Source organism: Pongo pygmaeus, chromosome 6 (genome assembly GCF_028885625.2).
Source record: "Pongo pygmaeus isolate AG05252 chromosome 6, NHGRI_mPonPyg2-v2.0_pri, whole genome shotgun sequence".
Taxonomy (NCBI): Eukaryota; Metazoa; Chordata; class Mammalia; order Primates; family Hominidae; genus Pongo; species Pongo pygmaeus.
Genome location: NC_072379.2, coordinates 59644679 through 60067500, shown reverse-complemented (window position 1 = coordinate 60067500; position 422822 = coordinate 59644679). Strand labels below are relative to the sequence as shown.

Below are 422822 nucleotides of genomic sequence, written 5' to 3'. Positions count from 1 at the left end.
AGTGCTAAGAATTAACTCTATACTATCATGACATCATCCGATGGTACCAGAATTATGTACTACATCACACTATAGATTACAATTGCTAGACTAGAAAATGGAATCTTCAGCGACTCTGCATAACAAATATACTTAATAATCTTAAATAAACTCAAACTTACTTTGATATCTTCTAAGTAATTCACATGAAAAATGAATTTTTAAAAAATCAGATCATGAAAGCCATTATTATTTGAAGGAATATGCTCAATTTTTTAGATAATTTAAATTATTTAAGAGTCCTTTGCATCTTTTATTAGCTTTGCCTAAAGTTATAACATTAAAGCATTAAGGTTACATGTAATGAGGTTCTGGTTTGCCCTCATTTCTAGCCCCATATTTTCACAAACTACAAACCAAGATTAGTGCTATATTACAAGGCTAATTAGAGAAAATAAAATTGTGTCACTCCTAGATATGCATCTGATGTTTTTTAACTAGAAAGTGTGTATTCACACACAAACATTCATAGATACCCATCTGGAAGAAACAGTTCATAAAAGGATTAGATAATGGACAAAGGAAGTCAGTACAAAAATTTTCCTTAGAATGTCAGTTTAAAAAAATTGATTCTCTGCTAAGTCCAACCAACTACAAACAACATATACCTAAAGACTATTGTTAGCAGATTGGTGGTTTTAAATATCATGAGAAAAGTTTATTTAGAAACTTTATAGACAAAAGTAACATCTCTGTGATTAAAATCACCATTAACAGAAATTGACCATAGCTTGGAAGCCAATGACTTGATCAAAAAATGCATTGAAAATTAAAGGAGAATCAAATCTCAAACTCCTCTAGGATTATTTGCATCAATTTTTGTTATAAATAATAATACCAAGGGCTCACTAAAATTATTTCAAGTAGTATTACAGCCAATGCTGAGTATCAACATTTTTTTCCCTTGCTAGATTTCGGTGTGAAGGAGAAATTATTTGATCATTGTTTCATTTCAGTTCTCATATCTTTAAATGCAGGAAAGCTATGTTCAACACTATTGTTGATTTTTCAAGTCACTTCTAAACATAATCTCACTTGAGCCTAACCACAATCCTGACAGGGCAGACAGAACAGGCACCACTGGTATTTCGCATGGAAGGAAACTTATTCTAGGGTGCAAGGCAGTAAAGAGTGAAACTAGAATTTTGGTTGACTCCAATTCCAGTGTTCTTACTACTACTCACTTTCAGCTGAATACTGCTGGTACAACTCTGTCTCCAACTGAAGGAAAAGAGTCCTTACTCCTAAAGGGGTAGGGGTCACTCTCAGCTTCCAGAGTTATGTTACCATAACTGGTAGCAACTCTGTAAAAGACGTTCACATTATTCATATACACAGCTCTTTGCTTCCCCTCACACTTAATTCAATAGCTACAAGCATTTTGGAATTTTTTTTTAAAATATTCTCATCTTAAACAATACTGAAACCCTTGCGTTTCCCTCCCTGTTTATTTTTAAAAATATATACATAAGAAAAGATTCTCAGTTCGTTTCCCAGATAATCCCTAAGGTTCAGATACCACAAAATCAGAGAACCTTTTATGTCTTAGGACACTGCTAGTGGCTTAACCTGCTAAGAACTGTACCAAGGTAAGGTTATGTGGGGCTGTCCTTATCCTTCCCTGTGTGTATGCCCTATCTTATTTAGACTATGAATCTACTTGGGAAAGAGTATGTCAAATTGTATGTTTGAAATACCCCTTGCACAGGATGGCACTTAAATGTAATTTATTCAAAATGGAATCATTTAATTAGGAAGAAAAATAGCAAGCCCTGAGACGATAATAAAGAATAAAGCAAACATGCTGACCAACTGAAGCAAAGCAACAGAGAGATAACAACACACATTCACAAGATTGCTACATTTCAGTTTTTCAATTCAGGATGCTTATAACAGGATAAACACACAGTTACACAACTTGTTTTTCTGCTGGGTTCCCAGAAAGCAGAGGGCACACTTGACATTGTGAACTACGTAGAGCGATAAGAATTGTAACATCTCATGGCTCATATGACTCCAGCTCCTTGGAATAGCCTGAGGAGGAGGAGGAAATTGGCGCAAGGAGATGAAAGCAGGGAGCAACAGAGACTCTACGGACCACAAGCGCTTGACCTGGGAATTAGGAATTAGTAGGGTATCCTAGATGGGACAGGTTATTTTACACCATTGAGATCTATTTGGTGAGCAGCTGGAGATCAGGATAATGCAGTCATTCGCTCCTTGTCCTTCAGAAGCATGATGTTCTGAATAGTAGGCATGGAAACATTTCAAAGAACTCTACAGAATGAAATAGCCCTTGAAAATAGAACTTTGGTACACCCCTTTCTCTTGGGCTATAAGACAGTCAGTACTATAGAGGGTATTTTAGACTATGAGAGGGCTCAATTTTACCACCTCTCTGGTTAAATTCCAGAGCCATAATAGTGAATGTGAGTCCTTATTTATCTCTTAATCTTTTCACTCTCCCCACTCCTCAGCTTCCAATCACTGAAGTACAAAAATATTTAAAAAGGATTTGTTCAAAAAACACAACAGAAGTCTTTATGAGGTCCAGTACAAGGCACTACTTGGGTGTCCATGGAATAAGACCTTGTACGAACTTATGTATCAGATATTCCAATAAAAATTCTTCTTAAATTCATATCTCAACAAGCAAAAGTCAGGTCAGACATTGCCATCACTCAGTTACAAAATTATACATGTTTTACAATGAAGTTTATTGATTGTACAGTTTGTTAACAATTCTTTATTTTTTTAAACCTATCAATTAAAACCCATCCCCTAAAAAACAACTATTTGAGACAGAAGCAGCTGGAGTTGCAGTCCTCTTCAAGGCTCCCCCGGCTGGTCCCTTTACTGGGCTTCACATTGGAGGAGGTGGAGAGGATGGGAAAAGGTCCTTAGAAAAGGGTCACTTTGGCTTGGTGTCCTCTCTCGACTCTGCTGCTTTGATTGACTTCCTATTTTCATCTGGACTGGAAGGTTAAGTGTTCCTGCATAAAAGTTTCTTCTCCATTGCAGATCAGCTGCTTTGGATTTGATATGATAACCATGGTATGCTTTACTGACTAGTGAGCCAAATTCAGCTATCCAATTGTCAATTATTGGATGATTCTTTTCACACGCTTCAGATTATTTTATAGAGATGGTGACATCATCAGTGGTCAACAAGCATTTGTTGTATGCCTATTATATGCAAAGAATCCAAGTAAGCATTTGGTTTTAATTCATCACAGTACTACGCAGCAGAATAGTGTTGAATTCAGGGGAAGGAGGCTGGTGTGAGGCTTGGTTAGGTAACTCACTACCCTAAGGCTTTGGGGACAAATTATTTAGCCTGTTTCCTAATCGGGAAAACGGTAATGAATAGCAGAACTTACTTCATAGGGTTGTTATAAGAACTGAATGAAAAGTGCACAGCATGACAAATAGTAAACACTCAGTAAATGTTAGCTATTACTATTACTAGTCTTACTTAAATTGTTATCACATTTGATGTGATAAAGAACACAAGGTTTTCTAAATAGACTCCCATGGGAGCTGGGAGGGGAGGGTAGTGTATGAGAATCTGCTTATTTGTTGGAATTTTCTCTTCCACGAAAGCAGCTGTCTTTAACCAGCATACGCTAGTGTCATTAATTTTCTCCTTTGAGAGTACCTGTGTGACACTTTCCTCAAACAAGAAGTAAATTGCAGTTCAAGCTACAAAATGGCACCTGCTTTTACTCTAGCAGGAGTGATATTTTTATATTAGAAAGTTGAGGCCAATAAACAGAAAACAGACAAGGGCTGTGCTATACTGCCTCTCCGAGTAATGGATAACAAAAAAGAAAACTGAAAAAAAAAAAAAAAAGAGGAGAGAAACCTAGGGAAACATCTTCCAAAGCTCCAGCATTAAGAAAGGTACTTAAGAGATGAGCTTTGGGAGCAGTTTCTATATTCACACCTTTGCACATATTCAAGTGTTTTGGCTTGCTCAACTTCCAGCCCCTCTCTCAACACTGAAGACCTAAACTGAGTAGTGGTATGACTAAGGCGACTTTCTGCATTTACAGTTCCTTTCATCTTGGGGACTCAAAGCACTCAAGTTCACATAATCATACAACTTTAAATAAACAGGGAGTAAAAGTTAACAAAAAGGACAAAAGCTAAATTATGATTAGATTTGGCAGCAACTGTGAAACTTCCCACTTACTTGCACAAATTTTGATCTGCCCAAGGCGACAGCTAGAATGCTTTCAAGATCAGATGCAGAAAAGGCTTCTCTGATATTACCCGAGTGGAATGCAGGGCAGCAGTGATTTGGGATGTTTCACTGGAAAGTGAAAGTAGATCACTTGCCCCAAGCTGCCCGAGGAGGCACCTGTGCCCCTTATTTGAGGTCACAACACTGAACACAAGGAAAGAAAGGAAGGAAACATCTAAGGACAATGTACTACAACTCAACTTTCTTATTATTCACAATCTCACTCAATTCTGTTATAACAATAAAATCCAATCTACTTGTTCATAGTATTATGGGATATACTAACTGTATAAAGGTATTTTCTCTACCAGGTTTACTAGTTAAGCTCTTTTCTTCTTAAATCTCATGTCTTGAGATATTGTGGGGTGCCAAATCAGTTAATTAACAAATATTTACTGGATCCACACCATATAATGTGTACCATGCTGGCAATAAATAATATGTTTGTGTATAAGTAATGGTAGAACAGATTCTACTAGCAGACACAAGAAAAAGCCCCCACCATAGCATTAATGAAATGCCATTCCATGCTACTGTGATCATATAATTTTTAAAGTATTTATCTCATCATAAAATAGTATGCTATCAGGGGTTCTAACAGATATTCTGGAAGAACTCAACTATAAAGCAGTAGGTGTATAATAAACTGGCTAAAGCTGAGATATCTAGAAATCTCTTGTTCCCAATCCAGAGGATAAATTGTTGTGCATTTGAGTATATATTAAACTTGTATAATAATATTTTAACAATGTAGTACTTATTTGTTTCTCTGTATTTTTGAATACTAAGTATATTACTGATAAGATCATATTCATCAAATGTTTTTATTATATATATATATATACAGTGTACACACACACACACAAAGTATTCTTTCAACCTTTGAGTGAAGCTGTGTTTTCCATGCCTTGATCATGTTTTGATCTCCACTCTTCACCACCTCTTTCTTTACCATATGGATTGCTTTTCAATAGTCATGAACCTGCTGAACTCAAGAGAAGCAAAAGTGATCTCTATATGGTGTGTGTCTATAACTCCAACAAATGAAATACAAATGACTGATTTATCTGAAATTTAGAACTTTAAAAATTCTCACAATGCTTCACTCAGTCTCACTGATGAAGTTCAAGCTCTTAAACAACATGTATATTAGGGTTAATTTTCTTCTAACAGCTGAACTGCATATCTGAATTCATAATATCTAGCTCAGTCTATTTTAAATTATGACCCTGGATAGTACCAGTCTATGAATGAGTAGCAAGTAGTAGAGTGCAGAAATTACATGAAATTGTATAAAAAGTAGAAATCATAAGAACTAAGAGTGAGCCTTTGTACACATTTAAGAAACATTTGAATGGATGCCCTACTCTTTGTGCAAGGCTATATTCAAAGTGGTTGTGCACTGATAGCAAAAACTGAAACAAAACAAAACATGAAACAAAAACAAAACCCCATATATATAGATTTCACCTACACATGGTTGAAAAGTGATTTTTTTTCCCATGGTCCTATAATACTTTATGTAATTATCTGCAATTAAATTAGCACACAGTAAAAATACTCAGCTTACAATAAAATAAAGTATTCAAAACAATTGCTAAACTAAACGACTTTCTTTTTCTATGAAAGAAAGTGTCATATGCAGCAAAGTGGCAAAAATAGAATGGAGTGAGCTGTGTGAAGCGTAAATCCTAAAGCAATGAAAGTCATTTGTATTATCCTTACTTCTTTGAATAAATTCAGATGACAGCCCTATTTCATTTCTTCATTCAGTTTGGCGGCCAGATGGCATTAGAATCATTTACTTCACCTTGTTGTGCTTAATTACTACAATCAACACACTATTTTCCAAATTAATCATAACAAAGTAATTTCATTAGTAACACAGCAGGCTGTTGAATTATTAGCATTATAACAGTTTGCAAACAATTAAACTTTATTTGAACCTTAAAAATTTGCAGAGTGGAACATTATCGTAAGATCTAATGGCAATAGAGTACAAATTCAGTACAGAGCAAATAATCAAGCAAAATGCTATATAAAATATGACTTACAATCACCTTTGAAAAAAATTAGCTCTCTAACTGTTCACAGAAAAACAAATAAAAGCTAAGCAAACATAATGAGACCATAGCAATTAGCATATTTTCTAACAAGCCATGTTGTTTAAATTCATATTAATGATATTATTATGATCTTGAAGAGTATGTGATACATTGTCAAGGGTGTAAAGAAAACTTTCTCCCTGGTTTGTACACAAATGCTTTCATCAAATGAATATAAAGCAGTCATGAATTGAAAGTAATGATTATTTGTCCTGTCACTCCAGTTTTAAGTCTTTTCATTCCTTTCTTATGTCTCCCACCTATATTCGAGTTTTAAAAGAACAAAGGCTGGTGGAGTTCTGAACAGAAATAACACCTTATTTCTGTATTGTCACTGTTCACGAGACTATCTGGCTTGGAACTGTTGGTCATCAGTTGGCAAAGGACTCCCTCTCCTGGATTAACTGTAAAAGGAGGCAGAAATCTAAATGCTTTCTATCGTGGGCGAGTTTGTGCCGTGGGGGAGGGGTTTCAAGTGGTTTTGTCTGCAATGAAAAGCTGCTGCCATCTACTGGCCTAGGACTAAAAACTTCTTTTCAACCCAAAGCACAAACCCAAATCCACAAAGGCTACATTGTCATTGGAAACAACGGCTTTTGCTTTTCAGCTGCTCAAGTTTTGAAAACCAGTCCATTAAAGTCGTCTTTGGTTGTCTAACTTTTGCCAAGATGATTTCAGTCTATTTCAATGACACTATATGAGGAAAAGGTAACAACTGCACAAATGTAATTTCTGAAAACTTTAACTTCACAATGTCTCTCTATATAAACTTGTTTACTCGCAATCCCTAAAATCAAATTTCTTTTTTTTTTTACATTTGAGATTGGATGATCATGATATTGAGGGGATGATGGTAAAACAGACCCTCTCAAACACTGCTTATAAACAGTTTTACACAAATAATGGAGATTTTAAAATATTACCAGCTCAGATGCATGTTTAGAATCTTTATAAAGCAAAGATATTGAAAAGTTCCATAAAGATAATACCTGATAAGTAATGATTCAATATTAGGAGTTTATGTGTAGTCCAAATAATTATCTAACCAGCAATGCATTTTGACGTATGTTAAGGCTACATTGGTATCTCATAGGCATTTTAAACACCTCTGATTTCAAGTATACATGAAAAGGTAATTATACGATTGTACAAATCTTGCTCAGGCAGCACAGAGTGTAACTCAAATGTCAGGCTAACATTACCTTTCTACCCACCTGTTGGTACATGCTACCACTGGGATTTCTACATTCTCCTCTGCAAACCCTTCTTTTCTTTTCAGTGCTCTGAGAAGTATATAGAAAAGCCTTAAATCTGCTGTTCTGCAGTGGGATATAAATAGCATAGCAATAAGGCAAGATAAGAGAGTGCATGGTTATGCCTTTTTACTTTGAGAATACAAGGAGATTCTGTTTTTTTTTTCTGAGATGGAGTCTCACTCTGTTGCCCAGGGTGGAGTGCAGTGGCGCGATCTTGGCTCACTGCAACCTCTGCCTCCCTTGTTCGAGCAATTCTCGTGCCTTGGCCTCCCAAGTAGCTGGGACTGCAGGTGCACACTACCACGCTTGGCTAATTTTTAGTAGAGATGGGGTTTCACCATGTTGGCCAGGCTGGGAGATTCTTTATACCATTTTGTTAGTGGTAGGATGGTATTTCTTATGAATTTTTTGTTTCATTAAATTTAAACAAAAGAACAGTAGAAAATGTTGCCAGGCCCATCATCGCACCAGGATATTTGTATGGTAAAATGCTTTGCACGAGTCATACTTCTGGTATGCACTTGTATTGCAGGTGACAGCACACTGCCATTTGCAACTTTATCATTTTTTCTTTCTTGTGGTTGTATTTAATAGGAATTAAATGTGTGAAAATAAATAATAACAATAAAGTAATCTACAAAGTTTGAACATTCTTTAGCATTCTTTGTTTAGCAACCACATTCTTTAGCATCTACCAAAAAAACTTGCATGATACATTAAATTTAAAATGCTATGAAATTATACATTACTCTCTAAAAATAATTGATGTCCAATGATTAAGAAACATTACAACTCACACCAGAAGTAGCAATAGTAGCCTACTATACTACAGTAGACTATATGGTACGTATAAAATAGTGATGAATTCTTCACACAAATCAAATGGGTAAATAAAAACTATAATTATTTCTTTGCAAAATAGCAACAGGTATAACTTTACTGGTTGCATCTAATTTACATTAATATCCTCTATTTAATTTCACATCAGAGGAATATTTTAATGAGCGACTGCATAAAATAAGTCAAAGACAAGTAATGTTTAACAAAACAAGGAGAGGTTAGGAGCCGTCACCCGTGCTTTCATGATGCTTCTAAATCCAAAGCATTTGCAGACAAGCAGAAGAATTTTCCTTTTCTGCAGGAGAAAGGGAAAGCTGCATTTTAATTTTTGATTCAGTTGAAATTTGATTTTTCCTGCTTAAAAAAATTACACTTTTAGCCAAGGAAAAATGTATTTTTACTCAACATTTTGTCAATTCAACTCTTCAGAAAGGCCATAAAAGTGGTATTTTACTGAAAAGGAGGAAGTTCGGGAAAACAGCTGGTTACTATCAAAGGAACTTTCTCTAAATAATCTATTCATTTCCAAAGTAAATTCCATAAAGTTTTTATTTAAAAAATTCTTATTTTAAAAATTAAACCAGATCAAACAAAACAAAAAAGATTTGGGGGCACAATCTTTGTGTTATCAGAAAACTCTAAAGACTTTTAAAAAGGCAAAGACTCATAACGAAGAGACCAAGAGAACATATGAGCTACCACAGAATATTGGATTAAAATGTACTTACCCAGGACTCTCAAATATCATACATCTCCATTATGTAGGCTTTAGGCACCAAGCCAATGGCTCCCTTCATTTCTCCTACCCACCAGCCATATCTATTGTATTCCTAATTGAAAACAATATGCAATATTAACCTTTAGACTGGTGTAAGTACAATGTCGTTTGTATGCAACTTCTTAGAAATGTTATTTCTATTTATAAAGTTAAAAGAGCTTGAGCTGCAAATGTAAACATTTTCATCTTTTTGTTTCTGGACACTTTAAAATGCTGTTAGGCAACGATTTAAATTAAGGTATAACACAAAGCCTGTTTATCATTGGGCACGGAAGACAGAAACAATCACTCATGATGAAAACCTAGAAAATGAAACTACCTCAGGAAGCCTTCTCTCGGGGACACACTATCTCTCTCCACAGAGCCTGGGGACACCTTTCATGTGTAAGAGGCTATAGAAGGTTAAAGCCAGGATCCTTAAGCTATTATATTTGCCTTCAAGAAGCTTATCATCTAACAAGGATAAAATAATTTTTTTACAATAAACTACTTATTTCTTAAACTTACGTGACCTAAAATGATTTAGAATGTTGATAGATGTGTGCCCCTTCTTAAGAAAATCTAATATACACACTTTAACAGATAAATTAGAGAATACGGAAACACTAATAATACCAAAAAACTGCTTAAAAAATAATTCACAAATAGGTTCCTTTAAAATAGTTTCCCTAAGGCATTTATTATTCCTTTATTATTGACCATAAACTACCTTAGATAAAGGATAGGTAGAAGGAATTTAAAGGTGGTGTTAGAGTCACCCTTATAGTGGAAGATCAATAGAAAATATCTCAAGTTATAAAGGCAAAATATTAATCTAGCTCTAAAACAGAGTGGTTGATGAGTCACTTCTGCATTTACTTTGCAACCTGAGATAAACAAACCTATGCCTCCTTTTCTCCCACTTTTTCCTCCTTTGACAGATACACCACTGCTTTAGGCATTGTGAATACTCCATAACCGGTCTCATATGTCTGCCAGATTGACTAATGTATTTTTATCTCAAATTTATTTATGTGTAGTGAGATACAAACAAAGTAAAATGAATTTCAAGTTTCAAGAATAATATCTTCCAAAAGCAATACTCTTCACAAGCATTGTAGTGCTCAAATTTAATTTTTCATATAAGATAAATTTTTAAAATCAATCCCAAAAGTAATTTAATAGGTTATGATTTTCCAGCATCTGAGTCATAGATAAATGTGCATATGTATATTGAGTTATACGTGGGGAGGGAATGTTAATACTAGTACAGACTTAACATTTGTATTGATTAGTATGCTATTGACCATCAGAAAGGAAAATTATGCAATTCTTTAATACAAATGTAGCATTACATTAGAGTGTATGTATTGATATGTAGTCTATCAATAGAGAGATTATAGGATAAAATCCATAGGCACTTTTTCAAACAGTGGCAGTATCAGGATTAGGTTTATTGGAAGAACAAAGTGGAGGGGGAGCGGGGAGAAAAGACCACTCCTGCTATTGTTATTCTTTTGAGGGCACAGCTCTGGCTTGTGAGGCAGTAAACTCAAGATTTTAAGTTTTAAACTTTTAAAGTTCACTGATAGTGTGAACTTAGTGGACCAAACTGTCTAAGCAACGAGGATACTCTGATGCCCAGAACCCAATGATGGCTATAATCTATGTAGGACATATTTATCAGAAGAAAATACTAACTTACTGAAAGTCATGATTAGCAACGATTATATCTTAACAGGTACCTAATAAAACTGCCCTTTTCTATTTTTAAGGCAATGAATACAGCTAAAGCCTAATGCTTAACAAAACACACGTACTTAACGTTCCACAGACTACTGTAAGATTTCAAAATGGATAATTAACAGGGTAGGTCTGAGTGTTAAAGCTCTTATTCAATGCCAATATAAGATTTTTTAAACTGATTATTTGGAATAAGAAAAGGAACTAGCTCCCTGCTCCCCAATGACAGACATAGAAAACATTCAGTGAGAGGACGTATTATTGGCTTAAACTTGCTTCCAGAGACTGGCCCTCACTCTGAGGGTCAATGCTTAGATTCAAATTACAAGCCAGAAAGTTATTACTTTATAATATTCTACTTTGGTGATAGTCTATGCTATCAACTAAAGGCATGTTATCATTTTCAAAAAGCTACTCACACCCAAATTTAAGAAATTAGTTCCCAAGAAAGCACATCAACAAGGGCAGACTTCACAGTTGAGAGAATTCTGTGCTATGGTAGAACAGGAAGATTTATTAACTAGAAAGCATAGTGGTAAACAGCAGGGAGGAGCTTCATCAACTACAAACAAATCCCTTAAAAGTAACACTCTAGGGAGAAAAAAGGTTTAGACTAAAATAATCTTAAATGCTTCACTTAATTTAAAATAATTGAAAAACACAGGAAACATACACTTCATAAAAATACTCTAAAATATCAGATTTAAATCAGAAAAGTTAAAACTAAAAACCAGAATATTACCTTATATTTGTAAAGAATTGCAAATTATATTCCTGTTTGAAATTAATGCATTATGATCAAATATACTGAGGTAAAAATACAGGAGGCAAATTTATGGATTTACACTGCAGCCATTAGAGTATGTTGACAAGACTGCAAATACAGGAGCTTTTTACTTTTATCATTACCATTCTCTGTATGAGCCTCCTGAGCAACATGATTCCCAATTAAACCATTTGCAGCCTATAAATTGGAATAAAAATGCTTCTTGGAGTACAGTATTCTAAACTTTGGCCTGAACATTCAATATCGTACAAGGTTTCCTTCTGAAAAAGAAAATCTGCCTGTCTATGCCTTTCCTCTTTTCCACCCCCAAACAAATGTGATTATGAATGATATATTACTTACAGTGGAAAATAATGCAACCGATACAATGTTGTTTTGCAGTCCACAAACTAATTATAGTATTGTTCTATAAAGTCACAGGTGGATCATTTAAAAAACAAAAAGGAAAACTCTCAAACTTTATCTTCTTAGCAAACAAAAAATAGACAATCCATACCAGGCTGTTGTCTAAATCTTTGAAATGTTAGGAAGCATCATGTAATCTTTATGGAACACAAGGTCTCAGGTACAAGGAGGTCTGCCATCTGGTATCCTTCACTTATTCAGCTCTTAACATCAACTGAAATGCTAACATAGGCAAGTGACTGTACTTCAGGAGGACTGATAGAATAATGAAGAGTCCTTTAATCTACAGGAAACCATTCTAGTCAATTTATAAGAAATATTGCATCCCTTTGTAGGACGTGTAATTATTTTCTATTAATCATGTGCTATAAAGCTACATTATGCGGTTATTCTGTTATCACTAGAAAGAGGCCTGCAGTCAGCTTCTGACAATGTTAGGTAATTACTAACACAAAGCTGCTTTCTCTTTCCGCAGTAATGCTATCAAGATCCAGAGGTGTAGTGATGCTTATTGTATAAAAATAGTACTCAAAAGAAATTCAATATCTGCAAAATGGATGGCTTCAAGGCAAAATGTAGTGTGGCAATCAAAGAAGCAAAAAAAAGCCAAACTTGCCCAGTAATCCGAGAAAATAGTAGTAAGGCAGTAGTGAATGCTTGTGATCTAACTCCCATGTTTTCAATTTTCATACCATTATAATCATTTTATTTGTTTTATTTTGTAGTTGAAATTTTAGTCCCCAATTAATATTTATTGAGCAGTAAGAGTGACTAGGTAAGAAGGCAGGAAAAAGGACTAGTTATGATAAAGTGAAACAGAGACTTTATCCAACATAATAGTAATATTTACTCATTAACTAAATCTTCTTTCTCTGCTGGAATATTATTTTACACTTAAATAAGGCCCCAACATTTACTTAAATCTTTTTCAGCACCAAGACTGTCATTTATTGAGTATGTTAATCCGCTTTCTGCCAATGATATGGTAAAAGAATGCTGACTTAACAGAAACCTGAAACATTAAAAGATTTAATAATGTACTAACCCTTTCAGAAATTAGTTACCGATGTGTTTGAAAGCAACAGGTGTTTGCAATGTTAAAAAAAATTTTGTGTCCTTTTCCAAACATATATCTGTGCTTCAAAACACACCAGCCTTTTGTGAAATTGAAAGTAATTTTATTCACAAAACATAAAATACAGCAAGTTTAAGAACCAATGGACTTGACTGTTGTTTTCCAAGTATTCTGCATTGTGATATCTTTATTCATAAACACTGTAATACTATGAAAACTAGATACCTATTTAAAGTGTATAAATACTTTCATCAAGGCTACCTCTTTAGTCTCTTTTTTATTAACTCTGATTAGAAACTTTGTAAGAATCCTCTCATTTCTCATACATCCATCGTTTCAAAAGGTTATCTTTAAAATGCACAACAGGAACTGTACAACCTCGGTGTTTTACTATTACTATCTACACATTAACTACTTGAATCTTAGATTCCTAACCTGTTAAATGAGGAAACTGACACAATCTCTAAGGAACTCCATGATGTTTGAGCACCACCATTCAGGAACCTGATTGAAGACACTAAGTTCCCCAGTGGTGCACGGAGATCAATCTCATTACTTTGTAATTTACTTTGCAGGTGTGACTTTGAGTTCTTTTAATTCAAAGAATTACTGTTTTTCCTCCTGGCACTGTATACTCCATTTTTAAAGCAAGAGAGACAAAGACAAGGAAGCTGACAGTAAGAATTTAATTCTCATAACAAATTTTAGTTTATATACCTGAGTCATGCTATAGTTAATTCCAATTTCTACAAAGTCGACAGTTACAATACCATAGAGTAAAACCTGACATTCAGACTGATGATTCGCAGATAATGTTAGGCAAAGAAGATCATGTCATGCTCAGTAGAGAGTGACTTTCGTATTCAGTGTATGGTATTTTACCTACATGACGCTATTAACTGTTCTCAGGTCCACCCATTCCACTTTATGCTCACTGGCACCACTAATGCAGGCCTTCATCACCTTGCCCTGGATTACTGCATTATCAGTGGTGCCTCTCTATTCTTCCCAGGAACTCTTTTCATCAGTTTACCCTGCTGCTCAAGAACTTATACTAACTCTCCACTGCATTAACTATAGACTTAACTTGTTCCCACCCTGCTGGCAACCTTTTCCTGTCACTGTTGTTGCTGGCACAGTACAACCTTCTGCACTACACTCATTCTACCTCTGTATGTAGTGCTCCCTTCCCAGAGACATCTCCTCTACCTCAGCCAAATCCTATCCAATGACTAAGACCTGACTCAGTTGTCACGAATTTTTCTCTGAATTAGCTATTTTATACCTCTCATTTCAAGCTAAGCATTTATTCCTCAGTAGATTTTATGTACATTAGTTTTATTCCTTCAACTAAAATAAAGTACAAACTCATTAAGATCAGAGGAAGGACTTACACTTAATCTGTATGCCTCCCACTGCAGGAGATATAAAAGATGTTCCATAAATAGGTACTAGATGATTAAATAGACTAAGTCTTCATTTTGGATGATACACCAGTTGACTATCCTAAATATTTTCTTAAGAAATGTAATTTCCAATAGTAATATATTTTCTTTTGTGTATATTAGGCATAGTTAAAGAATTGTAGTAGTGACGAACCAAGCATTTGTTCTGAAGCATTCACATGTAGCTGAGTGGGCGATCTGAAGGAGCATGCTGTTCCCACCTGTGGCAGGCTGTTGCCACTGTGTTTTCAAATGCACTACATGGGATGTGCCTTGTCTAAAAAGCTTAAATCCCATGTGCAGAAAGGAACAGGGACCAACTAATTCCAGTTCTTGGAAAAAATGAATTCAGTTTAACTTACTTGTAAGCACTGAAAGAAGTTAAGACAGAATTTTGCAAAGGCAAAAAAGAGTATGACAGGTAGAATGGAAAATCTCCTGGTTTTTTCAGCTCCTTCTTATCTTCTCAGAAGATACAGAGTCTCATCCTAGCTCTGTTGCTAACTAGATTTGTGACTTTGGGAGATCCCAAAGTTTCTTTAGGGATGTTTTTTTGTTTATATTTATATTCTTCATTGAGACTCTACAATAGTGCACTTAGGTACTTAATATATATCAATAAGTCTAATTATTATACATTTGGACCCTCACAGAATTCCCTTTATAAAATCTTTTATTATATTTACTATGAAAAGTTTTTGTTGAGGCCAATACCTGCCACTTATGCACTTATTTATATAAAGTTGTTGAGGCCAGATATTCAGGGCAGATTCTAGAAATTCATGTAAGAATATTTAAGTAGCCAGTGCTGGGAAAAGCCAAGATCCTTCCTGTATGATGAAAAGAAATTACTAGCTCCCATCTCTCCCTTTTTTGGTTTGGCTGCCAAGGTGGAGGTATAACCGCAGAAACACCACTGTCTTTTGAGGTCTCTATAGGAGTGGTCCATTTTTCCTTTGGGCTTTTCTTTCTTTTTCCCCTATTATGTTGAGCCTCGATTTCTTTACCTATAAAGTGAAGGGCTAGCACTAAGGTCCCCCTCACTCTATGATCCTATCATTCTAAGTTCTTTTAAGAAGTCAGGATTATTTCCTGTTGTTAACTGTATTTTGGTAAAAGCATAGTAAACATCTATCTGCCATACTGTTAACATACTGGGATACAAAAATACTTAAGACACAGTGTCTACCTCAAGAAGTTCAAAGTTTAGACAGAAAGCCAGAGAAACAGGTAATCATTATATTGAATGTTAGGTAAGAGAGGGAAAAAGTTTGTAAAAAGAGAAGCAACTAATCCTACAGCAGGATCTGAGAGGCTTTACATAGAAAGTGACAGCTGGGCTGAGACTCCAGAAGGAATAATGAAAGGAGCAATACATGGCAGGCGTGAAGGCCTGCAGAGATAAAAGAATGTGCTGTGTTCAGGGAAGAGTAAGTAGTTGAGAGTGTGGTTAACACACAAGGTACAGGCGAAGATAAGGGAAAAGTGGTGTAAGCTGCTATAGAAAAACTAGCTTGGAAACATCAGGTTGATTTGGTTTCTCATAGGGTTTCTCTGGCTGCCTACCATTCTCCAAGGTAAGGAAAGAGAAGTGATTCTGGCCAGGCGTGATGGGTCATGCCTGTAATCCCAGCACTTTGGGAGGCTGAGGCGGGAGGATCACCTGAAGTCAGGAGTTCAAGACCAGCCTGGCCAACATGATGAAACCCCATGTCTACTAAAAATACAAAAAGTAGCCGGGCATGGTGGCAGGAGCCTGTAATCCCAGCTACTTGGGAGGCTGAGGCAGGAGAAATGCTTGAACCCGGGAGGCAGAGGTTGCAGTGAGCTGAGATTGCATCACTGCACCCCAGCCTGGGTGACAGAGCAAGACTCTGTCTCAAAAGAAAAAAAAGAAGTGATCCTGAATGACTGATGTCTATTGGCTCTATGCTCCCCTTTCATCAATACGGCCATCCACCCCTTTCCATAGCACAGCCGTTCTTCTAGGTTTTATATGTAATAGACACAGAAAATAAGCATTCATATTTGTTAAATGAATAAACTCCATTTATACATAAAGTTCCAGTTCAAGTTCCATTTCCTATGAATCTTTCCTTCCTTACTTACTCCAGTATTTACTGACTTCCCTTTCTTCTGGGATTCTCCAGGACTACAACACTCATACCCTACATTGTGTTTTATTGCTATTATCTATTTTATGCATTGGTCTTCTCTTCGACTTAATTGCAGTCTCCTTGAATAACAGTTTGTGGCTCTTCTGGATCCTGCTCAAAATAGTACTTTGCATGAATGTTCACCAAATATTTGTTGATTAGAAAATGAAATAATTTTGACCATCTATACAAGATTTAATTATGTAAAAGATACTGTCAATAACATGGTTTGCTGTTGTTTAGAAATGGGATGTGATAATTACGATTAACCTCTGATACAGAAGAAAAGTTAAAGTCCTAATCAAGTCCCACTTAAGCGTAGCAAAGTAGAAAGGGAAAAGGCTTTAAGGTCAGACCTGTATTGATACCCGGAGAAGGCACTTAACAGCTGCGTATCCTCAGATAATTTCCGTAATAACCTTACTGCGCATCAGTTTCCTAGTCTGTAAAATTATAATATCATCTACTTCACAGGGTTATTATATTAATTATATGTGTGAAAGCATATTAAGTACCTAGAATAGGACATTGTAAATGCTCAATAAACACTTTTTCATTCCCTCCCCCACTCCCTGCCCACTATAGCAGTATTATGGCATAGCAAAGTATTATGGCAACAACAAAAAAACAGAGTACTTTGGGATGCACTATAAGGCAATCTGATTACTATGAGCAGGTCTCCACCCTGCTCTTCCAAAGAGAATCTTATCTTCTCCCAAAGAGAACAAGTATTTGAGGAATATAACATTTTATTACAATTTTAACTGGTTGTTCTTTTTTTTTTTTTTTTTTTTTTTGAGATGGAGTCATGCTCTGTCACCCAGGCTGGAGTGCAGTGGTATGATCTCAGCTCACTGCAACCTCTACTTCCTGGGTTCAAGTGAATCTCCTGCCTCAGCTTCCCAAGTAGCTGGGACTACAGGTGCACACCACCACGCCCAGCTAATTTTTCTATTTTTAGTAGAGACGGGGTTTCACCATGTTGGCCAGGTTGGTCTCGAACTCCTGACTTCAAGTGATCCTCCTGCCTCGGCCTCCCAAAGTGCTGGGATTACAGGAATGAGCCGCAACACCTGGCATGCTGGTTGTTCCTTGATAGCTGAATACTCAATGATGAACACCTGTCACTTATCTATAATTTACTAAACATCGACTCTAAAACTTTCCTTAATCAGTAGTCTATCTCCAGTCTCTATGCCTAATGATTTCCCTGGAATATCTAGCTCCATGTTCTAAAGGGATGAGGAAGAAGACATCTCAAAGGAGTGAAAGTATGCTATACACACTGAGGGAGTTCCTGATTTTCAAGGCTGAAATCATGAATTGTTCAACTGAGAATTAAAAAAAAATACATCAACGTAGTGCTTTTCTTTAAGGTTTTGTTTTGCTGCTGCCAAACTCTTAGTTATTCATGCTGAAGTAAATCACATAGGCCTTACAGGTGGGCTCCTTTCCAAAGCAGCCCCCTTCACTGCCACCTCTGCTCACCTTGCCTCTCTGACACTGCCTTCTGGCTTTTCCTCTACCTGTCAGGCCATTGCAAGGGCTGAAGCTGCCAGCCTGCCTCCTATAAGCACCTTTTGCTTTCATCTGCCAACATTTTTCTGGAATGTTTCCTCTAATTTATGTAAGAGAAAGTAGGGAAGTACTTAAGCATGTTGTTCACAAACAGATAACAAGAGGAGTCCTATGAGTAGAACTAGAACATTTTCTGACATGGTGTTGTGTCCATAAACTGCTTTTCACTCCTAGGAGGAGATGGGTACTAAATAGGAGGCTGGCCTGGTTAATGCTTCCACTGTACCCTAGACCATACATCCATACTGACAGCATACAAACTAAATGTCATCGGACCAAACAAATGCAAGCACAAATACAAACACTTCTTCTTATCAAAAGGCTATAAAATATAACATTTTGGAGCTAGCTTAGTGTCAACAATGCATGTCCCACATTCAGATATCCTGGTTACTCTGCAGCAGTTGGCCATGCTATTTGTGGCATGCTGGATCATATGGTTACAAATGAAAAACTAAGACAGCTAAAAAGTAACTTATTTCCCTCTGCCAATAAAGCTCAACAAGACTTTCATTTCATTTATTAACATAGGTTTGAAGCCAAAAAAAGCCATAGTAACTTAATCTTTACATGTATTCTTACAATGAGAAGCAAATGGTCAATGACAGTCACAATTCACCAATCACTGGAAAAAGTCAACCAAACAGATATAAAGGGAGGTACTGCTTGAAACTCCAACCAATATACACCAAAAAGTACCCTTTTATTTTATATTGGTGACCAGTCTTCACCTACATTTCCTGTGTTTGACTTAATAAAAAGTTTCTCAAAGGCTGCAAAGTTAGTCGCATATGCCCTAGACTAAATATTCCAGAATTCTTAACTCTCATTTTTCTTTTAATATCAAAGTACTGTGCCTCTTTTCTGAAGTATAGCTTGTCTGTTATTAAATCTCTAAAATAATTTATTACTTTAAAAGTAAGTATAACAATGTGGTTAGCAATTTATTGATGAGTACAGATTGAAAGATAAACTAATAGAGGATAGAAATCCAGAAAAGCAAGATAGAATAACATAACCAAAAAGGCATTTGGGACCTCGGAATATACCTATTGCTATATAATCTGGATCCTGCTATTAAAATGATAAAATTTCACAAACATGGTTCTAGGAAAATACTATTAGCTATAATATTATGTTCCTGTTTTATTTAGTGGTAATAAAAGTGAAATGAAAACTAACAAAAATATTTAGCATTATTTTAAACAACCCAATTTCTTAAGGAAATACAGGTTTTCTATCTCAAATATGATTTTCCCCCTATCAAATGAATCTGAAACCAATTGTTAATTCACTAACAATGCAACTGTCATTAAAATCACAAATTCTGCTTTCATCAGTCTTTATAAATTTGATCCATTTTTTAAGAGAAAAAAGAGATTTCCAAATCTCCATTGAACTACCGAAGCTTTTAATTTTAACACATAAAAAAACAGCAGCAACCCTATGTGAATAGAAGTATAAAGCAAAAAGTACCGGCTTGCCTTTTAAGGCAGGCGGTGTTCAGATTTATTATTAGTGAGGTTCAAAGGTGAAACCTAAGAAAATGCTGGACACTTTGAAGGAGGGGCTATCTCAGCCAGGGGTCACATGATAGCTGCTAATTGGAAAATGTTAAAAAGGGAAGCGGGAAGGGCACAGTATCTGCCTACTCTTCTTTCTTTATTGCAACATTTGATTTGCACCAGAAGAAAAATAAAAAATAAAGGCTAAGATTTGTATAACTTTCAAAAGAGGCCTAAAATAAATAAATCACCCCCAGGTTGACTGAGCACAGCTAACATTCCTTCAAGGCTTTCTTGCAAAACGGAAAATAATATATTGAATTTTTAAATAAAACTATATTTCTGTAGTGATTTTTAAATGAAAACAACCTAATCCCCAAGCTAGTTAAATGTTTTTCTGCTATTACATTTACAAAATTAAAACACTTGCCGGGCGCAGTGGCTCATGCCTGTAATCCCAGCACTTTGGGAGGCCGAGGCGGGCAGATCACCTGAGGTCAGGAGTTCGAGACCAGCCTGACCAGAACAGTGAAACCCCGTCTCTACTAAAAATGCAAAAATTAGCTGGGTATGGTGGCACACTCTCAGCTACTTGGGAGGCCGAGGCAGGAGAATCGCTTAAACCTGGGAGGCAGGGGTTGCAGTGAGCCGAGATCATGCCATTGCACTCCAGCCTGGGCGACAGAGTGAGACTCCATCTCAAAACAAACAAACAAACAAAAAACAAAATTAAAACACTCTTCATTATAATGCATTGGATTTTATTTCTTGTTTTGTCTAAATGTTTATTTATATTGAAAGTATGCAACTTTTCTTAAACTATTTTATGTTGCCTTTTTAAAGAATATTTTCAGAACTGACACACTTCTAGAAGGTAAATCAAACAGTGATAATTTGGTATTTCAAATTATAAATGAGTCCATTACTAAAAGAAAGCTGCATATCTTTAAAATCTTTTAAATGGGCATATTTATTATTAATAGACAAGTCATGGCATTAATTTCTTTACAAAGTACACATTTCCTGTATCTCTACAAATACTATTTTAGAATCCTTAAAACGTATTCTTCCTTATATATACAATTTCTATATTTAATTCAGAATGATGAACAAAGTTTTTCACGATTAATGCTAATATTTTATTGACATGAAATAGGAAAGTAATAACCCACAGCTGGATTTAAAGTTGAATTTATGACACCATTTTGATTGTGTACAATAGCTGCAATTACCTGCACCACTCATTCTGAGCCACTAGATGGTGTAAAAAAATAAATGGAAAGGTAAAATTTCATCCCATCACCACAAAATCTTAATATAACTCTGAGAAACTCAATTAAACACATTGCGAGGCATCTAAAAATGCTAGTGGTTTCTATACTAATTGTACTTAATTTGTAATAATGTCAAGCATTCAAAACTGCAGTTATTCACATATTAAATGAATTTATGGTATTAACTTACAGTCTGAGTTTGCCAAAGTTTCAATAAAACTGGAAGGCCAAGTCAATAAAGACTACTAGAAAGTCTCAAGAGATTCCCAGCTGAACTTGTCCGAAGGAAGGTAAGGAAGTAAGTCTTCACAAACATATACTCAACCCAAAGCAACCTGTCTACTCGCAGCCAAGACACCCATCAATAGCCCAGAATGTGTCCAAATCTCATCAAGGAAAGCTAAATGTCTTCTCCTTTTTATCCTCACCAAGATTTACCAGGTGCATTCCACTAGGTCCACAGCTGAGTAACGATGAACACCGAACCTTATTCAGCCAAAGGTAATAACATGCTGGCTAACAGGGTCTTCTTTCTTGGCTCTTCTTTCAAACTCCAAAATGAATCCTAGGTAAATTACACATCTCTAGAAGGCCCTTAATAAATATGATCATGATGGTGAAACTTCAAGCCTTGCAAAACACTGGCAGAGGAAGTACTTTCGATCAGCTCTCTCCCAAATAATAGCATTTAAAAATGTTAGATGGAAGTATGTGCTTCCCATGGGCTGGAACACCTTTAACCTTTGTTCTCTAATCAGGCTTCACAAATAAAATTAGTCTCCACAAAACAGGAACTGCCTCCTTCGGAATCCTAAAAGTATGACACACAGCTATGATTATACTTTTAATTTCATGTTGACTGAAAATTATTTCCTGAGGTAACAGCAGAAATAACAGATGCCTATGGTGGCCTGTTTCACAGCCAGTTCTGGAAGCCGGTGCTCTACCTAGGCTTTCAGCAACAAAGACAACCTGATTCATAAAGAGGGTTTTACAAATAGATCCACATGGGCTTTATAAATTTCATATTTACAAAAGGAGTATAATGGCTATATGCCACTCACTCCTATAATCTGAACTTGCAAGTGAAATCTAATCAACGTTTTAGTTTTATACACAATTATAGCTAAATTGGTTTTAAAAAGACTGTGAGCTATATAAATTTAGGAATGATTCCAAGAAAGTTTCTTGACAGGAGCTGAAACTAATCAGTTTGATTTCTTTATTAAGTAATTAACCAAAAAGCTGCTATCTTAACTCAGGACAATTTAATGCTCAATAACAGGCTTAATCAAGAGTTGTGACGTGACTATCTATAGCGTCCAAGAACTTAAAACATCTTTCTGGGAACAACAGTAACAAAAACCCATGCTAGTGAGCAGAAGACTGAGAGAAATAAGTGACCAGCCTTAGCTTTGGGCACCCTAACTTGCAATTATCACAGTTGGCTTTATTTATTTTATCACAGTTGTCAGAGTGGGTCCTGGCACATTGCAGGTGCTTTATGATGGATGGATGGAAGGAAGGAAGGAAGGAAGGAAGGAAAGGAAGGAAGGAAGGAAAGAAGGAGCACAGGAAAGAAAACAATGGGAAAAGCACTGGTCTGGGAGTCAAGACACAGCTCAAATCATGACTCTGGCATTTTCTTGACCCAAGTTCCTTTAACTATAAAACCAAGAATTAGATTATCGTCATTGAGACTCATCACTCTAACATTCGATGATTCTCTGTGTTATGATTTTATGCACCAGCCATCTAGTGTTAAAATTCAGTATGTGGCCTTCTTTCCAAATTGTCTTCTGCCTCTAACAAGTCATACTATCTCTCTGAAAAGTCTAAAATATTTCTCTAATCAAGAAAGAAACCACATCAACCTCCTAGACTTATGATTTAACATTTTTCTACTTATATTTCAACTGTTTTCATACATCATTTGTTTCTAAAGTAGTCTTGTAAGTAGACAGAGGGAAATTTTTAAATCCCCATATTAGGATAGGGGAAATTAAGGAAGCTCACATACATTACCAAAAGTATAATCACAATAAGAAACTTGACTTTTAGATCTAAGGACAAAAAGATTCTGAATAATCCAGTATTTTAAGAAGCAGACACAAGAATTTATATATACACACACACATATACATATATATATGAAGATGGGTTTATAGAATTATACTTTGCCATTTTGTTTACAAATATAGTATGCTAAACAACTTTAAAAATTACCTAAGCCTGTCTGAATAGAAAAGCATTGCTTTTAAATTGCCGGAACACCCAACGTATTTACATAAAGATGAAAAACTTGTTCTATAAACATAGTGTTTCCAGTAGTGAATGGCAGACAAAATCAGAATAAGCACACAGAAGAATAAAAAGGAAGAGGAAAGAAAAACATAATAAATAATCTAATACCTTACAATGTTAACTTTCACATAAGTATATTGTTTCTGGAGAAGGCAGTAGGTGGATGTCAGCCAAGCGCTGAAGTGATAGGTAAACACACTGTTAAGTTGAATCCTGTTATCTGATTGTGTTTAAAATTTGATTACATTTCACTTGACAAAATAATTAATTATTGTGAACTCCCAATTGTTAACAAGGACCTAGAAGAATTCCAATTGGCATTCTTCCCTAGCGCTGTAAATCCAAACGCATTAAAAATTGAGCTTTGTATTCCCTCTTCACAAACGTCATTTTGGGGAATCTTCTTACCTTGCTAAGAATGTAAATCACATCACCACGCTTAAATGACAACTCATCAGAAAAAGCTCCAGTACAATCCCACAATCCCTGGTAAAAATTAGCATAATCAGTGCTCTTATCCCCTAGGAAGAAGAAAGAGAAAGCATGAATTAGGGCCTTCATGTAATAACCCCTCATTTCAAAATAAACCAATAGAAATTAAACGATGCCCTAGATCACCAAAATAGTCTAAAAAAATTCTGTCCTGAGTAAACGAATATTTTATTACATTCACATGAATCCTACGTCTCACTATCCTCTTAAGACTGCTTTCAAAAAGATCTGATTTTGAATTTCTGCTTTTCTTTTTCTGCCTTTCATCTAAAATCTGTAATTGCTATATGCTGTCATCAAACCAGCACCTAAAAGTTGCTTCCCACTTATTTTAAATAACAAACCTAAGCCCACTTGCAACATGTTCTGAAGATGTGTCTGCCACACTTTACAATGAGCAATATCCATGAGATGTGACACACACTGTGAAATAACCATCTCACAGAATTTGGGACACTTCATGAAAATAATAATAGTAAAGGAGTGAATGTACAAATATAAAACCAAAACTAAGGAACCAAAATTTAAAAAAAAATACTAAACCCTAGAGCTGGTTAATGAAAGACAACAACGTGGAAACGGTATAAAGAGTAATTGCAGCAATTTTCTTTGGGGACATTTGTACCCAAAGCCAAAGTTATCTTTGAAAATTTTTAGCAACTTTGAAATTGCCAGTGTTGAAGCTGCATTTTTCAACAGATTTTTGTCAGCCCCGGTTTAGGACATTAGGCTCTGAATAAACATGAAACATACACTGGAGTATCAGCTCATCCTTCTAACAGCATAAGCACAATGGATGTGATGTGCTCAAACTGCCATACAGACCATTAACTGATTGATTATTTAGCACTTTCCACTCTGTAATACCACAATAAATGGGTAATAAATGCTTTGTCACTTATACAGTGTGGATCTCCTGAAACACAGAACACAGTTAAACACACTAGATGCTTTTGTTACACTAAGAACTGTTTCCTGTTTTTAATTTCATGATAATTGAGTTTTGATGAGTCAACACAAAAAGAATGCACGTAATATCAATAAGATGTCCGTGTGTTCCCTAGCCAGGCAGAATATATATGTGCTAACAACTTCCATCACTGGAATGTCATCTTTGAATTCTGAGGGGATAACTGTGGAGACACAGGCTGGACCAGGGTTGTCATCTCAGTATTGTTACATGGCTCTCAAACAGCAGGCTTTTTGGTGATTCCAACACAACTAGTCACATTAGCATGTCATTAGGGTGTTCATCTTATTACACATTTTTTGTGATTTATACAAAGTGTTAAGTTTACTAGAAAATTTTAAAATTCTCTTTAATATAAGAAATATTTTAAAGCCAAAAAAAAGAATCTGAATAATATGGAGTCTGAATATTTAGGAAGTAGAATGCTACTTTTCGCTTATAAGAAAATAAGATGGACTAGAAAATATACAACCTAGTAAAATCCCTCTATTAAATTTTGTCTCTTGTTTTCTAAGAATTAAAAAAGAGAACGAGGGACAATGGGAGTGGGGAGAGAAGGAGGAAGAGAAAACAGGAGGCAGTGGGAGAGATAGGTAGCTAACTGACTTCTCCACACTAGCATTTGAGCACTCATCACATACCTGCAGGGATGTACACAAGCTTGGGAATCCAACCAAGAACTAACAATGCTTGTGGCCACTCCATTACATTCTTTTCCCCAAAGCATATATTAAGTAAATTCTAAAAAATGGACACTAGAGGGCACTGCAGCTGGCCAGATCACTTCAAACATTGTCAATTTTTTTAAAAGAAAAAAAAATCACTTAATAATAAAGTGACTGATTTCCTTTAAAAACCACTTATTTAGACAAATAGAGATTTAGAAGTTGAAACATTCTAGTCAGATTAAATCAACTGGTAAATGGGTCAAATGTTGTGCCCCTTGCAGTCCGTCAGTGTCAGTTTAAAAGTCAGGGAATTAGAGCAAAGAGAGGATGACATCATTTCACATGCAAGGCCTTCCCCCACAGTAACATGCGAGGCCCTCCCCCACAGTAACTGGCCAGGAGGTAAAAGGATCTAAATGGCTGGTTTCTTTAGTCTGTGTTCCCCATGCTGCTCAGCCTTAGGCTTGCTCCAAAAAAGTGGAAGAAACAAAACTTGGACTAAAAACTAGAGTAGAGGTTTTGGCTTAGCTATGTTGTCCCATTGTGCTCCCCAGCTGTCCAGGCTGCTCTTCCTTTTTTTCAGATTCTCTTACAATAGTTTTTATTCAATAGATTCTCAAAGGGGAGGGGAGAGAAAGAAGGAAAAGAAAAGTATATGGTGATTTCTAACACATAATCCTTATCACTTTGGGGTCTCTCTTCCCCTCGATACGCTTGCTGAAACTCCCATTAACACTAATGGGAGTTACAGGAGCACATGAGGGGAAGAGAGACCCCCACCGTGTGCAAGATGTATCTCTCCCTAGATGTGCATCATGAGTATTTCATTAAATCTTACTGCTGTAAAGAGGCAACAGAGCTAGTGATTTGGCAATACCGGGAAAAAGATGCATTTTCAACTGTGCTTTCTATAATCTGATGATGATGTTACCCAAAGACCAACCTGATTTTTGTGTCCCATATGAGAGCTCTGTTAAAGAATAATTTGTTTATGTCACACAGCTACATACATGTATGATTTACTAGTCTATCTATTTCAGCATGCAATACTAGTTATAAAGCAGAAAAAATCATAAGTAGGGGGAAAAAAAACCCTGGCAGTATATGTTTATTAGCCTTAGTCTCAGGGAAGTAATGTTTGAATTCTTGATATGAAATCTGGACACAAAAATCAGGAACAGTCTTGTTCCTTAAAGAGCAGCAATCTCCTCTAGCTTACTTTTTAAAATTTAAAGTGTAGCTAAACATACACAAAAAATTAAGCACAGACAGTCTCAAAAGCGCAGGTTTGCAAAAGTTAACACTGTTCACCCCTAAACACTGAAAAATAATCCAGTTGAGATATGTATTTTTAAAGATGGGATGAGGCAAATGTCATAAACATATATTTTAAAGCACAAATTAAGTATGTTTAGTTGTCTTTACTATATGGATTAATTTTCCTATTCTATCCACATCATGATCTATATTTTAAAAATTACAAAAAAAACTACATATGTTTCTTGTCCTGAGAAGCATGAATGATTTAAAAAAGCTAAGAAAGAAAAAAATTAATTAGCCAGCCTGTGAAAGATTAAAACAATGTTCTTACTCCTGCTTTTCAAAACATACAAGAACTCATTGGGCAAAGCTAATAGAATTGTTATGAAACATGTAGACAGAGGAGATACTTTGCAAAGATGAAAAACATGGTGACCACGGGTGAAACATGAGAATAAGATAGTGGAGAATCTCTCCTTTGGTGTTAAAAGGTTTAAAAACTATTTTAGAAAGGTAAACGTATTATATAATGTTCAAAAAAAATCAAATGGAATCTTTATTTTATATATATACTCAGTCACGTATCTGCAAGATATATAAGTTTGAACATGAAGGAACTTGTAAGAAACACAAGATTAATTTTGTTTTTGCTTACATACTTTACATTAGAAAAGTCTGTGGTGGGGGGGTTTAGTAAAATCAGTCAATGTGAAAAATATATAACATTCTTGAGTAAGGTTAGAAGTTCATGTCATGTGATGCTCAGCAAGATAGTAATACCCTTGTCAACTCACTGCCCTGCGTGGCAAACAAACTTCTAGTGTTACATCTTTGACAGCCTAGGGAAGAGCAAAGGTCACTTCTATGCAAAAGCATTAAAACTGTTGCTTGAAAAGAATTTCATGTCACTAAAGATAAGAATTATTGTAGTGTTTTGTAGCTATTGCATGAAAGGCTAGATCTATTTACTGCATTCCTTTGAGGAAAACTGATTTTTTTTTCCTACCCTCAAAGGCAAAAATTTGGGAGATGTTTACTTTAAAAGGTCTTTTGAAAAATACAATTGCTTTAAGCCAAAATATTCTTATCTGTGGAAGGACCATCTGTATGTATCTACTTTCTATACCTGCACTGAAATTTTCTTAAAAAGAAAACTACATGTTTTTGGCAGAAGTTTCATGATACATAACCCAAAACATATATACTTAAATTACTATTGATCATAGTCCTCAAGGTTTCACTAAGCCTCAGTGTTTTATAGCTGCATTTTATAGGACTAGAGTGTTAACATGTAATGATTTTGTTCTCGCTTCCTTTCTGAAAAAACACTAACCAAAACCTCTTGTAGCAACCTACTTCTGCTTTCCTGTCCAGGTCTAGAATCAGGCCTCTGTTTCCTTTCCACATGTCACAGTAGGAAGGACTCTGGAAAGCTACTTCCTGAACACACACTTCTTGTCCACCCGGCCTTGACAGCTTGAAAGAGTGATGTATGGACATATCAGAGAGGGGAAGGTGACCCTAACTCTAGCTTTTTGCAAGACACAGAGATGATATGGCAGACCTTGCCCCAGCTGACATGTGGCTATGAAGAGGTGTAAAGTCCTGATAAGAAGGCAGTCTTTCTCTTCTTTCCGTGTAAAATAATTGCTGGTTTATCAAAACTAACCTCATGCTTGCACTACAGATATGGTTTATCTCCTGCTATTTGGAAATAACAACAAGCAAGAAAAGTTGTCCGTATCATGTGATTTTGTACAGAGTGTGTGCAATTATTTTTCCAGTCTCATTCATAATTAGTACTTGGGGATATGTGCCAAGTGGAAATGGATAAGGAGAACATCCTTCCTACCCTTTTAGGCCACCAGTGTCCTTTTCCAATTTTTAAGCTGCTGTCACTGGACTCTGGCATTTCTTACCCAATTCATTTGCTTTCTGTGTTAATCATATGCAATGAAGATATGCATGGCCAACATTTAAACAGGCTGCAGATCAATTAGCGGTCTTAAGTTTATCTGATTTTTATCAAAGAAGACAGAGCTGTGGGTCGATTGTCAGAGCCTGTGTCAAGTTGACCTTTTCAGAGATGTCTACATTGCCAGTCCCCTGGGCAACTTGTTGTCCCCTGTTAGTCTCTGAATGGCAGAAGTCTGTTCTGCTCAAGCACAAAGTATACACAGATGTCTATATTACATTCTTATAGGTTTGACAGCAACTGCATGTTGTATCTATAAACTGTCCTTTAGCAGTGACACTTCCTCAATGATGATAAGCTAATTTATGCAACTAAATCTCCTTTGTGCAGAAATGAAAGCTAATTGAGTCATTACAAAGTAATTCAGGAAGGAATACCTTGTATAAATTGGCTTACTTTATAAATCCTTCTCAAGTGGTTTTCATGCATCCTAAATGGGACTAAGCAGCTTATCAGCCATAAGATATCCAAGCCAAACAAGCCAACTTTGGGGAGCTGTGTAAACATCTTTAGAACAGTAAGAACATGGATAAAATGAAAGTGAACAAAAGCAAAATAAGATTTGCCAAGAAGCTACACAATTCATTACCTGAGGTGTGATGAACACTATCCTGACCCATCTTCCTTTGTTCTTCCACTTTCACTGGAGCACTGTCCTCTTCTTCTTCTGTAAATAAACATCAATGGCACACTGAAGGGTTTCCTCAGGGATAACAATACAGTACTCACTCAATTTTAAAAGCAAAACTAAAAGTTTATAACACATAAACATTATTTTTCAAAGAATAAAACAACTCAAGATTCACATTCCTTTTTCAACAATCTAACACTGAATAAATAAAATACTAGCTGCTGCCAAATAGCAAACTTTCCAACTTTCCAAATAGCAAACTTTCCAACTTTCCAATAAAATACTAGCTACTTCCAAATAGCAACCTTTCCAACTGGCTTGGCAAAATTTAAGATATGTACTAATGCACTGCATGTTTTGTTTTAAATACTTTTAGAAACTCATCTGGAACAACCTTAATTTCAGGAAAACCCTTAAATCCAGTAAAGTAACACCCAGCATTATACTGATACACCACATTATACTGTGTGGCAGGAGTATCATATATAAAATCATGGTCCCTAAAACATCATATAGCAAGGAGAAATGTGTGATTAAAAATGCAGTTAACCTATAAATCATTTATTATCATATAATTTCATATGTTTTCTCACTTAATCTTCACAGGAAGATACTATAATGATCCTCATCCTTTGAGGTAATTCCCCCAAAATTATACCAAGGACCTATTATGTGTCATATACAATGCTGGATGTTAAAATCTCATAGACAAATAATTTTTAATCCTCATTCTACAGACAAGTTTATTTTTAGAGACTCAAAAAGGTGAAGTAACTTCCAAAGTGTGTCATTCGAACTTAAGTTTGTGATTATAAAGTCAATGTTCTTTATCCTACATATAATCAGTGCTCCATTTACATTTGTTCCACATCCACCTATACCATTCCTTCCCCAAATTATGCAAAGAAATAAGATAAAATTAAATGAGAAGAGTTTTAAATAGACTTAATAAACTAATTCATTTACACCAAGAAAAATATTTATTACATTATTTTTCCTCACCTAAGGATTTACATACAAACCTAGAAATACTTAAGGCAGGACATATAAACAAATGGCATGCCAAAGAAAAACTGGATTCAAAGAGAATAATAATTTCAAGAAAACTCCTAAAACTTTAAAGAAAAATATGCAAAATATATAAATGCAGTCATTGTAACTATTCAATCAATCAATCAATCTTCATTGGATATTAACTAACTGTGAGACAGAGGAGATCTACCAAGGAGGTAAAAGTAACAGGAAGTCTCTGCTCACAGGAAGCTGACAGCACAGATGGGACAGAAGACAAGCTCTAAAGGAAAATAGGCTGAAGGGGCCTAAACCTGACAAGTGAGGCACAAAGCACTGAAGAAGTACAGCAGAGAAACCCCCCAACTAGGGAGTACCCACGGAGGCTCCAAGGGATGGAGAGAGTTTAAATAAGGCGAGAGGGTAAGAAGGATATTTCCAGAGGGATAGGTATGATCTTTAAAAGAAAAAGGCACGTTCATATTCATTTTGACTAAAGAATCTGGTACACATAGGGGACGAGCTGGGTAAGAGTTACGCTCATAGTTTGGACCAGCTGTTGAGGGGCCATGAACATCTTGTTATGGACTGCAGGCTTTTAACTGGTGGGCAATAAGAGCCTTAGAAGGTTTTTTGAGCAGAGAAAGGGCAGGACTGAAGCTATGCTTCAGGAACGGACATCTGATCCCATTGTCTCAGACAGCCTAAAGAAGGGGCGGGGAGAGAGACTACTGTGGATAAAGGGGAAGGAAGTCCTGAACTGAAGGGGCAAAGGAAATGGAAAGGAGATGGTTATAAGACGTAAAGGAACCAGAATGGATAAGCTTTGTGCCTGAATGTGGAGGAATGAGGGGGGAAAAAGAGCAACAAAGGATGGTTAAGGTTTTAAGCTTAGTTAACTGAGAAATGGACATATTATTACTAAAAGGAGGATAGCCAAAATAATCTATCTTACTGGGGAACACAAGGAGTTGTGTTTTCAACAGGAGGAATTTAATGTATTGGTGAGGCAACCCAGAGAACATGTCTGGGCAACTGCAAAGTATGGTAGAGCAGTCAGGACTACAGGTGGAAATTTAGGAGTCTCCTGAAAATGTTAAATGGGGATGAATCAAAATCAGCATTTCAACCAAGCTTGAGGGTAGCTGTACTTACATGACAAATAGAACTGTTTTGAATTTCTGTAACTCGATTCAAACAAAATAATGACAACTCCTATATAAGGGACACCTGAAAATATCTGGCATTTTATTCATATTGTTAAACCTAACACTGACAATTTAATATGGTTCAGTCAAATATATAGAAGACCTAATAAAAGTATAGCACTCTTTTAAAAAGTATCCTGTCTCTTTTCTTTTTAACAATAGTTATCTCACTTATGCCAAACCTTAAAGGCTAGCTTTAATAAATGGGTTAATAGGGTGTTTCCATACAAATTTTTAAAGGTAGAAGGAACATTTACAGTCATTATTCCAACCTACTCATTTTATTGACAGATAATCTTGTAAAAGGTGAAGGAGAAAGCTTTCCTTACTTTTCACACTTTCTTTCCATAGCACCCACTCCCCTTTTAATTTAGTCACAAATTCAATAGTAAGAAATAAATTAAAAAATGGATAAAGGCACTCATCCTCCGTCAAAAGCTATAACCACATCAATACAGTAAGTACTATTCGTGGCTTTTAAGAAGAGACTGTGTGGGCCGGGCACGGTCAGTCACGCCTGTAATCCCAGCACTTTGAGAGGCCCAGGCGGGTGGATCACCTGAGGTCAGGAGTTCGAGACAAGCCTGGCCAACATGGCGAAACCATGTCTCTACTAAAAATACAAAAATTAGCATGGCATGGTGGCAGGCACTTCTAATCCCAGCTACTCAGGAGACTGAGGCAGGAGAATTGCTTGAACCCAGGAGGCGGAGGTTGCAATGAGCTGAGATCGCGCCACTGCACTCCAGCCTGGGCGACAAGAGTGAAGCTCCATCTCAAAAAAAAAAAAAAAAAAAAGAGACTGTGGGATTTAGATTTCACTACCCAAATCAGCATGAACATATAAAAATTCATTACAATACTTAATGAAAAAACTCTGCTCTTTGACAAAGTTAACAACGAATTTAGAAGTATTTGTTACTATGAATTTTTTACTTTATTAAAACTTAAGTGCCAGTAACATGTGTTCTGGATTGTACATTGGTGTCAGAGAGCTTTGTCCTTAGAAATATGCACTCTTAAATTATCAGAATAATGATATTAAAAGTATTTACTTAAGAATTAATGTTTACTATAAAATATCCAAATTGAAATCCATGTAAGATGCCATTTAATAAGCAGATTTTAGAGGATGAGATGCTCATTAAGGACACTTCCTTTTTCCATTTTAAACCTGGTAGTGATATTTTTAAACCAAAGCCTTATGCATTTCATATATCAATTTTTCTTAACAATATTTAAACAACTCATTTTATCTTGGCTAACAATACAAATAGCTTCCATATAAAAGATAACAAAATCAAATATGGTGTATGTTTTTGAATCTTAGGCAGGGAAAAAAACCTCAGACTGAACCTTGAATAGAACTTGGCACAAAGGAGATGTTCGATAAATATAGAATGAACAAATGGATTAAAAAATCATAAAAATAAATCTTAACATATTCATTTATTAATAGAATAAAGCTCTTAAAAATATGTAAGAACAAGTGACCAAAATTCTAGGCAATAATCACCTTCACAATATATTAGAAATATATATATTCACATATTTTTTTATTTAGGTTTATTATTAAATATGTATTATTTTGGTGTTGAGGCACAATGTCATTGTACAATACTAATTAATACCTCAAATAGTCAATGTTTGTGAGTTAATATATTCCATTCAACATTTTAATAACAGTAAACAAAAACAGCTCAGCTATGCAGTAAAATCCATCAAACCACACAGATGGTTATAAGGTTTTCATTATGTGGTTTCCATAGCAATCATATTGCAAATCTGGAAGCTTCTTGCAAATAAGCAGCTTGTATTTACATGCCTCTCAGCTGCAGCACAAAACTCTTCAACATGTGAAGTTATTATTCCAATCACACATTGTTAGAAGAATCATCAGGAGATTTTTTTTTTTTTTGAACAAACAGGATGAAAATAACAGTAAAGTGAGCTAAGTGCAGAAGAAAATTCAAACACAGTCACACGTTTACTAAACTGATCAGTGAGAACAGTAGAAATGTTCTGGTAGTCATCAAAAGGTTTTAACAATAAACTCTGCCAAAAATATGAAACTTCCAGGAGCAATCAGACCCTGAAGAAGTAAAAAAAAAAAAAAAACTGCACCCACCCCTCTTTTTAATAGATATTTGGCCTTCTCTCTGAGTTGAGCAAAGAGAGGAAGAATGGCAAATAGTTTGAGTCTTCCCAAATCTTTTTAGCATTTGAGAAAAGGCTTACTGTGGGAAAAGTCATGGCCCTTTTTCCCCCCTTTTAATCTACTTAATTTACAAAATTGATCCAGTTCCATAACAGATGGATTATTACCCTAATATGGATTGCAAATCTGTCTAGCTATGCAGTTTTTACAAAATGGGCATTTATGACTTACTAATGTTCTTATCTTTAGGATAAATAACCACAAAGAAGAGCGATAAGCAAATAGCACCATTTAGTTGACACTGCTTGAAAAAAGGTTGAAGAAAATTTGTTAGCACCAACTCAAGGTATGCGATGTTCACATCAAGGCTGAGGACTGATTTTATCATCTCTTTCAGGGACAAGAGGAAGACGATATAAAAAATCTTTCAATTACATAATGATCACCTTTCTCACTAAATATCCTCAGAAAACAGCTTTACTAAATTATAATGTACTTTAAAACATAAAACACAGAATCAAAAGTTAAGCTCTGAAATAAAGTTTGGATTTAGATCTCCACCTGTCCAGGTATTATTTAATATTATATATTTTTCTCAGGAAATGTGAATATTTATTGCTTAAATGTTCACATTATATGCATTTATATCCATTATGTAACTAAATCCTCCAACAATTCTATGAGGTAATTATAAGTACTTTTATCATCACCATTTTATGAATATGAAAAATGAATTTATGGAGCTTTAACTTGGCAAGGTTCATACATCCAGTTAGTACATAAGCTGGGATTTTAACTTTAGGCATATGCCTTAACTCTAAGCCACAGTGTCTCCTCCTTTATTTTCATTAAAATCTTCAATTTACAGGTGGATTGCTTTCTAAAATTTTACTTAAAATACTGTCTGTTTGTGGACTTTGAAAACATTTTCACATGGAATAGTAGGTTCTACACTGTCATAGCATCATATCTGAAGTACATCTTAAGCAAACTTTTTAGTGCTGATTTAGAAACAATTGCAACCAGGGGTGCCCAAAATATATGGTCCTCTTTCTCTTCCCCAATTCCCCTTCCTCACCTCTAGCTTTTAACACACTCCCCTGTTCCTAAAGTTACACACTATTTGGGCATTGCACACAAGATGCCCCTGAATGGGAGATGGAAGAGGTGACATGGGGGAACAGAGGACACCACCGGCTAGTCCTAGTGGTAAAATGTAAAAGATAGAAGTACTGGGAGGATATACACAAATGGAACCCCACCCGCTCTTCTCTCCCATGACCTGTGGCAAGCCACAAAGGCTGGAAGAAGGGTGGGAAAAGTTAGAGTCAAATCTAAGGGGTATGGGCAAAAGATTCAAAATTATGACAGCAAGGGAAAGTGAGCTCCCCAGGGGCCTATAAATCCAGAACTACTAGTAATATGAAGGATTTTTATATTATTATATTTTATTATACTTCTAAAGGACTGTTCTGTCTATTCAATAAACTATTATTTTACAGCAATAAAATACATATTTTTAAAAAGATATAAGCATGTACCTTTTAGCATTATACAAACTTCAGAATGAATAGAAGGATAAAGATGAGTGAAATAGCATAGTTAGAGTCATGTTTACTCTTATGGAAATTTGGCAAAGTGAGGCCTATTGTTACAGCTCTGTTACTCACATAAACTGGACACTGCTTCTAATTCTTAGTGTCATCTCTGTACTTCAAAGTAGGAAGAGTAAGTCTACCCCATAGCACTCTGAAGAAGGATTTGGGGAAGACAATGAGATAACCAGACTTCTCAGGGGAAAAAATGAAAAATTAGTATGCTCTATCAAGTTTATTACCTTAGGAACTAGGAGTTTTGCAACAATTTATTAATTAAGTAACCAGGAAGGTTAATGTGATATAAAAGGCAACAAAATAAGCAACAGTTGTTCAACCACAAAATCTAATTTTCACCTTTGACATTCTATTATTCTAAGGTTTAATATGAAAAGGTTATCACTACACTTCAAAAGCAAAAGGAAATACCATTGGATTGTAGTAAATTTCTGTACTATGACACTAAAATTAATAATTTAAACACAAATCTGCTTTGGGAGGCCAAGGCAGGAGGACCGCTTAACAGTTTGAGTTTATAGTGAGCAAAGATCATGCCACTGCATTCTTGCCTGGGTGACAGAGCAAGACCCTGTCTCTAACAAAAACAAAAACAAAAAAATACCCATACACACACAAATCGGAAAATGTGAAAATAATAATTTTTCACATAGACATATTTGTTAATATCATGATTGGGATGTTGGAAAAAACTTGAACTCAAGCAAAGATCTCATTTGACAGAGTCTGGAAAAAAAAAATCTTAGAAGGGAAAGAAACCTTAGATAGAATCTTGTTCAGTTTCCTCATTTCATAGAAGATGAAGTAAACTGTGAGTGCTGAATGACTGGACCGAGGGCACACAGCTTGCACACTGCACCCTTCTCCCTGAAACTGCCTTCTGTGCACTGCAGACATTTCTGAAAAGTTATCTGCTGCTCGAGAAGGACTCCTTTGTTTCAGGAGCAGTCTTGTATACACTTGATCACCTACAGGTAATAGGCAATTATGGCAAAAAGGAACGTATACAGGTTAAAAACAAAGTTTTCATAGGTCAAATTCGGTTGGTCAGAAGCAACTGTGAGTTAGAAAATGATCCTACTCCTAAAGAGTACTAGGTATTAGGAAGTTATGAAATGGAGCTCCTTCTTGTCCCATTGAATTATTCACTGTATGATAAAAATTCTCCTTCACAACCCAAATTCTTAGCTTTTTATTAAAGTTTATAACAAATTCTGTAATTCTAAAATTCTTTTAGTCCAGGAAAGTCTGAATTCATTTATTTTTCACTTATAGTATCTATAGCCTCTATCTGGCTCTGGATTTCTGATACAATTACAGCTCATTTTTTTTTCATTTAAAGTAACCCTTTTTCTTATTATTCTTGTTACAAAAGCAATATCTACTCATTGCTGAAAGTCAGAAAATAGAGATAAGCAAAATAAATAAATAAATCATCTATGATCCAAGCATAACCACTATTAACACCTTCTTCTAGGCTACCTTTATTCAGCTACTGGTTTTTCTTAATTCTTATTTTAAATAAAATACCCCAAATGCATATGTATTCACTGTCCCCATACATTTCTTATCCCAAATGTATATATGCATTTCATTGTAAACTGTTTTGAATCCTTTTTTAGAAAGTAAAATACTTCATCTCAATTTAGATTTTTTTGGCTTGCTTTAAATTTTATTAGATTAAAAAATACTATCTAGTGATAAATAGGTTGATGTTATGATTATTTGATTGTAATGTGGCTGTCTTATCAGGGTCTACAACTGCCCACTATAACCTCTGGAAAAACAGCTGATATATGGATGCAGAACTCATTTGTTATAGGCTTTTGCTCTGTTTCCTCTGCTTGCCTATGCAAATATACCCTTTCTCATCATATGCAGTGCATCTTAACCTCATTTTCAAGAGCCCAAGAAACAAAAAGCACAGTTTCATAGAAAGAACCATCACCATTAGACTTACTGGCTCCACATCCCGTATACCAGCAGTGCTTTCCAAGATCTGTTTGCAGGGTGGAGGGTCTGTGGGGTCAAAGCTGTTTTCATAATAATACTAAGACATTATGTGTCTTTTTCACTATGTTAACATTTGCACTGATGTTGCAGAGCAATGATGGGTAAAACTGCTGACACCTTAGCATAAATCAACTTAGACTGCCCTGCACTGGCATAAAAGGAAAAAAATGAAAGAAGTCAGTTGCACTAAAGAATGTCCTTGATGAAGCAGTAATAATTATGTTCACCTAATATCAACCTTGAGTATGTAACTTTAATATTCTGTGTGACAAAATCAGAAGAATGTATAAAGCATTTCTGCTACACCACCAGATGTGTAAGAATCTGAGTATTGAGCTGAATTAGCCACTTTTTTATTCATGGAACACCATTTTTACTTGAATGACTGACAAACTATGGTTATTTAGACTTGGGAATCTGGCAGACATTTTCTCAAAAGTAAATGAAATAATCTTGTCATTTCAAGGGAAACAACTGACGGTATTTATTGCCAATGATAAAATTTGAGCTTTCAAGCAAAAATTAGAATTTTAGAAACTTGTATCTGCCACTGTAAGCTTGACAGCTCCCCACTATTTAAAGACTTTTCCAAAGAGATGGATGGTGATATAAACGAAATGTGCGTTTTTCTTGGGTTGTGTCATAGTTGTGTCAATATTTGTAGGTTCTGCGTAATGTAATGAACTAGTATTTTCCAACTGACCAAAGCATAATGTTACAAAATCAAGCATGGGTAAAAGATCCATTCAACAAAGTGCAAGACAGGCCTATGAATTTTAACGTAAAAGAGTATGAAAAGTTCATTGGTATGGTTTCAGATTCCACATTGTACCAGCTTTTAACTACTACTTGTTGCGTCTGGTTACAATATCAAAAAAGAATACCTACAATTACCTGCAAGTAAAGTACCTCCCTTTTCCTTCCTACATATCTGTATGAGGTGGATTTTCTTTATAAGTTAACTGTACTTAAACAATATATCACAATAAACAATGTAGAAGCAGATATGAAACTCTATTGTCTTCTACCAAGACAGACATTCAAGACAGTTGTAAAAATGTAAACAATGCCATATTCTTCTAATTTTAGGGGGAAATATAGATATTTTTCCTAAAAATAAGTTATGTACAGATGTAATAGGTTTATCATCATGACTTTTAAATTCATTAATAAATCAACATTCTTTAAAGATCTGTTTTAATTTCTAATAGGGTAAATATTGAGATTTAACTATTTACCAACCTATTTATCATTAGATAGTATTTTTTAATCTAATAAAATTTAAAACAAACCAAAAAAATCTACATTGAGATGAAATACTTTGCTTTCTAGAAAAAAATTCAAAACATAAACAAAAGCTTTTAAGGGTCCTTGATAATTTTTAAGATTGTAAAGGGATCCTGAGATCAATAAGTTTAAGAATGGCTACCCTATACTTTCTAGGGTAGTTTTAGTTAAATATCTAAACATTGTTCATCCACCACATGAAAAAAATGATATCCTGCTAACCTAGAACATTATTTGATAATTATTTTATGTTCCCAAAGCACACAATCTCAGGATTGAATCACATTAAACTGTGGACTCATATTGAGCTACTGACCAAAGTTCCTATGCGTTTTTCCCATTTTCTGTGAAGCCAAGTCTTTCCTTTCTTGTACTTGTGCAACTAGATTTTTGGAGCAAGTGGAATATTCTATCATATTTCATCTTGTTGGATTTGACCCATGATTTTGTTCTATTGAGAGCAAGCCTGTATCCAAAACAATGATGAATAGGTTGGATATGATAATATTGAAAATAAAGCCCTAAGGTATTCATAAAATCAATTAATTAGCACTCTCTGGATACAGCTGTAGAGTCAGTTATCCGGTGGTCTCTATATCTATAAAGATTTCATGAGAATCCTGACCACATGTCTTACTGAAGTCCAGTTATATGTCCGCCAATTCCTTGAACTCATACTGGGTTCCAGTAATTAGTGTTTCATCTTCTAGATAACATAAAAGACTCTCTTTGATACTCTATGTTAGCAGTTTCTGGAGTCCTCTTTACAGCCCACTAACTATCTAGAATTTTCAGAATTCATCTGAAAAGGGATACCAGATACCCTTTTCAGAACCAACAGAGCCATCCCCAACTGCTGGGACTCATGCTGCAGTTGGTTCATAGCTGTGTCTCTCACTAGAAATTGCCTTCAACTGCAGGAAATTGCTTCACTCAAGGTTATAGGGCCTCCCAGAGAATGGCTTGGAGCCAATGAATAGCTAATGCAGGAATACAAAGACAAGCCCCTATGCCTCAATTTGGCACAACCCTGAAGAGTCAGCCTAGCCTAGTCCGGCCTTCTTCACTTCATCCAGCGTTATGTCCTAAGATCACTAACCCATAAACCTTCTACATAAAACTGTCTTAGAGTCTGTTTCAGGGAACCCAACCTGAGCCACTTTGTACTGTTTTTGAAGTTTATAATACAATTGCTAGACTCCAGACCTCTCAAGTCTTTCTCATCCTTCATGTTTCCCTCAAAATCAGTGACAGCAGCTCAATGACTTCATTTACAATTTCTCTTGTAATGTACGACAGTTTTACCTGGGCCAGAAGACAAACCCAAGTCCTACTTATCTTTAAAGCAAAGCTCAATCCCCACTCTGGGAAGCAGCTGGCCTCTCTCCCCTTTGTGTTCTCACAGACTTGGTCCAGGCCTCTATTATTCCACTCATAAGGTACTGCAAACATTCCTCTACTGTCCACTTTTACTCCAGGTGTGGACTCGCCAATGGCTTATTTATATTACCTAAACAAGCCTGGAACAAAGAAAGGGTTTGTTTTTGGCTAGCTAGGTATTTTATTTGAATCTTTGTCAATCCTGGGCTTCTGTTTGCTCTTACCAATCTTATTAGTTGGAGGATGATTCTTAACAGAAAAGGAGCAAATAGAAACTGAGCTGTTTGAACCACTGTCTCTAATAAGTTTTGAAAACAAAAACACACAACTGTCGTACATTTTTGGTTGTGCTTATCATAATTTATAAATGTAAGCTATTTTCATATTTTCTTTGGTTATTCAGCCATTTCAATTGTTGATGGACACCCTCTTTAAAATTTGCATTCAGGCTGGGCGCAGTGGCTCACGCCTGTAATCCCAGCACTTTGGGAGGCCAAGGCAGGTGGATCACCTGCAGTCAGGAGTTTGAAACCAGCCTGACCAATATGGTGAAACCCCATCTCTACTAAAAATACAAAAATTAGCCAGGTGTGGTAGTGGGCGCCTGTAAACCTGGGAGGCTGAGGCAGGAGGATTGCTTGAACCCAGGAGGTGGAGGTTGTAGTGAGCTGAGATTGCGCCACTGCACTCTGGCCTGGGCGACAGAACAAGACTTCATCTCAAAAATAAATAAATAAATAAAACTTGCATTCATTGAATAGATTCTAGAACAAGGATATTATTTTAACTTCTCTTTTTTTCCTCATTAAGATCATTTACAATTAAAATTCAAATGGCATTTAAAAATACTTGTTTGTCATTAATACCACACATTTTTGCTTATTCTTTCCCTGAATTTTCTGAAATCTGCCTTCCTACAGTCTTAGCAAATGTGTGTGGCTAATGGGCAGCTTTTTCTTCGGTGGCTATCATGGATTCTAAGATGATATCTGCTTTTGTCCAATTTTTTCCACAATTAAAAGTGGACACGGTATCAGTTTCCTTATTTATTTCCTATATCCTTCTGTCTCACTCATTTTAAAATATGCCACTTCCATGTTTGAACTATATTTTTTGTTTTTTGTTTTTTTGAGGCAGGGTTTCACGCTGTCACCCAAGTTGGAGTGCAGTGGCATGATCTCAGCTCACTACAACCTCTACCTCCCAGGCTCATGTGATCCTCCCACCTTAGCCTCCCAAGTAGCTGAGACTGCAGGCGCACACTACTACATCTGGCTAATTTTTGTATTTTTTGTAGAGACAGGGTTTTGCCATGTTGCCCAGGCTGCTTGAACTCTTGGGCTCAAGCAATCCACCTGCCTCAGCTTCCCAAAGTCCTGGGATTACAGGCACGAGCCACTGCGCCCAGCCATGTTTGAACTGTATCTCAAGAAAGAAAAAGATATGATGATAATGATTGTTTATTGCTCTCTCTCCCCTTCTCTACATTCTTAGTGTCAGTTTGTCAGTTCTTCTTGTTTGAAGACTCCTAGTTGCTGCATACTAGAAAAACTAACCATCCTGATCTCTGGTTCTCTGTGTCCCAGTCAGTAAGAAACTGAGGATGGGGAGAGAGTCACACTCAGTCTTACTCCTTTGTGCTTAGTTCGCTGTGCCCTACAGTAATAGCTTCTACCTGCTTAGAAGGCCTCAGTCCAAGGAATGAAAGGGATCAAGCACATGGTGTTGAATATTTAATATTTATAGGGCAATTATCAAATAATAGCCTCACTTGTATTTTTCTACTATCACCACATTTCCCCTCTGCAATATGATGTAACTTCTAATTTGCGAATAGAGATTATGAGATACATCAACATCTCTGCATACCACCACGATGTGGTATTTATCTTGAGCAGTGGTTATCAAACTTCAGCAGCATCAGAATCACCTGGTGGGCTTTCAAAATCCAGATTGCTGTGCCCCATGCACAGAGTTTCTGATTCAGTATATTTTGGCTGAGCTCGAGAAGGTGCATTTCTAACAAGTCTCCAGCCCATGCTGCTGGTCCCAGGACAATACTTTGAGAACCATGGCTCAGAGCCGTATCTTCGAAGGCACAGGTGTCCAACCTTTTGGCTTCCCCGGGCCACCCGAGAAGAAGAAGAATTGTCTTGGGCCACACATAAGATAAACTAACACTAACAACACCTGATGAGCTTTAAAAAAAAAAAAAGTCCATGCATAATTTTCATGATATCCACCACCACAAATAAGCAAAAAAGTCCCTGCATTCAAAGGATTAGACATGGTTGTCCTAAGGCTTTCTTTTGCATAAGGTCTCTAAGGTTTCAGTGTTCTATCATTATTTGAAGGTAAGTACGTTTTAAGCTTCAAAATAGAGATATATGTCACTAAATAATACCAAAGTAAAATTAATTATATAATGGAATTAGCAAAATAGGAGTTAATCCCATATATGCATTTGAAAGATACAACAGAACTATATAAATGCAATATAATTTGTAGTCCAAAAGTTTATATTACCCTCTTTCACTAGCTATACAAACTTAGACAAGTTAATTAAACTCTCTGAACCTCAATTTTTTCATCTGGACAACAGAACTATAAAATCTGCTTTAGATAATTATTATGAGGATGAAATGAGGTAAACTGGTCAACACAAATCTGCATAGCAGATTTGTAACAGTGATTATAATAATCTGTTTACTGTGTACTAAACACCACTAGGTACTATATACATAAATCTCATTCAAAACCCATCATTACCATTTTACAGATAATGAAACGAAGGCATAGAAACATTTAAGTAACTTGTTCAGCATAACACAGTTATAATAATAATTAGTGTCAGGATTTACACCCAGGCAGTCTGCCTCCAGAGCCCAGGTTCTGAAGCACTACTGTTTTTCTTCCCTTTGGGTGTAAAACCTTGCATGTATTACTTGCTCCTGTTTGTTAATTAATTAAACAGCATTTTAACCTATTGTCACAACATGCAACTTATGAGAAAGTTAATATCATGATGTCAGATTGACATATATTCTTATTTTTAACACTCTTCAATGACAAAATAATTTGGCTGACAATCGTTTAAAAAAAAATGCTCCCTTGAAAAATAGTGTACACTGCTGAAAAAACAGGAGACAAGTCATGTTTGTAATGGCCACAGAAAGTGAAAAACTTGGCATTTGCCCCTTCCATTTTTCTTCCAGTTGAAAGGCAGCTTGCAAATGGAAAAATCATCTCCCATCACCTCCCTCCCAGAGACTAAATGTGATGAAAAAACAGAGTAAGGCCAAGCCCTGAAGCAAGCAGGGCTGAGAGCAGCTTCAATCCTAGCCAGGGGCCTAAGAAGACTGATTAATCCTGAATAAGATAGCTATAGTTTCTTAACAGATATGACTGCAGTTAAGACATGGAAAATACAGCAAATTAAAGCACTTTTTGTAATACAAAAGAATGGCACTCTCAAAATATGAATTTCCACGTACCTATGAGTGGCTGTGCACAGACTTTCAGAATTGTTTTTAAGAAGTTTTCAATTCTAATGTAAGAGATATCTTCTTGACATACAGACTAATTTATGATAAAATATGTTATAATGGCTGAAGAGAAAAGATGTGCTAGAACTAGGATATTTCTGTAGAAAGGGGCTGCCAAAAGAAGCAAGGTAGAACCTGCAGGGGGAAGAAGGTGAGGTTAGGCATATAAAACTCATCTGATGGAGGTCTTGATGCTCATTCTTGCAAAATAGCATTTGTTGTCCTTCAAAGTACATAAGGATAAAAATTTGAGCTCAAAAACCAACACACTTGCTCAGTTTTGGCCCCCTAAAGGGATAGGTTGAACTCTCATTTACAAAGTTTCTCTTACTTGGATTCCAGAAAAAAAGCCAACATCAACAAAATGTCTGCTCTTATGTAAAAGAGCCAGAATATTTTTAATGTACATGGCAGGCAAACCAGATCTTACTTTTTTTAAGGTCTCACCCACAGTGTCCCAGGGTAGCAGATGAAGTAAATTTATCCACTCTGGGAAGACAAATCCCTGCCACCTTAGGGGCCTAGGGTCTAGGCAGTGCCAGTGCTCCAAAACTAACCTCTAGCCTATTTTCCAGTATGACGAAACTTTCTTGTTTTCTCATCCCCAAATAACAATTGATATTTTTTTAAAGTTAAATATGAGATTTTATAAACTTTTCCTAGCACTTTTAGTTAAAACAAATGTTATGCTATAATTATGTACATTAAAATGCAATTTGGGATTTTATTTCCATCTAATTAAATAATGCAATCAAACATGTAAATTTAATGGCAAGCCCAACCACAGTACTTAATTAAGGGATCATTCAATGTTTATTGTCCTTGCTTAGAGTAAATCATTGATTTAAAGAGAATACACAAAATGACATATGAACTTTCCTGAACAGTCTACTTAAGAGCATAATGTTAACTATCAGAATGTAGTTTAACTGCATGACTTATTTACACCTGTTCTAGCTAAATAAAAGTAGTTATCAACCAGTGATTAAAGAATTCAGATGGTTTTATTATAAACAACTTTATCATATGACCCTTTACTTAGCTTTGGAAAATAATTTCTGGATTAAAAAAACTCAAGTAGAAAAATTATCTCAGTATAGTTCAATTTAGTGAGGAAATACAATACACTACTTGGCATGTGTCCACAGGAAAAGTCTGGCTCCCAGATGCTGCTTGCCAGCCCACAGTGGATTCAACAATGTTTAAATAACTGACAACGTACACTCATAGCTCTGATGACAAAGTGGCCAAAAATTTAGCAGGAGCCTGTCTCATGGGTATTTTCATACATTGAAAAGTTAAAATCAAAACAAAACAAATCATAGGGACGTACATACACACTTCACAAAACAAAAGATTCAACACAATTCAGTTACGCTTTTTTTAAAGTAGATGTTGCCAAAATTATTTTAAAATTAACAAATAAGACATACTGCTGCTAGAAACTCAAAATATATCAATGTTTTTTATTGTATAAGTATTATTAAAAGTGAGAAATATAACCCTATTTGGTTACCTATGCCCAAAGTCCAACAATAACTCTTTCTAACAAATAGATTAACTGTCTCCATAACTCATTCATTATAATCATACTATTTATATTAATATCCATGACTTTCTAACACACGTACCCATAGCTAACAAGTGTTCTTATTAGTTTGAATAAAATGAAATTGCCAATATTTTCCTAATTTTGACCTCCCAAAACAATAATTTTATAAGAGTCAAGGGTAAAGTAAAACTTCAAACTTTTGGCACCAAATTTTGACATCAAAGTGGTAGCTTTATTTTCTTAGTTATATAATATCTGTTTTTTTAATAACTAGCCCTGATGTGTCTCATTTAACTGAACAGTCTTCTTTCCAACCAGGAATATTCTAAGTAAAATCTATATCCCACTGCAGCAGATTCAAGTATAAACAGAATATTGTTAATATTTAATATAAAATCAGCTGTCACAAATGTAGCAAACAGTGAAAAAGCCATGATACAAATAAAATTACTTCGTGTGATTTTTCCTATTTCCAGATGCCAAGTTTCTTTGAGATGATATTCTCTCTCTTAATAACAAACAACTTCTGTCACATAATGTTTATGTCATATAAGTTTTACAAATGAATAGTGCAAAAACTGGTTTGACTTTCTAGGAAAGAAAATGATTGATCAGCATACAGAATAAAATAGGTTATTTAAATTAGAAGGACTTCAGCTGATTGAAATGCCAGCCCCATTTTAAAGATATATTCCAAAGTAACCACATTAACCTAATTTAACATGATTTCAAATGCAAATATGTATTAGTCTTAGCTTATAAAACCAAAGTGTACATTTGGGTCTGGATGGATCTCTATTTGATTTAATTTTTGAGTAATTCTTTGTATATACAAATGTAATTTTTATCCTAAATAGCATTAAGCAGCTAATTGGGATAATTTGCTTCATAAATTCAGCGGCCATTTAAAATCTCTTCCTTCATAAATTTAACACAAATTTCTTCTTGTCAAGAAGTAATTAAAGCCAGGCACAGTGGGTCATACCTGTAATCTTAGCACTTTGAGAGGCCAAGGCAGGTGGATTGCTTGAGCCCAGGAGTTTGAGACCAGCCTGGGCAACATAGTGAAATCTTGTCTCTACTAAAAATACAAAACTTAGCTGGGCATGGTGGCGCACACCTGTAGTCCCAGCTATTCCGTAGGCTTAGGTGGGAGGACTGCTTGAGCCCAGGAAGTCGAGGCTGCAGTGAGCCAAGATCACACCACTGCACTCCAGCCTGGGTGACAGAGTGAGATACCATTTCAGAAAAAAAAAAAGAAGTAATATTATAATTATAAAGCCCCTTAGTACATAGGAGACAGGATATTAGACACCTAGCACAGAACCTTGCCTATAGCACATACACAAAATTTTGTTTGACTTGAAATAAAGTTTCTAAATCAAGCACTTATAATTAAGTCTTCACTGTAGTGCTAATTCATTACTTATGGCTTAGGAATTCAAACTCTAGCAATATGGTCAACCAAGCTGAAACAGACCTGTCCTTCCCCACTTGCTCAAAGCAACATACTGATCATTTGCATGGTGGGGTTGAGGCTGGAGTTTTAACATCTTCATGGACACAGGAGACAAGGCTTTGGGCCTGTGAGAAGCAGAGAGATACAAATGAGACCCCCAACAGTCCAGGGAAGAAACAAGGAAGCTTTCTGTTTTTCCAGGGCTGGGGGTCATGGGTCTTCCTGTGAGAAATCAAACCCCCAAGCCTGTCCAATGTGAGATCCAAGTTTATACCATCCTCAAGCATGGTATTCCCAAGCCAAGAAATTTAACATAAAAATTTCAAAACCCCTGGGGTTCTAGCAGAAGCAAACATAAAACCATCCTTAGGAGAAGCACTTAAGGAAAAACACTTCCAGAACTCAGGGCATAAGGCACTCTCACAGAGGTAGGGAGAAAACCTGATAAGCTCACAATACATGGACCTAGCAGAAGAGACTTCCAAGTAAACAGGCAAATTCCTGTGTGGCCAGCTCTAATAGAAGTCAACACTGAAAGCTGAAGGAGCACAGAGAAGAGCTAAGAAATTAAGGAAAAATCCAAGGCAATGTGAATTGTTATTTTCATAGCATTTCTAAGCTAGAGATTCAAAACACATTATTACACTGGTCCCATCTCTTTGCTTTCACTGGGTGAAGGATTGATCTCACGTGAATGTTTGCTGGGGCTTTGGACCATCTGGTTTTTAATGTCTTGAGCAATGGGGTTTCTTCCACCACTTCCTTTGGAAAGTCTTTTTTTATTATTGTAGGGGCAAAAAAAATGGGTTTAAATGTTGAAGGGATTTGGGGGGTGTTTTTCAAAGTCTTTTTCTTATTAACTCTTTCTTAAATCTCTTCATGAATATGAACTTCCCTGTTTCCCTATAACATTGAATATGCTATAATCTGGTCTCTTCCGTATATACCAATAGTTACCCCACCTAAACATTTTTCAAAAGGATCTCCATTTAGTAAACTCCCCAACCTTAATCCTTTTACTTTCATCTTCAGAATGTTCTATAGGTGGTGTTCAGAACCACATATTTCTCACTGGGTATGAGTAGCACTGAACAGACAAGCCCTTTTAGGTATCTCATTTACTGCCATAGACTTGGCTTGGATCTTTGTTCTTTATCAGTCTCTCTCTGGCCCCTTTTCATAACCATTTCTTATCATTTGTTATATTTATTTCTAATTAATAAATTCTGAGTCATATTGGTCAACACTGTATCTCCAGTGTCTAGCACAGTGCCTGACATGTAATAGCTGCCTAATAAATATTTGTTGTGTGAATAATTGAATTGCTTACATAAAAATTGGGTGTTTTCTTTTTGCTTTTCTCATTTCATGTTTCATTTTCTTTAGTATTCCTTTTCAGTTGATTTATTAGAATATTAGATGATCTCTGCAGAATACTTTTAAATTAATGCTGAGCTCTTAGAAAGTATAAAATAAAAACCTAAGCTCAAATTCACATAAAGTGTCTAGACATGTATATCCACATGTGTTGGGGTTACTGTCTTTTATACTTATATCATAAGTATAAAATATAGGGAGCTGGGATATTTTCTTATGGGTACAGATGACCTTCATCTTATCAGGCTAGGTTTCCAGGAAGAACTGAGATGTAGGGTAGTTTCTGAAAGAAAACACAGGCTGCTAACAGAAGTGAAATGAGGCTATCTGGTGTATGAGAGAGTGTAATAGGCAATGTGAAATTGGGAGCAGGACTCATAAGCAGTGGGCTGAGAAAAGGAACTAGCTTAACAGAAGCAAAGGGTGTGGAGTGGAAAAGGGAAACAAAAGGCTTAAAGTATGTCAGAGCTAGTACTAGGAGTGAGCAGCCTGAATCTTAACCTCAGCCTTCCTCTTTTTGAGGCCCTCCAATGATTCCTCTCTTCCCACTGAATCAAAGTAATTGCCTAAAAGACAATGTTTAAACATTTTCCCCAAGGACTTATCTAATCATTGATTCTTAAACCTTGTTTCACCATCCTTTAAGTTGCTTGTGCAGATTTCCATATCTGAGTTTACTTTTAAATATAAAATGTACCATTTGCTTACTAGTCACATTAAGTCCTTATAGAAGGCAGGTTTTAAAAATCCTAACTATGATCCTGTGCTCTTTAGATCTATTTTACCTGTGTTAATATGATCCTGTGCTCTTTAGATCTGTTTTACCTGTGTTAATGAATGAGTAGAAGCAAAGGAGAATGTCATTTCCTGGGAAATGTCTTGCTCGAGATGACTAGCCTGCCATAGGGAACTGGTAACTCAAGTTGGTTCTGTTGCTCATAGTAGATGATTTATCTTTAATGGCCCAAAGGATTGATGATATAAGAGCTTTTCATCACTCAATGTATTACATTTCCTAAGTTTATTTGAGACTCTACCCATTGGAATAGTAATGTTAGATTTTAATGAAGTTATGGGGGATCAGCCATGCTTCAATATACTACTGATAGTATACGGTTTGGTAATCATTCTTTTAGGATTCTGCAGTAATTCATGTTAGGAAAATAATCATCATAAAGAGAGAAAGTTTCTCTTAATTTACTTAATGGACCCCTTTAACTAAAGACTTTGCACTATTCAGGTATTATTTATTGAATTCTTATGAGGAAGGCAGTTGGTTAAGCACTCTGGGGGTGCCAGGAAATATAAGGTTTGATCCTTGCACTAGAGGAGTTTGCAAATATAATAAAGCTATAACGAACCATTCATTTGCTTGTTTGCCAAATAATCACATGAAAAGTGGTAAGATTTACAAAATAGCAGATGTCAACATTTAAAATGTCACAAAGTTGTAATTAATATTCAAATGAATGGTGTTAGAAAAGTTTAGAGACGCTCAGAGAAGCAGAGGTCACTTCATGCTGGGATGGCTCTTTTGGGGAGACGGGATTTGATCTGGGCCTAGAGAATAGGGAGGATATGGTTAGAAACTGAACAAAGGGGACAGCATTCTATAAAGACAGAAGTGTAAGAACAAAAATGTAAGGTTGGAAATGTATGGGATATGTGTAGGGAAAATAAAGAGCAAGTCAGCTTGTTAAAATTGGAGAAGTGTTGCATTATAACAGTGATTAGGCTAGAATGTGAGATTTCAGTAAGACTGTGGAAGACCTTTGAATGCCAAGGTAAGAAATACGCATTTTATCCTATGGTCTGTGGTGAGCCATTCAACATTTTGGAGCAGCAGAAAGATAGCACTTAAGAAACTTCTGAAGTCTTTTTTTCTTGAAAACATTTTCCCCGCTAAATGAAAAATTATTAACCGGTTTATAAAGGAGGTTTTGAATTCTTTTATATACGTTGTCTCAGCATCAGATGAGATGTTCTGAATATGTGTTAACTTCCAGAATGCTGGAGGATAATGATATTATAATACTGTATTTACTATTATACCATGATACTATACTGTGTTTATTAACTCACCCTATACTTATAAAAATACTGTATTATGCCCAATAAATATAGAGAATTTCAAGGGTATTTTGTTTCTAGTGGAATGACCGCGAAGGTTCCACCTGAGTGGACTTAACGAAAATACATTTATACCAATGCTATATAATGGTGTAATAAATATATAGAATCAACAAGGGTATTTTCATTGTTTCTGATGCAGTGACTATAAAGGTTCTACAAAGGTGTGGACAGAGGAAATAATGGCCAAGATATATAGTAATACATACTAGGCTTTGGAATTGGTGAGAGCATATGTTTTTTAATTTTTTTCTATAGTTAGATTTCATATATCTGTTCCTCTTATTAAATTATGGTATATTTGAGAACAGGGGCTATTTATTGATCATCTGAGTACCCACCCTATATCTTGCAGATAGTGAGATATGTTAGAAAATATGGTAGAGCTCATCAGAGACTTTGTGGACAAAAAAATGAAAAGCCACATCAACTAAAGTTTGATCTGTGTGCTATTTGACTGGATTTTTGTCACTGAATTAATTAACTCAATATATTGATTTTGTTTAAGGTATCTAGAGCTACACAGTTGATGAAGGCAGTCCAGGGAAGGGCTAAGGGTTAGTGAAGAGTTCAGTCTGTCTGGAGCATAAGTCTGAGCAGCAGAAATGGGATTGGAAAGGTGGATTTGTGTGGGACCATGGCTCAGGGCCTGGCCAGTGAGTTTGAACTTGGTTTACTAGAGGTTGGGAACTCATAAAGGTTAATGAGCAAGGGATTAATTTGACCATGTTATATTTTAGGAAATCAATCTGTTGGCATCACGTAGAATAGGCTATCAGGCTGGTTAGAAAAAGAGATACACACACAGGAAGTGGGGAGACTACTTTGGAGCTTTTGTAATGATCCAGGTGAGAAATTATTAAAGCCTGAGTGAATACAGAGCCAGGGATGGATGATGTTTTAGTGGCAGAATCAGGAGTAACTGGCAACTGACCAAATTAGGAGAGGTGGGGAGACCAAGAAAGAAGTCAATGATGGGTTTGAGGGTTCTTTTTTAAACTTGAGTAACAATTGATACCGTTAGTAGAAATAGAAAAGAAAGGAGGTAGAGCAGTATAGGTTGAATATTCCTCATCTGAAATGCTTGGGACTAGAAGCGTTTCAAATTTCAGATTTTTTTGAATTTTGGAACACTTGCATTATACTGGTTGAGCATACCTAATCTGAAAATCTGAACTCTGAAATACTCCAATGAGCATTTCCTTTGAGTGTCAAAAAGTTTCAGATTTTGGAACATTTCAGATTTCAAATTAGGAATATTCAACCTGTAATTTGATCTTAAATACAAGTTTGATATGATGGCCAAAAATTATTTGAAATAAAGCCAGAGCTCAGAGGAGAGAACATTTGTGAAGATGAGATTTGGTTTGTACGTTATCTCTTCTGGTGTCTTTTTTATATGTGTGCAGTAAATGCTTACCTGATAACTAAGGACAAGGCAATTCTTCACATATTTTTGTTGAGAGACAGTACAGTTATTGGCTAAGAGCTTAACCTCCAGAGTCAGAATGCCTAGGTTCAAATCCCAACTCTGCTATCTCCTAGCTTGTGACTCTAAACAAGTTACTGAATCTTTCTGTGCCTTAGTTTCCTTGTCTGTAAAACAGAGATAGTAATAATACCTATACCATCAACCACTTATGCTTATTAAATAATATTTAGGAAAGTACCTGGCATATGCTAAGTGTTAACCATTATTATTATAATTATCATCATATCTTCTACATTCTTTTGATGAGCTAGCTACCCAGTGAAGATGTTTTACTTTGCTCTGACCATATGTACCTCTGTGTAGTGATGTGGAAGGTATAAAGTTGTCCAGGGAGAAGGAGTAAAGAGAAAAAGGTCTTTTCCAATCCAAATTGTTCATCTCATAAACAGTATCTGATTTGTGTGGGCAATCTTATATAATTATACATGTCAGCCTCACTAAAGTAATTCAGGACACATTTTTCAAGTGTCATTTATGCACATGGGGCTTTGATTCTGTCCTAGGAAGGCCCTGCTTAACCTGGCTGTTGCCTTTCTCTCCAATCTCATTTTAACCTCTCTGACTGGCTACATATGGCCCTCCTTTCTGGTTCTTGAACACCCCAGGATTGTCCATGCTCAAAGCCTTTGAATTTGGTGTTCACTGTGTCTGGAAAGTGCTTCGTTTGGCTTTTTGCATTTACCGGTTTTAACCAAAAGGCTTCAGTTTAAATGTCATCTCTTATTTAACCATAGAATACACCTCATTTACTCCCTCTCACATTATCCTTTTATCTTGTATCACCTACTACAATCTGTAACTATCTTAATAGGACTAGTTCTGCCTTTTTCATGCCTAAACCCCCAGCACCTAGAACAGAATCTGACATGTAATGGGCTTTCAATAAATATTTGCTGGATGAGTTAATTAAGTGAATAATAATAAGATGATATGAGGAGAAGGTAAGACAAGATAAAAACAAAAAGCTTCAGTATTAGGACATGATAGACTGGAAAACAAATAATTTGAAACAATCAGTAAAAAGCAACAGGAAATGTGGAAATGTAATACAGTGCTAAGATGCTTATGTGTTTTTTTTGTTTTTTTTTGTTTTTAGACAGAGTCTCGCTCTGTCACCCAGGCTGGAGTGCAGTGGCGCGATCTCGTATCACTACAAGCCCCGCCTCCTGGGTTCACGCCATTCTCCTGCCTCAGCCTCCGGAGTAGCTGGGACTACAGGCACCCGCCACCACGCCCAGCTCATTTTTTGTATTTTTAGTAGAGACAGGGTTTCACCGTGTTAGCCAGGATGGTCTCGATCTCCTGACCTCATGATCCACCCGCCTCGGCCTCCCAAAGTGCTGGGATTACAGGCGTGAGCCATGGCGCCCGACCTAACATGCTTATTTGTAAATATAATATGTAAACAAGAAAACAAACTGGAGAAGGGCAAAGGTGGAGACAGTTTCAAGACAAAAGCAGTGGTAAGTAAAATCAAATTTCTAGAGATGAATTTGAGGACCAAGACTGATGATTAGGAGAGTACTGGTGACTCTGAAGAAGCTGGTTTAGTAAAGGAATGACGACAGAAAACCAAACTGCCTGAGGATAAAGAGTGAGCAGGTGAAGAGACAACAGGAACAAAGAGAGCTCTTCCAAGAATTTGTGTGCTTAAGAGAAGCACGGTTAGGTTGTAGCTCCTTGAACCAGGATGTGAAAAGAGGCCCATGCAGGAGGCAGATTTGGGATCTAGTCCAAAAATCTCAGACCTTGCAACTGAATGTCCTTATTATATATATTTAAAAAATTGCCCCATCTTAACTTCTTTAATAAGGAACAAAGGGGCTAATGGATAAGTGGCTATAAGCAGTTGTTATTTCTTTGTAAAAATTCTAACGAAGTTCTAATAAAGAGGAAAATATCTATAAAAGAATGTTTTATTTGAAACAAAATTAAGGTAAAATTTCACTTAAGCTTAATTAAGTTAAATTGGATTTTTTTTCCCATTTTGTTGAAAGTTTTACATTACTCAACTGTAGCACTTGCTGAGGCCAGATATGAAGAGTGCTTATATTTATCACTGACATTTTGTTGAACTTGTTCATTCTTATTAATCACTGCTTTAAAGTAAGCAGCTGAGTACTCTAAGGAAGTTGATATTCCCAGCTGACCTATCTGCAAAAATAGTGAAGCTTGATACTCTCCTGCTGCAGTCTGTCTCTACAGATGTATGTGTTCATGTGGCTATGTGTACATACGTGTGTATTTTTTTTTTCTGGGATTAAAGAAGCAAATACATTTTCATGAAGCGACTACAAACTTTATCATATTCTATCTTCTGAAAGAATGGATGAACTAAAAACAAAAGCAGGCTGTGATCTGTTTATATTCTATATGGGAGACAAATCATATCTGAAGAATGAAGACTCCAGTTTAAAAGTCTGATATGAAGGCTGTTAGAAGCTATGTCTTTACTTGTTGAGATTTCTTGGTGGCAAAGGATAAAACACTTGATTATGTTCAGATACAAACCCTATCGGGTGAATATCTGACCTTCTGGTACAGTGTTAGGATTTTCCATCCAGGATTCACAGAAAAAACGTAAAAGCCTAGCCCCATTAACGTAATTTTTCTTTTTGCTTTACAAATATTAGCATTTTAATTTCATTAAAGTGGTTGACATTTGCTTATCTTCTGGTTCAGAATTTTAATATGTATTCTATTGGTTACCTCAGCAATGTAAACATATATATGTGACTCTAAAAGTTTCGAATTCAATGGCTAAGTGATCCAAACCATCAATAATTTCTAGTGATTCTATTTGGTTCTTAAAAAAAATCTGATCTTTTTTTCACAGGATCTTTTTCTCAGGTTAAAGTTTCTTTTCCTTATTTTGTCCTTGAATCATTTTAAATATGTTGATTTTATAGCCTTTATAGTTCTGTCATCTCCAGTTCTTTGGGGATTAATTCTCCCCAAAGAATTAATAACATGGCCAAGTACAGTGGCTCAAGCCCATAATCGCAGCACTTTGGGAGGCCGAGGCGGGTGGATCACCTGACGTCAGGAGTTCAAGACCAGCCTGGCTAACATGGTGAAACCCCGTCTCTACTAAAAATATGAAAAAAATTGGCCAGGGGTGGTGGTGCACACCTATAATCCCAGCTATTCGGGAGGCTAAGGCAGGAAAATCACTTGAACCCGGGAGGTGGAGGGTGCAGTGAGCCGAGATCATGCCATTGCACTCCAGCCTGGGTGACAAGAGCAAAACTCTGTTCCCTCCCCCAAAAAAGAGTTAATAACAATGCTACAATGCTACAAGTTGTTATTTGTACTAATTTCAGTGTATTTCATATGGAAAACTACATATTTTGTCATTTCCATTGTAATTTCCTCTTTTAACTCATGAACTATTATTTTTTCAGCTTCCAAACACATGGGTTTGGGTATTTTAAGCTACCTTTTTAGAGTTGGCTCCTAATTAAATTTAATTGTAGTTAAAGACCATAGCCTGTATAACACAGATTCAGTGTAATTTGTTGAGAGTTTAACTGTGAACACATATGTAGTCAATTTCTATGATTATTCTATGTGTATTGAATGAACAAATACTCTCTACTATGCAATGTTAGTTTATATCTTTTTGATAGATTATTAATTTTGTGGTTAAATCTTTATATCCTTACTTATTTTTTGCCACCTTAGTCTATCAGTTTCTGAAAGGGGTATCTTAAAATTTCCCACTATGATTAAGAACTTGTCAAATTAGTCTTATATGTTTTTGTGTTATAGATATTAAGGTTATATAGTTAGATGCATTTGAGCTTTATCTTCTTTCATTTTTGTTATGTAGTGTCATTCTGTAGTCATATTACTGCTTTATGCCTTAAATTCCATATTATCTGATGTTAACATAGCTATAGTAGCTTTCTTTGGATAGAAATGCATGGTGTATTTATTTCCATTTCCTTACTTTGAAACTTTCTACGTGGTTTTGTTTCAGGTGTATCTCCTCTAAGAAGAATAGTGCTAGAGTTTTAAAAATATCTAATGCAAACATTTATTTTAATAGATTAAGTTATATTTATCATTCTTACTTTTATATTATGGCTTAATTTTACCATATTTTCTCTTTGATTTCTTGTTTGTTGCCTTCTTTTGTGTTTAAATTGTTTTACATGGTCACCTTTTATTTACCCTCTGCTTCTTTGAGCAACGCAAGATTGCATTCTACCTCTTTAGTACTTAACTCTAAAATTTTAACATACATTTCCTAACAAAAATTAAAATTAGTATTCCTCTCCTCCCTCCTTTTGAACAGGACAACATCTGGCATGCTTTCACTACCCCCCATCTCCATCTTGCCCCAGCTAACTTTTAAATTATTGCCTAAATTTAGTTTTGCCTCTTTTTTAGATTAAAACAAAGCTTATTTTAAAATAGTCAGTAAAGTTACTGACACATTTTGCCCATTTCCATGCTCCATCTTTCCTGTGTATTCTCCATCTTTCCTGTGTTCACTCCTTTTCTGGCTGAAGCACATATAACGGGCAGAGCTGGGGTTCAAAGTGATGTGTGTTTCCTTCCAGAGCCCCTTCTCGCAGCCACAACAATCTACTAGTCACAAATACAGAGGAAGGTACTCTGGGTGCCTGCAGCAAGGCGTAGAGCCAGACAAGAGACAGATGGAGAGAAACAGAGGAAGTGGAGGAGGCTTATAAGAAGGCATTGGCCTGGCGCAGTGGCTCATGTCTGTAATCCCAACAGTTTGGGAGGCTGAAGTGGGCAGATCACTTGAACTCAGAAGTTGGAGACCAGCCTGGATGATATGGCAAAACATCGTCTCTACAAAAAAATTAAAAATTAGCCAGGTGTGGTGGCCTGCACCTGTAGTTCCAGCTACTTAGGAGGCTGAGGTGAGAGGACAGCTTGAACCCAGGAGGTGGAGGTTGCAGTGAGCCAAGATCACATCATTGCATTCTAGCCTAGGTGACAGAGCAAGACTCCATCTCAAAAAAAAAAAAAAAAAAAAAAAAAAGGGCCAGGTGCCGTGGCTCATGCCTACAATCCCAGCACTTTGAGAGGCCAAGGTGGGCGAATCACCTGAGGTCAAAAGTTCAAGACTAGCCTGGCCAACATGGCAAAACCCTGTCTCTACTAAAAAAAAATACAAAAAATTAGCTGGGCGTGGTGGCACATGCCTGTAATCCAGGTACTTGGGAGGCTGAGGCAGGAAAATCACTTGAACCTCGGGGGTAGAGGTTGCAGGGAGTTGAGATCATGCCACTGCACTCCAGAATGGGTGACAGAGCAAGAATCTGTCTCAAAAAAAAAAATAAATAAATAAAATAAAAATAATTAAATTTTTAAAAAATTAAAAAATACTTTTTTAAAAGTGTCAAGATATAAAGACACAAAGCTACTTTTGACACTATCTGCTGGAAGACTCTGCCTATTGGAGACAGAATTTCTATATCAGAAAAGCAAAAACAGAAAACTCATGTGATGTGGATATTTTATATATACACACATAAGACATAAATAAACATGGAGGTATGGTAGTAAGTCTAGGCTTAGGCCAGAAAGTGCACTCCTTTGAGGCCTGTGTAAGAATGCTGGGGGATTCCCAACACTTAGGCACAGTGCCTGGCACATAACAGATACTCAAGAATACTTATGAAATGAAAGCAAGGAAGAAGAGAAAGGATGGAAATGAAAATAGGGGAGAGGAATAGGAAAATAAAAGAATGAGAAAGGAGGAAGGTAAAAATGAAATAGGAAGAAAATGAAAGGAAGAAAATTTTACAAAAGGCCAGAAGAAAGTAAATAAAAAGAAGGATCTCTTTTTTGTTTTAAAACTTTTATATGTACATGTATATTTAAAAATAGGCAAAAAAAGGAACAAAAAGATTCATATCAAACTGTTAACAATGTTTACGTAGGGTAGGGAGTGACTTCCTATTTTTATTTTATTTCATTTCATTTCATTTTATTTTTGAGATGAAGTCTCGCTCTGTCGCCAGGCTGGAGTGCAGTGGCATTATCTCGGCTCACTGAAGCCTCCACCTCCCAGATTCAAGCAATTCTCCTGCCTCAGCACCCCAAGTAGCTGGGACTACAGGCGCGTGCCACCACGCCCAGCTGATTTTTGTATTTTTAGTAGAGACGGGGTTTCACCATGTTGGCCAGGATGGTGTCAATCTCTTGACCTCGTGATCCGCCCACCTCGGCCTCCCAAAGTGCTGGGATTACAGGCATGCGCCACTGCACCCAGCCCCACTTTTTTATTTTATGCACATCAGGAATATTTAAGCTTATTCCAGTAAGCATGTATTGTTTGTAAATAAGGATTTAAAAATTAAGACTTAGTAGCTAGTGAAATGGCTCATGCCTGTAATCCCAGCACTTTGGGAGGATGAAGCAGAAGGATCACTTGAAGCTGGGAGTTCAAAACCAGCCTGGTCAACATAGTAAGACTCCATTTCTACAAAATTAAAAATTAAAAAATTAGTCAAGCATGGTGACGCATGCCTGTAGTCCCAGCTACTTAAGAGGCTAAGGCAGGAGAAACACTTGAGGAGTTTGAAGCTGCAGTGAGCCATGACTGCACCACTGCACTCCAGCCTGGGCAACAGAGCGAGACCCTATCTTTAAAAAGAAAAAAAAAAGAAATCTAAGACTTAGCAATAACGAAAGGGAAGTGAACAAATAATATAAAATAATCACACAGTGTGGCTTGTTGTGAAGTACATTAAAGTGAGCTCCTCTTCACGGATCCACTTGGAGGGCTGCCTCCAAGACTTCCCGTCTAACTCCAGGGGCAGCGATCATCTCAATCCTATTAGCCTCTTCAAAGTCCAGGTCCAAAAAGATAGAGAAGTCACATAAAAGGGTTTCCACTTCTCCTAAAGCCACTCGTCAAATTCCAGACAGCCCTGGAATTGCTCAGCCTTGCATTCCCCCAGCATGCCTGACTCCCTTTACAGACAGTCCAATCCCACACCCACAGGTCTTTTCCTTAAGCCTCAAAAGAACGACCCTATCAGAATAGGATAAATCAAGTATTCACACATTTACAAGGTATTTTTAGAAACCTCTTCCTTCCAAGATAGTAGCTCATGAAAATAGAGAAAATGCTTCCTTCATTTTTTATCTTCCTGGCTTGCTCATTTTTACAAGATGGATAGAACTTCAATACTACCCCTTGAAGGAAACGTGATAGGCAAGTCCAGCTGATCTCTTAAAACCTAGAAACATTCTATGTAATCCTAGTTTCATGTATGTAAGAAAACCTATGTTGTGTCCATAAAAATGAATTAACTCATATGGAGCTTAGGTTATGAATCTTTATAATTCAAGTGATATGAATAAAAAAGTGATAAACCAAAAGCTGTCTATTACATCCCTGTGGCTAGAGTTTTTCAACCTCAGCACTATTGACATTTAGGCCAGATAATTCTTTGCTGTGGGGGCTGCCCTGTGCATTGCAGGTCGTTTAGCAGCATCCTTGGCCCTTACCCACCACATATCTGTAACATACACACACACACACACACACGCACACACACACACACACATATCCTAGTTATGATAACCAAAAATGTCTCCAGGCATTGCCAAATGTACTCTGGGGTCAATATCTTCCCTGGCTGGGAACCACTGATGTAGCTCCAATTTGCAAAAATGAGTCATTTTATCTCACCACCAATGGAAATATATGTTTTGTGTGCACACAGGTATTTTGGGTTTAGTATGTGTTAAGCCATCTCTTGTAATGAAAAGAATTTGCAATGCCAATGGCAACATAGAGAAAAGCTACAAGACAGGCAGAACTGTATTCCAAAGCTTCATATTATATTATGAAACAACATAAAGAATACTATAAACAAATATTCAGCAAAGACACATTTATATCCAGCAAAGATACAAATAATATTATGTGTGTAGTGACCCTATTTTATGAATGATTTCATTTTTTTTTAATAACTTCAGATAACCCTCTCAGCAGATTTTAGAGCTGAAACCATCTGTATTAGTCTGTTCTCACTCTGCTAATAAAGACATACCCAAGACTGGCTAATTTATAAAGGAAACAGGTTTAATTGACTCACAGTTTAACATGGTTAGCGAGGCCTGAGGAAACTTACAATCATGGCGGAAGGGGAAGCAAACATGTCCTTCTTCACATGGCAGCATCAAGAAGAATGAGTGCCCAGCAAAGCGGGGAGCCCCTTATAAAACCATCAGATCTCATGAGAGCTAACTCTCTATCAGGAGAACTGGATAGGGGACACCGCCCCCATCATTCAATTATCTCCACCTGGTCCCTCCCAGGACACATGGGGATTTTATGGGTACTACAATTCAAGATGAAATTTGGGTGGGGACACAGCCAAACCATATCACCATCCAAAAATTCAACTCTAATCTAGTTATCTACTTGGGAAAAAATATTCCCACAATATCACCACATTGATAACTTCACCATTCAGTACCTAGTTTAAGAAAAAATAATGTTAGCAGGCTGCTTAGACTAACAATATTAAAATACTGAATATATGTGGTTCTGTGAAAATTAATTGACATCCTTCCATTGCATTCCAAAGAAGAAAGGAGAAAAATTGTTTGGTGAAGTCAGGATCTACTATCACTTAAAACAATGTTAATACCACAGACTGCAGGGTCCCCTGTAACCCTGATATTAACTTAGTAATATGAGTGATAATTATTCAGGAGGAAAATAAAGCCAAAATGTATTTTGGGGGCCTATAACCACTTATTGATTAAATTAGCATTTGTGTCCATTTGCTGTAAACTACTTCAAATTAAAGTACCCAAACACTGTTCTTTTTTATGTATATATAATAGTCTCATGGAAAAAAATTATAGGTACATTTTACTTTATGTTCCATTTTAGATGCAGATAGTTGGACTGAATAAATTTAAAATGTAATTGAATGGCCAAAGGATAAAAATATCCTTTTCTGAATCAGAATAGTTCAATCTGTCATTGTAATTTAAAAAAAAAAATGAATTCACACTTAAAAAAAAATAGGTTAATGGAATAGAAATTTGTCTTCCTGTTTTATGTTGCCCTCTCTCCTCCAGCCCACTTGCCAGAAGACATTTCAAGTGCAATTCCTCTGAAAGCTACAGACTTAATAAGTTAATGGATGGTTACCATTCTTGTTACTAGGCTGATTCTATTCAGTTTAGATCTAGAAAAATCTTTTTGTTGTTGTTTCTGCACAATTTCTTGCCATTAAAGAAAAAAAATCAAGTGACATAGTAGAAGAGAAGAGCAAACAGGGTTGGTTTCTGCAGCAATTTCACGAGTATTATTTTCCCCTTTTGAGATTCAAAATGAGACAAAGACACTCCTCTGTATTTCTAATGAAAAAGTGAGCAATAAATTTACAAACCTGTGCTAAGCCAAATGAACTCATTACCATGTTATGAAACAGTTTAACACATTTTGATCAATATATTAGCTGCACAAACACAAATATGCTATAGTATTATTACAATGTAAGCAAATCTGACTGGCCTATGCTAATAAGCAATAAGACATAAAAGATGTAAAAGGATTAGGATATTTGAAGAAAAGCCAAATACCTTTAATACTCCCCAGAAATGGCATTCTCGCAACTCTTTCGTACATATGTATAAATCCCTTAAACACAAAGAAGTCTTACAAATTTATTCCTATTCTTTTACGAAGTTAGTTAAAAATAAATGAACAAGAAATTAAAGAGAAGGTACTGTAAGAACAAGAAATTAAAGAGAAGGTACGATTTAGATTCCTGTAGAATTATAAACATTTTTCAAGGGATATTTTGCAACGCAATTTTTTTTTTTTTTTTTTTTTTTTTTTTTTTTTTTTGAGACACAGTCTCACTCTGTTGCTCAGGCTGGAGTGTAGTGGCTCAATCTTGGTTCACTGCAGCCTCCGCCTCCTGGGTTCAAGTGATTCTCCTGCCTCAGCCTCCTGAACAGCTGGGATTACAGGCACCTGCCACCATGCCTGGCTAATTTTTTTTTTTTTTTTTTTTGTATTTTTAGTAGAGACGGGGTTTCACCATGTTGGCCAGGCTCGTTTCGAACTCCTGACCTCAAGTGATCCACCCAACTCGGCCTCCTAAAGTGCTAGGATTACAGGCGTGAGCCACTGCCCCTGGCCCAATGCAATTTTTAAAACAACGTTTTCTTCTTACCCTTGAAACTTAAAACACTGCAGGTTTATTTCATAGTTTTTAAAAAATACACTTATTAGAGTAAGAGCTTTCGTTTCTCAGAAAAAGAGCTTTGTGATTTAAAGTGGCATGCTAAATGCTTAGATTTCTCTTCAAATACATTTGTATACCTCATCTTTCAACTAAGAGGATTAGTTTTCAACAATGCATAATTGACAGAAAATTGTGTTGAAATTGTAGTATTATTTAATTCTGGGAATTCAGCCAGTCAGATATCAGAGATACATAGTTCTTTGTACAGAACTGGAAAAATATCAACAGTATGTAAATGTGCTTACTGCTCTTCCATTGTTCTAACTCCTCTACCAAAATTATATTCAAATTTCACAGAAGTGAAAACAATAAGCTTAATTCTTGTCCTGAAAGAGAGACAATTTTTTTAATTGTCTTTTTAAAAAAGTTACCTTCCTAGTTTCAGATATTTAATCAAACAAAACCTCTAACTCTGAGACACCTTTAGGGCCTTTACTAGAAAAATCCCCTCTGTAGCCGTTGGCACAAACTTGACAAACCTGCTGAACCTTGCAGATGTTAAAGCAGCTCTCAGTTCCATTGGGGAAGAAAGGGAAACTAGACATTCCACAGCTGCCTACAACAGCTTCCTTCCCAGGGGCACAGTTGCAGGCTCCATCAAGCTCAATAACTTTGCAGAGCAACTGGGATCCCAAGCAGGGGAAAAGAAATTCCAGGGCAGCTTAAATTTCTCCCAGTACCACAGCAAGAAGTAACACTACTTAAAAAGTAACCAGCTACTTCCAACAATTATGTGGGGGGGGGCGGGGGGGGGAGGCGGGCAAGGAAGAAGGAAGAATAATATCTCTAGTAAGAAAAAATAAAAGATGTTTCATATTTTTAAAATTTCAAGCTACTTAGATCTTCCTTAGGTCTTTGTTATGAAAATAACTATGAGTATTTGGTCTTTATTCCTGAACAATTTTTTTTTCTTTAGGGGTGGGGAGAGAACAGCCAAGTTGAAAAAATACAGAACTTAACAGTTATTTCAACAATTGTAATGTAACACATTCATTGCAGGGTTTTAAAAGGATGTAATAGCAGTAATATCGTGTTTAAATGTATTCCACTCTTTCACTTTATGAGTATACATTCTCACAAGTTCTTTTAAACATTTTTAAATACTAAAATAATTGTATTAATGATATGGTGTGACTAAAAACAAGCAGCCAGGGAATATTCTTCCCTACTTGAGGATAATTGATGCTACAGCAGATGCCACTTCCTTAGGGTAAACCAGAAAGGAAGGGGTTAATAAACATGTAGCTCCACTAAATAACTGAAATACACAGATCACTATTCCTCATAAAATTATACTTTTATACTAATCTTCTGGGGTAGTAAAATACAATATGTAGATGCATACATAGTTTTTATACCTTAAATTTATAATATTGTTAAAATTATTACTTTTTACTTGGTTAGAAAACCATTACTGTACCACCACGTAAGCACTTGCAAGAATTCACAAGATACAATAATAAAACAAAAATGATGGTGATGTTACAATTAATTGTGGGATGAAGCACTATGCTGAGAGCCTTCCATAAATAACTTCACCTACCCCTCCCAATGACATTATTTCCATTTTATAAATGAAGAAATTAACTTATAAAGTCACTAAGCTAGCAAATGGTACAGCCAGAATTCAAATTTTTTTATTCTAAAGTCCATACTCTTGTTATTATGCTGTATTGTCTTGAAAATGACATTTGCATATTAATCTGGAACATTTTAAGTATTTTTGAAATCAGTTTTAAAGGTTTAACATTACATCATTAAATTGTTATATTCAGAGCAAAATGGCCTCTCTACATGAGATGTACTAGTTAAATTTTGCTTATATTGCTTATAATACCTTTTTCTTCTCTAACTACTGATTTTTTAATAGCCAAGAAAGCTCATTTCAACCTAGAGTATTAGTAATACAATTTCCTAAGTGTTTTCATATGTTTCCTAAATTTCAGATGTCTATCTTTTTATTTTAGATTGATCCTCATGGCCACAAGTCAAGTAGCTAATAGACAATTAATTTTATGTTATATAACAGACAGGCATGTAAACACTAAACTAGGTCTGAGCATTTGGAATAAGAAAACTTTTTAATTCCATATTGATGCTAAAATATCAACAGGAAGACTTGAAGCCTCAAAAGGCCTTTGTTTACAGTTCAACAACATTCCTCTAAGACAATGCAATATACTACAAGCAAGGAGAAATACAAGGCAGAAGTTGATAACATATGGGGTGTGCATAGAACTTCTGGTTAATGGAAAGTTCCAAGATGTTTAAATAAAAAACGATGTGTTGAGTTGGTGGAAAAAACTGTAAGGCAAGTCAATTTTTTAATTAAAAAATTATGTAGCATAAACAATGCTGATGAGCCAAAAGTCCCAAGAGATTAATATTGTATCTGCTTCATTTTAATGTTTCATTCACTTTTCATAAGTTACATCTACTCACTTGAAATATCTCAAGCAGAACCCTTTTTGTAAAATAGAGTTTTGAAGATATTCTTTGTCCTTGTTCTCAATAGGTCACCATTTTCTACTCAATTTGAGGACAAATCGCACACACATAGCCCTAAAATCTTTAAATGAATCACCAGAAAGTAAATACCTGGAAGTTCTTCATAAATTTCATCATCTATTGGTTGACTGCTTGTTGGCAGATTGCTTATTGGTAGAGGATGATCAACATCATCATATAATTCTCCTCTCTCATCATAATCCTCAGGAATAATATCAGATTCCATATCTATAAAACACATTTCATGAAGTAAATTTTAAAAGAATGCAGAAGATACTTTTAAAACTATACTTTATAAATAAATGCAGCCCTACAAAGTAACAACAATATTGTTATATGTTATATCCTTAACTAAAAACATGTTTAAAAATTGTTTTGTAAATATGTGAATTTTAAAGTAAGCCAATTGGTATATAGAAAAGATACTGTTTAAAATCTGAAGTGAGTGGTCTGTATTAATAACAGTCACATTCGAGTTGGTCATTCTCACAGAGTCAATAAGCTTTTGTATACGAAAACCCAAACTACTCTGTTATTTAGTATTTAAAGACTGTGATAACTTGTTCAATTGATTTATCTTACCTTGCAATACAAATTTCAGCTGCTGTACCCATTCTTCAGCATCTTTGGGAGAAGCTGCTGTAAACTAATATAAAACAAACAATAAGAATGAAAATCACCACAGTAGAAATGAAAGGTATGTTGTATTCTTACCATTTCTTTAAGACTATTAGTAATTCTTTTCATGTCTAGTGGAACTTTTCTTGCAAGGATGCTTCTTAAAATGTACAGTTAATTTTGACAAATTTATGCAATTGAAGCAGAGGATGATGAATTTCAAACTCTGATCAGCAGCTGGCAGCTGTGCAGGAAAAAAAGCTGCTTCTCTTCATCAATGTCAAAGACAGAACTGATGAACAAAATTTGCCCTTGACAATTAGAAGACACCCATGAATTTCTTTAGACTGCTGGATACAGTTTTCTTAAAAATGTTCTTGTCAGATTCCAACACACTACCTGACAACTTAATTAACTGGCTTTCAACTGCAATCTCAGATATTTAAAACTTATTAAACATACATTCCATATTGATGCCTAGCTGATAGCTATTGAATTGCAGAGCTGATGTGTACCTTTACCTTCATTTTCTCCCACACTCCTAAGCAATACAATATGTATTATCACTGTGATATTTTTCTTTTGATAATTTTACTCTTTCTGCTATGTAATTCTTTTGGAAGATCACCTAGTTCTATTAGTTATAAATGCAACATGTGAAGTAATTGATAAATTATATATTCTCTTTATCTTTTTCAAGAAGATAGTGTTTGAACCAATCTGAAATTTTTAAAAAATTCCTCTTACATGAATGTTCAATGCATAATGTATTTAAACACCAGTATTTTTACTATTGTTAACATGTCAAGGAAAGTATTAATCAAATGTTAATGTCTATAAATGAAATCAAAACATTTTATCAACTTAATTTCAAGGCAACATAAAAACTACAACCTGATATATACGTTTATCAGGAGCAGAAATTTCAAAACAGCAATCTTTCTTTCCATCCTTTCTTAGAGCGTTATTCATTCTGACACTGTAGCCATCTATTGCAAATTCACCTTTCTGTTGTTTGTCTGTTGAAGATAAAACCAGTTAGAATTTCATTTACTAAGTATTAATGCTCAATTATCTTTTATTTAAAATTTCTTCGTCAATTCTTGGAAATAACATTTTTTGGTCATATTGCTTTAGTAATATAATGCTTAGGTAATGTTTTTAGAAATCATTTTTAATTCTGAAACATGGAAGTATTAGGGATGATTGGACTTACAAGGAGGTCTGCAGATCATGGTCTTATTCAGAAGGAAGTATGGAAACACGACACTCTAGCGTAGGGAAAATTCAGGAACTAGAACATAGAACTTGCTAGACAAACCCACCACAAACCTGTGGCTCTTTCAGATTTAGTAGGCCAGCGGGAAGATCTGTCCAGCTGAAAACTTGTTGGGCTTTATTTATTGTTATCTCCTTTCACCTACCCCTCCCCAGCACCACCACCAAAAAGAAGCTTCTAAAACAAAAGTTTTCTTTAAAAAAGGTCTCCTAACTTAGTACAAATTTATCTCTAACCTTACAAAGCAAACCAAAATTAAACTAAACTACTCATTATGAAAAAGATATGAAGGAAAAAAAACTATGTGGATAAAGAAGAGTGGTAAAGCAAGTACAGAAGCATTAGTTACCGAAAAAAGAGGGAAAGTTTCTTATCCAGTCAGTGAACAGTTGAACTAGTAAAGCACATTTGAATCTCACATGATAAAGAGGCAAAAGATGATTAGAGCTTTGGTCAGATATTATTTTAAAGACAAGTAAAGTGCGAATATAACAAAGGACTTAATATTCTGAAACTGAAAATAAAATTAGTCAACCTTCCTACTTCACCCAGTTATACCATTTTGATAGAAAAACTATACAGCTATAGGTTTATTTCCTAGATTAACAAACAATATTAAAACCATGAGTAGGGACAAACTCTTTTACTGAGCTCAGGGCAAATACAGAAATGCTTTCATGTTGTGGGGTGTGCTTTCTCAGTTCAGTGTACCAATAAAAGATATATCTCCTTTTCTTAAATACACAAGTTAAATGCCTAAAGTAACTAACATACATTAGGTCATAGAGATTATATCTTGTTCAAAATATCAAACGAGAAAAAAAATCTCAGTTCCTGGGAAACTCTAATCACATTTAGTCATAATTTACATCTCTCTGAATGTCTAAAGAAACAACCAAAGTTTATTTCATGAAAAAATTCTACAATAAACTCTATGTTTTTCACAAAAACTATACAGTACTTTAAAGATTAGAGCAGCATTTCCCAAAGATATTAATAGGTTTCTGTGATCAAATCAATTTGGGAAATGTTTTGCTGAATTAAACAGAGTTAAGCGGTTTTGTTAGTTCAGGCCTTCTTGGGGCCCTTAGTACATTTACATACTAATTAAACTTCTAAAAGAAAAATTTAGTATGTAGCATTTCCAAAAATTATTTGTCCGTGGAATCATTTTTCACAGAATATTTTATGGTACTCCCAGGATATATTTTGTAAGACACCTAACTAGGAAACTATTGGGAAAAAAGTATTAAAATGATAAATGGTTAACCATGGTTGGTTCTTGTAAATTCTCAAAAAAAGACTAAATAATTCACTCACTCATTTGACAAACTGATACCGAGCACTTGAAACCAGCAGGCAGCATTATAGGTTTGCTGAGATAAAAGCTAGAACACCTTATCAGACCTTTCGCACCACCTTCCCAATGATCTACTAAATTGCAAAAGGAACTTAATGTTCACTACGAAAAGTGGAAGTAATGTGAGGCAAAATATGAAAGCTATATCGGACAATTTTGAGAGATTTCCTTAAACTCTCCAGAAGAAAGAGAATTTTCAGGGACCAGATTTAGAGGAAAGCTGCTCCCTTGCTGCACAAGGGTTCAATCGCTCTACTCACTAGGTCCATCTGACCTAAAACCTATGCCTTCTACCTCCAATTTCGGTCTAAAATTCTCATCAATGTAACTTGAATGGAGGTGGAAATGCATGAGGAGTGGGAGTCTATACCTGGAGATGTAAAATCAGCACTACAAAGATTTAGTTTGGAAGAGCTGAGGGGAACAGATCTTTCTGGGCCAGATTATCTAATAATCTAGAAATAAGACAATTAGGCAGCAAAATTAAGCAACCCCAACTTAGACTAGCAGATTCATTTTAGCCAAACCCCCTAGAAATATGCTATGGGGCTATGTATCAGAACTTCTGATACAGTCCAAGAGGAGGACAGTGTCAGCCTCTACTGAGATGAACCAGAGAGAAGCCACAAATCCAATTTATAGGTAAGCATCTCAGATTTTATAGACATGTACTTGTTCGAGGATAAGAAAAGAGGAACAGCAAATACAGATGCCATAAAATATTATGTAAAACAGAAACATAACATAGCACTTGAGAAGTAGAAAGCACAAGCAAAGTAGGAGAAATGGAAGTAAACTTTAGCCAACTGCTTTGCATATTTTATAAAAGTAAACACAGATTCTGAAAGAGATGAAAGATGAAACAATGTAACATAAAATAAAAAGAGGAAAGATTGAGACAAGTAGAAATTAAAATGAAACTGGCAAAATAAGGAACAAATATGCTGTATAGGGAAGTGGAAAATGCAGCAGCAAAACAAATGATGTATTAGAAGTGATAAAAAGTAGAACTAACATTGTGGAAAATCAGATCAGATATACCTTGAAAAGCTCACTCAGCAGATAGAAAATAAGAATAAAGGGATGGGGAAGGGACAAAAGGGAGTATGATAAATATGGAGGGAGGGCTGACAAAAATACAACATAAGAAAAATGGGTTTTCTGGAAGAAGAGTAATAAATAAATGCCAATAACCAAAGACATAATATAGCAAAAGAAAACTTCATTCCATCAAAGAAAGACCTAAATTTGCAGAACAAAAGGTGCTGTTGTTTAACCAAGTAAAAATAATAAAAAGAAACTAATATCTAGACCTATCCAACTGATTGTTTGTATTTGAGGATAAACAATTATATAAACATCCAAGTAGGGTAGGGATATGGGCCCAGAAAGGTTGAAGAGAACAGAGGAAACTCACAACTCTTTCTAATAGCTTTTGCAGAACCATAACCATGAAGTAACCATAGCTCCAATTAGCCAATACAGGACAGGAAGTTCAAGATGTGAAAGGGGCAGACATGGCTGTAAGACAACACTGTTTTTCTTTCACATTAGTTTCTCTTCTGGAGAGAGAAACTTCATCATTATATGGTAAGTCGTAAGAATTTACACATAGATTAGTTCCACAATGCTTTTTGGGATAGTTTCAAGGATATCTGTTAACAAAATTATCAAAAATAGTAAAATGCCAATCAAATTGGAAATAAAGCTATAAAGTCCATTTACCCACCATTGTGAAAGACTAATATTTTATCTAGGTAAACTTCACAAATAGCAAAAGCTTATTCCTTTAAGTGCCAAAACTTTTAAAAATGTTAATCATTGTGATGGAAAGCTTTCTAAAATATATACTTCCCTAACTTTTCAAACAAGTCTTTTAAACATAACATTGTTTTCTTAACATAGTATCATTTTGAGTATTAGTTTTTATAACACGTTGATGCCTTCAGAATTTTTGTGGTGTTTGTTCCTCTATTACATTTCTCTCAGCTTCTGTTTCACACTTTAACCTAACCTCTATCATGCTGTTTGAATGTAATGTCTACAGAACTGAAGGCTGCCAGGAAAAACTAGATAATGAAATCTATTATATCAGTAACTTAATTTTACACAATCCTAATTCAGCAGGTTCAAGGTAAAAAGCAGATGGCTCTGATTTCCTACAAAACAAAATGCATAAGGCTAATAAGAGCAATTTCCTTCTACTTTTTCACTGGCTTTTAGGTTTACAGCTGTGTTCTGGGGTTTTATTAAGCTGTCAAAAAGACAACTCACATTTACTGAGCTTCTATATGTCAAGAACTTAATAGAACATATCTCATATACACCTGGTAATAATTCTAAGCAATAGAAGAGACATATATTCCCAGCACTGATGGGAAAACAAACTTTAACCAATTTGCTCACGGTCACACAAATAGTAAACAGTAAAAGCCAGGACCCTAGGAAAGTCTGGTTCTAAAGTCTTGCTTTTTCAGCCATTTCACACTGTTTTCTAAAAAGGTGTTTCTCAAAGTATATTTTAAGAATCACCTATGTTAGAATCATCTTGGACGCCTGTTAACAGAATTGGCTACCACTCTGCACTTGCTATATAGGAATCTCTGTGGGTGAGTCTAGGAAACCAAATTTTTAGCAAGCACCCCAGGTGATTTTGATACATATTACAACCACTGTCCTCAATACAACGTGAAATATACAAAATCACAGTAGAGAAGATAAATGTTATTTTGCATTTCGTCCTACAACTTAGGTCAAACTTTCTCAGCATTCTTTATGGGTTCCTCTACCTCTGCCTATCTCTTAAAAAGCTATGATGCGTTGTTCTAAGTCTTGCTCTCTTCTTATATTACACTTTCCCTGGGCAATCTCATCTAATTCCAAGAATTAAATTCCTATCAATATACTTGTGACTCATTATTCTCTACTTTTAGTTCATTTTAAAAACTGTATATCCAAATCTTCATCTGCTCCCTATGTATGTTTCATTTCTCAAATGTCCTATAGGCTCATTGAATAGAAAGTGCCCACAATGGAGATCATCTTATCCCCACTCCCAACACTTGTGATGCCAACAACTGTGCTATTTCTTGTTGTATCCCCCATCTCAATAAAATGGCACCTCCATTAATTCAAGCTCCCAAACCAGAAAACTGGGCACCATTTTTTATTTTGCCCTTACCTTCACCAACTGCCCCAACGTTACCCCCTACACTCCAATGCCACCTACCAAAATCTAAACAGACCTTCTATTTTTCTGGCAAATATACTTGTTTTTTCTCTTCTTCATTGGCTCTCAGAAAAATATGCTTAAAACACCAACCACTCTCATACCATTTTAAATATAGCATAAATATTGCAACCAAATAATTCCAAATCTTTTAGCATCCCTACAAGTTATGGACATTTATTATTTGGGGCTCCCCAGCATCCATGCATCTTTCCTATTTTAATTCCAAGATTGTCAGGGATAGGGCTTAGTTTTCCACCACAGAAGCTGGAGGGAGGTGGATTTTCCCTGTTCCAACTTAATCAAAGTGGATGCTCCAGACTGGAACCTAAATCTCAAGTAAGTAACAAAAGGATCAAAAGAGGGTTCAGAATCCATTCTGGTGGCAATGGCATTCACTGATTAATGGCAGTGCACAGTGGCAACATCACATGTCCTGGCTTGGCAAGGCCCAAGCCAGCAGTGTGTCCCAATAAGATTTTTCATGGATTATGCTCAAGATCCAGCCCCCTTACCTACCTTAGTTCTTGCCTGCTTGCTGAGCCTGTGTGTAGCATTCTTAGCAATTCTGAGAGCTGATATTTTCCTAATAATTTCCCTTTCTGCATAAACAAAGTTGGTTTCCGATGCTTATACCAAAACACTAACTTGGCACAAATGGCTAGCAAACAAAAATATGAAATGTGTTCAGCAATATCTACTACTTATATTTAAGAAGGCCTTTTCCCCTCAGTGAATAACTTATGTTATTTCCACAAGTATTAATACTCATTAGTAGGGAAAAGAAAAATATGCCCATCAATACTAGACCTTGCCACTAAATTTTATCAAACTGATTAGCAAGATGTTCCAGCTCCTCAGTTAAAGATATATGAACATTCTCCTTTGGTTTATACAGCTTGCAGATGCCAATGGTAAATCAGTCACTTGAAATACATCTCTGGGTCACTTCTATATTTGTGTAGAAGTGAGACTAGATATCAAACCAACAACATTCATGGTCATCAGACCCTTAGTAAAACTTAGTTTGTACCTGACTATTTCTGCATGTTGATGAAATCCTACTAAACATCAGATGTACATTTTAACTTCTATATACTGTTAGAGGGTCTCTTAGCCATAAAGGCAGAAAATAAAGGCATAGCTTTAATTTAATGTTTGTAATCCCAGCTACTCAGAAGGCTGAGGCAGAAGAATTGCTTGAACCCAGGAGGTGGAGGTTGCAGTGTGCTGAGATCATGCCACTGCACTCCAGCCTGGGCAACAGAGTAAGAACCCGTCTCAAAAAAAAAAAAGTTTATTGTGATAAGTTTTAAAGTTAATACTTTCATATCAAAGACCCAAAAGTCTATAAAATTGCAATAATTTCTGATAAAAGTAGAATTAATGGTTCCTATTTCTTAAGGAATAAAGATAACCTTCACATACCAGATGGAAACAGAATTGCAATTTAAATTTTTTAAATATCAGAATTCACTTATACATTTTACATATATCATCTTGATATAATTATAAAATTATGTAATTATAATTATAAAATGACAGAATTTGTTTCTGTCAAATGAATCAGAAGAAAAAAGGTAAGCTTTTATGGCTTTCTATTAAGTTGTTGTTACAAAACAACAGAACTTTTAATTATACAAATATAACTACTGTCACTTTAACATATTCAAAACAATATTAAAAGAAATATGATGCTTTTTCAACATCAAAATATATTTTATAATTTTCAAACTTCAAAGAGAACATATATGTCCTCTTTTTTTCCTATCAATGGTGAAGTTGTGGAGAAGGGGAGAACAGGGAGGTCAATTTCAATGAAAAATTTTATTTCTCTGCCAAGTTCTGAAAGTTTTGTTATCTTAAATTCTCCATATTAAGCCCAATTTTCTACTGACTTTTATTATATATTGAAAAGATATTACAATGAAAAAATTAAAACCATATGATGTAAGAAATAACCTTTGAATGACTTAGTACATCAGGGCTACTTGTAGCTCCCATTTACTAGACGGTGCTAGTGTATTCTTTAATCAGGTTTCAGCAAAAGCCCTGAGAGGAGGTACTAAGAACTGACAATCCCCTCCTTAAAAATGGGGAGAGACTAGGTTCATATCATAATGTTGATTCAAGATCATATAGAAGATAAACAGAAAAAAGGGAAAAAAAACACAATAGTTTAGAACAGGTTCCTAAATGGGCCATCACTTATGGGCACCTTGGAGGGGTTGGTAATAATCATCAAGTTGTAGAAAAAGCATAACTTTGGAGGCAGAGATATCTGCATTAAATCCTTGCTCTGCCTCTCAACAGCCCTGTGTTGACCTCTCTTGTTTAGACTACTTCGAAGTCCTGCTAAATGGTCCTGTTGACCCAGACTCTATCCATCCCAATCCATTCACCATAATCCTATTACAATTACTTCCTAAAAACCAAATCTGGTCATACAATCCTCTGCTTAAAGGTCATATTCAAAATAAAATCTTTAGCCAGGCCCTTATTCTCAGAAGGTTCTTATCAACCCGGTCTAATCCACTTATTTAGCCTTAAGTGCTCCCTCCCCTCACTCACTCTAAGCTCCAGCCTTCATTCCATCTTTGATCCCATCCACAGTCTTTCACAACTCAGAATCTCTGCTATTCCCTTACCTGGAAAGCCCATTTTACCCTTCTTCCCTGTCTTAGTCTGTTTATGCTGCTATAACACCCAAAACTGAGAAATTTATAAAAAATAGAAATTTATTTCTCACAGTGCTGGGAGCTGGGAAGTCCAAGATCAAGGCACCAGCAGGGTCAGTGCCTCGTGAGGGCTGCTCTCTGCTTCAAGATGCTATCTTGTTGCTGTATGCCATAGAAGAGTTGAATGCTGTACCGTCACATGGCGAAAAGGCAAAAGAGGGGTTCCACAGCTCTCTCCAGCCTTTTTTATAGAGACATATCCCATTCTTGAGGGTAAAGCCCTCATGCCTTAATCACCTCCCAAAAGCCCCAGCTCTTAATACAATATCCTTGGGAGTTAATTTCCAACATATGAATTTTGGAGTACACATACATTCACACCATAGCATTCAACCAACAAACTCCTACTCATTCTTTCAGGCCCAATGAAGTGTTCTCTCCACCAGGACATCTCCCCTAACTTCCCTAGGCCATTAGTTTTCCCTCCTTTGTGATCCAAAGATATCTTATTTAAATTACTTACTGTACTGCATTGAAATGGTCAGTTTACCTGCCCAGCTCCCTCCTCCAACCCCACAGTATCCTTCCCTCTCTCACTGATATCCACAAAACCCAAACTGTGAGCACCTCTAAGGATCTTTGGATCCTTAGTGCCTACTAGCTAACAAGTGCCTGAAAAAATATTTATCAAATTTAGAAAAAGAATGAGTAAGTGAATGAATGAATGAATGAATGAATGAATGACTTGAAGGACATCTGAACATCTAGGATCTAAGAATTTTGATGAATAAGACTCATGACAATCAAAGGAAAAGGAAGGAGATGAAAGGATGAATAAGATTTCATAAGGTGTTAAAATACATACTATATGTATTTGTTACTTAAGGGTCCCAAATGGCTATAAATAATAAATACAGACAATATTTATTGGTACAATGCTAAGTGCATTATTTACTCAACAGGTTGGAACTACTCTTTCTAAGCCACTACTATCTTGATAGGTCAATATGTTTTTTGGCACACACAATATGGTAGAAAATGTGAACTATGTATCTGTCAAACAGTAACAAAGCACACTTTAACCTAGTAAGTGGTGTCAACTCCTTCTGTGCCTCTATAATCCATTTATCTAAATCCTACTTAGTTGGAGGATTATAGTTCTCATATATCTAGATATGAGTTCTTCCCATTAGGTAAATGGTTCACACATACAGTAAACAAGGCTATAAAAAAATCTTATCTAATTTCACAAAAGAAAAAAATTATTTGACATATTTTCCTGGTAAGAAAAAGATATAAAGGAAGGAAATCGGGATCATGCCAAACAAGTAATTAAAAACTGTCTAAAGACAGATCTTTTTTTGGAGTTCCTTAAAAGAGAGGAACTGGCTAAGAATTTCTAAGGAAACCGCCAATAGAAAAAAGAACCACTAGAAACAAATCTAAAATTTCACTGGAAACAGGAGGCTGTAAAGTAAAAGGGAAAAATTTAAGGAAACACAAGCCACATCTTCAGACATCAACATGAAAAAGGAATGCTAAAATGGTAATTTTTTTAAAGTGGAAGTGTCAGAGGCATTTAAACCAGAGCAACTCTGTCTTGAATAGGGGCTGAGTAAAATAAGGCTTTGACCTATGGGGGCTGCATTCCCAGGAGGTTAGGCATTCTTAGTCACACGATGAGATAGGAGGTTGGCACAAGGTACAGATCACAAAGACCTTGCTGATAAAAGGATGCAGGAAAGCAACCGGCCAAAACCCACCAAAATCAAGATGGTGATGAAAATGACCTTTGGTTTTCCTCACTGCTCATTATATGCTAATTATAATGCATTAGCATGCTAAAAGACACTCCCACCAGTGCCATGATAGTTTACAAATGCCATGGCAACATCAGGAAGTTACCCTATATGGTTTAAAAAGGGGAGAAACCCTCAGTTCTGAGAATTGCCAACCCCAGTTCAGGAAAACTCATGAATAATCCACCGCCTGTTTAGCATATAATCAAGAAGTAACAATAAGTGTAAGCAGCTGAGCAGCCTATGCTCTGCTTTGCCTATGGAGTAGTGATTCTTTTGTTTCTTTACTTTCTTAATAAACTTGCTTTCACTTCCCTCTATGGATTGGCCTCAAATTCTTTCTTGCATGAGATCCAAGAACCCTTTCCTGGGGTCTGGATCAAGACCCCTTTCCAGTAACAGAAATGACAGAAAGGGCTAAATGGATCACAAAGTAGTTAAAATGCAAATTACAAACAATGTTACTACCATTAGGTCTCATCAAATAAGAATAAAAATGAACTCAGGAATTCAAGATTGCAGTAAGCTATGATGGCACCACTGCACTCCAGCTTGGGTGACAGAGTGAGGCCCCCGCATCTCTAAAAAGAAAAAAAAAAGGAATGTAACTAATATCTAAATAACTCTAACTAAAACGTTTTCATTTATATTAGTGTTTGAAGTAAATATTAACACGCTTTGGGTTTTGGGGAAACTCTTGCTAATCTTTGACCTAACCATTGTTATATGCCAGTCAGGACTAGAAATGGAGGAAACACTGACATTAGTATTCACTGATTCTTAAAGAAATTAGAAATGAGAAGCCTAATTGGATCAAAGTCACAAGGAACTGAAACCTCCCTCCCCTGGTCTGGTGAAAAAGAGGATATTTTGTGGAAGGTAGTATCTTGATCTAAATTCACAATATCATACAAAACTATATTTCTATGATCTATGATAATCGTAACTGAACTTGGACTCTAAATTTTCTGACCTACTTCACTACTGACCCTTAGCAGAAGAAAGATGCTTGTTTATAGCTGTTTACAGTTTACACTTCACTGATGCCATTACTACATTTGAACATACTGTCAATTAGTGATGGAATGCAAACTAGCTACTTAATTAATTAATTTGTTAATCTCATTAGCCAAAAGGTAAGAACAACTTCCAGCATTATGTAAGTATTTCAGACTTATCTGAATTACGACAATCTTACCTGTATGTTTTTAGAACAGGGGAAAAAAACTCTAAATACTATAAATAATGTCAAATAAAACATAAATTTCCAAACAACATTGATAACAACTCCATAGGAAAGCGTACATTCAGTGATACTTTTGCCTTTTTCTTCTTAAAGTGTCCTTTCTGGAAATGAACATTATCTATTTTGATACAACCTTTACTTTATAATATTCAACTCCTAGCCTGTTTTCCCTAGAATAAAACAAAACTCAGAAAGCTTACAATCTTTAAATTTCATTATTTGGTGGCTTTATTTGTTCAAATAACAAACTTAAAATTACGTGAACTACAACTGAGAGATTAATTAACAACGAAGTTATAAAATGAACCCTATTATTTCTAAATTAACGTAGTGGCGATAGTGGTTAAGAACATGGACTCTAACCACATTCTCTAGGTTAAAATCCCAAATTTGAGCTGGGTGCACCTGTGCACCTGTAATCCCAGCTACCTGGGAGACTGAGACAGGAAGATCACTTGAGCCCAGGAGTTTGAAGCTGTAGGGTGTGATGACTGCACCTGTCAACAGTCACGGCTCTCCAGCCCAGGCACCAAGACAAGACCCTGTTTCTAAAAACAAAGGAAAAAAAAAAATTCCTAGATCTGCCATTTTCCAACTCTGTGACCTTGAACAAGTCGCTTAACCTCTCTGTTCTGTTTTCCTAAAAGTCAAATTAATGGTGCTAATAATAGTACTTACAGAGTTGTTGTGAGCTAAACAAGTTAACATAGCTAACGTACTTAGACAAAGTGCTTAGAATGGTGCCCAGTATATAGTAAATTCTATGTACATGTTTGCTGTTATTCCTTAAATCTGTAAAGGGAGCTCAGAAAGGTGCTGTTCATATTTAATTTTATCTAATTTTATTTTAAAATATTTAAGAAAAATAATCTATTTTCTGCCATTGAAACTCTCACAACCCTATGTTCTTAACTTTTCCAGAAATTCTACAACAGTAGGCTGGATAATAAATATTCCCTAAGGTGAAAGGCCACACAGATTAAAGTTATTTAACTCTCTTTTCTAATTCAATACAACACAATTGTTTTAGCTCTGAGGGCATTCTGGTATTTGGAGCATTTGTCAAATAATGAAATGAATCATAAATTAGTCAGATTATAATTGTTATAATTCTCAGCTATTATTTGTTTGTCTTCAGTTTACTTTGTACCCAAAAGAGGGGGAAGGGATGGCCAAAAAATTCTTATGCAATAGTAGTTGATATAATTGAACACCAACATTACCTTTATCACTTCCATAATAATAGAATACTGTTTTACTGAGAGCACACCACCGTTTCTGCCATTCAAATCCCAGAAAGCTGTGATCTGCAATAAAGAGGGGAAAATGTAAGGCCATTTCCTTACTGTAAAAGAAAAAGTTAATTAATATGATTTCTAAGATTCCTCTGAGCTCTAACATTGTGTGACTAATTTGTATCTTCTTTTCCAAGAGACAAAAAACCAAACAACAACAAACCAACAAAGCTAAAGGGAATAAAGTAAAGTAGCTATGGGGCTGCCATACTTATGGGATCAACAGCATGGCTAACAAAGTTTTCTGACAGGGACAGTCAAAAAGGCATCTGACTATACAATCTTGAGATAATTGATCCATCTGGGTCTCATTTTCTCATCTGTTATAAAAAGAAGGGGAGGAGCTAACCTAGATTATTTCTGTTATCTCTTTCAGTTTTAAAATTCAGCTAAGAAAGCTAAGAAAAGCAAAATGAAATATAAATAGAAAGGCCCAAAGGGACTACAAGAGAGATAAGCAGAATGGTAATGAAAAGACTGTCTGCTTTTCATTTCTCATATTGTAAAACCACCTCCATATTTCATTTCCATTAAATATAGGTGTTGAAAGAGTGAGACCATATGGTCAACTCCCAATTATCATAGCCAATGGAGAGGAACACTGAAATGAATAATAGAAAATGGCAGACAAAATGCCAGGCTTGATCTGAACCATGGTGCATGCCAGTTTGGGCACAGGAGAACCTGCTGCTCAGCCCAGTGAGATACTGGTGAGAAATCCCACCTTTGAGAATACAGTCATGGCCTGCAGCTTTCCTTTGAGAGGCAGGAAACAGCTCCTGAGTCATTTACAAATAACCAAGGTTGACAACTAAAAACCTAACCTAATGTTTTCGTATTAAAAATTATTTAAAGCTAAGAGCTATATTTTGTGGTTTGGATAATGTCATCCAGATTTTCTTACAATCTTTAAACTCTTTAATCACCTAAAAGGAATACTGCCTCCACATGTATACTACAAACATGTTCTATCTAAGGATGAAACTATTTTTACATTTTTCATTAGAACCTTAAGTTTACCTTTTCTGCGTTTTTCAAGGTAGCCAGCCTTTAGAACAAAAGGAAGGTCTTGTGCTGCAATTGGAGGAAACTGGGCTCCTATAAGAAGTTGGGGAGAGAAAAAAAAACAGCAGTGGGTAATCCATTTCAGAAAAAACAAGTGCCAGATCTCATTAGATTCAGTGTGCTTTTAATTACTGAAATTGTTTAAATCTAAGTCTATTAGCCTTGTTTCAGATCCATTCCCAAGATTAATCCCCTCTATTCCTCCTAAAAGTCTCAAAAGTTGAAAAAAAAAAAAAAAAGTTCTCTACTCCTATGTTAATATAGCCTCCCAAAATACAGGACTGAGAAACTATTATAAAAAAATGCAATAAATCCCTGAAAGACAGGTTAAGAATTTCAAATAAATCATAGCTTCTTTATATTTATATTGAGTTAATTCTTTAAAAATTTCAGTACATATTGACTCTTACCTGCATAATCCCTATTCCTACCAACTAAAACATAAAATGCTTTTCCCCTAGAATCAAATGCTGAAACTTGTTTCTCTGAGCCCACAGCAAATATTCTCTGTGTTTGTATTCAGAGAAATCTTACGGACATTCCACTGAGTGAGTATGCTTTAGGTTTTTATAGGGCATTTAAGAGTCTAAAACTAGATAGATCTGCTAAAACTATTATAAACAAATACCGGATCCCTAAAAAAAGTTTTTAAATCAAGCAAAAGTTAAGTTGATTAGAAATTGTATATTCACGGTCATGGATTATAGGTTATTCAATTTTACAGGTGTTCAATATTTTTATAAACTTCATTAGAAATATAATAGTTATCTGCCGGGCGCAGTGGCTCATGCTTGTAATCCCAGCACTTTTGGAGGCCGAGGCGGGAGGATCACTTGAGGACAGGAGTTCGAGACCAGCCTGGCCAACATAGTGAAACCCGGTCTCTACTAAAACTACAAAATAAATTAGCCGGGCATGGTGGCGGGTGCCTGTAATCCCAGCTCCTTGGGAGCTGACGCAGGAGAATTGCTCGAACCCAGGAGGCAGAGGTTGCAGTGAGCCAAGATCACGCCATTGCAATCAAGCCTGGGAAAAAAAAAAGAAAAAAAAGAAAACAGAAAAGAAAAGAAATATAATAGTTATCCTCAGCATTTTACTAGAACTCTAGCAAGTGAAAACAACCAATCAAAAGAAAGTTTGTATGGAATACATCCAGTGGAAATAGTTTCAGTACAGCTTAGGATAGAAAATGTGTTTGAGTACAAACATGTAATTAGAATGAATAAGATCTAGTATTTGATAGCACAACAGAGTGACCATAGTCAACAATAATTTATTGTACATTTTAAAATAACTAAGTGGCCGGGTGCAATGGCTCATGCCTACAATCCCAGCACTTTGGGAGGCTAAGGAAGGAGGGTCGCTTGAGCCCAGGAGTTTGACACCAGCTTGGGAAACACAATGAGACCCCCATCTCTACGAAAAATTTAGAAATAAAAATAACTGGGTGTAGTGGTATATGCGCCTGCAGTCTCAGCCAGTGGAGATGGAGGGTAGAGGTTGGGGGAAGGGGATCTGAGGTGGGAGGATCTCCCAAGAGGTCAAGGCTGCAGTGAGCCATGATCGTGCCACTGTGCTCCAGCCTGGGTAATAGAGTGAGACCCTGTCTCTAAATAAATAAATGAATAAAATGAAATAACTAAACAAATATAATTGGATTCTTTGCAACACAAAGAAAGAATAAGTGGTTGAGGTGATGGATACCTCATTTATCCTGATGTGATTATCATGCATTGTATGCCTGTATCAAAACATATAATATGCCCCATAAATTTGCCTATTATGTACCCACAAAAATTAAAAATTAAAAAAAAGAATGGGTTTGATAGGAAGTTTATTATATACAAACTCATCACCTAATTTTACCAGTTTTTTTTTTTAATACCATGGGGATCACAGTAGTGATAAAGTCATGGATATTTTTTCTTAAGAAATAAAGCTTAAAATTAAAGCACTAATTTCAGCTCCTTGGTGGATCAATTTCACCCAGTAAACAACACAGAATCATTAAAACATATTTAAAATAGAGCCCTGATTTTGAAATGTATATGAAATTTTAGGGAAAGTCAGTGTACATATTTTAATAGCTGCTCAATAAATGTATTCAGTTTATTTTTTTCAAAATAAACTTGGTACATATAAAGGTATAAATTATTTATTATAGTATTTTGTACATAAAACAAAAATTACAAACAGAAATCTTATCTATGTAAACAAGTCCTGGTCAACCACTAAACTAAAGTGGATAACTGTGGTATGATTTGGTCTCATTAAGGGGTAGTCCCACAACCCTCTCACTTCCATTGGGCATAATAAATGCTCTTTACATAAGGAATGGATGTTCACAAAATCTTAAGAAGAAAAGTTAAATTATTCTGAAAAGAAATGGGTACCTTTAGCATAGCTTTCAACTCTAAAATGTTACTGGTCAAAAAGGAGACAGAGAGAGATGGGAAGAAGGGAGAGGGGAGAGGAAGTGGGGGGAAAAGGAAAAGGAGAAGGGAAATTAGAATTTACTAGCGTTCAATATACACATAGCCTGAGTCTTTTGCTTTAAGAAAAATGTTGACTAAATTTCCACCTGATACATCACAATAAAATGTGATGTTATAAGCAATACTTGTTCTGAATTCTAAATTCATGTTTCTAATATAAAATCTTTAATTTCTTCCCTGGGGAGTGGGGGAGTACATTTTTTTTAACTGAAATTTCATTTTTCTAAACCTTTATTGCTGTTTGTCCAATACCCAGGATTTGCTTAATAGCCATGTGAATTCTTTAAAACACAAAAGTACACTAATAGCAATCCCTGTAAATACTTTAGATTTTTAAATTTTCAGAAGAACCATTTGGTTTGTATATCACCATGAGCATATGGACAATATTTTCCGATGGCAGGGATGGAAAATCTGTTATAATATATAAAAAAGTAGTAATTTCCTTTTAAAAAAATATGAATTCTCACATCATTTAGACCTCATATCACTATACCTACAATGATTAACGCTACTGACATTTAGGAAGATTCAGATTGGTACAAAGAAACAAGACTATAAAAATACAGGCATAATGATACATGAAGAAAAGGAAATTAAGGCTAATGTAAGCCTATCTGCCAGGCAACAACAAAGAGCTGCCACATGTTTACCATACACCGCAATTACGTTATCTCACTATGCAACACAGCCAATTATACAACATTCCGGTGAATTCACAATCATATTCTCAGCTTCACTATTAAAATTCAAACCTTGTCCTAAAAAAAAGTTTTGCACTGGGTTTTAGTCCTTTGCACATAGTAGGCATTCAGTAAATGTTAGCTTTCATTACCTATTACAGTTAAATATTGTTATATGTTACTATAACTGTAACTACTAGTTCAAGTGAATGGATGCTAATGTAAATATAAGACTATGTTGCTCAGAGAAAGTTAATCGGAAATGAAAGACAGGAAAAAGCATGATTCAGCAACTATACAAGTTAAGCATTGTAGCTACTTCTAAAGCAGTTAAAAGATTTCCCTTTACTTAAGTGAAAGTGGTTAATGAAAAAAGTATATCCTAAGGGGAGAACAAAAATTAACCCATATGTTAGGGACTAGACTATGCTACAGGAATTTATTACATGGGCTTGCTTAAGTGGCCACAAACTTTCAGTGCCTGAAAAAGTAAGGTATATACTGAGAAAGACTCGTTTTCCTTTTATAAAATGAGTACGTATTTCTTATATGATAATCCTACTTTTCTAAAGCAGCTCAAAATATTAGACATTAAAATCAACACCCTACAAGGACAACTGAGCAAGGAATGGGTCTTCTTCCAACGTGCAATTTGAGAATCTGAAGCATTCAAAATGGTAACAAGGTCACAATGAATTCAAATAAACAAGTATCAAGTGCCTATATTCCCAGCAATTCGGGGAAAAAGGCAATAGTGAAATCCAAATTTCCCTATAGTTAGGTTGATATATTATTCATAAGGTAACTGATTCTAAAAGATAACTCAAGAATTCTAGAATGTGCCTTAAAGCTTTTGCCTTAAAAACAAACAGTGTATATTGTAGACATAGTACAGCAAGCTTCAGGTATGGATACTAGAATTTTAAAAGCAGAGAAGAGATACAAAGTATAAAAATTGATAACAAATTACCTTAAAACTAAGGTATTACTCACTCTTGGTGATTTTATTAAACTATTACTTTATCTTTTTTTTTCTTGAATCTAGGATGAAAAACACTGGAATGTTCAAATGCCTGTAATATACTTAAGAAATAAGTTTTATGTTAACAATTAAAAATAATTATTTCAAAAAGAAAAATAGTAGTTACTTCAATTTCAGAGAAAAATATGAAGTCTGTGGTAGGAAGTATCATTTAGTGACATTTCAGGTGTTAGTTTGGTCAGGTCTAAATCCAGTCTTGGCATTAACAGGGTAGACAATTGCATTACTGTATTTAGGACAAAGAAAAGTAGAAAAATGTGTCTAGATCACAGAAGCTTCACTCAGAAGACAAGGCCTAGAACAGCATGCAAGTCCCTTGAGTAGGCAAGCGAATGGGGGTGAGAGAGAGAGTTGGGGGAGAGAGAGAAAGAGCTAGAGTTGAGGAGAATGGGAGGTCTAATGGTCCTTTCTTTTTTATTTAGATTTCTCAAATCTAAATGAACAAATGTTGATTCACAATTTTGTCCAGCATTGGGTGTCTCAACACACTATATTCCAGGGTCTTCCCTAACATTGATGTGTCTCCTAATAGACTCCTGCCTGATACATGTTACACATACACACACACACACACACAAACACACACACACTATATCCCAGTCTGATACCTCTTTAAATGAATTAATTTTTCTAAGACAGTATGAGACATCATTACCAAAGTGCAATGATTCAGAGACATTTTCAAAATAGACATGTTTTTATTATCATTTTTATTTTTTGATATGCAACTTTGGTGATCAATTTAAATGCTAGACTTCTAAGGAATCCAAAGTCTTATTTTTACTATTTTATCATCACTAAATCATCATATTATTGGCTTCATTACACTAATATGTGCACACTTTTTTGGTTGTTTAATCTAGACTTTGTGCAAAATTACGACTAGGTTTCTGAGCTTCACCTTTTGCTCCCTTCAATTTTCCCTTTTCTAGTTGGCATTTATACAGTTTTCAACATGAACACCAAGCTTTCACACAGGGTAATTTTTCCTACCACCTATACCCGACTAAAGTTTCCTCTTCCCTCATATTGGAAAAGAAAGGAAAGATACTTTTTAAAAGATTGTTTTTATTTGTAAGAATTTTCACTCTGAGTCAAGATGTTGGTCCATTTAGTTAAATATTCTGTGTCACCACATGATGTGACTGTTTTCCCTGAACTCCAAAAAGTAAAGAATAAACTTTTCAACCATACAACCATATATTTTTTCCTGACAATTCATATAAATAAAGCATCTACAAGTTTATCTAAACCTTTTAGAATTATTCATTTTCACCTAATAGTTGGGATACTGAGTTCCATAAATTGGCCACCTCCTGGGGGGAGATAGTGCTTCATTTTATCTCTTCTAAACTCATGTAGTAAACTACCAAAAATGCAGCCCAGGCTGGAGTGCAGTGGCATGATTTTGTTACTGCAGCCTCTGCCTTCTGGGCTCAAGCGATCCTCCCACCTCAGCCTCCTGAGTAGCTGGGATTATAGGCGCACAACACCATGCCTGGCTAACTTTTGTATGTTTTGTAGAGACAAGGTTTCGCCATGTTGCCCAGGCTGATCTCAAATTACTGGGATCAAGTGATCTGCCCACCTTGGCCTCCCAAAGTCCTGGTATTATAGGCATGAGCCACCATGCCTCGACAATAGACCTATTTTTTAAAAAAAGTATTTACCCACTTAATGATTGCTTCATATTTGAAACATATATTAGGCTTTGATTCTCCAAAAATATTATTTCATTTCATGAAGGTGATACTCTCACCTATCCACTAGTGGTTATTTTATTATCTAGATTAGCTTCTCCAGTTCTAGTTCATTTTTCTTAAGAAGTGGCAAACAGAATGAACGTACATTTTCAGGTGCCAGTATGTCGTAATACCAATATAATCCCAATGCATTGTAATTTTGTATAAAGGTGGAGAAATGCTTTCTGTTTTGCTTCCACTATCCTTCCAGTTGATGTCCACTATCTTAGTGACATTTTTGGTTGAAGGGTACATTTAGTACTTAGCTTTAGGAAATAGTCCATAAAAAAGCCTCAGTTCCCAGAGCTGTGACTGGCTCAGAACTCATCATTCCACAAGTGCAGTTTAATTACACTTTACTTTATAATTGCACACATAAACTTAGAAGCTATTTTCCCTGTTTCTAGAAATTATGTAATAGATACAAAGATGCAGGGATGCAGACACTTTGTTTCTTATTCTAATAGGTTTTAAGTACAAAAATTCACTAGCATATCTGCAAAGTAAACAAAGAACCAAAACAAAATAAGACGACGCACCCACAAAGGAAAGAAACCTACACTTAACTTGGATATAAATATTAAATAAAATGTTTTAGTGGTGCAGCACATATCCAGAAGCTTAGATTTACATGGATACTGACTTCAAAATCCATGGCACAGGTTAAAGAAGTCTGTAATGTGATCTGAGTTCTATACTTTTTTTTTTTTTTTTTTTTTTTAACCTTAAACATGTCACTGAGCCTCTCTGGACTCAATTTCTTCTTTTAAAACCTGAAAAAAATAGGTTCAATCATTTCCAAAGCCCTCCCAATTCCAGGACTTCATGAAATATATCCACACTAATATTTTTCTTGTACTTTCAGTAGCAAATGGTCAAAGTCCAAGATTAGATTGAAGTTTCAATTATATCAAATGTGGAAATTGCTCACAACATATTTTTTGTAGAACAACTAGTAACTTCTTTTACATCTAGCATAGAACTATTTTATGTCATTTAAAAAGTTTAATATTCAGCTAGAACCTTGGCCTCGAATATGTGTGAGAGAAATAAATACATAAATTAAATATTTTTCATATTTGAATAATTCTCCCCTCCATGTGGGAAATTTGGAATTTCAAATCTGTTCATCAGTATTTTTAGTAGCAAAAGGAAAATATTATATATTCAACAGGTATCTCAAACAATAATCACTGCCGTAACTCTAAAAGAGGACTAATTTTGTTACTTTAGCATAGTCTTTTCAAAAAGCTTGTTTTCTCATCGTAGCACTATTACTTTCTTCAGAAGAGATTCACCAATGAATATACTAGTACTGGCGATCTCTAAGCCTATCATGATATTTCTTTTAAGAAAAACAAAAACAAAAAAGCTCACACCATGCTTTGACATAAAGATGGTCAACTTTCAATTAGTAGAACCATAGAATTCTCAGGAGGGTTATGCCTTGGGGAAAAGGCTTTAAAAACTGATATAGCAGCCTATGTGACTACACTGGGGTAAAAGCAGAGGTTACAACTCAAGGGTTTAACATCTGCTAATCTCCTCCCTTCTCTGTAAAGTGGCCATTTTGAAGGCTACCAAGCAAAAACGGAATAACCATGAGGATAATTCAAATTTGCCTTTATTAACTCTAAAGGAGTTAGAATGGAAATTTTCACTATGCCTTCAATAGGTCTTTCTGGAACCAAAGAAGACAATAACTATTAATATCATAGCTACATGCATGTAAGATATGCTCATGAATATAATCCAAAAGATTAAGCATTTGTTCAGAGTCCAATCAAAAGCTTCTATTTTACATCTCTTCTTTCCTCCTCTCCTCTCCTCCTCCTCCCTTCTCTTCTTCTCTCCTTCCTTTTCCTCCTCTTCCCTCCCCTCTGCTCCTCTTTCCCCTCCCTGTCCTCTCTTCTCCTCTCCTTTCCCTTTTTTTCTTCCTTCCTTTCTTTCTTGCTGCTACTAATTTTCACAGAAATCTACCAAACTATGAAAAATTCTAATGGCAAGATTCCAGAATAATGAAAAGAAATCTGAAATCAATTGTGTTCATCGACATCCATTAAAATAATGCTCAAAAAGTCACAGATGAATAGTATATGTGAATTATATGATGCAGAGTCCAATTATCCTTCTCCATTCATTTAAAATTGCTTCTTTTACTTTAACATACATTTAGGTATACAACCAGAAACTGAACTGCCTTATTACATATGTGAAGATTGCTTCTTTAGATAAATCTTTAATATAGAACTGCTGTCCCTTTCTCATAAAAGTAGACGTGAAAAAAAAATCTCTTTAAGATTTCTGATTCGTTGGTCTAACGATAAACCACTAGTTATCACACTGTTAAAATATATTAAACTTGTTCCTTATAGAATTTTAAAATAAGGTTTTTATCTAAAAATTCTAGAGTTATTAATTTGTGGAAAACCTTATAAGAATCTCTCAATTATTTCCAGGGAAGATAGCATATGAATATACTGAATCAATCATTTAAAAGTAAAGTTTTACTTTAGAGACAAGACTACTAGTTTATATATTTATAATATAGGGCACCCTCTGTGTTTCTCTATTTTAGTAAAGGGATCTTTAGATTCCACATAAAAAATTTAGATCAAATTTTGCCTTCCACATAAAGTAACTCCTCAGCAACTCTTTATCGGCCTATATCTTAGTCATCTGCTCTGTAGCAAGTAAAACATTAAATTCTGAAAAATAATAGCCTTTTTAAAAAGTCTATAATACATACTTTGAGAAAATGAGATGCAAGCTTAAAATGGAATACATTTCTCCTTAAGTTAAAAATATAATTCTAAATATATCAAAATGTTCAGACTCTAAATATTATAAAATTAAATATATACAATCATGAACTGGGTTTTAATTTAATGCATCTCTTTCCACAACAAAAGCGCCCCCAAACTGATACTGCATTTTAGAATCATGTTCAAAACCCTGGATTTACATTCAAATTGCAGGATAGCTACCAGCTCTGTGACTTAGCAAGTCACTTGATTTCATTAAGCTTTAGTTTTCAAATCTTTCAATGTAGATAATAGGAGGGCATACTATGGAGAGTTACGGTGGGGATGTAGTAGGATAGCGCTTAAGATAACTCTTTAAGAAATGTTGTCTCTTATTACTACTAGTATTTTTAAAAGGCAACTCAAATTTGCCACAAGTCCATTGTTCCATACACACACAAAAAAAGGAAGCTGAAAATATAAACCACTAGAATAAAAACATGAATGTTAAACACCTTTTAACCATACGACTTTCTTTCTGGTTATAGATATTTGGCCAAAAACAAATCTGATGCATAAACATATAATTGACAAGATTATACATAATAAAGATTAGCATAAATGAAAAAGAACGTTCTTAACTCATATATTAAACAATATTTTACTACTCTATATTATGTGCCAGGCTCTTTTCTAAATATTACCCAAAATAGAAAACTAGGAAACATAAACTCAACTTCACTGAAAATTCGTTGAAGGCATCTTAAAAGTCAAACAATTATGTATAAAATTTAAACAATAACAATAATAGGTCCTCGGCTGGGGGCAGTGATTCACACCTGTAATTCTAGCACTTTGGGAGGCTGAGGCAGAAGGATCACTTGAGGCCAGGTGTTCGAGACAGCCTAGGTAACACAGCAACACCCCATCTCTATAAAAAATGTATTAATTACCCAGGCATGGTAACTCACACCTATAGTCCTAGCTACTCAGAAGGCAGGAGGATAGTTTGAGTCCAGGAGTTCAAGGCCGCATATGACAGTGCCACTGCACTCCAGCCTGGGTGACAGAGTGAGACCCTGTCTCAAATAATAACAATAATAATAATAGGTCCTACTTCTTTCTTCCTTACCTATGCTATCTCTGTATGAAACACAACTGTTTCTATTATCTCCACAATATAAGCTTAAATATGTTTTTTTAAAGCACTATAAGTGGCATGATTACAAATATCAGCACTGCAACAGTTAACATTTATTGAGCCTTTACCATGAGTTAGGTAAAAATGATGACACCAGTCATCATCTCACTTCATCATCACATAACCCTAAGAGGTAAGTATTACTAACTCTATATTACCAATCAGGAATCAAGATCACACACAATAAGTGGAGCAAGGACCTTAAGTCTACTTGTCCAAAAGCGGATTTTCTGAAATGCTATGTTCCACTGCTGATGGAATAAATGAATGCCATCTATAGAAACTGTGTCAGACAACATCACTGAATTACTTTTCTATGGCATTAAAGCAATCACCATTATTTAAGATTAGCTCCCTAAGTGTAACATAATATATTTTAATATACCATATATACCATATACCTAATATACCTAATAGGTATACCTAATATACCATACTTTTTTTTTTTTTTTTTTCTTGAGATGGAGTCTTGCTCTTTCACCCAGGATGGAGTGCGGTGGCATGATCTTGGCTCGCTGCAACCTCCAACCACCAGGTTCAACGATTTCACTGCCTCAGCCTCCCAAGTAACTGGGATTACAGGCACGTGCTACCACGCCCGACTAATTTTTGTATTTGTAGTAGAGATGTGGTTTCACCATGTTGGCCAGGCTGGTCTCAAACTCCTGACCTCAGCTGATCCACCCACCTTGGCCTCCCAAAGTGCTAGGATTAAAGGTGTGAGCCACTGCACACAGCCAACATACCATACATTTAAAATGTGGGGTGTTGTTTCATCTGTAAGATTTTGGGTGAATTTTGCTTCTTAAGAATGTATTTGAAATACTTCCATTTTGGTTTAAAAACACATATACACAAACATGGAACAAATTAGTAATGGGAAAAATGATGTTTATGGAAGGAAAAGGAGGTTCCTTTTGTATGCAGATTCCTCTAGCAAACTGCATAGAAATAAGAAATGAATATAATTTAGACTGAATTCTTTAGCTTCTTTCCACTCAACTATGCTTTATTTTTACATAGGCCATAGGACAATTCTTTCATTGATTTACTTACTTTTGCAACAGCTTTATGTTGTGTATTTTGAGGTATAAATTTTAAAAATTATTTTCAGATTATAAGTAACATTTTTATAATTTGTGATATTCTTTAAACTCATTTTTATTAATTTATTTTTCCTATTCTGTATACAAAAGTTTAGAGCCATTAATAACATAAGATTATATCTTAAGTATCTGAAATAGGAATATGCAGAGTTATAATGTCTTCTACATTGTACAGTATAATAAAACATGCTTTTGTTTTTGTCTTAAGAAAAATAACGGGTACATAAACAATTGTCATTCTATTCCCATCTCCCAAAACAACCTTATTATTGAGGGGTGGTTAATATGAATAAACAAATAAGAAAAATAAGTGACAAATGTGTAGTTTGAAAACCATCAAACATGAAATTATTTTATGACTAACTTATTAATAGAAGGTGAATTGCTGAATTAAGGCTCTCACTCTATTTCACAGTCCTACTCTGATTATTTGATTACTAAATTGAGCTTGATTACTAAAGCAAATACGCTCTCAAACATTCTTAATGTTTTAGTCTTCATAAGTAAATAGTATATCTGTTTCTATTTAAGAAGGAAACTATCTAATTTTTTATTTAAACCAAGAAGTCTTGGCATTTTCCCTCTTCTGTCATTCAAAGTACCTACTCTGGTTTAAAGTATTATAAGCATCTTCCTAAAAACACATGTGTATGCAATCTTTCTCTCCTCTCTCTTACAGACACACACACAATTTGTTTTCCTTCCACCTAAGAGGTTTTTCCATAACTCTTTTTTCAATATAGATATGAAATTCATACATTCTTATTATTATTGTTAATTTAGTAATATACTGCCTCCTTCTCCCCCAAAAAAGCATTTCACAGGCATTTGTACAGATACATTTGGTGAGGCAAATTACAAGCAAACAGGAGCTATCAGTGTGTATACACACAGGGTGGCAGGGAGGGGGAGGATGGAAGACGGAGAAGAAAGGAAGAGTAAGGAAGGGGACGAGGCAGAGTGCAAAGCAAATACCTGTATAGAAAAATGTTAATGTTAGGGGAATTGGGGTGAAAGGTATATGGGAACTCTTTGTGTTATTCTCGCAACTTTTCTGTGTTAGTATTTCAATATTTTTTAAAATCAAGGCAAAATTAGAAGTCAGGGTGGAACAGAAAACAACTTGGAACTACAAAGTCATTTACACTTGTGAGGAGTGGGCCAAAAATTCACTTATAAGCTTTCTAACAACCAACATGAAGCAAGAAATACAATAAATTATATGAGCCATTGCCCATAAGATAAATACAGATCATTCTTCAGGGAAGAAAACACAACTATTTCTGGCTCCTGGTACTGAAATGAGAAAGAAATTTCTCCCATGGTTCTCAATGTCCTCAATAACATTTTTACAGTATATAAAATAAAAGTTTCATAGGGCTGTTTTGTATAACATCATTCATATTGAGCCAAAAGCCTAATGCCAAAGTGAAATTCAGTAAAAGCAATTCTACAGAGTACAAAACGAGGAGGCCCAAGTATACAGCTAACTCCCAAAAGCTTTGTTAAACTCAAGGATAAGATCATAGAATATCTATAGGAACAGACACCCTGCACAATTTTCAGACAATCATTCCAAAATCCTGTTTGCCTTGATCAGACTTCTGGTAAATATTAAATCTCAAGAAAAACTCCATTCTCTGCAAGAAGGTAACACAACTCTTTTTATGTTGCTGCTTAAGTCAAGAGCCATATCCTTTAACAAGCAGCCAGGCTGGGGGTAAAATTAATACACTTATTTATCAATTTACAAAGTTTAATGACTTTGCAGGGACATAAACCTGGATGAAGATCATCTTAACACAAAAACAAATCAGCAACTGGCCTATAAAGTTCTAACTCAGTGCCAGGACAATTCTAGCCTGTAAAATTTTAAGCATATACCTACTTTGTATCCACAAACTGTCCACAGAACAACATGTTACTGAGAATGATAAAATGCCTGAATCTACTCTTCAGTATGAACTAGTAATCATATGTACACCTGGGTAACTGAAAGGATTATAAAGCACTGTTATCCATATAACTGAGTAAATTACTAGAGAATTCATACTACAATCTCAATATTAGAACGGTTAATGTGTAGCAGTTTTTCTTCTTACTATGGAAATAAAAGCATACCACATGCTTAATCCTTTTTCTGATCCCTGGTTTCAAAGAGGAATAACTGTAAACAGCCATTTGTGAGACTGGCCAGGGAGACAGACATAAACATTCATGTGGTATTTACAATATCAGGCTAAAATAGTGTGTCACAAGAGTGTCTTTTTCACTGGAATTTGAGCAAGGGAATCATAAGGCAGTGTTCTGAAACTTGAGTGTGCATGGAAATCACCAAGGGTACTTCTTTCAAATGTAGAAGTATAATTTTAAACAAAATCATCTATATGGCTCAGAATGGTATATTTAAAAACCTTGTTTTGTGTACAGGATTTGTAAAATATGGTCTAAGCTAATGTTCACTGCAAAATAAAAAAATCAATATATAGATAAAACACAGTTCTGCAATCAGTACACACTGAAAACAGAAGGAAAATCCCCGAAATATAAATGATAGTGCAACTAATGATTTTTATTTATAACTACCTAACTTTGGGGTCATTAAAATAATTTTGTAAACATTCAATACACCTTTCACAGTAGTCTCGAGAGAGAAAGAGAGTCTGTCATAATAAAAAGCAGTATTAAGCAGCCAGTTGCCTGCATGTGTTGGTTCATTCATCAGGCAGTTACTGAGCATCCACTATGTGCCAGGCACTGTGATGGAGCAAGAGGTATAGCTACAGTCCTTGCCTTTGAGAAGCTCATGATTAGGTGCAATTTCCCACTAATAAAGAGATTCAATAAACCAATGAGGAGAGAGAAGAATGAGAAGCAAGATAACCGTAAGACGTGAAGAACAAAGAGGTCATCTTTATATTTATATTCCACCTTAATATCTACTTTCACAATTACTAACACTCCCATTCAGTTCTAAACTTTATAACCACCAATATGAAGAAACATAATAAAAAGGAAGAAAATTGGGACAGAACGTATAATATAAAAAGTGCCTATTTAGCTATGTGATTTTAGCATATTTTAAAAATAGTAAGCCGGGCACAATGGCTCATGCCTGTCATCCCAGCACTTTGGGAGGCTGAGGCGAGTGGATCACTTGAGGTCAAGAGTTTGAGACCAACCCGGCCAAGATAGTGAAACCCCTTCTCCACTGAAAATACAAAAATTAGCAGGGCATGGTGGCGTACACCTGCAATCCCAGCTACTCTGGAGGCTGAGGTGGGAGAATTGCTTGAATACAGGAGGCAGATGTTGCAGCAAGCCAAGATCACACCACAGAACTCCAGTCTGGGCAACACAGTGAGACTCCGTTGCAGAAAAAAAAAAGTATTCAAGATGTGAAAAAAAAAAATCCAACTGACAAATATAGAAACTGATATTTACCATAAGTGAGACATCAAAAGGCAATTCATTAATATGTTCACTGTGTGGGCTATCTCACTGCAGGATCTGCCAGAGCTGACATAGCCCAATCGTCCATGGTCTCTTTTTCTCCCAACTAAGAGTTGTCATTACCAGAACAATTTCACCAAGAAATTTTAACTATTTAGTTCAAATTAGAAACGTCAAAATTAAGCTTTGAAAAAGAAACTGATGGAATATTGAGCAGAACAAAACGATTGCTAACAACACACAACAACTGATGTAACTTCATGGAAACAACCAGTGCTGTTCAGCCACACTTGAACATCACATCAAGAGCAGTTCAGTGCTCCCTCATTTGCCCTATAAGGCACTGGAAGTTACCTCAGAGGAGGCTAAGGCAATAAAATGGTCTGAACTCTGAATCTGTAGTTTGCTCATAAATATTTGAAATATACAATGACCTCTTGAAAATATGAAAAAGACTTAAAATCCAAAAGATATACATCCCGCTAAAATTCCATATGAATAAATGGCATAACACAAGTTATTCCAAGTCAATTTACATATGGTAAGATCTTATGATAAGATATCCTATTACATGTTTCTCTAACAATTCAGCTGTAATTAAATCATGTCTGAATAGACCATGATGTACATTCTCACTGAAAAACAAAATTTACATATATAATGTTTTATCTACCTTAATACTGATAACAAGTTATCAATTAAATTAATTCAATTAAGTCCCCTTCACCTGGATAGCTTCAAGTCTCACACAAGACTCACAGTTCTAATGTACTTTTACAAATACAAAAATAATTTTTATGAATTCCTCAGAGGATGCTGAAATATGGAAATTTAAGACTTAGTCCAATTCTTTCTCACCAACCAAAGAAGTCAGGTATACTGTTATAATTCCATACATGGATAAGAACTGGTACAGTCATTAACTTGTCAAATGATGACTTATTCAAGGTGTATTTATATGAGAAAACATTTGCATGGATGTCACAATAGATAATGAACTACAAATTAATAAGAAAAAAGTAAACAGGTCAACAGAAAAACAGGTAAAGGATATGAACCCAGCAATTCATGGAGTAAGTACAAAGCTTAATAAACATGAAAAGAGATGAGTGTTTATTGATTTGTAGTCTTTCCCGAGCTCTCCCCACCTCCATTAGACTAGAAGAAAACCTAGGCATTACCATTCAGGACATAGGCATGGGCAAGGACTTCATGTCTAAAACACCAAACGCAATGGCAACAAAAGCCAAAATTGACAAATGGGATCTAATTAAACTAAAGAGCTTCTGCACAGCAAAAGAAACTACCATCAGAATGAACAGGCAACCTACACATTGGGAGAAAATTTTCGCAACCTACTAAACCGACAAAAGGCTAATATCCAGAATCTACAATGAACTCCAACAAATTTACAAGAAAAAAACAAACAACCCCATCAAAAAGTGGGCAAAGGATATGAACAGACACTTCTCAAAAGAAGACATTTATGCAGCCAAAAAACACATGAAAAAATGCTCATCATCACTGGCCATCAGAGAAATGCAAATCAAAACCACAATGAGATACCATCTCACACCAGTTAGAATGACGATCATTAAAAAGTCAGGAAACAACAGGTGCTGGAGAGGATGTGGAGAAATAGGAACACTTTTACACTGTTGGTGGGACTGTAAACTAGTTCAACCATTGTGGAAGTCAGTGTGGCGATTCCTCAGGGATCTAGAACTAGAAATACCATTTGACCAGCCATCCCATTACTGGGTATATACCCAAAGGATTATAAATCATGCTGCTATAAAGATACATGCACACATATGTTTATTGCAGCACTATTCACAATAGCAAAGACTTGGAACCAACCCAAATGTCCAACAACGATAGAGTGGATTAAGAAAATGTGGCACATATACACCATGGAATACTATGCAGCCATAAAAAATGATGAGTTCATGTCCTTTGTAGGGACATGGATGAAACTGGAAACCATCATTCTCAGCAAACTATCGCAAGGACAAAAAACCAAACATCGCATGTTCTCACTCATAGGTGGGAATTGAACAATGAGAACACATGGACACAGGAAGGGGAACATCACACAATGGGGCCTGTTGTGGGGTGGGGGGAGAAGGGAGGGATAGCATTAGGAGATATACATAATGCTAAATGACGAGTTAATGGGTGTAGCAGACCAACATGGCACATGTATACATATGTAACTAATCTGCACATTGTGCACATGTACCCTAAAACTTAAAGTATAATAATAATAAAATAAAATAAAATAAAATGACCATACTGTCCAAAGTAAAAAAAAAAAAAAAAAAAGTAAGTTCCAACAGCCCAGAGACCACAACTGTCTTCTTCACTGCTGTATGCCTAGAGCCTAGATTAGTGCCTGGGACACAGGAAGTGTTTGTTAAATTTGCTGAATGAACAAACAAATGAATAAACCTCACTAAAAACTACTTTTTAACTTATAGGACTGGCAAAAACTGCAAAGATTAAGAATATCAAACAGGGAGGAGGGCAAGAAGAGATGGTACTCGCATCTCCACTCACCCTGTTTTGGGGAGTATAGCTTAATTACAGCTTTGTGGATGAAAATTTGACAATACCCTGATAATTCAACTCCTAAGAATCTATCCTACAAATTAAAATGCTGTGACATGATGGTGTATAAGCCAGAATATTCACTGATATACCATTTGTGACAACTGAAAGATGGAAAATGCCCAGCAAGAGGAACATTATGAAGCCATTCTAAATAATGCTATAGATCTGTGTGTATTAATATGGAAAGATATATACTAATGTAGAAAGATGTCCATGATACTTGGTTGAAAAACACAAATGGTATACTAATATATAGTGATATACTTTTTTTTAAATACTTTTTGTTAATTTTTTTTATTATACTTTAAGTTCTAGGGTACATGTGCACAACGCGCAAGTTTGTTACATATGTATTCATCTGCCATGCTGGTGTGATGCACCCATTAACTCATCATTTACATTAGGTATATCTCCTAATGCTATCCCTCCCCTCTCCCCCCACCCCACAACAGGTCCCAGTGTGTGATGTTCCCCTTCCTGTGTCCAAGTGTTCTCATTGTTCAATTCCTACCTGTGAGTGAGAACATGTGGTGTTTGGTTTTTTGTCCTTGCGATAGTTTGCTGAGAATGATGGTTTCCAGTTTCATCCATGTCCCTACAAAGAACATGAACTCATCATTTTTTATGGCTGCATAGTATTCCTGGTGTATATGTGCCATATTTTCTTAATCCACTCTATTGTTGTTGGACATTTGGGTTGGTTCCAAGTCTTTGCTATTGTGAGTAGTGCTGCAATAAACATACGTGTGCATGTGTCTTTATAGCAACATGATTTATAATCCTTTGGGTATATACCCAGTAATGGGATGGCTGGTCAAATGGTATTTCTAGTTCTAGATTCCTGAGGAACCGCCACACTGTCTTCCACAATGGTTGAACTAGTTTACAGTCCCACCAACAGTGTAAAAGTGTTCCTATTTCTCCACATCCTCTCCAGCACCTGTTGTTTCCTGACTTTTTAATGATCGTCATTCTAACTGGTGTGAGATGGTATCTTATTGTGGTTTTGATTTGCATTTCTCTGATGGCCAGGGATGATGAGCATTTTTTCATGTGTCTGTTGGCTGCATAAATGTCTTCTTTTGAGAAGTGTCTGTTCATATCCTTCACCCACTTTTTGATGGGGCTGTTTTATTCTTGTAAATTTGTTTGAGTTCTTTGTAAATTCTGGATATTAGCCCTTTGTCAGATGAGTAGATTGCAAAAATTTTCTCCCATTCTGTAGGTTGCCTGTTCACTGTGATGGTAGTTTCTTTTGCTGTGCAGAAGCTCTTTAGTTTAATTAGATCCCATTTGTCAATTTTGGCTTTTGTTGCCATTGCTTTTGGTGTTTTAGACATGAAGTCCTTGCCCATGCCTCTGTCCTGAATGGTATTGCCTATGTTTTCTTCTAGGGTTTTTATGCTTTTAGGTCTAACATTTAAGTCTTTAATCCATTTTGAATTAAGTTTTGTATAAGGTGTAAGGAAGGGATCCAGTTTCAGTTTTCTGCATATGACAAGGCAGTTTTCCCAGCACCGTTTATTAAATAGGGAATCCTTTCCCCATTGCTTGTTTTTCTCAGGTTTGTCAAAGATCAGATGGTTGTAGATGTGTGGTATTATCTCTGAGGGCTCTGTTCTGTTACACTGGTCTATATCTCTGTTTTGGTACCAGTACCATGCTGTTTTGGTTACTGTAGCCTTGTAGTATAGTTTGATGTCAGGTAGCGTGATGCTTCCAGCTTTGTTCTTTTGGCTTAGGATTGACTTGGCAATGCAGGCTCTTTTTTGGTTCCGTATGAACTTTAAAGTAGTTTTTTCCAATTCTGTGAAGAAAGTCATTGGTAGCTTGATGGGGATGGTACTGAATCTATAAAAAAAAATGTCAGTATGGCTATTTTTTGAGATGGAGTCTTGCTCTGTCACCCAGGCTGGAGTGCAGTGGTGCAATCTCGGCTCACTGCAACCTCTGCCTCCCAGGTTCAAGTGATTCTCCTGCCTCAGCCTCCCGAGTAGCTGGGACTACAGGCACATGCCACCATGCCTGGCTAATTTTTTGTATTTTTAATAGAGACAGGGTTTCACTGTGTTAGCCAGGATGGTCTCGATCTCCTGACCTCATGATCAGCCCACCTCGGCCTCCCAAAGTGCTGGGATTACAGGCGTAAGCCACTGCATCCAGCATGATATACTATTTTTTAAAATTTAAGAAATATCTGGTTCCATGTTTTTTCTAGCACATATATGTATTCTTACAACTCAGAAAAAAAGTCTGGAAGGGCACATAGAACTGTTAGCACTTCTTACTTCTAGGGAGTGTAGGGAATTTTTTTTCCTTTTGCAGAGAGGGAACAACTTTGTTATAAGCATGTATTATACATTTAAAATTTTATATAATACAATTTTTAAAACTGTAAAGCAAAAAGTAGGCTTCTAAGTAATTTAAATCAATTTATATTATTAAAATCATAGCCAGAAAAATGCCACCCATTAATCTATAAAATTTAATTTAATCAATACAAGTGTAGTTTTATAGTACAATGATACAATTTGAAAACAATATTCCCAACGTATATGAAGGTACTACTTTGAGAATGTTCACATACCTGGATATTCTTCAAATAGGCCAAGTCTCATGTACCCACACAAGTTTTCACTCTGCTTGAAGTGTGCTATTCCCTCACCTTTCTCCACTTACCCACTCCTCACCACTATCATTGCCTAGAAAGCTTTCAGCTTACCCTTTAAGATACAACTCAACTCACTGAAAAGCTTTCCTGTTGTGACATAAAGAAAACATTTGCAAGACAAACGATTTCTTAAAAAAATTAAAGGAACATACTTTCTCTGATATAGATAATTCTAATTCTTGCTACTAAATTTTTAGAGTAATAAAAAGTTACCTAAGTGAAAACAAAATAGCCATTAACTTTTAATTACCGAGATATTTCTACCTTTTCTAAAAATCTCCATGTGCTTATAGAAATATAGCCAAAGGCTTCAAAACAATTCCTGATCTGGGAAAAATACAAACGGATTTTTGGATGTCCACATGAACTAGATACGTTCTTGTTTAGAAAGCTAGCATTTATGACAAATTTTCCAAAATGAAATGAATCTAAATTTGTTGATATTACAAAAATAACACAATAAAGTATTTTTGCTTTATGTCAACTCAAATGTCTTCAAACTGATGTAAAAATATGCATAAAAATAACTGTGACAGGTAATAACTAGTATTCCAAATTCCACCTGGGGAAATGAATTTTATGGCTATACTATAAACTTCTAAAATCCTTTAGTTTTAATAGATATACTGACACAACCTTAACCATAACAGCTCTAGCAACTGCTGCTATAATCAATCTGTCAGTTTCTATAATAGCTATGACAAATCCATTAATATGAATGATGTACACTTCACATAGTGCACTATACAGCAACCGCACAAGTTATGTCATCTCCATTCTGAGTAGCAAATCAGTAATCAATATTTGTAAAAGCAGCAGCTAATCCTTTGTAAAATCACTGGTTCAGTGATTGAGGAGTTTGCTCAATCCACACAGTTAATCCCTCTTCATCTGCTTGAGCCCTCTCTTTATCCCAGCCTCTTACAATGCTAGCTATGGCAGATTAATACATCTCCACATGCTAAACATGACCTGACAATTGACACAGGATATTGCTGACAGGATAAGCTCTACAAACACTGGCCTCTTAAAAGGGAAGCTTAAAATTAACATTCAGAAACCCAAAGTTTACAAACAGGCTCACCACTATCCCTTCCCAAGTCCAGTTATCTGATTTATTGAGCTCACCCTCCTTGGGAAATAGATCACTATTTTTGGTTTGAACAAGTTTTGTTGATGATTGTAGAATGCTTATTCATAAAGCATTTCCTGTTATCCATCTTTAAAATAAAGGTAAATACAAGTTTTCTGGCCAAGAAAAGAAGCCCATTTGTAGAGAACCATTTAAAGAATTCCTGTGTGTGAAGTACAACTGACAGTACTCACCTACTTCAAAGTTCTACATTTGAAGAAAATCTCAAAAAAGCATCTTAATGCTTAAAACAAAGCTTTGAGTGAAAAAAAGATGCATTTCCATACTGAAAAGTGATGAACAATACTTTAAGTGCTCTGTGCTAAAAGAAACATATTTTAAAGATATAAAATAAAAAGTTTAATCATCCCTAACAATTAGATAAAATGACATCTTTTTTTAGGAATTACACTAAATTTTACTTAAAGATCCAACATAAATTTCCTTAACAAGAGTTATTTCAGTTCACATATTCCATGAATCCTTGGAATTCAAACTACTTCAAATTCTAAACTAACTGAAACTACTCAAAGGGAAAGAAAACGCAAATTCATGTCAAAGTAACAGTAAAAAATAGGCCTCGAAAGAAAAATTATTTCCTAACCCAAGACAGTAAATGAAATCTTTTTAAAGGAATTGATTTTTTTATAAAGACAACAAAACTACTTCATATATACAACTTCTGGTTACAGTCATGCTCCCTTATCTATCGATGGGAAATATGTTCCAAGGCCCCCAGTGGATGCCTGAAACTACAGATAGTACCGAATCCTACATATACTATGTTTTTTCCTATACAAATACACCTATGATAAGGTCTGATTTATAATTTAGGCACTGCAAAAGAATAACAACAATTAAGAATACAATAAAACAATTATATTAATAATAATATATTGTAATAAAAGTGAAGTGAATGTGGCCTCTCTCAAAATATCTTATTGTACTGTAACTAACCTATTTTTGGACCCTGGTTGACTGTGGGCAACTGAAACCACAGAAGCAAAACCTCAGATAAGGGGTGACTACTGCAATTGTGTCAGATTTAGGTGGAATATCAACCAAGCGATCACATCTTATAGTTTTCATTCCTCCTTGAGAGAAAGAGGAGGCCGCAGGAAGGCCAAAAAGGAACAACATGAAAGAACTGTCTGACCAGAAGCCGAAAGCATATAGAATTTTAGAAAAGAAATGAATCAATAGTCGGTAGTATAAGTTGCTTCAGAAAGGCCAAGAAAGAGAACTACTGGAAACTGTTCACTGAATATGGAAATTAAGAGGATATAGTGATCTTGTTGGGATATCAGGGAAGAGGTAGCATGGGCAGAAGGTAGTCTGTAGTAATGAAAGAATGAAATGGGCGAAAGTGGAACAGGGAAAACATAACTGGTCTTTAAAAATAAATCTGTAGTGAAGAGAAGAGAGGAAAGAAAAACCAGAGAGGAAAGCATTTCCAGTTTTCTTTCTAATTCAATTATTTGTAGCAATATTCCCTCTTCCATATCAAGTTACACTTTAATGCATCACAGTCTTCAAAATAACTAAAAGCCAATACTGCAATTAAAAAAAATTAATAATTTTAACCTTATTTAGGAATAATAAATTTGTAATGTTAAAAATGAATAACAGCTTAAAAATGATAACTAGTATTTGAAAATTTAGGCTGACATCTCCAATGTAATGCATAGATATATAGTATGTTGCATATTTTTAAAATGTAATCTTATAATTCAATGTCTTTTTCAGATACTAAGCAAAATAATTTGCTAGACAGTGGAATTTGCTATAAAAAGAATTATATATATCATCAAATCCTACAAGACAACTGGCTCTAATTCGCTTTACTGAAGGAAGCTGAGGCACAGAATGAGTAAAAAGACAGCAATACTAGTGCAATATTATAGGCGAGGCCAGGCATGGTGGCTCACACCTGTAATTCTAGCATTTTGGGAGGCCGAGGCAGGTGGACTGCCTGAGCTCAGGAGTTTGAGACCGGCCTGGGCAACATGGGGAAACCCTGTCTCTACTAAAAATAGAAAAAATTAGCCAGGCATGGTGGCACGCATCTGTAATCCCGGCAACTCGGGAGTCTGAGGCACAAGAATTGCTTGAACCCAGGAGGCGGAGGTTGCAGTGAGCTGAGATTGTGCCACTGCGCTCTAGCCAGGGCGACAGAGTGAGACTTTGTCTCCTATATATATATATATATATATATAAAATAGGGTGATCTTTCCATGTCAAGAATATGTAGAAGATTAGATAAGTAGAGAAGTTTGCCAGCAGCTAAGAAAAGTAAATTTCAAAACTCTTTTGAACCATAAAAATAACTTATAGGCCACAGTCACCAATGCTATTTCATACTATCTTGAAACACTGACATTTCCCCGGTACATTTAAATTATGATATTGCAAAGTTCAATGTATTCATAGCTTTTTAAAAAAACACATCTATTGCAGCTACTCAGGAGGCTGAGGTAGGAGGACTGCTTGAGCCTAGGAGGTCAAGGCTGTAGTGAGTTGTGAACGTACCACTGCACTCCAGCCTGGGTGACAGAGTGAGACCCTGTCTCTAAAAAAAATAAAATTAAAATTAAAAATTAAAAAAATCCACCCATCTGTTATACAAACTATATACTTACTCATATGGAAATCTTCTTGTTCTATTGCTAGCTGTCTTTGAACTGCCTTTGAATCTTAAGACTCTAGACATACAATTAATGTTCTCTCCCATATAAACACATACACGTGTATGTAAAACGTATGCATATGTACGTGTATCATCCACACACACATGCAATGCTGCCCAATATATCCTAAAGAAGCTAATGCTTGCCTTTAAAAAAAAAATAGTGATGCCCAGCTAGGCGCGGTGGCTCATGCCTGTAATCCCAGCACTTTGGGAGGCTGAGGCGGGCAGATCACGAGGTCAGGAGATCGAGACCATCCTGGCTAAGATGGTGAAACCCCATCTCTACTAAAAATACAAAAAAAAAAAAAAATTGATGCCCATAAACAGCTTATGTTTTTCAATACAACTAAAATAATTTTCTAAGAAATAGTAAAAAAGTTTTTAAGGTGAAGGTAACTGAATGATTCAAAGGAAAGAAATTTATAACCTCTTTCAAAAACCTTTCAGACTCTTACTTAGACACCCAAGTAACCAAAATCATAAATTTGCAACCCAATTTGCCAATGTTACATGTATAGCCAGAGAACAAAATAATGCCCTTACAAGTTCCAGTACGTAACAACATTGGCCTCATTAACAATATATTTTAACTGAACAAACTTGCTAGTCAGGCATTAGTTTCTTCTTTAGGATGTAATGAGAAAACAGCATTGTGCATCTCACTGACCAACTGAAGTTTACTTGTTCTGAAGAAAATGTTGTCTTCAAGTCTGAGATCTCAGGTTTCTACAAATATTTTCAATTATATTTTAATAATACCAAATATTTACTTGCTTGAATATAAATAAAAGCATTTTTCTTGTGTTTTTAGTTACATGGATAAAACTAAAATTACCAAGATTTTCCATATAAGAAAATATTTAAAAAGGAAAATAAGTGCTCACATTGAAAATGATCTAGTAGCACCATAAATTTCTTTGTAGACTCAGACATAAAAGATATAAAGTCTGAATTTTTTATTCCAAGGGATACCAAAAATTTACAAAGGCAAAAAAAACTTATGAAACTCATCCCATTATTATGGCTCAGTGTACCATATCAGGAGTTAATATGATGCCAATTTATCCATCCCTGATGATGTTAATTTTCATCACTTATTTAAGGTGTTATCTGCCATATTTCTCCACTGTCACATGACTGTTTTTCACTTTACAGATAATAAGTATCTCACAGAGAGATACTTTGAGATGACGTAAAATATCCCATTCTTCAAACTTTCATTCACTAGTTTTAACATCTATAGATTTAGAATTCAAAGATTCTTGCTGGAGTTAATTACAGTCGTGTATCACTTAACAACAGGGATACATTCTAAGAAATACATCATTAGGTGATTTTGTCATTGTATAAACATCGTGACATGTACTTACACAAACCTAGATGGTACAGCCTACTACACACCTAGGCAATATTATAGCCTATTGCTCCTAGGCTACAAACTCCCTATAGCATGTTACTCTACTGAATACTGTAGGCAGCTGTTAACACAATGGTAACTACTTGTGTATCTAAACATGGAAAAGGCAGAGTAAAAATACAGTATTATAAACTTATAAGACCATCATCAGCTATACAATTTGTTGTTGACTGAAAGGTTGTTACGCAGCAATGACTGTTCTTTTATCATCATCTCAAATGGTGATGTTTCCAGCCTTTTTTAAAAAAATAAATGAAGATGTCAAACACTCTTTATATGAGAAAGATGAAAGCTAGACAAAAGATAGCAGTTTGGAAATTCAATAATTTAAAGAGAAATAGCTGATTCTTTCCCAGGTAGTCTGCAAACGTGACTTGATATGTATGTGTATAGGAAGGTGTGGGTATGTATGTGTGTACATTAGTATTTTTGTAACCATCCAGCAACTAGGTATAGTACCTAGTATTGCATATATTGAGAAAAACTATGCAATAAAAAATAGTAATAGCATAGTCATTCTCTATAGAAGAAGAAGAGAAAACAGATCAGGAATCAGAAGACTACTCCTGTTGAACCGTAAACTTCGTGTGGGTTCCTAGATGATTCAATCTTTCTAGACTTCACTTATAAAATGAGAGGCATAGACTAGATAATTTATAACCTTTTCAATTCTATTATTCATTTTAATAATTTTTAAAATATATTGATTTATACAAAGATGTTTTAAAAAATTTTACCTTTACTATATAACTTTTTTTCATAATCTCTTTTTATCTTTTTTTATTTTTATTTTTATCATACTTTAAATTCTGGGATACATGTGGAGGATGTGCAGGTTTGTTACATAGGTATCCATGTGCCATGGTGATTTGCTGCACCCATCAACCCATCATCTACATTAGGTATTTCTCCTAATGTTATCTAACACGGAGTTTCACCGTGTTAGCCAGGAGGGTCTCGATCTCCTGACCTCATGATCCACCCGCCTCGGTCTCCCAAAGTGCTGGGATTACAGGCGTGAGCCATGGTGCCTGGCTGTGCCACATTTTCTTTATCCAGTCTAACACTGATGGGCATTTGGGTCGGTTCCAACTCTTCCTATTGTGAATAGTGCTGCAATAAACATACATGTGCATGTGTCTTTAGAGTAGAATGATTACAATCCTTTGAGTATACACTCAGTAATGGGATTAATGGGTCAAATGGTATTTCTGGTTCTAGATCCTTGAGGAATCACCACACTGTCTTCCACAATGGTTGAACTAATTTACACTCCCACCAACGGTATAAAAGCGTTCCTATTTCTCCACATCCTCTCCAGCATCTGTTGTTTCCTGACTTTTTAATGATCGCCATTCTAACTGACGTGAAATGGTATCTCATTGTGGTTTTGATTTGCATTTCTCTGATGGCCAGTGATGATGAGCTTTCCTTCATATGTTTGTCAGCCACATATATGTCTTCTTTTGAGAAGTGTCTGTTCATATCCTTCACCCACTTTTTGATGTTTTTTTTTCCTTGTAAATTTGTTTAAGTTCCTTGCAGATTCTGGATATTAGCCCCCCTGTCAGATGGATTGCAAAAATTTTCTCCCATTCTGTAGGTTGCCTGTTCATTCTGATGATAGTTTCTTTTGCTGTGCAGATGCTGTGCAGAAGGTCTTCAGTTTAATTAGATTCCATTTGTCAACTTTGGCTTTTGTTGCCATTGCTTTTGGTGTTTTAGTCATGAAGTCTTTGCCCATGCCTATGTCCTGAATGGTGTTGCCTAGGTTTTCTTCTAGGGTTTTTATGGTGTTAGGTTTTACGTTTAAGTCTTTAATCCACCTTGGGTTAATTTTTGTATAAGGTGTAAGGAAGGGGTCCAGTTTCAGTTTTCTGCATATGACTAGGCAGTTTTCCCAACACCATTTATTAAATAGGGAATCCCTTCCCCATTGCTTGTTTTTGTCAGGTTTGTCAAAGAGCAAATGGTTGTAGATGTGTGGTGTTATTTCTGAGGCCCCTGTTCTGTTCCATTGCTCTATGTATCTGTTTTGGTACCAATACCATGCTGTTTGGATTACTATAGCCTTGTAGTATAGTTTGAAGTCAGGTAGCATGATGCCTCCAGCTTTGTTCTTTTTTGCTTAGGATTATCTTAGCTATACGGGCCCTTTTCTGGTTCCATATGAAATTTACCACAGTTTTTTTCTAATTCTGTGAAGAAAGTCAATGGTAGCTTGATGGGGATAGCATTGAATCTATAAATTACTTTGGGCAGTATGACAATTTTCACTATATTGATTCTTCCTATCCATGAGCATGGAATGTTTTTCCATTTGTTTGTATCCTGTCTTATTTCCTTGAGCAGTGGTTTATAGTTCTCCTTGAAGAGGTCCTTCACATCCCTTGTAAGTTGTATTCCTAGGTATTTCACTATCTTTGTAACACTTGTGAATGGGAGTTCACTCATGATTTGGCTCTCTGTCTATTATTGGTGTATAGGAATGCTTGTGATTTTTGCACATTGAGGATATTTTGTATCCTCAGACTTTGTTGAAGTTGCTTATCAGCTTAAGGAGATTTTAGGCTCAGACAACGGGGTTTTCTAGATATACAATCATGTCATCTACAAACAGAGACAATTTGACTTCCTCTCTTCCTATCTGAATACCCTTTATTTCCTTCTCTTGCCTGATTGCCCTGGCCAGAACTTTGAATACTATGTTGAATGAAAGTGGTGAAAGAGGGCATCCTTGTCTTGAGTCGGGTTTCAAAGGGAATGCTTCCAGCTTTTGCCCATTCAGTATGATATTGGCTGTGGGTTTGTCATAAATAGCTCTTATTATTTTGAGATACGTTCCATTGATACCTACTTTATTGAGCGTTTTTAGCATGAAGGGCTGTTTTTATTGAAGGCCTTTTCTGCATCTATTGAGATAATCATGTGGTTTTTGTCATTGGTTCTGTTTATGTGATGGATTGTGTTTATCGATTTGCATATTTTGAACCAGCCTTGCATCCCAGGGATGAAGCAGACTTGATCGTGGTGGATAAGCTTTTTGATGTGCTGCTGGATTCAGTTTGCCAGTATTTTATTGAGGATTTTCACATCAATGTTCATCAGGGATATTGGTCTGAAATTTTCTTTTTTTGTTGTGTCTCTGCCAGGTTTTGGTATCAAGATGATGCTGGCCTCATAAAATGAGTTAGGGAGGAGTCCTTCTTTTTCTATTGTTTGGAATCGTTTCAGAAGGAATGGTACCAGCTCCTTTTTGTATCTCTGGTACAATTCGCCTGTGACTCCATTTGGTCCTGGGATTTTTTTGGCTGGCAGGCTATTAATTACTGCCTCAATTTCAGAATCTGTTATTGGTCTATTCATGAATTCGACTTCTTCCTGTTTTAGACTTGGGAGGGTGTATGTGTCCAGGAATTTGTCAATTTCTTCTAGATTTTCTAGTTTATTTGCATAGAGGTGTTTATAGCATTCTCTGACGGTAGTCTGTATTTCTGTGGGATCAGTGGTGATCTCCCTATTATCATTTTTTATTGTGTCTATTTGATTCTCTTCTCTTTTCTTCTTTATTTGTCTGGCAAGTGGTCTGTTTTGTTAATCTTTTCAAAAAACCAGTTCCTGAATTCATTGATTTTTTGAAGGGCCTTTTTCGTGTCTCTATCTCCTTCAGTTCTGCTCTGGTCTTTGTTATTTCTTGTCTTCATCTAGCTTTTGAATTTGCTCTTGCTTCTCTAGTTCTTTTAAATGTGATGTTAGATTGTCGATTTTAGATCTTTTCTACTTTCTCTTATGGGCATTTAGTGCTATAAATTTCCTTCTAAACACTGCTTTAGCTGTGTCCCAGAGATTCCAGTATGTTGTCTCTTTGTTCTCATTGGTTTCAAAGAACTTATTTATTTCTGCCTTAATTTTGTTGTTTACCCAGTAGTCATTCAGGAGCAGGTTGTTCAGTTTCCACATAGTTGTGCAGTGTTGAGTGAGTTTCTTAATCCTGAGTTCGAATTTGCTTGCACTGTGGTCTGAGAGATGGTTTATTATGATTTCTGTTCTTCTGCATTTACTGAGGAGTGTTTTACTTCCAATTATGTGGTCAATTTTAGAATAAGTGCAATGTGGCGCTGAGAAGAATGTATATTCTATTGATTTGGGGTGGAGAGTTCTATAGATGTCTTATTAGGTCCACTTGGTTCAGAGCTGAGTTCAAGTCCTGAATATCCTTGTTAATTTTGTCTTGTTGATCTAATATTGACAGTGGAGTGTTAAAGTCTCCCAGTGTCATTGTGTGGGAGTCTAAGTCTCTTTGTAGGTCTCTAAGAACTTATGAATCTGGGTGCTCCTGTATTGGATGCATATATATTTAGGATAGTTAGCTCTTCCTGTTGCATGGATCCCTTTACCATTATGTAATGCCCTTGTCTTTTTTGATCTTTGTTGGTTTAATGTCTGTATTATCAGAGACTAAGATTGCAACCCCTGCTTTTTTTTTTTTTTTTTGCTTTCCATTTGCTTAATAAATATTCCTCCATCCCTTTATTTTGACTCTATGTGTGTCTTTACATATGAGATGAGTCTCCTGAATACAGCACACCAATGGGTCTTGACTCTTTATCCAATTTGCAGGTCTGTGTCTTTTATTTGGGGTATTTGGCCCACTTACATTTAAGGTTAGTATTGTTATGTGTGAATTTGATACTGTCATTACGATGCTAGCTGGTCATTTTGCCCATTAGTTGATGCAGTTTCTTCATAGTGTCGATGGTCTTTACAATTTGCTATGTTTTTTGCAGTGGCTGGTATTGGTTTTTCCTTTCCATGTTTAATGCTTCCTTCAGGAGCTCTTGTAAGGCAGGCCTGGTGGTGACAAAATCTCTCAGCATTTGCTTGTCTGTAAAGGATTTTATTTCTCCTTGGCTTGTGAAGATCTTTGGCTAGATATGAAATTCTGGGTTGAAAATTCTTTTCTTTAAGAATGTTGAATATTGGCCCCCACTCTCTTCTGGCTTATAGGGTTTCTGCAGATAGATCTGCTGTTAGTCTGATGGGCTTCCCTTCATGGGTAACCCGACCTTTCTCTCTGGCTGCCCTTAACATTTTTTCCTTCATTTCAACCTTGGTGAATCTGATGATTATGGGTCTTGGGGTTGCTCTTCTCGAGGAGTATCTTTGTGGTGTTCTATGTATTTCCTGAATTTGAATGTAGGCCTGTCTTTCTAGGCTGGGGAAGTTCTCCTGGATAATATCCTGAAGAGTGTTTTCCAACTTGGTTCCATTCTGCCTGTCACTTTCAGGTACACTAATCAAACGTAGGTTTGGTGTATTCACACAGTCCCATATTTCTTGGAGGCTTTGTTTGTTCCTTTTCATTCTTTTTTCTCTAATCTTGTCTTCATGCTTTATTTTGTTAAGTTCATCTTCAATCTGTGATATCCTTTCTTCTGCTTAATCGATTTGGCTACTGATACTTGTGTATGCTTCATGAAGTTCTCATACTGTGTTTTTCAGTTCCATCAGGTCATTTATGTTCTTCTCCAAACTGGTTATTCTAGTTAGCAGTTCCTCTAACCTTTTATCAAGGTTCTCAGCTTCCTTGAACTGGGTTAGAACATGCTCCTTTAGGTTGGAGGAGTTTCTTATTACCCACCTTCTGAAGCCTATTTCTGTCAATTCATCGAACTCACTCTCCATCCAATCTTGTTCCCTTGCTGGCAAGGAGTTGTGATCCTTTGGAGGAGAAGAGGCATTCTGGTTTTTGGAATTTTCAGTCTTTTTGTGCTGGTTTTTCCTCATCTTCATGGATTTATCTACCTTTGGTTTTGCTGTTGGTGACCTTCGGATGGAGTTTTTGAGTGGTCATCCTTTTTGTTGATGTTGAAGCCATTGCTTTCTGTTTGTTAGTTTTCCTTCCAATAGGCCTCTCTTCTGCAGGTCTGCTGGAGTTTGCTGGTGGTCTACTCCAGACCCTGTTTGCCTGGGTATCACCAGCGGAGGCTGCAGAACAGCAAAGATTGCTGCCTGCTCCTTCCTCTGGAAGCTTTGTCCCAGAGGGGCACCCACCAGATGCCAGCCAGAGCTGTCCCATATGAGGTGCCTGTCGACCCCTGCTGGGAGGTGTCTCCCAGTCAGGAGGCACAGGGTCAGGGACCCACTTGAGGAGGCAGTCTGACCCTTAGCAGAGCTTGAGAGCTGTGCTGGGAGATCTGCTGCACTCTTCAGAGCCAGCAGGCAGGAACATTTACGTCTGCTGAAGCTGTGCCCACAGCCACCCATTCCCCCATGTGCTCTATCCCAGGGAGATGGGAGAGTTTTATCTATAAGCCCCTGACTGAGGCTGCTGCCTTTCTTCCAGAGATGCCCTGCCCAGAGAGGAGGAATCTAGAGAGGCAGTCTGGCTACAGTGGCTTTGCCAAGCCATGGTGGGCTCCACCCAGTTTGAACTTCCGGGTGGCTTTGTTTACACTATGAGGGGAAAACCGCCTACTCAAGCCTCAGTAATGGTGGACGCCCCTTCCCCCACCAAGCTCAAGTGTCCCAGGTCAACTTCAGACTGCTGCGCTGGCAGTGAGAATTTCAAGCCAATGGATCTTAGCTTGCTGGGCTCTGTGGGGGTGGGATCTGCTGAGCAAGACTACTTGGCTCCCTGGCTTCAGTCCCTTTTCCAGGGGAATGAACAGTTCTGTCTTGCTGGTGTTCCAGGTGCCACTGGAGTATGAAAAAAAACTCCCGCAGCTAGCTCAGTGTCTGCCCAAATGGCCGCCCAGTTTTGTGCTTGAAACCCAGGGCCCTGGTGGCATAGGCACCCAAGGGAATCTCCTGGTCTGCAGGTTGCAAAGACTGTGGGAAAAGTGTAGTATCTGGGCCAGAGTGCACCATTCCTCATGGCACAGTCTCTCACGGCTTCCCTTGGCTAGGGTAGGGAGTTCCCTGCCCCCTTGCACTTCCTGGGTGAGGTGACGCTCCACCCTGCTTCTGCTCACCCTCCTTGGGCTGCACCCACTGTCTAACCAGTCCCAATGAGATAAGCTGGGTACCTCAGTTGGAAATGCAGAAATCAGCTGCCTTCTGCATTGGTCACTGGGAGCTGCAGACCAGAGCTGTTCCTATTTGGCCATCTTTCCTGGGAATCCTACCACATAACTTTCATACATGTCTGAGAAAAAAATACTAAAAGTGGAGACAAGTATAACACTGTTTAGATAAGTCTTACTTAATAATATTTCAAAGGAAATAAAATTATAACTCCTCTCAGGAACCTTCTAGTTATGATCTATAACACAGCAGTCATTTTATCTTATTGTTTATATTAGACGGTAAGGTATAAATTTCATCCAACAAAAGCAAAGAAAGTATTGTTCCTGTGAGATAAGTGTTACAACTTGTTAATATGCCACCTTTCCCTAGGTGTAGCTAGTGATAATAAGGGTTTTAGAGGATAATCAGTCTAGGACTCAAACCTAAAGGTACACTCGCCTATTGTAATCAAAGAGCCTGGTTTCTAAAACTTTTCTTCCAGACTTGACAACAAAAACAAATTTGAACTGTTGTCCAAATTTAGCCTTGGTTTAAAGGGAAGAGAAGTCAACAAGTTGAATCCAATAAGACCTATCTACTGTACATCTAATGATACGTAGGGGATGTAACTGATATTCACAAAGTTATAGTGAACTTGTGATACCAGTGGATAGGCACAAAATCTAGGCTGGAGTCAGCTGCATATGTATATTTTATATAGTATGTTATAGGAATATGCATGCTTGTGTAATGAGTAGAAGAGTATATACTTGTATAATTTAATAAAATATTCATATTTATATAGCTGTCTTTATGTCTGCAATTTAATATTTACTTTCTTTACCTATAAAACAGGAATTTACAAGCTGTTGGTTAATAAGTGTATGAACCTGACAAAAGTACCACTGATTTAGTAGATTTTGAAAACAATAAGTACTGTGTATAAAGCAAAAATCAATATTTTTATAGAAAATAAAATGATCAAAGTAAAAGCTGATGCACTTTTATGCAGGTTATTCTTTGAATATGTAGCTAAAAGATGATACCAGAAAACCAGCCAAGAGAAAGTTATACTGAATAACAAACTGGTTTGGACATAGGCAGGTATGGGCACAACTATCTGAGGGCAGGACCACTAAAGTTTTATTCATCTTCCTATTCCTATTGCCTGGAAGATCATTATTTAATAAATGCATGTTAAATAAATAACGGTTATTAAATACAGACATGTACTATGGGGATTATACTTTATACCAAAAGATTAATTTTAATTTTTATGTCAAATTGTAATAACTATGGTGAGCTATAAAGGCAAATCTTTCCCTCAGAAGGAAACAAAACTTTCATTTAAGTCAATAAACACTATATAAATATTAGAAAAACCAAAGCATATTGAATTTTTTGGTGTGTAGCGCTTTGTTTTTTCACCTTTTATTTTAGGTTCGGGGGTACATGTGTAGGTTTGTTACAAGGGTAAGTTGTGTGTCACTGGGGTTTGGCGTACAAATGATTTCCTCACCCACGTAGTGAGCATAGTACCCAATAGGTAGTTTTTTGACCCTCACTCTCCTCCTACTATCCCCAGTCAAGTAGGCCCCACTGTCTCCTGTTCTCATCTCTGTGTTCATGTGTACTCAATGTTTAGCTCCCACTTACAAGTGAGAACATAGGGTATCTGGTTTTCTGTTCCTGTGTTAATTTGCTTAGGATAATGGCCTCCAGCTGCATCCAAGTTGCTGCAAAGGACATGATATCATTTTTTATGGCTGCATAGTATTCTGATATATACGTACCACCTTTTCTTTATCCAGTCCACTGTTGAGGGGCATCTAGGTTAATTCAATGTAGTTGCTATTGTGAATAGTGCTTGTACGCAGCACTTTACAAAGCATTTGGCAAACATTCAAATGGTCACAAAAAATTCCAAGTGAAACTCAATCCATGTGTGTGTTTGTTTTGTGGGAACCAAGTATTTTTAAGGCCTGTAACTTTAATTGGTGGCAGTTATAAAATATCACTTTAGAGTTATACATGTTCATTCTGTTGTTCATAGAATCTAGAATATTTCATTAATAAACTTTTAGCACTAATGGGAAATTTTACATTCTTACAATAAGGCTGAGTCCAGTGAGATTGCTAACTCTGTTATACCTGCCTTTATGTAGTTTTATTAGATAAATCCACTGATGGTCTTGAAGATCCAGTCTGTTATCTATAAAATACATCCCCACATAGGATGAAGATGATATTTTCCAGAAATACACTCTGCATGGTTTGGCACTGAGACTCATTTTAAACTCCCTGAAACAAATGAGCTAATTCAGGCATGTAATTACGTAGGTCTACAACTAGCAGCCACACAACATTACTGCATGCACCCTTACTGTGGCTGTTACTTACAGATTGGCTAAGGACATCAGAAGACTAGAATGAGATGCCATTTTACATTTTTCTCTTCCTATCTCTCCATTGAGGATATAAAGGTGAAAACCTTCTTTTTTTCCATTGCAGGTTATTGGAATTGAGATTTATTGTCCTTCTGAGGATGAAGGCAAGATAATTTGTATTAAGTTAGCATTTGCCTTAGGTATTTCTTGGCATGTTACAGGCTTTTCTCAGTTACATTCATTCTGCATCTTCCAGCTAATACATTTCCAAAGAACATCAACAAATGCCAGTTTAATAAAGCAATTCTACAACTGGATAGCAGGATAAAGTGCTAGGCACCTTCCAACAATTTCTCCCTTTTTCTTCTCCAACTAAACCTCCTAACTTCAATTTCTGATAACTTTATTTCAGAATAATATGTATTTTCACACGGTCTCCATCTCACATCCACAAGGCATGAGTCATTATTCAATGAACAATAAACATTTATAATGAACCACATATATGTCAAGAATCCCTAGGGAGGCACAAAAACAAAGACAATACAGGTTTTGCAGTTATCTCACAGCTCAGTTCATACCTTGCACTGAAAAGCAACAAGATGTGACAAAACAATAACCATAAATATTATAGAAGCTTAGCACATAAACAGAATCAAATGCAACTAAAACATCAATACCTGGGGTAAGGCTACTGTAAGATATGACAATAAGGTATGAAAGCCCAGTGCTATGGGGAGAGGCAGGGTTGAAGAATTATCACTTGGTACATGTCTCCTCTTTCTCCTACACTCCAACTTTTTACAGGTAAAATCAGATTTTAAAAGCCTATTGGCAGGACGTGGTGGCTCATGCCCATAATACCAGCACTTCTGGAGGCCGAGGTGGGTGGATCACTTGAAGTTAGGAGTTCGAGATCAGCCTGGCCAACATGGTGAAACCCTGTCTCTACTAAAAATACAAAAATTAGCTGGTAGTGGTGGTGCATGCCTGTAGTCCCAGCTACTCAGGAGGCTGAGGCAGGAGAATCTCTTGAACCTGAGAGGCAGAAGTTGCAGTGAGCCAAGACTGTGCCATTGCACTCCAGCCTGGGTGACAGAGTGAGACTCTGTCTCAAAAAAATAATAAATAAATAAAAATAAAAGCATATCAAAGGCCGTTTTGAAGACAGAAAGTCTACACACACACACACACACACACACACATATACACACACACACCACACAATATGCAAAAGGCTGAAAGGAGGGAAAAAATGATCCCAGCTTCTTTACCTTACTGAAATGCGAAGTGGTCAGCGGAAGAAAGAACAAGATCAAGTTGTGTGTGTGTATATATATATATATACACACCTATGTGTATATGCTACCAGTCAAAATCATCTCTCTTGTGAATAGCCAACCCCTCAGTTCCAGGTGACTATCCTCATTCACTCTTTCCCAGAATGAATATGAATCATGCCACCACTTCTTTTGCCAAAGCCTAAGAAGCCAGCAATATCATTCTAAAACTTCGGGTTTCAAGATATGCTATAAATAGTAAACTGTTTTATGGTGCTGATTCAAATTCTAGCTCAGAGAGATGTGGATAACACCAAGAATCTAGATAGATTTTTTTTAACCCTGTTGAAAATATTTTGAGTTATCAGCCTACAACTGCAATAAAAGGAACAGCCCGATAACTGGTGTAAGCTAACAAACACCTGATTTGTTATTGTCTGTGGTAGGTAAATGGTATCACATCACACATGTTGATTTGGACTAAAGAGTTGCTAATTCTTATTCTAAAGGGATCTTTTAAATTCACAATACCAAAGTCTGTCACAGCCATTGATTACAAAATTAATCTGCAATTATTAGGGTCATTTTTTGTGAATCTTAAGAGATACACATGCACACAAACACTATCAAGAGGCAACTCTCTTAGCTTTTCTCATAAACATATACACACACACATTTATATTCACACCCAATCTTATACTTTTCCTCCTGATTCAGAGAAAGTTCTTTCTCCCGGCATCTCAATCTCTCCTTCTCCAGTGCTGCCTCCTCCACAACATAAAAACATGATCAAGTTCCCTTTTTAACTTTGCAACTCCCTGGCTATTGTCCCTTCTTTTCTGCCCTTCACTACTTGACTTTTTAATTTTTTTGAAATTTTTATTGAGATACTTATAGATTCACATGCATTTCTCAGAAATAATACAGAATCCCTTATACACTTTGCCCAGTTTTCCTCAGTGATAACATTTTACAAAACTATAGTATAATTATACAACCAGGATACTGACATTGACACAATTCACCAATATTATTTAGATTTCCCAGTTTTACTTGTACTCGTGTGTGTGTGTGTGTGTTTTCTCTGGAATCTCATCACCTGTGTAGGTTAATGTACGCACCCAGTCAAGATCCTGAAAAGTTCCAACACCACAAGGATCCCTCCTGTTGCCCTTTTATAACTTCAATCACGTCCCTCCCACACCCCCTTCCCTAAATTCTGGCAACCACTTTGTGTCCTCCATTTCCATAATTTTGTCATTTCAAGAATGTCATATAAATGGAATTATACAGTATGTAACCTTCAGGGATTGACTTTTCTTCACTCAGCGTAACTGCCCAAAGTTTCATTCAAGTTGTCATGTGTATCAACAGTTTGTTCTTTTTTACTGTTGACTGGTATTCCAAGGTATGCATATAGCATAGTTTGTTTCTACCTGGCTTTTTAGAAGAGTAGTTTGCTTCTCTACTTTTCATGTTTCATTCCTCAATCCATTACAATTTGACTTCTGCCCATACTGCTCCACGGATATCTCATATGCTGATTACATATTCAATGGACAATTTTTAGTACTTATCTTTCTCAAGCAGCTGATACTACTGACTCATCCCTCCCCTAAAACGCTCTTCTCCTTTGGCTTCTAGTCAAACCATTCTCTCCTGGTCGTTTTATACAGTTTTTCAGTCTACTTTTGTAGACTCTTATGCCCCTTATCCCCATCCTTAATGGTGAAATCCTCCCAGCATTCTATCTTCAGTGTTTTCATTTCTAAAATTCTACACACCCTCCCAGTGTAATTTTACCCACACTTATAACTTCTACTGCCCCCTATATGCTGAAGACTCTGGCCAAGATCTTTCTCTTAAATTCCGTATGGATATTTTCAAATGCCTAAATGTTTTATCTTCTAAATTTAATGTCTAAGACTGAACTCATTACTTCCTTCCTCTGTATGACTGACCTAATTCCAACCACCTCCTTTCCTTCCTATAATCTCTAACTCTATGAATGGCATCACATCTATTTAGTCATCTCAAAACTTCAGACTCATCTCTACTTCTTTTCCTTCACCCTCCATAGCTAATCAGTCCCTAAGTCCCATCAACTCTATCTCTGAAATATCTGAGTTTATGCCCTCCTCTTACTCCTCACTACCATTTCTTTAAGCTCTTATAATTTATCATTTCTTTTGGATCAACAACAACAGTTTGCCCCTACTTCTGGTATTTCAAGGTCATTCTCCATACTTCTGCCAAGGTCCTCTTACTTAGACACCTATCACAAATCTGATATGTCATTCCTGCATTAAGATCTTACAATGGCTCCTCACTGTCTATGTGATAGAGCCTGACTTTTTAGCACAACATACAAAGCCCTTCAAAATCTATCTCTTGTCTACCTCTGCACCTTCTCTCACCTCTGGCACGTTTACATCCTGTGCTGTCATCATTCCAAACTACATGCCATTCCCAAATGTTCTGTCTCACAAACCAGTGATTCAGGTCTCCAAATGAGGAATCTGGAGCGCTTTCTCAGGGAACCAAAATGTAGCTGGGACTTCCAGGAGGTCAAAAGAGTCGAAATCATTAATTGGTTTAATATTCAGAGGAAAAAATGTTAAATGTTTGAAAATATTCTAAACTTAAAGAAAAAAATTTAAAAAATATTTTAACATGAAATACATTTGCCTGTACAGCAGCCATCTGGTTTCTTCAACTCCAGAGGATGACACTCAAATACCCTCCTGAATAGGACAGAAAAAGACATGAGGTAGTTGATATAAGCTTTCTAGATGCTTGAATAAAACACAAAATAAAGTCTGTTATGCATTTTTTTCAGATGTAAGATCTTTTTCTCCCCTAAGAGAATAAATGGGGACGAAAAAGAGGAAATAAAATTTGCTTTTGATAAAATTTGCTATTAAAAAAGTACACATTAATAGTTCTTTGAATATTTGATATTATTTTCTCAGATGTGTAAGATCCTCAATTATTTAGTTTTAATCTTCTGTCCATTTTCTTGCTATGCCTTTAACCAGTGATAACAGACTGATCAATCTACACCCCTAGGCAGTGTATTCTTCTGGTTATCCACATGGTAGCAGTGTGTTTCAAATTAAGGTCACCAGTGTGGGAATATAAATGAGTACCCAAAATGCTGGCAGAAAGTAGCTGCTCCTTGTTTTACATACATAAACAGAAGAATACCAAATAATGATGGTAACAATATATCACAAAAGTCCAGAGTGTCCTGTCAAGACAAACAAGATACTTCCAGAGAGGAGTAATAAGAAACAAGTCAAAGATAGGCATGAATGGTATTTCAAGGTAAAAACAGGAAAACAGACCAAGTTCTGGTAAATACTACATACCTGGTAAAATCCTGGTAAAATACTACATACTCATTTTTTTTTTTAACAACTCAACACCTATAAATGAACTGATTGTAGGTATTTAAATCCTGGGAATATATAATTTTAGAAGCTATAAATTTTGAAATGCCAATCCTATTAATTATATTTTGTTAGTTCTATAGCAAAAGGTAGCACAGAACCCTTTTGATGACCCTAAATTGATTCCTAACCACTGAGACCTAAGTCAGAACACTGCCAGGCTATAAGAATTGTAATGACAAATCTAAAAGTTGTTTCTTCTAGGAAAATCATTATTGGTATATACGAAAGCACTTATTTTTAAGGGATGGGGGAAAGGCATTTCAGGGAGCCAAAATTCACAGTACTTAAAAGAACACGGCTGAGTTTAGCCTAGGCTCCCTTGGGGAAATACGATATTTAATCTCAGTTTCCTCAGCTGCAGAAGGGAACAATAAAAGCACCAATCTCAATTTGATGACTAAATGAAATAATTTATGTAAAGTACTTAGAGCAATATTTGACAGTGTTCTAGGCCCTTCTAGTTCCATACTATGATTCCGCTAACAATCAGTGCTGCACACATTCTCATATTTTTAAATTCATATAAAGGACATAAAGAACAGCAAAGAACTTTGAATTGATGGACATATTTCTATCACTGCATTCATTATTCTTCACTATATTAATCTGTTTATGTCTGTGAAGAGTACAGCACATTGGTCAAAGTCATTAGCTCAGGAGTCAGATCCAGGTTTCCCAGTTCAAATTCAGCCACTAAAAACTGCATGACCTCAGAAAAGTTACTTATCTGGGAAAGCAGGTAACACCTTACATCAAACATATATGTTTCTTCTGTGTCTAAAAGAAATACATTTTGGGATCAAGTAATGTAAACATGTAATACAAATTACATACATATTGTATACATGTATATAATATATAAAATAAATTTAAAGCAAAATAAATTTATTTCCTCTCCTTCCAATATTTGATATAATTTTTGAAGTAAATAAATGAATTACAATGATCTTCACTGTCAACATCAAAAGCATCTATAAAGACTATTTTTCAGACTATGTAATGTCTGCTTTAATAGCCAAGACATTCTAAACTTAAGTCTAGAATTTCAAAGGACTCAGTAAGTTAAGCCCACTAGTTGAAATGAACTAGGAGGCAGTAAGTTTGAATGAGTGACAAGATTTAATTTTTAAAGATATCTTTCATAAAACAGTAATAACTGTTCTTAATTTGTGAATAGAAATGTGAATTCAAATATGTTATCAATAATTCCATATAAATGTCTGATGGGGGACATCCTGCTTTTAAAAACTTATTAAGGATTACTTGTAATTGCTACCATTAAATATCTGTTTATAAAATAAAAGAATGATTGTAATAAGATATTTCCTCTACAATCTTTTTTACACAGCAAATTCTACTTTTACTTACAGACAGAATACAATTACCTGCCCTTATTACCACAAATTCTGAGCTAATAGAAATAATTCCATTCATTTTATAAGTAGGTCTCTATGTTATAGATGGGAAGAATCTGAAGCCTAACGATACTCAATGAAATTTAATAAAGATAAAATGCAACTTTGTTCATTGACATCAAATATCCCAATTAATATCTAAGACAGAAATGGAATACATTTTAATCTTTCCCTAATCTCAAAATTGACAACCACATGACAAAGCATTTCAATTCATCTCATTCTATAAAATATACTGTTTAAATTAAGATTAGCTTCTTATTGGGATTCTGAGGGAAAACGTTCATGCATGACTTGATTTCAAGGCAATGAGAAATTATTGGAGGATTTTGGTCAGGGAAGTAACATAACATGTTTAAAAAAATGTAGAGGGAAAAATTATTGAATTGGCCATGAATTAGATCTAAACAACAGAAAATATGCCTAGAGTCTGCTTTTAAAAAAACAAGTAATTTGTGTTTTAAGACAGGAGAGCCTTTTATACAATAATCCAATCCGCTAAAGTCATCATTAAAAACAGGTTGAAATAATTTCTATTTGAAATTAGATGACCTGCACTGACTAAGCTCTTATGTACAAACATTACAAACCAGGAGTGCCTGAAGTGAGAACAAGCAATTAGGGTCAACCAAAGGAAAACACCGTTATCTCTGACTCAAGAAATATAATATATTCAATAGAAAGTATTTGTAAGGTATGTACATGTGAGAAAATCACTGAGGTAAGTGTGAAAGACAGCCAAACTGGCCTGTTTTATCCCTGACTGACTTTGGAGAAGTTGCTTAACCTTCTCCAACCTTCTCCACACTTAACCTTGGAGAAGTGTGCTGATTCCTGTAAAATGAGATATGTTAGTGGCTCATAGAGTCGTGTGGATTAAACGAGTTAATGTGTGAAAAGTGCCCTGAAGAGTATCTGGCACATTAGCAAATGCTCAATAAATGGTAGCTGTTGCAATTATTATTGTGGTAAAGATGTTTTATTCTGCTTAGTTCAACTCATGCTTCTGTCATCTGTCTCTCAGAAGCATTCATTTGGTTTTGAATGACCTAAATAATTTCCATTGTTGCATAGGGGCTATCTACACTGGGGATGGGTAATACATTTTTCAGCTTTAGTGGCCAGACAGATTCTTTTACAACTACTTACTTCTTTGAAGTAGCCTGAAAGCAGTCACAGATAATACGTAATGAATGGGCATGATTATGTCCCAATAAAACTTAACTTATGGGCACTGAAATTTGAATTTCATATTATTTTCATGTCATGAAATATTGCTTTTATTTTTTTCAATCATTAAAAAATATAAAAACCACTCTTAGCTTACAGGCTGTACAAAAACAGGTGGTAAGCTAGTTTGCCCATATACACATAGATAAATACACAACCCTCTTGGTCATAATTCCTCCATATATAAAACCAAAGTAATTGTGATCAGCTTTCCCAACTTTTAGATGTTCAAATAGCAAAATTTATTTTCACATGAGGAGTAATGTCTAATTCATGGGCCCAATCTTTTCCCTAACTTGCTCCAGTCCAACATACTACATAAAAAATCATGGCTAAACCAGTGCAAAAAGGCTATTGTACTAAGTATCATCTGAGTCTAAGGCCATAGTGAATTAAGGATATGTTTACAAAATTCAAAGTTTCACTTTCAGAGGTCACTATAATATACAAATTTCTACTATAATGTTAACTTTATTTACCAATGTTTATTTTATAAGATAACTAGAGCTGTTGCCTTTTTGTCATTAACACAAAAGAAGACATTTATCCAATCTTACTAAATCCCTGCCAACAGACATACTTGTTATAAAAGATGACAAAGATGGAAGCTTATCCATCATCAACACAGAATCAATATAAATGTGACCCTCTCACACTATGTAAAACAGTGCATATTGCATGACAGTAGCTTTGAACAGAGCAGGGTGCATCTAAAACACAACAGAAAAATAATCTTTTGTGGGGTTTTTCCCTATTTCCTTCATTTAAAAAAATGAAGTCTTTCTGGAAAAAAAAAAAAAGGCATATTAGCCCACCTTTCATATACTTCAATTTATAACAGTTAAAAAATCCATATATCTGTTAAAAGAAGATGGAAGTGCAAATACAAACCGGGGTGCTACTGCGCCTTTTCAGAGATATTTGCACATTTATCTGAGACTAAAACAGCTGACGAGTCAACTTTGCAACAAATCCTTAGGTCCAAGGAGACTTATTAATGGACACCTTTTAAAAAGAAGCTAGGCATTCTCCCTAGGCTTTGTGAAACTGCCATTTTAAATTTCATTTAAACAGTGAATCAGTGCTAACTCCTAAATAAAACACAAGACTTTAAATCAACAGCTAAGACAATTTTTGATACCTCCCTTTGCTAATCCATCACCAAGACCTATGATCTGACCTCCTAAGGATTGCCATCACTTCTGTCTTGGTTAGCACCTCCACCGCTTTTCTAGACCAGCCATTGTCATCTCTCCCCAACTGAAATAGCCTCCTAGCAGCATCCACTCTGATCACTCTCCTCCACACTGCTCTTCACACTATAGCCACTCTTCAAACCTCATCCTGTTTCTTCTTCAAGGAAGCCTTCCCTCACCTCCCTGACTAGGTCAAGTTTCCCTGTTAGCATCATGTACCTCTCCTTTATGGGATGAGCTTATTAGAACTTATAGATAATACTGATTTTACTTGCTTCTATGCTTCTGTGATTAGTATCTATTTTCTCCACTAGACTTTAACTTTCACAGGGGCAGGATTGATGGATTCCCAATACTTGGCACAATCCTGGCATATAGCAGGTGTCCGATGATTTTGCTGACTACTAAATATGCTATAAGCCATTATAACATCATTTGTGTATATGTTGAGAAAATTCTTATTGCCACTGAAAAGTCACCTGGTAATTATTTAACTGATAATTAATATAAGGTAGTGATAAACCTCAATTGGCCAAAAAGCCTGATTTACCAGAATAAAATCAGATGTAAAGCTACATCAATTTATAATACATAAATATTATCTTAGGCATCTTGTGAACAGATTGGTTAAAAGTTTTTAAAGTTAACCTTTAAAAAGTTAACTGAAAAAAGAGTTGTATTAAATAACACATCTTAGAAACATGCTGCTATGGTCTAAATATGTGTCCCCCCCAAATTCATATATTAAAACCTAACCCCCAAGGTTGACAGTATTAAGAGGTGGAGCCTTTGGGAACTGGACACTATGGCTCATGCCTATCGTCACAGCTACTCAGGAGGCTGAGGTGGGTAGATCACTTGAGTCCAGGAATTTGAGGCTTCAGTGAGCTATGATCATGCCATTGCACTCTAGCCTGGGCAACAGACTGAGACTCTGTCTCTAAAACAGGAAAAGAGGTGGAGCCTTTGGGAGGTGATTAGTCATAAAAGCAGAATCACTGTGAATGGGATTAAAGCCCTCATAAAAGAGGCCCTAGTGATCTGCCTGCTCATCCACCATGTGAGGGCACACAGAAGGCACCATTTATGAGAAATAAGCCCTCACCAGACACCTTGATTTGAACTTCCCAACCTCCAGAACTGTGAGCGATAAATATCTGTTGTTTATAAGATACCCAGGCTAAGGTATTTTGTTACAGCAGCCTGAATGGACTAAGACACATGTATAAAAAAGAACACCAGAATGTACCAGATTCTTTCTGCCTCTCCTGAAATACATATGATTAACTCAGATCACTCTCCTGAGCTCCAGACCAGTATCTAACTGCCCACACTGTTACTCGCATGTCCCCAAAACAGTTACAACTTGATATTTTTAAATTCCCCCAAGTCATTCTTCCTTTTTGCATTACCCTGGTGGAATGTATCATTCCCCATGAATTTGCCTAAAGCAGGTATCCAGACGTTGTTGTTGACTGTCTCCTCTCCAAGTCAATCACCAAGTTCTGTTGACTCATGTTCCTAAGAATATCTTGTTTGTTCTCTCCTTCTTCCCTCCTGCCTTTATTCTGGTCTTCCTCCAATCCATACCGTTACTAGGTTGATGTTTTGGGGAGAAAAATGTGACTCCCCTACTTGTTTCCCCCACCAATATTTCTTTGATTATCCCAGAACTCTTTAGCAATATATACAAGACCCACCAAGACCAGAACAAACCAACTACAAATCCAACATTAATTGACCCACTCTCCCACCCTTTCTTTATTTAACTCATACTCATCCTTCAAGAGTGAGCTTAAGTACCATATCTTCCAGGATGCCTCCCTCTGGATTGGAAATCCTACCTATAGGCTCTCCTCTATCATAACGCTTCCAGTAATGTGCTGAAACCACCTGGAGCTGGATCATAAGCCAACTGTTAGCATCTCTTTCCACCTCCACAGTGACATCATGTTGGTTGCTAAAGGGACCAGAAACCTAACAGCAGATGCAAAAAGAAATCTTATCTGAACTGCCCTTATCTGACTAAAGTAGAGCATTAAAAGAGTCAGCTGCCACAATTCCACCCTCACTTGTTCACCCCACTACCCCCATCTCCAGTTAGGGAGGCACTAACCTTGGGCATGGGGACATTCCAAAAAAAAAAATTATGTAAACAAGCTTCATCAGAACTTTCCATCCTTTAAAGCCCTAAACATCTTCCTTTTGTTAAGCTGGTATACAAACCTTTACCTCTGGCTGTTCAGGGAGTTACCTATTGTTGAGTGTTACCACATATGTGTGAATAAACCTTGTCTTTTCTCCTGTTAATCTATCTATTATCAGTTAATTTGAAGATCTCCAATCATTCAGACCCAAGTTGATGGAGCAAAAGTTTTTCCTCCACGGTGAGAGTATTTACACAATGGAAAGCTGTAAAGGCCACAAGCTACAAATCAGGCTTTCTTCTTCTGTGAAAGCCAGCGATAAAATATTTACCAGAATATCACTGCTTCTCATCCTGCACTCTAATTCTCCATGTTGCTGTCTGTGGCTCCTCAACCAGAATTTGTCTCTAAAGATAATGAATCATTCATATTTATCTCTGTATTCTCAAAGCCTGATTTACCTAAACAAAACTGGATATAAATCAACATGTGCTGCATCAAGTCCTAACAAATAATGATCAACACAGGCATCTTCTGTAGAAGGCTGACACACAGTGGGAGTTCAAAGTCATTATTGAAGAGTGAACATAAGAAAGTTTAACAAATTATACAGAAAAAATATTTTTAAAACATTAAGCATCTACAGTAAAGTTTTTCCCTCTCCTGTTAAAAATTAATTCCCATGCCTAAGTGTTTAGGGGGAAGTATACTGATGTCTGCAATTTACCTTGAAATGCATCAAAAAACTATAACTAAGAAGGAGCTAATGAATATACAGAGGGGTGGGAAGCTCATATGTGAAAAGGCAAGGACAGGAAAATAAGATCTAAGTGGTAGATAAATAGGTATTTTCTGTAAAATTCTTCCAATTCTTTGAGGCACATCTGGAAATTTTCATAATAAAATGTTGGGGCAAAACTGAACAGTCATTTTTTTGCTCATGAGGTGTGCAAATAGTTTTTACCTTCATTAAAAACCTACCAAACTCTTTCAATATACCCAAGTTCTGGAAAAAAGATCATGCCTTTAGGATCCTGTGAGGAAACAAAGTTTTTTTTTTTTTTTTTGAGACGGAGTCTCACTCTGTTGCTCAGGCTGCAGTGCAGTGGCGTGATCTCCGGCTCACTGCAAGCTCCGCCTCCTGGGTTCACACCATTCTCCTGCCTCAGCCTCCTGAGTAGCTGGGACTACAGGTGCCCACCACCACGCCCGGCTAATTTTTTGTATTTTTAGTAGAGATGGGGTTTCACCGTGTTAGCCAGGATGGTCTCGATCTCCTGACCTTGTGATCCACCCGCCTTGGACTCCCAAAGTGCTGGGATTACAGGCATGAGCCATCGCACCCGGCCGAGGAAACAAAGTTTTAAATACAACACTCAAACCTTCCCTTGACATCAAAGGGCATATAACAAGAATATAAATGGAGGCCCACAGAGCATATGTCTAAATGTTAAGAAGTTTTATATCAAGCTAATGAATCTGTTAACCAAAACATAGTCTATCCTCCAAACTTGACAAATATACACCATTATAATAATATGGAAGACTGGGCTCAAATTTAGAATGTTGGACTCCTAAGAAATCCCCATCTCTTTTTTCCCTACCCTGGCTCCATCTTATACCCACAGGAGGCTTGTGGAGATGCCCACCCTTCCATGCCCTGTCCACAGTCCCCTGCACACAATCCATAGTTACCCCCATGCCTATAGACATACACAACAGTAATACGCTCCATCTACCATAAGACAGAGCCACTGAAGAGGCCCATACAGGCCCTGGGAGCAAGTTTGGGGCCGTCTCAGCAGGGATTTCAGGGACCCTGGGAACTGGAACATAGTCTAGAAGATGAGGTGAGGGGAAATGAGATGCAGACATGAGTTGGGCACCTCCCCTTCACCCCAACAACTGAACCTGTGGGACAGGGCACAACTGGAAAAGGGCCCAATTAGGGCCCTCCAAAGTACAGAGGCTCCTCTTGTCTGGGTCTAAGGGCTGTACCGGCAATTCTATACAAACTATTTGGTAATCAAGATGGGGGAAATTAGGACCCAGGGGAATTTTTTCTTTTTAACTAAGATTAACATTTAATGTAAAAAAGTTAAATTAATTCATTAAACCAATATTCATTAAAGATCCGCCATTCTACAATGAGGGATACAGTGTTAAACAAGACAGACAAGGTCTCTAACCTCACAGAAATTACATTCTAGTGAGGAGAAACAAGTAAAAAACATATAAGTAAGATTATTTCAGATAATGGCAAATGTAAAACAGGCTAATGGGATGGAGAATGATGACAGAGGTTGGAGAACTATTTTAGGAAGGGTTGAGTGGGATGACCTCTCTGAAGAGGTGACCAATGAGCTGAACTGAGGAATATAAAAGTATCAGTCAGGTCAAGACGGGGGAAGGTGGGAGGGAGTGAGAAAGAGCACTACAGGCAGAGTAATAGGGGACCTAAGGCAGTGGCGAGCCTGGCACTTTCAAAGGGTACATGTGTGCATGTGCTCCATAAAGGAAAACATTCTTAATTATAATAAACATGTGCCCTAGCAAGAGCAGGGTCATGAGCTCTTTTAGTATGCAAATTATCTCAGTCTGTATCTAAACACATACATTCTGTACAAAGTGACAGTTCTAGAATATCTTGTTTCTCTGAACATATAATTATTTGACTTTATTCTACCTATAAAATTGCCCAGTTTTTTTTTAAGGTTAACTTATCTCTCCTCCTTCTACAGATCATTCTTTTTTAGACAGCAATTATCGAATCTGTAATTAACTCAACATTTTGCATCTCTGTTTCCCATAACTAATTAATTTTTAATCATTTGAACACATTATATATCCACATGAGACAAAAAAATGAAGTTAAAGTAGAAATCTAAAGCCTTGAAGTTCTCAAGTAAACTCATTTTTAGTTTTCATGCACTCAAGATCCAGCTATCTCATATTAGAATGTAGGTAAGAATGAAGCTAAGTTCTTCGTTTGACTTCAGAATTTTGCTCTTATTCACAGCCATAAACGACTTTTAACCACCAGTATTAGGCTGTTTTTGCACTGCTATAAAGAAATATCTTAGACTAGGTAATTCATAAAGAAAAGAGGTTTCGTTGGCTTATGGTTCCGCAGGCTGTACAAGTATGGTGCCAGCATCTGATTGGCTTCTGGGAGGCCTCAAGAAGCTTTTTTTTTTTTTTTCCTTTTTGAGATGGAGTCTTCCTCTGCCACCTAGGCTGGAGTGCGGTAGCACAATCTTGGCTCACTGCAACCTCTGCCTCCTGGGCTCAAGCAATTCTCCTACCTTAACCTCCTGAGTAGCTGAGACTACAGGCGCGCACCACCACACCTGGCTAATTTTTGTATTTTTAGTGGAGATGGGGTTTCACCATGTTGGTGGCCAGGCTGGTACTGAGCTCCCGACCTCAAGTGATCCACCTGCCTCTGCCTCCCAAAGCATTGAGATTACAGGCGTGAGCCACCACACCTGGCCAGGAAGCTTTTACTCATGGTGAAAGGCAAAGGGGGACCTGGTGTTTTATATGGCAGAGCAGGAGCAAGAGCGAGGGGGAGGTGCCACACACTTATAAACAACTAGATCTCACAAGTACTCACTCATTGTCGCATACTATTGCGGGGACAGCACCAAGCCATGAGGGATCTGCCCCCATGACCCAAACACCTCCCATCAGGCCCCACCTCTAACATTGGGGATTGCATTTCTTTTTCTTTTTCTTTTTAACTGAGTATCACTCTGTCGCCCAGACTGGAGTGCAGTGGCTCAATCTTGGCTCACTGCCACCTCCACCTCCCAGGTGTAAGTGATTTTCATGCCTCAGCCCCCTGAATAGCTGGGATTATCAACATGAGATTTAGGCAAGGGCAAATATTCAAATCATATCACAACCTCTTTTCAAACTCCCACAACCCACAAATTTGTTATTGGTCAGAAGAAGGTATTAAGGAATGTGTGGACAAATAAGAACAAAATCACTATAGCTTCTAAGAACAAAAAAGAAAATGGGTTTGAATAGTTATAAAATACATTAAAGATGTTTTACTAGACTTAATGAAAGCTGACTACAATCATTTTATATTGTTATGAAGTTACAGTACCAGAACAATCAGTAGATAATTAGAAGCAAGTCCTGGTTTCTTACAACAGCTGTGCCACTGGCTGTGATCTTAAGCCAAAGAACCTTTCTATCCCTTCATCTTCCCAGTGGTTAAGAGAAAAAAGAAAAAGAAAAAAATGTTAAAAGAGAAATCAGAAAGCACTTAGCATTCTGAAGGAAAAAAAAAACAACTAGTATATAAATCCAAGTAATAATTAGCTTATCTTTCTTACATTACAAATTAAGAAATGTAAATATGTCATAAATAACCCAAAACTGTCAGAATTTAAATTGGCTCTGTTCTAACTGAAAATAAAGGAGCATATAAATACCAAACAATGTATTAATCTTATACCCCTTTACAATAGCTCAAAAGAAAAATCAGGTAAGAAAGCTGACTTTTTGTTACTATGAGCACAAAATGCAACTCTAGCACTAATCAAGTGTGTAAGTTGAAAAACTGAAATTCTATTCATGTAAATTTCTTGTAATTTTTTCCAAATCCTAAATCCCACTCCCCTCTAATTATATGCTTAATACCATATATATGTATACACAGATACACACGTGCGCACACATACACACAAATTAATTGCAAAGTTCTATGGTATACAAAACAGACTGACAATTTTCTGAACATAGTCTCTTTGGAATAATTATGAACAGAATGTAAAATGACTCCACACTAAGAAGCACATCTACCATTGATGTAGAAACAGTAAAATACTCTGTGAGCTAATGCCACAAAATGGCAGCAGACACTTCAAATACAGTATGAATCATTAGTTAAGTATTATTAGCAAAACCCAAGACAACAATGTATTTGTTCTACTCTGTTAGAGTATATAGACTTTTCATTTATTAAAGTTTAATTTGGAAAGTAGGAAAACATTATTTTTCCATTATAGTAATATATTCTGACATAAGAAAGCTTAATTTACATATCTAAAGATTTCAAGGTTAAGATTTTTAGGTTAAAAAATTTTTTAGCTCAAATATTTTTATTACATAGTTAAGGTCACAGTAACATCTGATGTCCAAAAACCTTCTATTCTAGTAGGATTTATAAGTGCCACTTAAAGTAAGTTGAGGCCCAACATATATCATTAACTAAGACCATATCATATTCAGGTGGCCTTCATGTAACCAATTTTGTTTTAAACAGGATCTGCTTTAAGTTGACATACAATGCATTAAGCATCACTCACACAGAGATATTCAATTGTTTGTGTTACAGTTATAGAGTTATTACACTGAATATTCTACTATTCCAGTGTTTTTTAAATGTGTATTTTGCATCATATTACCTAATTTTTTTAAGTAGCCACTGTTCACTTTCAAGCTTTTTCATTTTCTCAGCAAAATAATAACTCTTGGTCATCACAGGCCGCCAAATATCAAGTCTTAACCATCTGTCAACTGGCTTGAATTCAGCAGGCATGCTCCTGTAGTTTTAGTTCTAATTGTGTTTAATGCCGCACTAATTATTTCAATGGGGAATAATTTTGTACAGTCAAAGTTGACTCATTTTATAAACTGGAATCTCCTCAGCTATAAATTGGCAGGTCTCATCCTTCATTCCTCCTAAGCGTTGTGCCAAAGGGGAATAAGTATATGGTTGCTCTGTGACCAAACGTCATGTGCTGGGCAGAAACATTGATCCTGGCTATTAATCACTCTGCAAGCCCTCCCAGTAATCAAAGGGCACAGCTGCAATGATATATGACCAGTGTCAGAGCAGAAAGCCCTTTACAAGACTGCATGCCTACCAGCTGATGGCCAGTATGTACTACCACTTGCACACTGGCCAGCCCAAAGTGCCCAGGCTAATTAATCATCACCTCTAACTGTTCATTCTATCGTTAAACACCTTTATTGGCTGAATTATAGGAGGATTCTTAGCCCCCTAATTACTTAGGTCTGGAAGCAAGGAATCTTCTCACCTAGATACAAAACCTGCCTATTACCTGTTTCAGACCCAGTCTACCCTTTCATTCTCTTCTCCATAAAAGTTTGCTGACCTAGCAGTGAACTAGAGACCAAGAGAAAATTGGATGTTGTGGCTGATTTTGGTGTAGTTTACATCAAATGACTGATAGAAGAGCTACGCAACATGAAATCATCTAAATTAGTAAGGTGAACTTTTAGAAATCTTACATGTGAATTTTACAATATGAGTCATAAAACATTGGTACAGGAAACTGTGAGGTACAGTTATTTAAGAACAAACCAGTTTTCAGAAGAAATACTAAGAAAAGGTTTTACCAGTTATAATTCAATTACTGTTGGGATTTAATATACTGTCCTATTTGGTACAACCTTCTACCTCAGTAAGAACATTCATATGTTGGTCATTTTAATAAAACATTTTATATTTCATACTTGCTTTTGAAACTAATATCCTAACATGTCTAAGTTTTTTAAAGTATCCAGGACAAAAGAGTGAAGACTTTGGAGACTCTAAAGAAATATTTGAATTAGCTTTAAATTTATATGTAAAATAAATTTCTCACTTTCAAAACAATGCTAATCCAAGCAGAAAAGCAGGAACCACGTATCAAGAGGACCTTAAAATTATTACTAAATACTCATACTATATAAAAAGTCTTGAATATAGCAACATTTTCTATTATGCCTAAGACACCAGAGGACTTCATAGCAAAAAACTGTCGACATTTTTAATAGTCAAATATGGTGAAATGTCTTCCTTAAAGAAATATATTTAGAACCAGTACAATGGTATAACTCTTGAACATCACACTGAGATTTTAAAACTTGTTTTAATTTTAAAAAAATCCAGGATGTACAGTTGCCAAGTAAATTCAATATATTTCTTAACAGGGCACACTCCAAGAGGTGAGGAGACATGTGTTGCTTCAGCCAGCATTATCATATCACAAATTTAGGAACATGACCAAAAGAAATAATAATGGTTTTATTTCTATAATACCAAAAGTGATTATTAGCCTGTACCTAGTTCAATATAAAATTTTTCTTTTCTCTTTTTTTTTTTCCTTTTTTGATATAGGGTCTCACTCTGTCACCCAGGCTGGAGTGCAGTGGTGTGATCACGGCTCACTGCTGGCTAATTTTTTCTATTTCTTTTTCAGACAGGGTTCTCACTTTTTTGCCCAGGCTGGTCTTGTACTCCTGGGCTCAAGCGATCCTCCTGCCTTCGCCTCCCAAAGTGCAAGGATTATAGGTGTGAACCACCACAACCAGCCTCAATACACAATTTTTTAAAAGCTGGTTGTGCTTATATTTGGTCTTAGAACCATAAACCAAATCAATCTAGTATCTTTAAAGCAGACTTGACTAACAATTAGGTAATTATCTGTTTTGGTTATTTGCATTTTTAAATTATTAGAATTCTAGGATTAAAATAAAGATAAATATGTAGTAGAATTAAAAGGCAATATAGCTATTAAAACACCTAACTAGAAGGACTAAAATGAAGAAAGGGACAATACAAATGAAGAAAGGTGAAAATGCAAAGCAACTGTTATTTTCATTACTGGTGGGCATGCAAAATGGTATAGCCATCGCAGAAAACAGTTTGGGAGTTTCTGATAAAAACATGTATCATAGGATACAGCAATTCCACTCCATAAAGATTTGAAAACATAGCCTTCAAAAAGTATTGTACACCAACACTTACAGTAGTTTTATTCCTATTAGTCAAAACTGAAAAGAATTAAAACATCCATCATTAGTGAGTAGAAAAATATGTTGTGATACATCCATACAACAGAACACTACTCAACAATAAAGGAAGGAACTACAGAGGTATGAAACAACATGGATGAATGGTAAAAGCATCATGCTAAGTATAAGAAGCCAGATTTCTCTGGCTACATATTGTTTAATACTATTGATATGACCTGCTGGAAAAGGCAAAACTACAGAAGCAGAAATCAGATAAGTGGTTGCCAGGGGCTGGGTGTGGAGGCAGGGTACTGATGGCAAAGGAGCACAAGGGAACTTTTTGGGGTGATGGAAATGTTCTATATCTTACCATGATTGTACAAGTGGTTACCCAGCTGCATATAGCTACCAAAACTCATCACATTGTTCACTTAAAGGATGAATTTTATTGTATGTAAATTATACCTGATAAACCTGATCTAAAAACAAAAAGGACAGTGAGAAAAGATCTCGAGTAAAAGCAGTTCACTCATTTCTATATATGTCACATACATTTATTTTGGAGCCACTGACCTATGTATCCCAAACACATTAATAATTTAGTCTAATGAACAAAAAAACTTTTATTTGAAAAATAAGATTTTGCATGTTAAGAACCATAAATTCTAACTCAGATATAAATGGAAAACTATGAAACATCAAAATACCTTATAAAAAGATTACTTTTCTTAACATTTTATCATTTATAGAGCTGAAAAAATTATCTGATATAAATTATCTAATCTGAAAATAAGACTAAGTGAGCTGTTCCAAGATCTACAGAAATAAAGGCACTTTAGTTCAATTAAATGATTTCCCTGCAGGCAATGTCTTTTCAATCTGAGCTAATGACATCATTTAAGGAGGATGGTCCATTTAACTAAAAGGATCTTTTACAAGGCAGACAGACAGAAGGCAATCTAAGAATGTTTGCAAGGACTTTTCATATTTCAAAATTATAATGGTGAAATGCCTACATAAAATTCTTAAAGTTAGATATTAATCAATACATTGCAGAAATAATTTCATAAAAAGAATGTAATAAAGCTCTCAGGAAGTTTTCTTCATGATTTTTCCCTTTTAAGAAACCAATTCTTTTCTAATGGCAATTAGGCTACTCCAGACTAGCAGTGACACAGTGTTTGCTAGAAATCAGGGCCTTATTTCTGAAGTGCTAAACTTCCTTACCTACCTGCTATTTCTAGGTTAATGCTTCTTTAGTCTGACAGACTTACTTTTACCTGACTTGACCCTTCTGCAAGTGAAACAGGCAAAAGCACAATTGCCAACTATCCTTTACCAAACTATGTTGACCAGAAATTATACTGCTAATTCTCCAAAATGAGAAAAGGTTCAGGAATCCTCCAAATGAGAAAAGGTTCAGGAATCCTCCAGGGGGCCCCTTCCTTAACCCTGTGCTCTAGAATCAGAAATTGAAAATCTTAACTGAAGTATCCTTACATAAGAATTCCTCACAGCTCAATATCCATACAAGAGAAGCCACTTCACCACCACAGTTTGTGGGAGGACTGATAACTCAAATTGTACAGTAGATTAAACCACACCAAATTCTCTAGGAAAGGTTGCCTTTTCATAAGTCTAAGTTTTAAAATTTTTTTCTATTAAACAGTATAAATAGTAATTAGTATTTTGTGTGACCTGGCAAGGAAGTTAGACCAGTAAGGGCAAGAGATGGAAAGTCTTAACCCCAAATAAGAGGTACATAATCTAAGTTATAAAAGCACCACCAACAGGCTGTATGACTTTGGACAAGTCAATTAACATATCAGTACTACAGTTTCCTCATCTGTAAAATAATCTCTGAAACCACTTTAAACTCTCACAGTTGATGATCCTCTCATATATCAGAAAAACTGCATTTATAAAAGCAGATGAATGAAATATACAGTGATTACAAATGACTCAAGTTTTACACTTGCTAATATTGACAGCCTCTGTAAAGCTGCAAGATTCAGGTTTAAAATACAATTAATTAGCCTGGCTGTCAGAAATGTGCCTACCTAGGAAATTAAAGCTCAAAAGAAATCAAAGCCAGAGTAAGGAATTAGTTAAGTATCTACAGAAATTCTGATATATTAGCTGAAGCTGCTTCATCCAATCCTTCTATTTGGAAATAGTCAAAACAAATTAAAAGCAAACAAGAAAATTGAGCTGCTATCCCCAGCAGGAGCCCAATTTTTTTTAAGTTGATACTTTTTCTCAGGAAATAGTGTATCTTCTTTTATATTTTTAAATATGAGATGTTAGTAACATTCAAATTTTCATTTATAAAAATTACAAATCCAATATATTTCACCTATAATAATTTGTCTCAGTAATCCTAGGGGGAGGAAAAAGTGGCTAAAGGAATAGACTAAGGTAGACACCCTGATAGCAATAACTTAAGCATGCCCTGAGCATACGCTGAGAATGACCCTGTATGGCAGATATACCTGAATGTGTGTTCCAAGCTAGGGAATCCAGGAGTGACCAATCCAAAGATTTCTTCCTTGTCTATAAGGAACATCTGAGCCCCTGGCCCATCCCATGGAACATGGATTGAGGCCCTGAGTTTTGGGTTGGATAAAAGTTGCCAGGTGGAGGTCATTAAGGGGAGGGTGCTAAATAAAAATGCTATATAAACTGCATGCTGTTTGCAAGTGGTTGCAGTTTTCCTGCCCAGCCCACCATCACTGGGCCATGCAATTATCTTGTCCAGCCTGCTGCCACTGGACTGTAGGAAGGTGGATATCTTGTCTAGCCCACCACCATTAGATTGTAAAAAGGTGGATATCTTGTCCAACCCCCTGCCACTGGACTGTAAGAAGGCAGATATCTTGTCCAGCCCACCACCACTGGACTATGGGAAGTTGGATATCTTGTACAGCCCGCCACCACTGAACTGTAGGAAGGTGAATATCTTGTCCAGCCCGCCACCACTGGACTGCAGGAACGTGGATATCTTGTACAGCCCACCACCACTGAACTGCAGGAAGGTGAATATCTTGTCCAGCCAGCCACCACTGGATTCTCTCCCCTGTACGTATGTAAGTTCCTAATAAAACCCCATGTCTTGTTTGCTGGCTCTGGGTCTCTTCTTCAGCCTCTTGAACCTGGTGCCTTCCCTATTGAGGTTAATAGAGGTTTGGCACAACACAGACAAAACAATGTTGATCATAAGTGGACACATGTTTGAGAACCAATTAAAGAGATTTTACTAATAAACAGAAAATGTCCTAAAAGTTCAAAAGAGAAGAGCCACAGAAATTCACTATTACTCTTGCTACACAGTATTTGCTTCAGTTTATACCATTAAATTCCTCAATCTTTGAAACTCTAGCCAAGTTCCTTATCACTTGCAATAGGTAACTTCAGTAATTATAAACAACCAAAAAGGAAGAATGTGAAAGATCCAGATGTTGGCCCTTTCCAGTAAATAATTTATTCATCTGGATGAACATACTAATATTAAGTGTTATCACTTTTTCCTACCAGAAAGCTCTAAGCTTTTGAATAAGATCAAATTATCTAAATACTACATATTTTATTCTTATCGTAGATCATAGGATGAATAAACTTCTAAGAGGATTTTTGAATTTTTCTTCTTATTAGTAAGAACCTCATTTTGATAACTTTAGAAGCAGTTAATTAAATGTAATCAACATTTAATAGCAAGATACAATTCTCAGCACTGTAAGTGAAACAAAATTTTAGCCACCTCAAATCCATTTTGGAAAAATATGAGGTATAATATAAACAATAGCATCATTTAAGCCCCTATGTTATATTTAGATTTACTGGGCAACAACTTCATGATCCAGATATGGTCTTATAAAATGATAAGGGAAGCAGGCACCTATGAAGAGTACTGTTTGAGAAACTTAGTAAGTCACTTAACTCTTGAAAAAATAAAATCTCTCCCACTACCTGGTGATTCATACTTAATACATCATTAGTGGTTGTTAGGGGTTATTTAGGAATGGCTCCTTGATAAGTGCAAATAGCAGTGCATCAATTACAGTGGACCCTTGAACAACACAGGTTTGAACTGCACGAGTCCACTTATCCATGGATTTTTTCAATAAATATACTGGAAAATTTTTTAGAGATCTGTGACAATTTGAAAAAACTCAGAGATGACCTGCATGGCCTAGAAATATGGAAACAAGAAAAAGGTATGTCATTAATGCATAAAATATATGTAAATACTTGTCTATTTTATCATTTACCACCATAAAACATACACAAATCTATTATAAAAAGTTAGTATTTATCCAAACTTAGGCACCACAGATCATACATGATGCTATGAAAAGTCAACAGAAATGTAAACAAATGATAATGTAGTATTAAATCATAACTGCATAAAATTAACTGTAGTATATCCTGTCCTTTGGTAATAACATCATAGCCATCTCCTGTTGCTGTTGGGGTGAGCTTGAGTGTTACAAAAATCTGCTTAAAATGCTATGTGACACTAATAATCTCCATGTAAGTAGTTCATCTCTCCAGTAAATTGCATATCGCAGTAAAAAGTGATCTCTTGTGGGTCTCACATATTTTTTATCATGTTTAGTGCAATACTGAAAACCTTGAATAACACCATGGGACCCATACAAAGTGCCACTGGTGATGCTAACAGTGCCTCTGAAAAGCAGAGAAAAATCATGACATTACAAGGAAAAGTTGGGTTGCTTGATATGTGCCATAGATTGAGGTCTGCAGCTGTGGCTGCCTGCCATTTCAGACAGATAATTGATTGTGTAAACAGATAATATAAACTTGTGGCATCAATAAATACAGTACTGTAAATGCATTTTCTCATTAATTTTCTTAATAACATTTCTCTAGCTTACTCTATTATAAGAATGCAGTATATAATACATATACAAAATATGTGTTAATCAACTGTTTATGTTGTTGGTAAGACATGGTCAACAACAGGCTATATTAGTAGTTAGTTTTGGGGGAGTCAAAAGTTATATGTGGATTTTCAAAAGCACAGGGGGTTGATGTCCCTAAATCCTCACATCATTCAAGAGTCAACTGTATATCCCTTACTCCTTTACCATGAGCAGAGCACAAAACATTTGGGCAAATGGTCATAATAGGTTAAGATTTGGTGGGAAAAAAGTAGAGGAGAAATCTGGAGGAGATAGAGAAAATAGGGCATCTTCATCCATGAATCAGAAGTGTTGGACTTGACTCTAGTCCCTAACTCCTGGATGGCACTTCTGGACCCACCAGGGATTAGGGGACCTCGCTGCCTTGAAGGAAAGGACACAGTCCTGGCTGCTTTGCCACTGGCTAATTGTAGAGCCCCAGGGCCTTTAGCTAAAATAGGCAGTAGCCACGGGGTGGTTACAGCAGACCTTGGGCAAGACCCAGTGCTGTGCTGGCTTCAGGTCTTACCCAGTGCAGTCATAGTGGTGGCAGCCACGAGGTGCCTGTGTCACTCCACCCCCCAGCTTTAGGGGGCTCAGAAAAGAAAGAGAGACTCTAAGTTTGAGAGAAATTAAGGGAAGGAAACAGGAGTCTCTGCCTGGTAATCCAGAGAATTCTCCCGGATCTTGTCCAAGACTGTCAAGGTGGCACCTCTATAGCATTACTTGGCTAGGGGTGCTCCCTAAAGCAGATACAGCTTAGATCACAACACTCAAGTCCTTTAAAATATCTGAAAGCCTTCCCAAGAAGGATGGGTATAAATAAGCCCAAACAGTGAAGACTACAACAAATGGCCAGATACTGAAGAACATTTACTAGCACCAACACCATCCAGGAAAACATGACTTCACCAAATGAACTAAATAAGGCACCAGGGACCAATCCTGGAGAAACACAGTTATGTGACCTTTCAGACAGAAAATTCAAAATAGCTGTGTTGAAAACACTCAAAGAAATTCAAGATAACACAGAGAAGGGATTCTGAATTCTATTACATAAATTTAACAAAAAGATTGAAATAATGAAAAAGAACCAAGCAGAAGTTCTGGAGCTGAAAAATGCAACTGGCATACTGAAGAATGCAATTGGCATACTGAAGAATGCATCAGAGTCCTTTAACAGCAGAATTGATCAAGCAGAAGAATTAGTGAGCTTGAAGACAGGCTATTTGAAAATACACAGTCAGAGGAGACAAAAGAAAAAAGAATAATAATAATAACAGAGAACTTCCAACTCCTAAAGAAAGATATCAATATCCAACTACAAGAAGGTTATAGAACACTAAGCAGATTTAACCCAAAGGTTAAGGCATTTAATAGTCAAACTCCCAAAGACCAAGGATAAAGAAAGGACTTTAAAAACAGCAAGAAAAATGAAACAAATAGCATACAATGAAGCTCCAATACATCTGGCAGCAGACTTTTCAGTGAAACCTTATAGGCCAGGAGAGAATGGCATGACATGTTTAAAGTACCAAGGGAAAAAAACTACCCTAGAATAGTAGATTTGGTGGAAATACACTTCAAACATGAAGGAGAAACCAAAAAAGAACCAAGCAGAAGTTCTGGAGCTGAAAAATGCAATTGGCATACTGAAGAAGGCATCAGAGTCCTTTAAATAGGAGAATTGGTCAAGCAGAAGAAAGCTGAGGAATTTCATCAATACCAGACCTGTCCTACAAGAAATGCAACCAGAAATACTTCAATCAGAAAGGACATTAATGAGCAATAAGTAATCACCTGAAGGTACAAAACTCACTAGTCACAGTAAGTACACAGAAAAACACAGAATAGTATCACACTGTAACTGTGGTGTATAAACCACTCTTATCCTAAGTAAAAAGACTAAATGATGAACCAATCAAAAATAACTACTTTTCAAGACACTGTCAATACAATAAGATATAAATAAAAACAACAAAAACTTAAAATATGGGGGGATGAAGTTAAGGTGTAGAGTGTTTAACAGTTTGCTTTTTGCTTGGTTGTTTGCTTATTCAAATAGTGTTAAGTTTTTATTAGGTTAAAATAATGGGTTATAAGATAGTATTTGCAAACCTCACAGTAACTTCAAACCAAAAAACATACAACGGACACACAAGATATAAAAAGCAAGAGACACCAGAGAAAATTACCTTCACTAGATGAAGACAAGAAAGGAAAGAAAGGAAGAAAGGAAGGGAAGGGAAAAGGGGAGGAAAAAGGGGAGGGCAAAAGAGGAGGGCAAAAGAGGAGGGCAAAAGAGGAGGGAGGGGCGGGGCGGGGCGGGGCGGGGCGGGGCGGGGCGGGGCGAGGCGAGGCGGGGCGGGGCGAGGCGAGGCGAGGCGAGGCAAGGCAAGGCAAGGCAACACCAGAGCACAAAACAACCAGAAAATAAGTAACAAAATGGCAGGTATTAGTCCTTACTTATCAATAATACCATTGAATGTAAATGGATTAAACTCTTCAATCAAAAGACACAGACTGGCTGAATGGAAGAAAAAAAAAACCCATTGATCTGTTGCCTTACAAGAAACACATTTCACCTACAAGCACACATAGACTAAAATCAAAGTGATAAAAAAAGATATTTCATGCCAATGGAAACCAAAAAAGAGCAGGAATTGCTATACTTAGACAAAATAGATTTCAAGACAAAAACAATAAGAAGAGATAAAGAAGGTCACTATATAATGATAAAGGAGTCAATGCAGCAAGAGGATTTAGCAATTTTAAATATATATGCACCCAACACTGGAGCACCCAGATATATACGGAAAATATTATTAGAGCTAAAGAAAGAGATAGGCCCTGATACAATAATAGCTGGAGACTTCAATACCCCACTTTCAGCATCACTCATATCTTCCAGACAGAAAATCAACAAAGAAACATCAGGCTTAATCTGCACTATAGACCAAATGGATCTAATAGATATCTACAAAACATTTCATCCAAGAGCTGCAGAATACGCATTCTTTTCTTCAGCACATGGATCATTCTCAAGAATAGACCATATGTCAGGTCACAAAACAAGTCTTAAAACATTCAAAAAACAGGCGGTGGCTCATGCCTGTAATCCCAGCACTTTGGGAGGCTGAGGTGGGTGGATCACGAGGTCAGGAGATGAGACCATCCTGGCTAATACGGTGAAACCCTGTCTCTACTAAAAATACAAAAAAAAAAAAAATTAGCCGTTTGTGGCAGGGGGTGTCTGTAGTCCCAGCTACTCAGGAGGCTGAGGCAGGAGAATGGCATGAACCCAGGAGGTGGAGCTTGCAGTGAGCCAAGATTGCGCCACTGCACTCCAGCCTAGGCGACAGAGCGAAACTCCGTCTCAAAAAAACAAATAAAATAAAATAAAAACTGAAAAACTACCAAGCATCTTCTCTGACCGCAATGGAATAAAACTCAAAATTAATAACAAGAAGAATTTTGGAAACTACACAAATGCTGGAAATTAAACAGTATACTCTTGAATAACCAGTGGGTCAGTGAAGACATGAAGAAGGAAATTGAAAAATTTCTTCAAACAAATGATAATGAAAACAGAACACACCAAAACCTATGTGATACAGCAAAAGCAGTACTCAGAAGGACATTTATAGCTATAAGTGCCTATATTGAAAAAGAGGAAAATTTTCAATGCATCTTCAAGAACTTGAAAAGCAAGAGCAAACCAAACCCAAAATTAGTAGAAGAAAAAATAAATAAATAAAGACCAGAGCAGAAATAAATGAAATTGAAATTTTTTAAAAATACAAAGGATCAACCAAAAAGTTGGTTTTTTGAAAGGTTAAACAAAATTGACAAACCTTTAGCCACGCTAAGAAAAAGAGAAGATCCAAATAAATAAAATCAGAAATGAAAAGAGAGACATTACAAGTGATACTGCAGAAATTCAAAGGATTGTCAGTGTCTACAGTATGAGCAAGTACATGCCAATAAATTGGAAAATATGGAAGAAATGGACAAATTCCTAGATACATACAACTGACCAAGATGAACCAGGAAGAAATCCAAAACTGGAACAGACCAATAAGAAGCAACAAGATTGAAGCTGTAATAAAACATCTCCCAGTAAAGAAAAGCCCAGGACCTGATGGCTTCACTGCTGAATTCTACCAAACATTTAAAGAACTAATACCAATCCTACTCAAACTATTCCAAAAAAATAGAGCAGAACAGAATACTTCCAAATTCATTCTACAAGGCCAGTATTACTGATACCAAAACCAGAAAAAGAGGCATCAAAGAAAGAAAGAAAGAAAACTATAGGCCAATATATTTGATGAATATTGATGCAAAAATCATCAACAAAATACAAGCAATCTGAATTCAACAATACATTAGACAGATCATGCAACATGACCAACTGGGATTTATCTCTGGGATGCAAGGATGGCTCAACATATACAAATCAATCAACATGATACATCATATCAACAGAATGAAGGATGAAAACCATATGATCATTTCAATTGATGCTGAAAAGGCATTTGATAAAATTCAACATCCTTTCATGACAAAAACCCTTTAAAAAACTGGGTATAGAAGGAACATATCTCAACATAATAAAAGCCATACATGACAAACCTACAGCTAGTATCAGTGAGGAAAAACTGAAAACCTTTCCTCTAAAATCTGAAACACGACAAAGATGCCCACTGTCACTGCCGTTATTCAACACAGCACTGGAAGTCCTAGCTACAGCAATCAGACAACAGAAAGAAATAAAGGCATCCAAATTGGAAAGGAGGAAGTCAAACTATCCTTGTTTGCCAATAATATGATCTTATATTTGGAAAAACCTAAAGACTCCACAAAGAAACTACTAGAACTGAGAAACAAATTCAGTAAAGTTGCAGGATACGAAATCAACATACAAAAATCAGCAGCATTTCTATATGTCAACAGTGAACAATGTGAAAAAGAAATTTAAAAAGTAATCCCATTTACAATAGCCACACATAAAATTAAATACCTAGAAATTAACTTAAAGAGGTGAAAGATCTCTATAATGAAAACTATAAAATACTTATAAAGAAAATTGAAGATGACACCTAAAAATCAAAAAATATTTCATGTTCATGGATTGGAAGAATCAATATTGTTACAATGTCCATATTACCCAAAGCAATCTACAGATTCAATGCAATCCCTATCAAAATACCAATGACATTCTTCCCCAAAATAGAAAAAAAAATCCTCAAATTTACATGGAACCACAAAAGACTCAGAATAGCCAATGTTACCCTAAGCAAAAAGAACAAAGCTGGAGGAATCACATATCTAACTTCAAATCATACTACAGAGTTATAGTTATCAAAACAGCATGGTACTGGCACAAAAACAGACACATAGACCAATGGAACAGAATAAAGAACACAGAAACAAATCCATACACTTAGAGTGAAATCATTTTTGACAAAGGTACTAAGAACATAGACTGGAGAAAAGACAGTCTTTTTTTTTTTTTTTTTTTTTTTTTGAGACAGAGTTTCACTCTTGCCCAGGCTGGAGTGTAATGGCATGATCTCAGCTCACCGCAACCTCCGCCTCCCTAGTTCAAGCGATTCTCCTGCCTCAGCCTCCCAAGTAGCTGGGGCTACAGGCATGCACCACCATGCCCAGTTAATTTTACATTTTTAGTAGAGACAGGGTTTCTCCATGTTGGTCAGGCTGGTCTTGAGCTCCCGACCTCAGGTGATCCGCCCACCTCGGCCTCCCAAAGTGTTGGGATTATAGGCATGAAGCACCACACCCAGCCAAGACAGTCTCTTTAATAAATGCTGCTTGGGGCTGGGTGCAGTAGCACACGCCTGTAATCCTGGCACTTTAGGAGGCAGAGGCAGGTGGATCACGAGGTCAAGAGATCGAGACCATCCTGGCCAACATGGTGAAACCCAGTCTCTACTAAAAATACAAAAATTAGCCAGGCGTGGTAGCATGTGCCTGTAGTCCCAGCTACTCAGGAGGCTGAGGCAGGAGAACCGCTTGAACCCAGAAGACAGAGGTTGCAGTGAGTCGAGATTGCACTCCAGCCTGGTGACAGAGCAAGACTCTGTCTCAATAAATAAATAAATAAATGCTGCTTGGAAAACTGGAAATCCATATGCAAAAGAATGAAACTAGACCCCTATCTCTCACCATATACAAAACTCAAATCAAAATGGATTAAAGACTTAAATCTAAAGCCTCAAACTATGAAACTACTACAAGAAAACACTGGAGAAAATTTCCAGGACATTGGTCTGGGTAAAGACTTCTTGAGCAATACCCCACAAGCACAGGCAACCAAAGCAAACATGGACACATGGGATCACATCAAGTTAAAAAGCTTCTTCACAGCAAAGAATACAATCAACAAAATGAAGAGAGAACACACAGAATGGGAGAAAATATTTGCAAAATACCCCTCTGACAAGGGATTAGTAACCAGACTACATAAGGAGCTCAAACAAGTCTACAGGAAAAAAGTCTAACAATCCAATCAAAAAATAGGCAAAACCTTTGAACAGACATTTCTCAAAAGAAGACATGCAAATGGCAGACATATGAAAAGGTGCTCAACATCACTGATCATCAGAGAAATGCAAATCAAAACTACAATGAGATATCATCTCACCCCAGTTAAAATGGCTTATATCCAAAAGACAGGCAATAGCAAATGCTGACGAGCATGTGAATGACAGAGAGCCCTTGTATGCTATTGGTGGGAATGTAAATTAGTACAACTACCATGGAAAACAGTTTGGAGGTTCCTCAAAAAAACAAAAAATTGAGCTACCATAGGATTCAGCAATCCCACTGCTGGATATATACCCAAAAGAAAGGAAATCAGTATACTGAAGAGATATCTGCACTCCTATGTTTGTTGCAGCATTGTTTATGATAGCTAAGATTTGGAAGCAACTAAGTGTCCATTAACAGATGACTGGATAAAGAAAATGTGGTACATATACACAATGGAGTACTATTCAGCCATAAAAAAGAATGAGATCCAGTCATTTGCAACAACATGGATGGAACTGGAGATCATTATGTTAAGTGAAATAAGCCAGGTACTGAAAGACAAACACTGCATGTTCTCACTTACTTGTGGGATCTAAAAATCAAATCAATTGAACTCATAGACACAGAGTGTAGAGGATGGTTACCAGAGACGAGGAAGAGTAGTGGAGGATTGGAGGGGGAGGTTAATGGGTACGGAAAAAAATAGAAACAATGAATAAGACCTACTATTGAATAGCACAATAGGGTGATTATAGTCAACAGTAACTTAATTGTATATTTTAAAATAACTTAAAGAATGTAATTGGATTATTTGGAACTCAAAGGATAAATGCTTGAGGGGATGGATGGTCCATTCTCCATGATGTGCCTATGTCACACTGCATGCCTGTATCAGAATGTCTTATGTACCCCATAAATATATACATCTACTATATATCCACAAAATTTTTTAAAAAATAATTTAAAAAAAATTTTAAAAAGAAGTGTTGGACTAAATTTCCTCTGTTATCCTTTCTAACTCTATACTTCTACAATTTGTTTTAATCAATAACACAAATTATAAGCAAAGAAGAAATATTTATAGCTTACATGATAATGTTTTAGAATCCTTAACACATAATGTTTAATAAAAAGAATGTGCCAGGCCGGGCCTGGTGGTTCAGGCCCGTAATCCCAGCACTTTGGGAGGCCAAGGTGGGTAGATCACAAGGTCAGGAGATTGAGACCATCCTGGCTAATGTGGTGAAACCCTGTCTCTATTAAAATTACAAAAATTAGCCAGGCATGGTGGCACACACCTGTAGTCCCAGCTACTCAGGAGGCTGAGGCAGGAGAATCACTTGAACCCAGGAGGCGGAGGTTGCAGTGAGCCGAGATAGCGCCACTGCACTCCAGCCTGGATGACAGAGTGAGGCTACGTCTCAAAAATAAAAATAAAAAAAGTGCCAATTTTTAATGCACAAATAAATAAAAAGGCAATTTATTAAAAATGCAAATAATGAATAAAATATTTTTTAAATTCACCATCAACTAGTAAAAAGAAAAGTCAGTTAACAGTGAAATACCATTATTGGGAAATCCTTAAAAGATTAACAGCCAATGTATAAAAAATGCTTACTATCATGGAAAGATGTTTCCTATAGTATGAAAAAATTAAAGTATAAAACACAGTATCCAGAATATGATGTCTAATATGCACAGAAAATGTCTCTAGACAGATAATATACTACAATTTTAACAGGGGTTAGTTTTGAAATCAGATTATAAAGCTGGGCATGGTGGTGAGCAATTATATTCCCACCTACTTTAGAGGCTGATGTGGGAGGTTCCCTTGAGCTTGAGACCAGCCTGGGCAACATAGTGACACCCTGTCTCTTTAAAATAAAAAATTTTTAATCAGATTATGAAACAATCAACAGACCATGAGGTCATATATGTACAGAAAATGTCTCTAGACAGTTGTATACCATAATTTTTGTAGAAATTATTTCTGTTACCAGTGATTATTTTCTTCATTATTCTAATCAGGCGTGCTGATTTTAAAATGAGTTCACAAATTCCTTAACACTCCTCCTTCGAAAGGTAGAGCCTAATCCCTTTCCCCTTGAATGGGGGTCAACTCCACCCATTTGCTTCTAAAGGACAGAATGTGGCTAAAGTGATGCTATGTGACATCTGAGACTAGGTCATAAAAAAATATATAGCCTCTACTCGGCTCTTTCTTCGGGGGAAGCCAGCTACAAAGTCATGAGGGCACTCAAGTAGACAGTGGAAAAACTCATGTGAAAAGGAACCAAGGCCTCCTGACAACAGTCAGCACCAACTTGCAGCCACGTGAGTGAGCCTCCCTGAAAGTGGATTCAAACTTTCGGATCACTGCAGCCTCAGCTAAAATTCTGACTGCAATCTCATGAACAGTTCTAAGCCAGAGACTGCTAAGCCATTCCCAAATGCTAGACTCACAGAAATGTGAGAATAAAAGGTTTATTACTTAATAATAAACATATGTACACTTCATTTTATTGCGTTTCACTTTATTGCACATTGCAGACGTCGCACCTTCTACAAATTGAAGGTCTGTGGTAACTCTGTGTGGAGAAAGTCCATCAGCACCATTTTTCCAACAGCATGTGTTGGCTTTGTGTCTCTGTGTCACATTTTGGTAATTTTCACATCTCAAACTTTTTCATTATTATTATATCTGTTACAGTGATCTATAGTTACCATTGTAATTGTTTTGGGAACCATGAGCCACACCCATATAGGATAGCATATTTCATTGATAAATATTGTGTATGTTCTGATTGTTCCACTGACTGACTCTTCCCCTTGTCTCATTCCCTCTCCTTGGGCTTCCCTATTCCCTGAGACATAACGATATTGAAATTAGGCCAATTAATAACCCTACAATGACTTCTAAGTGTTCAAATAAAAGAAAGAATTACACACCTCTCACTTTAAATCAAAAGCTAGACTCACTTTTGTAATCCCAGTACTTTGGGAGGCCAAAGTGGGAGGATCACTTGAGCCCAGGAGTTTGAGACTAGCCTGGGCAATATAGTGAGACCTCATCTCAATCAATCAATAAATAAACAAATCAATATAAAAAATATAAATAAGCCAGGGATGGCGTTATATGCCTGTGGTCCCAGCTACTCAGGAAACTGAGGTAGGAGAAGCCCTTGAGCCTGGGAATTTGAGGCTGCAAAGCAAACAAACAAAGCTAGAAATGATTAAGCTTGGTAAGAAATTCATGTTGAAAGCCAAAACAGACTGAAAGCTGGCCTCTTGCACCAAACAGCCAAGTTGTGAATGCAAAGGAAAAGTCATTGAAGGTAAATACAAGTGCTGCTCTAGTGAACACACAAATGGTAAGAAAGCAAAAAAGCCTTTTTGCTGATATAAAGTGTCAGTGGTCTGGATAGAAGATTAAATGAGTTACAACACTCCCTTAAGTTGAAATCTAATGCAGGTCAAGGCCCTAACTCTGCTCAATTCTATGAAGACTGAGAGGTAAGGAAGCCACAGAAGAAAAGTCGAAATCTAGCAGAGGTTGGTTCATGAGGTTTAAGGAAAGAAGCCATCTTCATAACATAAAAGTGCAAGGAGTTTGGAAGAAGCTGATTCCAACTCTTATGGATGACTTAGAGAGGTTCAGGACTTCAGTGGAGAAAGTCGCTGCAGATATGATGGAAACAGCAAGAGAACTACAATTAGAATTAGGCCCTAAAGATGTGACTGAATTGTTGAAATCTCATGATAAAACTTGAAGGGATGCGAATTTGCTTCTTAGGATGAGCAAAAAAAGTGGTTTCTTGCGATGGAATCTACTACCAGTAAAGACACTGTGAACACTGATGAAATGACAATAACGGAAGGATCAGTATATTACATAAATTTAGGCGATACAGCAGTGGCAGGATTTGAGAGGATTGCCTCTGATATGGTTTGGCTCTGTGTCTCCACCCAAATCTCATCTCGAATTATAATCCTCATGTGTCCAGGGAAGGACCTGGTGGGAAGTGATTGGATCATCGGGGAAGTGGGGGTTCCCCATGTTGTTCTTGTGATAGTGAGTTAGTTCCCACAAGATCTGATAGTTTAAAAGTGTTTGGCAGTTCCCTCCTTGCTCTCTGTCTCTCTCCTTCCACCTTGTGAAGAAGCTGCTTGCGTCTCTTTAACTTTCTGCCATGATTTTAAGTTTCCTGAGGCGCCCCCAGCCATGTGGAAATGCAAGTCAATTAAACCTCCTTTATAAGTTACCCTGTCTCAGGCAGTTCTTTATAGCAGTGTGAAAACGGACTAATACAGTCTCCAATTTTGAAAGGAAGTTCTACTTTGGGTAAAATGCTAGCAAATGTCATCACATGCCACAGAGACATCTTTCATGGAAGGAAGAGTCAATCAATGTGGCAAAACTCACTGTTATCTTACGTTTAAAAATTGCCACAGCCATCCCAACCTTCAGCAACCACTGTCCTGATCAGTCAGCAGTCATCCACACTGACGCAAGATGCTCCATCAGCAAAAAGATTACAACTTGCTGAAGGGTAAGATGATTGTTAGCACTTTTTTCAGCAATAAAGTATTTTTAAATTAAGGTATACACATTGTTTTTTAGACATAATACTAATTGCACACTTAATAGACTACAGTATAGTGTAAACATAACTTTTATGCATATAAATCAAAAAACTCATGACTTGCTTTATTGCAATATTCATTTTATTGCAGTGGTCTGAAACCAAACCCACAATATCTCTGAGGTATGCCTGTGATAATAAAATAATACATAGGTTTAGGGTAATCTGCTATACAGCAAATAAATAATTAATACATCTGTATAGGGCTGTGGTCAAAAGTGTAGGCTCTGCAGTATTCATAATAACCAAAAGATGGAAATAACCCAAATAAATGTCCATGAACAGATGAATGGATAAATTTTGGTATACATACATAATAGAATATTATTAGCTTTAAAAAAAGAATGAAATTCTGATACATGCTACAACATGATGACTCTTAAAGACATTATGCTAAGTGAAATAAGCCAGACACAAATGTACAAATACAGTATGACTTTACTCACATGAAGTACCTAGAACAGGCCAATTCAGAGACTAAAAATAGAATAGAGGTTGTGGGGGCAGAGGGTAGGGAGGTGGGTGAATGGGGAGTTACTGTTTAATGGATACAGAGTTTCTGTTTATGATGATGAAAACATTATGAAAATAGTGATGGTGGTTACTCAACATTGTGAATGTACTGAATGCCACTGAAATGTATACTCAAAAGTGGTTAAAATTGTAAATTTGATAATATGTGTCTTTTACCATAACAAAAAAAAAAAAAGGAGGGGACAAGCCTTGGAATAAGATGGCTTGGGTCTCAATCTTGGTTCTGATACTTACTAGGCATGTAACCTAGTCTCTCTATACCTTAATTTCTTCATGTACAAAATGGGTATAACAACAATGCCTACTGCAAAAATCAACTCAAAATGAATTAAAGACTTAAGTGGAATACCTGAAACTAAAAATATTAGAAGAAAACAGAAGAGAAGCTCCATGATGTTGGTCTTGGCAAAGATTTTTTAGATATGACCCCCAAAGCACAGGCAACAAAAGCAAAAGTTGGTAAACGGGGTTACATCAAACTAAAAAGTTTCTGTACAGCAAAGGAAACAATCAACAGAGTGAAGAGACAGCCTACGGAACAGGAGAAGGTTAATCTGGTAAGGGGTTAAGATCCAAAATATATAAGGAACTCAACCAACTCAATAGTAGGAAAACAAAACTCAATTAAAAAGTGGGCTGGCCGGGCGCGGTGGCTCATGCCTGTAATCCCAGCACTTTGGGAGGCCAAGGTGGGCAGATTACTTGAGGTCAGGAGTTCAAGACCAGCCTGACCAATATGATGAAACCTCATCTCTACTAAACATACAAAAATTAGCCCGGTGTGGTGGCATGTGCCTGTAATCCCAGCAACTCGGGAGGCTGAGACAGGAGAATCACTTGAACCCGGGAGGCAGAGGTTGCAGTGAGCCAAGATCGCACCATTGCACTCCAGCCTGGGCAACAAGAGCAAAACTTCGTCTCAAAAAAAAAAAAAAAAAAAAAAAAAAGTGGGCAAAGGACCTGAATAAACTTTTCTCAAAAGAAGACCTACAAATGTCCAACAGGTATATGAAAAAAATGCTCAATACCACTAGTCATCAGGGAAACGCAAAGTAAAACCACAATGAGATAACACCTCACACCTGTCAGAATGGCTATTATCAAAAAGACAAAAGATAACCAGTGTTTGTGAGGATATGAAGAAATGGAAAGCCTTGTATACTGCTGGTGGGAATGTAAATTAGAACAACCATTATGGAAAACAGTATGGAGCTTCCCCCAAAAAATTAAAAATAGAGCTACCATATGATCCAGTAATCCCACTTCTGGGAATATATCCAAAAGATACAAAATCAGTATGTCAAGGAGATACCTGCACTCCCATCTTCACTGTAGCATTATTCACAATAGCCAAGATACGGAATCAGCCTAAGTGTCCATGAAGATGAATAGATGAAGAAAATGTAGTATATATACAAAATGGAATACCATTTAGCCTTTAAAAAGAAGGAAATCTTGTCATTTGTGACAATATGGATGAACCTGGAGGGCATTAAGTTAAGTAAAAAAGCCAGGCACAGTAAGACAAATGCTGCATGATCTTAATTTATATGTAGTGTTAAAAAGTTGGGCTGGGCACAGTGGTTCGCACTCGTAATCTCAGTGTTTTGGAAGGCTGAAGCAGGAGGATCACTTGAGGCCAGGAGTTCAAGACCAGCCTAGCCAACCTAGCAAGACTCCATTTCCACAAAAATAAAAAAATTAGCCAGTCATTGTGGTACACCCTTGTAGTCCTAACCACTCAGGAGGCTAAGGCGGGAAGATGGCTTGAGGTTACAGTAAACTAAGATTGCACCACTGCACTCCAGCCTGGACCATGTCTCTAAAAGAAAAAAAAGGAAAGAAAAAGAAAGAAAAAAAAAGAAAACAAGAAAAACAAAAAAGTCAAACTCACAGAAACAGAGAGCAAAATGGTGGTTACCAGAGGCTGAGGAATAGGAGGAATGGGGAGATGCTAGTCCAAGGATACAAAATTTCAGTTAGATAGGAGGAGTAAGTTCAGAAATCTATTGTACATCATGGTGACTGCTTAACATACTTATACTTGAAAATTGCTAACAGTGGATTTCAAAGGTTCTCACCACAAAAATATAAGTACGTGAGGTAACACTTGAGCTAAATAACTTGATTTAGCCATTCTAAAATGTATACACATATCAAAACATCATGCTGTGTACTGTACATATATATATATATTTTTGTTTTTTTTTTCTTTGAGACACAGTCTCACTCTGTCACCAGGCTGGAGTCCAGTGGTGCAATCTCAGCTCACTGCAACCTCCACTTCCCAGGTTCAAGCGATTCTCCTGCCTCAGCCTCCCGAGTAGCTGGGACTACAGGCACACGCCACCATGCCTGGCTAATTTTTGTATTTTTAGTAGACACGGGGTTTCGCCATGTTAGACAGGATGGTCTCGATCTCTTGACCTCATGATCCACCTGCCTTGGCCTCCCAAAGTGCTGGGAATACAGGCATGAGCCACCGCCCCCAGCCCTATATATAATTTTAATTGTCAATTTAAATTTTTTTAAATTAAAAAATAAAAATAAAACGAAGTCAAGTAGTTTGGCCAGTCACAAAGCAAGTCTCAGAGATTTCATCTCTTGTTTGTTAGCATCCAAAGCTCATGTCCCTAAAAACAACAAGCCTGAAGAGCAGGTAATCGTGTTCTACCGGAAAAAGATTATAGGCTTTGGAGAAAAAAAAGACCTAAATTTCTACCTCAGCTCCACCATTATTTGCTGTGTAGCTTTGGGCAAATCACCTAATCTCTCTGGGCCATAGTTTCTTCAGTAATAAAACAATAATTCATCATGCATGCCACTGAAAATTATTCTGATATATTTCTCTATTGATTTTACCTTAAAGGCTTCAGGAAGCCACCGGAGCACTGAAATTTTCTGATGAACAAATTTAAAAATCCCATCCATATCCCCAAACCACACCATCTTTCTCTTTCCCTGTTCCTACACCCTCTTTATCTAGTAGAAAAGCACCAGAAACCTCCATTTGTCTCTGTTCCTCTTCTCTCTCAACAAATGGACCTATATGTAAAAACAAAGTCCAAAAGAACACCATTTTGTACATTACCTTGTACTTTTTATATTTGCAATGGGAGATGGAGGGAAGAAACTAGTCAGTAATAAAACAGATCCCCCCTCCACCTGCAGGTGATAATTGTTATAAAGCCCCACTAAGAAAACTGTCTTTTGTTATGTATCCCAAAATAAGAAACTGTTAAGCTATTAAAAGAGGAGAAAAGGGCACTTAGTAGTAAATGCCACCTAATGATATAGACTAATAAATACAAGTAATTTTAATGTAGTAGATTAGAGTTTTAAAATGCCATTTTGCAACTATTTGCAAGAGAGTTTAGTAATTTAAAGAACATTTTCCTTATTACATCAAATTCCCATAATTTACCTTATAAGCAAAATGCTAGCAAAAGCTATAACCTTAATTTATATAACATTAAAGTCACATCCTAACTTTGGGAATTTATTTGCAGGCATGTTAATTTTTAAACAATTTAAAACCACTCTTAAAAGTATTTTCCATTTCCTCCTAGGGCCCCGATTTGTTTTTAAGGGAACTGTTTCAAAGATGTTAACCGAAATTGCAAAGGGACAGCTGCTTGATACAAAGGGGCATATTACTGCCTTGCAATATCAAATCACTCAACCTCACTTCTTTTCCCTTTTTTGGGCTCTAGGTTGCCACTAAAATGGCTATTTCTTAGTAAGTAAATAGAGTGATGGTCATATTATGCATACTGATATATCCTAAGGTCCTTTTATTGGGAAATGAGAGTATTTGCCCATATACACTTTATGTCTATGTTAATGTCTGCACTTGCTTTAACTTCCCTAAATCCCAAAACATGTTTAAAGATTTGTGAAGTGGATAATTCACACCAGTGCACTTTCTTGTTGTTCATCTTAAATTATGGAAACTCTCATATCTGTTCTAAACCCTAGGAGACAAAAATACAAAAAAAAAATCCCTTAAAAAAGTACCATATGTTCTAAACATAACATCATAGATTATATATAAAAAAATCAACCAATGGCAATTAATCTTACAGATGCCATTTCATTTTACCATGAATTATGTCGACAAAATATGTTAAAACAATGGATTTAAATGATGTATATCAAAATGTATTGACTCAAATAGTTTTGCATTATTTCTTTAAGGTATAATAGGTATGTTAAAAAACTATTACCAAAAATAATGCAAGAATAAAATTATCATCATCTATGGTCGTATCACTTTTTATACCATCTTCCTTAAAATCTTGAGATTCAAGTCCTAACCATACAGTTTCAGTGAGAAAAGCCATAAAACCATGCTTTTTTAAAAAAGAAAAAAAAAGCCTGTTTTTTTCCGGTCCTGGTTTCCCAGGATCATAAAACTCAAACTGTCCTCCCCAAATTTATCTTTTCTCACTTGTTTCTTAACTGTTGGGTTATAAATACCTCTGTCTTCTATTAAAGGCAAGTTCATTCCTGTGAGAACTATATTCCAAATTCTATACTCACGGTGTATTCAGAATTCAAAATTTGACTTCTAATCTTATATAAAAAATAGTTCTTAAATGTGACAAAGCTATATAGATGTTCTACTAACATCAATTTTTTTTCAACATTATTAGTTAAATTTTCTCTAGCATTAATTCTAGTTGGAGACTGCAAACACCCAGAATATTGATATAGGTACATACACTGGAGTCAGAATTGATTTTCTGTCATTGAACCTGCTAGGCACAAAAGTAACAGTATGCAATTGTATTCATGCTGTGCAAACCTCCTTGATAATATATTAAAAATCTAGCACATCGGGGTTTCCATACTGATTTACACTATACATACCTTTTGTCTATACTTTTTCAAAAAATGGCGTATGTAGCTGAAATTTTTTAAAGCTAACAACAACAAAAATGGTTATAAGCTTGCCTTGTATTAGAACTTCTTTTGTCAGTCAATCAACAATAAGGTATTATTCTACCACCACAAAAGGAAAACCTTTGGAGGCAGTAAAGGACTATGGGTTGTGCAAATGTGCAGTTGCTAAGAAGCAAATATGCCTCTCTTCTAATCAAATAGCCCAGCTCAGCAATGCCGCTGGCTTGGGGCAAAAAGCAAATTCCACCAGCCACAAACTTAGAAACAGTCTTGAATTATTTGTTGCTGACCGCTGGCTGAACCCTTCCTGATGAGCACCATCACCATTAGCCACTACTCAGTGTATTCCATCAACCAATGGCAATAGCAGCATGCTACAGCTCAGGCTACAAGAAATTGATCAAACAGGGTAATGAGACTATTTCTTCACGGAGGTTATTTTAAATGAATATAAATATTTTCTTTCTACATAATTTGCCACAGAAAGGTCACTGAACTCTCTGTGATTCCAAAGAAAAATGTTCTACTGTCCCCTTTACATATTTGAGTTAAGATAAAGCCAACAAACAATTCAGGGCGTTTCTTGATATTAGGAGCAAATTCTCATGAGCTGGCATTTGAGACAACAGATTTAGCTGTGATATTTTAGCTTCATATGAAGCTACAGCTAAAAACTGATCAAACGATGCTACTCTATAAATATAAAACTAATCATGATTTACTAATTAAAAATATTTATAAGAGTACATTTTTGTTTAACAAAAGCACAATTAATCTCTAATGTAGGAAACTGTGAGAACATGAATCATATGTATGCCTTCTTAGCTCAAGTTATTAAAATTTGATATAATTGTTGTAAATTATCTAGTGGAGAATTCATTTTCTATAGCCCACCTCCTCCTGCTAGACAGTAGAATAAAATGCATGTTAACTATTCCAGTTGGCACATGAATCATTTCACTGACACCTGATTTAGCTCCTCTTACAGAGAGATATTTACTGCTCCTTTTCTTTACATACTTTAAATGAAATCACATCACAACCGAATTACAGCAATTTAGCTGTATATTTTATCTAATATTCTGCAAAGTCCAGTTTGTAGTTAGTAGGCTTCTAATATGGTGGTATTAAAATAATCCCAGTGAAATCACTCTTTAGGAAATTCAAACACCCTTACACCAGCAAAAAAAAAAAAAAAAAAAAAAGATTCAGTGTAAATATTTCTAACACATCAGTATCCTGCCATTATTATAATGCAACATAGATTAATAGATTCTAATATTTAAACTCAAGAGAAACACTTTTATATGAATGAAAACCTCTAAAGAGCCTTGTAAAAGATGTTTATTGTGTTCTAAAATAATTACTTTAAAACTTTCTAAAAGATGTTTATCATGTTCCATTAAAAATAAATGCAATCAAATATGATAAATACTTGTCAAAATGAACTGCTTTATATGCAGATTCTTTAAGAGTTTAAAAAAATTATTTATTTTTGTTTATGATCCTTACTTTAGAAACAAATAGGTCAAATAATTTTTGCCTTCATCGAAAATGTCTAGTTAACTGTAATATGAAAAATAGAAATGTGCTTAGGCTATTCTTTTTAATTACTGAAACTCAGAACTACCTTTCAAAATTACTCTTTTAAATTGTTATGAATGTCATTAGACATAACAGTAAAACAACCTCATCTATAAAATAAAACACAAGATAATATACAAATGGTCTTTTTTTTTTGAGGGGATAAAGTATTGCTGGGTATTAGAAGTTTATCTGTGCCACTAATAGGGACTTCTAAACATTCGTGACTAGGAAATGACTGCAGTAATAACAGGATTTTAAATGCAAATTCAAATAATTTAAAAACACATACAGGTTTGAATGAAACAGAAAACCTGTACAATTAATTTTCATCTCTCTTGAAAGGGAGAGCTACTAAAGAACTACACAGAATACAATACAGAGAATAGAATCTCAAGGTTGACACATAATATAGGATTTGTTTAGGTGCATTCTACTTTTTTCACAATAAAATCCTGCTATGCTATCATAAATGGCCAAAGAAGATTCTCTAAATAAAAATCAATAATTAGTTTTAAAAGGGTCGAATAGCAAAAATCATCCCATCAGCTGTCTAACAATATGACAAACTCAGTAACAGCCACAAAGAACCAATATAACTTATGGTGCCAAGGAGCCAGATGGTACTGCTGGAAAAAATTAAGTCTACAGATTGGCAGTTCGACCCTGTGATTATTGCCCAAGGGAGGACAAAGTGGAAGAAGAGTGGGAGGTTCAGTATGATGGAGGATAAATCAATTACCACCAACTCACTACATCCTTCCTATGATACCCAAATAACAGATTCTAAATACAACATCAGTAAATTTTTCAAGGTTTAAGTAGCCCCAAACTTAGTTGGGAATGATAAAATAGTATATAGTAAAAAGTAGAATATAATCTCAGTATTTCATCTTAAGCCCTAGTCAATTATATTGATAACCTGACCCAACTGCATAAGATCCACATACAATAAACACTAAAGCATTTTAGTATAGCTCCATTACTTAAAAATCAGGCTTTTAAAAACTTTTTGAAATTTTGCTTGACATTGAATGACAGCATTTGTTAAAATTCTATTTATTTTCCAAAAGGAGAATTATAAATAGATAATGGTTGCATATGATGATCTCATGGCTAAATAACTGACTTAACACGTTTTCTAACAAATATTTTGTTCACGTTTTTGCTTATAAAAAGAAGCATTTCCCACTTTGTGCTATATAAAGAATGCTAAAGAAGTAGCAACATCGCAAGACACGTTCAAAATCCAACCACACGGTAGATAAAAGGTAAGTGCATTGTTAATTTATGCAATTATGAGAAAATATCAATTTTACTCATACTTTTGAAATGAAAAATAGTTACATATTTAGCACTAACTGGCAGAGCTTATGCTGAGAAAAATTTTTTGTTTCTTTGGCCTCCCATCACTTATGAATACATACAGCTGTTTTGTATTACTCTAGTTTTAGTAGGCCAGATATTAAGATAAGAATATTAGGAATACTAAGATATTAAAGATAAGAAAATTCAGGCTGTCAATTTTTAAAATACAGTCAATTTTTACAGCTGTTTTATATTACTCTAGTTGTAGTAAGTCAGATATTAAGAAAATTAAGAATACTAAGATATTAAAAATAAGAAAATTCAGACTGTCAATTTTTACAATATAAGTATGTGTTGATGCACTTAATATATTAGTAATTACACTAAGAGATGGCCTTTGGATTTTGTCTCAAACAACAATCAGTAACAGATCAATTAGATTTCTCTAGCAAATAAATTTGATAAGGCAAAAAATGTTCTGATTAATTAGTTGCTAAGTATGAAAGCAAGACTAAAATTCACAAGGATTCTAGAAAAGTATTAGTCAAATCACAGGTATAAACTAATTTGACCAAAGTTCACTGAAACCTTTCTGACACATTTTCTAACATGTTACAAAAGGATAGGAAATTAATTGCTAACATGGTTTGCTCAGTGCACTGTCTGAATCCCTGTTGTGGGCACAGTCACAGTAATGGAAAAATTAATCCGAGAGGATATGCTTTACCTAAACCATACCTAACTCACTTTTCCTCATCAAACAAAAATTGTGTATGTACACTTCAAACAGCTTGTTTAAAACATTTATAACATTTTAAATGGACATCAGCATTTCAACACCTTATTACACATTCCCCCACCATGATTTTGGGATGGAAAGCTATTCAATCTTTATATATCTGGACTAAATAACAGACCAGCAATGTGTTTATAGTCTCAGAGGAGTACAGCTGGTTCACAGTAGTGTATACATTCACACAGGTCTATAGGTGTATATATCCATCAAGATTTATAAAAATACATTGAAATACATCTTTAGATGAAAATCAGAACAGACAGACAGGGGATTTAAAAGAATGTCAGCAGAGAAGAAATATTTCATGATAACAGACACTATTAAAACTCAGTGGATAATAAAACAGAGCAAGAAAAAAATTGGGGAACAATTGTCAACTAAAGGAGTTATTATTATAAAATCCAAATATCATGTATATAAAGAACAACACTTATGTCTCATGCATTTTTACCATCCAAAGGAAGAGTATTAGAATTCCAGTTGATACAATTCCAGACAACAACATTAAGACTTTAAATTTATTTAATTATAAAACATATAGACACATGACACAGGTTTATTTCTTTTTAAAAAATCAAATTGTCTCTGTTTGCAGATGACATTATTGTATATTTAGAAAACCCCATCATCTCAGCCCAAAATCTCAAGCTGATAAGCAACTTCAGCAAAGTCTCAGGATACAAAATCAATGTGCAAAAATCACAAGCATTCCTATACACCAATAATAGACAAACAGAGCCAAATCATGAGTGAACTCCCATTCACAATTGCAATAAGAAGAATAAAATACCTAGGAATACAACTTACAGAATATATGAAGGACTTCTTCAAGGAGAACTACAAACCACTGCTCAAGGAAATAAGAGAGAACACAAACAAATGGAAAAACATTCCATGCTTATGGATAGGAAGAATCAATATCATGAAAATGGTCATACTACCCAAAGTAATTTATAGATTCAATGCTATCCCCATCAAGCTACCACTGACTTTCTTCACAGAATTAGAAAAAACTACTTTAAATTTCATATGGAACCAAAAAAGAACCCATATAGCCAAGACGATCCTAAGCAAAAAGAACAAAGCTGGAGGCATCATGCTACCTGACTTCAAACTATACTACAAGGCTACAGTAACCAAAACAGTATGGCACTGGTACCAAAACAGATACATAGACCAACGGAACAGAAAAGAGGCCTCAGAAAGAACGCCACACATCTACAACCATCTGATCTTTGACAAATCTGACAAAAACAAGCAATGGGGAAAGGATTCCCTACTTAATAAATGGTGTTGGGAAAACTGGCTAGCCATATGCAGAAAACTGAAACTGGACCCCTTCCTTACACCTTATACAAAAATTAACTCAAGATGGATTAAAGACTTAAAACCTAAAACCATAAAAACCCTAGAAGAAAACCTAGGCAATACCATTTAGGACACAGGCATGGGCAAAGTTCATGACTAAAACACCAAAAGCAATGGCAACAAAAGCCAAAATTGACAAATGAGATCTAATTAAAGAGCTTCTGGACAGCAAAAGAAACTTCATCAGAGTGAACAGGCAACCTACAGAATGGGGGAAAATTTTTGCAATCTATCCATCTGACAAAGGGCTAATATCCAGAATCTACAAGGAACTTAAACAAATTTACAAGAAAAAAACAACCCCATCAAAAAGGGGGTAAAGGATATGAACAGACACTTCTCAAAAGAAGACATTTATGTGGCCAACAAACATATGAAGGAAAGCTCATCATCACTGGTCATTAGAGAAATGAAAATCAAAACCACAGTGAGATACCATTTCATGTCAGTTAGAATGGTGATCATTAAAAAGTCAGGAAACAACAGATGCTGGAGAGGATATGGAGAAATACGAATACTTTTACACTGTTGGTGGGAGTGTAAATTAGTTCAACCATTGTGGAAGACAGTATGGCGATTCCTCAAGGATCTAGAACCAGAAATACCATTTGACCCAGTATTACTGGGTATATACCCAACGGCTTATAAATCATTCTACTATAAAGACACATGCACACATATGTTTATCACAGCACTGTTCACAACAGCAAAGACTTGGAACCAACCCAAATGCTCGTCAATGATAGACTGGATAAAGAAAATGTGGCGCATATACACCATGCAATACTATGCAGCCAAAAAAAGGATAAGTTCATGTCCTCTGCAAGGACATGGATGAAGCTGGAAACCATCATTCTCAGCAAACAGAGGAACAGAAAACCAAACACCGCATGTTCTCACTCATAAGTAGGAGTTGAACAATGAGAACACATGGACACAAGGAAGGGAACATCACACACTGGCACCTGTCAGGGGGTGGGGGCTAGGGGAGGGATAGATAACATTAGGAAAAATACCTAATGTAGATGACGGGTTGATGGGTGCAGGAAACCACCATGGCACATGTATACCTATGTAACAAACCTGCACATTCTGCACATGTGTCCCACAACTTAAAGTATAATTAAAAAAAAAAAAAAGAACTTTCCCATGCTTTCTTCCCTTCTCAATGTTCACAAGACAAAAACCACTTTAACACTAATCACGTTCTGAAATGTTAATTTTCCAATGCCTTCAATTGCTAAAAGACAGCATCTTTACACGCCTTATATCTGTATGTTTGATAATATTAGGTAATTGCTGCTACTTTTTAAGGTGTGATAAGAGTATTAAGGTTGTTTTTAAAATAATCACTATCTATATTATATATCTGGGAATATTTAGGAATGGCATGTGGAATTTGATTCAAAATAATCTGGAAGGAGCAAGTAGAACAAGTACAAACAAAACACTACTGTCTACGAGGTGATAACTGTTCAAGCTGAGATATGGATACGCGTAAGTTTTATTATAATATTCTATTTCTGTATGTTTGAAATTATTCATAAAAGTTAAAATAAAAGTGCTCAGAAAATTTTAAAAAATCAAATATAAGCCTGGTGCACTGGCACATGCCTATAGTCCCAGCTACTTGGGTGGCTGAGGCAGGAATATTGCTTGAGCCCAAGAACTCAAGGCTGTAGTACACTATGATTGTACCTGTGCATAGCCACTATTCCAGCCTGGGCAATATTGCGAGATCTTATCTCTTAAAAAAATCAAATATTTAAGAACTTGATTTTTAAAACTGTTAATAATTGTCACAAAACGTAATCTTTCCACTTGTAAAACAGGATCTACTAATGTTTTCTCAAAAGTTACCTCCTAGTGCATTTAAAATGAAGCTTTATTTATAAGATATTTTAATTTAATGTGACAGTAACTACATATCTTGGCTTTTTTGGTCATCAAGTATGTAAACAACCAACCAAAGAATGAAATCATTTGAAACTTCAAGATTATCTACATTTTAAATCCATTGGCATATTTCTAACAAAATAATCCAGTTAATGCTTCTCAGGGTTAAGGCTCATTTTAATCAAATTTTCATATGCTATTGTTTCATTACTTTCCTACTATCTAACAGACAGGAAGCTAAATACGATTCACCCAAATAAAAAAGATCACAGAAATTTAACATAGGTCAACACACAGGTCATGACATTTATGAACCACCACATAAAAATGCCTGCCATATTTATTAGCAAAAAGTTGAATATTAAATCATAAAAATAATCAGTTATTGACTCATCTTTTAGCTACTCACAATATGATATGATTAAATAAAATATTATCCAACACAAATTAAACTACTTATGTTCAAACATGGATAAAAATTCCAAAGAAAATATGTACGAAAATCAAGTCAATGATTCCATTCCTTGGTCATCTTGTGACATTACAGTAACCAAGAGCTAACATTGGCATGTCCTATGTACCTATCCCTACTACAGTCTTTTGAAATACTATTAATTATCCCTAATTTTACAAATTAAGAAACTAAGGCTTAGACAGAAAATAATTTGTTCAAAGTCATAGTGTCAAACCAGGATTAAACCCAGGTATATAGGATACAATAATCTGTGCACTTAACGACAACAGTACTATTTACTCATGACATGATGAAACAGAGTTTATCTTCTTTAAAGTCCTTGAAAATTTAGTATGCAGATACTAAAAGTACATCTGATCTGCCTTGAATATTGCTTAATATTATTTAAGTTGCCAGGACAAGACATAGTAACGTAACATGATGCCTGAATTACATGGAGAAAAATAATTAGATAATAAAAACAAAGAGGGAGGAAAAAAAAGCCTAAGATCACATCAACATTCAAATGAACGCCAAAGAAAACTACCAAGATAAAATGTATCACCAGGACTATAATCATACTAAGGAATGAAAGTAATTAATGGCTTCTAAAATTCTATAAAATAGAATCACAGGTTTAGAAACAAAAGCAGCAATTCTCCTGGTTTACCTGTGAGGAAAATTGGAGAAAATGTCTCTATTCTAAATCTTCTCATCTATCTCATTCTACCGTCTCTGGAAAGTCTTCTCTTTCTCCTGACATTAAACATGTTTAGGTGAATAAATCAATGATTCTCCATATCTCTATTCCATATCTCAGACTCCCTCTTAAATATCTTTGACTGGATTCTCAATACTCCTTCAAGCTCAACAAACTTGATCTTTCTTATCCACCGTTCCACTTTCTTTATAGATAATATCACTTCCCCGAGAAAAGAATCTAAGTGTCAAGATTCACGTTAAGCATAATCATGAAGTCTACCATTGGTTCTACCCCTGGCCATTTACTCTCCTTTGTCCCACCCATCAAGTTGATCCTCCAGTCCGGTTCTTCCCAGGCCTCAGTTCCCCAGAAGTATACCAAGCCCTGCCTTTCTTCTACACTTCCAGCTCCCTCCCATAACAAACTAAAATTTATTTGTCATTTGATCCATTCCTTACAACTCTTATTTCTGCCTGCTTAATCTGATACATTAGCATTTATCAGATAATAATAATTATTAATGTAAGTATTTTCTTTGCCAAATCCAATCTTTATTCTTTATTTCTATGGTGACAGCTTCATCCATTATCACCTCTGTTAAGTATGACAACTGATGAGCCAAAGTAGTAAACGTAACAGATATGTCATTTGGTCCTCAATTACCCATCTGTATTTATACAAACATGCCTCATATTACTGTGCTTTGCTTTAATGCACTTTACAGATACTGCATTTTTTACAAATTGCAGGTTTGTGACAACCCTTGTTGAACAAGTCTATCAGCACCATTTTTTCAACTGCACATGCTCACTTTGTATCTCTGTGTCACATTTTGGTAATTCTTGCAATATTTCAAATTTTTCATTATTATTATTATATCTGTTATGGTGATCTATAATCAGTGATCTTTGATGTTGCCATCTAATTGTTTTGGGGCACTATAATCTGCACTCATATAAGACAGCAAACTTTAATAACCAATGTATGTCCTCTGACTGCTCCACAACTCAACCTTCCCCTATCTCTCTGCCTCTCCTTGGGCTTCCTTATTCCCCGAAACATAACAACACTGAAATTAAACCAATTAATAACCCTACAATGGGCTGGGCGTGGTGGCTCAAGCCTGTAATCCCAGCATTTTGGGAGGCCCAGGCAGGTGGATCACGAGGTCAGGAGATCGAGACCATCCTGGCTAACACGGTGAAACCCCGTCTCTAATAAAAACACACACACACAAAAAATAGCCGGGCGTGGTGGCGGGTGCCTATAGTCCCAGCTACTCGGGAGGCTGAGGCAGGAGAACGGTGTGAACCCAGGAGGCGGGGCTTACAGCGAGCCGAGATTGCACAACTGCACTCCAGCCTGGGCAACACAGAGAGACTCCGTCTCAAAAACAAAAACAAAAAAAATTACCCAACAAAGGCCTCTAAGTGTTCAAGTGAAAGAAAGAGTTCCACATCTCTCACTTTAAATCAAAAGGTACAAAAGGTAGAAATGATTAAGCTTAGGGAGGAAGGCATGTAGAAAGTCGATAGGCCAAAAGGAAGGCCTCTTGTGCCAAACAGCCAAGTTGTGAATGCAAAGGAAAAGTCCTTGAAGGAAAACAAAAGTGCTACTCCAGTGAACACACAAATGATAAGAAAGCAAAATAGCCTGGCTAGGCGTGGTGGCTCACGCCTGTAATCCCAGCACTTTGGGAGGCCAAGGCAGGAGGATTACCTGTGGTCAGGAGTTTGAGACCAGCCTGTCCAACATGGTGAAACCTCGTCTCTACTAAAAATATAAAAATTAGCTGGGTGTGGTGGTGGGCGCCTGTAATCCTAGCTACTCAGGAGGCTGAGGCACGAGAATTGCTTGAACCTGGGAGGTAGGGGTCGCAGTGAGCCGAGATCGTGCCACTGCACTCCAGCCTGAGCAACAGAGTGAGACTTTGTCTCAAAAAAAAAAAAGCAAAAAGCAAAACAGCCTAATTACTGATATGGAGAAACTTTGAGTGGTCTGGCTAGAAGATTAAACCAGCTACAACACTCCCTTAAGCCAAAGCCTAATCCAGATCAAGGCCCTAACTCTCTTCAATTCTATGAAGGCTGACAGAGATGAGAGCTGCAGAAGAAAAATTAGAATCTAGCAGAGGCTGGTTCGTGAGGTTTAAGGAAAGAAGCCATCTTCATAACAGAAAAGTGCAAGGAGTTTGGAAGAAGTTAATTCCAACCCTCATGGATGACTTTGAGGGGTTCAGGACATCAATGGAAGAAGTCACTGCAGATGTGGTGGAAATGGCAAGAGACCTACAATTAGAAGTGGACCCTGAAGATATGACTGAATTGTTGCAATCTCATGATAAACTTGAAGGAATGAGGAGTTGCTTCTCAGGGTGAGCAAAGAAAGTGGTTTCTTGCGATGGGATCTACTCCTGATGAAGATGCTATCAACACTGTTGAAATAACAATTAATTTGGGATATAACATAAACGTAGTTGATAAAGCAGTGGCAGGGTTTGAGAGGATTGACTCCAATTCTTAAAGAAATTCTACCTGGGTAAAATGGTAGCAAACAACATTACATGCCAGAGAGAAATCTTTCATGGAAAGAAGAATCAATCAATGAATCAATCAATTCATTGTTGTCTTTATTTAAGAAATTGCCACAGCCCCCCGACCTTCAGCAGCCATCCACATTGAGACAAGACCCTCGACCAGCAAAAAGGTTATAATTCTCTGAGGGTTAAGATGATTGTTGACATTTATTAACAATAAAGCATTTTAAAATTACAGTATATGTGGGGTTTTGTAGACATAATGCACACTTAATAGTGTGCTAGGAGGTAATACAGTAGTAAGGAATACAAATCGGAAAAAGATGGTGCATCTTTTTAAAGGATGACAAACACAACGTAAGCTCAGTATTACCAGACTATCCAATTTTCCCAGAGAAGGCATCAATCTGAATTTTTCTAGGTTGGCACAAATTTTCAAAAGTCAAATACTGGTTTGGCTAAACAAAATATACCTATAGGCCAAATTTGTAACTTGGTCTATCAGTTTGAGACCTTTATTCTAGACACTTTATATACTGTCTCAATTTTAAACCAATCCATCAGTGAGTTGTGTATCTAGACCAAGGGTGGGCAAATTTTTTAGTAAAGTGTCAGACTAGAAATATTCCAGGCTTTGTGGGACTATGATCTATGTAACAACTACATACTGCTGCTGTTGTAGCATGAACACAGCCATAGACAACATGTAAACAAATACGTATGGCTATGCCATATAATTATCTATAAAATATAGCAACAAGCCAAATTTGCTCCATGGGCTGTAGATTGCCAACCCCTGATCTAGACTGTTATTTTGGCCCTACACAAAAATGACTTGTCCTAAGCTGTATTTTGGCATTATGCTACATACCTATGTTGGTGGATATTTTCAGAAAGAACTCCAGAACATTATTAAATATACTCTTGTGGTTTTAATTTACCACATTATATGACACTCTTTTTAAAGCCCCCTTGAAAGAAAGAAATTTCACCAGATCCTAGTGCTACAGGTACTAAGAACTGTATTTCTCTTGAGTACTTGATTTATTTTTATAGCAAGAACACTATGAATCTTGCACCTAATCAGTTTTCCTTCTTTGCATTGGCAAAGAAAGCAAGCAAGCCGAGGGTCAAAGAAGTAAGTAATCTCCAGCAAAAGCTACAGTACTTATGGTATGCATTTGAGATACAGATATTAATACCAGCCTTACTTTAATTTTCCTATGTATCCTCCTTTTCCCCACCTTTGATTTCCTCTTTTTTTTAACCTTGGTATCATACATGTATCTTTGCTAACTGCCTCAACTGTTTTTTACAAAAGAATAGAAATTAGGAAAAAATAAATAAAAAGCGTGTCTATCCAAGACAAATTAAATTCAAACAATCTAAAAATCTAATTTTTGTTTAGTTCTAATCTATACAATTGTACCTTTTCATATAGGTGCTAACAAGTAAAAGTGATTGGTTCATTTTATCTAGTTAATCCCTTCTTCTCATACACTGCTAAAAAGAGAAAGAATATAATGGCCAAACAGCAAACAGTTAAAAAAAAAAAAAAAAAAAAAAAAAAAGGAGAACTTTCACTAACTGGAACATCAGCTCTTATGAAAGGTTTGAAGAATTAATGAAAATAAACAAATGAAAAATAATAAAATTTTTAAAATTAACCAGTCTAGACAGTTTAAACATTTATTTTTGTCTCCAGCTCTTCTCTCTATAAATCAATTCAAAATTTAGCATGCTAAATAATTATTTTAACCTACTGCATAAACATTATACTCTCCTATAATGAACTTGAAATATCCATTACTGAATGTATATCTGTAACTATTATCTATCTCAGCCTTTTATTCTCTCTATACACATTTTTACAACACCTAAGTTTAGTCATACTTTCACATATCCTACCTTTAGTGGCTGTTTTTGCCTGCTCTGAATTGCTTATTTCTTTAAGAGTACCTCAGTTTTCCTTTGGAGAATGGTACCTCCCCAAATCTCCATGGGGATCAGGTGAAGCTGGCCTTACCCCTCTCCACAAACTCTTTTTTGGGCACATGATCCAGACCTAGCCAATTAGTGCAATACATACACACACACACACACACACACACGCCACAGTGATTGATTTAGAGTAAGCATATAACCCAAGCCAAGGATTCCTGCTGCAATTATTGAGAGATCTCTATTTCAATTGGGTTGCTAATCTGGTGGAAATATCTAAGAAGCTGCTGGTGGGTGGTCATCTTTGCCACAGCCATCCTATGGGTACAGTGTCTCTAAAAAGAAGCTACACATAGGAAAGCAGTATGTGAGTGGGAATACTCATTACAGTTTGAGCACCTACCTGGATCTAGGTGGGCAAGAGGCAAGATTCCAATTCTATTCATTTTTCACAAGTGAACCAATAAACTCCCCTTTCTGCTTTGTGCTTAAGCGAGTTTGAGTTGGGTTTCTTTTTCTGTCCTGTCCATTCAAAGAGTTCTGACCAGTATATCCCTTTACCAGGCTGTTTCACAAATGTGAAAAACTATTACCTCCATGTTCTACATATCAAAAATCTTATTCTCCCAGACCTGGTTCAAATGCCATTAATGTTATCAAGTCTGTCTTTATTCCCACCATAATTACTATCTTCTTTCTCCTTCTATATTTCTTGTAATAGTGATTAAACCAATCTGCCTTGAATTAGTTGATATTTATATCTCTCCTCTCTCTACTAATCTATAAATAAGGTCCTTAAAGACAGTGACATACCTTATTAATCATTTTATTCTCCCAAGTCTAAAATAGCTAAAAGTAAAATCTATTGAAATAAACTTTTATTCCATCTAGCACTCTGCCTAAAACGTACAACACTATTACCCTTTCTTACTACTTTTATTTTAAAAACCAATTACGTCTTATAAGACATATTTTCTTTTAGAAAAGAAATCCTATTTTAAGCGTATTAGGGGATTATAACATACATAGATCCCAGGACACCAACACCAAAATAAGTCCTATTCAGTGAAAGAAATATATGTGTATTTCTTTTCCCCGTGGTAAGAAATTTTACTATTTTTGATATTAAAATATAATTCTTATTAAACTCCTTTCGTGTTAAAGAAAGACATGGGCATGTTCAAAATAGAAAAGCTCACAGGTGGTATTAAAAAGCAAGGAGGAGCTTCTAGAGGCATTTATACAAAACAACACAAAAGCATTTCTGGCATGAAATTACTTTTCTGACATAGTCTTTAAATATGGCATTATATGTTTCCACTTTTTAGGTATGAAAAAGAATTAGTTGATATTCAAATTCAATTACCCTTTTCTCTAGATATTCGAAATGAAAAACTTTCAGCACGCTCCATTGCTTGACTCTCATATAAAAATATAATTAATATCTGATTATGACATTGGAATCTGAAAGTATATTTGATGAGAAATGTGGGATTAGAAGGCCTAAAGTTTCTCCATAGTGAAAATAAACCTAAACATTTAAATTAAAATATGACTATGACTACGGAGAAAGATACAGAGAAAGATATAGGAATTCAAAATAAAAAGTCCAGCAATCAAAATAGTTCTGGCACTACTGTAAATAATTCTCTCTGAACCTAGATCAATGGTTTAATCTGTGGTAAAGAACCAGTTTTTCCCAAGACATCAAAAACCCCACTATTTTTGTAAAAATAACAACAACAACAAAAACATAAATTACCAGAAAAAAAGACCACGTACTTAGATAAGGCAGAAATATCAAATTGCTATAAACATTTCTAAATGCTTATTCTTAATTTTTGTACTTATGTTGTCATTGACCAGTAACAAATAGATCACAAATCAGGACCAGTCTTTAGGCCACACACTGATAGCGAGTGCTGCTTAGAAAATTCACATGGCCTCTTTTTGTCTCAGTCCCCTATGTGACTGACACAGGGAAAAAATAAATAAATAAATACATTCATACGTACACACATATCTTAACAAGAGAGAAGAGATCAATTCAAATAAACAAACTAACTTTCTTTTGTTAAGCTAACAACAATAACCATTTTTCCAAGACCATGATCACAGCACCCCTTAGATCACACCACTGTAACTATGTATTGACAAAGCCTGGCCCCAGAAAACCCAGAAAGTCAACAAAATGATCTATTAGACTATGTGTTCTCTGAAATAAGGAAAACTGATATGAAAGAAGAGTCATGTGATTATAGGTTTGTATTTGCAATGCAACAAACATTTCATTTACATTTCAAATGTGTGTATTATGTTGCTAGAAATGATAGTGATGTATAAACAAAATAAGAATTCTTTTTAACGAACGATGTTAAAGGCTACAGAATTCAAGAGTTCACTGAGCTTAAAAGGTATAGCAAGGCCGGGTGTGGTGGCTCACACCTGTAATCCCAGCACTTTGGGAGGCCGAGGCAGGCAGATCACGAGGTCAGGAGATCAAGACCATCCTGGCTAACACGGTGAAACCCCGTCTCTACTAAAAACACAAAAAATTAGCCGGGCGTGGTGGTGGGCGCCTGTAGTCCCAGCTACTCGGGAGGCTGAGGCAGGAGAATGGCATGAACCTGGCAGGCAGAGCTTGCAGTGGGCCAAGATTGAGCCACTGCACTCTAGCCTGGGCGACAGAGTGAGACTCTGTCTCAAAAAAAAATAGAATCTTCAGTTAGGCAGACATCTTAGACATGTCACAAAAAAACAAGTGATGGCTGGGAGCGGTGGCTCACACCTGTAATCCCAGCACTTTAGGAGGCCAAGGTGGATAGAGATCAGGAGTTCAAGACCAGCCTGGCCAACATGATGAAACCCTGTCTCTACTAAAAATACAAAAATTAGCCAGGTGTGGTGGTGTTCGCTTGTAGTCCCAGCTACTTGGGAGGCTGAGGCACGAGAATCACTGGAACCCAGTGGGGGCAGAGGTTGCGGTGAGCTGAGATCGCGCCATTGCACTCCAGCCTGGGTGACAGAGCGAGACTCTGTCTCAAAAAAAAAAATAAATAAAGTACAAGTGATAAAAGAAAACACAGATAAATTAAACTTCATCAAAATGTAAAACTTTTGTGCTTCAAGGATACCATCAAAAAAGTGAAATGAAAACCTGTAGATACTGAGAAAATATTTACCAATCATATATCTGATAAGCAACTAGTATCCAGAATATATAAATAACTCAGAACTTAACAATAAATAGGCCAGGTGCAGTGGCTCATGCCTGTGCTCAACACTTTGGGAGGCTCAACACTTTGGGAAGCCAAGGCGAAAAGATTGCTTGAGCCCAGGAGTTCAAGACTAGCCTGGGCAACAAAGTGAAACCCTGTCTTTACAAAAAAATTAAATTAATTTATAATTAGTTGGGTGTAGTCGTATGCGCCTGTAATCTCAGCTACTTGAGAGGCTGAGTTGAGAGGATTCGTTGAGCCCAGGAGGTAGAGGCTGCAGTGAGCCCTGATCATACCACACTGCACTACAGCTTGGGTGACAAAGCAAGACTCTGGCTCAAAACAAACAAACAAAAAACAATAAAAAGCCAACCCAAACAAAAAATAAGAAAAGAATTTGAAGTGGGCATTCTCCAAAAACATACAAATGGCCAATAAGCACATAAAAAGGTGATTAACATTATTAGTCATTACAGAAGTGCAAATCAAAACTACAGTAAGATACCACTTCACATTCACTAGGATGGCCGAAATAAAAAAGACAGTAAGTGTTGAAGAGAATTGTGGACAAATCAGAACCCCCACATATCACTGGCTGGAACATAAAATGGTGCAGTCATTTGGAAAAAGTTTGGCAATTCCTCAAAAAATGAAACCGAAATATACCATATGATCCAGTAATTTCACTCCTAGGTATATACTCAAGAAAAATGAAAAACTATATTAACACAAAAAGTTTTACACAAATGTGCATTATTCATAATAGTCAAAAAGAGTAAACAACACAAATGTCCATCAATTGAGGATGGACGAACAAAAGGTGGCACATCCACACAGGAAGCATTATCGGGCCATAAAAGGGAATAAAGAACTAGTAATATGCTGGATGAACCTTGAAAACATTATGCTAAGTAAAAAAAGCCAGACATACAAAGTTCTGATATATGATTCCATTTATATGAAATATCCACATTATGTAAATCTGTAGAAACGGAAATTAGATTCATAGTTGCCTAGGCCTCTGAGGGAGATGGAGAAGGGTTAGGAGAAAATTGAGAGTGGCTATTCATGGCATGGAGTTTCTTTTTTGTGGAGATGAAAATGTTCTAAAATTGACTGGGATTATACTTACATAATTCTGTGACCATATTAAAAACCACCTGAATTGTATACTTTAAATTAGTATATTCTAAGGTTAAATATATCTCAATAAAGTGAGTAAAAAAAAATACTTTAAGAATCCTAGTACCTACCCCTAAACTGTTGGTAAACTATGTAAAATCAAAATAATCTCTTTTAACTCAATAAATGCATGTCTTCTCAAGCCATAATTTTAGAAGGTTTAATTTTAAAATTGCTTAAGTCTTACCCTCAATTCTGTAAATCGATGTGGTATTCATATATAATGAGCTCAAGAAAATAATTTACCTGAGCTAATTCTTATAACTTCCTTGCAGAGATATTTTCTTCAATAGTATTTATGTTATTTTTAAATCTATAGCATACTCAATTTTTCCTCAAGTGTGAAGCAAGGACCCTGATATCAACTCTGAGTTTTGAAAAAGAAATACTTTGATAAGCACATATGAAAGCTGGAGAATGGTACCTTCTCTGTGTTTAATTTTTGTAAAAATAATAAACAGTTTTGCCCTAATCCTCTCTGGGCTTATTTATTAACAGGGCATTTATTTGCTACTACTGACTTTGCAGCCCTGCATTTTAGTTATGTGTACTACTTTTTCTGTTTGGATTTGTTATTGTCTTTAGCATTATACCATTCAGTTCTTGAATGAGAATTATGAGGTTTTGATTGGCAGCCTTGTTTCCTAATAATTTGGGACCATTTTTTCCCCGCTTATTTTCATATATAGCTTCATAAGTGATCTTCTAATGCAGTCCAAACTCATTCAGATGCTCTTAAAAGTTTGTAAATTTTTAGTCACTAGCTATCGAGCTCATGTATCAAATACAGTGACTCCTTCCCAAGGCTCATGATGCCTATGTATGAAATTTTTCCAGGTATAAAATTTCTTTATTCTTATATGCTCATTACTCAACAGAAAGAAGCCAAGGCACAAAGAAGTACAAGAGTTCAAGAAAAAGGCATGATATATTTGCTATAGAAAATTTAACCACTAACAGTTTTCAACACAGAATACCCTGTTGAAAAAATGATTGTGTATATGGAATCCCTAAAACTTCCAACTGCAAATCCTACAAAATTCATCTTAGCCAGTAAAACATACGAGCTATATAGTATGGGAGTTAGACAACACTCACAAACAGTTGTGTCAAACACAAAAAGGAAAATTTATTTAAGATAATCCCTAAAATTGACTGGATAACAATAATAACTCGCATTTAATATGTCTTTACTATGTGTCAGGAAGTAGTCTAAACTTTTTATATGCTTTATCCTACTTAATCCTAGGAATAACCATAGGTTATAGATACTATTATTATCCTTAATTTGACAGATGAGAAAACTCTGAAAAGTTAAGAAATTTGCTGGAGGTCACAGAGACAGGTAATGAAGTATTTGAACCCAGGCAGTATGACCTGTTCTTAACTACTATGTTTCATTTTTAGAGTGACAAAGGTATGTCCTATCCTATACCTTAGTCACTCTAAAATAAATACCTGAAGCCAGAGCCAAAACTTTTCACATGCCACCCTTGTCAATCCTCATCTCCCATTTTCCAACCTTTCTCAGTCATGTTAGTCTTTCCACGGTTCATCAAACTATGGTCGTTTCCAGCTCCATTTCCCCTTGTCCCTCATTCCCTTAACTTATGTAGAAAGTAGTCTTCCTTCCATTCTCTACTAATTAAATTTCTATCCACCCTTACTAAATTCTAGTTCAAACTCCAACTTCTTCCATAAAACATCTATCCACTGACACCAGTTGGCAACAGCTTCTTCCTTCTTTAACCTCTTAGAGTATTTATGGTCAATGCCACACATTTCTGTAACTGAACAAAGTTGGTAAGGTTTCCAACTATTAGATATGCATACCTTTTACCCAAAACAAGACTGTAGTCCTTTTACAGGAAGGAACAGTTCCTTTCTATTGCTTATAGCATCTTGGTTCTTCTAGAAATCTAGTACTCACTCTAAGTGACTATATCTAAGGCTTGACTGACATACTTATTTGGACTACCTTTGACTGGTGGCCAGGGAGCTACTTCTTCCAATTATTCTAATAGACTTGTTATGAAAAAGTTTTAGGATACATCAGCCTCTTGGTGTCATTAAAAAGGAAGCACAGACTAAGCATCAACCTTTCCTCCTAAAGTTTCCTTGAAATTCCTTTTGTTTGTTTTTAAAGATTAAAGCCTTGAGCCAGGCATGCTGGTGCATGCCTGTAGTCTCAGCTGAGGCAGGAGGATCACTTGAGCCTAGGAGTTCAAGGACAGCCTGAGCAACACAGCAAGACCCCATCTCTAAAAAAGAAAGAAAGAAGAAAGCTTTAATAACACTGGTAATCAAGAAAGGGTAAAGAAAGTGGACCAAAATTTTTGAGTAATTCCTTGCAACTGGAAAGCAGATGAGACTGGAGTAATGAAGATACAGCAGAGGACACCTAAGCCCAGGAGGATACCAAGGAGAATAAGTGCTAGTTTTCACAAAGAGAAGACTCAGAGATGCTACAAGCAAAGATACACAATGATGAAGAACTCATTAAAGAACTGTAATCAAAGCAGCTAGAACCCTTGGGTCCATCCTCAAAAGCAGCTGGCAGTAAAAGCTTGTGTATTTGGGCTAAATCCCAAACTCCACTCTCTCATTCTCTAAGCAAGTGAACTAGCTCCCAAAGAAGCCTTCTCCGTGAGCATTGCAACGAAGAGAGAAGCTGAGCAGTGTGTCAGATAACTCTAGACTCCCTACCACCCAGCACCAGAAAAGTATGCAGAGGGTCAAAAATCCGTAACTGGGAATTAAAAGACACAGACTGTGAGGCAGGCGGATCACGAGGTCAGGAGATTGAGACCATCCTGGCTAACACGGTGAAACCCATCTCTACTAAAAACACACAAAAAATTAGCCAGGAGTGGTGGCGGGCACCTGTAGTCCCAGCTACTCAGGAGGCTGAGGCAGGAGAATGGAGTGAACCCAGGAGGTGGAGCTTGCAGTAAGCTGAGATTGCGCCACTGCACTCCAGCCTGGGTGACAGAGCGAGACTCCGTCTCAAAAAAAAAAAAAAAAGACACACACTGGCAGATTGGATAAAGAGTCAAGACCCATAGGTGTGCTGTATTCAGGAGACCCATCTCACATGCAAAGACATACAAAGGGTCAAAATAAAGGGATGGAGGAATATTTACCAAGCAAATGGAAAGCAATAAAAAGCAGGGGTTGCAATCCTAGTCTCTGATGAAACAGACATTAAACCAACAAAGATCAAGAGACAAAGAAGAGCATTACATAATGGTAAAGACATCAATGCAACAAGAAGAGCTAACTGTCCTAAATATATATGCACCCAATACAGGAGCACCCAGATTCATAAAGCAAGTTCTTAGAGACCCACAAAGAGACTTAGACTCCCACACAATGATATCGGTCAATATTAGATCAACGAGATAGAAAATTAACAAGGATATTCAGGACTTGAGCTCAGCACTGGACCAAGCAGACCTAATAGACATCTACAGAACTCTCCACCCCAAATCAACAGAATATACATTCTTCTCAGCACCACATTGCACTTATTCTAAAATTGACCACATAATTGGAAGTAAAACACTCCTCAGCAAATGCAAAAGAACAGAAATCATAACAAACAGTCTCTCAGACCACAGTGCAAGCAAATTCGAACTCAGGATTAAGAAACTCACTCAACACCACACAACTACATGGAAATTGAACAACCTGCTCCTGAATGACTACTGGATAAATAACAAAATTAAGGCAGAAATAAATAAGTTCTTTGAAACCAATGAGAACAAAGACACAATGTACCAGAATCTCTGGGACACAGCTAAAGCCGTGTTTAGAGGGAAATTTATAGCACTAAATCACCATAAGAGAAAGCAGAAAAGATCTAAAATTGACAACCTCACATCACATTTAAAAGAACTAGAGAAGCAAGAGCAAACAAATTCAAAAGCTAGCATAAGATAAGAAATAACTAAGATCAGAGCAGAACTGAAGGAGATAGAGACACAAAAAAACCTTCAAAAAAATCAATGAATTCAGGAGCTGGTTTTTTGAAAAGATCAAGAAAATAGACAGACCACTAACCAGACTAATAAAGAAGAAAAGAGAGAAGAATCAAATAGACGCAATAAAAAATGATGAAGGGGATATCGCAACTAATCCCACAGAAATACAAACTACCATCAGAAAATACTATAAACACCTCTATGCGAATAAACTAGAAAATCTAAAAGAAATGGATGAATTCCTGGACGCATACACCCTCCCAAGTCTAAACCAGGAAGAGGTCAAATCTCTGAATAGATCCATAACAAGTTCTGAAATTGAGGCAGTAATTAACAGCCTTCCAACCAAAAAAGGCCCAGGACCAGACGGATTCACAGCCGAATTCTACCAGAGGTACAAAGAGGATCTGGTACCATTCCTTCTGAAATTATTCCAAACAATAGAAAAGAGGGACTCCTCCCTAACACATTTTATGAGGCCAGCATCATCCTGATACCAAAACCTGGCAGAGACACAACAAAAAAAGAAAATTTCAGGCCAATATCCCTGATGAACATCAATGTAAAAATCCTCATTGAAATACTGGCAAACAAAATCCAGCAGCACATCAAAAAGCTTATCCACCACAATCAAGTTGGCTTCGTCCCTGGGATGCAAGGCTGGTTTGACATATGCAAATCAATAAACATAATCCATCACATAAACAGAACTAATGACAAAAACCACATGATTATCTCAAAAGATGCAGAAAAGGCCTTCGATAAAATTCAGCAGCCCTTCATGCTAAAAACTCTCAATAAAGTAGGTATTGATGGAATGCATCTCAAAATAATAAGAGCTATTTTTGACAAACCCACAGCCAATATCATACTGAATGGGCAAAAGCTGGAAGCATTCCCTTTGAAAACTGGCACAAGACAAGGATGCCCTCTCTCACCACTCCTACTCAACATAGTATTGGAAGTTCTGGTCAGGGCAATCAGGCAAGAGAAAGAAATAAGGGTATTCAAACAGGAAGAGAGGAAGACAAATTGTTTGCAGGTGACATGATTGTATATTTAGAAAACCCCATCATCTCTGCCCAAAATCTCCTTAAGCTGATAAGCAACTTCAGCAAAGTCTCAGGATACAAAATCAATGTGCAAAAATCACAAGCATTCCTATACACCAATAATAGACAAACAGCCAAATCATGAGTGAACTCCCATTCACAATTGCAATAAGAAGAATAAAATACCTAGGAATACAACTTACAGAAGATGTGAAGGACCCCTTCAAGGAGAACTACAAACCACTGCTCAAGGAAATAAGAGAGAACACAAACAAATGAAAAAATATTCCATGCTTATGGATAGGAAGAATCAATATCATGAAAAATGGCCATACTACCCAAAGTAATTTATAGATTCAATGCTATCCCATCAAGCTACCACTGACTTTCTTCACAGAATTAGAAAAAACTACTTTAAATTTCATATGGAACCAAAAAAGAGCCCATACAGCCAAGACAATCCTAAGCAAAAAAGAACAAAGCTGGAGGCATCACGCTATCTGACTTCAAACTATATTACAAGGTTACAGTAACCAAAACAGCATGGTACTGGTACCAAAACAGATACATAGGCCAATGGAACAGAAAAGAGGCCTCAGAAATAATGCCACACATCTACAGCCATCTGATCTTTGACAAACCTGACGAAAACAAGCAATGGGGAAAGGATTCCCTATTTAATAAATGGTGTTGGGAAAACTGGCTAGCCATATGCAGAAAACTGAAACTGGACCCCTTCCTTACACCTTATACAAAAATTAACTCAAGATGGATTAAAGCCTTAAATGCAAGACATAAAACCATAAAAACCCTAGAAGAAAACCTAGGCAATACCATTCAGTACATAGGCATGGGCAAAGACTTCATGACTAAAACACCAAAAGAAATGGCAACAAAAGCCTGAATTGACAAATGCAACCTAATTAAACTAAAGAGCTTCTGCACAGCAAAAGAAACTATCATCAGAGTGAACAGGCAACCTACAGAATGGGAGAAAAACTTTGCAATCTATCCATCTGACAAAGGGCTAATATGCAGAATCTACAAAGAACTTAAATTACAAGAAAAAAACAAACAACCCCATCAAAAAGTGGGCGAAGGATATGAACAGACACTTCTCAAAAGAAGACATTTATGCGGCCAAAAACCATAAGAAGAAAAGTTCATCATCACTGGTCATGAGAAAAATGAAAATCAAAACCACAATGAGATACCATCTCACACCAGTTAGAACAGTGATCATTAAAAAGTCAGGAAACAACAGGTGCTGGAGAGGATGTGGAGAAATAGGAATGCTTTTACACTGTTAGTGGGAGTGTAAATTAGTTCAACCATTGTGAAAGACAGTGTGACGATTCCTCAAGGATCTAGAACCAGAAATACCATTTGACCCAGCAATCCCAATACTGGGTATATACCCAAAGGATTATAAATCATTCTACTATAAAGATACATGAACACGTATGTTTATCACAGCACTGTTCACAATAGCAAAGACTTGGAGCCAACCCAAATGCTCACCAATGATAGACTGGATAAAGAAAATGTGGCACATATACACCATGGAATACTATCCAGCCATAAAAAAGGATGAGTTCATGTCCTGTGCAGGGTCATGGATGAAGCTGGAAACCATCATTCTCAGCAAACTAACACAAGAACAGAAAACCAAACATTGCATGTTCTCACTCATAAGTGGGAGTTGAACAATGAGAACACATGGACACAGGGAGGGGAACATCACACACCGGTGCCTGTCAGGGGGTGGGGGGCTAGGGGAGGGATAGCATTAGGAGAAATACCTAATGTAGATGACGGGTTGATGGGTGCAGCAAACCACCATGGCACATGTATACGTATGTAACAAACCTGCACGTTCTGCACATGTACCCCAGAACTTAAAGTATAATAATAAGAAAAAAAAAGAGGTTTAATTGGCTTATGGTTCTGAAGGCTGCACAGGAAGCATGGCACTGGACATCTGCTTGGCTTCTGAGAAAGCCTCAGGAAGCTTACAATCATGGTGGAAGGCAAAGCGGGAGCAGGCACAACACATGGTAAAAGCAAGAACAAAAGACAGAGAGTGGGGTTGGGAGGTGCCACATACTTTTAAATGACCGGATTTCACAAGAACTCACTATCACGAAGACAGCACCAGGCCATGAGGGATCTGCCCCCATGATCCAAACACCCCCCAACAGACCCCACCTCCAGCACTGGGAATTACAATTCAACATGTGATTTGGGCAGAGATAAACATCCAAACTATATCACGTGGAGACAGAGATTTAGCGTTTCTAACAAGCTCCCAGATGATGCTGATACTGTTGGTCAACTGACCATACTTTGAGTAGGAAAGGGCTAGAAAATCACTTCCTTTTCAGTACAATATCCACCTCTCTAAACCAGTCTTATCAACACTCCCTTAATCAAAAGCAGCACAGCAGTATGCTAGCTGGGGAAGAGGGAAGAAGTAACTCTTTTAAGAGCAGAGCATGATCCTTACAGTTGACAGACATGAATTCAAATTCCAGTTCCGCCACTATGTAGCTATATGTCATTGGGCATATCACTTAACCTCTCTATTCTTAGGTTTCCTCATTTGTCAAACAGTGATAGTATTCTACTTCATAGAGATACTGTCATGATTAAAAATTAGTAATGTAGCAAAGCATTTAGCTTGCTACCTCCACTAGATGGTCTCTATGCCTTAATTTAACCTACATTTAACTGCCAGGACAATATCCCTCAAATCTGCATCCCTCACTTCAGTATACTCCTTCAGGGATCTCTTAATGACTACCAAATCAAAGGTAAATTCCTTAATTTGGCATTCAGCTCCTACTATAAATCATGTACCTACCTCCAAGACCCCCTCCACTCCTTCCTATTCAACACCACCTCTGGTCGTCACCCATATCTTCTCCACGCAGATCACCTCACCTCACTGCCACCATTCAATTTACTAATTCTGAAATGTGGGGACACAAGCATTTAGTGCTCTAGGGAATGTCTAAGCAATTACCTGGTTCAAACTCTTCATTTCACATACCAGACAATAAAAATCCAAAAAGGCCTAAGCAACTTGTCCTTGACAATAAAGTTATCATCAATTATAATGAAAACCTGGTTTCTGAGCTTGAACTCCAAAAGTTCTTTTCAGTTTTCCCATTCTCTGCAACAAACCTCAAGACCCACATAAAACTCACTTAAATAAAAGGCCCTCCCTCCACAATCTCTTAGAATTTAGGCATAAAGTTTATGCTGTGGTTTTTTTGACAGGATGCTAAAACATATGGCTGATTCAGTCAATACATCAGGAAGTAAAATCAATGAAACCAACTACTTGCCTGGTATAGACTAAATCAGTTGAATATTGTAGCACGTAGTATTTATTATTTTTGGAATCTGGTTTAATATAACCTAGATTGCCAGTTACCTTATTCTAGGTGATTATCTTCTCCTGCCATCTAGATTACATTTTTCTTAAAAATAGGAACTTTATCTTATTCACCCCCAATTGCCCTGTCCAAGTATCTTGTTCTCCTCTTCATGTACTGTGTAAATAACTGCTAATTTGCTGAATTAAAGATGCATTATTTTTCATAATGTTGAGTTTTATTTAACCTTTGCAATCTTTCATATCTAGTCCACTTTGTTATAGTATCATCTGTCCACTCTGTTCTATTCTGATGAATTTTCCCGATCAATAGCATAAAAACTTAGAAAGATAATTCTCAATGGCTATGTGTTTTATTTACTAATATATACCTTTGTATCACAAAAATATTTTACATCTGTGTACTTTATATCCCCAATTGCACAATACATACCTTGAGGATTAAAAATATGTCCTCTACTTTCTGTCATTTCCTCAACTATAATCCCTTCCCTTCCACCAAAATATTTGAAACTGTGCTATACACATAGCACAATGACTAAAATAATCATTGTTATTAAACTGCTAAAACATATATAAGCTAGCAATTTGGCATATTAAGATAACCCAAAAATTTTAAAAACAAGAGTGAAATGTTAATACATGTTATATATGCAAAAATATGTGCAAGTTGCAAACTAATTAAATTTTTTAGAACAAAATACAAAAGATAATTTTATGTGTCAAAAATATGATAGTGGGTTAAAAACACCCTAAATGCTAAGTTACTGAAAAATTTTTTTTCTAGTTTTCAACATTGTTTCATACTTATCCTAAATGCTAAGTTATTGAAAAAAACCTTTTTTTCTAGTTTTAAACATTGTTTCACACTCTACTGATACGAGAGAAAAGTAAAACATCTATTTCGTGGCTTTTGTAAGAACTGATTAGTGCTACACCTAATTTTACACAAAAAAGGTCTTCCTCAAAAATTTGGTACATTAAATTTATGTTGTGCACATGGACAGGTTTATATCTAAGCCTGTTTTAGACACTTTCTAAGAGCTAATTATTTATAGGCAACCTGGAGACAATCTTTCTAAAGAAATCTGTTGGAAAAAAATGATTTACATGCTTTATTAATCCAAATTTTTGTACACTGGATTTTTGTAAAGTATACCAAAAAAACATTTTTAATATTATAAATTATGATAAAAATAGTTCAGCCTTTTTCTTAATCCCTGAGATTTAAAAAATAGTTCCATTCCTAAAAAAAAAATTTCTTCATACAAACCTATGTCTTGCAATGCCCACAGCCTTTCAGTAACCTAGGTTATTCAGAAATTTTTCGTTAGAAAGACACCAGGACAATAAATGACTGTTTTATATTTTCAGCTTCATTTTAGCCTTCCTGTATTCACACCCTAGAGGTTTCAGATTTTTATCCACAAAGTGATTATGGTCTAGGACTGAATCAGATTTGTAACAAACATCTACTGGGATCCTTTGACCTATCATCGACAGGCAGAGCCAATACATATCTTCTAGCTCACTGAATCCTTTCACCTTACCTTAGGGATTTTCCACAGTGCTATATAGTTAGAAGCTTTCTTTCACAAATGACAAAAATGAATGAAAAATGATTTCAGAATAGAAAAATGGAAACCCAAGTAATTATATGGTGTCTAAAGTCTACTCTCTATCTACCCACCTTAGTGCCTAAACATTTTAAAGTGTACAGAAAGGGATATTCTTTCAGGTTGTAAATCTCATTATCTTTAACTTTATCTGATTACTGACATGCACCATTTATATTGAAACTCCAATATATCCAGCCACATGATAGCATAAAACTTCCAACAGTGATCTACAATAGTCTAGAAACTATTATCATTTTTTTGTTTTCCAGAAAAAAATAAAGCATAAAGCTAATAAAATGAAACTTCTAATAAGTATACTTTCTTCTAAATAGGATATCAAAATGAAACTCTAACAGCAGTCACGCAATCATTTATAAATAAAATACAGACTCTTATTCTTTTTCCTAAAAAGGTAATTTGGCATGTCATTCTCTCTTTTTTTGCTATTGGTCTCAAAATGTAGTTCTTCTCAAGAAATATAAAACATAAGAAGCATTTTCAAAGAGGGAAAAGAAAAATTTACAAAGTACAATATTTTTAAGCTATGAGCTATACAAAAATCTGTCACCATCTATGTTACAATTCTAGTAATCAATAAGGTACTTTTTTCCAACGTACAACTCAAAAATCAATTATATCAACTCTTTTGTATAGAGAAGCAGCACACCTTTCAGGCAACTAGTATTAATGAGTAGACATGACTATAGAATCTCCATCTGTTTCTCTGACAAAGCTGTGGCTACTCTAGTCTCTCATTGAAATTCCATTAATCTGGTGTACCAAGGTCCAATGCGAAAATCAAAACTGCATCTAACCCTTTATCAGCTCACAATAACCTACAAGTGAACTCTGCCTGTTAGCATGCAGCAAGTTATGATTTTGCTATCAATCAGGCAGTTGGCCAATAAAAAAAAAAAAAGAGGCAGGCTGAAAACAACGTACCTGGCAGGGTTTGGAAACTTTCTTTTTGTTGTTTTCATCCCCATTCAATTTCTATACGGTGCTTGGACTTTGTAAGATTATGCATTATTCTCTTTGGCTGTGATTTAATTGCTACCAGCAATCAAGTCGAAGCATCACTGAAGTGTGCTTGAATTTCATTAGAAGATATAACTTATGCTACTTTCCTACAGTACCTAATAAACCATAAAGAAACCAAAACACATATGGCTTGAGGGAATAACTGGAAAATTAGGTGGCCATTTGGGAACTGAGTGAACTTTTGAACCAGAGGAACAGAGAAAAAGAAATATTAAAGCAAAAGACAGGCTTGGAATGCACATAGAGATGTGCAGGTTTGACCTTTTCAGTACCTTGAAAACTACATTAGCATTATGAAAAATACATATCATGTTTAGAGTTTATAACCCATTGAGGTTCAGATACTTTGTTAGTGCCTTCCATAAGGTAAAAGTCAAAAGGACAAAACAACAATCTGATTTGACAAAAGGCCTTTTGGTGACCTGTGCTAATTCGGTTATGCTTATTGTTAAATGCATTATCTTTTTTATAATTAATATATTATTGGACTGAGGTCACATAATGAAGCAAATTTATTCATCAAAGGAAAGAGAACACACACAAAATCTAAGCTGAAGAGAGAAAAACTGATACATTGAGATGATATTTTAGAGTGAATATTAAATGTCCAAGTGGTAGTTTAAAAATTTTAATAATGATATTCTTAGAAGAAAATGTGAAAGTATCAAAAATAGTATTATTTATATATCAAAAATGAGTAATACTACAGGTAAAAGTTTTAATCTGCTCAAGAATTGCTTAAACACTAATGAATAGGCACCATTAACAAAAAAACTTGATGTTACATATAAATGTTATTAAATAATATTTAAAATCAATAAAATAACCTTTTAACAACAATCTTTTAGTGTATTTCCTGAATATCTGGTTATAAAAATATATGATAAATTATTTACTATTAAAAAGAAAACACAATAATGTAAATGCACTATAATTTAATAATAATTTACTTTTTCTAACAAGCTACTAGAGGATTTCTGGCTCTCATAGATATTTAATTGTTGAATTTCTTTTTAGGTTGCAAATTTTTCAAGAATACACATAGCACTCCCCTGTATATCAAAATATTTATGCTATTTTAAGAAACTATGTATATATAGTCTATGAATATATTCTCTGCATGTCTCTTAGTATAAATATTCTGTCTGTGTGTGTGTATACACACATACATTCATATATACCAACATTTTACAGAGAAATAAAGCAATTGTAATGTGTCTGAAAAATAGTAACACTTAAATAATAATTCATTGTTTTGCCTGAAAATATTATTTCTTTGATTATAAAACATTTTCTAGTAGAAATGCTTTTGAAGATGAGGTTGGAAAGGGTAATGCTCTGTTTTGGTGAAGAGAAAAGAAATGTTTATCTCTTTAAAAGACAGAAAGTGAATATAACAGCAAAAAAAACCCTCCCTTTAAAAATAGAAATTAAATGTTTGCCGAAGCATAAAATACAACATAAAATAGATATGACTATTATTGCTACACTTTGTACAAAGTTCTGGATATGAAAAAAGATTGTTTTGTACTGAATCAGTGGTTAGAATGTTTATCACTTATGCATGTACTTGACTTATCCCTGTTCTGCAATAGACATAATTTTATACCTCATAAAAGCAATTTATGTTTCCAAAGGGAATAATCTGGATAACATAAAATGTGGAGTGCTCTGTTGCAGGAAGCATATTTTCATTCAGCAATTGTATTTAGAGATGGAACTGCACAGTTTGATCATCACATAGTGGCAGAAGGTATTATTCATTTCTATGTCTATGTGAAACTTTGAGTGCTACAAATTAATATGCATGACTAATTTATCGATACACATTCTTAATTTATAACTATATATTACCCTTATAAGGTTTCTATAATGCAGATGTACCCAATGGCTATAACAGAGAAAGTACATACTCCACTAAAAACAAGTTTCATAACTTTGGCAACATTCAATAGCTTTTAGAAATTACTAAGAGATAAATTTATTACTAATTCAGTTAATACAAACACTGCAATATTACTGCATAATATGGTGCACTTTTAAGTGACAATATAAAAATGAAAATGTGTATTAAAAGAAGCATTTGATAAAAACCTGTCTCAATGTGAAGAGGCAATGTCGGAAAATTAACTTAATATTTTATTAACTCATTTTGTATAAAGTTTTCAGAAAAAAATAGATCAAAAATCTTTTTTATTATTTATAAAATAAATAATACAGTAAGCCTTTAAGTAGCACAATAAAATCAAGCAAGAATCTGATAATATTAAATTAACTAACAAGCTGTTACTAATAATATTCATATGATGATACAGGCACTCTCTCAAAAATTTTAGTAAAGAAAATTTCCAAGAAAAAGAACCAACTACATACTTAGGAAAACCTCACTAGAACCACTAGAGAGAGCTCTTCTGTTCCTTAAAAGGTTTTGGTAAAGGTAAGTTAACCGAAGCCTCTATGTTCATCTGCTTTCTCATAAAACTAACACCTATATATATATAGCATTGTTTTGTGTGAGTGTCAGAGTTATGTGGGAAAATGTCACATACCATCAGAGGTGGCTTCATCGTCTTTATCATATCGTTCTGAGGCCAATGAAATAGTGTCTGGAGGCCCAGCAAAAGGGTCATCATATTCTTCCCCATCTTCTGCATCACCTGTTAAAAAAAAAAAAATCAGAGAACTGCCTTTTATACTTTAGCCATTTAAAGTAATGTTACTTAATGTTAATGTTACTTTGTTAGAAGAGGTAAATTCTACTAGTAAATTGAGTCATTGTCATGGAAAAACAAAGAAAACTTTTAAAACTAGGTAAAAACAGGTCTTATTTTAGTTTATAGCCATTGTAACTTAGACATAGTAAGAGTTTTTGAAGGTCATTATACAATTGCTTATTTATGACACAAAAGGATACAGTCCAAAATTATGAATGATCTCTACAAAGAAGAATCCAAAAAGTAGAAGCAGGGTAAAACAGAGTGTATATCCAAACAAACAAAACCAAAATAACAGTAACAACAACAACAAAACCCAGGAAGCACAACAGAAAACATAATACAAGTAACTCCATTTACCTATTCAATAATTTGAAAAATTATGATGAGAAACTAATAATTTGAAGCTGTATGAATATTTTGTATAAAATCACAGGATTAGAGAGGATTAAAAATAATCTGCTGCATTTTCCAGAGCACAAATCTTTTATAGAAAAAAACTGCTTTAAAATTTTCATAATCTTTTTAAATTCAAGTAAGGGTAATTTACAAACTAGACACTTTCAGTTTCATTCAATGGTATGTTATTATTTTTTAATGTTCTGGCCAGTTTCCTACTTGATTTTCAAATCCTAGGTTCGTTGATTGATTTTTTGATTGATTTTTCTATTTTAGGCTAATTAATCTCCACAAGATCTTGTGGTTTCAATTTTTTCCATATAATCATTTAAAATAATTTTTTTAAAAAAACACAAATATCTGCTAGCCCAGTTACACATAAGCATTCATTTCTCACCCAGACTTCACAACAAAGAAAAATGTATGCTTAATTCTATATTAAGTATTTGACTGTTGAATTCAAGTTACCTGACAGAAAAACTGCCACCTCAGGGATTACCCTTAAAGCACAAGGAAAATTCCGATAGGAACCACAGAGTGCCTACAGTATTACTTTTGAACCACAGTTCCTGGCAGATCCAGATTAATGCTACTTGTCTCTCCAAAAGGGTATCTGTGTCCTCTGACACATTTGATGGGTGTCACCCTATCTGTTACCACATTTTTGGTAGAGAAAATAGCCTCTCTCAAGACAACACTGTCCAAATAATTTTTTAAAAATACATATTCCTATTTCCTTATAATTTTGCCACTTCATGAGCAATTGTCATCAGAGACATCTCTCATTAAGACGATAAGGGCAGAACATAGAGATGGCTATATTGTCATCCTTAGGGATTCTACTACTAGGTACAGTAAATATGGTGATGTTACTCCCACAGTTAAAATTCTAAGGAACACATAAGTACTACTCATTCTTTGGAACTTAATTTCTCTTTCTTTTGAGATGTTCAAAGTCCTTTTCAGAACACTCAATGATCTCTCACAATATTTCTCTTATGAAAAGAAGAGTGCTAGGCTGGTGGCAGTGCTCACGCCTGTAATCTCAGCTACTCAGCATGCTTGAGGCCAGAAGATCGCTTGTGGCCAGGAATTAGACACCAGGCTAGGCAACATAGCGAGACCACATCTCTAAATAAAAATAAAAACAATTAGCCAGGCGTGGTGGCCTGCACCTATAGTCACATCTGTGGGAGGACCGCTTGAGCCCAGGAGTTGAGGCTGCAGTGAGCTATAACTGCACCACTGTATTCCAGCCTGGGCAACAGACCAAGACCCCATCTCTAAAAAAATTTTTTTTTAACAAAAGAAGAGTGCTCTGATTTCAAATATAAGGTAGGAAGGAACTTCATAAAGTGCTAGTAAACATGTTTTGATCATGTTACGACAGTTCATGGAATATGTACCAGTAGGGATCAAGAAATTCTCAGTTACTTTTAGTTGTTAAGAGTATCTTTACATTCTTAATGAAATTAAGAATTTTTGTGGTATGAATTTTCTAAGAATATTGCATATCTCACACAAAAAAAATCTTGCTGCAAAAAAAAGTATTAGGATACTTCAAAAACATTACTAGAACTTAGCATGTGGCATATTTTGCTATTATGACTATTTAAAAAGAACAGTAAAACCAAATAATATATAGCAAAGATTTTGAAAAAAATTCAGATATTCAGGCTTAAATTATATTAAATTCTATGTGGAAGTAAACAGAAAAAATTAAAACTTAGTTTTTAAAATTAGAAGTAGTTTCTTATCCTTTGATAACATCCATCATTATGTGTGCATATATATATGTGTGTATATATGCATTTATATACACATACATACACACAAATGCAAACACCATCCTATATTCAATGAATATGTATAAATATATACATACATATCAACAGTTCATTATTAAAGCTATAAACTCAATAATATCTGAGTAAAGAGTATTTATTCTACACAAACTGATCACTAACAGGTGAAAGACCTGAGAGTCTTTCATGGTTTGGTTTTTATGAAAGTCATGGTTTTGACTTTTATAGAAAGTCATGGTTTCGGTTTTTATTTAAAAAAATAGGCTGGGTGCAATGGCTCACGCCTGTAATCCCAGCACTGTGGGAGACCAAGGCAGGTGGATCACCTGAGCTCAGGAGTTTGAGACCAGCCTGGCCAACATGGCAAAACCTCGTCTCCACTAAATATACAAAAGTTAGCCGGGCATGATGGCAGGCACCTGTAATCCCAGCTACTCAGGAGGCTAAGGCAAGGAGAACTGCTTGAACCCGGGAGGCGGTGAGCCAAGATCATGCCACTGCAGTGGGCCAAGATTATGCCACTGCACTCCAGCCTGGGCAACAGAGTGAGACTCCGTCTCAAAAAATCAAAATAAAAATAAAAATAAAACACTTTTGGGTTATATATTAAAATGAAATTGTCTTCAACTTACCCATTCTAAGAATTGCAGCTCATTGCAAGTATTTTTTTTTTTAATCAGTGTGATGTTTATATTTACCTAAGACAAAATGAATTAAGTACTGCTACTGGCTTCATTTCTTCCTTATTTTTTTCTCCCCATAATCCTTTGAATTAACTCAGAGAGCACAGAATCTATATGCTATATATACAGGGATAGCCCCTTTTAACCTGCATTAAGTTGAAAGGACACATCATTTTTCAAGATGGTCTTCTTCATCTTACCATTGTTCCAGTGATGGTCCATCCCTTTTCCTCCCCCCTAATTTTTTTTCCACCCAATAAAGAGTAAAAGCTGCTGTCTTATAAGGAGTTTTAACTGAACGCAGGGGTTACTGTTGAGTAGTGCAAAGCATTTTTCCTCCCCAGGGGCTGAGTATTTGTAGTTATACCTGCAAAGACTTCTATAAATTAAAAAAAAAAAAAAAAGGTTCAACTTGCATTTATGTAATACAAAACTGAACTCCAAATCAACAATAGGCATCGGGTAAACATATCCAATATAATTTACAGACATAAATGAAAGCATTACAGCTAATCACACATCTAAAGAAAAGCACGCTCAAATGAAATGTCTATAGAATCATTAGTTGGCAGCCATTCTATTACAATCACACATAATGTCAGTGGTGCTGTGAGCCTGTGCCACTGACAATAGCATAAATTTTGCATCTCATTTCTGTGGTCATAAAATTAATGATCAATTTAAAAATACTTCTTTGTAAAAGTTATTGCACAAAGAAAAGACATGAATGTGTCCCTGTTATGTACTCACAAGGATAATTACGGGGTTGTTGCTCATTAATACTGTTTCTTGTTTCCCTAGAAAAGCATTTGATTTATCCCACAACTTTCAAAAGTTTAATTAACGATACAAAGTTAACAGAATAAAAGACAATGATCCAAGACTTACCTTCCTATAATTTCAGTAGTAACAAACATTACAACAAACTCAAGGTTTAATCATACTACAGCAGAATATTTTTCTGAAAAACATTTTTAAATTTATACTAGCTGGGATCAAATTACTATTAGCCATTCTTTTTGATATGGTTCATTATCAATTAACATTTTCCCAAATGCCTAGAGATGTAGCCCAACAACAACTGAACAGTCATAATCTCTACAACCATTGAAGCTGATTTACCCAATTTTTTGCTTGTTTTTTCAAAACAGTCCATTTTAAACACAATCAGGTAAACAGGAAATGAAGTAACATACAGCTTGAACATCCCTAAATCAACAGAACTCCAAAATGCTCCAAAATCCAAAACTTTTTGAGTGTCAACATGACAACACAAGTGGAAAATTCCATGCCTAACATCATTGCTTTCTGATGGTTCAATGTACGCAAACTTTAGTTCATGCACAAAATTACAAGGTGTATATGAAACATAAATGAATTTAGTGTCTACACTTAGGTTCCGTCCCCAAGATAGCTCATTATATATACGCAAATGTCCCAAAATCCAAAATCCGAAACACTTCTGGTCCCAAGAACTTTAGATAAGGGATACTATTAAACCTGTACCTAAAATCTGAGTGATAACCATTCCTTCTTACTGAAAGACAAACGGGGAAAAATTACTCTAGTGAAAATAAATTAATTTCTAATTCTCTACATAGTTCACTTGTCTAATTTTTCAAGTAATAATATATAGCTAAATATACATAATTAAGCATTTAACTTGTCATTTCTTCAGGAAAAGTTTCATTCTTAAGGCTTTGAAGGATCTAGGTTACTGAAAAGAAGATTCTCCTCATAATTCTTCTACAATAGGAGGGCATGCAAATACTAAAGACAACTTCTGGCACAAAACTGGGGCAGAGCTTTAAAATAAGAAAAAACCATTTTTCAAGCACTGCCTGTGAAATATACTTCTACTACTACAGGTCCCATCATTTCAAACATGCTTAAGACATTTGTACAATGGTGGGGGTAGGTGGTGGAAGGAAAAAGCTGTGAATTATTTCCTCAGATTTCACTGTGGAGTTATCGTTCAACAGAAAACACACTATGTTAGGAAGGGTAAAAAAAGGAAATTAAACATCATCCAAACTTCAGACTTTTCTGCTATTCTTATTCTGCTATTCTTAGTCCATTAATAAACTTAAGAAATAGCATGAGTGAGAAGGTCAAAGGAAACTGCTTTCTAAGTAAATCTATGCATATTTAACAATATCAATAAAATCTTAAGGCAAAATCTATTTTTTTTTTTTACAATTAGAGCAAACAAATTTTAAAGGAGAAAATGAGACTTTTATCTGTAGCACCTGAAGCAGTATATTCCCCTTTTTCAAAACTGTAGACACTAGGCCGGGCACAGTGGCCCACACCTGCCCGGCACTTTGGGAGGCCAAGGTGGGCAGATTACCTGAGGTCAGGAGTTCGAGACCAGCCTGACCAACATGGTGAAACCCCATCTCTCCTAAAAATACAAAAAATTAGCCGGGCATGGTGGTGGATGCCTGTAATCCTACTCGGGAGGCTGAGGTAGGAGAATCGCTTGAACCTAGGAGGTAGAGGTTGTAGTGAGCAGAGACCGCGCCACTACACTCCAGCCTGGGTGCAAGAGAGTAAGACTCCATCTCAAAAAAAAAAAAAAAAAAATGTAGACACTAACATTTTACAAATTTGAAAAAAAAACTCATGAAACATTTGACTAATGCTAATAAATATGCCCTTCTTTTAATAATTGATAATTTTCCCGCAAACTGTTTGAAAACTGAATGTATGAATCAAGATTAACTTAAATCTTGACAAATGAAGTTGAATCTTGAGAATATGCATTAATATTTATTGAACACCTACTAGGTACTTTCACATTATCTTATTTCAGTACATCATTCTATAAAGAAAGTAATCACACCTAAATCATCTCTGGAGAAAACCGAGACTAATACATGATCAAGACACAACTATAGCCAAAATTTTTTTATCATGTACTTAATATATACAGTATTAGAAAATTCTACTTATTAGTCAATAACAGTATTTACTAAATAGTAATATATTCTCATTGCAAAAATAATTATTTCAAGTCAATTAAGAGAACTATGACCTTGTTATGTGATAGAGAACAATGCTGAAATAATCACATAGCATAATTCCAGTGCATGAAGCCTAAATTCGGGAGGATACTTTATAGTATGAGGCAATATTGCAAGTAAAAAACTAAGGTTAGAAACTAGGTTATTCTGTCGGCCGAGCATGGTGACTCACGCCTGTAAGTCCCAGCACTTTGGGAGGCCGAAGCGGGTGGATCTCTTGAGCCCAGGAGTTCAAGATCAGCCTGGGCAACATGGCAAAAACCCATTTCTACAAAAAAATACAATACACAGGCAGCGTACCTATAGTCCCAGCTACTCAGGAGGCTAAATGGAAAAAGGATCACCTTAGCCTCCCAAAGGAGCTGGGGGAGGCTGAGGCTGCAGTGAGTCATGATCACACCACTCCACTCCAGCCTGGATGACAGAGTGAGATCCTATCTCAGAAAAAGAAAAGAAAAAAAGAAACTAGGTTATTCTGTCCCGTACAATACTTTGAAGGATATAAGAAGGCACTATCTGTTCCAGATAAAACACGCAATATTTCAAATGAATAACAAGGACTAGACTAAGCAAGAAGTGTTCTAGCTGATTAGATTCAAATCTTTCCTAAGTACAAGTAAAATTAAGGAATTTAGAAAATCAGCTGATAATTATTCTAAAGCTGCAATTTGTCAGATCTCCTCAATAGGGGAATCAAGACTTGCACATATAAGGATAAAAGAAGAATTTTAATAAATGAAAAAGAAAGTTTTAAAACAATAGCTTTCTATGGAAATGAATATAAACAACTGAAAAATTAGCTTAATACACAAGCTTCAATATCTAGAAGCCACTGTAATAAAACGAGTTTCAACCAGTGTAAACTATTCTCACCCAAAAAAATGGAAATACCAAAAAAATCTCCTAAGATCTATGCAGCGTAGTGTTTCAACTACCATATCAACTCAATTAATTTTAAATTTTACGAATTGACAGCCAGGCATGGTGGCTCATGCCTGTAATCCATCACTTTGGGAGGCTGAGGCAGCTGATCTCTTGAGCCCAGGAACTCGAGACCAGCCTGTGACACGTGGCAAAACCCCGTTTTTACCAAAAAAAAAAAAAAAAAAAAAATTCGCTGGGCATGGAGGCAAGCACCTACAGTTCCATCTACTCCAGAGGCTGAGGTGGAAGGATCATTTGAGCATGGAAGGCGGAGGTTGCACTGAACCAAGATGGTGCCACTGCACTCCAGCCTGAGACGCAGAGTGAGACCCTGTCTTCTCAGCAAACTATCACGAGGACAAAAAACCAAACATCGCATGTTCTCACTCATAGGTGGGAATTGAAAAATGAGAACACTTGGATACAGGAAGGGGGACATCATCCACCGGGGCCTGTTGTGGGGTGGTGGGGGCGGGGAGGGATAGCATTAGGAGATATACCTAATGTAAATGATGAGTTAATGGGTGCAGCACACCAACATGGCACATGTATACATATGTAACAAACCTGTATGTTGTGCACGTGTACCCTAGAACTTAAAGTATAATAATTAAAAAAAAGAAATACCTCAAACTGTAAAATCTGTATTGTTAAATCTCAGGATGGGAGATTATCTAGAGTAGAAGGGAAGGATTTGTGAAGGAAGTAAGGAAGGATGATACACATCTGTGTGCATTAGAGAAATTAATAACCGACTTATTAAATATGAATAAATCTGAATTAACTCTTTTTATTTAAGAATTCTCTACCTGGTCCTTTTTTTCCCCCCAATAGTGACATCAAAATGATACTTAACTGTCATTTAAAATACATATATGCATGTATGTAAATAAAATAAGGGTGTAAAGGTAAAAAGGAAGAAAAAGGTTATGTTCACAATGTGACCCTACATTGACTAGAGAAAGAGAGAGAGACAAGAAGGAAGAGAAAGGACGGGAAAACAGCCAAAAGGAATTCTGCCCAGACCTCCTTGGATAAAGATAATCCAAAACCTCAAAGGGAAAATGTAAGGTGGAGAAAAGGCAACACCACCAAAACATACTTAGAATTGAATTTACTTAATGTGGAGACCTGAAAATAAATTCCTATTTTTAAAAAGAGATGTACTATATATTGAATAATTACTTTGCAACTATTAGGTCTGTACCCTTTACTATGTCTAACAAAGTACAGGAATAGTCTTTTTAGAACAAAGCTGAATACACTTTGAGTATACAATGGCATAAAAGTACTCAGCTCATATTTCTCCAAGGTATACATCTAATTCATCCACAGGCTTACTTCTGAACAGGCACTCTTCGTGATTAGTTAACTCAATACAGCAGTATTGAACTACAAATGACTTATTCAGAGGAAAATGATTATGAGCAATCTCTAAATTCTATGCTATTTGAACTCCATTTTATGCTCATTTTTCAATTTCTATCAAATACCATATAAATTTCCATTCTCTTTAGAGACAAAAAAATGTATCTCAGTAATGTAATTTTAATATCCACACACCTGAACGAATTCTAAAACAAAATACCAAAGGGAAAGTTTCTACACTATTACTGATCCACATGCAATTACACAATTACTTCATATCATGCTTTTTTAGCTTAAAAATTTTAAATGTACAAATAATTAAGCCACAAAGCACAATGCAAGTTCAATAATCACTGGAAATAATATGCCTTTTAAGAGAGGCAGAATCTGATATCTAATATTCTTCCATAAAGTATACTATATAATAAAAGTTATCGTAATTAAAACGCATAAATTCATTTCTACATTCGTCTAAACAAAATGTAGCATAATTAAACCCATAGTTTAGGATTTCTTGTAGAGCACAAAAAAAAGTGGGCACTTACAGGGAATAGTTTCCTGCTCATTTCTTTAAGTGTTAAAAATCTTAATATGAAAAAAAAAAATCTCTTCTCATTCCCTTCAATCATACCAATCTTGATGATCTAATGTGAAAATAAACTGTGACTTCCTTTTAATTGATTTTAGGTTTGTCTGGTTAAGTCCTTTGTTTATTGAAACTGTTACCACCTTCTCACTTACCAGTTGGCACAAATATGATTTACTCTGGGATCTGCTATCTTCAGTTAGAAGATGCCATACTGTGTGTCTTCCTCAAACCCAGAACCTAGCTCCATGGAGGTTAACTAACCTCATATTGTAACCCTCACACCAGCATCCACAAGCTGTATGTCATAACCTATGAATAAGTATCATGGAAGTAAGGGCCACACCCATTTTCCCTTAAAGAACTGAATATATAAAGTAGTAGGAAGTTCCTATACCTTTCCTGATCTGGTTTTCAGTCTGCTAAGCAGCTGTCTCTCAAATCTAGAGGGAGACAATCAGGTTATCAGCATTCTCACATATTTCAAAAAAAATGAAACTGAATTCCCTTCTTTAAAAAATGTCTATGGCCCCTATGTATTCATATCAAAATAACCACAAGGAAAATAAAAACTTTCACTTGAAAAAGATTTTATTGTTTGTTCTCAAACAAAAATTTATACTGTTTTCAAAACATCCTTCAAAAACATTACCTTTGAGCACTCAGTCACAGGCCCTTCTCCCACCACCACTATAAAATAATCTCTGCAGTGTTAAATGGCAGTGGGTTAGTATCTCACCTCTGCTTCACCAAGTTATTCCATGTGTAATTGCACGTTTTTACCTTTCCTAACAAATTTCTGCCACAATGTACTCCAAGAAACACAAAACCTAAGAATGTTAAATGCCTAAGATTTCTGCATCAAAAGACTGTGCAGAGTAAATTCTGGATATACTTTATAATTTTCTTCTCAGCAGGGGGAGCTAGCACTCTCATCTTGAAGGTCTAAGTATACATTACGGAAATCTAAATTTTAATTCCAACTATCAAATTTCAGTATGTGTTAGATTATCCTATTGAAAATCTCCACAGAGGAAAAAAATTTTTAAGTTTGCCAAACATGAAAACTTACCTTTGTCTCGAAATTCCTGAAGATAGCTACAAAATAAAGAACATTATATTTTTAAATGAGGTTGAAAAATCAAAACAAGGTCTAATCAGTAACAATAATTAAAATCCAAAATCTAAATTAAAAATACACACCTAGACATACATTAGAAAAAACTAATTCCTGTCCTGAAATGACAATTCCAAAATGCTTAAAAATTTCAAATAAAATAATTTTTAAAGATCTAAGTACAGTAGTAAAATGAAGATATATCTTTAATACCTATGACATGTAAATATATTACATTTATTCATTTAAAGTAGTAACAATTAAAAGAATTCTCTTTCTTCAGTGTCAGGTATTTTCTGTATATTAAAATCCTCAATCCACCTTTGTCTTGTCATTTAAACGAAATATACCCTCAGATAATCAAAATAAACAGTTGAACTCTGCTAGAATGCTCAGAAAAATACATAATCAAGAAGGGTATTATGATAAGCGTATCTGTGTTTAAAAACTATATAGTGGAAATCTATTTTTTGCCCTTCAAAAATACTTAACATCAATTAAACTAGAACATGAAAAATTTAACTCCATAATAATCGATTTCTTATTAAAATGTTAGTTACAAAACTGCTTCTATGTAAGAAATCAGTAAACAAAAGGTAAGTGACTTACATAGACTTTACATCTTTTATCTTCTTAATAAGGGATTCTCTCTTTTCCTTTGCTTTCTTGGATAAATTTTCTCCTTTCAGTATGTCTGCTACAAATGTTTCAACATCTAAACCATGCAATATAAGAAACAGGATACAAATTATAAGAAATAAAGGTTTTGTGAAGATAAATAGGACAATGATTGTTTCTACATATAAGTGTTAATGCCTGTACAATTTGTTATAGTTAATTATCATTCCAAAGCATAACAGTTGAAGTGTGTTTCAAATACTAAGTTGAACAAATCTGTTCACCATTTAGCTAATAAAATTTGTATGTTCTACTTATGCTTACCACAGCAAATACTATTTGGATGTTTGGCATCATTAAACAAGGAAGAAGCACACAAGTTTAATAAACTATGGTGCCCCATAAAAAAAATTCTTTATGTGGAAGCAAGCACCAAGCTTTTATGCATCTGTTAATATCATTTTCTAGTATTTTGTAAGTTCCTGTGTGAAAATGTCATTCATATTATTGTGTCAATATAAGCTAATGTCTCTGGCAAGGGTCTGTTTTCCCTAGTATAATCAGTTTTCAGGTATATCCAACATGTAATGCTTTAAAGGAAAAAGTAAATCCACTTTTCTAGCCAAGATTCCCAAATCAAGCCCTCCTCCTTCCTACCTATGCACTCATTCTGACTACCCTCAAATAAAAAAGATAACCAGCTGTGTAGTTTTGTGAGCTCTTGCTTCTTGCCTTGGTATTACCAACTGAAATATTTCTTAAGGAAGAAGTACAAACATAAGTTCTTCCACTATATAAAAATATAGTCACCAAGAAACAAGATTTCTGTGGCTTCATGTAACATTCCCTCATAGCCTCTTTTTTTAATTTTAGTAAACTTCTAAATTACAGTGCTGTCTGGTTCTCTCTAGTGTAAAATTCCAACAAGTCCTTACAGGTTTAATTTTTATACTAGTTCCATTCTTATTATTCATGAAATACTGTGCAATTTTAATTTTATTTTCAGAATTTCACACCTCATTTTGAAATATCTAATATGGAGGATATCATTAAAAGATGTTTAAGTAGGCACGGCTATAAATCACTGATTATTTCATATGGAAGGGATATATGTTTAGCTTTCTTTTTCCTTTACTTTGTATAGCATCAAAACAATATTACGTATAAATAGTTTAAAGTAGTATAGTAATCTAATAATCTCTCAACTGTACTTACAATTAACCATTTAAAACCTAGTATATGTGATAGAATGTTTGTAATTCTTGATTACAAAAGTATCTTGATCCAATGAGGAAAGCTGATTAAACTTTTATATATTCATAATAAATGTGTAAAGGTAATTTTTCACTAAGTCAATATGACAAGTAAAAGAATTAAGAATACTGTAATAATTTTAAAAAATAGCTTATGGTTTGAAGTCTATTAACAACTAATGTGTTAAAAATTTCAGTATCAAAATGAAATGAAAGCAAATGTCACAGCTTCTCTTTCCTTGAGTTATATTAACAACTAATGTATTAAAAAATAAGTATCAAAATGAAATGAAAGCAAATGTCAGAGCTTCTCTTTCTTTGAGTTATATTTTGATGTGGGGGACATAGAAACATAATCTAGTACCAGTGCAAATTAGACACAGACTTCTAAAGTGAATTCAAAATAACAAAACTTATGAAGAAGCTTGTTGCTCTAAAAGCTTTAAATTTTGTGCCCAGAAGAGCAAGCAACCTTTGGATATTTCGATATTAGTTGAAATGGAAAAGATCACTGGCTCCCCTGAGATCACTACAGTAACTTTTGCAAGAAAGTGGAATAAGGGAAGAAGCAACATTCCTACTGCTGATTCTTCTTCCAACCAGACTCAATAGGAAGAATCACTGGCCCAATGACTGGGGAATAGCCTGCTTAATGTTATTTTCACTCAATGTTTGCCTTCAATTCCCTCTTCCATGAGTATTTAATTGCCTATTTTATATTTTCATTATACAATCCAAGTTTAAACAAACAACCTATTTTCTATCTCTGGAAGTAATAACAATGAATTGCCCCCAAGAGTTTTTTTATTTAAAAGGTCACTTCAGTTTTATAAAAACTCAGAAAAAAAAAAAAAAAGGCTGCAATAAATACTCTACATAGTGCTCTCTAACGCCCCCAAACATGTTTTTAAAATACTGATCCATGTTACTATTTTATGACAAAGTATTTTTTGAAAGAGTGTGGGACTGTAGGAAGAATCGGTATTTTTCAAGGATGGCAGAAATTCAGAGATTGGATATGGTCTTTTTTTTTTTCAGAGTAGCCTTTTTTAATATACTCATTCCTAAGCTTTTCCCAGAAAAGGTTTAAAGCAACTATAATTACTTAATAAACAGTGACTTTTTCGTGATTATTTCTCAAAGGTGATGTGGAGAGAGTAGAAACTGCTTTGCTAAAAAAAAGAAAAAAAAAAAAAAGAAAAAACTTTAAACTGGAAGCGGTTCCCGAAATAATTTTAGTTTGTTGATTGTCCACAGATTGGTTGGTTTTTAAGCTTTTGAAATCTAGGCTATCTCTTAAAATCTACACTTTACCCGTTTCTTTTAGAATCGAATGAAACCAGCCTCTTCCAGGCACAGGAGACTCCTAGACGTGCTGGTGGCCTTCGGCCGGTGTCTGAGCAACACACCGATCCTGATCTCGCAACGCAAAGTCAGACCGAGCGCCGCAAAGAAGTTGTAGGGCTGCGAGATGCTCCAGCTCTGCCCTCCGAGAAACGCACTTCAGCGTTAAACCCCAGGGTTCCTCTCAGGCGGAGCAGTGAGCATGGAGAGTCGGGTCTGGGGCAGAGCCCTCGCCAGACAAATGGGGCTGGATCTGTGGCTTTGTAGCTCAGAGCCAGGGTAATATTTCAAAAGCAAGCAATAAAAGTCTTGGGCGAATCAAGTGTTCCTCTGGCTGGTTGGAGAAGACATTTGAAGCTTCTTATTGTGCTCTAAATAGCCCTGCAAACGGTAAACTAGCAAGCACAGTAAACTAGCAAGAGCGTTAGCCCTCTTCTACCTTCCTTTGAGGGTCGTGTTCCTCGGTTAATATGTAGATTTCACCATTCCTGACTGCCCGTAATTCAGGGAAACGCAGTAATTTGATTACAAGAAAAGGTCAGCCTCCCTCGCTCAACTCTTAGACCGGTTTTTAGAATTCTTCCTCGGAGGCAGGGGCTCAACTCACACTCTCATGCATACTGGCCGCGGGAGAGAAGCGTGGGAGGCCCACTGCGCGCCCGCGGGGAAAGGGTTTAACTACCAGGTCTAATAACTACCCCCACCCACCCCCATCTCCTGCCTCCGGGCCGGCAGCCAAACAGACTGCAGAGTCTGCACTGCTTGCATTTAACCCCAGAATTACCCCTATCTCCATCAGCCTCCACCCCAGCCCAAGTCATCAGCAGGAAAAAGTTATCCTGGTGAAAGTAAATGTGATGGGATTTTAGCTCCTATTACACGTTAACACTGTCAAGAGTAAACCTTATCTCACGGCACAGCTGTAAGGATCTGGGGGAGAAGGCCTCTGAAAAGATCAGATTTACAACTGCTCTCTCGATAAATGTTAAGGTCTGAAAACAAAATTAAAAGTTGACGTATACTGGCTCAGCAATCTTGAACAGTTTAAGTTAGAAATCTCTCAATTGCCATGGAGACCCCTAAGAGGCAAGCACACCAAATCACTGAATAGTACTCCAATTTTCCTTTTTTCCCCCTTTTAACATATAGACCTCCTAAAAAACAGCCACCCCACCTTTCCCTAGAGTCGCAAGTGGTTGGGACAAGTATCTAACACACACACTAACTGCTTTCTGACAACTTCTACACAGATCACATAGTGAAAAGGTGGAACTACACCGGGTCAGAACAGTTTAAATTTTTTTGCAAATGATAAAATAACTCTCAGCTTCTGGATGTACTATCTAGCACAGGTTCCCACTCTTGAAAAGCAGTTTGGCCACTTGTCCTCACCACCCCCGACTATCAAACAGCCTAGAATAGGGCTTGCATACTGGAGGTTAAAAACAAGTCACAAAGGTAACACCTCCTCTTCCTGCCTAGTCCTCCAACCACCCTATACCTCCTGGCCCATGCATATACACACACTCAGCCTCCGTGACGGCCTGAATTGTATGGGGGAGGGGGAGGGCGCAAGAATTGGGCTGAATCTACCACCATATGCTCAGCCGCAGATCAATAGAACAAAGGTAAAACTAATCACACAGCACCCCCATGGCCTTTCTAACTTAATTCCACATCTCTCTCTACATTGTGAATTGGGCCAGATTTCTGTCTGCTTTCATTGAGATGTGCTGTCACCAAACTTAATATGATAGGGATCCTAGCCTAGAATGTAAGCTGCCGTCAGGAAAAAAAAAAAAAAAGACATTCTCTTCTCTGTTAAAGCAGGGTATGGCTCTGACCAAACAGGTACTGATAAACGTAAAAATCAATTAAACCGGGCACATGCAAATCAACAGAGCCAAATGCCCAAAGTTGGAAAATGACTAATCGAAAAGTTATTGATTGTTCTAACTGATGTCCTTCCCTGATTACTTAGCACTTTTACAGGTTACAGATGAACTGTGGCTTTCAAACATGGAAAAGGTGACATGAACTGGCACAAGAGCTCTCATGGTACAATGGGTAAAACATACCAGAGTCTTACAATCCAATCATTGGACAAAATTTCCAAAATTGACTTTGGGAAGCTAAATGATGTATTTTGATAGAAAGCTGGGCTGTTTAAAGGTAGGGCTGAACATCTTTCAACCCTAAAAGATGACTCTTGATAAATAGCACCTTACAATAATCAAAATCTTTTTACTACATATTTTCAAAGAAGCCACAGTGAATAACACATTAGTCTGAGATTTATACTATATTCACTTTTAGGCAGCATCTATTGTAATGTGTTCAGAATGTGATTGAAAAAGAAATGTAAACTCAGTGGAATGAAAAAGAGACTTAGCTTTAATTGAAAAAGACAAACTAAGTGAATCATGAGTATATGAAATCTAGCCTATGCCACTTTTATCACCCATATATGACACTTAATCTGAAATTTATGAGAGACAACTAAACTGTGTTTCAAATCACCAGGAGCTTTTCCTACTCTGTTGTGTCTACCTTCTTTCTAGTAATACTTTAATGCTGGTAACAGGAGCAATAAGCCCATTTGCAAATTTTTCATATAATGCTAATTTTTTAATATGTTTAGATTCTTGTTTTTGAAGAAAACCAATGATAATTTGGATTGGGTAGCTATAAAAACTGTACATAGTATCAAGAGCCTTATATAGTAATGAGACGAAAATACTTTCAATGGACAGCCATGCCAAAAGATCTCCTCCCAAGAAAAAGCAGGACATTATATACTTAAAATAGGCAAATAATTTTCCTAACATCACATCTTAATTCATCTATATTATTTAGCCCATACAAAAAACTCTGTAAACCTCTAGTCCCTTAATTTACATATATTCCTATTTCTAGAAAAGAATATCTTGGAGGTACAATAGATTTCATTTTGAGATTAAATGTTCTCATATCAACTTTATGCTCTTTAGTGATTGCTGCCCAAACGGAGCAGGCTTGTTCTTGCTCCATAGGAAAATCCAGGTGCTAAAGAGGTAGGTGACTATTGGTGACTCAGTAGGTGGCACTCTTCCCTTTACATACTCAGCCAATGTCCCAGAAGGAAGTTATGGGACACTAGATACACCATAAATAATTCTCATAGGAAAAATAAAACCAAAATGTTGACCAAATTATAAATGGAACTTTGGAAAGGTGGAAATTAAACCGTAATATACTCGGCATTGAAAAAATTCTGCCTCTATTTCAAATAAATTGCACTCTTCACCTAGTGCCCCTACAAGAATCCCTTTAGGGGACTGATTATATACCCTAAATAATATTGTGTGAAAAAAATATTCACACATTATAATCGATGTGTGAAGATAATCAAAGTCCCCTAAACATACTGATTATCTTCACACATAATGTGTGGGAAAAAATTTTTTAATGTTCTAAAAATTCCCAGTAGGGAAAATGTGGTATTTCTAATCAAGAGTGCCATGTGAACAAAACCTCAAGGTCACTTATTTATTGTTTGTTTGGTTTGGTTTGATTTTTCAGAGCACTAACAATCACTATTTTCTTCTTTTAACAATGGTTTCATTTGCTAATTTAGTAAACAGAAAATAACATCTTCTTAGAGCTTTCCTTTTAAAATCTGTTGTCCTAAAACAAATGAATGAGGATGAATGAGAAGATCTGATTGCAAGCCACTAACAAACCATTATTTAAAGGGCGATTAAACAAATGAAGGAGGTTGGAGGGAAGTGGTTCTAGTTCCTCTTACTTTCTTGCCTGCCTAGAGAAAAAAAAAAAATCACATAAATCAAGATTATTCTTGCTGCTAGTCCTAGTCAAAATATTTGGATGTGAGAGAAGATTAAATGGACAAGATTTGGGATTGTCCTTTGATTTCAATTATCCAGGCTAAACCTGTTCTTCCATTGTTGTAGAAAAGAAAAAAATCAAAGGTTGCCTGTAATGCATATGGCAGCTCAAAATTTGCTTTCAACAACGAAATTCTGTAAATCCTTTTCTGTTCATATAACCAAAAGAATAATCAACATTTTATAAAAAGCATAGGTCTTCAAGACTGACTCCACAGAAAATATAACTAAAAATCAAACTAGATAGCCACTTTTTCAATGGTATCTTTACACAACACATGTGAGTTAACAATAACAACCTCTTTTTTTTTTTTTTTTTTTTTACATTTCTATGGAATGGTTTTTATAGGGGAAGGAAAAAGGGAGAGGGAACAAATGTTGAAAGTATAGCATAGAACTGCCATAATCAGACAGAAAAATAAAGAGAAAGAAAAATAATAAATAAGAATGCACTTGAGTACCTATCCCTTTTAAGCAGGTGAAATTTCAAACAGTACATATGACATATAATGATTTAGATAATAGGCATATGGAACACTAACAGATACATCTAAGCAACATTATTTTAACAGTCATTATCTTTTGATTATATATGCTTCTTTCTAAAAACACAGGACTTTAAACCACTGAAAAGTTTAGTTCCTTATCTTCTCTACCTTAGAATTCTAGCATAGTACCATGCATTCTAAGAGCACTCAACTGTTAACTACAACACCATTACCAATATCTCCTCAGTTTCAAAGAAATATACTAAATAAGCCAGCAATATCTCTAATATTCAAACCAATATAAATACTTCTATGTTAGTTACTCTAAATCTAGTCATATACTATTACCCAATACACTTGAATTATGAAAAGAATCATGTACAATGCTAACAATATTTTTAGATGAAATACATGAAATAATTGCTGACAGCATCTATTTTTGAAGCCTTCTCTACCTCAAAAAAGATTTTAATTACAGTCAAACATAAAATGTTAGCAACTTTCCAAATAAGTGTTTTTAAAACCTGAAAAACACTGATTTGTTAAATTTCTTTAAATATAAATACGCCCCAACTCACTTCCATACTTCTTGAAAATATCCTCTGAAAATAAAATGTAATCCAAATTTCCAATTCCAAAAGTTTTAATTGTAACATTTTTTAATACTTCATGTGTGTTTTAATATGTGATTTGCTTTAATAATATAAAATAGTGCAAATGTCAATAAAATGACTTTAAAATAATTTCAGATGTTATGCTAGTATATTACCTGACTAAAGAGAGAAAGCAGAAATATATTGGATGTCAGCACTGGCAGACAATTTAAATATGTAATTTTGAGTTTTTAGTTAAATTACACAAATAAGGGCCACATGAAATACTTGTGATCTATGGGGATAAGAGAATAAAGGTTCTCATGACCTACATATCATATTATCTGTGATTTATGATTATGGATCCAAATAACAAACTGTACTATGGGAGGTCCCAAGCTTTAAAACATGCACCCAGAGGTCTATATGTTATTTCTTAAATTCAAAAATACAGACATAGAATATCCTGAAAATGGTTTCATCTATTTTTGGAATAATGATAAACATTTTTCTTCACTGGTTACTACAATAATATTCTGAACAAACAATTCCAGCATTGTAAAAACAAAAAATGTTAAGTGTAGTAAAACAAAATCAGTAGTCATGTGATGTAATAAAGCTGCCTGAAATCAGTCTTTAGACTTCTTTAACTATTTCCCTTAGTGGTACCCTTTAATGACAACAAGCATTTCTTAGAGTGAAAGACTATCCCACCACAAATGCATTCAACATACTGTACCATAATCATACAAACATAAGTCTACATTCATACACTTAGTTTTAATTTCCCTACCATATTAATAATGCCAAACACCAAAATTGAATGACAGAATATTAGGAGATTTGGACTCACATTGCTATAGGAGTAACTTATTATTTCAAATGTCACATTTTAGATGACATTGCTTTTTAAGAGTTAGAATAAGCAATCTGTAATCTAGTTATTCATGAACAATACTGAGAGATAAATATTTTATAGACATCTAAAACTAAAAATCAAAATTCAGTTTCCAGAATTCTTACGTACATAAGACAAAATAAATGATGGTTGAAATTCCAGAACATTAAGGTAGGTAAGATTTGTGCTACCTTAAAAACATATATTTTCTACCTTGTACAGAAATATAAATTTTTATTGGTTCTTAGTGAACATACACACCTCCATATCCAGTAAATTAATGAACTAGTAGTGGATTCATAATGCTACTGAAGAACCACGTTTTTAGCTCCTAAAACAAGTTCCTATAAATGGTAATGTAAAACTGAAAAAGGGAAGATAAGGGTACAAAGATGAAGTACTTTCATCGTGTCACACAGGAAGTAGAACTTTAACATATCCTTCCTTTTCTGCTTTAATATATTACTGAGGCTGGGGACAAGTGGCCATTCGAGAACCAGACCTTCTTCAAAAGTCTTAAACGTGAGTGAGCTGAATGTTTAAGAAAAACGAGAGTTTTAGAAATGACAAACTCTTTCACCCCATAACCCCTAACACCTGTGGCTCTGACAGCTCTTTGCATCTCTACATCCTCTACCTCCATTGGCCAGACCACCCAAGAACTACTTATTTGACTTCTGCTCCCTTCTGCCTGCTCACGCAGCATTCATTATCATTATCATTCTCTCTCCCTCTTCCACTCTTCCTCCCCCGCCCTTCTGTCACTCACACACACACACACACACACACACACCGTCTTCACAATGCACACAGAAACGTCCTGATCCCATTTGTGTAGATCACCAAAAAGGGCTTCGCCACCATCCCCGCACCAAATTTCAAGATACACGTCCACTCCCTTTCTGAGACAAAACAATCCCTCTTCTCTCCTCCCTGTGCCGACCCCACTGCCTAGAAGACGTGGGAAGCGCGGGGAGGGAGGATAAGGGCTCTGAATGCTACTGTCCCCACCGGCTCACCGTTCCCTCGCCCCCGCCCCAACAGCATTACCGCCGCCTTCCCGCTCTTTACCTGCCAACAGGTTCCTAATTTCCTCAGGGAGGGGGTAGGGAGAGGAGGTGCTGCTGGGGTTGGGCATGTTAGGGAGCGCAGGGCGTGCGGGGAAAGGACCTGCGCTGAAAAGGTGACCGACGGGGTGGAGCTGCGGCTGCGACCTAGACTCAGGCTAGCGGCCCGGATAAGAAAAGCGGGGCTACGAGTCGGGACACTGCCGGGCCGGGGCTCACAACAAGGAAGTCACTGAATCTCCAGCGAGCTGCAGCTGGACTGTCGGCCCAGCCCCGCCCAGACGGCCGGGGCGGGGAGATGGGTGGGAAGGGACACGAAGGGCCTGAGGGGTCCAACTGCGCATGTGTATTCCTCGGTTTTCCCGGCCCCAGAAGAAAGAACCTGTGGGCAAGCCACGCCCACCGCTACGCCGGGAAGCAGGAGGAGGAGCCACTGGTGGGAAGGGGGCGGACTGAGGCTGCGTCACCTGATGCTGCGTCACCTGATCCAGCGGCCGAAGCGCCTTACAGCCATTTTTGGTACTGGTGCCATCACAACTGCTGATCGTTTCTCCAGGATTCCAGAAAATAATGTGTCCGTGACACAGAGTGTATAGAAGTTTTGCGATTACGCCTTCTGCGTAACAGTCAGTCCCACCGCAGTTTAACCCACAAGGATTTTTCTCTTGTCCTGGACTATTATGGCCTTCTTTGTCCGATTGAACGGAGGTACCGAAGTCTCATCTTCCGCCAGTCGTCCGGGACAAGCCAGTCTGGAGCCGCTCCGGAGCGCGCGTTGTGATTGGCTCTTACATTACTTTTCTACCTAATTCATATCCTTGGGGTGACAAATTTTCCCCACTACAAGGAAGAATGGGAATTTCTAAGCACCGTCCTTTGGCAGGAAAAAACAAACGAAACAAAAAAACAAGGCAGAATAGACATTGGCACCACTGTCCATCTACAAGCATCAAAAATAAAATTGCTGGTGGTGGTTAGTAGAATAAAATTATAAAATCTGCTCACTCCAACTTGACCATTTAGTCAACAAATACTTATTGTCTTCTATCTGTAAAGCGTCTTAAAAGTTTTCTCTTTAAAAAAAGTGGCTTCTTTAAAACCTTTAACAGGCATACATCTTTGTGCTTCCCAGATATTGCATTTTTTAACAAATTGAAGATTTGTGGCAACCAGGCCTGCATCAAGCAAATCTATGGGCGCCATTTTTCCAAAAGCATGTGCTCACTTCATGTCTCTGTCACATTTTGGTGATTCTCACAATATTTCAAACTTTTTCATTATTATTATATATGTTATGGTGATCTTTGAAGTTACTATTATAATTACTTTGGGACATCACAAACAGCACCCATATAAGACAGCGACTGTAATCCATAAATGTGTGTGTTCTGACTGCTCTACCAACCCTATACCTTCCTCCATATCTCTCCCTCTCTTGGGCCTCCGCATTCCTTGAGACACAACAATATTGACATTAAGCCAATTAATAACCCTACAATGGCCTCTTGAGTGTTCCAGTAAAAGAATCACTTTACTTTAAATCAAAAGCTTACTTTAAATCAAAAGCTAGAAATGATTAAGCTTAGTGAGGAAGGCATATTGAAAGCCGAGACAGACCAAAAGCTAGGGCTCTTGCACCAAACAGCCAGGTAGTGAACGCAAAGGAAAAGTCCTTGAAGGAAAGTAAAAATGCTACTCCAGTGAACACACGAATGATAAGAAAGCGAAGGAGCCTTATTGCTGGTAAAGAACGTTTTTATGTTCTGGATAGAAGATCAAAGCAGACATAACATTCCCTTAAGCCAACGCCTAATCGAGTGCAAGGCCCTAACTCTCTTCAAGTCTACGAAGGCTGAGAGGTAAGGAAGCTGCAGAAGAAAAGTTGGAAGTTAGCAGAGGTTGGTTCATGATGTTTATGGAAATAAGCCATCTTCAGAGCATAAAAATGTAAGCTGAAGCAGCAAATGCTGGTGAAGAAGCTGCAGCAAGTTGTCAAAAAGATCTAGCTAAGGCCAGGCGCAGTGGCTCATGCCTGTAATCCCAGCACTTTGGGAGGATGAGGCGGGCGGATCACGAGGTCAGGAGACTGAGACCATCCTGGCTAACACGGTGAAACCCCTTCTCTTCTATTAAAAAAAACCAAACAAACAAAAAAAATTAGCCGGGTGTGGTGGCAGGCGCCTGTAGTCCCAGCTACTCGGGAGGCTGAGGCAGGAGAATGGCATGAACCCGGGAGGCAGAGCTTGCAGTGAGCCAAGATTGTGCCACTATACTCCAGCCTGGGCAACAGAGCGAGACTCCATCTCAAAAAAAAAAAAAAAAATCTAGCGAAGATATCTGATGAAGGTGGCTATACTAAACAAAGAGTTTCAGTGTAGATGAAATAACACTTATTGGAAAACAATGCCATCTAGGACTTTCGTAGCTAGAGAGTAGAAGTCAATGCCTGGCTTCAAAGCTTCAAAGGACAGGCTGATTCTCTTCTTAGGAACTATTTCAGCTGCTGACTTTAAGTTGAAGCCAATGCTCATTTACCGTTCTGAAAATCCTAGGGCCCTTAAAGATTATGATAAATCTACTCTGCCTGTGCTCTGTAAGTAGAACAACAAAGCCTGGATGACAGCACATCTCTTTACAGAATGATTTACTGAGTATTTTAAGCCCACTGTTGAGATCTACTGCTCAGAAAAAAAGATGCCTTTCAAAATATTGCTGCTTGTTGACAATGCACCTGGTCACCCAAGAGCTCTGATGGAGATATACAAGAAGATTAATGTTTTCATGCCTGCTAGTACCACATCCATTCTGCTGCCCATGGATCAAAGAGTAGTTTCAACTTTCAAGTCTTATTTAAAAAATACATTTCATGGCTGGCCATGGTGGGTTACACCTGTAATCCCAGCACTTTGGGAGGCTGAGGCAGGAGGATCACTTGAGGCCAAGAGTTCAAGACCAGCCTGGGCAAAATAGCGGCACCCCATCTCTACAAAAAAAAAAAAAAAAATAGAATAATTAGCCAGGTGTGGTGGTATGTGCCTGTAGTCCTAGCTACTCATGAAGGTGAGATGTAAGGATCCCTTGGGCCCAGGAGTTCAAGATTACAGGGAGGTATGACTGTGCCAGTGAACTCTAGCTTGGGCCACAAATGAGACCCTATCTTAAAAAAAATATATATATATATATATATGTCTATAGCTGCCATAGATAGTCATTTATCTAATATATCTGGGAAAAGTAAATTGAAAACCTTCTGAAAAAGGTTCACCATTCTAGATGCAATTAAGAATATTCATGATTCATGGGAAGAGGTCAAAATGTCCAACATTAACAGGAGTTTGGAAGAAGTTGATTCCAACCCTCAGGGATGATTTTGAGGGGTTCAAGACCAGTGGAGGATGTGGTGGAAATAGCAAGAGAACTACAGTTAGAAGTGCAGCCTGCAGATGTGACTGAACTGCTGCAATCTCATGATAAAACGTGGAGGTATGAGGAGTTGCTTCTTATGAATGAGCAAAGAAAGTGGTTTATTGAGATGAAATCTACTCCAGTGAAGATGCTGTGAATACTGATGAAATAATAAGAAAGGATTTAGAATACTACATCAACTTAGTTGATAAAGCAGTGGTTGGAGAGGATCGACTCCAGTATTGAAAGAAGTTCTACTGTGGGTAAAATGCTAGCAAACAACATCACATGCCACAGAGAAATCGTTCATGAAAGGAAGAGTCTCTCAAGGCAGCAAATTTCATTTTTGTTTTATTTTAAGAAATTGCCACAGCCATCCCAGGCTTCAGCAATCACCACCCTGATCAGTCAGCAGCCATTCACATTGAGGCAAGACCCTCCACCAGAAAAAAAGATAACATGCTGAAGACTCAGATGATCATTATCATTTTTTAGCAATAAAGTTTTGGGGGTTTTTTTAGCGATGGAGGTCTCTCTATGTTTGCCCAGACTGTCCTGGAACTCCTGGGCTCAAAGGATCCTCCCACCTCAGCCTCCTGAGTGGCTTGGGACTACAAGAATGTACCGACATGCCCAGCTGCAATAAAGTATTTTTAAGTAGGTATGTTAGTTATTTTTCCAGACATAATGCTACTGCATACTTAATAAACTACAGTAAACATAATGCTTATATGCACTGGGAAACCAAAGTATTTGTGTGACTCACTTTACTGCAATAGTTGCTTTATTGGTTTGGTCTAGAACCTAACCTGCAAAATCTGTGAGGTATGCCTGTTTGTGTGTGTGTGTGTATACACTCATGTATTTATTACATATATGTACATATATACATAGTTATTACATTCAAGTGCCTCTTAACCATTAAAATCCCTCAAAACCTGGTGCGGAACCATCAAGGAAAATGAAGTCACTGAAATCCCTGAAGAACACAGAATAGAGGCTGAGGAGGAAGGCTTCAGACAGAAACTACCTAGGCAAAGCATTTAGTGAGTATACACTGTGTATTTCTCTTAGTGGAAATATCATTGACAACATGAGTCATTGAGATGCCCCCTGACACACCTTCCATCTCTGCTTGGCAAGGTACATTTTCAAAACCACGCAAATGTCAGCTTCTATATTAAGCCTTCACTTAGATTTCCCTTGGAAGAGATAGTGGCTCTTTCCTAGAAGTTACTATTATATCTTACATTGTGCCTGGGCTCCAGTCACAATATAAATTGTTTATTCCTTTCCCCTCCAACTTTCACTAGATTAAAACTATAGTTTTCATTAGAATCACAGAGAGAACATATTACATTGTGAATTCTCAAATCCCATCCCCAGAGATTCTGAGTCAGTCTTTTTAGGGTGGTGCCTGAGAATCTGCATGTTAAACACTCCTCAGCCGTAGCTCATGCCTGTAATCCTAGCACTTTGGGAGGCCGAGTGCGCCTGTAGTCCCAGCTATTCGGGAGGCTGAAGCAAGAGAATTGCTAGAACCTGGGAGGTGGAGAGATTGCAGTGAGCCAAGATCGCGCCACTGCACTCCAGCCTGGGCAACAGAGCGAGACCCTGTCACTGAAAAAAAAAAAAAATCCTCATAGGTGAATGCAAGACATCATGAAATTTCATTTTAAGAATCACTTTGCTACTTCCCAGCTCCTACAGGGCACAAAATTTGTTGCAACTTATCTTTCATCCTCAGCTGGAATCCTAAACCTAACACAGAATAACAACTGTATTAATAGTTCATCAAAAACACTTCAGACAGTCTAATAAAAAATTAGAAAGTCAAATGCAGTATGACATTTTTGTGTAATTCTCTGAGATAAAAGTAAACTAGTTATAAAAGGAAAAAATAGAGCATTTTCGAGTCTGTATCTTGCCTCTCAAAACAAACAAACAAAAAAAGACAAAACTTTACAGCTGAAGTAAAACATGCAAAAATAACGACAAAAAAAGACACCCCCGCAAACAAACCCATTCCCCAAAATGGAATCTGAAATTCCTACCCAGATTTTAAAATGTGATGAATTATAGAAAGAGCACTGAAAATTTGAATTGTTTTTGGTGGAGGTAAAAGTAAATAAATAGTCATTTTACAATATACGTCTTCCAACTTCAAAGAATTGAGAACTATTTATCTTAAGCTACAAAATTATCTTCCTTCCTAAAGAAGAAAACAACTATTTCATGGACATTTTATATTAGGGAGGATTCTTCCTCCCTCTACAGTTATCACACATATTTCTTTGTCTTGTCACATTTTTTATTAAATCAGGCTTCCAAATGTCCCAATCCTTTGTTTCCTTCTGATAGAACTGAACCTGTTTTTAAATTCCTGTGTCTCATTTATTTACTTATACTCCACTCATTCCACTAAGGAATTGAGGTGATTTGCTCTTGTATCAAATAGACAGCTTTCTGGAGTGGATCAAATGGACAGTGTCTACACTGCTCATTATGACAAGTCATTCTTGTTAGTGAGAGACAGGAAACTATTAAGATTACCTTAAAATATATAGCATCTCATAGTCCAAATAAAAAAAGGCAATAATAGAAAATGGACTTTGTGTGTGAAACATATTTCCCCTATTTAGGAAGACATCCTCAGACACAGGTCCATGATAGATTCACTTGGGCAATGCTTTGTATAGTCTATCATTTTTACTGTTTATTGTTAAAGTTATTGAAATTGATTATAAGATGGAAAGTGTAATAAAGAGAAGTTAGGAGAAATACATTCTTATTTCTCTTGTTTCCATAACAAAAACCAAGAAGTAAATCAAATCATACTTTACATTCTTTAAACTAGTCATATTAGGTTGAAAAAAAAGAATAAATGTAACTTTAAATCTCAACCTAAGAGAGGTAATGGCCTCCCTACCACTCTACAAAGGAGAGACTAGACTCTGATAAAATCTTATGATTTGTCTTCCCAAAAGTAGATCCTCCAGTTCAAAGATATATGTATATATCCCTATAACTGAAGCTAACTGCCTTTCTTATGTTCTTCAAAATTAGCTTAGGGGCACTGAATAAGTATTTTCCCACAGGCCTAGGTTTAAGAGAAGCTAAATGAGCACCGAAGAAAAATAGAAAGTAAGCCAAAACACAATTTACTTTTCTCAGCCTCTCTTATCTTCATTTTTATTTGGCTTTCATAGGCATGTGGAAGAAAGAGTATATTTATACTTAGGCATTATATTAGCTATCTATTGCTACATAACAAAATTAAGTAGCTTAAAACAAACAGTATCTCACAGTTTCTGGTGGTTAGGAATACATGAGCAGCTTAGCTAGATGACTCTGGCTCAGAGTCTCTCACAAGAACTGCAGTCACCTGAAGACTTGACCATGGCTAGAAAATCTGATTTGATGATGGCTCATCTACAGGACTGCTGACTAGAGTCCTCCATTCCTCTTTGTCTGTTAGAAAAAAGCCTCACTTGTTCACAACATGGACTTCTCCATAAGGCTGCATGAGTATCCTCATGATATGACAACTGGTTTCCCAAAGCAATTAATTCACAAGACAGAGCAACCAAGACAGAAGCTGCAATATCTTTATGACTTAATTTCAAAAGTGACATGACTTTACTCCTGCCATATTTAATTGGTAACACAGACCAAGCCTGCTGGAAAGAGGGAAGGGACTACAGAAGGTTGTGAATACTAGAGGTAGAGATCATTGGGGGCCACACTGGAAGCTGGTTATCATAGTCATCCCTCTGATGCCCAATGGTTCACATCCCTCCCACATGCAAAAATACACTGATCCCCTCCCAAAGCCACTTGCAAAGTCTCATCCCATTGTCGCATAGGCTCAAAGTCCAGAATCTCATCATTTAAATGAAGCTCATGTGTGGATGGTGCTCCTCTGGTTTAATTCCTTAAATACGGCTCTTTGAGGCCGGCGCAGTGGCTCACGCCTGTAATCCCAGCACTTTGGGAAGCCGAGGCAGGCGGATTACCTGAGGTCGGGAGTTCGAGACCAGCGTGACCAACATGGAGAAAGCTCGTCTCTATTAAAAATACAAAAAATTAGCCGGGTGTGGTGGCGTGCACTTATAATCCCAGCTAATCAGGAGGCTGAGGCAGGAGAATTGCCTGAACCTGGGAGCCGGAGGTTGTGGTGAGCCTAGATCGCGCCATTGCACTCCAACCTGGGCAACAAGAGCAAAACTCTGTCTCAAAAAAAAAAAAAAAAAAAAAAAAAAAAAAATATATATATATATATATATATATAGACAGCTTGTTGAGTACAGATATCTCAAACTAAAGATCTATGTAGTACGAAGACAAGTTATCTTGTCCCCACATATTCAACATATGATAGGAGACACTCATAGGATAACCACTACAGACATTCCTGTTCAAAGTGGTGGGGAGACTAGGAAGTATATACAAAGATCACTGGTCCGAAGCAATTCTGAAGCCCAACCAGGAAAATGTGGCAAGTTATTTGATTAGGAGACAGTTCTCTTCCCACCTGGAAATAACTTATCCTCGGCTCTTCGTTCTTCCCTCTGAGCCACCTGTCTTTTTCCATGAACGGTTGTGTAATTTTCTCAACCTGCTTCCTGACAATACAATTGAGGTGGGGGGGTGGGGTGGTCAAAAGATCTGTTTTCATTTTGTATTGTCACTGTCCCAATTCTCTATCAGTCAGAGTTCAAGAAGAAAATCAAAACTACTAGAATGAAGCTAGAGATGGAAAGAGATATAATATATGGCAATTTGTTACAAAGATTAAACCCTATCCAATTGTGAAAGCTGGTTAAACTGTCTCTTTATATAAGGCAGTTATCTTTACATCTGATGCTTGAGCTCAAAGTCCACAGAGCAGGGAATCAGAAAGGGAAGATGGAGGAACTTCATGACAAGCTGGTAACCAGAAGTATAAGCCATAGTTTATGAGCACAACCTGAAACCCAAGTTATCTCTCACTTGATGGTACGGATGTCCTTCAGAAGCCAGAGTCCCTCATTAAGGAGCTAAATGCACACACTTGACCAAGAGTCAGAGAAGTAGAAGGAAGATCCAATAGAAAATGAAGCAGTTGCAGGCTCAGCTGCTGATTTACACCAATGAAGTGAGCCAACCAGTAAGCAACCATACATGTGAACTACAAAATGACTGCTGCTTCATTTCTGCTCTCCAAATCTTACAAAAGAATATATTTTGTGGCCTAGCCTAACCAGAAACATGCAGAAAAGGGGATTCTAGTAAATTTAGGTCGACAGCCACCAACCATACACTTGTACTATCATAAATAAAATGTGGACTAAATAAATGAAACAACTAGGCTGGGTGCAGTGACTCAAGCCTGTAATCCCAGCACTTTGGGAAGCTAAGGTGGGTGGATCACCTGAGGCCGAGTTTGAGACCAGCCTGACCAATATGCTGAAACCCCGTTTCTATTAAAAATACAAAAATTAGCCAGGCATGGTGGCATGCGCCTGTAGTCCCAGCTACTTGGGAGGCTGAGACAGAATTGCTTGAACCTGGGAGGCGGAGGTTGCAGTGAGCTGAGATCGTGCCACTGCCCTCCAGCCTGGGTGACAGAGTAAAACTCCATCTCAAAAATAAATAAATAAACTAATAAAATAAATTAAGCAATTGAAATTGCATTTATTTTGCAGCCTAATCCATCTAAACAAAATGCAAAACCTATTGGCTCTCAAGTTATCTCGTAAGGGCTCTTTTAAGAATTTTTAGAAATAAAGATTTGTTTTCATTTTCTAAGTTATTATCCTTGTTTTCATTTGAAACTTCCATGATTAGTTGGTATAAGTTTATTATTGTGTGGCAGTCAACAAGGAAAAATATTCTCACTGGAATTCATATGAAGTCATTTACTCTGAAAAGATGTGACATAGAACCCAACCAGAACCAAAGGTACTGATAGATGCAATTCACAATTTGAGTTTTTAGTTCATAATTGTTATTAATCTTATTAGGATAATTTACTAAGTAAGCAAGATTTGCTGTCCATCTCATTCACATACACACAAACATACACAGTCATGCATCACTTAACAACAGGGACATATTCTGAGAAATGCATCATTAGGTGATTTTGTCATTGTGTATGTCTGTGTCATCATAGAGTGTATTTACACAAACCTAGATCTATAGCCTGCTACACATCTAGCTAGTTGGTATAGCTTATTGCTCCTAGGCTATAAATCTGCACAGCATGTTAATGTACTGAATACTATGGGCATTGTAACACAATGGTATTTGTGTATCTAAACATAGAAAAGGTACAGTCAAAATACAGTATTATAATCTCATGGGACCATTGTCATATACATGGTCCATCGTTGACCAGCGTCGTTATGTGGCACACGACTGTACTCAGGCACTTTGCTGCCCTGGTCAATCATTTTAAGAATAAACAATTTAATATGAACTAGAGTTGAGTAATTAACATAATGCTGTACGTCTTTAGGGTTCTACAAATTAGGAATAAGGTGAGAGAACTAACCATCCCATTCCAGACTTGTCAGAGGCTACCTGGTTCCCTGCCCAGGTAGCAGCCCTCTTCTCCCTTTAACTGAATTGATTTCCTTTATCTAAGATTCTCAGTGCTCAGGGACCTAACCATCAGAAGGGTCAGCTTTCATGATAATCTGGCTCTGATCTTATATCCTAGCTCTAGTAACTGAGTTTCTCCTGCCTGGTTCGTAGACCAAGTCCTTACTGTACTTACTTTTAATAAAGAGACATATTTGTCTTGATTACATCTAGGTCTCTTGGACTCTGGCTCTGCCTTACTCTTAGTCTTAATTTATAGGCTGCTGTTACCACCTGGATCTCCAGAGAAGAGATGGGCCCAAATCCCATTCTTGCCTTCTATTACTTATCGGGCTTAGTCCCCAAAGTGTATGTGCACTAGGAACACGCCAAGAAAATTCTCATTCTTCATTACTACCTAAAATTTAATGCAGAATCCCTTCTCTTTATGTGAATTGTTTTACTACTCCTCGATGGTTTGATGAAGTTACCTTGAACTGTGAGCAGGTACATTAAAAGATAAAAACTTTTGATTCTCTCCCTTTAATTCTTATCACCAAAATCTCTACTTTCTACCTCAGAGGCCCAATTGAGTGATCCTAAATATATCATTTTTATTCTTGGTTCATAACAGAGTCAGGGAAAGTTGTCCTTGAGCTTTCTTAAGGGGGAAAATGCAGGGTCACTGATACAACTTAATTTTCCCCAATCCACCCTATTGCTAAAGATGACCCTTCCTGCACTCCTTGAAATTTTACCAATTAGAGAGAGAGTGGATGGGTAACTATCTTCCTTTGTACTTTGATCTAGGTTGGTTTGAGAAATCATGTTTAATGATTTAGTACCTGGATTTAATGGTTTAATACCTGGATTAAGCATATTATGGCTTTGGATGAAAGATAATTGAGACAGTATTTTGGAATTTAAAACATTATAAGGGAAAGCAGGCTGCATCAGCCTTCCAAATAATGGTTTCAAGACTAGCAGTGTAAAGCAAGCAAGATGTTCATGGTCATATGTTATGCTGTGTGCCCTGCTCTCTCTTTAGGATAGCACTGATCCCCACAAAATCCTTATCAACATTTAATGAAAAGACAGTCTCCTAGAAGAATGAAACTGAAGAACATAGCTGCCTTATTAATTAAACTTTGGCAGATTCGCACTTGGCCTCTGAATCATGATTTATTCTATATGAACTATTTACTGAATTGTTGTACCATTGCCCATATGAATTATTTTGTTACAGGAATTTTGTTTTTGTTATTGTAGCTATTTAAACAACATTAATTTAGATGAAACATGATTTTCTAAATATACTCCTAGAAATCATTTTATAGCTAAAGAATAAAAAATACCCCCACTTGCAGTGAGCCAAGCTTGTGCCATTGCACTCCAGCCTGGGCAACAGAGCAAGAATCCGTCTTGGAAAAAAAAAAACTAGGTTGGCAAAGATTCTAGAACATTAAATAATTAAAAACAGGTCTGGATTTCTTTCTATATGTAAAGACAAAATAGTAAATTGTAACCAGAGTCCTTCCTATTATTATAGTACATCTATTCTCACTAGGCAATTTTAAAATACCAAGCTGTCTTCAGCAATAGTAATTCGGTGGGTTTGTGCTTAATATATTCATGAAGGGCTTTGATGGATTTGATAACCATAAGCAGCTGTTAACATTAAATTGCCATTTAATTTTTTTCAGTGACTTTCAAAGTTGTCAATATTAAACAGTAGTGTCTTACAAATGACTAAGACCAATATGAGTATGATTAAATAAGATTTAGGCTGGTCAAGGTGGCTTATGCCTGTAATCCCAGCATTTTGGGAGGCTGAGGTGGGCAGATCACTTGAGGTCAGGAGTTCAAGACCAGACTAGCCAACATGGCAAAACCCCGTCTCTACTAAAAATACAAACATTTGCTGGGCATGGTGGCACATGCCTGTAATCCCAGCTACTCAGGAGGCTGAGACATGAGAATTGCTTGAACCTGGGAGGTGGAGGTTGCAATGAACCAAGATTGCACCACTGCACACCAGCCTGGGCAACAGAGCAAGACTCTGTCTCAAAAAAAAAAAAAAAAAAAAGATTTAAAAGGCACTCAAAATTCTCCCTTTTTCTATAGTGTCCCACTACTAGGCAAAAGAAAAACACACACATGCCTACATACATTTTTACAGGACTTTAAGTACTGTCTTGTATATCTGCTCACAATTTGCATGGCATATTACAATACTTAGAAATTATTGTATCCCTACCCCCATTTCAACCCCATTTAATTTTTATACTTTTTCCCTATATTCATCCATCAAATCCATGTTTAATTTAATTTCATAATACTAAACAATTTTTTACCCTCATCCCTAATAGCATAATTTTAAGATATTTTATTTAAATAATTCAGATATCAACTCTTCCCCTTTCAGTTCTTCTTTGTTTAATGACTACTTTAGTGTGGTTTTATGTACTGAAATTTGGTAAACAAAGAAAGTCAGCACTGTTGACATCTACCCAGTCTTTACAATTTGTGGGCTGCCACAGACATGTCTACGGGACAAGAAAAGACATCAAGAATTATGTAATTTACCATTGATGTGCTTTGCTTCCTTCAGTCCATTTGTTCAACATTCTAAAGGCACATTGCAGTGTAATGAGAAACTAGCTTCCTCCTTGTTTTAGTTCTTTGCTTTGACCCTAAAACCATGTTATCACTTCAAATATGATGCCTCCCCCAGTAACCTATATATATGAGAAAAAAATCACTGACAATTCCAATTCCTCTCCAGCCAGCTTGCTTTATATTTCTATAAGCATTTGCTTTTATTTTTTAAATAGCTACCTTATTTTTTTCAGAGGTAAAAAATTATTTTTATATTTTATGCAATGCTATGAAAACATAATTTTTAAAATCTAGAAAAATTACCTAACTTGCTAGAGCACAAAGGACTTCCTGAAGTATCCCCAAATTATCTGCTTTGTTTTTATTGTAATTGACTGCTACACATTAGAAGAGGATTTTCTTTCTTTTCTTTCTTCTTTTCCATTTCTCTCACTTTCTTTCTTTCTTTCTTTTTCTTTCTTTCTTTCTTTCTTTCTTTTCTTTTCTTTCTTTCTCTCTCTCTCTCTCTTTTGGATCTTGCTCTGTTGCTCAGGCTGGAATACAGTCGTAAAATCATGGTTCACTGCAGCCTTGGCCTCCAGGCTCAAGGGAGCCTCCGACCTCAGCCTCCTGAGTAGCTGGGACTGCAGGGATGCATCACTATGCCAGGCTTTTTTTTTTTTCTTTTTTTAATAGAGACAGGTTTTCACCATGTTGCCCAGGCTTGTCTTGAACTCCTAAGCTCAAGTAATCCACCTACCTTAGCCTCCCAAAGTGTTGGGATTACTGGTGTTAACCACTGGTAATCACTTGAGTCCAGGAGTTCAAGACAAGCCTGGGCAACACAATGAGACCAACATAATGAGACCTCTACAAAAAATTTAAAAATTATTCGAGCATGGTGGCACATGCTTGTTGTCCCTGCTACTCAGGAGGCTCAGGTGGGAGGACTGCTTGAGCCCAGAAGGTTGAGCCTGCAGTGAGCTGTGATTGCGCCACTGCACTTCAGCCTGGGAGACACAGTGAGACTGTTGCCAAAAAAAAAAAAAAAAGAGAGAGAAAGAGAAGATGGACCTGAATTAATAGAAAACATTTCCCATTTTCATTTTCATATATAATTTCTTAACTGAAAAAATTAAAAGCTAATATTAAAAAACAATAAATTTGACATATGAAGTACTGATAAGTCTTCAAATTTCATGCATTCAAATATATTCACATTCTTGATTTGTAATAATTAGAATCAGTAGCAGTGTTACCCAAAGTGTAGTCTACTGACAGGTGCCAATCCACAAACTATTTGTTACCAGTACATGAAAAGATGAGTGTAGAAAGCCAGAATATTCAGAAATGATTTATAACAATTTGACACAGTTTCAGCATTTCTTATTGTATTTTATAAATGTGTCAGCATAGATTAGAAACTTAACAAAAAATAAATGGTCCTTCATCAAAGATAGCTTGAGAAGCCCTGGTATAAATTACCAAGATCAACTAAACAAAACTTAGTTAAGCTAATAGTTTTAAACTCTTTTCCTACTAAATTATGTTTTTAAAGTCAGAAACACAATGACTCTTATGACTATAAAATCAAATTGAATATAATAAATTGTCACTTTTTTTTACAACGCTATGATTAGTAATATAATTCCTAGATATGAAAACAAAGTCTGCATCTTCTTCTCATATGTATCCCTAACACCAAGCACATTCATAAATTAAGTTCTCAGTAAAAATGTATTCAATTAATGTCACAGTAATGTAGACTGGTCATGATGATTAAGTAAATCAAATCTTTGCCATTCAATTCTATCATAGAATGACTTCAAGTTCCATCTCTTCCTTGTGCCCTTTCCTCCATTTTTTTGGGAATGTCTATGAGTGCTACATGAACAGAGCATGAAAGTTAAGCTGCCAACTTTCTGCCTAGATCTTTGCATATACCTGGCATATAATAGTTGTTAAGTAATTGTTAAATGTATGATGAAGTAATGTTATCTAGCAGTACAAAAACTATAAGTGAAAGATAAGATTATGAAAAAGGAAAATCTAAGATCTCTACTGCATCAGTGATTGCCACAAAAATTAAGCATAACAAACTATCTCAAAATTCACTGATTTAAAAGAACAATAATTAATTTGTAGAGATCCATGGATTGGCCAAGGTTAACTGATTCAGGCCAGGCTCAGCTAAGGCAACTCAGCTCTATTCCACATGACTCTTGTCTTGGGCATGTTCTTCTCATGGCAATAACAGAAGTACAAGAGAGCAGGCCCAATCATACGAGCACTTTCTAAGCCTTCAATTATGTCACAACTACCAACATCTCACAGGCCAAAGCAAGACATAGGGTCAATTCCAGAGCCAAGGGGTGGGGATAGAACTTAACCATTCTGGGAACGCACTGCAAAATTGCTGGAAAGGGTATGAATCTATAATCCTATTTCTTGGTAGGGAGTGAAGAGTTGGAACAATAATCCAGTCTGTCACACTGCAGTAGGCATGAAAATATGACAAAGATGTCCACATCCAAATTCCCAGAACCTGTGAATATGTGTTCTTACATAGCAAAAGGGACTTTGTAGAGATGATTAAATTAAGGCTTTTGAGAGAGGAAAACTATCCTGGATTATCCAGGTGGGCCCAATGTAATCTCAAGGGTCTTTATAAGATGGAGGAAGGAGGGTCAGCGTCAAAGAAAGAGATGTGATGACAGAGACATAGAGAGCGTTTATGATGCTATGCTGCTGGCTCTGAAGATGGAGGAAGAGGCCACAAGCCAAGGAAGCCAGGTGGGCTTAAGAGCTAGAAAAGGCAAGAAAACAAATTATCACCTGGAGCCTCCAGAAGGAATGAAGTCCTAATAACAACTTGATTTTAGCCCAGTGAAAAACATTTCAAACTTCTGATTTCCAGAACCATAAGATAATACATTTGTGCTGTTTCAGTCCACTAGGTTTGTGGTAATTTGTTACAGCAGCAATAGGAAACCAAAATACATACCTACAAAATCTATAAACTGTATAAGATTTCTAAGTAATCAATAGAACCATCATATGTAATTATACTACCAAATAAACACCATTTTAGTTGATAGGACTATTTGTAGAAAATATATTAAGGTTTATGACTTTAGTTTGCTTATTAATGTATGTAACTGTTAAGCAGTTTCTTCATTCATCAAACATATATTCCATCAACAAAATTACTGAGCCCATCAACCCTAAACTCTGGGCTTGACTAACGAATATAGCTTGACAACCTCATATTTACAAAGGCAGTAACTATGATACTCCAGCCTTGATGAACTTCCCTGAGTTTCTTCATATCTTCAAATTCATGCTGATCTGCCTTCCAATCTGCTTTTCAGAGATTACCATCCACTCACTGAACTTTTTAAAACCTAGTAGTCATATTTATCCCCTCACTGAAACTTTGAGGTCAGAGGGCATTATTTCTTTTGTGGTTAGTCTAGAAATCTCTAAATTTCTTCTTGATTGCCAAAAGGGTTTCATTTTTTCCTTATCTATGCTTAGAGTAAAATTTCTTAAAATTTCTCTAGATGGAATTCAGAAACATTCCAAGCAAAAAAATACACTTTTTAAAACTGAACTGTACAGGGCTTGCTTGGGAAACTTTAAAAAATTATGTCGTAGTTTTATAAAATGCGTAACAGCAAGCCAAGCTTCAGCCTTTGGGAAGGCTTAGCTTTTTAAAGAATACCCACGTTCATTCTGCCAAGTAGTTTTGAACTTTCGTTGCAAATTATTTTCAATTGTTTATTTTTAATAACAAGTGCCTTTGAATGCAGTGCCTATATTGTGCTGATTCTCTGGAAAAATTCTACTTAAGAGTTACCATCTGTCCAGTAAATGAAAGTTGTCCGGTTTAATCATAGTAATTCCTATTATTGCATCACACACTCGTGGAACCATCTTTTATTATTTCTACTACTCATGAAGTCTCATCTATAGGAACCTAATACTGGAGTTTTTCAATACTACATTTTCTGATGTTGTGGGGATTTGCTGCCCTTATGTGATTGCTTTAAGTAGCAACGAGTCATAAAGCCATCATAAAACTCAGATTAAGCAGCTGTTCTTACTGACAAGTTCAATAATTATTTGAAGACATGTAAATGAAGGTCTGCTCCTAAAATACGTCTTCTGATCAGCTTGAATCAGCTTGAGTACATCTTTTTTTCTTATTGCTTTAACATCTTTTCCATTTGTGGAAACATATTCAATTGCTTCTTTTTACTGATACACATGGTCATAAGACATGCAAAATATGAAGCATTTAATGTTTCTCTACAAATATTCAATCCTGTTTATTAAAACGGTATTGCCAACTTACATGGCAATGGGCTCCATTTAAGTAGCTAAGTACAGTACTAATTTTCAAGACAGGAAATTTTGGTCAACTCTTGATGTAAATGCAAGTTATTTCAATAAAGTCAGTAAGCCGTAACCTCTTTTTTTCCGGTGGAACTACTCAATTGACATTGTACTTCTCATTGAGTTTTATATATGAAAAATGAAAACTACAGACTAGAGACAAAATTCTGCCAAAGCTGCTATTATCTGGGTGGTGCACACATGTACACTAATTGTAAGAAGTTTTTTGTTTGTTTGTTTGTTTGTTTTGAGACGGAGTCTCGCTCTGTCGCCCAGGCTCAAGTGCAGTGGCACAATCTCGGCTCACTGCAAGCTCTGCCTCCCCAGTTCACGCCATTCTCCCACCTCAGCCTCCCACGTAGCTGGGACTACGGGTGCCCGCCACCACGCCTGGCTAATTTAGTTTTTGCATTTTTAGTAGAGACGAGGTTTCACCATGTTAGCCAGGATGGTCTTGATCTCCTGACCTCATGATCCACCCACCTCGGCCTCCCAAAGTGCTGGGATTACAGGCATGAGCCACCGCGCCCGGCCGTTTTTTTTTTTTTTTTTTTTAGACAGAGACTCACTCTGTCACCTGTGCAGTGTACAGTGGTGCCATCATGACTTACTGCAGCCTTGACCTCTTGGGCTCAAGCAATCTTCCCACCTCAGCCTCCCCAGTAGTTGGGACCACAGGTGCCCACCACCATACTTGGTTTTTTTAATTTTTTATTTTTTATATTTTTGTAGAGATGAGATCTCACTATGTTGCCCAGGCTGGTCTCAAACTCCTGGATTCAAGTGATTCTCCCATGTGAGCCTCCCAAAGTGTTGGAATTTCAGGCATGAGCCACCACACCTGGCTAAGAAATACTTTTATTTAGAAAAATACTGCAAAAACTAGTGTTGTGTATTTTGAAGCCACACTGAGATCCTCTCTAGAAATAAGTAAATTGGGGAAAAAAAGATTCCTCTCTGGGAATTATAACAAGACATCAACACATTAAAGGGTGACAGTAGATATATGCAGCCACGTAAAAGAAAGAGAATAGGCTGGGCACAGTGACTCGTGCCCGTAATCCCAGCACTTTGGGAGGCCAAATTGGGTGTATCACCTGAGGTCAGGAGTTCGAGACCAGCCTGGCCAAGATGGTGAAACCCCATCTCTACTAAAAATACAAAAATTAGCCAGGCATGGTGGCACATGCCTGTAATCCCAGCTACTCAGGAGGCTGAGGCAGGAGAATCACTTGAACCTGGGAGGCAGAGGTGGCAGTGAGCTGAGATTGCGCCACTGCACTCCAGCCTGGGCAGCAGAGTGAGACTTTGTCTCAAATAAATAAATAAATAAATGAGGCAGAATATCTGTCTCTTTTGTTTAGAAGACTTAGCTATAACCTTATGAAATATGGATACCTATAATCTCAGCCATGGGGTCAGCTCTAAAAGTACAGAAAAGAGAATTACACAGGCAAGTGTTGACATTGTTCATCCAAGCACTATTTAAGGAGTGACTGTTAGCCAGGAGCCTTTCCTTTAATGAAGAAAACAAGCTTGTTTATAAGCAGATGGGAATAATCCCATTGAGAAGAAGACATTTAAAATATTTAAGATATAGGAGAGAGAAGGGATAACTTATAGCATAGATTTCCTGAGAAGACAAGAAGTACTGGGATCCAAAGCATAGGTGAAGCTATTGACCTTGGGTAGGAAGAGAGATATTCCTTCTATTGTAACTTGAGGGAAGGATACCAAGATAAGTATGGACATAGGTGGTTTGGAGATTTGGTATTAAAAGTTGAGAGACCTCCCAACAGAAGGTTTCTATATACTCTGAGAAGTAGGCCATGAGATCATCTACTAAGTGTTAAGGTCAAGGGGAAAAAGAAGGTAGGAAAGAGGGGAAAGTGGAGGTTTGATTTTTTTAAATGTTTAATAAAGATTAGCCTAGCAGTAGTAATGTCTTCCTCTTCAACTAGCTTGTGGTTAACAGTCAATTAATTTGACTCAAGAAATCAGAAATGGGATATTTTTATACCAATATAAATAAAGGCAAAAGTGCTTATTATGTCACACAATAAAATGACTATTTATACACTATTTAAATGTCAATTTAGGCCCATTTGATCCAGAGTATAGTTTAACTCTGATGTTCCTTTGTTGATTTCCCAACTGGATAATCTGTTCATTACTGAGAGTGGGTTATTGAAGTCACCAATATAATTGTATTGCAGTCTATTCCTCCCTTTAGGTCTATTAATGTCTGCTTTATATACTTTGGTGTTTCTGTGTTGGGTGCACAGATGTTTATAATTGTTATATCCTCTTGCTGGATTGACCCCTTTATCATTATAGTGAACTTCTTTAACTCTTTTTAAAGTCTAAGTTGTAGTCTATTTTATCTAACTGTAGCTACTCCTGCTTTTTTTGGTTCCCATTTGCACGGACTATCTTTTTCCATCCTTTCATTTTTTAGTCTATGTGTGTCTTTATAGATGACGTGGGTCTCTTATAGGCAGCATATAGTTGAGTCTTATTTCTTTAGCCATTCAGCCACTCTGTCTTTTAATTGGATAATTTAGTCCCTTTACATAAATGTAATTATTGATAGATAATAGCTTACTACTACATTTTGTTACTTGTTTTCTGGTTGTTTTGTTAATGTCTCTCTTTCTTCCTTTCTTACTGTCTTTCTTAGTGGTTAAGTAATTTTCTGTGGTAGCATGTTTTATTTTTATTTACTATTTATTTATTTTTTGGAGACAGGTCTTGATCTGTCACCCAGGCTGGAGTGCAGTGGCACAATCTCAGCTTATTGCAGCCTTCACCTCCCAGGCTCAGGCGAGCCTCCTGCCTCAGCCTCCTAAGTAGCTAGGACCACAGGTGTGTGCCACCATGCCTGGCTGATTTTTGTATTTTTAGTAGAGACAGGGTTTCATCATATTGCCCAGGCTGGTCTCAAACTCCTGGGCTCAAGCAATCCACCTGCCTCGGCCTCCCAAAGTGCTGAAATTATAGGTGTGAGCCACCACATCCAGCCTCTGGTAGTATGTTTTAATTCATTGCTTTTTATTTTTAGTATATTTATTATAGGTTTTTTCTTTGTGGTTACCATGAAGCTGACAAAAACATCTTATACGTATAAGAAGTTATTTTAAACAAATGACAACTTATCTTTGATCACAGAGAAACCAACAAGTAAAGGAAAAACTAATTAACTCCACACTTTAACTTCATTCCCCTACGGACACATTTTTACTTTTTGTTGTCTCTATTTATGTATTTTCTATTGTCTATCTCTTAACAGGTTACTGTAGCTAGTATTGTTTTTGATAGATTTGTTATTTAGTCTTCATACTAGATTTATGAGTGGACTGCGTACCACAATTATAGTGTTAGAGTATTCTGAGTTTGTGTATTTTTTTACCAGTGGGTTTTATATCTTCAAATGTTTTCTTTTTGGATGTTAATTTTTTTCTTTCATATTAAAGAACTCCCTTTATTAGCATTTCTTGTAAGATGGGTCTGGGATGATAAGTTCCCTCAGCTTTTGTTTGTCTGGGAAAGGCTTTATTTCTCTTTTACGTTTGAAGGATAGCTTTGCTGGGTACAAAATTCTTACTTGGCATGTTTTTTTCTTTCAGCACTTTGAATATGTTGTCTCACTCCCTCCTGGCCTGTACAGTTTCTGTTAAGAAGTCTGTTACCAGATGAATTGGAGCTATTGTATTAGTCCATTTTCACACTGCTGATAAAGACATACAAGAGACTAAGAAGAAAAAGAGGTTTAGTTGGACTTACAGTTCCACATGGCTGGGGAGGCCTCAGAATCATGGCAAGAGGCGAAAGGCCCTTCTTACACGGTGGTGGCAAGAGAAAAAATGAGGAAGATGCAAAAGCGGAAACCCCTGATAAAACCATCAGATCTCATGAGACGTATTCACTACCATGAGAACAGTATGGGGGAAACCACCCCCATGATTCAAATTATCTCCCACCGGGTCCCTCCCATAACATGTGGGAATTATGGGAGTATAATTCAAGATGAGATTTGGGTAGGGCCACAGAGCCAAACCTTATCAGCTACTTTATATGTTATTTGCTTCTTTTCTCTTGCTGCTTTTAGGATCCTCTCTTTGTCCATGATTTTTGAGAATTTGATTATTAATTGCCTTTGGGTAATTTTGAGTTTTATCTGGTTGGTGATCACCGACCTTCCTATACCTGTATATTTATCTTTCCCAAGTTTGGGGAAGTTTCCTGTTATTTCTTTGAATAAGCTTTCTACCCCTTGCTTTTGCACAACTCTCTCTTGAATACCAGTAATTCTTAGATTGGCTCTATTGGGGTAATTTTATATATCTTATAGGCATTCTTCATTCCATTTCATAATTTTTTCTCCTCTGGCTGTGTATTTTCAAATAGCCTGTCTTTGAGCTCATTAATTCTTTCTTCTGGTTGATCCATTCTGCTGGATGAAGAGATCCAAGAGAGCCTCTAATCAATTTTTCAGTTCAGCAAACATATTTTTTCAGTTCTAGGATTTGTTTCCTTTTTTTTATCATTTCAATCTCTTTGTTAAATTTCTCTGATAAATTTCTTAGTTGCTTTTCTGTGTTATTTTGGAGATCACTGAGTTTCCTTAAAACTGCTATTTTGAATTCTTGATCAGAGAGCTCACCTATCTCTGTCTTGTTAGGGGTGATCACTGGCTCCTTGTTTTGTCCATTAGGAGAGGTCCTAGTTCTCTGTTTGCTATTGTTTCTTGTGGATGTACATCCATGTCTTCACACTGAAGAATTAGTTATCTATTCTAGTCTTCTCTGTCTGGCTTGTTTTGATTTTTATTGGGTATGTTTGCTTAGAGAATTCTTTGTAATATACCTGTTGAATACCTTTTTTGCTGCAACACTTCCTCCTTTTTGGCAGTATATGGCTCTTAAGCCCAGGTTTGCCTTGGTTCAAGCAAACTTTGAAGCAGTGCCTTTCACAGATGGAGGAGTCTCAAAGGGGATATCCTTGCAGTATGGAAAAACTGCCCAGTGGTTAATGCCTAGGTGATCCATGAAACATACCTCCTAGTGCTGCTGAACAGCCACTCTGATTTGATATCTCTTTTGGCCAAGATACAGAGTAGAGTTCCCCAGTCTGTGGACGCCAGTCCTGCCTCCTGCCTTTGTCTCCGACTGTCCTCATGAATTTCATCTGCCCCGTCCCGCCCCACCACCCCCCGCCCCCAGGCACTTGCAATGCTTTCCATGAATTGAAGCAGGTACAGGGAACCCAAGATGGTGGGAAAGCTGGTTGTCCACCTTGATCTAACTTTTTCCAGTGTAGTAACCATGAGTTGAGGGACATTTTCCATATGCTTCGTGCCTGGCAAATCGAGGGAAGGGCATCATGGATATAAAAGTCAAATTCTCTTAGTGTCTACATGGAGTTCTTCACTTCTGTGTGGCCCCAGGAACTGTCTTATCCTTATATTTCAGTTCTGGAATACAGATGGTAATAATCTCAGTGCTATATGTTTATTTTTAATTTATTTTATTTTATTTTTTGGAGACAGAGTCTCACTCAGTCACCCAGGTTGGAGTGCAGTGGCATGATCTCAGCTCACTGCAACCTCTGCCTCTCGGATTCAAGCGATTCTCATGCCTCAGCATCCCAAGTAGCTGGGATTACAGGTATGTGTCACCACTCCCAGCTAATTTTTTTGTATTTTTAGTACAGGGTTTCACCATGTTGGCCAGGCTGGTCTTGAACTCCTGGCCTCAAGTGACCTACCCCCTTGGCCTCCCAAAGTGCTGAGATTACAGGCATAAGCCACTGTGCTCAGCCTCAGTGTTATATATTTTAGCTTTCAGTAGAAGGAAGCGAAGTCACCTTGCTTCTGCTCACCGTTTTAGTGAAGTGACATCACCTACTCACATTCTCTTGAGGACAACTTGCACTAATTTGTATCTATTGTAATACATATATTTATTTTATTTCATTATAGAATGGTAAAAACAAGTAGTACAATTGGGATAAGAACTCAGGCCTCACTTTGCATTTTAACTGTATTGTAAAATATGTTTTTTTACTTACTATGATGTTTATTTTTGTTTTGCTTTTTATCTATGTTGTCCACAAAAAAGACACCAGGCATTTTAAATCAGATTTTAAATAAGTAGTGGTTCGTTCCCAAAGTGGACTCAATGAGCCTTAAATTTTGTGTATTTAGGCTGGATGCAGTGGCTCACACCTGTAATCCCAGCACTTTAGGAGGCCGAGGCGGGCAGATCAGTTGAGGCCAGGAATTCAAGACCAGCCTGGCCAACATGGTGAAACCCTGTCTCTACTAAAAACACAAAAAAAGTAGCCGGGGTGGTGGTGGGTGCCTGTAATCCCAGCTACTCAGGAGGCTGAGGCAGGAGAATCGCTTGAACCCGGGAGGTAGAAGTTGCAATGAGCCAAGATCACGCCATTGCACTCCAGCCTGGGTGACAAAATCTAAACTCGATCTCAAAAAAAAGAGGGCTCTCAAGCTGCCAGGGCTCTCACCTCCACTTGCATCTCTGGCCAGAAGCTAGCTACATGGCAACACTAGCTCGAAGGGGTCTGGGAAGTGTTTATTTGGATGGTCCCATGCCCAGCTAAAAATTCTATTTGCCTGGAAGAAGATCTTAGGGAATGATAAGAAGCCTGCCATAGAAGTCGAATATGTTTCTTCTTCCTGGATAACAGCAGAACATAAACAGAGCTATGCCAACACTAAGCTCTAAAATCCTACAAAAGTTATTTAAGATAAAAAGAAAACTTTCAGGGAATAGCTCTACCTTCTGTTTGCCACATGCTACTTGCACCTTGTTAATAGCTTGTATGTTACAAAGTCTATTCCTTTGTTTCTCTGTTTAGTTTGATAAAAACTTTCTTCACAGATTTAATTGTGGCATTTTCTGAATTGAGATTAGCAATCTGTTTCAAGCTCCATATAACGGGAAAATTAATTTACATCTGTTTTTTCATCTATGCTAAGCGTCTCAGAAGTGAGTTCGCAATATTAGAAAAACCAAAAAGTAATTGTCGTAAGAGAAAAATGTAATAGTTTTTCCTCACTGACTGCAAGGCTCCTGGCTGAGACCCCTACAACAAAAGACAGATTAAAAAGAGAAAAGCATATAAACGTATTCAACTTTTACATCAATTACATAAGAGCCTTCAGAAATGAACACCCAGGCTGGGCGATGTGGCTCAGGCCTGTAATCTCAGCATTTTGGGAAGCTGAGGCGGGTGGATCACTTGAGGCCAGAAGTTCAAGACCAGCCTGGCCAACATGGTGAAACCCCATCTCTACAAAAAATACAAAAAAAAAAAAAAAATTTAGCCGGGTGTGGTGACATGCATCTGTAGTCCCAGCTACTTGGGAGGTTGAGGCAGAGAACTGCTTAAACCCAGGAGGAAGAGGTTGCAGTAAACTGAGATTGTGCCACTGCACTCCAGCCTAGGCAACAGAGTGAGGCTCTGCCTCAAAAAAAAAAAAAAAAACACCCAAAGAAATCAGGAAATCTGTGTAATTTTATGGACTGTTGGGCAGAAGTATGATTGGAGGACGAAAGGGACAAAAGGGTATGGTAATAAACTGGGGGGAACTTAGCAAAGCCTGTGTATTTAGATTCTTTTCTTCTCTGTGTAGCTTTATTCCTTTCCTCTGGATATATGGAAGACCCTTTTGGAATGAGGGTCTTATGGTCTGCTTTAGAGAAAGTTCAGATAATTTATTTTATGGCCTGCTTCAAGGAAGAAAGATGAGAGACAGTCAAAGAGGCCTTCCTGCTTCAGCTGTTTTCTCAAATGCCAAGGTGCCATATATTGGGGTAGTGTGTTCTGAGCCCTGTCATTGTTATTGCATTATCTTAGAAGGCCTTAGGTTTGGGATCCACTCTCTGTTAGCTAAGAGCAGGCCATTATAGGATTAACTGAATTACCAAAGAAAGTATATGAATCTAAATTTAAATGAGATTGAATTGATCCTTTACATATTCTTAATCTAACTTTATATTTGAATTTATTGTGCAAAATAATTGGCTGAAATAACATTTGTTTGTGAAAATACCTTATTTTAAAACAGAAAAAGTTATAAAGCTTTTGTATGAAAAATTAAACCAGTCGTCACTAATGAAGAGTGATTTAGTCTTACAGTAAACTCAAAGTTAAAGCAGAATCTTCTAGTGTAAGGTATTTTCAGAGGACAAAATCAAAGCAGAGATGTAAAATATTTTATTATTGCAATATTTCAAAGTCTGGTCCTTTCTTAGGCTGCTTTTAATTTTTTTTTCCTCTTCCCTCAAGTTTTTTCCAGCACTTCCTGTTATAGTAGGAGCTTTAGGAAGGTTTCTTACACCTCATTAATGAAGATTTTGAAGTAGTTTTTGCTCTGGATCTTCTTGTTCATCTCTCTGGCATCAGGAGTTAGAGTACAACTTGATAAAAAAAAATCTGAGATGGAAAGACACAGGCTTTTGAGGGTTTTTTGGAAGTGCTTCTAGGATGGCTAGAAGCATTTTAATTAGAGCTATTATGTCTTATGCTCAGAATACAAAATATACGTATTTATGTTGAAACTGTTATCATGGCACACTGAGCCGTTAATACATTACTATTCTAAAATAAAAAATTAAATGTGAACTATATAACTGATCAGTCTTCAGTTGCTGTGAGGAATAAAGACAAACATTAATAATTCACTTACTGTTACAGCATTCCTACTTTTAAAAGATGCAGTACTCTTTATTTTTAATTATTTAATTTAAAATGCTATATAACATGAGCATTTTAAATGCTCAAAAAATCAGACTGGTATCAAGTGAAAAGTAAAATTGCCTTTCCCCTTCTCTAACATTATTACTCTGAATTTTAATAGGTATTTCCAAACTGTCTTCTAAACGGTTTGTACTAATTTACCTTTCAATGTTCTTAAACATAGTTATAAACAAATGTACTTAATAAGTTGTTATTCATTTGCTTAAAGCATTTCCATATTTATTGGTTATTAATCTAATCTAGTTTCACAGCCTTCCTATGAGATCAAGATATTAATCTCCCAGTTTTATAAACTTAAAAACAAAAATAAAGAGACTTTAAGGTGCTCAACAGTAATTTCATGGTGTGCTAGGAATTGAAATTAAACTTCCTATCTTGTGTAACATTATCTAGTTAATGGCCTATACTTCTGGGCTAATTGGTAAAAAAGAAAAAAAAGAAAAGATTTGAATATTGAGAACCTAGTGGGCATCAAATATCAGCTACTATTCAGGTCATCTAATTTGTTCTCTGACTTAGAATAAAAGTCACATTTATGATCAATTTGGTATCCTTTCTATATATGTGTCAATTGGGACTCATTAGGCAACAGTTAGGAAGACAAATAAAAGGCATAGCACACTGGAAACAATGCAGTTCCTGTATTTTAGAGATTCTGGGAAACACTTTATCTTGAGTTTCATATCTCATCACAGAATCTCCATGGTACCTGGGTAGCCATTGTGTCTAGTTGTGCATTATTGCTTGAGAACCAAAAAGCACCTCTGGTGTAGACAGTTCTGACTCTGGAAAGTTTAGTCCTGACCTCAACAATGACAGTTACTCTACAGAGTATCCAGAAACTAGATGAAACTTATATGAGGAATTAAAGTTATAGCTGTGCTATGCCACAAAAGTCTGATGGCCAAAATGTCTCTCCTAATGTCCCTATGGTATCTAATCATGCCCACAGTTCTCACTCAAATGTTTTAAAAGAATCTCCATCCCTGCTACTATTACCTCTTATGTTCGCACTTGGCCTTCATGAGACTGACTTGGCATAGGGATTTATAGTAGAGGGACACCTTCAAGTAAGAAAAATGGATGTCCTCCTCTCTGTTGAACTAAATAATAACTCTATTCTAGTAACAGCTATAGACCCAACTTATCAAATTCCCATTAAAGTTAATTCTCAACGTCTAAACCTACAGGAACAAAACTGTATTTATTCAACTGAAGTTCATAGTTTCCAGAAGGTTGTCTCTGGGTGAGAAGTGAAAATGTTAGGTAAACATCCACAAGGCTAAAAACAAACATGGTTATTTAGGGAATATCCATATAACAGTCATAAAAATTCACTTTGAAACTGAAGGTTGAGATCATGTAGGCAAAGTCTCTACATCCTATGAATATGTAAAAAGCAAGAAAGAGACTGAATATAGAGGCTGAGCTTTCATACCAATTTTGTTTACCCCATAAAATTTCATCTCTTGTACAAAGCTCTGTATTATCTCATTTTCATGCCTCTCAGTCACTACTATTAAATCCTAATGGTTTCTGCAGGATTGGATTGGGCTGGACTCAAGGTATCTCATGCAGATTTGGCTTTTCTTTGTTTGACTGTAAATTTGGACAGGAAGTGGTTTTGCTGGTAGATCTGGGAACACAGTCAGAATAGACTGATGTGTGAATCAGCAGATGGAAACTTGACCTTGTGTAGATGAGCTGGGAAAAAATTAAAACATCACTAGCCTAATATCTAGACTTCATCTCTATTTTCAGTTTAATTGCAATTTAACCCTGTCTTGTATAGCTCTGGAGTGACACAGAGCAGGTCTGGAATTCCAGCTCTGTCAATTCATGAAGGAACTTGGGCAAGTTATTTACCCTCTCTGAATTCCAGTTCACTCATCTGAAAAATGAGGATGAGATGACTGTTGTGGGGATTATAGATTGAGTTTGTATGTCTGACACATGACAGTAGCTAAAGAAGTAGTCAGATAATGGTAAACATTAACAAGCTTCCAGGTGAAATGTGAGTGAGACTTTTATTTTATTTTTGAGACGGAGTTTCACACATGTTGTCCAGGCTGGAGTGCAATGGTGCAATCTCAGCTCACTGCAACCTCTGCCTCCTGGGTTCAAGGGATTCTCCTGCCTCAGCCTCCTGAGTAGCTGGGATTACAGGCACCTGCCACCACACCTGGCTAATTTTTTGTATTTTAATAGTGATGGGGTTTCACCATGCTGGCCAGGCTAGTCTCAAACTTCTGACCTCATGTGATCCAACCACCTCAGCCTCCAAAAGTGCTGGGATTACAGGCATAAGCCACCGTGCTCGGCTAAAATGTGAGATATTTTAATCAACGGTCCCTCTTATTAAACTCCTCCAACTGTTCTGGAACCATAGGAACATGTAAAACTAGTCTAAAGTTTATAAAGAGAAGAAACTGGAAAGTTCACTAATTCGTTCAACAAATGTAAGCATAGAGAAGGATGCAAAGCTGCCAGACTATGAGGTAAGTCATGTATATACATCACTATATTAGAGGGTAGAACAAGATTTGTGCCACAAGAGAAATTCAGTTAACATCCTATGGAGCTTTGAGAAAGAAAATATTTTTTCAGCTGAATTATAGAAAATACTTTATGGAAAAGGTAAGTTTAAGCAGAGTGTTAATAAGTAAACAGGCAGACTGCATGTATGATATACTAACTCAGTTTAACCAAAGCATGGAGTGAATGAAGAAGTGAAATATGAGATAGACAAAAGGTAGATTTGGCCCAGACTATAGAAGCATTGAAAGGCCAAGCTGCAGAATTTGAGACTTTTGAGCAGAGGAATGATATGATCGATGTAATAGTTTTCCTGAGAGAAAATTCATCTGGAAGCTTTGTGAAAGAAAGACTGAAGGGAAGAGATACCAAATCCAATTAGGAGCTTGCATAGTGATACATGTGGAAGATTATGAGGTGCTGATCTGAGGTAAGAGCAATAGAATTAGAGGAGAAGGAGTGGATTCAAGAGTTGGGGGAATCAGAGTATGTGAGGATTAGCAAATATGCTGTTAATTACTAACAAAAGGAGAGTAAAGTATAGATATTTCTAGCTTCTTATTTTTGTTTTAACCACAAAAATATATGTTCTGATTCTGCCTTTATTTTCATTAGAATAATGGACTATTTTTAAGCTTTATGTCAATTTAAGTGTTTAATAAACATGGGATGTTTGATAACCAATTTTATAATCTGACAATATTACTTCATTAGGAATTAAAAGCTAATTATATGTTTGACTTCTGTTTTATTCTTCCTAAAAGTTCTGAACTGTTATCATTCCTAGAAGATGGTTCTCAATCCTGTCTACTCACTGGAATCCCATGGAAAGCACTTTAAAAATTCCAATGTCTGAACAAATGAATCAGAATCTCTGGGAATTGGACTTAGGCATCAGTATTTTCATTTTAATCTTCCCAGTGATTTCAAGGTACAGCTTCAGTTGAGAATGACTGACCTTGAATAAGATATATTTTAGTCTCTAAACAAGAACTCCTGTTCATGTTGCTCTCTATCCATTCATTCTAAAACCCACCAAACACACTCCTGGTGGTCATTCTTATGTCTTAACTGAGGGTCAGGTCCCCAGGATTCCTTTATGTTCAGCATTCCTTAATGGTCTTTCCCCACTGCATGCCACTCTATCTTGGAAAAGTGAATAATCAAATTCCTATAAAAATGAGAAAAATCAATCTGAACGTAAAGTAGACATCACTGACAGCAGAGAGCAAAGACAGAAAAAACATGGGTCCCTTGGTGAAATAAACCGTTACATCAATCAATCCAGAAGACTTGTCTACCACTGCATTTTAGGTTAGGAGAGCCAAAAAAAATTCTTTATCATTCAAGCCACTTTGAGTTGGAGTTTCTGTTACAGCCAAAAGCATATCATATTATATCATCAGTCTTTTATGCACTTGAAATAAATGGTTTTAGATCTTGTCTGTTGATACTAGACTTCAGAAATGACAAAGTGAAAATGTGAAATGTGACATCTTTTATAGGGTATCCAGCCACAATATTCTTGTCTTAGTATAGATATGTGGGCTGTAAGTGCTGCACAGCTGTGAAAACTTCGACTTTGGAATCCGACACATATTCAGGCTATACTCTGACCATTTGGCTCTGTTCTTTCATTTCATTGTTAGCAGCACAAACTATATTACGTGGAATTTTCTTATGGTGTTAGTTCAATGAATGTTCAAAGAAGAAAATAATTCCAAGGTCTAGACTCTGAATATGCTCTTGAAATTTAATCATACCTGTAATATTACCAGAAACTACTATCAATTAATTTTTATGTGTGTTGAAAATATACAGAAAAATCCATTTCTTCAAAAGATGCTTCTTGAAGTACAGAAGAGTGTGAAAAAATAGGCAATGTAAGAATCTACATTTCTATTTTATTATATATGTATCAGGAACCTCTATAAAGAAGAAGTTATTAACAATGGTTAGAAGAAGTGGGGGGACTAGGTAGATGAGGATGTTGTGGGGAGACATGTCACTGTGTACCTTTTAACACCTTTCTGGTCTTTGAAATAATGTGAAAATATTACCTATACACAATTTTAATTAAAATTGATCCTAAATTAAAAAGGATACCTGATCCCTAAATGAGTAAAAACCATTCATGCCTTTTTGTTGTGGTTCACACTATTCCAAGTCTAAAACGCTAAAATACTATCCCCTTCCTTCTTCAACAAGATAAAAATCCTGTTCTTGTGCTCAGTTCAATTGCCACTTCCTTAGTTAATCTTATTCCAATACCATCAGGAGGAACTCTTTCCACCTTGCTCCCATGACATCACTTCAATAAAAAGTAAACTCAATCTTAAAATTCTAAAATATACATTTTACCAGAAGTACTCCCAAATTAACTGATTATTCTGACATTAAGAACCCACCCACATAAGAAACCCTATCATCTCCAGTCAATGCCATATTAGACTTTTAGCTAAAACAATACTAAATGAGAAATTTAAAATTTAAAACATAAAACTTCTTTTGTGGACTGCTCTTCTTAGTGATCCCATTCTATTAGGACATCCAAAACATTAAGCAAGCTCACAAATGACTGGCAAGCCCCACAGAGAAAGCATCAAATATCCAATATAGAGTAAAAATAATCAAAGTAAATAAAGGGAGGGAGACATGGCTAAATGTGAGAAATAGAAGAAGGCTGAGTTGGTATTCCAGCCCAGAACATCTGAAGAATAAGCACAACTCACAAACCCTACAACTAACAAGTGGCCTATCAATACTGGTTCGTTATAGCTCAGTAAAGGTTGTTTGCATAATTGTCTATCAACTTGACTCATCTGTCATTTCAAACAAGATCTTATTCTCAACTTTCCCATCTCTAGGAATAGACAGAGGAATCCAATCCTAAGAATAATAATAATTCCAGCTAGCATTTGTTAATTGTTTATTATACGCATCTCCTACCAAGTATATATTCCAGGCTCAAGCTGAGCATTTAAGAGACACTTGCAGACCCAACCAGATTTATCAAAAAGTAAATGAGCAGATCATGTAATAAACCTAATTTTTAAAAATTTATCCTTTGAATAGATTTATAAATCATAGTGCAGCAACACATTATAATGGTATAAAGCTGCTAAAAATAACTATGACAACTATGCTAAAACATGAAAGAACAGGCAGTATATAAAGTTAAATCTATAAAAGCAGAATGTCAAATGGTATGTAAACTCATTAAAATTATGTAAAAACATGTATATATGGATGAGGTTCAGAAGATAATATACAAATTTTAACATGGTTGTGTTAGAAGAGCGGGATTACAGATGATCATTTTTTCCTTTTCTCAAAATTCCTTTCAATGTTTTTGCTAGCCCATGTATCATGTTAACCTATATTGGTCAGCAAATAAGTTTGGCTGCATAATAAGATCTAACATATTGGCAAATTAAAAGATTATAGTATATTTCTCTCTCATATATATCTCCAAATATATAAGCCATGCAGAGCTGATACAGTGGTTCTACTATGTCGAACCTCAAGTTCCTGTCTTTTTATTCTGCCATCCCTTCTTCTGAGTGGTCTCAGATGGCTCATCATCCTGTTTGTATTCCAGCCAGTGAGAAGAGGGAAAGGGCAAGAGGCAAGCACACTCTATTCCTCTAGAAGCACAGTGCCTGATACACAAGAAGACAAAAATATTAAGTGAATGAATGAATGATCAACTCTACAGTGACTCTAGTTTTGAAAGACCCAAGCAGGGAAATCCTTTAATAAAAGATATTTCACATTACTAGATATGGGCCTCTCATGTTTTCTCATTGACCTTAGAAATATCAGGAGTGTGGAGAGTAAGATGCTTGCAAGCTAGTGGGAAAATATTCTATTGTTATTTATACCCATTTAATCTTGGAGGACTGACTCAAGCTATAGGCAGATGCCTCACCATAGGCATATGCATTTCACTTAGCTCCACTAAACCACTTCATCCAATCTCCTGGCCAGCTAATCTTCCTATAACCTTCTGAGTTCAAGATCATAGCTGGTGGTGTTAACAGAAATCATCCCAACTGGGTCTGTAATAATAAATGTCAAAAAGACTTGTGGGTAAATTGTTATTTCCCTTGCTTCTAGCTTGAGGCACGTACAATATCTACTGAATTCAGAGATACATCTCAGGGAGTATCTGTGTGTGAGGAGAATAGAAGTGCTGCTACCCAAAAGGGAGATCTTGTTTTCAATTCAATTTGCTGATTTCTCAACCAAATTTAGCATTATGTGAATACTCAATTATGGCTTTTTATGCATGCCTTATAGATAAGTTGGTAAAAATCCTTCAACTGGAGGTAATTTAAGCAGGTGCAAAGATAAATCAACACAAATGTGAAGAGATGTTCTTCCTGCTAAATTATTACTAATCTTTACCTTAGATACTACAATTCCTGCTAAGGTGTGACAGGATGTTGACGGTTTATAGAAAGTATTTGGCATGTTAATATTCCTAATGTTTCCTTATGCTGAAAGTATATAACATTCATTATACATTATATGACTTCCTGGTATGGCACATAGGAGGCCACTTGTAAGTCAAATTATTCATATGATATTGCCTCTGAAGTGATACAAAACTTTAGTCCTCATATAACCATTGATTTTTAAAAACGTTTTCTTGAGAGAAAAAAATTTTAAGAAACTCGAGGGCTAAAACAGTCACCAAATTCCAAAATAAAAATCATTATTTTCCTTGTAAATCAGACTTTCCTCTTGGGTTCCACATTAGTTGATGCCAAGACAATCCACCTTAGTCACTTGATGGTATCTACTGTGTTTCCTATATTTCCAATATCCAAGGAGGGGCCCACAGTACCCTCCTCCTCTCCTCTCAACTAGGTAACAACTAATAACTTCCTAACTCTTCTCTCTACCAAAAGTATAAAACTTGAATTCCTTTCCTATAACATTTAAGGTGTATCCTAATTTGGATTCATCTAACTTTCCAGCATTATTTCTTTCTACAAACCCCCAGCATACCTGATCCCTAAATGAGTAAAAACCATTCATGCCTTTTTGTTGTTGTTCATACTATTCCAAGTCTAAAACGCTGAACTACTATCCCCTTCCTTCTTCAACAAGATAAAAATCCTGTTCTTGTGCTCAGTTCAATTGCCACTTCCTTAGTTAATCTTATTCCAATACCGTCAGGAGGAACTCTTTCCACCTTGCTCACATGACATTTTATTTGTTCTGTGTGGCATTAATAATAGCATAACAAATATGACAAAATAAATATAATATGTTATTATTTTTAAGGCTTTACTATGTGCCAGATAGTTTGCTGAGTAAGCATTAACTCACTGAATCATTATCATTATTATTCCATATCATGGGGGCTTCTATAAGATTAAGCAACTTATTTAAAGCCATGCCCCGAGAAAGTAGGGAATTTGAATCCAGATCCTCTGACTCCAGAGATAATGCTCTTTTTAGAGCATTCTACCTGATACTGATAATATTTAGAACTCTATCTCTCTGTCTAAACTATAAGTTCTTTGAGATGTGGGAGTATGTCTTTGTAACTCTGCATATTCACAGTGTCTAACACTGCGTTTCATGCATAATAGCTGCTCATTTTTTTTTTTTTTTTTTTTTTTTTTGAGACGGAGTCTCGCTTTGTCGCCCAGGCTGGAGTGCAGTGGCGCGAACTCGGCTCACTGCAAGCTCCGCCTCCCGGGTTCACGCCATTCTGCTGTCTCAGCCTCCCGAGTAGCTGGGACTACAGGCGCCCACTATCACGCCCGGCTAATTTTTATTTATTTATTTTTTGTATTTTTTTAGTAGAGAAGGGGTTTCACCGTGTTAGCCAGGATGGTCTTAATCTCCTGACCTCATGATCCGCCCGCCTCGGCCTCCCAAAGTGCTGGGATTACAGGTGTGAGCCACCGCGCCCGGCCCATATTCTTTAATGAATAAATGGAAAACAGGATGTGGAAGTTTGAGAACTCTAGTATAGTTTTCTTAAGTCTAATAGTTTTCTTATACTACTCCTTTGTTTCCTAGCATTCAGATCCTTAGCTCATTACTGCAGATTACAAAAACTGCATATAAACCATAAAGAAGAAGCTGCAGCTGAAACAGGGCTCTGAGACCCATGTTAGCTGAACTGTCCTGAGAAGTGAAGCTATGAAAGTATCACATGATGAGCAGCCCAACCCAGGCTCAACACTTGCGAGTCAGCTAGAAATATAATGGCAGTGTGAGCTAATTTCCACACACAGGCAACAGTTTTGTCTAAGCCACAGCATCCCAGCCCTCCAAGCATTACAACTACAATACTTATTGAGCAATAACAATTGCTAGATGCAATTCAGAATGTTGAATTGGGCATCATCTTTACCCAAGAGACTTGTAATTTAAATTCTACAGGCATACAGAAACTTAAGGAGGAAAGAAGGCAACAGCTTTCTCTCCTCTGTCTCCCACCCCCTACATGTAAACAATGCAATATTCCTCCAGCAATTCAAGATACCCCCTGGATACTGTATTAGGCACTCAGTGAAGAAGAGTTAACTCACTGAGGCTGAGGTGATAGCATTTAGCGTGCTGGAGTAGTGACTTGCCATATAGACTCCAGTGTCCCAAACAACTTAGTACAGCTTCTAAATGTGGTTAATACTCTAACATAGTTTATGATGTGAGATCAAAGATGTAGCTAAGGTTGGACCTAGAAAAAAATTGTAAATGAGCTGGAAATATAAATTGCACCTCTCCTAATAGCATTACCTTCTGTTCTTTGGTATATGCCTCTTTCATTCCACTAGGCATCATCCCATTTATAATTTCAACTAATCTCTACTGAACATTTAACTGGCAATGAGCCAATTAATGCATTACATTTTAAAGTCAATTTTTATTTTTATCAAAGTAATACATGTACATAATTTTAAAAATAAAACATGAGAAAAATGCAGTCCCCAAGCCAAACTCCCCTTCAGCTCCTATTCCTGATTCCTTATGGTAACCACTTTTAATTTATTTTTAGCTATTTCTTTTGATGTTTACATCCATTTTCTAATAATGTGCTTACACTGTTATTTCTTGATTTTTGAATAAACATTATTTAATTTACTTCATTCTATGGAATATGGGTCACCTCTTTTAATATAACCATCCCTGGACACACATACCCAAAACACATATATATTTCCCCTTCTCCATCTTTCCAACATAATTGTGGCATACATTTGGGCTAAATCCACAATTAAAGTTTATATAACTATGAATCTATTAACATTATTTACATCTCAGTTTTGGAGTATATTGTAATTACATTTCTTATACAACTTTATTTCCCAAGAATTTATATTTGTGTCTATTCTTTTGGGTTGCTTGATTTTCTACATAGCTGTCATAAACTCATTCTCAAATGCTCCATTGGACTGAAAACTCTTCTCAATATAGTCAAACACTTCCTGTAATCTATCAGCTTAATCTGTTTCTTGGAGACATCCATATGGACTTTCCTGTCCTTCTATTAAATTCTGGACTGCTTTCTAGGATGCTGGATATCTGCCATTATGGGGTTTCCTTTGCCAGCATCCTGGCAAAGATCCAGATCCTTTGCCTCTCTCCTGTATTAGATCCCTTGTCTTTTCTATTCCATGACTTCCTCTTTCTGATTTTACTTCTTCATCTTAATGGAACATATCTTCCCATACTTTCTTGAAAAAATGGTACAAGGGCAGTAACTTTGTTGAGACTTTACATATCTGAAAACACATTTACCCTCGTATTTAGATAGGTATAGAATTTTATTTTGGTAAGTATTTTTTCTCAGAAATTAAATAGCATTTCTCCATGTTTTCTAGTTTTTGTTAATTTGTTTTCTTTTCTTTTATTGTTTGTTTGTTTGTTTGTTTTTAGAGATGGGGTCTTGTTCTGTCACCCAGGCTGGAGTGCAGGGGGTGCAATCAGCTCCCGACAGTCTCAAACTCCTGGGATCAAGCAATCCTCCTGCTTCAGCCTCCCAAGTAGCTGGAGCTTAGTTTTTTATTATTTGATAATCCAAAAGAGTGAACATCAGTGTAGTCAGTGGCAGAACTAGGCTTACAGCCTATATCTAATTCCAAGCCCAGGAATATTCTTCTCCTATGACATCCAGCCTTTGTATACTAAAGTATGAAGTTATAAATTTGAAATATTTCCAGCAGTAGCTGCAATTTGATAAGGGACTCATTTGCAGAACTAAAGCTTGGGTCGAAGAAGTAAAGTTATGATGGTAAAACAAGATATGTAGTTAAATTGAGGGTCAGGACCCCTGAAACCACAGGATATAACTGGTCTTCTATTTCTATTAAATGTGTCAAGTTGGTAGCATTCCCCAAAGTTTCTTGGGACTCCAGAAATTGCATGTTGGGAGATAATTCTCCACGGGTCTCTCACATTTCTGCACGTCTTTCAAGCAGAAACATTGACTGCCTCTGTTCCAGACTATTGTTTCAAGCAATCATCCATGGGTGATACAGATAGTGTTTTGCTCTGAAGCAAAGGGCAATTTTGCCTTCAGCTCTGGAATATAGAGACAGTGTCTCCTAGGGCAAAAGACAGACATGCTTACGGCCCATTATAAATGATTTGGGTTCTCTGAACTCAGGGTTCTTCATTTACAATACTCCCCATTGCATGTGCAAATATCACCTGCTCCTCTTCACATTGCCAGGCGGTATTCGAGGTTTAAGGGGCTGGCATAAATGCTGATATTCTGTCTACTGTTAATGCTGTAAGTAATAAACTGTCCTTGGTCTCTGACCCAGGAGTATTATATCTTCTGCCAGCATCCACGAAACTGACAGGCTAACTTAGCTTGCAAATAGGATACAATTTCAGGCCCTTTTCAGCTTTTGAGACATATAACCAAAATATACAGAAAAATAATTCAGGGAGTATATAGATTAAAAAGAGTTTCCTATTTAAAAAAAATTTTTTTGGGGCTTGGAAATACAGAATTAAAACCCAACCACAGTCTAGAAGTCCAATATACTTGAAATTTGGCTTCAACAAGTTAAATATTTTTCCAATGCACCTAAAGTGCTTAGGTGTTTCTTCTTAGTATTTGATATTTCTATGACCAAACATTCTCTATTTACTTTTAAAGAGCTTCCACAAAATTCTTATCCTGTAAGATATAACTATCTGGCGCAGTGGCTCACGCCTGTAATCCTAGCACTTTGGGAGGCCGAGGCAGGCGGACTGCCAGATCTCAGGAGTTCGAGACCAGCATGGGCAACACAGTGAAACCCCGTCTCTACTAAAAATACTAAAAATTAACCGAGCGTGGCGACGTACGACTGTGGTCCCAGCTACTGGGAAGGCTGAGACAGGAGAATTGCTTGAACCCAGGAGGCAGAGGTTGCCATGAGCCGAGATGGCGCCACTGCACTCTAGCCTGGGCTACAGTGTGAGACTCCATCTCCAAAAAAAGAAAAGAAAAGAAAAGAAAAAAGATATAATTATTTGGGAGGTAGCTGGGAAAAGGATCCTTTACAATTAACTAAAGTCTTCAAGGTCTATTTCAATTATTCTTATAGACCCAAAACCCAGTAGAATATCTTAAATGTCTTAGAAATGCTTAACTTGAAGGATAATATAAGGAATGTCTTTTGAATGCATGGCCTGTATTCATTTCTACTTGCAGCATCATTAGCAACATCAGTGAATACACTGAAGACTGTGAACTCTGACCTCGTAAAGTAGTACATGTGCAGCATTACTGCAGGTTAATCTTCATCATCACTGTCACTCTTTAAATACCCAGACAAGACATAGTGTCAAGAAGAACGCATCTGTTTGTCATCATGCAACATGTAGTCCTGACCCAATGAGAAAGAACAATCCAGAGCCTCCCATATATAAGAGGAAGTCTCTGGAACACTGTAATTCTAAAAAATTCATTCATTGCCTGTTACCTCCCAAGGTCATCCTGGTGCAAAGGTCACCTAATAAAACTACAGGAAGGTTCTGGGATGCACCAAAACAGCACAATGTTGAATTTATGCCACAGCTGTGGTAAAGGGAAAAGAACATAGATTGTGGATTCAGGAAAATGCTATTCAAATTCTAGTTCCACTCTGAGCAGTAATGAAACTTTGGGTATATTTTTTTACCTTCTCTGAGCTCAAATTCCTTATCTAAAAATTGTGATACTATTATATGAACTGTGATAAAACCTGACAAGACTGTTTTGAGGATTACAATATAATGTTATGTGCAAAATGTCTGACACATAATGAACTCCTAATAGGTATCTGTTGAATCTAAACTGCAGAGAAGGCCCTGAGCAGTGCTAGGCCTTCCAGATTGACATGATACGGAATCCTCAGACCCATTAAAAACTTGATGAGCCGGGCGCGGTGGCTCACACCTGTAATCCCAACACTTTGGGAAGCCGAGATGGGTGGATTACCTGAGGTTGGGAGTTCGAGACCAGCCTGACCAACATGGAGAAATCCCATCTCTACTAAAAATACAAAATTAGCCAGGTGTGATGGCACATGCCTGTAATCCCAGCTACTTGGGAGGCTGAGGCAGGAGAATCGCTTGAACCTGAGAGGTGGAGGTTGTGGTGAGCCAAGATGGCACCACTGCACTCCAACCTGGGCAACAAGAGTGGAACTCCATCTCAAAAAAACAAAACAAAACACCTGATGAAGCCGGGCTCAGTGGCTCACGCCTGTAATCCTAGCACTTTGGGAGGGCGAGGTGGGCAGTCAGGAGTTTGAGACCAGCCTGGCCAACATGATAAAACCCCGTCTCTACTAAAAATACAGAAACTAGCCAGGCATGGTGGCAGGCGCCTGTAGTCTCAACTACTCAGGAGGCCGAGGCTGGAGAATCACTTGAACCCAGGAGGCGGAGGTTGCAGTGAGCCTAGATTATGCCACTACACTCCAGCGTGGGCAACAAGAGCAAAACTCCATCTCAAAAACAAAACAAAACAAAACAAAACAAAAAACCTGATTGCATCACTTTGCCTACTTAAAATGAGTCTATTTTTTCCTTATGTTAGGTAAAGTACTCAGCACCTTCAGTAAATAAGCATCAGTCAGCTCTAGATAAAACAAAAAAACTTTATAGCCGAGCTAGAGTTAACCTTATTTCTGAAATTATTACATTAAAATAAAAGTGAAAATAGATGGATTTATACCTGCTAATAGAGAGTCTGAACGCCAAATAGGAAATTTGGGCTTTATTCCATAAGCAATAATGACAGCTTAAGAAAAATTATTCTGATAGCAATACATGAAATGGTTTGGTGGTGGTCAAAAAATAAAGTAAGAAAGATCAAGGCCAGACACTGTGGCTTGTGCCTGTAATCCCAGAACTTTGGGAGGCGGAGGAGGAAGGATCACTTGAAGCCAAGAGTTCAAGACCAGCCTGGGCAACAGACCATCCAAAATTAGCTGGGCATGGTGGTACATGCCTATAGTCCTAGCTACTCTGAGAGGCTGAGGTGGGAGAAATGCTTAAGCCCAGGAGTTCAAGGTTACCGTGAGCTATGATCACACTACTACATTCCAGCCTGGGTGACAGAACAAAACCCTGTCTCTGCCAAAAAAAAAAAAAAAAAAAAAAGGGAAACAAAGAAAGAAGGAAGGGAAGGAAAGAAAGAAAGAAAGAAAAAAAGAAACATCAGTAAGGAGGAAATTTAAGTATTCCGGATCAGAGGCATCAGTCATTCAAGTAATGTTGGTAATATTCATGTATCTGATATGAAATCAAAAAAACCTCTTACTGTCTGTAAACTGCTCATGGAAAATGAGTAAATAGTTTACCCTTCGGATGACAGTGAGTTTATCATACATCAGTCCTAGTAACCACTTAACAAAATAATTTCTTCAGGTAGTTAGGTTGATTTTTTTACATATCATTCTTAATAATAACATGGATATATAAAAATACATCTTGGTTTCAACAGACACTTTTGTATAACATTTATTTATTCTAACATAAACTCTTCATTTTTGAGGGAGGAACATAGAAAAGTTATCTTGAAATGATAAGATGAATTTGAGAGTTCAGTGAAACAACGTCAAACTTTTGGTTTAAGCTTTCAGTTTATAAACATGTTAAGTTTTTTTATATGATCAGTATAGGAAATGGGCATTGACGCTGAGTACTCTATTACAGGGCTGTATGAATGCAGAAGGCTCACAAGTTGAAGGAAATTGTAGCTAACATTTCAGGTTATTCAGGGCAGAAGAAAACATCTCATTATTTGTGTTTCATTTATGACTGGAAACTCATCCTCTCAAATATTGCCATGATTTTCAGCAAGCAAGATCATTTAGGTTTACCATCTCGGGGACTATTATGAAATATTGGGTGGACATTACTGGGTTCATGTGCTTGTTTACTTCTTTCATTTTTCTCTTTGCTGACCAAAGGAAATTATAAACCATTATGTGCAACTGTGTATCATTACAGATTTATGAGAGAATAAATTACTCCTTTGACAGATTTAAGAATGCAAAAGCCTTAAGGAGATGCTTTCCTCAAAATATAATTCCATTTCCCACTCCCAAAATTGGTCTCTCTCAAACTCCCTTCTCATCTGGAACTACTACTCCCAGTGCAGAGAAAACAGAACATATATATGTATATGTGTGTGTGTGTGTGTACATATATATATGTACACACACACACATTATATATATATATAATTTGAAATTTCATTCACTCTACTATAGTCAATTCTTCAAATTCATAATTGTATTCAGTATTCATCTTAATGGCAAGATCAATCTTATGGAAAATATCAGTTCTGTAATAATAAAGAAAGGAGTATAAAAGCTCATGAGTGGTAAACCATGCCTCTCAAAGTATAACAGTTTTAACGCAACTAGAACTCAAATAATGAAGGCTAAGAACTAAGACTAAGACTTAATTCCAAGACTAATAATTCTATACTCAATGATTTTGAGTATGGAATTCTCAAATAAAAGGAAGAGTTAAACTCACCAAAAAGATCCAAAGAAACATAGTTTGATGAAGTAATGAACAACTATTATGCCAAATGCATAGTATTAGTAAATCTTCACACAGTCTTGATTAGGTAACATAGTAAGAAAGTCAATAATTGGTAAGGTGACCAATCAAGCTGTTAATAAAGTGAATTCCCCTCAGTACTAGAATAAAGAAGATAAGCAAAACTGAAGTGAAAAGAAAAGAATTGTGGTAGACTGTGAAAGGTGGCCCACAAATTTGCATATGTGACTTTGTACCACTATGACTTTGTGCACTATGAGTTTGTACCATATGGATGAGCCTGAACTAGCCTACTAATGATGATAGATACATGGCTATCACTTCACCAAACATAGAACAATCACCAGAGATGTGTGGAACCATCCTAGACAATCTAGCTATCTTTTTTGATGGAAGAAATACACAGTCAGCCCACAAAACTGGGAGAAACAATAGATATTATTATAATTCACAAAGCTTTGGATAGTTTATTATGGTGCAAAAGCTAACTGATAAAGAAAATGGTACTAGAACTGAAGTGCTGCTGTTACAGCAACCTGAAATATGTAGCATTAGCTTTGGGACAAGGTGATGGATAGAGGCTGGACAAGTGATAGGAAAACTGTTAGCCAAAATTGAGAAAATAGAGAATAAATTGTTAGGAGCAAGAAAAGTGTTAAGAAACTGCTATAGCACTCAGGAAAAATGGCAATCTGTATTATATAGTAGTGCAACAATAGCAAAACGGTTGCCTATGATAATATGGAAGATAGAAAATTTACCCGATGGGCCAGGCGTGGTGGTTCACACCTGTCATCCCAGCACTTTGGGAGGCCGAGGCAGGCAGATCAGCTGAGGTCAGGAGTTGGAGACAAACCTAGCCAACATGGTGAAACCCCATCTGTACTAAAAAAATACAAAAATTAGCCAGGCGTGATGGCGGGTGCCTGTAATCGCAGCTCCTCAGGAGGCTGAGGCAGGAGAATTGCTTGAACCTAAGAGGTGGAGTTTGCAGTGAGCTGAGATCGTGCCACTGCACCCCAGCCTGGGCAACAGAATGAGACTCTAAAGGAAAAAATAAAAATATAAAGAGAGAAAAGAAAGAAAGAAAGAAAGAAAGAAAGAAAGAAAGAAAGAAAGAAAGAAAGAAAGAAAGAAAGAAAGGAAGGAAGGAAGGAAGGAAGGAAGGAAGGAAGGAAGGAAGGGGAGGGGAAGGGAGGTGAAGGGAGGGGAGGGGGAGGGGAGAGGGAGAGGAGGGGGAGGGGAAGGGGAAGGGGAAGGGGAAGGGGAAGGGGAAGGGGAAGGGAATTTACCCAATGGATTAGAGAATCAGCTAAGGAGATTCCCAGGCAAAATGTTGAAGGAGTAGATTTTTTTTAATTGTATAAGATAACATACAAAAACAAGAGAGAGCTAAAGAAAGAACTGTGCAGTTTTCCTGCAGAATTCATAAGCAATAGAAAGGAGCCAGGACTTGAGAGCTGGGGGAAAGACACTTCATATTTCTGGTCTCTCTAGCCATTAAAAGATTCTCAAAGTAATAAATGACTGGCTGGGTGTAGTGGCTCATGCCTGTAATCCCAGCACTTTGGAAAGCCAAGGTGAGATGATCATTTGAGGCCAGGAATTTGAGGTTACAGTGAGCTATGATCACGGCACTGCACTCCTGCCTTGGCAACAGAGCAAGACCCTGTCTCAAAAAAAAAAAAAAGGAAAGGAAATGACTTCACAGTGAAGATCCAGATCAAGGGTGTGGCTGAAAGGCCCCTTGTTAAACAACTGAATGGTATAAGGTGGTGCCTAGAATCTTTCTTTTTTTTTTTTTTTTTGAGATGGAGTCTTGCTCTGTAGCCAGGCTGGAGTGCAGTGGTGCGATCTCGGCTCATTGCAACCTCCGCCTCCCGGGTTCAAGCGATTCTCCTGCCTCGCTTCCCAAGTAGCTGGGACTACTTGGGAGGCCACCACGCCCAGCTAATTTTTGTATTTTTAGTAGAGATGGGGTTTCACCATGTTGACCAGAATGGTCTCGATCTCTTGATCTCGTGATCTGCCCACTTCAGCCTCCCAGGGTGCTGGGATTACAGGCGTGAGCCACCACGCCCAGTCGGTGGTGCCTACAATCTTAAGGATGTATTACAGCAGCCTGGTATACAGCCCAAAGATGAGAGTGACTTTCTCAAAAAGAATTAGTGATGTGGTCTTTAGGGCATGGAATAGGCCCAAATCATATTCATATCCACAAAGTTCCAAAAAGTTTTTAAAAGAGTTAGACTGATAAAAATCCCTGCAAGCTTGGACAAAAGAAAAAGTTCAAAATGAGAAGATTTCCCTGGGCCTCCAAATTTTCACATACAGGAAGCAGGCTAAGAAAGCCACCCAACTGCAAACATGAGCTATTTTTTGTTGAAAACGAAGAGTGTCTCAGAGGGTAGAGGAAAGAGCCCATAGTATAACAAACCTCCTTCCTCTGAGAAGAACATTAGAGGACAGTAAGTTATGGAGTTGAGCCTTGGAAGAACTGGGGCCTAATCAAAAAAACATTCTCTGCTTCTTGAATAGAGGGACCCCAGCAACATCTGACACGCTAGACTTCAGAATTTTTATGGACTACTAACTGTTACATCTCTCTCATTTCTTCCCTTCTTTAAATGGGAGTATTTGTCGCTCTATTTTAAGTAGGGTATGGGGGCAGATAGCTTCAAGAGGAGCTGCACCTGAAACGCTGCACCTTATCCACTTCTAAACTAACTGCATATCACAAGATCATAGACTTCAATACTGATACCTTGGAATAAAATAATGGTGGGATTTTCATGAAAGCAAGGATTTTTCTCTGTTTTGCTCCTTGTTGTATTCCAAACACCTAGGACAGTGATAGGTTCATGATAGGCCCTTAATAAATATTTATTGAATTAATGAATAAACTCTTTAAAAAGTTTAAACTCACACGTCATTTCATTGCTCTTTTTGTATCGTATTAGCAGACATTTGTAGTTTTCATTGCCAAAAAACAAAAAACACAGGCCAGGCACAGTAGCTTATACCTGTAATCCCAGCACTTTAGGAGGCTGAAGCAGGAAGATCACTTCAGCCTAGGAGGTCAGGGCTGCAATGAGTCATGATTGCCCCACTGCATTCCAGCCTGGGTGACAGAGCAAGATGCTGTTGCACAAACAACAACAACAAAACCCCAATGTGACCTAAATGTGGTATCCTGTTCACAATAGTAGTTACTTTCAAAAACTGGTAAAACCTCAATGTGAATCCAGCCACTTGCTCAGAGGAGCATCATAAGGAAATAAGAGAAGTCCTTCAAAGCTCCTAGTGAGCTGAGATCAGCTTGTACCCTGAAGCATGAGATTCTATTAGCACCTTTTCTTAGTATTCATAACTACAGTATTATGACTGGTCATACAATTATCTAGCTTTTCTAATTCGTCTCTTGACTGAATCTATGACCTCCCAGGCTAATAAATTCCACAGGTTGGCCATATATTGGGCAAAGAAATATTTTCCTTATGCTTTTTAAATTCTAAATTTATTTCAGCCATTAATTTTACAGAATGAGTGACCCTTGTCTTAACAGTTGGAAGACATAAAATTAAGTAAATTGGACCTCCAATAAGGATGTCATTTTAGCAGTTTTGTGTGGTAATGTTTCATTTATCATGTGAACATGTGGCTGTGTTAGAAGAGTATGAATAGCTAATTATTTTCCTTTCAGATTTTTACTTTCACAGTAGAACAGAAAGGAAATTTCAGGATAAAGATAAAGAGAAAAGAAAGAAAACAAACAAGGGATATATGACACTGTCTGGATCATGGACTGCTGTCATTCTACCTGTGTTCTTTAAAATTGCTGTGGTCTAAGATAATAAGATAAAGAAAATGGATTCAATCAGTTTTAAAGCTGAAATTTTCCTGGGTAACAATAACAGCATTTGACTATGTTTATCCCTTAGATTAGAAGCAAATGAAAGAAAAAGGATTTGCTGTGGACGGAATTTTATTCTTAAGGCTAATGCTGTCTGTAAAACAATTAACAAAGTATTTTTTAATATAATTACTGCCTGGGATCTGTGTGTATGTGTCATTTTTCACAGTCTGTTTCATTGAAATGTATAAGGTCAGCTAACAAGAAGCAGTTTGCTGGCCAGGCATGGTGGTTCATGCCTGTAATCCCAGCACTTTGGGAGGCAGAGGTGGGTGGATCATGAGGTCAGGAGTTCGAGACCAGCTTGGCCAACATGGTAAAACCCCAACTCTACTGAAAATACAAAAATTAGCCGGGCATGGTGGAGCATGCCTGTATTCTCAGCTACTCGGGAGGTTGAAGCAGAAGAATCACTTGAACGCGGGAAGCGGAGGTTGCAGTGAGCCGAGATCGAGCCACTGCACTCCAGCCTGGGTGACACAGCAAGACAGCAAGACTCCGTATCCAAAAAAAAAAAAGAAGAAGAAGAAGCTGCTGTCTGCTGTCTGCTGCATGATTAATCAGGAATCAGGTTGGGGCCCTCAGTAGGATTAAGCCTTGGAATAAACAAGGATTATTTATTTATTTAGCTTTGGTAATTTGGAAAAGCTTTACTCACTGAACTAATCACAAATTTTTTTGTAAGAACACAAGATTCCCCATTATTTAAGGTTACATTCCCAATAACCTCTTTTTTTTTTTTTTTTAGACAGCGTCTTGTTCTGTCACCCATGCTGGAGTGCAATGGCTTGATCACAGCTCACTGCAGTCTTGACCTCCTGGGCTCAAGCAATCCTCCCACCTCAGCTGGGATAACAGGCATGCATTATCATGCCTGGCTAATTTTTGTATTTTTTGTGGAGATGGAGTTTTGCCATGTTGCCTAGGCTGGCCTCAAACTCCTGGGCTCAAGGAATCCTCCTGCCTTGACCTCCCAAATTACTGGGATTACAGGCATGAGCCACCGCATCTGGTCCCAATGATCTCTTTTAGGAATAATACGCAATCTTAATACAGAGCAAGAAATGGTGGACATTGGGGAGTAAAACAGTGAAGCATTTTGCCACTGATGGGTTTTAGAGAATGAAAGTGTGCACACTGATAAAATAACTAATATTGCAGATTATAATGTATTGTCAATCAATATCTGCATATGTTGGCACACATGCATTAGAAAAAAATTACAGCTGGAAAGAATTTTGCAATCATATGGCACAACTTCAACATTTCAGTGAAGAGGAACTATGAACCTGAGAAGTGATGTGCACAAGGTAACAGAGCTACTTAACGGAAGGCAGAAATGTTGGGCAACAGTGCTGACTTTCTTCAACGGCAACAATTCTGACTAGGTCATAATAACATCTTGAAAAAGGAGAACCCTCTGACATGTGACAAAAGTCTAGTCACCTTTAAGACTTCACCCCAGGCTGTTTTTTGCTCAAGCCCAGATAAATCTGCTCTCTTTCTCCAGAGCCTGGAATGCTAGAAAGACTCTTGTACTTTGGGCACAATCGGTGGAAAAGCAACTTAGAAACTTACAAGGAAAGAGTTGCAGTGGTGCTTCTTCCTCCATAATCTCCCTGCCGAAAGATTAGAGTAACTAAAGTCTTTTCAGTAGTGTAGCCTTCAATACATATGACAACACTCATGAGTGTGTTGATCTAATATATACTAAGATATTATTTCTAAAAACATATGATTCGAATTTTCTTTATACTATGACAAATAATTATAATATTAGGTCACATATTATGGGTCTGGCCAGAGGCATGGAATCATGCTACTGTTGCTTCTACTACCACTAATTCTCTACTCTACAGAGATATTTTTATGCTTTGTATGTCATTCTGTCACATGAAGTGTGTTGTAATGAGTATATTTATGAGTCTAGCCATTGGGAGTGGAAACTGATGTATTATGTAGCCTTGCACCTCATGAGCAGCTGAATTATAATACAGATCTTAACAGCCAAGAAGTCTGTAATCAGAGAAAAAAAGAATTTCAAAACATAAACCATGTTCTTGGCACTAGCCTTGAATACTGGACATTCATAACCCACAAGTGCCCAGACTATAAATTTGCAAGTTGCATTAATATGGCAGTAAAAGTCACTCTTCTGAAAGCTGCACTTGTAAAATATTTATAAATTCACATGGTTGTTCCTGGCAAATATCTACATCTGTCAGCTCTGTCTTTTTGCTCCCAAAGCAGCAGAGTTGGTGTCCTGTGTAATTCACAATATGTTCATAAAAAATTATTTTGAAAAATCAAGATAGAAGATATTTTATTCTAGGGGGCAATATATCTGCTCCTCCAATGGTATGATATTACTATTTGATCTCCTGAGATCTTTTCTCATCAAGTCTTTTCCTCTGAACAAGATTCCAAATTAGCAAGGCAAGTCCTGTGGAGTTGTCTTTAAAATCTCACATTAATATGTACAACACAGGCCGGGCACGGTGGCTCACATCTGTAATACCAGCACTTTGGGAGGCTGAGGCAGGCAGATCACCTGAAGTCAAGAGTTTGAGATCAGCCTGGTCAACATGCTGAAACCCAGACTCTACTAAAAATTCAAAAAATCGCCAGGGGTGGTGGTGGGCACCTGTAATCCCAGCTACTTGAGAGACTGAAGTGGGAGAATCACTTGAACTCGGGAGGCGAAGTTTGCAGTAAGCGGAGATGGCGCTACCACAGTCCAGCCTGGGCAACAGAGTGAGACTCAGTCTCAAAAAAGAAAAAAAAAAAAAAAAAAGTACAACACAGTGGAGTTTTTCCTTCCCAAGTCAATATGTATATCAGTGTCACATGGTAAAGGAATTTTCTACGTATATAATCTCCCTATAGTATTTAGGAGATGCTTCATATAGGAGACCTTCTAGATAGACCTGTCTAGATAATTTGTTTTTTCTTAAGACAGGAAAAAAAATTAAAAGACATCAGATTACATTTTCATGTAGATGTATACCATACAGATGTAGTCCACTATTTCTAGTGGGGAGAAAGCCCCCCAATATCATACCTACTAACAGACTGAGTACTTGACAATAAAATATGCTGTTGTATTTGTATTTGTTTAATTTTTACTGCCATCTAGCTTTTCCTTCCCTCTCTCCCCATGAAAAAGGATTTAGGGGCTGGGCACGGTGGCTCACGCCTGTAATCCCAGCACTTCGGGAGGCCAAAGCAGGTGGAACACAAGGTCAGGAGATCGACACCATCCTGGCTAACACGGTGAAACCCTGTCTCTACTAAAAATACAAAAAATTAGCCAGGCGTAGTGGCGGGCACCTGTAGTCCCAGCTACTAGGGAGGCTGAGGCAGGAGAATGGCGTGAACCTGGGAGGCCAAGCTTGCAGTAAGCCGAGATCGTGCCACTGCACTCCAGCCTGGGCGACAGAGCAAGACTCCGTCTCAAAAAAAAAAAAAAAAAAAAAAGAAAAAGGATTTAGGTTGTTTATAATGCAAACATAATTGTTATAAAGACAGAACAGTTAAAGGTGAGATCAGAGATATAAAACACCAGATAGTATTATAGTCCTTAAATTTGGGGAGGTAATGCACCCCTTTGAGAATCTGATGAAAACTTTGTGCTCCTTTCCCAGAAAATGCAAGTAAGTATATACAAACAAACAAAACACGTAACACACACTTTTGTATACAAACTTAGGCATTCAGAGACCACCAATACCATTCCACAGACCACCACAGAGGAAGGAGAAAGAAAATGTATATCAGGAAACTAGAATAAAATTATTAGTACCATTAAGCATGAAGTTTAGCTCTAACTTTTAGTCAATACAGAAGGGAGAATTCAATGGGTTTCATAGATCTCAATGTTTAACAAAGAAATACACATCAGGTTTTCAGGAGACATATTTTGAGAGGAATTTGTCAGGCGGATGAGTCTCAGATTTATTTTATTTTTTATTTTTTTTGAGACAGAGTCTTGCTCTGTCACCCAGGCTGGAGTGCAGTGGCGCGATCTCTGCTCACTGCAACCTCTGCCACCTGGGTTCAAGTGATTCTCCTGCCTCAGCCTCTGGAGTAGCTGGGATTACAGGTGCCCCCCACCACATCTGGCTAATTTTTGTATTTTTAGTAGAGATGGGATTTCACCATCTTGGCCAGGCTGGTCTTGAACTCCTGACCTTGTGATCCACCTGCCTCGGCCTCCCAAAGTGCTGGGATTACAGGTGTGAGCCTGGCCTCAGATTTATTATTAAATAGACAATGAACAATGACTTTAACAGGAATTTTGCAAAAGTGCAAAACTATTTTCACATGGCCATTTTTATATTGTTCGCTTAATAAATCCTGAGGATATTCTTAATAAGTAGTAATTCTTATGAGTAGTTATACCAACTGAGCCTAGATAATCTGGCTTCTGTATCTGACCTGACATAGCAACAAATGGTTTCTCTCTAGAGAAAGCTCCAGTATTCATAAGGCGCAATGTGCTTGCAGCAGCCTTCCTGGAACTACAGCTAAGAAGCTGCAGCATCAGCAAGGCCTCCTGAGAAATTGTACAGACTCACTAACCCACACACCTGGCAGGACTCATGTGTCAAAAAGGTGACTCTAAGCAAGATGCCAAGAAATACATGAATTTAAAAGGCAAAACTAAAAACTATAAATAGGTTAGAGTGGGAATGAAGGTGTATCCTACTTGATTTCTGCTCACTGTGGAGAAGCCTATGGTTTATGCACTGATCTTATTTTGTCCGTTAAAGCCCCTCCAATCAGGTATATCACCTGGGGAATGGGAACACTGATTCCATACTAACTGAGGAGTAGAAGAATTCAAAGCTAAAGAACGAAGAATATTATTGCAGATTAAGAATATCATTAGACAGAAATTGTCTGATTACGTTGATTCATTACATGCTATGCTGGTGATTAGCAGCCCAAATGATATACATACACTTTTCTTTTCCAAAGAAATTGTCATGTAATCTTTTTAAAAGCAGTATGGACTGATACCTTACCAAGCCAGAAGAACAAAATTTCTTTTTCAGATGCTTATGACAAAAGGACTTGGAATTATCTGTCTAAATAATGTCAAAATAGCCATTATTTCCTTCCACAAATGAAGGAACAGGATTGGGGATTAACTTCGTAGGATTCAATTAATTTTGCACTTGGCATAGTATATGGAAACAGTTTACAACATTTGGACTTGGAGACTCTGGGTTCAATATTTAAACCATTGCTTGAGATATAATCAGTGGATAGAAAATTCTAAGAACAGCAGCCCTACTCCAGAACTTCTAGTGGGTGACATCTGGGGTGAATTAAGTTTCTGTTCAGTCCCAGCTTTAGCTACAGATGTGGAGGTGTAAATGTGCTTTCCAGGAACTGTAGATTATATGAACATGATGTAGGCTACTTTTATTAGGAGTTCAAGTACCACATTTCCAGAAATATGAAGAATGACAGCAAGGAAAAAAGCCTTTAGAGCTTAAATTACAACCACATCTAATGAACTCAGAGGTGTTTTTCGCTTACTAGGGTATTGCTTTTCAACTCCTGTAGCTTAAATGAATCTAGTGATCATAACAGTAAATATGGTTTCCAAAGGTATCCCAAGGGGTATCATTAGTCACATATTACATCCTTTTCTAATTTGTACACTTTCCATGTTTCAGGACTTCACAGGACTGCTGAAACCTCCAGAATTTCATGTTTCCCTCAGCAGTCTACAATAACCCTTAATCTGAATGACATGTATTATTTCCTCAGCAAACATGTGATGTGGGAAGCTTAGTAAAAGATTTATTATAAGAAAAGGCTCGATGTTTTATTTCCTCCCCTAATTGAATTCATTATTGCTCTCTGTTTAGAAATCCTATGTTGATGTATTACACCTCAGGACAACTATGCACATGCCATCTGCAGCAGGAAGGTTTATTAGACTACAAATCAGGATACAGATGTTGGAAGGAAAGCTACGTATGCTAAGTCATAATACATTAAAGCACATTTTAAATCTATATATCATGGTGGTCCAGCAGATTTTTATTTTTTTAAATTAGGTATTGGTACTTATGAAAATTCAGGAACTAGAAGCCCTCTTCATATACACAGTAGATAAAGTGATAAGCTGCTGAGGTGATAGGTATAACCCTGTAGATGGGGAAAAGGACTAAGTAACTTCAAAAGAAAAAGCTCACATTCTTATTCCATAATACTAGTGAAAAGATCCACATTTAAAGTCAGCATTCTAAACCAAATGAGCAGATAAGTCTTTTGGGAGTGTAAATGATCACAGTTTTATTGATCTTTTTCACAAATTTAGATTTTCATCCATTTACTAGAAGAGCATTTATTGAGTACCTGTTACTTGCTAGGTGACACTAGGATGTGCTCTAGGATTTTATTAAAACGAGACTCAGTTATATTATTTTGATGTAAGAGGAGTTGTTTAATTTTTCTTCCTTTCTCCAGCTGTTCAAGTTCAGGCCCAATAATGGACAAGTTGCCCCCAGAAAGTTTACAAGAATATATCAACTACTTCATTGGTTGAAAGAATTAGAGGAACCTTGGTCAGCACAGCTCAGAGGATTGCTTTCCTGAGAGATGACGTGATTCTCTTCCATTAGACTCACAAAAATATAACTCAATTGTATCAATCTTAAACAAATAAAATCTAGGATGCTCACATTTTCTAGAAGGATTAATGTTCTGTGGATCTATTGATCTTCTACATTCTTCTTAAAGTATCCAGGGTAATCATTAACAATACTTTGTTTTGATTTACTTGCCTGGTGGCTGAGGCTCTTCCAGCTCTCTGCAATACATTTGCGCTTTATTCATCATGCTTATTCTGTAGATAAAGACAACACATTACTGGCATTTGTAATTGGGAGGCTTAAAATTTTTAAAAATAAAATTAGAGATAATCTAATGTTTAGATTAGGGTTAGATTTTTAAATAGGGTATAGAACTTCAAAAGAAGGTGGTTTTCTCTTTCCCTGGAGATATTTAGAAAACAGTCTACCTTTGGTCTTCCGGGAAGCACAGGCAAGGGCAACGATTCAAGAAACCACTGTAAAAATGCAGATCTCACCCAGTAAAGGAGAGTATCTTACTTCCTATTAAGCATAGTTAGATGGGTGATTATTATTAATCATATATAGCATTTGCATAACAATGAAGTTTGGATGGCACTATCATACACTGTCTCATTTACCATATTAAGGAAGCATGTATTCATTCCTCAAATATTTTATGAATGCCTACTAGGTGCCAGACAGCATACTTTGTACTTGGAATGCAAAGGTGAGTAAGGCAAATTCTCAGTGAGCTTACTTTCTAGTTGAGGAATACAATGTTATTAAATATAATGTGTTATAATACAGACATGATGAAGTACTGAGGCAACATGGGGTTACTAGTATTTTAGCTTCACTTTAAACAAAAAAAAACTGACCAAAAATATTGATATTAATATTATAGGGCAGTTTTAACAATTAAATGAGAGATTGTATTAAGTTACTTAGTACAATGACAGCCCATAGTAGGGAGTCCATAAATGTTATTTCAAAGAGGTAGCATAGAGTAATAATGGAGAATGGATTCTGTATCAAACCTTTTGGCTTGGATCCTGGCTACGTCTTAGTTTGTGTGGCCTTGGGAAAGTTATATGATATATCCAGATCTCAGTTTCCCCAGGGCTAAGATGGGAATAACAATCATAACCACTTCTCAGGGTTGTTGTTTTGAGAATCAAGTTGTCACACATGTTCAAAAGAAGTTATTCATGGTAAAGATCAAAGCTGGGAACAGGTCCAGAAACTATATCACACCAAACTTACAGTTAGCCTCTCATAAAATAGAGATATTGTGGCCCTGAAGAGTGAGATGTCCTTATTTTTACCATACGGAGGAGAACTCCCTAGCAAATAGTTCAAGCTAGGAGAAGGCAGCAAAGAATATTTGGCATCTTGAGGGTTAGAGGGAAAACTGGCTGAAGAGAGAGAGCCAAAAAGAGAGGGAAAGCATGGTGTGACACCAGTAGGGGGTAGGGGAATGCGACTTGGGCAGAGGTTGGACTGAACAAAGCAGAGGGAAATGGCTTCAAGAAGAGAGGAGGCATATGCCATCCACACGTCTCCTAGCACTAAATAATGGATAATCTTTCCAATATGTCCAATCTGTATTTTGCTAAGTGGGGGGTATTTATTTTTATTGGATAATTCCTAAAATGTTATAAACAGAGCTTAACTAAGAGTATCCAAAATAGTCCAATAATTATCTTTCAAGGTGTCTGGTACCAACATGCTCTTTGCTCTCATTTGGATTCCCACAAAGAAACTGTTGGACATGAAAAAGAGGCAGATGTTGGTTCATAATATGTCTCATGATACTGAGAGAATTTTCTTGATCGCAATTTTTCATTTCATTTTTTGAATGAGTGATTTAAATGTTCTTTCTGTACATAATGGGATAGGAATTGTATAACTATTACCACAACCCAATTTTAGAACATTTTCAGAGAATGAAGGAGTTTTAACGTGTGATTTAAATTCAACCAGTTTATAGATCTCTGTTCTTGTACCAGAGACAATCTGAAGATTCTCTCCAGAAGTAAACATCCTAACCAGCAATCACCAACATTAAAACATGAACCTATTTTACTGTTTGAGTGGCTAGCTTCCTGTGAAAGAATATACATTGCCTCTCTTCTTTTGTTACCTTTCTGATAATATTGGCTATGCTGTAGGCCAATGTATTACATTAGAGAGCATTTCGAGGAAAAAATCCCTTAAAGTTCCTTATATATATTACAATTTTCTGCTATACATCATTATTACTAAAATGATTCACAGCTAGTGTAGCATGTTTAGGCAAGCTCAGATACTTGGCAGTAAAACACAATTATTTTAATACCCTAGCTCCAATGGGTAACCCTTTGAAAAAGGCATTTATTGTTAGTTCTGTTAGCTATTGAACCAGTCTTTGCATACTTCGATGCATAAGCATACAAATGGAAATTTTTATTTTAAGTTCTATGCTATAATTTGCATATGAAACAGAAGTTCTTTAACTATATTGTGGGAAATTCAAATGTATTTCCTCCTCTATAAAGAAAATTAATCTGAGAACAAGAGTCTACTTTGAGATTGTATAGAAAGGGCAAATATACCCTCTGATATGCTGCTTAGTCCTGACCCCTACCCCACCTCATTCCAGTACCCTCATTAACAAGAAGCTGTCAAAGTACTTGAACATCATGAAATAAGAATGGTATTTCAACAAAAGATCAAATGCTTAGAAATCCACACCTCAAACCAGGTTATTTTTTCATTCCTAAATCAATAAGCCAGCAAAAACAAGACCATATTTGAGCTGGCAAAACCTCCTATGCCCTTACATTCTGTGAAAACATAAAAGGAAAAAAGAATTCTTCCACATTCTTTATGCGATTTTCCATGAAAGCACTCATTAAATAATGTTTACATATAATGATGACAGAGTGTAGATGGGTTTACTGCTTGGCATTGGAAGGGCAGTGCCCTGGAGTCTTCCTCCAGTTCAATCTTGAAAAAATAACGGTCCTTTTAGTTTTTTTTTATTATTATACTTTAAGTTTTAGGGTACATGTGCACAACGTGCAAGTTTGTTACATATATATACATGTGCCATGTTGGTGTGCTGCACCCATTAACTGTCCTTTTAGTTTTTAGTGTACAAACTTGGCTCAAACCATACCATAAAGTACTTTTGTATGAAGACTGCCATAAAAAAATCACTGCAGGATGCTCCACTGTCAGTTAGCATCAGCACAAGCTAATGCAAGCAAGTTACGCACGTTAAAATAAACAGCAGAGAATTGGGTGTGAAAATACTATCATTCAGGTGTGTCCATCTGACCGTTATAACTTTAAAATATCTGTAGAGCAAAGCCAGTTTTTGTCAAGGTCACTTACTGCTCAGAAAAAGCTTTTCAGCTTCAACAAAAACATTCAAGAAACAAAATAAGGTTTTCAAAAAATGATGTTCAAATATGTGTGTTTCATTTTATGTCACCTGTAAGAAACAGGGTTTCCATCTAACATGAGATTCCCATTCCTATTCCTCTGTAAAGGCACAGTTCTGATAAGTTCAAGGAGATGTTTGAAAAATGAATAATCACCTATATTATCATTTCTTTGAGAGCTAATGTGACTTTTATTGAAGGAAATCGCCTGAAAGGCTTTTATTGGACAAGCTGTATGCTTGTCCCCCAGAGAGCTGCCCCACAAAAATTCCTCAGAATATGAAAACTCTCCTATTAGCATTAAATTTCAGGCATTATATCTTCAGAAAGCCCTTGTTAAATTTACATTTGCTGTCTATTGCAGTCTGTAAGGTTTAACGCCAAGCGCTGGATATTTAGATTAGCCCTCTCAATCTCCATTTTACTATCCTTCTCTTTGGGGAGATTAGATAGCTAAACACAGTTTTTCAGAGCACAGACTCTGAAAGTCAAGAATTGGCCTTGCCACTTAATAGTATGACTGGTCAGCTTATACTTACACGGTAGCCTTTCCAGAATACTCTGAGAAACACTATAAAGTGATAGGGAGGCAGAAACTGAGCTTATTGAAAATGGAAGAACCAAATAGTAGACTGGTAGCTCCTAACCAGGGAAACAGAGCAGTCCACAGTTCCTGAGTGATTGTGACCCCAGGCTAAGAAGGTAAACTTACAGTTTCTCAAGTATAAAATAAGGATGAAACTAATAGTATCCAAGTGCTCGGCACAGCGCCCAGCACACAGTAAGAGCCCAAAAGATGTTAGCTATTTTTTTCCTTAGGTCCTTAAGAGGCTCTGGCAGCTGAGAAAGAATGAAAAAGGGCAGGAGTGCCCAAGATACCGAAAAGAAAGAAGGCCAAGGGGAATAAGGTGGCTCCGGCCCCTGCTGTCATGATGAAGCAGGAGGTTAAGAAAGTGGTGAATCCCCTGTTTGAGAAAAGGCCTAAGAATTTTGGCATTGGACAGGACATCCGGCCCAAAAGAGACCTCACTTGCTTCATGAAATGGTCCCACTATATCAGGTTGCAGTGGCAGACAGTCATCCTCTGTAAGCGGCTGAAAGTGCACCCTGCAATTAACCAGTTCACCCAGGCCCTGCACCACCAAACAGCTACTCAGTTGCTTAAGCTGGCCCACAACTACAGACCAAACAAGAGAAAGACAAAGCAAGAGAAGAAGCAGAGGCTGTTGGTCCGGGCTGAGAAGAAAGCTTGCAGCAAAGGGGACATCCCCACTAGGAGACCACTTGTCCTTCAAGCAGGAGTTAACACTGTCACCACCTTGGTGGAGAGCAAGAAGGCTCAACTGGTGGTGACTGTACATGATGTGGATCCCATCAAGCTTGTTGTCTTCCTGCCTGCCTTGTGTCATAAAATGGGGGTCTCTTCCCCTGCATTATCAAGAGGAAGGCAAGACTGGGACGTGTAGTCCACAGGAAGACCTGGATCACTGTCGCCTTCACACAGGTGAACTCGGAAGACAAAGAAGCTTTGGCTAAGCTGGTGGAAGCTATCAGGACCAACTACAACAACAGATACAATGAGATCTGCCGTCACTGGGGAGGCAATGTCCTGGGTCCCAAGTCTGTGGCTCACATTGCCAAGCTTGAAAAGGCAAAGACTAAAGAACTTGCCACCAAACTGGGTTAAGTGCACACTGTTGAGTTTTCTGTACATAAAAATAATTAAAATAATATAAATTTTAAGAAAAAGAAAAAGGGCAGGAGACCACTCATTGCAGTGGGCTATGCACTGGCTGAAGAATCCTTTTTTTTTTTTTTTTTTTTTTTTGAGATGGAGTCTTGCTCTGTCACCCAAGCTGGAGTGCAGTGGCATGATCCCAGTTCACTGCAAACTCTACCCCCAAGGTTCAACTGATTCTTCTGCCTCAGCTGGGATTACAGTGATTCTTCTGCCTCAGCTGGGATTACAGGCACCTGTCACCATGCCCGGCTAATTTTTATATTTTTAGTAGTGATGGAGTTTCACCATGTTGGTCAGGCTGGTCTCGAACTCCTGGCCTCAAGTGATCTACCCACCTCAGCCTCCCAAAAGAATCCTTCATCTTTAGTTTGCAGTGAGAAAGAAAGAACCACATAAGACTCTGCAATGGAGATACTGGAGTACGAGATTAGCCAGGGACAACCTTCTAGTTTAATGTGCAGAGTTCTGTGAATCTTTTTGTACTAAGTTTTCAGGAGTCTCCCCACCCTGAATCTGGGTGTGCAGCCACTTTTTGATCCATTGGCACATAGGCAGACACTGTGCCTAGTCTAAACAAGAAATGTTTCTTTCTTCTTCCCTGGTAACAAAACTCCAATTTGTATTCAGATTTTTGAAAGAGATCCCTTGATTTCAGGAAGGGTAGACCCCTACCTCAACAACAAGGAATGAGCTGAAATTGGTCTAAATCAGTCATAGTAATTTCCTTTTCTTTCCTCAGGGATTGGCCAATGAGTGGGCACATGACTGAATCCTGGCCAAGGAGACAAAGGGAAAGTCCACTAGTGAAGGCTCTCTTCCTAATGAAAAGACAAGATTCCACAAGTAGAATGTCTCTACCTGTCTTCCTTCTTGTCCTGAACATGGACATGGTGACTGGAGCCACAGTAGCTATATTCTGGCCAGGAAAATGATGAAGACGCTGGCCCTGAAATCATTAGATTACTGAACTGACTCAGGCAACTGCCTACCTCCAGACTTCTTGTTATGTAAGAAATATGAAGCTCATTTGTTTAGGCCTGTACAGATGACTTTTCTATTTCTTGCAGTCAAATGCATTCTGATACTGTGCTTTGTCTACTTATTTCTTACCTCTGCCCTCTGACAGATGAGGCCCAACCCATTTTTCTTACTTGGCTTTATTTGAACAAAGATTCTAATAACCACAAGAAACCACTCTGTTGATCAACTCCTCTAATATAAAAGGAAACAGTCATGTTCTGTAATAAGTATTTTGTATCCAATTGGTTTATAAATTGAAAACACAGGTTAAGCAGAAAGATAAAATCAAATACAGTCTCTTGCCTACTTACTTCTCATCTCTGTCTCTCATTTAGTTCAAAGAGACATAAGGTGACACCACTCCATCATTTTTGACAGAGCCACATGTATAATGCAAAACATATGCTGAAGTTTTGTAATTACTTGGGTTCCTTGAGCAGAAAAGGGATGAGTTCGTTGTATGTTCATGGTCTCTTCTCCTTCTGTGTCGCCTGCTACCATACCAGGTTGATGCCCTCTCAGACATCAGTTACTACAAGCAATAATTGTCATTATTATTCTAATGTCTTACATATGAATGCTGTTTGGCAATATTTCAGAGTGCTTTTAAATTAGTTCTCTCCCTGAAGGCTCACAACTCTACCACTTACCTGTCATATCACTCCCATAAAAGATTACTGTAGAGACTCTGAGGGAGGGAATCCTCATTTTAGAGGAGAGATGTCATTTTCCTTCTCCCCTAAGTCTAGCTCTGCTGCAGGGACAAATGGCCTCCTACTATCTGTTCAACACCACTCCTCTCCTAAACTAATCATGACCCAGCACCAAGAGGGTTGTGGAGTTAGTCTTGCTGCTTATAGCAAAGTAAAAATTCACAAGCCTGCCTATGGCCCTCTGGTCCTTCATCCTAGTGTAGGTATTTTTCCCACTCTGATCAGACCTCTGCTAGGATTTTCTAAGGTGATATTGGAATCTCTTACTGGAAGAAGAGTTCTATTCGAATCTTGGGCCTGATTCACTGCCCAGCCTTTGCCGATCACTTATGCCCACAGACTAGATTTCTGTTCCAAACTGTATTGATCTTCTACTAAAATGTAAGTGATATGAAGCCAGAGAATGTGCTGTTATTTTACTGCACTATCCCTAGCACATAAAACAGATTCTCATTGGTTCACAGCAAGTGATGGGTAAATATGTTGAATGAATGAATGACTCTGATAACTGTTCCTCGCTAGAGGTTTCTGCTACTGTGTCCTAAACATCAGATTAAACCCCTTGGATACTGACATTAACCTAAGCCCATTCATAGCTGCCTTACCTCTTCAAATGACAAATATGAGCTGTTAGACACCTCTTCACTACAGGCCTCCTGTTTCCACCTTCTTTCCTTTTTCCTACTGACCCACGCAGATGAGGCCTCAGGATGCCAAGCTCTCAGCTGGATCTGCCTAAAATACACCTTGATAAAACAAGACTTTATAGAGATTATAATACCCTAACAGGGTAGTCCCTAAAAGTTGAAGAACACTGAAAATAAACCTTGTCTCTTTTATTTCTCCAGATGGCCAATACATAGATGAAAAGACAATCAACTATTATATATTAGCTATCAGGGAAATGCAAATCAAGACCAAATGAGATACCACTTTACACCCTCTAGGATGGCTATAATCTAAAAAGACCAATAACAAGTGTTGATGAGGAGGTAGAGATATTGGAACCCTCATACATTGTTGGAGGGAATGTAAAATAGTGAAGCCACTTTAGACAATGGCTGGGCAGTTCCTCAACATGTTAAACATAGAGTTACCACATGACCCAGCAAATGCACTCCTAGGTATTTACTCAAGAGAAATGAAAACATATGTCCATGCAAAACTTGTTCTGCAAATGCACACAGCAGCATTATTCATTATGACCAAAAAGTGAAAAAAAAATGTAAATGACCATCCACTGATGAGAAACAAAATGTCATGTATCTGTAGATGAAAAGATATTGTGCAATAAAAAGGAATAAAGTACTGTTACAAATAACACAACATGGATGAACCTTGGAAACATTATGCCAAGTAAAAAAAGCCAGACACAAAAGACCACAGCTTATATGAATCCATTCACATGAAATGTCCAGAATAGGCCAAGCCATAGGGACAGGAAGTAAATTAATGGGTGTCAGGAGCTGAGGGAAAGAAAAATGAGGAATGAGTGCTAGTGAGTACAAGATTTCTTTTTGGGGTGACAAAAATGTTCTAAAACCAGAAAAGAGTAACAGTTGTACAACTTTATGAGTATAATAAAAACCAGCAATTGTACTTTGTTTTCTTTTTTTGAGACAGAGTCTCGCTCTGCCGCCCAGATTGGAGTGCAGTGGCACAGTCTTGGCTTACTGCAAGCTCTGCCTCCCGGGTTCATGCCATTCTCCTGCCTCAGCCTCCGGAGTAGCTGGGACTACAGGCGCCCGCCACCACGCCCGGCTAATTTTTTGTATTTTTTAGTAGAGACGGGGTTTCACTGCGTTAGCCAGGATGGTCTCGATTTCCTGACCTCGTGATCTGCCTGCTTCGGCCTCCCAAAGTGCTGGGATTACAGGCGTGAGCCACCGCGCCCGGCCAATTGTACATTTTAAAAAGATTAATTTTATAGTGTGTGAATTATATCTCAACAAAGCTGTTACAAAACAACAACAACAACAAATCTCCTCCTTTTACAATGTTTTTGGGGCCAGAAGACTAATATGAGATGAGGCTGAGATGAAAACTGGGTCTTCCGCTTCTTCCCTCTGCTTTTCTTCCTTCCTTCCCACTGCTCCTCCCAATCACTCTATCACTGTTGCCCTGAGGCACCCACCTGCTCCATCAGTCCCCAGAAACAGTAACAGGTATAGAGGCAACAGAAAATCACCTTACCATGCTCCCATTACTGCAGCCCATTAAAACCAGGGACAAACTGCCCTGGCTGTCCAAAAGCAAAAAAATGCCTTTGTCTAGGACAGCATTCTTCTCATAAATTACAATAATGCAAATGTAAAATATAAATTTTTTCATCCTATTTGTGAACTAAAACAAAATACTTAAAACATTTTCATTTTACCTTTAATATATTCTTAAAGTAAAGATAATGGAAATCTGAATTATAAATTTTTTACTTACTCACCATTTAAACCACATTGTTTCTATTTTCTTTTCCTCTTATTGCTGAGCAATGAAAATTCCTTTGTTACAAAATATAGAAAAATATGTTCCTTGGATAGTCTAACTTCCAGAACCACTATATATTCCATCTTTGCTTTCAACAATTAATCCTCAGTCTAAAAGGGGAAAACAAGATAATCCCTCATTTAAATGATCAATGGAGGGAATTCATACAGAATAGCAGACAACTCTCACAACTCTATCATTCAGAACTTAACAAAATTTTTAAAATAATACTTCAGAAACATAAATATATCAATATTTTAACAGCAAATTTTTCTGTCTCTCCTAGGCTTCTAGCACATGTATATCTCCATTCTTGAGCCTTACTACATGCCAGGCGCTGTGCTGGTACTTCACATATGTTATCTCATTTTATTCTCATTACAATTCTTTCTGTCAAGCCAGGAGACTTCCAGTTTGAGACAAGAGAAAAAAGGGTGGTAGTCAACTCGGGAATTGAGTTGGGGTACCTGCTTCAAAATATCTCTTTTGATTTGTTATTTTACCGGAAATCCCACCATTAAATCCCACCCCTGGATTTGACGAATTTTCTCTCTAGCTTAAGCTATAATCAAACAGGACTGAAGTCTCATAGATTCTGGAAGCTCAGATTTAAAGCAAGTGTGGTAAAGATAGGCAAAGGAGACCAGAGAACCCAAAGCCTAACTCAGCAGTTTGGCCCAAGGTGCTGTCCCCATATGAAGATCACCGGTCACAACTCTTATTTCTTAGAAGGCCCTGACAGATGTGATTCTATAAGGACAGAGTTGTTTTCAGAGTCCCTGTTTTCTTGGTTTGTTCATCTCCTACCTGCTATTTCACTGGCTTCTGATAAAAGATTGTTTTTTAAAAACTTTGTCTACCCACTACTAAGGCTGAGAAAGTTTGAGTGATTTGCCCAGTATCACAGAGTAAGTGATAGAACCAAGTAAGTGATTGAACTGTCACACAGTTGGTGTTTTCAATTACTTCTCGGCATTTTTTCCCCCACTATACTAGTATAATTCATGCATTGTTAAGAAGTAACCCAAAAAATGTTTGTTTTGGGTCCCTCCAACTACTTACTTTACTTCCCAAATATCATTTCCCTGATGCCTTCTCAAAACTGACTTTCAAATTGTTTTATTTATGCTTGGATGAAAAATGGCTAAATGGCTGGCTTTCCCAGAATATCTTCATTTTGATAAAAACCAAAATTTAAACTAAAACAATGAAGATTTAACTTTAGAATTTCAAACATTATGAAGAATGGAGGTTAGCTCAAAGTATGACTAAGTAGATTTAGCAGAAATATCTTAAACTTGGAAAATATGAAAGACCCTTCAGCAAACTGAAACATGTTTTCAGCATTATACTACTATAAATAGAACTATAGTTAAAAGAGGGTTTTTTCCAAGCTCCTAATTTAAATCAGCAAAAGAGTGGTTTCAGGTTCCCACAACACGAGCCATTTGATGGGATATTTTATCAAAAAATATGAAAAACAATATTGCTCTGATGCTTTTAAAGGGGAGATAAGAAGAACGGCTGTTAGCCGAAAGTCCTTTATTCTTGATTTAAAGGAAAAAGACAAGAGGGAAAGACATGCTTTTTAAATTCTTCTCAGTCTGGTTTCTCTGACAAACCTGTTTGATAGGCATCAGGGACCTGAAGCAGTGCTTCCAGGGAAAAAGTAGCCATCACTCATGGTTCATCGGATTTCTACGACAGAATGATCACATTCTGTAGAACCTGGCATAAGCACATCATTATGAAGCCTTGCTTTAGCATTTCTTAACTGATCACGGATGCTGCAGTCCTTGGTGGCTCCTCTCTGTTGGCACTGTTTGTAGTTATTTGACCTTTTCTCAGTGGATAATCCACACAGAAAGCCCTAATTACTTCCCCAGCTTTGACCAGCCAGCAGTGTGAATAATCAATGACACTCATTTAGGTATTGCACAATCAGATGCTTATGGTGTTTAAAGAACATTTTTCCATTGACCTGCCACAGCTGTAAGACAATTACAGGCAGTAAAGCTGCTGTTGTAATCACAAGATGACCAGGTGACCTTGTAGGTTTAAAGTTGATGACTGGGGCCTTGACTGGGACGTAGTCAAGATACAGAACATATTTTGGGAGAGAAAGGAAGCTTCATTGTATACTAATGTGACATGCTCAGCCCCAAGAGCAGTGTTCTGAAGTATTGACAAATCACAGGACTCATAATGGCCAGTAAAATTCAGCATTTATATCCACAGCCTCAGCTACTTTTTTCCATTGTACATAAAATAGTAAATAAATAAGAATAGAAAAAATACTGAAGTCTATCCATACCTCTGTCTAAACTTTTTAAGGTAGAAATGAGATAAAAATGGAAGTAAGTTGTCCTATCTAAATAGATATTTACAGGTTTCTAGGATGTTAAAATTTTTTAATGTATTCAAAATGCAATGAATCCTTATGAACTCTCAGGCCAACTTCCCCCACAAAGATCACTATTAAAAAGATGTGAGGTCTGGGGTTCTTTGAAATAATGACTAATTACCAAATTACATATAAAGCTATAACATAAGTTGTAGGAAAATGGAATATGATATTTCTAATAGAGTATTGTTCCTGGAAACACTACTGTATTGAAAATCCTTTGGAAACAAGGATTGATCATCTAAAGTTTGGGAAACATAGGATACGATATCCTTTTCATGGAGATTTACAATGTACAATTAGCATATTAAAGGTACTGGAATGTGTTTCTCAAAACAATTTTGGGAATGCTAGTTCATAGGTCTTTTTTTTCCTTGTTATTACCATCTTATATAAAAATTGAATTTATAAATATGGGCTTTTGCCTCAGAATGTGAATGAATAGAGTTTCTACTTCACTTTTCAGAAAGTTTTGCACTTATTTATTAAAAGGAACACAAAATAAGATCAGTAAAAACAATCAAGGAAACAAGTTGGTAGAACAATGAAACAGTTATGTTCCTGGCAGAAAAGATGAAGAAGAGGACATGTCCTAAATTAGGGACACAGCAGAGGAGAGTTTTGGAATGGAAAAGGCCTCAGATAAAGGAAAGGAAGGGAAGTTGTGAGGTTAACACACAGACCATCTTCTCCTTTTTCAAACTGAAGGCTGTCCTGATTTAATCTGGCAAAAGAAGGCAAACCAGCTCATCAGCATGCAATTGATGATTTATCCAGCTTGCTGTCAGAGACAGCACTGTGTAAAGACACAGTAAATAATGAGGAAAAACAGGCAAACCTTAGTGAGTAAGCCAAGAAGGCAAATCACTAAAAAAACACACACACAGTAAAAAGACTGCACGTTTGCTGGTATGATCTTGATTAATCCCAAAACAGCTGAAGCTTTCATGTTTGGGGCTCCTAGGATGTGTAATGCAAGTTTTTACTCATACTAGCAGAATCCAATTCATAGTATTTGTAGAAATAAGCTGGTTTTTAAAACATCACTTTTAGGTTCAGCAGACATCACTGTGTTTTCCTTTAGTGTATGCCATGTTTGAATGATATTTATAATTATTTCCTTATATATGTTTATTGCTTTGTTGGAAGGTGAGGCCTATATTTTTCTGCATTATACAGCACCCCAGGATTAGGATGGATTTACATCTTATTCGGCAGTACTGTCTTTCAAGGACCCAATAACTCTGTATAACTAGTTCCAGCTTGTAATGTGTCTGGGAATTTTTTGACTTTTGGAATCCATTGATGTCCTCCAGAAACATTCATTCTTAAATGTTGCCAAACCATCAAGAATATGAGGTTATGATAAGGTCAGTAGTAACAGGCAGTTAGAAACATAAGGGGAAAGGGGTTGAGAGGCAGAGGCAGAAGCATCGGGAATATTTACCCATGCATGTTGCTGACCAAGTAATTTTTTCTGCAATTCCGTAAAACTCAGTCTTTTAATTAAAGGCCTCCCAGTGAATGTGGCAAGACAATGTGTGGAATGTATTCAGGATTGCTACCCCTAGTCATACCTTTTACCTCCTCAACCCTTTAATATCAGTTTACAGCATTTATATAACTGGTAGCACCATAGATCCCATTCTAAATCTGAGCAAGAAAAGAATAAAAAAAAATGAACAAAGCCTCCAAGAAGGCTGGGTGTGGTGGCTCACACCTATAATCCCAGAACTTTGGGAGGCTGAGGCGGGTGGATCACGAGGTCAGGAGATCGAGACCATCCTGGCTAACATGGTGAAATCCTGTCTCTACTAAAATACAAAAAAAATCAGCCAGGTGCGGTGGCGGGTGCCTGTAGTCCCAGCTACTCAGGAGGCTGAGGCAGGGGAATGGTGTGAACCCGGGAGGCAGAGTATGTAGTGAGCCGAGATTGCGCCACTGCACTCCAGCCTGGGTGATAGAGCAAGACTCCATCTAAAAAAAAAAAAAAAAGCCTCCAAGAAATATGGGACTATGTGAAAAGACCAAATCTACGTCTGATTGATGTACCTGAAAGTGACGGGGAGAATGGAACCAAGTTGGAAAACACTCTGCAGGATATTATCCAGGAGAACTTCCCCCAACCTACCAAGGGAGGCCAACATACAAATTCAGGAAATACAGAGAATGCCACAAAGATACCCCTCAAGAAGAGCAACTCCAAGACACATAATTGTCAGATTCACCAAAGTCGAAATGAAGGAAAAAATGTTAAGGGCAGCCAGAGAGAAAGGTTGGGTTACCCACAAAGGGAAGTCCATCAGACTAACAGCTGATCTCTTGGGAGAAACTCTACAAGCCAGAAGAGAGTGGGCGCCAATATTCAACATTCTTAAAGAAAGAATTTTCAACCCAGAATTTCATATCCAGCCAAACTAAGCTTCATAAGTGAAGGAGAAATAAAATCCTTTACAGACAAGCAAATGCTGAGAGATTTTGTCACCACCAGGCCTGCCCTATAAGAACTCCTGAAGGAAGCACTAAACATGGAAAGGAACAACTGGTACCAGCCACTGCAAAAACATGCCAAATTGTAAAGACCATCGAGGCTAGGAAGAAACTGCATCAACTAACAAGCAAAATAACCAGCTAACATCAATAATGACAGGATCAAATTCACACATAACAATATTAACCTTAAATGTAAATGGGCTAAATGCTCCAATTAAAAGACACAGACTGGCAAATTGGATAGAGTCAAGACCCATCAGTGTGCTGTATTCAGGAAACCCATCTCATGTGCAGAGACACACATAGGCTCAAAATAAAGGGATGGAGGAAGATCTACCAAGCAAATGGAAAACAGAAAAAGGCAGGGGTTGCAATCCTAGTCTCTGATAAAACAGACTTTAAACCAACAAAGATCAAAAGAGACAAAGAAGGCCATTACATAATGGTAAAGGGATCAATTCAACAAGAAGAGCTAACTATCCTAAATATATATGCACCCAATACAGGAGCACCCAGATTCATAAAGCAAGTCCTGAGTGACCTACAAAGAGACTTAGACTTCCACACAATAATAATGGGAGACTTTAACACCCCACTGTCAACATTAGACAGATCAACGAGACAGAAAGTTCACAAGGATATCCAGGAATTGAATTCAGCTCTGCACCAAGAGGATCTAATAGACATCTACAGAACTCTCCACCACAAATCAATGGAATATACATTCTTCTGAGCACCACACCGCACCTATTCCAAAACTGACCACATACTTGGAAGTAAAGCACTCTTCGGCAAATATAAAAGAATAGAAATTATAACAAACTGTTTCTCAGACCACAGTGCAATCAAACTAGAACTCAGGATTAAGAAACTCATTCAAAACCGCTCAACTACATGGAAACTGAACAACCTGCTCCTGAATGACTACTGGGTACATAATGAAAGGAAGGTAGAAATAAAGATGTTCTTTGAAACCAATGAGAACAAAGACACAGTACACCTGAATCTCTGGGACACATTCAAATCAGTGTGTAGAGGGAAATTTATAGCACTAAATTCCCACAAGAGAAAGCAGGAAAGATCTAAAATTGACACCCTAACATCACAATTAAAAGAACTAGAGAAGCAAGAGCAAACACATTCAAAAGCTAGCAGAAGGCAAGAAATAACTAAGATCAGAGCAGAACTAAAGGAAATAGAGACACAAGAAACCCTTCAAAAAAATCAATGAATCCAGGAGCTGGTTATTTGAAAAGATCAAGAAAATTGATAGACCGCTAGCAAGACTAATAAAGAAGAAAAGAGAGAAGAATCAAATAGATGCAATAAAAACTGATAAAGGGAATATCACCACCGATCCCACAGAAATACAACTACCATCAGAGAATACTATAAACACCTCTATGCAAATAAACTAGAAAATCTAGAAGAAACGGATAAATTCCTTGACACGTACAACCTCCCAAGGCTAAACCAGGAAGAAGTTGAATCTCTGAATAGACCAATAACAGGCTCTGAAATTGAGGCAATAATTAATAGCGTACCAACCAAAAAAAGTCCAGGACCAGACGGATTCACAGCTGAATTCTACCAGAGGTACAAGGAGGAGCTGGTACCATTCCTTCTGAAACTATTCCAATCAATAGAAAAAGAGGGAATCCTCCCTACCTCATTTTATGAGGCCAGCATCATCCTGATACCAAAGCCTGGCAGAGACACAACAAAAAGAGAGAATTTTAGACCAATATCCGTGAACATCGATGCAAAAATCCTCAATAAAATACTGGCAAACCGAATCCAGCAGCACATCAAAAACCTTATCCACCATGATCAAGTGGGCTTCATCCCTGGGATGCAAGGCTGGTTCAACATATGCAAATCAATAAAACATATAAACAGCATATAAACAGAACCAAAGACAAAAACCACATGATTATCTCAATAGATGCAGAAAAGGCCTTTGACAAAATTCAACAACGCTTCATGCTAAAAATCTCAATAAATTAGGTATTGATGGAACGTATCTAAAAATAATAAGAGCTATTTATGACAAACCTACAGCCAATATCATACTGAATGGGCAAACACTGGAAGCATTCCCTTTGAAAACTGGCACAAGACAGGGATGCCCTCTCTCATCACTCCTATTCAACATAGTGTTGGAAGTTCTGGCCAGGGCAATCAGGCAGGAGAAGGAAATAAAGGGTATTCAATTAGGAAAAGAGGAAGTCAAATTGTCCCTGTTTGCAGATGACATGACTATATATCTAGAAAACCCCATCATCTCAGCCCAAAATCTCCTTAAGCTGATAAGCAACTTCAGCAAAGTCTCAGGATACAAAATAAATGTGCAAAAATCACAAGCATTCTTATACACCGATAATAGACAAACAGAGAGCCAAATCATGAGTGAACTCCCATTCACAATTGCTTCAAAGAGAATAAAATACCTAGCAATCCAACTTACAAGGGACGTGAAGGACCTCTTCAAGGAGAACTACAAACCACTGCTTAACGAAATAAAAGAGGACACGAACAAATGGAAGAACATTCCATGATCATGGATAGGAAGAATCAATATCGTAAAAATGACCATACTGCCCAAGGTAATTTATGGATTCAATGCCATCCCCATCAAGCTACCAATGACTTTCTTCACAGAATTAGAAAAAACTACTTTAAAGTTCATATGGAACCAAAAAAGAGCCCGCATTGCCAAGTCAATCCTAAGGCAAAAGAACAAAGCTGGAGGCATCACACTACCTGACTTCAAACTATACTACAAGGCTACAGTAACCAAAACAGCATGGTACTGCTACCAAAACAGAGATATAGACCAATGGAACAGAACAGAGCCCTCAGAAATAATACCACACATCTACAACTATCTGATCTTTGACAAACCTGACAAAAACAAGCAATGCGGAAAGGATTCCCTATTTAATAAATGGTGCTGGGAAAACTGGCTAGCCATATGTAGAAAGCTGAAACTGGATCCCTTCCTTACACCTTATACAAAAATTAATTCAAGATGGATTAAAGACTTAAATATTAGACCTAAAACCATAAAAACCCTAGAAGAAAACCTAGGCAATACCATTCAGGACATAGGCATGGGCAAGGACTTCATGTCTAAAACACCAAAAGCAATGGCAACAAAAGCCAAAATTGACAAATGGGATCTAATTAAACTAAAGAGCTTCTGCACAGCAAAAGAAACTACCATCAGAGTGAACAGGCAACCTACAGAATGGGAGAAAATTTTTGCAATCTACTCATCTGACAAAGGGCTAATATCCAGAATCTACTAAGAACTGAAACAAATTTACAAGAAAAAAACAACCCCATCAAAAAGTGGGCAAAGGATATGAACAGACACTTCTCAAAAGAAGACATTTATGCAGCCAAAAGACACATGAAAAAATGCTCATCATCACTGGCCATCAGAGAAATGCAAATCAAAACCACAATGAGATACCATCTCACACCAGTTAGAATGACAATCATTAAAAAGTCAGGAAACAACAGGTGCTGGAAAGGATGTGGAGAAATAGGAACACTTTTACACTGTTGGTGGGACTGTAAACTAGTTCAACCATTGTGGAAGTCAGTGTGGCAATTCCTCAGGTATCTAGAACTAGAAATACCATTTGACCCAGCCATCCCATTACTGGGTATATACCCAGAGGAATATAAACCATGCTGCTATAAAGACACATGCACACGTATGTTTATTGCGGCACTACTCACAATAGCAAAGACTTGGAACCAACCCAAATGTCCAACAATGATAGACTGGATTAAGAAAATGTGGTACATATACACCATGGAATACTATGCAGCCATAAAAAATAATGAGTTCATGTCCTTTGTAGGGACATGGATGAAGCTGGAAACCATCATTCTCAGCAAACTATCGCAAGGACAAAAAAGCAAACACCGCATGTTCTCACTCACAGGTAGGAATTGAACAGTGAGAACACATGGACACAGGAAGGGGAACATCACACACCAGGGCCTGTTGTGGGGTGGGGGGAGGGGGGAGGGATAGCATTAGGAGATATACCTAATGTAAATGATGAGTTAATGGGTGCAGCACACCAACGTGGCGCATGTATACATATGTAACAAAGCTGCACGCTGTGCACATATACCCTAGAACTTAAAGTATAATAAAAATCATATAAAAAAAAGTGTGTACATGCACAAACATGTTTTTAATAAAAGAAGGAGGAAATACTCATGACAAGTACAGCCCTTGTTTCTGCAACTGGTCATGTGGTAGTAGCTGGTATTGATGACTGCCTTCTTGTACTACCCATTCTGTGTATCCCCTTTGCCTTCAGCATGCACCTCAGCAGGTTGTGGTATTTTCCATGGTGGGGTGACCCAAGCCTTCATTCCGGAAGGGTCTGGGGCCATTTGTTGTAGTCCTGCCTGGACTGAGCTGTTGTAGTTTCCCATTGATCTTAATCACAGAGCATGGTAATACCAAGAGACGCCCTAATGCATCTCCTGTATTCCATGCATACTCTTCTTTACCTCTGCTGTGGAGTGGTAGACTGATTTCATGTTGATAGTCGGGGTCAATCACCCCAGCCAACACTCTAAATCCCTTCTTAGCCTGTTGACTTCAAGGTAGGAGGAACCCAAAGTGTCCAGATGGCAATTGTAACTTTCCAGTTTAATAGAATTGTTATTGTGTTTCCTGGTAGTAGTGTTCCTCCCTCTGGAACTAAGACCTCTAGGCCAGCAGGATGTAATGCTGTGGGAACAGGAGGCAAAAATTTTGCTAGTGGATCACTAGGGGTGGTAGTGAGTGGTGCCACTTCCACTTCCACCCCTTGATTCCTGGACCTGTGAATCCTGGCTATGGGGGAAACAGTACCATATATTGAACACTGATTCAGAGCGTACACAGCCTTCTGGAGAACTTTACCCCAGCCCTGCCAGGTATTGTCACCTAGTTGATGTTGTAATTGTGACTTCAAAAGGCCATTCCACCGTTCTATCAATCCAGCTGTTTCAGGATGATGGGGAGCTTGGTAAGACCAGTGAATTACAGGAGCATGAGCCCACTGCCACACTTCTTTAGCTGTAAAGTGAGTCGGGGGCAATGCTGTGTAGAACACAGTGATGGTGGATAAAGCATTCCGTGAGTCCATGGATGGTAGTCTTGGCAGAAGCATTGCATGCAGGATAGGCAAACCCATATCCAGAGTAAGTGTCTATTCCAGTGAGGACAAACTTCTGCCATTTCCATGATGGAAGAGGTCCAATGTAATCAACCTGCCACCAGGTAGCTGGCTGATCACCCTGAGGAATGTTGTCATATTGAGGGCTCAGTGTTGGTCTCCGCTGCTGGCAAATTGGGCACTCAGCAGTGGCCATAGCCAGGTCAGCCTTGGTGAGTGGAAGTCCATGTTGCTGAGCCCATGCTTAACCTCCATCCCTGCCACTATGGCCACTTTGTTCATGGGCCCACTGGACAATGACGGGGTAGCTGGGGAAAGTGGCTGAGTGGTGTTCACAGAACTGGTCATCCTATCCACTTAATTATTAAAATCCTTCTCCGCTGAGGTCACCCATTGGTGAGCACTCACATGGGATAGAAATATCTTCACAGTTTTTGACCACTCAGAGAGGTCCATACACATATCTCTTCCCCAAATTTCTTTGTCACCAGTTTTCCAATCATGCTTCTTCCAAGTCCCTGGTGATCCAGCCAAACCATTGGCTACAGCCCATGAATCAGCATATAATCGAACATCTGGTCATTTTTCCTTCCATGCAAAGTGCACAGTAAGGTGCACTGCTCAAAGTTCTAGCCACTGGGAAGATTTCCCTTCACCGCTGTCCTTCAGGGATGTCCTAGGAAGGGGCTGTAATGCTGCAGCTGTCCCCTTTCGGGTGGTGCCTGCATATCTTGCAGAACCATCTGTGAACCAGGCCCTAGTCTTCTCTTCCTCTGTCAGCTGATCATAGGGAACTCCCTATGAGGCCATCGGTGCAGGCTCGGGGAGAGAAGGCAGAGTGGCAGGAGTGGAGACCATGGGCATTTGAGCCACTTCCTCATGTAACTTACTTGTGCCTTCAGGACCTGCTCAACCCTGTATATACCACTTCCATTTGATGATGGAATGCTGCTGTGCATGACCTACTTTATGGCTAGATGGGTCAGAAAGCACCCAGTTCATGATAGGCAGTTCAGGTCACACGGTGACTTGATCATCCGTAGTCAAACATTTAGTTTCCACCAAAGCCCAGTAACAGGCCAATAGCTGTGTCTCAAAAAGAGAGTATCTACAGAAGACAGCAGGGCCTTGCTCCAAAATCCTAGAGGCCTCTGCTATGATTCACCTGTGGGGCCTGCCAAATGCTCCAAACAGCATCCCTATCTGCCACTGACACCTCAAGCACCATTGGATCTTCTGGGTTATATGGCCTAAGTGGCACAGCAGCTTGCACAGCAGCCTGGACCTGTTGCAGAGCCTTCTCCTTTTCTGGACCCCACTCAAAACTGGCAGCATTTCGGGTCACTCGATAAATGAGTTGGAGTAACATCCCAAAAGAGGAATGTGTTGCTTCCAAAATCCAAATAGGCCCGCTAGGCATTGTGCCTCTTTCTTGGTTGTAGGAGGGGCCAAATGCAGCAATTTATCCTTCACCTTAGAAAGAATATCTTGACAGGCCCCATACCACTGGACCCCTAGAAATTTTACTGAGGTAGAAGATCCCTGAATTTTAGTTGGATTTATTTCCCATCCTGTGGGCACACAAATGTCTCACCAATAAGTCCAGTGTGTTTACTACTTCTTGCTCACCAGATCCAATCAGCATAATGTCATCATGTCATCAATGTAATGGACCAGTGTGATATCTTGTGGAAGCAAAAAGTGGTCAAGGTCTCTCTGAATAAGATTATGACACAAAGCTGGAGAGTTGATACACCCCTGAGGTAAGACAGTAAAGGTATATTGCTGGCCTTGCCAGCTGAAGGCAAATTGCTTCTGGTGGGCCTTAGGGACAGGAATGGAGAAAACGGCATTTGCCAAGTTAGTGGCTGCATATCAGGTACTAGGAGATGTGTTAATTTGCTCAAGCAATGAAACCACATCTGGTATAGCAGCTGCAATTGGAGTCACCACTTGGTTAAGCTTATGATAATCCACTGTCATTCTCCAAGATCCATCTGACTTCTGCACAGGCCAAATGGGAGAGTTGAAAGGGGATGTGGTGAAAATCACCACCCCTGCATCTTTCAAGTCCTTTATGATGACACTAATCTCCACAATGCCTCCAGGATGTGATGTTGTTTCTGATTTACTATTTTTCTAGGTACAGGCAGCTCTAATGGCTTCCATTTGGCCTTTCCCACCATAATAGCCCTCACTCTACCAGTCAGGGAGCCAATGTGGGGGTTCTGCCAGCTGCTAAGTATGTCTATGCCAATTATGCATTCTGGCAGTGGTGAAATGACCACAGGATGAGTCCGGGGACCTCCTGGACCCACTGTAAGTCAGACCTGAGCTAAAACTCCATTAATTACCTGACCTCCATAAGCCCCTACTTTAACCAGAGGACTACAATGACATTTTGGGTCCCTTGGAATCAACATCAGCTCAGAGCCAGTGTCCAGTAGTCCCCAAAAAGCCTGATTATTTTCCTTTCCAGAATGCACAGGTACTCTGGTAAAAGGCTGGAGGTCTCCATGGGGAAGGATGGGAGAAAGATTAACAGCGTAAGTTGTCGGTAGTGTAGTGGGATCCTTCCTCAAGAGGACCCAGCCTCCCCTTCATTCAATGGGTTCTGGGTCTGTAAACTGGGCCAAGTCTGGAAATTGATTGAGGGGCTGTGATTCTCTGTTTTTATAATTCAAATTAGTCTTTTGTCCATTCAACATAGAAGTTTCCTGCTTATATAAATTAAGTAGGAATGCAGTAGGCTTCCTATCAATTTTACTTCTAGGAACACCGTGATTAATTAGCCGATGCCAGACCTCTACAGGAGTCAGGCTATTCTGATTGCTGCTTTGCCTCTGCTGTCCATTACAGTAGCTTGCCTTTGATGGTTGAGTGCTGCCACTTGGCCCTTGCCACCTCGGGATTTAATTATTCCCATAGTATTTAAATTTTGTATTTGAGTGACTGTGGTTCCTACTGTTAGATCTGACATACAGAGAAGAGCAATTACAGGGCTCTTCAAAGTTGCAGCTGCTGCCCTCAAAAATCTGTTTCACAAAGCATTGTTCAAGGGTATATCTTCTAGACCCTCCCAGCTGGGATGAGTAGGTCTAAAGTGACTAATCCACTCCACCATCTCAATCTCCCTAAGCCTTTGGATCCCTTCCTGTATATTAAACCAAGGGAGTTCAGACTTTTCCAGCTCACTCACAGTGGGCTGTCTTTTAATCCATATTTTAGGCAACTAAGCAAATAAACTATTTTAGCCTTTTTTAACTCCATGAGCTGCAACATTAAATGCAGAATCCCTACTTAGTGGGCCCAAATCAATAAATTCAGCCTGATCTAACTCTGTGTTCCTTTGACCATTATCCCACACCCTTAATATCCATTCCCATGCCTGATCTCCAGATTTCTGCGTATACAAATTGGAAAACTCAAGCAGTTCTTTTCAAGTGTAGTGCACCTCCTCATGGGTCACACTCTGAACCTCACCTCTAGGACTTTAATTATGGGTCCAGAAACAAACAGGGGTGTTGGGGGTGGCTCCTGAAGAGAATCAACATTATCTTGCCTGGCAACTGCCTCAGGGGAGGCCATCACAGTTGCCTCAGGCACTGCAGGGTTTATCTCCTCAGACAAAGGTGGAAAGGATGATGGCAGTGTGGGTCAGGGAGGGGATATTGTCACTACTGGGGATGGGGAAGCTGTTTCTTCTAGCAAAAAAAGATTCATCAGAATTTACAAGCGCAGTGTCCCCAGCTTCATCAGGGACACACATCCCCATTCCAAGTTGCAGGGTCCCACTCTTTTCCAATCAATGCCCTCACTTTAACAGTAGACACCTGGTGAGGTTATGCCTGCACCTTTCTTTGCAAGTCAGCCACTTGCTTGATAAGAGCTGTCCGTTTTTCCACAATTTCTGCTCTTTCTCTACAGGAGATAAAACTCCCACTCAGGGCAATCTTAACGGATTTGAGGCTCAGTATCTGCTTCTGAAGCCAGGAGTTAGAATCTTTGAATTCATCATTTTCTTTCATCACTGTCCAGTGATCTTAGGAGCAACCAACCAACTTCATTATGTTCATTGGTTCTCCATATATAGTCAAAAGTATTATGTATAGAGTCACTAAATTCCTTGTCTCTCATGAGTGGCAAATCAGGAGTGTCAAATGCATTTATTTTGTATAACTCTCTAAACGGTTCACACCAAAGACTATCAGTGTTTTCCATACTATTAGAAGCACAGTCCTTAGCATTTTTGGGTCTAATCATATTAAGCAGTCAACTGCAGAAACCCCAAAACCAACAAAAGAACTCCATCCTTAATATTCTGTTTCTCTAGAACCACTCCTGATACCAAAATCTGTATTAGGGTTCTCTAGAGGGACAGAACTAATAGGACATATATATATATAAAGGAGAGTTTATCAAGTAGTATTAACTCACATGGTCACAAGGTCCCACAATAGCCTGCAAGCTGAGGAGCAAGGAAGCCAGCCTGAGTCCCAAAGCTGAAGAACTTGGAGTCTGATGTTCAAGGGCAGGAAGCATCCTGCACAGGAGAAAGATGTAAGCTGGGGGCTAGGCCAGTCTAGCCTTTTCACGTTTTTCTGCCTGCCTTATCTTCTGGTTGTGCTGGCAGCTGATTAGATGGTGCCCACCCAGATTAAGATTTAAGCATTTCCCAGCCCACTGACTCAAATGTTAATGCTTAAGGGTTAAGCATTTCTCAGCCCACTGACTCAAATGTTAATCTCCTTTGGCAACACCCTCACAGACAAACCCAGGATCAATACTTTGCATCCTTCAATCCAATCAAGTTGACACTCAGTATTAATCATCACACTGTCTCAAACAACAACAACAACAAAAACCTTAGCCATCTTGGCCTTACAATTTGAATATTGTCTTTTTTATGGAGAAGGGAGTGAAGAAAGGGAATTGGGTGAGAATTTGAAAAAGGGGTGGAAGAGGGCATGTTTTCCTGCCTGTGGAAATCCATAGATAACAAATTCATATTGTGGAAAGTTTATTTTTAAAAATACTTTGAAATTAGCTTTTAATGTACATCTGTAAACTCAAAGGTATTCACTTTGTTTTTATGTGTTTCTGAATTGATTTGCCACCTGCCTTGGGCCCAGGATACATGAGATTGTTTGAGTCATCATTTGTCCAACAGGCTGCATTCTGAATTAGGGATTCAAACCATTTTCTTGCCTCCCAGAGAAACATGTGAGATTTCATTCATATCTTTCTTGTTACCGAAACAAAAATTTGAACTCAAAATCCTTTTGAGTGGTAAGGCTCTTTCAAATAAAAAGTATGACTATCATAATATTGTATATATACTAGCACACACACAATATTTATACCTACACACATATATAATTTTTAAGATTCATTATTTAAAACAAAATCTGAAATAATGTGTCCCTCTAGATCTCTTTTGGAATCGCTAACTATAGATCTCCTTCAGTTATGGGCTTCAGTGCCTGAATGTGCTGAACCCTCTTAGGGGAGCACGGTGGTAAACTCCTCTGAGTGTCACTGTTCCTGTTATTGATGTTGATGGCAGAGCCTTCTAATTCTAACCCCTGCTGAGCCTTTAGAAACCTGGTAGATTGTTAACATGATTAGCAGGAGTTCATGAACTCTGCTCTTTATAAATGCAAAATCCTAAACTTTGATACGGAATTGGCATTAAAAGATTTCTCCTCATATTTAAAAACATTTTAATAGTTTAAATTTAAAAAGGACAAACTTATAGAAGCTTGTTGGGTTTAATATTATGGTTTCTACTATATAAATATTGCATTTTCAAACATAATATACTAAGAGAATTGTTATAGAATTTTATTTGGCAATATGCTTATAATCCTCCCATGACGATTTACAAATAAAGAACAAATGTTTTTCTATGCACTAATGGAAGCAATTTAGAAATATTTATTTATTTACATAAAGGAAATGTATGGTAGCAACACACTGGAAATCAGTCATTTGGAAATGACTAGAACTGATAGTCCTTAAAGGGTATATTTATCACTCATTAAATTAAGGAAATGTCTAAAGGAACAATGGTTACATTAGATTTACAGTTTAGATACTCAGTTGCATATGTTGTAGTTGTAAATCAAGTGTGTTTTTAAGAGGTTATTTGGATATACAGGCTAGAAAAATTTCCTGGTGCCACTTTAATTTTTCTCTGCTTGTTGGACATGAAGAGAGGGAGACAAAGTCTCTCAGAAAGAGAAAGACGGGCTGGTGATGGACAAACTAAGGTGAATGAGATGCTGAGTTCATTATTTCTAGTACAAATTTCCCACCAACTGGATAGCATTCACCTGTATACTTAAAGAACACTTGAATAAATAAATAAATAAATAAATTCGTGTGCTCTTTAAGTATCCTCTAAATACAGAGCATTGTGGGAAGGTTCTATTTCTTTTCCAATTTTGTGATCAAGGAACAAGTTTCCTTTTTCTAGGGGGGAAAAGTGCACTGAATTATGAAAGGAGTGGTCGTCTATCTCTTCCTCCTTCCTTCTCTGTCTTTCTCTCTCTCTGCCTTGTTCCCATCGGTCTCTCTTTTAAGCTGAAGGAATATATTCTGCCCTTAATCTAGCTATGGACTAAGTCACAGGGCAAGACTACATGGGCCTAAAGAGTTCTCTCTGGGAAAGGGTGGCACTTTCTGGAGGGTCTTGGGGTTCTTTCTTTGTGTGGAAAGCTGAATTCTCTTGACATCATTAACATTTGTTGAGTATTTGGTAAACAGCTGGGAACATCAAAAGGAATAAGAGCCAATGCCTATCTTTTACGAGCTCACAATGTCAGTCTCATTTGTTCAGGGAAAAAAATACATAAACCAGTACTTGCAGTGTATCTTTAAAGGTGCCCCAATAGATGTAAGGACTAATAATCCCACAGGTAGATATAAGTAATCTATTGGGCAGTGAGGGAAAGCTTTACAGAGGAGTGACATTGGAGCTTAATCTTAGAGTATGAAGGAGCTCACCAGGTAGGGAACAACATTTCATATAGAGGAAACAAAACGTGCAAAGAATCATGAAGAAACATGCTGTCCTCGGGCAGTGGCACATAACCTGTTGTGGCCAAACTGCAGGGTTTGAAATAAGGTTTGTGAGTGCAGAGGGGGAAATTGTAAGAGATGAGGATGTCAAGGAACACTTCATCAATGTTATAAAAAACCTTGTTTGGATTTGGATTTTTATTTTGAGAACAAGAGGGAACGCATTAGAGGTTATTAAAGATAGTAAAAAAGAAAATATTAGATTTGTGTTTTAGCAAGTTCACTTTGGTACAAAGATTGGCCAGAGAAAAAGATCAGAAATGAAAGTTAGGAATCCAGGGAGGAGATGATGAAAGCTTTGTATAAAACAGTGGCAGTAGTCTGGACATGATGGCTCATGCCTGTAATTCCAGCACTTTTGGAGTCCGAGGTGGGAAGATCATTTGAGCTCAGGAGTTTGAGACCAGCCTAGACATAGCGGGACTCCATCTCTACAAAAAATTTTTAAAAAAATTAGCTGGGCATGGTGGCTCATGCCTGTAGTCCCAGCTACTTTGAAGACTGAGGTGAGAGGATCCCTGGAGCCCAGGAGTTCGAGGTGACGGTGAGCTATGATCACCACTGCATTCCGGCCTTGGTACCAAAGTGAGACCCAGTCTCAAAAAAGACAAAACAAAACAAAGAAACACAAACCAAAAAAAATCCCAAAAAACAGTGGCAGTAGGATTGGAAGATAGGTACACGTTAGAGAGAGATTCTAGAAGTACATTCAATAGCACTTGGTGATAGATCAGATTTGGTAGTTGAATTAGAGGAAATAATGAATAATGACTTCAGAACTGCTTTGACTTTGGGAACTGGTAGAGTATGGTGGGAAGAGGTTTAGGAGGAATGGAGATAACTTTGATTTTAGATGTGATCACCAATCAGTTACTGATGGACAATTTGGCTTGTGGGTTTTAGAAGAGAGAATGGTTTAAAAAGGTACATCTGGGAGTTGCTATCATTTAAGGGGCAGGAGAAGCCATAGAAATAAACAAACTTGTTCATCTAGAGTTTCTGGAATGAGAAGAGAAAGCTCTAAGGAGTCAGCCCTGGGAAATAATCAGGGAGGGCACAGGAGAAGGAGGACTAGAATAGAGGTGTCCAGAAACCCAAAGGGCCAAGGAGTTCCAAGGAGGGAACAGTCAGCAGCATTGCTTGCTGTAGCAAACTGTTCCTGAAGTGCTTTTCCCCAGGCTGCCCACCCAAAAGGGGTGCTCTCTTGGAGGCTAGGAAGAGAACACTTCCACTTGAGTAAATGTTTCCTTCTCTCTCTGTCTTCCTCTTACTCTCTTTCTCCTACCCTTTTATTTTATTTTATTTTATTTTATTTTATTTTATTTTATTTTAAATCATGATTCCTTTCTGCAGTGACTTTTGGGTTCCTTCCATATCCTTAAAAAACACAGTACTTGCATTGCTAGTTCAAAAGTAACATGCTGAAACTTGAGCTAAGATTCATTTCGCTTTCAAGACAGAATTTTTCTCTACAGATCTAGTTCAGACTCACTTTTCTGCTGTTGAAACTTGCTTTTAATAAGACAGTCCTCCAGAGCCCAAATCTCATTGTGAGGAGAGGATACACGACCTATACCAGGGCTCAGTCTGCACTGAAGTCTGTTCAGCCACTTGGAGTCTCTACCTATATTCTGTATCATTGTTTCAGAGGCAATGCAAGCATAACAATCGTCAATTAAGAAAAGCAAGGGCCAGGGGGCGGTGGCTTACGCCTGTAATCCCAGTACTTTGGGAGGCGGAGGCGGGCGGATCACGAGGTCAGGAGATGGAGACCATTCTAGCCAACAGGCTGAAACTCCGTCGTCTCTACTAAAAATACAAATAAGTAAATAAAATTAGCCGGGCGTTGTGGCAGGTGCCTGTAGTCCCAGCTACTCGGGAGGCTGAGGCAGGAGAATGGCGTGAACACAGGAGGCTGCATATCTACAACTATCTGATCTTTGACAAATCTGAGAAACACAAGAAATGGGGAAAGGATTCCCTATTTAATAAATGGTGCTGGGAAAACTGGCTAGCCATATGTAGAAAGCTGAAACTGGATCCCTTCCTTACACCTTATACAAAAATTAATTCAAGATGGATTAAAGACTTAAACGTTAGACTGAAAACCATAAAAACCCTAGAAGAAAACCTAGGCATTACCATTCAGGACATAGGCATGGGCAAGGACTTCATGTCTAAAACACCAAAAGCAATGGCCACAAAAGCCAAAATTGACAAATGGGATCTAATTAAACTAAAGAGCTTCTGCACAGCAAAAGAAACTACCATCAGAGTGAACAGGCAACCTACAAAATGGGAGAAAATTTTTGCAATCTACTCATCTGACAAAGGGCTAATATCCAGAATCTACAATGAACTCCAACAAATTTACAAGAAAAAAACAAACAACTCCATTAACAAGTGTGCGAAGGATATGAACAGACACTTCTCAAAAGAAGACATTTATGCAGCCAAAAGACACATGAAAAAATGCTCATCATCACTGGCCATCAGAGAAATGCAAATCAAAACCACAGTGAGATACCATCTCACACCAGTTAGAATGGCAATCATTAAAAAGTCAGGAAACAACAGGTGCTGGAGAAGATGTGGAGAAATAGGAACACTTTTACACTGTTGGTGGGACTGTAAACTAGTTCAACCATTGTGGAAGTCAGTGTTGTGATTCCTCAGGGATCTAGAACTAGAAATACCATTTGACCCAGCCATCCCATTACTAGGTATATACCCAAAGGACTATAAATCATGCTGCTATAAAGACACATGCACACGTATGTTTATTGCGGCACTATTCACAATAGCAAAGACTTGGAACCAACCCAAATGTCCAACAATGATAGACTGGATTAAGAAAATGTGGCACATATACACCATGGAATGCTATGCAGCCATAAAAAATGATGAGTTCATGTCCTTTGTAGGGACATGGATGAAATTGGAAATCATCATTCTCAGTAAACTATCACAAGGACAAAAAACCAAACACTGCATGTTCTCACTCATAGATGGGAATTGAACAATGAGAACACATGGACACAGGAAGGGGAACATCACACTCTGGGGACTGTTGTGGGGCGGGGGGAGGGGGGAAGGATAGCATTAGGAGATATACCTAATGCTAAATGGCGAGTTAATGGGTGCAGCACACCAGCATGGCACATGTACACATATGTAACTAACCTGCACATTGTGCACATGTACCCTAAAACTTAAAGTATAATAATAATAATAATTAAAAAGAATTTTTAATAAATTATTTCCTTCTTTTGTTTCTTTGAATACAAAAGAAACCTTTACAAAATTTTAAAAATAAGGATTATTATAGGCCACACTCTGATCATTACAAATGACATTAAAATAAATGGTAAAGAGATAGCCCTGGCCAGATGTGGTGGCTCATGCGCGTAATCCCAGCACTTTGGGAGGCCGAGGCAGGTGGATCACTTGAGCTCAGGAGTTCCAGATGAGCCTGGCCAACATGGAGAAACCCCATCTCTACCAAAAATACAAAAAATTAGCCAGGTGTGGGGGTGTGCACCTGTAGTCCTAGCTACTCGGGAGGCTGAGGTGGGAGCTCTCATTTGAGCCTGGGAAACAAAGGTAGTAAGCTGAGATCGCATGCCACTGCACTCCAGCCTGGGTGACAGAGTGAGACTCTGTCTCAATAAATACATAAATAAATAAAATAAAAGATGGCCCTGCTAGGAATGCTCTGTGTCTTGATTGGGATGATGTTTACTTGAGCAGACACATTTGTCAAAATGCATTGAATGGGACACGGAGAACAGTGCCTTTTATTGGGGAAGGAATTTTCTCCTAGATAACTCCCAGATCAAAGCAGAAACCAAAACTAGAATGATGGTTTCTAGAAAACAACAAGAATAGTTTACACCAGCATCTGAGGGACTTGGCTAGCACTGTACTCAGAAGAAAATTTATAGTCTTAAATGCTTGTATTGCTCCAGAGTTTCAAAAGGGCGATGGTAAAAGTACTGAGTTCTTAAAAAATAGGAAAAAACAAAAAACAAAACGAAACAAAATAAGCCAAGATAAAATGGGGAGAGGAAATTAAAGATAAGAGCCAACATCGAATATGCACAGGGTGTGGACGGTGAGTTTTGGGGGGAGTTAGTGATGGGAGCACGCCACTTTGGAAGTGTATTTTTCCATTTCAGAAGCTGGAGGGTTTTTACGCAGTAGAGTGACTGTGCGTGGAGCTGGATGGAGAAAGACCGTGGAGGCTGCAGGGTGGAAAGCTGACTGGGGAAGACCGATAGTCACTGTCTGCCTGGTCTGTTCTTGTTCTCTTCCTGGGCTCTAAGATTTCTTTCTTTCTTTCTTTCTTTTTTTTTTTTTTTTTTTGATGGAGCCTCTCTCTGTCACCCAGGCTGGGGTGCAATGGTATGATCTCGGCTCACTGCAACCTCCGCCTCCTGGGTTCAAGCAATTCTCCCGTCTCAGCCTCCCATGTAGCTTGGACTACAGGCACGTGCCACCACTTCCGGCTAATTTTTGTATCTTTAGTAGAGAGAGGGTTTTGCCATATTGGCCAGGCTGGTTTTGAACTCCTGACCTCATGTGATCCACTTGCCTCAGCCTCCGAAATTGCTGGGATTACAGGTGTGAACCACCATGCCCGGCCAAGATTTCTTTCCCTTCTCTAAATCATTACAGGGGGTCTGGATACTAGCTGTGCCCTGCCTCTGGGTTATGCAGCACAGAAATGCAATTTCAAGAGAGTGGGTTGATCTGTGCCAAGTCACATCTTCACCAAAGAAATCTGGGCTCTGATGGGGTCTGTGATGGACTTGTATGGGTACCATCTGGGGGATGGAGTGTGGGGTGGTGGCCAGGATGGGCTTGTCTGGGAAAGAGGCTTCCCTGAGCCAAGACAGTGGGGGCTACAGGGGACTCTGGGATGGGAGCGCCAGCCCAGCCAGGGTCTTTGGGGGATCTGGAGGGGACGTGACAAACCAAGAGGGTAGGAGGGGAGCCAGGAGTGGGAAGCTGGGGAAGCCAGAGCAGCAGAGGCTGGAGCAAATCCCATGGGAAAGAACCAGGAATGTGTGGTTCCTGAGAGAGTGGCTCAAACACCCTCGCCAGGGGGCGGCTCACCTTTAAAGAATGCCTTACTCTGGCCGGGCACAGTGTCTCATGCCTGTAATGCCAGAACTTTGGGAGGACAAGTGAGACAAGGTTGGTTGCACTGAGCCAAGATCGTGCCATTGCACTCCAGCCTGGGCAACAGATTGAGACTCCAACTCAAAAACAAAACAAAACAAAAAATGCCTTGCTCTTCCTCAATCAAAATCCCACTGGGAGTAAAAAATATTGAATGATAGCATACACAAGAAAAGTGCCCAGGCCAGGAGCAGTGGCTCACGCCTGTAATCCCAGCACTTTGGGGGGCCGAGGTGGGTCGATTACTTGAAGTCAGGAGTTTGAGGCCAGCCTGGGCAACATAGTGAGACCTCATCCCTATTAAAAAAAAAAAAAAAAAAAAAAAAGGAGGAGGAGGAGGAGAGGAGGAGGAGGAAGAGGAAGAAAAGAAACGTGTCCAGATCATAAGAGTACATTTCAATTAATCCTCACCAGGTACACGCACCTGTGCCCAGAACCTAGATAAAGAAACAGCAATCTCACTACACAGAGTCCAGCTGAATGCCTCTCAGAGGGCCACATTCTCCTCTTCAGTGTTGAGGAAATTGGATCCAAAAGAGCCTTGGGTCTCTTGCAGTTGTTTCATTTGAGTATTCTATGGGCAGATTTTTATGTATTGGACTTCTTGAAATGGGACTTACCTGTGTTTAATTTATCTTGATTTCACCCCACTGGGTAATAAATACAATGGAACAGAACAAGCCCTCAGAAATAATGCCTGTAATCCCTGCACTTTGGGAGGCCGAGGTGGGTGGATCACTTGGGGTCAGGAGTTCGAGACCAGCCTGGCCAACATGATGAAACACCGTCTCTACTAAAAATAAAAAAAATTAGCTGGATGTGGTGGTGCATGCCTATAATCCCAGCTACTCAGGACGCTGAGGCAGGAGAATCGCTTGAACCCAGGAGGTAGAGGTTGCAGTGAGCCGAGATCGTGCCACTGTACTCCAGCCTGGGCAACAAGAGCGAAACTCCGCCTCAAAAACAAACAAACAAAAAACAAAAGAAGAGCCAGGCGTTCTTCTTTTCTAATTCCCAGGTTCCCTGAAACTTCTTGTTATGAAAATAGTTCTTCATTAGATCAACAGGAAACTCAGTCTTTTGGGAATCAGACAAACATGAAGCCATCAGCCTTTGTGGTTGAACATCCCACACACCGAGTATTGAGAAATGTTTCTATCCAATGACACTGATCCATAGAAAATAAGTAACAAAGAAAAGGATCCAAACTTCTTTGTTTTTTTGTGGTGTCACCCAGGCTGGAGTGCAGTGGCATGATCATAGCTCACTGCAGCCTCGACCTCCTGAGCTCAAGCAATCCTCCTGCCTCAGCCTCCCAAGTACCTAGGACTACAGGCACATGCCACCACGCCCTGCTAATTTTAAAAAACTTTTTTGTAGAGATGGGGTCTTGCTGTGTCGCCAAGGCTGGTCTTGAACTCCTGGCCTCAAGCAGTCCTGCAGTGTTGGACTCCTAAAGGGATAGGATTACAGGCATGAGCCACCATGCCTGGCCTCAGGATCCAAAGTTCTATCAGATGTGAAAAAAGTTGCAAAGAAGAAATCAAGACTAAAAATAAAAGAAGAAGAAAAGTGCTAACACATTTTTCAGGCACCTACCATGAACCAGACACCTGCTATGTATTTAATATTATTTTATTCAATCCTTAAACTCCATGAGATATCATTCTACCCATTTTGCCATTGCACTCCAGCCTGGGCAACAGAGCAAGACCCTGTCTCAAAAAATAAATAAATAGAAACAAAAAAAGTTAAAAAGTGGGGAGATGAAGTTAAGCTATATAGTTTTTATTAGTTTTCTTTTCTTTTCTTTTCTTTTTTTTTTTTTTTTTGAGATGGAGTCTCGCTCTGTCACCCAGGCTGGAGTGCAGTGGCATGATCTCGGCTCACTGCAACCTCTGCCTCCTGGGTTCAAGAGAGTCTCCTGCCTCAGCCTCCTGAGTAGCTGGGATTACAGCTGCACAGCACCACGCCTGGCTAATTTTTGTATTTTTACTAGAGCCAGGGTTTTGCCATGTTGGCCAGGCCAGTCTCAAACTCCTGACCTCAAATGATCCACCCGCCTCGGCCTCCCAAAGTGCTGGGATTACGGGCGTGAGCCACCACACCCAGCCTATTAGTTTTCTTTTTGCTTGTCTGCTTGTTTATGCAAACACTGTTAAATTTTTATCAAGCTATAATAAATGGGTTATAAGATGGTATTTGTAAACCTCATTGTAACCTCAAACCAAAAAACATACAATGGACACACAAAACATAAAAAGTAGGAGACCAAATAATATATTAGATAAATTACCCAAATCAAACAATGAATACATAATGGACTGAGATTCAAACCCTGACAGTGGCTCCAAGGCCTATGTTCTTATAATCAAAAAAAGAAGGTGGCAGAGGAGAAAAAGATAAAAATGGACAGGAGGAATAGCAATATTTCTTGCTTTCTCAGCTTCTTTCTTGCCAGCTGTCAGAAAGTTTTCTTTCTATTGCCCAAGAATCCCAACCAATTTGCCTTATATCTTCTCTTATGGATTCAGGCTGGAGTTTACCCTTGCCCATAATCCCCTCATCCTTCTTTGAGCCTACTGACTCAGAAGATTGTGGACACGTCTGAAAAAGAATTCCTCCAGGAAGAGCCAGGACATGCATCTTACCACAGGAACACACATTCCTGCTGTTTGCACAGCTGTATTTGTTGCTCTTAATGGTAGAGAAGGGAGGCACAAAGGACACTTCGTTTTAGAAAACTTTTCGTGGTGTAGCTAGAAGAAATTAAACTAAGGGCCAGAAGTTTCCCACTGCTTTTTCTAGAGGCCAAGATTCTTTTATTTTTGAGTTCTCTCTCTTGTTAGTGAGGAAGCATTATGGCAACTATTACATAAATGCTACAATTTATTTTTGAAATTTGATTGAGGGATGTTCCTTCCTAAAGAAATTATTTTTCATTCTTCCTAGAAAATATTTAAGGTCTCTTTCTGAATGGAGTATCTGTGACTATTCTTTGACTAGAACGGGGTTATTGTATTCAGTGACCACATCGCTCACCAATGCTAAACCATCCTCTTCTGCCTCCCCTAAAAACTATGGATCTGTTTTTTCAATTTAAAGCAACTGTTCTTGGAAATACTGCTATGAAGGAAAATACTGTGAGTTAATAAACTTTGGGCCATGTCCAATCCTCAGATAATGAAGTCAGTAGTACTTGAGCAAGAAGGAATTTACCCTGTGATAGTAATGAGTCTGTTATTTGTATGTCATAGGCATAAATGGCTAAATGTATTTCAAGGTCTTGCTTGAAATTAAATGGATTTCCCTATGCATCCGTAACTAATTTATTGGCTATTCATAAACCTATGTTTGCTTAGATCCTAATTCCTAGTGAGTAAGATTTATTTAATAACTGAAATACAGAAGAATATTTATTTGTAGTAAATATAGGGCCTCATCAGTATTGCTTTGTGTTGCTTGAGCATTTATACCTTTTGGGCAAAAGTGGTGATACCTTACCTTAGATAACTCAAGGGACAAGCTGAATGATTAATAGTGAAATTATTGGACCACGTAATAAAGGGTTAACATTGCAATGATTAGGAAATTGTTAATATCCTCATGAAATATTACTTAAAAGTAGGTACCTGTTTTACTGTGACTGTCTCTAAACTAAATGGATCCCAAATCAGATTCTGTGAAGTATAAACTATATTAAAAATTATATTTGAGCCAAAAGTCCCTTCTCCTTTCCACAGCAATTACAATTTTGATCAAATCAGTGCTGAACAATATTACTTTTTCTTCCTAGCTATGGTGGGTCTAGAAATGGTTTGTGACAGAAAAGTCTTTTTATAGCTTTGCTTTCAACATGCATTTACGTTTTAATGATACGTTCTCTGCCAGTAAAAATGTAATTGTAGTACACAGAAAATCAACATGTTTTAAGCTTTCTGAGTGTATTTAAACTGTCAACAGTGAGCTGTCTGACATACAACTTTACTCTGCTTCCGCCGTTAATGGCTAGGTTGTTTTCTAAAGACAGTCTAATGACACAAGGCTCCTAAATCCTGTCGGACCGTGTGAACTAAGAATGACCTGAGTGAATAGGGATGATTTGGCCATCTGTCATTGGTAGCCATATTGATCTGGAGATGGTGGCTGAGGGCACTGTGTACTGAGGGTACGGCAGTTTGCTGAGGTGATGATAACCATCACTGATACCTTTGTTATGTACTTAATTTCTCATTGTATCTTCCCCAGCTATGGAACCCTTGGGCAGTAAGTAACCTGGTTTAAAAAGTACACTTCTAGGTCAAAAGGGGACATCAGTCCTCATACATTATTCTCCTAGGTCACCATTTAGCATGTCTAAGTAAAGTTTCCCTCCCCACCCCCAGAAAAAGAGCTTTTTAAAAAGTATTTATTTTGAAAAATTTCAAGCATACAGGAAGTTATATACACTACATTCACCAGTTGTTACTATTTTGCCTTTGTCTGTCTATGTATCTGTGAACCATTTCAGATAAAGTTGCAGATATGACCAACAGTTCACCCTTAAATACTTCAGCAAAGACTTTCTAAAAATAAGGCCATTTTTCTATCTACCCACAATGCCATTATTACAACTGAGAAAATTAACATAATTCCCAAATATCATCCAATAACCTATCTATATTCAAATTTCTCCGTTTGTTCCCCAAATGCTTATACTTTTTTTTCAAACTGGGATCCATTCATGGTTAATGTTTTACATATGATTGTTATGTCTCTTAAGTCAAAAGAGCTCCTTTTTTAATCTTAAAAAGGCATGGCAAAAATGAAGAGAAAAATACTGACCTAAGGCTCTATTATAGGTAGAAATAGATAATTAAAGTATTTAAAACATTTTTTTGTAGAGTCAGGGTCTCACTATATTGACCAGCCTGGTCTCAAACTCCTGGCCTCAAGGGATTCTCCTGCCTTGGCGTCCCAAAGTGTTGGGATTATAGGCATGAGCCACCATGCCCAGCCTAATTAAAGTGTTTTGTTCACACACAGGTTCCACCCCACCTAAATTCTAAAGCAATTTAGATTCTAGCTGATGAAATTCTTGCCATGTTTAAATGTTGGAGTAAGGCCCTTGTGGCTACTTTTTTAGGAGAGAAAGATTTTTCTTTTTGGGATATCCCTCTTTTTCAATCTTTGCATGGTAATGAGAAGTGAAACTCTTAAAAGACTACCTTAGATAGATATTTACATATTAGTGAGTAGCTAGGAAAAATTGAATGGTCACATTGGAACAATGAATACATTATGAATATTATGAGAAGTCATAGTTGTGAATGACAGATCATCTCAAAAGTAGTATTTAGTTCTAAAAGTTGATACATAGTGGGTTAAGTCACTGTGATTTGGTGTTGCATATAGTGGCAGCAGCTCATTTGGATTAATACAGTAAGCAAGTGATAACAAGTATAGGAGAATTAGAACACATGGTGATAAACACAAATGTAATGAAATGCATTTTCTATATATGAGAATGACTTTTGTTTTTTATATCTTCCTGTGGTCTCATAAAGATGGTTCTCATTGGCTAGCACTCCATGCTATTGTCTTATATATTAAAAGGAATCCAGCAGAGTGCTGTGTGTTTACATAGTGGGGACTTTGTAAATGTTAATCATTGATGATATACAAGCCACCTTTCACCCTTTGATGTGATCTTAACATCACAAAATAAGGCAATAGGATTGAAAAATTATATAATGTATAAGGGAAACAAACACTAAAGGGACCCAGGAATATAATTTAATTTCTCAATGGTTACAGTAGTCTTCATTGAAATTTAAAAATGTTTCTACTTATTAGCTTTATTTCTTTATTATTTGTTTGTTGTTTCTTCTTACGCACTTTAATTCAACACACATTTGTCATGAGTTTTATATGTTTCAGGCCACTAGCGTAGAGTCATTTTATTTATTTATTTATTGGAGACAGTGTCTTATTCTGTTACCCAGGCTGGAGTGCAGTGGCAGCACAATCAGCTCACTGCAGCCTCAAATTCTCAGGCTCAAGCAGTCCTCTACCCTCAGCCTCCCAAGTAGCTAGGGTTACAGGTGTGAGCTACTGCACTCAGCTCAAGGCATTATATTTTTTTTAAATCTTTTTTTAATTTTGGAAAAATGAAAACTTACACAAAAGTAGAGAGAATAGTATAATGGATTCCTATGTGTCCATCATTTGGCTTTGATAAATTATAACATTTTGCTGATCTTGTTTCATCTATCCTCCCCACTATTTGGGAGAGGTGCTGGAGGAGTATTTTAAAGCAAATCCCAGATATCATGACATTCACATATAAATACTTTGTTATGAATAGAGGCATATTTGCAGAAGTTTGGATTTCTAAAACATTTTTGACTTGCAATAGGTTAGTAACCTTAAAATATTCAAACCCTATAGTTAGTGTTTTATTATTGATGAATATTCATTTAATAAAGATATTTGTTCCACAGCAAAACTGAATAGTTTGGAAAAGCATTGTGTGCTTATCTGCGGTATAAAATGATGAAATGTTAATAAGTATTTTCATAGAACTTGAATTACAAAATCCTAATCAATATTGATTTGAATAATGTAGGATATGGTTTTTGTGAGGGTATTTGTGTGTGTATGCATGTGTGTGTGTGAAGATAACATCATTAAATTATATGTATACCTACATATATATATGCAATGGGAAACATGGTCTGTATGTCTTTCAATCACACACTGCTTTCTGCAAGGTCTAGGAGCAATAATAATGCAGAATTCTTATGAAACTTAATCACTTTATGATGGATTTGTAATCCACAAGAAAAATAAAGAATGGTTTAATTGGAGGCAATGAGGAAAAGATGGAGAAGCAGAGGTTCAAGCAAGGTTCAACTTTTAAGTGTGAAGGTAGAAGAGGATTGTATGAGGAGGGCTTTGTTTGTGCTTCTGTTGTGTTCTGGGACAGGCTCATGAACTATTTTCTTGGGTTCCTGTGCTGTCATACTTTCATACAAAGCCTATTTCTGATTTTGCATTGCTTCTTGAATTCTAGTATTCTTATTTTATAGTAGAATCATATGTTAATACTATAGTATCAAGCAGAAAAGGGCATGAGAAAACATCTGATCCAACCAACTCTCTTATTTTAGAGAAAGAAAGCTGAGGCCCAAGTTTCAGTGACTTGTAAGCCTGTTAGGACTGTAATCCATGTTTCCTGATTGTTAACCTGATGGTCTTCCTACTTCACTATGTAGCCTCTCCATGGTTCAAGCTTCAGGCACATGAAGTAACTCTCTGGGCCCTCAGACGTGTAAAGGTTTTCTACTGCAAAGTGAGTAGAATAAACATTCTTCCTGGCCCAACTTTAGGGACAGAACATGCCTTCATTTCAAATAAAGATGTAGTTCACTTGCAGTAATGATATCTTTATTAATGTGAATACATTTCTAAATATTTTAGAGACACAGTTTGACTTTAAGAATGGTTTGAGCTGGGCGCGGATGCTCACGCCTGTAATCCCAGCACTTTGGGAGGCCGAGGTGGGCAGATCACGAGGTCAGGAGATCGAGACCTCGTGATCTCAGTGACGATGAAACTCCATCTCTACTAAAAATACAAAAAATTAGCTGGGCGTAGTGGCGGGCACCTATAGTCCCAGCTACTTGGGAGGCTGAGGCAGGAGAATGGCGTGAACCTAGGAGGCGGAGCTTGCAGTGAGCCGAGATTGTGCCACTGCACTCCAGCCTGGGCGACAGAGCCAGACTCCATTTCAAAAAAAAAAAAAAAAAAAGAATAGTTTGAACAACCTGCAGTCTTGTGCAACACTGACTGTTGTGTGGATTAAGCAATTTATAAGTGAATTCAGCTAATCAGAATGGTGAGGGGATACATACACTCACACTCCAAATTCTATGATAGTGGTGTTAACTACTAGTAATTCTGTTTGCTTGGGAGAGTCAGAGAAGGCAGTGTTGTAATCCTGATATTTGAGCTTTTTATTTTTTTAAATTTTAGACAGGGTGGAGTACAGCAGTACAGTGGCGAGATCATGGCTTACCTCAGCTTCAACCTCCTAGACTCCAGTGATCCTCCTACCTCAGCCTCCTGAGTAGCTGGGACTACCCCACCTGCCTAATTTTAATTTTTTTTTGTAGAGATGAGGTTTCACTTTGTTGCCCAGACTGGTCTCGAACTCCTGGCTTCTAGCAATCCTCCCAGTTTGGCCTCCCAAAGTGCTGGGATTACAGGTGTGAACCACCATGCCTGGCCAATTTGAGCTTTTTGAGAGAAATATCTTACTAGGGATATGTGGGAAAGAGTGTTACAGGGAGTGGCAACAGCATGTGCAGAGAGGCATGGAGACATATTTTGTTCATAAAAGAGGGAATCCTTTGACTCCGAGAACCTCAGTTTGTGTTTGGGTCACTCCCGGAGTTTGGGTCTGTTCTAGGTGGAGTAGGGTGTGGCTATCATGGAAACTCCTCATCCTAATCAGATTTGCCTGCCCAGCTTTCTTTCCTCTACTAACTCAGTTCTCTGAAGGAGCAGAGTGATCTTGGCAACTCTTACTAACTTAGTCTCTCACATCCTTTCAGTTCACTGTTGGATCCAATTCAGATCCATCTTCACTGTGTAGTACCTTTCTACTCAACCTGCAGCAGTGGTTTTCATGTGTTATGAGTGGGACACAGAAGTGGTCTAAATAGAATTTTCTTAACCATTTTTAAAACGATTCTTAATTCTCATACAATTCTCAAAAAAATGCCCAATAACATTATTACAGTTTTCAGTGCTATTTACAAGTTACCATATGGTGTAGTGGTTAAGAGCATTGGAATCATATAGATTTCAGTTTGAAACTGTCCATGCTACTTAGTAGGTCTGTGACTTCGTTTGGGAAACTTATTTAAAGTCTCTGAGTCTCTGTTTCTTCAAGTAAAGAATTCAGTTTAGTGATTGGCATATTGTGAATACTCTCTCTCTCTCGGGGGGAGAAGTGGCTTTCTTGATTATTTTGTTGGGAGCTAAGTGAAGGATGAAGAAAGAGAAAAGCTACATGACATGGTATTCATTTGCACTTGGGCTGTTCTGTAAGTGTTCTCTGAAGACATTTTCTTGTGCCTTTTCTGCTTTTCGGTGGAGTGTGTGAGCAGTTCAAGGTTAGGGACTATGTTTTCTTCAGTTTGTTTCCCTCTCTCCCTGTGGCAAGTAGGACTGACTGCACAAATGGATAAGGCAAATAAATAAGTTTGCATTCAATCTTAGCCAAAAGCCTGAGAAGTGATCACAGAAATATTTTTGACTAGCTAATGTCCTGGACTTCCTAGGGCATCCTGGGTGTGATTCTGACCTTTGCTGTCTCGCTCGAACAGTCCTGATCTAGACCTAATCCCATGGCAGCAGCTGCCTTAGAATTCAACTATGCGCAAGTCCTGGGGCCTTGAGAATGACAATTGGATATGTTTGTGTGTTTATACATCTGTACGCACATATGTATATATATGTATATACACATAAATAAATACATACATATTATATATATCCATACATACACACACACTTAGAATTTCCTACATATGTGAGTTCACCATTGCTGTTAGATTAGGGAGAAAATGCTGAAATGTTTGTGTTTTGTCTAAGCCATGGAGGCAGGGCTTTGTATCAATTAAAAGGATAGTCGCGCTCTCATGGAGACAGCTAACACAAGGCTGGGGAGCACTGAGCCATGCATTGTGCCCTGCACTGCCCAGACTAGCGAACAATACAGTCAGGATGGCTAACGGTGACCCCAAGAAACCAAAGGGCAAGATGTCTGCTTATGCCTTCCATGTGCAGACGTGCAGAGAAGAACATAAGAAGAAAAACCCAGAGGTCCCTGTCAATTTTGCAGAATTTTCCAAGACGTGCTCTGAGAGGTAGAAGACAATGTCTGGGAAAGATTCTAAATTTGATGAAATAACAAAGGCGGATAAAGTGCGCTATGATCAGGAAATGAAGGATTATGGACCAGCTAAGGGAGCCAAGAAGAAGAAGGATCCTAATGCCTCCAAAAGGCCACTGTCTGGATTCTTCCTGTTCTGTTCAGAATTAGGCCCCAAGATCAAATCCACAAACCCCACCATCTCTATTAGAGACATGGCAAAAAAGCTGGGTGAGATGTGGAATAACTTAAATGACAGTGAAAAGCGGCCCTACATCACTAAGGCAGCAAAGCTGAAGGAGAAGTAGGAGAAGGATGTTGCTGACTATAAGTCGAAAGGAAAGTTTGATGGCACAGAGGGTCCTGCTAATGTTGCCTGGAAAAAGGTGGAAGAGGAAGATGAAGAAGGTGAAGAGGAAGAAAAGGAGGAGGAGGAGGAGGATGAATAAAGAAACTGTTTATCTGTCTCCTTGTGAATACTTAGAGTAGGGGAGCGCCATAATGGACACATCTCTTGTTTGAGAAGTGTCTGTTGCCTTCATTAGGTTTAATTACAAAATTTGATCACAATCATATTGTAGTCTCTCAAAGTGCTCTAGAAATTGTCGGTGGTTTACATGAAGTGGCCATGGGTGCCTGGAGCACCCTGAAACTTTATCAAAGTTGTACATATTTCCAAACATTTTTAAAATGATAAGGCATTCTTGTGTTCTCCTCACTCTGTGCACTTTGCTGTTGGTGTGACAAGGCATTTAAAAGATGTTTCTGGCTTTTTTTTTTTATTTGTAAGGTGGTTTTAACTGTATGGTTATTGGCTAGAAATCCTGAGTTATCAACTGTGTATGTCTATAGTTTGTAAAAAGAACAAAACAACCAAGACAAACTCTTGATGCTCCTTGCTCGGCATTGAGGCTGTGGGGAAGATGACTTTTGGAGGGGCTGTAGCTCAGGATGTGCACTGTGAGGCTGGACCTGTTGACTCTGCAGTGGGCATCCATTTAGCTTCAGGTTGTCTTGTTTCTGTATATAGTGACACAGCACTCTGCTGCCATCTTAGCTGTGGACGAAGGGGGGTCAGCTGGCATGAGAAGGTTTTTATTTTTGTTAAGTGTGGTAGTTTTTAAATGTTTTTTTCTCTCTTTTTTTTTCTGAGACAGTCTTGCTCTGTTGCCCAGGCTGGAGTGCTGTGGTGCGATCTCAACTCACTGCAACCTCCGCCTCCTGGGTTCAAGCAATTCTCCTGTGTCAGCCTCCTGAGTAGCTGGGATTACAGGCACAAACCACCATGCCCAGCTAATTTTTTTATTTTTAGTAGAGACAGGGTTTCACCATGTTGGCCAGGCTGGTCTCGAACTCCTTATCTTGTGATTCACCCACCTCGGCCTCCCAAAGTGCTGGGATTACAGGCGTGAACCACCACGCCTGGCCTAAACTGTTTGTTTTTAAACAACAGTTGAAACAGTTCATCGTCAGCAAAGCGAAGAGCCACTGCATCAGTGAAAGTCCAAGAACCTCATCCAGGTGTGGTGGCTCATGCCTGTAATCCCAGCACTTTGGGAGGCCAAGGTGGGTGGATCACCTGAGGTCAGGAGTTTGAGACCAGCCTGACCAACATTGAGAAACCCCGTCTCTACTAAAAACACAAAATTAGCTGGGTGTGGTGGCTCATGCCTGTAATCCCAGCTACTTGGGAGGCTGAGGCAGGAGAATCGCTTGAACCTGGGAGGTGGGGGTTGCGGTGAGCTGAGATTGCGCCATTGCACTCCAGCCTGGGCAACAAGAGCGAAACTCCATCTCAAAAAAAATAAAAATAAAAATAAAATGTTGTAAGTTCAAGAACCTCCTGTACTTAAACACGATTTGCAATGTTCTGTTATTTTTTTGTATGTTTAGAAAGCTGAAATGTTTTTGAAGTTAAATAAATAGTATTACATTAAAAAAAATTAAAAGGATAGTCTTTTCTGTTTAGTAAGATATCCCAAAGTTTCCACTTACTCCAATATTAAATATTCCAAATCAAATATTTTCTAAATTAAATAATTTCTTCATTTCTATAGGGCTTTGAAATTTATACACCTCTTTAATATGCATTGCCTGTCATAGAATCTAATAGGCACTAAAGACATACTAATGAATCAATGAGTAAGTTCCATCTACTACTCAAAACAGACCTATAAGATAGACAGAACAAGGCCGGGTGCAGTTGCTCATGCCTGTAATCCTAGCCCTTTGAGAGGCTGAGGTGGGAGGATCACTTGAGTCCAGGAGTTTGCGACCAGCCTGTGCAACATTACAAGATCCCATCTCTACAAAAAAATAAAATAAAATAAATAAATTAGCTAGGCGTGGTGATGCATGCCTGTAGTCCTAGCTACTCAGGAGGCTGAGGTGGGAGGATCTTTTGAGCCTAGGAGTTGGAGGTTACAGTGAGCTATGATCACATCACTGCCCTCCACCATGGATGGCAGAGTGAGACACTGTCTCTTAGAAAAAAGATAGGCAGAACAAGTATTAACATGGAATATCATTATTCCCATTTCACAGATGTTAAAACAGAAATACTGAGTTAAAACATCTTGCTCAGACTTATACAACTGATGAATGCACAGCCAGGTTTCAACTTAAGTCTTCTGATTCCCAAATCAGTGCATTTTCTACTACTATCAGTCATTATAGGAAAGACAATTTTTAAAACTCTAGTACTTAGTGAGAGAAGATTTATTATTGCAATTAATTATCCTACTGTTATACCAGATAAGGACTTGATGCTTCCAATCATTGTTCAGTTGTGTATTTTCTCTGTATGATAAACTTTAGACTAAATCAGGTCTTAACTGTGAAATACTTCATACCCCAAGAAATGTAGTAAGAATGGAGCACAGCTATTGATCAAATCCAATGCCTACAAAGCAGTATATCCAGTATGTATTAAATCTGTTATCCAGATTAGTGTATACATGCTATCTTCTTAACTAACATCTGTTTCTCATACTTCACTGAAATTACCAGTGAGACTACAACTAATAAAATTGGTTTAGAACCAAAATCCAATGAAAGCAAAGTCAATTACATGTTTGTAAGATAATAAGCATACAGTTAGATCAATATGCAAATTATGACCTTCAATGGTCTTTTCTTTTAAGCCCTTAGTCTTACAAAGATTAACTTACTACCTAGAACTTCATTTTGTGAAGCCACTAAGACTTAAGATTATTAGATTTTTAATTGTTTACGTATGAATGATATGTATATGTGTGCATATATATATTTATATATACATTCTATAATCGCTATATCTTTGTGGGGGAAGCCGTTCTAATATCAAAAATAATGGATTAGACAAATAGATATTTTCAGCTTCATGTTAACAAAAGAGCAGACCAAGTTAAAAAATTAAGTTCACATCAACACTGTCTAGGCATCATGATTTAGATACCATGTTTGATGCTGTGAGAAATATAAAGTTAAGTAATACTTTAAAAGTTTACAGTCTAGTGGAAGAGATAGTCATGTTAACAAATAACTAAAATACAACATAAGGTTTACTTGTTTTAAAATAGAGACACAAACAAAAAGCAATTTGATGGAAAACAGATGGAGAGATTTATTCCATGCTTGGGAAGGCTTTGTTGAAGAGGTGGCATTTGATCTGATCTTGAAAAACATGTAGGATTTTTGTTTGAGGAAGTGGGAATGCAAGGCTAGGTGAAAGAAATAACAAAAGCAGGCTGGACGTGTTGGCTCATACTTGTAATCCTAGCACTTTGGGAGGCCAAGGCAGGAGGATCGCCTGAAGCCTGGAGTTTGAGACAGCCTCGACAACAAAGCACGACCCCATCTCTACAAAAAATTAAAAAAAAAAATAGTGGCCAGGCACAGTGGCTCACGCCTGTAATCTCAGCACTTTGGGAGGCTGAGGCGGGCAGATCACCTGAGGTCAGGAGTTTGAGACCAACCTAGCCAACACGGTGAAACCCCATCTCTAATACAAAAATTAGCCTGGTGTGATGGCGGGCACCTGTAATCCCAGCTACTCAGAAGGCTGAGGCAGGACAATCGCTGGAACCTGGGAGGCGGAGGTTGCAGTGAGCTGAGATCATGCCACTGCAATCCTTCCTGGGTGACAGAGCGAGACTCCATCTCAAAAATAAAAATAAAAAATAAAATAAAAAGTAAAAATAAAGATTAGCTAGGCATGGTGGTGCATGTCTATAGTCCCAGATACTTGGGAGGCTGAGGTGGGAGGATTGCTTGAGCTCTGGAGTTCGGGACGGTAGTAAGCTATAATTAAGCCACCTCACTCCAGCTTGAGCAACAGAGTGAGACCTTGTCAGAAAAGAAAAGAAAAAAGAAAAGAGAGAGAAAGAGAGAGAGAAAGAAAGAAAGAAAGAGAGAGAGAAAAGCAGAGGCCCAGAGGACGTAGTGCAAGCATAATTGAGGAACAGTGAGAAATATCTTTCATCATACTATCAAACATATGGTGAAACAAGCTCTAGCCAGCACCGTCATATTATGGCATTGGCTTAGTTAGCACAGTGGAAGATGTATCCCTGAAAGTCATTCTTAGGTTGGGAACAGCTGGTAATAACTTACTTATATGTGGAAGTAATTGCAAACCACATATACACTGTACTAAACTAAAACTAAATGTACCACCAACTTAGCTTCCCCTCGAATTTCAAAATGTTTGTAGCCACTCCAGCACTTATCCACATGAGGGGAAGTATGATAGAAAGAAAGTCAGAGTGGAAGGAGTCAGTAGCCTTACTTGATTGAAGTAAAGTATCTTGTTTTTGCAAATTTTACAAAATTGTATGACCATGTAAACATATTGATAGAAACTTAAACTTCCTGAGCCGGGCGTGGTGGCTCACACCTGTAATCCCAGCACTTTAGGAGGCTGAGGTGGGTGGATCACCTGAGGTCAAGAGTTCAAGACCAGCCTGGCCAACATGGTGAAACCCCCGTCTCTATTAAAAACACAAAAATTAGCTGGGTGTGCTGGTGGGCGCCTGTAATCCCAGCTACTTGGGAGGCTGAGGCAGGAGAATCGCTTGAATCTGGGAGTCGGAGGTTGCAGTGAGCCGAGATCATGCCATTGCACTCTAGCCGGGGCAACAAGAGCAAAACTATGTCTCAAAAACAAAACAACAAAAAAGAAACTTAAGCTTCCTTTGTTTTATGGTAAATCAGCCTGCTCATGACCCTGATGCTAACTTCCTTTCTGTAAATTCATGACGTGCTTTTCCTAGAGGTGCTCCTTAAGCATTTGCTAATAGATTAGAGCAGAATTCCCACATCTTTCTGAAGATCTTTGAGCATACTTGTATTAAACAACAGCATCTGAGCTATAGGTGATAGGCAGTGTCAAAGTCAAATAAAATGTAGAGAAGTATCTCAAAACAAAATGTTTTATTTGGGAAAACAGATTTGCATTTCAGAGCATATACACAGACCAGGGATATGTCCGAAGAACAAAGAAAACATTGGGGGTTTTATTAGAAAAAGAAATATTATGTATTGTTTTGAAAGAAAACTCACTGGCCCTGTGGAAATTGCCAGGAGTGGGCAAGCTGATTGGTGAGTGACAGTGGTAGGCAAAACTAGTCTTAACATCATGACAGTTCATTTCAGCAGCTACTAGGTAAAACTGGTCTTACGGTTTTAGCAGGTCTTTTAGTAACTGGCTTGTGAGATAATTCCTGGGTAGGTGCTTGCACCCACCAAGTGTTTTCCTTTTCCTCCCCTTGGTCTCTCAACTTATATATGAGTATGACAAGATAACTCCAATTTATACAATCAGTTTTCAAAGCAGTAAAGCAGGCAGCCAACTTTTAGCTCTCTGTTTTTGTTTGTTTTTTGAGAAGTTATCTCTCTCTTGTCACCTAGGCTGGATTGCAGTAGTATGATCTTAGCTCACTGCAACTTTGAACTCCTCGGCTCATGCTATCCTCAGCCTCCCAAGTATGTGGGACTACAGGCACATGCTACCCTGTCTGGTTTATTTATTTATATTCTTAGTAAGAGTGGATCACATAAGAGAAAAAAGGGGCTGTTTTTGTTACCTCTATTGCATTTTGTTCTTAGGCAGTCTGAAAAGTTGAAATCACTTATTCAGTTTCTAGATAACTTGGGATTCTTTTTCTTGGCTCCTTTCCTTACTTTAGTTTTCTCATTATTTTCCTTTTATTTATTTTTATTCTTTAAATTTTTATTTATTTTATTATTTTTTTTTTAGATGGAATCTAGCTCTGTTGCCCAGGCTGGAGTGCAGTGACACTATCTGGGCTCACTGCAACCTCTGCCTCCCAGGTTCAAGCGATTCTCCTCCCTCAGCCTCCTGAGTAGCTAGGATTACAGGCATATACCACCATGCCTGGCTAATTTTTTGTATGTTTAGTAGAGATGGGTTTTTGCCCTATTGCCCAGGTTGGTCTTGAACTCCTGAGCTCAGGTGATTTGCCCACCTCAGCCTCCCAAAATGCTGGGATTACAGACGTGAGCCACTACCCCCAGACTATTTTCTTTTTAAACAAAAGAAAACTTACATTTTTAAGATTAATATTCCAAGGTCATTTTTCTTTCCATGCCAATTATATAATTTGGAATAAAGAACTTATGTTTCAAAGGCTGTCAACTAACTGAGACCCTTTGTGTTATGGAGAAATGTTGCGTTTTGAAAGAAACAGTTATTTTTGTGAACTTCCTGTTCACTGGCCGAGACAGACTTCCCAATAGAGTCTGTTTGGGCCTGTTTGGCCTGCTGGGTCATTTTATACCCTCTGTCTGTAGCCATCAATTGGTTTATGCTTCCTGTGTAGACATGAGTGATCTGGGACAGTTACATGGCGTCCTGTTTTGGATGACAAGAGGGAACCATGAAAATAAATCCATTAATTCCATAAATATTTAGTGAGCACTTGCTTGAGGTAAGTGTTATAATTAGTTTCTGGAAACATGAATATGAAGAAAACACAGTCTCTGCCATCAAGAAACTCAGGATCTAATAAACAGATAAACACAGTAAACTCAGATAAATTAACACAATAAACTCAGATAAACACAGATAAACTCAGATAAATCCTACTGAGAAAAGTGCAAAACATGTGGTCACTTTGCTTGGTGGAGATAGGGAAAGCTTTACTGTAGTGGTAGCATTAAAGGTGGGACTTAAGGTATCCGTGGGACATAAGGTATCCATGGGACTTTGCCAAAAAACAATAGGGAAGGCATTCTAGGCAGAAAAACTAACATGTTCCAAGATCTGTCTTTTAGGGAAAGTGCCCAGAAAGTGGGGAATATGATATGGAAGAGCATGTGGTATATTTGGGGGAATGCCTGGAGACACAATGAGGAAATTCAATCAATGCCAGATTATAGCTAAGAAGGTTTGATTTTATTCTGTGTGAAGTAACACAATGTGAAAGGCAGAGAAAAAACTTGATGATTATTTTTAAAGATTTATTTGTAGATGATCTATTTATAACAACTAAAATTTGATCACATAAACATGGTAACCTGCATGATCCTTTTGGATTATAAATAAATTACTTCAAGTTTTCAGATTATCTACAATTATTACAGAGTGAAATTAATTGACTGTAGGTTTTATAGACCTTACATACAAAACACCAGATTCTCTTGTCTTCCTTTAGGTTAGATGAGTAATTATAAGTATGGATTATTATAGTAACAAGAAATAAGCTGGGTTGTTTTGAAAAAGCAGTAAGATTTTTTTCTTAAAGCAAAAAAGCCTCACTCTATGACTTAATTCAAGTTTTATATTAGATTAAGTACTACTTACTGATGGATACGGTGAAATTATACCTTAACTTAGACAAAGTAAAGGGTATGTTTTCTTTTAAACCAAAGGCAAAGACTTAGAAGGAGGGATAAATTACCAATATGAGAATTTTAAAAACCAGCCCTCTTTTCTCCCAGGCCATACGGTGAATATGCAACATAGGAAATAAATAAAAGGACCGGGCACAGTGGCTCACACCTGTAATCCCAGCACTTTGGGAGGCTGAGGCAGGTGGATCACGAGGTCAGGAAATCAAGACTATCCTGGCTAATATGGTGAAACCCCATCTCTACCAAAAATACAAAATATTAGCTGGGCGTGGTGGTAGGCGCCTGTAGTCCCAGCTACTCGGGAGGCTGAGGCAGGAGAATGGCGTGAACCTGGGAGGCGGAGCTGCAGTGAGCCGAGATCGCACCACTGCACTTCCAGCCTGGATGACAGAGCGAGACTCCGTCAAAAAAAAAAAAAAAAGAAAGAAAAGAAAATAAATAAAAGACATTAAAACGTTTTTACTAAGTACTGTAAAAGGTTACTAATTATCAGTACCAGCACCCTTTCCCTAGTTATGAAACCTCCAAAGTTTATAAAATGAAAATGTCATTGTAGAGGTGGGGCCAAGATGGCCAACCAGAAGCAGCTACGGTCTGTGGCTCTCATGGAGAGGTGGTTAATACAGCACCTTCAACTGAAGCATTGAAAAAGGTGTTAATATAGCATCTTCAACTGAAGCATCCAGGTACACACGTTGGGACTAATCAAGGAAATAACCTATGGAGAATGAAGAAAAGCACGATAGGATGATGATCCACCCAAGAGCAACATGGAGCCACGGAAATGTCCCCCACCCAGGAAAGCAGTGAGTGAAGGTGCAGCCCCAGGAAACCATGTTTCTCCCATGGACCCTTGCAACCCTTGGGTCAGGAGACTCCCTCGTGACCACACTCCACCAGGGCCTTCAGTCTGATACACAGGGCTGCATGGAGTCTTGACAGAGCAGCTGCTCGGCATGCATGGAAGCCCAGGAGCTTTACATACTCTGGCTCCAGGCTTCCTGGCAAGGCAGGAGGTTAGACCTTTATCCACACTCCTAGGAAGGAGGGCTGAATCCAGAGGGCTGAGCAGCAATGGTCTGTGGGCCCTATTTCTGTGGCATCTCACAGGATAAGACACAATGGCTTGGAATTCCAGCCAACCGCCAGAAACAGTGTCACACCTACTTGGGATGAAATGGGCCACTACTGTTGCTCTTTGGGGAATTTGTGCAATTCAGCTGTTCCAGCCTGTGGGCTTTGGAGAGCCCAAGCTGACCAGGTGGAAGCAATACCCTAGCATGGCACAGCTGCTCTACAACAGTGTGGCCAGACTGCTTCTAAAAGCAGGTCTCTGATCCCATTACTCCTGACTGGGTGAGACCTCCCAACTGGGGTCTCCAGTCACCCACTATAGGTGCGTTTGGGCCAGCAACAAGTCCATACCTCCCTGGGAGGGAGCTTCCAGTAGAAGGGGCAGGCTGCCATCTTTGCTGTTTTGCAGCCTTCGCTGGTGATACTTCCAGGTACTAGAAAATCTGAGGCAAGTAGGTGCTGGGATCTACAAGAGAATTCCCAAGGATGGGTATTAATATTGTTTTATATAACTGATATATTTTATGTAAATGATATTATAAGGTATATGTCATTCTGTAATTTTTTTTGAAGAGATCTTTCCATATTAGCGCATAAAAAAATCTATGTCATTCTAAAGTTTCATACTACTTTTTGGTATGTATATACCATAGTCTATTTAGCTGTTCTTCTATGTTGGTTGACATTCATGTAGTTTTTAATAAGTAAATGGTTTTTAAAAGGTCTGGAGCATCCAAAGGGTTGGAGTGAACTTTAGCTTTATTATGTTTAACTTTTTTAAAATAAGGAGGATATATTAATATACTATTTGTGTAATTAAAACTTAAATATTTTGGTGTGGTGGCTCACGCCTGTAATCCCAGCACTTTGGGAGGCCAAGGTGGGCGGATCATTTGAGGTCAGGAGTGCAAGGTCACCCTGGCCATCATGGTGAAACCCCGTCTCTACTAAAATTAAAAAAAAATTAAAAAATTAAAAAAATAGCTGGGCATGGTGACGCGTGCCTCTAATCCCAGCTACTGGGGAGGCTGAGGCAGGAGAATCAATTGAACACAGGAGATGGAGGTTGCAGTAAGCCGAGATCATGCCACTGCACTCCAACCTGTGAGACAGAGTGAGACTCCATCTCAAAAATAAAATAAAATAAAATAAAACTTAAATATTTTAATAACACTTATTTTGGGGCAACCATTTAACATTTGCCCCCACTCCCACCATCCTTACAGCATACTAGTCTACCCCTGATATGTACAGCCAATCAGTCAGCTTGGATAAGTGTCTTAGTTTTCCACTGGGCTATTATCCACTGGGAATGGAGGTTTCCTTAAATCCCAGTCTGTTTGACTGAAGCTTTACTGCCTTTGGTTCCTTTCTGTTGGCTTCTGTTGCCTCCAGTAAACAGAAGGTAATGTGTATTTTAATTGTCAATGTGGTTGCTTAGTTTTCTAAACAGTAACTTTCGGTTTAATGCTGTCATGTGGTTATCGCAGCTTGACCTTTCCATTTAATCTTTTTGATTCGAAAAAATTAAAGTAGCTGTTGTTTTATACATTTTAGTTTTCAAAACAAATTTCATCTTGGATGGTTTTCATTTAGAATAATTTGGCCTGTACATTTTTATTGTATTGTATGAACTTTAATCGGTATCATTCTATATTTAATAACACACTAAGGAAAGAACACAACCAGCATTATAAAATCTAAATAGTAATAGAGTTGCAATTAAATCTTTTGGGCCAATCTCTTTTCACACTGGACTTTCAAAGTCATTTATTTTCCTATTAAGTAAAGATATGAAGAAACTAAAAGTAGTTATTTCAAACAAATTAAGCACACATAAATGTTTCTGGGCTTGTCTGAGATTTCTTTCAGAAAAAAAGTTAAAGGCTATTGTAATTTTTGTTAAAAAGAAATAACAGCTAGTTCATTTCATCTCAACTTCACTTCAGTAAGTTGAAGATAGTTCACAAAAGCTGGAATTTTTTTCCAAGTACAAGATAAAATTATTGGTTTCTATAAATACAATATTGGAATAATAAAATTTAAAAATTCCCTTCAGAGTATAGTAGTCCCCCTTATCTACAGTTTCACTTTCTGTGGTTTCAGTTACCCAAAGTCAACCATGGTCAGAAAATATTAACTAGTGAAATCCCAAATAATTCATGTTTTAAATTGTGTACCGTTCTGAGTAGTGTGACAAACTCTGATGCCTTTCTGCCCTTTGTCCAGCATATCCAGACTGTATCCACTACCTGCCTGTTAGTCACTTAGTAGCCATCTGGGCTGTCAGATAGGCTGTCGTGTATTGTAGTACTTGTGTTCAGCTAACCCTTTACTTAATAATGGCCCTGAAGTGCAAGAGTGGTAGTGCTGGCATATTGTTATAATGGTTCTATTTTTATTATTAATTATTGTTGTTAATCTCTTACTGTGCCTAATTTATAAATTAAACTTTGTCATCGGTATGTATGTATGTATGTATGTATAGGAAAAAATATAGTATACATAAAGGGGTCGGTACTATCTGCAGTTTCAGGCATCCACTGGGGGTCTTGGAAAATATCCCCTTTGGATAAGGGGGCTACTTTATTTTTAAAAACTTGACCACAACAAATATTTATATATAAGGCAGGAGTTTAGCAGAAAAATTTAAAACTAAGTGCTTCATCTTCTCTTTGCTGTCTTAGGAGTTGTTTTGGAAATGCTCAGGTCACCACATAGTGAAGGAAAGTCAATCCATAGTAATCCCGACAGTTTACTCCAGAGCTTTGTTTTCAAATATGCTCTTTAAAAACTGCACTTGGCTGGGTGCAGTGGCTCACGCCTGTAATCCCAGCACTTTGGGAGGCCGAGGCGGGCAGATCACCTGAGGCCGGGAGTTCGAGACCAGCCTGACCAACATGGAGAAACCCTGTCTCTACTAAAAATACAAAATTATCCAGCCATGGTGGCACATGCCTGTAATCCCAGCTGCTCAGGAGGCAGGAGAATCACTTGAACCCAGGAGGCAGAGGTTGCAGTGAGCCGAGATCGCACCATTGCACTCCAACCTGGGCAACAAGAGCAAAACTCCATCTCAAAAAAAAAACTGCACTTAGTGTTTTTTGTTTTTTGTTTTTTGTTTTCCTAATAAGAGCATATTGTGAAAGACTTTTGAGACTTGGAAAACATCCCTTCCAGTTTTTGATTGTGGGAGTTTCCAGGGAATGTGTTTATAACTTTCAATTTTTTGGCAGGATAAATTTTATTCGTTACCTTCTCATTGCTGTGTTATAGACAAGGTAAGAAGCAGGTAGAAAAAAAGAGGGCACATGCAATAATGAACCTAAGTGAAATAACATGCTAATTGAAATCTAAAAGGCAGGGAGGGTTCGATCTTTGGGCTCACCTATAATTTGTGCACCATAAATGTAGAAGGAAGTCAGCAGGGACTTTCTAATGACAGTGCTGTCTATAACAGTATCATCAAGCAAGACATTGGCATAAATCATTGGCACTTTGCAAAGTGTCACTTCTGTCAACCTTCTAGTGATGTGATCTTTCGTCTTTCAAATCCATAGACTGGCATTTGGATCAGCTAAGCATCTTACATCCTGTCTTGCATATTAAAGCTCTTTTAGCCAATATTTTAATAGTGAAATAATGCATGTCCTAAAATATTTTTAAGCAAGTAACCTAATAACTAAGCTTTGGTCTTAGTATGGCTTGCAGAGTTTCCTGTTTGCAAATGCAGATGCGGCTGTTATTCATTTTAGGAAGTTCCTCAGGGGAAAAAATAGATTATGAAGTGTTGGTGATTTTATATCATTTTAGAGGACTTCTATTAATAAGGCTTTTAAGTTCAAAGGCAGTTTTACTTTGGGTTTAAGTTTAATTCAGGAAATAAACTGCTTGCTAAAGTGATTGATTTGCAGTTGGATGAATTGTATAAAAACAGAAATAATGACATTGATAAAAAAATTACATTTGGCTAGGTGAAATAAAATTAATCCACATCTCTACATAACAAGATGGAAAACCTGTATGCTTCACTCTAATTTAATTTGAATGAATGCTTGCATCCAGCAGGATTGGTACTTCAATCTATGTAGCTGAAGTCCTATAGAATTTGCATTGTTTATTGGTTCTGAAGTTAAACTGAAAAATATCTCGAAAGGCATAAACCTTGTTCGTATCTCCTTGTTAAGTTTCATCATCATTTTTCTCTGCTAACTTTATGTTCAGAATACAGTATTTTGAGAAGACTAAATTTGGAGTAACAGCTGTAGTTATACCAGATCAGCCTTATGGTTTGGGGTTGCAATATTACTGTTAATTTTATTTTAAAAATAGACTTTTTTTTTTAAAGAGCAGTATTAGGTTCAAAGCAAAATTGAGAGGAAGGTACAGAGATTTCCCATAAAACCATACAGCCGCTGCCTCCATCCATGCATAGCTTCCCCCATTATCAACCTTCCTGACCAGAGTGATACATTTGTTCCAACTGATGAACCTACATTGACACATTATTATCACTCAAAGTCTGTAGTTTACATTAGGGTTCTCTCTTCGTGTTGGGCATTCCATAGGTTTGGGTAAATGTATAATGACATGTACCCACCATTATAATACCATACAGAGTATTCTCACTGCCCTAAAAATCCTCAGTGCTGTTCATTCCTCCCTCTCCCCTAACTCCTGACAACCATTAATCTTTTATCTGTCTCTATTGTTTTGCTTGTTCCAGACTATCATATAGTTGGAATCATACAGTAGTTAGCCTTTTTAGATTGGCTTCTCTCAGAATATGCATTTAAGCTTCTTCCATGTCTTTTTATCTCCTGGTAGCTTATTTCTTTTTAGTACTGAATAATATTCCATTGTCTGGATATACCTTTGTTTATCCATTCACCTACTGAAGTACGTTGTGGTTGCTTCCAGGTTTTGGCAATTATGAATAAAGCTGCTATAAACATTCATGTGCAGATTTTTTTGTGTGTGTGTACCATAAGTGTTTGACTCATTTGGGTAAACACCAAGGAGCATGATTGCTGGATCATAGATTATGTGTTTTTTTGTTTTTTTTTTTTTAGCTGGAGTCTCACTATGTCACCCAGGATGGAGTGCAGTAACACGATCTCAGCTCACTGCAAACTCCGCCTCCCGGGTTCAAGAGATTCTCCTGCCTCAGCCTCCTGAGGAGCTGGGATTACAGGCATGCGCTACCATGCCTGGCTAATTTTTATATTTTTAGTAGAGACGGGGGTTTCACCATGTTAGTCAGGCTGGTCTCGAACTCCTGACCTTGTGATCCACCTGCCTCGGCCTTCCAAAGTACTGGGATTGCAGGCATGAGCCACCATGCCCGGCCTATGTTTGGTTTTATAAGAAGCTGCCAAACTGTATCACAAAGTGGCTATATCATTTTGCATTCTCATCAGCAACGAATGAGAATTCCTATTGCTCCACATCCTTGTCAGTATTTGTTGTTGTCATTAGAATGGATTTTTGGCAATTCTAATGGGTGCATAGTGGTATCTCATTGTTGCTTTAATTTACATTTCCCTGATGATCTACGATGCGCAACATCTCTTTAAATGCTTATTTGCTATCTGTATATCTTCATTGGTGAGGTTTTTGTTAAGGTCTTTGGCCCTTTTTTTTTTTTTTTTTTTAAGATGGAATCTTGCTGTGTCGCCAGGCTGGAGTGCAGTGGCGTGATCTCGGCTCACCGCAACCTCCACCTTCCGGGTTCAAGCAATTCTCCCACCTCAGCCTCCTGAGTAGCTGGGACTACAGGCGTGCGCCACCACGCCCGGCTTATTTTCGTATTTTTAGTAGAGACGGGGTTTCACCATTTTGGCCAGGATGGGGTCAGGATGGTCTCGATCTCTTGACCTCGTGATTTGCCTGCCTCGGCCTCCCAAAGTGCTGGGATTACAGGCGTGAGCCACTGTGCCTGGCCGGCCCATTTTTAAATTGGCTTGTTTGTTTTCTTACTGTTGAATCTTTTTTTTTTTTGAGACCGTCTCGCTCTGTCACTCAGGGTGATGTTCACTGAACCCTTGGAATCCTGGGCTCAAGCAATCTCTTCTGCCTCAGCCTCTCAGGTAGCCAGTACTACAGGCATGCACCATCATGCCCAGATAATTTTAAAATTTTTTGTAGAGATGGGGTCTTACTATGTTTCCCAGGCTGGACTCAAACTCCTGGGCGCAAGCGGTTCTCCCACCTCAGCCTCCCAAAGTGCTGGCATTACAGGTGTGAGCCACCATGCCTGGCCTTGTTAAATCTTAAGAGTTATTTATACATTTTGGATAATAATCCCTTATCAGATATACCTTTTGCAAATATTTTCTCATTCCCTTGATGTGTCTTCCATAGAGGAGAAAATTTTAATTTTTATAAAGTCCAGCTTATCAATTCATTCTTTCATGGATTGTGCCATTGGTGTCGTATCTTAAAAGCCATTGCCAAGCCCAAGGTTATCTAGATTTTCTCCTACATTATCTTCTAAGAGTTTTATAGTTTTGCATTTTACATTTAGGTCTGCAATCCATTTTGAGTTAATTTTAATGAAGGATGTAAGTTCTGTATCTATATTCATTTTTTTGGATATGGATGTTCAGTTGTTCCAGCACTACTTCTTGAAAAGACTATCTTTTCTCCAGTGTATTGCACTTGCTTCTTTGTGAAAGATCTTTTGACTGTATTTATGTAGGTCTCTTTCTGGATTTTCTATTCTATTGTTTCTTCATTCACCAATACCACACTGTCTTGATTACTGTAGCTTTACAGTAAGTCTTTGAAGTCAAGCAGTGTCAGTCATTCAACTTTGTTCTTTTCCTCCAATATTATTTTTGTTATTCTGGATCTTTTCCCTCTCCTTTTAAACTTTAGAATTAGTTTGTCAATATCCAAAAAATAACTTGCCAGGATTTTGACTGAGATTGCTTTGAATCTATAGATCAAGTTTGGAAAAACTGACATCCTCACAATGTAGAGTTTTGCTATCCATGAACATAAAATATTTATCCATTCACTTCTTCTTTGGTTTACTTCATCAGAGTTTTATAGTTTTCTTCACATAGGTCTTGTATAATATATATTTCATTAGATTTATATTTAAGTATTCCATTTTTTGAATGCTAATATAAATGGTATTGTGTTTTTAATTTTTTAATTTCAAATTCCACTTGTTGATTGCTAGTATACAGGAAAGCAGTTGGCTTTTGCATATTAATCTTGTGTCCTACAACCTTGACTATAACAGGCTATAATCATTGTTAATTTCATTTAAAATTCTTTCAGACATAGATACATATTGCCTCAAGAAGAGCATTTTGGAAGCATAAAACATGCTCCCTATCTTCCTAAGAGTTATTTTTGTTACCACCACTGTTACTCCCTACCTCCAGGTTTAGCACCCTAGGAATTTAATAGCTTTTCAAAGCTGTACCATGAATTTACAGTGTCCCAATGTCCTTGGAGACAATCACATTCCCCTGTGTTTGCTGCCCTGGGTCTCGCTGCCCTGGGTCTCAAGGAGATCAGAAAGCAGGGTGGCTGCAGATAAGAATAGTAGTCTGATATCTGCTGTTTCAACCCAAATTAAACTTCTAAACTTCCTGGATTCTCAGAGTATCACAGAAACAAGCAGAATCTAATTGACCCAGAACACAAGACATAGAGTGAGAGGCTGTGGTGTTTCCTTGGGTCTACTCAATTTCTAGGGGCCTTTTGGTAATATAAATACCCTTTAAGATGGTATAAGACTCTCAAAAAGATAAGGCATATTCTTAAAATTGTTAAATGTTTGTTTCTTTTTTCTACTTGCCTACTCTGGTATGTTTTCATTTGAGTGTGGGCTGCCTGCCTCCAAAGTAACATAACATTAGCAGAAACTATAAAATGTTAACTACTCTGTTTTGTATTTTTTATTTGTTTTCATTGTTAGAATGTGTGGACCTATAGCTTTGTTCAGAGCAAATCTTGGCCTTATAGGAAACAATCAAACCACTCTATTCCAAAGCTAAGTTTGGTAGTTTAATTGGACAAGGTACTATGCTTCCAGTTTTAGTTTCAACTCTTTCAGTGACCCTGTGCATAATTAAAATGGAGAAAAAAAAATGAAACAACAGAAAATAATGCTGCAACTTAAATAAATACTCATCCTTTCCCCAGCTCTGTCACTGACCTTTGAGATTTCATACAAACAGCTCTCCCTATTTCAACCTTCCATTTATAAGATGGGAATGAGCATTCATGTTCACCACAGAAAGTGCTTATAAAAAACATTTTGAAAATTCCAAATAAAAAGAACTAATCAATCTGCTGGCTCTGCCCAGACCTAACTGTACATCAAGCTAGAAATAGTCCTGAAGTGGTAGATTATTGTGTAGAACTGATTGAATAGATTCATTCCCCACCTTTTCTCTGCTTGGCCTGTGTTACAGGACAGTAGATACTCTTGGTTTTTGAATGGAAGTGGGAGGCTAAAAGTCAAGAGGAAGAAAGAAGCCCTTATAGTTCTCTCAATCCCTCTCTGCCTTTGGCAACAACTCTTAAGAAGCCTGTGGCCCCTCTAGACTCTGCCTGTGGTTCTGGCTTCTATGAAGTGATGCCACTCTCCAGGCTCCAGTAACACTGCCTCTTCTCTTGGCCTTCCAGATTAGGGGGTGCCATTGCACTGGCTTTCTGCTTTTGCTTATCGCAGGCTGCCTCAATTTGCGTTTTAGCCTTTTAATCACTCATATAACTAGTTTCCTCTATTTCAAATACAGTAGTCGCCTTAGTCACACTTTTGCTTTCTGCAGTTTCCGTTACCCACAGTCAATCACAGTTCTAAGATATTGAATAGAAAATACCAGAAACAAACAATTTGTTAAGTTTTAAATCTCATGCTGATCTGAGTAGCAGGGTGAAATCTCATTCCTTCCAGCTCCATCTTGCCCAGGATGTGAATCATCCCTTTGTCCAGTGTATCCACGCTGTAGAAGCTACTCGCCTGGTAGTCATTGTTGTCCTTTGCTCCTTGACATCCAGCCATCAGCATCATCATGGCTTGATGAATCAGGATCACCCAAAGCAGATGATCCTCCTTCTGACATATTGTCAGAGGGTCAATAGTATTATTGACTTAACACAGGTTAAGTACTATTTTTATCATACTATATCGAGTACATAATATCAAAATGACTAATCACTGTAGATGATAGTCATCATCCAGTTGAGGTAGTGTTCATTAGGTTTCTCTACTGTGAAGTTACTGTCTTTTCTCCCTTTTTAATACTGTACTCTTTCAAAGTAATTCACTGTGTGCAGCTCACACTTGAAGAATGGGGAATTATGTTTACTTCTTTGAGGATGGAGTATTTACATAAATTATTGGGAATTATTCTAATTGAGAGATTAGTCTGTTCTTTTATTTGTTTATTTAATCATTTATTTATATTATTATGGACTCAGATTTTTTTTTTTTTGGTTATAAGCCAATAGTACTTTATTTTGTTGTTCAAATTGTTTTATTGGGGATGACATTCCATTTACTTTCCAGATGGCCTGATATAAGAGAAATGAGAATATGCAGGGGAATGGGGAGTATACTAGGCTGGCTGGAGTGGAGAGTTTTTATAAGCAAGTGCTGAGAGATATGGTAGGAAAAGATTGGGACTATGTATGGGGGTGTGCGGGGCTGACCTTGAATATCAGGCTACATTCTATAGGCTGTGGTGCCAATTTTATTTAAGAAACCAGGTTGATATGCCTGATGTTTTGTAATATATATTAGAGAAAATTTATTCAGTGTGAGATTGACCATGCAGGGGTGGAGAAATAGTAATGATTTGCCATGCAGTTTGTTGACTCCACTAGGGGTCAGGGCTGGGGGCACCAATTCCTTTTCTGTTTCTTTATTGATACACACTACTCATTCTCTTTATTATATAGTGGGCATAGGTATTCAAGTAAATTATAGGAGTATTTTAAATACATTGCATGAAATTAAGTCTGAAGTGGACTGTACAGACTCATTTTCCTTCATAATATTCTGTTCCTATTAGATTTCAAGCAATGCTAGAAAGCCCTACAGGAAGTATAAAAATGGTATATGTAACCCAATTGTCTCAGTGGATGATTGTATGTGTACATATAATCTCATTGTCTGAGGCTGGAGGATTGAAGGAGAGTGAGAACAATTTTGAAGCCTTGGGCAGGAAATTTATTAATAGGTTTTAGTCTTTAAACTGGCATAATAAATATTGTCCTGCTTACCTTTTCCTTCTAAATTTGTTATTTATTAATTTTCCCTCCTTATACTCTGAACTTTGACGTTTTCATATATATGAAATATGTATGTGTGTACACATATGTAATAGATGTATGTGTGTATGCATGTAATAGATGTATGTTTGTATGCATATATAATATGTACGTGTGTATGCATATATAATATGTACATGTGTATGCATATATAATATGTATGTGTGTATGCATATATAATATGTATGCATGTATGAATTTCTCCTGCTTATGATTAATCCTTTTCTGTCTGAGTTTGGGTTCATCTATGTAATAACATAATCAGTCTCTGAAAGGATAATTTATGCAGAGGTGGTTTACTTTGCCCCAAACCTCCACTGATTGACAATCTTGAAGAGGGAACACTAATCCTCACCTTGAAAATTCTTTAGTATTTTTATGACCTGATGTCCCCATCTTTTTCTTAGCTCTGTAGCTGTCTTCATCTAACCCTTAATTAGAATATTTGTATTGATCATCTGCAAGTGGTAGTTGTTCAGATAATAGGGAATCATTATTTTCACTAAGAAGACCAAATTTTAGATTTTTGATCTACTCTATAATTACTGCTTGTTAAGATGTGTGTACTTATATGTTTTCCTCAATACTAGTCAGAGGAGAAAAACATTTTAACAAGGCTAGTCTCATTTGTCAAATACTTTAGGAGCATGTTACATTGGGGTTTTTTAAAAACCCAGACACCTCATTCTGCCTATATTGTATCTCAGATAAGAAACAAATAGCATAGAAAGCAAGAGAGAGAAGTAATACCCTGGAGACTAACCAGAGCTACCAAAAGGACTTGGCTACCAGAGCGATAAGGAAATAAAAATGACTTCTGAGAAAAGAGAAAAGGATTTTAGAAGAACAAGTGCAATGGATGATTCTAACTTGAGAGGTGGTTGCCTCTTCCTGCCTTTGCTGGAAAATGTCACAACTTTTTTTTTTCCCCCCAAAGACTGGTCTCGCTCTATCACCCAGGCTGGAGTGATCATGGCTCGCTGCAACCGTGAACTCTTGGGATCAAGCTATCCTCAGCCTTTTGAGTAGCTGGGACTGCAGATGCACACTGCCATGCCAGGCTGATTTTTTTTAAGTTTCTGTAGAGACGGGGTCTCACTATGTTGCCGAGGCTGGTTTCAAACTCCTGTTCTCAAGCTATCCTTCTACCGACTTCCCCGAGTGCTGGGATTACAGGCATGAGCCACTGCACAGACCTTTCACAAGATTTTAACAAATGACTGTTGATAATAAGGACAAAAGACTTAAAGCCAGGTGTTCAAGACCAGTCTGTGCAACATAGTAAGACTTTGTCTGTACCAAAAGAAAAAAAAAATTAGCTGGGCGTGGTGGCATGTGTCTATAGTCCTAGCTACTCAGGAAGCTGAGGTGGGAGGATCATGTGAGCCCAGGAGTTCAGGGCTTCAGTGAGCCATAATTGCACCACTACATTCCAGCCTAGGTAACAAAGCGAGATCCTGTCTAAAAAAAAAAAAGGACAAGAGACTTTTTGGGGTTCATAATGGGGAAAGGAGAAGGAGAAAGTCAAGTCCATCAAGCCCAGTGAGGAACATAAACTGTGTCAGGTCAGAGCAAAGACTCCTTAAAGTAAATCATTTATTATTTACCTGTTTGTTGATATAGATGCATATTTTATGCCATTTTTATTTAATAATTGTGACTACTACTTTTTTTTACAGATGGGGAAAAGGTGCTATTTAACTTTCTACAGATTGTTTAGTGGGAGAATAGGGAACAGACAGACAAATTCTTAAATTTGTCTGCAATGACTAGACTTTCCTTCAGATGATGGTTTCACCCTTTCCTTTCCTTTTTCCTTTCCTTTCCTTTCCTTTCCTTTCCTTTCCTTTCCTTTCTTTTCCTTTCCTTTCCTTTCCTTTTTCTGTCTGTCTGTCTTAGGTGGGGTCTCATTCTGTCACACAGGTTGGAGTGCAATGGCACAATCACAGTTTGCAGTCTCGACCTCAAATGATCCTTCCACCTTAGCCTCCCAAGTAGCTGGGACTACAGGCACATGCTACCACACCCAGCTGAATTTTAATTTTTTTTTTTTCTTAGAGACAGGGTCCTGGGGTATGCTATTCTTCTACCTCAACCTCCCGAAGTGCTGGGATTACAGGCTTGAGCTTACCATGCCTGGTTTCTGTCATTTTCATTGTTGTTTCTACTAGTTCAACACACTATTGGGAAAATGGAATATTAAGTGCGTGCATGATATGACTGGAAAGAACCATGCATTTTCATTACTTCCCACCTTCCTAAGTGTCACAATTTAAGTCTTTGCCAAATGCAAATGGAAAGGAATGGGCCATGTAGACATTCCCCGGCTGGCCTCGAATAATGCTGATAGCATACATCAGCCACTCAGCACTTTTCCAAGTAGCAGTTAATGCCTGGATACTCAACTTTAACCCAGGAAAAAGAGGTCATCTTTGGAAAGAAAAGCATGTCAAAGATCGTGCTGGTGGTCTGCTGGGAGAGGTTGTCTTCTGAGATTTCCTTTAGCCCAGTGTCAGCACCCTCTTTGGGGATAGAAATGCAAGTGCTTTTCTGACAAGGAATGAACTAAATGTAGATTCACCATTGCAATCTAAGAGAAAGAAAATTTTTTTAAATGTCAGAGTGTTGGAAGAAATCATAATAATTAACTTTTTTTTAGCATTTACTAAGTGTTAATTATGCACTATACTTAGTGCTTACATAATTGGATTCATATAATCCTTAAAATAATCAGACCTGGCCGGGCATGGTGGCTCACGCCTATAATCTCAGCACTTTAGGAGGCCAAGACAGGTGGATCACCTGAGGTCAGGAGTTCGAGATCAGCCTGGCCAACATAGTGAAACCCTGTCTCTACTAAAAATACAAAAATTAGCCGGGCATGGTGATGCACACCTGTAATCCCAGCTATTCGGTAGGCTGAGGCAGGAGAATTGCTGGAACCTGGGAGGCGGAGTTTGTGGTAAGCAGAGATCACGCCACTGAACTCTAGCCTGGGTGACAGAACGAGACTCCATCTCAAAAAAAAAATTAATAATAATAATAGTAATCAGAGCTACACCTCATTTTTCTCCTAAGATTTGGTTCTTTCTTTAGTAGATGTTGTGATTAAAACACCTGTAAAATTACATCCTGTCTCTGACCTATACTTTACAGTTATTTTACTACATTATAAAATATTCTGTCTTACCCGAGTTTCATGTAGGTTCAAATATGCCTTGTTTTTCTGCACAGTTCCTCTTATGCCATCATTTATTGCAATGAAATATAAAGATAGAGGCCGGACGTGGTGGCTTATGCCTGTAATCCCAGCACTTTGGGAGGCCAAGGCGGGTGGATCACCTGAGGTCGGGAGTTCAAGACCAGCCTGACCAACATGGAGAAACCCCGTCTCTACTAAAAATACAAAATTAGCCAGGGTGGTGGCATATGCCTGTAATCCCAGCTACTCAGGAGGCTGAGGCAGGAGAATTGCTTGAACCTGGGAGAAGGAGGTTGCGGTGAGCCAAGATCACGCCATTGCACTCCAGCCTGAGCAACAAGAGCGAAACTCCGTCTCAAAAAAAGAAAAGAAATATAAAGATAGAAAATGCCTGTTCCAGACTCTGCCCCTTGCACACTCAGAGCTATGTAAGTGTAGTTGATAGGACTTGAGAGCTAAGCATATGGGAAAGTCCTGCTCACTTCCGTACAGCCTCATCATTAGGCCAGACACCCCTAGCCTAGTGTCATAGGCTTAACAATGGTCCCTAAATATGTCCATACCCTAACCCCTCGAACCTATGACTGTTACCTTATATGACAAAAAGGACTTTGTAGATGTGATTAAATTAAGGAACTTAAGATGGGGGACATTATCCTGGATTATCACTGTGGACCCAGTGTAATCACAATAGTCCTTAGGAGGAATGCAGGAGGTAGAAAGAGAGAGGGAGAAGGCCATGTGATGCTAACAGAAGCAGAGGTTGGAATGATGCACTTTGAAGATGGGGGAAGGGGCCATAAGCCAAATAATACAGGAACCCACTAGAAGCTGAAAAAAGATAAGTAGATTCTTCCTCAGAGCCTCCAGAAGGAACAAGTCCTGCTGACACCTTGACTTTAACCCAGTGAAACTGGTTTAAAACATATAACCTCCAGAACTATAAAAGAGTAAGTGAGTGTTATTGTCTTAGTTTGGGCTGCTATAACACGAATACCATAGGTTGGGTATAATATTTATTTCTCATAGTTCTGGAGCCTCAGAAGTATAAGATCAAGGTGCCTCATGAGGGTCCAGTGTCTGATAAGGGCCCACTTTCTGGTTTGCAGTTGGCTGTTTTCTCTTTGTATCTTCACATGGTAGAAAGAGAGGAAGAAGTCTCACTATCTCTTTTTACATGGGTACTAATTCTCCCAGGAGTGCTCTACCCTCATGACCTAATTGCCTCCCAAAGGCACCATCTCCAAATACTATCACACTGAGGATTAGGGTTTTAAAATATGAATTTTGGAGAGATACATTCAGTTCATAACAGTTATTTTAAGCCACTAAGTTTGTGGTAACTTGTTACAGCAGTAGTAGGAAATTAATACACCTGCAGTTAGTGTAAAATTTAAGTCTTGTGAGACAATTATGCAGAGCAACTGTCAAAACTGATATGCACACAATGCAAAATGCAGGACATGATAATTCTGAGTTCTTATGATTATATGTTGCTGGGTACCACCCCACCATAAGACCTCTTGTCTTTGTCCTATCTTACCACTACTAGCACTTCCAAACCTCATAGATGCACACACAGGAACAAAATAGCTTTTCTCCGGGTGATGGTCTTCATTCTCAGAACAAGAATAATTTAACATTGTTTTCACAGAAGGTCTCAGGGAGAAAAAAATCTTTGATTTAGTCTCATCAGCTCTTAGCTCCAAACTTTGTCTTCACTCGTGATGTGCTGAAGTATTCATTCAAAATAGAGTGCTAGGATACCAACGGTAAACCAAAGGAAAATTTATTTGTTTTGTTCTTTGTTATCTTAGGACAGTAAAAGTAATTAATTTGCTTACTCTTTTGTGCACGTCTGTGAACCAAACTTTGGTGTGCTTGATATTTAATACTAGTGGAATCTTTGCAATCAGGAGCTGCATAAAAGGCTTTGGTAACTTCTATGGCTAAACAAAGAAGAATCCCAGGCACTGTAGTATAAGGAGGGTGATAATCTCAATTAGAAGCAGTATCTCAAGAAATACACTAAAATGATGGTGGAAAAAGAGAAATTTTGGTAGAGTATCAACTACTAAACTTTTTTTTTTTTTTTTTTTTGAGACAGAGTCTTGCTCTGTTTCCCAGGCTGTAGTGCAGTGGCATGATCACGGCTCACTGCAGCCCCCATCTCCTGAGCTCAAGTGATCTTCCCACCTCAGCCTCCCGAGAAGCTGGGACCACAGGTGCATGCGCCACCATGCCTGGCTAATTTTTCAACTTTTATAGATATAGAGGTCTCCCTGTGTTGTTGCCCAGACTAGTCTCAAACTCTTGGACTCAAGCAATCCTTCTGCCTCAGCCTCCCAAAGTGCTAGAATTAAAGATGTGAGCCATGGTGCCCAGCCACAAAACTTCTAAGGAGCATTTTATTACTAACATCAACTTAAAAAGGCAGTTACGACATAGAGTGTTCTGGTAATTAAAGTATTCATATGATTGGGAGTAGCTCTGTATCAACAATTGATTTTCAAAGACTATAACATTAAAATTCAGTTAATGCTGAAACTAACTTGCACATAATTTATTCTAACTTCAGGAATTCAGATCTTATACAGGATTATGCTGTGCACCTAAAGTATCACTGAACAACTGAGATACAGGGAAGAGGGTCTTTGCATGTCTGCCCCTAGTGACCACGAGTACCTAATTTAGTGCCTGATTAGCCCTCAAGTATCCAAAATGCTGAAAAATATTTTCTTATGATCACTGTTAAAATGTAAATCACAATAGTTACCTTTTCTCAGAGAATAGTATATGTGGGTTACAGCAAATTCTTAAAAAAAAAAAAAGTTATTAGAGTAAAATGACTAGCCTTTTCAGAGTCTGTGTATGACTTTTCTGTACCTCTTCATGCTGAGAATTAAAATAGTAAAATTGAGCTAAGGAAATAGGCTTGAGAGATTTTAATAGCATCTTAATTTGAAATCACAGTTGGAGATTTTACACTATTCTTAGGAAATGTTCTGTGTCTACATGCACTCAATTAAAATGCCTATATTTAAGCCAAATCACTTCATTGTGGTTATATTCCTGGAAGTGCTCTCCTTCCCCTGACTTGCATTTCCAGGAATAATGTTACCACTCAGGCCGATCAGAGAAAAACAAATGGAAATGATAAAAATATTTCTACTAATTACAATAAACAGTTAAAAAACTAAGAAAAGTAAATGACAAATGTTCACACAGAAAGTGAGCTACTAAATGAGTTCCTTTTGGACAGTTATTCCTCTTAAAAGCACAATTTAGAATCGCTCAGTCACCCATCATTTAGTCATTGAATGTTAAAAACTGAAAATCTGTAGGCATGAAATTGCACTGATTCAGTCTCTTCAAGAAATGTAAAATGGGAAATGTTAGAATATGCAGTATGTATTATATATAGGAAATATTAGAAAGTAAACTAGGCAAAATTCTTTGTCACTTTTTATTACCTCCTGAATGGAAGTAAATATTTTGGGTACACTATTCTAAACAAAAACAAAACAAAAAAATTTTTGCTTTTTTTAAAAAATTATCTATATGATTTTCTGTTTTGATAGTATTAATATTTTAAATAGCTTGATCTAGAGATTTAAAAAATGGGAGAGCCATCATTATCACTGAATATTTTAAGGTGGAAGATGATCAGTTACTATGAAAATCCTGCCAGTTCTGAAGACTATGTGTACAGAGAATGTCATCAACAACTAGGCTCATTAGGATATAGATTATATGTGAACTCTAATACTAGACCATTAAAAAGTATGGGTTTGAGAATTGTTCATATAATAATTTGCATATTTTATCATAAAAATGAGGTTTTAAAAAATTATCATTTATAAAATTAGCCAAAGTGATTTTTATTTTGTAAATGATTAATTCAGTTTTATTTTATAGAAATACAATTATATATAAAGTAATATATTAATACACACATACACTTTATAATATACTTGAACTTGTGATCTTAGGTGCTGAATAGTAGGTCTCTTTATTGAGTTGATTTAGCATCGTCTTTTCAGATGGTTTCATTGTTAATTAAGTAATCCTGAAGTAAGACAGGCAGATTAAGAAATGTGATGTATATCTCTATCTTTCAGTTCATTGCTAATTTTAGGGATATATAGTAGTCTAATCTTACATATTATTTTTCAACGGTATTAGGATGATCAAAGTAACAGCTGTTACTGAAAATTTCTTTAGGGACTTGAGTGATTTAAAACAATGTGCCTAAAATACCAGTTTCCCCACTTAGTTTGCCTTAATTATGATCCTCCAGGCAGACTCTACATCTGTCTTTCAAAGACAGAAAACAAGTTGATGTTTTTGTATGCCTTTTAGTTTTGACTAACAATTGCACTTATATTTTAAGTGAGTTGGTGAGAAAAAATATTGTTAGTGTTCACCACTGAGTTTAAGAAAACTTAAAATTAACATCATGTTTTTACCCCTGTTAAAACAAACCTCTGAAATTTCACCATCAGGATTTGACAGTTAACAATTAACAGGGTTTGAAGAATGCTCTTATCACTGTTTCCCCCTTGAGAACTTTGTAAGCTTTGCATGTAAATGCAAACAAAAATTTTAAGGCTTTTGATCTTGGGGGATTTGATTAAATCTTCACATCTCCAGACCAAATTTAAGGATTACATGCTACAACAAGTACACATATCAAAGGATGACAAGTAACAGTAAATATGTAGTATTGATTCCAAATAGAAATATAGATGAATTTTTATCTTATGATGACATTTTAGTCTGAGTAAACAACAACAAAAAGTCACTGGGATGGGTGGCAGTGGTAAGAAGATGGCAGATGTCTATCTATTGACTGTACTCATATTCATATTCATATTCATTTATATGCAAAAGAAAGAACACAGCTCACTCAGAGGCTTCGTTTACCATAATCCTTAAAAAAAAAAAAAAAAAAAACACACCAAAACTTGTTCTAAGCAGAGTAAAATTCAATTCTGATCAGACCTGGGTCACCAGGGAGTTGATATCCCAAAGGCCTTTTTGTTTCCCTTGTGTCAGGATCTGAGTGAGCTGGTATTTAGCTGTGAGAGCATAGGAAGCCTCTTGCTAAGCAAGACAATGGCCAGGGCTTATGGAATTACTATAGCTCTACATAGTAATTGTCATTCTGAGTGATGATCTATGCAGTCTCTCTCTCACTTGGTAGCAGTGGTAGCAAGTTGACCTGGTCATTCCAGGTTCAAGAGTCATTGATTGGCTGGTGATCAACAAGGCAAGACATGAATCTACTTGACATTTCACTTAACAAGCATCTTAAATGTATGCTCTAAATCAGTCTTTTTCCTTTCTTTGCTCACAGTTTAGCAATAGTAGCATGCAGGGACATATCACCTTGTTTGCATCTGGTAGTGACTGTAGGAAGAAAAAAAAGGTCTCCCACAATCTTATGTAGATGTTTCACATTCCACAACTATTAGAGAAGTTGACTGAACCACAGCAGGTATGAAAATGATCAGAAATGGATGTAGTTGTCTCTAAGGAAGAGGAACAGAAAATGAACCTGATCCTGTTTCTTTTATACAAAGGGCTAAATTGTTGCTTTCTTCCCTTATATGTTTTAAATACTGAGAAAAATGGTACTTAATAAGAAGATGGCTCCTCTTTGGAGTTCTCCATAGGGTTTACACAAATTTGTATATATAAAACTTGAGAAATTTCTTTACTTTTAATGTAAACTCCTTGTGACAAGCAGCATATTTTTGTTTACATGCTGGATACATACTTTTGTTGTCTTCTATAAGCCTTTATGTCTAAACTGAAGACTTTGCCCAGGCTCAGTGGTGGATAACAAAAAAGACTAAACATTTGGAAAATAAGATTTAAAAGGAAATGGTAAGGCAGCTAAGAATAATATCTGGGAAGATGACAGAGTAAACAGAGGGAAATTCTCAGTGAGATGGTAATCACACTCTTTGGCTTTTGTTCATAGGAGCTGTCCGTGGAACTGGAGAGATTTTGATCTTAAATTCTGTACCCACTTATTCTGGATGCTATGATTGATATATCTCACAGGGCAAAATAGATAGAGCTCACATATTATTTTATTTATCCATGCACACATATATCCTTAGTTTTCTAAAATGTACATATAAAGTCTTGCAATGTTGATTGATATTGTAAATAGTTTCTAAAAGATAATTCCTTGTAAAAAGTGCCATCCACAGTGTTCTATAGAGTATAATTTCACATGATACAAGATTGGAGAAAGGTCACAAGACAAAAAAAACTTTCAGCATACAAGTTCTCGGTTGAGAGTTGTTTTTGGTAATTTTCTTTTTCTTTCTTTTTTTTTTTTTTTTGAGGCGGACTTTCACTCTTGTTGCCCAGGCTAGAGTGCAATGGCACGATCTCGGCTCACCAAAACCTCTGCCTACCAGTTTCAAGCAATTCTCCTGCCTCAGCCTCCTGAGTAGCTGGGATTACAGGCATGCGCCACCACGCCCAGCTAATTTTGTATTTTAGTAGAGACGGGGTTTCTCCATGTTGGTCAGGCTGGTCTTGAACTCCCAACCTCAGACCGCCTCAGCCTCCCAAAGTGCTGGGATTACAGGCATGAGCCACAGTGCCAGGTGATCTAATTTTCTTTTTTTACTGTGGCTAAGATCATAGTTCAAAACTTTCATCTCGAGTAGGTATTCCCAACAATATTACCAACGTAGTGCTGAAAACTGTTAGAGGAATCTGTTATAAATATGGAAATTAAACGTACACAGATACCAAAGTTAGCAGTCAAAATTGAACACATAGGTAGTTTATGACTGACTAACTTTGTGTTAAGGCATTGTTCATAGGATAAGTTTATTACTTAAATGTCACCTGTAATCCCAGCACTTTGGGAGGCTGAGGCAGGTGGATCACTTGAGGTCAGGAGTTCACAACCAGCCTGGCCAACGTAATGAAACCCTGTATGTACTAAAAATACAAAAAATTAGCTGGGCGTGGTGGTCGGTGCCTGTAATCCCAGCTACTCGGGAGGCTGAGGGAGGAGAATTGTGTGAACCTGGAAGATGGAGGTTGCAGTGAGCCAAGATCACACCATTGTACTCCAGCCTGGGCAACAAGAGTGAAAATCTGTCTCAAAAAAAAAAAAAGAAAAAAAAAAAGTCACCGTAAGGATTTAGGCCAAATATAGCCTCTCTTTATTTATTCCAGTCATTTACTCTGACCGTGGAAGAACTTTTATCAATGCCAGCTTCCTTCGATACTGGCAGAATTAAAGCCACTCAGAAGTTTGAGGCTCTTGGCTTTCTATGGTACAGATGAAGACATGTAAATACCGACAAAATATTCAGGCCAAGGAATTGCAAAGACATAATTAAGTAGGGAAACAGAATAAAAGTACCACTCATCTACATGTCTTAAGTTTTAGGATATGCAGAATTTCTGATATGACTCTGCAATTCAAGAAACCCAGTGAATAAAGACCAATATACACAAACATAAACACAGTTAAACTGCAAATATAAACATTAACATACAATATACATAAATATAAACAGACTACAAATTTTCAGTAACAGTTTCTGAACAATATCCTTGTGGCTGATTGTATTATTTTTCTAGAAATTTCTACTGTAAGAGAACATCTTATGAACAGAAGTGCTGTACTTCAGATCCTAGTTTAAGACACACTGTATATTTCCTACAGTCATTGTTCTTTTCCCTCTGCCCATGAGAGTGAGATGATTCAGGGAATGTCCCAGATAGGGTCCACTGCATCAACCTGGGCCAAGGAATGAAGACCACAGGGGCAAAGCTGCAGCTCACATAAAAAGTAAGCAAGAGGGCCGGGCATGGTGGCTCACGCCTGTAATCCCAGCACTTCAGGAGGCTGAGGCGGGTGGATCACCTGAGGTAAGGAGTTTGAGACCAGCCTGGCCAATAAGATGAAAACCCGGCTTTACTAAAAATGCAAAAAATTAGCTGGGCGTGGTGTCAGACACCTGTAATCCCAGCTACTTGGGAGACTGAAGCAGGAGAATCACTTGAACCCAGGAGATGGAGGTTGCAGTGAGCCACGATCACACCTTTGCACTCCAGCCTGGGCAACAAGAGCAGAACTCCGTCTCATTAAAAAAAAAAAAAAAGTGAGCAAGAAACAATCTTTTTTAAGTATTGAGATTTTTGGAGTTATTATTGCTGAATAATGTAGTAGAAGCTGACTGATATACTTATGAAAAATAAAATGTTTTAAATGTTTCAGTAAAGTTCCTCAGTTACCTTCAGTACTCTTTCATTGATAAATCTTTTTTGGGTATACTGTATATACACTATAGGTATACTTGTTGGGTCCTGGAAATATAATACTTCAGGAAGCTTCCATTCTTGTGGGGCAGAGAGAAAAGAAAGGAAGTGCACAATTAAAATAATTGTGTAATAATTTCATGAAGGAGAGAAAGTGCTGGGGATGGAGGTTTAGGGAATCTAGAAAGGGTGGTAATGAAAGATCTCCTTGAGAAAGTGACATTTAGACCAAGACCTGAAGTATGAGAAGCTGGCTATATGAAGAGCATTCTAGGTCAAGGAACAGAAAATGCAGAGGCTCTGTGTGTCTCCCCAGCTTCCAACTTGACTGGTGTCTAAAAGATAATTATGTTCTAAGACATTTCCTGAAAATCACTTCAGAAGTTAGACTTGATCTTAGTCCATTAGAAATGCATGGGATTGCACTGCCTTTCTTAAATAGAGCAAAATGTAAAAAGAATCTTCTCATTTGACCATAGCATACTGGGCATAGGAATATTGAGGGATAATGGTAGCAAATGAAGAAACCAAGGTGAAGGGTAATTTTACTTTCTCTATCTGAACAATATCCCAAGGCAGCCTCCCTGCTAGTCATTTCCTAGTTAGTTAGAAATGTCTTGTCCTCCCAAGAGTACTCTGGAGCAGGCCTCACAGAGTTCAAAATCATATCAATAAATAAATAAATAAATACTATGGAGTATCAATCAACTCTACAAAAAGTCCCATGCCACTGTGGGCCTATGCTTTCTAGGATTAACTCCAAGCTTGTTTGGGAGGAGTAGGGTCTGGTGTTCTGCTGGATATTAATTGTCTAATCATGTCACTCACACGAATGCTTCCAATAGAATTGTGTTCATCCTGCATCTGGAACAAAGCTGGAGAACTGCGTGGACCAGATTTCCAAATTCTCGGTTCCTGTTAATGTTGATGCTGACATGGATCTGTGGAGATAGAGAGGACTCTCATAGCTACCTGTGTAGGCAGGGAGATTAACAGGAAAAGCAATTAAATTCATCTCAATTCAGATGACATCTCCCAAATTGCCATTCCCCCACCCTTTCTCTCCCCTAAGACAAAAGATGCAGGAAAATAATTCTTGACTTGGCTTTATACTCTAAATTCTGCATTTCTGTGACCCCTAGCTCTACAAGTATGCAAAGCTGGGTTGGGAAGACAGCCAACTCTTTGCCTATTGCACCTGGTCCCTTAAAAGATAATTTATATATGAGGCAAAGGAAGGCATTGGGAGTGTTCTCTCTAAAAGGGAAAAAATGCTTTTAACTTTTACAGACATAATCTATAGACAGCAGCAGACAATTTATATATATAATTCCCCACTTGATGTAGTAGTTAAACTATTTTATCTGGCTTTTGCAATGATAGAAAACACTCCTATATGGCTCCAATATAACCACAATATAAAGTAGAATATAGACAGATAAAATTGCGTAATGCTCTCACGCGGGTGATTTGAGAAACAGTTGCTACATTCCATTAAGAGCAGGGAGAGTACCTGCAGTCTTCTTAGAAGAAGCTATTATAGTCTAATTAGGGATGTAGGTAAATACACCAAGCCCTTCTGATTTTTCAAATTTATTTCATAAATGAATTTAAGGCACAATTTTAAAAATACAGTTAGTATTAAAGTAAATAGCACTTTTCTTTTCTCTTTAGCAAAATGGATGTAAAACAGCATAGTTTGTAAACCATTTCCCTGGCTAAAATGCTAATTACTACAAACAAACTAATCATCATTTGGATGAAGAGTATTAAAACTGAAAAACAGGAATACTAAGGTAATTGCTAATTATGCCAATTTAAAATTGGTTGTCAAATATCAGTGTAAAATAAATATGAAAAATAAATTAAATAAAAGCCCTGTATAAAATTCATGTAAAATATAGGACATTTACAAAATGTGTGCCATGGTTGAGTGACTTTGAAAGATAATACTGAAAAACAAATTTGGGGATGTACTGGATGTCCAATTAAAACAATGTTTTTATTGTTATTTATTTGTAGCTGTAATATTAATATGTTCATTTCATATTTATTTATATTTTTTAGCTAAAACATAGAAGTACTTAGTACATGCCTTTCTTTGGATGACCTACTTAACAAGACAGCTTATTCTTACATTAACTGTCTTACCTAATTGTCTTCCATAATATAAACACCCTTCCATTAAATCTTTTAAGTTGTTTTAGCTGATCTAGTGAAGTTGAAGTGGTTAGTATTTAGATGTTATTTTCTGTAGTAACGATCTAAACAGAGTAGAACAAAATAAAGGAATTTTATGTACTTAAAAAATAATGTTTTAAAAAATCCCTTCAATTTTACTTACTAACTGCATGTTGGTATGTAAAATAAGACTTTTATTTTGTAAACAGTTCAAAATTTTCAAATCAGGTGTGTTTATAAACATTACTTGAAAAACTTACCTGGTAAAGTATGCCAAACAATCAGAAATCTATATGAGAATTCTTCATTTGGGAGGCTAATATCAAATTTACTTTTTATTTGCTTCAAAGTTACATATACACATAGTTTAAAAAATTAAATTGTCTACAAGCCTTACTTTGATAAATAGCAGGTCTGTCCTGTTTCTCCCTTTCTTCTACCCTTACCCCATTTCCCAATCACTAAAGAGAGCACTTTTAACTGTTTAAGCAGTTTCTCTTGATATTTGGCTAAATACCACTAAATCTTAAGCTGCTGCTTCTTGACTTTTTGTTTTTAGACGCATCTCTTGACTGTGCAAAACTAAGAATTTATCTGTCTTTTAATCTTGTTGCCACCAGTATTCTCGATACTGCCTGGTACATTTCTAGTTCCCCATTTTCCTTATATAATTACTTTATTATAATTTTGTTTTGTTTAATATTTAGTACTTACATTATTATGACTACATAAATTCTATCCACAGCTGAACCATGTAGTATACTACAATAATTTTTCTTCCTGTATCACTTTTTAAAAATAATTTAATAATGCTCCTGTTTTAAATTTAATTTTCTATGCACTGATAACCAGTTTATTTACAAATCCTTCCCAAGTTATTCAAACCTTCTTTTAGTACATTGAAACATTTCAGAGATTTCATCAGTTTTATTTTTTGGGATCTCTCTCCTATGGCTTTCTGATTTGTTCTAGTTTGGGCCAGTTGTTCTTTAGGCTTGCTGCATAGCTGTTATTCTGGGATCTTCCTTTACCATCCTCTAGGGTAAGGCAACTTTCTGTAAAGTAGGCTTTTTAGACCATATAGCCTTAGATACATCTGCTTAACTTTGCTGTTACAGCACAAAAGCAGCCATAGATGATACATAAATCAGTAAGTGTGGCTGTGATCCAGTAGAACTTTATGAACACTGAAATTTTAATTTCATATAGTTTTTAGGTGTCATGGAATATTCTTATTTTTATTTTTAGAAATCACTTTAAAATTTAAGAACCATTCTTAATTTTTGGGCCATATAAAAACAGGTGTCATGCTGAATTAGGCCCACAGGCTATATGGTTTGCTGACCCCTGCTTCAAGGAATTCACTTTGTCTCTTTTGTGTTGGATCCACTGGTTTTCTGGATATTATGTCTTTTTTTTCCTACTTCACATTCTTATTTTGATTGATCACATCTTCTAACAGCTTCCTAGAAATTTTTGAGATCTTAAATGACTGAAATCCATTATTCTATCTTCACATTTAATTAATAAAATTTATAATTTTGAAGGCATTTCTCCATTGCCTGCTAGCTTCCAATGTTATTACTGAGAAGTCTGATGACATTCTCATTGTCAATCTTGTATTTTTTTTTTTTAAATCTAAGATCTGTTAAAATCCTTTTTATTTCTGGCCTAGGGCTCTGAAATTTCATAATGATCTTCTTTTATACAGATGTAGGTCTATTTATTTTTATCCATTGTGCTTGGTACTCCATGGGTCTTTTCATTTCTGGAAACTCAAGCTCTTCAGTGGTAAGAAGTTTTCTTGAATTTTTTCTTTCTTCCTTTTTTTTTTTTTTTGAGATGGAGTTTTGCTCTTGTTGCCCAGGCTGGAGTGCAGTGGCATGATCTTGGTTCACTGCAGCCTCCGCCTCCCGGGTTCAAGTAATTCTCCTGCCTCAGCCTCCCAAGTAGCTGGGATTACAGGCATGCACCACCACGCTTGGCTAATTTTGTATTTTTAGTAGAGACAGGGTTTCACCATGTTAGTCAGGCTGGTCTCAAACTTCTGACCTCAGGTGATCCACCCGCCTCAGCCTTACAGGCATGAGCCACTGAACCCAGTCTCCCTTCCCCTCCCCTCCCCTCCCCTCCCCTTCTTCCTTCCTTCCTTCCTTCCTTCCATCCTTCCATCCTTCTGAAAATCCATTTTCTTTTTCTCTTTTCTTCAAGGAAACTTCAATTCCTTTATAAATTTTCCAAGATCTCTTGGAAATTCTAAGAGAATTTTCAAGACTTCTTTCTTGTTCTCTGATTTTTTCCTTAAACATCCTGTTCTTCTGTCATGGTTATAATAAATTCTCATATCTTTCTGGGGTATGATAAAATCCAGCTGCCAGCATTCTAAGAGTGGAATACAACAAGAAGGTTGGGAGTTTTAAAGTTCATTGTGCAAACTTTCATTTAATTTCCCTATTTTTAGTATGACAACTTCTATCTCAATTGTGCCTGGGTTCCTGCAGTCATAATTCCCCATATTTTACCCTCTCCAGAGAATAAACATCTTGTCTTCTCCTGAAACTGGGGAGAGGCAGTTGTCTAGCTGCATGAAATTGAGGAAAGAATAGCTTTATGTTCACCTCTTCACTTCCAGAGTGCTTTATGGTGTCACTTTCTGGGCCTTTTAGGAGGGTTTTTCTGAAGCAAATTAGGTTGCTTCTTAGCTATTCCCACTGCCCATTTAAGATTCAGCTTTTTGCAGTCTTATTGCTTATTCATCTGCTTTCCAGTTTCCAAAATTTTGTGACTTCATTCCTTCTCTCATTGTTGTTCCTTGGTGGGCTTATGTTTTAAGGACTCTCTTCCATCATTAGTGGGGTTGAGGGAGATAATGGAGATAAATCAAAGTGTTTAATTTTTTGCCTTAAACTAGACCAATTTTATGTGAGAATTTACCCCCTTAAAAAACTTAACTTTATATATTTTAGTCAGATGTCACTTGGTTTATAAAATATGTTTCCATGTGAGGCACAGGCTATGAAAATTTCATTAAATCCTCAAGAGGTAGTAGTGAGTTTGGTTTCATATACTTCTGACAGGTATCTGGAGTTATGTGTCCTAAGTTTTACATATATTAAATATATAATAGTGGAAATCTACAGGAGTTGTTCTAAAGTACATTATGTGTTATTATATTATCATGAAGATAGTCTGTATTTATTAGTACAGTAGTAGGTTTAGCTGGCATTGACAAAAATCTTCAAATAGCAATGGCTTAAATAATATACAGATGTATTTCTTTCTTATATAAATGAAATCCAGAGGGGAGTACACCAGGGTTTGTAAAGACACCCAAGATCAACAGGAACTAGGCTCCTTCTATATTGTTGCTCTGTTATCCTTAAGCTGTGAGTTCCTCCTCGTGGTCCAGACTGGCTACTTGAACTCCAGTCATTATATTCTAATTTCAGCCAGCAGGTAGAAGGAAGGGAGAAAGGTCACATCCCTTCTTTTTAAGAACACTTTTTTTTTTTTTAGAAATTGCATGCATTACTTCTGTTTATATCCTACTGGCCAAAAATTCATCATATGGCTATATCTAATTGTAAAGTAGTCTGGAAATGTGATCTTTATTGTAGTTAGCCCAGCAAAAAAACTGGGTGTCCTTTTACAAGGAAGAAGGAGGGAATGAATACTGGGAGGTAAACGATAGCTTCTACCACAGTATCTAAGATTTGATATGTAGGAATAGGATCCCATAAGGACATATGGTTCCTGGAAGTAGAACGCACTGAAGAACAAAAAGAAGAGGCAAGGAGGAAGAAAGTAGAGTTTGATGAGTAGAGGACATGAAGAGGGCCTCTAGATAAGGGAGGAAAGGAAACTGTGTTGTGATAAAGAAAGCCCTTAATTGGACGGGCACAATGGCTCACACCTGTAATCCCAGCACTTTGGGAGGCTGAGGCGGGCGGATCACCTGAGATTAGGAGTTCGAGACCAGCCTGGCTAACATGGAGAAAACTCGTCTCTACTAAAAATACAAAAATTAGCTGGGCATGGTGGCAGGCGCCTGTAATCCCAGCTACTCAAGAGGCTGAGGCAGGAGAATTGCTTGAACCCGGGAGGTGGAGGTTGCAGTGAGCCGAGATCACGCCACTGCACTCCAGCCTGGGCGACAAGAGTGAAACTTCACCTAAAGAAAGAGGAAAAATTTTAAGTTTTAGGGTACATGTGCATAATGTGCAGGTTAGTTACATATGTATACATGTGCCATGCTGGTGTGCTGCACCCATTAACTGGTCATTTAACATTAAGTATATCTCCTAACACTATCCCTGCCCCCTCCCCCCACCCCACAACAGTCCCCAGAGTGTGATGTTCCCCTAAAAAAAATTTTTAATAAATAAATAACAATACAACAGTAGAAATACAAATAAAAATGCAGTAGAACAACAACAACAACAACAACAAAGAAATAAACAAGTAGACAATGAAAAAGAAAAAAAAAGAAATGAAAGTTGTTCCTTCTTCACAGAAGAAAAATAAAATGTTCATGATATAGTTTGGGAAAAAAAAAAAAAGAAAGGAAAAAAAAGCCATAATGAAGGGTCTGAAGACAGGTGCTACTCTTTGTTCTCATAATTAATTCTGTGCTATTATGCAGCTCTCTTAACTCCTTTCACCTTAAAAAAAATCACTGTGTTGAGGACCATCTAGTAGTGAATGCAAAGACAGGAATGCCCTGGGAGGTGGGGTTAGTTTCATGTCCATAGGTTTGCTCTGCAGAATCAAGATCTGTGGGATCCAGTTATATTTAAGAACATGGGCTAAATTCTCAGTATTTTAAACAGGACTTCTTGTTTTTTACTTAACCTAATTAAATGGATGATCTTGGAAAATTTTCTTAACTACTCTAGGTCTTACTTTTCTTATCCATGAAATAGGATATTAGACTCCCAATTCCCAAACTGTGACCAAGGTGCCTTGGGGTGCTAGTTAACTCACAAGGGTGTTGCAGGACATTTTAAAATTTCAAGGGAAATAGAATGATACTTGATGTTTTTCAGACACCAGGCAAAACAACAGCTTGCAGTAGTTCACAACATTAGCTCACACTACATGTCTTTCGATGCCATCTGTTTGTAAAGCTGGATTTTTGGCCATTGCTATGATAAAAACAAGTACTACGTGGAAATCACTGTAGAACGAGAAAGAAGAGAGTGCAATTTAATTCCAGCGTTTGAGATGTGAGTGCTGAAGAGGAGTACATATCTCATTAGGAAGTAATTGTGGCTGTTTAGAAGTTAAGTAAAAATATGATTTGGTTTTAATTTGTTTGTGTGGCTATGTGTGTATGTGTGTAAGACCACCTCCTAAGTTATTAGAACCCAAATACTTACTAAGTATTTGGACCTAACTACTTAATTAATGAGACTGTTAATTATTTCTTTTGGCCTAGGGGCACTATGAAAAATTACTAAGACATTTATAGTGCTATGACCTGGGAAAGTTTGGGTACCTCAGGTCTAGATAATCTTTAAGATTTTCCCCAAATTGCTTTATTTTACAGCAGCTTCCAGCCCCAGAACTATCCCTAGAAAATGATTAACAGGCTAATGCTTGTTAAGATGTTACAGGAAAGAGAAAGCTAGAGTGTGACTCAGAGGACTAGTCTGGGCTGCAGTGCACACCTAAGGGTAAGGACAGTCTAGTTCTGACAACTTTTTCATGGGAGTGTGCGGAAAGTCTCTTTCTAGACCACTCTTTGATCATAATTTGGATCATCTTAGGGGAGTATGTGCCCCAAAGATTTTCCTTCCTATTTTCAAATTTAGAGTTAGGTTACTAACTATTAAGAATATCTCCCTCTTGCTGAGAGAGCTTCCCTACTGGGTCACGAGATAGATTCTCAGCCAAGGGGTTGTTCCTGGCAAGTTAAACTGGAACTTGGAATACATTTTCATGTAGAACAATGTTACGAATATTTTATATAGTTCAATCAGTCCAATTTATAGCATTTATCAAACGTTCAGGAATATATTTACGACATTTAGATTTTTGGCTGTCTATGGATGAAACATACAAGTGACTTACCAAAATCTTTTCCTGGAAATGCTTGTTAAACAAACTCATTGCACCATTAGAAGCTTTCTTACAGTACCTTTTCCAAACTATTAACTTTGTAAAAGAGGCCAAATCCCCCAGAGCAACCAACCAACCAGAACTCTGGAAAAACCAAACAAACTATAATGTTCAGATATGCTGACTGATTAGAAAAAGAAAATTGTGTTTATATCAAGAAAGCTTTGAATGGTTTAATGAAAATATTAATAATAATGAGTTGCTAAGTTGCTGCAGGTTTAAGAAGCATTCGTTTGAATTGGTTTCTTAATCATGTAGGAACTCATTCTGAATGCAGAAACCATTCTCTTGTATACAGCAGTTTAGTCAATGAGAAAACAAGAAAATTAGGTGTCCTTTCTCCAAATTAAACATATAATGCCCAGCAGATTTGGATGTGCAACCCTAAGTAGACACAGATGTAGGGCAAATATTTTCACCATGACCATTCTGCTGCTTCTGATTATGGGTTGGAATTTTAGATGTCATAAATGAAGCATCTTTTTTCAACTAAATCAATGTGGCTAAGAATAAACATAAATAGGGTTCATATGATAAATGCTAGGTTTCTCATTTAAAATTATTTAAATTTTTTCCTGAGATGTATATTTTTCCATTTCATTATTATTATTTGGGATGGAGTCTCGCTCTGTTGCTAGGCATGATCAGTGGCGTGATCTTGGCTCACTGCAACCTTCGCCTCCTGGGTTCAAGCGATTCTCCTGCCTCGGCCTCCCGAGTAGCTGGGACTACAGGTGTGCGCCACCACCCCCAGCTAATTTTTGTATTTTTAGTAGAGATGGGGTTTCTCCATGTTGGCCAGGATGGTCTCGATCTCTTGACCTTGTGATCTGCCCGTCTAGGCCTCCCAAAGTGCTGGGATTACAGGCGTGAGCCACCACACCCAGCCTATTTTTCTTATACTTACAGTAAACCTGGTACTTTCTTATGCTAAAGAGAAAGATATGAAAGTTTAACTGACATATCTATAAATATCTTATTACATGTGTAATATATTTATATACCCTATATTGAATCAACATTTTTTTTTAGGAGAAACATTGTGTTGCAGTCAAAATAAAAAGCACTAAATTTGGAGGATCACCTGTTTGTAGTCTATTCTGCCATACTAGCTATGATCTTTGTCAAGTAATTTAACTTTTCTGTGCCTGTTTCCTTATCCATAAAGCACTAAAAGTGATTTTGAGGCTGGCCACAATGGTGCACACCTACAATTCCAGCACTTTGGGAGGCTGAGGCAGGCGGATCACTTGAGGCCAGGAGTTTGAGACCAGCCTGGCCAACATGGAGAAACCCCATCACTACTAAAAATACAAAAATTAGCTGGGCATGGTGGCAGGCGCCTGTAATCCCACCTACTCGGAAGGCTTAGGCAGCAGAATTGCTTGCACCAGGGAGGTTGCAGTGAGCCGAGATGGCACCACTGCATTCCAGCTTGGGCAACAGAGCAAGACTCCATCTCAAAAAAAAAATTTTTGGCTGTATATAGTACATATCCCATATACCGGTTCTTAAAATTTCACATTTAGTATTCAGTGGTTCAGTATGAAGCCAGATATTTATATATTTTGCTTGCTAGGTGTTTGCCTCCTCAACTCTTTTCTTCCAAGTTTCTTTTCTTTTTTTTTTTTTAATTATACTTTAAGTTTTAAGGTACATGTGCACAACGTGCAGGTTTGTTACATATATATACATGTGCCATGCTGGTGTGCTGCACCCATTAACTGGTCATTTAACATTAGGTATATCTCCTAATGCTATCCCTCCCCCCTCCCCCCACCCCACAACAGGCCCCAGTGTGTGACGTTCCCCTTCCTATGTCCATGTGTTCTCATTGTTCAATTACCACCTATGAATGAGAACATGCAGTGTTTGGTTTTTTGTCCTTTCGATAGTTTGCTGAGAATGATGGTTTCCAGCTTTATCCATGTCCCTACAAAGGACATGAACTCATCATTTTTTATGGCTGCATGGTGTTCTATGGTGTATATGTGCCACATTTTCTTAATCCAGTCTATCATTGTGGGACATTTGGGTTGGTTCCAAGTCTTTGATATTGTGAATAGTGCTGCAATAAACATACGTGTGCATGTGTCTTTATAGTAGCATGTTTTATAACCCTTTGGGTATATACCCAGTAATGGGATGGCTGGGTAAAATGGTATTTCTAGTTCTAGATCCCTGAGGAATCACCACACTGACTTCCACAAGGGTTGAATTAGTTTACAGTCCCACCAACAGTGTAAAAGTGTTCCTATTTCTCCACATCCTCTCCAGCACCTGTTGTTTCCTGACTTTTTAATGATTGCCATCCTAACTGGTGTGAGAGATGGTATCTCACTGTGGTTTTGATTTGTATTTCTCTGATGGCCAGTGATGATGAGCATTTTTTCATTGTCTTTTGGCTGCATAAATGTCTTCTTTTGAGAAGTGTCTGTTCATACCCTTCGCCCACTTGTTGATGGGGTTGTTTGTTTTTTTTTCTTGTAAATTTGTTTCAGTTCTTTGTAGATTCTGGATATTAGCCCTTTGTCAGATGAGTAGATTGCAAAAATTTTCTCCCATTCTGTAGGTTGCCTGTTCATTCTGATGGTAGTTTCTTTTGCTGTGCAAAAGCTCTTTAGTTTAATTAGATCCCATTTGTCAATTTTGGCTTTTGTTGCCATTGCTTTTGGTGTTTTAGACATGAAGTCCTTGCCCATGCCTATGTCCCGAATGGTATTGCCTAGGTTTTCTTCTAGGGTTTTTATGCTTTTAGGTCTAACATTTAAGTCTTTACTCCATCTTGAATTAATTTTTGTATAAGGTTTAAGGAAGGGATCCAGTTTCGGCTTTCTACATATGGCTAGCCAGTTTTCCCAGCACCATTTATTAAATAGGGAATCCTTTCCCCATTGCTTGTTTTTGTCAGGTTTGTCAAAGATCAGATAGTTGTAGATATGCGCCATTATTTCTGAGGGCTCTATTCTGTTCCACTGGTCTATATCTCTGTTTTGGTACCAGTACCATGCTGTTTTGGTTACTGTAGCCTTGTAGCATAGTTTGAAGTCAGATAGTGTGATGCCTCCAGCTTTGTTCTTTTGGCTTAGGATTGACTTGGCAATGCGGGCTCTTTTTTGGTTCCATATGAACTTTAAAGTAGTTTTTTCCAATTCTGTGAAGAAAGTCATTGGTAGCTTGATGGGGATGGCATTGAATCTATAAATTACCTTGGGCAGTATGGCCATTTTCACGATATTGATTCTTCCTACCCATGAGCATGGAATGTTCTTCCATTTGTTTGTATCCTCTTTTATTTCATTGAGCAGTGGTTTGTAGTTCTCCTTGAAGAGGTCCTTCACGTCCCTTATAAGTTGGATTCCTAGGTATTTTATTCTCTTTGAAGCAATTGTGAATGGGAGTTCACCCATGATTTGGCTCTCTGTTTGTCTGTTTTTGGTGTAAAGTATGCTTGTGATTTTTGCACATTGATTTCGTATCCTGAGACTTTGCTGAAGTTGTCTATCAGCTTAAGGAGATTTTGGGCTGAGATGATGGGGTTTTCTAGATATACAATCACATCATCTGCAAACAGGGACAATTTGACTTCCTCTTTTCCTAATTGAATACCCTTTATTTCCTTCTCCTGCCTGATTGCCCTGGCCAGAACTTCCAACACTATGTTGAATAGGAGTGGTGAGAGAGGGCATCCCTGTCTTGTGCCAGTTTTTGCCCATTCAGTGTGATATTGGCTGTGGGTTTGTCATAGACAGCTCTTATTATTTTGAGATACATCTCATCAATACCTAATTTACTGAGAGTTTTTAGCATGAAGGGTTGTCGAATTTTGTCAAAGACCTTTTTCTGCATCTATTGAGATAATCATGTGGTTTTTGTCATTGGTTCTGTTTATATGCTGGATTACGTTTATTGATTTGCATATGTTGAACCAGCCTTGCATCCCAGGAATGAAGCCCACTTGATCATGGTGGATAAGGTTTTTGATGTGCTGCTGGATTCGGTTTGCCAGTATTTTATTGAGGATTTTTGCATCGATGTTCATCAGGGATATTGGTCTAAAATTCTCTTTTTTTGTTGCGTCTCTGCCAGGCTTTGGTATCAGGATGATGCTGGCCTCATAAAATGAGTTAGGGAGGATTCCCTCTTTTTCTATCGATTGGAATAGTTTCAGAAGGAATGGTACCAGCTCCTCCTTGTACCTCTGGTAGAATTCAGCTGTGAATCCATCTGGTCCTGGACTTTTTTTGGTTGGTAAGCTATTAATTATTGCCTCAATTTCACAGCCTGTTATTGGTCTATTCAGAGATTCAATTTCTTCCTGGTTTAGTCTTGGGAGGGTGTGTGTGTCAAGGAATTTATCCATTTCTGCTAGATTTTCTAGTTTATTTGCATAGAGGTGTTTATAGTACTGTCTGATGGTAGTTTGTATTTCTGTGGGATCGGTGGTGATATCCCCTTAATCATTTTTTATTGCATCTATTTGATTCTTCTCTCTTTTCTTCTTTATTAGTCTTGCTAGCAGTCTATCAATTTTCTTGATCTTTTCAAATAACCAGCTCCTGGATTCACTGATTTTTTGAAGGGTTTTTTGTGTCTCTATCTCCTTCAGTTCTGCTCTGATCTTAGTTATTTCTTGCCTTCTGCTAGCTTTTGAATATGTTTGCTCTTGCTTCTCTAGTTCTTTTAATTGTGATGTTAGGGTGTCAATTTTAGATCTTTCCTGCTTTCTCTTGTGGGCATTTAGTGCTATAAATTTCCCTCTACACACTGATTTGAATGTGTCTCAGAGATTCTGGTATGTTGTGTCTTTGCTCTCGTTGGTTTCAAAGAACATCTTTATTTCTGCCTTCATTTCGTTATGTACCCAGTAGTCATTCAGGAGCAGGTTGTTCAGTTTCCATGTATTTGAGCGGTTTTGAGTGAGTTTCTTAATCCTGAGTTCTAGTTTGATTGCACTGTGGTCTGAGAAACAGTTTGTTATAATTTCTGTTCTTTTATATTTGCTGAGGAGTGCTTTACTTCCAACTATGTGGTCAGTTTTGGAATAGGTGCTGTGTGGTGCTCAGAAGAATTATATTGTGTTGATTTGGGGTGGAGAGTTCTGTAGAAGTCTATTAGGTTAGCTGGGTGCAGAGCTGAGTTCAATTCCTGGATATCCTTGTGAACTTTCTGTCTCATTGATCTGTCTAATGTTGACAGTGGGGTGTTAAAGTCTCCCATTATTATTGTATGGGAGTCTAAGTCTCTTTGTAGGTCTCTAAGGACTTGCTTTATGAATCTGGGTGCTCCTGTATTGGGTGCATATATATTTAGGATAGTTAGCTCTTCTTGTTGAATTGATCCCTTTACCATTATGTAATGGCCTTCTTTGTCTCTTTTGATCTTTGTTGGTTTAAAGTCTGTTTTATCAGAGACTAGGATTGCAACCCCTGCCTTTTTTTGTTTTCCATTTGCTTGGTAGATCTTCCTCCATCCCTTTATTTTGAGCCTATGTGTGTCTCTGCACATGAGATGGGTTTCCTGAATACAGCACACTGATGGGTCTTGACTCTATCCAACTTGCCAGTCTGTGTCTTTTAATTGGAGCATTTAGCCCATTTACATTTAAGGTTAATATTGTTATGTGTGAATTTGATCCTGTCATTATGATGTTAGCTGGTTATTTTGCTTGTTAGTTGATGCAGTTTCTTCCTAGCCTTGATGGTCTTTACAATTTGGCATGTTTTTGCAGTGGCTGGTACCAGTTGTTCCTTTCCATGTTTAGTGCTTCTTTCAGGAGTTCTTATAGGGCAGGCCTGGTGGTGACAAAATCTCTCAGCATTTGCTTGTCTGTAAAGGATTTTATTTCTCTTTCACTTATGAAACTTAGTTTGGCTGGATATGAAATTCTGAATTGAAAATTCTTTCTTTAAGAATGTTGAATATTGGCCCCCACTCTCTTCTGGCTTGTAGAGTTTCTGCCGAGAGATCAGCTGTTAGTCTGATGGACTTCCCTTTGTGGGTAACCAGACCTTTCTCTCTGACTGCCCTTAACATTTTTGCCTTCATTTTGACTTTGGTGAATCTGACAATTATGTGTCTTGGAGTTGCTCTTCTCGAGGGGTATCTTTGTGGCATTCTCTGTATTTCCTGAAGTTGAATGTTGGCCTGCCTTGCTAGGTTGGGGAAGTTCTCCTGGATAATATCCTGCAGAGTGTTTTCCAACTTGGTTCCATTATCCCCGTCACTTTCAGGTACATCAATCAGACGTAGATTTGGTCTTTTCACATAGTGCCATATTTCTTGGAGGCTTTGTTCATTTCTTTTTATTCTTTTTTCTCTAAACTTCTCTTCTCGTTTCATTTCATTCATTTCGTCTTCCATCGCTGATACCCTTTCTTCCAGTTGATCGAATCGGCTACTGAAGCTTGTGCATTTGTCATGTAGTTCTCGTGCCCTGGTTTTCAGCTCCATCAGGTCATTTAAAGACTTCTCTGCATTGGTTATTCTAGTTAGCCATTCATCTAATCTTTTTTCAAGGTTTTTAACTTCTTTGCAATGGATTCGAACTTCCTCCTTTAGCTTGGAGAAGTTTGATTGTCTGAAGCCTTCTTCTCTCAACTCGTCAAAGTCATTCTCCATCCAGCTTTGTTCCATTGCTGGTGAGGTGCTGTGTTCCTTTGGAGGAGGAGAGGCACTCTGATTTTTAGAATTTTCAGTTTTTCTATTCTGTTTTTTCCCCATCTTTGTGGTTTTATCTACCTTTGGTCTTTGTTGATGGTGACGTACAGATGGGGTTTTGGTGTGGATGTCCTTTCTGTTTGTTAGTTTTCCTTTTAACAGTCAGGACCCTCAGCTGCAGGTCTGTTGGAGTTTGCTGGAGGTCCACTCCAGACCCTGTTTGCCTGGGTGTCAGCAGCGGAGGCTGCAGAACAGCGAATATTGCTGAACAGGAAATGTGGCTGTCTGATCGTTCCTCTGGAGGTTTCATCTCAGAGGGGTACCCAGCCGTGTGAGGTGTCAGTCTGCCCCTACTGGGTGGTGCCTCCCAGATAGGCTACTTGGGGGTCAGGGACCCATTTGAGGAAGCAGTCTGTCCATTCTCAGATTTCAAACTCCGTGCTGGGAAAACCACTACTCTCTTGAAAGCTGTCAGACAGGGACATTTAAGTGTACAAAGGTTTCTGCTGCCTTTTGTTTGGCTATGCCCTGCCCCCAGAGGTGGAGGCTACAGAAGCAGGCAGGCCTCTTTGAGCTGCGGTGGGCTCCACCCAGTTCGAGCTTCCCAGCCGCTTTGTTTAGGTACTCAAGCCTCAGCAATGGCAGGCGCCCCTCCCCCAGCCTTGCTGCCACCTTGCAGTTTGATCTCAGGCTGCTGTGCTAGCAATGAGCAAGGCTCCATGGGCATGGGACCCTCCGAGCCAGGCACGGGATATAATCTCCTGGTGTGCCGTTTGCTAAGACCATTGGAAAAGCACAGTATTAGGGTGGAAGTGACCTGATTTTCCAGGTGCCATCTGTCACAGATTTGCTTGGCTATGAAAGGGAATTCCCTGACCCCTTGCACTTCCCGGGTGAGGTGATGCCTGGCCCTGCTTCAGCTCACGCTCAGTGTGCTGCACCCACTGTCCTGAACCCACTGTCCAACAAGCCCCAGTGAGATGAACCCAGTACCTCAGTTGGAAATGCAGAAATCACCTGTCTTCTGTGTCACTCACACTGGGAGCTGTAGACTGGAGCTAATCCTATTCAGCCATCTTGGAACTGCCCCAATTTTACCTCCATGTACACACTTATACCAAGAAAATATCTCCAATTTATTTCCTTTTCCCTTTGTCATGTGACATAAGATTTATTGACTTAATATCAGCATCTAAGTATTGTTAACTTTATGTAATAGCATTTGGATTAGGGATTGATACATTTCCAGTTGTACAAAGAATAGTTGTATTATGTTAGGCATAATTATGACCTTACTATTATCTTTATTTGAAGATTATGTATGATCTCAGGAGATGTGTATGGGTTCAAGTTGACAAGAGGTAGATTTGTGATGGTTAATACTGAGTGTCAACTTGATTGGATTGAAGGATGCAAAGTATTGATCCTGGGTTTGTCTGTGAGGGTATTACCAAAGGAGGTTAACATTTGAGTCAGTGGGCTGGGAAAAGAAGACCCACCCTTAATCTGGCTGGGCACCATCTATTCAGCTGCCAGCACAGCCAGAATATATAGCAGGCAGAAAAACGTGAATAGACAGGACTGGCCTAGCCTCCCAGCCTACATCTTTCTCCTGTGCTGGATGCTTCCTGCCCTCAAACATCGGACTCCAAATTCTTCAGCTTTGGGACTTGGACTGGTTTCCTTGTTCCTCAGCTTGCAGACAGCCTACTGGGGGACCTTGTGATCGTGTGAGTTAATACTACTTAATAAACTTGCCTTTACATATATACATAATATCATTAGTTCTGTCCCTCTAGAGAACCCTAACTAATACAGAGAGGGTCTCACTCTGTTGCCCAGGCTGGAGAGCAGTGGCATGATTTTGGCTCCCTGCAACCTCCAGCTCCGGAGTTCAAGTGATTCTCATGCCTCAGCCTCCCGAGTAGCTAGGATTACAGTGCATGCCACCACACCTGGCTAATTTTTGTATTTTTAGTAGATACGGGGTTTCACCATGTTGGCCAGGCTGGTCTCGAACTCCTGATCTCAAGTGATCTGCCTGCCTCGGCCTCCCAAAGTGCTAGGATTACAGGTGAGATGGCTGTTAATCCTCTGGTATCTTCTCATTTTGTCTTTGGGAAGCCCTACTAGTATAAAATATCCACATTTCCTATTGCTGCCTGTAGAAGGAAGACAGCATAACACATCATATCAATTTGTTTTGAAGCTGAAGGAAATATGATAGTGATCTCTAAGGCAGTGTTTATTTCATGGTAGAGTCGTCAAGACTAACTATATACATAATTTGCATTTTAGTCTTCTGGATCTTTAATTTTTATAAAGGTTGAACATCATATATCCATATGTTTATAATGCCCAAATTTGTTTTCCTTTAAGCTCAGCATCACTGTAGCAGTTACTGCACACTACGTAAAGACTTTTGTGAGATTTTAAATAATAAGCTCAATTTGAAATCTTTTCAGAAAACACTAACTCAATAAGGCCAAAACAGTGATTTCATAATAATCTCAATCTTATTTGCCCCCAACTCTAAGAAGTATAACATGGTAGTCATGGCAATTTACACTAGGAAGTTAAATTGTCTCCTTTCTAAATTACCATATGTACAAATTCTGCCTTTGGTGAAAGTGCTATGTTACTTGCAATCCATGGAATAGCTATTCATGTCTGAAGACATTCAAACTGACAAAAAAGAAATAAAAAAGAGAGAGGGATAAATTAATTGTAATATATAGAAAGAATTTACCAGAGTCAGCAATTATTCTCCATTACTTTCTTTCCATATGCACTTTACCACAGCAAACGGTCACGAACTAAACTAAACTGTTGTCTGACTCAGTTGTTTGACAATTCCCTATCTTCTTTAAGAGGAACCAATGTCTATATTTCCCTTGTTATTTTTGAGGGTTTTCCCCTTTTTCAATATTAATATTATAACAGAAAAATTTGCTTTACTATATTATTAAAAATTTGCTCAACGTTTCAAAAATAGCATTTTTTAGTTGTAGTAAAATCTATACATAAAATACACCTATAACCATTTATAGATATACAGTTCAGTGGTTTTAAATAAATTCACATTAGTGTGCAACCATCACCACCATCAATCTACAGAACTTTTTCATCTTCCCAAACTTAAATCCCATATCCATTAAGCAATAACTCCCCAGGACCCCTTCCTCCAGCCCCTGGTAACTATTCTACTTTCTATCGCTATGAATTTGACTACTCTAGGTATCTTGTATAAGTGAAATAATTCAGTATTTGTCTTTTTGTGTAGCTTATTTCACTTAGCATAATATCTTCAAGGTTCATTCATATTGTAATATGCACCAGAATTTCCTTTTTAAGGCTAAGCAGTATTCCATTGTATGTATATGCCACCTCTTGTTTATCCATTTATCTGTCTATAGACAGGTGCTTCCACATGTTAGCTATTACAAATAATGCTACTATAAACATGAGTGTACAAATATCTATTTGAGTCCCTGCTTTTGCTTCTTTTGAGTATGTATCCAGAAGTAGAACTGCTGGGCCATATGGTCATTCTATCTGTAATTTTTTGAAGAACCACCATACTGGTTTCCATAGTGGCTGTACCATTTTATTTTCCCATCAGCAATGCACAAGGGTTCCAAGGTATCTCCACAAATTTGCCAACAGTTGTTATTTTCTATTTTGTTATTATTTTTATTATTATAGCCATCTTAATAGGTATGAAGTAGTATCTCGTTGTAGTTTTGATTTGCATTTCCCTAATGATTAAAGATTTTGAGCATCATTTCATATGCTTATTGGTCATTTGTATATTTTCTTTGGAAAAATGTTTATTGAAGTTCTTTGTCCGTTTTTTAATTTGGTTGTTTGGTTTTTTAATTGTTGAACTGTAGGAGTTATTTATATAGTCTGGCTATTTAACCCCTTATCAGATACAAGGTTTGCAAATATTTTCTTCCATTCCGTGGGTTGCCTTTTCACTCTGTTGATAGTATCCTAACTATAGTTTTCAGCTTTAATAATTTCAGAAATATAAATGATACAAGCTTCTTAAAAATCATTTGAAAGTTTATTTAAATGTTTAGCTTGTTTAGTTTTGTAAATTTTGATTAATAAATTGTTAATTTTATTTTTTTCTTTCAGCCTTCTGAAGATGCCAAAACAAAAAACTAAAATTAAAATATTATAACTCAAAATTCACAAAATTAGGGAGGAAGTAGAGCAAGATGGTGGAATAAAAGGCTCCACAGATCATGTCCTCCACAAGAACACCAACTGAACAACTATCTACACAGAAAAAAAAAAAAAAAAAAACCTTCATAAAAGCCAAAAATCAGGTAAGCACTCATAGTACCTGGTTTTAACTTCATATCATTGAAAGAGGCATTGAAGAGACAGAAAAAACAGTCTTGAATCCCTGATGCCACATCTTCAGTCCTGGCAGTGGAGGTGTGGTACAGAGAGTGTTTCTGGGCACTGGGGGAGGGAGAACACAGCAATTGTGACGCACTGAACTCAGTGTTGCCCTGGTAGAGCAGAAAGGAAAACCAGACGAAACTGACACTCACCCAGAAAGGAAGCATTTAAACCAGCCCTAGCCAGAAGAGAATCACTGATCCCAGTGGTCAGAACTTGAGTTCCCACAAACCTCGCCACTGCCGACCAGTACTCTGTGTCTCCAAATAAACCTGAAAGGCAGTCTAGGCCTTTCTGCAACTTGTAGATGAGTCCTAATGCTGAACTAGGCCCAGAGATAGTAAACTGGAGGGGCATGCAACATAGTGAGACACCAATTGGGGCAGCCAAGGGAGTGTCTGACTGGCATCACCCGTCCCCTAACCCCAGGCTGCACAGCTCACAGCTTCAAAAGAGACCCTCCTCTTTCTTCCGCTTGAGGAGAGGAGAGGGAAGAGTGGGGAGGATTTTGTCTCGCATCTTGGACACCAGCTCAGCCACAGTAGGAAAGAGCGCTGGTCAGTCATGAGGGCCCCATTCCAGGCCCTAGCTCCCAGATGACAATTCTACATACACCCTGGGCCAGAAGGGAACCCGCTTCCTTGAAGGAGAGGACCCAGTCCTGGCAGCATTCATCTCCTGCTAACTGAAGAGCCCTTGGGCCCTGAATAACCAGTAGTGATACTCAGGTACTATATCAAGGGCCTTGGATGAGCCTCTGAGATTTGCTGGCTTAAGGTAACAGCATGAACATGACGGGTAGAGCACCAAAGAAGTTCTTGGTGTCCCCGATTCCAGGACTTGATTCTTGGATGGCTTTTCTGGATCTGCCCTGGGCCAGCAGGGAGTCCATTGCCCTGAAGGGTGAGTCCCACACCAGGCAGCATTCACCACAGGCTGACTTAAGAGCCTTTGGTCCTTAAGGGAACATCAGCAGTAGTCTGACAGTATTCCTGGTGGCCTGTGGTGCTGGTGGCTATGGGGTGAGGCTCCTCCTTTGGAAAGGGGAAGGAAGAGTGGGAAGGACTGCATCTTGTGGTTTAAGTGCCAGCTCAGCCACAGTACAATAAAACACTAGATAGACTTCTAAGTTTTTTTACTCTGGTCCCTAACTCCCCGATGGCATCACTGGACCCACAGGAACTTGGGGGACCTCGCTGCCCTGAAGGAAAGGAGACAGGCCTGGGTGGCTTTGCCACTGGCTGATTGTAGAGCCCCAGGGCCTTGAGCAAACATAGGCAGTTTCCAGAAAGTAGTTACAGTGGTGGGCCTTGGGCAAGACCCAGTGCTGTGCTGGCTTCAAGCCTGACCCAGCCCAGTCATAATGGTGGTGGCCACAGAGGTGCTTGTGTCCCTCCACCCATAGCTTTAGGGGGCTCAGAACAGAGAGAAAGAGAGAGAGAGAGAGACTCTGTATGTTTGGGAGAAAGTAAGAGAAGAGATCAAGAGTCTCTGCCTGGTAATCCAGAGAATTCTCCCAATCTTGTCCAAGACCATCAAGGCGGTACCTCTACAAGTCTGCAAGAACCACAGTGTTACTGGGCTTGGGGTGCCCCCTAAAGCAGATACAGCTTAGATCACAACACTCAAGTCCTTTAAAATATCTGGAAAGCCTTCCCAAGAAGGATTGGTACCAATAACCCCAGACAGTGAAGACTACAATAAATACTTAAACTCTTCAATGCCCAAACACCAAAGAACATCTACTAGCATCAATACCATCCAGGAAAACATGACCTCACCAAATGAACTAAATAAGGCACCAGAGGCCAATCCTGGAGAAACAGAGATATGAGACCTTTCAGACAGAGAATTCAGAATAGCTGTGTTGAGGAAACTGAAAGAAATTCAAGTTAACACAGAGAAGACATTCAAAATTTTATCAGATAAATTTAATAAAGAAATTGAAATAACAAAAAAGAACCAAGCAGAAATTCTGGAGCTGAAAAATGCAATTGGCATACTGAAGAATGCACTAGAGTCCTTTAATAGCAGAACTGATCAAGCAGAAGAAAGAATTAGTGAGCTTGAAGACAGCCTATTTGAAAATGCACAGAGGAGATGAAAGAAAAAAAGAATAAAAAACTATGAAGCATGCCTACAGGACCTAGAAAATAGCTTCAATAGGGAAAATCTATGAGTTATTGGCCTTAAAGAGGAGGTAGAGAAACAGACAGGGGTAGAAAGTTTATTCGAGGAGATAATAACAGAGAATTTCCCAAACCTAGAGAAAAATATCAGTATCTACATATAAGAAGCTTATAAAACACCAAGCAGATTTAACCCAAAGAAGACTACCTCAAGGCATTTAATAGTCAAACTCCCAAAGGTCAAGGATAAAGAAAGAATTGTAAAAGAAGTAAGAGAAGAGAAACAAATGGAATAAAACGGAGCTCTAATATGTCTGGCAACAGACTTTTCAGTGGAAACCTCACAACCCAGGACAGAGTGGCATGACATATTTAAAGAGCTGAAAAAAAAAAAACTTTTGCCCTAGAATAGTATATTTGATTGAAATATCCTTCAAACACAAAGGAGAAATAAGACTTACCCAGACAAACAAAAGCTGAGGAATTTCATCAACACCAGACCTGTCCTACAAGAAATGTTAAAGGGAGTACTTAAATCAGAAAGAAAAGGACATTAATGAACAATAAGCAATCACCAGAATAGTAAGTACACAAAAAAACACAGAATATTATAACACTGTAACTGTTATACTCTTATGCTAAGAGACTAAATGATGAACCAATCAAAAATAGTAACTACAACAACTTTTCAAGACATAGTGCAATTTTTTATATATATATATATATATATATATATATATATATATATATATAAACAACTGGCTCAGCACAATGGCTCATGCCTGTAATCCTAGCACTTTGGGAGGTCAAGGAGGGTGGATCACTTGAGGCCAGGAGTTCAAGGCCAGCCTGGGCAACATGGCAAAACCCTGTCTCTCCAAATAATTTTAAAAAATAAGCTGAGTGTGGTGGTGTGCACCTGTGTGGTCTCAGCTACTAGGGAGGATGGGGTGGGAGAATTGCTTGAGCCTTGGAGGCAGAGGTTGCAGTAAGTCAAGATCACGCCATTACACTGTAGCCTGGGCAACAAAGCAAGACCCTGTCTCAAAAAAATAAATAAATATAAACAACAAATAGTTAAAAAGTGGGGAGATGAAGTTAAGCCATAGAGTTTTTATTAATTTTCTCTTTTTTTTTGAAATGGAGTCTCACTCTGTCACCCAGGCTGGAATGCAGTGGCACGATCTCAGCTCACTGCAACCTCCGCCTCCCAGATTCAAGAGATTCTCCTGCCTCAGCCTCCCAAGTAGCAGGGATTACAGCTGCACACTACCATGCCTGGCTAATTTTTGTATATTTTAGTAGAGCCGGGGTTTCGCCATGTTGGTCAGGCTGGTCTCAAATCCTGACCTCAAGTGATCTGCCCACCTCAGTCTCCCAAAGTGCTGGGATTATAGGAGTGAGCCATCACACCCAGCCTATTAGTTTTCTTTTTGCTTGTCTGCTTATTTATGCAAACACTGTTAAATTTTTATCAAGCTAAAATAAATGGGTTAATAAGATAGTATTTGCAAACCTCATTTTAACCTCAAACCAAAAAACATACAATGGGTACACAAAATATAAAAAATAAGAGCCCAAATCATATCACCAGATAAAATCACCTTCACTAAAAGAGGAAGGAAAGAAAGAAGGAAGAGAAGACAACAAAACAACCAAACTACAAATAGCAAAATGATAGCAGTAAGTCCTTATTTATTATAATAACATTGAATGTAAATGGACTAAACTGTCTTATGAAAATACGTACACTGGCTAGATGAAAAAATAAGACCCATCGATCTGTTGCCTACAAAAAAACAAAACAACAGCAACAAAAAACACTTCACCTGTAAAAACACACATAGACTAAAAATAAAGGGATGGAAAAAGATATTCCGTGACAATGGAAACTAAAAAAGAACAGGAGTTGCTACACTTATATCAGACAAAATAGATTTTAAGACCAAAACTCTAAGAAGAGACAAAGAAAGCCACTATACAATGAGAAAGGAGTCAACTCAGCAAAATAATATAACAATTTTAAATATATATGCACCCAACAGTGAAGCACCCAACAGTGAAGCACCCAGATATATAAAGAAAATACTAGTGGTAAAGAGAGAGATACACCCCAACACAATAATAGCTAGAGACTTCAACGCCCCACTTTCAGCATTGAATAGATCTTCCAGACAAAAATTCAACAGACACCATTAGTCTTACTCTGCACTAGAGACCAAGTGGATCTAATAGATATTTACGGAACACTTCATCCAACAGCTATAGAATACACATTCGTTTCCTCAGCACATGGATCGTTCTCAAGGATAGAGTATATGTTAGGTCACAAAACAAGTCTGAAAACATTCAAAAATTGAAATAATATCAAGCATCTTCTCTGACAACAGTGGAATATAACTAGAAATTAATAACAAGAGAAATTTTGGAAACTATACAAATGCATGGAAATTAAACAATATGCTCCTGAATGACCAGTGGGTCAATGAAGAAATTTTAAAAAATTGAAAAATTTCTTCAAACAAATGATAATGGAAAAACAAAATACTAAAACCTCTGGGATACAGCAAAAGCAGTACTGAGAGGGAAGTTTATAGCTATAAGTTTATAGCTATCAAAAAACGGCAAAAACCTCAAATAAATAATCTAGTGATGCATCTTAAAGAAATAGAAAAGCAAGAGTAAGCCAAACCCAAAATTAGTAGAAGAAAAGAAATACTAAGGACCAGAACAGAAATAAATGAAATTGAGATGAAGAAAAAAAATACAAAAGGTCAATAAAACAAAAAGTTGGTTTTTTAAAAAGTTAAACAAAATTGACAAACCTCTAGCCAAATTAAAAGACAGAAAATCCAAATAAATAAAATCAGAAATGAAAAAGGAGACATTTACAACTGATACTGCAGAAATTCAAAGTATCATCAGTGGTTACTACAAGCAACTATATAACAATAAATTGGAAAATCTAGAAGAAATGGACAAATGTCTATATACATAAAACCAACCAAGACTGAATCAGAAAGAAATCCAAAACCTAAACAGACCAAGAACAAGTAATGAGATCGAAGCCATTATAAAAAGTCTTCCAGTAAAGAAAAGCCCAAGACCTGATGGCTTCACTGCTGAATTCTACCAAACATCCAAAGAAGAACTAATACCAATCCTTCTCAAATTATTCCAAAAAATAGAAGAGAAAGTAATACTTCCAAATTCATTCTACAAGGCCAATATTACCCTGATACCAAAACCAGACAAAGACACATCAAAAAAAGAAAAACTACTGATGAATATGGATGCAAAAATCCTCAAGAAAATACTAGCAAACCGAATTCAACAATACATTAGAAAGATCACTCATCATGGCTAAGTGGAATTTATCCCTGGATGCAAGAATGGTTCAACACATGCAAATCAATCAATGTGATACATCATATCAACAGAATGAAGGATAAAAACCACAGGATTATTTCAATTGATCCTGAAAAAGCATTTGACAAAGTTCAACGTCCCGTTATGATAAAATCCCTCAAAAACCTGGGGATAGAAGGAACATATCTCAACATAATAAAAGCTACATATGACAGATCCACAGTATCATACTGAATGGGGAAAAATTGAAAGCCTTTCCTCTAAGATCTGGAATATGGCAAGGATGCCCACTGTCACCACTGTTATTTAATATAGTACTGGAAATCCTAACTAGAGCAATCAGACAAGAGAAAGCTATAAAGGGCATCCAAATTAGAAAGGAAGAAGTCAAATTATCCTTGTTTGCAGATGATATAATCTTATATTTGGAAAAACCTACTAAAGACTCCATAAGAAAACTATTAGAACTGAGAAACAAATTCAGTAAATTTGCAAGATACAAAATCAACACACAAAAATCAGTAGCATTTCTATATGCCATAGGTGAACAATGTGAAAAAGAAATTTAAAAAGTAATCCTACTTATACACATAAAATTAAATACCCGGAAATTTACTTGGCCAAAGTGAAAGATCTCTATAATGAAAACTACAAAATACTGAAAGAAATTGAAGGGGACACCAAAAAATGGAAAAATATTCCATGTTCATGGATTGGAAGAACCAATATTGTTACAACGTCCATACCACCCAAAGCAATCTACAGATTCAATGCAATTCCTATAAAATACTAATGATATCCTTCCCCAGAATAAAAAAAAATTCTAAAATTTATATAGAACCACAAAAGTCCCAGAATAGCCAAAGCTATCCTAAGCAAAAGGAACAAAACTGGAGGAATTACATTACCTGACTTTGAATTATACTACAGAGCTATAGTAACCAAAACAGCATGGTACTGGCACAAAAAAAGGCAATAGCCCTATGGAACAGAATAGAGAACCCAGAAACAAATCCACACGCCTAGAGTGAAGTCATGTTTGACAAAAGTACCAAGAGCATACACTGGGGAAAAGACAGTCTCTTCAATAGACGGCACCGGGAAAACTGGATATCCATATGCAGAAGAATGAAACTAGACCCCTATCTCTCACCATATAAAAAAAATCAAATAAAAAGAGTGGATTAAAAGACTTAAATCTGGCTGGGCAAGGTGGCTCACACCTGTAATCCCAGCACTTTGGGAGGCCAAGGCAGGTAGGTCACTGGAGGTCAGGTGTTCAAGACCAGCCTGGCCAACATGGTGAAACTCTGTCTTTACTAAAAATCCAAAAAAATTAGCTAGGCATGGTGGTGGGCACCTGTAGTCCCAGCTACTTGGGGGGCTGAGGCAGGAGAATTGCTTGAACCCAGGAGGCAGAGGTTGCGGTGAGCCAAGATTGTGCCACTGCACTCCAGCCTGGGTGACAGAGTGAGTCTCTGTCTCAAAAAAAAAAAAAAAAAAAAACTTAAATCTAAGACCTGAAACTATGAAACTGCTTCAAGTCAAAATTGGAGAAAATCTCTAGGACACTGGTCTGGGCAAAAATTTCTTGAGTCCCACAAGTACAGGCAACCAAAACAAACATGGACAAATGAGATAACATCAAGTTAAAAAGCTTCTGCACAGCAAAGAATACAATCAGCAAAATGAAGAGACAACTCACAGAATGGGAGAAAATATTTGCAAAACACTCCTCTGATAGGGGATTAATAACCAGAATATATAAGGAGCTCATACAACTCTATAGGGAAAAAAATCTAATAACCCAATCAAAAAATGGGCAAAACACTTGAACAGACATATCTCAAAAGAAGACATACAAATGGCAAAGAAGCATATGAAATGGTGCTCAACATTACTGATCATCAAAGAAATGCAAATCAAAACTATAATGAGATACCATCTCACCCCTGTTAAAATGGCTTATATACAAAAGACAGGCAATAACAAATGTTTGTGAGGATGTGGATAAAAGGGAACCCTTGTATTCTGTTGGTGGGAATGTAAATTAGTACAATCACTAGGGAGAATTTGGAGGTTCCTCAAAAAACTGATCATTGAGCTACCATAGGATCCAGCAATTCCACTGCTGGGTATATCCCGCAAAGAAAGGAAATCATTATATCCAAGAGATATCTGCACTCCTATGTTTGCTGCAGCACTGTTTACAATAGCTAAGATTTGGAAGCAACCTAAGTGTCCATCAACAGATGAATGGATAAAGAAAATGTGGTACTTGGCCAGGCACAGTGGCTCACGCCTGTAATCCCAGCACTTTGGGAGGCTGAGGCAGGTGGATCACGAGGTCAGGAATTTGAGACCAGCCTGGTCAACATGGTGAAACCCCGTCTCTACTAAAAATACAAAAATTAGTAGCCAGGCATGGTGGCGCATGCTTGTAATCCCAGCTACTCGGGAGGCTGAGACAGGAGAATTGCTTGAACCCAGGAGGCAGAGGTTGTGGTGAGCTGAGATCACACCATTGCACTGCAGCCTGGGCAACAAATGTGAAACTCCATCTCAAAAAAAAAGAAAGAAAAAAGAAAATGTGATACTTATACACAATGAAGTACTATTCAGCCATAAAAAAGGATGATAACAAGTCATTTGCAACATGGATGGAACTGGAGATCATTATGTTCAGGAAAACAAGCCAGGCACAGAAAGACAAACATCGTATGTTCTCACTTATTTGTGGGATCTAAACATCAAAACAATTGAACTCATGGACACAGTAGAAAAATGGTTGCCAGAGGCTGGGAAAGATAGTGGGGGAATGGGGGGAAATGAGGATGGTTAATGAGTGCAAAAAAAATGGAACAAATGAATAAGACCTACTATTTGATAGCACAACAGGGTGACTGTAGTCTATAATAACTTAAATGTATATTTTAAAATAACTTATGAAGTGTATTGTATTGTTTTTAACTCAAATAACAAATGCTTGAAGGGATGGATTTTTAATCTCATCCACTGGGGAAAAAATTTCACAAAATTAAATAAGTATGAAATACATTTAAATAAGTATTTAAAGGGTGTTTGTATAAGTTTGTAGCATTTATGTTTCTGAAATTATTAAAACTTAAAACTACACTAAGACTTTTGGGACACTGTGTTTTACCTGTACAATCCTGGTCATGGATGTATGGGTACACTACACAACTACACAATTTTTTTTTTGTTTTGAGATGGAGTGTTGCTCAGTTGCCCAGGCTGGAGTGCAGTGGCGCAATCTTGGCTCACTGCAACCTCTGCCTCCAGGGTTCAAGCGATTCTTGTGCCTCAGTCTCCCAAGTAGCTGGGATTACAGGTATGAGCCACCAGGCCTGGCTAGTTTTTTGTATTTTTAGTAGAGATGGGTTTTCGCTATTGATATGGTTTGGCTGGGTCTCCACCCAAATCTCATCTTGAATTGTAGCTCCCATAATTCTCTTGTGTAGTGGGACGGACCCAGTGGGAGCTAACTGAATCATGGGGGTGGTTTCCCCCATACTGTTCTCGTGGTAGTAAATAAGTCTCACAAGAGCTGATGGTTTTATAAGAGGAAACCCCTTTCACTTGGCTCTCATTCTCTTCTCTTGTCTGCTGCCATGTGAGACGTGCCTTTCACCTTCTGCCATGATTGTGAGGCCTCCCCAGCCACCTGGAACTGTGAGTCCATTAAACCTCTTTCTTTTGTAAATTGCCCAGTCCTAGGTATGTCTTTATCAGCCCATTAAAATGGACTAATACAGCTATGTTGGCCAGGCTGGTTTCAAACTCTTGGCCTCAAGTGATCTGCCTGCCTCAGCCTCCCAAAGTGCTGAGATTACAAATGTGAACCACTGTACCCAGTCTACACAATTCTTTGGACTCTTTTGGACATTTGAAATTTTTCACAATAAAATATTCGAAAAAATTCAGGTCAAGAGATATAATTTAATTATGAGAAATTAATAAAGATATATGAAAAAGGCTAAGCATAGAAGCAAAGTGATTATCAACATTATTATACCCAAGACAAATTCTTGCTACAGTTTAGTCCTCCTTTCAGGAACTCTTTTCCAAGATCTATATTTATGACCAAGAAGTGTGTCTTATATCCAGGAAGCTTTTTTTTTCTTTCTTTCTTTTTGCCTTAAAGAATGACTGCAACACTTCCTAAGATGCTTGGGCATGTTAGATAGCTACTTTGTGAACTCATTCAGCTGTTCGTCATGTATTCAGTAAGTATTTCCTATGTGCCAGGCACAGTACACAGCAGTGGAGATACAATCATAAAAAACACAATCTTTAACCAACTGACTTTATAGTCTAGCTAAAGAGAGAGAGGAGGGCAGAAAAATAGAGTCTTATGACAAAGTGTGAAGTGCTATATAGCATGTTCAGCATTATAGCACTATCGTATTATAGCATATTATGGAACCACAAAAGAATAGAATGCAATTCAACCTTACAAATACAATAATGGCCTCCCTGAATAAGTGAGAGGTGTTAGCGGTGGGGAGAAGGTATAGAAATTAACCAGGTAAAGAGGGGATTGATGAATGTCTCAATTAGAGGGAATCCCACAGGCAAAGTCTCAGAGGTGCCTGGTAATATGGTACATCTGAGAAAGAACAAGGAACTACTGGTGAAAGCAAGTAGATGTCTGGAATAGGATGCTGATGCCCTGGTAAGAGAAGAAATTTAAGACATTCACAAAAGTAATCCATTCCCAGCTGAAAGTGGAAAAAAAGCCAATGTATTTATCTGATTATTTCAGTTAAAAATAAAGGTTTTTTAAATTTTATTTGGCTTCACTTTATGAACGCTTTGAAACAAAATTTTAAAGTTTGAATTATCCAAATTCAGTATAATTGCTTTAACTTGCTATTGCATTCTGCAAATGGGAAAACAGGGTGAATGATGAAAACCACGAAATACACACATGGATGACATGGATACACAATGAGTGAGGTACACAAGGAAACTTTTTACCAGTGATCCTCAAACTTCAGTGAGCACAAGTGGACTACTTTAAAAGCCATTTTCTATCTTTCATCCTTGAGACTCTGACTTAAGAGATCTGTGGTGGAGTCCAGGAATCTGAATTTTTAACAAGACCACAAGTGATTCTTTTAACTATTTGCAATAGAAATTTTAAACCTAAACTAAATTAGAGAGAATACTATAACATTACCCACATACTCCTCACCCACCTTCCATAAATAAACATATGGCCAGTCTTGTTTCATCTACATTGCCACTCATTTACCCTTCATCCTAATTTATTTTTAAAATAATCCCAAATATCTTGACATTTTATCCACTAACACTTCAGTTTGCATCTCTAAAAAGGATGAATATTTTTAGCATTATCACAATACAATAATCACACCTAAAGACCCAAAGTGATCCTAATGTAACTGGTCCAGTCTCAGAAAAACTGGACTTGAGAAAGAGGGTAACAAGTCAGTGTCTAAGTGGACTACTTGGGAAGACATAATTTAATTTAGTTCATCATAGATTCAAACTCTTTGTTCAAGAACAAGCAAGCTATTCAGTTATGTTTCTGAATCTGTTACCTTAAATATTCAAAAAATGTATTTACGGAAAGCATAAAATTAACATACTGAATTGAATTTAAAAAAAAAACTTTTTCAGGGTTAGTGATCAAAATTTTTAAGGAAAAAGAAGTTGCTTTGTTAAATACATTTTCACACCTTATCAAACCTCAAAGAGGAAAGAACAAATTGCTCAATTTGCTTTTTCCTCCAGAGTTACTTGGATTTCACAGTTTAAAAATATTTTTCTCAATGAACCTCAGAAAAGTTTCTCAGAGTAATGAAGAACACAAAATGTGCCCTGATAACTTCCTCACAATTTAATTAACTCCAAATGCTAAAGAATCTTGCTATTTATAATTATATCCATAGAATACAATTTGAATATCAAGGTTAGAGAAATCTGATTCCTTCAGTCATACTTCAGCTCCTTTATCTGCTTTATCATCCCCACTCAGAACCAATATTTATAAAGTTCAAGTCAGTATTTCCTTGACATTTTTATCTCCTTTCATCTGTTGCTTTAAAAACAAAAGAGAACAAAACTTAATACAGAAAAAAGAAAGGAGAAGCAGCTGTAATGCTGAGCAGAAGAGGCAGGAACCAGAGCTCGAGCACTAGATGGGTGGGCACCATGGCTGGGATCATCACCATGGAGGAAGTGAAGTGCGAGATCCAGGTTCTCCAGCAGCAGGCAGATGATGCAGAGGAGAGAGCTGAGCGCCTCCACTGAGAAGTTGAGGAAGAAAGGTGGGCCGGGAACAGGCTGAGGCTGAGGTGGCCTCCTTGAATCGTAGGATCCAGCAGGTTGAAGAGGAGCTGAACCATGCTCAGGAGCGCCTGGCCACTGCCCTGCAAAAGCTGGAAGAAGCGGAAAAAGCTGCCGATGAGAGTGAAAGAGATATGAAGGTTATTGAAAACCAGGCCTTGCTGAGGCCGGGGAATGGCGTGACCCCCGGGAGGCGGAGCTTGCAGTGAGCCGAGATCGCGCCACTGCACTCCAGCCTGGGCAACAAAGTGAGACTCCGTCTCAAAACAAACAAACAAATAGAACCAGGCCTTAAAAGATGAAGAAAAGGGCCGGGCGCAGTGGCTCAAACCTGTAATCCCAGCACTTTGGGAGGCCAAGCCGGGCGAATCACGAGGTCAAGAGATTGAGATCATCCTGGCCAACATGGTGAATCCCTGTCTCTATTAAAAATACAAAAAATTAGCTGGGCGTGGTGGCACACGCCTGTAGTCCCAGCTACTCGGGAGGCTAAGGCAGGAGAATCGCTTGAACCCAGGAGGCGGAGGTTGCAGTGAGCTGAGATCGCGCCACCGCACTCCAGCCTGGCGAGACAGTGAGACTCCGTCTTAAACAAACAAACAAAAAGATGGAACTCCAGGAAATCCAACTCAAAGAAGCTAAGCATATTGCAGAAGAGGCAGATAGGAAATATGAAGAGATGGTTCATAAGTTGGTGATCATTGAAGGAGACTTGGAATGCACATAGGAACGAGCTGAGCTGGCAGAGTCCCACTGCCAAGAGACAGATGAGCAGATCAGACTGATGGACCAGAACCTGAAGTGTCTAAGTGATGCTGAAGAAAAATACTCGCAAAAAGAAGACATATATGAGGAAGAGATCAAGATTCTCACTGATAAACGCAAGGAGGCAGAGACCCATGCTGAGTTTGCTGAGAGATTGGTAGCCAAGCTGGAAAAGACAACTGATGACTTGGAATATAAACTGAAATGCAACAAAGAGGAGAAACTCTGTACACAAATGATGCTGTACCAGACTCTGCTTGACCTGAATGAGATGTAGAACACCCCAGTCCTACCCTGCTGCTGCTCCTCCCTTTGTCCCTGACTCCGCCTGAGGCCCGCCTGCCCGAAGCTGATCTTTAACTGAGGGCTGATCTTTAATTTGGGGGCTGCTTTCTACTTTCGCGGCCCCCTCCTCCCCTGTTTCTTTTTTGCCAAACTGTCTCTGCCTCTTCCTGGAAATTCCAGCTGGGCTAAAGGCTGAGCACCTTTGGAAACAACATTTAAGGGAATGTGAGCACAATGCATAGTGTCTTTAAAAGCATGTTATGATGTGCACATTTTGTAATTACCTTTTTTGTTGTTTTGTGGCAACCATTTGCAAAACATTCCAAATAATTCCACAGCTCTGAAGCAGCAATCTAACCCCTTTCTCACTTTCGGAAGGTGACTTTTCAGCTAAATGCATATTGCCCTCTCCATAGAGGAGAGGAAAAAGTATAGGCCTGCCTTACTGAGAGCCAAACAGAGCCCAGGAAAAGACTCCACTATGAGAAACCTCGTTGCTCTGTACAAAATACCAGCCAAACCAGAAAGGTGATTCCAGGAGGAGTTAGCCAGACAACAACAAAAAACAAAAAAGATATTTTAAAGCTGAAAACCTGGCTGGGCGCCGTGGCTCATGCCTGTAATCCCACCAGTTTGGGAGGCCAAGGCAGGTGGATCACGAGGTCAGGAGTTTGAGACCAGCCTGACCAACATGGTAAAACCCCGTCTCTACTAAAAATACAAAAATTAGCCAGGCGTGGTGGCGTGTGCCTGTAATCCCAGCTACTCAGGAGGCTGAGGCAGGAGAATCACTTGAACCCAGGAGGCAGAGGTTTCAGTGAGCCTAGATCATGCTACTGTACTCCAGCCTGGGCGACAGAGCGAGACTCTGTCTCAAAAAAAACAAAGAAAGATATCTTTGGACAACGTTATTTCAATTTTTTTTCATTAGAAGTGACCAAATTAAGATGGTAAGACCTCTGAGACCAAATTTTTGTCCTCCCAACTGCTTACAGAATGGATCACGTGCCCCTTAGGTTGCGGTGACTACTTAATTGCTTTCCTACCTTCTTGAAAGAAAGATTATGTTTTTGCCACTGATTTAGCCATGTGAAACTCATCTCATTAGCCTTTCCTGGGTTTGAAGCTGCTATCTCTAAAAGTGCCATCTCATCATGCTTTGTATCAGTCAGTGCTGGAGAAACCTTGAATACCTTATATATGAAACTTTTTTTAAATTTTGTATTATTTTGAAACTTTGCTTCCTTGGGTTTGTGGCACCCTGACCACCCCCATCTGGCTGTGACAGCCTCTGCAGTCCGTGGGCTGGCAGTTTGCTGATCTTTTTCAAAGTTTCTTTCCCTACCCAGTCCCCATTTTCTGGTAAGGTTTCTATGAAGTCTGTTAGGTGTACATCCTGCAGCTTATTGGCTTAAAATGAACTCTCCTTCGATGTGGTCTCTTTGGGGCCGATTGGGAGAAAGAGAAATAAATAGTGCAACTGTTTTGATACTGAATATTGATAACTGTCTTTCTGAAATAAAAAACCAGTCCCTCCAAAACAACACTTGAGTTTATAGCTGAATATCAGAAGCAATATTAAGTTTTCTTTCTTAACCACGCAGATCAGAAAATCCTTTACAACATTAACATTTTAAAATATCAGGCTGAGCACAGGGGCTCTCGCCTGTAATCCCAGCACTTTGGGAGGCCAAGATGAGAGGATCGCTTAAGCCCAGAAGCTCAAGACCAGCCTGGGCAACATAGGGAGACCCCATTTCTACAAAAAATAAAAAATTAGCTAGGTGTGGTGGCATGCAACTATGGTCCTAGCTACTTAGCATGCTGAGATGGGAGGATCGCTTGAGCCAAGGAAATTGAGGCTACAGTGAGCCATGATGATGCCACTGCACTCCAGCCTTGGCAACAGAGTGTGACTCTACTCATCTCAAAAAAACAAAACAAAACAAAAAAAACTTATATTTCACTGTCAATCCCTAAAATCACATTTGTGTAACACTGGTGTAAATTATATATTTGCGTTTTTCAGCTATATTCCATTTTTTAAAGTACAGTGATGATGTGTGATAGCTTACAAGCTATTTCTTATTTATCAACAGTATAAAACCATGAATCCATATCAAAACTATGACATAAAATCCTACATATGTGATTATTAACCTTAGAATGCCTAAGATGAAACTGTTCCTTGATACTGTCATCAAAAGAAGCATTTAATAAAGTACTAAACATCATATGTTTAAGGTATTTAATTTCTTTTTTAAACTCTTTACCCTTTGCTGAGGTTTTTTTATTTGACATGTGTCCAAGGTAAAAAGACAAATCTACTCTTTTGCTCTTTGATAAGGTGTCAGAGCTTACTTAAAGGTTTAGGAATAGAGTTGTTGAACTAATTTTTTTCTACTGCAAGTTATATATGAGAATTGGTAGCAGTCTGTTGAAAGAAGTTTACCTGTGGTTAATAGTGCTTATCTCACTTCTATCTATCATGCCATCAATTTCTTTACTACAACAGTTTACCTTTGGGCAGCTCATACACCAGCTGTCAATCTATCCTCACCCCGAGACTTTGCAGTAAACCAAGCTCAGGTGTGTTGAGGTTTCACCATGCTAGTTGTTTTCCTTCTTTCTCCAACTAGAACAGGTGTAGTCAAAATGCAAGCCTCTGGCAATCCAGATGTGCCCCATCACAAGGCAGAGCCAGAACTTTTTCATTCCTGCCTCCCAGATCACAACTTCGTATCTGGAGATTTTCTAGATGTTGCTTCTTGTCTTAATTTTACCTTTCCTGCCCCTTTACTGAAGCATTTTAAGTGGTAGCTTTAAAAAGACTAAAAAACTCCAATGTCCATCTATGAAGGACTGGTCCAGTAAAGTATACTCCACAAAATGAATTACTATACCTTGTAAAAAATGAGAAAGGAAAAAATGAAAATGCTCTCTAAGTAGTAATATGGAAAGATTTCCAAGATGCAATAAGTTAAAAAAGTAAGATGCAGAATAGTATTACCTTTTGTGTTAAAAAAATCATAATTGCTTCAATATTCATAAAGAAACTCGCCGGGTGCAGTGGCTCATGCCTGTAATCCCAGCACTTTGGGAGGCCGAGGCAGGCAGATCACGAGGTTAACAGATCGAGACCATCCTGGCTAACACGGTGAAATCCCGTCTCTACTAAAAATACAAAAAATTAGACAGCCGTGATGGCGGGCGCCTATAGTCCCAGCTACTCGAGAGGCTGTGGTAGGAGAATCGCTTGAACCTGAGAGGCGGAGCTTGCAGTGAGCCGAGATCGCGCCATTGCACTCCAGCATGAGCGACAGAGCAAGACTCAGTCTTGAAAAAAGAAAAGAAACTCTGAAAAGATAGAATACAAACTAAGAATTCTGATTTTTGGGGTTGGGGTGTTTAGGAACTAAGCATGATGGAAGGAGTGGAAAGGAGAATTTTCATGACGTGCCTTCTTATTCTTTTTATTTTTGAACTGTATTGCCTATTCAAAATATTCATTTTAAAAAGAAAGAGATAATAGCTTAATTCAGTGCAAGGAGACTAAAAGAAAGAAGAACTATACTAAGTAAGAAAGTCTCATTCTTACTCAGGCTATTGGCACTATAGTTTGGGGGAAAGAATAAATTATCAGGAAACTGAAAAATAAAATTTAGAAAATCACCAGTAAAAGCAGCTAGGACTGGTTCTGGTTGAAGGACAGGCTAAAAGACAAAAACATTATCTACCAATCTTATGGCTTTGCTGATTCATCTATGTTTTAACAGTGAGCAAAAAGTATTTTGAAGACAAATAACATTACAGCAGGATCAAATGCTCTCTCCTTAAGCATTTTCTTCAGTTTTCTAAAAGATATCCCATGTGCTGCTTCTCTCACATCCCAGATTACAAAGGCAGCATGGTGAAGAGGGAAGCACTGGAGCCCTGGTGCAATGCTGACTAGCCTCAGTTCCAGCTTTACCACTTAGGTGCTGTATGGCCTGTGCACATTATTTAACCACATGGTGCTTTGTTTCTTCACCTGTACAGTGGAGATAAGAAGAGTATCTACCTCATAAGGTCACTGTGAGGACTAATCAAGTTAATACACCAAAACATGTAGAACAGCGCCTGGCTCACAGTAAGAACTCTGCAAATGTTTGCTCTTTTACTTGCTCTTCAACTGTTTGGCTGTTTGTCTTTCTTTAAAAGTGCAGCCTCCAAGGCCTAAAACTTACCCTTTCCACTTCCCATTAACCCTTGTTCTTTTTTTTTCTCCATTTTCCTTCTACTTTTCTTTTTTAAAGAGGGATACAATCAGTCACTAAAATACTCCCACAGCATTTTTGAGACAAGATCATCTCAAAGAAAAATATTCATAAAGGAAATAGAAAGTGTGGTGTTTGCCAGAAAAATTCAGAATTTAAAACATTGGCATAAAGATAATTCCTTACATTTGTATATCACTCTATATAGTGATATAGGTTGTCTCATTTGATCCTTACAACAACCCTTTGAGACCGTTAGGGCAGTAAAAGAATACAAGGCAAATGAGATTAAAAGGGTTGCCTGAGGCTAAATTGCATATTTCAGGTTAGTGACAATATCTGACCAGCTCAGTTCAACAACAATTTATTGAACACCTGCCACAGCTTGGCCACTTGTGCTGACCTCCAAATTCCAAATGCTCTCTGCTACAAAGAGTTTACATGGTATAAAACACCTCTCAAGAGCTTCACTCAACTTGATAATCATGCTACTTAAAAGCTACTATAGGCCAGGCACAGTGGCTCATGCCTGTAATTCCAGCATTTTGGGAGGCCGAGGCAGGCAGATCATGAGGTCAGGAGTTTGAGACAGCCTGACTAATATGAGTAAAACCCCGTCTCTACTAAAAATACAAAATTTAGCCGGGTGTGGTGGCACGGGCCTGTAATCCCAGCTACTCAAGAGGCTGAGACAGGAGAATTGCTAGAACCCAGGAGGTGGAGGTTGCGGTGAGCCGAGATAGTGCCACTGCACTCCAGCCTGGGTGACAGGGTGAGACTCCATCTCAAAAAACAAGAAAAGAAAAGAAAAGAAAAAAAGCTACTATAGTATCAGATAGTAGAAAGGAACAGGGATTCCCTGGCAAAAGTATATTGGGCTGCATGATCTTGGGCAAATTACTTAACTACTCTATGCCAGTTTTCTTTTCTTTTTTATTAAATTCTTTTTCTTTTATAGAGATAGGATATCCTATGTTGCCCAGGCTGTTTTCAAACTCCTGGGCTCAAGTGATCCCTCTGCCTCAGCCTCCCAAAATGCTGGGATTACAAGCATAAGCCACCTCAACCACCAGCTAAGCCAGTTTTCTCATACCTAAATATATGTATTATACTTAACACCAGGTGGTTGTAAGGGTTAAATGAGAGAATGAATATAAAATCTGTTGTAAACTGTAACATCCCATCAGGTATTAGTTTTTTTGGTGTTAATCTGATTTAGCAATGGAATGCAAGATGGAACCTAGGTGGGGGGCGGAGGGAAAAAAAAGTCTGATAGGAAAACATCTTTAGGTACTCAGCCCTTAAAAGACCTCCCAGGGAGAGTAGCAAGATTACAAAAACTCACACTGTTTCCCCTGTGGAGGGTACCCACTGAGCTAACAGAGGTAGGCCTCATGGGTCAGCCCCATTCTACCAAATGTATTCTTTCCCATTTGCTCCAGCTGCTGGTAACAGGTACAGAGGGAGCAAACCAGACAGCTGGTGCCACATGAAACAGAAAGAACTGTGCTTCACTGTAACGAAAAAAAAAACAAAACTGTGGGAAATAGTGGAAGAACAAAAATAAGCAGGCAAGTGCTTGGGGCATTTCAGCTGGTAAGTGAGAGAGAGAAGCAGCCCCAAGACAGATGCAATCCACGCCCTCCATCTGTAACCAGAGAGTGGCTCACATGTCAGAAAAAAGTTTGTCCTCCCTTAGGGGAATCTTGAAGGCTGTCAATGTTCTAACCATGAGAAATCAAAAAATCTATACAGAACATTCCAACATGTGCAGGCCTGATAGGTCTCAGAGCAATGTTCTATGGGAGTCTGAGTTTTGCAGGCTTCTCACATGGTGGACTGGGAATGTCAGTGAGAGGCATGCTTTACAAGGGAGGGGAAGTGGTGTCTCAATCTGCTCAGAGACAGGCCCACTACTTAATTTAAGAAGGCAGTAGAAGGCCGGGCGCAGTGGCTCACGCCTGTAACCCTAGCACTTTGGGAGGCCAAGGAGGGCGGATCACCTGAGGTCAGGAGTTCAAAACCAGACTGGCCAACATGGTGAAACCTTGTCTCTACTAAAAATACACAAAAATTAGCTGGGTGTGGTGGTGGGCGCCTGTAATCCCATCTACTCGGCAGCTGAGGCAGGAGAATCGCTTGAACCCAGAAGGTGGAGGTTGCAGTGAGCTGAGGTCACGCCACTGCACTCCAGCCCAGGTGACAGAGTGAGACTCCATCTCAAAAAAAAAAACAAACAAAAAAAGGCAGTAGAACAGGGTGGTTAAGTAAGCCAACTGTCAGTCAAACAACCTGAGTTCAAATCCCAAGTCCACTGCTTAGTTACTTAACCTATATGATTTAGGGTTGCTTAATTTTTCTAAATTGCTTAACTTTAGTAGCAACATTTCCTAACTTTGGTAGCAAAGTTGCTTAACCTGACTAAGCTTCATTTTTTGATCTGTAAAATAGGGGCAAATAGTAGAAGAATGTTGTAATGAATAAGATGCTTGTAAAACAATTAGGAAGTGCCTGGTACAAAGTGAGCAGCCAATAAATGCTGGCTATTTCAGTATTGTTTCAAAAGGCAAGTTTATTAGGTTACCTAGTTCCTAAGGCCTAGAGAATAGGAAGTTAAAAGTGAAAGAAAGTGAAAACGTTTCTGTAGCATCAAACAGTAGCACATTCACTGGCGAGTGAGATAAGTTTCAAATGAAACCTTATGAACTATTTTAGATAAGTTAAACATACACATAGAAAGACAATGACTAAATACTCACATCCCACAACACTAGAATCAGAGCTCTGTTTGGATTCCAGCTCCATCTCTTAATAGCTCTGTGCCCTTGGCTTTACGCCTCTGTTCCACATTTGTAAAATGAGGATGATAACAGTATATACCTCATAATGTTGGAGTAAGGATAAAAATAAATGAGGCAATGCGTGTCTCAGTACAGGCCTTAGTACAGTCATTACCAATGAAAAGTACTTAATAATTAGTAGGTATTGTTTCCTTTATTACCAAAAAAAAAAAAAAATCAGAGGGCTATTTGTTAACCAAATTGAAAGCCTAACTCTCTGAACAGAGAAAGTAAAATATAGTGTTTTTTGAGAATCAATTCTTGCTCTCACCAGAAGTAACTTTTCTATTTGAAGAAAATGTGTCTGTCTTTCCTAGGAAGAACTAATTTACCCAGGGTATCATTAACACTTTTAGATTGGTTCACCCTACAATGTTGCTCTTACTATTGTGCTCTAACTAAACTAAGCAGAAAATTTATCTGAGGTAATTGAAAAATCTGAATTGTCTGAGAACTATGATTAATATTCTGCCCGTATTTATAATTAAGTCATAGCCATAAAATAAGGCAAATGTCTCAAAAAATTCTAGCAAAAATTAAACTATATTTGCTTAAAGATTTATCAGTCTTACAATTCATTCCACATATTTAAAAAGTTTGCCAGTTCAGTAAAATTTAGCAGTAACAAAATAAAATGCATATTAAGGACATCAGAAATTAAAAATACACCCACTCATTCATTCAAAAAACATTTCTGAATGCCTACTATGTGCCAAACACTGCCCTACGTTTTAAATCAAATATACTGTATTTGTTGACTTTTACAAACTTCTTTCATTTATCATTTTCCACATTTCATTCAAACTTTCACATAACCTGATAACACTGCAAACTGTTTAAAAGAGTTAACTATAAAAGCCCTGTCACTTTAAGAATTTGTAATTTTTTCCATTAACATTCCTCTCTGGTTTTATGTACTTGGTCTGTGCTGTGGGATGTAGCATAAATTATCTGCCCTCAGCAAAACGAGCAGCTGAAATGTGAGGCTGCCTGACAGTGCTTGTTAAACCATTAGCTATTGTGAGCACACACTACTAAGGATGTCTGACTCTCATGAGAAGTGTTTAAGTGGTTCAAAATATAGGAGTTTGGTCATGCAGTACAAAAAAAACGAGCCCAGTATTTTAGCACCATGCTTAGGGGTTAATTAATAAAAAGGATGAAAACAATCCTGGGATGTTTATTTTTAAAGAAAAGTATTACAAGTGAACGCTTTGTGATTTACTGAAAGCCAGTAACAGGATAGGATAAAACAATATTTTTAGCAAAATCCTTCTACCACAGTCCAAGAAAATAAGTGTATTTCTTTTTTTTTTTTTTTTTCTTGAGATGGAATCTCATTCTGTCGCCCAGGCTGGAGTGCAGTGGCATGATTTCGGCTTACTGCAACCTCCGCCTCCCGGGTTCAAGCAAGTCTCTGCCTCAGCCTCCAGAGTAACTGGGATTACAGGCACCTGCCACCACACCCAGCTAATTTTTGTATTTTTAGTAGAGTCGGGGTTTCACCATCTTGGCCAGGCTGGTCTTGAACTCCTGACCTCGTGATCCACCCGTCTCGGCCTCCCAAAGTGCTGGGATTACAAGGGTGAGCCACCTCGCCAGCCAAAAATAAGTGTATTTCTAAAACACAAAAGTGGTTGTTTGTTTAACTAAAAATTATTTTTAAAATATTACCTCTTTGGCCGGGTTTGGTGGCTCACGCCTGTAATCCCAGCATTTTGGGAGGCCGAGGCAGGTGGATCACAAGGTCAGGAGTTCAAGACCAGCCTGGCCAAGATGATGAAACCCCATCTCTACTAAAAACACAAAAATTAGCCAGATGTGGTGTCAGGCGCCTATAATCCTAGCTACTCGGGAGGCTGAGTTAGGAGAATCTCTTGAACATGGGAGGCAGAGGTTGCAGTGATCCGAGATGGCACCACTGCACTCTAGCCTAGGCGACAGAGCAAGACTCCGTCTCAAAAAAAAAAAAAAAAAAAAAAAAAAATATATATATATATATATATATATATCCTCTTTTATTCTCCCCACATCCATTTGCTTGCACTATCTGCAATAACCTGCTATACCCCTCCACTGATCCCTTATCTCTGTACCAGGCCTTATGGAAATCCTTTTCAGCTTTGTACAGCCCAACTCAGAAGCACCCCCTCTTCCATATGCCTCATCTGCCACCCCAGAGTGTTTTCACATGGCCCTGGCTGAAAGAGATCTCAGCACCCAGAGAAATCTGGGCACTAATTCATTGTCCTTCTTACCTCTTCTGTGCCTTCTCTTAGGCCATCTTGTTTTATACTTATTGGTGTCTATATCTATCTCGTCAACTCGACTTTGAGTTTATTCATTTTACATTTCACACAATGCCTAGTTCAAATTCTGTTAAGTGTCAGGTGAATAAGCCTGCTTAATACAGCCACACTTTATGTACCTTAATTTCCTCATCTAGCAAGTGAGCCTAATAATATCTGCCCTGCCTAAGCGGAGTTTGTTATGCCATCAAATCAGGTAACATACTTAAAAGTGTTTTTGAAAACTACTGCACATTTGTCTTAGTCCATTCAGGCTATTATTTTTAAAAATACCTTAGACTGGGTAATATACAAAGAAATTTATTTCTCATAGTTCTAGAAGCTGGGAAGTCCAAGATCAAAGAGCCGACAGATTCAGTGTCTGGTGATGGCTTTTTGCTTCACAGATGTGCCTTCTTGCTTAGTCCTCACATAGTGGAAAAGCAAAAAGGCTCCCTCAAGCCTCTTTTATAAAAGCACCAATCCTATTCATGAGGGCAGAGTCCTCATGACCTAATCACCTCCCCAAAGCCCCACTACTTAATATTACTGCATTGGAGATTAGGTTTCAACATACGAATTTGGTGAGGGAACAAAAACATTCAGACCATAGCACATTCTTTGGCAAGCAATTTGGCAATATTTATCGAAAGCTGTAAATCTTTTTATTTTTTCTTTTTTTCTAAGAGACACGGTCAGCCGGACACAGTGGCTCATGCCTATAATCCTAGCACTTTTGGAGGCTGAGGCAGGTGGATCACCTGAGGTCAGGAGTTTGAGACCAGCCTGACCAACATGGCAAAACCCCGTCTCTACTAAAAATACAAAAATCACCCGGGCATGGTGGTGCATGCCTGTAATCCCAGCTACTCAGGAGGCTGAGACAGGAGAACTGCTTGAACCCAGGAGGCGGAGGTTGCAGTGAGCTGAGATCGCGCCACTGCATTCCAGGCTAGGCAACAGAGCAAGACTCTGTCTCAAAAAAAAAAAAAAAAAAAGACAGGATCTCACTCTGTCACCCAGGCTGGAGTACAGTGGTATGATAATAGCTCACTGCAGCTTCAAACTCCCGGGTTCAAGCAATCCTCCCACCTCAGCCTACTGAGTAGCTAGGCCTATAAGCACGCACCATCATGCCTGGCTATTTTTTAATTTTTTTGTAGAGATGGGGTCTCACTATGTTTCCCAGGCTGGTCTTGAACTCCTAGGCTCAAGTGATCCTCCCGCTGTGGCCTCCCAAAGTGCTGGGATTACAGGTATGAGCCACACTGCACCTGGCCTTATTTTTTCTTATTCACTAATTACACTTCCAGTTTTTTATCCTAAGGAAAAAAATGTAAACATGGAAAAATTTTAAGCACAACAATGTTCAGATATTACATCTAATAATAATGAATGTGAAATAATTTAAACATCCAACAAAGGGGAATGGCTAAGTAAATTACTGCATATTGACTTGATGAAACATTATACAACCATTTTTAAATTATAAACATTATTTTAAAAGATGATATAATTACAAAAATGAGGAATGTTTAAGATGAAGTGTTAAAAGAAAAAATGTAGCATCGAAATTGTACATCTATCTTGACAATATATAAAAAAGAAACATCAATTCACCAAAAAAAAAAAAATGATTAGAAGTACACCAAAATGCTAATAAAAGTTATTCCAAGGTAAGAGAATGAGTAGTTTCTTTTCTATATTATTTTATGTTTTCCAAATGTTGTTAAGTACACATTATCTTGAAAATAAAAAGACTCCAGGCATAGTGGCTCACGCCTGTAATCCCAACACTTTGGGAGGCCAAGGCAGGAGGATTGCTTGAGGTCAGGTGTTCAAGACTAGCCTGGGCAATACAGCAAGACCCTGTCTCTTCAAAAAATTTTTTTAATTAGCTGGTTATGGTGGTATGTGCCTATAGTCCCAGCTACTCCGGAGGCTTGAGTCAAGAGGATTGCCTGAACCCAGGAGTTTGAGACTGCAGCAAGCTATGATTATGCCACTGCACTGAAGCCTGGGTGACAGAGCGAGACCTTATCTCTTAAAAAAATTTAAAATAGGACCAGGGGGCAGGCATGGTGGCTCACGCTTGTAATCCCAGCACTTTGGGAGGGCGAGGAGGGCGGATCATGAGGTCAGGAGTTCAAGACCAGCCTGGCCAACACAGTGAAAACCCGTCTCTGCCAAAAATACAAAAATTAGCTGGGCACGGTGGCGGGCACCTATAATCCCAGCTACTCGGGAGGCTGAGGCAGGAGAATCACTTGAATCCAGGAGGTGGAGGTTGCAGTGAGCCAAGATCATGCCACTGCACTCCAGCCTGGGCGACAGAGCTAGACTCAATCTCAAATAAATAAATAAATAAATAGGGCTGGGTGCGGTGGCTCACACCTGTAATCCCAGCCCTTTGGGAGGCTGAGGCAGGTGGATTCGAGACCAGCCTGGCTTACATAGTGAAACCCCATTTCTACTAAAAAAATACAAAAAAATTAGCCAGGTGTGGCAGCACACCTGTATTCCCAGCTACTCAGGAGGCTGAGGCAGGAGAATATCTTGAACTCGGGAAATGGAGGCTGCAGTGAGCTGCGATTGTGCCACTGCACTCCGGCCTGGGTGACAGAGTGAGACTCCATCTCAAAAAAAACCAAATAAATAAACAAATAATAAAAAGAAAGATAAACTTTCAACAGTAATTAAAAAGCTATACAAATACATAAATTTAAGAGCTATGAATATTGTATCTTTGGATTGCATCACTTCACTATTATATAGGCTCTAGGATAGCTCATTTTCTTAAATAAAAATAAACTAACTAAATCAGACTATGTTGTATTTCAGGCAGTACTTCTTAGACAACAAAAATAAAATTTAGGCCAGGCACAGTGGCTCTGTAATCCCAGCACTTTGGGAGGCTGAGGCAGGGGTATCACTTGAGGTCAGGAGTTTGAGACCAGCCTGGCCAACATGGTGAAACCCCGTCTCTACTAAAATACAAAAATTAGCTGGGTGTGGTGGTGCACACTTGTAATCGCAGCTACTTGGGAAGCTGAGGCACAAGAATCACTTGAACCCAGGAGGCAGAGGTTGCAGTGAGCAGAGATGGTGCCACTGCACTCCAGCCTCGGCGATAGAGTGAGACTCTGTATCAAAAATAAATAATTTAATTTAAACCAGATTTCTTTGATCCTAATTTAAAAATAATTTCAATAATTTTAACCAGTGAGTAAAAATGTCACTCCTTTCCTTTTTATTACTCAAATATATTCTCACTCACTGTAAGAACCTGTCTTCTATCTCTATAGGTGTGTCATAAATGCTAATGTTATCTTTAAGAGTATTTCAGAATCCAAAGCTACCTTTTCTTTCACCCACTTCTGAACATTAACCTTCTTAAGTAAAGTTGCTCTGTTTGAAAGAATCATATTTTCCCATGTGTTCAACAAGCCTAAGCATTTTTCTAGATCATCATCAAATGTCAAGGTTCACAAGTTTTTCAAATGTACTTAATGGCACTTAACATTTCCATACTGGGGGAAATTTTTTTTTACAAAAAGAAGAGGGGTGGGGCGTGGTGACTTACCCCTGTAATCCCAGCACTTTGGGACGCCAAGACGGGTGGATTGCTTGAGCCCAGGAGTTTGAGACCAGCCTCGGCAATATAGTGAGACTTTGTCTCTACAAGAAACAATTTAAAAAGTAGCAAAGCACAGTGGCAGGTGACTGTAGTCTCAGTTACTGAAGAGGCTGAGGTGGAAGGACTGTTTGAGCCCAAAAGGTAGAGGCTGCAGTGAGCTGAGATCATGCCACTGCACTCCAGCCTGGGTAACAGAGCAAGACCCTGTCTCAAAAAAAAAGAAGAGGAAGAAAAGAAAATGTCTACTATTTGTCAGAAAATTTCATTCCATAAAGTCATGTTTCTAATGTGAATGATTTTGTGTTACCTTAAATATAAAATTAAAATACTTGTTTTTCATTTTCTGGTACTTTTCATGCACTTTTTAAAATACATCTCTTACTGGAGTTTGCAATTCCCATTCTCTTTCTAGTAATATCTATATTGATTTAATTTACATAGAAATAGTCTTTACCAAGGAGAAAAAAATCTAACTTTTAAATTTATTCCAAACCTAAATCTTCCTTTTAGAGCACTTGAATAAAAAAACTGCCTTATTTGACTATGTCATTGCTCTTTCCCAAGTTAATTTTATGACTATGTCTTTGTATTGAATTTGTTTACTCACATCTAACTGACCCAAATGCCTTATCAAGTGCCCAAATCAGGTCAAGGATAAGAGCTGCTAGTGATGCTATTTTGAGAAGAAACAAAATGTACTGTAATATACCAGTTTCCATTATGCCAAAATGCACCATTTCTTTGGCACATACATGTTATGTTTTACCAGTAAGAGAAACAGTGATGAGCTGAGAAGGTAGTTCATGCATACAGAATGGTTTGACTATTTTGTCTATGGATATTCACTGAAACCTTTCTAAAGTGTGGTTAGTACATGAAAGCATATATTTTGATTTACAAATGCAGAATTTTACTTGCTACCTATAGGTGATCATTAGTCCTTTCAAGGACAGGAAATGTCTTTTTTTTTTTTTAATTGAGATGGAGTTTTGCTCTTTTTGTCCAGGCTGGAGTGCAATGGCGCGATCTCGGCTCACTGCAACGTCTGCCTCCCGGATTCAAGCGATTCTCCTACCTCAGCCTCCCGAGTAGCTGGGATTACAGGCATGCACCACCACGCCCAGCTAGTTTTGTATTTTTAGTAGAGGCAGGGTTTCTCCATGTTGGTCAGGCTGGTCTCGAACTCCTGACTTAAGGTGATCCGCCTGCGTCAGCCTCCCAAAGTGCTGGGATTACAGGCGTAAGCCACCGTGCCGGGCCAAGAAATGTATTTCTTTTACCTTTGTACACTGAGTATCTAGCCCATTGCCTGCACATTGTAGGTGCTTAACAGTGTTTGTTAAACCAGTGATACCACAACACAGTTGACTTATTGAAAAGCAACTGCCAAGTTGTACCATACTGCAACAGGCACTGTGGCTAATTAGCTCAGTTTATTAGTGCAAGGAACTGAGGTCAAGGACTCAATTCCCAAAAGGATCTTTTGGCCTTATTCTAGTCACAATTTCACACCTTGTTCCAACAAGCCATCTCTCCTATGACTGCAAGGAGAACCAGACAAGCAGAGGCAGAAAGAAATAGTTTAACACAATTCATCACCACTCTAATACAGATAATTTAGAAATTAAACAGGTAATAAATGAACTGTGCATCCTTTTGATATGAAAAATTCCAATATTTCGTATGTAAGATTTGGTTATAAGGGTAAAATAAAAAGTTCTGGAGATAATGGTTACAAAACAATGTGTATGATACTAAATTGTACATTTTAAATGGTTAAATGGTAAATTTAATGTTATGCATATTTTACCACAATAAAAAATAAAGTTAAATTATTAAAATGTGAAAAAAAATTATAAGTTAACACAGCTTAAATTAACATCCAGCAACCTCACATGTAAAATAAACAGGTAAAAAATGAAAAAAAAGAGTAAAATAATAACATTAACTGCTGATCCTTAAAGTAATACAAACTAATATAGAAACCCTGTATCATTTTATTATAACTGTAAAGTTTGTCACAGAGTTCTTATGAGGATAATGTCTTCTTGTGATTGCTATAAAAAGTCATTTAATTCAAAGCATTTGGCTAATAAAGGACTTCTTTTTTTTGGACAAGGGAATTTCAATAAAATGCTTTGCAAAATAAAGAAAGAAAATGAATGGATACAAGACATATAGTCTTAAAAATAAAGCTTTTTTCCAAGGACTCTCAAATAACCTTCTATTATGAACAGAGCCTATTTCAGTAGTTTGAACACAGGAGAATTTTAATTTGTTTTCAAGATTTCACTGGCTCTAATGTCTCAGGAAAGTAAGCCAGCTTCTATATACACATTTTCTATATAAGTGGAAATAATACTACTTACTGCTTCATAGGGGGTGCTATGTGAATTAATTGGTTAATGGTCTTAAAGCACTGCCTAAGTACTAAACATTATCATTAGTGTGCATTGTATCTCTCTTTGCAATTATCTGCCACCTTAAAATGCTGTGGCTTGTAAGGGTGCCTCTCTCTTGGAATATTTACGAAAGGTTAAAGAAAGTTCAAGAGGAAAAAAAAAGCATGTAGGCTAAGGTAAGGCAGAAGAAAGGGAAATTCAAAATCTGACACGTTTTATTACATGCTTTTTGTTACATCATATAACATGTTTCTTGAAATTACAGATCATTATGCTAGAAGAAAAAATTTAGTCACACACATTTTGAATTCAAAATATGCTACATAGTTTGAAGAAATCAATCTACAACAGAACTAAGCAAATAAAGTATACATTGCATTAAGATAAAGTTATAATTTATTTTATTATAATTTAATTATTAATCATAATAGTTATATGTTTAATCTTATTAGTTGAAAGAAGCTATCTGACATCGGTGAGACCAGATCCAATAATGCCTGTGTTTTTTTTTTCTGCTGTTAAAGTCTTCAAATATTTTTTGGAAGATAAATTCTTAAATGCACAGAATATAATTTCTACTGAATTAATAAGAACAACAATAGTAGTAGTAATAATACCTTACACTTACACAGTGATTTATAATTATACCAGGTAGCAAGGGCTGTGAAGGTCTGAGACTTTACTTACTAGTTTGCAAACTAGTCTGCTAGTTTCATGGGTGCTGGCAGAAGACACAAGACTCTTGGATCAAAGACAGTGACAGTTTATTACTAATAGCAATGGCAGTAGCCAGAGCATCTTCATTTTCTTGTGGCAGTAGCCCAAGCCCCATTTCCCACAGGGTGACACAAGGGCTAGGAGACATGTGCACACACACTGGGTTGTATTACAGAAGAGTAACCCTGAGCTTAGAAAACCTCAGTCTTTTCCCTTTGCTCCAGAGAAAGACATTCTCTCTTCCAAGGCTGTTTGCTATACCAAAATTCATGAAAAAAAGTCCAGAATAAGAGGCTAGCAGTGCCTCTGCTCACAAGACATGCATAAATGTTTGAGAACCAAGGAGAGTTATGTCCCAATACTAGGGTGACCATATATCCTAGTTTGCTTGTGACAGTCTTGACCAATACTAGTTGTCTCAGCTTAATTATTAATAGCACCCCTTTTCACTCTCGCAAGTGTACCAGTTTGGACAAGAAATTATATAGTTACCACAGTTATAATTCTTTAAAAAATTACCTGCCTGGTCAGAGTACTGCTGATATCTACAGTTAGGGTTGAGTCAATCAAATAGCACAAGAGAGTAAAAGTCAAAAGTGGGAAAATCAAATCATGCATATCATTTTAATAATCACTAAATGAAGAAGACTTCAAGCACTTATTTAGAAGAAAATAGACTATTCCAGGAAAAATAAAAGCTGGTTTGATTGTGTCTTAACCACTTAAGACAAACCACTTAAGTGGTTTGATTAAGACAAACCACTTAAAAATGGCAACTGAAGCTTTGCATAACTGGTACAGTAATTACATTATTTTGCCTGAATACTTGTCCTTCTTTACTGAAAAATCTCAGGTAATTTTCACCCTAAGTATCCCTGAAACTAAGAAATTTTCTGACTTCCATTTTGAGTTGTAAAGAATATTAAAAGTATCCAGGATATTTCAGCCACATCCAGACAATTTACTCCTGCCAGGTTCCCCATTCTTTCTCACCCCTCCGCACAGTTCAAGCTATTTGATTTCGACAGCATTCCACACCCGTCTTCATTCTCTTCCCCTACTTCCCCACCCTTGGGCTCAACTCTGACCCCTGTGTCTACCATCAATTCTGACCTTAGACAATAGTGATTTAATGAGTTTTCACTCAATACTATGGAACCAAGCTCAATTTATCCCTGACTCAAATAGCCCAGTTCTATCTAGAGCACTTTGGTCTTATTCCATAGGTCATCAGTGTCCATCCAAATTTCCAATTACAGTAAGTAAATCCTTGATGGTCTCATTCCCTGAACTTAAATTGGTACTTCAGTCCTTGGGGATTGGGACCCTCCCATACACTTGTCAGGCCCCTCGCAGGGAAGAGAATCCTGCAGCAGATGATAAGTCCTGAACCAAGGGTTTGCCAACCTGACCATGCTGGTTTTCAAATATCACAAGCTTCTGGGTTCTCTGTACCTATGTTTTGCATGCCTGTTGAGGACCATTATCCCCACATGGGACTTTCGAGATACACGACATTTTACTGGGATACCTTCCACCCCATATACATACCATGGAGTGCCCATGAGCATGGACTTTCTCTCTTAATTTACCCAGAGTCTCTCATGATAATGATCATCTCAAAGACCTCAGGTCAATTACAGTCTTATTCCTTCCCACTCTGCCAGTTCTGCACCAAGTGGCCTGTTCATACTTGACTCTATTCTGAAATGTCACTGAGAATTTTTGTATTGCTGTTCTCCTTTCACAACTATATCTAATGAATTAATTTCATTATTCCAGCAGGTTCTCTGTATGAAAACAAGAAAGTTCAACAAAGTGTCTGTGCTGCAAAATGGTCTCAGTATGTGACAGATTATGAGAATGCCTAGACTTTGTTTATGAGTTTGCAAATTTTCAATTCATATAGGTCCTTACGAAATTACTTAAATCTCAATGTAAAATAAAATAACAAAATTCCATAGAAAAAGTTGTATGTATATTATAATTGCAATTGTGTAAAGAAAAAATAATGGGTGTGAGCAAAGTCTAAAAAGCAATCCACAAACAGCAATATATTTCATAAACAAGTGAATAGTTAAGTTAGAGTAATGTAATTTTGGAGTTGTTTTCTTTTTTAAAAAATATCCATGTTGTGAGATCTAATTAAAATAAAGAGCTTATACACAGCAAAAGAAACTATCAACAGAGTAAACAGACAACTTACAGAATGCGAGAAAATTTTTGCAAACTATTTATCTGAGAAAGGTCTAATATCTAGCATCTATAAGGAACTTAAACAAATTTACAAGAAAAAAAAACCCCATAAAAAAGTGGGCAAAGGACATGAACAGACACTTTTCAAAAGAAGACATACATGTGGCCAACAATCATATGAAAAAAGCTCAACATCACTGATCATTAGAGAAATGCAAATCAAAACCACAATGAGATACCCCTCATACCAGTCAGTGGCTATTATTAAAAAGTCAAAAAATAACTGATGCTGGTGAGGTTGTGGAGAAAAAGAAATGTTTACACACTGTTAGTGGGAGTGTAAATTAGTTCAACTATTGTGGAAGACAGTGTTCCTCAAAGACTTAAATATAGAAATACCATTTGACCCAGCAATCCCATTACTGGGAATATACCCAAAGGAATATAAGTCATTCTATTATAAAGACACATGTGCGTGTATGTTCATTGCAACACTATTCACAATAGCAAAGACATGGAATCAACCTAAATGCTCATCAGTGATAGACTGGATAAAGAAAATGTGGTATATATATACACCATGGAATACTATGCAGCCATAAAAAAAAACAAGATCATGTCCTTTGCAGGGACATGGATGAAGCTGGAGGCCATTATCCTTAGCAAACTAACACAGGAACAGAAAACCAAATACTGCATGTTCTCGCTTATAAGTTGGAGCTAAATGATGAAAACACATGGACACATAGTGGGGAACAACACACACTGGGGCCTATCAGAGGGTAGAGGGTGGGAGGAGGGAGAGGATCAGGAAAAATAACTTAGGGTAATAGGCTTAATCACCTGGGTGATGAAATAATCTGCACAACAAACCCACATGACACACATTTACCTATATAACAAATCTGCACATGTACCCCGAACTTAAAATAAAAGGAAAAAAATCAATTTTGCATTTTGAAAAGGAAAAGAAAATTACAATATGTACTTATCATAAGGTAATACTTTGCAAGCACACTGGGATAACAATGAAAAATACTATAGTTATCAATGCTTCCTTTTTAATGAGCTCTTCCTTAATCAAATCTTGGTTTAGCTTTGTATTGATTTTAGAACATGCTCCCTTTCCTATGCACATGTGTGTTTTTCAAAGGCTGCAAAAGGTTAACAATTGTTATATATCATTATATACTAACAGTTGGTCTAATGACTAAGGATTGAATCAGCAATCTTAGTAACTTCCTCTTAGCTCTATGGCCCTAGCAAGGCACTTAACCTCTGTTTCTCTTTCAAAAGGAATAACAACAATTGCTGAATTCAGAAAATATCTATAGAGTATATTTATATTAAGAGCTTTCAGTGAAAATAAGAAATGAATGTAAACTCATAAAGACCCAGTTCAGATAATGTACTTCTGTGGTCTAACACATGAATTTTTTTTTCTTTTCTTTTCTTTTTTTTTTTTTTTGTTTCTTTTGTTTTTGGGGGGTTTTTTTTGAGACAGAGTCTCACTTTGTCACACAAGCTGAAGTGCAGTGGTGCAATCTCGGCTCATTCCAACCTCTGCCTCCCAGGTTCAAGCCATTCTCCTGAGTCAGCCTCCTGAGTAGCTGGGACTACAAGCGCCTGCCACCATACCCGGCTAATTTTTTTGTATTTTTAGTAGAGTCAGGGTTTCACCCTGTTAGCCAGGCTGGTTTCGAACTCAAGTCCTCAGGTGATCCACCTGCCTCAGACTCTCAAAGTGCTTGCATTACAGGCATGAACCACCATGCCTGGTCTAATACATGAAATTTTTATTTGATAAAAATGTGTTCTTACATTGTAACTGAGATTACTGACTATGGAATTTAAGTTAGATTGTTATTATATTAAAACACTTTGGGCCGGGCATGGTGGCTCACGCCTGTAATCCCAGCACTTTGGGAAGCTGAGGCGGGTGGATCACCTGAGATCAGGAGTTCGAGACCAGCCTGGCCAACATGGTGAAACCCCGTCTCTACTAAATACAAAAAATTAGCCGGCCTTGGTGGCGCATGCCTGTAATCCCAGCTACTTGGGAGGCTGAGGCAGGAGAATCGCTTCAACCTGCGAGGCGGAGGTTGCAGTAAGCCGAGATAGCGCCATCGACCTCAAAATAAATAAATAAATAAAACTTTGCTAAATATAAGAACAACATTTTGACAAATTTTCAAAGAAAGGCATAGTATTACATGTAAAAAACATATAATTTCCATGGGCCAAAGTTAGAATTTACCATTATAGAGAAAATAATTTCTTTATAGAAATGTTAAAGTTCTTCGGCCTCCTTGGGATTGGGTTTCCGCGGCTGCTGCGATGACCAAAATAAAGGTAGATTCGACGGGCCCGAGGCTCAGGAGGAGGCGTGCGCCGGGGAGCGCACCTACCAGGAGCTGCTGGTTAACCAGAACCCCATCACGCAGCCCCTGGCTTCTTGCCGCCTCACGTGGAACCTCTACAAATGCATCAAGAAAGCCATGAAGCAGAAGCAGCTTCGGCGCGGGGTGAAAGAGGTTCAGAAATTTGTCAACAAAGGAGAAAAAGGGATCATGGTTTTTCAGGAGACACACTGCCCATTGAGGTATACTGCCATCTTCCAGTCATGTGTGAGGACCGAAATCTGGCCTATGTCTCTATCCCTCTAAGACGGACCTGGGTGCAGCCGCAGGCTCCAAGCGCCCCACCTGTGTGATAATGGTCAAGCCCCACGAGGAGTACCAGGAGGCCTACGACAAGTGCCTGGAGGAGGTGCAGTCCCTACCCCTACCCCTATGAGGGGCTCCAGTAGCACGTGGGCACCTGCCTCTGGAAGCTACTGGGCTGGCGGCGGGAAGACTGGCTGTCCTCTTGCCCACCCACACTGATGGCATCTTCCTAGTTCCCCAAGGCACGCCTTCTTCCCAGGCAGCTCTTAAAGCCCTTTCATGAAGGTAATGCCCGCCTTCTCTCCGTCAGTGCCATTTCCTGTAGAACTAAAGGCTGTTCCAAGAATGTGGGGTGGGGAAAGTAAATGCTAAGACTAAAAAAAATAAAAAATAAAAATAAAATAAAATAAAATTAATGTTAAAGTTCTTCTAGGCCAAGCATGGTGGTATGTGCCTGCATTCTCAGCTACTCAAGATGCTGAGGCAGGAAGATATCTTGAGTCCAACCTGAGCAACATAGTGAGACCCCATCTCTAAAAAAATAAGTAAATCAGCCAGGCACAGTGCCTCACGCCTGTTATCCCAGCACTTTGGGAGGCCAAGGTAGAAGGATAGCTTGAAGCCAGGAGTTTGAGACCAACCTGGGCAACATGGCAAGACCCCATTTCTAAAATAAATTAATTAAATTAAATTAACTTATTCTAAATAGTTCCACAGATTCACCAGCTGTAATGGTAAATTAATAAAAATCCTGCTTTCGCTGGGTGCAGTGGCTCACGCCTGTAATCCCAGCACTTTGGGAAGCCGAGGCGGGTGAATCACCTGAGGTTGGAAGTTCAAGACCAGCCTGACCAACATGGAGAAACCCCGTCTCTACTAAAAATACAAAATTAGCTGGGGTGGTGGTGCATGCCTGTTATCCTAGCTACTCAGGAGGCTGAGGCAGCAGAATCGCTTGAACCCAGGAGGTGGAGGTTGTGGTGAGCCGAGATCGCACCATTGCACTCTAGCCTGGGCAAAAAGAGTGAAACTCCGTCTCAAAAAAAAATCCAGGCTGGGCACGGTGGCTCACGCCTGTAATCCCGCACTTTGGGAGGCCGAGGCAGGCGGATCATGAGGTCAGAAGATCGAGACCATCCTGGCTAACATGGTGAAACCCCGTCTCTACCAAAAATACAAAAAAAAAAAAAAAAAAATCAGCTGGGCATGGTGGCACGTGCCTTTAGTCCCAGCTACTTGGGAGTCTAAGGCAGGAGAATCGCTTGAACCCGGGAGACGGAGGTTGCAGTGAGCCGAGATCGCGCCACTGCACTCCAGCCTGAGCGACAGAGTGAGACTTCGTGTCAAAAAAAAAAAAAAAATCCTGCTTTCTCGGAAGTTATTGAAGAAATATTGCTGCAAAGATTAATTACCATTCTACTGTCTGAAAAGTGTACCTTCAAGCTGTTAAATTAGTGAATGGAGATCTATTATGACTTTAACAAGAATATTACTCACCATGGGGATCACTGCTATTAACAGTAGGATGTATCATTTAAGACATTAAAATTGAATGGAAATGTTTTTCAACCATTTAAACAAAACTCTTTGTTCTTTACTTCACAATGAAGCTTTCTTTTGCTAGCTTCTGTATTGTAGGAGTTTATGCAAGGTTTTCCTGGTAGTACCATTTCAGATTACTTTTACGTTTGTAAACCCCTATATTCCCATTTCTGTTTCATAGAGACAGAACTAGAGAGGTATTAAATTGATATAATTTAGCAATGTTTGCAATCTCATAGGTGAGAACTCTATTCTAGCTACAAAATTACCGCCATTACTATAAGCCAACTACATATCTCACGGTTAGACAAACTATTTGCATTCAAAGACCTCAGATGCTAAATCTGTTAGCTTTCTTCCTATATGTGCTAGATTCTATGTAGGGAACTTAATCAAATATAAAGTATATGGGTCACTACAGAAAGAGGAAGAGAATGATCTCTGTGTGTGTGTGTGTGTGTGTGTGTGTCTGTATATATATATAAATTTTTTTTTTTTGACACAGAGTTTCGCTTTGTTGCCCAGGCTGGAGTACAGTGGTGCCATCTTGGTTCACTGCAGCCTCCACCTCCTGGGTTCAAGCGATTCTCCTGCCTCAGCCTCCCAAGTAGCTGAGACTACAGGCATGCGCCACCACAACCAGCTAATTTTGTATTTTTAGTAGAGACAGGGTTTCACCATGTTGGCCAGGCTGGTCTCGAACTCCTGACCTCAAGTGATCCACCTGCCTCAGCCTCCCAAAGTGCTGGGATTACAGGCGTGAGCCACCGCACCTGGCCCTAAAATATTTTAAAATGATAAAATACTATCTCCAAAATTCAAATTAGTACAGATTTAAATTTATTTTAATTATTAATGCTGGCCAGGGTGCAATAAGTTGGACACTTACATTCACTTCATTTTGCAAAGTAAATTAGTACTTTTTGGAGAGCAATTTGATTGTTTTGAGACAGGGTTTTGCTCTGTCACCAAGGCAGGAGTGCAGTGGCATGATCACAGCTCACGGCAGTCTCGACCTCCAGGGCACAAGTGATCCTCCTGCTTCAGCCTCCCAAGTAGCTGAGACTACAGGGGTGTGCCACCATGCCTAGTTAATTTTTTTCTTTTTTTTGAGACAGAGTCACACACTGTCACCCAGGCTGGAGTGCAATGGCACAAGCTTGGCTCACTGCAACCTCCGCCTCCCAGGTTCAAGCCATTCTCCTGCCTCAGCATCCTGAGTAGCTGGGGTTACAGGCATGGATCACCATGCCCAGCTAATTTTGTATTTTCAGTAGAGATGGGGTTTCACCATGTTAGCCAGGCTAGTCTTGAACTCCCGACCCCAGATGATCCACCCGCCTCAGCCTCCCAAAGTGCTGGGATAACAGGCGTGAATCACCGCAGCTGGCCAATATATATATATATTTTTCTTAAGTAGAGATGAGGTCTTGCTATGCTACCCAGGCTGGTCTCGAACTCCTGAGTTCGAGCAACTCACCTCCCTCGGCCTCTCAAAGTGCTAGGATTACAGATGTGAGCCACTATGCCCAGCCAAAAGCAATATGGTTAATATGAATCAAGAGCCTTGTGAACAATCTCACCCTTTGACCCAGTACTACTACTTCTGGGAGTCTAACCTTGGAAAATGATGCAAAATGCTGACTACCCCCAAAAATGTGCCAAAGATGTTAATAATAGCAAAATGCCAGAAATGATCTAAAAGTCCAACAAAAGGAATGTTAAATTAAATTATGGTAATGCAAAGAATGAAGTATTTTGCAGCTATTAAAAATTATGCATGCATTGGCCAGGTGTGGTGGGTCATGCCTGTAATCTCAGCACTTTGGGTGGCCGAGGCAGTTGGATCACTTGAGGCCAGGAGTTCGAGAACAGCCTGGCCAACATGGTAAGACTCCAGCCTGGGCAACAGAGCAAGACTCCATTTCAAAAAAAAAATTATGCATGCATTTATATATATATTAAAAACATATATACGTGTATATATATATGCATGCATAATTATATATATATGTTATATATATAATTTTTTTAAGAGACAGGGTCTCGCTCTGTCATTCATGCTGGAGTGAAGTGACATGATCAAAGCTCACTGCGGCTTCTACCTCCTGGGCTCAAAGGATCCTCCTGCCTCAGCCTCCCAAGTAGCTAGGACTACAGCAACATGCCACCATGCCTGGCAAATTTTTTTGTTTCTAATTCTTTTGTAGAGACAAGGTCTTGCTATGTTGCCCAGGCTGGTCTTGAACTCCTGGTTTCAAGCAATCCTTCCACCTCCGCCTCCCAAAGTACTGGGATTATAGGCACAAGCCACCATACCTTGCTTGTACAAATATTTTTTAATGACAAGCCAAAATGCTTCTAATGAATTGTTAAGTGAAAAAGGCAAGATACAAAATTATATGTGCTCTATGATCTAAACAGGAATGGAGGGCAGGAAATTGGATTTAAAAATAAAAAGACCAAATAGAAATGATGACAACAATAGTAGCTTCTAGTTTGAGGACACCATGGGTGAATTTTTTCTAGTTCTTCACACTTACTTTTCAGTACTTTCCAAACATTTTCCAAACATTTTATATTTACATTTGATGAGAATGTAGTATTTTTATAATGACAGAAAATGGGTTGGGAACTGAAAGCAAATAAATTTTACTTGTTTTAGAAAATGGAAGGCATGAAGGTATTCAGATATAAGCAAATTTTTTAAAAAGCAAATACCTAAAAGTGAATGTAGATTGATCTTATTTTTGTTTTTGTTTTTTTGAGACAGAGTCTCACGCTGTCACTCAGGCTGAAGTGCAGTGGCACAATCTTTGCTCATTGCAACTGCCACCTCCCAGGCTCAAGCAATCCTCCCACCTCAGCCTCTTGAGTAGCTGGGGCTACAGACACCCTGCCACCATGCCTGGCTAATTTTTTGTATTTTTTGTAGAGATGAGTTTCACCATATTGCACAGACTGGTTTGTTTTGTTTTGTTTTTTAAGTATGGGCACAGTGACTGGTGCCTATCATCCCAGCTACTCAGGAGGCTGAGGTGGGATGATCCCTTGAGCCCTGGAGTTCAAGTTGCAGTTGTCATAGGACTTTCTCCTTAGGGTTCTTGTCACACAACCAGGAAAGATTAGGTTCTCAGACACTTTGAAGGGTGAGAAAGGCAGGATTTATTGGGTGAAAAGGAAAAAAAAGGGAAACAGGGACTCTCAGAAAAGCAAGAGTCCTGCTGGCTGGCTTCCTGCCTCACAGACTGAATCCCAGGTTACCACCCAGGAATAGGAGAGGCCAGGCTCCTCCTCCATGCAAAGGGCACGAACATCCCAGGGCTCTACCCCATTCTCTGGGTGCACAGGCCAGTCAAAGGTTCTCCGTGGACCACTTTATACTTGGCTGTCTCACAGTGAGCTGTGATCATGCCACTGCACTCTGGCCTGAGCGACAAAGCAAGACCCTGTCTCCAAACAAACAAACAAACAAAAATATTCTCAGTAAGCTGGTACTACTGTCACAACTTTTTTTTAAATTGGACAGAGACCTAGGTCCATTTGCAGTTTCTTGCTTTTAATTGCTATAGCTTTCAATAAAAGAATAATGAGCTAAGTCACTTGTGTCCAATGTAACAATCAATAGAAACATGCAGCTTGTAAATCAAAGCACAACTGGGAAACATTTAAACACATGGATCATTTCCCTAAGAAGTTACCTTTTTAAATCAACTTTTTAATGGCAAAGTGTTGGAAAAACAAAAGATTATTGTACTTAGGGGAAAGAATGGAATAGATGAAAAATATCAAAACTGCTTACAAATTTACTGATCAGTTCACATTCAAGTACAAGAATAAAAATTTAATTGGAAAATCTCTGTACTTACTAAAAATTATCTATATAAAATGAGCTAATAGCAGAAACACAACCATTTGTAATCAAAATTCGTATTTCCATTGAATGTGGCTGTTTTATTTACAGCAACACAGAGACAGATATAGAGAAGAATCCAATCTTCATGCTTTGGTAATGATATCTACCTGGTCAAAGTGCTGGGAATCAGTGTCCAAGCTCTCTGGATATACTTACAATGAACATTCATTCATTTATTCACTGGCCATTTCTATAAACCTTTATTGAATAGCTACTGCTACCTATCCAATATCATGTGAGTCTAAAACAACTAGAATATCAGTTTCAAAATATTTTGTGGGCACTACCTATGTATTTAGCACTCTGCTAAATATGGTGGCAATTATTATAGAGGAATGTGGAGAGGCAACTATCACTTCTATACAATCAGCATTTAAAATAGAATTTTAGAACTGAAGAAATATTAAAGCAGTGAGTCCTTACTTTTTTGAGTTAACACTGTTTAAGTGGAATGATAATTCTGTTAGATGGTATTTGTTTTCGTTAGTGGCTTTACTTAGGAAAATAAAATATTTGCAAACATATATGAGTTTCCTAACTTTACTTTAAAATATTACAAGTACATGAAATCCAAAAGTTTAGAAACTATTGTCCTAAAGGCCATAGAGAGAAAAGTATACATTTAATTCTACAGGCAGTTGAAATGCTCTCTGAGTATGGAATATGACTGGAGTAGTACAATGGTAATAATAGATTAGATGGTCGTTATTTGTTGACATCTTCTTAAATGACTTTAGAAAAGATAATTTAGTAAAATATTTTTTAAAAAACTTTTAATATAAAAAGAAGAAACTTGGCTGGGCGTGGTGTCTCATGCCTGTAATCCCAGCACTTTGGGAAGCTGAGATGAGCGGATCAATTGAGCTCAGGAGTTCAAGACCAACCTGGGCAACATGGCAAAAACAAAAAAATTAGCCTGGTGTGGTGGTGCAAGCCTGTAATCCCAGCTACTCAGGAGGCTGAGGTGGGAGGATCCATTGAGCCCAGGAGGTGTGGTCGCACCACTGCTCTCCAGCCTAGGTGACAGAACGAGACCCTGACTCAGAAAAAGCAAAAAATAAAAATAAGTAGGATAAACTATTGCATAGGAGAAACTATTGAATAGAATGATTTAATACAGAAAATATGAAATACAAACAGAATGAGCAGGATACAAGTTTAAATGGTCCAAACTATTCCCAAACACATACACATACCTATATAACAGAGAGATTGTACAACTAATAAGGTTAGTGTGTTTGTACTGAACTGAGATATCAGAATCATCTCAATACATTAAGTATATTCTGTTAAATTCTATTGTCAAAATCTAAGGTTAAAAAGTCATTCTTTTTTTTTTTTTTTTTTTTTTTGAGACAGTCTCATTCTGTCCTCCAGGCTGGAGTTCAGTGGTGCTATCTCGACTCACTGCAACCTCTGCTTTCTGGGTTCAAGTAATTCTTGTGCCTCAGCCTCCTGCAGCAGCTGGGATTACAGGCGCCCTCCACCAAGCCGGGCTAATTTTTGTATTTTTAGTAGAGATGGGGTTTCACCATGTTGGTCAGGCTGGTCTCGAACTCCTGGACTCAAGCATCTGCCTCAGCCTCACAAAGTGCTGGGATTACAGCCATGAGCCACCGCGCCCAGCCTAAAGAGTCATTCTTGAAGTGTTGCCTCTAAATTTTCATTAATATATATTGTTATTTAATATTTTATTGATTTATGTTTAGAGACAAGATCTCACTCTGTCACCTAGGCTGGAATGCAGCAGCGTGATCATACCTCACTGCAGCCTGGAACTCCTGGGTTTAAGAGATCTTCTTGTCCCAGTCTCCACAGTAGCTGAGACTACAGGTACACGCCACCATGCCCGGCTAATTTTTTTTTTTTTTTTTTTTGAAAGACAGGGTCTCACTTTGCTGCCCAGGCTGGTCTTGAGCTCCTGGCATCAAACAATCCTCCCACCCCGGGCCTCCCAAAAAGTGTTGGGATTACAGGCATGAGCCACCACACCCATCCCCACCTCTGTGATTATCTTTTGAATGCATTTTTTTTTTTTTTTTTTTGAGATGGCGTTTCACTCTTGTTGCCCAGGCTAGAGTGCAATGGCGCGATCTCGGCTCACCGCAACCTCTGCCTCCCGGGTTCAAGCGATTCTCCTGCCTCAGCCTCCTGAGTAGCTGGGATTACAGGGATGCACCACCACGCCCGGCTAATTTTGTATTTTTAGTAGAGGCGGGGTTTCTCCATGTTGGTCAGGCTGGTCTCGAACTCCTGACCTCAGGTGATCCACCCCCCTCAGCCTCCCAAAGTGCTGGGATTACAGGCATGAGCCACCGCACCTGGCCTTGAATACATTTTTATAAACCTTAATTTGTAGACGTTGCATGTGCTATCTGGTTCCAGCCTTGATCTTCAGATAAACTTTTCAGTGTGCTGCATTTGTGGTTCCTTGAGTGAACCTGTCTGGAAACTACCATCTGCCCATTGGAATCAAGCCTTTGTCCTCAGCAGTTAGCAACTTCGATGGCATTACCATCCCCATGCAGCTTCTTAAACATGTGGAGGCCTGACCCCAGCCTGACTCAATTAAAATCAGAAATTTTGGTGATGGCACCCAGATATGTGTAGTTTCTAACTTTCTCTACTTTGCAGCCGAAACTGAGAACTACTGATAATAGGTAGAAATCAGTTATTTCCAAATTTATCACATTGACTTGACATTATTTCTCTGTATTATTTCTCTGTATTTCTGGTAAACCATAGCAGGTACCCAATAATTTCATTAAAAATAAAAACCCAGGCAAGCAAGTTGGCTCACACCTGTAATCCCAGCACTTTGGGAGGATTGCTTGAGCCTGGGAAGTCGAGGGTGCAATAAGCTGTAATCACACCACTGCACTGCAGCCTGGGTGACAGAGCAAGACCCTGTCTCAAAAAAATAAAACAATAAAAGCTGGGTGCGGTGGTTCACGCCTGTAATCCCAGCACTTTGGGAGGCTGAGGCAGGCGGATCACCTGATGTCAGGAGTTCAAGACCAGCCGGGCCAACATGACAAAACTCCATCTCTACTAAAAATACAAAAATTAGCCAGGCATGGTAGCAGGAGTCTGTAATCCCAGCTACTTGGAAGGCTGAGGCAGGAGAATCGCTTGAACCTGGGAGGCGGAGGATGCAGTGAGCTGAGATCACGCCATTGCACTCCATTGCGCCATTGTTGCACTCCAGCAACAAGAGTGAATCTCCAACTCAAAAAACATAAACAAATAAATAAAATAACAAAATAAAATAAAAATCCAAACTCCATACCATGGCCTAATGGCCCAGTGTGATCTTTCCCCAGCCTGTCTATCTTACACCTCCCCACTGCCCCCTGAGTGTCTTGCAAACATGCCAAATTTATTCCTACCTCTAGGCCTTTGCATTTATCATCCCGTCTACAAGAAACACTTCTCCCAGGCCTTTATTTCTCTGGCTCTTTTTCTTTTTTTTTTTTTTTTTTTTTGTGAGACAGAGTCTGGCTCTGTCACCCAGGCTGGGGTGCAGTGGCATGATCTCAGCTCACTGCAAACTCCACCTCCCGAGTTCAAGCTATTTTCCTGCCTCCGCATCCTGAGTAGCTGGGATTACAGGTGCCTGCCACAATGCCCAGCTAATTTTTGTATTTTAGTAGAGACGGTTTCACTGTGTTGGCCAGACTGGTCTTGAACTCCTGACCTCATGATCCGCCTGCCTCGGCCTCCCAAAGTGCTGGGATTACAAGCTTGAGCCACTGTGCCCACCCTCTCTGGCTCATTTTCATCACAGAAGTCTCTACTCTGTACTTAGAAAAGTCCTTTCCTGACCAGCCTATATAAAAATAACCACTCCCTTTATGGTCTCTATCACCTCCTACTGTCTTATTTCCTTCATGGAACTTACCTCTACCAGATATTAACTTTCTTATTTATTATCTACTTATTTATTGTCTGTTCCCAACCACCTCCACACTAGATTGCAAATTCTAAGAGAGTCAGAACTGAGAATCATTGATAAAATGTGGAAATCACTTTTTTTTTTTTTTCTCAGACAGGGCTTGCTCTGTCACACAGGCCCAAGTACAGTGGTGCAATCATGGCTCATGCAGCCTTGATCTCCAGGTCTCAAGTAATCCTCTCACCTCAGCCTCCCAGGTAGCTGAGACTACAGGCACGTGCCACCATGTCCAGTTAATTTTTAAATTTTTTGTATCAATGTTGCCCAGGCTGGTCTTGAACCCCTGGGCTCCAGCAATCCTCTCATCTCAGCCTCCCAAGTAGCTGGGACCACAGGCATGCACCACCACACCTGGCTAATTTTTGTTGTTGTTGTTGTTGTTGTTGTTTTGGTAGAGATGAGTTTTTGCCATGTTGCCCAAGCTGTTCTCAAACTCCTGAGCTCAAGTGATCCTCCCTCCTGGCCCTTCCAAAGTGCTAGGATTGCAGATATGAATGACCACACAGGGCCTCAGTAAATATTTCTGAATTAATGTGAATAAGCATTTAAATGAATGAATGATAGACTATTGAAAAGTTCAAGAACACCCTGACCTTTTAGTAACATATGTACGATATTAATCTCTGATCACCCTATTTCTCTTTGAATATGAGCCAATAAATGTTCTGTGCCATTTGTTACTGTCAATGTCGATTTTACATCATCTACCCAGATCAACTTATGTTTCCCAAAGTCAACAATTTCTTTTTTTTGAGATGGAGTCTTGCTCTGTCACCCAGGCTGGAGTGCAGTGGCGTGTTCTCGGCTCACTGCAAGCTTCGCCTCCTGAGTTCACGCCATTCTCCCGTCTCAGCCTCCCTAGTAGGTGGGACTACAGCTGCCAGCCACCATGCCCGGCTAATATATATATACATATATTTGTATTTTTAGTAGAGACAGGGTTTCCCTGTGTTAGCCGGGATGGTCTCGATCTCCTGACCTTATGATCTGCCTGCCTTGGCCTCCCAAAGTGCTGGGATCACAAGTGTGAACCACTGTGCCCAGCCAAAGTCAACAATTTCTAAAGGTACTAAAAAACAAGTCTCAATAATTTTCAGCAAGATATGAAAATCTTGCTATCCTGCTGAAAATGCTATCCTGCTGAAAATTATTGAGACTTGGATGTTGATAAAGTATGAAGATTATTCATTCTACTGTATTATATTTAATAAAGTCACTGACATCTTTTTAGTTTAACCTTTATTTCATTAGGTTAAAAATAGAAATAATCTTGATCTAAATTCATATATTAAATATATATGTTTATATATTAAAATGAGTTAAATTAGTGTATCATATTTTCATTTCCTTTCAATATATGCTGGAAAGTTTCAATTTTTTTATCTTAAAAGGTCAACAGTCCTTACAGAGGTAACAATTTCTAATTCTATAATGAAATTTGGTGTGGAAAAGACTTAAAATACAGAAATTCACTTTATAGAGAATATTTGGATTTCAGCCAAGATGGCTGAATAGGAACAGCTCCGGTCTACAGCTCCCAGTGTGAGCAACACAGAAGATGGGTGATTTCTGCATTTCCATCTGAGGTACCGGGTTCATGTCACTAGGGAGTGCCAGACAGTGGGCGCAGGACAGTGGGTACAGCGCACCATGCGCGAGCCGAAACAGGGCGAGGCATTGCCTCACTCGGGAAGCACAAGGAGTCAGGGAGTTCCCTTTCCTAGTCAAAGAAAGGGGTGACAGATGGCACCTGGAAAATCGGGTCACTACCACCCTAATACTGCGCTTTTCCGACGGGCTTAAAAAATGGCGCACCAGGAGATTATATCCCACACCTGGCTCAGAGGGTCCTACGCCCACAGAGTCTCGCTAATTGCTAGCACAGCAGTCTGAGATCAAACTGCAAGGCAGCAGCGAGGCTGGGGGAGGGGCGCCTGCCATTGCCCAGGCTTGCTTAGGTAAACAAAGCAGCCCGGAAGCTCGAACTGGGTGGAGCCCACCACAGCTCAAGGAGGCCTGCCTGCCTCTGTAGGCTCCACCTCTGGGGGCAGGGCACAGACAAACAAAAAGACAGCAGTAACCTCTGCAGACTTAAATGTCCCTGTCTCACAGCTTTGAAGAGAGCAGTGGTTCTTCCAGCACGCAGCTGGAGATCTGAGAACGGGCAGACTGCCTCCTCAAATGGGTACCTGACCCCTAACACCCGAGCAGCCTAACTGGGAGGCACCCCCCAGTAGGGGCAGACTAACACCTCACATGGCCGGGTACTCCTCTGAGACAAAACTTCCAGAAGAACGATCAGACAGCAGCATTCACGGTTCATGAAAATCCGCTGTTCTGCAGCCACCGCTGCTGATACCCAGGCAAACAGGGTCTGTAGTGGACCTATAGCAAACTCCAACAGACCTGCAGCTGAAGGTCCTGTCTGTTAGAAGGAAAACTAACAAACAGAAAGGACATCCACACCAAAAACCCATCTGTACATCACCATCATCAAAGACCAAAAGTAGATAAAACCTCAAAGATGGGGAAAAAACAGAGCAGAAAAACTGGAAACTCTAAAAAGCAGAGCGCCTCTCCTCCTCCAAAGGAACGCAGTTCCTCACCAGCAACGGAACAAAGCTGGACGGAGAATGACTTTGATGAGTTGAGAGAAGAAGGCTTCAGATGATCAAACTACTCTGAGCTACAGGAGGAAATTCAAACCAAAGGCAAAGATTTAAAAACTTTGAAAAAAATTTAGATGAATGTATAACTAGAATAACCAATACAGAGAAGTGCTTAAAGGAGCTGATGGAGCTGAAAGCCAAGGCTCAAGAACTACGTGAAGAATGCAGAAGCCTCAGGAGCCGATGTGATCAACTGGAAGAAAGGTTATCAGTGGTGGAAGATGAAATGAATGAAATGAAGCGAGAAGGGAAGTTTAGAGAAAAAAGAATAAAAAGAAACGAACAAAGCCTCCAAGAAATATGGTACTATGTGAAAAGACCAAATCAACATCTGATTGGTGTACCTGAAAGTGACGGGGAGAATGGAACCAAGTTGGAAAACACTCTGCAGGATACTATCCAGGAGAACTTCCCCAACCTAGCAAGGCAGGCCAACATTCAACTTCAGGAAATACAGAGAATGCCACAAAGATACCCCTCAAGAAGAGCAACTCCAAGACACATAATTGTCAGATTCACCAAAGTCAAAATGAAGGAAAAAATGTTAAGGGCAGCCAGAGAGAAAGGTCGGGTTACCCACAAAGGGAAGCCCATCAGACTAACAGCTGATCTCTCGGCAGAAACTCTACAAGCCAGAAGAGAGTGGGGGCCAATATTCAACATTCTTAAAGAAAAGAATTTTCAACCCAGAATTTCATATCCAGCCAAACTAAGCTTCATAAGTGAAGGAGAAATAAAATTCTTTACAGACAAGCAAATGCTGAGAGATTTTGTCACCACCAGGCCTGCCCTAAAAGAGCTCCTGAAGAAAGCACTAAACATGGAAAGGAACAACTGGTACCAGCCACTGCAAAATCATGCCAAATTGTAAAGACCATGGAGGCTAGGAAGAAACTGCATCAACTAACGAGCAAAATAACCAGCAAACATCATAATGACAGGATCAAATTCACACATAACAATATTAACTTTAAATGTAAATGGACTAAATGCTCCAATTAAAAGACACACACTGGCAAACTGGATAAAGGGTCAAGACCCATCAGTGTGCTGTATTCAGGAAACCCATCTCACGTGCAGAGACACACATAGGCTCAAAATAAAAGGATGGAGGAAGATCTACTAAGCAAATGGAACACAAAAAAAGGCAGGGGTTGCAATCCTAGTCTCTGATAAAACAGACTTTAAACCAACAAAGATCAAAAGAGACAAAGAAGGCCATTACATAATGGTAAAGGGATCAATTCAACAAGAAGAGCTAACTATCCTAAATATATATGCACCCAATACAGGAGCACCCAGATTCATAAAGCAAGTCCTGAGTGACCTACAAAGAGACTTAGACTCCCACACAATAATAATGGGAGACTTTAACACCCCACTGTCAACATTAGTCAGATCAATGAGACAGAAAGTTAACAAGGATACCCAGGAATTGAACTCAGTTCTGCACCAAGCTAACCTAATAGACATCTACAGAACTCTCCACCCCAAATCAACAGAATATACATTTTTTTCACCACCGCACCACACCTATTCCAAAATTGACCACACAGTTGGAAGTAAAGCTCTCCTCAGCAAATGTAAAAGAACAGAAATTATAACAAACTGTTTCTCAGACCACAGTGCAATCAGACTAGAACTCAGGATTAAGAAACTCACCCAAAACTGCTCAACTACATGGAAACTGAACAACCTGCTCCTGAATGACTACTGGGTACATAACAAAATGAAGGCAGAAATAAAGATGTTCTTTGAAACCAGTGAGAACAAAGACACAACATATCAGAATCTCTGGGACACATTCAAAGCAGTGTGTAGAGGGAAATTTATAGCACTAAATGCCCACAAGAGAAAGCAGGAAAGATCCAAAATTGACATCCTAACATCACAATTAAAAGAACTAGAAAAGCAAGAGCAAACATATTCAAAAGCTAGCAGAAGGCAAGAAATAACTAAAATCAGAGCAGAACTGAAGGACATAGAGACACAAAAAACCCTTCAAAAAATTTATGAATCCAGGAGCTGGTTTTTTGAAAGGATCAACAAAATTGATAGACCACTAGCAAGACTAATAAAGAAGAAAAGAGAGAAGAATCAAATAGATGCAATAAAAAATGATTAAGGGGATATCACCACCGATCCCACAGAAATACAAACTACCATCAGAGAATACTACAAACACCTCTAGGCAAATAAACTAGAAAATCTAGAAGAAATGGATAAATTCCTCGACACATACACCCTCCCAAGACTAAACCAGGAAGAAGTTGAATCTCTGAATAGACCAATAACAGGCTCTGAAATTGTGGCAATAATCAGTAGCTTACCAACCAAAAAGAGTCCAGGACCAGATGGATTAACAGCTGAATTCTACCAGAGGTACAAGGAGGAGCTGGTACCATTCCTTCTGAAATTATTCCAATCAATAGAAAAAGAGGGAATCCTCCCTAACTCATTTTATGAGGCCAGCATCATCCTGATACCAAAGCCTGGCAGAGACACAACAAAAAAAGAGAATTTCGGACCAATATCCCTGATGAACATCGATGCAAAAATCCTCAATAAAATACTGGCAAACCGAATCCAGCAGCACATCAAAAAGCTTATCCACCATGATCAAGTGGGCTTCATCCCTGGGATGCAAGGCTGGTTCAACATATGCAAATCAATAAACGTAATCCAGCATATAAACAGAACCAATGACAAAAACCACGATTATCTCAATAGATGCAGAAAAGGCCTTTGACAAAATTCAACAACACTTCATGCTAAAAACTCTCAATAAATTAGGTATTGATGGGATGTATCTCAAAATAATAAGAGCTGTCTATGACAAACCCACAGCCAATATCATACTGAATGGGCAAAAACTGGAAGCATTCCCTTTGAAAACTGGCACAAGACAGGGATGCCCTCTCTCACCACTCCTATTCAACATAGTGTTGGAAGTTCTGGCCAGGGCAATCAGGCAGGAGAAGGAAATCAAGGGTATTCAATTAGGAAAAGAGGAAGTCAAATTGTCCCTGTTTGCAGATGACATGATTGTATATCTAGAAAACCCCATTGTCTCAGCCCAAAATCTCCTTAAACTGATAAGCAACTTCAGCAAAGTCTCAGGATACAAAATCAATGTACAAAAATCACAAGCATTCTTATACACCAATAACAGATAAACAGAGAGCCAAATCATGAGTGAACTCCCGTTCACAATTGCTTCAAAGAGAATAAAATACCTAGGAATCCAACTTACAAGGGACGTGAAGGACCTCTTCAAGGAGAACTGCAAACCATTGCTCAATGAAATAAAAGAGGATACAAACAAATGGAAGAACATTCCATGCTCATGGGTAGGAAGAATCAATATCGTGAAAATGGCCATACTGCCCAAGGTAATTTATAGATTCAATGCCATCCCCATCAAGCTACCAATGACTTTCTTCACAGAATTGGAAAAAACTACTTTAAAGTTCATATGGAACCAAAAAAGAGCCCGCATTGCCAAGTCAATCCTAAGCCAAAAGAACAAAGCTGGAGGCATCACGCTACCTGACTTCAAACTATGCTACAAGGCTACAGTAACCAAAACAGCATGGTACTGCTACCAAAACAGAGATCTAGATCAACGGAACAAAACAGAGCCCTCAGAAATAATGCCACATATCTACAACTATCTGATCTTTGACAAACCTGACAAAAACAAGCAATGGGGAAAGGATTCCCTATTTAATAAATGGTGCTGGGAAAACTGGCTAGCCATATGTAGAAAGCTGAAACTGGATCCCTTCCTTACACCTTATACAAAAATTAATTCAAGATGGATTAAACACTTAAATGTTAGACCTAAAACCATAAAAACCCTAGAAGAAAACCTAGGCATTACCATTCAGGACATAGGCATGGGCAAGGACTTCATGTCTAAAACACCAAAAGCAATGGCAACAAAAGCCAAAATTGACAAATGGGATCTAATTAAACTAAAGAGCTTCTGCACAGCAAAAGAAACTACCATCAGAGTAAACAGGCAACCTACAAAATGGGAGAAAATTTTCGCAACCTACTCATCTGACAAAGGGCTAATATCCAGAATCTACAATGAACTCAAACAAATTTACAAGAAAAAAACAAACAACCCCATCAAAAAGTGGGTGAAGGACATGAGCAGACACTTCTCAAAAGAAGACATTTATGCAGCCAAAAAACACATGAAAAAAGGGTCACCATCACTGGCCATCAGAGAAATGCAAATCAAAACCACAATGAGATAACATCTCACACCAGTTAGAATGGCAATCATTAAAAAGTCAGGAAATAACAGGTGCTGGAGAGGATGTGGAGAAATAGGAACACTTTTACACTTTTACATTGTTGGTGGGACTGTAAACTAGTTCAACCCTTGTGGAAGTCAGTGTTGCGATTCCTCAGGGATCTAGAACTAGAAATACTATTTGACCCAGCCATCCCATTACTGGGTATATACCCAAAGGACTATAAATCATGCTGCTATAAAGACACATGCACATGTATGTTTATTGCAGCACTATTCACAATAGCAAAGACTTGGAACCAACCCAAATGTCCAACAATGATAGACTGGATTAAGAAAATGTGGCACATATACACCATGGAATACTATGCAGCCATCAAAAATGATGAGTTCATGTCCTTTGTAGGGACATGGGTGAAATTGGAAATCATCATTCTCAGTAAACTATCACAAGGACAAAAAACCAAACACCGCATGTTCTCACTCATAGGTGGGAATTGAACAATGAGAACACATGGACACAGGAAGGGGAACATCACACTCTGGGGACTGTTGTGGGGTGGGGGGAGGGGGCAGGGATAGCATTAGGAGATATACCTAATGCTAAATGACGAGTTAATGGGTGCAGCGCACCAGCATGGCACATGTATACATATGTAACTAACCTGCACATTGTGCACATGTACCCTAAAACAAAGTATAATAATAATAAAATAAAATAAAAAGAATATTTAAAGAATCCATCTATTCCGTAAAGTAAGCTTCAGCTAATGGCTCATGTAAGAAACAGGATAAGAAAATTATCAAACAAGATGGAGTAAATGTATTATCATTTGATATCTATTACTGCCTACTACTCATACCATAACATTTAACTGACTTTTTTGAGTGGCTTGCATTACATTTAGATACTCTTTGATCACACACATCAACCCTGATAAAATGATCATAGAGAACTTTGCAAATCATGTAATAGAATTCAAATCTTAAGGGCAATGCAATGCCATTGAACAAGCATTCTAAGACAACGAGAAACTATTAGATTTGGTATTTTAGAAATTTCACTCTGCAGGATGGAGAATGGAGTGAAAGGTATCAGGGCTCAAGACAGGGAGTCGCAAATGAGAGCTAGCTACCCACCTAAAATAGAATAGTGGCAATGAGCATGAGAAAAAGCAAGCAGATTGTAGAAAGACTTAAGAGGTAAAACAGAACTTAATCAGCACTGTTTATTATATCTTGTCCCCTTCTACTTATACTTTTTGTGCATTTTACATACAGGGAGAGGGTTCAAAGTTTACAAACTAAAGCTATTTCACATTAAATACTGGTGGAAATAATATCTTGTTTCTATTCATTTCAAAATCTTAGGGGATTTATGGAAGCAAAGCTTTCAACAGATTCACAGAATACTGATTAGATGTAGCATCAAACTATTTACCATGTATGCCAAGAACAATCACTGAGGAAAGGACAGTGTCTTCAATAAATGCTGCTGGGAAAACTGGATGTTCACACGCAAAAGAATGAAACTAGACTTTGACGTCTCACCTTATACAAAACTCAACTCAAAATGGCTTAAAGACCCAAAGCATAAAATTGCTAGAAGAAAACATAAGGGACACACTTCAGGACATTGGTCTTGGAAAAGATTTTATGAATATGACTTTAAAAACACAGGCAACAGAGAGTGGGGACGTCCGGCTTCGGAGTGGGAGTCTTCGTTGCGCCAGCGACTAAAAAGAGAATTAAATATGGGTGATGTTGAGAAAGGCAAGAAGATTTTTATTATGAAGTGTTCGCAGTGCCACACCGTTGAAAAGGGAGGCAAGCACAAGACTGGGCCAAATCTCCATGGTCTCTTCGGCGGAAGACAGGTCAGGCCCCTGGATACTCTTACACAGCCGCCAATAAAAACAAAAGCATCATCTGGGGAGAGGATACACTGATGGAGTATTTGGAGAATCCCAAGAAGTACATCCCTGGAACAAAAATGATCTTTGTCGGCATTAAGAAGAAGGAAGAAAGGGCAGACTTAATAGCTTATCTCAAAAAAAGCTACTAATGAGTAATAATTGGCCATTGCCTTATTTATTACAAAACAGAAATGTTTCATGACTTTTTTATGTGTACCATCCTTTAATCTCATACACCAGAATTCAGATCATGAATGACTGACAGAATATTTTGTTGGGCAGTCCTGATTTAAAACTAAGACTGGCTTGTGGTTAAATGAATATGTTCAGTTTTTGAATTTTAATAGTAACTCCAATTCAGTAAATGCTATCACTGTTTACCCTTTTTAAAGATATGATTAGACTTCGTTAGTAATGTTCAACTTTTCACAAAGATGGTGAGTGCCATCTTAAAACTTACTGGAGATTGGTTTTATATTTAGATTTATATAACTGGTTATGTGAATATATTTAAATACTGGGGAAATTCCTTCACTGTCTTAGAACCAAGCAAGATTCACCTGTGTTTTGTGTTCATTTGCCTCTTAAAGGCAAAGGTTGAAGATAAATAAGGTAGCAATGTCCATAGTTTTGGCCTTAACTATGCCAATCTAATTACAATTCCCTGTATTTAAAATGGTTCCTTTTACTTATTGAAAGGCATTTTCGTGTGGTTTATGTGTAATATTAAAGATTATTCAACACCTCTCAAAAAAAAAAAAAAACCACAGGCAACAAAAGCAAAAATAAACAGATAAGATTATATCAAACTAAAAAGCTCCTGTACAGCAAAGCAAACAATCAAGAGAGTGAAAAGACAACCTACAGAATGGGGGAAAATATTTGCCAACTATTCATCCTGCAGGGAGATTAATAGCCAGAATATGCAGGAAAATCAAACATCTCAACAGAAAACAAAATAAAACAAAGAATCCAATTTAAAAATGGGCAAACAACCTGAATAGACATTTCTCAAAAGAAGATATACAAATGGTCAACAAATATATGAAAAAAATGCCCAACATCACTAATCATCAGTGAAGTGAAAATCAAAACTACAATGAAATATTATCTCACTCCAGTTAGGATGGCTACTATCAAAAAGACAAAAAATAACAAATGCAGGTGAGAATGCAGAGAAAAAGGAACTCATACATTGTTGGTGGAAATGTAAACTAGTACAGCTACTATGGAGAACAGTATGGAGGTTCCTCAAAAAATTACCAATAGAATGACAAGGTGATCCAGCAATTCCGCTACTGGGCGTTTATCCAAAGGAAAGGAAATCAGTATATTGAAGAGATATCTACACTCCATGTTTACTGCAGCACTATTCAAAATTGCCAAGATATAGAATCAACCTGTGTCCAACAACAGATGTATGGATAAGGAAAATATGGAATCCCGTCATTCACAGCAACATGAATGGAACTGAAGGAAAATTATGTTAAGTGAAATCAGCCAGGAACAGAAAGTTAAACACCACATTTTCTCACTCATATGTAGAAAAGCTTTAAAAAAAAAAAAGATCTCCTAGAAATAATAAGTGGAACAGAGGTTACTAGAGACTGGAAAGAGCATGGGGAAGAAAAGGATAAGGAGAGACTCCTTAAAGGCTACAAAATTACAGCTACATAGCAGGATAAGTTCTAGTGTTCTACAGCACCTTAAGATGACTGTAATTTGCAATCGTGTGTATTTTCAAATAGCTAGAAGAGAAGATGTGAAATGTCCCAACAAGAAGAAATAATAAATGTTTGAGATGATGGAATGCTAATTGCCCTGATCTGATCACTATACATTGTATGTACTGAAACATCACATACACCCCATAAATAAGTACAATTACTATGTGTAAATTTAAATAAATAAAAGAATATTCACCATGTAATTTATTTTTATTACTTTTTTTGTCTTTTTGTTTCTTTGTTGGTTTTTTTTTTTTTTTTTTGGTTTTGTTTACTTTTGTTTGCAATGGAGTCTCCTCTATCGCCCAGGCTGGAGTGCAGTGGCATGATCTCGGCTCACTGCAGAACTCCACCTCCCAGGTTCAAGTAGTTCTCCTGCCTCAGCCTCCTGAGTAGCTGGGGTTACAAGCGTGCACCACCATGCCTGGCTAATTTTTATATTTTTACTAGAGATGGGGTTTCACCAGGTTGGTCAGGCTGGTCTCGAACTCCTGACCTCAAGCGATCCACCCACCTCAGCCTCCCAAAGTGCTGGGATTATAGGCGTGAGCCACTGAGCACAGCCCATTTTTTAACACTTAGGGACAGGATCTTGCTCTGTCACCCAGTGCAGTGGCATAATCATAGCACACTGCAGCCTCAAACTCAAGAGATCCTCCCACCTCAGCCTCCCAAGTGGCTATGACTACAGGCACGTGCTACCATGCATGGCTATTGTCATGTCATTTCTTTTGTCCCTTTTACAACTAGTAAGACATAACTTAGAGATAACTTATACATGATACATATGTATTATATAAGACATAAGTTGACAGCCAGGTGCAGTGGCTCACACCTGTAATCCCAGCACTTTGGGAGACTGAGGCAGGAGGATTGCTGGAGCCCAGGAGTTTGAGACCAGCCTGGGCAACATAGCAAAATCCTGTCTCTACAAAGAAAAATACAAAAAATACTAGCCAGGAGTGGCACACGTTTATAGCCCCAGCTACTCAGGAGGCTGAGGTGGGAGGATCACTTGAGCCTAGGAGGTAGAGGCTGAAGTAACCAAGATCATGCCACTATACTCCAGCCTGGGTGACAGAATGAGACCCTGTCTCAAAAAAAAGAGAGAAGAAGAAGACATAAGCAAGCTGACAAACAGCAATATCACTTGTTCAGGCACCAGCCTCCCTATGGCTCTTCCCTAAAAAATGCAATGCAGGCCAGGTGTGGTGGCTCACACCTGTAATCCCAGCACTTTGGGAGGCTGAGGCAGGCAGATCACTTGAGGTCAGGGGTTCAAGACCAGCTTGGCCAACATGGTGAAATCTTGTCTCTACTAAAAATACAAAAATTACCTGGGCATGGTGGCACATGCCTGTAGTCCCAGCTACTCAGGAGGCTGAGGTAGGAGAATCGCTTGAACCTGGGAGGCAGAGGTTTCAGTGAGCTGGAATCGAGCCACTGCACTCCAGCCTGGGTGACAGAGCGAGACTCTGTCTTTAAAAACAACAACAACAACAACAAAAAACCACAATGCTTCATAATAATTGCAAGGCCTTTATGTTCTTTCCTGCATATTTCTGCATATCCAAATCCAATATATATTCCTCAGCTTATTTCAACCTCATGCAGCCTCCCAGATCCCAGAATCTGGGAGTAACAAATTTTCTCCTTTTCAGAATTCCCATTTTCCTCTTATGGCACTTCATATTCTACTTAGCGTAAGGGCTTATCTCCAGTAGATGGTAAGCACCTTGTAACCAGGGTTCTTGTCATTTCCACTTTAAGTTACCCACAGAACTTGGCATAGCACTTGGCATTGTAACAAAAGCTCCAAAAATATTTATCAAATGAATAAATAAATAGCTATTTCCAGCTGCTCTTTCCACCCTGCCTTGTTTCAACATCAGTGGACATGCTGATCATGCCAGACAGACATACTGCTAGAGATCAAAGCCTCAATGGGACCTTTTGAATTATAGGCTGTGGGGGAGGGGAAGGCTCACTGACAACTTGGTAGAAACTATGCCAGATATTTTACTTAAAAAGATACTGTTGGGCAGGTGCAGCGGCTCCCGCCTGTAATCCCAGCACTTTGGGAGGCCAAGGCAGGTGAATAACCTGAGGTCAGGAGTTCGAGGTCAGCCTGGCCAACATAGTGAAATCCCATCTCTACTAAAAATACAAAAAATTAGTCAGGCATGGTGGCAGCCACCTGTAATCCCAGCTACTCAGGAGGCTGAGGCAGGAGAATCGCTTGAACCCTGGAAGTGGAAGTTGCAGTGAGCCGAGATTGCACCACTGCACTCCAGCTTGGGCAACAAGAGCGAAACTCCTTCTCAAAAAAAAAAAAAAGATACTGTTAAGCCGCAGGTCTAAACTTTGATTTATAATCTAACAACAGTCCTAATTGAAATTTTTAGTGTAAAAATTCCAACCACCAGTTTCTCTTGGAACCTGGTTATCCCAGCATATCAATCTGTACATAAGAAATTGATGCAGGCTGGGCTGGGCGTGGTGGCTCATGCCTATAATCCCAGCACTTTGGGAGGCTGAGGCGGGCGGATCATGAGCTCAGAAGTTCGAGACCAGCCTGACCAACATAGTGAAACCCCGTCTCTACTAAAAGTACAAAAATTAGCCCAGCGTAGTGGCACGTGCCTGTAATCCCAGCTACTTGGGAGGCTGAGGCAGGAGACTCGCTTGAACCCGGGAGGCGGAGGTTGCGGTGAGCCAAGATCGCACCATTGCACTACAGCCTGTGGGACAGAGTGAGACTCCGTTTCAAAAAAGAAAGAAAGGAAGGAAGGAAGGAAGGAAGGAAGGAAGGAATTGGCTCAAGCTAACCAGACTGACTGGGTTGCCTGTGTTGAAACTCAAGATAGTATTTTGAAACATTAAAATAAATTTTGAGCTTCACATGCAATTTATAAGTAGTTTTCTAAGGAATTCCGTTTCCAGAAAACAATCATGTTGAAATCCCAAGAGAGAAAACTTTAATTTCAAAAAAAAAAGACAACCCTTAAAGACAATCAGATCCACAAAACTGGCAGCTGCAGCAGTTTTCAAAATGTCTAAACTGCTTCAACAGGAAGCCAGCCAAAGTTCTGTCCATTCAGGCATAGAACAAACTTACCCTTTAATTCCTTTCTTATTGTGTGGAATACTGGAATATTGCTGTATTGTGAATGCTCTCTAGGCCTGATACTGGGTCAAAGGTGTATTTGGCTTCTAGGGTTTTAGGAAAAACGAGTTTAAGCTTCTGATACCCCAGCATATTTGGATTTGTAGCTGAATCCTTTCTAGCTGTATTAAATAACTAATAAAACAAGGCCATTTTTTCTTTAAAAAAAAAGTTGATACTGTGGTATGCAGGGGTAAAATGGCATGGTATCTGGGACTTGCTTTAAAATACTTCAGCAAAGGGGGAAAAGGAGATGACAGATGAAGAAAATGACAAAGTCTAGACAGTAATTTCATTTGTGTGGTGAGTAGATGGGAGTTCATTGTACTACTTCTCTAACATTTGTGTATGTTTGGATTTTTTCTTTTTGAGTGTTACTTTATTGCAATAACAATTTTAAATTAAAAACAGAAATCTGGACAAACAGTGCCTAGAGTCCTGAATCATTCTTGAGAACTGCAGGGTGTATTCCATCTTAGTGTATCTTAGTTTAATTCTAGACTCATGTCCTTAAAGCTTGCATGCTGGCTCTCAGCTTTGTTGTTTCCTTTAAAAAAAAAAAGTGTTCGCCGGGTGTCGTGGCTCACGCCTGTAATCCCGGAACTTTGGGAGACTGAGGCAGGTGGATCACCTGAGGTCAGGGGTTCGAAACCAGCCTGCCCTACATGGTGAAACCCCATCTCTATTAAAAATACAAAAATTAGCCAGGCGTGGTGGCGTGCACCTGTAATCCCAGCTTACTCAGGAGGCTGAGGCAGGAGAATCGCTTGAACCTAGGAGGCAGAGGTTGCAGTGAGCCGAGATCATGCCACTGCACTCCAACCTGGGCGACAGAGCAAGACTCCATCTCAGGGAAGAAAATAAAGGTGTCTTTTTTAGCAAGGCATGATGGCACGTGCCTATAGTCCCAGCTACTAGGAAGGCTGAGGTGCAAGGATCTCTTGACCCAGGACAGAGGCTACAGTGAGCTATGATTGTGCCACTGCACTCTAGCCTGGGTGACAGAGCAAGATTCAATCTCTAATAATAATAATAATAATAATAATAATAATAATACATTTTTAAAATGTTTTTTCAGAAAGTCCAACTCAACCAAGTGAGATGTGCCTGTGGTCCAGGGCACTAAAACACAGTCAGAAATTTCAGGATGGTTCATGACTTCATATCTCATCTCTAAGTTTCTGGGGACACAGTATCTTCTTGGTAGGGGTAGCTTGCTTTCTATTTGTGGTGGACATGTGTTGCTTTTGCTGTCCAGGATTTACACTGCTTCCCGTGATTTAAAAAATCCCTAGATTTCCATATGGGGATTCACCGTAGCCCCATTCTCAGTCCATGATGAGGCCGATTCTATCTTTGGATTTGGGGGTGGAGTTTACGATCAAGAGTAAGTCAGAGCATCCCATTCCCCCAGCCACTGACTTTTTCATAGATGGGCACCTGACCTAAGTCAGGCCAATCAGAATTAAGGGAGGTTCAGGTCTTAGACTTAAACCTATGTTTGTGCTGCCAGGAAGTGAACTCTCTTTCTCATGTGATTTGGTATTGGGTTAATGTGTTCTTGTAGGGCTTGAAGCCATCATGGATGGCCTGCCAATTAATTAAATACAGCAGAAAGTAGCAATATAGCCAATGGATGTGAAAAGACGATAGGTCCTAAAGACATCATGTGTGCTCTGACCAGCTGCCCTTGAAGACTGTTCCTGTCCTTTCTGTTATGTGAGCCAATAAATTACCTGAGTGCTGGCTAATCCATAGTTTAATCACTTCCTTTTATAATTAAGCCACACTGTATAGTCAGATAGCTTGATAATATAGCACTTTCTAAGGTTTGCATGCCAAAACAAGATGCGTAAACTTAAAGCAGAATTCTTACTTATCAAAACACATGAATGAGTTCTGGAACTGTGGCATCATGGTCATTAAATTCTGTGATTAATTCAACCAGTATTGCATGCCTATTTTGTGACTGTGCTAAGTGCTGATTCTAGTAAGATAAGGGCAGCTCAGCAACGGAAAATAAATGCAGTCCCTAAATGTTTTAATTTGTTCAACTGACATATCTAGTTATTTTTGAAATTTTTATAATGAAACTTTTTTTTTTTTTTTGAGACGGAGTCTCGCTCTGTCGCCCAGGCTGGAGTGCAGTGGCCTAATCTCGGCTCACTGCAAGCTCTGCCTCCCGGGTTCACGCCGTTCTCCTGACTCAGCCTCCCGAGTAGCTGGGACTAAAGGCACCCGCCACCACGCCTGGCTATTTTTTTGTATTTTTAGTAGAGACGGGGTTTCACCGTGTTAGCCAGGATGGTCTTGATCTCCTGACCTTGTGATCCGCCCGCCTTGACCTCTGAAAGTGCTGGGATTACAGGCGTGAGCCACTGCGTCCAGCCTATAATGAAACACTTTAGGACCATTTCAGTAACATAACTGTTACTAGTCAGACTCCCTCCTAGATATTTGGGGGTCCAGGTGACATACTCAGGCTAGGTTTTTAAGAACAGGGGTGGGAATTTGAGTAAGAAACTCTATGGCTGCTAAGTCTAGAAACTATGAAGATCCTAAAGATAGCTTCTGGAAAGAAAGCTGAGAACAAGCAACACAATCCCACCAAAGCAATAATATGAGGGGACTGTACATAGGGTAAGAGAGAAATAAATGGGAGTCAATGGAGAAATTGGGAGCCACTGGCTGGAAGAGAAGATGGAAGAAGACGGAGAACCTCTGAGACCCTGGTTATCACATCTTCAATCAATACTTGGGAAAGGGCTATGGAGGTGCTAAGCTGTTTCAGATAATAGTAGAAAAATATTGGAGAGCCATTCTTAAACTTTTACTACTTTAGTGAAAAAATGTACTCATCTAAATGAAAATCAAAGGTCATAGGAAGAGGAAGAGAACCCACAGATTTCCTTTTTTTTTTTTTTTTTTTTTTTTTTTTTTGGAGACAGAGTTTCACTCTGGTTGCCCAGGCTAGAGTGCAATGGTGCAATCTTGGCTCACGGCAACCTCCGCCTCTCAGGTTCAAGCGATTGTCCTGCCTCAGCCTCCCAAGTAGCTGGAATTATAGGCATGCGCCACCATGCCTGGCTAATTTTGTATTTTTAGTAGAGACGGGGTTTCTCCATGTTGATCAGGCTGATCTCAAACTCCCGACCTCAGGTGATCTGCCCGCTTCAGCCTCCCAAAGTGCTGGGATTACAGGCGTGAGCCACCGCACTGGCTTCAGATTTTACTGTTACATACTTCTGCTTCTTTAGATGGAAATGACAAATTAGCCACACCATTCCAACGTCCTTCCAAAATGCCTTTCAGTACTGCAGAAGCTGGAACGCTAAATTCATATTTTCCCTATACTCCCCTGCAGCAAGAGTTCTAGAATTAGGACCCACCAATAAGATGCAATCATGTGAGATCTGAAAGGTGGAAGAGATATGATGGCAATCACCCTGCTGCCCTCTCTGTATGGTTAGGAAGGAGAGATGCTGGGTTTTTCTGCAGCAGAGTTCCAGCATCCTGTCACTAGCTTTGTGAGGCTACTGTGGTGAGTTCTTATATTCTACAGTTCCATGGCAGCCTCCTGATTCCTCACCTTCATGATCAAGTAGCAGCTAAAATGTCAGGCCAGTTTATCAGTATTATTCTGGGAGTCACTCCTGCAAGCCCAACCTTGAGCTCACTACTCCAATTTTATGAGGACCTAATTCCCTATATTTAAATCTCTTTCTTCATAGAAGATCTAGAATGATATCTGTTTCCTGAAACTAAACGCTGAAGCATTCTACTTTCTAAAGCATTATAGATATGTGATGGTAAACAAGTCAAACCAAAGATGCATCTCATTTACAGGGAGGTGTCAGTTGGACACAAAAAAATATTACTTGGAAAAAGCATTGGGGTATATGCAAGTGAGCAAAGTGGCAAAGCATATAAATCTCTGAAGCAGCCAATAGTAAGACTGTGTTACTGTCTTCAGGTAGACAAGTTTCTATGGGGCAAACTTCCATAATGCCAAGCCATTTGTTTAGCAGTGTTAGCCAAGTTAATGAGGTCACTGGTACACACTTGTTGTCATTTTCCCATTGTAGGCACTTAGGCCCAATGTGAAACATTAATGAATTGAATAGGTCACCAAATACAGTGGTCTGGTCAAGATGTAGCTGTTTGTAAAAGGTTATGAATCAGATTTAAATCCTCATTTGTCACAGAGCAAGGGAGGCAATGCTCTTCCCTTAGCCACAGATCCCTCCACACTTTTCAGAGAAGAACTATTATAGAACTGTTACAATAATTACAATATTATTAGAAAGCATTACCAATTAGAATATGCAGATCACTACCTGTTTCTCTCATAAAAAGCACAGCAAGGAATAAAAAACCATAAAATGGTATGCTGGGAAAAGGATGGGCTTGAAGGTAAATACGAAAGTTGAACTTAGCATTCTCTAGTGGCCCTGGAGGAAAGGTGATTCAGCTAATATTGGTATTTGTTAGGATTTAATTAAAAACCTCTATCACTTTTCAGTACTACAAGAATGAGGCAAGGGCTTTTTCTTCCCCCAGTGGAGTCAGGCTAGGAGCTCCAGCTCTATCCTGTGTTTAGCACTAATTTAGGGTCATATACCCCCAAAAGTCCTGGGAGTCCAGTTCCCATGGAACTGCCCATGGAACTCCCAAAGTGACTCCAGCAAATTCCCAATGCAGGCTCTACCTGCAAGCTGCAGTAGACTTTGAAAAACTGAAAGAGAAACTTGAGGAGCAGAGGGTTATTAGTTTTTTTCTTTCTTTTTTCTTTTTTAAGATAGGGGTCTCCTCTGTCATCCAGGCTGGAGTGCAGTGGCATAATCATAGCCCACTGCAGCCTTGATCTCCTGGGCTCAAGTGATTCTCCAGCCTCAGTCTCCCAAGTAGCTGGGACCACAGGCACACACCACCATGCCTGGCTAATATTTAAATTTTTTGTAGAGATGGGAATCTCACTATGTTTCCCAGGGTTGAATACCTGGGAATTCATACCTGGAGCGAGACACAGTCTCGCTCTATCACCCAGGCTGGAATGCAGTGGCGTGATCTCGGCTCGCTGCAAACTCCGCCTCCCGGGTTCATGCCATTCTCCTGCCACAGCTTCCCAAGTAGCTGCCACCACGCATGGCTAATTTTTTTTTTTTTTTTTTTTTTTTTTGTATTTTTAGTAGAGACAGGGTTTCACTGCGTTAGCCAGGATGGTCTCGATCTCCTGACCTTGTGATCCGCCTGCCTCAGCCTCCCTAAGTGCTGGGATTACAAGTGTGAGCCACCGCGCCCAGCCAGGGTTGAATAATTTTTAAATGCATTTTACACTTGGAGAAGATTGTACCAAAATCATCCATTTGCATTTTCAGTGAATGACATATAAACATTTTAGTAATTATATATAAGCTAAAAGTATAAAAAGATTGTTTATATCTTTTTTTTTTTAGTATATCTACTCTTCGTTTGTGAGAATCCTAGAGGAAAAAGTGTTATGAAAAAGAAAACACCCCCCAAAATCTCTACTTTAATGAATAAAAGCTAATAAAGTAGGCTGCATTCCTATTATTTAGTTCCTCTAAATGTCTATTCCCTTACTAATAACTCTGCTTTATTAAAATAACTGTCTCGGCCGGGCGTGGTGGCTGACACCTGTAATCCCAGCACTTTGGGAGGCCAAGGTGGGCGGATCACCTGAGGTCGGGAGTTCAAGAGCAGCCTGGCTAATATGGTGAAACCCTCACTACTAAAAACACAAAAATTAGCTGGGCATGGTGGTGGGCACCTGTAATTCCAGCTACTCGGGAGGCTGAGGCAGGAGAATTGCTTGAACCGAGGAGGTGGAGGTTGCAGTGAGCAGAGATTGAGCCACTGCACTCCAGCCTGGGCAACAGACCAAGACTCCATCTAAAAAAAAAAAAAAAATCTTTTTTTTTGGGGGGGTATATGACCCTAAATTAGTGCTAAATATATATCTAAATATATATATATATACATATATATATGTCTTTTGGGGGTATATGACCTTAAATTAGTGCTAAATATATAAATACATATATATATATATATATATATATCTGTTTGTGTGCTTCCGCTACTAAACTATCATCATTAATCCAGTTGGAAAGATGTAAGAAAGTTTAAATGTAAGCACACCTTAGAGTTAAAGAGCTACCAAAACAAAGCAAAGGTATATTTTATCATAAAATGCCACATGTGACTTTAAGCACTTTAGAGTATATCATTACACTGACATAAAATTAATTATTGATATGTATGTGTAGGTGTACAAAATGTATTTACAGGCCAAGCATGGTGGCTCACACCTGTAATCCCAGCATTTTGGGAGGCCAAGGCAGGTGGATCACTTGAGGTCAGAAGATCGAGACCAGCCTGACCAACGTGGTGAAACCCCATCTCTACTAAAAATACGAAAATTAGCCAGGCATGGTAGTGCACGCCTGTAATCCCAGCTACTCTGGAGGCTGAGGCACAAGAATCACTTGAACTTGGGAGGTGGAGGTTGCAGTGAGCCGAGATTGCAGAGTACGACTCTTTCTCAAAAAGAAAGAAAGAAAAGAAAGAAAGAAAGAGAGAGAGAGAGAAAGAAAGAAAAGAAAGAAAGAAAGAAAAAGAAAAGAAGAAAGAAAGAGAAAAGAAAGAAAGAAAAGAAAGAAAGAAAAATATATATATATTTACATATATTGGCTGGGTGCAGTGGCTCAAGCCTGTAATCCCAGCACTTTGGGAGGCAGAGGTGGGCAGATCACAAGGTCAGGAGTTCGAGACCAGTCTGACCAACATGGTGAAACCCCATCTCTACTAAAAATACAAAAATTATCTGGGTGTGGTGGTATGTGCCTGTAATCCCAGCTACTCAGGAGGCTGAGGCAGGAGAATTGCTTGAACCTGGGAGGCAGAGGTTGCAGTGAGCCGAGATTGCACCACTGCACTCCAGCCTGGGCGACAGAGTGAGACTCCATCTCAAATAAATATATATATATTTACATATAGTACCAATATTTGAAAACATGGTTAAATTAGAAAATTTTAAATAATACTTTAAAACTTATTAATTGTTCTTTTATAAATGTTAACTTTACAAAGCAAGGAGCAAATAAAATATTAACCACTCACAACTCTGTTTATTTCAAAATATATACTAAAAGAGCATGGCGTTTGCATCACTGTTTATCACCTATGTGTCTATCAGACTTTGCAAGTGATTCTGCAGTTGTTGCGCAATGGGAGTTTCTAGGCCTGTAAGATATCTGATTCCTGTGCTCTGCAACAGATCTGTCTCCTGCACCTAGCAGAGCTCAGGGTCATTCTTAGGTCATAGTGGTTAAAGACGGCTGTCAATTCACTGCTTGGGCTAGGTTTCAAGTCTCCTTTATCTCTGTTATATTGATGATTCCCAGTGGTAGCTTAAGAAATTAACCATACTATCAGTATGCATCTTAATGTTTTGTTGTGTAGCACCAAAGTGACTGTGTTAAAAGCTCAGTGTGCTGTATGTGAAAGTCGGCTACCCTTTAAAAACTAAGAACTGGAACAAATATATTTGAATAAATAGTTATGGTTCTATGCTGTGCTACACATTTTTAAAAGGGAGGTTATAATAAAAGATTGAAACTAGCTGATCCTGCCTCTTCTCAGTGCAAAGGTAATTATTATTCAGTCAAAAAATATGCAGTGAAAATAAGTAATTGCATAAGAAGACATTATAATCCTGAGCGTATACACCTGGTGTTTTGATTTTTATGAATACCCTTTTGGATCCCCATGCCTGTGCAACTTAATGTTCATCACAATTCTCCATGGCAAAGGAAAAAGACAAGCCTTAATTGTAAATATATGCATGCTTTATTGCCAATGCAATGGCATGAACACATTTAACAGGATTGTCATTCCATTTAATTACTCTGATTTTGACAGGGACCTATTACAGATAAAATTGATAGCATGAGTAATAAGGACCATAAAAAAAAAATCACTGCTTTCTGGCTGGGCGCAGTGGCTCACGCCTATAATCCCAGCACTTTGGGAGGCCAAAGTGGGTGGATCACCTGAGGTCAGGAGTTTGAAACCAGCCTGGCCAACATGGTGAAACCCCATCTCTACAAAAAATACAAAAATTAGCCAGGTGTGGTGGTGCTTGCCTGTAATCCCAGCTATTTGGGAGGCTGAGGCAGGAGAATCACTTGAACTCAGGAGGTGGAGGTTGCAGTGAGCCGAGATCACGCCACCGCACTCCAGGCTAGGTGACAGAGTAAGACTCTGTCTCGAAAAAGAAAGAAAAAGAAAAAAAAAAATCACTGCTTTCTCTTCAAAGGGTGCCTATTAAGAGCTTCTTCCATATTCTCTAGGGCTACATGCATTAGGTGAAGAAAAAAATAAAGCATAGTAATAGGATAGCCATCTTCAAGTTGCTTCCTTCCAAGTTGAGTTATGTTTATGATATGACAGTGATGCATGGTCATTTGTTTAGACTAACTGGGTTAGATCTGTGACATCTAAAGAAAAGCAACAAATGAATAAGTAGGCAAGTGGAAAAAATTAGAGAAAAGCACTCTCCCAAATTAATTATTTATGTGTTAATTATATGTGCTATTTCTCAGTTTTTTCTCAGTGATATTTAAAGATATTCATTACACTTTTGCCTGAGACAGGTAATAAAAGTTCAGGAGCTGAACACTAAGCTTAAGATATGTACAGATGAACAGGAGGGATGAGAGGACTATGGTAACAGTCAGTCATTGCCAGAAATTTGAAACTGGCATTAAGAGGAAGTCAACAGCTCTATTCAAGTGACAAAGTAGTGGTGTGGTTCTTGGCATCCTGGCATGTATAGCCAAATGGAAAGGTGCCAGGTATTGGCTGGAAGAGCATAAACTACTGATTTTCTCTCCACAAATTAAGGGAAGGAAGAGTTTTAGCAGCACAGCATCAATGTTTTATGTAGTCACATTAAACTGTCTGCTACTTGAGTTCATTTTCCACATTCTAGTTTATGACTTACTTTTCAAAAAGCTAGTGTCTTCTTAAAATGTCTCCATAAGCCTCACACCCCTGCTCATGAAGAAAAAAATCTAAATTTCTAAATACACCTATAAATCTATCACCCAAATAGGTGATGAATCAAAGCATCTCCTTTTCGGTCTTTTTTTTTTTTTTTTTTGAGACAGAGTCTTGCTCTGTTGCCCAGTCTGGAGTGCGGTGGTGCAATCTCAGCTCACTGCAACCTCTGCCTCCTGGGTTCAAGCGATTCTCCTGTCTCAGCCTCCCGAGTAGCTGGAACTACAGGCATGTAACATCATGCCCGGATAATTTTTTGCGTTTTTAGTAGAGACAGGGTTTCACTGTGTTAGCCAGGATGGTCTTGACCTCTTGACATCGTGATCCGCCCACCTCGGCCTCCCAAAGTGCTAGGATTATAGGCGTGAGCCACCGTGCCCAGACTCCTTTTTGGTCTTTTAAACTTGAAACTGTCATTCAAATAAGCTCATATTTATTTGACTATTGATCAAATGGATATCTTCAATAAAAATATTTTTCCAAGCTACTTTTGTCTTTCAATTAAGAAATGGTTTATGCTATGCCAATAGGATGAGATATTCAGAGGATTAAATCAATAGGCTATAAATTATATGCAAAAAAAATCAGGTCACTACCCTGACACAACAGATTTATTATTAAAGTAGGTAACTCCATCGCAATTCACATTAGTTTTTATAAAGTAAGAGACAGGGAGAGATCAATGATAATTTTGGCTTACTGCTGCTTTTAATGGTTCATTTATAATAGCTACTTATCTCCTATTACTTTAGCTTGCTATAATAATGCCAAGCAAGAAAAAAGATAATCACCATTATGGGAATATATATTTAATTCAAGTCTGATTGACTGTTCTTTAATCTGATTCATGTATTTGTAGAGTGGCCAGAAGTACTCTAAAAGCATAGTGATTCTTAGGTACACATAAAAACCCCATTATACAGTCTATATCAGGTATAGAGTAAAAAACATCTGGCAGTTTTGGCTTTATTTTCATAGGCACATTATTATTAGATAAACAACCACATTGCAGGGCACACCCAAAACCCACCAGCTCAAACCCAGCTGCTACTATCAACATCAAGGATAACAGCCAAATCTTAAAAGGACCTTTCAGCCTCACTATGTTTCCTGGAGACCACTACCTTTGCAAATAAAAAGCAGATTTTTGCTCTACACATGCACATGGATCCACATTCCATTCCTGGATTCTCTACAATCACCTTGCCCTTCTTGATGGTTAATTACCCTGATTGCATTGGAGATTTGATACAGGCTTCCAAAGGCCATCTCAAATGAAGGAGGAATAAGCTCACTGATTTCATTTAAGAAGGTTGAACAAGGGCAGTCCTTACCAACCAATCCCCCATATCTTTTCTTCCAGGGAAACTGCTATTAAATAAATATTAAAGGAGAGGATTAGGGTTATAGAATTAGGGAGGGAAGGCTCCCCAGTACTATCACTATGGTGGAATGGTAATTAAGGACTCAGGTCTTCTTGGCAATATAAGGTGGCTCTACCACTGTTCATCCTTACTGGTTGCCTTGTTAAGTCTCTGCCTAGAAACATAAGGAACCTGACTGATTACTCCTGATTCTCTACATCTCTAAATGACACTATTGGTGGTGTACATGCAATTTCACTCCAAAAGCAGTGGTTACAGTACACTCTCCAAAAAGCTAAAATTAATAAGACTGGCAATACCAAGTGTTGGCAAGGATGTGGAGTAACTGGAACTCTCATACATTGATGGTGAGAGTATTAAATTGATACAACCGGCTGGGTACAGTGGCTCATGCCTGTAATCCCAGCACTTTGGGAGGCCAAGGCGGACGGATCACCTGAGGTCAGGAGTTCAAGACCAACCTGACTAATATGGTGAAACCGTGTCTCTACTAAAAAAAATACAAAAATTGGTTGGGCATGGTGGGGGGTGCCTATAGTCCCAGCTACTCAGGACGCTGAGACAGGAGAATTGCTTGAACCTGGGAGGTGGAGCTTGCAGTGAGCTGAGATCATGCCATGGCACTCTAGCCTGGGTGACAGAGCAAGACTCCATCTCAAAAAAATAATAATAAATAAGTAAATAAATAAATAAATTGGTACAAACACTTTAGAAAACTGTTTGGCAGCCTCTATGAAAGCTAAACACATACCTAGCCTATGATCTAACAATTCCACTCTTAGGAACATAGCCAAGAGATATGGATACATATTCTCACCAAAAGACATTAAGAAGAGTGTTCATAAAAGACTTACTCAAAGCCAGGTGTGGTGGCATGTGTCTGCAGTCCCAGCTACTCAGGAGGCTGAAGTGGAATGATTACTTGAGCCCAGGAGATCAAGGCCAACCTGGGCAACATAGTGAGACTCCATGTCTAAAAAGGAAAAGATTTACTCAAAATAGCCAAAAATTCGAAACAACCAAAATGTCACCACAGTAGAAGAGATAAATGAAACATGGTATATTCATACAATGGAATATTACAAAGTGATTTTTTTAAAGGACAAACTATTATTACTAGCTATAACATGAATAAATCCTACGGATATTACATTAAGAAAACAGACACATAGTATCTACTGTATGAATCCATTTATATGAAATACAAAAATAGGAAAACTAATCCAGCAGTAGAAGTCAGAATAGTGGGGGTGAGGCGTGACGGTTGGGAACTGACTGGAAAAGGACATAAAAGAATCTTCTGGGATGCTAGAAAAGTTCTATATCTTGATCTAAGTAATCAAGATACACATCAGATACATATCACATCAAGTATGATCGAGATACACATCAAATACAGGTATGTGATGAATCTTAAAAGTGTTGTAGAAAAAAGACACAAAAGTCTATATGTAGTATGATTTCATTTTGGAAAGGACAAAACTGTAGGGATAGACAATAGGTCAGTGGTTACCAGAAGATTTGGGTAAAAGGAGGGAACTAACTGCAAAGGGTTACAAGCAAACTTTTGGGGATGATAGAAACAGTCCATATTTTGACTGTGGTTGTGGTTATCTGACTCTACACAGTTATCAACACTCATCAAATTATACATTTAAAAGGATGAATCTTATAGCTCAATTATAATTCATTGCCTAGTTTGAAAATATTCAACAATCTAAACACTTAAGATTAGTATACTTTGGCTGGGCGCAGTGGCTCACACCTATAATCCCAGCACTTTGGGAAGCAGAGGCAGGCGGATCACCTGAGGTTGGGAGTTCAAGACCAGCCCGACCAACATGGAGAAACCCCATCTCTACTAAAAATACAAAAATTAGCCGGGCGTGGTGGCACATGCCTGTAATCCCAGCTACTCGGGAGGCTAAGGCAGGAGAATCACTTGAACCCAGGAGGTGGATGTTGCAGTGAGCCAAGATGGTACCACTGCACTCCAGCCTGGGCAACATGAGTAAAATACCGTCTCAAAAACAAAGATTAGTATACTGTATGTACTTCCTATACTATGTGTATATTATACTTTAATTTTAAAAAGTTTGAAAAGTAAAGAAAAAAAAAGAGGTTAAGTGGGTTGTAAGGCATGCATTCCAGTCCAGACTTTGCTACTGGTGTGTTATGTGAAATGCTTTAATTGTTGCTACTGAATAAAAATACAGAAAGTGTTAGGCCTGGAATGGGCCCTGAAACTCACATAATCTCACTTTGATCTACAGAGGAGTAATGATCTCTGAAATATCACACAGCTAGTCAGTTGTGGAGGCAGAAATGAAAACCTAGGACATCTGACTCTCAGACTCTAGTTCAATTCCAGTTCAAGCAAGATTTTAAAATCTTGCTTAAATGTCAACTGATCATTTGACACTACAGAAGTAGCAAATTTTCAACTAATTGTGTAATACTGGGCCCCTGTTTGCACATACAGTCATGTGCCACATAAGATGTTTTGGTCAACAATGGTCGGGCGCAGTGGCTTACGCCTGTAATCCCAACACTTTGGGAGGCCAGGGTGGGTGGATCACCTGAGGTCAGGAGTTCGAGACCAGCCTGGCCAACATGGTGAAACCCCATGTCTACTAAAAATACAAAAATTAGCCAGGCTTGGTGGCAGGTGCCTGTAATCCCAGCTACTCAGGGGGCCGAGGCAGGAGAATCGCTTGAACCCAGGAGGAGGAGGTTGCAGTGAGCCGAGATGGCGCCATCGCACTCCAGCCCATGGGACAAGAGTGAGACTTTGTCTCAAAAAAAAAAAAAAAAGATATTTTGGTCAACAATAGACCACATATACAATGGTGGTCCTATAAGATTATAATGGAGCTGAAAAATTACTATCACCTAGTGATGTCATAGCTGTCAGGATATAATGAAATTAATTTTTAAAAAATAAATATAGTGGGCCAGGCACGGTGGCTCGGGCCTGTAATCTCAGAACTTTGGGAGGCTGAGCGGGGTGGATCGCCTGAGCTCAGGAGTTCGAAATCACCCTGGGCAACATGGTGAAACCCCATCTCTACTAAAATACAAAAAATGAGCTGGACATAATGGCACATGCCTGTAGTCCCAGCTACTCAGGAGGCTGAGGCACAAGGAACGCTTGAGCCCAAGAGGTAGAGGTTGCAGACAGCCAAGATCACGTCACACTGCACTCCAGCTTGGGCTACAGAGTGAGACTCTATTTCAAAAACATGGCGAAACCCCGTCTCTACTAAAAATACAAAAATTAGCCAGGCGTGGTGGCACACACCTGTAATCCCAGCTACTCAGGAGGCTGAGGCAGGAGAATCATTTGAATCCAGGAGGTGGAGGTTGCAGTGAGCTGAGATTGCGCCATTGCACTCCAGCCTGGGCAATGAGAGTGAATCTCCGTCTCAAAAAATAAATAAAACTTTAAAAACAAATAAATTTAGTGTAGACTAAGTGTACAATGGCTTTTGTTTTGTTTTGTTTTGTTTTTTGTTTTTTGTTTTTTTTGAGATGGAGTTTTGCCCTGTCACCCAGGCCGGAGTGCAGCGGCATGATCTCGGCTCACTGCAACCTCCACCTCCCAGGCTCAAGTGATTCTCCTGCCTCAGCCTCCTGAGTAGCTGGGATTACAGGTGCCTGCCACCATGACTGGCTAATTTTTGTATTTTTAGTAGAGATGGAGTTTCACCATGTTGGCCAGGCTGGTCTCGAACTCCTGACCTCAGGTAATCCACCCGCCCTGGCCTCCCAAACTGCTGGGATTACAGCCGTGAGCCACTGCGCCTGGCCAGTGTACAGTGTTTATTAAGTTTACAACAGTGGATAATAATGACCTGGGCCTTCTCATTCACCCGCCACTCACTCCTGACTCATCCAGAGCAATTTCCAGTCCTACAAGCTCCATTCATGGTAAGTGTCCTATACAGGCATACCATTTTTATCTTTTATAAGTATTTTTATTGTATCTTTTCAACATTTAGATACACAAATACTTACCACTGTATTACAGTTGCCTGTGGTATTCAGTATAGTAATAAGTTGTACAAGTTTGTAGCCTAGCAACAGCTATACCATATAGCCTATGTGTGTAGTAGGTTATATACCATCTATATTACTGTAAATACACTCTATGATGTTTGCACAAAGATGAAATAACCTAATGACACATTTATCAGAACATAGTCCTGTCATTAAGCAACATATGACTACGTTTGCTTTCCACTTCCAAAATGCCACTGTACTCCACCCTGGGTGAGAGAGTAAAATCCTGTCTCTAAGAAAAAAAAAATTATTGTTATATATGTGAGTTATCAGTGATCATTTGATAATAGCAGTTTACCCAAAAATGTACATTATGACAGCCTCCATTTAGGAAGCTCCAACGCAAAACTAAATCTTGGCATACCATCTACCCCTTCCTGTCTGGGGCCATCTCCAATATCACTTAGTCATGCAAAGTACCCAAACTGCTCTACTACTGGGAGAGGTATTTTAGGTACAATCCAGATTATATGATTCCTTTATTAACTCCTCTGAAAATTCAGTTCCTCTGAAACAAAGTCAACATTTTTAAGTCCACACATTCACAAACACCCCAGATCTTATCAAATTCTATAATGTAAGATGGTGTTCATTGTGCTACATAGTTCCTAACAATATTCTCATAAAATTGCAAACAAGAGCAGTTATGCCATACTTCTCTTGAAAATTGAAACATTAAGGAAGTGCTCAATCAGTGATCTCTAGTTTCTCTTTCTATGCTCTGTAGCTATCTAAATGACCTTTTGACCCCCTTCCCCTCCCATCCCTCACTAAAACCCAAACACTAACTTCTCTCTGACCTCCACCCCCTGCAAAACAGAAAAGAAACTAGTATGTTATTTACACTTTTTGATTGACTGACTAGTTACACTTAAGTTCCTTTTGTTGTTGTTGTTGTTGTTGAGACAGAGTTTCACTCTGTCACCCAGGCTGGAGTGCAGTGGTTCGGTCACTGCTCACTGCAGCCTTGACTTCCCAGCCTCAAGCAATCCTCTTGCCTCAGCCTCCCAAGTAGCTGGGACAATGGGTGTGTACCACTACACTCTGCTAATTTTTTTTTTTTAATTTTTAGTAGAGATGAGGTGTCATTCTGTTGCCCAGGCTGGTCTCCAACTTCTGTGCTCAAGTAATCCTTCTCCCTCAGCCTCCCAAAGTGTAGGATTACAGGCATGAGCCACCACACCTGGCCCACTTTAGTTCTAGTAAGTTTTAGCAGTATGTTAATTCAAGCAATATTTACACTTTAAGCCATTTTATCCCTTATTGCATAATGAAAGGCCAATTGCTTCTCCATTAAAGAATTCTGACCTTCAATTTAACTTCAGTAAGCAAGTGAGAAAATATTTTGGAAACAAGGAAGAACTTGCAACTACACTTTGTATTCCTAGCCTTGGGGAGTCATGAACCACATTAGAATAGCTGAGAGGAGCTGGGCGCGGTAGCTCACGCCTGTAATCCCAGCACTTTGGGAGGCTGAGGCAGGCGGATCATGAGGTCAGGAGATCGAGACCATCCTGGCTAACATGGTGAAACCCCGTCTCTACTAAAAACACAAAAAATTAGCTGGGCGTGGTGGCATGTGCCAGTGGTCCCAGCTACTCAGGAGGCTGAGGCAGGAGAATCTCTTGAACCCAGGAGGCAGAGGTTGCAATGAGCCAAGATCTTGCCACTGGATTCCAGCCTGGGTGACAGAGCAAGACTCTGAATCAAAAAACAACAACAAAAAAAAGAATAGCTGAGAGTCTATAAAGAAAGAACCCAAAGGATCATTTGCTCATTTACTCATTCATTCGTGCATTCAGTAAACATTTACCAAGAGTCTACCACGTGCCAGGTATTGTACAAAGCAGAGAGAATTATAAGATATGGTCTCTATCCCGAAGTAGTTTGCAAGGAGGAGTCGCAAACAGATTAAAAATATTTAAAGCCCAAAAATGAGAAGCGCTCTGACAAGTAGAAAACACTGAAAAAAAACAGGAGAGATGGGATTCACTCCCCCTGGGGAGAGTCAGAGCAGGTTTCATAAGGACAGAACTGTGAGCTCAGCTTGAAGGAATGTGACATGTTGAAAGGCAAAGAAAGGGTTGAAATGGCTTTCCCAAACTTTCAGCCAAATATGAAAGGAGACAGGAGGAGGGAAATGGGTTACCTTTCTTTGCACAGAGGGAATTTAAGGCCAGAGAAGCTAATGGCAAGCCCAGTGTCCACCACAGCCACAAAGAAAAAGGGCTGTGGCAACAGCTGGGCCCCTTCCTCTTATCTGTAGTCACACAGAGAAGACAGTTGATGACAAGCCTTGCCAAGATGCCCTTAGCCACTTTAGGGGAGGACAGGTGCAAACATTTTCATATAACTCCATGCTCAGCCTACACTCTTTAAAAAGTTATGTTTGTATCAGGATATATCATTGGAACATAAATTTTATCCACATCCTTTAAAATAGTTACAATTTGGTTTTGCCCTGTTTTTGGCCTAATAATTTCAAAGCCTTTGTTGGTGTTGAATTTAGGATAACAAAGGTCTGTAATCAAACCACGTCCTTGCCTCAAAATAGCTTCCTTCTAGCCAGGGAAGTATTAGAGGAGATCTTGCCTAGCTATAGCAGATAAAGGCTTATTCCTGGAAGCTTGCTGAAGGCAGAGACGCTCCTATTCCATCCTCCCCAAATTCTAGCAAAGCCAGGTGTGTCTCTACAATATCCAGTGCTGACCTCTTTTGCACAATTTCTTGGCCTAAGCAACTTTCTTAGGTCTTTAACCCTCCCTTGCCCCAAAATGTGCAGATGAATAGGTTGTCATAAAGCATATTTGATATTATTTTAGTCGGTGTCTAATATTTTTGTATCACACCCGTATTTCTTAGAGTTCTAAAATACAGCCCTCAAGGCTGGGCACTGTGGCTCATGCCTGTAATCCTAGCACTTTGGGACACCCAGGTGGATGGATCACCTGAGGTCAGGAGTTTAAGACCAGCCTGGCCAACATGGCAAAACCCTCTCTCTACTAAAAATACAAAAATTAGCCAGGCGTGGTGGCACACGCCTGTAATCCCAGCTACTTGGGAGGCTGAGGCAGGAGAATCACTTGAACCCGGGAGGCAGAGGTTGCAGTGAGCCAAGATCACACCACTGCATTCCAGCCTAGGCAACAAGAGTGAAACTCCATCACAAAAAACAAAAACAAAAACAAAAACAAAATAGCCCTCAAACCCCTACATTATTCCAAACTCGGATAATGTAACAATGAATATCCATTCTTCATTCTTTTTAAAAATATATTCATTCTTTCAACAGCATTTAT

The 422822-nt window shown here is 37.7% G+C and overlaps 1 protein-coding gene and 5 pseudogenes across 3 annotated transcripts; 5 read left to right on the top strand and 1 right to left on the bottom strand.

Moving 5' to 3' along the window:
- Positions 1 to 6203: 6203 nt before the first annotated feature.
- SKAP2 (src kinase associated phosphoprotein 2) lies at positions 6204 to 280246 on the bottom strand. Of its 3 annotated transcripts, XM_063667455.1 has the most exons (14): positions 280087 to 280246; positions 256382 to 256443; positions 194817 to 194922; positions 194163 to 194188; positions 184135 to 184242; positions 79034 to 79111; positions 77942 to 78025; positions 66022 to 66146; positions 65092 to 65155; positions 64600 to 64737; positions 29470 to 29547; positions 23924 to 24036; positions 9215 to 9316; positions 6204 to 8781 (listed from the first exon to the last, which is right to left on the bottom strand). In XM_063667455.1, the coding sequence occupies exons 2-13, from the start codon at positions 256434 to 256436 to the stop codon at positions 9224 to 9226; spliced, it is 1068 nt and encodes a 355-aa protein (XP_063523525.1). In that variant the 5' UTR covers positions 256437 to 256443; positions 280087 to 280246; the 3' UTR covers positions 6204 to 8781; positions 9215 to 9223. The 3 variants fall into 3 exon arrangements, with proteins under 3 accessions (XP_063523525.1, XP_054351161.1, XP_063523526.1); XM_054495186.2 differs by lacking the exons at positions 256382 to 256443; positions 280087 to 280246 and adding an exon at positions 204360 to 204706; XM_063667456.1 differs by lacking the exons at positions 256382 to 256443; positions 280087 to 280246 and adding an exon at positions 197393 to 197565.
- LOC129041537 (large ribosomal subunit protein eL8-like) lies at positions 260335 to 261286 on the top strand (annotated as a pseudogene).
- Positions 280247 to 297643: 17397 nt separating the features above from the next.
- On the top strand, positions 297644 to 298420 carry LOC129041300 (high mobility group protein B3-like; annotated as a pseudogene).
- A 61227-nt stretch (positions 298421 to 359647) lies between these two features.
- Positions 359648 to 360824, top strand: LOC129041267 (tropomyosin alpha-3 chain-like; annotated as a pseudogene).
- Positions 360825 to 381505: 20681 nt separating this feature from the next.
- On the top strand, positions 381506 to 381964 carry LOC129041268 (H/ACA ribonucleoprotein complex subunit 2-like; annotated as a pseudogene).
- A 17908-nt stretch (positions 381965 to 399872) lies between these two features.
- LOC129041269 (cytochrome c-like) lies at positions 399873 to 400843 on the top strand (annotated as a pseudogene).
- Positions 400844 to 422822: the final 21979 nt, after the last annotated feature.

Coding starts and splice junctions, on each gene's coding strand:
- SKAP2 (XM_054495186.2), bottom strand. CDS start 204,426: ATGCCCAACCCCAGCAGCACCTCCTCTCCCTACCCCCTCCCTGAGGAA. Junction 64,738..65,091: donor GCTGAAATTTGTATTGCAAG/GTAAGATAAATC, acceptor TGTGTTTTATAG/ATATGGAATCTGATATTATT. Junction 24,037..29,469: donor TAGTGTTCATCACACCTCAG/GTAATGAATTGT, acceptor TCTTCTTCCTAG/GGGATAAGAGCACTGATTAT.